Here is a 576,716-nt window from a genome sequence, read left to right as displayed (position 1 = left end):
GCCCACAGGGGTGTTAGTAACACAAGATGAATCAAGTGGGCTGCGTGTTCAAGGGGTATTTAGGGATTAGCAGTGACCTGGAGAGTTTGCACCCTTTTAAAAGACATCGAAATTCAAATTTAAAAACCAAACAAACAAAATAACTGCACAGGCCCAAGAAAACAGGTCTTGTAGAAAATAGGTCAAGCAGAACATGGCCGATGAGCTGCATGTTGTTCATCGAGTCCTTGTATTGGCCACTTCTGCTGGGATTCACGTACTAAGGATGCTTCAGGACACACCTGTTCTGTGCCAGGTTCTGTGCCAGGTACTTCTGTATATCAGTTCATTTAACCATTGTAACAACCTGGTGACCAGATATTATTATGTCTGTGTTATAGGTGAGGAAACTGAGCTTCAGAAAGACTTAGTGCTTTGCCCCTGGTCACTCAGTTTGTAAGTAGCTAAGCCAGGAGTGTAAACTGAGGTCTTTGCATTGCAAGTCAGTCCTGTTCTGTCATGCTGTCTATCTCCAAGTAGGAAACAAACAAAAACTGGCTCATTTTTTTGTTCTGACAAGTTTGCTAAAGGATTTACTCAGCAAGGCGGGGAAATAAAGTTCTTTTTTTTTCTTAAAAACACACACACACACACACACACACACACACACAGAGGGAAGATTGAATTCTAGCTCAAAGCCCATCCATGACTAGTTCCTCTAGTAGAGAATAAAGATCTTTACTGCAGGTGCACTTCCGTGACTCAGTGGTTGAGTATCCACCTTTGGCTCAGGGTGTGATCCCAGGGTACTGGGATGGAATCCCGCATTGGGCTCCCCGCAGGGAACGTGTTTCTCCCTCTGCCTATGTCTCTGCCTCTCTCTATGTGTCTCTCACAAATAAATACATAAAATCTTAAAAAATAAAAGATCTTTATTGCAGGGCAGACCATGCTATGAGCCAGCCCCATAGGGGAAAGTAAACTACTATAGATATAGCACTCATCTGTTTGATTTTTCTCCCCTGAACCAACTTGGAAGCAGAGGAGCCCTCTCTGCCTGCCATGTCCCTGTGTCCTTATCCACCAGCACCCCTTCGGCCTAGAGGCCCCTGTGATTGGCAGTGTGACCACCCCTGAAGTCCTGTGCAAGGCACAGTGAGGGAGCAGAATAGTTGGGACTGGGGCCCTTTCCCACATATGCCACAACAGCCATGTTTTCAGAAGTCTGCTCCCCAGCTCATTGGAAATTGGGGAAACTAAATGAAAGTGACACTAGAAGGAAACTTAATGCCTTTTGTGAAGAAGGATTTGCATTAGCCAAAAATTTTGAGAAGTAGATGATAAAAATCAGTTCTATGACTGCAATACACTTTTTAAAATAAGCTTCTGAACTAAATTACAGTCCCACTGCATTTCAAAGTTTAGCAGTGTGTCAGCAAACAAAACATCAAAGGAAACCAGTAGGTCATGTTAGGAATCCCTTCATCAACAAGTAATCATATTACAGCTCCCTCCTGCTAAGACTCTAAATGGAAAAGAGGCTATGAATTAGGGCAGGAGGGGATGATGTCTTCTCATCCATTCCATTTGGCAACTGACCATCCCCATGGAGGTTTTTCATTTAGTTGTTGGTTAGGCATCTTTTGAAACTCAGTGGCTTCACCACTGGGAATCGCTGTCTTTCTACTTTCCTTGATGTTCTACATTTGCTACTTTGCATTTGCAAAGTCCTTTCCAAATTCCTTTGGTTTCTGGATCATTCTTATCTGAAATCCATGTTCTTTTTTTTTTTTTTTCCCCTTGGCACCAGCCAGGGTTCCTTTTGCTCAGAATGCTGTGCATGGGATAAAGCTTAGAATGGAAACTGGGTCACTTACTTGTGGTATTGTTCTCAATTGCACCTCATACAAAGTGTTTGCCTGCCAGAGTGCCAGATGAGATAGACTCATCTATCAAGTTCGGTTGAAAAAGATGAGGAAAGGCAGCCTGGGTGGCTCAGCGGTTTAGCGCTGCCTTCGGCCCAGATTGTGATCCTGGAGACCCAGGATTGAGTCCCACTTCGAGTTCCCTGCATGCAGCCTGCTTTTCTCTCTGCCTGTGTCTCTGCCTCTCTCTCTCTCTCTCTCTCTCTGTGTGTGTGTCTCTCATGAATAAATAAATAAAATATTTTAAAAAAAAGAAAAAAGAAAAAGATGAGGAGAATTCACATCTTACCACAGATCTGCCTGTATGAACTTATCAAAATCATGAGTATTTAATGAAACCTAAGAAAATGATAATCATTTAGCCTTTCTTTCTGCTTAAAAAGTGTGAACATCCTGATTTCCCAGCTTCCGACACAAAGGCATAAACTCTACATTTTATCTCACGTATTTTTCTTTTTTTTTAAAGATTTATTTATTTATTTATTTACTTATTTATTTATTTATGATAGACACACACACACACACACACACAGAGAGAGAGAGAGAGAGAGAGGCAGAGACACAGGAGGAGGGAAAAGCAGGCTCCATGCCGGGAGCCCGACGTGGGACTCAATCCCGGGTCTCCAGGATCACGCCCTGGGCCAAAGGCAACCGCTGAGCCACCCAGGGATCCCCTATTTCACGTATTTTTCAAAACAAAGGAAAAGGCATCTTAGAATTCCTGGTTTTTAGGGATTAATTTAGAATTCACAGAAAGAGACACATTTGGATTTAGCATGGGGGAAACTCCAGAAATTTATAAGGCTGGGATTAACATCCAGATGAATGGAAGAAGATTAACAACATGTTCAGAAATTGTATTCTTTAGCTTCGTGAAAAGCAACTCATGAGCACAGAGCTGCTTTTCACCAAATCTCTCCTCCAAATGACTGGTTATTCCACCTCTGCTGGACCCTCTGCCAGCCCCAACGAGGAGGAGTCAGACACACTGCATCTATAGATTACGTTCTAGTCCGAGACAAGTTGTCTAAATTAGGTCAGTGATAAGTAAATACATAGGTGGTGCCCATATGGCCCATGTGCCCAGGGCAGCAGTGTTGTGAGCTCAGATCCCTGGATGCCTGCCCTTGAATACCAGCCCACTCACTCCTAGTACATGATCTCAGGCACCTGAAGCTCCAAATTCCTGTAAAATGGGGTGGAAAAGCAGTTAGCTCACAGGATTGCAATGATGGCCAACTGAGATAATCCATGTGAAGTGTTTAATACTGTGCCTGCCTATTGTAAGTGCTCAGTAATTGCAGTGCTTTCTGATTTACGAAGCACTTCAGTATCCATGTACTATCTCATTTAACACCTCAAAAAGCCTACAACATACGTTTTATTATTGCCATGTTATCAAGGAAGAAACTGAGGTCAGAAATTCAGCCATTTTCATATTCGCAGAACAAGCAGCAGCATTGTGGTTCAGCCCACCCACCCCACCTCAACTCTGGTGCTCCTTCCCTAAAGTGATCCCTTTTAAGCACAACACAAGTGCACTACTTATTTTAGATCTTCTGAAGTCTAAGAGAATATCAAAGCTTGAAGCTTTATTCAATGATATTTAGCATAATGGGTAAAGCATAGGCTTTTGAGCCAAACATACGAGGGTTCGAATCTGGCTTTGGCAGTTTCCGGTTGTGCCACTTTGGTCAAGTTGCCCCACCTCTCAGTACCTAGCTCCTCCTTCATGATGTGCCACAACTTCCCTCTCTGTCACCTTATGCAGTTTAAAGGAACATCCTATTCAAAGCTTTGTCAAGCTTAGTCACTCATTAGCTATTAGATACATAGATTAATTATTGAGCAGGGATGTATTATTCAGTATTCTATGAGCTATTTCTATTCTTAAGAATTGATGTAAGACAATGATATAAAATAATCATATTTGTAAAAAAGAATTACCAAATTACCATCTTTGCATTTCTTCACCTTAAAATATTTCTTGCCAAGGCCAGAACGTGTATATTTAATAACATATTTGAAGGGGCTGAGTTTGGATGGCAACACCACTCAGTGAATTAAATAATTCAGTACCAAACCGTTGAACCTGTTTTTTGGTGTCATGGACTAAGACACATGATGGTTAGATTTTTTTTAAGGTGATCATCATGTAGCCCCTGGTTCTGTCACCTGTTTACTAACACCCAAATATATATTTACTGCCTAAACAGATCTTTCTGGTTTCACATTTATAACTTAATATCAGGTTTACCTTTTATTAGTTTCTAAAATAACAGTTGCTTAAATAAAAGAGATTTACTTCTCTCTTTTGTATGGTCCCAGCTCACCTGGCTACTCAGATATTCCCCACACACCAAGCTCCTTCAGTATTATTACTAGAGGCCTACTGGGCAGTTTGCCCTTGTTACACACTCTAAGATGCCTCCCCAACACCAGCATCTTAGCAAGCAGGAAGGGAGATGTGTCAGGCTCCTTTTGAGAAACAAATCCTCTCCACCCTACCTAAACCACTCCTCTGATGTCCATAGCTGTGCAGGCTTTTCCACTTTGCATAGTTGCAACCTGGCAGTGCCTCACCTCAGCCCAAGCCTCTCACTTTCTGTTCTGGAGCTGCTCGACTTCATAGGAAGTACAAGCCAGTGGTGTGGGAGAATTAACACCTTGACCAGTGATGGACAAGGACCAGTGGGTATCTCTCCCCTTTGTGGCTCCCCATCAGATGGTACTGTGGGATTGAATGCTAATCACCTGTAATAGTGGCCAACTCTGTAACACATTCTTGCATTGGCTCTCTCTCTTTCCTTATCACCTTCACTTCTGCTCCTTGGAATTACTTCCCAAGTAAACCTGTAGTCAAGCATTGGCTTCAGATTCTCCCCTCAGGGGAGCCCACGCCGAGAGACAGGAGAGCACAAGCCTTCCATGAACCAGAAGCTGCCCACATCCCCTCTGTTCACACTCCATTGGCTACAATGAGCTGCCAGGGAGAGTGAGAAGTATAATATATTTTTTAAAGATTTATTTATTTATTTTTGAAACAGAGACAGGGAGGGGGAGAGAGAGAGAGAGAGTGAGCACAAGGGAGAGAGGCAAAGAGAGAGGGCGAATGAGTCTCAAGCAGACTCTATGCTGTGTGCAGAGCCCCATGCGGGCTTGCCCCACCGCCCTGAAATCAGACCTGAGCTGAAACCAAGAGCTGGATGCCCAACCAACTGTACCACCCAGGCACCCCGAAATGAATTCTTTATTGTGGACTGCCATGCTCCCAGCAAAAAGGTCCATTACTAGGGACAAAGTCTCTGCATGGGATTCATATGCATGTTTCTTTTAGTTAGACAGATATGATTTTGCACAATTAAATACATCCTGGATAGACCAGGAGTTATGGTCCCTGAACTAAGAGACTTGAGATTTTGTCAGCATTCTTTGACTCATCTTCTTGGTGAACTTTAGCAGGTTTCTTGAGTTTTCTTGGCCTACATTCCTTCATTTGTAAAATGGTGATAGTAATAACTCCTTTCATTCTGTGACTACATGACTAGACAGGTACACCTACAGGGTGCAATCCAGTTCACCCCATTGGTGGGCGAGCTCACCCAGTCCACCATCCTGGGAAATAGTGACCAGCACTGGGTAAACATTTACTGCTTAAAAAGTTGCACTGAAGTAGGCTCTTGCAGATCATCACTTTTCATTTATTTCATCATTATTTCCTTCTCTTCCAAAAGATTATCTACCTTTGGAATTTACCCTTTTAAAAAATAATCACCAGGAGAAGAGAGGGGAAACAAAAGTTACTCATGACACTTGTTATGTGAGCCTATGGGACCAAACTGCATTCTCTCTCCATCTATAACCTAAACTTTCAAACATGTAGGAATAGTTAAAGATTCCTTCTGGACTATTTTAAGGAACAAATTTATTAGTTCTATAGCATCTCGTAATCCTGAGGTATTTAGGAAAACTGCATTCTTTGGATTCTGAAACCCTAGCTGTTTCCCTTAGCTACTTCAAACAATGCAGCTTTTGCTGACAGCGCACTCCTCAGGCCAGCGGTGTTGTTGGATTGTAAGTAAATAATCTTGAAACAAATCCGTAGTTGACACACTGTCATATTATGTTTACTGCTCCAGAGGAGGGATTTATTCCAAGGATATTGAAAAATTCCATTGCTGCTTGGGGGAAGTGACAATTGGGATCACCCATAAATTACAGTGACTGCCCTCTATGCCTAGACATGATCTAAAACATTGTACATGCGCTAAAATGTCATATGCGAAATAGAACAGTGCTGGATAAAAATATATAATGTTACTAAATAAAAACAGATACCATGGATATGACGTTTAAACTGCCAAATTAGGCTACGGCTAGCAGCTGTACTTCTCCCAGGATTAATATGGGAGTTCTGAAGGTGGAACAGAAAAACTAACTTCAGTTCAATGGTATACTGCTTAGATTTCATGATGTAATTTAGGTTGCCTTTAAAAACAAAAACAAAAACAAAAAACAGACTTTATTTATTTATTCATGAGAGACACAGAGAGAGAGGCAGAGACATAGGCAGAGGGAGAGGCACGCTCCCTGCTGGGAGCGTGAAGTGGGACTCAATCCCAGGCCTTGGGGATCACCACCTGAGCCAAAGGCAGACACTCAACCATGGAGCTACCTAGGCGTCCTGCCTTTCTTTCTTTCTTTTTAAAGATTTATTTATTTATTTGAGAGAGAGGAAATGCATGTGTGTCAGTTGGGGGAGGGCAGAGGGAGAGAAACTCAAGCCAACTCTGTACTGAGCATGGAGCCCATCATGGGGTGGGATCTCTCAATCCCTGAGATCATGACCTCAGCTGCAATCAAGAGTCCGCCACTCAACATAGTGAGCCACCCAGACACCCTAGGTTGCCATTTTGAAAAATAGTTTAATATTTAATGAACCAGGTATGTCTTTCCTTGCAAGAAGGGTATTCGTTTTGTGAGTTTCTAAAAACCAGTACCTTCTCTGCCATCTCTGTCTCCCCATGCCTGGCTTCTCTGGGGGCTGATCCGGCTTTGGGGACAGCAGTCATTTAATTGGAGTAGGGACAAATACTCAGGTGAGGAAGGCATCAGCCACAGTCCTTGATTTCAGCAGGAACTTTTCTCCACTAACTCCATCTAAATCACAGCAACATGTAATTACAGAGAATCAAGAACAAAGCTAAGATTAAACTACAACATCCCCCTGTGCACATAATAACCTTCCTTTGATACCTTCTACAATCTTTTAAATAACAAACATGTGCTTTTTTTGAGGTGATTTCCCTTTGTAGAATGATGGCTTAGAGACAGGAGAAAAGCATTCTTCCACAATTGTGGAGTATTCAACAGGGGGCAGTCCAGCAGGGTGGAAAGAGCTAGAAGTGTTGCAAATAATTGTAGCACTGAGGATGATGCTTTCAAACAGTGCGGAAAGGGCCCCCCTCCCTGCAGGTTAGGGAGAGCCTCCCAGATGAGGTCCCACTCCAGCATTCTGGCAGGGTGCTTATGATTTGCCCAGGAGGGCAGATGAGCAGAAGACTTCTAGGTTAAGGGAATCACACCTACAGTACAGAGAAGTAGAAGTGAGAAAGTGAACAGCAGTTTCACTATCAGTTGAGTATCAGATGTGTGTGTGTGTGTGTGTGTGTGTGTGTGTGTGTGTGAACATGAGCAGGGATATACTTGGGAAAGTATAGGATATCTGCTGGGTACTCATCCATGAAAGGCAGTAGAGTAGTGGGTGCAAGCCACAGAAGTCCTAGGAATGAGAATTAGAGTCATGGAATGGAATAGTTGGGTGGAGCTAGGGGTCTCTGTGTTGTAGAACCCCCAACTCAGCAGCTGTGGCTGGTACAGCATGTCAGGATGACTGCAGGGTTTCATCTGTTGGTGCACTTCCTCTGGCCAGTCCAAACACTCAGATCTGCTGCAAGATCCTGAAGGTCCCTCAACAGCAGCAGTGAGAGAGGTGGCCACAGTGTGTAGGGTTGTCCATGGCTAGCTTTCACAATCACACCTCTGCTCATACCTGCCTGGCCAGCCTGGTTAGACTTTTTATGCCTTCATGCCTGTACATTTTATGTATTCTAGCCAACGAGACTCTTCTCCATGTGTAAAGAACTAGCGGGCGGCTGCTAATAGCTGGCTACTAGCATGCAACTCTTGATTTTGGGGTTGTGAGTTTGAGCCCCACATTGGGTGTAGAGATTACTTAAGAAAAATCTTTTTAAAAAAGAAAGAACTGGCAGGTCCCCTTTATTTATTTAAATCCACTGTTTTATTCTTTATAGCAGGGAATGCTGAACAGAATATCAGTAAATATCCTCACTTGTTTCAATTCCCTTCTGTGAGATTTCTCCACCCTCTCTTCACTCCTTTTCTCCCTTCTCCTCTTTCTCATGAATGCACAGTTGTACAGTCTTAGGGAGAATAGTACAAATGAACCGCCATATGCTCATCACCCAGCTTCAACAATTACTGACTCATGGTCGATATTTCCATCATTATCCCCATCCTCCGGTTATTTTGAAGTTATCCTCAGGCATTTCATCTATAGATAGTTAAATATGAAATAAGAAAAATTTGGTTCCTATGTCAACTCAATGTCCACCACTTTGGCCATATTTATTTATTATTTTTTTCCAAAGATGTTTTTTTATTTATTAATGAGAGACACTGAGAGAGGCAGAGACATAGGCAGAGGGAGAAGCAGGCTCCTGCGGGGAGCCCGATGCAAGACTTGACCCCAGGACCTCAGGATCACGCCCTGAGCTGAAGGCAGACGCTCAACCACTGAGTCACCTAGGTACCCCTGGCCATATTTAAAAGTAGTATTTGTCTGTTGACTGTCATCAGAGGGCTTGTTCCCAATTAGCAATTCATTGAAAATCCATTTGCCACTTAAAAAAATACATTATATATAAAATGTTTATATAATGTATAATCTTAGAACTAAAAATAGTAGAATAATATTAGGGCAAACACACATGTAACCACAACTGAGCTAGAGAGAGAGAGGAGCATTACCAGTATCTTTGAGCTCCTTTGTTTGCTTCCTCTCTCTTCCACTAGTTACTCTGAAATTGAGACTAATTGTTCCCCCAAATGTAGCTGTGTGTGTCCTTACCATATGTAAGTTTGTACCTCTAAGCAATATACTGGTTAGCTTTGCCTTATTGCGAACTTTTAATAGAAATAGAATCACTGACTCATATAAATATAGTCATATAAAAATAAAATCACATAAAAGTAAAAATCCCTTAAATAGAATCTCTGAAATATTCTGTGACTTTTTCTTCTTTAACATCTTTTTCAAAAAAAAAAAAAAACAAAAAAAAAATCTTTTTCTTCTATTCATCCATGGATATATACCTTAAATAGATTAAAAATGTTCTCTTTAATTGCTGGTTGTTTCTGTATTTGTTTTATAATTCTGAAAGGTAACTGGATTTTTTTCCCCTTAAACAAGTAACATGTTTATTTTTTTAGTTTAGTTTAGATTCTAGAGTAGAATTTAGTGATTCATCACTTACATACAACACCCAGTGCTCATCCCAACAAGTGCCCTCCTTAGTGCCTGTCACCCATCTAGCCCATTCCGCCACTCACCTCCCCTTCTGCAACCCTCAGTTTGTTCTCTATAGTTAAGAGTCTGCTACTTGGTTTGCCTCTCTTTTTTTTTCTCCCTATATTCATTTGTTTTGTTTCTTTAATTCCACATATGAGTGAAATCCTATGGTATTTGTCTTTCTTTGATTTACTTATATTGCTTAGCATAATAGTCTCTAGCTCTATCCTTGTCTTTACAAACGACAAGACTTTATTCTTTTTTTGTGGCTGAATAATAATATCCCACATCTTCTTTATTGATGGATATTTGGGCTCTTTCCTTAATTTGGGTACTATGATAACTGGATTTTATTGAATTCTTTTTTTACATATTCTTTTTTTTCCTTTTAAATTTAAATTCAATTAGCCAACATATATAACATACTTACTTTCTGATGTAGTGTTCAATAATTCATCAGTTGCACTGGGGTGCTTGGGTGGCTCAGGCAGTTAAGTGTCTGCCTTCGGCTCAGGTTATGATACCAGGGAGCTTGGGAACTAGCTCCGCATCAGGCTCCCCGCTCAAGCATGGAGTCTGCTTCTCCCTCTGGCCTCCCTCCCCACTTGTGTGCTCTCTCTTGCTCTGCTCTTCCTCTCAAAGAAGTGAATAAAATATTTTTAAAAATTTCATCAGTTGTATATAACACTGGGTCTTATCACATCACATGCCTTTCCTGCATATTCTAAGAAAACATGGTTTTCCACTTTTAAACTGATATTACTTGACTTTTTAACATTAAGGCCACCTTATCTTCTGAATAGATCTAACTTGGTTATAATATATTATATTTTTCATACATTACTGGCTACAAGTTTGCTAATATTTTGTTTATGGTTTTTGCATCTATGTCTGTCCATAACTAAGATTAGCCAATATTCTTCCTTTCTCCTATTGTCCTGGTCAAGTTTATGCATTAAGGTTAAGCTAGCTAGCATCGTAATATGAATTTGAAATTAGTCTCTCTTTCTCTATAGACTGAAAATATTGTAAAACTTGGAATTGTTGAACCCTTGAATGTTTGTTAGAACCCAACAATAAAATAATGGGCCTAGAATCTTTTTCTGAGAAAATATTTTGAGTTAATTCACTTCCTTTTGTGAATTCAATTTCTTTCATGTATATAAAACCATTAACATTTTCTATTTCTTTTTGTGTCAATTTTGATCATGCAAATTTTTCTAGTAATTTGTGTATTTCACTTTTGACTTTGGCATGAAGTTGTCTATAGTATTATTACACAGTATCTTAAATCTCTTCTGCAACTATAGTTATGTCTCTTTTTCTATTCCTAATATTATTTATGAATGCCTTATTTCTTGCTCAGGCTTGTCAGAGGTTTGGCAATTTTATTTGTCTTTCCAAATAACCAATTTTTGGATTTGTTGGTCCTCATTTAGTATAGGATTTCCCCCATTAATATTGCTGTCTTTTTTTAAAAAAGAGGAAAACCATGTTTTCCTAGAATATGCAGAAAAGGCATGTGATGTGATAAGACTGGGTGTTATACACAATTGATGAATTTTTTCCATCTTCACTGGCCTGAGAATGTTGCTTCTCCCTATATTTGGCAGATGAATAAAAGCCACTAGTATTCTTCATTTAGAAGTTAAAAAAAATAATCTTTTTCTATGTCTAAGTAGGTAGATAAAAGAGTTCAAAGTTACATAATAATGGAAAGATTTCTAAACATATTTTGCAAAAACTATCTTTTCTCTATCTTGCTCTTCTTTTTTTTATCTTTCATGTAAAACATTTTACAAAGTTTCATTTCAGCTGAAGCCTCACCCTACTTTATGGGTATTTCATTACATTTTATCCTAATCATAACTCTTAATGTCAAAGCCCTAGATAGTGGATCATTTAAAAACACTTTTTTTGTGGGTGTTGTTATTATATATTTCAAACAAGCAGGTAGAAAAATTGAGAACATGCATGTCCTACATCCCTTCATTTTTGACCTTAGCATTCACTTACATCCCTAGATAACTGAAATTTTGTTTCATTGCAATGCAGGGTACACACAGTAGACGCTCAAGGTAATGGCTGGGTGAATGTGTGAATGAATGAATGACCTAATTGGCTTCCTCCGTAGACTGGAGGAGGGACCACTTCTTATTTGCCTTTGTATCCTGAGTTATCTAGCATAATGTTTGCACATAGTAGGTGCTAAATATTTTTAGAAAGAAAGGAAGAGAGAAACAGGAAGAAAAGAAAGGAGAAAAGGGGAGAGAGAATTGTGTATATTCTTATCTGGATGTCTCAGTTATAAAAAGAGTGCTTAGTAAGTTTGGCCAGTTCAATTCTAACCTTATTTACAGCCTTTTCAGTGCTTATTTTTATTATTATTATTTTTTCAGTGCTTATTTTTTTTTTTATAAATTAATTTTTATTGGTGTTCAATTTACCAACATACAGAATAACACCCAGTGCTCATCCCGTCAAGTGTCCCCCTCCGTGCCCGTCAGTGCTTATTTTTAATGAGAGCAGTCAAAAAATATTCTTAGGACAGCAATTACCTCTCTCTAAGTGAGAATGTTCTTCCAAGGAATAGAGGAACTAGTGAATTCTATTTTCTTAGAGTCTCAAGGCTACTCTTAGTTGCCTATGAATTAGAAAGTAGTCCTTTGTCTTTGATGTTATTCTTTCACTATCTTTTGGAAGATAAAAAGCTATCAGAGGCTTGTGTTTGGATTATGCTCCTCCCACCTCAGGCTTGAAGTCTTGGTGGGATAGGATATAGTAAAACCTCGAGTTACTCAGAAGGGTAAGTGAATAAAGCATGGTGAACAAATGGCTGCTAATATTCAGTGCTGCATGTTTACATGTGGGATGCACCCTCTCACAGGGATACTTTACCTCAAGCCAGGATGTTTAATCAATGCTCTGACAAAGTTACATGGTTACCTGCAGTGAGACTCTAGTAATACTTTTGGAAACCAACCCACCGTGAGCTCTTGCTGTGAAAGTATTTAAATAATTAAAAACATTCCTCTATCAAAGGAGTCTCCTTCTGACAGTGGAATCCATACTTCTGCAGCCTTTCTTTTCAAAACACTTAGATGAAAGAGATGGTTGTGTTTTGTGCAGCACTCACGATTTTTTTTTTTTTAATGAGGCCAAACTTTGTTCAAAACGTTTAGTCATGAAAATCTTAACAACTGTAGGTTGGGGCACCCAGCTTCTTACTATCTTCCTCCAAGAGGCACAAGTAGTATAAGGGCACCACATAAGGAGATGTTTATATTTCCTTGTTTGGATCTTGAAGAGCTGTTTTTGTTTACACAGGAAGTCACTGGGCAGGAAATCTCAGCAGTAGGTTTCAGGCTCAAATCTCTGAAGATCAGTGAGAAGAGAAACAGAAGTGCCTGAATGTACATAGGCACGCGCGCGCGCGCACACGCACACACACACACACACACACACACACACACACACACTCATCATGTCTTACTCATTGTGGAAGAAATACAAACAGCTTCAAGAAAGGCCCTGAGATTTAAGACGGGATGCATCTGGAAGGGAAGGTCAAGAGGAGGATATGAGGACACCCAAGTGAGGGAAATAGCACCCTCTGAGCATTTAAAAACATTTTTTTAATTTAATGACAACCATTAGAACAGCAATAGCTTCCAAGACTGAAGATATGGAAATTCACCCAGATGGGTCCAGATGGTCTGAAGCCCTCTCAGAATGAAAGAGCCCTGTGTGAGGCTTTGAGACGTAACTGATGGGATTAATAAGCCCCTGAGATATCAGATGGAGCAGACACCAGTTCTGTAATGTTTTGTCCTGGACTGTCACCCACGATGAAAATTGGATAATCTGGAGAAGAAGGCATTGTCATGGCATCAGAAAGATGGTCATCGGGGAAACTAGGAAGCTTCTGTCTGCACACCACAGGGTTGAGATTTGTGTAGCAGGTTATTCCAGCTAGAGATCTCACTCTTTGCATTATAATTCTCCATCCTCCAAGCAAACTTACAGGGAAAGGCGGGCCCTGACCTGTGGGTCAAGTCTGACACTCTCTGTGGCAAACATATTGGCTATAGTAACTGAAAGATGTGTTACTGGTTCATAAATCCATTTTCTCAAGTTTGACTAGCATAAACATTCATTCCCATAGGTCCCCACCCCTAAATGAACTGATAAGAGGAATTTTTTTTAAAGATTTTATTTATTTATTCATGAGACACACACACACACACACACACACAGAGAGAGAGAGAGAGAGAGAGAGAGAGAGAGAGAGAGAGGCAGAGGGAGAAGCAGGCTCCACGCAGAGAGCCCGATGTGGGATTTGATCCTGGGTCTCCAGGATCAGGCCCTGGACTGAAGGCGGCGCTAAACCGCTGAGCCATGCGGGCTGCCCTATAAGAGGAATATTTTGAACCAAAAGATAAAATCTGAGATCTTAGCCTCGAGGACTTTGACCTCATGACCTCAGCTACCCCAAGAGGCCCCAACTGACCTGAAGGGGTGTCAGTTCAAGGCATGAGTCCAGCCATCTCCAGCACCCAGGGAAAAACTAAGGGAATGTACTTTAAAGTTGGCTAGATAACTTCAGTGGGCAATTAATTCTCTACTTTGTGCCTTTCCTGACTACAATTTTTTTAAAAGATTTTATTTATTTATTCATGACAGACACACACACACAGAGGTAGAGACATAGGCAAAGGGAGAAGCACGCTCCCTGTGGAGAGTCTGATGCAGGACTCATATCCAGAACCCTGGGATCACTACCAAAGCCAAAGGCAGATGCTTAACCACTGAGCCACTCAGGTGCCCCTCTAACTACAATTTTTTAATAATGTTTATTTTTAGGGAGATGTGATGGTCCAAGCTTCAGTATTTTTTTAAAATATTTTATTTATTTATGAGAGACACAGAGAGAGGCAGAGACACAGGCAGAGGGAGAAGCAGGCTCCCTGTGGGAGCCGTATGTGGGACTCGATCCTGGAACTCCAGGACCACACCCTGAGCTGAAGGCAGGTGTTCAACTGCTGAGCCACCTGGGTGTCCCTAAGCTTCAGTATTTATGAAAATCTTGGTTTAATATTTTGTGACATAGTGATTTTCAGATTTGGTCCTCAATTCAATATATTTTGACACTTTTTATTTTGGAATAATTTTAGATTTATCAAAAGTTGCAAAGATAGTACAGAATTGTGTATACCACTTACCTGATTCCCCCCACTATAATAATCTTAAGTCTTGACATCTTACTGTGGCATATTGGACTTAGGAATGGACACTGATTCATTCTTGTTGACTAAACTCCAGATATGTGTGGATTTCACTAGTTTTTCCATGTATGGCCTCCTTCTGCTCCAGGATCCAGTATAGGGTCCCACCTTGCTTGTTGTCATCATGTCTTGCAGTCTCCTCTGATCTATGATGGCTTCTCAGTCTTCCTTGTTTTTTATGGTCTTGGCAGTCTCGAGAAATATCAGACAAGTAGCCTGTAGAAAGGGCCCTCAATCTGTGTTTGATGTTTTTCTCATGATTCAACTGGGGGGAATGGTTTTTGGGATTGAATATCAGAGAGGTAAAGGGCCCTTCTCATGATATCATGATGTGTGTACAGGATAGCCATCTGACATCACGGGGGATGTTAGCCATCCATTGGTTAAGGCAGTGTTTGCCAAGGTTCTCCACTCTAGAGGTAGTACTTAGCCCCTTCTCTACTCTGTTTTTTGGAAGCAAGTCGCTATATGTAGTCCAAGTTCATAGCAGGGAGAAATGGAGTTGGGAAGTAAGCCCTACCTCCTGGAGGGGTAATATCTACATACATTGTTTGGAATTTTTCTGTGAGGAAGATATGTCTCTTCTCCTTTCATTTATTTGTGCATTCAATCTTTTATTTTTATAAGCATTGACACATGGCTATTTATTTTATAGTTTGGGTTATAATCCAATACTGTGTCACCTATTTTGTTGCTCAAATTTTTCCAGCTTTGACCATTGGGACTTTTTTTCAGATTGGCTCCTATGTCCTGGTTCATGCTCCAGGTTCATCTTGTATTTTCCCTGCCTCTGCCCTGGAAATAGTCATTTCTCCTAGGAGTCTTGGCTTTTTAATTGGAAAATAGTATTTAGAAAGTATCGTGTGCTTACTGCTATTGGTGTGTCATTAATTCTAGGCCCATTCAATAGACAGAACTTGAGCGGATGCACACACACAGAGGTGTACTAACTCATGTTCATATACCTAATACTTGGTTTTTTAACAGACAACATGGGAAAAGATTTCTTACAGAGATAAATAGACCTAAGCAGATTACATCATTGACTAAATTTTCTAAAACATGATACCTAAATTTCATCTGTATCTGCCAGGTATAAAAAGATTTTTGTTCAAGTTCATCTAGTAAGCCTAAATATTCCCTGTTGTTAATGAGTTAGTTCTTACAAATTAATAAGGGTTCTTTTTATTTTTCTTATTCTAAGATTTTATTTATGCATGACAGACACACAGAGAGAGGCAGAGACATAGGCAGAGGGAGAAACAGGCTCGCCACAGGGAGTCCGATGTGGGACCCGATCCCAGAACCCTGGGGTCATGACCTGAGTTGGAGGCAAACACTCGACCGCTGAGCTACCCAGGCATCCCAAATGTTGCTTTTCTGTATTGTGCATTCACAAGTAGATTCAAAATCTACAAATTCTCTATTTATGTAATGAAAAAAAATTTATTTATTTTTAAATTTTTATTTAAATTCAATTAATTAACATGTAATATATTATTCGTCTCAGAGGTAGAGGTCAGTGATTCATCAGTTTACATAATACCCAGTGCTCATTACATCACAAGCCCTCCTTAACATTCATCACCCAGTTATCCTGTCCTCCCACTGTCCCCCTCCAGCAATCCTGTTTGTTTTCTATGATTAAGTCTCTTATGGTTTGTCTCCCTCTCTGATTTTGTCTTGTTTTATTTTTTCCTCTCTTCTCTTATGATCCTCTGTTTTGTTTCTTAGATTCCACATATGAGTGAGATCATATGGTCATTGTCTTTCTCTAATTGACTTATTTCTCTTAGCATAATATTTTCTAGTTCCTTCCACATCATTGCAAATGGCAAGATTTCATTTTTTTCTGATGGCTGAGTAGTAGTTCTATATATATATATATATATATATATATATATATATATTTTTTTTTTACATCTTCTTTATCCATTCATCTACTGATGGACATCTGGGCTCTCCATAGTTTGCTATTGTGGACATTGCTGCTATAAACATTGGGGCGCATGTGCCCCTTTAGATCACTACATTTGTATCTTTGGATACAATTTTTGGAATAAATACCCCGTAGTGCAATGAGTGGGTCATAGGGTAGCTCTATTTTCAACTTTTTGAGGGCCCTCCATACTGTTTTCCAGAGTGGCTATATCAGCTTGCATTCCCACCAACAATATAAGAGGGTTCCCCTTTCTCTGCATCCTTGCCAACATCTGTCATTTCCTGACTTATTAATTCTAGTCATTCTAACCAGTGTGAGGTGATATTTAATTGTGGTTTTGATTTGTATTTCCCTGATGTCAAGTGATGTTGAGCATTTTTTCACGTGTATGTTGGCCATTTGTATGTCTTCTTTGGAGAAATGTCTGTTCCTGTCTTCTGCCCATTCCTTGATTGGATTATTTGTTCTTTGGGTGTTGAGTTTGATAAATTCTTTATAGATTTGGGATAATAGCCTCTTAATCTGATGTGTCATTTGCAAATAGTTTCTCCCATTCTGTAGGTTGCCCTTTGGTTCTGTTGACTGTTTCCTTTGCTGAGCAGAAGCTTCTTATCTTGATGAAACCCCAATAGTTCATTTTTGCCTTGTTCCCCTTGCCTTTGGAGACTTGTCTACCAAGAAGTTGCTGTGGCTGAAGGCAAAGAGGTTGCTGCCTGTGTTCTTTTCTAGGATTCTGATGGATTCCTGTCTCACATTTAGATCTTTCATCCATTTTGAGTCTATTTTTGTGTATGGTATGAGGAAATGGTCTAGTTTCATTCTTCTGTATGTGGCTGTCCAATTTTCCAAACACCGTTTGTTGGAGATGCTATCTTTTTTCCATTGGATATTCTTTCCTACTTTGTTAAAGATTAGTTGACCATAGAATTGAGGCTCAATTTTTGGGTTCTCTGTTCTGTTCCATTGATCTATGTATGTGTCTGTTTTTGTGCCAGTTCTATACTGTCGTGATGATTACACCTTTGTGATAGAGCTTGAAGTCTGGAATTGTGATGCCACCAGTTTTGGTTTTCTTTTTCAACAATCCTTTGGCTTTTCAGGTTCTCTTATGGTTCTATACAAATTTTAGGATTATTTGTTTCAACTCAGTGAAATACGTTGGTGGTATTTTGATAGGAATTGCATTGAATGTATAGATTGCCCTAGGTAGTGTAAACATTTTAACAATATTTGTTCTTCCAATCCATGGGCATGGAACATTTTTCCATTTCTTTGTGCCTTCTTCACTTTCTTTCTTTCTTTTTATTTTGTCTTAAGGATTTTATTTATTTATGAGAGAGAGAGAGAGAGAGAGAGAGAGAGAGAGAGAAGGCAGAGACATAGGAAGAGGGAGAAGCAGGCTTCACATGGGAAGCCTGATGCGGAACTTGATTCCAGGATCGCGGGATCACGACCTGAGCGAAAGGCAGATGCTCAACCACTGAGCCACCCAGGTGCCCCCCCCTTAAAGATTTTATTTATTTATTCATGAGAGATCAACTTCTTTCATGAGTGTTCTGTAGTTTTCTGAGTACAGATATTTTGCATTTTTGTTTAGTTTTATTCCTAGGTATCTTATGGTTTTGGATGCTCTACAAATTCTTGTTCCAAGTTTTTAAAAAGTGCAGATATTAGACTCACTCTATTTTAGGCAACAGAATTCCATAATCATGGAGATAGTTCCAGACATCCAGTTTCTCAATGTTTTTTTCCATAGCACAAATTTTATTCAGACAATATTTACTTTCTCGTTCATTATGAATATGTCAGCTTTATTGTGAAATGACAGAGTGTTCATTATTTATTTATATCTATATTTTTTATTGTGGTCTAGCATAAAAGTTATTATTTTAACCATTTTAAGTGTACCATTCAGTGGCAATATTCTATTGCTGTGCAACCATATAACCATCGTCTGTCTCCAGAACATTTCACCTTGTAAACCTAAAAATCTATATTCATTAAATAATAACTCCATTTCTTTCTCTGTCCAGCCCCTGGCAACCACCACTCTAGATTTTCTCTCTGAATTTGACTATTCTAGTACCTCATATAAATAGAATCATACAATATTTTTCCTTTTGTAACTGGTTTGTTTCACCTAACGTTCTCAAGGTTTATCCATGTTGTAGCATATGCCAGAATTTCCCTCCTTTTCAAGACTGAATAATAGGCCATTGTACATATGTATTACATTTTGTTTATCCACTCAAATGTCAGTGGACACTTAGTTATTTCCACAGGTTTGGCTATTGTAAATGATACTGCTGTGAACACGAGGCTACAAATATCTGTTCAAGTTCCTGCTTTCACTTCTTTTGGGTATATACCCAGAAGTGGAATTGCTGGGTGATATGGTAATTTTATGTTTAATTTTTTTTAAGATTTTATTTATTTATTCATGAGAGACACAGAGAGAGACAGAGAGAGACAGAGAGAGAGAGAGAGAGAGAGAGGCAGAGACACAGGCAGAGGGAGAAGCAGGCTCCATGCAGGGAGCCTGACGTGGGACTCCATCCCGGGTCTCCAGGATCACACCCTGGGCTGAAGGTGGCACTAAACCGCTGAGCCACCTGGGCTGCCCTATGTTTAATTTTTTGATATTTCCTTGGTCATTTTCCATCTCACTACAATCTCCTTTTTATAAAAGATATTTTGAAAACCTTGAAACATACCAAAAATGAAGACAAAGATGAGGGCATTACTCTTCTTTTCTGAGTAAGCATAGTATTGTGAACCTAACAAACTTTTGAATTATGGCTTCTAATGATGGTATATGTTAAACACTAGGCAATCTTAATTTTCCTTATTTTCAAAACAGAATCTTAATATAGTCCAAAATCTTTTTTTTTCTCCTCACACACTAGTGGATCGCTATTCGAGATGGTACAGGAGAGAGTGGGGTTCTGGGTGACGGTCTGAATCAGATTTTTGGTTTGTCTATCCAGCCTTCTCCACCTTCAAAGGTTGTCACTAACTGCAGTAGAAAACGAGGGTTCCGGTCCCAGGCCTCCCTCCTCTGTATGCTCTGCTGCTCTCCCAGCTGGTACCACCTCCTACTCCCATTAACTCAGGTCTTGGTGTCCCAGATCCTCAGCCCAAAACAGCTTGTTGAGGGTTCATCCATTTTCTTAGTTTTCTCATAAACAAATATAGCAGAAGGCTATAAGTTTCTGAGGTAGCTGTGTCAGGGCTTACAGGAGGTATTTGCTCAATAAAACTGTCCCTGGATTTGGTACTTTGGGCCAAGGTTGATAAAAACATTCAAAAGTTGCTGGAAGGGGCACCTGGGTGGCTCAGTGGCTGAGCATCCGCCTTTGGCTCAGGTCATGATCTCGGGTCCTGGGATGGAGTCCCATATCAGGCTCCCAGTAGGGAGCCTGCCTCTCCCTCTGCCTATGTTTCTGCCTCTCTCTCATGTCTCTCATGAAAAAATAATAAAATCTTTTAAAAAAAAGTTGCTAGAAGGTTTTGAGATTAATCGATGCCAGCAGAAAAGCTCCTGCTGGGACCTAAATATAGGACTTTGGCTGTATATACGTAGAACAGAAGAGTTACAAGCCATCCTGGCTGCTTTCTTATGGAGCCCATGCAGAAGATGGCACAAGTCAGAATGATGATTACTTCTGTATACACTACTATGTGTATGTGTTCAGCTAGAATTTAGAATTGGAACAGACTTGGAATTCTGTTGTGCATCTAGACCTGATATGTGAAAAGACAGCCATTTTTAGATAGTTTAGTGTGAGCCAGCTTATGGAAACTGTCAGACAGTCCATTTATTCATGCTGGATTTTCCTCAGGCACTCTTAGTGCTTTTTTGGTGATAGGGTCTGCCCGGACACAGATCAGCACCTTCCTCCTCACCCCCAGATCAATGCTGACACTCTTCTGGCTAAAAAAGAAAAAAAAAAAGAATTTTCTCACTTCAGCTTACTCATTTGGCAGAACCACCATACGTACATGCCAATTCAAATAGAAAAGAGGTGGGCAGCTGGGGTGGCTCAGCGGTTTAGCGCCGCCTTCAGCCCAGGGCCTGATCCTGGAGACCCGGGATTGAGTTCCACGTGAGGCTCACTGCATAGAGCCTGCTTCTCCCTCTGCCTATGTCTCTGCCTCTCTCTCTGTATCTCTGTGTCTTTCGTGAATAAATAAATAAAAATCTTAAAAAAAAACAAATAGAAAAGAGGGAAAGGAGGCATATGAAAAGAGGAGGGGAGAACTGTTTTCTAATTAATCAAGATGTATATATCAGCACTTGGATTTTTTTACTTCTAAATAGCACTGTGCCCCACAAACTGACACTTTGGGGTGTGACTGAGAAGGTAAGCCTTTATCAGGAAATAAAAATAAATTGATGTAAAAGAAAATGCAAAATAGATTGAGGCCTTAATTATTGCTCTCTACTATGAATGTGTTCTTATGGATTAAATACTATACTGAGTCATGAAATATTTTTGGTTTTGTGTTTTGTTTGTTTTGCGTTTTTTTTAATTGAAGCATAGTTGACACACAATGTCACATTAGTTTCAGGTGCACAGTATAGTGACTCAGCAACTCCATACCTTGTGCTGTGCTAACCACAAATGGCTACCGACTGGTACTGTACAATGCTACGAAAATATCATTGACTCTATTCCCTATGTTGTATCACTCATCTCCGTGGTTTTTCATTCCGTAACTAGAAACCTGTACTTCCCACTCCCCTTCCCCCATTTTGCCCATCCTCTTTCCCTTCTGGCAGTCATCAGTTGCAAATATCTTTCTTGTCAAGAACTTTTCTTTAATAATAAGGCAGAGTTTTCAAAACTGTTATTACCTATGTATGAATAATTTCCCCATTTTTTCCTGATAAAACTAACCCTAATGCAAGGATGATTATCACAAGCACAGACCTACTGCCTTCCATTCATACTCTCAGCATTGAACACAAAACACATCTGAGTAAAGAGCTAGAGGACAGATCGTTTTAGGCTGAGGGAGAAGGAATGGTTTTGGGGAGAAGGGAACATGTAAGGTGGGATTTGAAAGAAAATATGGTGGAAGGAGGGCATTGGGAATGAAGAAATGGTGTGGGCAGGCATGGGGAAAAATAGGCATGTGAAACACTCTGATAAGGACTGTTGGAACCAGAATGCAGTGCCCTGGAGTGTGGAGGGAGGGAGTTGAGGGGGGGGGTCCATTATAGGTTTCTTGGTAGTGGAGTGAAAACGTACTTTTACTTCTAGGACAACGGTCCTAGTATTATGGTTCCTCTGAGGTTGAAGAGGGAAAGCCAGAGGGACGTGAAAAATGTCAGGAAACTTTATATTACTTTCATGGAGTCAGCCAGAGGCAAGAGAACATTCCAAGTTTAACTCTAAGAAGTGCATTTTGACAAAGCATCATATATAATGTCATCCTGTTTTCTTAAATGTACATTTTAAAATCTGTTCTTAGTTCACCTGCCCTTCACCATGGAAACTCACAGGAACATTGTCAAGAGAGGTAAGAGGAGCAAGACTATCAGCATGATTTTTACCTCAGTGAGGAGATGCTCATCTTTGTAGGTAGTATTCAGTAATGTGTAATTCTTGGAGGTGCGTGGCTTCATACTCTCACTACACGAATACTGCCCAACCCAATTGGGTATCAAGTGCCTCTACATCTTGGCACCAAAGCCATTACTTGGGTCCATACATGTTTGCCCCAATTTCAGCTTCAGAGTCCAACTAAAATCACATCAATAATCCATTTCAAATAGGGAAATATGAAAACAACATTAAAAAAAAAGATTTTATTTATCCATTCACGAGAGACACACACACACACACAGAGAGAGAGAGAGAGAGAGAGAGGGGCAGAAACACAGGCAGAAGGAGAAGCAGGCTCCATACTGGGAGCCGGATGTGGGACTCAATCCCGGGACTCCAGGATCATGCCTTGGGCCGAAGGCAGGCGCCAAACTGCTGAGCCACCCAGGGAGTCCCTGAAAACATTTTTTTTAAAGATTTTATTTATTTATTCATAGACACACACAGAGAGAGAGAGAGAGAGAGGCAGAGACAAAGGCAGAGGCAGAAGCAGGCTCCATGAAGGGAGCCCGATGTGGGACTCGATCCAGGGTCTCCAGGATCACACCCCAGGCTGCAGGCGGTGCCAAACCGCTGTGCCACCAGGACTGCCCCCCTGAAAACATTTTAAGACAACATTGAACATGCATCAGTTAGCTCTACCAGTTAGCTCTACCATTGATATGCTGGATATTGTGATGTCTTCTCAACATCCATTCTCCCTTTCCTTGGTAACTCTTCCAATTTAATTTAAATATCCACCCACCCAAAAATAGGTATGGGCAGTAACACCTTAAATATACTTGAACACCTATATTAGCCTACAAATAGCCTGCAAAATCATCTAACACGAAGTCTGTTTTATAATAAAGCATTGAATATCTCATGTAATTTATTGACTACTAGATTGAAAGTATAAAACGAAATGGCCATATGGGTGCAGAATGGCTGTCAGCCTATTGGCTGTTTGCTCTGGTGATCGTGTGGCTGACTGGAAGCTATGGCTGGCATTGCCCAGCATCATAAAAGAGTATCATACTGCACATCACGAGCCCAGGAAAAGGTCAGAATTCAAAATTCGAAGTATGAATGCATATTGCTTTTGCATGATTGCAAGGTCAAAAAATTATAGTTGAAACATAAGTTGGGGGAAATCCATATTGTGAGAGGGCCCAAATTGAAGGGAACAGGGAGGGTTTCTGCATGAGTTGCCTTCTGGGATGAGCCTGGAAGTGGAGTTGGATGGAGAGGAAGAATGGGCATGGCAATTATGAAGTATTCGTATTATTCAAGTAACAAGCTAAGATTTTTAGAAGTATTCTTAAGCCAGAGGCCTTCCTCTGCAGGCACAAAGTGGAACAGGGTAAATGGTCATCCTTGGTAATGTGACCAATATAAGCATCTGGATGAATCACTCAGACCTCCAAAATCACATGCTTCTCCTGTTGGGGAGACAGAATTGTAGATGGGGAATGAGAAATAGTTCTTGTTGACTGCATTCCTACTATGTGTCAAGAACTGTGTCAGATGTTTTACATATTTTGTCTACTACATTTAATAATCCTAACAATACTCATTACAAAAAAGATACATTTGAAATTCTGATAGGATAAATTGTTTTACTAAGGTCACAAAGCTAGCAAGTGGTGGAGCAGGGATCAGAATTTAGGTCATTTTGGCGCTGAAGCTTGACTCTACATTTAGTTTTGCTTATGTAGACTCAGCTTGAAACTTCAGTTTGAATGAAACCACTTGGTATTAATTAGAAGAAGGAGAAATTGGCAAAAGCTATTTTAAATGCTTTGAAAAATTCTCTGGAGAGCACATTAAATACCCAAAAGCAAAGCAAAAATGTATATTAATAAGAACACAGCCATTCAAAAGGCAATTGTTCACCATCCGTTCCAAGAAGAATAAAAAGAGGGGAGTTCAATTTCCCCAATTTTTCATGCCAAGCGCTCAGGCTCCAAGTTTCCCTCACTGCTCTTTCTTCACCTCTTCTCCTTACACATTACACGTTACATGTTACAGCTTCATTCCATAAGATGTAAGTGGTATTTATAGGAAATGCTGATCACTGCCAACAAGTGAATACTCACATTAAACACGATTTAAAACAACCTTCTCTGCAGTTGTTTATAATAACCTCTTGGAAGTTTGAAATTAAAATCTGTATCCCATCCAGCCCTTTTCCCGCCTCTTACATTACACAAAGCCAAGAACTTGCCCTTGAACATACTTCAACTCCCTGGCCCACCACTCTGACATGCTCTGTAGCTAATTATCTCAATCCCTAAATATTAGTCCTTTCTCTTGTCTTCTCTGGTTTCCTGGACATGATTCACCCTCCTTGGGTCTTTCATTGTTTATGTCAATGAACAAACTCTTTGTCCCTTAAATAGACTCTTTCTTCTTTTTTGCCCTATCTTCCCTTCACACCTTTTCAACAAAATGTGCATAGAACTTCTCTTTCACAGGAAGAGATCCAAAATTTGAGATAGTCCAATCCTCTTATTAAAGAGACAAGGTCACTGAGACCTAGAGAGACGATGAGATAAACTTAAACTCACGCAGCTAGGAAGAGGCTGAGTCAAATCAAGAGGGTAGGACTCTTCCTTGGGTTCTAGTTCAATGTCCTTTTCACCATCTTGTACCCCTGGCTACTGAATCACACCCAACCCAACTGCTTGTCGATTTGATGTCAGATTGTGTCTGCCCAAAGCAAAGGATATGTTCCATTTTCATTTTTCAAGTGATACAGGACATAGGGGAGGTCCAGGTGCAATTGTCTTGGGTGGTTTGTCTCATGGCCCAAATGCTGCCTGTATGCTCCTTATTCTGCAACAAGTGTTCCTAAACCATGGCATCTTCCCAAAGCCCTCCCTTCAAAGCTGTTCACTGTTGTGTGGCATCCCTCCTCCAAGGGGATTTTAAGGGGACAAGATCGTAGCCTAAAAATTTCAAAGAGAGAATTATAGAGGCAAAATTGTGAGGGTGGGTGGGCTGGGTGGGGCTTGTAAGGCAGGGCCCAGAATTACTAAGCTATGCAAACATTTTGCTATGGAAGATCTGGGAAGGACGTGGCAAAAAGAGTTTTAGTTGATTCCCATTGCTGTAAGGTCCTCCGAGACTATTGCTATTCAAACAAACACAGCAAACCACTCAGGGATAGGAACTATTAAAGGCAGACTTCTCTTCAACATGGCATGTGGAACTACATAGAGCTTCCGTCGTGCTGCTTGGGATCACCCATGTCCTGACACCTGCCTAGTGTGGATATAGTCTTTTATGGGTATTTGAAGCCTGAAATACTTGTAAATACTGGGAAACAGAGGGTGAGCTTTTTGACATCCCGGGGTGCTGATTTGACATCTTGGGTGCTGATTAATATTGTAACCAGGTTAATTACAGTAATTCCTCAGAATTACTTTCAGAAAGCTGGGATACAGGTTTCTTTCTCCAGAAATTAAAATAAAAATGTCTTATGAAATTGCTTCAGAATATAAGATTATTTAAAACCTTTTTCTAGGGATCCCTGGGTGGCTTGGCAGTTTGGTTGGGCCTGCTTCAGCCCAGGGCGTGATCCTCGGGTCCGGATCGAGTCCACCTCGGCCTCCCTGCATAGAGCCTGCTTCTCCCTCTGCCTGTGTCTCTGCCTCTCTCTCTCTCTCTCTCTCTCTCTCTCTCTCTGTTGCTCATGAATAAACAAATAAAATCTTTAAAATAAATAAAAAATAAATAAAAACTTTTTTCTAAAAGATCAACAAAAAACCCCCCCAAAACCTTTATTTTTTAAAGATTTTATTTATTTATTCATGAGACACACACACACACACACAGAGAGAGAGAGAGAGAGAGAGAGAGAGAGAGGCAGAGGGAGGCAGAGGGAGAAGCAGACTCCATGTAGGAAGCCTGATGTGGGACTCGATCTCCAGACCTGAGCCAAAGGCGATGTTCAACCGCTGAGCCACCCTGGCATCTGAACCAGGTAGCTCTTTAATGAACAAGGGGAAGTGAGCAGGGGGACAGGGTGACTGGGTGACAGGCACTGAGGGGGGCACTTGATAGGATGCGCACTGGGTGTTATAATATATGTTGGCAAATCAAACTCCAATAAAAAAATTAAAAGTCACATAACAATAAAAAAATAAATTTCAGTTGGCCAATGATAAAAATTTTCTTCTAAGAATTAGTATTTGGGCAAACTTCATGGATAAAGAAGGCTATTGGATACGTCGAAGCTAAGACGTAATAAGAACAAATAGATAATTTTATTATTAACCTTATCTGGTTAATATCTTAATAGTTGTTTAGTGTTTATTAGGATTTTTATTAATTAATTAGGTTTAATTTTAACAGTATTTAGTAAGAAGGAACTGAGTAACAAGTAACTAATGTGTTGAGTGGACAAGACCTAAAACAAGTAATAACAGGTAAAAAAACAAACATGCCACCATGAAAGATAAGATGCTCTTACACAGTTCCCCATAAATCTCAAATTCAGCCTCTTCAAATGCAGGAAAGAAATTGAGTTCCTGGATGCTTTGATGGCTCAGTGGTTGAGTGTCTGCCTTTGGCTCAGGTCATGATCCAGGGGTTCTGGGATCGAGTTTCACATCGGGCTCCCCGCAGGGAGCCTGCTTCTCCCTCTGCCTATGTCTCTGCCTCTCTCTTTGTGTTTCTTATGAATAAATAAATAAAATCTTTTTTTTTAAGAGAGAAAATGAATTCTTGCCCTTTCACATGACCCTGAGTTCTTTTCTCATTTTTGGAAAGTACAGTGGCTTTAGTCATTCACTTTAGGTCAAAGTGCTCATTTCCACAGTAAATATTGATCGTGGACCTCTTGGCACAAGTCACTGAGGCAGGTGCCATGTGGGCAGAGAAGGGATGGGCTTCATTCTTGCCTTCAAGGAGTTCATTCTCTAGGTGGGAATGCTGAGACTTATGCTGATGCCCCCTGTGCCACCAGACTGGGAGTTTGGGCCATGATGGGAGTCTGCCTTAAGTTATCTTTGCCTTGTGTATGTCTAGGTGCCTGGAACACCTAGAAGTGCAAGAAATATTTCACAACCTACTGACGACTGGCTGGCTGAATGAATGAATGAATGAGTACTCATCAGTGAAGTACTAATGTACTTCTCTTTTTCTCATAAATGTCAGTTCCTCTTAGATGGCACTCACTCAACCATTCAACACTTTCCAGGGAGAAAATGTGTAGTTCTGTATGTAAGGTTATGTCTACTGGACCTTCTATACTCTAATTTTTCACATTATCTTTGAATAGGAAAGGAGTGATAAAAAATGGTTAAGATGTCACTGATGTTTTCAGTCAGAAACATGAAAAGCCAGAGGTACAGCCTTAATTCAACAATCCTGGATTGTCTATATGAGATACATTGCACAAATAAAATAGAATTCTATGTAGCTATCATAAATCCTCTTATAGAAATGTATTTGTGGGCATGGAAAACATTTGTGATCTAGCACAAATGAAAGTGAAAAAAAAATAGACCAAAATGTAGGCCCCCAAATAACGTTAGTGTTACTTGATGTCACCATAATTGTAGATCTCCAGGGAGGGGCCTGCAGGTGGGCCTTCACTGGGCCTGATGCCAAGAACTGCTGGCTCTGACTTGTATTTTTTCATGTAATTACCATTGTTCCTACTTTAGACTGTACCTGCGCTCCTTCTATCCTGAGTTTCAGGATGTGATTGATGATAGAATAGAGAAGGCCTTAAATCCAGTATAACAGTGAAGAGAAGACCTTGAGTAAATAAATGTGTCTGGATTGACCACAGTGTTTACACGTTGAGCCAGAAAGCGACATCAGAGCCAATAGACTTTTCTGGAATCATTTCAGAGTGTTGATCTCACACCTAAGAGCTCAAATCCAAGCATCACTCAAATGAGATCATTTCTGTTAATCCACATATAGATTTGTGAACAAAATTGACCTTAAAATACAAGTGTGAGAGGGCACAGGAAGACAATATGGCAAGCACTTGGCCTAAGGCTCCAGAGTTCAAGCCCTGCCCCTGCCATGTAATAGCCAGTGACCCAGTGGAGGATAGTTGCTCTTTCTGCCTTGTTGTTTGTGTAAATAATAGGGGTTATAGAGAGCTACCTGGTCTAATTCCTAGGTGAAGACTCATATGGGAAAGTGCTTTGTAAAGTGCAGAACTTTATAAATGTCAGAGGTTTACTGTAATCAGATGATGGTGAAAGTGTCTGGGTGTTGGGAGACTTAGATTTTAATCCTTGCTCTGTGTAGACAACTACGAAAGATTGTATGGAGACAACCCAGGAAGGTCCTCTGGCCTGTGGACTCATGGGCAAATGCAGAGTTTGCCTAGGTACTTTCTTATGATACTTGCGACATGAAAGTATCATATACTGCTTGGGCTCTTTGGCTCTCTCTCTTTCTCTCTCTCTCTCCCTCTCTCTCAAATAATAAATAAATAAATAAATAAATAAATAAATAAATCTAAAAAGAAAAAAGAAAAAGAAATAACCTTTGTGTTTCACTCTTGCTTTTAGTTTCTCTCATATAATGAAAGAATGAGTCTTGAGTTTGATTTTATGGGCTGTGTGTAAGAGAGAGTGTGTGTATGGGAGAGGGGTGTTGGAGAGTGTAAGAGAGAAGGAGGGGAAGGTTGGGAGGAACTGGAGAGGAAACTGGAAGGGGGAAGGATGATAAGATAATACAACCAGGCGTCACAAATTAGAAAAACAGACCACCCAGAATTGAAGGCTCCTGATTACCTGTTCTGAGGAAACAGGAACCCCACTTAAGGGGGCGGATGTTGATGCTTTGACAAGCCCTGCTCTGGCTGTGGGTGAATCCATCACACTTCCTTCCTTCCACCCTCAGCTCGACCCAGGGCTGTCTCTGACACACCAAGTGTTCTCTAGACCTGGTTTTGGTGTGGTCTTTTGCTTTCTCAATTTGTTTCTCTGAGAAAAACTTTTATCTATTTTAGATATAGTGGCTTTTATGAGTGAAGAGACCCTTGGGAATAATTCTAGACAAATCCACATTGAACTGTGGACGATTTTCTACTGAAATAGATTTCTTTCTACTGTTCCCAATTAGGATTCTGTCTTCTGGGATTCAGCTTCAAAAGTTGCATTTTCTCCTTGTGGTTGCCAGAAAACTTGTGTTGTAATTAGTATCTGGATAGCAAAAGACCAATTGCATCTAGCTGGATCCTCTCAGGTGAAGGACAGCAGGAAATCAGAAATTGTGCAATTTGGTTAGGGATGTCAGACGAACTGGTGTTTCCAGGCAAATGCAAAAAAAGGTCTTATGAGCACTTATTTTTGGCCTGAATTACTTGGAAAGGTTAATGCAGAATGTGACTTTATTTCATCCTGCCCTTCTAGGCACACACTCTGAGAAAGAATTCACAAAACATGTCACTGTATAAGGGTCCTTTCAAGATTTAAGATGAAGATAGCTGGAGATCCTGGATTCAGCCATCAGGATCACAGAATATAAGGGCTGGAGATGACTCTCACTTAACAAACATGGATTCAGAGGTCTAGAGGGGTTAAGTGACTTGCCTAAAGCCCTCAACTTGCTCAGGATAAACCCATTGTGATGCAGGCCATTTTTTTTCTCTATCACATCACAGGGCCTTTTGAGTTAAAAAGAATTTTAAGTCTGAAATATGACATGTCAAAAGTGGTATTATAGAATGATATCATCAGTCAACTTGACTAACATCTAAATAAAACTTTGTTGTAAAAAATAAATAAATAAATAAATAAATAAATAAATAAATAAATAAAACTTTGCTGTAAAGTTTGAAGAAATAAGTGCAAAAAGAAATCATCTAAAAGATACCTGTTTCAAGACAATCAAATGGGCTTGTTATAAGAAGCCCTCTGTAAGGAGATCTGTTGAAGAGTGGAAAATTGTGGGGTTAAGAGCATGAACTCTAGAGTCAGATCAGACTTAGAGTCAGTTCTGACCCTTTCTCATCCTACTTGTGGGTGAGTTACCTAATCCCTCAAGCCTCAGTGTTTACATCTGTACAATGAGGAGACTCATACTCTCTACCTCTTAGGACTGTTGTGAAGATTGGGTGAAATTAAATACACATAAAGTGCTTAGCACAGTGCCTGATATATCGCACAAACTCAATAGATATTCTCTATCATTATAACTCCAGTTATTGATTGATATGGTAACCAAATTCTTTCATTCGCTTCTCAAATATTTTTTGAGCTTCTCTACCCTAGGCACAGAGGGTAAAGGAGTGCACACGATGCAACGTTTGTCTTTAAAAATAAAAACAGATTATCACAAGGCAGTGAAAGGGCTAAGTTGGAGCCCCAGTGAAGGGTTCTTGGCTGTTCTGGGACAGTTGAAGGGTATCTTTCTTGGAGAAGACAAGGTCTGAATAAGTAGCAGTTAGCTAGTTAAAGGTGGTGGGAAGTGAGTAGGGTAGAAAATAGTGGGAAGGAGGTCAGGGCTGGAAGGTGATGGATAAATGTGAAAGACGAGAGGCTGGGGTAAGTACCAAGTCCCACCTGCCTTGTGATGGTTCTTTTAATATGCATTTTGAAAAATTAGTTTCAATGAACTGTGTTTCATTTCAGCAAGTGTGTAGATTAAAGGCCATTGCTAGGTTAAAATGTATCCTGTAAGTGATGTGTTCCTATTTTTGGATTGACCGTGTGATTTAAGAGTGAACCACACAGAACTGTAATTTGGTTTATTTTAGCATCAAAGTTACAGCAAGAAAAAGAAGTATTCACCAAAGAGAGAAAGAAAAGGAGGGAGGGAAGGAGGGAGGGAGAGAGGGAGAGAGAAGGGAGGGGGAAGGGGCAGAGAAAGGAGAAAGGAAAGGAAGGGAAAGCTGTTCATTTGAAGTGAGAATTTGTCATTAGAAATTGTTTTTATTGTCTGCATTATTTGTTTTGAGCAGTTTTCAATATTTAAGATTCACATTTTAGTTTTGCAATACACTTTGCACTCACATTCCTATTAATGCTATTGTTAGTGGAAATGTGACTGCTTTATAGGTTTCTGATTCTCAGGAAGACTTCTGGACTCTTTCACCTTCCTTCCTCCATTCCTCAGTCCTGCTTACAAATCTCTCTGTGGCACGGACTGCATTAAGACTATTTGTTACCTTCTGTCTTCACACTGGACAATCAAATCCCCCAGATGCTTTGTAGCTACTTTCAGCATCTGGAACATTGTCAGTCACAAAATGGGTAGTCAAGAAAAACGTGTTGGTGTGTTGAACAAATGACTGACTCCTGACAATGAGTGGTTATTACCTCAGGAAACGTACTCCACTATGAATTTTGTCTACCAGTCTGCCTTATCTCTAGCTTGATCTAAGACTGATGAATAAAATAATGACATCATTTGAAGTTATGCTTAGACATACCTTTTATCTGATAATCAAGATTTCATCTTGTTGAACCAAAGCCAAATATTTAATAAACATGATCACTCATCATCTTTCTCCTTTATCCAATTACAATTCATGCATAGAAATTTATTTTTTTTAATCTATTTACCTATTGTAGAGAGACAGACAGAGAGCACATATGGCAGGAGGGGCAGATGGAGAGAAACTCAAGCAGACTGTGCTGAGTGCAGAACCCAACATGAGGCTCGATCTCATAACCGTGAGATCATGACTTGAGCTGAAATCAAGAGTCAGACACTTAACTGACTGAGCCACCTGGGTGCCCCTGAAATTTCTAGAATCCAAAAAGTCAGTATCAGCATTTCTAGTCTTGCATTTTCACTTTTCACACTATGATGCATGTTTTTGTTTCTTTGGCACGTGGTGGCTTCAGCTGTGAAGATTTGTATTGCCAAGGCTGCTCCAAATTTGATGTTTGAGCAACAAGGCAGGATATGTGTCAGGACCAAGGACATGAGGTGGAAGGGAACTCACCTGAGAATGCCTTGGGTTTGATGAAAGTTGGTTTGCATTTCTAAGTGTTTTGGTGCAGAATCATCTATGAACTTACTGTCAGGGGGAAGGGGTGGGTTATAAAACCAGACAGCTCTGAGCTTTAAGCACTTAAAGGTATCACAAAGTCCATCCAAGCATGGATCCTTTTTATAATGTCGCTAGCCAGGGCTTGTGATGAGTGGGTTGACAGTCAGCAAGAGGAGCTCAGAGGCTAAGGGGTAAGGAATGAAGAGCTGATCAGAAATCAGAGCCTCCAGATAGAGTCTTGGATTTTGGAGGAAAGAAGAAGCTTTGTTCCAAGAGGAAGCTTCTCAAAGTTTCCACGTAGAGTAGAAACTTAACTTAGGGCTTGGTTTGCCCTGAGTTTTCAAGTATCAGGAAACTGGTAGCTTTTGAGTAAAACATAGTGTGGGTGGCAAAGAACAGACTTGGTCAGTCTGGACAATTGTGAGGCTCACATCATCTGACTTTGAGGTGTGAGGACTTTAAAGGAGAGATGAATACCATTGATAATTGTAAATAATCAGGAACTACAAATTATTAGGGAGCACACGATGTTAGATAAGATAGAGGCATTCAGTGGAGAGAAGATAATTGAATTAGCCAACATTCTTTTTTTTTTTAAATTTAAATTCCAGTATAGTTAATGAACAGTGTCAATTAGTTTCAGGTATACAATATAGTGAGTCAACAGTTCCATATGATAAGTGTACTCTTTTTTTTTTAAAGATTTATTTAGTTGAGAGAGAGAAAAAGAGAGAGAGAGAGTAGGGGGATGATCAGAGGGAGAGGGACAAGAAGACTGTAGGCTGAGCCTCTGACGTGGGGCTCGATCCCAGGACCTTACTAAGATTATGACTTGAACTGAAACCAAGAGTCAGTCGCTTTAATTGATTGTGCCACCCAGGTGCATTCTTAATCCCCTTCACCTATTTCACCTGTTGCTACCCCTCCACCTCCTATCTGGTAACTCTCAGTTTGTTATTTACAGTTAAAAGTCTGCTTTTTGGCTTGTCTCTCTTTTTTTTGTTGTTGTTGTTCATTTGTTTTGTTACTTAAATTCCACATGAGTAAAATCATATGGTATTTGTCTTTCTCAGTCTGACTTATTTCACTTAGCATTATACTCTCTAGCTCCATCCATGTCATTGCAAATGGCAAGATTTCATTCTTTTTTTTTATAGCTGAGTAATATCTCATTGTATATACATATATATATCACATCTTCTTTATTCATTCTTCTATTGGTGGACATTTGGGTTGCTTCCATAATTTGGCTATTGTAAATAATGCTGCAATAAACATAGAGGTGCATATATCTTTTCTTAATTAGTGTTTTTGTATTCTTCATGTAAATACCCAGCAATGGAATTGCTGGATCATAGGGTAGTTCAATTTTTAACTTTTCGAGGAACCTCCATACTGTTTTCCATAGTGGTGGCATTCCCACCAACAGTGCACAAGTGTTCATTTTCTCCACATCCTCACTAACATCTGTTGTTTCTTGTGTTATTGATACTAGCCATTCTGACAGATGTGAGGTGACATCTCATTGTAGTTTTGATTTGCATTTCCCTGATGGTCAGTGATGTTTAGCATCTTTTCATTGTGTCTATAGGCCATCAGGATATCTTCTTTGGAGAAATGTCTGTTCATGTCTTCTGCTCATTTTTAAATTGGATTATTTGGTGGCTTTTTTTTTGTGTGTGTATTGAATTGTATACGTTTTTTTTCTATATTTTAGATACTAACCCTTTTTATCAGGTAGGTCATTCGCAAGTATCTTATCTCATGCACTAAGTTGTCTTTTAGCTTTGTTGATTGTTTCCTTTGCTGTGCAGGCCTTTTTATTTTGATGTAGTCCCAATAGTTTGTTTTTGCTTTTGTTTCTCTTGCCTCAGGAGACATATCTAGAAAAATATTGTTATGGCCGATGTCAGAGAAATTACTGCCTGTGCTCTCATCCAGGATTTTTATGGTTTCAGGTCTCACATTTTGGTCCTTAATCCATTTTGAGTTTATTTTTGTGTATGGTGTAAGAATGGTCCAGTTTCATTCTTTTGCATGTAGCTGTCCAGTTTCCTAACACCATTTGTTGAAAAGATGAATTAGCCAACGTTGTAGACACAGGCAGTTCAATTAATCACAAAAATGAGGGACTTTGAAAAGTATCTAAAAAACTGAAAATTGATAGTAACTGGTAGTTAGTGAGAAATTGCTATGTTTTAAATACTTTACATGTATTATCTCATTTAACCCTCATGATACTTCTATAAGGACATATTATCACCCTGGTTTTACATCGGAGGAATGTGAGATTCTTAGAGAGGTTAAACAACTTGGTCAATGTCACTTAGCTGATCAGTGTGTCATAACTGAAATTTAAATTCAGGCATTTGTGACTCCAAAGCTCATGCTGTGACCCCTCAGCTAGTGATACCAAGCAGCTATTCTGTGACACAGTTGTGCTACAAGCCCTTCCTAGATGGGCCACCAACTTTTTTTTTTAAGATTTTATTTATTTATTCATGATACATACACACACACACACACAGAGAGAGAGAGAGAGAGAGAGAGAGAGAGAGAGGCAGAGACACAGGCAGAGGGAGAAGCAGGCTCCATGCCAGGAGCCCGACGCGGGACTTGATCCCAGGACTCCAGGATCACGCCCTGGGCCAAAGGCAGGCGCTAATCCACTGAGCCACCCAGGGATCCCTGGGCCACCAACTTTCGATCCATGTTTACTGTATATTGTTTTCTTCAGCTAAGGGTCCATGATGTATACCTTGTTATAGTAAGGTACATGTTTTACTGTTAGTCCAACACCAAAGAAAGATATGTTTATATGTGAAGGATTTGCTTCCTGACCATATTGGAAGGCAAGATCTGGTCAATAAGTAATTTTTTATTCAAATAGCAACTTTGTGGAAAGATAGCCAATAGAATAGTGAGATACTAGTTGTTACACTTTATTTTAAAGACTTATTTTTAAAATTTTTTGGGGGGGTAGGGGCAGAGGGAGAAGGAGAGAGAATCGCAAGCAGACTCCCTGCTGAGCGCAGAGACTGATGAGGGGCTTGATCTCACAACCCTGAGATCATGACCTGAGCCAAAGTCAAGAGTCATTCAACCAATTAAATCCACCCACGTGCCCCACTAGTCATTGGACTTCAATTGTTTTGACAACACCACACTGTAATCTCTATAAGTGCTCAAAACACTCACAAAATTGTGATCCACCTCCATGTGCTATGAACAACCAAAGAGATCAATTTGCTTAATGGAAGATCCAGAAACTGAATAAACAGTTGCCAAAGGGGATTTCAACTAAATAAATCTTTATTTTTTAAAGGAGGTGAAGACGTTTAATGCAATCCCTATCAAAATACCATGGACTTTCCTTCAGAGAGTTGGAACAAATAATCTTAAGATTTGTGTGGAATCAGAAAAGACCCCAAATAGCCAGGGGAATATTGAAAAAGAAAACCAGACCTGGGGGGCATCACAATACCGGATTTCAAGTTGTAATACAAAGCTTTGATCATCAAAATAGTGTGGTACTGGCACAAAAACAGACACATAGATCAATGGAACAGAATAGAGACCCCAGAAATGGGCCCTCAACTCTATGGTCAACTAATTTTCAACAAAGCAGGAAAGACTATCCACTGGAAAAAGGACAGTCTCTTCAATAAATGGTGCTGGGAAAATTGGACAGCCACGTGCAGAAGAATGAAATTAGACCATTCTCTTACACCAGACACAAAGATAAACTCAAAATGGATGAAATATCTAAATGTGAGACAAGAATCCATCAAAATCCTAGAACACAGGCAACACCCTTTTTGAAGTTGGCCACAGCAACTTCTTGCAAGATACATCTATGAAGGCAAGGGAAACAAAAGCAAAAATGAACTATTGGGACTTTATCAAGATAAAAAGCTTCTGCACAGCAAAAGATACAGTCAACAAAACTCAAAGACAACCTACAGAATGGGAGAAGATATTTGCAAATGACCTATCAGATAAAGGGCTAGTATCCAAGATCTATAAAGAACTTATTAAACTCAATGGCCAAGAAACAAACAATCCAATCATGAAATGGGAAAAAGACATGAACAGAAATCTCACAGAGGAAGACAGAGACATGGCCAACAAGCACATGAGAAAATGCTCTGCATCACTTGCCATCAGGGAAATACAAATCAAAGCCACAATGAGCTACCAGTGAGAATGGTGAACCAGTGAGATGTGAAAATTAACAAGACAGGAAACAACAAATGTTGGAGAGGATGTGGAGAAAGGGGAACCCACTTGCACTGTTGGTGGGAATGTGAACTGGTACAGTCACTCTGGAAAACTGTGTGGAGGTTCCTCAAAGAGTTAAAAATAGATCTGCCCTATGACCCAGCAATTGCACTACTGGGGATTTACCCCAAAGATACAGATGCAATGAAACGCCGGGACACCTGCACCCCGATGTTTCTAGCAGCCATGTCCACAATAGCCAAACTGTGGAAGGAGCCTCGGGGTCCATCAAAAGATGAATGGATAAAGAAGATGTGGTCTATGTATACAATGGAATATTGCTCAGCCATTAGAAACGACAAATACCCACCATTTGCTTCGACGTGGATGGAACTGGAGGGTATTATGCTCAGTGAAGTAAGTCAGTCAGAGAAGGTCAAACATTATATGATTTCATTCATTCGGGGAATATAAAAAATAGTGAAAGGGATTATAGGGGAAAGGAGAGAAAATGAGTGGGAAAAATCAGAGAGGGAGACAGAACATGAGAGACTCCTAACTCTGGGAAACGAACAAGGGGTAGTGGAAGGGGATGTGGGCGGGGGATGGGGTGACTGGGTGATAGGCACTGAGGGGGCACTTGACGGGATGAGCACTGGGTGTTATACTATGTGTTGGCAAATCGAACTCCAATAAAAATATGCAAAAAAATAAAGGAGGTGAAGAAATCAGATTATTTACACATTCTTGAGATAGTTCTTGGTTGGCATGCTTCCCTAAGAATCAGTGTTATTTTGCCTTATCAAGAAGATTATAAAATACTGAAGTGGTTGAAAAATGTTTCAAATGGTTTTTAGCAACAACAAATTTTACTAATTCATAAAAATACGAATAAGGAAATTAAGAGAGAGAAAGGACTGTTTTTGTGCTCAAGATAATCAGAAAAATTTTCAGACTTAAAAACATTCTAGTGAGAAAGTCTGTCTCTCCCTCCCCTCCTCCCTCTCTCTCATACACACGGTTCTTTTATGTTTTTTTTTTTTTAAGGATTTTATTTTTAAGTAATCCCTACACCCAATGCAGGGCTCGAACTCACAACCCAGAGATCAAGAGTCACATGCTCTACTAAGTCAGTCAGGGTCTCAATACACATGGGCTCATTTAAACATTCTCTTTTTGGATATAAGTTAAAATTGGAAATAATGCATATTACTTAATGAAACAGAGTATAATTCTCTATATTAAGCTTATAGTTTTATAGCTAGTATATAACTACAATTTCATTCAGGGCTAACGATAAAAGCAATTAGAATTTAGATTTTATTGTCAGAAAAAAATCAGTGTATCTATAAAAACCCATAAAGCACTCCTATTGAGCAGCACAATTTTCAATACTATTCTTTGGAAAGAGAAAATCAGGGTATTCACCACAAAGAATTAAACAGATCTCAATCACCTTTGAGAACAGAGGGAAAATGTTCAAAACAACCCATTTGGCAACCCACACCAGCCACCTGGTGTTCATCCGTCTCTATCATTTCCCCAACCTGGCCATTTCCCCTAGAGAACCTCTGTCTATGGACATGTTGCACCTGCTTCTTGTAAACTCCAAAGTGAGTCCTGTGTCTCAGATAACACAAACAGGGTTAAGAGCAAACTTCCAAAGTCAGACAGCCATGAGTTTGAGTCCTGGTTCTGGCCCTGATCACATGCGGGACCCTGAGCAGCTACTTACCTTTCCAGGGAATCAGTTTCCTTATCTGTAGTCACAGAACAGCAGATTGCTGAGTTATGTGATCAATAAATGTTAGCTAGCTATGCTTATTCCCAGAAGGCAAGTGCCTAGAAGGGTATCTGTTTTTTGTTTTTTTTAAAGAATTATTTAGTTACTCATGAGAGACACACACACAACACACACAGAGAGAGAGAGAGAGAGAGAGAGAGAGAGAGAGAGAAGCAGAGACACAGGCAGAGGAAGAAGCAGGCTCCATGCAGGGAACCTGATGTGGGATTCGATCCCAGGACTCCAGGATCACGCCCTGGGCCGAAGGCGGCGCTAAACCGCTGAGCCACCCAGGGATCCCCCAGTATCTGTTTGATATATCTTAGAATTTCCCATATTTAACAGAGTGCCTTGTCTAAAGAAGTGACTAAGTGAGGGTTTATGAATTCTGGCTGCCTTCTGTAGCTTGCTGCTGGTAACTGTAGACACAATTTAGGAAGGGTCTGAATATGGGAAAGAATGGAGTTGATGAAGGCCAGGCTGTTCTCCCTGACCTGCATGATCAATGGTTTGTGGTTTCTTTTTCCCTGGAAGATGTCTTATTTCCTTTCTGTAAATTTGCTTTGTAGTTACTTGGTGCTTCTCTGACTCTTGATTAATAAATCACAGATTCTCCAAGCTGGGTCTTGTGTGTCTTAGATCCAACCTCTCACTAGCTTCAGAGGTCTAGGAAGAGCTGACTGTGAAACTCCTTCCTTCTCTTTCTTTTCTAATCCCCTATCGCTATAAACATACCAAACAGTTGGATGTTTGGTAAATCAAATCCTCAAGAGCTTTTTCATATACGCATACCATTTTAAAAAGCCAAATTCCAAAGTAATTTGCACAAACTATTTCCAAATTTCTTATCATTAAGCTCAATTTCCACATTGCTCCCCTTCTCAAAAGCTAGTCTTCTCTGTTCATTATAGAAATTAGACGTCTGGTAAAATAATTATACATTTCATGTAGAAAATGAGACATGAGAAACTCTTTCTTCTGAGTTTGTACAAGTTCCATTTATGGCCAAAATTTGATGGGCCAGTATACTCTCTCTTAAAAACCAATCCTCCTTTTTCCTTAGATGACTTTTCCTTTTCCTTTAGGAGTTATTATCAATGCTGCTTCCTCCTGGAAGCCTTCCCTAACTCCTACAGACTGATGCAGGTGTCTTTCATACAAATATAGTAGCTGCTTAGAGTGCCATGGACTGTCTTCGGCTCTTTACATTCATTATCTGATTCATTCCTCAAACTATCCTGAGTCATAAGTTACTATTGTCATCTCTATTGTGTCCTTGAGAAAGCTGAGTATAGGGCAGGAAAGTAAGTTGCCAGAACTGGCATTCAAACAAAGGCAACATCAGAGCCCTTGTTTGTAACTACTATGCTATCTTCCCTCCCAAAGCACTCTATACTTTTTCTATCACAGCACTTGTAGTGCCTGCCTGGCACCTATCTCCTCTTCCCTTGCAACCTTCTGTCTCAATCGAACAACACAGTCTACATCCCTGGCCCGGGGTGAAGCACGTGATAAGGCTCACCCAGAAAACACATCCCCTTCAGTTGCTCATAGTGATTGGTTCAGTGTAGGCCCAGGTGCCAGGCTGATCCAATCTGAAGAAACCTTGAGACTTTTGTTCAAATGTAGAGAATGCTGGGACACAGGTTCCTTCTTTCCCACAGTAGTTAATGATGTAGCCTGTAGCTTCCAGAGTTACTTGCAGCCATCTTGGAATCATAAGAGAGTTCTCATGACAAAGGAGCTCATATCATGGAGGACTGCCTGGAGGACTGCAGAGGAATGAAGTGAAAGAAGTGCTGGGTCTGGTCATATGCTTTGAGCGGCCTGGATCAAGCTTTGCTGAAGCCAGCCTATCTCTGAGGGCACAGGTATATATAAATTTCTTCTGTTGTTCAGGCCTCCATGGCTCAGTTGGTTAAATGTCCAACTCTTGATTTCAGCTCAGGTCATGATCTCAGGGGCCAGAGATCAAGCCCCAAGTCAGGCTCCATGCCCAGCGGGAGTCTCCTTGAGATTCCCTATTTCTCTGCCCTTTCCTCTCCTTGTACTCATCATGTGCACACTCTCTTTGTCTCAAATAAATCAATCAATCTTTAAAAATAAGTTTCCTTTGTTGTTAATCCAGTTGGGGTTAGGTTTTGTTACATGCACTGGAAAGCTTCTTCTTCTTCTTCTTCTTTTTTTTTTAAGATTTATTTATTTATGATAGACAGAAGAGAGAGGCAGAGACATAGGAGGAGGGAGAAGCAGGCCCCATGCCGGGAGCCCCACGCAGGACCCGATCCCAGGACTCCAGGATCGCGCTCTGGGCCAAAGGCAGGCGCCAAACCGCTGAGCCACCCAGAGATCCCCACTGGAAAGCTTCTTAATTCATCAGTACTACACATCATATTTTTTGTGCTTATATAATTGCTCATTTCCCCCAATAAATGCTAAGATCCTTGGGGATAGAAACCATCCTATTGTGTCACCGTTATGTTTCCAGTGCTTGATTCCTAATAGACACTGCATGAATATTTGCTGAATTGATAAAATAACGAATGGCAAATTTTTTGGTCATGTGTGACTTAAACCAAACTTTTAGTTCACTTAGTGAATTTCATGCCATGTACAGGTGCTTGAAATTTTCAACAGGGACCTGAAAAGTTTGTGGTAGCCAAGCCAGGCAGAGATTGAAATGAAATTTCTGATTTCCAAATTGTTTCAGTTATATCACATTAGCTAAGCTGTCCTTTGAATAGATTTTTAAATCCTTAAAACAATAACATAAAATCCAAACAATTGCAAATAAGAGATTCCCATCGAAACAAAATGATGATCAAATACTTTAGGAAAAGTTTTCAATTAGCAATTATCACACCTCGAATAAACTTCATTGGCTACAATACTGCCACTGCACAAAGTGTGATCAAATACTTTAAATAAAAATATAAATACTATATTAACGAATCAAAAGTAATTGTGTACAATATACACTTGGAGTAGAGTACCTTTTATCTGACAGCCTTCCTTTACATTTTGCTTTTAGTCTAAAACAATAACATCAAAAAAAATCCTCTCAAACCCAGGATAAACTAGAAGCATTTATTAAAGCAACCATCAATTTCACTGCCATCATCTTTTGAGGCCTGAAACATCAAAGATTTACTGATGTTATCTATAAATAGTAATTTTCATGTGAATTATAGTTAAAATGTACATTCAAGACATCCCAATGGCAGTATGATGAGCCTCAAAGAACTCTTAGAGGTCATGCAGTCTATTTCCTCAACTGCTAATGAGAAAACAGAAGACCTGGTGGAAAAAAGGCTCACCTGTGTTTAATCCTAAGGCTTCAAAAAGCGTTTGTTGGGTGCATGCTCTATGTCACATTTGGTGTTAGATATTGAAAAATAAAATAGCTGCTCTTGAGAAGGTTATAACCTCCTTGGGAAAACAAATATATGCAAACACAGGCCAATTAGTGTGGTAGGTTCTGTAATAGAGGTGTAACATCAGATTCCTGGAAGGTACAAAGGATAAGTCAACTCTGGGGGTGAGGGGTTTGTGGAAGTTATTTTCAGAACAGGAGGTTCTTGAGTCTTGAAGATTCACCAGATGAGCAGAGCAGAGGGAAGGAAGAGGGAAAGAAGGATGCATGACTTGCGCTGGTAGTCCAGGAAAAGGAATTTCTGTCATTGCAAAGGACATGAAAAGAAACATAGAGCCAGAAAGAGTTGCCAGAGTCAAGGAACTGGGAGTAGATTAGTAGCTGGAGCTGAGGCTCAGAGGGAATCAGGCCTGTGCTTTCCACTGTGCTGTGCTACAAGTCTGGACTTTATCCTCAAGCTATGGAGTAATAGAATAAGGTGTTCATTTTAGTGAGCTGACTTCACCAATGGGATTGAGGATTGGCATGCAGAGGAGTTGGTAGTCAGATTGGAAGCAGATACAGAAAGTGAGAGGAAAAGAATGACTAAGAGTTCTGACTTGAGCAAACGAGTGGATGGTGTAATATAATTTTAAGTGGGACTACAGAAAATGGTAGTTTTATGAGAAAGTGGTGAATGGAATCTGTTTTGAATATATGAGGTATAAGTGCTTGGTGAACATGCAAGTAGAAATGTCCAGGAAAATTCTGGTCAAGATAACATTGTGAGTTCATGTTTCCAAGCACCTTCTCCCCACGCCAAACAGAGCTGTGATGGGAAAAATACACCTGGAGAAACTTGAAAGTCACTGCTATCTCAAAAGTAAGATAAATACAACATTCGACCAGATTTAGGAGAGAAATATAAAATGATAAGCAGGATGAAGCTGTGGTCTACTAGGCTCAGGGTCTGGAAACAGGTGGATGTGGAGTTTATGTCTTATGGGGTAATAAGGACTAAAAAACTGAGGCAAGATAGAAAACATGAGCCTGGCTCACCCTTAGAAACCAGGGGCTGGTTTTAACTCCTACATGAATGGAAACTGAGAATAGGTCCAACGACTTTGCCACTCGAGACTCATGCAGGTAGGTAGTATTTGGTCCAGAGGGATGAGAGACACGTGGACCAGACCTGAAACTAACATGGAACCTGGAACCCAGAAGCTGATTCCTAGAGCCTAGAGTTTAGCCAAGCCCAGCCAAGTAGTAGCCTGCCAGCAACTCCACATACTTGAGAATAAATGGCTATGTTTTTAAGTTACTGAGTTTTGTTGCAAAACATTGTTGTTGTAGCAATAGTCGCTAACACCTTATACTTTATTACATTTGTTTTCTCACTTGTTTTGAGAGTATTGGTTTACAGACTTATCTTGAATGGGAGAGTTTGGGTTTATTTTTATTGTTCTCCTCTGTACTAATTGCCACCTGTGTAATAAATGTAATAAATTTCAGAAGCCTTCATGCAGACCCCCTGGGCCCTATATCCGGAATCAAGTCTTGTTGAATCTTCAGGCCCTGTGCTGGGGCATGTGGTTGGCTTCACGTTTCCCATTTGGGGGTCCAGGCTGAGGGACAGCAGATATCTGGGTCATGTTCCTCTCATAACAGATAATCAGAGAGCAGGAGGGTACATTTTAAGTTACCTCAAATATGGCCAAAATGGACAAGCCCAAGATCAAGCGACAGGGAAGTATATTCCACCCACTACAAGGCCGGAGTAGAGGTGTGAACATATAATTATATTCCAGGAATGCTTTTAGAAAATTCTACAAGTGATTATGATGAATTTCATTACAGTAAATTTGGAACTCTACATGAAAGGGAAAGGTTTTGAAATACCTGGTAAGCAATCAGACCTTCATGTCTGGAATGCAGAAAAGTCCAGGCAGGAAAAGCGGTCATCTGAAGCAAACAGTTATTGAGTCCTTGAGGGCAGAACAGATGGTAGGATCCTTAGGAGTATCCTTGTTTTGAAGCAAGGTAGATAAGGAGGAGACACACAGAGTAGAGTGTCAGACTTTGTAGGAGAATCAGGGACATGTTGACACCTATCAGAGGGAAAAGGAAGGTTCAAGGATCATCAACAGAAGAGAAGTTAAATGAATTAAGGATGGAGTGCAAAGTGCCCACTGGAGTTGGCCATTTGAATGGGTTGAAAGACCTCTGTTATAGCAGGGCCAGCGCCACCGTGTGGCAGCCGACATGTGGCCAATGTTTGAAGAGGGAACAGGTCCTAGAAGCTGACGCTGCAAGTGTAAATGACTTCAGGGGCTTGGCTGTCAGGGAAAGAAGAGTTTAGGAAGTAAGGGAAGAATCTACAGGGGAAGAGAAAGAAAGAGAAGTAATAGATGAGGATGGGGAATGACAGCAGGGAGAGGTGTGGTTTGAGAACACAGCTGGGAGGGCAGCCCTGCATGCCAGATAAGATGCCTCTTCCTGTGATAATTAGGGGAAATGTGAGGCCAGGTGCCAGGAAAGATAAGTTGTAAAGGGGTAGGAGTAGGGGAGAGCATAGGAACTTGAGGGGATTCCTGCCAGATAACCTCTGATTTTCCATAGAGAAGGAGATGAGGTCACCTACTAAGGATGAGGAGGTGGGCGTCAAGCAGGGTCCTTGAGAAGATCAGGAGAAACCTCTTACAAAATGTGGAAGTGGGCTGCCCAGAGCAGGCGCAAGGACACTGAGAGGTAGGGAGGCCCCAGCAGCATTAGCTATAATCTGTGCTGGGACCAGGACCCTGGGGTCTGACCTGTGGGTATTTTCCTGACAACGCATTAAAATCTAGATTCTAGGATCTTATAAAAATTTATAAAGATTTCATGAGCTGTCCTTTCTCCATAGAAGATATTAAGTAAAAGGAAAGAATTATCTTTAAGCTATCCACATTCCCATGTTCTTGCATCATTGTAGGTTTGGTTATACAATTCCTATTCTTTCTTTTCTGTCTTCAGTTTTTCTTTCAGTGAAACTACAGTTTTTGGGAAATCATATTCAATTTGAGATGTGCTCATTTTGAACACATTCAATAGGAACCTGAATGGAACCTTATTCTCCATTGTCTTGGACTCAGAAAAGTTGTGGAACCCTTCTGGACTTGAGCTTCTACTATATGGATACTAAATGTTTCAATCGTGTGTGATTTGCTCTATAGAGCAAATCAACTTAATGGGCTATCCAAGAATTCACTACCCCATAGGAGCAATCAACAAAGAACACTTTCCCAATTCAGCAAAAAGTCTTTGCAAATAAAAGATCTTTTAAGTTATTTGCACTTCTGGTCCTCTTTAAGTAAATCTTTTAGAATATTGTTACGTACTATTCTTACGTGCTAAGAAAGTACATTCAAGATAAAGAAAAATGTACATTCAATGTATAATGGATTGCTTCAGTGAAAGATATAAGTAACCAAAATGGAAAGAATGATTGGATTTTAATCTTGAATAAAAAAATGTAGTGTAAAATGTAGTACAGTTAAAAATTCCAATGAAAATGGCTAGTTATTTATAAGGAGGAATAAAGTAAAATTTTGCCAACTTTGAAAGACTATAATATCAACAGATGATACCACATAGGAATAAGACCGTAGTGTGAAACTTCACCAATCTTGATATACTTATTTGGAATTTGTAACAATTTTGACGAAAGCTTAGCACAAGTTTACCTTTTCACTATTATTAATCAAATTATAGTATAAACAATATTCACAGAGTTAATGTTTAAATTACTTTAGAGGACAAATTATGTTCAAATATCTTGAGCAGACCATACTTAGTAACAATGTACGTATGAATTATAAACAATTTAATCTATCCCTTAAGGTATTTCTCTTTAGGATTTCTACTATTTTTGTACTTGTTTGCTCTTAAAAATAAAACTGTCTCTTTAAAGATATTCCATCATTCAGATTTAAAATTAATTTTACTAGGCTCTTCTCTACTCAGCCAAATTGTTATTATTTTGCCTTTGTTCAATATGGTCTTCTGTTTTACGTTAAAAAGCAAAATAGGAGATAATAAATAAGTTAATTACAAGGAAAATTACCGCAATTCGATAACTTTATCCTAAGTGACAGGAAATATGTGAAGTATTTTATTTTATTTATTTTTTTGGGGGGTGGGGAGAGGAAGATGGAGAGAGAGAGATAGAGTATCCCAAGCAGGATCCATGCCCAGTGCAGAACTGGATGCAGGGCTCCATCTCAGGACCCTGAAATCATGACCTGAGTCAAGCAAGAGTCAGATGCTTACCTGAACCACCCAGGCATCCCATATGAAGTATTTTAAAACATTATCTCTAATTCCTCACAATATATTGCAAGGAAGATTCTGTCCTCACTTCTTATAGGAGGAAATTGATATTCAAATTAAGTGATTTCCCTAAAGTGTCAAGTATTTTCTGAATCTGATAAATAAGATACAGTAATATGTATGAAGGGCTAAGCATAAGCCCAGAATATAGAAAGCACTGCATAATGTCAGCTATGGCTCTTGCTATCACTCTAAAGAAGGGGCTCACTTTATTTTTATTTTTAAAAGATATTTTATTTATTTATGTGTGAGAGAAAGCACATAAGTAGGGCAGTGCTCAGAGGGAGAGGGAGAAGCAGGCTCCCCACTGAGTAGGGAGCCTGATGTGGGGCTTGATTCTGGGACCCTGAGATCATGACCTGAGCTAAAGGCAGATGCCCAACCGATTGAGACACCCAGAAGTTGCCCCAGAAGGGGCTCACTTTAAAGTTAGGTGAAAATTGATGAACAGATAAAATAGCTCCTCTAGCTTTTGAATGTTTCAGTTGCCTTTGGATACTCATTCATTTATTCATTCAACAGACATTTACTGAATGCTGACAATGCACTGGGAACATCAGTGTGAGTACATGGGCAAAGATGTACCTCTGAGGTAATCCTACATATTTTCAAAAGTGATCAGCTACAAATGTGTGTGTATTTGTGTGTGTGTATATATGATCACTGATATATATATCATATATATATATATAGCTGATCAATATGAAAGTTGGAAATTCAGACATATTTTGAAGATATATATATGTATATATATATCTCAATTAAATGTATCCAAAAATGCATCTAAATTTCCAATTTTCACGTTTTCTGTGTTTATTCTGTATTCAATAGTGTTTATATGAATTTAATATTAGAGTTTTTGAGCCAAAAAGGACCATGAAATGACTTAGTCTAAAATCTGTCATTTTACAGTGAGAATTCTTCGACCTAGAAAAATCAAAGGCCTGCCCTCAATCAGATACCTCTCACAGAACCTGCCTTGGAATCTAATTCCACTGGTTACCAGATGGTGGCTTTGTTCACATCGACACATTTCATCTTCAGAGGAAATGAATGACAAAGCCAAATGACACATGAAACCAAAGTAAATCCCTCCCATATATGTCACTGCAAAGACATGCATTAAAAGCAAAAAGAAACACTTATTTTATTTTTTTACATAGATTTACTGAAATATCCAGGTGTAATATGTCTGAAACATGGTAGGAGAGCCATCATCAACATTTTGGAGTTGGAACAGAGCTACTGGTCATCCACCTGCTATCTCTCAGGTCATGACGGGGGATTGCTGTTTACCTCAAGATGCACCCTGGTCTCCAAACTGAAATTCAAGAGCCACATTTCTGTTTTCTTGGGCCCTTGCCTCTTCACTGAACTTATAAAGAAGCTCCAGTACCATCCTGAGAATCACAGTGGTTTGTAGTGAGCTAGAGGAACAATTTCAGACTGATCCTTTGAGCTGTGAAACATCAAATGGAATAAAGTAGTTGTTTTTTGGACAAACAGGATAAGCAGCTCTCAATCAGAGCCCTCTTTCAAAATGCTGTTTAAACACCAAAGAAACAAAAACACTAACTGACAGAAATCTAAGCTTCTAAAGACCTATTAGCTATTTCTTTATCTAAAAATTTTCATGGAGATCTCAAGGATAATCACATTTCAGAGGGTGGAGACAGAGCACCTGGTGTCCATATACCACTACTAGTTTCTTTATGGGATCCCAGTGTTTTAGTGGACTTGCTCAACAGCACACTGGCTGGTCTAGAAGTATGGTAGAGAATATGAAGTGACTCAGAAGACCAAACTATGGAAGTCAATATTCTTCTCAAAAAAGAAGCTTATTCTCCTGTCATACTCAAAGGCTTGGTTTTCAGAGCAAGTATTCTTCACAGAGGCTATCCTAACAGATGTTCCATACATTTTGCTTTCCCTGCTTTAGATTTTTGGGGCACCTTCTTCCATTACTAATCCCCTTTCATTTATTCACCCTTTCACTTGATTGTTAATTGCTAGAAGCTGTTGTTAACAAAGATGAAGAAGACATGGTCTTTCTCTGAAGAAGCTCAGTCTACTGTGATGAATCCTCCAAGTTCAGGGAGCACAAAAATCAGCTGGGGAGTGCTAGAAAATGGAATTACCCCAAGACTCTTCATGAAATATTCCAATTCAGGAGGGTGAGGTGAAGTCCAACCATCTCTACTTAATAAAAACACCCCTGAGTGATTCTGATCTAGGTGGCTCCCAGATGCCATTGTTGTCTCCAGACCAGTAGGAGCATTTTTCATGCTCATTTGAATCTCAGCTAAAATCTTTAATACCCAGTTTTCCATGCTGTCTTAGTCAGGAATCATCAACTTTTTTCCTTCTATGGCCTTTTATTTATATCTCTCATGACACTGGCCATCTCCCACTTTCGGTCTCTACTGTGGATCCTTTCTGGAATGCCCTGTCTCACCTACCAGACTCCTGGTTGGGGGACTGTCTGGCCCTAATTTGCATTCTCTGCAGTGTGTAGCACCATGACAATTATTAGTAATCATGTAAACTTCCTTGCTGGATGAAGGGACCCATTTCTAAATGGAGAGTTGTGTTTTTAAAGCAGACATAAAGAAATGTACTGATACAACGGAGAAAAGGAGGATATTTTCAGAGGTGGAATGCGAGGCTCAGAGCCTCATAGGTGAAATAAGCATATGAGTCTGGGGACATACTGAATAACTTGGCTGAAATGGAACAAAAGGAGCTGCATAAGGAGAGAAGAGGAATGAGTGGGCAAATGAGAGGTGGTGGTAGCCTTGATGGTTGCCAGAAGCTACTGGCTGCCCATCAGAGAGGAAAGTAGAGATGGTCAGAGATCAAGGTATTGCAGCACAAACTGACTGCAACTCTCTCCCCTCCAGGGCTCTGGTCTGCCTTGGTCTCTCAACCCTCTCAGCTTCTCCCTCACTCAAGGAGCCCATCGGGCTCAGCCTGTTTTTTCTGCTCGCATATAAAGGCCTGGAAACTTTCTAAAGGTACTAAACTGGGGGAACCTAGAGTTTCCCCTCTCTCTTCTTCCTTGCCTCTCTGGCTGCTGCATGTTGGAGGTGGGGTGGGGAGGCCACTTGGAGGGTTTTGGATGAATTTCAGATGGGTATAGTGGTTTTTACCGGGGAGACGTAAAGAAGGGGAGAAGTGTGAGATACGTTCTGAAGGTAGAAGCAGAGCTTGGTGAGAACATAGGGCTAAGGGAAGGGGAGAAGGCAAGTGTGATAGGGCTTTGTCATTAGTAAAAAGGAGATACTTAGCACAAGTTAAATGTTAACTTGAGTTGGGCTGAGAGTTAAATGCTATGATGCCTTCCCCAGGTTTATAATGTGAATGCAGGACACCAGATGCTGCTGGTGCTGGAGGTGAGGAGGCCTGAGACTGACCTGGAGGCCGGGCTGCCCATTTCTGCTAAGGAGTTCAAAGCACCTTCACTGGTATGATTGAGTCCCTCCCAACCACACCATCCTCCCTCCTCTCCTTTACCCTTCCTTTCTCCTCTCCGAGCCCAGTTCGGTCTTCAACGTCTCTCACAGATCTTCACCAAAGAAATCTTGGTCAGCTGACAATCTCCATGTGTCCACAACCTTCATCCCTTGAATCTTCCAGAGTGGGACTCAGGCGAGGTGGCAGGCAGGGGACCTGTGGGACATACCCAAGGGGCTCCATCCACTGTGTGCTGAAGGAGGTGATCATCCAGGAGCCCCCCTGAAAACTGTCTTCTAAAGAACTGCCAAGCCTGCTTTCTCATCAGCAGGTCTGTGAGTCTGACTCATTTTAATTAACATCATAGGGTTTGGGTTTTGGGATTTTATTGTTTGCTTGTTTTTACCTCACTGTTTTTGTTTGTTAGAAATTATTCCAACAAAATAGAAAAGGTATAGTAAAACGTACATAAAACTTACTATCCTAACCATTTTTAAGTGTGCAGTTCAGTGGCATTAAGTGCATTCACATTATCACCTAAACCATTAAGACCATCCATCTCCAGAACTCTTCACCTCCCAAACCTAAAACTGTAACAATTAAACACTAACTCCCCATTCTCTCTTCCTCCCCAGCCCCTGGCAACCACCATTCTACTTCCTGTCTTTATGAATTTGACTACTCTAGGCAACTCATATAAGTCAAATCATATGGTGTTTGTCTTTTTGTGATGGCTTTTTTTCACTTAGCGTAATGCCTTCAGGTTTATTCATACTATAGCATGTGTCAGAATTTTCTTCCTTTTTTAGAGCTGAATAATACTTCATTGGATAAACAAAAAAAATGTGGTATATACTAACATTCATTTGTTGATGGACACTTTGATGGCTTCTACCTTTTGGCCATTGTGAATAATGCTGCTGTGGACATGGGCATACAAATATGTATTTGGAGTCCCTCCTTCCCATTCTTTTGGGCATATATCCAGAAGTAGTATTGTTAGAGCATATGATATTTCTGTTTCACTTTTTTTTTTGAGAAAGCCCCATGTTGTCTGCCACAGTGGTTGCATTTTTTTACATTCCTACTAGCAATGCACAAGGTTCTGATTTCTTCACATCCTTGCCAACACTTGTTTTCTGCTTTTTTTTTTAACTTTTACGTTTTATAATAGTCATCCTAATGGGTATGAAGTGGTATTCACTGTGGTTTTGATTTGCATGGTCCCTAATGATTATATGTTGAACATCTTTCCATGTATATTGACCATTTGTAAATCTTTGGAGAATTTCTATTTGAGTCCTTTGTCCATTTTTGAACTGGGTTTTTTGTTGTGGTTGAGTTGCAGCATTCTTTATATAGTCTGAATATTAATCCCTTACAAGATATATGATTTACAGATATTTTCTGTGGGTGGTCTTTCCACACTGTTGATAGTGTCCTTTGATGCACAAGTTTTACGTTTTAGTGAAATCCAATTTATCTATATTCACTTTTACTGACTGTGTTTTTGGTGTCATAGCTATAATTTATTTTTTAAAATAATTTTTAATTCAAATATTGGAGTCAAAATCCTCTCCATTTCTTAGTTGGATAAATTATTACACAAAGAAACTATGGATTTACTCTATGGCTGAGAATCCATAATCTGGGTTTCCTTTACTAACCCTCACTTGCCCTGCAAGATAAGGCAGGTACCTTGGTGAGAGCTGGAACAAGTCCCCAGGGATCCTGTAGTTTAATCAGCTCCTAAAATGAAATAAAAAGTGCTGTTTGTTTGTTTGTTTTTTGTCTTTTTCTTTGCTAGCCGTGTACAGGTTTCTTCCTGATGTTCAAAAGAAGAAGGCTCCTAGAACGGAAAGTCTAAGATACTTCTAGAATGTATTACCTTTTTATTTTTCTCCCTTTTTTTTTTTGTATTACCTTTTTCTAGAGCAGAATTCCCTCTGTCGGAAGAATCAATGGGTTGTTTACACCATGTTACCAAATTCTCGGGGGAGGAAATCTGAAAAGCTGCAACCACCGCCCAGGCCGAATTGTTTTGGTGTGCTAGAAAGCACATGGTAATCTTTCATTTCATCCTTGTGGAAGAAGTCTCTCTGCACCTCCCTCTCCACAGCTCCACCACTTTGTTTATGTTTTAAAGCAACAGGGCAGTGAATGGGGTCTGCTTGGGGGGGGGGTAGGGTTCTAAAAGGAAAACAAACAAACAAACAAACAAACAAACACACCCCCACTGGGACAACATGATGGGCCACAAGGAAAGGAACTTAATAAGAAGCCACTCGATTGTCCAGCCTCCTTCAACATGATCCATTGCAGGCGCGGGGGCTGGAAGGGTGACTTTTCCAGCCAAGGGGAGGAGCGCGTAGCGGATTTTTTGAGCGCCGTCTTTTTGAAGGTTCGAGAGTTGTCGGTCGTGCCCCGAGTTCTGTAGGGAGAGGCTCTCACGGTGACTTGGGGGTTATCGACAGCTCGCCCTGGGTGCCAGTGGGCGCGCTCGCCTCTGGCGCGTTTTTCCCCCGGGGGGTCAGCAAGCGCACCTGGAAACTTGGAATCCCGAGGTGGTTCGCGCTTCGGTGTAATCTCCTACCCCTCCAGGCCCCCAGGGACGTGTGGGGCAGGCAAACTCTCCGCCACCCCCATGACCCTGCCGCTCCCCAGCTCCCTCACCCCACGCTCTAGGGAGTCAGGGGTCCGGAAACGAGCTCAGCAACACCGCCTCTCGCGCACACCGCGGGGGAGGCACACTCGGCCGTCGGGAGACACTTTCTTCCGACCTCGTTCCGCCGTGGGTCGGCGGAGGAAAGGGGGTCCCCCCGGGCGGGCCACGGCGCGCGGAGGAGAGGCGGCGCGAGGGAGCCGCCGGGCAGGGGCGAGCGCGGGCCCGAGGGCGGGGCGGGCGCGGGCGCGGGGCGGGCGCGGGAGGGCGCGAGGGGGCGTGGGCGCGGCGGCCCGCGCACCCCGGCGGGCCAGGGGGAGGGGCGCTGGCGGGAGCGGCGCCTCCCGCCCGGGGTGAGCGGCGCGCGCGGCAGCCCCGCGGCACAGAGCGCGGAGCGGGGAGCGGGGAGCGGGGAGCCGGGAGCGCGGGCCGTTGGCGGCGGCGGCGGCGGCGGCGGAGGCTCGGGGCGCGGACGGGTGGCTCGCGGCGCGGCTGCCATGGGCGCGCACTGACCGGCGGTTCAGCGCGAACTTCCTCGGCGGCGCGGGGCTCCCTGGCTGGCGGTGCGTCTCCTCGGTCACCATGAAAGGTAGGGCGGCGGCGGGCTGCGCGGGGCTGCGCGGGGCTGCGCGGGGCTGCGGGGCGCGCGGGGGGGCGGCGGTGCAAGCCTGCGCGAACTTCCCCCGGGAGCTGGGCCGGGGCGGCCGCGGCGCGGGGTTGGTGCGTGCACGCGGGGGGCGCCCCCGGCCCCGGAGCTGGGCTGGCGGGAGACCGAGGCGGTCGGGGTTTGCGAGCGTGCGAGCAGTCCCCTCCCCATCGTGTCTCCGCAAAGTAGTTTGGAGTCCCCAGTCGTTGTTTACGGATTCCAGTTCCCAACTTTCTAATTGGAAAAACATGCCGAGGAGAGTGGAGGCATCCTCCTTGCCTCCGGCCGGTTTTCGGCTCCGCGGCGCTCGCCGCTCGGCTCCGGGTCCTCCTCTCCCGGCGGGTGCTGTTTGACCATCCGAGGAGTCGACGTGCCGCCGGCCGGGTGTTTGCTCCGGGGCTCGGGGTGTTCTCCGGGCGCCGTCCCCACATCTGGCAATGATTAGGTGCCCGCGGAGTTCAGCTGGCTCGGAAAGGGCGCTTGGCATCTTTGTCCATCAGACCCACCATTGGAGAGAACCGCCCTCAGTTCCGCGTCCCTCGCACGTGCCCGCCCGTGGAGTTGGTGTGCCCACGTGTGTTCAGAGGTGACGCAGGTCACGGCGTTGGCCGTCTCCTGGGCCGGTTTAGGGAAGTGTCCGATGTTACCGTGCCTTTAAGCGGAATCTCCAGGAGAAGGGCTTTGCAGGGCAGCCTTCTGTTTATTAGAAACGTGGAGATCGGTCAGCAGAATTCTGATTTACATGTGAGATAAATAATTACGACAGAGGCATCAAAGGGAAGCGTCTAGGGATGGGCTGGAGTGGTGTTTACACAAGGTTCCAGTTTCTAGTCTTGTGCTAGGATAACACGTTTCAGACCCCGCGCGGGCCGGGCTCGAGGGAGGGGGCTGGGTGCGCAGTGCCATCTGACCGCGGCGACCAGATTTCCACCCGCCAGGGACCATGCCCTGCGATCGCTTTGACTTGCTAGGACTGCTGTCCGACGGAGGGGCCCCGGGAGCCCCACACGTTTGGAAAGTAACTTTTGCCTCTGGGTTTCTGTGAAAGGAAGTTGTCGCTAAATTATCCGGAGTGGTAATGTCCTACCAGTTAGCTGCCCGTCCAGTAGTTTCCTCATCAGGAGACCCTAGGAAAGGCAGGGCCAGGTGAAGAGTGGCCCTCCCCAGAAGAGTAACGAAAGATGTGATACACTTTCCTGGCTAGGGAATTGCAAAACCCAGTGGTGTGTGTTCCTTCTTTTTCCCGCTCAGTGTCTCTTCTCTCATTTACATTTTGGGAAGCACTCACTTTCCTTGGCTAGCAGTGATGAAAGGATCCTCCCAGAAAGGAAAGAGTTCACATGCTACACGTTACTTTGGGGCTCAGGTACCATCATTTTAGCCAGAGGTTAATCTTCTCATTGCTGATCATTGCTGAGGCCAGTAGTTTGTTTGTTGTAAGGTTTTATTTATTTATTTATTCATGAGAGATGAGAGAGAGAGAGAGAGAGAGAAGAGAGAGAGAGGCAGAGACACCAGCAGAGGGAGAAGCGGATTCCCTGCAGGGAGCCCGATGTGGGACTCCATCCGGGTCCCCAGGATCACGCCCTGAGCTGAAGGCCAAGCTAAACCAACCACTGAGCCACCCGGGCTGCCCTGAGGCCAGTAGTTTTTGAATTGTTGGAGAGATAAGCTAACTGCTCACTCCATCAGCTCCTGTGTAGATTCCTGAACCCTGAAAATCTTATATTTTTTTTGACTGCGTAAATGACCATTATTGCAATTTGGGTATTTTTCAGTATTAATTCAAATCTGCCATGGAAGACATGCTTGAAAGTCCTAAATGTGTATTTGTGACATTTAGTCTGCATTCTGGACCAGCTTGCAGACCAGACCCCCTGGAGAAGCCTCACTGCTTACCTTCTGTGATCCAGGCACTGCCTACTGGCCCCACATACCTTCTGTCCCAGTGGGGGAGGAGCAGTAAGGGACTGGTGAATTGCAGAGTAGACTACTCACTTTGAAGGTCACTTAAAAGGTAATATTCTGTAGGAACTTTGCTTACCAACTATTGCCATAAAGTTACATTGATTTATCTGGTTAGTGAAATGGGGAAGGAAGGGGACAGCAATCATTTTATAGTGCCTACTAAGTGCCAGCGACTGTGCTATACCCTGTATAAGCACTCTAACAGTTAATTTTCTCAACAACACTATGAGGTAGGTATTTTAACTCTACATTATAGGTGTGGAAACTGAATCTAGAACAAATAAGAACTGGCAACCAGGAGTGTGGTAGGCACTAAAGACAAGCTTTGCCAGTTTCCCTGTGTTGCTTGGAAAGACCTAGGACACCAGTTATGATAACTTCCGGTGTAGACCAGAAGAAAAGTAAATAAATCTTAGACAACTGAGTGGCCAAGTAACCCGCAGTTGGTGCAGCAGCCAGGAAGGGGGTGGATCTGAGAAATTGGACACAAGCCCTCTAAAGCCAAGCACAGAGTATATTTCTAGCCAAAGAGGAAAGCCGCCTTTACCAAGTAGAATTATTTTGACAATTTGCCATTAGGTAACCAACCCAAAGTTTTCTACTAAATTAACTAATTTAGCTTAAGAAAGCCAACATTTCATTAGAACTTAATTTCCTTAAATAATAGAGGCCAATGACAAGCCTTGCAAATGCTTAAAGTATTAGCTTAAAACATTCTTTTTTTTTTCAAGATTTTATTTATCTATTCATGAGAGAGAGAGAGAGAGAGAGAGAGAGATTGAGGCAGAGACACAGGCAGAGGGAGAAGCACGCTCTTCGCAGGGAGCCTTATGTGGGACTCGATCCCAGGTCTCCAGGATCATGCCATGGGGCTGAAGGCAGCGCTAAACTGCACCACCCAGGCTGCCCTTGACTTAAAACATTCTTTAGACAAACAGAAAATTTGTGGACATCCTAGAAGTTGCAGAAGATTTTTTTGCCAAAGCAAAAATTTAGCTTCTTCACCAGACACCTTTATAAGGTACCTATTTGACTTTCTAATTCTGATGTTTCAACCTGGATCATGGCCTGTGTAATTAACCTGGCTTTTGGAGTGTAATTCGGTATCTGCCATAAGCCACACAGCGCCACCTATCAGTTGCATTCAGCAAATATCTGTCTCTGATTTCCTCCCTCTCTGGAATCACAAGTACAAAAATAATGACATCATTATATATTTTCCAGAAAAGAATTACTTGCCTTGTTGCTGCAATACTTGCAGCCTTCCAAACTGATTAAAACATGAAGTTGGTTTTAATTTCCAATTAGCTGTGCCTCTCCACAAATCTCATGGTTTTGGATAAATATTCACATTTTTTCCTGAAGGAATCTAACTCCTCCAGAGTTAGGTGTGCCATTATTAAATCACATTTCTAGTTCTGAAAGTTGGGGATATTGGTAAGGTTTAAAGCAGCAGCACTTGTTGCCTGAGAGATGGCCAAAAACAACCATCAGCACACAGGACCACAGAGGTCCAACCACTGTTCTAATTGAACACAGAGAAGAGATTGGTGCCATCAAAACATAGTATTCAGCTGCTTATTTTCATGCGCTTGTATATAAACATTTCTGAAATACTGTTGGCAATAATACTTTAAAAATGCACTGGTAAGCAGTCTACATCTATTGCTGGTTGTTTTTCTGGACTCGTGGACTCCTTGCTTTACCACTGTCTCTAAGATTTCTTGTCCTTAATTGGGACACATAAACAAGTGTGTGAGGGTGACTGCATTGAAAGCATCATGTTTTATGAAAGGGACTGGAAATAAAATGAGGCCTTTTTCCCTTCACTGATTGGAATTGGGGCTGGCCTTCCTTTGGAAGGTAAATTTACAATCTAATTATGCTTTTGACTTTTTCATTAGTTTGGGGAATCTTAACATTCTTAATCTGAGGTTTAATTATTGCTAAGTATAGATCTTTCCTGTGGTCTCCACAATTTCCCAAGATTGTTCCCATGTCCCCTCCCCTCTGCCTTTACCATTGCAGCTCATCCACTGATAATGGAGTGACTGGGAAAAGCTGGCAGATGATAACTTTTTTTTTTAAGATTTTATTTATTTATTCATGAGACATACATACACACACACACACACACACACACACACACAGAGGCAGAGACACAGGCAGAGGGAGAAGCAGGCTCCTCATGGGGAGCCCAATGTGGGACTCAATCCCGGGACACCAGGATCACGTCCTGGGCCAAAGGCAAGCACTAAACTGCTGAGCCACTCAGGGGTCCCCCAGATGATAACTCTTAAGCAATAGCATAACTAGGTGCCTGATTTTCTGAGTTAACACTTAAAATTTATTTATTTATTTTTTGAAGATTTTATTTATTTATTTGGGGGAGAGGGAGAGAGAGTGCCAGTGAGCAGAGGGAGAAGCAGATTCCTGGCTGAGCAGGGAGCCAGATGCCAGACTTAATCCTAGGACTCTGGGATCATGACCTAAGCAAAGGCAGATGCTTAACCAACTGAGCCACCCAGTTGCTCTATGTCAAAGTAAGTCAAATGGCCCTCGAACTATGCATTTTCAGATGGGAAAATAGGTATTTAAATTTTATGATAGAAGAAAAGCATATTTCAGCTGGAGTAACGCAACATATGAGTAATCTCTCGGGGCAAATCTGACACGTGTCTCCCCAGGGTGGGCAGGAGGGATGAGGTCTTGGGAGAGGAAGCCCAGAGCACAGCCTTCCTGTGGCAGCATGTGTCTGTGGTGCTTTGGAACTTCAGCCGGTGAATCAGGGTGGGAATAATCAGGTGGGGATGGGGGACAGGATTCTAGGTCTGGCAGGTAATCATCTGTGAAGAGAGTCTACCCCCACCATGGGCCAGATTTGCCAGGCTGGTTTTGGCCTCTCCATCTTCTGCCATTCCAGGGAATAATCAGGTGGAGGCAGGGCACAGGGTCATGTGTTGGAAGATAAATGCCAGGGCTGAAGTTGATCTGTAAACCATGCTTTATGCTCACAAACAACTACTCAGGTGTGACTCATGCCCGCTTAATATGACCACTTATTATTTTTCTCTCTAATAATAGCTAACATTTATTGAGCACCTGCCAAGCCAACTGTTCTTATTTTCTCCATTTTACAAATAGGAAAACTTAGGCTCAGAGAAGTGCAGTTACTTATAAGGACACCAAGCTAGTCACTGGCAAAACTGGTATTCACACTCAGTCTGACTCTGGAATTCACATGTTACACCTCTAGCTTAGACTACTTCCTAGCCAAGTCTTTGTATTTCCACTCAATCAACCTATCTTTGTTATGTACCTACTCTGTGCTGAGTTCCACTAGATGCTAACTGAGCAACACAGAGAAGGTTCTGTCGTCTGGACTCAGACCTATAATAACCTGGCATCAGAGATCTGAAGAAATTAATGTGCTCTTTCAGCCAGCCACTAGAGGAGCCTCTCTAGACAGAAACTTTTGCAAAGATGAAGAAAATTCCAGGCTCATTGCAGTATGTAGAGTTGATCTTTGGGAGGTTTTGCTTATGACTGATTAAATGATGTGAATGGCCTACTGAAGCTGGCAACTCTGAAAACAGCCTCTGCACTACAGTCTTGCTGACAGGTTTGCCATGAGGTTTGTCATGAGATAATGAACATTGTCAGAAGTGCCATTTTCAAGAATAGACTATAACCAACAGTATATGATCAGTTAGAAAAATAAAAATAAAACAGTAGTAGTGGGGGTAGGAATAAACATTTTGAGGAAGGGATAGGGAAAGATAGACATTCTTCATAGAATATATTTCACTCTTTACTGCTGACAACACAGTTTCTAACCACACCAATGAAGCTCAAGGGAAGTAACTTTTCAATCAGGCAGTGATTTGATTTCTGTTTAATTGAATGATATTTGAAGAGCCCAGACCAATACAGGACCTTGCAGCGATCTTGCTGATTGCTTAAGGGACCTTTGTAATTAATATGGCAGTGAAAGGTAATGCAAACAGAAGTTAGTAGTCCCAAATTAAGCTGCCAAAGAGCTAGCCCCTGAATTTATCATGCATATTCAATCAGTACTCTTTAGAACATAAAGGAAATGTGTTTTTCCACGTGGGAGAAATTTTTAAAATTGAGTAACTTTATTGGATTTGGATTTATTAAATATGACTCCTTTATGCTTCCTAAATGGTTTGGGAACCAGTATCAGTATCACATGAGGTCATATTCACTAGCTTGAGAGATTGGACGTTTGACATTCTCCCTCACTTGTCTTTGGGTTTTGTGGAAGTAGTTGCACTTCTTTGGACCCAAGTCACTTCCTTACAATATAAAATATTAGGGCAGCCTGAGTGGCTCAGCGGTTTAGCACCGCCTTCGGCCTGAGGCCTGATCCTGGAGACCTGGGATCGAGTCCCGCGTCGGGCTCCCTGCATGGAGCCTGCTTCTCCCTCTGCCTGTGTCTCTGCCTCTCTCTCTCTCTTTCTCTCTGTGTCTCTCATGAATAAATAAATAAAAAAACTTTAAAAAAATAATAAAATGTTAAAAAAACTAGATGATATTTATGTAACTTATTCACAGGCAAAATAGTCCACTTTTATAACTGATAATACATACTTTAATTTTACATTTCATAAAATGTAATTATACATAGTGATCCCCCAAGCTGAACCTGATAATTTTAGTGTGGTGGCCAGGAGTATGGGCAGTGAAACCAGAGGGCCTGGTAACCACATGCAAATTACCTAACCTCCCCTGGGGGGCCTGGCTTCCTTATCTGTCAACTGGGGAATAGTAATGGCATCTACCCAATTCCAGTTTTGCTTGCTTGTTTGTTTGTTGTTTAGAGGATTAAATAGGTTAGTATAGATCAGTTGTTTAGAATGCTGTCTAGTATGTAATGAAAACTCAAGAATTAGTTTTCATTATTTTAATACTGTGTTCATTTCATTAGTTTTCATTTCATTTTAGTTATTTTAATACTGTGTAATTGTAACCTGCTGCTTCCTCCAGGCAGTAATATAATTGCCAGTTATGAACCATTTAAGTTAATTGAGTGATACAATATATACCATGAAGAATAGAGTTCAGCTTTGAAAAGAAAGTAATTTTCAAATTACAAATGTGTTAAAACTGACCTCAGGGATAGGAGGAGCTGTGCTCCTCTATATAAACAGTGCTCACATTGGTCTACCTCTAGCTGTTCTCTTTGTGTTCTTGACATCATTGTAATGTAGTAAAAGAAAACAAAAGAAAACAAAAAAAACCCCGAACCCTATTAAAAATACAGGGGCCATGTTTATAGTGAGTTTATAATTCTAGCAAAATCATACAATTTTCTTATTTATGACAGTGGTAGAAAATGGATTTAAGATTTGTAAATACATTTGATTTGCTAAGAACACTACTTTTCCTGGAACACCATTATTCAGGTGCCTACTGAAGATGATCTAATATTTTGGAGGATTTGTATCTCAAATCCAGTGGCCAGTTTTATCCAGTAAAAATGTGATATCAAAGAATGAAAACATAAAACAGATTTGTCTCTAAAGAAGAGTTAGGGCAGAGGTATGTGTGTGTGTGTATATATATATATATATATTTTTTTTATTAAACTGTATGAGATTATGTCTTTCACTACTAGTGTTGGTTACCCATTAAAATGTCATATTTTCATTTTATTTAGGCCACCAAATCCTAACTAATCTTTCATTTGTTCTTTATTTAATATATTATCTAAGTATATTTAAATATTCTTAATATTAAATATATTCAAATATTAGTTTAGTATATTATTGAGATATATTTAAATGTTTAGTATGTATATAGCCTGTTCTCAAGGAGCTTGCAGTCTAGTGGGCCGGGTAAGGCTTATGCATAAATTAATCTAAGGTAAAATGTGAAGTGTCCTATTTGAGATTCAGATAAATGTTGCCAGAGGACACAGGAGGAAAGGGCAACCTGGCTGAAGACAGGGATGTTTTTGTTTTGAGGGACAATGCAACCTGATTCATTATCTTGAATCAGAGTTCATATTTCAGATTGCATTAATCTAATTGTAACTGAAGAGGCAGATGGTGCATCTGGGCACCCCAAAACCTTGAAGTATGACATTTTAGTGTGGGAAGTAAGAGAAAATTGAAGTTTTCTCAAACTTTGTCTTCTGAGCTCAATGTTGATCTATCATTTATAATTAATTATAATGTATTACTTTGGCATAATTGTTTGGATAACCTAAAGTTAAATGATTTCAAAACAAAACAGATTATTCAGTTATTTATTTGGGGAAGGGTAACAAAGAGTAGTTATTTTGTCAGCCTCTAGAGAAATGGATAGCATTCTTTTTTCTTGACAAATGACCCATGTATGTGAGGCCCTTCCAGAGCCCTTATAAAATTTGAGGCAGTGATTCATTTTTCTCTGGACTTTCTTATTCTTAACCTGACCAATGTGATTGGATGAGGGGGTTCTTCATAAAACAAAGGGAAGCATGCCCTCTCCCCTGTAGTTACCCATGAATGGTTGATGTAGCGATCAAGGTTTTAAGTGTCTTATTTATTTCTTTTTAAGTTGTTGAAGTTGGCTCCTGGGGGAAATCTGATTTAGCCCCCACTACCAATTTAGTGGTAAAAGTAACAAAAAAAAATCACTTCGATTTTGTTGGACTATAAAGGAAGGAAAAATGAATTATTATCTCTCTTTACCCTTCAGGTAAGTATCTGCTGTTTTTACAAGCATCAGAATTATAAGTTGTGCCAGAAATTGGGATCATTTTATGTGTACAATATTGACTTTAAAAAACAAAACAAAACAAAACAAAACAAAACAACTTATGCCATTGAACCAAAAAGTGATCCCATTGTTGCAAAACATAAGATGTGAAAAGCAGCTGAGTAATCGAAATAAATCTTTGTAATATTTGGAATAATTTACAAGTATTTAAATTCATACAAATTCCTTTATCCATTTGGGATGGGGTAGGAGGAGGACTAGAAGGCAGATCTAATACCCCATCCAAATTATCCTGAACCTCAGTGTTTTACTACTCTGCAGTGAGCTCATTCACTTGCAGAATACCTAGCAACTATGGCCCAGAAATGCCAACAGGGCAAAGCAAACTATGCAAGAGGCCACATAAGGTTTTATGTTTATGGAGCTAAGAAGTCAGGGCAGATAGCACCAGTTCGGCTCCTAGGGCTAAATCAAGGTTAGAGAATGTCTGTCTTCAGTTTTTATAGCTCAAATTCATTAGATAAATCTTTTTCAGTATCAAATAGATACTTTAGTGCCAGTCAGCTACAGCCCAAAGTGAACCCACCCCACGTATTACTCTTGCTAATCAAACTTTCCTGCTGTTGTTCTCTCCAGAGGCTCACTTCAGACTGGAGCTTTTTTTGTTGTTGTTGTGTTTTTGTTTTTGTTTTGAAACTCAATCATTGGGGCACCTGGGTGGCTAGGTCAGTTGGGTGTCTGACTCTTGATTTTGGTTCAGGTCATGGTCTCTGGATCGTGGGATTGAACCCACACTGGGCTCCCCACTCAGCATGGAGTTGTCTTAGGATTCTCTCCCTCTCCCCCAGCTCGTTCTCTCTCATTCTCAAAAAATAAAAACATAAAAAAGAAACTCAATCATTAAAATAGCTCCTACCCCAACCTGAAGCTTTGCTGTATTTCATGAACATTCAAGTTCTGTGGTACACAGAGTACCTTCCTTAAAGCAGAGTAGCTGCTGTTGCCACTTCTACCCCCCATACTTAAAAAGAACCCTCATATATCTATTAAGCACCCAGTATGTGCTGAGTGTTTCCCACGTATTGGTTCACTTTTGCCTCCCAGCAATGTGTGAGATAGGAAATAGTGGTCCCATCTTACGGAGGAATTAGAGGCAGCCCTGAGTTTATGTTGCCAGAATGAGGTGTAGGCAGTGTTCAAACTCAAGTCTTAACAATTCGAAAGCCCAAGCTTTACCAGTGCATCAGTCTAGCTTTAAGAGAAGAGTCCTCCAGCACAGTAGTACAGCAGTGTCTAAGGGATTGTCCAAAGTCCTCTGCACCCCAGGTGACACTCTGTGGAGACCATGTTTCCCACAGATTAGTAACTCCATGAAAGCACCTCCATGTAGCCCTGGCCAGTGGAAGGTGACTGTAGTTCTCAGGGGTCCAGATGGCACTGGGTATTTGGCTCCAGGGGTGCAGGGGCACTTTCTCCTTTCCTCACCACTCAGACCTACTATAATTGGTGGTGGTGGTAATGGTGGTGGGAACTCAGTGGGACAGCTTGCAGGAATGCTCCCAGCAGAGCATGTCCACCAGCTGGTTTGAAAGCAGTTAAACATTTTAACAACCAATGGGACAGTACCATTTTGTTCTAACAATGATGGCTTTGCAAGCCCTGGGACCGCATTGAGGTGGAAACAGCACAGAGCGCCGATGGACACACATGTGGACAGCATCTCCAAACCCAGCTTGAAAAAGAAGTCTGAGTTCAGCCTAGCCTCTGTCCACGGTCCTTCAGCCTGGCTCCTAAAAAAGTCTGAACTTGTTCTGTTCAATTTGGCATTTGCCAGAACCTACTCTGTGCCAGGGATTTAAAGCTGCAAGCCCAAACTTCGTATTCTCTTGCTTCAGGCTGAACTCTTCATGCTGGCTCTTTGAGGCAGGGTGCACCTTGGACCTTTGGACCTTTTCCTGGTCATCAGCATCTGTAGGACATGCACATTTTCATTTTTGTCTACCTGACTTTTATCTTCCACCCACATTCCCTTGTTTTGTTTGCTTTATTATTTTTTTTATCAAAGACAGAGATGTACATAGTTTAAGGAGTCAAATAATATTTATTATGAATGAGATTTATTATGAAAAACAGCAGTTTCCTGCCCGGCCCACTTTCGTTTCATCATTTTCCAGTACCCAGAGGCAACCTCTTAAGAACATTTTTAGCATTTTCTTTTGGCATTTACTTTCTTGCAGTTATCTACTGATGCCTAACAAACCATCCCCAAACCCTGCAGCTTAAAACAACAGTTGTTTATTTATTCAAGATTCTGTGATTCGGGCTGGCCTCTGCTTCCCGAGGTGTTGGCCAGGCCAGCCAGCCTCAGCCCTATGGCTGGGCATCAGTGGGGCTGCTGGAATGGCTTCCTTCCCATCATTGTCTCTCATCCTCCAGAGATCTCTCTTCTGGGGGGCCTCCAGTCTGGCACGGTAGTCAGACTTTTGACATGGTACTGGCTGTGAGGAGGGTGAAAACAGAAGCTGAAAGGCATCTCATGCCTGGTTCCTGAGGTCACCCACTGCCACTTCTGGCAAATTCCATCAGCCAAAGCAAGTCATAGGGTCTTCCCAGAGTCAAGAGAGTGGAAATGGACTTGACTTGCACATGGAGAGATTTGGAAAGAATTGTTGGTAGCCTTTTATGTAGACAGTCTTCCTCAGCTCTTCATCTTTAGTGACATGCTTAAGGTACTTCCTCCTCTTATTCCTATTATTACTACCATTATTTTGAGTTTAGGCATCATATACTGACTTCCCTTTATAGCAGATAAGGATTTAGTTCTTTACCCTTCATTTCCGCCTTCTGTTGCAGATCGTCCCAATATAGTCACATCACAATCTTGATTAAATCTGTTCAGTGTTGGTATGACTATAATGGTATAAATGCTCTTCACAGCTGACTCTTATTTCTTTCTTGCATAACTTCTCTTCCTCTGGAGTTAATAATCCTCTTGCTATTTTGTTTGGTTTGCTTCTCATGCATGTATACATCATCATTCATCCCAGAGTCTCTTCCACTCTCCTAAATCTCTACACATATGTTCACCTGTAGGAGATATTCTCTCATCTCCATCTTTTTGAAGAAATCCTCCGTGGAACCTTCTGACCTCCTCAGGGTTAGGGTTAGATTAGGGTGTATACACGTGTGCATGTATACAGATACACATACACATCTTTATGGGTTCGTTCCTAATTTTAGTGGAATGCATTCTTTAATAATGTCTTGAGGAAAGTGTGCATAAAGGGTTTTGGGGGGATCTGTAGGTCTGAAGAGATCTTTATGTTACCTACTCATTCATTTGAGAGATTTCTGTATAGGAAATAATTTAGCTTTAGAATTTTGAAGGCACTGATCTATTTTCTTTTAGTTTTGCAGTTGAGATGTGAGGTCATTCTTTTTTGTTTTTTCCTTGTAAGTAACATCTCTCTCTCTTTTTTTTCTTTTCCCCTGTCTGGAAGCTGTAGGATTTTCTTTTTGTTCTCAGTGTTCTGAAATTTTGTAGTGGTGTGCCTTGGAGCAGATCTCTTTCCCTTGTGCTGGGAAGTAATGGACCCTTTTGCTCTAGAGACTGCTATCCTTCAGTACTAAAAAACGTTCATTTTTCCTCCAATGGTTCTCTGCCTCTGTTCTTTTACCAGAAACACCTGTTCATTGAACATTGGACCCACTGAATTGATTCTCTGAATATTTTTTGCCTTTACTTTTTTCTATTTATTTTCTTTTTTCTCCCTACTCTGGGAATATTTCAATTCTATTTCCCAACCCTTCTATTAAGTTTTTATTTTTGTGAGCATACATTTCATTTCTGAGAGCTTTTCCTTCTTTTTCTCTATGGTTCTATAATTATATCATCCTGTTCTTATTTTATGGGTGCATTGTCTTATCTCTCTAAGGATATTAGTGATAGATTTAAAAGAAAAATTATCATGTCACATGATACGTATTTCCTCCAAATTTCTTTATCTGGTTTCTTTATTTTCATTTTTGTCTTTTCATATCAGAGGTTGTGTCAGATATCTGGTGTCTTCTTTTCTGTAGGAGCAGGATATTAAAGGTTAATTAGAACCCCTCTGTTTGGGTGGGATTTTGGAACTGTGGCTGTCACTCGAGACTGAACTGGCTGGGCTATTCCACTGGGGACCTCCCAAAATCAGAATCATTGTTTTTCTCTTAACTGGCCAGATTTCCCAGGAAGAGCTGTCCAGGCTTTGGCCTAAAGGGTATAGGCCAGCTGACTGACTGGGGGAGAGGACATTCAGTGGATACACTTTCTGTTTTCCCCTGATTCCACTGCAGTCCCCTCATCTCGGCCATTCCCAGTGTCCCCTAGACAAGAGATCTTTTGGTTTTTTACTTTTCTGAATAGTAAATCTTAGACCTCCTGCCATAGTTGGGAAGGGCCAGTGACCTAGATTGGTGGGGGGACTTGGGAGGTCCAGCTGCTTCCCCCCCACCACATATCACACAAACTATTCAAAGTGTATAAGTCAGTGGGTTTTTTGGTTTTATTTTGGCATATTCACAGGTTTGACAACCATCATTACAGTCAATTTTAGAACATTTTTGTCACCCCCAAAAGAAATCCTATGCCCGTTAGCAGTCACTCCCATTTCCTCACCCCCAAAAAACCTCCAGCCCTATAACCTTTCACCTGCTTTCCAACTCCATGAGTTTGTCTAGCGTAGACATTCAGTTTCATAGAGTCATACAATATGCAGTCTTTCATGACTGGCTTCTGTTACTTAAATGTTCTCAAGATCATCCCTGTTATAGCATGTGTCAGTGCCTCATTCCTTTTTATCATTGAATAATCCCCCATTGTATGGATCTGCGCTAATTTATCCACTCATCATTTTGTGGACATTCAGGTTGTTTCTACATTTCTCTGTTATGACTAATGCTGTGACAAACGTTTGCGTGCAAGTTTTTGCGTGGACCTGTGTTGCTATTTCTCTTGGGTGTGTGCCTAGAGTGGAATGGCTGGATCATATGGTGTCTCTTTGCTTAATATTTTGAAGAACTGCCAGACCATTTTCTAAAGTGGCTGTACCATGTCGCTTTCTCACCACTAGCATATAAGGGTTATGGTTTCTGCACATCCTCACCAAAATTTATTATCTTTTTGGTTATAGTCAGCTGCTTCTTTAATGTATGTTCATTCTGTTCTTCTATTTGAGCCTTACCTTGATTCTCCGTCAGGAGTGACCTGTGCCCCAAATTCCTTAGCCCTTCCAGGATTCTGTGGTGTAAAGCACTGCATCTTAGCTTTTCTGCTGCTAGCCCAGGGTTCGGTTTCTTGGGTCTGGAGGGTCAGTGATCACCATAATGTGGAAGTCAATGGCCTGCCCATATTTGGGTCTTAGTCTGTCTACTCATAAGCTGCAAGACCTGGGGTCAAGTTATGACCTGAGCTTTAGTTTTCTCATCTGTAAAACAGAAATATAATGAATGGAAAGTACCTGACATATAGGAAGTATTAACTAAATATTAGTTCTCTTATCTTCCTCAAACATCTTTTTTCAAAAAGAAAAAGATTTGATCTCTTTCCATCAGGAATTCATCAGCTGGCAGTAGAGATAGACACGTGTATAACTCTAATCAACTTAATTTTCAACAACTACTGAGCATCTATAATATGCCATCAGTGTACTAGTTGCTGAGGATGCAACATGGCAAGTTTCCTGTTTTCTATCTGGTGGCATTAAGAACCAGGAACTAGAATATGGGGCAGACAGAGGCAAGTGCTGTCACGTGGACACAAAGGGAGTGTAGGGGAAGGAGGGGTGAATTCTAACCACAGGGCATCACACACTTGATCCTCAAATTGATTGGAGCGTCTTCCCTTGAACTCATGGTACTCTGAAATAGCGAGGCTCAAAGAATCAATCAGCAACAGAAATCTCTTCATCGTTCTCAATCATGAAACCTCTGGCCAGGGTGGTTCTGTGCCAGATACCAAGGAAGGTAAGAATAAATAAATAAATAGAAATCACATTTCAAAACAGGCAAGCATTGAACACCAATAAAAAATTAATTTATTATTTAAAAAAAACAGGCAAGCAAAAGACAATATAGCCCATAGATATTGAAACAAAAATGCTGAAGTACAGCTGTGGAAGCCTAGAACGTATATGCCTATAGATATAAATCTCAAATTATTTTAAACTTGTTTTATTATTTTGTATGTTAAAGTTGTGTCTCCCCTGCTGGCAAACTGCTGCCATAAGCAGGAATCAAGTTAGGACCTCTGTAGGTAAGAACTTAGAGGCCTTACATCTGAGCCACATTCTTGCTTGTGTAGGGGTGTATGTAGCAGCTGTGTGGCTTAGATGGTATGAGAGACAGGTTTTGGAAAGTGGCAAGTTGCTAGGGTGACTGGATATTCTCTAGGGAGAATATTGTTGAGATTATCGAGTCTACAGGCCCTCAGTTCTATGAAGATGGTCTGGGATGCACTTAGCTTGGGTCTGTGAGGGCATGAGGGAAAGGTTTTGAGAACAGAATACAACACCACATATCATGTCAGGCTTATTTGTCCTCAAACCCATCTGTCTGCCATGGTGGGCCAAACTGTAGTCTTTTGCCCTCTAAAATGTTCTAAATTAGGAGCACCTCTCTTCTTCGGTCCTGGGGCTCGTGTAGCCTATTGTGGGTTGTCCCCACAGAACCATCGGCCCTGGCCTCTTTCTCTTCCTCTGGCTCCATTACCAGCTTGAATGGTCTGTTTGTTGGCTGTGCAGCTGGGAGAACGTGGAAGTGGGGTCTGGGGGCCAGCTGCACAAGTGAATGGTAGGCAAGTGTTACCTGACCAACTTGCCCCTGCTTTCAAGGATAGGAGAAGAGAATTATAAGGTCAACTGGTGAAAACATGGAGTAAAACAAAGTTAAGCAAGTTTTTTTTTCTCTTTCTTTTTTTAAGATATTATTTATTTATTCATGAGACACACACACAGAGGCAGTGACATAGGCAGAGGGAGAAGCAGGCTTCCTGTGGGGAACCTGATGTGGGACTCCATCCCAGGACTCGGGGATCATGCCCTGAGCCAAAGGCAGATGCTCAACCACTGAGCCACCCAAGCACCCGTTTTTTTTTTTCCAAGCACCCGTTTTTTTCTCTTTCTATGAGTCCTTCTCAGATCTCTGAGAGTTCAGAAACCATTTTAAATTGCCAAGAAAGGGGGATCCTTGGGTGGCGCAGCGGTTTGGCGCCTGCCTTTGGCCCAGGGCGCGATCCTGGAGACCCGGGATCGAATCCCACGTCGGGCTCCCGGTGCATGGAGCCTGCTTCTCAACCTCTGCCTGTGTCTCTGCCTCTCTCTCTCTCTCTGTATGACTATCGTAAAAAAAAAAAAAAATTGCCAAGAAAGGGCTATAGTATGCCACGTTTCCCAAATTCTCTTTTGTCCTCCAGAGGAAAAACATTAAGATTCATTTAAGATACTTCTCTGTTGACACCTTCCCTAATCATCCAAGGGAGATGTTACTTATACCCCTCAGGGCTCATAATTTTCTAGTTGTAGAGTTGGAGGAGACAAAAGTTCATATTATTTCAGCAGCCGCTATAAGAATCCTGATCCTTTTGGGATGAGGCTTAAGACAAGAAGCAGGAGATCCTCAAGTCTTACTAGGGTCACCTGGAAGGCCTTTGTTCTCTGATGGATTTGAGTATGTTAATTTAGAGACAGAGCTGAATTGCTTTAATAACAAAAATATGAGACATTTGAAGTTCCCAGGGAAATTTCAGGAAGGAGACAGGAGTCAGTTAGACTAAATGCTGCATGGGAAAAAGATCAGAAAGGAAAAAGAAAACAAACAAACAAACTAATGGTAGGCCTGCTGAAAAGGAGCTTTTGGGGGGGAGAACAGAAATGTCTAAGGGGGAAATTGTAAGCTGTTTGCTATCAGCTTAACACAAACCACTCTTGTTTCCACTGTGGGATCCTTGGTGATGCCTCCTTGGTTCACGGTGTGTGTGTGTGTGTGTGTGTGTGTGTGTGTGTGTGTGTGTGTGAATAGTTCCTTCTGCAGATGTGGGTGGTGGTGGAGGGGCTGGAGCTGGCAGGGAAGCTGGTGTCTGGGTGGCACCGTTACCCCTGTCCATGTTGCATCCACTCCACTAGCCTTTAAATGTGTATTTATTGAATGAATGGATAATAAGTAAGTGCATGGATTTCTAAGCTGAAGCAGCAGATAAGGGTTTCTCATTAACTGAGACTAGACCAAGCTTCTCAGCCCCTAATGTGATAGGATTACTTAGGAAAGCTGGCACAGAGGAGCTTAATATGTGTTTGTGGAACGAACCTGTCACCGAGGGACTGAGAAAGGTACAGTTGTCTGGGTCGTAAGCATGTTGTTCCATGTAGAAATGACCAAAGCCTTAATCTTTGACATAAGAGACTGCTCTAATTGTGAAGGCCTGGCCTCCTACATTCCCTGCAAGATCCCTGCCCTGTTTTTCGAATGAGGAAACAATGGAGAAATACAGAGCTATCACACTTACCCATTCTCTGCTGGAAGTAATTGCTCACTCACTAGTGTACTCCTAGCACTTCATAACGATCTAGTCCTCCAAGGTCTACCTTTGTTATAGATATCATGCCTGTTGAGTTTTTCCATGGTTCAGATATATCCAGGTCCTGCATCCCATTTGGGGTCTGAAAAAGATGATCACGGAGGCTTTATTTTCCTCTCCTTGCCTCCCTTCCTTCTTTGAAAGCCTGTCAACTCTTTGAACGAAGGGACCATGTCTCACTCATTTCTGAAGCCCACTGCCTGGCAATCTCTGGTCCAGAGTGAGTGCCAAACAAGTGCTTTTGTACTGAACTGCACATGGGGAGAGAGCTATGTGCTGATGCGGTAATGGTGACCAGCTCGAGGTTAACTGATTAGGGCTCCCTGGAAAGGCCTAGTCTCGACACCTTTACTTGTCATCAGAAGTTGCACAAGAAATCACCAGCCCCACACCTGGCAGACTGTAAAATAGGTTCTTTATCAATGTGGTAAAGAATCACATCGCATTTATCTTGAGGAGAGGGAGTTGGTGGATTTAGACCTCTTGGTAGAAGGCTTTGCTGACCTATTTCTTTTGTGTCTAGGAGGGCCTATATTTAGGAATTTCCACAACAAGGCTGTCTTTCGAAAATGTATTTACTGGGAAACCATCTATGGGTCCCAGTTATCCAATGGAAAGGGAGTGGGGAAGGATTTTGTTGTCAACTGCAGAAGCCATGCTGGGCTCCTGAGATGCCACATTTAGTGGAATACATGACCCCAAACCTGGCACCTGAGAGAGAGGGATTTAGGCTCAGGTATGTGAAGATAATATAACCCTGTGGACAGCTGGTTATCCAGTTATCATTCAACAGGATTTATTTAGCCCCTGCTTTGTGGCAGGAACCATTCCAGGCACAGGGGATTCTTTCAGGAAACAAAACAGAAAAAGCATGTGCTCAGACAATGCATGATCACACATCACACACACACACACATAAGGATGGTATTGGAGAGTAATATTAAAATACGATGGGGTGACAGGGAATGGCCAGGTTGTGGTCCAGAAAGGCATCTGCAACTGAGCCCTGAATTAGCAGGAGTCTCCTCAAGAATGGGAGGAAGAGCATTCCAGCCAGAGGGAACAGCCAGTGCAGGGACTATGGTCTTTCTCAGGAAGCATGACATGTTCCAGGAGCAGAAGGACCAGTGTGGGCAAAGGGGAGGGTAGAGCAGGTGGAGATCACAGCTGTTGAATCCCTCACTGGCCCTGAGCTTCTGGGCCTCACAGGGTTAACACTGTGTCTTTTCTTCTCCCACAGACGACTTTGCAGAGGAGGAGGAGGTGCAGTCCTTCGGTTACAAGAGGTTTGGTGAGTTCTAGAAAAGCTCTTTTCCTTCTCTCTGCTTGATTGAGATGTGATAACAGGCCATTGCTGGACCTTCAGCACACACGGATATGTGTGGTTCTGAGGCCCAGTTATGGTTGGAAATTGAGTTTCTGTGTAACAGGTGATGATTTCTTAAAACACTAAGGGTAATGGAACAGGAGCTGTGCCCGGGCACGAGAAGTAGTGGGATGCTCATTGGGTTCACTGGATGCAAACAGAATGGTTTAATAGGCAAGGCAAATCTGTGACAAGACAGGAGCAAAAATACACAAGACTTCTCTTTTTGATATTTGGAAAACACCTTTGCCCATTTATCTCAAGCCTCTTGTTCATAACTTAATGGATAAATGAGAGGAAGACTTTCTCTAGGAACCCAGCTAGACACAGGTGCCCTGTGGTAGGCTAGATAGTGGCCCACAGAGAGATTCATGTCCTAATCACTGGAACTTGAATGTTACCTTATATGGCAAAAGGTGCTTTGCAGATGTGATTAAATTGAAGATCTTGAGATGAGGAGAGTATCCTGGGTTATCTGGGTGGACTCTAAGCCCTGTCAGCATGTTTTCATGGGAGGCAGAGAGAGGGTTATTTGACAACTGAGAGGAGAAGGTGGTGTGCTGGTTGAAGCCGACTGGAATGATGTGCTCTGAAGATGGAGGAAGGGGCCGCAAGCCAAGGAATACAGGTGGTCACTAGAAGCTGAAAAAGCCAAGGAAGTGGATTTTCTGGTCAGAGCCTCCAGAGTGAGCACAGCCCTGCCAACATCTTGATTTCAGCCAACTGGAGTTGATTTCAGACTTCTGGCCCCTCAAAATGTGAGAGAACAGATTTGTGTTGTTTTCAGCCACCACGTTTGTGGAAATCTGTTGCAGCAGCCATAGGGAACTAAAACACAGTTTTCTGTCTCCTAGGCTCTGCACACAGTGCTTGTCGCTCTTTGATTATGCTTCTCATGCCCTGCAGTTCGGTTTTGAACTGACAGTGAACACTGCAAAGTTCCAAAGATAGTTCAAGGGAACTGGGGTTTTCTGTCCAGCTTGTTTCTGTGTCTTGGCAAGTGGAAATGAAGGATAAAGAAGAAAGAATGAGTGAATGCATGTGTGTGTGTGTGTGTGTGAGAGAGTGAGAGAGAGAGAGAGAGAGAGAGAGAGAGAGAGAGAGAGAGAATAAAAGAGAATGAATCTACTTCCTGTTACTTAAAAACAAAACAAAACAAAACAAAACACAACTCCTGGCTGGACTTTGATTAAAGTTAACAGTCCCCAGCTGCTCTGGTTCCCTCGTTGCTTTAACATTTTTCCTTCTGGGTATACACTTCTACATTTCTTTCTGTGAAAAAATAGGGGTTTACAAGGGGAATGCAGTGGCACCAAGCCGATAGATAGCTCCTCCATTCATATGCTGGCTACCTTCTCAGTACCTTCTCTCCCCCTCCACACTACTGTTCTTTATCTGCACATTACGTGTTTTGGAATTGGTGCCCTGTGTTGTTCTGCTTTGCTGTGGTGGGCTCACTGAAGGTGGTAGTAAGAGTGAACCCAGGAATTATAAAGGAAAAGAAAACAAAAATGAAAAGGTAGAAATAAGGGATCCCTGGGTGGCGCAGCGGTTTGGCGCCTGCCTTTGGCCCAGGGCGCGATCCTGGAGACCCGGGATCGAGTCCCACGTCGGGCTCCCAGTGCATGGAGCCTGCTTCTCCATCTGCCTATGTCTCTGCCTCTCTCTCTCTCTCTCTGTGACTCTCATAAATAAATAAAAATTAAAAATTAAAAAATTAAAAAAAAGGTAGAAATAAGAGGAAGATCAAACTTGTAAAAATAAGGCAAAAATCAATGTTGACATGCCTTTCTATTTTGGAAATCAGCGGATTTCAAACATTTGTTTTTTAAAAGATTTTATTTATTTGAGACAGAGAGAATGAGTTGGATGAGGGCAAAGGGAGAAGCAGTCTTCACACTGAGCAGGGAGCTCTACATGGGGCTGGATCCTAGGACCCCAGGATCATGACCTGAGCAGAAGGCAGATGCTTAACCTACTGAGCCACTCAGGCACCCCTCAAATATTTACTTGGACATTAGTAGAAATAAGAAGAACCATGAGGAAAGATTTCTTTAAAAAGAGTGACCTTGAGAAAAATTTTATTTAAAATTTCATGACCGGGATCCCTGGGTGGCGCAGCGGTTTAGCGCCTGCCTTTGGCCCAGGGCGCGATCCTGGAGACCCGGGATCGAATCCCACGTCAGGCTCCCAGTGCATGGAGCCTGCTTCTCCCTCTGCCTGTGTCTCTGCCTCTCTCTCTCTCTCTCTCTCTCTCTCTCTGTCTGTGTGTGACTATCATAAATAAAAAAAAATTAAAATTTCATGACCATGTAACTAGCTAGATGGGTGGGGATTTGGTGAAAAATACACAAAAATAATAAGTTGCTGAAAGATTTAATTTGTGATGGCTAAATTGTGTATGGAAATCACAAACCAATGACTTAGAGGACACATGATAACAGCTTACTAATACTGCAGAGGGGCAGGGTGAGAGTGAGAGCAAGTGGTGAGTAGACAGTGGGGATGAAATTAACATGGAACATCTTGGAAAAGGCTATGAAAAAAGAGGCGTCCCAGTGTTGAGAATTCTTGGATTCGGCTTTTAGGCAAAGTGATGGATGTCTAGCATAGGAGTAGAGTAGAATTTTGGAGATTCAAGAACCTTTGAGGTGATTTAAATAAGCCTTTAATTTTATAGTTAGGTAAGGCGAGGCCCAGATAAAGGCCTTGTTCAACCAAGTTAGGTGGAGCTGTGGTTGGATGCTGGGTCCTTTATCCCTTAGGCAAACCTAATCTTGAGGAAGGTGCCCACAATGAGGTTGAGGTGATTTCTCAACTTCTGAATCCTAGAAGAGTCTAGAACTCTAGAGTGCAGTTCTAACACCCTAAACTGGGCTGCCCCCCCCCCCCCCCCGTGGAGCCTCATCATTTTTGCAGGCCCTAGGAATCTGGATCTAATATTATTGAAGGTAAATGAGTTTTCAGTTCCTAAGAAGGAGCCAAAGCTAGTCACTGAATGCAGCAGAACCCAAGAACCCATTCCTTCAGGTATGGTTAAACCTTAACCATTAAAGGAAGACAAAGTCAGTGTATGGTGGTGTGAGTGAGAGGCATCCAGCCTGGTAGGACTTGCCCCTACTTACTCTACTGAGTTGAAAACAGTCACTTAGCTCCATGGGCCTCAGATGCTGCATTTACCTAGTAAGCAGAGTGACACCCGCCAAGGGGGATAAGTCTACCTCACAGGCCTGTGGTTGAGACTAAGAGAGATACCAGGTAGACAAGTGGTTTGAAAGTGCAACACTCTAGAAGCAAACGTGCTATCATCCTGCTCCCGAGATTAGAGGCTGTTATCACTCTTCAGACATTTTGGTATGGCCCCTGCCAAATATCAAAGTGTGACAGTCTGAAACCTCATTCCTGAAGAGATGTCAGGGTGTGATTTACTTCTCAACGTGGTAATATTGTCGGCTTTTATTTTTGCAGAAGTAGACTGGGTAACATAAAGGGTTTAGTTTTTGTCTAATTTTAGGTATATCTTGTTTATGATTTGCATAACTGAATTTAGACTACAGATGGACCAGAGGTTCATTATTCACAAGGCAAAGGGGTCACTCACTGTTTTAGCAAATTGTTACCTGGTGGTTTGTTTCCAAAGATATTTGTAGGTACTTATTCAGAAGCATATGCTACATGAAGTTAGCCCCTTTCCCAAAATTCTGTGCAGGTGTCTAGGGGAGAGACAGACTTAAACCTGATGGGTTTGCCATTTATTTGCTTCTCTGACAGAAGCTTCCATGAGGGGAAACTTTGAAAGGTTAATGAAGTAAGTATATTCAAACTTTGATCAGGCTCTCAGGGCTAGCATTTCTTGGTCTTAGTATAGAGAGCTAATTAATTTGGGATGTAACCATAGTTACAGTTTGGCAACATTCATTCCCTGGAACAGGAGGCACCTGTATATTGATTTTTACTTTCTATAGATAGAATACCATATACACTACAGTGATATTTTTCTACATATTTCTCAGTAATTGTTTTCTTTAAAAATATCACATATGGCTCTAGCATCCTTTATTATTATAGTGAGCAGAAAAGGAAGGCGAATTAATTCCTATTATAAGGGATAAATATAAATTTATGTATTTTGGAATTTGTGGTAAATGGATCCAAGAATGTCTTCTGAAACTTTCCGATTAGTCATATGATTAACATAAATGTATTCAAGTTATGTTTTCTTAAATTTTTCTTCATTAAAATGATATAGAGTAGAGGGAATGAAGAATGTCATTTCAGTTCCAAGGGATAAGTGCATCAGAATTCCATAGGAGAAGGGGGGAAGTGTGGGAAGAGAGGTGAGTTCCAGAACTTGTGTAGAAATGATCATAGCAAATCCACCTCACATTTGTGTGTCATATTTATCTTCCCAAAGGATTTACAAACATATTTTTCCTTCACAACAACTCTATGAGGACAGCAGGCCAGGTGTTATCTTTCCTGTTTGATGGCTGCTTTTTTGTCTTTCTTGTAGGTGGGGGCAGTGGTTATGTGTATGGACATGGGAACCAGGTGTATGGATTTATATCTGAGTTCCCAAACTCACCAACTGTGTGACCTCAGGTGAATTTTGCAAAGCCTACTTCCTCACTTGTAAAGTTTGGGTCTTAATAGGCTAGCTCCATGAAGTTGTTGTGGAATTAAATGTGATGCTGGGTTAGCACAGTGCCTTGCACACTGTGAGCATCCCATAAGTGTTGACCATTATTCTAATATTGGGATCCTTCTTGGACCTTCTGGTCCTGCTGCTTGAACATAGAGCCTAGGAGTTAGTAGGCCCCTAGAACCTTCTAATTTCCAGCAGCCTCATGAATTCTTGTTCTATCCTACCTCTTGTTTTATTGCAAAAAACTATGAAAGGCTAGAAGACCTGGGGACAGCAGCTCTGTGCCCCAGCACCCAGGTAGATGGTGTGGGCATCTCATGGTGAACACCATGCCAGATGTCTTGAGCCCTCCCTCAAGAGCCTGCTTTGCCTTCTTTCTGTGCTGGGGCAGAAGGGCACCTAGACCAACTTTGTTTCCTTGGTTGCACTGGGTCGTCTTGAGTTCTCTTTGGAATCTGATCTGGTGTAATAATAGGATGTCCAAAGCTGGAATGGTGGAGGAGCAAGAGATACATGGGTCCATTTGTGAAAACCATGGGTAGACTTAAGGGTTGCAAGTGACCAACGGGGAGCAGCTGGAAGCATTTGTTATTTGTATTTGACAAAACTGACAAAATTGCTTCCTTGGGGCTCAACTATGGGAGTTATTAATAGCTATGAGAGACAAAGATCTGAAAAATGGCAAATTGTGAAACAATAATGAAGAGTTAAAGGAAACATTTTCTGTGGGGCAAAATTCAAGTCTTTTGTAAAAACTAAGTGGGAAAATTCTGAGAAGATCACTGAAAAATTATGTAAGGGTTACAGTTCCAAAAGGGGTATTAGATGCCTTTTTCCTAAGTATGTTCACCAAAGTGTACGTACCCTTGAATAGTTTTGTTCACCTTGAATGATAATTTCACATGAGCAGGAGTATCTGAATAGTGCTGGATATATGCAAGCAGCCTGAGAAATTGATACAGAGTCCAGCCCTGCTCCAGAACAGCCCCTGTCCTACTCCTTACCTTCACCATCCTCTGAACCCATACCCTACAGACATTAGACATAAAACCTCAGTGACTCCAGTTAAATCAGTGAGCCACTTCTTGTCAAGAGTTTTAGAGGAACTAAATGTCTAAAAGTGTGAAAGGCCACGTAGACTTCTGAAAAAGCATGATGCATATATGCTCAAACAGCCAGAAAGAAGAGTTATGTCTGAGGTACATGGTGAGTTTCTGATTTCAGTGCAGAGGATTGAAAGAGTTTGCCGAGAGAATACCAAACTGTCTTTGGGGAATGCCGCAGAATAGTCACTTGGATGCCCCCACTTCTCATTGTTTGGGCACAGGGACCAGACTGCCTGTTTCTCCTCTCGCAGGACTCTTCTAGAAGCCTGGCTTCATGTTAGGGTTTGGAGAAGGCCCTGCTTTGAAGTAATCCACCTCCAACAGCAAAGAAGGGATCCCCACATCCCTCCCACCAGGGCCTTTCATGACTGACACCAGCAGAGCTCATCCCTTTCCCTGATAAGAATGCCAGGAATTTCCGTCATTTCCTGTGGGGAAGGATTGAGTAAATTCAGCATGGGACTGGCCTTTCAGTAGCACCTTTTCCAAGCATCCTTGAACAGAAATGGTATTAGATCAGGCAAAGGACTGACCCTGTTCAGAGAAACTAGTTAGGGCAGGAAACAAGAGTCTGAGGATCCCTATGGGATTCTTGGAAATATTCAAGCCATTTGCATCACTTACTGACAGGGTTTTATGTGGCTTTGTAAATCCTAATGAAGTTGATATTTCTGATTTTATAAGAATTTGGTGTCATATGGCTTGTGGAGAAGTAGACACAGAAGAGATTCTCAGTCAGAATCACCTTGAAGGGGGTTTGTAGACTAGCTTCCACGGCCCCCCTACCCTCTGCTTCCAGTCACATACATGATGTTCCTGAGACCTGAGGAAAGGAGTTTGGTGGCTGTCACTTTTCTTTTAAATAATCTAAGCGGATTTCCTCATTTTTACCATTAATGTTCACAACCTCTCTTGCCAACAGTGTGTGTCCAGGTTTTCACTTCTGCTACCATCGAGAACTCACTTGGTAGGCCAGGGCCTCCCTGCCTAGTCTTTCTTGCTCGTCAGTGGAAATAAAAAAACTGTTCCTCATGGTGTTCTCATGTGATTATGATTTTTTAAAAACTATTTTCTTGTAAAAGAAGCCATTGAGAATTGTTTTTCGGGTAACTACAATGTGCTGGGCAGTTTTCCACTCATTATTTCATTTAAGTCTCTCAGGAGTGCCTTGAAGGGAATTACCTGCAGTCTGCAAGTGAGGAGGATAGAAACCCACAAAGCTAAGTGGCATGGCCAACATTGGAATCCAACCTGATGCCAGTCCCCAATGACCTTTCCACTCCATTCACAGCTGAGAAGCACACAGAGACACCCATTCTTGGTGCATCTCAAGATTTTGGTGGGAAAACAAATGATCATAGGTGTATGTGGATTCAGCCAGCAGCTGTTTATATGCGGACTTATGTTTCCTGATTCATAGTGTGTATAGGTTGAAGATTCAAACCTTGTATTTTTCAACCATTTAAAGTAGAATTCCTCCCCACCCTTCCCTGGTTTGTATTCACTTATGAATCCTGGTAAGAGTGTGGGGAGGGAGAATAATTTGTTTTTCCTACAATTGGGTTGAAGCTGAATGTGGTTTGTTTTTATTTTTAGAAAAACTAAGGGGGAAAAAATCTACTCAGCCATTTTTCTGCTCAGACAGCATGAAGGCATTAGGTTGCTTCCAGTGCTTGGTTGGTCGGGGTAGGGTGGGAAAGAGTGATTTCTTTTGGTAGCAACTTCAAGTAACTGAAAACAGACGAACTCTGAAACTTTCCTTGAAAGACTCAAGTTGTTCCTTTGGAGGCCCCTTGGGAAAAGGAACAACGTCTGAGAGTCATGAGTTTTGAGGGAAGACATGGTCCTCAGCAAAGTTGTGAACTAGAGGGGCTCCTCTCTTCCCTCGTGTTCCTTGCTGGTGCCCTTACTCCTCAGGATGCTGGCGGGCTTTAGATTCTGACAGTCTGGGTCACATGCTGACTTTGCCTCTCAAAAGCAAATCATTCAAATTTTCCAAGCATCACTTTGTTGATCTGTGAAATGAGAATAGCAAGAAAACCTTCCTTGCTGGGCATATGAATTATGAAATCATGAGTAATATAGGGGGGGGGCAGGTATATGGCAGGTCTGCCCTGAACTGTTGCTGCCATTAAATGGTTGACAACTCTAAGCCCTCCCCCCTTCCTTTCACCTCCCCCACTTCCTCCCTCCCCCTGGCACCATCATCCCTGTGTTCATAAAGCCCCTTTATGAGGCTTGATAGGCCTCATGCTCTCTGATCCTTCCCTTCCTCCGTCCTCCCCGCATCAAAACCTCCCGGCCCTGACTCCTCTGCACCAGTGCCATACTTTGTTCAGGGAGTAACAAAGGAGTTGATTTTCTTGCAGGTGTTTTATAAAATAATTAAAGACTTGGTGGCCACCAGCAAAGAATGTAGTTTAAGGAAAGTAACACACACTGGGGGCTAAGAGCAGCTTTCACAGAGAGGTGCCATAGCATCCTCCTGGCTGAGAGAATGGACTCTGGGTTTAATTTCCAGCTTTACCACTTAGTGGAGAGACAGCCTTGGACAGGTTGACCTCTCAGCACCTCACTGTTCTCATCAAAAGATAGGGGTAACTGAGTATCTTCCTGAAGGAAGTCTGAATGAATTAACACTTAGAGCAGTGCCTCGCAGGTGAAGGGGAACTACATTAAAAGTATGTACTGTGAAACGTGACAGGAATGGTCACAAGGTGGCTGTAGCAGTTCCAGGTGGGTGAAGGAGTCTTTTGTCTTTTTGGAAGCAAGGAAACTATGCCAGGCCTTTAGTAGACCCTGTCACATGTAATTGGCCAACACTGAGTCACAGTCTCTTCCTAAATCAGCTAAGGGCAAAAGGAATGGACTGGCTCTGCTTGGCTTGGGCTACCCCTTTGGGGTAGAATGTATAGTGAGGACCACTATTATCATGTGTAACTTAATATTCATAATATCTAACATCATATTGTAACTATATGATTACTTTTATACTTTAATGTTAATTTAGACAATTATTATTATTAAATAACAACATGATTTTGTTATAATCTGATCCATTATTCCTTTGTTCCACTTACAGAATTATCATATTTTATATAACACATTAAAAAATTCAGTTTATTCACAAAGTAATTACAAGTTTACTTTTAAGTGATTTATAATTATGTTATAAATGGATCTACAAGGTGCTGAACTTTCAGGAATACAACTCTCATATTGTATTCTTAGGGAATACAACTCTTGCCACAGGAAACATTGTGAAATTGGTCTCCTGTTCTGAGTCATAACTATAAACACTTTATGCTTCTTCCGATGTTTTTCATTTTTATCCTTTTTATAAGTTTTTGAAAGCTGACATTTGGCCCTGATTGAAACAAGCTTCTTTTTTCATATGCTAGGATAGTTTTTTTTATTGGTATAAATATTTCCATACATAGATCAATTTCTTTCACACACTGAAAAGATGAAGGACTAGAGAGTTGTCAGGAAAACAGGAGATTGGAACTAGAAGTCTGCAAAAGTTCTGGCAGAAATTTAGACTACATTCTTATTCCAAATGCCTAAAGATGCCTCTATTCTCTGATATTTGAAATAACCTTTCTGTCACGTTCTTCTTGTTCTGTGAAGCAGGAAAATGCAGAAGTAAAATTATTGTTGACATTTTAGATTGAGTCTTCAATCTAAGCTCAGGCATTCACAGCAGCATAAGTGAGAGAGAAGCATATTCTTCCCCTTTGGGTTCTATTTTATTTTGTACTTGTAAGAGGAAATCCTTATGAGAGCTCATATTTAGTACATTACTGGGACCATTGATGAAGAATATGAAGATGTAGTGATTACTCTACCTCATATTTTATCTAGAATGTTACCATTGAATTGTTTTTGAAATAATGGAGGGGAGTTGGGAGTACTTCTCATTCTGACGAACATTCACTGACTGCCCTCCATGTGCTGTGAATTGCAGTACAGAGATGAATAAAAACAAGGTCCTTTTCCTGACTATTAATCATCATCAACATTTATAATTCATTTTTTCAATTTCCCAGAAAATAAGAGGTATAATAATCTTTATGAAAACCAAAAATGCTTTAAAAATCTGCGTACTTGTAAAGTCTAGTTCATAAGCCTCATCAAAGGGTCCCCCAAAAGACTCATAGAGTAAAGGTAGACAAGAGAGCTGCCATTTTGTGGTAGAAGTGATATGAACTGGATGTCAGAGATTCGTGAATAAATTCTGCAAGTCTCTGAGAGTGGAAAACGAGTAAAACAGTTGGGAAACCAGGATGGGGGTGGAGTGGGGTGGGTTTGTCCCTTTGCCCTATGAAAAGGCAAGTGAAACATAAAACATTAATGAGAGTTTGGGAAAGAGATTCAGGCAAGAAAGATAGGCCTTACACAGTGTTCTTTTCTTAGAAAATATATGCACTTTGTGAGATTTGCTGAGAAGTTAAAGCAAGCAAGATTCATGGGAAGATGTCATTCTTAGTCAATGCAATATGAAAATGATGTGACATTTATTAACTATCCATTATGTGTTGGGCATCATGCACAGTAAAGAAGGGAGACTTAGGCTTTGCCTTTGGGAATTTCAAATTTAATGAGAAGCAGACAAGAGTTTTCCAACGTTGTTACATTTGCATAAAAGAAAAATATCAGCCAACCCTACAAATTGTTCCCCACCCACCAGCAGAATTTCAAAAGGCACAATAGAGGGCACCACATGCCAGATGGAATGTGAGCCGCCTCTTCTTTCTGTCTCCAGTGTTGTTCTAAGTTCAGTATTGGCAAAACTTCAGTGGTTTCCGGATAAGGTTGGGACTCTCCTATATACTCACCCTTCCCGTCTGTGCAAGTTAAGAGGGCATATACAGAATCCCTTTCCTTTGCCCCACAGCAAAGGTTCAGGATGAGGTGTAAGAATCTGTTTGATATAAGCCCATGAAAGAAGGTTGGAAGGTAATTTCCGTCTCCATATGGTATACACACCGCCGATCACAGCTGTTTCTAAACTGCTGCCATGTGAATCCACTCTGCTTACTAACAGCAGCTATATGCTTGTTTAAAATGCAATGCTGATAGTGTGTAACAATAATTTGATTTGGAAGCCTTCACTATTTGTTGCACTTTTGATAGACCAAAATGGACCTCCTATAAACAGTGAAGACTGTGAATAAGGATTTCAGGGAGCCCAAGTGATCTTAAACTCATAAACTTACACCATCTAAGCCTTTTGTTTGTTTTTTATGGAAAGAGGGGTAACAAAACTACCTATGTTACAGGGGCATTAGGAGGATTATTTCATGTAAGTGAAGTACTTAGCAAAATGCCTGACATTTAGAAGGTATTCTGCAAATGCTCATTGCTGAGAAAAAAAATAGAAAATTAGACTTTTTTGAAAATTACTGAATTCAGTACTTCATTTGAGCTCTCAGTCTCTACCACCCTTACTCCCTCCTGTCTACACACACACAGACACACACACCCTCCATGTGTGTATGCGTGTGTGTGTGTGTGTGTGTGTGCATGACTGGGTACTTGAAGAGTTCTGAATTGGAGGAATGGAGATCAGAACTGTAGTCTTTTTTTTTTCTTACATATTAACTATGTGAATTTTGCAAAATGATGTAAACTCTTTGGGCCTCAAATAAGCTCTTCTGCAAAATGAAGAGGTTAGAGTAGATGATTTTGAAGACATTTTAGGCCATGCAGTGTTACGGGTTTGTATCTGTAATGTCATCCAAAGCTTTGTTCTGCCCCTACAGTTGATTTTAAGTACATGATACTACTTTTACTTTTACTTACTTCAACAATTCAGAATAAATATTTTGGTACCTCCACTTTAGATATATTTTCCCAGTTCCCTGATACAAAAGTTAGTTGGCAAAACTGGCAGATGGAAAACTCTCTTCTTATTCATTTTGTTGAAAATATTAGTGCTCTCATGATTATTGGTTTTCCATTTGGTTATATGTTCCTTTCGTGTAACTTTGGAGCTATTGAAGCATTTTCTAGGCTTATGTATTTTGGACTCATTCTGGATTTGAACTTATTCTAGATTTCTACACTCAATCATGGAAGATTCTGGTCCCTCCAGCTTCATAAAATCAGTGGGTAATTATTCAAATACATATGTCTGCAAATTTAATAAAAAGCATAATATTTCCATTAATAATCGCAAGAAAATTTACAGTTTCTCTCAATTCAGTGATATGTTTATGTTTATTATATTATGAAATTTTTCTTCTCATGTTAATGAAAGACACATTGCATGAAAACATAAATCTAATCATCAACAAAGGAAAAAATCACTTTAGCCATGTTTTATTGAGAAGATGGCCTACTGGGAGCTATGACTTTCTTACCTTCTCAAGTTAATGAACAAGTATTAGAATCCACCAAAAAAAAGTTCCAGGTCTTTTGTGCTTTGGGGGCTTTTTTCCTTCCTCTGAGATTGTGGTTGTGTAAAGTAGGAATACTTATATTTTCAAAGCTTGTGAGCTGGTCCTTTTTCCCAGGTGGGATATTATTAAATTAATTCCTTCCCTCTCTGCCTCTGTAAATAGTTAATTTTTACTTTCAAAATTGGGAATAAGTCAGCATTTAGAATGAAGTAAAGAAGAAAAAAAAGAATATTCACTTTTATTTCCATTTTAATTGCAAACACCTAGAAAAGGTGGATTTTGATAAACTGAAAGTCTTTGTTGTTTTTTCCCTTTGCCGAGCACTTGGGTGGATTTTGGTACACCCACAGTTGGAGATAGCTGAAGAAGTTCCAGGGTGCTAGAAGGAAGGGCTAGGAGGGGAAAGACCCAGGTCTGGGGAGAACTGGAGGTAGCAGGGTGTGCTGCAGGTTTTGACATGGGGTTATGCACTCATCTGATTTAGTCCTCGAGGGCAGGGATTGCAGGCAGAAGAGAGTGAGTGAACCCTTGCATCCTTGTAATTTTTTTTTAAAATAGATTTTTTTCTTAACCATGTTGTAAGTTCAGTGAGGACAGAGATAGTGTCTGTTTTGTTCATTACTGTACCTAGGACAGTTCCTCAGCTCAACAAATATTTGAGAAGAGTAAGGTATTTTGTGTGCTTATGATGTGCATGGTACTCAGGGTGTTGTCTTTTTAAAAAAAATATTTATTTGACAGGGAGAGTATAAGCAGAGGGAGCAGCAGAGGGAGAGGGAGAAGCAGGCCCACTAAGCAGGGAGCCCAACACAGGGCCCGACCCCAGGACCCTGAGATCATAACCTGAGTGGAAGGCAGACTGAGCCACCCAGGTGCCCCCAGGCTATTGTCTTAAACCTTACCTTAGCTCAGGATCTGGCAGGCCTCTCCCCAAAGTTGCCTCTGTGTGGACAAAGAACATTTTCTAAAGTTGAATTCAGAGAAGGCAGAGGCTCAGACCCCACATCGAACTGTTACAGCACAGACTCAGATCCAGGAGAAGGAAAAGACAGCAGTGGCAAGGTCTGAGCAGGAAGAAGACAAATTGGAGTTGGCGCTGGGGAGGAGGAGGTCAGAGAGTGTCTAGTGTCAGAAGAAGACTGAACGAAGCAAAGACCTGCCCTCAAGCACCTAAAAATCTCTAAGGTAGGACCAGATGTTTGCTTCTTCAGAAAGACTGAGGGAATGTCCTTTTGCTTCACCTGAATTTAGTTTACTTCTATGTAACTTGATTAAGATGACAGACCTCTTGTGAAGTACAAATACACCAGGAAGTTTTAGAAAGGATGGAGGCTCCTAATAGTCCCTTGCACTGTTTAATCGGATTGCTAAAATCTCACTGTCGTCCTTGAAGCTGTTGTTTATGAGATTCGTCTTTCAGAAACATGAGAAGTTCAAGGAGCTTTGGATGGAAGGCTCCTAGGATTGGAGGTGTCAAGATGTGGGGCAGGAGCTCAGAGAGGAGAGTGTGAAACACAAACATTCTGTAATTAACGGTTTTATTGGGGTCTCTTCCTATCTCCCCTTTCTTTCCAGAAAGCAGGTGAGAAGGGGCCATCTTTAAAGGGACTTGAGAGAGAATGCCGTCTGAGGAGAAGCTGCCTTTAAATGGAGGTGCCCAGAGTAACAGTGGTCTGCAGAGCTGGAGGTTGAACTGGCTTCCCTGGGCTGTGGGGCTGAGGCCCTCTTTGCCTGCTCAGCCACATTCTCTGGAAAGAGTTAACTTTCACTAGGAATTGGAAGTTTGCATGAGTCTTGGGCCTTCCATGAGAGCTCAAGGAATAAAATCCTAGACTGTTCCACACCTATTATATCCTGCCCCATGCTAGTCTGGGACTGGATTGGTGAGACATGGCATCAGTATTTATGGTCCTCCTGGTCTAATGGGAGGAGAAAAAAATCAACATAGTTGTACTATAGTTTGAAAGATACTTGCAAGGAAATGGAGGTTAGATAGAGGACCTAGATTCTGAAGTCACTACGGATTCTGCAGGGGATGGGGGAGGAATGGTGATCCGACAGAGGAATAGAGAAGGATGATTGTTTATGCGGAGGGGCATTAAGATGAGGAAGTCCCTAGGCAGTCCATTGAGAGAGCCTCAAGGCAGAGACAAAACCAAGATACAGCCAGGGAATCAAGGAGCATTAAGTACCAGTCTTCCTGGGGAAATGGCCCGGGGTGGGGACGGGGCAGGAAACACTGGCCACAAGCAGGGGTGCCGCTGTGTCGCTTAGGCTCCTAATATGTGCTAGGTGCCTTGCAGGATTCAGAATAATGAGTCTCGGTCCTTGGTTCAAGATGTTAAGAGCAAGTTACCACCGCCAAATTTGCTCACAGGTAACAGCAAAAATGCAAGTGAGTGTATTAGTAGCTGTCTGTGGCGAGGGGGAGTCCAGAGGCCATCAGGAAGCTAAAGCAGAGCCATCGCAGCAGTCCGGGGCTCTGGGGGAGGAGACGCGGGCCTAGCCCAGGGCACAAGTGGGGCTGGGAGGAAAGGCGCCCGGAGCTGGGGGTGCACTGGGGCTGCTGTGGGAGGCGCGTCTGGAGCCAGGCTAGCGAGCTGGAAACCAGGGAAATGAATTTAGACTTGATTCAGTTAAACTAACCCATCTCTGAGGGGCGCAGGGATGGCAGAATTGCTGAAGTGTCTGACTCATGACTTCAGCTCAGGTTGTGGTTTGAGGGTCCTGAGGTCAAGCCCCATGCTGGGCTCCCTGCTCATCGCACAGCTGGCCCGAGATGCCCCTTCTTCCTCTGCCTCTCCCAGTTGTGCATGTGTGTGTGCTCTGCGTGCTCTCTCTCTCTCCAAAGATAAATCTTTTAAAAACATTAACCCATCTCTGAAAGTGTTTTAACAGAGCAGTCTGTGTGGCAAAAGGAGTATTGAGAGTGATTGACATGGTATTACCTTGTAGTGTGCAACAGAAAGAAGAGAGGGGCAGTGAGCAGGAGCTGTAGCTGTCACCAGTGAAAAGGTGGGTAATGTACACGTGACAATCAGAATGAAGTGTGTGAGACACTGTAATCTGTGACTCCCAGATGCCTGCTGTCTCTCACTGTGGTCCCTGATGGCATCTGGCACCGAGGCTCAGAGGTCAGCAAGGGAGGTGGCTGCACAGCACAGCCCCTGCTCCGCACAGCAGAAGAATCCAGGCATTTGGTTGCTTAGGGCCCAGGCCACTGCCTTTCATTGTGTTGAGACAATTAGGCAACTAATTATTTTGCTTTGTGTGTGGTTTATTACTTTTTTGATTTGAAAAGATCTTTTGGTTTGGCTGGTTATTGCCAGATGTCTTAAATGCAACCATGTATGGTCAGGTACGAACAATGAACTCTTACTAAGCAGCTATTAATTTCACTTGTGTGCTAGTGTGGTCTTGGAAACTTGTTTTTTGGGGGAAAACAATGCAGAAGCAAGCCAAGCCTAAAATAAAACATGATAAGAGAAGTATGAAATGAACAATCAGTGAGGATAATACTCTGCCACTGGTAAGTGAATCACTTTCTGGAAGTTCTGATGCTGAAGGCTAGCTCTAAGGTAGGAAGCTCATTTTGGAAACCCAACTTGAGGAAGAGTAAGTGATGAGTGAGGGCTGAACTGCCTAGGAGGACAGGGGACATGCAGGAATGAGTGGCCTCACAGCGTGAGCCTATGCTTCTGCAGAACCTGCCGCTGTACCCTCAAACTCCCCTCACCGTCTCGTCTTATGAAAAGAGCTGGCTTTTTCATTGTTGCCCAGGAGAGCTTCAGTCTAAGATACTGCACTTTGCTTCTCTTAATACACTCTGGCGAAGGAGAAATTAAGCTGGAGCTGCTCTACTTTGTCACCTTTAAATAAAAGAAACATACTTCAACATTTCAACCTTGTTTGTATTGGTAGGATGCCTCTGTATCTATATATGTGTGGTCCCATGTGGTCTCATATGAGCACTTGATAAAAATGTGTATTGGTGTGCAGGGACCCCAGTCTTCCATTTATTTATTTATTTATTTATTTATTTATTTATTATTATTATTTTTAATAATAACTTTATTGAGATATAATTAACATATCATACAACTCACCAATTTAAAATACACAACTGGAAATTTTTTAGTGTATGCAGTTGTGCAGTGATCACCACAATCAATTTTAGAATATTTTCATCACCCCAGAAAGGAACCTTATACCTATTAGGGATTGCTCCCCACTTCCCTCCAACTCCCCCTACTCCTTTGCAACCCTAAGTTTCTTTTTGTATCTATTGATTTTCCTGTCCTGGATGTTCCATGTAAATGGAACCATGCAATATGTGGTCTTTTCTCTCTGGCTTATTTCACTAAACATCATGTCTTCTGGTTTTGTCTGTATTGTAGAGCAAGTCAGTACTTGCCTTTTCTTCATTGCCAAATAATATTCTGGTGTATAGATCTGGTGTCTAGATTATTCATTCATCATTTTATGGGCATTTGACTTGTATCTACTTTTTGGCTCTTATGAATAATGCTGTGAACATGGTTGTGCAAGTTTTTGCCATGGTTGTATGTTTTCACTGCTCTTGGGTATGTGCCTAGGAGCACAGTTGCTGAATCATATTTATACAATTCTGTGTTTACCCTTCTGGAAAGTTGCTGGACTATATTCCAAAGTGACTGCACCCATCTTTCATTATTGGGTATTCATATTTCCTTTACCCTAAAAGGGAAGAAAGAAATCATCTTGAATTATTTTGCTATAGCACAGTGGTGATTCATATGAACTAAAAAGGATAGAACTGAGATGAACTGAGAGTGGTGTTAGCGCTGGTGTTTTATTTATATTTATATTTCATATCTATTCATGACACTATGCTTTGGTTGCCCACTACATGGAAAAGAAGACCTGATTAACCTTCCTGTTCTCCTCTCCCTAAGTTGGTAAAGTACAGGACAGTGCTATCTGAGCTTGCCAGTGTGGTAGCCAGGAGCTTTGTGTAGCTACTGAGCCCTTGAGAATGTGGCTAGTTCAAATTGAGATATGCTGTGAATCTAAAGCCCACCTGGATTTGAAAACTTAATGTGAAAAAAAAAAAGAATGTAAAACATAATTTTTATATTAATTACATGTTGAAATGATTGTACAGATTTGAGATCTGTTGGATTAAATAAAATATATTGTTAAGAATAACTTTACCTGTTTCTTTTCACTTTTTTTAAAAATGTGGCTACCAGAAAATTTTAAATTACATGTGTGGCTTTTACTGTATTTCTATTAGGCAGTTATATTCTATTTTCAAGACTTTGTTTTTTTGAACTATTGGGAAAGAAAAAAATATCCTTTGGGTAGATTCAGATTATTAGCACGTTTTTGTTTTTTGTTTTTTGTTTTTGTTTTGTTTTGTTTCTGTCACTGAAGAAAGATCACGAATCCATTTGCCCTACGACTCGACTGAGAACAGTGAGTCAGCTTTCAGCAAAAGAGAGCTGACTGACCGACCAACCAACCAACCAACCTTCCTCAAAATTAATTCATCACCTAACCAACAAAATAAGAAAAAGCCTTCACAAATAGAAACATGACCATAAAGATATTAAAACAAAGTCCTGTAATAATTGAATACTGTTCAACTCCTTCACTGACTCTCCCAGTCATGTGCTGGTCTCAGGCAATGCCCCCTCTCTGTCGTGTAACCCAGGAGACAGTGACCAGTGGACACTGCAGACCAAGAAAGGAAAGAGGACAGTATATATGTGGCAAACTACTGGGGAAATGTTGGGGGAGGTTGGTCTTTCAACTATTGTGTGTAGAAAACACTTCATCATAAATAGAGTTAGTTCTGTGCTTCTCACTTGCCTTTTTTTGTTGAACGTCAGTTTTCAGATTACCAGGAAAGCTATGTTGAAGGCATAGCATATTTGGCAAACCTCTTCTGTAAAACATACATGATGTACTGGTGTTTTTAATCTCAAATATCTGGACATAAGATTACCACTAGTGGTTTCATGATTCAAAACAGAACAGACCTATATTTTGGCAATATCCCCAGGTAACATAATTTAGCTTGACTCCAGACCTTAAGACAGATAAATTCCTGAATTTTACTCCAATGGGAAGAAAACTTCTTCCCCTTTGGCTGAGGCTTTTGCTGATGCGTAAAATGAAACTTGGGGCAGTGTTAGGGGAATGGATTCAAAAGGTGAGACAAAGTCCATAAAACCTTAGGGCATACAGTAAATGAAGAATCCCGATCTCTCCTATGGCCCATCCCAAGTGACTGTGGAAAAAGAAGAATAAAAATAGGTGGGGGCCAGTCCGGATTTTATTCTTGGATGACAGCAGAGCGATTCCATGTGTTTGTAAATGATGTCTCTTGTCAAAAAACATTCTTAACTGTTTTACTGATGTTGTTTCCTTGAGCTCACTGCCAAATCAAAATAGCTGAGTCTATTTTCTTCTTTTTGTTCATGAGTTCTTAAGTGAAGGATTTGGCGAGTTAATCAATCATCACTCATCACTTGTCCACTTTAAAGGAAGAACCTCAGGGCATTCCCCCTGGGAGGTATGGGGAGGTCATTAGGATTTACTGAAAAATAAGATAGTTAAGACAGAGACGATCCAATAAACTAATTTGTGTGTCGAACACATGAGTTTTGTTAGGTTTCCTGGTTGATTTTAGAACCAACTTTATGAGCAATGATCTCCCTTTGAGAAGATCCTCAGCATCTATTTTCTCTCCTGTACTGTCCTACCTCATAGCTGAGAGGCATGGGAGAGTCCGGAAATTGTATCCTGGCCCTGGCTCCACTTCCATGAAGCTTCTGGAAGGTAGAGAAAAGAATAAACAAAGGTATTCTAGCACAAAGGTGATACTTGATGCCCTACGAATGCAGAGGAAGCTGGTTTAGTTCTCCTGACATGGACTTGGCCTTAGAGTTTTAAGGTGGACAGAGCTATCTCAAATGCCCCTCTTATCCACACTCAGGTTTTACGTATCACGCACTGGTCTGTTTCCTCTAGGCGTTCAGCCCCTTCATCCTGTCAGGTTCTCCCAGTGAGAAAAGCTGTCTGATTTATGATTTCACTTATAAATTCATCCCATAATATGTACCAGGCACTGTGCATGCTCAGTTTTCCAGGTGGTCATTCATTTAAAAGGGGACGTTGGTGGTAGGGCCCCATGTAACTCCAAAGAACAACAGACGACATATGACCTTCCAGACTTAGAGCAAATTGACAGGGCAGGGTCAGTTTTGTTGGCATCCTTCACCTCTTAAGAATTTCTCTACCCATACCTAAGTCCCTAAGTCCCTAATCCATCCAAGCTCCTCATTAGAATCTGGGTGATCCAACTCTATCCTCCAGTTATTTAGATAATAAGTAGGAACTCTTTGAGTTCCCACTGTTGGAAGTGAGAATTCCCAGGTGCTGTGGTAGAGTAGAGAGGAAGTTGGGAGAAATGGCTTAATTGAGAAAAGAGGTCTTAGGGAGTGATCATGTGGGGAGAAAATCTGTGCTCATAAATTCTTCAGATAGGAACATAGATGAGAGAAGTCCAAAATAAGGGGCTTTTTAACAGGTGGAACTGTCCAACAGTGGTTCTGGCCACATAAGTCACTAGCAGCCCCTCTGTCCTGAATTGCCTCCCATTCACAGAAGTGAACGCTTGCCTTCGGAAAGTTGGTCCTTGCCATCAGGAACAGCCATCTGCTGATGCCTGTGGCTGCAGAGAGGGCCAGCCCAGATACTTCTGGCAGCTGCTCCCCTCTCTCATCCCCCGCCACCCTCACATCTTCTCAGTTGTTGGAATAAGTTTGCAAGCTCAGGTGGAGAAAGGAAATTGCTCTAAATTGCCAGAAATCTGTGTCTGTTAAACACAAAACTCCATTCAGTAGCAGTTAAAATGATCATTGCTTTTTTAACAAGTGAAACAAAAATATGTCCTCAGCAGGTTGTTTCAAGGTTAAGTTAGGAAATTACTGATAGAGTTTTTGGTCTTGACAGGGTCCTCTGAGAGCATTCTTAAAAATTACTCACTTTATAGATAAGGGAAACTTAGAAGAGTAAAATAACTGCAAATAGGACCCCCCCCCCCAAAAAAAAAATCACAAGAGATCTGAACATTTTTCTCTCTTTTTCCAACTCTTGGGCTTGAGGTTTGTCTAACATCCATAGTCCTTCTCTTGCGTGAACTCTTCCTGGCAGAGTACAACTGGTCCTTTTGCTACGAAGAAAATGCAGTACCTCTGGCAAACCACATCTTTAAGCAGCCTTAGACGTATTTATGTAACTCAGTCGGAAGAATTTAAAAAGATAAATTTCCAATTCTGCAAACTTACTGTAACTTTTGAAAAATGACCTATATCCTGCCTGTAAGATATGCCATCCCCTTAATCATGAACTCTGAACAGTCAAGGATCCCGTTTTTGTTGGCAGTGATGTTGAAAAATGCTGAATGAAGAAGGCTTGTTTTCATTCTCCTCTACTTGGTACAGAGTACTGAGAATAATGAGGAGGAAGCAGCTGAGAAAGCCCACATCGGGACCAGCAGGATCTCCATGGAAGAGTCTAGTTGGCTTCATTTGCACCTCATTTTACATAAATGCTGGGCATCCATTTCCTGACAGCTCAGCAAATCCACCCAAGGAGTTTATGGATTTTTAACAGTTGCTCCACCTCTATTTCAGAGATGAATTCTAATCAACATAATTTTGGTCCCCTTTCTGAATATGTAAGTCTTGCTTGACTACTGTACTCCACTCCATTGGCTTGAGCATGTGACATGGACATTCTTCAAGGCAGAGTTAAAAACATCTGCAGCCTAGAAATCAGCCGAGTTCCCCAGGGAGGGTGTTAAATCCAGAGTGTGCTGATCTGTTTCCTGTCTTTGTTATGATTTCTTCACTGTAACTGAATATCCTTTGGCGCTCCAGTGACTGGGTACTCTGGTGCAGCTGTGTCAGCAGGCCAAGGACTGTTGGCTTAGGGGGCTCCATTTGCGTTTACACAGCTAGCTTCCATAATCCCAGTCAGGCCTATTAATTTACAGGGTAAGCCACTCCTTGTCTACACGTCAGCGTGCCTCCCTAGGCAGTCCATGCTGTTAAACATCATCTAATTAAGGCTCATTAAGGGAGAGCAGTCACCTAGCCATCCTGATCCTTGCCAGGGAAAAACTTCCAGGGACTTGAGCAAACCACCTTCTGAACAAAACACCCATGAAAACACTGCTGCCAAAAAGTGGAGAAACTTTGAAGAACTTGAAGGTGCTCCCAGGTTCATCTTCAGAGAAGCAGCAGGGCTGACCACTTGAGCAGAGAACTGCAGAGGGAACTGCAGTCTCAAGAGTTGTGTGTTGTGTGTCCATATCTGCATAGCTCTTACCTACCACCTGCATTTTATTTTTATTTTCTGGCTGGGAAGCTGATCTTGCCTTCCCAACAGCCTTTCATCCTTATGTGGGATCTCTCCATAATCAAAAAGGTGAGCAGCCAAGGGGTTACCACCGCCCACAACCCACACTTTGGTCAGAATCTGCTCTTTGTTGGAAGAGAAAATGTGCCTTTTGGAAGTCTCGAAGATTACATAGTTTATTCTCAAAACACTGCATCAGCCATCAGTGGGTTTCCAGTAAGCTGTGAGAGCATTTAACCCAAAGTGGGTTTGTGACCTTCTTGAGCTGAGGTGTGGGAAGCCTCCAGTGATGTGGAGAACAGATCATTGGTAACTTAGAAGTCATTCTGCTGTTTCCGGCACTGAAGGGAGAGTCCAGCCAATATTGAGTATTTCTCCAGAGGAGGTTTTTGGGCAGCTTTTCTGTCTTTGTGCAAAGTGTTTCATCTGTGTGGGCCTGGCTTATGAGTACAAGTTGCTCATAGCACACTGTTGGTCCAAACTCCCCAGGGTTTCCTGACCAGGAAGGGGTTTGTGTTTTGTATGAAAGTTGTAGGTCTAAGCAGTGTGCAAGATAGAAATAAATGATGTTTTATTTCAATAAGATTTCAACACAACACCAACAGTGTAGTTCTGCATTGAGAATTTGGATGGAGTATAGATGCAGTGTGCCTGTTGGATTTTAATGTTGTCATGCCCACTTCTATGAGACAGGGTAAATGTGGAAGTCAGATGTTTTCTCTCAATTCTGTGGCTAAGTTCAATTCAGAAAAGTAGTAAAAATGCTCTGTATAATGTATTGCAAGGCCCTCTTAAACCAGTCAGCCTTCAGCCACGTGCTTCGTAATCCCACCTGAGGGCTGACATATGGTCTGATTTCACACCCTGCCTGGGTATGCCTGATACACTTAAGTATTATGTCGTTTAAAATAGGTTGTGCTTTCTTTTTCAAAATAACATTTTGGCATCATGGTGCCTTATATTTCTGTTTATCTTCCAGTGTAGCTTTCTGTTTATCTATCACACAGTCATGGAATGGGAAACTGTGATTTTTTTACATTGTTTCTGTTTGGCTCCCAAGTACCATCTGAATGATGATGTGTGGTCTGTGACTGTAAAAGGTGGCCCTGCCTTTGGGGTCATGGGGGCACTTGGACATGGTAAGATCAGGAACATCAGGATCTTCAAGTATGATTCCAGCCAACATATATATCCTTCATCTCTTTGAAAATAAAACTAAAAATCCTGAATATAGGAAACCCTTTCTGGCCAATCTCACTGGCCCCACATTTATTTATTGAGATATTATTGAATATCTATTATGTGCCAGACTCTGTTTTGGCTTTGGGAGTACAGTGGAGAACAGATAGAAAGCACCTGTCCCCAGGTAGGTTGAGGGGATAGGTAATAATCTAATGACAAAATCATTCAAATAGTGACAGATGCCATGGAGAAAAAACAGGGTGGAAGACTAGGGAGATGACCTGGGATGGAGTCCCACATCAGGGTCCCAGCATGGAGCCTGCTTCTCCTTCTGTCTCTCTGTCTCTCTGTCTCTCTCTCTCTGTTTCTCTTGTGAATAAATGAATAAAATAATTAAAAAAAGGAACAGTGATAGAGATGAAATGATGATGGATGCTGTGATTGGGGGGAAGCATTATAGCCTGAGGGTATGATAAGTAAGAAGACCTGAGGTGGAAACAGCCTAGAGTGTTCTAGGAACAAAACTAAGCCAGATGTTGCTAGAATAAAATGACAGGGAGGTGGAGGAGATAAGGTCAAGAAGTGGGAGGGCCTAGAATATGTTAAGACCTGGCGTTCATGGGGAAGATTTTGGAGTCTTGGAAAACCTTTGTAGGGTTCAGGTAGAGAAGTGACGTGGTCTGAATTGCATCTCATAAGATAGTTCCTTTATGAAAAAGTGATTAGTGGGTATGGAGGGTGTGGAGGTAAGTGTGGAAGCAGGGAAACCTGAGGAGATGTGTTAGGAGACCAGATGAAAGGTAATGGTATCTTTGACTGGAATGGTAGTCCTTGAGAAGTAATAGGGCTTGGGGTGTATAGACAGAGCTTACTGGGCTTGCTGATGTAAGTGTAAGGGATAGAGTGAGGTGGGGGATGCTCAGGTGTTTGGTCTGTGCTATTCAGGTGTGTTGGGGGTAAGGGAGAAAAGGCCTAATAATTTTCCTCTTCTTCTTTCTTCCTTTTCTTTTTCCCTTCTTTCCTTTCTTGATTAATTCGCAAATTGTAGAGCTCTCCAACGTGGCCAGATATAGATCTTGTGCTTTTGTTTCCTAGCATATTCCTGTCCTTACTGATGTCCAGAATAAGCATGGTGACATTGATCATATAAGAGTGATTCAGAATTCTTGCTGGCTAAATTTACCATCACTTTTAAGTAGGGGAAGGTAGGGGGAGTAAACCACCAAATTCCAGAGACCTCTCTCTCTATTGTTCAGCAGTTCACTGTTTATCAAAAGATGGATTTGGCAGTATATAATAATAATAATAATAATAATAATAATAATAATAAACCCTCTAGTTTCTTGCTGCTTTTTAGAGTGATGTGTTTTGAATATATTAGCTTCAGTTTCCCATGGGTTAGGATTTCTGATGGTGAGCCTCTGAGTGGCACTGTTTGGTGGGACAAGGGCAGTGTCCTTACCCTTGCTAAAGGAGCCTGTGTTCCTGTTAGAAGAATTTGGTTCTAAGGCCCTTAGGTGCCTGTGTGGCATAAGAAACAGATGTTAAGTTCAGTGGAAGAGAAATACAAAGCAAAAAGCCATATTGGCAGAACACAGTAATTTAAAAAACAAACAAACCTGTAAGTTAGTCCTGGAGATCCAATCTTTGGATCCTTGCTTGGACTGAGAAAATTTTTGGTTTTGTCAGTGGTAGTATCAGCTGGTCTGCCCTCCCACAGAATCCTGCCAGAGCCAACACCTGGAAGCACAAGATTTCCAAAATTCTTAAGAAATGTTCTTTGATGGTGGTGGTGAGGGGGAGGAAGACACTGCTGCCAAAGAGGAAGTTTCTAGAACTTGAATAAAAAATAATATTGGTGTTGATAACCACGGTTCCATGAGTGCGTATATGTACCAGGCACTGTTATACTTTACATGGCTTATCTGAGCAAATCCTTATGATAGTCCTATAAAAGAGATACTAAAGGGAGGGATCCCATTTTATTGATACAAAAGCTGAGGCTTCAAGAGTTTGTATAAATTACCCAATGTTATAGGCTAGTAGGTGGAAGAAATTTGAAACCCAAGTCTGTCTGTTTTCAGAACCCAGTCTCTAATCTAAAATAACATATAAGGGGCGCCTTGGTGGCTCAGTGGTTGAGCATCTGCCTTCGGGTCAGGGTGTGATCCTGGGATCCTGGGATTGAGTCCTGCATTGGGCTCCCCACAGGGAGCCTGCTTCTCCCTCTGCCTGTGTCTCTGCCTCTCTCTCTTTCTCATGAATAAATCATATATCCTGGAAACAATGGTGCACAAAGTTGCTCTTACCTTTCTAACACAATCTGTATGAATGATGATCAATGCCCATATCTCTTCTTTTTAACACTAGACCACAAATAGTAGGGGCATTCAGAAATATGAGGCATTGCTCTCTTTCTCAAGCAACTTAGGTGTCAGACACAATTTTTAAAAAATAGAGAAGAGTGTAAGGCAGTAGGTAATAAAGTGCCTAATCAGAGCGATGGGCAGATATTACAGATGCTGAAGGGAGAGCAAGACACTGTGAGTGACAAAGCCCAAGGTGATATCTTTCCTTTATGATGTAACTATCTTTTCAGCTTATGGTGTATAAGACACCATCTTAACTAACACTTAGGATGTACCCTTTACCAAAGGGTTGGTAAAATTCCACTCTCAGAAGTACTATCATAACATTTGTTTCAATAGGAGAATTTATTTCTAAATCCTAAAGAAGACCTCAAATGGTATAGTTTCAGTGTTGCTTATAACACAGTTTCTTGAATGAGTTCACTGGTCAGCATTTTCTGAGTGAGTGTCTTCTACTTGAGTGTCTTCTATAGGTTCTGTATGAGGCCAGTGGGATGAACGAGATATAGTTCATATAGTCAGGGAGCTCAGAAGAAAGGAGGGCAAATATGAGAAGTGCAAGACTAGAGGGTGGGAGATCAGTTAAAGGTTTGTTGCAGGAGCCCTTAACCTAATGACTTCAGCTGGAGATATTGAGCGATGCTGATAAAATCAATAAATAGGGCAGCCCCTGTGGTGCAGCGGTTTGGCACCGCCTGCGGCCCTGGGTGTGATCCTGGAGACCTGGGATGGAGTCCCATGTCGGGCTCCCTGCATGGAGCCTGCTTGTCCCTCTGCCTGTGTCTCTGCCTCTCTCTCTCTCTCTCTCTCTCAATAAATAAATAAATAAATAAATAAATAAATAAATAAATACTTAGGCAGATAAAAAGTTATTTTGTACAGCAAAGGAAATAATCAACAAAACAGAAAATCAAGTTACTGAATGGGAGAAGGTATTTGCAAATGATATACTCAGTAAGGGGTTAATATCCAAAATATATAAAGAGCTTATGCAACTCAACACCCAAAAACCAAATAATCCAATTTTAAAATGTGCAGAAGATATGAGCAGAAATTTCTCCAAAGAAGACTTCCAGATGGCCAACAGACACATGTAAAGATGCTCAGTGTCACTCATCATCAGGGAAAGGCAAATAAAAACCACAATGAGGTATCACCTCACACCTGTCAGAATGGCTAAAATAAAAAACACAAGAAACAACAGGTGTTGGCGAGGATTTGGAGAAAAGGAACCCTTGTGTACTGCTAATGGGAATGCAAACTAGTGCAGCCAATGTGGAAAACAGTATGGAGGTTCCCCAAAAAGTTAAAGATAGAACTACCTTATAATCTAGCAATGGCACTCCTGGGTATATACACAAAGAGTACAAAAACAGTAATTCAAAGATATACATGCACCCTATATTTATAGCAGCACTATTTGCAATAGCCAAGATATGGAAGTAGCCCAAGTGTCCATCTATTGATGATTGGATAAAGATGTACTGTGTGTATGTGTGTCTGTATATACATGTATATACACACATATACATATGTACATCCATGTATATATATCCATCCATACATATATATATACACATACACACACACTGGAATATTATTCAGCCATAAAAAGGAATGCAATCTTGCAATTTGCAATGATATGGATGGAACTAGAGAATATAATGTTAAGTGAAATAAGTCAGAGAAAGACAAATATCATATGATTTCACTCAGATGTGGAATTTAAGAAACAAAACAAATGAATAAAGAAAAAGAGGCACAAACCAGACTCCTAACTATAGAGAACAAATTGATGGTTACCAGATGGAAGGTAGGTGGAGGGATGGGTGAAATAGGTGATGGAGATTAAGAATACACTTATCGTGATGAGCACTAATTAATATAGAATTGTTGATTCAGTATGTATACAACTGAAACTGACATAACACTATACATTAATTATACTAAAAATAAATAAATATGAAAAAAACAATTTCATCTAAAAATTTTCTTATATATTGAAATAATATTTTGGATTTGGACATGCTGGGTTAAATAAAATACAATTGATATTAAAAATGCATACATAAATACCTAGGTGGTAAAATAGGCAGGATTTAGCATGGAGTTTAGAGGAAAACAGGCATCAGGGATAACTCTAATAAGACTTCTGAATAGGTCAGTGGTGGTGGTGTTGCCATCTCACAAATGGAGTGTCAGAAGAGTAACAGTGCTTTTTGGAAGGAGGGTAAATAATTGTATTTTGTATATGCTCGATTTGAGGTATTTATGGATTGAATTATGGTCCCCCCAAAAGATGTTGAAGTCTAACTCCTAGTACTATGGATATAACCTTATTTGGAAATGGGGCCTTTGAAGATAATAAAAATATCAATAGGGTGGGCCCTAATCCAGTTATGATGGGTGTCCTCATAAAGAGGAGATTTGGATACAAAGGACATGCACACAGGAAGAATATCATGTGAAAGTGAAGGCAGAGATTACGGTGATGAAGCAGAAGCCAAGGAATACGAAAGATTGCCAGAAAACCACTGGAAGCTAGGACAGTCATGGAGATTCTCCATCACAGCCCTCAGAAGGCACCAGCCCTGTAGATACTTTGATTTTGGACTTCTGGCCTCCAGAACTATGAGGGAATAAGTTTTTGTTGCTTATGCCACCCAGTCTTTGATACTTTGTTATGGCAGTGGCCCTAGGAAACTAATACAGATTTTAGTACCAGGAAGTATGGTGCTGTAGTAAAATTCCTAAAAATATGGAAGTGGCTTTGGGATTGAGTAATGGGTAGAGACTGGAGGAGTTTTGTGGCACTTGCTAGATTGCCTTGAAGAGACTTTGGTAGAAATGTGGATGTTAAAGGTGATTCTGGTGAGGACTACAGGAGAGCCATAGAGAGCGTCCATTTCCTTAGAGAACATGTAAGTCGTTATGCACAGATTGTTGCTAGAAATATGAATGCTAAAGGTGCTTCTTGCTTCTTGCGAGTACTCAGATGGAAATGAGAAAAATGTTATTTGAAACTGGAGGAAAGGTGATCTTTGTAACAAAGTGGGAGAGAACTTGGTTGACTGTGTTCTCTTGGCTGGAAAGTAGAACTGTAGATGATGAACATGGATATTTAGCTGAGGAGATTTCTGGGAAAGTGTTGAAAGCATGACCTAGTGTCTCCTTGCTGCTTATAGCAAACTGTGAGAGGACAGAGATCAGTTGAAGAAGGGATTGTTAAGCATAAAAGAAACAGGACCTGAAGATTTGGAAAATTCTCTATCTATATTGTAAAAAAAAGAAAAAAGAAAAAAAAAGAAAGAAAAAAGCAAGAAAATGTACTGTGCAGAGGACATCTAGGGTGTCAACCATCTCAGCAGGAATACTGCCACTGGACTAAAGGGGCCAGAGATGGGGTGAAATGAGGGAAGGCTGTTAGACTTCTAGGATTCTGTAGGAAGGAAATGGGTCAGAGGAGCTATTTGGCCATGAATGTGTGTTATCCTTCAAGAAAAGGAAAAAATGACTCTGAAGGCAATTCAGAGGTCAGCAGGTCTACTACCACCACCGTGGCTCCTGAGGCACGATCGGGGGCTCAACCTCCTTGGTTGCAGAGGGCTGAGCTGCTCCCTTGGGCTGAGGGTTTGGGGCTGCCATCTTGGTGGGCCTGGAGGACAGAACATCAAACCAAAGAGGATTATTCCCAAGCCTCAAAGTCTAATGGAATTGACCCTACTACTGTTCTGACTTCCTTGGGATAACATAGTCTCCCTTTTCCCCTTCCCATTTACTCTTTTTTTTTTTTTTGGAATGGGAATGTGTATCCTATCCCTGTGCCACTGTTGTATTTTGGAAGGAGATAACCAGTTGTCCAGTTTCACAACTGGAGAGGAATTTTTTGCTCCAAGATGAATCTTAACCCAAGTCTCACCAATAACTAATTTGGATGATTTAGATGATGAGAAATGGGACTTTGAGTTGGTACTGGAATGATTAAGACTTTGGAGGATGTCGTGATAAGGTTAGTGTATTTTGCATGTGGGAAGGACATGAATTTTGAGGAATTAGAGAATAGACAAGTTATGTGTTGAATTGTGTCCCCTCAAGATGCTAAAGTCCTAACCCCCCAGTACCTGTGGTTATGGCCTTATTTGGAAATGGAGTCTTTGCAGATTAAGTTAAGATGAAGTCATTAGGGTGGGCCCTAATCCAATATGACTGATGTCCTTACAAAGAGGGGCAGTCTGGACACAGAGGACATCCACAGAGGGAGAACACCATGTAAAGAGGAAGGCAGAGATCAGGTGATGCGTCAGAAGCCAAGGAACACCAGCAGTTGCCTGCAGACCACCAGAAGCTAGGAAAGGCATGGAGGAGATTGTCCATCACAGCCCACGGAAGGCATCAATCCTGCTGATCCCTGGACCTTGGACTTCTAGCCTCCAGAACCATGAGAGAACAAGTTTCTGTTGTGTAGGTCCTGCAGTTTGTGGTACTTTGTTACAGTAGTTCTAGGTAATTAATACAGCACTCTCAGTTTCCTGTCGTTGCCAAAATAAATTATCATAAGCTTTGTTTTTTAAAACAACAGAAATTTATTCTCTTATAGTTTGGGAAGCCAAAAATTCAAAATCAGTTTTCACTAAGCCAAAATTAAGATGTTAGGATGTTAGTCTCTTCTAGAGATTCTAGGAGAGAATCTGTGGCTTGCCTCTTCTGGCTTCTGGTGGTTGCTCGCATTCTTTGGGTTTGGGCCCCCTCACTTCCATCTGCCTCTGTAGTCACATTGCCTTCTTCTCTGTGCATTTGTCGAATTTCTCTCTGCCTCTCCCCTATTAGAACATTTGTGATTATATTTAGGGACCACCCAGGTAGTCTGGGATAATCTCATCTCAGAATCCTTAATGTCTGCAAAGATTCTTTTTTGAAATAAGGTAACATTTACAGGTTCCAGGAATTTGGAATTGATCTCTTTGGGGGCTGTTATCAGCCTACCACAGGTCCTCTGGTACCGAGGTAGAAGTGTTCAGCCGTCAGTCAGATGTGAGTATGAAGTCCACAGGAGAGGAGGTGACCAGAACATATATGATGGTGAAAAACATGAAGAGTGGATATGATCACCTACCAGGAGGATGAGGGGCCAAAGACAGAACTCTGGAGAATGTCTACTTTAAAGACGTGGATGGAAGAAGATGATCCAGTAAAATGGAGTGAAAAGATGATTTAGAGGTGGGAACAGAACCAAGAAGGAATGATGTCCCTGGAAGCCAATGAAGGAGTTTCTTAAAAAGTCCTTCACCTGCTACAACATGGGTAAACATTGAGGACATTGTGCTTAATGAAATAAGCCGGTCAATATGAGTGTATTTAACACTCCTGAACTGTATACCTAAGAAAGGTTAAGATGGTAATTTTTTAAAAAAGATTTATTTATTTATTTATGGTAGACATAGAGAGAAAGAGAGGCAGAGATACAGGAGGAGGGAGAAGCAGGCTCCATGCCGGGAGCCTGACGTGGGACTCGATCCCGGGACTCCAGGATCGCGCCCTGGGCCAAAGGCAGGTGCCAAACCGCTGAGCCACCCAGGGATCCCCTAAGATGGTAATTTTTATGTGTATTTTGCCACAATGAATAAAGAGAAAGTTCTTATAATTTCATTAATACTTTATTCAATGTCAGCATTGTCCCTTTAAGTAGTTAATGTTTCCTAATGCAAGTAAAGGCAGTAAGTGCCTCATTTAAAATACATACATATTGTATGTATATATATGTGTGTATATATACACATATATTTGTATATATGTGTATATATGTATGTATATGTGTATGTATGTTTAAATATATGTATTTATTTATTTTAGAGAGGGAGGTGGGGGAGGCAGAAGGAGAGAGAATCTCAAGCAAGCTGCACACTTAGCTAGCATGGAGTCCAGTGCAGGGCTCAGTCCCACAACCCTGAGATCAGGACCTTAGTCAAAATCAGGAGCCGGACACATAGCCAACTGAGCCACCCAGGTGTCCTACATATTCTATTAATAAATGATTTACATAGTATACATATTTGACATGAGAATAAAAGAAGATAAATGAAACTATAGAAGTGAAAGTTTTTTTAAATCATAAAAAATATCTCAAAGTTTTTTAGTAATAGTATCAATAACAATATTACTTTCAAAGTGTTACATAATTTCTGGGGATACAGTTTTTTATTTTATTTTTTTGGGGGGGATACAGTTTTTTAAAAAGAAGATGTGTGCTGGCTGGACCTAAACCAGAGTTAATATCAAGGTTCTGTGAACTGCTTTACAGTAGAGAGGGGAAGCCAGGTCTGAACAGGAGAACACAAGGTGTTTGGATATTATGGTCCAGACATTCTCATTTAAAAATCTCTGTGTGTGCTATAGGTATTTCAGGGTTAGCTCAGGATCCCATTTTCCCACAGGAATGTCGACTGGGGCCCAAGATGTCTGCATTTATTTGAGTCCTCTGGAAGGCAGACACCAAGACAGTATTAAAACTGTGAATGATTTATTAGTGGAAATGTCTGTGAAGGATAATGGAGTGAGGAAGCCAAAATGACCAGAGAGAGCCTTCAGACTACACAGGTCTGACACCTATAAAAAGAGAGGAGGAAGAAAGGGCTGGGTAGGAGAAGCTCAGACTACAGTGCAGTTCCAGATGGTCTCAGCCACACTGATGGGAAGCCTGAGAGCAGAGGTGGCCTGTTAGAAGTGTTCCATGTTGGGAAGTGATCTTGATCTACTGTCCCCGCTATGCTCAGTCATTGGCTGCGAGCAGACCCAAGACAGGGTGGCCTCAGCAGGAACACTTGGAGATCCCGAAAGTGCAGTGGCTGGGGGTGGGATGGGTCATAGTTGATTCTGTATGGAGGGGAGATCTGAGTGGCGCACCTGCATTTGCATAGTGGCACCTGCATAGTGGTTTTACCCACATTCTAGAAAAACATCCCAATATGGGAACCCCTATGTGAGTTTACTGAGGAAGCTTTATTATAGTAGTTCTACATGGCACTGCAGGTCGCCTTCAAGACAAGCTCTGTTGTATTTGTTTCTCTGTTTAGACTGTAAACAACAATAAGAAGAACATATTTTTCCTCAACCCAGCCTCAGAGAAAATCTCTCACACCAGAGTTATTTTTTAACTCACAGTGTTTTTTTTCTGATTAGTTTAGAAATGTATATTTTTGGATGTAGATGTCTGCTATAACACTCCATCCTCAAAAGATAATCATGGTTTTCAAAAAGGTATATGTTCTACATTTTTTAAGAAACTGTTAATACAGTTGGCACTTGAAAAACCTTTGGTTTACACTTCATGGGTCCACTTGCACACAGATTTTTTTTTCAAGATTTTATTTGTTTATTCATGAGACACACACACAGAGAGGCAGAGACACAGGCAGAGGGAGAAGCAGGCTCCATTGAAGGAGCCTTATGTGGGACTCGATCCTAGGACCCTGGGATCATGCCCTGAGTCAAAGCCAAATGTTCAACTGCTAAGCCATCCAGATGTCCCTACACACGGATTTTTTATAGTATAGTACTATAAATGTATTTTCTCTTCCTTGTGATTTTTTTTAACATTTTCTTTCTTTTCTCTAGCTTCCTTTATTGTGAGAATACAGTATATAGTATGTATTATACAAAATAGGTGTTAATTGACTTTATGTTCTCACTAAGGCTTCTGGTCAAGAGTAGGCTATAGTAGTTCAGTTTTTGTGGAGTCAAAAATTATATGCAGATTTTTTATTGTGTGGCAGGTCAGTGCCCCTAACTCTGCACTGTTCACAGGTCAGCTGTATATAGATGTCAGTATTATTTCAATGAAAGATATGAATTCAAGTAAACAATATTTATTCTACTCCCCAGGTGTCATTTCTGTGGGATCAGAAAAATGACCTTGTTTTGTATATCTAGCCACCAGCTCTTTTTATTGTTTGTGCATATGCCACATATACAATAGTTCATCAGTGGAAATTACTTTTTAAAAGAAATCATAGAATTTATTCCTTTGTACACTATAACAAAAGGCACTGCTTTTATTTTCATTAAATTTATGTATAGTACAGTAATTTTTTAAGTCTTCTAAAGTCACCAGAAAAGGCATTTGTACTTGTATAATGGAAGCAGAATTAGTTAAAAAGATTGCTCCCCGGGATCTTGGGTGGCTCAGCGGTTTGGTGCCTGCATTCGGCCCAGGGTATGATCCTGGAGTCCCGGGATCGAGTCCTGCATCGGGCTCCCTGGATGGAGCCTGCTTCCTCTCCCTCTGCCTGTGTCTCAGCCTCTCTCTCTCTCTCTGTGTCTCTCATGAATAAATAAATAAAATCTTAAAAAAAAATAAAAAGATTGCTCCCTGCAAATTTCTATTAATCATTTTCATTTACTTCTAATTTATGCATACTTTTGGCCACTGACAATCTAACTGGCCTCACAGACATCTCATTTTATTCAAAGCCCCTCAGTAGTTGAATACCGTCTTCCCTTTGGATTCTACAGGAATTTGGACAATAACTAAAGTATTTGGTAGAGGGGTGGGGGTTGGGCTCCCTACATATCATGAAAATTAGAGAAGAGAAAAACATTACCTTTCAAGTAAATTTGGTTTTATAAAGAAGAGTCTGCATCTAAGCACTCATTCACCACATACCCATTGAGGGTTTTAGGAAGTCAGTTTGTTTGCACTGTATCTTAAGTCAAGGGTCCTATTTTTATACAAAGTTCCCCAAACCAAGTTATACTACAGCATTGTTTGCCAACACAAAGATCATGAGAGCAGGCCCGTTGTGAGCATTTGTCTGCCAAACAGTCAGTCATGTTTTATCTAGACAACCCCAACCTCCCAGATTCATTTGGGAAACTCTATTGTGTTTATCCCATGATGATGACAAAGTGGTTAAAATAAAGATTAGTACACAAAGTAATATTTTCAAAGGAGACAAAAGGCATTGATCCAGACAGACTTTAGAGAAAGACAGATTTTGTGGCCACATCTTGGGTATTTGAGAGCAGCAGAATTACTGTTTTTCAGTTGTAGTGGTGCTACGTTCCACATTGAACTTTTGAGATACATATTTTCATGCATACTGTTCCCCAAAGTCAGATTTCCATGCCCCCCATTACCATTTACCTTGACTATTGGATTTTTTATTTTTTTATTTTTATTTTATTTTTATTTTTTTTGACTATTGGATTTTTTAAAAAATATTATTTAAATAGGCTCCATGCCCAGTGTGGAGCCCACCATGGGACTTCGACTCATGGCCCTGGGATCAAGACCTGAGCTGATAAGAGTCAGATGCTTAACCAATCGAGCCACCCAGATGCCCCAACTATTGACTATTTTTTAGAAAAGAGTCCTAAAATATTTGATAATTATAAAAAATGGAGGTTGGAGTTTTTCTCCCCATGTGATTATATTATTGATATATTTTACTAGAGGGAAAAAAGTGATCAGTAGCTTTAATAAAATCAGAGATTACAGGGCTGACATTTATAATTGTACCTCTATGTTTATTACATATTAGTTAAAGATCCAGGCACTAGAATCTGCTTCTTTATAATGTTGTCAAGTAGATGTGGAGGGTGAATTTCACAAAATGAAAAGCTGGGGTTATCCCCTCCTACTTTTGACAGTGCTCATAAAGAGCAGTATACCAGACTCTCAGCACAACGAGGTTACACTCTGCTGTTTTTCCTGGAGTCTTTCTATTGTGGATCTGTTTCACTTGGTCTGGCAAAGTCGTCAAATTCTATTCTAGAAGACAGTCTGGGTGGCCTCCATTCAGCACGCCAGGCGAGAACTATGGGTGAATTTCCAGAAGTGGTAGGCTGCTTTACTTTGACTCTATCTCCGTGAGAAATGGCGAAGGTTCATGCTGCCCTAGGGGAAGTTGAGGGGCGATCTGATTGCCCTCTGATGAAGTCAGATCCAACTCAGAGGAGCAAGGTCTGTCCCTGTATAGGAAGGTACAACTGAAACAAGTATCTCTTAGATGGTGCAACCATGGCTGACCCAACTTATGAACAGAAGAAGAGGATTGACTAAAAGATACCATTTTTGTTGGTAAATAAAGGCCATAAGCCAAGGAGAAAGCCTGAATGCATGTGTTATCAGCACAGCAAGAACAGTCTTTCATAAGGAGGGATTCAACATGTTTTAATCTGACTTAAAGGCTATGTTTGGAAATTATTTTAGAAAAGCAGCAGAATATTCCCTTTTTCTTTTTGCACTTTTCATTCGAATTTGTTTACAAAACTTGCTTATATAGATAAGAAGATAAATGTCAGAATAATCTGACACTTCCTCAAAAGATTGGACATAAAGTTTTTGAAATAGATGAACATAAAAAAAAGAAATAGACGAACATGGGGGAAGAAACAAAAAGAGGGAGGCAAACCATTACACAGACTCTTAACTGTGAGAACAGTTAAGAAAAGAGAACAAAGAGAGAGTTGCTGGAAGGGAGGTGGGTAGAGGGATAGGTTAAATGGGTGATGAGCATTAAGGGGGCACTTGTGATGAGCACTGGGTGTTATATGTAAATGATGAATCGTTAAATTCTATTTCTGAAACTACAAAAAAAAAAGATTGGACATAAAGTTTTCATATGATCCAGAAATTCTACTCCTAGATATGAAGTGAAAACATGTCCACATACAACTTGCACACAAATGTGTATAGTAGCATTATTCATAGTAGCCAAAAAGTAGAAACAACTCAAATGTTATCAACTGAAAAATGGATAAATAAAATGTAGCATAATCCATAAAATGGAATATTATTCAGTTATTAAAAGGAAATACTGGCACATGCTTTCCCATAGATGAACTTTGAACATATTATGCTCAACAAAAGAAATCATACACAAAATGATTCTATTTATGTGAACTATCAAAACAGGCAAATCTACAGCAACAGAAAGTAGAGTGGTTGCTAGGGATATGGTTGGGACAGGAGCTGGAGGACTGCTGATGGGTATTTGGTTTCCTTCTAGGGTGATGAAAATGTTCTCAAATTGCTTATTATGATAGTTCAACTCTGAGTATACTAAAAACCCTTGAACACTTGAAATGAGTGAATGTTATAGTATATGAATATATCTCAACAAAGCTGTTCTGTTAAAAAAAAGTTAAATGTCAGTCCATCCCTATCAGAACTTTCACAAATGTGAATAATTGGCATTTGAATGAATAGGAGTTTACATCACAATATAGGCAACATCTGCAAGTTAAAAGGAGCAAGGCTGAGACATGGTAGGATTGACTGGAGAAACTGATGATGTTTATTCCAAGATGTTCTGAAATCCACACTAGTTGGAATCTGCTGATGCATCCTGTGTGCCACTTTGAAAGAACAAGTGCATGTTATTGCACTCTCTGGCACTCATTCTCTGGCATTCTGCTCTCCATAGGAAAATTGTTGGCCTGCTCAGATTTGATTATTCTATGTTCCCCTCAGAGTGCAAACACCATGTGGGAAAAACATTTTCAACTGGAAGAAACAAACTGTGACTGTCGTAAGAAGAGGGCAACGAGTCAGATTTGACCTTTGTCTTAAAGTAATACGTAAAAAACATATCTTAATGAGTAAAAATAGCTTAAATGGACAAAATAAAAACAAAAGATAACAAATAAAGGAAGAAGTATTTTCCTAGATCTAGAGAAGCCCTGTATTTGTTCCCCTCTGTCAGGTCTTGAATATAGCTTGGAGAACTGTAGTTACTGTGGGTATGAAACCCAGTGAGATGATTTCAGGATATTGTTTCTTACAACTCTAAATTTCTTGCTTTAAGGCAATGTGGAAATATCATGTGTCTATCTCGTTTATATAGAGATATATAATTTTTCAAATAAAAGTTTTCACATTGGAGAAAGATTTTTTTTATTTTTCATACCTATATTAATATTTTAACCTTTGTCTACTCTATCTCATCATCTGTTTTCCCCCTACCAAACCAAACCAAACAATGCAAAGAACCAAAAAACCATTGCTCCAGAAAGTTGAGTGTCAGGACTGCAAGCCACTTGTGGGAATATCATGCCTCAAAAATAAATTAATTTCATATCAAGACTACTTCTGATATTTTATGTTTACACTGAAGTGTAAATATGAGCTTATGGTTTCTATCTGCATGGCTTTGTTACAATGTTTTAAATATTTTCTATCTCTTTGTTGAAGTTCTCACTAAGTTCTTCCATTCTTCTCTCCAGCCTGGTAAGCCTCTTGGCAATCATTGCTGTGAAGTCTTTATCAGGCATATTGCTTATTTCTGTTTCATTTAATTCTTTTTTCTGAGGTTTTGTTTTCTTCTTTCTTTTGGAGGATATTCCTCTGCCTCCCCATTTTGCCTAACTTCCTGTGTTTGTATGACTTAGGCAGAATAGCTTCTTCTAGGGATCCCTGGGTGGCGCAGCGGTTTGGTGCCTGCCTTTGGCCCAGGGCGCGATCCTGGAGACCCGGGATCGAATCCCACATCAGGCTCCCGGTGCATAGAGCCTGCTTCTCCCTCTGCCTGTGTCTCTGCCTCTCTCTCTCTCTGTGTGACTATCATAAATTAAAAAAAAAATAATAAAAAAATAGCTACTTCTAAACTTGAAGGAATGGTCCTTTGTATGTTTGTCCTTTGTGAACACTTGTGTGTACTTGGTGAATTTAGTCAGCTGGCTGGGGCTGTGACTGGTGTATCCTGGGGGTTGATAGGACACAGTGTGTTGAGGCTCCCCTGGTGGGATGGCTGGATGTGAAATAAGTGTGGACCTGGACAGTCCTGAGGCTTTTTCTTGGCACAGAGAGTGCTCTGGAAGGACAGCAGAAGCTGAAGTGGGAGCATGGCTTTATGAGCTGTGCTCATGGCATATTGTTTCAATTAAGTCAGCATTTTCACCCGCCACAGCCTTTGCACCAGACCAGTTTTTAGCTATGGAGCCTCGACTTTAGACTGTGGAGAGCACTGTCCTTCCTTCTTTGCCTTCTCTTTCCCCTCGTAATCTAATCCTTATTCTTATACTCCAGGCTCATGCTTCATTTCCATAGGTTCCTCTTGCCCTCACTCGGCACCATTAGGCTAAGGGAACACAGGCACATATTTGGAACCAAAAGTACCTCAGAGTTCAGGGACAGACACACATTTCCATGAAAGCCTGTGGACAGCCACACTTCCAGAGCCAGTTCTTAACCATTTCAATAGAAGGCCCAAGAGGATATTTAAATAAAAGGAGTGGTTTTATTTTACTGACCAAAGACATGAAAGTGAGATACAAGCTAATTGAGTTCCTTCCAGGCTTGACTTGTGGTTTCTTTCCACCATGACAAATTGATGCATCCATTTTTCCAGATTTGGAGATTTTGATCAATAATTTAACTCCAATCTAAAGATACTTAAAGTCAGTTAAATACTAATCAAGTACATATTTTGTTTAGATACTATGGGAAAAATTGGAGAAATATTTGTTCTTGAAGAATTTATGCAGTAGTTGGAAAGAAAATATGCACATACAGAATACCTATTTTTCATATACTCTACATATATATTTCATGTTAACATGGAATATACACTTACAGAAAATTAGTGAATATTCAGGACTGCATATGAGATAGCCTTGGTTTATCAGTAAAGAGAGAGGAATCTCCTGCTAGCAGGTGATGGGACCAAATGAACTCTTGCAGTGACTTCTAGCTTTCCAAGGGAGGCCTCTAGGATTATATGGAGGAGCTAGCCTGAGCTAGCAGTAAAAGTTCTAGGAGTTTGGAAAAAGCAGAAGTCACTCTAGGCCCAGAGTGTTTGGAAAAAGTTACACAAGCAAGATGAGGCTTGAACTCCCATTGGAGAAGCAGGATATGCAAAGAACAAAGGGCAGGAACACACAAAATTTCGCAATTAAGCCTTCCTTATTGAGGGGGACTATGTGCTGGGGCCATACATTGTCATGCAATTTTTACTCAGTCCTGCCAGGCTATTATTTGCCCAAAGTCATGCCAGTCAATTGTCAGAGGCAAGCTTCCTGCCTCTGCTCCTATTTATTCAGTATGCCGGTGACCTGTCCTGAGTAGGACAAGGAGGTTTGTTGCAGATCAGCTTAGAAAATCTGGATGCTGCCACATAGTAGAAGGAATACTGCAGTCTCTTTTAGGAGCATTAGCTCAGTTGCAATGTATAAACTGGATTAAAAGAAGGGAAGATTGAAATCAGGAACACTTGTGAAGTGATCTGTTACTATTACCTAGTTTGAGGTAAACAGGGTGAGGTGACAGTAAGATTTCCAAGTGGAAATAACCACAAAGAGTTGGATCCATCCACTGGGCTCAGGAGAGAAGTCAGGGCTGCAGTTTAAGATTCAGAGGCGCTCTGTGTAGGCATCATAATTGAAGACTTGAATTTATAATCCATCTCTGTAGGAAATGTGGTGATAGAAAATCATTGAACCAGTATGAATAAGGAGGAAAAGAAATGCCAGCCTGCATTTCATACTTGGGGACCTCTTCTTTCCTCTCAGCATCATTTTCTGACTCCTTAAACATATCCAACACTTAAGACTCAATTTAAGCATTATATTTCTCTGCCCCTTTACTGCCTCTTCCCCACCTCCCACAGGTTTGGGTGTCCCCTCTTTGGTCCAGTACTACTCTTTTACTATGGCATTCATTGTATTGAATGGTAATATTTGTTACATTTGCCTTTCTGTAGACTCTGTACAACTTGAGGGGAGAGATTTTTGTCTCCTTTATCTTTATCCCCAATACCTGATACAAAGTAGATGTTCAATAAGTGTTTGTAGATTAACTGTCCTTCCAACCCCCTAATATATTTTCTTGTTCTTACAAATCAAGGAACATCCTTATCCCTAGTTTTCAAACCCATTGATTCAAAAAAATTCCTTTTCTGAATCTGAGAAGATTTTTAAACATCTGGCCAATAATATTAGATCAAGAGATATTATTAGTTTCCCGATAAATTGGGTTTAGCTACATCAAGAAAAATATTCTTATTGGTCCCAAAGTGAATTTTGATTGGTACATACTCATTGCAAAAGGAAAATTTGAAGTTGAAGTAGACTGGACACCACTTTGGTTAGTGTAGGCTTGTGGAAAGTGTCTTCCTATGTCCATTCTCATGGTGCCTTAAACTACAATCTATATACTGTATAGAGGGCAAGGACTGTGTCTGCTTTTTGTTCACCATTATATACTCTCTGTCATATAGTATGATGAATGCTTCCAAATGAACACTGAATGATTAAGTCCATTGTTTCCCAAAGTTTGTTCCTTTAAAATAGTCTCCAAAGGTGATCTTTGAAAAGATGCTCTTCAATCATATCAGTGCAGGAAAATTTGCATAGCTTAGCCTTCTGCAGAGACATACAATGTACGCATAGCGCTTTAATGTATAGCACTCTGCAGCCCCATTGTAGAGCCTGTTTGACGTGATCTTACCTTGTTAACTCCCAGAATCATCCATAATTGTGAGCAGTTTAACCTTTCCAATATTCAGGTATCTGATATGTATGAAGGGGATGATAAAAATCCATGGTATGTAACTCAAAGAAATATTCAAAGAATCCAATGCATTAATGTATTGAAAATGCTTCTATGTAAAATTCTATTTAAATGTAAGGTATTAGTACCATTTCCTAATTATTATTACTGCATGTGCTAGTCTCCAGATAGAAGGGATATGAATTCTATCTCAATAAATGTTGTTAGATAGGTAGGGAGAGAGTGATAAAATTGGAAAATTGGAAAAATGAAAAAACAATCATGCTTCTGGAGAGCATGAGGTTTAGAAAATTTGAGTTGTTGTGGCTATTAGGGTCTGATTCTTCTTTGTGTTCTGGGTGTTCTCTCCCTTGCTAGCCTATTTACCTCTTTCCATTCATTTGCTTATTCATTCATTCATTCATTTATGCAACAAATACTATTAAACACTGAAGATGAGATACCATTTTGGTCTAGGCATACATATGGACAGTGCATATGAAGAAAACAAAAAATCTTTTAAGTTGTTTATGATTTTGAGAAAAAGGCAGACATGGAAACAAGTAATGATAAAATGGTGAAGAATGTGCCATTGTAGAAGTACGTACAAAGAATGTGAGGTGCAGTTAACTTCTCAGAGCAAGGGCACCATCAGAGAAAGGTATAGAAGTTTGAGTTGAGTCTGGAAAAAGTTTCCCAGATAGATGAGGCATGTTAAGGATAGCCAATTCGTATCCAAAATTGTAATTCCTGATTCCTTTATTTATTCTTTCCTGCCAGCTGCTTCTTTAACTTCCCATAATCATGGCCTTGCCCCTGAACCTCAGGTCTGTTCTTTTATTCTTTCTGTGATTATTCAGAGAGATTCAATGAAAGTTTGTAGAAGACGGGTACTTGGTATTTTATGGAATGAAAATTTTTTTATAAATTTATTTTTTTATAAATTTATTTTTTATTGGTGTTCAATTTGCCAAAATACAGAATAACACCCAGTGCTCATCCTGTCAAGTGCCCCCTTCGGTGCCCGTTACCCAGTCACCACCCCCACCTCCCCTTCCACCACCCCTAGTTCGTTTCCCAGAGTTAGGAGTCTCTCATGTTCCGTCTCCCTTTCTGATATTTCCCACTCATTTTTTCTCCTTTCCCCTTTATTCCCTTTCACTATTTTTTATATGGAATGAGAATTTTTGATATACCATTGTATCTCTTCTTTCTTGTAATAAGGTGCAGCCCAACTTGACGTGTAAATTTTTAAAGTATTGAAAGTAAAATGACACATGTTCACTTAAGATTTTAATATGTTCTAAAATAATAAATGGTTGGCAGAAATATTGAGTATAGTAAAATTTAGAATGAATTTTAGCTCCATGATAAAGTACCACTTTATATTTGAGGCTAAGCTATCAACTTAGAAGGAAAGAGTTAGGAAAAGTAAATTATTAATTCATTTGTCAGCCCGGGTTGTAAGAGAATGAGGTTTATGCTGGCACTCTGACTTTACAACATCTGAAATCACTCATGTCTACTTTTTTAGATCCAACAGTATCTCTATGGCCAAATTAATTTCTTTTTTACATTTATTTAAGAACATGGCTTTTACATTACAATCTAGCACATATGTCATCTTACTCTTTTTACAATTTTTTTAAAAGTTAAACTCAAAATATATCCAAGAGTTCAAAGCTGAATTATAATCGACTATATACATGTAACATATGTATGTAGACTATAAATTTCTAAAAAGTATACGTCTTCAGAAATATGTGTGCTCTGGGATGACAGGTCAAAGCCTTAAATTCTACTTTCCTTAATCTATTTTATTAGTTGCCAGAGAAATATTAGAGATTTTTTAACCCAGTTTCAAACAGTCCATTAAATGAATTAATAGATACAAAATAGCTTAGAAAAGTGCCTCGCATCTGGTAGGGGCTCAGTAAATGCAAGCTCTTGTCATTCCTATTATTTCTCCAAAGACTTTTCTTTTAACTCACATGCTGTGACATGAAGTATCACCATCTGGGTTGACTCAAGCCAGTTACCCAAATCAGAATAAGACTTTTAGCCCTGGAGTCATTTCCTGTCCTTTCTAATTGTACATAGGAATATACTAAAGAAAGATAACTCAACTAGCTATCAACTGAGCAAATGATTGCGAGTTCCTCATTCCATGTGTGTGCACATACGCCACCAACGCAATGAAAACCAACTTGAGAGTATGAGACAAAAGAGACTACGGAAATAGACTTTTAAAAAAGTTCAGTTTAAGTGGATAGTCATGGGACAGGTCAAAATGGGCAGGGAAAAGAATTTTAGAGAAATGAAAATGTGGTGCAGGTGGCCACCCTGAAGCTAATTTCACTTGGGTCATCTATGATCTCTTCCAGCTGTGAACATGTGCATGCGGCCCAGTGGCCCAGATGTTCTTTCTCGGTCTTTATGTTGCATAGCCCATAAAATTAAAACAAGATTGGAATTTAATTCTAGGCCTTTCAGAGTCCAGTCATCAATATTTAATGGAGCTGTTCTCTGAAAATATAGAGTCCCAGTAAGGGAGGCCCTGGTTTGGGCTAAGACAGCCTACTATAATTTCTGTAACTTCTCCTCAGTGACTGCTGCGTTCCTTCCTTCACTGCCGCTAACTTTCTCCAACTTTATTCTCCTCAGAAAATTGCTTCTCACCTTAGAAGCTCCTAGGTCATGTAAATACGTGCTTACTTCTAGGTCTGAGCTGGAGATCATTGACAAACACAAAGACTATTCTACTTTTTTTACAGCACAATCAACTAATTGAAGATATTTAATGAGCATATGCTAGATTTTTCAACATTGATGACTCAGTCAGCCATGTGAGGAATACAAATGAAACATGAAGCAAGGAACTTGGCCTCAAGAAACATGCAATCTGGTTGTGGAGGAAAGATGAACACATGTAAGATCATCAAAGAACTATACAAAATTCTTATATAACTGTTTAGAGGAAAACAGCATTCATCCTTGTAATAGCTACCTCTGGTTGTGACTTTTGATTCACATGACTCCTGGATAGGCTGGCAGCAAGGCCTGAAAATCCTAGTTGAGTACAGGGAGATCTATGTATTGTCTATACCAAACTACATTTACAGTGGAGGGCCCCAAATCTAAATTTCTGAAAGCCACCTTTTTTTCACCTGCAAAATAAATCTCTAGCTGAGAAAGATCCTTTTCTCCAGCTAGTCCCCTGGCAGAGCAGGGCCTATTTGACCAATATTTTAATCACTAATAGGCATCTTTCATGCAGTCCAGAAATTTAACCAAGAAGCAATGTTACGACAAAGAGTTGATGGCTAGCTGGAGCTTGTTTTATAGGAATAGTCTGGCTGACATACTATGCACATTAGTCACGGATTCTGACTTAAATTCTCTCCAGAGACAACACAGACACAGGGAAGACCAAAGGGGAAAGGTGAACAGTTATTAAGAATATCTGACTGCCAGAAACACAATCAGAGTCTTTTCTGGACATTTGCTGTCAGTAGAAGATGAGGAGTCTAGATTTCAGTCCAAATTTCTATTGTGTATTATCAGAAACAAGAGTGCAAAGTTCCAGGAAATTCTTTAGTCTGACCCATCAAAATAATAGCCATTATATTTTGACACTTTTTTTGCATTTGAAAAACAAATGAGTGTCTTCAACTTATGTGTAAAAGCTTACTCAGAATAATACAATGTTCAGACTTTAGATACTCGGAAGGATTTTTATCAAGTGGGCAAAATTCTGAATGCTTTGCATACCTCTGGTTATTCAGGAAAAGGTACGTGTAAAAAGAGACTTCAAATATGCAGCCATATATCTATGATTTAACTTCTCATCCTTTCTCTCTTAGAAGTTTAGCTTCATTACATTTAGTGACTGTTAATAGACTGTCCATTATGTGCAAGAGAGTGTGCTGGGTGCTAAAATCTTGAAGAAACTCAGAATTCAACTAGGAGAGTATAAGTGAAGAGAATTATAATATCAGGAATAAGTACTAAATAAACACCAAGAAGCTGCTAGTCAGGATCAGGGAAGTCAGTGACATAACAGGCGAAGAAGAGGGAGCTAACATTCTAAGCAGATGGAGTGAGTGCCGGCCTGGAACAGGGGCCATGTAGGGCACTTCTATGAGTGGTAAATGTTTTGACTCAAGTTGGGATGGCCAGCGTGGGAGATGAAGCAGGAAAAAATGATTGAGACAGGATCAGTGGGGTGCAGTGAAGGTGATGTTTGCATTAAAACCCATCCAAAGGTGTCTGTAAGGAAAAGGTAGCCATTGTGTGACTGCAGAAGAGAGTAAAGTTCAAATATGTGCTCTGGGAAGATAATTTTGATGGCAGCATGAGTAGGGAGGTAATGAGGGAGGAAGTATCTGAGATAAGGATTTGATTTTGACCATCCATTGCATCACACTTGGCAGGAGGTGGTGGCAGCCTGAGCTGATCAGGACAGTGCAAAGACCTATCCTGAGGAAGAGTGGCCAGGAGAGGTCTTGTGGAAGGAGAATGGGCCATACGTGGCTACTCAGACAATATAGAAACATGGGTGATAGAAACATAGACACCAAGCCAGATGTGGTGCAAGGTTGATTATGAAAGCAGGCCAGCTCCCATCATGCAGATTTGTCATAAAAACACCATGTACCATACCACATTTATCTTTCCTGGGTCATTATCAGCCATTATTGGTTTGTATTTTTAAAAATATCTGTGATTTTAAAGACTGTGTATCTTCTTTTATTCTTCTTGCATTTTCAAATGATGCTTTGAACTACTTTTCAGTTATTGGCATATCCTTTCACAGTTTTCATTATCAATGGAAAGCATATATTCTAATAATTCATATTCCTTTTTCTCAGCCAAGAGAATGGCTTAATGATTTATGGACAATATTTTAGTGGTGTCATATTAGTAGTAGTAATGATGATGGCCTCCTATATTGGTGTAATGACTCCCTCTTGGCATGTGAGTTTGATTTCTGTGGTAGATTTTGTAGGGTACTTAACTTTCCTTTCTTCTCTTTCTCTCACAATTGTATTTAGGAGATTATAGGGGAAAGGAGAGAAAATGAGTGGGAAAAATCAGAGAGGGAGACAGAAATGAGAGACTCCTAACTCTGAGAAATAAACAAGGGGTGGTGGAAGGGGAGGTGGGCGGGGGAATGGGGTGACTGGGTGACGGGCACTGAGGGGGACACTTGCCGGGATGAGCACTGGGTGTTATACTATATGTTGGCAAATCGAACTCAAATAAAAAAATACATACAACAAAAAAGATTACAACCTGCCACAGGCTGATCTCTTCTCCAGCCTTTTAATAAACAGGGCAGACCTAGATTCAGGAGGTGACCAGAACAAACCTCTGAAGCCTTCTGTTGTCTTCTGTCCGTGGTGACTCAGAGCTGATTGGCTTCGGGGTTGAGGAATAACTTGATGTCAGGGCCTCAGGCCTCCTAGGGATGCCAGAATCTTGTAAGAATCCAGTTGTTCAGTTACTACAGGAATCTCAGAAAAAACTGGTAGCAGCACTGCAATAACCTTCAGATTATATTAAGTTTCTTGAGCCCATACCAGTCTTGCCTTAAATGAAAGCCCCAAACAACCTTGGTTGGTGTAGGAAACCAAGGGACAGCCTTTCTAAAGTGCTGAATTTTCAAGTGCAAGGAAGTAGGTGCTTTCTTTGGGGAGGTAGCAAAATGGACAGTGAGTATGTGGTCATTTAAATGATATGACTTGGTCCTTTTTTTCCTTATAGGAAAAAAAAAGCAAGTTCAGACTTACATAAATGCTGTAACTTTTTATTTTCAGCCACCTATTGATGTGATTCAGCCTGTTGAGATTTGTCTAAAGGACTATCAGAGGTAAACATTCAATCTAGAAATAACCCAGAGAAGTTACACAGAATTAACATTAAATTTGAGCCTGATCTGAGTACAGTCAGTTCTGCTATCATGCAACATACTGCCTTTCTAAAAACCACTGACCTACGCAAAATCATGTGATAAAAACCACAGGCCAATGGGAAAAGTGAGGTATGGAAAATGGGCACAGCACTCAAAGACTTCACTAACTTATTTAAAAAAAAAAGATTCTACAAAAAGGTTAGCACAGTTTTATATATGTAAAAGAAGCATGTTAAGAAATGTATAAATACAGCAGTAAACATGGCACTTTATATTGAAGTTTGCTTGAAGAGGTAGATACTGGAAGGGTTGTAGCTTGTGAGTTTTTGTGAAAGGGTAGAAGGAAGGTTATCTGATATCAGATGGAAAGTTCTAACACCAGATGTAGACAAGAGTGGCTTACAACACACGGTGAACTGAGGTAGCTGGGAGATGTTTAAAGTTTGTATGCATGTGTGTGTGTGTGCATGTGTGTGCACACACATTTTGTGTATTCTAGAATGGCTCAGTTTTGCTGGATGAAATTTTCTACATTCACTTAGTGTTTGTCACAGAAGGAATTGTATATTAGCAAAGAAGTGAAATTCATGTTATACTCAAATTGTTTTCTAATACATCAAATGGTTTGGAAAGAGGTTGTATTTTCAAAGTAGCAATATAGCAGAACTGACTATAATTTTACCCCTTAACTTCTGTGTAAGGACACTGAGACCCAACCAGGGTAAATGAGATTTTCATAGCCAGATGAGTAGTTGAAACCAGGCTCCCATTTTAGTAGGTATATCCACATACTCTGTTGCTTCTTTTGCCATATTTTATAAACTCTTGCTGTTATTATTTTTATTGCTGTGATTATTTTAGTACTAGTTTTAATATAGATGCCAGCACTTAACACAGTATCTGGAACTGAATAAATATTTGTTAGTAAATGAATGAATAATAATGAAGTTAGTGAATGGACATAATCAAGTCCAGGTTCACTGTGGAAACATTTCCAGACCTGAGTGTAGAGGGACAAATTAGAGAAGATACATGTTTAGAGCTAAGGATGGCAGTACATGTAAACTCTTCAAGGTTTCTTAGATTGGTTTGGATTTTAGTAAAATGATTAAGAGTATAGGCTTGTGACCACCACAGGCAAGTTATTTAACCTCCCTAGATAATACTGGTATCTGCCTCATTGGGTATCTGTAATTGATGGATAAGATCATATATATAAACTCATAGGACAATGCCTGGTATATGGCAGTGGTTCAATAAGTGTTATCAATTACTAACATCACTACTACTGCTACTGGTGCTGCTTTTCTAGCATACCCCCCTGTATGTTGGATGGAACCAAGGACCAGTGAATGTGAGAGAAGCCCTGGTACTTCTCCTGAGCTGTGGTCTGGTTTTCCCAATACTCACTGGAGATCTCTAACCCAGATGTGCGGTAGGATGTCCCACTCAACACATCCAAAGTCAGATTCATTACTTTGCTCCCAGTATGCTCCTCCTCATGAGTTCCTACTTCATTAATTTACCCAAGGTAGACACCTCAGTGGTCCTTTACTCTCTCCTTCCTCCTCCACATTCCATGGGTCATTCATTCATTTAATTATGATTTTATTGAACACCAACTGTGTGTAAGGAACTTTCCAAAGTGCCTCAAGAAATAAACATGAACAAGGCATGATTCTTGTCCTGAAGAATCTTCAGTATATTATGAGATGAGATGCAAAGTATGAGGTGCCTGATCCAAATCCTACATAGTAGGCCAGCCAAGATAAAATGTGTTGACTAGCTCTAAGAGGCCACATGATGCGATCATGGTTCCTAAATGTTGCCAACCACTAGAATACAAAGTGGACAGCCATTTACATGCAAAGATAATGAAAAGTATCATTATGAGATCATTACACATTTTAAAAAATTTGGTCCTTTGGGTTAACAAAACATTTTTGTTTTGTCAGGATAACTAGTTTCATTTTTCATTCTCCATTTTGGATCCAAAGATAGATCCAATCCAAAGATCCTTTGGATTCTTTCATATGACGATGACTATACAGTAAAAGTTTTCCCTCTTTTTTAGAATATTCAATTTTTTAGTTGGATTTGTGTCTGTATGATAATTGTTTTTCATGGTGATATGGAGGTAGGTTGAAACTAGTTTAAAGTTGACTATTTAAAAGTTTTTTTTTTAGGGCAGCCTGGGGGGCTCAGTGGTTTAGTGCCATCTTTAACCCAGGGCATGATCCTGGAAACCCGGGATCGAGTCCCACATCGGGCTCCCTGCATGGGGCCTGCTTCTCCCTCTGCCCCTCCCTCTCTCTCTCTCTCTCTGTCTCTCATGAATAAATAAATTAAATTAATTTTTTTAATTTAAAGTTTTAAATTTAAATTAAAAAATTTAGATTTCTACTTTTAATATACTCACTTGGATTCACAAATTTAGCTTAGTCCATTTATACTCATATTCTTAGCACTTTTGTCTGTACAAATAAAGCCTCTAAGATGTTTCAGATGTAACATAAGTGAGAGGGAACATTGTCTTTCAAATATGCTATAAATAGTATCTTCATTAGTAAATAGGTAGTTAGAAAAGAGCTCTGGACAAGTACAAGTTTTCAAAATAGGGATAGTTAACAAGCAGAGTTATCTAGGTCCAGAGTGTGTAGTTTTCCAAAGGATTTATTTATTGAGCAACTTCTATGTGCCAGGCTGTTCTTCTATGTGCCAGGCTGGTTCTAGGAGCTGGGGATACAGCAGGGAGCAAACCAGAGCCAGCTTGGAGGCAGTTTACATTCTACTGGGAGAGACAGAAAATAAATTAATAGACAATAAACCTGTAATGGCAGATAGTGATAAGTGCTGTGAAATAAAATAAGGGCAGGAAGGGCAGCGGCACTCAAGTTGGAGCTGGAAGCCCATGCTGGGGCTGGAGTTTCCCGGGGATGGGAGCACGGAGCACCCGGCGGAGGACGGCTTCGCCCAGCTCGCCCAGCTCACCGCCAGGGCGGCCGGCAGGTGGGGAAACAGCAGGCTGAATGGTCCTCGTTGGGGGGGTTTGGAGACACGTGGACACGGACCCGACGGAGGCTCAGCCAGCCAAGAGGCCAATTTTCCCACTCCCCACTGGCCATGGATTCCTGGGCGGGAAGGAGGAAAGGAGCAAGATCCCAGGCCCAGCTAATAGACACATGCCATTCAAAGAGAACTGGACGAAGAGAGTTACTCCCATCGTAGAACATTCGAGACTTCAGGTCCGCTTTACCTTGAAATTGAGGAATGTAGAAATCAGGACCTGTAAAGAAATGAAAGATGTCTGTGCTCTGACAGAAGCAGTTAGTCCTGTGTAAGCCTTTCTTCTTGGGTTTCCAGTGGAGGAGGCACTTGCCCTCGTTAGGTGGGATGACCTCTTTCTAGAGTCTCTTGAAATTACAGATGTGAAGCCTGTAAAGGGAGACCACCTGTCCAGGGCAATAGGAAGAATCTCTGGCAAAGGAGAAACAACCAAATTTGCCATAAGAAAATGTGACACAGACACAGATAGTTTTGGCTGATGTGAAAGTTCACAACGTTGGCTCTTTCTAAAACATCAGGATGGCGAGAACTGCCATTTGCAACCTCATCCTGGGAAATCCTCCATCACAGCTTTATGGCAGTATTCGAGCAGTGCTTAGCAGTGCAGCAGATCAGTTCTGATTTCAAATCAAGATGTTTTACCTTGAGACCCTAGAGAAAAAGACATTGCCCTCCCACACATGGTCACAAGAAACCATGTGAAGAACTTTTCAATTTCTTTAAGCCTCCATCGCTTCTTTAGAAGCATCAACAGAAAGTAAAAGTTTGATAGTAATCACATCCAGCAACTTTGAGGATAATTTCCATATCTAAATTTAGTGCTATTATTATACATTAATTCTAGTTTATCACTTTATTTGTTTTTTTATGTAGGCTCCATGCCCAATGTGGGGCTTGAACTCATGACCCTGAGATCAAGAGTTGCATGCTGGCTGAGCCAGCCAGGCACCATCATATCATTTTATTTTATTTTATTTTTAATTTTTATTTATTTATGATAGAGAGAGAGAGAGGCAGAGACACAGGCAGAAGGAGAAGCAGGCTCCATGCACCGGGAGCCTGACGTGGGACTCGATCCTGGGTCTCTAGGATCGCGCCCTGGGCCAAAGGCAGGCGCTAAACCGCTGCGCCACCGAGGGATCCCCCATCATATCATTTTAAATAAAAGATTTGCATCTTTTATAATTCTCTTATTATTCTCCTATCATATAATTCTCTTATCAGGGAGAATTTTTTTGCTTAAACAGTCCTTTATGAGTTTATAAATTTATATATGTATAATTTTTTTATAAATTTGTAATCATTTCTTCTCTATGGAGTGTAGTTAAAAGAATCATCTCACCAAAAAAAAAATGCAGTAAGGATAAGTGAGTAAAGGGTGCTAGATTAGATAGATGGAGTGGTGGGGGAATCTCATAGATTGTAGAGCTTCTTCCAATTTGGTTGTTTATTGAGATTTCATTATTCACATAGGCCTGGATTTAGATTTTCACATAGACATCGACCATCACGCAGTCCTACCTTCCCTTTCATTCTGGTGCAGATTCTTTACTGGCCTGTGTTAGTAAGGTATTGTATAAGAAAATAGCTTGCATTGTTTAGTATCACATTGGCCAAGTATAGAGGTTGTCTGGTGTGGTACACATTGATCTGACAATTGTTTAACTACTTTGAAATCTGTATCCTTATACTATTGGGGAGATAAAATGCTTTCATTAAAAAAACACAAACACACAAAGCAGATGGTCAACTAACAGCATTTTGATGTGAGCAAACTTTTAGTCTCAAATTCTGTGACTTCACAATCTCAGAGGGATTTTCCTTCTTACTGTGAAGGAAAAAAATCACTCCCCACTGCATTTTAAAGAATTAAAATTCACACTTGTGTGTTAAGAATATTCACTTTGGCCTGTTAAAAAAATTATGAATGCCCTCAAAAAGGGGGCTTTTATGACCTTTTACATTTTTAAAGTAAAGCCTTCCATCTGGTTAAGAAATATCTTTTAAAAAATTACTTTACTGTGTTTGTGTTTCCTAGTAAATGTTATATTCATTTCTTAGAAAATTTGCTCAGGGGCGAGTTCATTTTGGCCTGATGTAATTTAATCCAAAGGGAGAAAAATATTAAGTTAATGAAATCTTAATGGAAAGCCATTTATATATAGTTTAGTGTCTTAATTACTATTCTCCCAAATTATATTGGCTTATAATGTTTAAGTCAAGTCTCAAAAAAGACATAGTTTTTAGTTACCTAACTAAATGCAATGCTGATTCATTTGGAGAATAATTAAAGTAATTCCTTTTAAATGAGCTCCTACAGAAATGTATCTATACATATCAGTTGAATATAATTTCTAATCAATCACTTTCTTAGCCATAATAACAGATTACTGAGCCATCATGGCATGTGTTCTGACCATTTGGTTAGTTACCCAATTAGCAGCCTGAAGTAACCAATTAGTTAGCACTATTTTTCACAAAAAGATCTGATTTCTGGGATGCCTGAGTGCTCAGCAGTTGAGTGTCTGCCTTCAGCTCAGGGTATGATCCCAGGGTCCTGGGATTGAGTCCCACATCGGGCTCCCTTTGAGGAGCTTGCTTCTCCCTCTGCCTGTGTCTCTGCCTCTCTTTCTGTGACTCTCATGAATAAATAAATGAAATCTTTAAAAAAAAAAAAGACCTGATTTCTGTATTCTCTGAAAATGGGAGATATCACAGAATCCTATGAAAATCAACTTTTTTTTTTGCTATCATTTAACTTGATCTGGAGAGAGATTAAAAAGTATAGATTTTTATTGCTTAGGTTTCTAAATTTTATTTTTGAAATTCAAGACAAGATTTCTAATAATTCTTTATAGTTTCCTAGTTTAAAGTTTGCAAACTACATATCCAGTGAAGAATTAATATCCAAAATGCACAAGAACCCTATCCAACTCAATAGTAAAAAACCAAACTCAAGTAAAAATATTTTCTTCCATTCCAGAGTTTCTTTTTCATTTTTTGATGATTTCTTTTGCTGTGCAGAAGCTTTTTAGTTTGATGTAGTCCTACTTACTCATATTTGCTTTTCTTGCCTTTGCTTTTGGTGTCAAATCCAATCATTACTAAGACCTCTTCCAGGGGTCTTATGGCTTCAAGTCTTTTTTTTTTTTATGGCTTCAAGTCTTATGTTCTTTAATCCAATTTGAGTTTATTTCTGTATATGGTGTAAGATAAGATTTCAGTTTCATTCTTTTGCATGTGGCCGTCCAGTTTTCCCAAAGCCATTTATTAAAGACACTGTTTTTTCCAATTGTGTATTCTTGGCTCCTTTGTTATATATTCACCATATAATTGTGGGTTTATTTCTAGGCCCTCTTTTCTGTTCCTCTGATCAATGTGGCTGTTTTTATGCCAATACCATACAATTTTGATGACTATGGCTTTATAACATAGTTTAAAATCAAGGAGCTCATGATGCCTCTAGCTTTGTTCTTTCTGAAGATTCCTTTGGCTACTCAGGGTCTTTTGTGGTTCCATACAGATTTTGTATTGCTTGCTCTGTTTCCGTGAAAATGCCTTTGGAACTTTGATGGGGATTGCATTGACTCTGTAACAGATTGCTTTGGGTAGTAGGGACATTTTAACAATATTCTTTCAATCTATGAACACAATATCTTTCTATTTATTTGTGTCATCTTCAGTTTTTCATTAATGTCTTACAGTTTTCAGTGTACAGGTCTTTTACCTCCTTGGTTAGATTTATTTCTGGGTTGTTTTATTCTTTGTGATACAGTTTTTTGTTTTGTTTTGTTTTTTTGTTTTGTTTTGTGATGCAGTTTTAAGTGGGATTGTTTTCTTAATTTTTTTCTGATAATTAATTGTTAATGCATAGAATTGCAACTGATTTTTGTATATTGATTTTGTATCCTGCAACTACTACATTTATTGATTAGTTCTAACCATTTTTTTGGTGTAGTCTTTAGGGTTTTCTATATATGGTATCATTTCATCTGCAAATAGAGACAATTTTACTTCTCTCTTTACAATTTCGATGTGTTTTTAAAGAATTATTTTAGTTTAATTTTTTTCCTTCCACCATTCTGTCTCACTCTCAAATGAACATAAACTCTATGGGAGCAAAGACTTTCTCTGTTTTAATCCAGCACATAGAACAAGGCATAATCCATGGCAAACATTCAGTCAATATTTGTTGGGAAAATGTCATTAAGTAGGACCTCCATGAGGGCAAATAACAGTTTGTGTAGAATCATGCATTTTTAAAAGATGATAATTTAACGCCAAAGACAACTTTGTGTTCATTGTCTTTGTTAGCTTTGTGGGCTAACACAAGGAAAAATCAGTAGCAGTGGCCTTGGAGAGAAGTGATTCCCTCTCTACTGACTGTGGGACCTTGAGCAAGTTATCTAATCTCTCTAAACCCCTGTCTTCTTATCTAGAAAACAGAGATAATGAGTGCCTGCCTTGTGGTGGTTGTGAGAATTAAATGTACGTAAAGCCTTTAGTAAGTAAAGGCTTCTAGTAAGTGCTCAAGAAATGTTAGCTGTTGTTAAAGGATAATTATTTTAAAAAGGAAAATCATGACTCTCATACAAATGTCAAATGAACATTTGACAAAGGATTTATTTAACATATTCATTAATGAGAGAATCAGTAAGACATGCACATGAATTTTGTCCACTGGAAGTACATACAATTGATTTCCCTGTCTTTGTGGAAGAAGCCAGTTTTGCACCTACTAACCCAATTCTGGTTGCCTACATATGTGTCTGCCCTTTGGATTCTCCTTTGAACTGGTTGTAACATCTTACTGATTCTCTTGCAAGTTGTAAAGTGGCTCAAAGACCACAAAATGTACAAAGATCTCATAGGATCAGGTTACCCGGATGACTGCACTATGCAATAATGCCTCGTTTTCTGCTGAGATCACCCATTATCATTCTGATTCATTTCAGACTTTTTCACAATTATTTTCTGCACAGTTTTTATTACTTCTAGTTCCTTTTTTGCATCCTAGGAATATAGTAAGGACCAGTAAGATAATGGACACCAAAACTTGCCATATAAGCTATGTATATTTTGCAAATAGTGGTTAGAATATGAAAGAGATCAATGAAGTCAACCTGCATTTTAGTCCTACCTCTAGTACTTTCTGAGCAAGCCATGTTAACACATCTGTGCCTCTCTTTCCTTAGCTATAAGTTAGTGCATTTAAGATTCACTGCACATGGTTATTGTGACAATTAGATGAGGTTCTATCTGGGAAAGTACTTTGGAAAATTAAAAATGCTGTGTCAAGATGGGATGTGATTATATGATTGCTCTCAGCCTAAATTGGTTCATTTTTCTTTAAGAAGATACCATAGAATAAGAGATGGAGTGGTGAGTTCTTAAACTCACCAGGTCATTATTATTGCAAGTTGTAAATCACATGCAGTCTTTAACTCAGTAACAAAGATTTATGGCACTACTGTTGATCCAACAACATTTCTCCAATGTGCACCCACATGTCCTGATGGCTCCAGAGAGAAGTCATGGTGCCAGGAATGGTAATGTTGATGACCATGGGGGCCATGTGTCCCTAATTAAACCTGTAAGGATGGTATTTTACTCTCCTCAACCTCTTCCCCCATTGCTGTCATCCTAGAGTCTCCCCTGGTTAGCTTGTAAAAAGAGATTCATTTAACCAGCCTGTAGAGACTCTCAGGAATTTGCAGGAATTGCAAAGGAAAGTCTTTGGCCCAGCACACTCCTTTCCTGGCCCAGTTCTGGGTTTTGTAATTGAGAAGGGATAAGGAGGGTTTGGAGTGAGTCCAGGATCTGACACCGAAAGCATTGAGAGGACGTAAATGAGCCCTGGGTGGAGGGGCCTGGACTGGTTAGCCTGGGAAGGAGCGGTTGAGGCATGACTGAGTGTGGACAAATAGCAGCCTTACTACTGTGCCTGGGACAGGAGAGAGTAACTTCAGTGACAGCTGGAAGGGTTATGGTTATGGACACTGAAGAGCCATCTGCCTAAGCTGGTAAATGCTGTGCATACATGTATGAAAGTTCAATCAAGTTCTTTATAGAGATTTTGAAGAATAAGAATGGATCTCTCTTAATCTGAAATATTACAGATCATGTCCTCCCAGAGGCAGAGGCTTGATTCAGATCCGAAAAAGGGGAAAAAACAGACAAGGACACCACACCTACATTGTTTACTATGACCAACAGAGCCAGGTGAAGGTAGGAGAGAGATTGAGTAACTGAGCAGGCCTTCCTGTTTATCTGCCCTTCCCTGTGCCTGTGAGGGGGACCCCAGTATTTGTGACAGCATTTCTCATACATACTTCTCCTTAGACTGAGCTCCTCAAAGGCAGAGAGCCTTGGTTTTTGTCCCTGAGTCCCCAGTCCTTGGCACAAGACCTGACACGTAGTAGGGCTGAGGAAATATTTGTTGAATGAGAACATTGCTAGATGACTCCTTTGACAGACCGAGGCCAAGTTAACAGAAACCTCAATGCCAGACACATCGACAGAAACCCCATTTAAAAGCCAGTTGAGCAGCCCAATCTTTGGGCTTGAGTGCTATTGAACTGTTCATCATAAAATAAGTAGGGAAGCCTGAGTCTGAATTTCAGTATTCGTAGTGGGACTATTTTCAGCTTTCTCAGAGACAGCATCTGTAAATAATCAGCAGAAGCCTTTTATAAAACAACATAGAAAAAACCTCAAAGACTATTCTAAGGCTGCAACATTTAAACAAGATTTTTAACCCATGGGGACGCCAAGATCAACATGGAGCTTCCTGCACATAAAAGCCTGGAATTTCATAGCAGTGTGGGGGCAAAAGCTATGATTGCATTTCCCCCTTTCTAAATTATATACTGCTTAGTGTTAATGTGATCGGAGGGCCGAGACAGAGACGGGCCCATGGGTTACATAAGTCCCACTGCACCTTCCAACCCTGCTGCAGTACAGCATCCATGGTGACAGTGGTTGGGGGGAGTCACCAGGCTGACTGGACTGAGAAGCCAAAAGTCACTGGTAGGTCATGCCATGATTTAAGTACTTGATGTAATTTATAACTGGGCTTTTACTCTACATAGAAAAATGATCAGGGAACATTTGTTGTGTAATTTTTTCTCTCAGTAGAAGATGTTCTTAAAACTTAGTGGCAGCTATAAAACTCCATCTGTAGCACATTCCAAAATCACTTTCTTTTCCTTCCTAACTGGAAAAAGGAGCAAGAAACCAAATGAACTCTAGCCCTCTCAACCTGTGTAATTGTCTCCTAAGGAGGGTAGACAGGTCTTAGGTCATTTTCCCTTTCCCTGAATCAGGGACCACATTAGCACATTCTGACTGGACCAACCTCAGTTATAAACAACTGAAAAACAGAGTTCTCCTAACCCATCACATCCTTATTATTGGACCAGCCCTGGGCGCGTGTGACCAGTAAGATATTAAATCTGCCCAAAGTTTCTCAAGTTACCTGAAACGTTACTTCTTAATTTAAGACTCTTCTGGGGAGACATGCACTAAATAAGCGGTTGCCATGTCTTGTCACCTGGAAGGCTAATATTTAAACAACTATCATAACACTTGACACCCAGTACAATTAAGTAACTATTTATAACCAAAAGGATTTTTGAGGTTATTTTCTTAAAAAATAAGAACTTTATTTGGGAAAATAGTGCATATGTTCATTTTAATTCCGTGTATTCTGGACTTCACGATAAGGCTACATCTTCATTTTTTGTACTCCTAGCTGGCACAGTGTTTGGAAGATGGTCTAGACCCAGTGAGTGAGAAGAATATTTACAGAGCAAAAGCCTCTAGGCTTATTCGCTATGAGTCCAGTGGTATCTTCTTTCTGCAAACTCTGAGAGATTTATGTAAACAAAAAGATCAGAGTGGGAATTTTAAGAGTATTTATTATAATTTTTAATAATATGTACTTTTTAAGCTCATGAATACCATATCTAAAATTGTGCAAGAACACACATATACCCCAACACTTCCATGGGTACATGCGTAGAATGTGATGCACAGACTGGGTGCATGTATATTTACATATCTATGGATTTTTAAAAAGATTATTTATTTATTTATTTATTTATTTATTTATTTATTTATTTATTTATTTATTTATTTATGAGAGACACAGGCAGAAACATAGGCAGAGGGAGAAGCAGGCTCCTTGCAGGAAGCCTGACTCTGAATTTGATCCCAGGACCCTGGGATCATGTCCTGAGCCAAAGGCAGGCACTCAACCACTGAGCCACCCAGGTGCCCCATATCTATGGTTTTTTTTTTTTTTGAAGATATGGAAGATATAGTTAACAGTAATCTCTAAAAAGGGAGTAAATTCGGGAAAGATAAAGGGTACTCTTGCATTTTACCTTATATATTTCTCATTTTTGAATTCTTATAATGAGTATACATTTGTATATCTCAATTCTTAACACACGATCTGGCACTTAGCAAACATTAAGTCAGCAGTGTTAAACACACACATAGGTGAATCAACGAATGGGGTGGTGTGAAAGTTATACTCAAACATTTGACTCTGAGAGTTAGGAGTGGAATGATAATAAGGAAATTGAACTGAAGACTTAGGAAAAAGAGAACATAATCTGAGTCTATCACTGGAAGAAGCCATCAGAAATAAAGGAATAGTTTTGGGTTGCCATTGATAAGCATATTTTCCAATTTTGAAAACACGACAGTCCCTAATTAGCTACCCACTTTAGCAAATAACATAGTATTATGTAGGGTCACATAGTATTACACCTAATCGTATGTGTTCCTATGGGTTTATCTACTGCCTGAACAAAGGCCAGTGGCCTGGCAAGAAGACCACTAACCCTGGTGACCTGCTAACCTGACAGGGCTAGACAGGCATGACGGTGTGAAAGGCCTTGAGACTCACAGCCCTGCTCAGGCAAGAGCTGTTTTCCTGGATCAACTAAAGAACTAATGAGACCATACTGGGAAGAAGATAGCAATCCAGGAGCTCCGACATAGTCATTTGGCCTGTCCTGGGGCTCGATGTCCAGAAACTGACATGACAAGTGAGAACCTGTAACCTCGATCCAGCTGGCATGACCCAAATGCGTGAAACCCTTTGCCGGCCCCTCACCTAGGAAATGAGTTGGCAATATTTAAAAATGCTGGGATGGCAGCTTGGAGTGTATTTGAAGAAGGTGGTAGAAAGATCCCAATGGCAGGAATGTCTAGATAAGATTACCATCAGCAGTCAGTTGTTGGAATCACTTAAGTATTTTGATCAAATGAAGAAAGTGCCACTCAGTTTCAGTCTGGGTGGCAGGGAGTCCTCTTAAATGTGGCTACAGCACAGACGTTCTGTGCATTACTCACGCTGTGAAGTACGTGATTTAAGCCACTGACTTCCTAAATTAAAGGCATGAAAAGGCAGACATGTAATTCTTTTAATTACACCTCCAAATTTCTCTTACATTCCTTTGAGTTTGCCTCCTGTTTGTCCATGTTTGCCTCCCGCTTCATCAACCTACCAGCAGAAGTGAGCAATGGTGAAATCTGTGAAAGAATAAAAGACCCCAGTTAACTTATTTACACGATAGAAAAATGAAAGAAAGCACTGTTTTTAGAAGTTGGGAAAATATGAAATCTGATTTCTGCTGGTAGTAGAGAGAATAGAATATTTTATGGTGGAACTGAGACAGGTTTAAGCACTTTTTTGCCATTTGCTGTCTACTAACATGGATTATTAATAAAACATATTTGGCTTGTATCACCAGACAAGAGAGTTCAACTTTATCTTGTATTTCTAATAAAGTATATCCTTTTAACCTTAATATGTAGTTTTCACAACTCAGCAGTAGAGGTGGGCTTCGTTTTCAGAAGATATGTAGCCTTGAACAACTTAAAGGTTTGTACACTTTTTATTTCATTATTTTTATTTTATTTATTTTATTTTATTACTTATTTTATTTTATTTTATTTATTTTATTTTATTTTATTTTATTTTATTTTAAGACAGAACAAGTGAGAGAGGGGAGCAGAGGAAGAGGAAAAGAGAGAATCTCAAGTAGGCTCCCCACTGAGTGCAGAGCTCCATGCTGGGTTCAATCTCATGACCTGAGATCATGACCTCAGCTGAAATCAAGAGTCAAACACTCAACCAACTGAGTCACCTGGGTACCCTTGTGTACAGTTTTTAAAACTATGCAACCATTGAGATATTTTATTTATAGGAGCTAATTGAGGGGATCCCTGGGTGGCTCAGCGGTTTAGTGCCTGCCTTCGTCCCAGAACATGATCCTAGAGTCCCGGGATCAAGCCTCATGTCAGGCTCCCTGCATGGAGTCGGCTTCTCCCTCTGCCTGTGTCTCTGTGCCCCCCCCCCTCCTTCTTTCTCTCTCTCTCTGTCTCTGTCTCTGTCTCTCATGAATAAGTAAAGTCTTTTTCTTAAAAAAAAGGGAGCTAATTGAAATAAGTACTTGAAAAGCCATGTAACTTTTTTTCTGCTAGATGACACAAGAAACTGAATTTCAGAATTAAGCAGCTGAGTTTCTCAGGGGAAGGTGGCATGACTGACTTATCCTTCTCTTACCATCACGGTTTCTGGTTGGTTTTTTAACTACAGTGGAAGATGTGTGGACCCATCTGCATTCCCAGGCTAGGCCTCACTGACATCATTCACCTGTCAGAAGGTTGCTAGGTCTTAGTACAGAGAAAAGCCTCTCTCTAATTCTGTAGGCATTGAACTTGTGTAACCTCATCCGTCCCAAATTCCCCCCCCCCCCCCCGGTACACTTGACCTCAGCTAAGCCTTTGAACACATAACCCTTTGAGTGATGTTCTAAGAATGTCCGTGTTGGATATGGCATGGTAAAATAAGGCCAGAGCCTTTACTGGGGTTTCTGAGGGAAAGGAAAGACAGGACAGGATAAATAGGATTGGCTGGTTGGAATAAATTCCAAGGGATTTGGATGAGAGAGATGGTCTAGTTGCCTGGTACCTGGCCCTGGGGTGATTAAGGCAGAGGAATATTGTGTCCTGGGTGAACAACAGATAGAGGAAGTCTGGTTCTGGATTTTGTTAGTTTGCATATCAAAGACATGCTCCCAGCTGGCCTTTTGCTATCTCCAAGAATTGACTGGCTCCAGGAGGGTCAATCTCTCTTCAGATAGAAATGAAAATGTCAAAACACTGGGGCACCTGGGTGGCTCAGTGGTTGAGCGTCTGCTTTTGACTCAGGTCGCGCCTGCTTCTCCCTCTGCCTATGCTTTGTCTCTCTCTGTGTCTCTCATGAGTAAATAAAATCTTTTTAAAAAATGTTAAAATATCATAATGTACAGAAAATAAAAGATACAAACAATACAAATGAGTTTAACGTAATTTGTCTGAATCTTTAGTTACCTTTTGTGGAGTTGCACGACTGTTTGCCAAATAAGTTCTAAAGTGGTTTGCCTTTAGTGGTCTGCATGATTTTGAATGAATGGTGCAGTATTAATACAGTCCCAAGTTACTGGCCAATATCAAGTTTAACCTTGACCTGGGTGGGCAATCCATAGCCCTCTTCCCCTCACCCAAAAAAGTTTTTGAGAGTTTTATTAGGCTTTTAGGCCTTTTTTTCTATTGGATTTCTGTAGAAGAGATTTAGCCTACATAGATTTTGTTGCTTTACAAAACTTAATGAGGCTTTTCCCCTTTTCAGTGTACTTGGAAATACTGAGGAATCATTCCAGTTTGCCATAATTTCTCAGTCACCCACTGGCAGCTAGCCATAGGAAAATGTTTTCCTGTTCTAGGACTAAAGCAACTGTGAGGCTGAAATTTCATTTTAGTGACATACACATTCATAAATTACCATCAAATATTTTATCATTTCATATTTGGATGATTTTCCCGTTACCAATTGCTGTAAAGCAAACCACTCCAAAGCTTAGTGGCAGAAAGCAATTTATTATTCTTGTATCTCTGATCTGTGGGTCCAGGATTCGGTACGGCTTGCCTCTGCAGCACCATCCTCTGCAGCACCATCCTGGGGTTTCAGCTGGGATGACAGGAATGGCTGGGAACTAGAAGACTTGGGGGTGGCCAGGCAGCTCTCTATCTCCTCAGATGGTCTCCCCAAGTGACTCCCATGAGCTTCCTCACAGAGTGGCAGCCTCAGGGTAATCTTCCTATATGGTAGCTCAGCGCTCCAAGAGTCAGAAAGTAGAAGCTGCTGGTCTAAGGCTTAGCCTGGAAATTGGCATGGCACAGCATTCCTTCTACCATATTGGTTAAGTTGGTTCAGGGACACCCACACCCACTCTGCAGGTTACAGGGGAGAGGACAGAGACTTCACCTCTCAGTTGGAGGAATAGTAAAGAATCTGTGGTTATCTCTAGTCTCCCACAAGGCATTTTGCATATCTACAAAAAGGAGATTATTTTTATCTCAATCTGTACCTGCCTGAAAAAGGTAGATGTTCAACTGTAGCCTCATTTCAGAGTTCTTTCTCTATGAAGATTGTTGATCTTTTGATGGAAAAATTTTTGACTTCAAACTCAAATTATGATTTGGTAATCATACAAGGTATATGCAGTGTGTAGTAGGATATTGAAATGTACATCCTTGTACTTATTGAATATTTTCCAAAGAATTTTAAGATATATAATTTGATTCCTGCATCCGTGCTTGGGTGGTATTATCTTCATTTTGTAGATGAGGAAGCAGAGGCTCTGAATGCCTAAGTGTCCCAAATCACATAGCTACTTCACGGTAGCGGAGGCAGGACCAGCATTAGGTTAGCTGTATGCTTTTCACTGATGGCTTCTTTGAATTCCTTAATATAGTAGGAGTAAGCCAAAGGCTGTAATAAGGACTTTTCATAAATTTTATAATTCTGGGTGTTGATTTCCTGAAATGAAGGAAAGATCTTTTGCTTCAGGCAAATACTTGGTATTTGCATGGCTCTTACACTTACAAAATATTTTCGTACTATCTTCTTGATTCCACATGCTGGTCTCATGAGAGGTATTGTTAATAGCACCATTTTTCAGATGAGGAAACAGAAGTACAGGGAGGTTAAGTAAACTGCTTGTGGCTGACTGACAAGCTGGTGCCCAAGCCCAGAACTTTTAACCTCTGAATCCTGTCATTTCTGCTTCTAGGATCCTCACTTCCTGTAGAACCATACACCTGGTTTCTTGGCCTTTGAAGGCTTAGAACAGCATACAAATGGCTTAGTTGTGTAGAGCAGGACGAGACTCTTCAGGAACAAAAATGAAGGCCTCAGAGGACTGAATAATCCAAAGTGGTTAGAGAAAGGCACAAAGTTCAGGGGCAGTGCCGGCATCATTAGAGGAAGTGGGGGAACACTCTAATCGCAGGCAGTTTCCACTTTGACTGTTTCCAGGAAAAGCTAATACTGTTATGTTTTCTCCTGAGGCATGTGAAATCAGTTGCTATAGTAATGACCAGTGTTTCTTGGAATTTGCTGACAGCAACAGGCCTTAGGAGTACAATTTCTCTGTTAATCATGCTTCTGATGCTGATAGTAATGAACTTAGCTCCAGCGTCTCAGCCCCTCTACCATATCTGTTTCCCTCCATGATCTCCTCCTGGCCAGAAGGAAGGGCAAGACAGGTCTCTGGTCATGTCACTAGATAGACAGGTTGTCAATAGTCTTGGGAACATGCTTCAGTTGTGGCTGTGTTCTAGGGTAGGAGAGACAGGTTGACGGTGGGGAAGACAAGGGGGAGTTTGGAACCTATGTCTGAGCCTATCTTGGTAAATGTTTAGGTAGATACATATAGCCCAGACATCTGTAGATGTCATAGAGACTAAGAAATAAATTATTTCATTATTTTTTCAGCTGACACAACATTAACAAACATTTCCATTTTTCCACTTAGATGTAAGCAATATTTCTGACTCTTGGCTGTATCTACAGGACACATTTCCTAGTTCCACATTCCTTCCCTACTGACCTAGTGGCCCTCTTTCTCTCAAGCTTCTACTTGCTTTGGGATCTCTATGGTACCTACTCCCTCTTCCTGGTGATCTTGGTATGACTGGCTCCTTGTCATTCAGACCTCAGCTTAATAATCACCTCCTGACTCCTTTGAAATTATTATTATTATTTTAGTTTTTTTAAAAAAAGGTATAACTGACATATGACATTATATTAGTTACAGATGTACAACTTAATGATTTGATATTTGTATACATTGGGAAATGATCACTGCAAATGAGATGGTTTACATCCATCACCTTATATAGTCAAAAACATGTTTTTTCTTGTGGGAACTTTTTAGATTTACTCTCAGCAGCTTTCAAATATGCAATACACTATTGTTAACTATAGTCACTGGCCTGTGCATTACATGCCCACGATGTATTCATTTTATAACTAGAATTTTGTTATTTTGACAACCTTTACTCATTTCTCCCACCTCCACTCCCTGCCTCTGGCTTTACTCTCTGATTCTATGAGCTTGATTTTTTTGTTGTTTAGATTCTATAAGTAAGTAAGATCATATGGTATTTATCTTTCTCTGACTTACTAAGCATAATGCCCTCAAGGCCCATCCATGTTGCAAATGGTAAGGTTCATTCTTTTTTATGGCTGAATAATAATATATATGTGTGTATATGTACGTGCAAACTATCCACAGATAGAAGTCCTGGATCATATGGTAGTTCTATTTTTAATTTCTTAAGGAAACTCCATATTGTTTTCCATAGTGGCTGCACCAATGTACATTCCCACCAACAGTGCACAAGGGTCCCTTTTCTCCACACCCTCGTCAACACTTGTTATTTCTTGTCTTTCTGATAATAGCCTTTTTAATAGATGTGAGGTGTTTTTATCTTATTGCAGTTTTGATTTATATTTTCTTTTTAAAAAGATTTTCCTGTTTATTTAAGATGGGAGGGAGAGGGAGAAGCAGGCTCTCTGCTGAGCAGGGAGTCCAATGTGGGTCTCAGTCCCAGGACCCTGGAATCATGTCCTGAGCTGAAGGCAAACGTTTAACCAACTGAGCCACCCAGGCACTCCTGATTTGTATTTTCTTGATGGTATCTGCTAGCCATCTGTTTATCTTCTTGGGGAAAATATCTATTTAGATCCTCTGCCTGTTTTTTTAATCAGATTTTTTTTGAGTTTTTTTGTTTGTTTTGTTATTGAGTTGTGTGAGTTCTTTATATATTTTGGATATTAACACCTTTTCAGATATATGATTTGCAGATACTTTCTCCCATTCCATAGGTTGCCTTTTTATTTCGTTGATGGTTTCCCTCACTATGCAAAAAAGTCTTTTAGTTTGATATAGTCCTACTTGTTTATTTTTACTTTTGGTGTCAGATTGAAAAAATCAAGACCTATGTCAAGGACCTTAACCTATGTTTTCTTCTAGGATTTTTATGGTTTCAGATCTTCTATTCAAGTCTTTAAAGGAATTTGAGTTAATTTTTGTGTATGGTGTAAGATACTGGTCCAGTTTCAGTCTTCTGTTCAGTTTGCCCAGTTATCCATCCATCCCAATTATTTATTGAAGAGACTGTCCATTCCCCATTGTATATTCTTGGCTCCTTTGTCTAAATTGACCACATACGTACAGGTTTATTTCTGGTCTCTCTATTCTGTTGTATTGATCTATATGTCAATACCATACTATTTTGATTACTGTGGCTTCATAATATAGTTTGAAATCAGGGAGCATCATGCCTCCAGCTTTGTTCTTCTTTCTCAAGATTGCTTTGGCTATTTGGGTCTTTTGTGGTTCCACACAAATTTTGGTGGTATTTGTTCTTTTTCTGTGAAAAATATCATTGGAGTTGTGATGGAAGATTGCACTGACTCTGTAGATTGCTTTGGGTAGGATAGACATTTTATCTATCTATTTATTTATTTTTCAGTATCGACATTTTAACAATATTAATTCTTCAGATCCATGAACATAGAATATTTTTCTATTTATGTCTTTTAATTTCTTTCATTAATACCTTAAAGTTTTCAGTGTATAGCTCTTTCATCTCCTTGGTTAAATTTATTCCTAAGCATTTTATTATTTTTGATGCCATTGTAAATGTGATTGTTTTCTTAATTTTTTCTGATAGTTTGTTATTAATATTATAGAAATGAAACAGATTTTTGAATATTGGTTTTGTATCCTGCAACTTTAATGTATTCATTCATTAGTTCTAACACTTTTTTGGTGGAATTTTTAGTGTTTTCTATATATAATATGTCATCTGCAAATAATGACAGTTTTCTTTTTCTTTTCCAACTTGGATCCCTTTTATTTCCTCTTCTTGCCTAATTATCCTGGCTTGAATTTCCAATATTATGTTGAATAAAAGTAGTCAGAGTGTATAGCCTTAATTCCTGATCTTAGAGGAAAATTCCTGATCTTTCAGCATTTTACCATTGAGTATAATGTTAGCTGTGAGATTGTCATGTGTGGCCTTTATTATATTGATGTACATTCTCTTTATACTTACTTTTGAGAGTTTTTTATTATTGAATTTTGCCAAATACTTTTCTGCATCCATTGAGATGGTCATAGGAGTTTTATCCTTCATTTTATTATTTGGTGTATCACAGTGATTGATTTTGGTGGATGTTGAACTATCATGCATCCCTGAAATAAATCTTTATTTAGTCATGGTGTATGATCCTTTTGATACACTGTTGAATTCAGTTTGTAATATTTTGATGAAGATTTTTACATTTATGTTCATTAGAGATATTGATATATACTTTTCTTTTTTTGTGCCTTACTTTTGGTATCAGGGTAATGCTGGCCCTAAAAAATAAGTTTGGAAGTATTCTCTCCTCTATTTTTGGAAGAGTTGATGAAGGCTTGGTATTAATTCTTCTTTGGATGTGTGGTAAAATTCACTAGTGAAGCCAGGACTAGTGGTCCTGGACTTTTGTTTGTTGGGAGGTTTTTGATTACTGACTCAATTTCCTTACTAGTCATCAGTCTGTTCAGGTTGTATGTTTCTAGAAATTTATTCATTTCTTCTAGATTGTCAGATTTGTTGGTGTATAATCATTCATAGTAGTCTCTTATAATCCTCCACAATATTACTGTGGTAGCAGTGTAATGTCTTCTTCATTTCTGATTTCATTTATCTAAGTCCTCTTTTTTTTTTTCTTGGTGAGTCTAGCTAAAAGTTTGTCAGTTTTATCTTTTCAGAGAGCCAGCTCTTAGTTTCACTGATCTTTTCTATTACCTTTTAAGTCTCTATTTTATTTATTTCTGCTCTGATTTTTGTTATTTCCTTTATTCTGCCAACTTTGTACTTTGTTTTTCTTTATCTAGTTCCTTGAGGTATAAAGTTGGATTATTTGAGCTTTTACTTGTTTTTTGAGCTAGCATTCATTGCTATGAATGTCCTTCTTAGAACTGCTTTTGCTGTATCTCATACATTTTGGTGTGTTTTATTTCCATTTTTATTTGTCTCGAGGTATTTGTTTTTATTTCTTCTTCAACCTGTTGCTCAGTAAGCACATTGTTTAATCTTCACATATTTGTGAAATTTCCGGTTTTCTTGTCATTGATTTCTAATTTCATGCTATTGTGGTCAGAAAAGATGCTTGATACTATTTCAGTTCTTAAATTTATTAACATTTGTTTATGGTCTAAGATACACTTGATGGGTGTTCCACGTACACTTGAGAGGAGTGTGTGTTTTATTGCTTTCAGATGAAATGTTCTTTGTATATCCTTCAGGTCTGTCTGGTCTAACATGTTGTTAAGGCTGATGTTTTCTTACTTTCTTCTGGATGATGTTCACCTCCTGACTTCTAAAGGACTCAATCTAAAAGTAGTCACTTTGATTCTCTGTGTAGTACTATTTGATATTTTCATGTTACTCTATTTGTTTATTGTGCATCTCTTCCTCACCCCCATGCCCCTATGTAAGAGGCAATTTCATGGAGAAGGGACCTTGTCTGTTGGTCACCACCATAACTCTGCAAACAATGACCGGCCCAGGTGCTCAACAAATATTTGTAAAATTAATGAACTGTTCCTAGTTATTGCAGTTCTTTAAACCTGGCATGCTTTCTTTCCCACACATCCATGACTTTGCACAGGCTAGACCTTCTACCTGGAAAACTCTTTGCCTCCCTTCTTTTTCTGTAATTCCTCAATTAGTTGACCAAACTTTATCTTGTGCTGTCCAGAATGTAGAGCAAGATGAGTTTTCTAACTTTAAGTTTATTATTATTATTATTATTATTTTAAAACTTTAAGAGCTCTATCACTCTGATTGGTGGGTCAGATCTACCCTCTGATTAAGGACTTTGGTCTTCCCTAGAGCTAGTGCTTCCCCATGGCACATTCAAGAGAAGTACCTAAACAGCGTTCCTGCTGTGTGATAGAGCACAGCAGGGCATGGAAGAATTTCAGAGCCTCATTGTGTGGTTGGAGACGAGGTACAGAAGCCACTTTCAATGACTTGTGAAATTCTTGTAGGTTATGATAACAAGAGAGTTAAGTAAAATGTTGAGAGTAGAGGGAAGCCTGTAACTCATAGATATTGTGACAGTGACTCTCCAATTACATCTCTTTTCAACCTCTGACCTTCTTCATCTTTCTTTTCTCTTTTTCTTCCACATCAGATAATTTCTGAAACCCAGTTCTGCTTAATGTTTGATTCACCTACAATAACCAGCATGTGATAAATACTTCCCTAGATGTTCCTGGCTGGTCTTTGTTATCTTCAGTTTGCTTTTGCTTTTTGATGAAACAATTCTCAAACTAAACTTTTGTGGGCTAATACATGTAATATTGATGTCAGTTTTGAAACTTGATCTGTTTGACCTTTTGGTTTTTTTAAGGGAAAAAGAAAGAACTAGAGGATCTAGAAACAGTTTTAAAAGTCATTTCACCACCCTACAAGTATTTCTCCCACATCTACTAGCAGGATGATAACTCATTTGAGGACAGTAAAAATCAATAGCCTAACCAGGAACTAGTGCTGTTGATTATCATTTCTTATTTATTTTTTTCAGTCCAACTTATTTGAAGCCTAACATATTCAACACCAGAATTTTGAGTAGTTGAAGAAAGACAGATGTGAATTACAGCATAATTAGCTTCATATGTCACTATGACAGACAACTGAATAAGCCTCCATGTGACTGCACATTTATCCAGAAAAGCTCTGCTAATTATTATATTTCTCTGGTCCTCCACTTCTTATTTTCATATTAAGAACTCAGACTAGTTGATAATTAAAAGCTCTTCTATCTTTAAGTGTCAGCATTTGCACGAGAGTTTATTCTTTGCTTGTTTTGTTTTGCTTTTGCTTATTTTCTTTGCCAATTTGCAAGTCACCTCTGGAGCAGTAAATTTTTTAATTAAATTTTGTTTTGAAATCATTGTAAATTCTTATGCAATTATAAGAAATAATACAGAGTAATCGTTTGTATCCTTTACCCAGTTTCCCCTAAGGTACCATCTTGCAGAACCAATATCACAACCAGGATACTGACATTGGTAGAGTCAAGTACAGAAATGTCCATTGTCATAAGGTTCCCGTATGTTTCCCTTATATAGATAGTTTTACTGACTTCCCTCCCTTCTTCTCTTAGCCGCTGGTAGCCAGTAATCAGTTGTCCATTTCTATAGTTTTGTCACTTCAAGAAATGTTGTATAAATAGAATAATACAATATATAACCTTTTATGGTTGGCTCTTGCCCCTTCCTCCCACTGAACATAATTCTCTGTAGCCTCATTAAGATTATTGAATGTATCAGTACTTTGTTCCTTTTTATCGGTGAGTAGTATTCTGTAGAATAGTCATTCATTCATTGAAGGACATCTGGGTTGTTTCTAGTTTGGTGCTAATATGAATAATGCTGCTGTAAATATTCATTTACAGATTTCTGTGTGAACATGTCCTCTTTTTTCTGGGATAAATGCCAATGAATGCAATTGCTGGATCATATAGTATTTGGATTTTTAGTTGTTTAAGAACTGCTAAGCTTTTTTCTTCAGAGGAGCTGCACTATTTTACATTCCATCCACAATGTATGAGTGATCTAGTTTTTCCACATCCTCACCAGCTCTTCTGATCGGCATGTAGTGGTACATCTGTCTGTCTTTTTTGGCAAAATGTCTTTTTGTGTCTTTTGCCTGTGTTCCATTTGAATTATTTACTTGTTTGCTATTGGGTTTTTGAAAGTTCTTTATATATTCTAACTAGTTCTTTGCTTGAATGAATGGTTTGCAAATATTCTCTCCCTCTCTGTAGCTTGTCTTTTCAGCTTCCTAACAGGACTTTTTTCCAAAGGCAAAGTTTTTAATTTTGGTGAAATTCAGTTTATCAATTTTTTTCTTTTATGTATCTTACTTTTGGTGTCAAGTCTAAGACTTACTCTTTGCCTAGCTGGAGATCCTAAAGATGTTCTTCTATTTTTTTTTTTTGTCTGTAAGTTGTTTTTTTTTTTTTTGACCAGCTACAAAATTTATTACTCTGTTTTTGAAGAGCACACAAATGACAATTCTTCAGAGCTACTATGTTAAAACTTTTGAGGACATAAACTACAAATCATTCAGAATTTGCTTTTTTTGGCCACTTTTATCTCTCAAATGGGCAAACATTCATGTGTGTTTCTCTAGTTTTACTGAGATACAACTGAAATGTGTGTGCTGTTTTTTTGATGTGAAATCAGTCTAGGAAATGTAATCTATTTTGCCTCCCTCCCACTCACCCCTAGAGTTAAAGCAGTTAGCATCATATAAATTTTTCATGGTCTACTTCTCTAGTCTAGTCTAGTACAGTATATTGCTGTAATGGGGAATATTCCATCTTACCTGCTATATTCATGCATGTTCCACCCTGAAAATGCAAAAAGCCCTAAAAAAATCATACATACAATACAAACGTGGGTTATTAGAAGGGAATTCCTTCCTTTTCAAAGACAATTTTACATGGCCAATCTTCCAGGTACATTTAACTTACAGTTTTATTGATATAATTTAGGTTACCCCTAACGACCTGGAAATGTGTATAAACCTAATTCTAACCAATTCCAATTTTGTCTTAAAGGTAGGTCTTAGTACATTACATGCAAGCTCTAGAAATACCTACTACGTAGCTGAGAGTTGCCATAAGCCTTATTTCAATATTCACTCTCAGAGATAATGCAAAACATGAATAAATCCATGGAATACACTCAAGATATCCTTGACTCCATATACTACATCACAGAATTATCCAGAGACCAAAACATCAAACTTTTCCATGGTGTCCCTAAAAGAAATAATCTGCTGTCTTTCAAAATTTTGCTTTATTACTTCCTAGAATATTTATAGCAGTTCTTTGGAAAAGCAAGAATTAAATTTGGCAGCCTTTGTGCTCAAGGACCGAACATGGGTTATTATCATTCTTTTTTGCAGCTTTCAGTCTGGGAGTAGACTTAATATTTAAGTCTGTGATGCATTTGAATTAAGTTTTATATAAGGTGTGAGAATTGTCTATAGATGCCCAATTACTCCAGCATCATTTGTTGAAAATGCTGTCTTTCCTCTGTTGAAAGGCTTTTTTTACCTTTATACAAAATCAAATGGTTGTGTTTGTGTGGGTCTGTTTCTGAGTTCTTTATTCTTAATTCCCTATACACTACAGTCTTGATTACTATAGTTATATCATGTCTTGAAATTGAGTAAACTGATTCCTCTGACTTGATTATTATCTTTAAAAATTGTTTTAGCTCTTTCAATTCCTCTACTCCTTTTTCGGAGTTTTTAAACTATGAATTCATTTTTCTTAATATATATAGGGCTACTTAAATTACTCCATGTTGGGTGAGTTGTGGTAGTATGTAGGGTTTTTTGAGGAATTTGTTCATTTCATAGAGGCTGTCAAATGTATTCATGTAGAATTGTTTTTAATATTCCTTTCTTAGCCTTTTAATGTCTGTAGGGTCTATAGTGATACCTCTTTTTTTTTTTTTGTTCTTGGTACTTTACATATTTTTTTCCTTTTTCAGTCCTACTTAAGATTTGTCAATTTTATTGTTTGCAAAGAACCAGTTCTTCATTTTACTGTTTTCTTTACTGTTTTTGCATTTTAATTTTCATTGGTGTTTGCTCTTTGTTATTTCCTTCTCTCTGCTTGCTTTGGGCTTATTTAGTTTCTCTGTAGGTTCTTGAGCAAGGAGCTTATTAGATTATTGATTTGAGACTTTACCTCTCTTTCAATGTATGCATTTAGTGCTATATATTTTACCTTTTATCACTGATTTAGCTGTGTCCTACAAATGTTGATATGCTGTATGTTTATTTTCATTAGTTCAGTGTGTTTATTTCCCTGAGATTTCCTTTTTGGCCCATGGATTCATTAGCAAGTTGTTATTTAGCATCAGTGTTTGGGTAGTTTGGGTAGTTTACTGTTATCTTTCTGTTATTGATTTCTAGTTTGATTCCATGGTGATTAGAAAACACACTAGGGGGATCCCTGGGTGGCGCAGCGGTTTGGCGCCTGCCTTTGGCCCAGGGCGCGATCCTGGAGACCCGGGATCAAGTCCCACGTCGGGCTCCCGGTGCATGGGGCCTGCTTCTCCCTCTGCCTGTGTCTCTGCCTCTCTCTCTCTCTCTCTGTGACTATCATAAATAAATAAATAAATATTAAAAAAAAAACCAAAAAAAGAAAACACACTAGGTACGATTTCACCTCTTTTAGATTGACAATATTTGCTTTGTAACTCAGGATTTGTCTCAGTATATGTGCTGTGGGCACTTGTAAAGAATGTGTATCCTGCAATTGTTGGGTGAAATGTTCTATAAATTATAATTAGATCCTGTTGGTTTGTTGATGGCATTGAGTTCTTCTAATGTTCTGTTGATTTGCTATTGAAAATCAATTTCAACCAATTGATGAAAGAATGGTGTTGAATTCCTCTACTATAATTCTAAAATTGTTTCTTTCTCCCTTCAGTTTTATCAGTTTTTGCTTCACCTATTCTGCAGTTCTGGTTTCTGGTGCATATGCATTGAGGATTCCTATGACTTGTTGGAGTGACCCTGTTATCATTTTGTCATGTCCTCTGTCTTTAGTCATTTTATTTTCTCTGAAGTCTACCTTTTCTGATATTAATATAACCATCCCTGCTTTCTTTTCATTGTTTCCCTGATATATCTTCTTCCATCCTTGTAATTTCAACCTTCTAAATTGCTATTTTGAAGTGAGTTTCTTGTAGACAACATATACTTGTCATATTTTAAAATCCATTCTGCCATTTTCTATCTTTTAATTGGTTTAGACATGTTTACACTTAATGTATTCATTGATACGTTAGGGCTTAAGTCGACTGTTTTATTTTTTGGGTCACTGTTCTGTTTTTCTTTTTTCTCTTTTCTTCTTTCTCTTTCTTTCTTTCTTTCTTTCTTTCTTTCTTTCTTTCTTTCTTTCTTTCTTTCTTTCTTTCTTTCTTTCTTTCTTTTCTCCTTTTTTTTTTGCCTTCCAGTGAGTTAGCTGAACATTTTTTAGAATTTCATTTTGATTTATCCATAGTGTTTTTGAGTGTATCTCTATAGCTTTCTTCTAGTGGTTGCTCTAGGGACTACATTATGTATCTACATAACTTATCATAGCCTATTGCTGTTTTGTTTTCTAATTCAAGTGAAGTATAGAAAGCTTACCTTACCTCCCTTTACCTTGCTCCATTTATAATACCCTTGTCTTAAATAGTTCATCCACATATATTTGGAACCAAATCAAACAGTTTTGTTAATTTTGCTTCACCATCAAATATAATTTAGAAAACTCCAAAAGAAGAGAAAAGTCTATTGCATTTATCCCTATTTTTGTTTACAGAGAACTTTATCTTTTTGGAGTAGATCTGCTAGCCACAACTTTTCTTGATTTTCCTTCCTCTGAGATTGTCTTCATTTCTCCCTTCCTTCCTAGAGTATGTTTTTGCAAGGTACAGGGTTGTGTACTCATAATTGTTTTCTTTCAACCCTTGAGAAATCTCGATCTCACTGCCATTTTCTCTGACAAGAGAGCCACTGTTTGAATTGCTTTTCCCCTGTAGGTAAAGTGTTGTTTCTCTCTTCCTGCTTTAAAAATATTTTCTTTGCCTTTTGTTTTCAGAAGTTTAATGATGATGTGTGTTGGCATGGATTTCTTGGGCTTTCTCCTGTTTGTGGTTCATTCAGCTTCTGAACTCATAGGTTTATGTCTCTTGCCAAATTTGAGAAGTTTCCACAGCCATCATTTCTTCAAGTACTTTTCCAGCTCCTCCCTCTTTTGCTTTTCCTTCTAGGTTCTGATGATATGAATGCTAGATTTCCTAACAGGTTCCTGAGGTTCTGTTCATTTTTAATCAATTTTAAATTGATTTTAATCAATTTCCCTCTATTCAGATTGGGTAATTTTTACTCTTCTGTCTTCTAGTTCACTGTTTCTTTCCTCTGTTCCCTCCATTCTGCTGTGGAGCTCTTCCAGTGAGCTTTTTATTTTAGTTATTGTTTTTTTTTGTGTATTTTTGTTTTGTTTTGTTTTGTTTTTTAGTTTGACATTTCCATTTCATTCTTTTATAGGTCATTTGCTTTTCCACTGAAACTTTCTATTTCTTTTATAAGTTTTTAACTTTTTTCATGTTTGAAAGGTATTCATAATTGCTCATAGAGGCAATTTATCATAGCTGTTTTACAATCTTTGCCTGGTAATCCTAAAATCCCTTGTCATCTCAATACTGGCATCGATTGTCACTTTTTACTAACTTTGAGATTTTTCTGTTTGTTGGTATGACAAGTGGTTTCAATTTAAACTGGGATATTTTCATATTATTTTCTGAGACTCTAGATCTTATTGAAACCCTCAGTTTTAAGCTGTCTTTCTCAGGGCTAAGGCAGGGGAGGAAGCAGGCATTATATATATCATTACTATTTTGATGGAGGAGATGTGCTGGTCCCCTATTGAGCCTCTGTTGACACATGAAGGGTGGCATTTTTGCTCATTATTATCATTGTTCATTATTAAACACTATTGCTGGGCAGGGGTGGAGGTTCTCCTTTGACACCACAGGTGGGGTGGCCTTATTATCACTAGGCCATTGTGAAAGTCTTGACTCTGAGTTGGCCATTCTCTGATACCACCCCGAGGGGGTATTTGGGCACTTCATTATAGCCTCACAGAGATGGAAGTCTAAGCTCCCCACCTGGGCTTTGCTGGCATGGGTGGAGGCTGGCCCGCAATTTTTTTGTGTGTAGTGTTTGACTGGAGCACGACATTTATTAATTTAAAAGTTTACTACCTTGCAAGGCTGCATCTTTCCTGAAGAAAGTATGCTTTTTTTGGGGGGGGTATTTGATATACGAAGAAAAAAGAACAGCTCACCACTGTGTTATTCCATGTGTCCTGAGATCTCTAACTAGCCTACCTTCTTCTCTTTACCTTTCAGAGTCTTATATTTGTTTAATATCTGATGTCTGGGGTTTTAGTTTCTCTTAGTGGAAGAAATGGGAGAACATGTGTCCACTTTGTTTTCCTAGAAGTTAAGTACACTGGAGCTTTAATTTTTAGTCAGCTTGGTTTTTAAGCCTCGATATTGTAGGAACATGAAGCACCACTTCACAACCCAGAAGGACAAGGACACCAAACCACCTGTGGAAAACATTTGTCTCTCAGATCTATGTAAGAGAAAAAGTGTCTACCACATGCTTGGCACTTCATGTGTTAATTTCACTTAATCCTCAAAATAATGCTGCAGGGAGGATATTATTAACCCTGATTTGCAGATTGAGAACTTAAATTTAGAGAAATTAAGTAACTTAGTTCCTGATTGCACAGTTTAGTAATTGGCCCAGCCAGAATTTGAAGACAGTTTTGTCTACATTTTTCTTCCACCACATGCTTCAGTCAGCTTGTTAACTTATCTAGGATAGGGGTGATCTTTCCCGCTCCTTTTGCATGTGCATACCTAATAAATCCCATGCAACTCCACATCAGTTTTCAGGTAGGTGAAACATATTCATATAGGTATGGTTCTTTTTTTTTTTTTTTAAGATTTTGTTTATTTATTCATGAGAGAGAGACACACAGAGAGAGGCAGAGACACAGGCAGAGGGAGAAGCAGGCCCCGTGCAGGAAGCCTGACATGGAACTCTATCCTGGATCTCCAGGATCAGGCCCCGGGCTAAAGGCGACACTAAACTGCTGAGCCACCTGGGCTGCCCCAAAATTATTTTTTGATGAGCTCTGTACACATTACTGACTTTAGACCTATTTTCTGTCTCTGAAATTTGCCTTCAAGAAATCATCTTAATCTCTTTCTTCCCTTTTACTTTCCCTGTGTTTTTTTCTTTCTTTTTCTCTATACTTGGCAATACTTGAATTCCTCGGAGAGTTTCAACTTTGAGACAGCTATGAATAATTCAAGTTTAATCCCACATTCATTCCGTTTCAAGTTCAAAATCTGACATCTTTCTTTCTGTTTATGAACCACAGGAGTTTTGGGTACAAGATAGTGATTGAAAAGAAAGACTGCTAAAGGAGATGTGGTATGTGATGTATTATTTATTTATTGAAAACACAGATGGGATTACAGCGTATGATAGTAACATTTTTGGTTCTCAAGTTTTAATAATACTTGATCCCTACTGAGTTTAGAGGAAGAAAATGACCTTTGCTGGTATCTTATTAGGGCTGGGCATTGTGCTGATCTTCTAAGAGGGTCATCTCAACTATCATTATCCCTGGTTTACCAGTTATAAATGGGGGGTTGTGAGAGGTTAAATAAATGTGTGGTAAAGCTGGGATTGAACCTAAGTGTTTCAGATTCTGAAGCCCATACTCTTTCTAGGATACTAACCCCACACCATGCTGAAAAATCCCCTTAAGCTGAAAACCAAAGAAATTGACTTTAACCTCTTACATTCTGAAGAAGACCTACAAAAAATCATCTCCTAGGCTAGCATCAGTAATTGGATTCCATCTCTTCATCATTTGTCCAGCCATTTATTGTGCTCCTTCCTTTTAGTCCAGAGCTTTGAGGGAGAAGCAGGCTCCATGCCAGGAGCCCGACGTGGGACTCGATCCCGGGACTCCAGGACCACGCCCTAGGCCAAAGGCAGGTGCTAAACCGCTGAGCCACTCAGGGATCCCCCATTGGGGAGTTCTTAAAAATTGTGTGAGACTCCACCTGACAGAGATTCTGATTTATTGGCCTGGGATGGGGCCTAGGCAACTATTTTTAAAGCATGAAGCCCAACTCAGGGCTCGATCCCCGGACCCTGAGATCATGACCTGAGTTGAAATAAAGAGTTGGACACTCAACGAACTGAGCCACCAGGTGCCCCAGGAAACTTCTTTTAAAATGGGGTTGGGATAGATATTTCTTTAAGGTTCCACTTCAACATTGATGCAGAGGTTGCAACTCAACCACAAGAAGCTTACATCTCTGCCTCTATGCTTCTCTCAACCAGCTTGGTGTGATTCTTGGCTTCTGTACTTGTGCCCATCCAGCAGAAGCAGCTGTGAAATCAGGAAACACAATACCTTGCTGTCAAAATGTAGCCTGCCTGAAGTGATCTCATCACAGGAAGAGCTACTGGGGGGTAAAGGCACCTTAATATTAGGTGCCCACTGTTAACTGTCATTGTCTGGTTGTCTCTGCTAGTGGTTTGGGGTCATTCTGCTCAGAGTGTTGGCCAGATGGCCAAAGCTGAACCTGACTAGAGCCCAGCACTGAGTTAGGAGGTGACTACCCGAAGACACAAGGGAAAAATGAGCCAAAGAGGGGTGCAAGCCAGTTCTAGAGGACACTGAACACCATTGCAGTGTCCCACACCAATTCAAGGAGCAAGCAGGGATCCAGAGAGGGAAACAAAGTCAAGGGCCAAAGGCCCAGGAGATATATATAGCTAGAGGAGAATAGGATGGGGTGGGATGAGAGGGAGATGGAAAGGTAAACCAGGAGTCTCTGTTGTTGCATATCTGTGATTCATTTGTATTGGCTAACAGCCATATGACCATGAATGGATCAGCCTGGTTGAAAGTCCTGTGTTGGAGTGGCTAATTTTTCATTCAGTTTTTACAGCCTCATCCCTAGTCCTACTTTAAATTAATATATGGCTCCATCCCGTCTTTTGAATACTTTGTTTTATTCAGTAACATAAGTTCATGACTTGGTCAAAAAAGCCTGGTTTACAACACCATAAGCCGGTGCCCCATAAATTTCTATCACACTGATAATATCTTTAAACATATGAAAGGCACTTTGAGATTTTGTATTGTTAGAGTAAATTTTAATTTATCTTAGTGTATCTTGTAAATAGCTGGCAGAGGAAGGATATTCTTGTTTTCGCATTTTTTTTTTTTGCTACATTTTCCCAAACTTTGAAAAACAATTGCTAATAAACAAGCAAAGCCACAGGAATCATTCTAGTTCAGGGAAATAAAGAGATTTCGAGGGATTAGAAGAAGTCACCAAAGTTCATCTAGGGGTGCTTTCGTGACTATGTTATACTAGCACATCACTGCTGCCATGTATGAAGATAAAGAATCAAAGTTTTCATTTCATGGCTTAATTTTCAGATGGTTTTGCTATTCTTGTTTTACCTAAAGTAAATTGAAAAAACCAACTAGGAATACATTTGGGGGAATAAAGGAAGATGCTCTAGGTTGGATCTTGGAATTCTTTCAGTTCCATTGCAGCGAAGGGAAACAACCTCCAACCCACTTTTTTTATTATTATTATTACCCTATGGGATATAAAAATAAGTATGTGAGAACACAATGAAACCATCTCTTTTCTGTGTTTGCTTGGCTACAGGGACCTGGCAAAATTGACCCTGGAGAGAGTATTGACATTGTAGATTTGAAAGGATAATTTGTCTTTTAGTTTTGCCCAAACTGGATAATTTTGTCAGCTCTTCACTTTGGTTAGCTGATGGAAATACAACTTTTTAATCTCTTTGTCTCCATGTATCTTTTGGATTGAAATTTCCAACAGAAATTAGATTCATGGTTTTTCATTCAAAGCTGTCTTTTCAGAAGGTTGGACAGTAAATGGTCACTGAAGGTAATATGCTTAATATGCTCTTGTTTTGTGCATTTTTATAAGTGTGTAGTGATGGAATTAGCACACCTGGTGTTGTTTGTCTGCTGTGTATTGGAGGGTTTGGCAAATGGGTGCTGCTAATCTGGATTTTTTCCACTCTGAGCATCAGAATCTTGTCTTTTACAGGTACCTGTGTCTACCCAGGATATGTCTATTTATAACAATCTCTGAAAGGTTTTTTTTTTTTCAACCCAGGGTCTGTATGAAGACAACAAAGGAACTTCTTGGGAGTGATTAAAACAACTTATACAACTTGTTGTGTAAACACCACAAACCATAAAGAAGATGCTATCAGTTGCCAGTTCTGTCTCATTGAGGATTTGGTCACCCTTTGCCAGTATGCTCTGGTCCCATCTGAGTACTTTCTGTCCTAATTTTGTCCCACGTGGTCCGGTTTACACTTTTGACTTCAAGGTCTTTCATAAGCTGGTTACACATAGCTGCTAGTCTTTGTTTCTTAAAGTCTAGTTCTTAAGAACCAAGTATTTAAAAGTCCTCTCAGGATTATCATTCTTCTGAATGCTAAGGCTATAGATGGAAGTTGAAAAGCCCTTTTGAAGGGCAGAGTAACTTAACCCTTAAAGAAGTGAATATGGAAGGCTCATCATCAGAAACACTGACACTAGAAAATACTCTAGACTCTCCCCCATATCGTTGACTCAGGCCACGGCTCTTTAAACATGTCATGCCCAGTAGCTGTGGTTCATGCTCTTGTTCGCACACTGGAGCCACCATGAGGCTCCCACACACACACCTGAAAGCAAGGAATAAACTTGCCCTGCTGTCCATGGTGGAGGCTGAGGGGTGGGAGTGAAATTGTGTCACCCATGGAAAGAGCCCTAGACCTGACTGCTAAGACCTTTATTATGAGAAGGTAGAACTTGGGTCTTTTAGATCCCTGCCAGATTCCCAGTTACAGTAGACGAGACACGGGCATCTTCTCTGCCTCACTTCTGGTTCGTCTTTGTGTCGTCTGGCCAGGTGTCATAAGTTCCCTCTTTCATACAGCTTTGCTCTGCTACAGTCTGCCAAGGGAGAATTCTGAGTAGAACAGAATTGTGGAATCCCACAGCAGACCTGAAGGAGTCTGGAGGGTTATTGAATACTCAGCCCTCATTGCTCAGGTGAAGAAACCATAGACCATGGTAAAGCCACAGTTGGACTGAAGAGTGTACTAACTGTGCTTTCCAGTATTTGGTTCTTTCTGCTGTCTTTAGGTGGAGGCGTTTGGCAGAGCCAGGTGGTAACTCCTCCAGAAACCACTCATCCTTTTCAGGCCCCCATGGGTCCCCTGAATTCCACATCATCATGTAGCACAGTTAGTTTTTAGCCTTCCTGTCCCTAGACCCTGAAGAACAAGGGTTTGAAGCTTCATGCCTAGTGCCACACCCCAAGAAGTCTAGTGAAGCAAATATTTGAGCCTATTCCTTTGAGGTGCTTTGTAGAGTATCTTTAAAGGGTCAGATAGCCCAGCTTTATAAAGAAGAATATTGAGATGCCAAGAAGATGCATAGGGAATCTAAGCCAGTGCCAGCACATTGGCCCTATCCATCATACCTGGAGGCTTTTGGTCTGAGGGAATCACAGAACACTGGGGACAAGTGTTTGGTGACAATTAGAAAGTATCTTTTCTGTTTATAATAATTTTACTTTCATGAGCAGCTGAAGAGCCAAGAACGGCTCGGCTTTTTGAAAACCTGGTCTGTTTCCCTTGGAATAGGGGTTGAATCCCTGTAAGGAAGCCAAAGGTAACTGCATTGCTTTGAGTGGCAGAGTTGCTGGAGATTTCACAGAGGAATTATTTAAAAGGCCAGCTGGTATGAACTGGTTCCAGATCTGAAGAACTATAATACAAATAAAAATATTTTATTTCACTCATGAATTACTAATTTCAGATACCAAAATACTATGAAGGTGGAAGCAAGCCTGGGCGCAGATAGTATTGAAAAAAGTATATGCGGTTCCTAGTTGAGAATTGCTGCTGGGTGATCAGAAGACATTTCATGTGCAAGACAGTCTACATTCCATTAGCCCCTGCTACCAGAGGTTCTAATGAGACTGATGTTCCCATGCAGATAAGTCCCAAGGAAATAAAATTCCATTAACTAATCTAGTCTTGGTTTCACTAGGAATAAAGAATGCATCTTAACAAAATAAGAAAGGAAAGTTTATTTTTCAGGAAGCTGAAACCATATGTTCCCAGATGCTGCCTTGCTCCAGAAGTCGGGCAAAGAAGGTTGAGGCTGCTTCTTTGGGGAAAAAGAAAACAACAACACCCAAATTGTTATTTCTTAAAACAGAACAACAAGCCCTCGAAAATAGTAAATGTTACCAGAACAATAATAAACAATGGTACAAATGCCCATCTTAAGAAACACAGCCAGTCACGTCTTAGGTTGCGCAACCAATAGCCATGTGCTCAGGCATTCTGTGATGATTGAAGACACATTCCGACAGTTATAAACATCCATCACAAATTCAAGTATGCAGCTCAGGATTCCAGAACCACAGTCTGCCAGTTGTTGACCATTAGTGACATACCAAGTATTACTGAGATCCCTGCAAGATCTCTGCATTTGCACGAAACAGCTGAAATACTACTCAGTGTAAGAAAGTACCTGGGGTGAAATAACCCTTCAGGAAGCCTAATAAAGAAGAAAGGAAATGTGCCATTTAAAGCCAAAATTGCTTTCCTGAAGCATGGTCAAATCATACATGAAACACAATGGTCTTTCCATGCCAGAGGAGTAATAGCTCATTTCCCCTGCACGCCCTGGACTCTCTTTTCCCTTAAGTTTTATTACATGTTTAAGTATACATTATTGGTCATTCCAAGTGCATGAACTTATGACAGATTAAAAGGATCTATTTACTCTAGAAACTGTTGAACACTCAGTTGGTATGATTTAGGCTAAAAGTCGCTCCACTTTCAGAGCATGCCACTGCTTCGTTATCCAGTACCTAGAGATTATCCAGATTCAAGTTTATCTGGGCCCTTTTCAGCTTCTAGATAGCCACTCACCTTTGTCTTGTTGCAGTTTTACTCCTCCGGAGCACTACCAAGAGTCGTGCACTGGGGACGCAAATGGAGATGTAAAGGGTTAACCTCTGTACAAAGGGAAAGCTGAAAGTCTAGCTAACACTGTGTCTTGGGGGACTTTCTATAGGCTCTGAATAAATACAGACTCTCCAGTCACCACCACCCATGTACATCCTTTAACAAGGGTTGTCTGAGGATTGAGCCAAGAACTGGGGTCTGTTATAGGTTGGGCTAGTCCCAAGCAAACTGTGAAACAGATGAAAATTAATTTCCCAAGTGCTCCCCCATGGTCCCCAGCACACATCTGCCCCAGTGCTACCTTCCAGGTACTCAGCATCGGTCCAGATTTCAGACCCCTGCTTAACGAACGACTGGTAACAGCCAAGTCTCGTTCTGCCCCACAGCATCTACATTTTAACCAGGATTACAACTCAAGCAAACAGCCTGCCAGAGAGACTTAGAGAAAGCTTCAAATGAAGGTAGAGGCCGTGTGTGTTCCATTCATGTGTATATCCCCAGGGCCTGACCCTTAGGAGGAACTGAATAAATATTTGCTAAATGGACAAATAAATTAGTGAATGACATGACACGGATGGCAGAGCATGGCCTGCCATTTGTGAAAGTCTGACGAGAAGGGGCTCCAGCTAGCAGGAACAGCCCATGCAGGGGCACAGAGCTGCCCACCCGGGAGCGAGAAGGGCCCTCCCCACCCACTTCCCTGCCACACACACCACCACACACACCAGGTCTCCAGTGCTGCGGGCCCTCACCCTGGTCATCTGAAACTCTGTCCTGAGATGAGGTGGGAAATGTCCTCAACCTCAGACTCCGTTGTGCACTTTCTGGGATGGCATTTCAGGTTTGGGGTTTTTGTTGATTTATTGGGTTGGTTTTGCTTTTTCTAAGTAGTGCCTCAAGCTACTGATAAAGTAGCCTGGTAGACATGGGTGGCCCTCAAATGCTTGGCATTATTTGGGCCTGCTCTGTTGTCTTAAATTGATCTCAACAAGATCAGAGGAATTTGGATGTGTTTAGGTTAGGATTTAGGTCTGGATACTACAGATAGACCAGCTTTTAATTCCTTCTTTTCTTCCTGTATTATTTAAGTCCACGGGCACTTCGAATTGGTGTATAAACACCTCCGAGTAGCGCGGAAAGAGGCAGCACATGAGACTTGAGGTCACAGACGTCAGCCTGGAGATTCCATGCCTCTCAATCCCTAGCTTCAGTTGGCTCCAATGTCAGTTTTCTTCTCATTCTTCAGAGAATTCCTGACCTCGCTGAATTTCATTACGACACCACCGACCCGGTAGTTCAGTGTGGAAGCTAACTTACAGTTAACTTAATGGTTAAGTAACTGCTCTAACGCTGCCACAGTTTGAATCCCCTTTTCCCATCTGTGGAATTTACCTGCAACTGACCTGGCTAAGGCAGCCACCCACCCTTCCCCCCAGCTCCCTTCCATTAATGAGGCTCGCTGAAGGCACAGAGCTGCTTCTGCCTTCAGAGAGAGCCTCATGCATGGAGAGGAGACCTGGTCAGAAGGGCCAGTTTTCAAGCACTGGAGAAAAGTCTTCACTGGCAACACTGGAGAAATGCGCTGATCCTGTGTTTTTACCGGAGAGGTGGGTGGAAAGGGGAATTTGTGGCTACTTCCTTTCATCTTGTCGGTGGTTGCTTTTCTTGGATAGAGTAGCAACATTCCTCAAAAACTAGAAATCATGACCCTTGAGATTGAAAATGTATATAGCAGCTCTAATTTTTCAAATCTAGAATGGGGTGACAAAATCAATTTACAGAAGGTGTTAAGACTGTAGGTATTATTGCTGAAGGAGTGGCAATGTGGATGATGGGAGGAGGAACAGCATGCCCCTTGCCACTGTCTTAGAGTTCCCATGCTTTTTTGATGTGTCTGTGGAGGAAAGATGAGCGAAGACAGACCCTGCTTTTTACTTTCTTCTTCTTTTTTAAAGCCTTTTTTAAAGGTCATATAGCTTACCTGCTTCCTTTTAGAGGCATTTAAGGCATTTGAACATACAGAGTATCTATAACTTTCCATCTCTTGCTAGAAAGTGCTCTGAACCAGAAATGATGTAGATTTGTGGAGTCAACTGTGAAACTCTCATTTTTCTGGTGGCCCCAAAACCCTCTGCATTTTTTTCCTGGCTGGGTGACATAGTATGAACTCCAAGTGAAAGAGTGGGTCAGTCTTTATTTAGACTTCTGTCTCCAAGTCTTCAAATTCAAAGGCAAAGAGTACTCCATGCCTGGTTACTGGTACCTAGTTAAATGGATTTAACAGTTGTATTATCTAGCTTTAGCCTCCATAAATGGACATGTGGCTTTAAAAGGCTCCTGTAAAGGAACCATGGATTAAAGATAGCACTCTTTAAGGGTACATCTCCAAGAAAACCAGACAAAAAACCAGCATGGGAAACATTTCCATTATTCTTCCTGAAAATAGTTTGCCAATCACATTACAAGGTGACAGTATTACAAGGTAGAAGCAGTGACAGTCTGATGTCACTGATGTGATTTGCCAAGCAGTTGGCCAGAAAACTTTCAAAGTTATTAATATGTCACTGGAGGATATGGATGAAAATGTACATGTATAATTGTTATGATAAATCACACTCTAAGTATATTTTGTGCCTTGCACTATTAAGTAATGATGATGACCTGTGTAGATAACTTATAAGTTAACAAAGAATAAATAAAGTAGGGAAGTCGGGGGTTATATGTTCAAATGCTTGGAAGTCATTGCTCTAGGAAATGACACCTACGAAGGTTGATGGTCTAAGGTTGGTGGCCTGTCCAAAGGTAGGTGTGGCGTCAGGGGGACAGACCCTCCTGCAAAATCTGAGGGATGATAGAGGCCACTGATGAGAAGTGGGGAAACATATACAAATGAAGAGGACGGGACATCTCCCTGTCTTTCCAGAAGTATGCAGAATTAAGGAAGCAGCTTAAGAAAGTGAACACAAACTCACCAGACCAACACGTTCCATCTAGAAGCTGGTTCTTGGGCAAGCTGAGTATTACCAGCTCATCTGGCCAGATGGAGGCCCATTGGGTAGAGATAACTCATGCCAGCCTCACCATCTAGCCCCCTGTGGGACTCAGCATTCAGAGAATACAAATAGAGGTATATGGTAGGTTTTGATTTGAACCTTTGGCCTCTTGCATTTAATCATCCCAGGGTGGCTTTTCCAGTTAAGGCAAACAAACCTTAGAGTTTCTATCACTTTTCAAGGTTTTGGTAAGAAAAGGCTGGAAGCTGTGCTGCATTCAGTTGTGCAGGTTTTGCTGTGCAGAAAGTTTTCCAGAAGGGTTGATCTGTCTGGAGGGCACCTTTTTCTAACTCATAAGAGGCACTTATGTTGACCTGCCATGTCTTTGCAGTGAATTTTGGCAGAATGGCGCCCCAGCAAAAACAGAAACAAAGCAAAAAAACAAAAACAAAAAACAAAAAGATCCAACAGACAAAGACCTAAGTCCAATGAATTTTCACTCTTCAACCCAGAATGTGGCCTTGTGTAGGCCCAGGAAAGGTAGGTTCACATTGCATTCATCCTCAGTGTTGTTAGAGAAGCCACTTGAAATCAGATTAGGCCGTAGAAAGAAGCCCAAGGTGAGAATTGTATTGCCATCACTTGGGAGCCATCCCCAAGACAGCGTAAAGGAAAAGGAAGAGCGCATGGCTTTCATTTTGTGACCAAGACTTTCTGAGTTCCTGCACAAATGCCATTTGTTTCCAGAAACTAACAAGCCATGGGTTTCTCATTCACTCTTTCCCAAACACACTTGCTTTGGGATCCTCACCCATGCTGACTGGCTAAGAAGGAGAGTGAGTTGTGACCCAGGCTGGGAAGTGAAGGAGAGCTCCCAGGAGGACAAGGAGAGTGTCCTCTCCACTTACAAAGCTGGGAGCAAAGTAATCAAACCAAGCAGCACCAAGAGCCCAGCCCACCTCCCTGGCAGTTCTCTTCAGCACTGTGTGCTCTGGGTTCCAGAAGACCTGTAAATAGCACAGTAATGGCTGGTTCCTCAGCAGGAATAAACATGTGCTTTGAGTTTTCCAAATGAGTCAGACGCACGCTGTGAGATAAATGCTGATAGCAAGCAGATGTGACGTTTGCTTTTCAAGAGGGACAGAGAGGGATCGTGTGTTGGCATCTTCCACACTCTTTGAGATGATGGACTGACACTCAATGGGGTCTGGTCCCTTAACAAGAAACATTGGGTGGTGGGTGATTTTTTCCCCCCATTCTTTCTTTTCATAAGAGGAATCTACATTTTAAGCCTTCAATGTAAACGTGTCCTGGCTCCAATTTGTCGGCTGACTCTAATCGCCTCGGAACTTATATAAACTCTAGGTGAGTAATTTCCCCAAGTACAGTGCCCCCTTGGAATGTGTGTGCTGTGAACTCAGATTAAACTTTTAACCTCACATTTTTCTGGGAAGGATTATGATCCATGTTTTTATTGTTTAAAAAAGGCAATCAGAAACTCAAAAATGTCTAGTTCCCTTTCCATGCTTGAGTCAGTACATCCTTATGTGAGCCTGTCCCTTGTGCTCTGCATGCCCAGGGATGGTGGACACATGCGACCCCCTAAAACTGGGATGTGCCTGAATTGAAACCAGAAGGCACCAAAACTCTTGTCTTCCTTATGGCACTTCCAACTGCATTGTGAACTGTTTGCAGGGCCTTGTGTTCTAGCTCAACTGCAGAAACCCGGAGTGTCTTTTTGCTGATGTACACCATGTCCCAGTTGCCAAGTGACATACATAACACATTTGTCAATAGAGCGGGAGGTCTGAGACCTAGTTTTCTGTGCATTCAACACCCGGCTTCCATTCACCTCCTCTCCTTCTTCCATCACCTGGGTCAGCAGATGCTAGGCTGTCCCCAAGCATTTGCAGAATCAGTCCCAGATGCTAAGCTTGAAGACATAACATTTCTTTGCAACCTTGTCCCTGTCCCTGTACCCATTAATGACTTGCTCAAACCTTTTACCTGAGTCTGTTAGGCCTTTACTACAGGGCTTTTTTTTTTTTTTAACTGAGTTGGTATTCATGTAGCAACAAGTGGGCTGTTTTATTCTTCCAGGAGCTTCTGGTTATTTGTACTTAATTTTTGTTTAAGGACTACCGAGAGCCAGCTGATACAATATTGATATCCTGGGAGGAACAATGGACTGATGATCAAGCATTGATTCTCTTGCCAGTTCATTGTGTAGTATTGGATAACTCAATGTATTGTATAGTGTTCATTGTGTAGTGTTGAATAACTCAGTGTATCTGACAAGGCCTCCACTTGCCCATTTGTATTAGGGAGGTGTTGGACTCCATGGTCTTCCTGTTGAAGTTGTAGTCATCCTATTAGTTTTACTGTAAGGTTTCCAGGAAAGCAAACACCAAGAAACCTGAAAGGCAGAAATTTACTGCTCACCATATTAAATATCGCTCTGCAATGCCCTTTAAATGTGTTTTGGTGCAATATTCTTCTGCAAACTCGTGATGCTATTTTCATGTTGTATTTCATCATCCCATGGATATTTTGGACTCGAACAAATGAGAAATTATTCTGGCACTGGAAGAACAAGAGAGGCTATGGTAGGGTCATTTCCATCCCATTGTTTGGAAATTGACTGAATAATAGTTTTCTGGTATTAACTTTCCTCAGCACTCCTATGTATGTGTACACCATCCAGGCCCCTAGTATATCAGTTTGCTTCCCACCTGCTCCCTTTTTCAGCCCTTCTTCTTTGTCCTGTGGAATCACAAAGCAGAATCAGGTGTAGCTTTTTATGTTTTTGGCTCCATTTGATTGTTGTGGTAGTGTTAGCCTCATCGATGCCAAACAGCTGGAATTTGACCAAGCAGCAAATGCCATAGGCAAATGTTGCGGGGAAAATAGCATCCCTGTATTCCTGTCTCCAGAAGGAAGTTTGAGGATTGGGGTCTGCTCTGAGGAAGAACTGATGTAGCCACGTATCTCAAACTCTGGAAGACACCATGACCTGTCCCTGTGCCTCCAGCAGCCACCATCATCAAGCCCATGTGAATATTGAAATGCAACTTGTTATCAACTTTGGTAACAAGCCTCCCAGAGGCCCTAGCACTGGTGCTGGAATAGGAGTATTCATTTGCTTGTTAATTTTGCAAACATATGTTGAGCACCTGTTGTATATCTGGAACTGTGGTTAGGCTCTGGAGATACAAAGATAAATGCAAATGGTATTGCCTTTAGGGAGTTTATAGTCTAGCAGAGGACACAGGTGACATAGTGTACTGGGATAGACTGTAAATGTCACACTGGTTGCATGGATGAAAAGCTATATGGGAATTCTGAGTTCTACCAGGATTTCACTTGGCTAAGAAACAGACAAAGGGTATTCCAAGCAGAGGAATCTGCATAGGCAGATGCAGAGCAACATAAAAGGGCACAGCATAGTCAGGTCATGATGCAGGTCATTGTGATTGGATCACAGATTCATGGTGGGAAATGGCAAAAGACAAAACCAGAAAGGCAAGTTGGGATCTGGAAAAGCCTTATGCAGGGCCCATTGGTTAAATACACATCTATCCTCCAGAAAATTAGGAGAGTTTACAGAAACACACATAATAAATACACGAAGAAGAAAGAAGAAATTAAATTATAGGAAGTATGAGGGATGAGGCTGGAAAAGACCATGAAAGTTAGCTGTTCATATGTAGTTTATGTATAGTTAGTTGTTAGAGGTAGGACAAGCTCAGGTCATGACCTCAGGGTTTTGAGACAGAGCCCCGAGTTGGGCTCTGAGTTCAGCAGGACATCTGCTTGAGAGTCTCTCTCCTTCTCTGCCCCTCCCCCTGCTTTCATGCACACATTCTCTCTCTCTCAAATCTTGAAAAAAAAAAATTCACTCTGTACTTCCTAAATGCCACAGCAAAAAGGGAAATATGAACTAATGAAAAAAGCCAGAAAAACAGGCCTTTGCTGGAACTAAGGCCCAAGGGAAATTTCTCCATTGATTCTCATCAAAGACTCAATGGGGGATACAGTGGAAATATCTTCAACGATATTCTTACACTAGCAATTTTTATAGAACTGTTTCTAGTAATGTCCCTCACTGCAAGGCAATGGCACACTGCCAAGGTGTAATTCAGTAAAAGCAGCTGTACACAGGGCAGAGCAGTCTAAGCCTGCTGCTTTTTGATGGTTTTGCTTGATGTGCAGATATGATTTGGGGTATATAAAGGAATAGAGGTTCTTTATATCTTTTAGGCAATCATCCATGAATATTATTTCTTACAACGGGGATCTCAAAAAGTATTGGACAGCAGGCAGTGCACTTCTGCTTCTATTCATTGTCAAAGACCTCAAGAACAAAAGAGTTTGACCCTTGGGTTATGCAACAACAAAAAAGTCTTTTCCAAAGATGTTTAATCATGGAAGGAAAGTAATTGGTCATCCTGGACTAATAGTGTAATCCGTGGCTCAGTTCCAACTGACCTGGAATTAGGGCTGGGTTGCTAAGTAGAGTTCCCTGACCTGACAGCACGAGTCTTGCTGGGAACTCTAAGTTGAAGGTGGGTGCAGAAAAGAGCCCTTACGTTATACAAGCAAAGCTGTGGGCTGAGCATTCTTTGACATTAGGCCCTTTTCCTTAGCAGCTGAAGCAATTGTGTGAAACATAAACATAGGTCCAACAGGCTGTGCGTGTGTGTGTGTGTGTGTGTGTTTTGTTTTTGTCTCAGAAGGCTTGTGGCATTCACCACATAGCATCTAAATGGTGTAAATTTCACCACATATAGAAAATAAATTCCATATATTTATGCAACATTGTATAATTTACAAAAGATCTTTCCATCATTCCCACCCAGTATAGGGTTTGAATTGCATAAAACTTTGAGCAGGATTGGTTTGATTATCCCGTAACACAGATGAGAAAACTGAAGGCTTGATCAGGTTGGCACGCGCATGGCTTAGGAGAACAAGGATCACAACCTGGGTCTTTTGTTCTTAGTACAGTTATTTTTCTCTCTTCCATGACACACCTGACTTACGAAAAGGATTAATGAATTATAGGTTATAATAACCAAACTCAGCAGCCACCAGGCTACAGTACTTATGATAACCAAACTCAGCAGCCCCCAGGCTACAGTACTGCCAGTTGGAAAAAAATTCCATACACTGTAGGTATGGAACACACCCTGCAATTAACCCAAAGAAAAATACCAACTCCTTGGGTAGGAATGCTAACACGATGCATATGTTTATGGAAAGAAAAGCACTTCCTAGTTCCTATACCCCCTGGATGGTCTCTGGTATATACTGGCCAGACACAATCCTAGGATTTGTTCTTTCAATCTTCTATTTACAAAACATACAATATATGTTGCCACGTATGATTATGTGGACATGCATGTTCTCGTATAATCTAAGATTAGTTCTACAAATACTGTAGAAACTTTAAATAATCTTATCTGTTGATAGTAAATGACCAAATCTTCCCAAAGGTACTTGCTCACTGTAGCTATAAGGATGAACTTGAACTCTGTATATTGTAATAATTGCTTTTCTGAGTACTCTACTTAAGTAAAAATAAACTTACTGCCTCCTGCCTACTTTTTCTTTGAACATCTAAAGAGCTAACTTGTATCTAGTTACTTTGGTGAGCAGCAGAGAATTTGTGGATATAGACTGTTTTCTCTTGGATCTCCCTGGAAATGCAAAGATCGGAAGTAAAATTCAGACATCATCCCACCGCTGACACAGTGCACTAAATTGTAAACTAGTATCCCAAAAGACAGGATCTTCTCCCGATCATCAAGAGTTCTCATAACCAGAGACCCACAGACACTCAAATAGGTGATCTCAAGATAGCACCAAATATCCCCAATTTATTGCCCAGGAGGAGATACCAGATCTCCATATAGCAGTCAGACCTGTTAACACATGTGTATTCACTCAAAAATTGAGACATTTTAGATGTAATTCCTTGCCAAAGATATCCAAAAGCAACCCATCCCCAAATCAGTCAGGGTAAAACATTCCAGAATGTTTTTTTCCTCTTCTCTGTTTGGGCGCACACATTACCACTCACCCCTTTCCAGTTAGCAGCAAGTTGGTGTCTACTCCTAAAAATGAGAGAATGTATCATCTCCTAAATCTTTTTTCAGTTCAAAACATTGGGAGTCTACAAGATGAAAGTAGCTACATGCCCAAAGAACTTTCCTCTCTCCAGCCCCCCAAGTTGTTAAATATGGAATTCATGTTAAGTCAGTGGGAGCAAGACCCTCTGGCAGCCAAACCTGAGACTGGTTTGGAAAAAACCCATTATCTAGAAATGCTTTGCAATAAAACTATAAATTCACACAAGAAAGGAAGAAAGGCAGGGATGGAGGGAGAGACCAGTTCCTTATCAATATACAGCTGCCCACAGCCACCTTCATGGTTACTTCCTGACACTAGTTCGCTGCTGTGGATATGATGTCTGACCCACCAGTGTAGCGGGAGAGGACCATCCCTGTGTCTTTGTGACCTGCTGCTACACCGTGACAAGGGCATTAGGAAAACAGGACCTTCGTAAGTCTTAGGGATTATAACACATGCACCAAAAGAATCTTTGCCTTCGTTATCTTCTTAATCTTTAAAGTACAGAAAAGGGTCATTTGCTGAGTGATTCTTAGTGCCTTGAAATAGTTAATGGAACATCTCTGAAGGCATCTGGGTCCCAGAGAGTAGTTTCTGCTTTGAAAGATTCTGATTCAAGTTTCTTATCTTGCCTCTTTTTCAAAAATAGCTCTTACAAGGACAAGAGTGTAAGCCGTCTGTGCTTCCGTAACAAACCAACGTTTGTGCAGCAGGACTGGCTTCCTTTCCCAGATTTTGGGAGCATCTGAGGTCTGCTCTTGGGAAATGCACATGTGATTGGGAGCAGTGTAGCCCCCTGCTGGGCAAAACACGGATGGGTCCTGGGAAAGGCCTCCGGTTGACATGGTGTCCTGTGAAATAAGAGTCTGGCAGTGTGTTCTTTCCATGTTTTTATTTATTTGTGCTTTTAATGCTAAAAATTCCATCAGGATCTTATCTTTGGCCTTTAAATTACAACAAAAGCTAGTCACCAGAAAGCTGTAGATGAGGTCTGAATACCATGGCAGAAAATGGATTTGTAGTTGTGGCCTGATCTGTGAGTGTGATTTCAACCACGGATGAGATTTCCACATCCATTGGCCGGGCTCAGGAATTAGCAGTTTTTCAGAAGTGCTGTGCCAAATTTTCAGCTCTGTTCTTCAGGCTTGAGTCTGTGGGTGGCATTCGAGTGAGCTTGATTCTCTCAGGGAAGAAAGGGAGCAGAGGGGATGATTATTCTGAAGTAGTGGAAGACCAGGGATGACCTTATGTTTGACCTTGTGGTTGGATTAAAGACTCCCCAAAGGGGCTTGCTGGTTAAAGTACCTTGGAGAGTTTCCATTTTCGTATATATAACACTATCTCATTTAAAGAAATTCCTGCATAGTATCCTACGGCATGGATGTGTGTGTGTGAAATGGAATGTATATCTTGCTTTTCGAACATTCTTTCCTAATTCAGCCTGAAACAGCTTCTTTTTCAAGGTTACATTGGTTGGAAGTCTATCAGTTACAAATTCAATATTATCAATCAGCTTATCCTTTCAGTTGTTAATGTCCTTGGGAGAGTTGTGGTAAATTGTTGTAGTTTCACAGTAAATTGTGAATAATGTAGACAGGTTGCTTTCCTCCTAACATCTAGCTTACTATCCAGGAGAGGGAGTGAGTGTTTGTTGTAGAAGGGGGAATCAAGGGGAGTTAGGGAAGAGAGCAGCATGTAAGGAAATTTCACTAGCTGACAGGCACATGAGCATGCCAGGGGCAGGTAGATGGCATTCAGGAGAAAGCAGAAGAGTGCAGAGATGGGGGCAGGGTGATTCAAAGATAAACTTCTGCCTGGGTTGAAAGTACAAAGCAAACCTTGGTTTGGAAGGAAAGGTGTGTGCTCTTCAAATGGTTCCTTGGCCTGAAAGAAAGGGAGCAGTGGTAGGTAAGAATTTTATAAGGACAATCACTTATTGCAATCACTGATGTGTCTACTCCTCTTCAGGTGTCCCTGGGAATCAGATTTTGTGACGAAAGCTAGCTTTAATGTCACATTAATTAGTTGGTAGCCCATCGTTGCCAAGAATACCCTCCACTATTTCTCCAATATTCTCTATTTATCCCATCTTTGTAACATACTAGCTGTGGGACATTGGGTGGCCACAGAGAGTTAATCAAATGGCTTCAGCAAATTAAAGCCGAGGTTTACAAACTTGACTGCATGTATGCTTGGCATTTGGCGAGACCCACATGCATACAAAGACTTTGAGTGAATCTCTTCATAAAGAGGTAGGTGGATGCTAGCGCCTACTTGGAAGCCACAGGAGCATGCACAGTATTGATGGCGCCATGCTAATTAAGACTAATGGCCAGAAGAGCCATTGCTGATGACCCAATTAGGCAGATTTAGTTAGAGATTATACAGATAACTTTGGTTAAGACATCAAATCTAATTCAATTTCACAAGGCTTCTATTCAAAATGAGGTGGTATTTCACTATAATAAAATAGTATAATAAGTAGTTTACTGTGTCCTGCTATTGTGGAGGCTGAGTGCTACTAACAGCCTTAAAAATTACCATTTTAGCTTGATTTTTTTTTCATGGACCAATTATGTAGATGGCTTATTACCAAGTTCTTTTTGTTCATTATTCCTCCTGTTATCCAACTGAGATTGTTTTACAGTTCACTAGCTCCTTGACAAGAAGGTAGATGTGAAGAAGTGAAGCTCACATCTGTGTATCTGGCTAACAGCAAATATGGTAAACCATTTTGTAGGGAAGATCCTGAGACTACTGGCTGAAAACAGACCTATGTGTTCCCGCATGGATTACGTCTTTCTTTGATTCTCCCTAGATCTCCAGTGTTAGAGCTAATTATTGGCTGAACTGAGTATTTCTTGGTAGGGTAAAAAGTAAACGAGATTTTGCTTTATATGACATTAATTTTGTCACATGTAAGGAAAAACAGTGATGAGTCCAAAAATGTTCTGAAGCTTTTAAAAATTACACAATTTGTACAGCGATTATGCTCATCAAAACAATCTTTGCCTAACTGTAAATGCTGTCAACAGAGTCTCTGAATTTTCTTACATTATTCATTTTTAAAAGCTATAAATATACAGTCGTATATAGGTTGTATCTGAATCAGTGGTGCTATGAGAAATTGATCAGTTTTCAATTGAAATAGGAAATACATCACTGCATAGGAAAACATCACTGAGCAATTGCAGTATGGCATGAAAGCCCTCAAATATTTCTTAAGTGGGGAGAGGGAACCTACAGTATCATACTGGCAGAAATTGTATCATGAGGCTTAGACTAGAAGCAGATGTTTCTCTGCCTCTTGCCATTAAGCATGGGTTTTGGGGGTTGGGTGAATGAGAAAGGGGGGATGAGAGGATTAAGAAAAACAAGGAAAAAGGCTAGTATAAGGGTACTCCAGCTTCTGCTAGTTTACTACTTTTCTAAGGCACTCCTAGTCACTGCCATATGATAAATTCCTCAGTGCATTCTTCGGTTTCTTGTCCTGATGCAAGAAAACACCAGCTTAAAGGAGGACATATGTTATCCCCCTTGGAAAGAGAAATAACAAATAATTAAGGCCACAACTCAGAGGACCCAAGTTTATTGGCAATAAAAGGCAGCTGTGCTGACAACTCTACCAATTAATCTGCCAAAAGTGAGCATGTCACCGTGTTAGAAAACAGGACTGGAAACATCCAGGGATCTATATAAAGCTTGGGCAACAGCCTAAAGAACATGGGCGGCAGTGTGGTACCCCAGCTCTCAGCAGATGAAGTAGTTCTCCATTCTTGCCCAACAAAACTCACTACGTGAAGAGCCCCTCAGGCCTTAGGTGTGCACCTGAACCCTTCTGGAGGCTCCGTGACCCTAGAATGTATCACTGGAAACAAAAACTTTTTGGAAATTATAGTTTTTGTGAACCATGAGTTCCTCCAGGTGTGTTATTTCACCAAGTCTTCATAATTATGCACAATTATGGGGAAGTAGTAGCATCTTAGTGCCCACAAGTGAGGAAACTGAGGCACAGAGCTTCCAAATTCAGGTCTCCCTGGTTCCCATATCCATTCTTTCTCTGCAAGAAAATATGTTTACAGATGAAGCATCAAGAAATGTTTGTTCTAGGCATGGCTGCCATGAATTTGTGATGTGACCTTGGACAGACACATCATTTAACTTCTTTGGGCCTCAACCCTGTAGTTAAAAAATGAAAGGTCATTCTTGCAAAACTAAACATACTCTTACTGTACAATCCAGCAGTCATTTTCTTTGGCATTTACTCAAAGGAGATGAAAATGTCCACATAAAACCTGTGCACCTATGTGTATACAGCTTTATTCATAATTGCCAAAACTTGTAAGCAACCAGGATGTCCTTCAGTAGGGAATGGATAAAGCTATAGTGTATCCAAATTATGAAATATAATTCACTAAAAAGAAAGAAGCTATCAAGCCATGAAAATACAAGGAGGAGACATAAATGCATACTACTGAGTGAAGGAAGCCAGTCTGAAAAGGCTATATACCATAAGAGTACAACTATGTGACATTCTGGAAAAGGCAAACTATGGGGTTAGTAAAAGTGTCAGTGGTTGTCAGGGGTTATAGGGGTGGAGAATGAACCTATGGAACACAGAGTTTTTTACGTAGGGCAATAAACTACTCTGTGTGATGCCATATAGTGGATATACATCATTATACATTTGTCTAAACCCACAGAATTTATATCAGGAATGAACTCTAATGTGAACTATGGACTTTGGGTGATTATGGTGTGTCCATGTGGGTGCATCAGCTGTAAGAGTTGTAGCACTCTGGTGGGGGATGTGGATAATGTGGGAGGCTGTGCAGGTTGGGGGATGGGAAGTACATGGGAAATCTCTGTAGCTTCCACCTCAATTTTGCTGCAAATCTAAAACTGTCCTAAAAAAAAGTAGTCTTAATTTTTTTCTTTTTAGTTTTTAAATAAGAGGATAGAAACTCTTACTGAAGTGGTCCTCAACTTTAATGAGCCAAAGGAATCACCTAAGGATCTTATTAAAATACAGAGTTTGATTCAGTAGGTCTGGGAAGAGCCCTGAGGTGTTGCATCTAAGAAGCTTCCAGGTGATGCCAATGGTGGTGGTGTAGCATTATCCTTCTGGGATTCCACATGGCAGCAAGCATTGTCTTCATCTTCCTGTCTTTGCTGCATGCTCATATTTGGTTAGGTGCCTTGCGTGTAATAATGTTAGGTACATTGGATCTAGTTAGTACAGAAAAGTAGCTCAAAGGGACATGGTTAGATGGGAGTTTGTAACTTTCACTGCTCAGTGATCCTGCAGTCCTCTGAATGTTCCATTCCTTCAGGACCAAACCAAGCCTAGCCTTCTCCCCACCCACAGCAGGTTCCCTGTTAATCCTCTTTTTCCATGGTGGGCATACCCATCCTAACCATGCCCCAGCTCACTCTGAGTGACTTGATCCAAAATAAGATCAGCCTTAAAGGACATCTGGTAGATGCCATTAGGAAGCCCCTACTCTTCCAGAGATTTTATTTTGCGTATTAAATCACATCCTCCCCACATACATTGCGACATACAGACTTTCTTACTCCACTCCGACACCCCTCTTTGTTCTGGTAACCAATACCAGCACCGCATTAGCTGTCTGTGGTAGCACTGTGCATTTTTCCTTATGCAGTGGAAGTTACTACTCTAAGGAATGGTTGCAGAGGCCAGAAGTCAGCTTTTCATTATCTCTATGGGGATACGTTCATAAATTCCAGACAAAAATATGGCATGAATTCAGAATTTCTTTTCTTTAAAAAAAAAAAACAACTACATTATAAACTACTTGTTTAGAGTTAGGTCTAATTAGACTACTTCACAAATAGGGGCTTATGGTGTTGAACCTATAAAGAAGTAGATGCTATTTTTTTAACCTGATCTTATAGTGCCCAAAAGGACAACACTATGTATTTTTGTACAACTATCAAGGGACAAAGACAGCTCCAAATATTTGACCTAGATAAACAGATTACCATTCACTTCATCTGGAAATATAGGGATAATTAACTTGGACAACCATATAAACAGCAGGGGGCTCCTCCAGAGTGTCTGCCTTCTTAAATCAGCAGATAGGCTCCCAGAGAGCCGTCCGGCCAGGCCATTCAGTGTAGCTGCCTTTCACTGCTGCATTTTGAATTGTTCTAATGAACTGTATGGTATTGTGGAAAGAATTTGGGAGCATTTCAGTCATCTTGGGTTTATTCTGCTGCCCCTGCCCACTTGTGTTTATCCGTTTGGTGAGGTTTATAATGGGTTTGTTTTCCTGAGCTAAACAAAACTGTTTTCTTCGCCGTGCAAAGTTGGCAGGTTAGTCCATCACTCGCGTCGAGCCCCTGGCATCACGGAGCTGCCCCGACCCGAGAAGCCATCCAGTCTGATTCCCCCGTTCAGTGCCTCATGTCCCCCTGCGGAATCTCTGCCCGGCGGGGGCTCATGCCAGTCTGTGCTCACACCTGTTCAGCTGTGGGGTGCGAGTTCCCCGGAGGCCTCCTCGGCTTTGAAGAGTTCTCCTTCTAAGAAAGCTCTTCCTGAGATAGAGCTGAAACCCATTTCCCTCCAGTTCCCACCCTTTGCTAGCCATGCAGGGAGAACAAAGCAGTTTCTTCTTAGACTTGTCGGGGCTTCTGGTATTTTAAAGTTGTCCATGACACCCTCCTGAGTGTACTGTCCTTGTCTCCATGTCCCTTGCCAGTTGACCTTATGTCTCTATCCTGGTCACTGTCCTTCGAGCAAGCTCCCAACTCTCTCCAGCTTTCCCTAAGTTGGTGGTCCAGATGGTACCATCCTCTGGGTTAGAGTGGGACTAGCCTTCTGAAGCAGTTGTTCTCAACCTTGGCTGCATGTTGGAGTCCCCTGGACTTGACTGATCTGGGGTCAAGATTTGTACAAACTTCTAGTGTATATCAAATGCCACTGAGGCTGAGAAGCACTATTCTGGAGTGTTTCCTGATCCTAGGCATTGCTGGCTGCCGGGGTTGAGTGTGGAGAAGAGATGGGCAGGCGGTTAGCATGGAGGAGAAGCTACAACCTTTTGTTGAATTGGCAGGTCTCTCCTGAAGTTGGATCTAGTACTTGTTATGTGGTTTTTAGGTTTTAATCTAGAATTATTTTATGTTGATACAAAACCAATATAATCTTAACTGAAGTTTCACAGCTGAGCTAGGTGAGCTTGTGTTTTTCTGTTTCATGTTTTATCATATTTCTGGCAGATATTTTATTTTTCTCTGGATGTTATGACAAGGCATTTGGGGAGTTGGGGTGTGGGGGTGCATACATCTCCCTCCTGAGATATCACTGCCCTCCCTCCCCCGTCACACTACATATTTCACATTAGCTGCACCAGATGACTAACTTATCATGAATTTGCTATTAAAAAAGACTCCTAGTCTTTTTCCCCTCATGCCACTACTAAGCCATTACCCCATCTTATATTTAGGCAATCGCTTTTTTTAAATTAAAAATTCACTTTTAATACTGATAAAGGCAAGGTGGGAGGATGTGGCTGAGGTGTGCCACAGCGATGTGCTTCACAGTCCTGGACTCCAGAATTAGCTGGACTTTCCCACAGGCAGTACTAGAAAAGACTTCTTCTGTGGGGACTGGCTTGCAAGACCTACTACATGGAGGCACAGACCAAAAAATGTGCTCTCTGTCTGCAGGCAGACACCCCAAAAGGGGAATTGCATTTTTACAAGGAAAGAAGCAGTAACTATGATGCCCTCACCCAATATGTACCACATTCACCATATTCATTGTAAATGCATGATTTCACTTAATCTATAATTCTGTGATATGCATGTAATTATGACCATATTATAGAGGAGGAAGCTGGTGCTCAGAAAGGCAAAGTATGGGGCGCCTGGGTGGCTCAGTTTGGTTAAGCATCTGCCTTCAGCTCAGGTCATGATCCTGGAGTCCCTACTTGGCAGGGAGCCTGCTCCCTTTTCCTTTCCTCCTCCTCCCCACTTGTATTCTCTCTCTCTCTCTCTCTCTCAAATAAATAAAAAGGAACAGGGGCAAAGCACTAATAAGTTGGGTGTCAGGATGGAAATGTGTGTCATGCCCTTTCCCCCTCACCATCTTGCTAAGGCAAGGAAGGCCCTTCATCCCTGTTGACTGTTATCATAATTAGGTTCACTGCAGAGTTCCAGGCTTTTGTTTTCTGAGTCCTATTTGTGATAGGCATAGATTTGCTAGGTTAGGGAAACCTGCTCCACGTTGATAAAATGCAGAACACTTAGGAGACACTCTATCTTGCCTTTGAGCAACGTGCTGTATAAAGTAGTAAGTCAGACCATACACTTGTGAAACAAATCGATCCTATATTCTTGACTCTGAGCATGAAAAGTAGAAAGAAAAAGGGATTTATTTTTCATCAGTGTGCCTGAATGATTAATACAGGTAGTTCCTAACTGGGAACAGGAAAGGTAATTTGTAAGGCAGATGTTTGATCATTTAAAGATACATTTTGCCCTAGAAATAATATTTCATCTTCTGGCTATCTGCAATGCCTTTTTAACCCACCATGTACCTCATATGTATAGTGGAAATACTACTACAACTTCATCAGGAGTATATTATGGATTATTAGAGCAGTGTATTCCTAATTCCTAAGAAACCTCCTGTCTCCCCTGGGGTGGCAGTAACTTTTTTTAGATCTCTAGAAAACCACAGACCTGGTATGCTTGTTTAACGTGCCCAAATAATGAGTTTTTGACATTTGCTAATCCAGCAATTATTTTCCTAATGAGAGGTGAACTGTTTTAATAGAGCACAAACTACACCAAATTTCAGAGCTGCAGAACACTCAAGATTTAGGTATCCCTTTCTTCTCCTGTCAGTTTCATGCCAGATTTATTGAAAATTGAGGTTTTAGAGTAGAATTATGTCTCAGTACAATGGACTACTTCAAAAATGACTTCATACATAAATACCCATTTCTGTGCTTTTCTGCACATGCTTTGGAACGCAAGGGGTCCCTTCCTGTACTTACCTGACTTTTTCTGAGTCTGGCTCCACTGGTTTTGACATCTATAAAAGTCTCAGCTGCTTACCTCAGCACCTTTGACATTCTGTGGTTCTTTGGGAAAGGGCTAATTAAAAATGAAATTTAAATGGTTGGAAATAATATATGACCCTTTGTATGGAACTACTAGCCAGGAGTTGATTGACCAGGAGAGAGACTCTGCACAAGATCCTGTACCCCTCTCTCTGCTCCCACTCACTTTGCTCTAGCCCCACTCTCTGCAAACATATATATTCTGCTTGAGTTAAAAGCTGAGGCCTGTGGATAGGAAATTTCTAAGCACTTGAAGCCATTCATTTTCAGGTTTCAAACTTGATTTCTGATATATGACTCCCTCTGTTCTTCCCATCCATCCCAACCTGGAGGCCCTGGTCAGAAACTTCTAACCAGTGTCCTGATTAGAACCCACAACCCTAGAGATGCAGGTGGTGATGAGACCATGACCTTGTGTGCATAAAATTAAATATGTATACATATAGAATTCAAACAAATGATATCTGAATAGTCTGAATAAGTTTGGGGTGCTTCCTGTGTGCTAGGTCCTGGTTGCAAAATTTGTAAAGATACAATTCTAGTCTGGATTACAATAAAAAGATAATTAGCATATAGTGGGATGGCATTCGAGTGCCATGAGCATCTAGGAGAGGGAACCTCTAGAAGTCAGGATTCACAGAGGAGCTGGAGTTGGGAAATGGGTTATAGAGGATGAGTAAAATGTGGGCAGGCAGGCAGGCAAACAGGAGAAGGTATACCAAGCAGAGGGAAGAGCATGAGACAGTGCAATGTATTCCAGAAGGTGGGAGTCCTCTGAAGTCTGAGATGAGAATGCAGGAAGAAGACAAGAAGTGTTAGGCGGAGGTTACCTTCATGATGGCCCTTAGGTGCCAGGCAGTGGAGTTCATGTTTTACGGGCTAGGCAGTGGGAAGCTACTGAAAAATTTCAGGCAGGGGAAGAGAGACATGGCCAGACATGTCGGGCATCAAAGCTGAGGCATGTATGCTAAAAATAATTCAAATCAGAGGGAAGTAGGATTCTTTCTTCATCATTGGAAAAAAAAAATAAAGCTCTTACCTCAGCTTTGGGTAGAAATCTTTGCTTTTTCTTCCGGAAATACAGCTTCATCTTCTCCTTTGTGGTTTCTGGGCTGGTACTTTCTTAATCTGATCTTGCAAGCAAAGCTACCAGATGGCTCCTGTCCCTTGCGCTGTCCTGGGCATGCCTGTCTGTCGGGGTTGATGAATGAACTCCTCCCTTGTACTTCTGACCTTTGCGTTGCCACCTTTACAACTGTGTGACTCCAGACTCTCTTGATTGAACTGTCATGCATGGAGATTCATGAGCCCCCTTGGGAACAGACCACTTCCCTTAAATCACTTGTCAGAAGCACTAAGAGGCCGCTACTTAGTGGGACATTAGAAACAGTTTTAGGATTTTGAACTTTGACCTGAGTATGATGTGATCACTCTGAAGTTGAGTCTTTCTTTTCTGCTCTTTACTCCTTTTGTTTCTTCTTTTATTCCCTCCAATTTCCCTTTTTTTTTTTTTTTTTTTTTTTGCTTTTCCACAATTTTTAGATTGCATGTTACAACTTTTTATCCTAATGAAGATTTAGTGTCGTGATAGATGAGTGAATAGTCCATGCAGCTCTGGTCGACCAGAGTGAACCCTGGGCCAATGTGGGCATATCGTTAGAAACCATCCTGCACATTTCTACCTTGCCCTGCTCTGTCCTTAGCCAGGGGCACTCAGGGTTCTTCCTGGCAGTCCAGAGTTAAGGCTCTTGAGGGCACTGAAGAAAAGAAAGAACCAGAAGGAAGACATGGAACTGATAAGAATCAAAGGGACTACTGCAGAGAGCTGGCTGTAGGGGAAGAAGGAAAAGAAAGGTGAGAATTGAGAGGGTGGCAATCTAAGAGTGAGAAGGAGAAAAGAAAATAGACTGGGAAGAAATACAGTGTGTCAGAAGAGTCTGGAAAGGACAGAACAAAATATGGTTCTGTTAGAATTTCCTTGGGCACTCAGAATTTCCCCATGGAGAGCAGTATGGGCTTCTGTGTGTAAGGAGCTAGTTATCTACAATTGTGATGATAATCCAAAGACTTCGATTTGTAAGTTTCTGGAGGGTGGGCCCTGGTGCTGTTTGTTGGCTTCATTCTTTCTCCCTTCCTAGCCGTGCCCTTGAGGACTCGATGTTGGCCTTCTCCTAAAGGATCTCTGGCAGCCACATCTGAGTGTTTTGTTTCACAAAGCAATACACTTGGGGTTTCTACACAGTTTAACAGGAATAGAAGAATATTCTCCAAACCCCAGCACCTGTCCTTGCAGCCACTTTCCCAAAACAGTGTAGCAACTTAAAATAGCCATTCGTCTGTCTACTTTTATGACAGTTCTTGTTTTTAATTCACAACAGGCGCATACAGTCCATTTTCTGATGTACCATCAGCTGTGTGGCCAGGTGACCAGGGAGCAGGGTGCCCTCCAGGAAAAGCTCCAGGCAGTGAAAGCTCCCTGTCAACAGTGGAAAGTGTGTTGGCTGCTCCGGGATATTCCACCCACAAGTAATTGGTGTGGTATTTTTAAAACATCCCTGTCAGGATATAGGCAGGGCTGATGCTCAGCAGGGGAGCACCAGGGCATATTCCTTCTGATTGATCAGTGCCCATGCCAGAGCATTGATTAAATATTTGGATTATCACCCCTAGATATGGAGTTGAGGCTAAAGTTGTACATGGTCACATATTTTCCTTCTGGTTGAACTGGTATTTGGGGTATGGGATGTTTTTACATCTGAATTAAACCCCAGCCCTCTCAGTGGGGAAAGAGTGTAGCCATCGACCCCCCTACTATTCCCTAACCCCACTCCTTACCAGGCTGGAGCTCAGGAGTAGTGCTTAAAGGTGCCTGGCTGGGGGGTACCCCTTGAATCAATGTTCCCTGTGCTGCTCACTGGCTCCCCTGTCTTTTTTTGAAGGGCAAATGCTCCAAGTTCAGGCTCTGAAGAGACAGAGGATGAAAGGCTTTTGAAGTCAAAAATAGGTCTTCAAAGCTGCCAGCAGTGGCCAGAAATTCCCTCCACTACAGCCTGGGTCCCAAAACCCAGCCCAGCACACATATCCCAAGTGCTTTGGGAAGCTCATTTCCTTTGTGCAGCAAGACCTGTGCTGTCTGTGGGTCTCAGGCTTGGATGCTGAGGAGCAAACATTGCTGGGAGAGGGAGGTGGCTTCTGTGCTGACCTATACCCTGCAGAACAGAGGAGTATGCACCTTATTGGTTGGGATGCTGCAGGGTGTGTGGTCAATCTAGCCAGGGAATCCAAGTTTGCTGGAGGTCCAGTTCTAATTTACTTGGGTTCCTTATGAGTTTGGGCCACCAGCTGGACTCATGGGCCTCAGATCCCTTGGGCTCACTTGTGCCAAGTGCACCGTGTGCTGGTTGCTCTCCTGCCATCTGGAAGCTATTAGCATTGAAATGGTTTCAGGCGCTTGCTGTGTACTCGGTGTCGCAAGAAGCACAGCCCAGCACAGCCTCGATTCTGGGAGCCAGGAGCCTTCTGCTTCCTGTAGGATTTCCAGTTTAAAACCCAGCAAAGCCCTACCCTCCAGGCCATCATCAGGTCCCCTTCTATTCCTGCCTTTTCCTCCCCCTTTGGAGCTCAAGAGCAATGATACCTGCTTTGGGGGATGAAAGGCGTGGTCCTAACATCTGTCCTTGTGTCATTTTTTGCCCACTTTGTAGGTTTGAAGGTGGGGAATGCAGGTAAGTCAGTCTTTACAAAGCCCCCAGGGAAGGAGTTGCATTTTACACTCTCTGCCATGTGCATTTTATAGAATGGAACATCTCAGGAGAGCCCTCAGAGGAAGCCGGGACTCAAGCCCCTAGCCATCTGAAGTCGCAATAATAACTATGTCCTAATACTAGCTGCCAGAACCGGGAGGGGTGTCTGCCTTAGTTAGTCCTCATGTAGCCCCGTGGCTGGGGACACTACGTCTCAGAGAGTCGCACAGCTAAGAAAGGAAACACTGGATCCTACCCAAGATCTTCACGATTCCAAAGCCCACACTCTTTCTGCTCTTCAGGCTGGTGCCCCATTTAGACCTCGGCAGGGTGGAAGCCCCGGGAGGACAGAGGAGTGAAGGAGGAACAAACATCTGCAATTCACACTAGATAGTCCAGTCATGGGTTTCTCTGAGGAAGCAAAATGATCTTTTGAAAGGAAACTCACGCAGTCCGTCAGCTTCTTGCCAACACTAGTACAGTACAACCTGCCAAAAACAGCCAAACCTTGTTTGGGGTATGAAAGCAGCTGTTATAATAAACTCCTCTGCTCTACCTCTTTTTCCTGTTATGGTAGAATGACTGTTTAAACTAAATGTCTCCAATACATGGATTTTCTGGGGTCATGAAAACATTTTTTAATTGGCAGGCTCCATTACATTTTTTTGGTGAAGTTAGGAAGTAAACACAATGCCACATGCTATTTCAGATTCACGCAGCATAAAGGTCTCTGGATCCAAGAAACTTTATTCCCGGCCCCCCACTCCCTAGGGCTGGAGCCTTCTCAGCCACTGGGCTTGTTCCAGAACGAACGGATCTGCCTCTTTTCTATCCCAGGACTTACAAAACAGAGAGAGGGGGATGAGGGCACAGAACTGAGAGTCAGATCTGCGTCTGAATCCTGGTTCTGCCAAGTGCTACTGTGTCACCCCAAGTGAGTTACTCTGAGCTTCAGTCTCCTTATGTGTAAAACGGCATAGTAATTCCTACTCATTAGGTTGTCATGAAGTTTAAAACAAAATTCAAAATAATAGCCAACATTTATATAATTCCTATTATATGCTCTGTGGTGTTAGGTGTCTTACATGTGTTAACTCATTTAATCTCCCCAACAGCCCCGTGGAGAGGGTGGGGGCCTCTACGCTAGCCATATTCTAGCCCCTGGGGTTACAGTAGTGAGTTGCAAGTGACAAAAATCTCTGCCTGCATGAAACCTACATTCCTTTTGAGGAAAGACAAAAGATATGTAAAATAAATAACATGTTAAATGGTGCTTAGTGCTATGGAGAGGAATAAAATGGGAATGGGGAATGGGAGAGAGTAGTGTTGTCATTTCATGAATAATCAGGGAAAGCCTCTCTGACAAGATGATATTTGAGTGAAGACTTTTTTTTAAAAAAAAAGGGAGGGAGGAAGTAAGTCAATCGGAGAAGGACAAACAGTGTATGTTCTCACTTATTTGGGGAATATGAATAATAGTGAAGGGGAATATAAGGGAAGGGAGAAGAAATGTGTGGGAGATATCAGAAAGGGACACAGAACATAAAGACTTCTAACTCTGGGAAATGAACTAGGGGTGGTGGAAGGGGAGGAGGGCGGGGGGTGGGGGTGAATGGGTGACGGGCACGGAGGGGGACACTTGACGGGATGAGCACTGGGTGTTATTCTGTATGTTGGTAAATTGAACACCAATAAAAATTAATTTATAAAAAAAAAAAAAAAAAGGGAGGGAGGGAGCTGCAAGGATACCTGGGAGAGAGTCTCAGGCCGAGAAAAAGGCAAGTGCAAAGGTCCCGTAGCAGCGTGTCTGGTGTATACAAGGTGCGGCAGAGAGACCAGTGTGGCTGGAGTAGAAGGAACAGAGGGGAGAGCAGATGAGGTCAGAGAGGTCAGGGTTAGGGCACAGATTGTATATAGGGCTTCAAGGGCCTCAGAGCTTTGTCTCAGTGAGATGAGAAGCTGCCAGAAGAGCTGGCGCAGAGGAGGGGCACGATCAAGTTGAAGTCAGATGTGTAGAAAGGACACTTGTGATTCATTCACTACAGCTGCTGCCCTTACTATTGGTTCCCACAAGGACATTGGCCAGCTTGTTGAGACTGTTTAAGTGGGACATTTCTTAACAGGACATCTGGGCCTCCACTGTCAACATCTTGTTGATTTCAACAACAGATGAACTCTCTCCGACTTACCCTGTATCTGTGTCCAGCCTCCTCCCTTCTGTGTTTTTTTTTTTGTATATTTTTTTATTGGAGTTCAATGTGCCAACATATAGCATAAAAATACCCAGTGCTCAGCCCGTCCAGTGCCCCCTCAGTGCCCATCACCCAGTCACCCCAACCCACCACCCACCTCCCTTTCCACCACCCCTTGTTTGTTTCGCAGAGTTAGGAGTCTCTCATGTTCTCACTGATATTTCCCACTCATTTTCTCACCTTTCCCCTTTATTCCCTTTCACTATTTTTTATATTCCCCAGATGAATGAGACCATATAATGTTTGTCCTTCTCCAATTGACTTACTCCCCTAGCATAATACCCTCCAGTTCTATCCATGTTGAAGCAAATGGTGGGTATTTGTCGTTTCTCATGGCTGAGTAATACTCCACTGAATGTATAGACCACAGCTTCTTTATCCATTCTTCTCTCAATGGACACCGAGCCTCCTCCCTTCTGGATGATTCCATCCTTTGCTGCCTCTCTGCATTGGATTGTCTTGATGATGCCTCTAAAGTGGCTGCATAGACCACTGTGGCCTACACTTGTGATTTATAGTGTGTTGCTGCATATGTATTAGTTATTGGTCAGGGACTCACAGATAAATATTGCTTTGGCCAGGCAACCAAGAGAACCAATGGAGAGCCAGGTGAAGAATGAGATGTTTGTCAGTGGACTTGCCCTCTCAGTGTGACAGAGAACTCCCTAGCACCTATAAATTCCTTTCGGAAAGGATTATATTATCCTGATATTCCTCCGAGGAGCCAGGCATCACAATTCTGAACCTTAGGTATGGGTGGCTTCTAGAGCCCTGATATCTCCTGAAATAGAGTCCAAATGTATGTCTTGGGTGCATTTTTCTGGGGAGAGGTCATGACTATCATGTTGCTTATTCCATGGATGGCTTCATCACAATTGCAGGCCATATTTACAACCTTGGATATGCTAGTGAATTAACGTAGATGCAAGCATATGACAGGATACACATTACAAAAAGGGGTTTTGTTTCCTAATATTAACAATCTGTAATATATCTATTTCACAAATATTACTTGTAGGGTTTCCAAGATAGAAAGATACATTGCGGTCTCTTCGAAGGCATGGAACGTATTTTTGAGGACATCAGGTGTGCTAGCACACGGTCTGTTTTGCTTCCTTGCTCAGTGACTAACCTGCTAGGAATTCACACGCTGTATTAGATCACTTATTCTCATATGCTCCTCATTGCTTTTGAAACACCTCCAATTTTAGCAATGCTTTACAGACATGCACGTGAGCCAAATAGTTTAAAACAACAACCTGGCCCTTAGATATTTGGAAGCGCCCTACCCCCCCACACCATCACCATCCCTTAGGGTCCTTCGTGGAACAGGGCTCCCATACAAGATGAGGTCCCAGCTGCACAGGGGAACAAAGTGAAAAACTTAACAGGGAAGCACGGTGACTCTGCAACAGTACAGTGCTGGAAACAGATGTGCCTGAGGTCGTACTGGCACTACTGACACGTTCTGGTACTGGAGGCAGGGTGTGCACCCAGTGTGTCTGTTGGGTGCCGCTCATTTGCAGATGTACCTGGAGCACACTACACAGAATTCAGTGGGTTGGTACAATAGTCCACGGGGCTCAGTTCAGAGAAGGCCTTGAGTTCTTAGCCGGGACTTAGAGAAGTCAACAAAAGGATTTGTTGAGAATGACTAATCCCATGCCCTGGAATGCAAACCCCGCACAGTTTATGGTACGTAATTATATACAATAAACTATAAAGGACATACAGTGGGTTTTGATATCAGGTTCCAGTTCCTCCTCACTAAAGGGACTGGTAAAAACCCTTCATCATTGCGGCTGAGGAAATAGTTCTGGTCCTGCCTGAATCTGTTTCCATATGTCTACACTGCCCCTTCCCCCACTGTTAGTCGCACTGACTCAAGAGACGTCTGCCCCTCACATCAGGGTCAGAAGCATCCACACGCCCCCATTTATCGCTGTGGAGGGGAAATAGTAGAGCCATCAGAAACATGATCATATATGATATGCTCATATTGGACAAGTAGAGGAGATCTGCTGTACCGATTGTGAAACAGAAGTCTGTTTATTCTCGCGTTGCATAGAAATTTCACATTTTTTATCAACGTGGAAATTGGAAAAGGAAAACTATGAAAAGTACACATGCTACAGGTTCAGCCTGTGGTTCCATCCACCAAGTTGGGCAACATTTCCATTTTGTGCTGGCCATAGGGGAGCCCTAGTCTGTGTTCCTCTCTCAGCTGAATATACCATTAGAGGATAAACTGGGGCATATTAAGACTTTTAAGAGTTTAGACAAACATCTGTTCACATCAGGGCAGTGGCAAACCAGAAGTAGCCCTCCACTGACTAGAGCCAGGTAAAAGACCTCTATAGAGAGGATGCCCCGTAGCAAGGAAAGGAAATTATTTGATTAGCTAATGCTTAGGCCTAGTTGGGTGTTTATGATTGGCTGTCCTTGGGTTTCAGTTTTGTAACCTAGAGGCACTTACAGACTTAGGTCTCGGTTTGCTTATGTAGGCCACCAGGACCCGAGAGCCACCTCAGTCTGATGGCCTCCTTGTTTAATTAATTTAGCAAAACCAGTCTCTCAGAGGGATTCGTTATCTTTTCTACAGAGCTGTCATCTCTGTTTCTTGGAAAGATGGGAGGATATTTAACCTGTTTGGCTAGAACCTTTTTGTGCTGGAAGATCAGGCCAAAAACTGGATCCCCTACTCATGAGGAATCAGTATACTTCCTATGTCACAGCATCACCTGTCCCCTTGATGAAAAGCAGCTTGAGGTGTACCCTTGCATTACCCAGTGTCAGTAAATAACACTTTCAGGTGTACCCTGCAAAATGATACAGGTGGGAAACTTATTTTATACCTACTCCTGCATGAATTTAAGGGTTTAACTCGACTGCTCCCAGCTATGGCGCCAAGACTCCAGAACTGTGGTACTTGACTTAATAGAAATGAGATAGTGCAGTAGAAATAAGCTGAGTCAGTTTGGTCTCTTGGATTTATGACCTGTTCTTGTTTCATGAGGGCAGATGGAGGGCAAGGAACTGGGGTTGAAGAAGAACTCTGAATTGCATCTCCCAAGAAAGAACACTTTCGATGTCTCAATATAGCACCCTGAGTGGGCAGTGCCTGAAGTGTGATGAGCCGCAGTGTTTGGGGCCCAGTTTGAGGGCCACATGAGGGCACATGGCCACGGTGTGAGTAGGGTGGGATAGGGGAACTCAAAGGAAAGCCGAAAGGGATCAGAGGACCAGGTGTGAAGCTCTAAAGCCTTAGTACTGGCCATTTGGAAAATAAAATCACTGCATTTTAACAGCGGGAGCTATATTGGTACTCCTTTCTTTGCCTGACAGACTTACTCAGTTGTGTCCTCGATGTTCAAGCAATTTAACGTGACTTGTTCCGTGCACTGATTTGTTTTCTCTTCACTCTCTAGAACTCTCTCTTCATTACCAACAGAAATAATCGGTGTCAACTCTGTGTCCTGGTGTGTGAGGCACAGACCTTCCACCTCAGGGTCTCCTAGCTGGTTGGGACACAAAGGACTCAGAGACCTCCTTCTTTACAGTGTCTTTCCCAAGGCCTATTGTCGCTTTTGTTTCCCTGTTGACACAGCTCTCCTCTTTCTTCTGTTATTTCTAGATAATCACAAATCTTTGCTTTTCTCCATAGAAAAAAAAATTTTTGTTATTCCTGTTCCCTGCTCTGAGAGCCTTTCCATCCTACCCGAGGCCTGTCTGGCTGAAGCCTTCGAAAGAAGGAGCCCTCCCTGAGCCCTGCTCTCCTGGCCCCACTTTAACGAGCATTTCTCTTAGGTGATTCTTGCCCACTCGTGGTGTCTGTCTGGGAAGTGAGCAAGAGTGGAAACCATCGCATCTTCTGACCAAGCTCAAAGCTAAGAAGAATTACTTACTTCTATGCAGTAGTCCCATAGACACAGTTGAGTAAATCTACAATCACATGGTTATTGGGGGCTCTGTACACCCTAGTAAATTAGTGCTTCTAATTTTATAAGTACTGTCATAACCACAGTTGTAAGTGGGATTTGTCCTTTTACTGTAGTATATGTTCCTGTGCTTTACTAGGTGTTGTTTATTAGGTGGTGTTTCCCCTAAGTGCTGTATAAAGTGACGGATTGTTTCAGGGCAACCACTAGACTGTATTTACAGGTGGTTGGTTGTCTTTACTAGCTTTGCTGCTGTAACACAACTGCTCTCTGGCAGGAAGGAACATTGCCTGGTAGCTGGGGTTACTAAGTCCAAACTTTGCTTTATTCCTCATTTAGGAATGGATGTTTTGTGAATCACTGAGTCCTTCTTTTTTAGTTCCTCTTCAGGGCCATGCATGATGTGGAAAGTAATGAAATGGCACTGTCTTTTGATTGCAAGATCACACTGCTGGCCTGTCAGCAATAGGATGCGAGCTTTTCCAACCCTTCCAAGTCTTCCTGGGGAAGTCTTGCTGCCCCAGGAAGGAAGAGCTCTGCTTAGGCCCTGTTCTAGAATGGGTATGTGTCCTTGGTGTGTTGAGCTGAGCCCAAACCATTGCTGGCATCCCATTGTGTAGTGGCCCCTCGACAAATACTTCTTAACTGGGAGGGACCACAGGATATTTTAAAGAATAATAAGCAATGAACTCACACTATATTCTAAGCCATATACAGCTTATGAGGAATTAACAAATATATGCTACAAATTAAAAATGAAGTACATGAATGACTTCCTAGTAAGTGATTCTTTTTTTAAAAATTTTTTTAAGATTTATTTATTTATTCAGAGAGAGAGAAAGGCAGAGACACAGGCAGAGGGAGAAGCAGGCTCCATGCAGGAAGCCTGACATGGGACTCGATCCCAGGTCTTCAGGATCACACCCCAGGCTGCAGGAGGTGCCAAACTGCTGCGCCACCGGGGCTGCCCTAGTAGGTGATTCTGATACAGATTTCAAATTCCATATTTACCGGGGTAATGGAGAAAACCCTGAGCTAGATGTGGGTTGGACAGCATTAAGAACTTGTCCTAAGGCTTTTCTTTCTACCTGTTTTACCAGTTTACAGATCGAATTAGAAGCTATTGGCCTTTTGGGCAATAAAATGCATTTCTTTGAGCATGAAATACAATTAAGTGATTGAATGAACTAAGAAGTTCATATTGATGAAATCGTGTATATATTTCCTGCATCGCTGATCTCCATTGAATACTGGACCAGAGCTAAGCAGTTCTCTGCTACAAGAGGTCATGTTCAAAAGGTATTTTGCCTCCACCATTGGCAACTCAGCTGGTGTATTTCTGATGTTTTCCTGTTTCTGTCTCTGGGTCTCATTGTTGCTGTCAGATACTTGTGCATCTTGTGAGTGTGCAGAGAGGTCTTGTGTTCCTTTGGATACTTGGATTTTTTTTTTTTCTGCCTAGAGCTGGGGTTTTAATGCCTGCATGCTTTCAAGAGGTAAAGAGAGTATCTTCCAGACTGAGGCTTCTTATTGGAAATCTCTTCCTCTATGGTGATTCCTTCATCTGTATCCTCATGTGTCCTGCACCACTGCCTGTCCTTAGGCTGATTCATCTGTGCTCCACCTCGTAACTGCCACACTAATTTGATGTGGGTGACAGATCAGGTCAGTCCTCCTGAACATCATCTCCCAAGAGAGAGGGAAATTCACTTTCAGGGCGAGTGATCAGAATTAAGTCAAACCTGTATCCATGGTATGAAAGTAACAGACATGTGGGAACTGAACCCTGAATATTGTCAGTTTCACCCCACAGATTATTGCACCCCACAGAGATTATGAATTTGCATTGTTTTATGTATCCCTGGAAGTTTTGAATTCAAAACATCTAATGTGCACAAATATCACTAATAAGAATGCTATATGATCTCTATAACCTCAAGGGGGGGGGGAGAGAAGGAACAAAGGTCCAATATAATCTTCACCTGTCCAGTGATCCTGAGCTTCTCAAGTGATTATCCGGTATAGAAGAGCAGTTTGATTTGTTTAAATGTGATGGGTCAGTTGCAGCAGGTTGAGTAGTATGCTGGCAGATGTTGAACAATCAGCCCTCCATGAGGCAAAAGCCCTGGATTTTGTAGCATTTGCTGATTTCTTTGCTGTAAATACTCGCAGTATGATCAATTCCAAGCTGCCAATGTAAAGTCACCAAATATGGAACTGTGAAGAGATATAAACACATGGTTTTCACTATTCAGTGTCAGTTGGCTCTGGCCCACCCCTGAGGAATCTATGGGAAGTTGTGAATTTGAGTTTTGACTTAAAAATCCATTTTTGAGGAACACCTGGGTGGCTCAGTGGTTGAGCATCTGCCTTTGGCTCAGGTCATGATCCCGGGGTCCTGGGATCGAGTCCTGCATCTGGCTCCCCATAGGGAGCCTGCTTCCCCCTCTGCCTGTGTCTCTGCCTTTCTCTCTGTGTCTCTCATGAATAAATAAATTTGTAAAAAATAAATTTTTGCAACCTCTCTACCATCAAGAAAACCACTTTGTTTGCATGTATGTATATACAGATATGTGCATTTATCCATTTTTAATCTAGTTATTTCAGTTTTAGATAATTTTCTAAATTTAAGTCTGTCCTCTTTGAATTCTTTATGAAGTCATGGAAAATAAAATAAGCATACAATTCCCCATTTACTTTATATTCAATTAAAATTCAGTCATATGCCTTCTGACTTTTTTGTGCATTGCATTTCCGTTTTTATATTTCTTTGACCTCTACAACCATAGTTGCCTACCACATGGAAACATTTCTTCCTCTCTCTGCCCTTTGTCCAGACCTGTGAACAAGTATGAATAACAGGCTGGTGAATGGGAGGCTCTTCTCTGAACCTGGGGACCTCACTCCTCTCACGGTTGGGCCATAGTCTTTAAAATAGATCCCTCCCATTTCCCTCATTATTTATTTGCCAACTTTTCCTCATTTGGATCATTTCAAGTTGATTGATTGACTCATTTCTCATCACATTTTGGAACTTAGGCTATGGTCAAGGCAGAGCAGATAATTACTTTCCAACACTGACAGTAAAATCTGTTGTTCTGTCTTGGCTCACTTTTCCCTTACTTTAAGTGTCCTCAACTATAGTCTTCACTTGAAGAAGGTAAAAAACACATATTCATAAGGGAATGAGGAAGGTCTGTCAGGCTGATTGATATTTTCATTTACATTGATGCCCCTTTTTTTCCCCATCAAAACACTAGTTCTGTTGGTTTAAAGAACTCAAATAGGTATGTGAGAGAGCATGGATTAGTCTCTTTTTTATGCCAGCACCTGCTCCACAGCATAATTTCCACATGTCCCAACACTCCTTCGGTGAAAAAGGGTAAATCCACTATCATTAACTGAGACTTGGCCCCCTCGGCCCAGCAGGATTCCCACCAGCATGATACTAGCTCCTCAGCTGTCCCCCTAAATAACACTTTTTAAAGCAGCGATATTCCAGGCAGATGTTGGATTGTGGGTTTACATTTCTCATCCTTGGCCTGTCGGATTTAGTTTTTTAAGTGCTAAGGGACAGAAAATGTAGACAGGTTGCCGTGCTACTTTAGATCTTGGGATTCATTTCAAGCTGGGCCAGGGCATAAAGAATGCCTTGCGTTCTTTTGGTTGGTAAACCCCACTGCACTCCCCACCTTCTGCGGTGAAAACTCTTCCTTTCAGGCTGCATGTACCTGATTGTTTGGGAGGATGATGTTCTCTCAAGTGTCTGCATTTTGACTATCAGGCCTCTGAGCTGAATACTCTCCCAGGACAGCTCCCCGCTGGCCAACAAGACAGGTCAGCCTGGCATTGGTCACCTGGAAAGCTGGACACAAAGGTGGGAGGGGACACACCTGAGAGCTGGGGGAGGTATGCTGCTTCCATCTTGTGTGAGACAGTCCCTAAGGGAGGGACAGAGCCTACTTTTCCCACTGCCAGCATCTACAGCTGGCCACAGTCGTGTATTTGTGAAATTGCTCACCTCGAGTGGAGTTCTAGAGAGCTAACTGGTGTGTTTAGAGAAACGCAAAAGCAATAATGCAGAGAAATAAAATTCCCACACCTCCAGGAGGTGGGAGCCATGCAGATGGCCTTTAAAAACACAAATGTGAAAAATAAAAAATAAAATAAAATAAAAAAATAAAAACACAAATGTGCATAGATTTGTGCAGTGTGAACCACACAGGTACCACAGGGGTTCAGGCCCAGCTGGGCTTGGGGTGAGGCTAATTTTAGGAAAGGATTCATTGAGGAAGAGATGTGTGAGTGAAGATTTCAAAAAAAAAAAAAGTCATTTCATGGAGAGGAAAAGTGTTGTGGGGAGAAGGAGGGCAGATCTCAAGACCTGAAGAAGGAATAAGCAGATCTTTGGGGGAGTGCAGTGCGACCTCCACACGGGTACCCTGGTGCTCTTTCCCACGCTCTCCCAAGCTTTTGCTTCCGTGTTACTCTCTGAAGCCTTCTCTGACCAGCCTATTTAAATTGCCATCTGCCTCCTCTCACACATGTCCTTTGCTCATTCCTGGCTCTATGGTGTTTATCACCTCCTAACACCTTACAATATCTTCCTGCTGGAGGATACTAAAGGCCAAGATTGTTGTCTATTTATTTCTTTGACCATTATATTCAGTGCCTGGTACATGGCTGATACTCTATGCTGATTTCTTGAATAAATAATGGGATGTAACAAGAAAGAAGCATGGTGAAGTGGACAGGGTTCGGGGATCTAAATTAGAATTCCAGAGGAGAATCGGGAATCCTGAAGCCTAAACCCAGGGCTGGCGCATGTGTGAGTGGGGCAGACAGTGGAGTTCACTGGGCTGTAGTTCCTCCCTGTACGATGGACTTTGGCCTCAACGACAGCTGATTCTCCTCCTGGCCCTGAGGCTGTTTGAACTGCATGGTTAGAGGATGCTAGCTGGTGTGCATCTTGGAATCTACTTTGATCCACTTGGAACTTACTGTGGCAGTGGATAATTACCATTGATTCCTGAAACATGGGGTCAAGCTGGTATTTGTAAAAGGGTTTTGCCAGTGTACTTCAGGCAATTTTTGTTGTTTGAGAGGGGTTAAGAGGCTAGAGATAAACTAATTTCTTAAATCACTATTTAATAAATCCTTCTTTCACTGCCTTCTTTCCATTAACTTATCTCACCCAACTTCTGCAGATATGGACCACCAGCAGTTGTTGGGGTCCATAGATGAATGAGCCACTGGACTCTGACTTTTGTGGCTACTATGTCATGTACTAGAAGTTCAGGAGAAAACTCAGTAGAAGCAACCAACTTGTTTTGGTTTCAAACTTAAACCGTGCAAGCCCCCTGCATGTCTCATAGTTTGCCTTGAAATTATAAAGCTACCTTCTTTTCCTAGTCCACTCCATTCCAAAAATTCCATCACCATTGAGGGATGATTCCCAGGAAGGGCCAACCTCCAAGACAGTCCTGACCTCTCATAGAGATAATGAGCATTTATTTAGGGTGGAATTAACTTGCTGCTGAGTATGTCACCAGAGAATAGTCAGAAATTACAGCCTGTTATTCTTCTGTAGGAGCTCCAGGCCTGTAATAGTTAACTTACTGGAGCTGAGTTTTACTGCTCATTTCTGAGAAAGGCATCTTCTACCAACATTTGAAAAGATGTTTCGGCACCCCTTTATTTTGACAGAATACTTCCAGAAGTCTAACCTGTCCGCTTTCTATAGTTTATCTTGTTAGGCATCCTTAATCTTGCTTTGTTTTGCTTTCCACTTCTGGAAGTCCGTAGGCTTGCAGAAGCAGCATGTGATAACCCAAGTTCATCTTACAGCTCAGCCACTTATTGGCTTGCATGGTCAGCCTCTTTTATGTCCATCTTCCTAGACTCTATAAAATTAGGGCCAAAATTCCTACTCTGCAGAATTGTTCAAAGTGTTGTAAATAGCCAGGAGAGGGGGCCTGGCACCTATCAGGGCCTCAGGAATAGCAGCCGGCCTCAGCAGTTCCTCTTTGCATTAGTGGCAGTGACAGACTCTCACCCACTGAGCAAATGTCCAGTGACCTTCCTCCCAATACCTGTGCCATGTATGTGTCCAGCTCCATTATGCAACAGACTCTGATGGCCCGAGCTGGAGCTGCATTTTCATAAATCCTTTTCATTAAAAGATTCAGTGCCTAATCACACAAGGACATTGTTTGGTAGTGCCAGATAATGAAGTAGTCAGGGCTGCTGAAATGTATCATCAGGATTGTTGACAGTTCACGCTGTGTCCATAGAATAAAATGAATAGGAATAGAGCCAAGAGGAAGGGGGCCAGCCAGGAGAGACAAATGTAGATGTGATGGTTGAGCTCCCCGATGAGCGAGGATTCCTTTCCTCAGAATTGAAAGCATTTGTGTACAGTTCATATAATAAAGGATTTCTTATTATAAAAACCACAAAGAAAATAATGGTGTTCTGTTGAGACACTATATATTTTGGCAGACACTATATAATCTGAGTGCCTCATTACATCTGGCTTTTGCCTACAACAATTCTTTTTTAGTAGGCAGGGTATAAATGATAAATTTTAAACAAATAATACATATTCTTCTTTTAACATTAAGCCCAAACCAGAACTGACTGCCACATATATATAATGTTTTAATGGAAGAAACTATGCCCTTGTTGACTGTGCAGAATGTTAATATAAGTTCAGAATGAGTGCTGAAGATTTCAAACTCTTAATACTCTTCTAAATAATTTTTCTGGTATGAATACAGGGATACTATGAGGCTTCATTTATGTTGTGCAGAAAGTTATTTCATTCCCAAGTCCTGTCCTGTTTCCATTTTCATGCTTCTCCACATCAGTTAGAAACTTGGCATAGTAAGGTGTCAGGACTGAGATTTATATTTGGGGAACTAAATTATTCATTAATGAAAAAATTGTTGCTAACTAAATCCATGTTCTATCATTTAGTAAAAGGCCTTTGTAATAAGAGAAAATTAATTATTTGTGGGATAAAATGTTTTATGTACTTAATTTTTATTCTAGTGATATTACATAACAACCAAATAACTTACCAGGACATTAACTCTTTCTGTTTTGTTGCTTTTGAGGGCATTTTAATTATAGGAACTTATTTGAATCATCAGTTTTACTGTTAGAGCCAAATCATTCTCATGGGCTTATGGGAATATATGCTACCAGGCAGTAGATTAATAACTATAAAAAAGCCACATGAAAAGGTCACTGCAAATCTCAGATCAAAACCTGTGGTTTTCTGGATTTTGCAATCCACCAGCTTTTTGAAGCTTCTCTCTGGTAACACGATCTGTATGGCAACACCACTGAGCTCTATTGACACTTGTGATAATTACGACAGACCAGGAGTGCCCCATACTTGGCCACAGTGCCAGGCTTCACCTGACAGGGAAAGGAATTGATCACCATGAGTCCATTTCAAAAGACAAGCCGTCCTTTGGTGATGGCAGAAAAATATGATAGTGAATGAAGGAGACTCTTTTGTTCTCCAAAAAGATTGGAAAAACAGACTGGATTATAGCCTGGACCGCAGCACTTGGGAGGGCTCTTTATGGAGAACCACAGCAGAAAGGAATTCTCTGCTGGTGAATTCTTCTGGCCCTTTGCACTGTCATTCCTGCAGTGTTTCAATTATCCTCTCCAACCAGCTAACCGCTGCCCCCTGATCGGCGGCCCCGCCCGGCCCCCACTCATCTTACTCTAAACATGTGTTATTGGAAACAGGGTGACACAGGGAACTTTGAGTTTGGGCCCTGGGGACCCAATTGTCAGCCTATTCTGAATTTCCGTGGAATGCCCAAGGAGCTAACTAGAGTGATTCTGATTTCACTGGGCCCCCAAACTTTTTTTTTTTACATGGTAAAGAATTGGACCCTGGAAAATACATTTAAAACATGAGCCAAGAATCAAGTTCAGTGGGAGATAGTTTAAGAGGGATAACAAATGGAAAAGCATGGGTCCTTCAGGCACGTTCTGTTTGTGGCCTGCTGAATTGCAAATGTGTTATTTGGGCCAGGTTTTTTGATACACTAAGTCTCCTGGTGGAAAGGGGCAAAACTGCTTCACTTCCTGAACTAGAATGTCCTATATACAGCCCTCTGCAGATTGATTCCCTTGCCCTTCCTACCACCCGCACCCCCCTCCAACAGAAACAAAGTCCCCAGTCTCAGGAAAGTAATGCTGAGAAAACAAACAGTACAAAGGCTGGTAACAGGGGGATATCTCTCTTGAATGTTTTTTGTGACCATCTAGGTTCAAGGAGGAGGGGGGTCCCCCAGCTACGTGAGCCAGCAGGGTCTCTTTGTAGTAGGCATCTGTGTGTTTGGCCAGATGTCCTCCCAGCAGAGGGCAGAGAGGGAAAGATAAAACAGAATTCTTATTAAAAATAAGTCTCTGGGGAGAGAAAAAACAAGACACAGAAAGTGTGTCAAGTGGAAGGGGAGGCCAGGCCAGTACCATCTGATATTGATTAAATGCTTGATACAGTCAGCAGTGAGAAAGGCACATTGTGAGGAAGTGACCCTGCTCTTCAGAATAGGAACCAGTGACAACTGTCTGGGAGCAACCTGCACGAATACCACATGTACAAGATGTCCGCTGGCAAATACAGCACTAGCACACGTGGCCAGAATGGGAGGGGAAGACCCTTGCCCTGAGAGTGAGGACGCGTGGCTTCTGATTGGCTTTATCTCATTGACTTCATTTTCCCCATCAATAACACAGTGACACTTGACCAGATGACCTTGAAGCAACTCTCACTGTAGATTCCGTTATCTACACAGAATCCCTAGTGTCCCTCCCTTGAGACCAAATCTTCTGAGGCTCTGCCAATGGAATGCAAGAAATCGCCCATAGACATATAGAGCTCACCCACCATGGTCCTAAAATCCAAAAGGAATGAAACCCCCCATCAGCCACAAAAGCATCATCCAAGGATGATGTCCAAGGGAGATGTGTCTGTCATCTCTGTGTCTGTCATCCTTCTGTGTTTACAGTGGATACCAAAGCACGTTTATAGCTCCTGAATGTGAGATACGGCATGTTTATGGGTCTGCTTACACTCCTCCCTCTCCCAATTTCAAAGATTTTCAGTCTGACTGATGTAAGGGGTCTTTTTTTCATTTAAAGCTGTCAGATAGTAGAGAGTCTAAGAGCTGATGTGTGTGTGTGTGTGTGTGTTCATCCTTTATTTAAGGATGAGCTATTGAGTGTTTTTGTTTCTTTTCTCTTTGACATTGTCATGAGGATAGCATCTGAGTCCAGGGTGAGGCTGGGTTCCAGTGGGAGTGGAAGAGGAAGCTCCCACTGAGATGAAAGGATCTCAGAGGAGGAGCATGACAGTGAAATGGAGAGGAAGGGATGACCAGAAAGAGTCACCATAACAAAGTGGAGAGAGTATGGCACTTAAATTTGAACAGACCCAGGTTTGAATCCTGGCTGTGATGCCTATGGATGTCATCTCAACTGTCACTCCCATGCCTCCCTGAAGGGTGGTTATGAATAAAGCTGCTTTTCTAGCTCAGAATCTGGTACAGTGGAGGCAGTAAATGAACACCAATAAACTGTAGATGAGATAATTATGAAAAGAACTTCCCATGGGAAGATTAGCACAGCCTGGCAACTGCATGAATTAAAGAATATCAGGGAAGACTTGAGGGGGTCTCTGAGTGGAGGACTGGGATAGTGGTAGTGGAAACAAGGACGTTGATGGAAGTTGGAGTTTTGGTTTGGTGGGGATGGTACCAAGGTTAGTGTTGGACAGGAGAGATGGTACTGACATCCAGGTGACAAAGGAGCAGGATGGAAAGGAAACACAGTAAAACAAGTGGGAAAACTGATACAGAGAAGTCAACTTACTCTTGGTCTGTTTGACCATTGAGTTAGATTTTACAGTTTCGCCTTCAAGGTGTTGGCTAACCCAAGGTCGATCCAGCATGAACATCTTCACAATAAACCTTAGCTCCTGGAAATGTGTTTTCCCCAATTAAGCATCTTCTGGATCTTGTGAAGAATGCAGACTCTTAGCTCCTGCCTTAGACCTCCTAAATCAGAATCTGCATTTGACAATGTGTTTTGTAAGTACTTTACAGTTTGAGAAAGACTGTACAAAAGCACGGTGGCCAGACAAGCACTGTCAGCATCCCCTGGGAACTTATTAGAAATCCAAATTCTCGGGCACCTTCTCAGACCCCCTGAATTAGAAAGACTGTGTTCTGACAAGGCCAATGCACCCCAGAGTTTGAGAATCACTGCTCTTAGTCATGGAACAGATGGACTCAACCCCCTCCCCTTGAGTCTGTAGCACAGAACACCAGAGGGATTGGTTAAACACTGAAAGTTAAATTGGAGTCATTGTTCTATGCTGTTTCTCTCATCATTTTGCATTAAACACAGCTGAAGAACTCTTTTCACTGAAGAAGGGCATGATGCGTAAAATTACAAACCAAAAGGGGGAACTTTGGCTGTAGCTTAATCCTCACGACTCACCCATCAAAAGTTATTGAGCACAATTATAGGAGATCAGTCCTTTATGTGCTGTGCTCCTGTGGGACACCGTTAGTAAGATGCACATAGGAAAACAAGGGATCTCCCAGTATTCCTTACAACGTGATTTTCACATTAAAATGTCCACAGTCTTTGTCTTCTGTGTTTCCAATCAGTCTGATGGAAAGTTCCCTTTTTATAGGTTAGTTTCTGGAGTCACTTGTAGCAGTGATGGTGGTTTACCACTTAGACTAGAATGCTTTTCAAAAAGTTGAGCAGTGAGCTGTAAAAATTTACCCCCCCTTATCAAAAATGTCTGGTTTTTCTAGTTTCCTAGTTGTGATTTAAATTGCTGTGATAACTTAAATAAGGGTGTCTATTTTCTGCATATATATGGTGTACAAGAATGGTTGTATATTGAACATTTTAATCATAAAAGCACATTTATTTTCCTGCTGTAGATTAAACTGCATTATAGACAGTGGTATGGTAAAACAGTTGGTGGTGGAGGACGACGTGTCACAATTTGTAGTGGTCACCAATTTCCATGGTGTAAATACTCCCTCCAGGGCTGATTTCAAGCTTCCAACAGTTTAACAACCAGCTCCCCAAATTCCTACAAATTTAATAGTTAGCTCTTGTAAGCCAGAGGAACTAGCTCAAGCATACCACTAAAACAAACATCAAGGGACAGGCCATGAGTTTTTTGGTTGGTTGTGTTTGAGTTGCTATAGGTCCAATAAAAGCTGAAACAGTAGATTGGGGTGTTTAAAATCTTTTGTCAGGGGTGCCTGCGTGGTTCAGGGGTTGAGTATCTGCCGTGGGCTCAGGGTGTGATCCCGGGGTCCTGGGATTGAGTTCTGCTTCGGTCTCCCCAGAGGGATCCTGATTCTCCCTCTCCCTCTGCCTATGTCTCTGCCCCTCTCTTTCTGTGTATCTCATGAATAAATAAATAAAAATCTTAAAAAATAAAATCTTTTGTCATGTAGAGACTTTAATAAAATGATAATTATGATGGATTTGAAATTATTCTGAGACAAAGTTATGTGCTATTTCCAAGTGATTATTAAATGCAGCAACATTAAATTACAACATAATGGAAATATTTAAAGTGCTTGTGTTGCTAATGTGGTGTGTTTAAAATACCACTCATCCTATAGTAAGGCATATGTAAAAATTATTTTTAATCATAGTATTTGAAGCAACATGCAGGAAGATACTTTTTGAAATGATATCTCTGGTTACTATTATTAAAATTTGACTTCTCTTACAGGTATTCAGGAAGGAACGCAATGTACCAAATGTAAAAATAACTGGGCGCTGAAGTTTTCTATCATATTATTATACATTTTGTGTGCCTTGCTAACGATCACAGTAGCTATTTTGGGATACAAAGGTAAGTACTCTTTCCTTTTTCTTTCCAAATGGTGGATTTCCCTTTATTAATTTAAACATAAACCCCACCCATACTTTGCAAGTATGAAGTATCTCATTAATACAACTCAAATTGGGCAGCCCGGGTGGCTCAGCAGTTTAGTGCCACTTTCAGCCCAGGGCATGATCCTGGAGCCCCTGGATCGAGTCCTGCATCGGGATCCCTGCATGGAGCCTGCTTCTCTCTCTGCCTCTCTCTCTCTCTCTCTCTCTCTCTCTGTTTCTCATGAATAAATAAATACAGTTTTAAAAAAATGCAACTCAAATGTAGAAGTAAGCAACATCATAAACTTTGTTTCTTGTGCTTCTTGTAGCTGTGGGATCTGAGTCCTTTTCACCAATCATAAAGGTCTTCTGGTTACAAAGATTTGTCCTCCTTGTTGTGTTTTCCTACCTATTTCTAGTTCCACCCTCTTCCTCAGTCTTTTTTCATCTTATCTCTAAGAGGCCTTGTGGAAGGAATCCCTGGAGCCAGCACACAGGAAAATTATACTGACAGAGGGTAAACCAAACACAAGATCTCCAGAGATACGATTTACTTCCCCCAGGGACTGGCAGCTGGTTCCCTTTTTTCCTCTTCGGCACATCTCCTGGGACCACTGTTGTTTATATTGCCCTGTAGAAGTTAAACACATAGGGAGCACTGCCACCTTAACGATACTTTATGAGATGTTAGGTATTCTTTCAGCGTGTCTAGTTTAAGGTCAGTGGAAGATTTTTGCCTGAATCCTTCAGACTTGGAAACAAAGCGGGCTTCTCCCTCCCTCACCCCTCCGCCACTACCACACCCGTTCCAGACACCACAGGTAGAAGGTGTCATGATTCAGAATCACGAGGCATAAACCTTTTTATAGAAAACAGCCATGGAAGCCTTCCCATCAAAGATACGTGAGACAGACACGTCGTCTGGTTTCAGCAAGAGGCAGACGTGGGGGCTGCTGATCTTCAAAACCTTCACTCAGCAGCCATCCCAACTGCCTTGCCTCAGAACTGACAGATTAACAGTAGAGAATTCCCATGTGTTCCCTTCTCTGTTTCTTGGCTCATAGACTTTCTCTCCTTGGGGAGAGAAAGATTCAAAGTGAATTCCCTCCAACCAGTAACTCCTCTCACCTCTCTCCCAGTGTCTAGAGGTTTCCCCAGGAAACCTACCAACGTATTGAAATGAGAATGGGTTTTGGAGCCAGATGGTCCAAGCTCACCTTTGATTTTGCCATTTGTAAAACAATTGTAAATCTTTCTTAAGTGCTTGCTGACATGCTAGGCACCATATTAAGTCCTCTGCATGGCTGTGTAACCTGGGTATGAATCATACCCTCTTTAAGTTTCCTATTTCTTACAATGGCAATTAATAATGCCACTTTTCAAGGTGATGGGGAGGAACAAAGATGATATCATTGAACCACCTGTCCAGTAGTTGGTCCTAGTAGATAGTGACTATATTTCTGTGTTTCTTGCTTCTTCATAACTGCATTTATACAACTGTAGCCAGTAGAATGGCAAAATGTTAAAAATACTCCATAGAGTTGAGGCTTGAAAGTCTCATTTCTGAGGCCACACACATGGAAAAATTATGTGCATCCTGTAGTGTGTTGACTGATGAATTTGAGCAATGGAAATCTGGAAAGTTACCAGGTCATTTTATACATTTGTGATTACTTAATCCAACCTAGGATTAACAAAGTAAGCGTTAAGAAAGGTTATTAAGTTGTGGCAGGCAGGACAAGGGGTAGGGATGGGAGCCTAGTGGGAAAAAGGAGGTCTTTTATGTTCAGGGTAATTCAGACTGGCTCTCTTCCTTTACCAGATTATTTAGGTTACTACTCACTTCTCCTGGACTTTTCCCAGCAAACCCAGATAAAGGAGAGGCTTGGAATGAAACAGCCTTTAGGGCTCGGCACTGTGTGATATCATGAGAGCAAACATTTACTACCTAGAGAGAGATGATGGAAATTTGAAGAGCATACCGCCATTTGGGGTTTTGTAATTTTTACCTCTAAAAAAAAAAAAAGATCTAGGGTCTTTATGCCTTTACAATTGTACAGAAGATCCAAAGGAGAGGATCTTTTTTCCCCCCTTGTTTTTAAAGTACAGATATTTCCTCCATTTTTATGATATTGGACAGCTCTTCCCAGCTCTGGCTTGTTGTCCATGTGCTGGTCCATTTGCCTAGAACACCTTTTCTCTGCTCTCCACCTAAAATGACTCCTTTCCCTTCATCTCACGTAGACACACATCTTGTAAGAAGCGCCGGAAGGCTAAATTAGGCGCCCTCCTGTTTGTTCCCATAGCAGTCCTGTATTTACTCTTAGCCCCTGTCATACTGTGTCATTGTGGCCAGTGGGCTTGTCTGTCACACCACCCAAACTGTAAGTTCCATGAAGACAAGAGACTCCTATCTTTAGTTTGTTCTATCTCCTACTAGCACCTAGCCTCGTGATACTTACTGGGCACCAAGTAAAGTTACTGGATAAATTAATGAGAGGGAAGATGGATGGATGGACAGACAGATTGTAGATCAGGGCTGACTTCTGTTAAGACAAAGTTAACACCCAGGGGCCCTTGAGCCATTCTGCACTTAAGGCATTGCTACCACTCAGAGCCCTACCTGGGAACCTAAAATCCTAAAGATTGGCATGGCCTGCTCTGTGGGTGTAATCTGTGCAAGATGAAGCAGGGAGACACTGGGAGCAAGTACAAATGGACGCGAGATGACAGTCTTGCCCCTTTTACCTCCTGCAAGGGCCCCCACCCCTCAGGCGTCTCCTGACAAATATAATACAGCATGCAGTTTTGGTTTCCAAACAGAGTCTTAATGAACTAAAATGTGGATATTTTCCAGATGTGTTTTCTCTTTACTTGTACAGTGATTCTTTCTTGCTGATAAGATTCTGGTGACCTCACACTGTAAGAGGCAGAAAGATAAGACCTAGGTCTCCTTTCCCACATCCCCCTTTGAAGTCTAGAGAAACTCTCCATTTCAAAAAAGAAAGGAAGAAAAAGAATATTCAATGAGAGAAGATAATTCTCTGAAGGAGAAGTTAGGAAATAAAATAGAAACTGCTTTGTATATCAGAGTTGGCAAAAGCACTCCATACTGTTCTTCTCACTACAGTTTTTTACTTCTCCTTTTATGTCACTTACACAACTATGAATTAGGATATAACTGAAGTTCCTTCTAGAGAATTTGCTGCACAAGGCAGGGAACTGCTAAGTCACCCACACAGGTCTATACAGTAGCCGTGACCACGAGGCTCATCAGCTCCTTTACAGAAACCATGTTCTTGGACAGTTCCAGCTTGGGGGATGTTCTGGGTTGGGTTTTTTTTTATCCTCAGTCATGGAGTTTCAATGGCAGAAGCCAACTCTTAAGTTCAGTGGGTCATGTTTCCTTCAGAAGATTCCCTGAACTGGGAAAATCATACTCCGCTGTCCTGTCCAGCAGACATCCATCTTAAGGGAATTAGGATAAAGAGGAAGGACAGAAATCTGAATCTTTCTCAAGAACAATCTCCTTTAACTCAACATTCCTAGTCCTAGAATGTCTACCTTGCTGCTAAGCTCTGCTAAAGTAGCAGTGACAGCTGGATCAGCAGGCTTTCCAGATGTGCACAAATCACATGAGGTGGCTACTGTTAGAAGCCAGGGTAACAACCTGCCAGCAGATATTCTGTATTCTTGTAATGAAACCTGAAATAGTGCACAAGGTAGAAATGTCTTTCTTGCATTCCAGGGGAGTACAGTTGGTACCCCCGGAAGTCCCAGGTACCACTGCAGGGGCATGATTGCCTCTCAGGACCACAGTCAGTCTGGGACAGACACTTGTGAGCACCAGGCAGGGGCTCTTTGCCATGCTCTTGTTCCTTGAGCTCAGAGCCTGGACCATGAGCTATGTCTCCTGTGGGCGGTAACCCTATTTAGGAAAAAGAAATACTAAATAAGAGGCAGAGTGGAATTATAGAGAAAGCATTCATTTTGGAATTAGATCACCTGGCCTGGTATCTCATTTAGTCATATACAAGCTGTGTAACTCTGGGCAAGTTACTGAACATCACTGAGCCTCAGTTTCTTCATCCGGAAAATAGCAGTTGTAAGGATTAACAGCAGTGATGGTGCAGTGCACCTCTCAAAGAGTAGGCGGTAGGCACTCGATAAATTAGAGGCTGTTGCTATTACTGTTATTATTGGTGTGGTATGAAATCCAATCGTCAGGGAAGGCTTGGATCAGCAGGCTCTGATGTGCACATTGGGGTGGTGAGATTGGAGAGGACCCCAAAGGATGAATGGAATAATGACAAGGGAGAAGGAGGCTAATGGCCCAGGCCAAGGGATGGTACCAGAATGCTTTTATAGAAAAAGATATTGGGATGCCTGGATGGCTCAGCAGTTGAGCATCTGCCTTTGGCTCAGGACGTGATCCTGGGGTCTCAGGATCGAGTCCTGCATTGGGCTGTCCGTGGGGAGTCTGCTTCTTCCTCTGCCTGTGTCTCTCTCTCCGTGTCTCAATGAATGAATGAATGAATCTTTAAAAAAAAAAAAAGGTACTAGTGTCAGCTTATCCTAGAGGATTAGGCCTTGGGTACTCAAAGAGGGTCAGCTCTTTAAGTGTGATATCCGAAGCAGTGGTAGTCTGGAGAAAAATTCTCTGTCAAGAAGTTTCTAATAAAGGGGGAGCCCATGAGAAAACAGGGTGCTCGGAGCTCTTCTGTTTTACATTTGTCTTCAAGGGTAAGGGAGGATGACTCTGCCTCTATTTTCCTGATTGACAACTTAATCTGGTTAAGAGATAAGAGTAAAAACCAACAAAAACGAGGTGTACTCTTACAGCAAGTGTTTGTTCTAGATGTCCCATCAGCCTCGGATTTTTATGCAACAGCAAGCTCCTGGCTTTGCAGCCCTGAAGTTTGCAGCTTTATACTCAGATCCTATTTTTAAATACAGACACGCATGCCTGAGTGCACGTAACCAGTTCATTAGCACTGTGGCCAGGGCAGATAGCTTTCTTGCTGCACCAAAGAGAAACCCAACAGGTTTTCGTTTTGCTTTTGACAAATATAGTTATTTCCTTTACGCAAGCCTGAATTCTCTGCCCATGACAGTTCAGTGTTTTTTAAAACTAAAATGGAAGGAAAATTAGAGAGGGTAGAAAATGACTGCCTGTCAGCATATTTAGAAATTTCTTTGGCTTCCGGGAAAAAAAAGGGCAGGACTTAAAATCCTGTGTGTGGTTTGAGGACAGACTGAGGCATGTGTTTTGATTTGAGGATCAAAACTGAATCTTAACTCATAAACATTTTATACTTTATACTTTTCTTAAAGTTTAACTTTGCTGAAATGCAGATGAAACATTGTGTTCTTCAGAGTTTCTGGGGATTTACAGACATGCATGCCTATCTAACAATCCTAAGGTATAGATTATTATAACTATACCTCTCTTGTCTATATAGTTACTTAAAAAAAAAAAAAGCAGTCAGCAGTTAGCTGGATGTTGTACTCCTTGCCAGTGCTGAGGCGTCAGCAGGCAGGGGAGGGGCTGGTTTCTCTGTCTGTATGACCTCTAGCTCAACCAGTTTTTCACAGGCCTCAGTAGCTAGACTCTCATCTATTTGAATAAATAGTGTAACAAGCAAATATGTGTTGAACACCTACTAAGTGCCACACACTAAGAGCTGGAGATAAAATTAAATGCAAATTTTCCTGCTTTAAAGGATCTAATAGTAAACAAGCCAGGACCACACAGTGAAGTGAGTCCTATAGCAGAGAAAGGACTGCCACGAGGATTCTGCAAGATGCACTGCAGCAAAGATTTCCCACAGAAAGTGATGAGCTGCATCTTAAAAAAGCAAATAGGTCATAACTTGGTGAAGGGTCCGGGGAAGAACATTCTAGGTGGAAGAACACATAGAAGGGCTTGGATGAGAAAGAGCATTCGGTGCAATGTGCACATTTCATTATAGGCACTCTAGAAGACTGAGGGAGAGCATGACAAACTTCTCCAAGGAAAGTGCTAGGAGCCACTGGGCTGGTTCACTTTGGGTCATACAGACACATGGGAGCATACTTCTGCTTCCTGATAGGAGCCTGGAGAATCTTCTCAGACAATCATGCATGGGTGGACCACTTGATAAATAAAAATAAACTGGCTCCATTACTTCATGATTAATATTCAAAATATATTCATGCTTCAAAAAATACATATAAAGACATTCTTTTCAAAAAGCCATTGATACCAAGACAGACTTCATCTCAAGCTGCTAGAGATTGGATCTCACAGGAGTAACTTCTGGAGAAATATACTCTTAAGAGATGATATTTTAGAAAGAAACTTGTATTCACAACCTTACTTAGAATTACTGCCTTCTAAGAACAAATATCAGATTTTATTTAACACTGTATCTGACTCTTTCCTTATGTGCAACCAGAAAAATGCTAAAAAAATTCTTCTTCATGAATAATTGTTTGGAAACCCATGTAGGCATTTTCTTGGGAAATGACAAACTACCGATTCACTTGTCACTAAGGAGTAGTAGACTTTTCAGACCTTATGAAAGAGAGTGGCAAGCACTCTTGACTTTCTGTCCCTTCTACCAAGACTGTTTATAGAAGTAAGCTAGGTGTTCTTTACTACAGACTCTCCTTTGAGGCAACTGTGTACCACCTTCCAGGAATGGTAGGGACTCTGATGAGTGATAAAATTTTGTAAGTGATCACAGTGTTATATACCTTCATCTATGAAAATTACTTTAGAAAATAATACAGATTGAGGGCTTATACAATACATAAAAATAAAACTTAACTCCAGACAATGTCTAAAACATCCAAGGCAATACAGAATCATAGGAACAGTTAAAAGCATACAATTCTCAACCAAGTAACCTACAATTGAGTTTTGTGACAAGTAAGTTATTTTTCTAAAAGAATGGCTTTCTCCACATGTTTGAGTTCATTTATACTCTTTGTTTCAATCCATTTCCTTTGTTCTGTAATGAATTGGTCTTTTGTTGAAACAAAAATAAAATATGAGCAGGTGTGTGTACTAATCCTTAATTTCCAAATCTTAGTTGTAGAAAAAATGGACAATGTTACAGGTGGCATGGAGACATCTCGCCAAACCTACGATGACAAGCTTACAGCAGTGGAAAGTGACCTGAAAAAATTAGGTAATCTGCAACAAAAATGAACTCTAATTGCATGTTAAATGACCACAGCTATTTAGAAGGATATCGCTATAAATTCACATTCACCCAAAAGGATGTTAAATTTTTGTGTTGTGTGTTGAGTCTTTCCTCATGATTTAAAGACTTCTACATTTTAAAGTCAAGGAGCAATTTTGGAGTTGAATTCTTCCCCCCAAAACCACTCTATGTGCCAATTAAAATCTGAAGACCAGTCCTGATCAAACAGGACCACTGATGCACTTTAATAAAAGCTCTTTTATAAAATGGTCAGTAAGTTCCTATTGGAAATATTCTAAACTGCATAGAAGAGTTATAGAAATTAATTTTAAAAAATTAAAAGATTCCAGCTTATTTCTATCCTTTGATTTTGTTTCCACTTTTTAAGGAAGGAAATCATAGTGAATTTAATAAATAGTATGTTATTTCCTCTTGACACCCTGCCTAGTGCTCTAGAACTAGTAAAAATCCCCCTCCTTCTTTGAGAAAAGTGCTTACAAAGTTACCTTTCCCAATTTCCCAGGACCTGGTTTTAATAGATACGTAGGTTTTACTAATGCAGAGCACTCTGCAGATACCTCAAGTTTTATGTCTGAAATATACTGCATACTAGTTAAGTCTCTTTGGGATTCTTTGACCTCACCTGAACATTTTTCTATACCACCAGTCTAAGTAACAAATATGTCTTATTCCAGGGGACCAAACTGGGAAGAAAGCTATGAGCACCAACTCAGAACTCTCTACCTTCAGATCAGACATACTGGATCTTCGCCAGCAGCTTCGTGAGATTACAGAGAAAACCAGCAAGAACAAAGATACTCTGGAGAAGCTACAGGCAAGTGGAGATGCACTGGTGGACAGGCAAAGTCAACTGAAAGAAACTTTGGAGAATAACTCTTTCCTCATCACCACTGTAAACAAGACCCTCCAGGCGTATAACGGCTATGTCACAAACCTGCAACAAGACACCAGCGTGCTGCAGGGCAACCTGCAGAGCCAAATGTACTCTCATAACGTGGTCATTATGAACCTCAACAACCTAAACCTGACCCAGGTGCAGCAGAGGAACCTCATCACTAATCTGCAGCGGTCTGTGGATGACACGAGCCAGGCTATCCAGCGAATCAAGAATGATTTCCAAAATCTGCAACAGGTTTTCCTTCAAGCCAAGAAGGACACTGATTGGCTGAAGGAGAAAGTGCAAAGCTTACAGACGCTGGCTGCCAATAACTCTGCTTTGGCCAAAGCTAACAATGACACCCTAGAGGATATGAATAGCCAGCTCAATTCATTCACAGGTCAGATGGACAATATCACCACAGCCTCACAAGCCAATGAGCAGAACCTGAAAGACCTGCAGGACGTACACAAGGATGCGGAGAATAGAACAGCCATCAAGTTCAGCCAGTTGGAGGAACGCTTCCAGCTCTTTGAGACAGATATCGTGAACATCATTAGCAATATCAGTTACACAGCCCACTACCTGCGGACGCTGACCAGCAACCTGAATGAAGTCAGGACCACTTGCACAGATACACTGACCAAACACACAGATGATCTGACCTCCTTGAATAACACACTGGCCAACATCCGTTTGGATTCTGTTTCTCTCAGGATGCAACAAGATATGATGAGGTCAAGGTTAGACACTGAAGTAGCCAACTTATCAGTGATTATGGAAGAAATGAAGCTGGTTGACTCCAAGCATGGTCAGCTTATCAAGAACTTTACAATACTACAAGGTAAGTGAAAATTCTGAATTTATTCCTGTTAGTTATTGATTGCTATATAACAAATTACTCTAGAAATTGGCAACTAAAAACCATAAACACTTGCTATCTCATGGTTTCTGTGGATCAAGAATTCAGGAGTGGCTTTGCTGGGTGATTCTGGCCCAGTATCTCTTGTAAGGTTGTGTCAAGATATTGGCCAGGGCTGCAGTCATCTTGAAGCCTTAAATGGGGCTGTGGACCTGCTTCCAAGATGACTCATTCACATGGCTGTTGGCAAGAGGCTGAAGTTCCTTGAAATGTGAAATTGCTTGAGTGTTCTCACAATATGGCAGCTGGCTTACTCCAGACCAGGTGAGCCAAAAGAAAGCACAAGAAAAAGCCATGTGCCTTTTATGACCTGGCCTCAGAAGTCACATACCATCACTTCCACCATATTCCCATATTCTGTTCTTTAAAAAGAAGTCATTAAGTCCAACCCACACTCAACGGTCAAGGAGGTTAAGCTCCACATCTTGAAAGAGTTTTAACTATGAATTTGCGGACAGTGTTCAAAGACAGTTCGTTAAATATTTATTGAATTTGGACTTTCTCGATGCCTTGCTCTTTCAATGTCCTTATAAATCGGGCTCCTTTGAAAGCAAGATTAATTTGTGTAGGTCACAGAAATTCCTATTTCTAAGTGTCATGAGCAGATGGATGGTTGGCCATCACTGTAACCATAAGGCCAGAGAGGAGGGAAAAAATGTGATTTGCATATAATCTGAGTTTTACTCTAATCCAAGACATCCATGTAAACTGAAAATTCTTGGCTCAAATTAAGTCTCCTCCTGAAGATTTGTGGCACCCATATATGAATAGTATTTTTCAGTCATAAACTATTTTCACAGGTTTTAAATTGAAAGTACTATGTGAAAGATGCTGTGCTAAGCACTCTGGGGTATGCAGAGAAACCCAGATGGTCTTTGCCCTCAGGTAGCTTAAATTGAGAGAATTTTAGAGTATCAGGAGACTTCCTATAAGCAAACTAATCCTGATTTTCAGAAAGAGGGTATAGATGTATAGACACACTGTGTACAGTGGGGAATTTGTCTTCAAGCCTGAGAAGAAGTTGTTAAGAGGATAATTTGTGAGCTTTCAGGAAAACAGAAAACATCAGAATGAAAAAGGCAGGTGAACCTAATCTTATTTCTGCACATTAACAGAGCTACTAGATTTTTAAATTAGGAGAATGAAAAATAGCATATCTGGATTTTACCAAGGCATTTGTCACTGATGCTGTTAAGAACAAGATGGAGAAAATAGGTCCTGGATTACAGCACAGTTAGGTGGATTTATTGGTTATATTGGTTTTCTGTGCTGTGTAACAAATTACAAACTCTGCAGCTTAGGACAACACCCATTTCTTATCTCATAGTATCTGTAGATCAGGTGTCTGGGCAAGGCTTGGGTCCTCTGCTCAAAGTCTTTACCCCAGGGTAGAGTGTCATCAAGGGGCTGAGGTTTCATCAGAGGATTGACTGGGGAAAGATCCATTTCTACCCTCTCTCAGGTGCTTGACAGAATTCATGTCCTTGCAAATGTGAGATTGAAGTTGCTGGTGTTTTTTGGGGTGAAGGGAGCTATTGGCCTAGAGAGCCTTGCCATGTGCCCATCTGACAGCACTGCAGCTTCTTCAAAGCCGGCAAGGGAGTCACTCACTCTAGTCTGCTGAGAAAGCGTTATGTAATGTAATCTCATCTAATGTAAGTCAGGGGGGTGACATCCCATCACCTTTGCCATGTTCTGTTGGCTAGAAGCAACTCACAGGTTCCACACTGAAGGGGAAGGGATGACACAAGGTGTGAGTCATTGGGAGCAGCCCTAGGTTGTGTCTACCACAGAATGAGTATAAAGGATGGTAGTTGAGGAGACCCTGTGGGGCTGGCAGCAGGTCTGGATGGCAGGCGACAGGGGCCTGTTCAACAGCTTTGTCAGTGACTAGCATGTGGATATGGACGACCTGATAATCCAATACTTTGTGTGACATGAAACTATATATATACTAGCCCGTGGATGATAAATCAACCCAGTATGACCCAGAGAAACTAGAATAGTAAAGAGATGCCAGAAAAATGAAGGAAATAGGAAGTACACGTAAAATCCTGCTTATAGGTGGAGAAGACCAGACAAATGTTGATGGGAGAGTGTATGCATGAATGCATGGCGGTTTCAGTTGACTGTAAGCAAGTTATTGTGTCTGTCCATGAATCTAATGTGATCTTTGATTATATCAATAAAAATAATAATCAGTAAAAATTTAATGTTCAAAATGAAGGACATACCAAAGCCCATGCTGTTAACCCTGTCTATAATCACTTAAAGTGCCTACCCCCTTTCCAGTCCTCAGTGCCCCTGAAGGAGTCTGTGAGGGTGGGGAGCTGGGTTTCATTCGAAGGGCGATAAGAGAGGTTTTAAGCACGGTGGTAACGTGATCTGATTTATATTTTCGAAAGGTCATTCTAGGTGTGGGGACAGGAGTCCAATGAGGGGCTATGGGCCACTTGTGGGCGACTTGGAGATGAGAGAAAGGGTGTCCTCATTCAGGAGGAGCATTGCAGGGAGACTGCAGGGCAGGCCTGTCCGGCTTCCTGTAGCCGTGCTCGGCCGACGGGAGGAATCTGCAGGTGCAGCGGGCTGTGCATACTCAGAGTTCACACCAACCTGTTCTTGACCCTGGTCGGTGCTCAGGTGTTTCCGACCCAAAGTGTCCTAAACCCAGAGGAGCAGCCACAAGGGACTATGTGGTAAGGGTGCTGGGTGCAGGGGTGTGGATGCAAGGCCGGGGCCGGTGTATGCGGCTGGACGAGGCTGACAGGTGGATTAGCAGCAGAGGGGGAGGGAGACAGGAGCAGGCCATGTCCTCGGTTTTTAGCTTGAGCAGGTAGGTGGAGGGACAGACAGAGGAGGTGCAGGAAGAGAGGCCCGTTCAGACGTATTAATTGGAACATGTCTCTTAGAAGGAGGTTTCTGACTCGCTGTTTCTAAAACCCCAGAGATCCTGGCTTCTGAATGGTATTTTCCTTTTCTCATTCACCTTTCCATATTACTTTTATCCTTGGTCTTTTCATTACTGGCACTTTTTGTGAGTTGACCTTGGAAACTTCTCAAGTCAACCAGGCAGCCCCCTTTCTGTTCCGCGTGTTCGGCCTCCTCCAGAACAGTCAGAGCCTGGGGGCAGAGCTCCATTTCCCCGGTGCCCTTCTCCCCTGCCTTTCCTCTTTCCCTCCAAGCAGCTCTCCTCCCTGAGGATGAGGGAGCCATGGGACAAAGCAGGATGGAGCAGGATTGGATGCACTTTGGATTATGCTGGCCTTGCCTCCGCAAGGATCAGAATGCTCTGATGCTTCCTGGGAAATCCTTTGGCCTCGCTCGTCGTGAGCCCTTGGGTTTACAGGGCAGCTCAGGCCCAGGAGACGTGGCCTCGCTGGGAAGTAGAAGCTGAAGTGTCTGCTTGCACGAAGCTACATAATGTGGAAACAGACGTTAAACCCCATGGTGATTCCCAGCAACAGTTAGCTCTATATCCATAAACCAAAATAACCTTAAGAAAGCCTTCCTTTTTTGTTACAAATAATGTAAATATTTTTATGCTCATTATGTACATGGAGGACTTCATACCTCATAAGGCACTTTGGGTGGGAAGTTCACCCTGAGGTGTTCCTCCGTAAGCTGCAGAGAATGTAAGTTACACCCTCCTAGGACAATCAGAGGGTTCCCCTCCTCTGCTCTTCTCAGAGAGGCATCAGATTTAGTGGGTAAGAACAAGAGCTCTGGAATGGGACAGACCTGGACACAAACACCACGTTCCTCATCCGTGTCTACCTTTTAGAGTTAGGTGAACTTAATGAGATAATGTAAATACAGCTCTTCGAGTGGTGCCAGCAGGCAGTTGGCTAATAATATTCATACCCAAGTGTAAGTTCAGTGCCTACCCAAGATTTCCCCTCTGCTGCAGCCCCAGCCACTACACCACAGTGAAAAACAGCAGCTTCATATGCCCAAGGAATAAAATTGTACAGAAGGGGGTCAGCGCGGATTTGGGTCTACAAGTACTTCCTGCTGGCAGCCTGCTGCGAGCCCTGGAGGGGAATCAGACTCGGATGCTGCTGACAGCTAGCTTCAACTCCTTTTTCAGTCCATTGTCTGCAATATGCCAGTCCTGCTGCTGAGCATGTGGCTGAATTGTCTGCTTTCATTGTTACATCTCTTCAAGGTCGGAATTACCAGCATTCCCCATTTGCAGGGATGGGAACCGTGGCACAGAGAGCCTGAGTAACTTACCCAAGGTCAAGGGGCTAGTAAATGTCAGTCCTAAACTGGGATCTTTCTAGTTCCCAAAACCATGCTTCCACATGACACCCTGCTGCTGTGTGATGATAAAAGAGAACAGATGGCCTGTTTGGGAGGTTGAAATGTGGAAGAGTTTATTTTCAGGAGAACAACCCATAGAGGTTTCAGTAAGAGATTGACATTTGAGCTGGATCTTGACAGACACCTAGGAAGGCTGAAAGGATCAGGGCTGAGGCCTCAGTTTCTCTCATTGCCAACCCCACCCACTCTTGCCACGCTTCCTCAAACAAGTCTGCTCATCTGAGGACCCTTGAGAGCAGGCATTTAAAGGCATAGAAGCAAAGTGTGGCTAGTTGGTAAGAAGTGGTGGTTTAAATATACCCTGTGGACAAGGGTATATTTGTGGAGGAGGAGCTTCTGTGGCTTTCCAGAAGGCAGTCTTAAACATGAGGTCAAGAATCAAATTATTTTTCAAAATGATTGCTGAATAATATCTTTAAATTTCCTTGGTAAAACAAGTGCTTTCAAAGTACCTCAGTGAAACAGAATGACTTTTTCATAATGTAGGTGTTTAAGAAATGTTTGGTTAGTTTGGGAGATTTTTTAAATGAGAAGCAAAGATATCTCTGATTATATTTCTAGTTTTCTCTATCTTCCAACCTTACCACTTGAGTTCTAAAATCAAGTCTCCAAAATTTTGGATGGCAGTAAGAATTAAAGTTTTCTCTACTTTCTGTTTTGTTGGCAAATAAATTGGAAACTTAAGGGGAGGACACAAGGCTGGGTCCTCCCCAAGGCCTGCAGTTTGGTTTCCAAAGCAGAAACAGCACAGTGACTTTAAAGTCATCTGTGCTCTTTACACTGCTTGTTAGAGGATTCAGGTGTTTCAGGCTCCCTGTTCTGGAAGGTGGGGGACACAGGGAGGTGGTTTTGCTGGCAGTGAAACACAGGCTGCTTACAGTCCTGGTTTAAGTCATATTTAGACATTTCTGGAGGTTGTGATGGCTTGACCAGCACTGTGGGTATCCTGGCATTTTCAGAACCTAGAGCCAGGGAGCCACTAGCTTGGCCGTGAAAGCAGCTCTCAGATTTGCTTCTGAATGGGCCATCACATGTGCCTCCACATGTAGCATGACCACATTCTCAACTCTGAAGACAAGCTGCTACTGCACGAGCTTGTAACTACTCTCGTGTCATTTATCTGTTTGGTTTTAAGATACTAGGGGTGGCATGTCTTCATTTTATTTTCAGTTCAGCAGCTGCCCAATGAAAGAGTCAAGTAAGACCTAAAAGTCTGTGATCATCCAGATGCTAATAAGCAATGCTTGAGTCCCAAGTCCTAGAGGAAGATATACCCCTGGCATTAATAATCTATTTTTTATGGGTGTCCAGTACTGGCTTTTAAAGTGGTTTTAGCTTTTTTTCCTCAGTAATTTTTAAAAAGAAGTAAGTAGGAAATTTCTAAGTCTTAATGAGCAAAGTATGGTCTTACTAAATACTTACATATCCGAATGACTCCTCTTACACATGGGACACATAGTGTACATTTTTATTTAGCCCAGCATTGGCAGGCTAGCTTCCTGCTCTAGCACTGTGATGGTTTTCCCAAGGCCGAGGCAGCAATGGATGAAGAAATCAAGAACACTCTGCTTGCCAGGAGTTTATCCACAGTCATGGAGTATTAAACTTTATCTTATTTAAGAGAGAAATAACTTGTAATGGATGTTGTGCTTCATGTAAAAAAAATTCAGTTTTTATGCTCATCCTGCTGGAAAATACATCACAAGTAAGATTTTTTACCTTTATCAAGGCAAAAAATTGCATCTTCTCTTGATATCTTTCCCTTTCCTTCCCAAGATCTGGAAGTTAGCACCTCCTGATATTTTGCACTGACTGTGGGATCCATGTTTGGTGCTGTTCTTAAAATAAGTCACAATTTCTATGTGGAGTGAATGGAGACATTTGAGAAGCACTTCAGTTTAGAGGGAGATAGCTGAATACCATAAACTACCAGCCCCAGAAAGATAGAAGATTAATGAAAAGCTATCATCCTAGGTAAGGGAAGTCTTGGATTCATATCAGGAGAGGAAGAGAGAGTTGTGTGTCTCTGGAGTTCTGTTGGAAACCAGAGAAAGGTGGTGCGCCCAGATGGCTCAGCGGTTGAGCATCTGCCTTCAGCTCAGGGCATAATCCCAGAGTCCTGGGATCGAGTCTGTATAGGTCTCCCTGCATGGAGCCTGCTCCTCCCTCTGCCTGTGTCTCCGCCTCTCTCTCTCTCTCTCTCTCTCTCTCTCTCTCTCTCTCATTAATAAATAAATTAAATCTGAAGGAAGGAAGGAAGGGAAGGGAAGGGAAGGGAAGGAAGGAAGGAAGGAAGGAAGGAAGGAAGGAAGGAAAGAAAAGAAAGAAAGGAAGCAAGGAAAGAAGGAGGGAAGAGAGAGAAAGAAAGAAAGAAAGAAAGAAAGAAAGAAAGAAAGAAAGAAAGAAAGAAGAAAGAAAGAAAAGAGAAAGAAGAAAAGAAAGAAAAGAAAAAAAGAAAAGAAAAGAAAAGAAAAGAAAAGAAAAGAAAAGAAAAGAAAAGAAAAGAAGGAAGAAACCATAAGAAGGTGTTCTGGAAGAAATAGAACTCTCTGTCACATTGGTCTGTCACATCAGGAAGACAAGCACCTAAACAGTCAGTATTCCATGGGCACAGGTAAACTCATTTCCCATGACGTGCAATTACATACCAAACTCAGTAGGGAGCAATTGAGAAATATTGATTATTGGCAAAACCCCTTAAAGAGAATAAGGATAAAGAATCTCTAAAGCACTTGAATTTCCCGAAAGACCTTCTTCATTATTTGGATTTCTTAAGGCTAACCATAGAACATAAAACAGAAATAGGTGAGAAGAAAAGCTACTTTTATTTTTGCTGCTATTCTAACTAAATTAGAATTTAGTGGTGGCTGTTTTGGCCTGTTGTCAGTATTGTTCCACTAATGCTACATCCATTATGGAGGAATGCATACGCCACCTTCCTCACTATTTATCTCTAGGACACTGCTCCTCAACGACACAAAAAAACTAAGATACTTTTTTACAGGAGATAGATTTAGCAGTGAAAATCCGCCTTCCCTATCTTTACTAACACATTTAATGAGCTTCCCCAGTTTAAAAAGAAAAAACAAAACCAAAAACCTCCGATTGCAAATGAAGAGACCACTGGATCAATTCTTAAATGTGAGTAGTCAAGAAAGATCTCCCCAGGATCATTCCATAGCAGCAACCAGGGTCATCCTGATACATAGATTGAGTGGAGCTGTACTTCTTAGAATAAAGTGAGGGACACCAACCAGGCCACTGTTCCTTAGAAATGTCTCCCTTCTGGTCTCTCCTGGGGCCCAAAATGTTGGCATTAGTGCACTAAGTCTTTGGATCTGCAACGCACATTGATTTGATAAACACTGAATAAAGACAATTGCACTAGGTACTGCTAGCTGCTCATTGGGGAAGTGCCCTCAAAGAATAAACATTACTAAAAGATTAGAGAAAGGAAAAACTGGGAGGTTACCAGGTTTGCCTGGTAGGTGGACCAGAGTTTTCCAGATGGATATGGGGAGGAAATTCTAAGAGAAGAGATCTGCAGAAGCACAGAGGAGGTTGGAATAAATACGTGCTAGACCAGGTCATGAAAGCCTTGATTTAATACTGATGCCCAAGTAGTGGGGGCTGGATATTCTAGAGCCAGTGGAGATCAGAGTGATGGGTAAGGAAGACATATGTGGGAAGGATGCAGAGTGGAATGAATGGAGAGGAATCAATTTTAGTATATGTGCTGCCGAAGCGAGCACAATGGAGAGGAATCAAAGGTAGGAAGAGCAGTTAAGAGGTTATTGTAAAAATCTATCAAGACAACACCCACACTGGGTCATGATGAGTGATAGAAGGAAGAGATGGTTGTGATGATGTGGTGAAGGGCATAACAATAAAGAGGGTAAGATCAGTTTTAGACATGCCAGGGTGCAAGTGCTGGCAGGACATTCCAGAGAAAATGGACCATCCAACTATGAGATGGAGAGAAGGACCAGGAGATCTGATGATAGGGAAGAGCCAGGAGTTGGGGGGGCTAAGTCAGTGAGTTGGGTTCAAAGAGAAAATTCTTCATCACAAAGTCTTCTCAAGTCTCTCACTTATGGAACAGATAACCCTAGAAAGGACATGTTGAGACTAGTCCTAACTATTAGCATCAACTCTTGAATAGCTGAGTAGAAGGTCTGCCAGTAAATCCAAGGGTGACACCATGGGTAGTCTTAAATAAGGAAAGCCGAGTCTAGAGCCAAGGGTCTTGCTAAGGGAGAACAGAGATGAGTGGGCTAGTGGGGTCCATGGATAGTGTGAAGGTACAGTGGACATCTAGCAAGGCCTAGAATGGGGGATTGCAGCAGAGAGATCTCCCAATTGAGGCAGGAAGGCCTGCTTCACTGTTCTGTCCTGACTAGCTGGTGGGGGAGGAGTGGGGCAAGGGGAAGAAGAAAAACACAGGGTGAGAAGCCCACCTACACTTACCTCCCCAGCACTTCTGCCCACCCCAGCCTGAAAGGCTTTTCATTCTTTGGAAAGAACGAATATGGATCTCTTTCACTTACTCATGTAGGACAGTGGGATTTCAGAGACTTAAAAATTCTGGAGAATAGAATAATTGAGAACAGTGTCCTAGGTATAGTCATTTCAGCATAAGAACACCAGAGTTCCTGTCCCAGCTCCACCAACTAGACTATGACTGTCCATGTCTCATTCTCCTGGGTAGATCTGTCTTGAGGAGCTGGTGTTGAAGCAGCTTGGCATCTCTGGCTCTACATGTCCCCAAATGTACTCTGGGAATAAAATGTCACAGATGAGGGTCAGGTGACATAATGTACGTGAAAGTACCTCGAGAACTTGTTCATTCTATAAAGGAGTTGGTTGTGTATTTGTGTGCAGTTCCCTGTTGCCCCTGAGAACTTACATCCCAGGTTATGTGGGCTTCTCTAGGATGATAAGGGGTGAGCAGATATTTGCCTTCTTCCTTTGGGAATAAAACAGTGTCATTTTTTTTCTTACCTGCACAATTGATGATCACCAATTTTTTTCTCTCGCCCACCTTCCTGTTTGCATTATTAGACTACAGACTGGGGGAAATGGCCCTCTTCTCGGCCCAGCCTGTAGAGCTCTTTCCCTCAAAGACCCTCTGAGCTAGTCCACAGGTGAGGGAGGCTCAGCCCCAAGGATGGCAGCATCCCCACAGCACCATGAAGGAGACAGGAGGGCCAGAGTGATGTGACAGAGAAGAGGCCACACTTGATGGTGGGGCAAAGGAATCAGCAGGATGGTGCCTCTCAACAGTTGATGGCATTTTCATTCAACTTTTTATCCCACAGCTTCTTGTCCAGTGCTTGCCACATAACAGGTTGTTAATAAGTATTTGTCAAATTAATGAAAAGAGGAAGCAAGTAGGAGGGAATCCCCCAACCCAGCCTGCACGGTTTTTCTGCTGGGATGGTGCCAGAGGACTAGGGAGCCCAGGTTAATGGTGTGAGACACTGTTGCGGTGTCGGCGTGAGGAGGTGTCTCCCCCTGAAACATCAGTGGCTACCAGAGGGTTGTGTGCCATTCAGATATATTCTAAATGCTTGGAGCAGAAAGGGTAAGCTCAGTAAAGAAACCTTTTTGTTTAAAAAAAAAAATACTGTCAACAATAGTATGGTGAAAGAAGCAGCATTCCTTAATGTATATATTTTGTATGTCTAGAATTTTCTTTTTTTATTGGAGATTCTATAAGAAGATAAATTCTTTACTGCCATTCACAATGGATTTCACATTCATGCCATTTACATTTTCTTATATTTTAGGTCCTCCTGGCCCCAGGGGTCCAAAAGGTGATAGAGGACAGCAGGGACCACCTGGTCCCACTGGCAACAAAGGACAGAAAGGAGAGAAGGGGGAGCCTGGTCCTCCTGGCCCGGCTGGAGAGAGGGGCCCAATTGGGCCAGTCGGCCCCCCCGGAGAGCGTGGCGGCAAAGGTTCCAAAGGCTTGCAGGGCCCCAAAGGCTCCCGTGGATCCCCTGGGAAGCCCGGGCCCCAGGGCCCCAGTGGAGACCCAGGGCCCCCTGGGCCCCCTGGCAAGGACGGCCTCCCCGGCCCTCAGGGCCCTCCTGGCTTCCAGGGACTGCAGGGCACCGTGGGAGAGCCAGGAGTTCCTGGACCACGGGGGCTGCCGGGCCTGCCTGGGGTGCCGGGCATGCCGGGCCCGAAGGGACCCCCTGGGCCCCCAGGCCCCTCAGGCCCCTCAGGGGCAGCGATGCCCCTGGCCCTGCAGGACGAGCCGACCTCCGCACCCGAGGCCAACGGTAAGCACGAGACTTCCCTCACCCCTGGGGTCAGGGGCATTGTGTGCGCCTGTGGCCAGCCACCCACAGCCCCCCACAGCCCCCCACAGCCCCCGCCCCACTTTACTTGGCATTGAAGGCACCATGTGGGCAGGCACGTGGCCCTGCTGCTCACAGGCTGCTGTGCCAGGCAGTGTCACTCAGGCACACGTGTTTCTCTCTAAACGCCATCACGCTTCCCAGCACTTGTTTATTTAGCTGAGTCAGGCCCTTGGGGGACAGATGCATCCCCAGACATGTCCTTCATGAAAGTCTGAGGCCGGCTACCCCCAACCAGTCTTGTCCTCATTTTATGCCCTTCACCTGGGGATAAACGGCCCTCTGTAACCATGTAGATGGAACTTTCTGTTACTAAAGCCCAGATTTCATTGTTTTTGAGAGTCTTACAGTGCTTCTATTTTTTTTTATAATTACTAAATTCGATTATTAAATTTTAATGACTTGAAAAACCCTCAGTGTTTGGTTAGCAACCAAGCCTATTTTTCTCTCCTTTGACTCACACCCAATTCCACTTGATTTCCTGAAGCACGACTCTGGTCATCTCCATTATCCCACAAGCTCACTTTGGGTTCTGGGTTCTCCCATCCAGTCATTGATTGGTTCCAGATGACTCCAGGCTGATGTGGAACATCTGTATCTGCTCTGCCTTTGGTGGTTGTTTCTGTTAACTTCTGTCATTGTTAAAGACTAATCCAGACGCAGGGGAACTGAGGCCCAGCGCCACTAATTTTCCAGGCTGTGTAGTTTTAACTACTGTGGGCTCTGCAGCCTGCCCCCCAGACTCACACTGGCTCCCAGTGCGTCCGTCACGGGCAGTCGCAGGCTCACACATGGACGCGGGAAGTGCCCCTGGCCTTCGACGGAGCAAGGCCAAAGCCATAGCCTCTTAAACAGAATAACTGAAGAAAAGCATAGCGCTTCATGCGTGCATTTGTCTTTTAATTAATATTTGAAGCATTTGCATCCCTAGGCTGCCCGCCTCACTGGAAGAACTTCACAGACAAATGCTACTATTTTTCGGTGGAGAAGGAAATTTTTGAGGATGCGAAACTTTTCTGTGAAGACAAGTCTTCACATCTCGTTTTCATCAACACCAGAGAGGAACAGGTATGTCTGCAGCATGCTTGGAGAAAACTATAATTTAAGGATAGTTTACATCTGGAAATTGCCTGCTTACAAGGGATTCAAAGATATCAAAAATCCATAGTCACATAAACACGGAAGGCTGCATTATGGAGATTTGGGCTTTATCCAGTGACAAGAAGCATTCATGGCACGGGAATTATGTCCTCTTGCTTCCACCTGGAAGATACCCCTTTTATTAAGGCCGGAGGTATGTGGCTCCTCCCTGTGGCTGTCGAAAGAGCCAGAATGCAGAAGAGAAGCCTGCTGGCTGGAACCAAACACCTAGAAAGAGAAGCAAAGGGGCATGAGCAATGTAGGAGTTAGTGCAAAGGACCAGATATGTGGCCTCAGCAGTCAGGAAGAGCAAAGAAGGCTATGGTGCAGAGCTCACACGTGCTAACACCGGTGACCCCTCCCTCCCTATGTCCCTACCATGTGCCAGCACTGTACAAGGCATATCTCCTTTCACCTCACAGCCACCCTAGAACATGTGGATATTACCATCCCCTTTTACAGATAAGAAGACTGAGGCCCCCCCCCAAGGTTTAATGGCTTTATTCATAGGGTGACATCATAGGGTGATGAGTAAGCTGAGACTGAGACTAAGGTCCCTCTAGCAACAATGCTCTTTGGTGCCACACTGTTCCAGCAGTTTTCTTCCTTTTCCCTAAGTATCTTCAGCAGATGCAGCAGCCCTGAAAACAGAGGTTTCCTGCAGTAACTGACTGGGAATGAGCATCCAGTCAGGTGTCCAGACTTTAGAATATGGAGACTTGGGTCCAGTCTTAGCTCAGCCACTTACTATCTTGGTTGCTGTGACATGCTGGGCATGAGACCTGGCCAGAAGAAGAGCTCGATAATGACACAGCTGTTAGCATTATTAGAACATTGGAGCAATGAGTGATAGAAAGGTGGAATTCATTGAGTTGTCTGGGTGATTTAGAAGAGGAAACACATCCCTTAAATTTCCCCTACAAACTTATAGAAGGAAAAGGTGTCAAAGCCCCAAAATGCTGCAAAATAAAACAGGTGCAGTAAAAAAAAAAAAAAAAAAAAAAAAGCAGAAGCATGTGGGTGCTCTAACATACATACTCTCTTCAATGTCCCTTTTTCCTCCAAATGTTGCAGGGGAGGGGGGATTTCTCCCAGATATCTATTCCTCCAAAATAATAACATACTGTCACTGATTTATTTTCCAGCAATGGATAAAAAAGCAGATGGTAGGGAGAGAGAGCCACTGGATAGGCCTCACAGACTCGGAGCATGAAAACGAATGGAAGTGGCTGGATGGGACGTCTCCAGAGTATAAGTGAGTGTTCAGAGCCTTCCAGGCTGTTCTCTGTTTTTCACCCCTTGCCTGACCCCTTGCAATCTCTTCCTTAACCACCTTATGTCCAAATGCCCCTCACACTGAGGCTTCTGGTATCCATTGTATATTTCCATGTGTGGTAGAGAATCAATATGCTATAAAATAGGGGTTTTTTCTCCTTTTCATGAAGTGAATTTTTTCATTTCTATGGAAAAAAATCAAAGTCTCATAAAATCTCACAGTATGGTACTTGAGGTGAGGTGTTCTCTTTAAACACTGCTGTGAAGGGTAAGACTCCTTCAGGCAGGATTAGAGCTTGCTCCAGCCATGTTTCTGATGAGGGCTCACAGCTTCCTTTGGGAAACCCCATCAGTGGCCCTGACCCCAGCTGGGCTTCTGGCCAAAGTGTGATTATGAACTACAAGCTTATGACAGAAATCAGGAACAAAGGTTTGTGTGGGATAATCATCTCCTAAGTGTTTGAAAAGCCCTTGTAAGTCTGGTGTGACCTGAGTCCCATAAAGGCAGCAACACAGAATGGAAGCCTTGTATGAGACCTGCTCAGGCTCCCAGGCTCATGGAAGCTTCTGAGCCCCAAAGTCAACTCCAGGGCTGTCATGTCCACTCCTTCCTTAATACTACCGAAGGGTCAGAAGATGGCCGAACTGTATCAATTTGACTTTCACGTCTTCCAACTTCTGCTTTGCCTCTAATGGATGCAAATATATGCAGCAAACTGCACCACATGGCACAGAATTTATGAAAACTCACCTCCGAAGAATCACCCTTTCCTTTGCCGGAGAAGAGGAAGCAGACCCTGCAGAGGCTCAAGCAGGCTTCGTGGTCATGACACCCAGGGAGGAGATAGCGAAGTGTTTCAGGGCTAAGACAGTGTCGGAGGTATTGAGTGAGGGCCTGGAGCAGTCAAGGAAGGGGAGCAGGGGCCAGAGGTGGTGGAGAAGCCAGTGAGAGTTCTGTGGGGGTTCCTGGGTAGCTCAGTCAGTTAAGCTCAGACTCTTGATTTCAGCTCAGGCCATGATCTTAGGGTGGAAAGATGGAGCCCCAAGCCCAGCTCTGCAAGCAGCGGGGAGTCTGCATGAGATTCTCTTTCCCTCTATCTCTCCTGCCCTGCTCACTTGCATACTCTCTAAAAAATAAATAAATCTTTTTTTAAGAAGCTTATGTGTGCATGTGCTTGGGCACCGGTAGACAAACAGGCTGATTTTTACTTCTTTTTTTTTTTTTTAAGATTTTATTTATTTATTTATTTGATAGAGAGAATGCAAGAGACAGAGGATGAGCTGAAGGAGAGGGGCAACAGGAGAGGAACAGACTCCACACTGAGCAGGGAGCCCGATGCAGGAGTCAATCCCAGGACCCTGAGATCATGAGCTGAGCTGAAGGCAGACACTTAACCACCTGAACCACACAGGCATCCCTGCCTTTAAATCTTCTATTTGACCAGCAGGATTAGAGGGTATAGGCCAAAACTAGAATAAGGCCATCTCTACCAGTGACCAAACATCAAGATGGAACATGAGGTTTCAATCTGCTGCTACTAAGGCGAGCCTCACAGTGCCCCCAGGGCAAATGGCTATGTGCCTCCTGGCCCAACACATTTCCTGTCTGCATCCTCCGCACCTGTCCTTGGGGAGAGGAAGCTACACCACACCCTGGCACTCGGGGGTTTGGCTGACAGCCCCAGGAGAGCGCCCAGCATGGCAGAGATATACCTCAAGAGACTCAAAACAGTTGGGAGGGTTGACAGTGGAGACAGAAGGCAGAAGTTATTAAAGGATAAATGTAAATCTTGTCTTAGACAAGAGTGCCAGAATCTTTTTTTTTAAGGGAGTTGAGGGTAGGCAAGCTTAAAGAAAACATCAGCCTCTTCACTTTCCTCACAGCCCTAAGTGCAATAAAGGTCTAGGTTAGACTCACTAAGAAATTCAATCTGCAGCCTTCCTCCAAGAAAAAAATGTGATTGGCCCACATGGGATGGATCGAGCTGGAACATTACAGTCTTCACCAGCTTTCCCAAACTGGAAATTTTCTCCTCTTTCCTGGGCTCTTGCAAGAATTTGGTGATTTGAGAGGAGAGCACGAGTGTCAGTACCTAGGCCCTGAGAAAGATTCGATCACCAGACACCTTCCTGGGAACTCTGTCCGTAGCCACAGCCACCTTGGATCCTCCTGAGAGCTTGGCTTGTGCACCCTCGCCACAGCACACACTGTGCCTCTCCTTTCCCCCCCAAAGGAACACATATCCTTGAAAAGTCCCAAGGTTCAAGTTTTAAAACCAAGAATAAATTAGGCAGATGTATTATGAGGCTTCAATAATGAAAGGCTAATTTAATTTGACATATAATAATAAACACTGCTCAAACTAGAAAAAGAGCCAGTGCAGTGAGGTCCAGGTTCCAGGGTTTGACGTGGCATTCATAGCTGCCGGTTACTCATCCATGTGAAATCTCGTGTCCTCCTGTAGCAACGAGTAGTACAGAAGGACCTACATCAGTATCGTGAAAATGAAATGTGATTATACATATAAAACATTTAGGACAGTGTGTGGCCCGTGGGAAGTGCTCAAGAAACGTCACCTACTAGAATCAGTATTACTATCACTGTTACTGTCATAACCATCACTATCTTCACACTAGTCAGGAACTGCTGAATACTACCACCTGGCCTTTAGGTACTTGACTAGGTCCTGAAAGAGATGCCACACACACTATCTGACTCAGATCTCATACCAGGGCTGTGAAGAAGAACATTCTCCATCATGGCCTGGGATGGGTCTGGGCTTCAGGCTCTTAGAGGTCTCTCACCAGTATGTCTCCCAGACACTTCACCTGCCCAGGCTCACCCTCACCTTCTTCCTGTGTTCCTCTGGAACCTCCCTGTGCCTTGCCCAGGCTGCAGAAGAATCAGTCAAGTTTCCCAACTGTCCTCTTACCTTTCCCCCTCCCACCAGCACACCCACCTTCACACCTGTGCGCGCACACACACAGAACACCCTCATACTCATAGCGCTTTTGAAATTGTTTCAGGTGTCTGTAGTTACTGTTGAGGTGGAAATAGACAGGAGATAAAAGGTTCTCCCTGCCTTTTGCTTCCCCACCCCCGTCCATTTTTATGCTGAGACCTAGTTGACAAAGAGTGCCGGATAAAACAGACTAATAGCAATGGTAACATGGAATGGATGCTGGATGCCAAAGGCTTGGGGCGTATACAGACCCGGACTAAGGTTTATTTCTAATAAAACATATGATCTGACTCATTAAATCTTTGGAAACTGGGGAAAAGGAGAAACAATCTGCAGTGGCTCAGGACAGTGCCCAGGACAGGTTCGCAGATGCTTTGGGTCCACACACCAATACAATTCTAAAGGAAAGAAGACTAAAGTGCTAAAATATGTTGTCAAGATTTTATGTGCCACTTAAGGATGTATTTTTTTAGATCACCTATCAACAAATCATGACATTAAAAAACAAAGTCTATGGGATTCCTGGGTGGCGCAGCGGTTTAGCGCCTGCCTTTGGCCCAGGGCGCGATCCTGGAGACCCGGGATCGAATCCCACGTCGGGCTCCCGGTGCATGGAGCCTGCTTCTCCCTCTGCCTGTGTCTCTGCCTCTCTCTCTCTCTCTCTCTCTCTCTCTCTCTCTCTGTGTGACTATCATTAAAAAAAAAAAAAAAAACAAAGTCTACAGTCCTTTCCAAGAAGACATTTGGCCATCATACATTCTTTCTTACACACACACACACACACACACACACACACACACACAGAATTGTCCTTATTTTTCTCATCCACCATAGATCTGTGAAAACCTCTTTCCTGGCCAGCATCAGATCCCAGACTGGAGATTGGGATCCAGGAGCCCACAGTCCTGTGTCTGCATTCACTGAATTATCCTGGAGAGTCCATTGTGAGACAGCCTCCGTGCTGGCCTGAAGGATCTTTTCTAGAGTCTAGGGGCAACAAGATGAGTGAGACTCATGTTTAAAAAAAATTTAAAACGTCTCATTTCCAAGATCATGTCACAGTCAAGATAGACACACCAACCCTAAGTGTGGACACAGCAAAAAGCATGGCTTCAAGGGAGATCTCAACATTCTCCTCACAGCAGTTGATAAAACACGAAAGAAAAAAAAAATCAATAGGGATGTGGTAAACACTATCAACTAACTTGGCTTACTTGATGTTTATGGACTATTTCACTCAACAGCTATAAATACACTCTTTTCAAGTACATTCCCCAATTTAAACTATATGAGGGGCCAGCAAACAAGTCTCAATGAATTTAAAAAGAACTGAGATTATACAGAGAATGTTCTCTGACCAAAACAAAATTAAATTAGGGATTGATAACAAAAAGATACCTGCAAAATTGCCAAATATTTGGGAGTTAAAGGACACACTTCTCAATAACCCATGGAGCAAAGAAAAAATGGGAAAGGAAATCTGCAGATGTTTCAAAGAAAATGAAAATACAATATATCAAAATTTGTGGGACGCAGCTAAAACAGTGTTTAGACTCCTTTAAAGTGCTTATGTTTGAAAAAAAAAAGTTTTTAAGTTGAAAATCCATGATCTAAGCTTCTACTTTATGTGGGTGGAAGAGGAGCAAATTAATCCCAAAATAAGTAGAAAGAAAGAAATAATAATGACCTGAAAGCAATGACCTAGAAAACAGATAAATGAAAGAGAGGATCAGTGAAACCAGGAGAAAATCAAAGCTGAACTTTCTCCTCCCAATGGAACAAATGCAATTTGTTGTTTGGCAGAGCCCATCACTGCTCATGGAGGCTACCTGATGGGGAGTTGGACATAGACGCTGCCCACTGGCTCAGCTCAGAGCACGACTGTAAGAGAGTCTTGGAAGGCAGTTCCTACCCACCCTGCTTGCATTGCCCACCTTAGATCAGCAGAGGGTTTCCCAAAACACACTCGAAGCTCCATTGTTCCTTTTGTCCACTTCTTGGTTGCCTGCACAGGACACATTTGGTGGAAGTATCCTGGCGTGAGTAACACTCCCATCTCTGCACTGGGTCACCTCTCTGTCCATGCAGACTGCTCCGTATCATATTACAAATTGTGTTTTTTAGACTGTAGAGCCAGAGAATGGTGGACACCAGAAGGGAACTTTCAGAGTCATCCAGTTCACGAAAAACTCACTCTGGTCTATGCTTCATGTCTCTATCAGAGTGGCACCGGCTTGGGCCACTAGAGAGAACTCTACACCCTGTTATCGGGAGAAAATTCTACAGCAAAGTAACACTTCTCATGACAAAGATTTTCCTGTTTTGAAGCCAGGTTTTTACCAGCAGAAGTTCCGTGGCCATGAAGCCTCAGTCAATCTTGTGGTTGACGAGAAAGTACTAAGTTGTGAGGTTGAAAGGGGCTATTCCCAAGATTGAGCGTTTGTACTCTGCCTCCTTTAGGAGAAACCAAAATCCGTGGTGGGGAGGTCCCCCCCCACCCCAGCTGATGTGCTTGTGTGCTTCCAGCTGACAGCAGCCGTGAGGCCCAGGGCTTCCAAGGTCTCTGGTGTACGTAGAGTGTGCTGCCCAAATACATATGTGTGTTGCTACCCAACCACTTCTGTGATGTGTCTATTATAATATGGGATTTGCCGCATAGGCTTCAGCCATCTTCTTTCCAGAATCTACTTGTAAAGGAGGTTAAGGCACAATTTAAGCTGAAATTCTTCTCCAAAATATATACACTCTGTTTATCTGACATGCTCTGTTCTGTTTTTATCACAAGCATGCAGGATACAAGGTATTTGCTACAAATCACTCCGTGTGATTTTGGCTTTTCCAAAGAGATGCTTTGAGACTGGGTGCTTAGACTGCAAGACAAAGTGCCCTCTGCAACCTGGCTTCTCTACCATCCACCCCACACCAGTCCCCTTAGTCACTCACTCGCAGCCAGAGGATGGCATCCTACTTCCAGTCCCACAGGAAAACCCTGAACACCACATGCAAAGAATTCCAATGACTTAAATAATGGGGAATAGTGATAAAGGTTATCTCGTTCATATCAGTCAGTTATCTTGTGGTCTAGTCTATAAATTCCATTTATCTACTTAACTGGAAGGAAATGCAAGGGGAAAAATACTAAGCAGGTCTTCCATCCGAAGTCCTATTTATACAACTTCCCAGTGAACGGAGATAAAGCATATCAAATGTCCCATCATTATACATTCAGGAATCACAGATCTCAAATGCTGTAAACAAAACTGGAATCAAACCCGCGCACACTGCTGGCAGAAATTAACCAAGTGTATGTCAGCAGGCTCAAGCTGCTCAGACATCGCTGACATTGCCGAAGGGGGTCCCATCAGGTGGATGGAAATCCATGCAAAGAACAGCTGTGAAAGTCAACTATTTTTCCTTCCAACCTCATTTCTCTCTGGCATCACTGTGGCAGTCTGAGATTTTTAATTCACTTGTTTCTTGCCTATTATATAAGTCCTGTGAAAGCTGGACCTCTCTCTTCTCTCTGCACTGCTATGTCGTCATCATGTAGCATCATCCCTGGCACATAGTAGGTGTTCTGTGGATGTCTGTTGAGTGAACGTGCAAATGAATATTTATAATGCTCCCTCTTATCATTCCATTTTTACTCTCTTCAGTTGATGGTTTCATCTAAATTATCTCTTCGTCACTAGATTTGAGGTCACTTTTAAAATCCATATATATATATATCCCTATAAAATCCCTATATATATATATTTGATGTATATTTGATACATACATTTGATGTGGGGGAGTCAGTTTTACCTTGTCTCCTCGCTCTTTTACTGTAACTTTACCCATCCTTGCCCTCTGGTCTTATTGATACTCCTGTCAAAAGATGTAGGAAAATAGGGACTGTATCCTCAGATGACCCCAAGACACCCTATGGCTGAAAGGGTAGTGAGTCATCGTTTATGGGAAGAGCCTTCTGCTGCACATTTTTTTTTCAGACCCTCCACACGAGGCAAGCTTGTCTTCTCAGGCAATAACCACAAGCTTCTATGCAAGAACCTGCTTCGAGAAAGTTCAGTTTTCAAGTTTTGAGTCATGGAAGCACATCTAATTTATTGCATAGAAATAGAATCAAGAACAGCAAACTCTGGCAAAGTGGTGTTTTGAGCTGTGGCATCCAAGTGAACAAGTCCCAAGTGAACTCATCCTAAAGAAAACTTGTTTTTGAGAATTTCCCTCCCAAGAAAGGCAGTGAAATGTATGAGTCATTTTCAGTAAGATTAAATTACTTTCTTTTTAAAGCAAACAACTATCTACAACTTAGGCAGACTACCTTAACCCAGGGTTGGTAATTGCAAATTCTTGTAAACATATATCAGCTGTCCCTCCCTTTCTCTGCCTGATGCTTTGAATTGTCACAGGAAAGTTATCAGAATATTCAAGCACCCCTCTGGGTTCTCGTAAGAGTGAGAGAGTGTGTGTATGAGTGTGCATTATGTCCTCAGAGTGCATATATATTCATACACAAACATATATACACGTATCCAGAAGTCAGCATTCCAGTACACACTGGAAAGTTACTCATCTAACTGTATTGCCAGAAGGACCTACTCCCTCAGCATTGTGATGGAGCATCTCAATGAGTTGATTTCATTGTGGTAAAGATAACAAGCCTACAGGGAGATGCTGCATTATACACTACTTCTGCAAAACAGCTGCTTTTTATTCTGAATAAGAACAGCTTTTTAAACAGTGCCTTTTCATTCCGGGACAAATGACATGCTTCACTTTTGTGTTTTACATTTCTCTGCTGCTCTTGGGTAAAGAAAACTTTTGCATGACTTGCAAATAACACTCAATTTCTGTTTTGTTAAAAGAAATTGGAAAGCCGGACAGCCAGATAACTGGGGTCATGGCCACGGGCCTGGAGAAGACTGTGCGGGGCTGATTTATGCCGGACAGTGGAATGACTTTCAGTGTGAAGAGGTCAATAACTTCATTTGTGAAAAAGACAGAGAGACAGGTAAGCAGGAGAGGGGACCTGCAGGTGACCTGCAGAGCTTATATGCTGTGAAGGGGTGAGATGTGAGGAGTATGAGGTCTCTAAACACAAGCTCTGCAATTGGGTTCCAGTCCTGTTGCTGCCCCTTACTGGGGGGGCAGGTTGTTAACCTCAGGGAAATAGTAATAGTATCCTCTTTGTGGGGTCTTCATGAGAGCTTAACTAAGTTAATAAATGTGCCTAACTTATAGAAAATAAATGTTCAGTGAACTATTGTAGGTCATTATCTTGTAATATTGTCAGTTAATAAATTTGGTACCAGTGTTACATCTTTTATATAGAGTTCCATACACAGACAATTTAGGTGGCCAACCATTTAATTCCACATGTATTTATTGAGCATTGGATATGGGCCAGGTGCGGTGGTAGATAATGGAGGGAGATAGTCTATACACCTTGTAAGCCAGAGGCTTTTGGATGTATATATCTTTTATTTCAAAAGATACTTATCTAAAGCTTCACTTAATACATGACTGTTTTCAGAATGGAGCGTGTTAGTTGTTTTGGGTTATTTTTTTTAAAGATTTTATTTATTTGAGAGAGGAAGTGAGCGAGCAGTGGGGAGGGGCAGAAGGAGAGAGAGAGAGAGAGAGAGAGAGAGAGAGAGAGAAGTAGACTCCCCACTGAGCAGAGAGCCCAACTTGGGACTCGATCCCAGGACCCCAAGATCATGACCTGAGCCTAAGGTAGATGTTTAAACAACTGAGCCACCCGGGTGCCCGAACATCTTAGTTTTCTTCATCAGAACTAGATTTAAACATTTATGGTGGGAGAAGGAGGAAATGGGGAATGAATCCTAATAAGTATGGATTTCTTTTGGGGTGTGATGAAATGTTCTAAAATTAGATACTACAAAATTGTACAAATTTGTGAATATACTACAAGCCACAAAATTGTGTACTTTCAGTGGGTGAATTATGTCTCATAAAGCCTTTATAAAAATGGTGATGGTAGGGACGCCTGGATGGCTCAGCTGTTGGGCGTCTGCCTTTGGCCCAGGGCATGATCCTAAGGTCTTGAAATTGAATCCTGCATCAGGCTCCTGAGCTGAAATCAAGTCAGACACCTAACTGACTGAGCCACCCAGGTGCCCCTAGAAAATAGGCTTTTTTCACAGAAGGACTGAGGATATCTTCCAGCCTGCTGTCTGCCCAGTGCCCTAGAGGTGGTAGTCTGCCAACAACTGTCTCTCTGATTGCTACAGCCCCCACAGGACCCAGGAACCCAAGTCTCCCTGGCCTGTAGAGCCAGACAATCAAAGGCAAACCCTTGGGCAAAAGCCAAGGTACCAGACATGTATGAAAGCTCCTTTCTAGGAGATACTGGTGCTGTGGAGCCAGGTTGAGGGTCAGAGTAAAGAGGGTGCCGGCCAGTCTCTGTCCCTGAGTGTATTCCAGCGGGCTGCCAGAGATGTGTGTTAAGTTAGGTGCCTGCCCACTGTGCCTACACTTTAATATAAGCAAATGAGCTTCTTGCATGTAAACTCTGGGTGCAATCGGCTGCCTCTGAGTCTGGCCATGGGGTGGGTTTGCTATATAGCCTTGTGGGTTCATAGATACAAGCCCCTTTGATTTTCAAAGCTCAATATTTTGGGGACTTGTCTCTCAGGTGCAGGTCTTAAAGGTTGGAGTGCCTGATGTGGGGTTTAAACTTTTGACTCCTCAGGGAGAAGCTCTGGGTTTTGAGTTTTCCTGATTGGGGGGTCTCACTGTGCCAGGTGGTGGGATTTATGGCAAGATTGTGCCCCAGCCTCTCCTACCCACTTTGATGTGCGTGTGTGTGTTTCTTGTTTGCTTAATGTGTAGGAACTGCTCAGCCAAGCTTTAAGTATTTTTCAGAGACAGCTGTCCCACTTGGTGTGTTTGTGGGACATTCCATCTTGAATCGGAAGCTGTGATTTCTTGTTTAGATATTTGCCACTCTGGTGGCTACAGAGCTTACACTTGTGGTCTCATGGGACTGGATAGATTTGCAGACTTTAAACACTGCTGCCTGAAGGTGTGACCTCCAATCAGCCTGAACCTAGGTGCTGATGGGGATCTTCCCCCTTGGGACACTGCCAGGTCCTGGCACACACTCAACTGTGGGGAGCTATTAAAAATAAAATAGGCTGCTTAAACAATTGGAACGTTTGAGGGACAACCAGGAGCCAGAGTGGCGTTGAGCGATAATGTTCCTCTCCTATCTGAGGCCACTCCTTCAAGACTGAGAAAGGTGGTTGTTCCATTTAATGCATAAAAACCAACACCAAGAGTCAAGCAAAATGAAGAAACAGAGGAAAATGTTCCAAACAAAAGAGCAAGATAAAACTGCAGGGGGGATTTAAAAAACCCTCTTCATGAAATGGAAATAAGTAGCTTAACTGATAAAGCACTCAATAATGGTCATAAAGATGCTCCCTGGGAGACCAGGGAAGATGATGGAATAGGAGGATCCTGAGTTCACCTTGTCACAAGGACACACCAAGGTAGCAGCTACTTCCATGCTATGAACTCCGAAAACTGGCAGAACAGACCTTCCCCAGCTAATCAGAGAGAGGAGGCCACATCATAAAAGGTAGGAGGGCCAGAGGTGTGGTTGGAAGCCAACCCCCCCACCGTCACCGTGACAAACCAAAAATGGGAGGGACATCACGAGCATGGTGAGGCGGGCGAGAGGATCAGACTCCACACCCGGCACCTGCGGCACCAGGACCTTCACAAGGAAGACGGGAAGACGAGTCTTCATAACATCTGGCTTTGAAAATCAGTGGGACTTAAACTCCGGGAGAGCTGGAGAGCAATAGGAAACTGAGTCCCCACCCTTAAGGAGTCAGCATACATAATAACTCTGCCCAACTCTGCCCATAATAACTCTGCCCAACAGAGTTTGAAAGGCACGTGGGTTTGAAACAGAGTTTGAAAGGCACCTGGGACTAATCTTAGAACGTGTGCTGAAAGGGCAGGGATCGGAAGATTTCTCTAAGAACAAAAGTGCTGGTGGGCACTATTTCTCTTTTTCCCAGCCTAGATAGCCAAGCCTTGTAGGAGCCAGTGCTAACACTCTCCATCTACCTTACATCCTCTACCCTGGCATTCGCCTGCAGAACCTCCCCCCCAAACACACACACACACACACACATCTCCACAAGCATTCCTCCAAAGCAGCTCCTACCTGCCACATCTGGCATCCCTGGCCAGGACAGTACTATTCCAAAGTGACTCCTGTCCTGGGGAGGTGAGGAGATAACTCCACACACCAGTGTACCTGCAGTTCCTACAACTGGGCTTCTTAGCTGGCTGCACAGGGATCAAGGCCTGCCCTTTGAGGCACCTGCAGCTGTGGAAGAAAGGTTCATGGTGGACAACTAGCCTGACTTCTGGTCCTACCCATTAGTGAACTCATGGCGGCTGCTGACAGGCCTCTTAACAGCACAGGGAGCAAACTCTGCTCAGCGCACCCACAGCAGGCAAAGTAGGTCATTGTATCTGGCTGTGTTGAAAGCAGTCACAGCTCAGCCACAATAGGAGGGCACCCCTGGAGCGCCAGGTTCTGGTGACCGGGGGCAGGGTTGTGATGGTGGTGGTGGATTGCACTGTAGCACACCATAGGACGTCTACACAAGGCCACTACTTTCAAGATCAAGAAATGCAGCTTCCCTACCTAATACATAGAAACAAATATAGTTAGAATGAGGAGCCAGAGGGATATGGCCCAAATAAAAGAACAAGATAAAATCACAAAGAGCTAAATGAATGGACATAAACAATATGACTGATAAAGAATTCAAAGTAATGGTAGTCTCTGCACTTGAGAAAAGAGTGGACGAACTCTGTGAGAACTTCAATAAAGAGATAGAAAATATAAAAAGAAGCAGTTGGACCTAAAGAATTCAGTAACAAAGAATACACTAGAGGGAATCAATAGCAGATCAGAGGATCAGAGGATCTGCACAAGTACAGATCAGCAATCTGGAAGACAGGGTAATGGAAAGCAGCCAAGCTGAAGAGCAAGAAGGAAAAATAAAAAGTGAGAGGAGGTTAAAGGGACCTTTGTGCCATCATCCAGCATGATATTATGCACATTATAGGGATCCCAGAAGGAAAAGAGAAAACGGCAGAACACTTACCTGAAAACTTCCCTAATCTAAGGAAGGAAACAGACATCCAAGTCCAAGAAGCACATAGAGCCCCTTATAAGATGAACCCAAGGATATCTGTTACACATTACTTTTTAATTGTTATGAGAATTTATGGACGAAGTGGGTGATGGGTATTGAGAGGGGGCACTTGTGATGAGCACTGGGTGGTGTTATATGTAGGTGATGAATCACTAAATTCTACACCTGAAACCAGTTTTACCTACATGTTAACTTACTAGAATTTAAGTAAATATGTGAAAAAAAATAAAAGCAACAGAAATGAAAAGTTATTTGCAAGGGAAACCCCATAAGCCTTATTCAGAATTGGAGAGAGATAATTTCCCAGATAATCAAAAGCTTAAAGGAGTTCATCACCACTAAACCAGCCTTACAAGAAATGTTAAAGAGACTTCTGTAAGCTAAAAAAGAGTGCTAATTAGTAACAAGAAAACATACAAAAGTATAAATCTTACTGGTAAAGGTAAATAGTAAAGATGGTAGATTAATTCCTTATAAAGCTGGTGAAGGTTAAAAGACAAAAGTAGTAAAAATAACTATATAATAAAGGAAACACAAGATAAAAAGAAATGTGAAATCAAAAACAAAATGTGGGAAGTGGGAGTAAAAATGTAGAGCTTTAGAATGCAAACTTAAGTTGTTATCAAGTTAAAATAGATGGTTATAAATATAAGGAGTTATATGTAAGTTTCATGGTAACAATAAAGCAAAACCTATAGTTGATACACAAAAGAAAATCTAAGCATACCACTAAAGAAGGTCATCAACTCACAAAGGAAGAGAGCAAGGGAAGAAGAAAGGAATAGAGAGGAACTATAAAACAAGCAAAAAAGCAATTTTTTAAATGACAGTAAATATATGCCTATCAACAATTGCTTTAAATGAATTAAATTCTCCTATCAAAAGATATGGAGTAGCTGAATGGATAAGAAAACAAGATTCATGTGTATGCTGCCAACAAGACACTTACTTCAGACATAAAGATACAGGCTGAAAGTGAAGAGATGGAAAAACAAAAACCAGAATATGGGATAGCTATATTTATATCAGACAAAACAGTCTTTAAACAAAGACTGTATAAGAGACAAGAAGGGCATGACATAATAAAGGGGTCAGTCCAATAGGAGGATATAACATTTGTAAATATTTATAGAGCACCTAAATATATGAAACAAATATTAAGAGACCTAATAGCAACACAATAGCAATAGATACCAAAAACCAGACTTTAATACCCCACTTACATCAGTGTATAGATCATCCAAACAGAAAATCAATGAGGAAATATCAGCCTTAAACAATGTATTAGACCAGATGGACTTAACAGACATATACCAAACACTCCACCAAAAATCAACAGAATAGGACACATGGGTGGCTTAGTGGTTGACCATCTGTCTTTGGCTCAGGTCGTGATCCTGGGGTCCTAGAATCAAGTCCTGTATTGGGCTCCCCACAGGGAGTTTGCTTCTCCCTCTGACTATATCTCTGCCTCTCTCTCTTTGTCTCTCATGAATAAATAAAATCTTTTTTAAAAATCAACAATACACATTCTTCTCAATTGTACATGACCATTCTCCAGGATAGATTATATATTAGGCCACAAAACAAGTTTCAATAAATTTAAGGAGACTGAAATCATATCAAACATCTTTTCTGACCACAATGATATAAAGTTAGAAAGAAGAAAACTGGAAAACTCACTAATATGTGAAGATTAAATGACATGCTATTAAACAAGCAGTGGACCAAAGAAAAAAGAGAGAGATCAAAAAATTCCTTGAGACAAATGAAAATGGAAAAACAGCATACCAAAACTTACAGAATGCAACAAAAGCAATTCTAAAAGTTCATGGCAATAAATGCCCACCTCCACAAGCAAGAAAAACTCAGATAAACAACCAAAGTTTACATCTCAAGGAACTAGAAAATGAAGTCCAGAGTTAGTAGAAGGTAGGAAATAATAAAAAGAACAAAGGCATGCAATGCAGACGAAGAGGACAATACAAAAGACCAATGAAAAGAAGAGCTGGTTCTATAAAAGGATAAATGAAATCAACAAAACTATAGCTAGACTCACCAGAAAAAAAAAGAAGGCAGACTCAAGTAAAATCAGAAATGAAAGTAGAGATATTACAACTGATACCATGGAAATACAAGAATCATAAGAGACTACCATGAACAATTATTGACAACAAATTTGACAAGCTAGAAGAAATGGATAAATTTCTAGAAATATAAACCTACCAAGACTGAATAACCAAGAAAATAGAATATGTGAAGAGACAAATTATTAGTAAGGAGACTGAATCAGTAATTAAAAACCTCCCTACAGACAGAAGTCCAGGACCAGATGGCTTCACTGGTGAATTCTACCAAATATGCAAAGAATTAATATTAACCTTCTCAACTTTTCAAAAAAAAATTGAAGAAGAGAGAATGCTTCTAAGCTCATTTTACAAAGCCAGCATGATCTTGATACCAAAAACCAGACAGATACACTACAAGAAAATTACAGACCAACAGCCCTGGTGAACATAAATGCAAAAATCCTAAAAAAAAATATTAGCAAACTGAATTCAATAGTATATTAGAAGAATCATACACCATGATCAAGTGGAATTTATTTCAGGGAGACAAGGATGGTTCAATATCCACACATCAACTAATGGGATACATTAACAAAATGAAAAACAAAAATAATATATCTCAATAGATGGAGAAAAGCATTTGACAGAATTCAACCTCCGTTTGTAATAAAATAACTCTCAACATAGTGGATATAGATTCCTCAGCATAATAAAGGTCATATGTGACAAGCCCATAGCTAACATCATATTCAGTGGTGAAAAGCTGAAAGCTTTTTCTCTAAGATCAGGCACAAGAAAAGGATATGGCCATTCTTGCCACTTTTATTCAATGTGGTATTAGAAGTCCTAGCCTGAGAAATTAGGGGTTGGGGGTGGGTGGGAGGGAGAAATGAAAGGCATCCAGATTAGAAAGGAAGAAGTAAAACTGTCACTATTTGCAAATGACATGATTTTATATATAGAAAATCCTAGACTACACACACACATACACACAAACACAAAACCAAACTGTTAGAACTAATAAACTATCCAGCAAAGTTGCAGGATACAAAACCAGTATACCAAAATCTGTTACATTTCTGCATACTAATAATGAATAAGAAAAATTAAGAAAACATCTTGACTTACCGTGGCATCAAAGAGAATACCTAATAATTAACCAAGGAGGTGAAAGATTATGAGACAAAACTATGAGACCCTGCTGAAAGAAAATGAAGATGACATAAATAAATGCAAAGATATTCCATGCCCATGGACTGGAAGGATATTGTTAAAATGTCTATACTATCCAAAGCAATTCAGTCCTGTCCCTATCAAAATTCCATAGGGATCTTTCACAGAAATAGAATCCTAAGATTTGTGTGGAACCACAAAGGCCCCAAAGAGCCAAAGCAATCATGAGAAAGAATAAAAAAGCTAGAAGCATTTTGCTCTGTGATTTCAAACATATTGCAGAGGCATAGTAATGAATACAGTATGGTATTGGCATAAAAACAAATAGATCAATGGAACAGAATAGAGAGCCCAGAAATAAACCCACACATATGTGGTCAATTAACTGACAAAGGAGCCGAGAATATACAACAGCAAAAGGACTGTATCTTCAATCAATAGTGTTAGGCAGACCAGACAGCCATATGTGAAAGAATGAAGTGTATATCATACGCAAAAATTAACTCAAAATTGGGCAGCCTGGGTGGCTCAGCGGCTTAGTGTCTGCCTTTGGCCCAGGGCGTGATCCTGGAGACCCAGGATCAAGTCCCACGTCAGGCTTCCTGCGTGGAGCCTGCTTCTCCCTCCGCTTGTGTCTCTGCCTCTCTCTCTCTCTCTCTGTGGGTTTCTCATGAATAAATAAATAAAATCTTTAAAAAATTAACGCAAAATGTATTAAAGACTTAATTCAAGACTTAAAATCACAAAACCCCTCAAAGAATACATAGGCAGTAAACTCCTTGGCATCAGTCTTGTTGATTTTTTTAATCTGACACCAAAAGCAAAGGCAGCAAAGGCAAAAATAAACAAATGGGACTACATCAAACTTAGAAGCTTCTACACAGCAAAGGAAACCATAAAAAAAGGTAGCCCAAGGCTCCACTGATAGATGAATGGATGGATAAAGAAGATGTGATATACACACACACACACAGGAATACTATTTAGCCATAAAAAGAATGAAATCTTGCATTTGCAGTATCATGGATGGAGCTGGAGGGTATAATGCTAAGCAAAATAAGTGAGAGAAAGACAAATACAATTATTGACAAATATGATTATTCCACACTCATGTGGAATTTAATAAACAAAACAAATGAACAAATGGAAAAGGAGAGAGAGACAAAGCAAGGAATGGACTCTTAAACTATAGAGAACAAACTCATAGTTACCAGAGGGGAGGGGGGTTGAGGGGATGGGGGGCATAGGTGAAGGGGGTTAAGGAGAGCACTTGTCCTGATGAGCACCAGGTGATGTATGGAAGTGTCGAATCACTGTAGTGTATACCTGAAACTAATATAACACTGTTAACTAGCTGGAATTAAAATAGAAACTTTAAAAAGTTATAAGAAAAAAATTTTTCTAACTACTTATGATAACAGATGTTAAATACACTTACTGTCGTGATCATTTCACAATATATACAAATATCAAGTCATATTGTACACCTGAAACTAATGTTTATGTCAGTTATATCTCAATTTTTAAAAAAGGAAGAAATTACTTTTTTCTTCTAGAGGTTGTGAAGTGACCCAGACTTGTCATTTGGTTTGCCTTGTTTGGCCATTTGAGATCTGAGTTGAGCCCAGAATAGGCTTCTTCAAAAAGAAATTTACAAAAAATAAAAATTAAAATTAAAAAAAAGAAATTTACCTTTAGTTAATCTGAATAGGAACTTATAGGTATTTCTTTGAAAAAATAATTGAATGATGTATTTTGGAATCTTTCCTATAAAAAAATACATGTTCCTTTTTTGAATTATACATTACATTATTCTTTAAGAAAAACTAATGCCCATTATTTTCCCTCTCTTTTAGTACTATCATCTGCATTATAATGGACTGTGATGTAAAAACGAGCAAATTTCTGGATGGTTCTGAAAGGCAAAAAAGGATACTTCTTTCTGATTGTATCACCTCCTCCAGATTGGAAAAAAGGCACTGAAAACCAATTACTGAAAAAATTGACATCTGGTTATCTTTACCATCCTTCATTACTCAAGGACTTCAGGACTAAAATGTTCCCCCAGTATGAAATATTGATTTTCAGTATGCAAATGGACTGAATCACATATATTTTTCTCAGCCAGTAACTGCACAGTTATGCAAATCACATCTTCCAAAGTATGGATTGCTCCAATCAGAAAAAAGGCTATCATTGGTTGTTGAGTTCTAGGAAGAACTTAAACTGTACTGTGTAAACAGTACCTTACATTTCTAAAATCCCAAATGTAAGAAAAATATGCAGACATACAGATATATAGGTCAACTTAGTAATAATATGAAATATACTTAAAGAGCTTTTAAAACTTTGTATTTTTGTACAAAATATTTGCCTTTTTACAATTTTTTTTCCTTTTCTTCCTTTTTTTTTTGTCATTTTGCCAATATAATACATGGAGCCAAAGAAAACAATAATGGTACTAATAAAAAAAACTCCTAGGGTTTCTTGTCAGATTTAATTCTACCCAATGGCAAAGAATTTTTTTCAGTTGTGGTTTTAAAAGAATAATTAAATATATATGTGGATATATATATATTTTTTAATGTAGCATTTCCTCAGAGGAGTCAATCACTTGAAATGTCTACAAATATCCTTGCAGGGTTTGCCAGGGTAGGTCAAGCCTGAGTATATACATGGCTCAGTCAAGTGGGCGGCATATCGAGCTCATTACCAGCCAACATTCTTGCTGTGTGTGCCTGGCCGAGCCCAGAGGAAGTGGTCAACTCAGGATGTGCTTCTACTTCATTTTGGTGGAGTTAGGGGTGGTGGAGAGGTATCTGTTGGAAAAGAGAGCATTTAGAAAGCCCTGTTTTATGGCTGAGGTATGAATGTGCTTGGTATCAGACCCGTAGTCGAGCTGCTAGTGACCATCAGGACAGTATGGCATCATACCAACCAACGGCAGAGATGCGAGAAAGGTAGGGACAGCTATATGCTACCTGGAAAGTTTATATTTCCTTAATTCAGGTTCCAAAAAACAACTCCAAGGCACAGGCAGGATGAAATGCAAGAGTAAGCTTTTGGCCACTACGTTGAACTGTTGGCAAAGAACCTTTCCTCTGAGCCCATCCTCCTCCTACTCTTGACTTGCCATTGAAAACTCTAACATGGAATGTGCTGAAAATAGGCCTTAGATAAAATTGATGCTCCAAGGCAAGATTTCCATCCAGCAGAATTCCCCCTCCTCCCCTTCCAAGGAGCTCCCCAGGCAGTGCTGCTACCTATCCCAAATAAAATGATAAAAGAATAAAGACAGAGTTTGACTTTCACACCTGCAGCTGCGTGGACTATGTTGTCTTACCCCTAGTCACCATTCATACCATCCCCCATCTCTGCCGCCAAAAATGACCATCTTGTCAGCACCATTATGCCCTACTGTCCTGTCCATGGGGCCTGGTCAGGTTGGCAGGACCCACCATCACCTGGGCTCTGTGATGCCAGATAAGCGCTGGACTCCAGTAGGTCTTCAGGCTCAAGACATTTCATAGATTAAACCAAGTCTTTTTCATCCTTTTCCTGTTTAAGTGTCAGTTAAGATCTGTGCCTAGAAGCAATTTAAACGTCTGATGCCACCACAAGAAGGGAAGAGTGCAAGCTCCCAGAGCCAAGGTTGTTGCTCTCCCAGCCCTTACCTTGCAGGGCTGTCATCACCAGGCACTAGAGAAGTGCTAGAGGCAGCCAGTTGCACACCACCTCCCAGGAGCCCTGTGAAGCAGGCCTGCAACTCTCCCCATGGACAGAAGAGGGGAAGGTCTCAAAGAGGTGACATGGTTTCCTGGGTCACACCATTGCCAAGGAGTAAGACAGGAATCAGGCTTGAGCTCTGAAAATGTTTTAATGTTCTTTAGGAACCAGGGTCCTTCTTAATAACACACTGAACAAAATCAAACAAGTATCACACATGATGCCTCATGTACTTCTCTGTACATTTAGCTATTTATACACCAGGCTTCTGTTCACCTACTCACAACCATGCTGCTCTTTTGGGAGGAGAGATTTAGTGAACTATGATGAGGTCTTCAGGCACCTGATTTGATACATGCTGAACGAAGAAGGAAATGTTTTTCTTCCTAAATGGCTCTTGAAAGAATGAATGCACAGCCAGGAAGAAAAACCCCTTTCTTTCCCTTTTTTATTAATGTTCATCAGTGCCCCCCTATGACTCTTCCAATTTATAGGAGTTAAAATTTAAGCTAAAGCAGACAATAAATGGTAATAGCCACCCCCCATTTAAAAAACCAGATGTTTAAGGAAGTAGGAAGCTATATAAATCAGATAACAATGCCAAGCATGTTTTTTGCCTCAGATGACAAAGCTGGACTCTTCTTGAAAAAGTAAGCATATTAACTCACTCATGACTCAAGTCATACAAGAATGATAACAGTTCAAATATGTTTGGCATTTTTGCATACATTATCTCTTCTAATCTTCATGCAAAACTTACTGTCCTTTATCTTTTTAAAGATTTTATTTATTTGAAAGAGAGAGCATGAGTGGGGTGAGGGGCAGAGGGAGAGAATCACAAGCAGGCTCCCTGCTGAGGATGAACACAGCCCCCCATCCCCAGCTCGGGGCTTAATCTCACAACCCCGAGATCATGACCTGAGCTGAAATCACAAGTCAGAGCCTTAAGTGACTGAGCCACCCAGGTGCCCCTTGTCCCTACTTTAGAAATGAGGAAACAGGGGTTATTTGGAAGACTTGTTGCCCACATAGCTGTGACAGTTGCCTTCAAAAATGCAATTGTGATCAGATTCTCATTCTTAATTCAAAATCCAAGTCCATCCTACCCCACATACCCAGCCTAACATCTTCCAAAAGATCCCAGGTTCCCAACCACAGCTCCAGGCTCTCCATCTACAACCCCATCCTCTCCCTGCCCAATGCACCAAAACAGCCTTCCAAGCCACCTGCACTTTCCCCCATGCTCTTTCTGACCCTCATACTCTACCTGGACTCCTTCCCTGTCCTTTATACTTGGAAAGAACCTTCCTTAAGACTCAGCCCCAACATCACTTCTTGTCTGAATCTTTTCCCAACAAACACACCCTGAAAATAGAGTTGATTCCTCTTTCTATGCCAAATACCATGCACAAGTGCTCTATATGAAACGGAAGAAAACTCCTTCACTGTTTTAGATGATCTACAGATTAGTCTCAAGACCTAAAAATGACTGAATTGAGAAGAAAGGTGAATATGGCCAGTCAGTTACAAATCTTTTAAGAGCACTGAGGAGTGGGAGAAGCCAAGCAGGAGAAATGAAAGAATTCATGTTGCTAATAGCTGGTTATTACACATCCAGTATATTGGATGTAAGTATATTATACATATTATTCCATCAACATGAAGATAGAATGAAAAGCATCAGATATAAAAGAGATTCATTCCATTACCAAAGCATGGTCCTGGGATCCCTGGGTGGCGCAGCGGTTTAGCGCCGGCCTTTGGCCCGGGGCGCGATCCTGGAGACCCGGGATCGAATCCCGCGTCGGGCTCCCGGTGCATGGAGCCTGCTTCTGTCTCTGCCTCTCTCTCTCTCTATCTCTCTCTCTCTGTGACTATCATAAATAAATAAAAAAAATTAAAAAAAAAAAACAAAGCATGGTCCTGACTGAGAATAGCTTTAGAAACCTTTTCTAAATGGTAGTGTGAAAAAAAAAATAATAAATGGTAGTGTGATCAAGTCTCTCTTCATGTTATACTCAACAATTTTCCAAGTACAGGTAGACTTTCCAGTCTTTCTGAGGTGTTTCTCTGTACAATAGTTCCATTTTCCTAGGAAGAATCCCTTAAGGGCATGGTGCCATTTTTATTTTATAAATCACAAAGCAGATGTTGAAAAGATTTTGCTTCACCTGTTCATCTTTTTTCCTCCCTTCCTAGATATTCTCATTCAAATAAGTACATAGCATGCCCACTTGGGCAAAAATCCAAAGAAAAGCAGGCTTAAGAAAACCAACTTGGACGCCCGGGTGGCTCAGTGGTTGGGGCATCTACCTTCGCCTCAGGGTGTGTTCCTGAAGTCCCAGGATCGAGTCCCGCATTGGGCTCCCTGCATGGAGCCTGCTTCTCCCTCTGCCTATGTTTCTGCCTCCCTCTCTCTGTGTCTCTCACGAATGAATAAAATCTTAAAAAAAAATGAAAAGAGAAGAAAGAAAGAAGAAGAAAGAAAGAAAGAAAGAAAGAAAGAGAAAAAAGAAAGAAAGAAAGAAAAAGAAAGAAAGAAAGAAAGAAAGAAAGAAAGAAAGAAAGAAAGAAAGAAAGAGAAAGAGAAAACAAACCAACTTTAGGGCTCCTTGTTGGCTGAGTTGGCAAAGTGTCTGCTTTAGGTTCAGGTCATGATCCCAGGGTCCTGGGATGGAGTCCCACCCTAGGCTCCCTGCTCAACAGAGAGTTTGCTTCTCCCTCTCTTTCTGCCCCTCCCCCACTTGTGCATGCTCTCTCTCTCTCTCAAATAAATAAAATCTTTAAAGAAAAATGGGCATAACCAAAGGGTCTCAATTTAGTCTTCTTGGCCGGGTATGGAGAATTGTCCTTTGGCTAGTCTTCTAATCTTTGGTGCCAGAGTTTGCTATATTCTTTACATGTCACTCATTGCCGTGACCCACCAAATCATATCTGGAAAGCTGCAGGGAATTATAAGCTTCTTAAGATCAATTCCTGTGCCATGCATGGAGCAGGAGCCAGGCCAGGCCTGACATAAGCTCAAAATCCTGGCTATATAGTAGCTATAAAAGCACCTACTGTAGATTAGGAACTTGACATATACTATATCCAATCCCTATGCAAGAAAATGAAAGATCTGATTAAATAATTTCCAAAAAACTGGGCTTTGAACCCATGGTCACCTAGCTTCCTGTCCTCTATATACTCTCCTATACTCCCAACTGAGAGCCTAGGCTTTACACATTACATTTTGGTTTTTGGCACAAGAAATCTCAAGCCACCAAGATTACTTCTCTCTTTCTAACAGAACAGGAGAGATAATGTAGGAATCCTGATTTGCACAGTTTAGATAAAAGTGCTAGACCAATCCTTTTGATACTGATGAGCAAAGAGGCTTAAGTTGACTTGGCACCAAATGCCATGGATGCCCAAATGCCAGGTTAGTTTGAAGAAACCACCCTAGATGCTAGAGTAGCTGGACCTCTCACAGAATTTTCTGATAGTGACAAATGAGGAGAAATGGGCTTTGGAGCCAAATGGGCCAAGTTTGGAATCCTGCTCTCTACTTCCGGGCACAATGCTCAAACAAGAGGCAAGTAATTCTCTCCCCTCATTTCCCTCCTTTGTCCAGCAGGCCCTCTGGTCACATACAGCATTGGTCTAGAACTGGTTCAGAACTGGCATTACCTGTCCTGATATCATAAAGGAAACTGCACTGAGAGCTCACTGATAATGCATCCTTTCAAAATATGAGATGGGGGGACGCCTGGGTGGCTCAATGGTTGGGCATCTGCCTTCGTTTCAGGGTGTGACCCTGAAGTCCCGGGATCAAATCCCACATCGGGCTCCCTGCATGGAACCTGCTTTTCCCTCTGCCTGTGTCTCTGTCTCTCTCTGTCTCTTATGAATAAATAAAATCTTTAAAAAAAATTTTTTTAAATACAAAATGGGGGTGACATGGCAAGAAACTAAAATTGTGAGATCTCTTCTCCCTTACATCAGTAATACTGAAAAAAAAAAAACACCGTATCTTTTTCTGCCATCCCTTCCACGGGTATCAGAGTAGAGGCTCCTATGAATTTGTATTAATTACAGACCTGGCTGTTGAAATACAGACCCCAAATAATGAGCCAAAAAAAGATGGAGGCTTCTTTTCCTCACATATAACTCTGCACAAGAGCAGCCCAGGGGGCCACCCTCCTGGTGTCTTCTTGCTTTGCCATCCTGAAGCTATTCCCCTGAGGTATGGACCGAGAAGGCTCAGCACCACACCCACATTCCAGGAGGCAGGCTTGGGGAGAGGTGAGGAAAGAAGTTAATCCCTTTCAGGGCAGAAAGTCTATAGCTAGAACTCCATCAAACAGCCTCACTTAATTGCAAGGGATGGTGGGAGATGCAGTCTCTAGCTGTGAAATAGTCACATATCAAGCTAAAAATTCCATTGTGATAAAAGGAAGAATGGATATGGGAGGAGGGGGGACTATAAATAGTAGTTGTACCACCAAATCTGCTCACACTAATTCCCCTCCTATGCAATCTGTTTTCCACCTTGCCGTGTAGGGAGACTTTGGTGGGCTAAATTACTCGTTCCAATTCCTCTACCTCCCTGTATCCACCCCTTTCCCATGCAACCCAGCAATTTCCCCACCTCTCTGGGAGGAGGGGGTCTTCCTGCCTCTTGACTTTGGGCTGAGCCATATGATTTGCTTTGGCCATTATTGGTGGGTGTGACATGACCAAAGGCTTAAGAAGTGCTAAGGTCACTGTCTGCCCTCTTATACATCAGCCATCACCTTGAGGAGGGGGCTTCCCTGGTAGTTGCTGCCCTTGCAGCCTGGGCTATAGAAAGAACACACATAGGGCACCTGGGTGGCTAAGTTGGTTAAGAGTCTGCCTTCAGCTCAAGTCATGATCCCAGGGTCCTGAGATAAAGTCCCACATTGGTCTCCCTGCTGAGCAGAGAGTCTGCTTCTCCCTCTCCCTCTGCCCATGCTGTCTCTCTCTCTCTCTCTCTCTCTCTCACTCACACTCATGCTTGCACCCTCTCTCAAATAAATAAGATCTAAAAAGAAAAGGAACACATATAGAACAAAACTGCCCCACTAAGACATACCTGCAACAAGCAGTAAAACCACCTCAACCTTCAGAGCCTGCAGGAGAGTCACCCAGCCAACCCACAGACCCATGAAATGTATATTTCATTGAGATTTGGAAGTTGTTTATTACACAGCATTATTGGAGCAAGAGCTAACTGATGTGGGTCCTTGAGTCTAACCCAGAAGTTCTACATATGGCTATTTTCTGTTTGTCCCTCCAGATCCCTTTTCCAGCATTCTCTGGACTTTGGAAGGTTAAATCTTTATGGATTTCCTTGGTTTCTGGCTTCCAGTTGGTTTGGACAATGAAAAGCACTGGCAGGAGAGAAATAGCAAAGTGGAGCATTTATTTCCCTGACCATCTCCCTGCATCTCTCTACCAAACGCCACATCTCTTGTTAGGTGATCCAGCTCTCTCCCTGGGTCCAGGAGTGGCAACTTCCTCCTGCCCCCAGTAATGGCTTACAGCTGCACTAGCTCCAAGATTCTATACTAGCCTTTATTGTTTTCCCTAAACCTGCCGCAGCTTTGTCAATTACCCCTTTATTATACTCTCCTCCATTACCCAGCTTGACTGTGCCATCTTTTCCTTTTTGGACCCTGATACCCTTTCTTCTTTCACCCCATCACCCCCTCTATGCCTCTACCCTGCCAAGTAGTGTGTCCCCCACCTCTTCTTCAAGGGTCCAAACATGACTCCCCTTTCAAGGCATACTCCCTCTTTCAAAACACTTCCTCCAAGATCTCCAGCTCCTAGTGAGTTCTCCCCTCCCTTAATTCCCCCAAGATCAACCACCCAAACCACATCGTCCATACTTTGCTTTATACCAAAGCACAGCAGTCTGTAAGCTGTGCTCTGGGGAGCCAAGGGATCTTGTGAAGGTGCCACAGCAGTTGGGAGGAGGGTATTTGCAGAGCAAATGGAGCTCCAGATCACTTTTCAGATGGCTTTGTATTTATCTCATATATGAGGTTTCATTTGAGGTTCACTGTTTCAAAAAAAGTTTGAAAACTTTGATGCAGTACACTAATCTTTAATGTTTTATGCATTAAGTTGTACCTCCCCAAAAGGGATAAAATCAATTTAAAAATCTCCAAAATCCAGGAACTTGTATTATCCCTTTGCTATATCTAGATGACGGACAGATGGAAGGATGGAAGCATAGATGTACAGAAACATAGATGGATAGATGAATGGTATGGAGGGATGGACGAATGGATGCATGCATCCATGGAGAGAGAGAGAGAGATGGATGGAGGCATGTATGAGAAGGCTCTGGTGCCATCATAAGCAGTTTCTTCACAGGCTATACCTACTTGCTCATGATCTATAGAAACATGTCTTTTTGCTCCTACACAAATCACCCTGGAAGTATCTCTCCTGAAACTTCAAACTCCAAAAGGTCAACTGAAGGGGAGCTGAAGGTCACAAGGGATGTGGGCAATGCTGCTGAACTCAGTTGCACTACAAAGCTCCAGATGGCACTAGGATCTGAGGGGAAACTGATGTAAGAGGAATGGCACAGAAGCCTGGAGCTATGGGAATAAAAAAGCAAGAGTCCTAGGGGGCGAACAAACATGTCTTTAAAAACCTATAATTCTGGGGACACCTGGGTAGCTCAGTTGGTTAAGCATCCAACTCTTGATTTCAGCTCAGGTCATGATCTCAGGGTCATGAGATGGAGTCCCATGTTGGGCTCCATGCTGAGTGTGGAGCCTGCTTAAGATTCTCTCTTCCTCTCCCTCTTGTGCTCCCCACCACTCACTATCTCCTTCTCTCTTAAAAAACAAAACAAAACAAAACAAAAAAACACCATGAAAACTGTAATTCTGGCCCCCAAATACTTCCCAGCTCCAACTATGTTTCTCAGCTCTACCATGATATTCATTGATAGCAAAATGAATAAAGTAATCATTTCTCCCTCACTTAATCAGCATATACAATGGTCATATGTGTTGTAGCATTCATATTACCTTGTTTTTGATGGTGACAATTGCTTGTTTCTAAATAACTGTTTGCTATGCCTCCATTTGAACAATACAATGTGAAAAGAAGCTGTTTTTTTTCTCCAATGGTATAGTTTGAGGCCCATTTCATTTATTAGTCTGGATTTCAGTTCCTATAAGATGCCAATTAATAGACACTCTGCAAAGCAATAATCATTTTATACTGAATTTCACTATTTCAACCTTATATCTACTGCTTTTCAGAGTGAAAGGTGCAAGGAATCCCAAATCAACAGGCACAAGGAATTGTAACCAGCACCTTCATCCAGATGCTGACATTTCCCAAAAGGAAAAAAAAAGCCTAGAAAAATTAGATGATGGATGGATGATAGATAGAAAGGTAAGATGGCTAGCTAGCTACATGCATACATACATACATGCATACAATGGAAGGGAGAGAGGAAGAGATTGAGGGTTGGCTAGGAGAAAGCTATTAGTTTTTAACCCAGAGTCCATTTGAAAGGGTTTTTTCAGGGGAAAAAAGCTCTGCCTTCCAAGTCCACTGAAGTCCTCCACTTGCTCCATGAGGAGCCTGAATTTTAGATTATGACAGATAAGGAGAAGCTGGCTCTACTGTACATATCTTGCTGAGAAAATGGAAAAATCATCGCCTCAAATCATTTTTGGTTACTTTTCAACTCTAAAGCTATAGTGTTTGGAAGTTACAGAGCTTCCCAGAAATTTACCTTTCCCTGTTTTTATCACAGGCAACAAGATCACATGCATTGCATTTTCCAGTCTACTGTAAGAATTGGTGCCTTGCTCACCTGGCCCTGGCATTTGGGATTGCTGCTTTCCTCCTCCTAGGGAGACAATATCCTCTCTCTGTAATTCAGTTCGCTGACTTGTCCTCTGGAACAACAGGTACATAGGGAGACCAGAGCAGGAGAAGCCCGGAACCCAGCATGTTATCCAAATACAGGTAGGAAATGAACCTCCCCAGGAGCAGATGTGCCAGGACAGGCTGGTCCCAGCAGCATAACATCCCCATGGGCATCTAGGTGGCACCAGTGAAAAGCAGGCAAGGTTGATCTCCTGCTGCACTCCTACTGTAAACCTTTGAATGAATTCTAGAGTCTTAACCTTTCTGCTCCAGGCCCTCTGGGATTTCTGAGAAATCATCTTATGCTTAGTATTAGAGATTATGTAAGAAAAGACCTTTCTCATAAGAAAATAAATCAATCCCTCAAGATTAGTAGGGTAATGTCCCAGACCACAGAGCCTGATATGTCCCTAAGCTTCACATTCTCCTGAGGCCTACACGGATCCTTGCAGTCATCACAGCAGTAAAGAAAGTGTTGCCCTTTTGACACTCATACCCAAATATGGACCAAATCTCTTCCTTTTGTCCTCTAGGTTAGAAGCTCTGAAGAAGTCTTTGCACTAAATGCTAGTGCACAATAAGAGGCAAATGGCCACAAAGAGTAACCAACTGCTAGACAACCAGAGCTCAGTGTCCACAGAAGATTCCAGGGCAAAGAGGTCTCATCTGGACTGTACCCTTTGTAGCTGCAGCTTGCTTCCAGGCATCACCTGTTTTGTTTTGTTTTGTTTTAAGATTTTTATTTATTTATTTATGAAAGACACACAGAGAGAGACAGGGACACAGAGGGAGAAGCACGTTCCCTGCAGGGATCCTGATGCAGACTCAGTCTGGACCTAGGATCATGACCTGAGCCAAAGGCAGACGCTAAACTGCTGAGCCACCAAGGCGTCCCCAGGCATCACCTTTAAAACCTTCCATCCAAGAGCACCTTGTAGGCATCCAGCTCCTTGAGGTGCTCTTCTCCTACTTACCCAGACCCATCATCCACCCTGAAGGACATTTGTCTCAGATTGTTAACAGAAAAGCAGACCTCAGCCTTGAGGCAAGATTCGAATCTTGCTCTACAGGGGTCTGCACCAGAATAACCAAACCCCCATAAACCCCTCAAGCCATTAATATAAGAGAGGAAGGAAGTGGTGGGAGGGAAAAGGCAAACCTTGGTACAAAGACCGAGAAGGGGACACTTCACTAAAGAAGCGTATCTCCAAAGGTGGACTCGGTTATTGTGGGGAAGAATCTGGGAATAGGGAATAAAAGGGAGAGGTGACATTTATTCATGGACCTTGATTTTTTCCCTTATCTTTACAGGCATTACTTTTATGGAACAGATATAGATTTACAGAAAAATGGATCAGAAAGTACAGCAAGTACTATCCCCCTCCCTCCCCGTACTCCCCACACATCTTGTATTGGTGTGGTACCTTGTTACATCATCTGATGGACCAATAGGGATACATTATTATTAACTAAGGCGCACAGTTTATATTAAGGTTCACTCTCTGTGTTATACACCTGTCAAAAATCCATAGAATGTACAATGACAAGTGTCCATCATCCCTGGGCCATACAGAAGTTTCACTGCCCTAAAAATCCCCTGTGCTTGACCTATAAGTGAATCACGTTTGATGAACAAAATATCAGAACAGGAGATCTGACAAAGATTTTGGCTAAAATCTGTGAATGTGCACTGAAAAAAAGAAAGCTTTAAAAGATTCCCCCACTGCCTGCCTCCCCCCCGCCCATCACATTTGGTAATTTGAATTCCCTTTTTATTAGGGAGACTGACATCACATAAACCCTGAACTCTCAAGGAAAGCCCAGGCCTGCACCGGTGCTCCACGGCCCCTCCCCACACTTAAAGCCAGCCCCAGGAGGGTCCCGCTAGCATATCATGCGTGTCTCAGAGCGGCTGGCAGGGGAGAGAAGGGGTCCCTAGACAGCCCATGGGAGCAGAGAAGTGAAGGAAGCCCCCAGCTTTTTATTTCTCCTCTCCCAAGGTCAGACTACCCTCCAAAAGATCACCAAGAAACAAAGATTTTCCACATTATGTATCATCATGTGGTGGCTTTCTTTGAGGATCTGTTTTTACCGAGGGAAGGCTGAACATGAAGCCAAGCTGGTGGAAATAGAACAGAGTAGGGCAGCCACGGAGGGCTCAGCAGTTTAGCGCCGCCTTCAGCCCAGGGCCTGATCCTGGAGTCCCATGTCGGGCTCCCTGCATGGAGCCTGCTTCTCCCTCTGCCTGTGTCTCTGCCTCTCTCTCTCTGTGTGTGTCTCTCATGAATAAATAAATAAAATCTTTAAAAAAAAAGAGAGAGAAAATAAATAGAACAGAGTAGAAGGAGTGGTTGAGAGTGGGTGGTATGTGTGTGGGGGGGGATATTAAGTGCTTCTTTTTGTTCCTTCGAGCTAGTTCAGGGCCCTACTGTAATATTTTCTAAAGCTTTCAGATTAATCACTTAATCCCACATAAGTGTAGATCACCAGACGAGTTCTTAAACCAGACATGTTCGTATCACATCTTTGCAAATGGAGGATGAATGGAAACCTGATACACACTAGTGTGTTTATAAATAACACACCACACATACACACAGGGACTCACACAAGCCCAGCTGAGCAATCCCATGCCTATCCCAGCGGCTCCGAACTCGCTTGCCCATCAATCACCCCTCGGCAGGCACCGGTTCTACCCTGGGCTTCACTCCCTGAGGCACTCCCTGCATTGAGCGGTCAGTTCCTAGGGCAGCCAGGACAAATACCACTAGGTGGTGTAAACGTCAGAAATGAATTTTCTCATAATTCTGGAGGCTGGATGGAGGTTCCTGACAGGTTTCTCCTGAGGCCTCTCTCCTTGGCTTGTAGAGGGCCATCCTCTTGTAAGCCCATGTGATCCTTCCTCTGTGTGTGTCTGTGTCCTCACTCCTTTTCTTAGAAGGACACTTGTCATATTACAGTCCACCTTAATGACCTCATACCTTAATTACCTCTCCCATTACAGTCACCTTCTGAGGTATTAGGGGTTAGGTGTTCAACATTAGATTCTGGGGGACACACTCCAGCCTGTAACACTCCCCATACCTCCCTTACTCTTAGTAAATGGCTGTTTGTTCCCCTTTATTAAAATCCTGAGGCCAGAGTGCACTCTTTAAACCTCATGCCCATTTTTAAAATCTCATTTATAGATTTCACCTATCCCCCTGCCTGCCACCCCTCTGACAACCATGAGTTTGTTCTCTGTAGCTAAAAGTCTTTGTCTCTTTTTTCCTGTTTTGTTTCTTAAATTCCACATATGAGTGAAGTCACATGGTCTTTGTCTTTCTCTGACTTATTTCGCTTAAGATTATACCCTCTGTGTCTGTCCATCCATGTTGTTGCAAACTGCAAGACCTTTCTTTTTTATTGCTGAGCAATATTCCACTGTATGTTGTATGTACATATGTATGTATATATACCACATCTTCTTTATCCAATCATCTATTGATGGACACTTGGGGTGCTTCCATAATTTGACTATTGCAAATAGTGCTGCAATAAACACAGTACGCACATATCTTTTTTAATTCATGTTTTCATTTTCTTTGGGTAAATACCCAATAGCAGAATTATATGGATCATAGGTAATTCTATGATTAATTTTGTGAGGAATCTCCATACTGTCTTCCACAGTGGCTGTACCAATTTACATTCCCATCCTTGCCAACACTTGTTATTTCTTGTATCTTCGATTCTAGTCATTCTGACTGGTGTAAGTTGATATCTTGTGGTTTTGATTTGCATTTCCCTGATGCTTAGTGATGTTGAGTATCTTTTCATGTGTCTGTTGGCCATCTGTGGGTCTTCTTGGGAAAAATGTCTTATTCAGGTTCTCTGCCCATTTTTAATCAGATTATTTGGGTTTTTTTTGGTATGAGTTGTATCAATTCTTTACATATCTTAGATATTAACCCCTTATCAGATATATCATTTGCAAATATTTTCTCCCATTCAGTAGGTTGACTTTTTGTTACTTTGCTTGTTTCCTTTGCTGTGCAAAAACTTTTTCCTTTGGTGTAGTCCCAATAGTTTATTTTTTCTTTTGTTTCCCTTGCCTGAGGGGCATAGCTAGAAAAAATGTTTCTACAGCCGATGTCAAACACTATTGCCTATGAAAACAGGCATTTTATGGTTTAAGGTAATTTCCTCCTGCTCATTTTTTTAAAGATTTTATTTATTTATTCATGAGAGACACACAGAAAGAGAGAGAGAGAGAGAGAGAGAGAGAGAGAAGCAGAGACACAGGCAGAGAGTGAAGCAGGCTCCATGCAGGGAGCCTGATGTGAGACTCGATCCCGGGTCTCCAGGATCATGCCCTGGGCCGAAGCCAGGCGCTAAACCGCTGAGCCACCCAGGAATCCCTCCTACCCATTTTAATATTTCTCTGTGCCTTCACCTTTTCATTCCTTCTTTATTGAGGAAGAAGCAAGTCCTTCTCACCTGGGCCACAGCCCTCCTATCTCCCTGTGCCCCTTGACTCCTTCCATTCCTGTTCCTAGAACCAACTCACTGCATCCCTGGGAGGCATATCATGTCACCTTTCCTGGGACTACATTGCTCAAGAAACCCTTCTCTTGCATCTTCAGCATCTGCTCTGGCACTTGTTTTCCTGCCCCTCCTCTCTACCTATCCCATATCCCCCCACCCACCCAGCTTTTTTAATGAAAGGAAAAATATAAAAAAAAGTGACTCTCTTTCTTAAACTGATACTCTTTCTCCCTCACCTCCTGTTAAAGACACAGTTCTCAGAATGGCCTAGACCTGCAGCCTCCACTTCTCTGCCACCTTCTCACTCATTGACCTCTTGCACACCTGGTTCCCACTCCCACTGTCTGGAAAAAGTGTTCTCCAAGGTCATCAGTGACTGCCTCAGTTTTTGTGGGGATTAACTTAGAAAATACAAGTAAGGCCTTTAGAGCCCAGAATCTGGCCCATAGGAGTGATCCTCATTATCACTCAACCACCATCCTGCCCCAGCTTGCTACCCTCCTGCCACACTGAACTTGCTTTTGTGCCTCCATCTGTGGCGATGCTCCCAGAGACAGGTCCACCTATAATCACAAAAATAGCCCAAATGTCCAGGCCTGAGCACCTCAGGACTTAACGTAGGTGTCAAATAACCCTTTTCATATAAGTGATGATGGTTGATGAGACAGTTGGTAGGCCAAGAGGCAGAGGCACATACCTGCAGACAGAGCTCTGCTTTGGTCCCTCCAATCTTCTCTCTCCTGACGCACCTCTGCAGCACACCTTCCTCTTTTTTCTAGCTCTGTGCCTTCGTCATGGTCCACTGTGGCATGAAGAGGTCCTTAGTCACTGATGTAGACTTGCCACCTCTTTCTTATACATACACAGTCTGTTCTTCCCCCTCTTCTCTTCCTTCCCAAGACCTATTTTTAATCCTTTCTCTCAAGGCCAATTCTCCATCTTTCCAGGAAAGGCTTTTTGGTTTATTTCTATGTCCAAAGTAGCTGGGAACTTTATACAATAACTGAATTCTCAGGCAGTCCTGGGGAAAAAGGCAGAGGAACAACCGGGATCTGCTGCTTTTTTTTTTTTAATTTATTGAGAGAGAGGGAAAAAAAAAAAAAACATGTGCATAAGCAGGGGGAAAGGCAGAGGGAGAGAGAGAGAATCCTCGAGCAGACTCCCTGCTGAGAAAGGAGTCCAGATTCAGGACTCTATCCCAGGACCCTGACATCATGACCTGAGCCAAATCAAGAGTCAGATACTCAATCAACTGAGGCACGCAGTTGCCCCTGGGATCTGCTTCTAATATCAGGTGTCCTGCGGTCAATAGAGGGGCAAAGGCCCAGAATTTCTATAGAGCTTCCCTACATAGAATACTTTTTAGCCATATATCCATCCACTCAATGAGATCAGGCTCTCTTTACAAATTCTACCTCAGACATTATGTCCTTCATGAACACCCCAACCAGAAACAATTTAACTCTTCATGCCCCTTTCTTTCTCTCTTAAGGCACCGACTTTCTGCCAGTTAGCTGAATCTTTATCTACCTCCCTACCCTATAGGTGATAGGCATGCCCTCTTGAGGCAGGAGCTGGAACTTCTCCATTTCACCTTTCTATAGCCACCTGCCACTGTGCTTTGTACATCAGCGGTATTCAATACACAGGAGTCAAACTGAATTAAAATAGGAACATGGGAGGAGGAAGAAGTGGGGAGTTACCAATCAACAGGCATAAAGTTTCACTTAAGCAAGATGAGCAGATTCTAGAGATCTGCTGGCCAACATTAAGCCAAAAGTCAACAATGCTCTATTGTGCACTTAAAAAAGATTAAGAAGTGGAAATGGATGTTAACTATACTAATTATGGTAATCATTTTACAATATTAAATCATCATATTGTCCACCTAAAATTAACACAATGTTATATGTCAATCACATCTCAATACAAAATGTCAAGAGGGTAGATCTGTTAAGAGTTCTTCCTGCAAGAAAAGAAGATTTAGAAAAGTAAAGGTCTGGGGCACCTGGGTGGCTCAGTGGTTGACCATCTGCCTTTGGCTCAGGGAGTGATCCTGGGGAGCTGGGATCAAGCCCCACATCGGGCTCCCTGCAGTGAGCCTGCTTCTCCCTCTGCCTATGTCTCTGCCTCTCTCTGTGTCTCTCAGGAATAAATAAATAAAATCTTTAAAAATAAATAAATGACAAAAGATTTTTTTAAAGAAAAAGACAGAATCCAAACTGATCTTTATTTAATCTAAACTTCAGCTTTTCATAATGTTTGTTTCGAGGATGAATGAAACAAGCAACCAAAGGTTTGTCACAGTGGCAGAGACCAGCCTTCCCCCACAGACTGCCTCTCCCTGCCAGGCACACACCATTGCTTCCCTCTTAGCCTGCCCCACTCCTTGCATAGCACAAGACCACAGAGCCCATTGAAACTGCACAGGCGGAGGGAGGCACCTCACTGAGGTTCTAGAAGGGACAGATCTCTGTGAGGCCATTTGCATTGGAAACTTGGCTGTCGCAAGGCATTTAGGAAGCAGATCCATGGGGAAAAAAAGAATTACAATCTGTCCTCCAAGATACAGGTAGCAGCCAGCCCTCCCAGGGTAGGATAACAAAAGACTCCACATGCTTAGCACACAGCTAGGGAGACTTGCAAACTCACACTACTTATTTAGAAAAGTTTACAAAAAACTTTAAAAAAAAAAAAGAATTCCTTCATGGAAGGCAATTGTTAGCCTGTCTTTAGAGGGGCAAGCCTTTCAGCTCTTCTCTTTTGCTGGAATTTTGGAGCACTACCTGAATTTGGTGGCACCCTCACATCCTCACTCAAACCCTTTTATCCACTCACTTCGACTACTTTTTCCTGTGTTCTTCAAATCGGCACCTTCTTCTACCCGTGTGTCTTATGTAATGGTCAAGTAGTGTATATCCTTGCTGATGTTCAAGTCTTTAGAACCTTCTCCTATAAGACATCCAAAATAAATTGTCTTAAGGATGCACCTTCCTTGGGAGCTCTTCAGTGTCAGCAATACTTCAGTGGATCAAGTGGATCAAGATTTCTGAGTCTGCAATCTTGTAATTGGGAACAAAGTCTAGCATGTAGCAAACCTGTCAGTGGTTATCTGAACCTCTGTCTCATTTGAAACACCTCAGCCTTCATTCTCATCTTTCTGGGCCTCTCTGCAGCACTTGCACCTACTGAAATGAAAACTCCTTCCTTTTATAACTCTCCCCCTACCTCGGGTTTGTTTTGGAATCAGGCAAGCCTGGCCCCTGACCTGGCTTGGAGCGCCACGTCCTCCAATCTCTCTGGTGTGTCCTGGGCCAGAGGGGCCTCTTGGGGCCTCTGTTTCCTCATGGGTACAGATGCACAGATGGCATTTTGAGATGCTACCCAAGGTTTCTCCTCCTCCTGCTTCCTTGTGCCCTTCCCTTGCCTTCATCATTTAAAGAAACAGAATTCCATATTGATCTGTATTCATTCTGATCTTAAGCTTTTTGTAATGTGTGTTTCTAGGAAAAACCAAACATATAAAATGAAAGCAGTTCTCCATACATACTGTTCTTAGGGGGAAGGCAAATGTGCTAAACTCAAAGAAATAATTGCTCACCTGTGAGTTCTAAAGGAGACTCATTGGAGCCTCATGCAGAGACAATATCTTGAAAATAAAACATTTTTTTGCTGCAGCAGGTAGGGGAAGGATTGAAAGAAAAAAATTTTTGTGACAGAAAATGTTGAACTAGGGAACTAGGATCCTTGAGGATTCTGCAGGGTATATATCATAAACTGAAGAACAGGGGAGGAAGTGTAGGATGACATTAAAACATGTGTCTCTATTTGAAAAGATCAAAGATGGAGTCAATGATTGTGGGATGAAGAGTAAGCAGCAGTACAGCCAACATTTAGATCCCTAAGAAGAGCCCTGGATGGTGGTCCCCTCTATGGACCAAAAACCTTGGACAGAAAGGGAGAGAGAAACCCCAGATAACCTTAAAACCCACTCTAGAGCCAAAGAGCCCATTGTCTGGCTTCTCAGGAGGTAGTTCAGAAGAATTCAAGTCTTAGAGAAAAGCCTCACATCGAAAATGGCCCCAGCAGGGCAGCCTGACAATGACTAAGGAAATTTCCAGGTCAAGTGAACCACAAGGCAGCCTCATAGAACCATGAGCAAAAGGTTCCTGTGAGCCCCTACACACACATAGGAAAGTGACTGAGCACAAGTCACAGTCCAGGGTTTGGGACACACACAAGGAGCCAGCATTTGGGACAAAGTGAGGGAGGAGGGTGTGATCCTCACATACATCATAGGAAACCATGAGGACCATGTGGACTAGAAAAGACAAACTTCTCAGGACACCGAGGCTGGTGTCCACCCCTCCCCGCCAGGTTATATAAACCAACACACTAGAAACGTAGCTCACCAGCTCACCCCACCTACACACAGTGGGTGAAGGAAGGGAAGGGCGGAACTTGTACCAACAGAATTTAAAACTGTACAACTACTTTTAAGTCCAGAAGTAGCTGAATTACCGTGTACTGACAACGTGAAACTTTCTGCTCTCTGTGGAAACTGAGATGTCATGACTCCAGAGGAAATGTTTATATAAGAAAAGTCGAATGAACTAACAATAAAATTTGAATTTGTCAGATGTGAAATAGGTATGCTAATACCTACCTCACAGAATTATTGCAAGTTTTAAATGAGTTCAAGTACAAAAAGCGCCTTGCACAATGTCTGGCTCATGAGACACAGGCAAGATGGTGGTCTTCCCCTTCTGTGGCACCTTCTTTCAGTTCTCTGGTTAACTAAAGAAATAACAGGGTTTCCGTCATCCCAGACACTTACTGATATGCCCCAGAAAACAGGTGAGCAGTTTTATGGATAGATGAGTGTGGCAGCAGCAGGAAAAGCTCCACCCAAAGAGATGGGACCCCGGGTAGAAAGCAGGAAAGCAGTTGTGTTTTTTAAAGAACTGGGCTGACAAGTAACTCAACCTATCCAGAGACTTTGTAGTCTGTGAGTCAAGAATCTCAATAAATGACTGGATGTCCTCCTCAGCACTGCATTTGGAAGAGATTTCAGAAGGAAAAGGGAAGAGAGTGGTTGTGTCTTGTCACACTCATTCTAGACAGGGAGTCAGCATATTACAGCCTGTGGGCCAAATAAAGATCATTGTCTGTTTTTATAAACAAAGTTTTATTGGAATACAGCTATGCTCATTGTTTTATGTGATATCTATGGCTGCATTTGAACTGCAATGGTAGAGTTGAATAGCTGCAACAGAGACCATTAAAGCCAGAAAAGCTGAAAATAGTTACCTACTATTCCTTTCAAGAAAACGTTTGCCAACGCCTATACTAGACAGTAATAACTTACACTTTTTAGAACTTAGAAAGTATTTCACACATATAATCTCATTTATTTTAAACAAACATCTCAATGGGCTAGGATATTTTATCCATCATAGTATCATTGTGTTGCTATGTCTCCTACCTTATAAAAATTAGGAAGTTGAGGCTCCAGATGTCAATGGACTTGGTGCTGAGTAACAGAAGAGTCCTCAAACCCCGTGCTGTTTCCCTCCCACATTCCTGCCAGTGTCTTTACACTATTAATGTCTTTAATGTGACATGATGAAAGTCTTTTTTTAAAGATTTATTTATTTATTTGAGGGGGGAGGGGCAGAGGGAAAGGGACAAGCAGACTCTGCTGAGCAAGGAACCCAACAAGGGGCTCAATCCAATGACCCATGAAATTATGACCTGAGCCAAAATCATGAAATCATGAGCCCCTAGTGACCTGACGAAAGTTGTAAGGGCACACAGAATCATCTTAAGGAGCTTCAGCAAAGTAGACTTTCAACAAACTCTCTTGTGTAACCACAACAGCACCACTCATCAGAAATGCTCACCTTGGCTCATTCTTAGAAGTGCTCACCCAACCCAAGGCCACATGAAGCCATGCTTATGGAAATGAGGTGGGTAGCCAATCCTGAGGTCATACAGCATGTGCCCCAAGCTGTAAAAGGAATACCTACATTTTATAAAAATAGCATGTCAATGTATGGTTGTCAAAAGATTAAAAACATAATTCTCATACAAATAATATAGTGGGCACATGTTGTTAATGAGAGAACTGGCAAGACAGAAAAACTGGTTCAAAGGCATACACAAGAAATAAATACACATAGTGAAAAAAAAAGGATTGCTAGTAGAAATATGCCAAAAACTGGAAGCAACCACGATGTCCTTCAATAAGTGAACGGATAAACAAACTGCAGTACATTGTGCAACAGAATATTAGTCAGTGACAAAAAGAAATGAGCTATCAAGCCACACACACACACACACAAAAAAAAAACAACATGAAGAAAGTTAAATACATATAAACAACATGAAGAAAGTTAAATATATATAAACAACATGAAGAAAGTTAAATACATATTGCTAAGTAAAAGGCTACAGACTGTATGATTCCAATTATTTGGCATTTTGGAAAAACCAGAACTATGGAAACAGTAAAAAGATCAGCAGTTGCCAGGAAGGAGGGGAGAAAGAAGAGAGGAATGGATAGAAAGAGCACAGAAGATTCTTTAGCACAGTAAAATTATATGATACTTGCATTATACATTTATCAAAGCCCATAGAACCTTCCAGCACAAAGAGGGCATCCTAACAAGTGGAAAATTTTAAGAAATCATGTAGGAGCTTGGGAAATCCTGGATGGAACGCTATCACATGAGAATCTCGCCATATGAAAGATGTGTGAAACAACTTTACCGGAGGAGGTGTGTGTGTGGGGGGGGTTGCTGACCTAAATAACTCTAGAGATGAGTGGAATCTGTAAGACCAAAGGCAGAAAGAGCTGGGCATAAGCACTGTACTCCAGCAGATAAAGTGGTTTCCCATGGGGGCATGGATTAACAATTCTGACACTGCTCTACATGAATCCTAGAATTGAACAATTAGGTAAATGGATAGTGGGTGGTGGGAATCAGGCTTGTCATTCTTGAAGTGAGAATTTACATGGAATCCAGGAAGGAGGCTAGAATGACTCATGTGGTTGGAGTTGGAGACATTGGTAAGAACTCATGTGTGGCTTAATATACCTACAGATGGTTCCATACAGAAATACTCACAGACATGTATGTACATACAGGCTAATATACATACATATATTTCCCTGCTGTCAGCTTAGAGGGCCCAGGAGAAACAATACCCCTTTAGCAACAGATACACCCAGCATCTCATAGCCATGAGTCCATATAAGTAGTATATAAATAAATGGTTCAACAAATTAGTAAGTGGGGGAGAAGAAACAAATCCCCCATGAGGAAGAATTCCAAATAATGGTTATAGAGCCTCCACCCTCAAGGAGGCAGAGCGAAACTCTGGACTCTCTAGGAATGAACTGCATATCGTAGCTTCCTTCCAGAGAGGACAGTTGAAATGGGGAAGAAAAGAGTATGTGTACAGTGGAGAAACTTAACAATTACTACCTCTGCCAGGTGCTTTGGGCCAACATTAGTAGTCATATGTCATTTTGATATCATGCTGATGGTAGGTACCCTTGATATGATGTAATGAAAACAGTACTTTATCTCTGTGGTCTTTTCCCCAAAAGCCCATAAAACCAGTTAAGTCACGTGAAAACATTGGATACATTCCCATAGAGAGACATCCTACAGAATTTTTTACCAGTACTACTCAAAATTGTCAAGGTCTTCAAAAACAACAAAAGACCTAGCAACTGCCACAGCCAAGAAGAGCCTACAGAGACCTGACCACTACATGTAATGTGGTATCCTGGAGGTGCCTAGGTGGCTCTGTTGGTTAAGTGTCTGCCTTCAGCTCAGGTCGTGACCCCGGGGTCCTGGGATCGAGTCCCACATCAGGCTCCCTACTCAGCAGGGAGTCTTCTTATTCCTCTCCCTCTGCCCTTCCTCCAGCTTGCACGTTCACTCTCTCATGCTCTTTCTCAAATAAAAAAATAAATAAATTTTTAAAAAATATTTTATTCATTTATTCTTCACACACACACACACACACACAACACACACACACACAGAGGCAGAGAGAGAAGCGGGCTCCTCGCAGGGAGCCCGATGTGGGACTCGATCCAAGATTCTGAGATTACGCCCTGAGCTGAAGGCAGACGCTCAACCGCTGAGCCACCCAGGTGTCCCAATTTTTTTTTAAATGTAGTATCCTGGTGGGATTGTGGGACAGAAAAGGACATGGGGTCAAAACTAAGGGAATCTAATGGGAGAAGATATTTGCAAACGACCTATCAGATAAAGGGTTAGTATCCAAGATCTATAAAGGACTTATCAAATTCAACACCCAAGAAACAAACAATCCAGTTATGAAATGGGCAGAAGACATGAATAGATATTTCTCCAAAGAAGACATACACATGGCCAACAAGCACATGAGAAAATGCTCCACATCACTTGCCATCAAGGAAATACAAATCAAACCACAAGAAGATACCACCTCACACCAGTCAAAATGGCTAAAATTAACAAGACAGGAAACAACAAATGTTGGCAAGGATGTGAAGAAAGGGAAACCCTCTTACACTGTTGGTGGGAATGCAAGCTGGTACAGCCACTCTGGAAAACTGTGTGGAGGTTACTAAAAAAGTTAAAAATAGAGCTACCCTACGACCCAGCAACTGCACTGCTGGGGATTTACCCCAAAGACACAGATGCAGTGAAACAATAGGACACCTGCACCCCAATGTTCATAGCAACAAAGTCCACAATAGCCAAACTGTGGAAGAAGCCACGATGTTCTTCAAGAGATGAATGGATAAAGAAGATGTGGTATAGGGGAGCCCTGGGTGGCTCAGTGGTTTAGCACCTGCCTTCAGCTCAGGGCTTGATCCTGGAGTCCCTGGATCGAGTCCCACATCAGGCTCCCTGCATGGAGCCTGCTTCTCCCTCTGCTTGTGTCTCTGCCTCTCTCTCTCTCTCTCTCTCTCTCTCTCTCTCTCTCTCTCTCCTCTCATAAATAAATAAAATCTTAAAAAAAAAGATGTGGGGTATATATGAATATTACTTAGCCATCAGAAGGGACAAATACCCACCATTTGCTTCGACATGGATGGAACTGGAGGGTATCATGCTAAGTGAAATAAGTCAATTGGAGAAAGACAACTAACATATGGTTTCACTTATATGTGGAATATAAAAAATCGTGGAAGGGGATATATGGGAAAGGAGGGAAACTGAGGAAAAATTAGAGAGGAAGACAATCCATGAGAGACTCCTAATTCTGGGAAACAAAGGGTTGCAGAAGGGGAGGAGAGTGGAGGGATAGGGTAATTGGGTGACCGGCACTAAGGAGGGCACTTGATGGGATGAGCACTGGGTGTTATATGTTGGCAAATTGAATTTAAATAAAATATTTTTAAAAAACCAAGGGAATCAATCTACGTCAGGTAGTTTGGCTAATAATAATGTAAAAATAATGGTTCACTATTTATAACACATGTACATATAAATGTAAGATGCTAAAAATAAGGAAAAGTGGATGCAGGGTATAAAGGGAACCCTCTGTACTATCTTCTCAATTTTTCTGTAAATCTAAAACTGTTTTAAATAATACAGTCTATTTTTTAAAAAATCAAAGTTGCTAAGTTAGACACAAAACTACACTACACAGCAATAGGGCCATAATCTTTGGGAGTTATCTCTTCAGCCAGATAGAAACCATCTGCCTTCTGCTGGACAAAAACCACTGGCCTCATATCAATGATCTTCATTAACATCTAGCTCTACCGGGCGTGACCCATATTCAACATAGGTTGCCAACGTGGCATTCCCCTAGAGCTCTGATGGCTCTTAGATGGGTTTGTTGGTCAGTTTGACCAATGACATTTACATGCACATACATTCATCCTTCTACTTTATCTCCAAGTTTTGCATAATTTTCTCTTAACAAAGGTAACACATACTGTTTTCTTCACAGAAATCACCACTACTAGCTAGATCCATGGTTCTGATAGGTCACATATAGGACTATGGCATCTCACAAACCCATTGCTATTATGAAGTTAAATATTGAGCAAGGTGTAAATTTCATTTTGGGGCACAACTACAATACTTCCTGTTACAGAGCTATTCAAAAGAGGAAACACAGAGGTGAGAAGGTTGTGAAAAGCAACCAGCAACATGTAAAACTTACAGTAAGGCAGCAAAATACAGCTTTTTATCAATTCAGTACTAAAGGCAAATTTTATGACAATTTAAACGTGTGAGCAAAAGGCCAGGGTGGTGAAAAGATCATCTCAAACAACCATATGGGTCTGAATCACTGCCAGGTAAATGAAAAAGCAATTGTAGGATGCTTTCACAGACCCCACAAGCAAGCACTCCACATAGCAGTGATCACGAGGCAATGTCTTGCTCATTTCCTACTGTCTTGAGGATTTCAATCTCTTTGGGCATGCCACCAAGATTCTAGAATGGGAGAATGGGCTAGAAACAAGAGAGCTGAGAGTCATTGAGCTAGACTGTCTAAATATCAAAACTAGGAGAAAGCAAAAAGGATAGGAAGAGCATGAAAGTCTGAGATTGCTGCCATTATTCAGTCTTTCACGGTCAGGCAAAAACACTTCCAGTCCACCCACGCCTATGACTGCATTTCTAGAAGATCGCTCACAGGTTGCAGAATTCATCTCCCACCCGCTGATCCCAGGAGAGACAGAAACAAAGGGGTGGAGGGAAAGCAATTTTTCATCTAGCTAAGCCTCAGACCACTGTCAACGCTGTAATTATGTTATGCTTGCTGTTTATTCTGGTAATTTATCGGGGTAAGGTACATGGGATAATTGAAAAACTAAATTCATTCAGTCACTTACAAAAACATTCGACTGGTTTATGTGTGGAGCAATAAAGTGGGAAAGTGACACAGCATCCAAATTGTAGCCATGTGTGACTTGGCTTTTTTATTTGGGGGAAAGAAAATGGTTAAGCCTGAAGGATTGTGTTTCTCTCTGTCGCTCCGATTCTGAAAGAATAATGAGTTCCTGCTGGTGACACAGTGGCTTGGGGAGGCAAGCAGAGAGGTGGTTTGGTGCATTTCCAAAGCTGTGTGTGAGCCTTCACCACGAGACCCTGGTTCTGCGGGAGGGACAGTCAGTGAACCTTGCTGAAACTGGCTGGGAGTGCCACGTGCTACTCTGCAGCCCTTGTCCCGAGAGCCCGAAGCACATCTCAAACGTGAATGAAACTGAACACCCTTGCTACAGAGCACAGGGCAGTCGTCCAGTCATATATTCACCGAGGATTCTTATAGTCTACCACACAGCTTTGTTCCATACCAGCTTTGTTCCATATCCTATGTCAGGTGCTAGGGATCTTTGTTGAGTTCCCTGGAAAGCAGATCCCAAGAAAAAGCCTTCATTTCCCTCCTCTACCACCCATTCTAATTTCATTCATCCTTGGCCAGTGCTCTAGACAGCTGAGGCTGCCTGCCTGATGGACTGGTCATCCAGAACCTCAGCCTGAGCCCTGAGCTGCCTGGCTTTCATCAAGCCATAGATAGCTATTGAAGTTGTCCATTTACTGTTATCCCTGGCCTGGAAGTACCAAGAGACCCCAGAGGAGTCCTCTGCTTTCTAGTCAACTTCTCTTTATTATGTAGAAGCAACCCACCCCTCATGGTAAGTGGGGTCAATTTTGCCCACCCATGCAGTCATTCTCTTCTTTGTCAGTTCTTCCACTGACATGATGAGACTAAAATGACCATGCAGTAGTCACAGCTCCAAGTTCACACACTGCCTAGTGTTTCCCCTGTGGGAACCAGGAACCTTAATATGGCAAAGCCTGAAGTAGCAAGCTTGAGAAGCAGTGCCTAGTGACTTCTTCCCCTTGGTTTCTGTACCCGTGAATTCTAGGTATTGGGAACATAGCTCCAGAGCCACTGATGTAGTGCATATACTACACACTAAAGGACAGCAGCACCCCCACCCTACAGGATATTGCCCCAAGGCTAGCACCCTGAGCCTTCAATAGTGTTTTCCCTATCTCACTGGACTAGCTACTCCTGGCTAAGCAAATACCTGATAAGACTGGTGGATCTCGTGGCCATGTACCCACTGTGACGGTGTTGTGCAGGATGCCACATCTCTAGATCAGGAATTCTGTGAGCCCTTGGATTGGTGGTGCTAACAGAGATACATGGGCAAGGTAGCTGAATTCTGGTAAGGACTAATTGAAATTGAAATCAGTCTGCCACCAAGTGGGTGGTCTGGTGTTCTCAAGACTCATCACTATTTGTCCATGGCCACAGAATAGGACCTTTTTTTAGCCTCATTGTTGAGAGCTTTCTCTGCAGTGGAAGTTCTCTGGTGGGCATGAATGTGGGATACGAAGAAACACACGCTTTGTGCCCGTAATCTCATCCCTCTTCCCCGGATTACCTGATCACAGACCCTCCAATCTAGTTCCTTCCTTCAGGGCCCTGACCAAGCAAAGCAGCCAAGCCATTCACCCTTGTTCCCCAGATCAGAGCCATCTGTATCTCAAGCTGCTTCTCCCTCTATATAAAGTGCGTCTCCAAGTATGTGGTTTGTATCTCTGCCCACTGGAACAATTGCCGTCACCACTTTCTGTTAAGACCACCCTGAGAGGGGTTCACACATGGCAGCGGTCCATTCCCAGAGAGCACTGAGATCCTGTGATCCTTCTCTTCCACTGTGCTGGTAAATGGATGGTAGGTGGCTGGGCAACATTTCTCCTATGGTAGGTTCCAGGCAGAGACGTGATATGAGTGAGGCTCTTTGGCACTTAAGTCTGTACTTTCCCTTGGCACCCCACCGTGCCAACCCAGAGAGCAGCACTGGGCTGAGGAACACATGGTTTCTCCCATAAGTACCCTGCCCAGTGGGTGGTCACTGCTCTGCTAGCGTCTGGCCAGAACGTGACACCTTCTGTAGAGCAGGTCACAAAAATATCTGTATGCCAAAGCCCAGTTTTGGGGGGCACACTTTAAGCTGCAGCTGTGATTATCCACTTGAATGCCATTGCTATAGAAGAATGAAAAACCACAGTTCGGTCTGGGCTGATCCTGGCTCGCAAATTGTATTCCAGCCAGCTGAGACGTTGGCATTCCTAAGAGAATAGAAAAGTTAAGAAATCTGTAAGAGGTCTGCTTTGTGTTGATTTTTCCAGGGATTTTGAAGTTGCTGGATGCTTCGAAGTATTGAGTGACTAATTTCCCTTCCTTTTTTTTTTTTTTTTCGAAAATCTCACATGGTAAACATTTATTTCCTGAAAACCTGCCAAAAGAGTAATTTTTTTCAGAGTTGGAATATTATTTTAAAATGTAAAATGAAATCTGGATAGCAAATATTATCAATGCAGGCACTTTTATCTACATACAGCAACTTAAGACATACTGTCTTCTTTTGGTTCAAGCTTTGGGAGTTTAAGAGAGAGAGAGAAAGAGAGAATTCCAAATGTTTCTGAAGTGCTTATTTTTTTCTAAGATTCAGGCTTACTTTTTGGATGAGAACGGTCAATCTGGGACAGTTGGCAACTCCAGGTAAAAATGTGCCTATGATTTGTTTTTAGTTGTGTTACTACACCTTTCAAGCCAAGGATGCAGTGCCCTGGAGAAGGGAGAGAGCTGGACACCACCCACATCTCCCCTCTGGGGAGACTCCAGACAGAGCCTGGAGCAGGGCCATGCTGGAACTACCCAAACCAGGCCTGCCTGTGCCGCCTAAATTAAATCTGAACTAATCTTCACTTGTGCCCACTCTGGATGGGCTGGTTTAAGGGTATATACAGAGCTGGTAAACAGGTGTGTGTTCATGTCCTGAGAAGTGTCTCTGTCAATCCATAATTTAGCTTGGAGGATGGTGATAAAATACTATGGGAACTACCTATTTTTGCCACATGGTAAAGATGTAAGCCTTTTGCTACAAAAAGCGCTGATTGAAAGTAAGGTATTTTGGGACATTTGGATGGCTAAGCGGTTGAGCATCTCCCTTCGGCTCCAGTCGTGATCCCGGAGCCCCAGGATCGAGTCCCACATCGGGCTCCTTGGATGGAGCCTGCCTCTCCTTCTGCCTATGTCTCTGCCTCTCTGTCTCTATGTCTCTCATGAATAAATAAATAGAATATTTTTTTTAAAAAAAGTAAGGTATTTTGTCTCAAAAGGTAGTTATATAGCTAACCCAGAATTTAAAAATACTTTCAAAAATAACAATACAATTTATTTAAATGGAACCATTTAAGAGCCCTGGGTATTATGCAATCCCTTTGATTAGTAAGTCACATTACTTATGGCCTGTTGGAAGACCAACCTTTCCCTGCACAGGTTGCCAATGGGTCCTTTGGGAAAAGAACCAGAGGGTCGGGAAGAACTCTTTATCACACTAATGTGGAAAGACACACAAAGCATGACCCAGATATAAAAAGGGGCCAGCACTTCTAGCAGATGCCATTCATGGTTGAACTGCCTGGGAGCAAAACAAACAAAGAAAATGATGGAGAAGAAGTGGGGGGAATAACACTGCTCAGGATGAGACATGACGGGGAGATTAGGAGGACCAGGAAAGGGCCTGGTTTCAGTGAAGAAAATAAGATGTGAAAGGATTTCCATTCTTCTAGCTTCTTCCCTCACTCCCCCTTCTGAAAGTCTGAATCCAACCAGACAGCATATATGACTGCAGAAATCCACTCTTTCCATAAGTTCCATCATGGTTCTAGTAATGAAAAGAATGTACAAATCCGGGTAACACTAGCTGCTACAACAAACAGCCCCTCAAAAAAGGATATAGTGGCTTAAAGAAAAGAGAAGTTTATTTCTAGCACATAATTCAATGAAGAGAGACAGAGAGAGATTCCTAGTCATTTGGCAGCTCCCTTCCACATGGCAATTCAGGAGCTCAGGCTCCATTGTTTTTGTGGCTGTGTCATGTCCACAACCTTATCACTTTTGGCATCAAGACACTAAGGGGCACAAGTTTGAAGAGGGCACTCTTGCCCCTTAAGAACCCTCACTCAAAAGTGACATGCAAACCTCCACTCACAAACCATTAGCTAGAACTTAGCTGCATTCTATGCCAACCTGCAAGGGCACAAGAGGTCTAGGTGTACACCTAAGAAAAAAAATAAATGGATCTTTTGGCTAATGGTAAGCCAACTGCTTGTAAGCAGATAAATGTCTTATTTATTTTTGCATGAGTACCTGCCGTTGTGCATTGCAGGGTCGGTCAGTGGTAAGTAAACATTGGTGAGACAATGAATGCTTGAGTGATATTGAAATCCTAGAAACAATAATGGTAGTAATAATAAACATTTATTAAGAACCTTATTGTGTGTACCTCTCTAAGTTACTTACATGTAGTATTTGATTTAATCCTAAAGTTTTCTGTACTTTTACAGATGAAGAAACTGAGGCACAGAGAGATTAAGCAACCTTCCAAAAGTCATACAGTTGGTAAGTGGCAAAGCTGGATTCTGAATCCAGATTCCTCATTCTTGTCCATCATATTTTGTTGGCTCCTTTTTTAATCACAACTTTCATGCATGCACACAAAAGCCGGCTTTTAGAATTTTATAACCCAAAGTTTAGCGTAATATAATGTAGGGTATCTCAAAGTGGATTCTTAGATGGGCTCCATTGAGTTCACTATGACAATTTCAAATTTTTGAGTTTCCATTGTAATGATAAACTTTTAAAAACATGTCATGGGGTATGAATCTCAGTCTACAAAATTATGTATGGAAAAATATATTATTTAATCCTTTCTCTCTCTCTCTCTCTCTCTCTCTCTCTCTTTCTCTCTCTCTCTCTCTCTTTTGGTATTTTTAAGGGCAGGGATCCAGTATCAATCACACTCCTGGCACACCCATTGCTGAGTCAGCTTTTTTTTAAGTTTTTATTTTAATTCCAGTTAGTTAACATATAGTGTTAGATTCGTTGCAGATGTATAATATAGTAATTCAGTAATTCCATACATCACCCCATGTTCATCATGACAACTGCACTCCTTAATCCCTATCACCTATTTCACACATACCCCTACCCACCTCCCCTCTGTGACCATCATTTTGTTCTTTATAGTTAAGAATCTGTTTCTTGCTTTGTCTCTCTTCTTTTTTCTTTTGCTCGTTGGTTTTGTTTCTTAAATTCCACATATAAATGAAATCACATGGTATTTGTCCTTTTCTGGCTTATTTCACTTAGCATTATACTCTCTAGCTTCATCCATGTCATTGCAAATAGCAAGGTTTCATTCTTTTTTATAGCTGAGTAATATTCCACTGTGTGTGCTCATATATACACACATACCACTTCTTTATCCATTCATCAATCAATGGACACTTAGGCTACTTCCATGTCTTAGCCATTATAAATAATGCTGCAATCAACACAGGGGACATGCATCCCTTTGAAATAGTGTTCTTGTGTTCTCAGCTGACTTTTAAAGATCCAGGCTCAAGTCCCACTGATTATACAAAGTCGTGGAATTCAGCCCTTCTGGTTTTCAAGGCCAGATGTTGTGGAGACTTGTTTTCACATAGGGGCTTCTTGGTGCTTTCCCCTCTGCTCACCTGCAGCTTCCCTCCTCCTGTGGGCAGCTTCCAACCACCATTTCTGTCCTTCCTAACCTTTCCAATGCACTTTCTTCTCCACATTTAGTTCTGGAGTTTGTTCTGCAAGTCTTCAAACTGCTCTCCAGTTTATCGACTCAGATGTGAGTGACCTCTGGTTATAAATGTGGCAGGGGATGAGCATAGGGCTTTCTACTCTGCCATCTTGCACCCCCTCCTACTTAATTTTCTATAATCAAACTCAAGTTTCTAACTTGAGTCTACCATTTCACCAGGAAGCCAGACAACCTCAAGTCTCCTTGCCCTCCTCACATCTCCGGGTTTTTGTCCCAACTCCAAAGCCTTTCACAGAACCCAAACACCAATGCATGGGGGACTGTGTAGGAGGAAGGACATCTGTCCAAACAAGGAGCCACTGAGGTGTGCCCCTTCACCCTCATGCCACCGTCTCCCACAGACCAAATTGAAGAAGAAGCCAAAAGGCAAGAAGGCCCAGTTATGCAATTCATATGGTTCAGCCTATAAGGCCACCGATAAGGATGGAGGAAAAATGGAGAGTGGATCTGGAGGTACAAATGGAAGGTAAACATTACCTTGAGGAAGGGTATACTCAAAAATGGCTCTTTCATCTGGAGGCTTAAGGAACAAAAATCAAGAAAGCTTGTAAATAATCTCTGCTTTTCTGACACACCAGATTTCTCCCATGAGGTCATAGGCATAAAACCTAATACCTGTTTGAGTGGCTGAAGTAAGAAGAAAGAAAAGGGCGAGAGAGACAACATAGAAATCAATAAACTCAAAATATTATCTCAGCAACATAAGCACATTTTGAATCATCTGGATGACCATCCAACTACCTATTACTAACACAAGATTTCAGGGCCTGCGTTTACATGTAATAACATATTAGCTTCAAATATTTTGTTTGTTAACTCCTCTATTTGATAAACATTTACTGAGCACCTATATGTGCCAGACACTATTCTAGACACCAAGAATACAACAGAGAAAACAGAGGACCTATTGTCAAGGAATGAACATTCCAGAAGCATAATTCTATTTTTTAAAACATTTTATTTATCATGAGAGACACAGAGAGAGAGGCAGAGACATAGACAGAGGGAGAAGCAGGCTCCCCGCAGAGAGCCCGATGCAGGACTTAATCCCAGGATCCTAGGATTACACCTTGAGCCAAAGGCAGATGCTCAACCACTGAGCCACCCAGGTGCTCCCATAATTCTATTTTTATTGTATGGGCCAATGAAGAGCAGAGGTGAATGTCATAACAAAATAATCATTTTCAGCCAGGGAAAAGCTAATTCATACCACAATGTGCTGTAAAAATCTTGGGTTTTAACAGTAATTCAAAGTGTAAACAGTGTTAAAATAGAATTATCACACAGGATATAGAAACACCAAACTGAAACTATTTTCCCCATAGGGGCTGTCCAGTAAAAATCAATATTACATTTACATTACAAGCCTCAATTTTATTACAAAATTATATTAGTTGTTCAACATTAACATTATCTGAATTTTTGTTTCTATTTAATGTGTACATTTGCTTTTAGTACTGTAGTTATATAAATGCCATAAGCATGAGATATTTACCCCCAAAATACAAAAATGCCAATTCAAAGAAATAAATGCACCCCTATATTTCTTAAAGCATTATTTACAATAGATAAACTATGGAAGCAGCCAAGTGTCTATTGATAAACAAATAAAGAAGTAATATATATACACAATGGAATATTATTCAGCCACAAAAAAGAATGAAATCTTCACATTTGCAACAACATGAACGGAGCTAGAGAGTATAATGCTAAGTGAAATAAGTCAGTCAAAGAAAGACAAATACCATATGATCTCACTCATATGTAGACTTTAAGAAACAAAACAAATGAGTAAAGGTGGGGAGATGCATAAAAAGAGAGACAAGGCAAGAAACAGACTCTTAACTACAGAGAATAAGCTAATGGTTACCCAATAGTTGGTAGGTGGGGTTATCAGGGGAATGAGGATAAGAAAAAAAGAAAGAGGTCGAGTAAGTTTAAACAATTTCTGAAGCTCATTCAAATATGAAAATATATTATAAATTTTTTAAGGATTTTATTTATTCATGAGACACACACAGAGAGAGAGAGAGAGAGAGAGGCAGAGACACAGGCAGAGGGAGAAGCAGGCTCCACGCGGGGAGCCCAACGTGGGCCTTGATCCCGGGACTCCAGGATCACACCCCAGGCCAAAGGCAGGCACTAAACCGCTGAGCCACCCAGGGATCCCCTTATAAATTTTTAAAAGTTTATTCCTCATTCAAATTTGGGAAACTCTTGGGTAGTGGAATTGGACTTAATGTTATTCAAATCTCCCATTCCTCCCTTACCACCAGATTATTCAATCTCTATCAAACCTTATCCCCTCCTCTATGAAAGGGGGATAATAGCAATACATCATAGGGGTTGTATTGGGAATTAAATGAGAAAATGCATATGAAAGAGTTGTCTGGCACTTCCTTTCCCAGGGCATTTTCAAAATGAGTGATAAAAAGAAAATACTTGGAATGAGAAACTAATAAGATCATTTCTTTAAAGAATTCCTTCTTCTCAAGAAAATGGAACCAAAAAAAAAAAAAGAAAATGGAACCATATTTTGAATGGAAATTTCTAGTCTCATCAACTAGAAAACTGTTCAACCCACAAAGAAAAGAGGAAGAAACCACAGCTAAATAAGAAAGACTAAATAAATAAATAAGAAGGGCAACACTCATGCTAGAAATCTAAGTGAAAGTCTAGCTTTCAATTTTTGAGAAAGAAATGAAAAGGGAATGTTGAAGATAGAATCCATCAAAGTTTCTGCTGCCACACAGCATGCTCAGCAATAAGCTACCTTAAGAGAATTTAAGAAAAGAATGTTTGCTTCTCTGGAATCGCCCATTCTGTGTACCTAAATCCTCCCTGTAGTAGTTTAGGTGGGGGTTGTTGTTCCTTAATTTCAAGGCCCTTTTAGTCTTTGCAGTTGCAAAGGCTCAAAGTGCCCTTCAAGTCTAGCCTTTAAATATAGCTGCTCAGATGACATGATGCTCTATGTGGAAAACCCAAAAGACTCCACCCCCAAACTGCTAGAACTCATATAGGAATTCAGCAACGTGGCAGGATATAAAATCAACACACAGAAACTAGTTGCATTTCTATACATTAACAGTGAGAAAGAAGAAAGAGAAATTAAGGAATAGATCCCATTTACAATTGCACCAAAACCCAAAGGATACCTAGGAATAAACCTAACCCAAGAGGTAAAGGATCTGTATTCTAAAAACTATAGAACAGTCATGAAAGAAATTGAGGAAAACACAACAAAGAAATGGAAAAACTGTCCATGCTCACAGATTGAAAGAAATATTGTTAAAATGTCTATGCTACCCTGAGCAAGCTACACATTCAATGCAATCCCTATCAAAATACTATCGACATTTTTCACAGAGCTAGAACAAATCACCCTAAAATTCGTATGGAACCAGAAAGGACCCCAAATAGCCAGAGGAATGTTGAAAAAGAAAGCCAGTACAGGGGGCATCACAATGCTGGACTTCAAGCTATATTACAAAGCTGTGATCATCAAGACAGCATGGTACTGGCACAAAAACAGACACATAAATTAATGGCACAGAATAGAAAACCCAGAAATGGCCCCTCAACTCTATGGTCAACTAATCTTCGACAAAGCAGGAAAGAATTGTCAGGTTTAATCCGATCGGTAGTGAAATGGAAAAGAGAGGCCAGGCAAAAGTTGGTAAAAACAGGCTTTTATTGGGATGCGCTCTCGTGGCTTGAAGGGGAGGGAGAGAGCAGGGAAGTCACGGCCAGGGAAGTCACGCCCAGGCAAACCGCAGGGGGGTCTATAAAGTGTTTTTGGAGGGAAGATGGGGGTAGGGCGGCATTCCAGTTAGGGCAAGGGTTACAGGTCTTTGTGTGCTAAGTTAGGGTAGGGTGGTAAGGCGGCCTTATTGGGAGGTTGCTGGCCTGGGGTCCGCAGTTTTGAGGTCCCCAGTCTCACCAGCCCAACAAGAATATCCAATAGAAAAAAGACAGTGTCTTCAATAAATGGTGTTGGGAAAATCAAAGAGCCACATGTAGAAGAATGAAACTGGATCATTTTCTTACACCATACACAAAGATAAACTTGAAATAATGAAAGAACTAAATGTGAGACAGGAATCCATCAAAATCCTAGAGAAGAACACAGGCAGCAACCTCTGGGCCTTTGGCTGCAGCAAATTCTTGCTAGACACATCTCCAAAGGCAAGGGAAACAGGCAAAAATGAACTACTGGGACTTCATCAAGATAAAAAGCTTTTGCACAGCAAAGGAAACAGTTGACAAAAAACAAAAGACAACCTACAAAATGGGAGAAGATATTTGCAAATGACATATCAAATAAAGGGCTAGTACCTCAAATCTATAAAGAACTTATCAAACTCAACAAAGAACAAATAATCCAATCAAGAAATGGGCAGAAGACATGAACAGACATTTCTCCAAAAAAGATATACACATGATCAACAGACACATGAAACTACAAAATCAAAACCGCAATGATATACCATCTCACACCAGTCAAAATGGCTAAAATTAACAAGTCAGAAATGATAGATGTTGGCAAGGATGTGGAGAAAGGGGAACCTTCTTACACTGCTGGTGGGAATGCAAGCTGATATAGCCACTCTGGAAAACAGTATGGAGGTTCCTCAAAAAATTGAAAATAGAGCTACCCTATGACTCAATCATTGCACTACTGGGGATTTTCCCCAAAAATAGAAATGTAGTGATCTAAAAGGGCACCTACACACCACTGTTTATAGCAGCAGTGTCCGCAATAGCCAAACTATGGAAAGAACCCAGATGTCCATCCACAGATGAATGGATAAAGATGTGGCATATATATACAATACTCAGCCATCAAAAAAATGAAAGCTTGCCATTTGCAACAACGTGGATGGAACTAGAGGATATTATGCTAAGCAAAATCAGTCAATAAAAAAGACAATTATCATATGATCTCACTCATGTGGAATTTAAGAAACAAAACAGAGGATCATAGGGGAAAAGTGAAAAAATAAAACAAGACAAAATCAGATGGGGAGACAAACCATAAAAGACTCTTTATCATAGGAAACAAACTGAGGGTTGCTGGAGGGGGAGGGAGGAAGACATGGTAACTGGGCGATGGGCATTAAAGAGGGCAGGTGATGTAATGACCACTGGGTATTATTATATAAGCTGATGAATCACTGACCTCTACCTCTGAAACCAATAATACATTATATGTTAATTAATTGAATTTAAATAAAATTTAAAAGAAAAATGAAAGTTGCCCAGGGCTACACAGCGGTACAGCCATAATTTAAACCTGGGCTAAGTGACTCCAGAACGTAACCTCTGTGCTGTGGTGCTTTTACCATCAGCAGTCTGGCAAGACAAACAGTAAGGTTTAGTCTTTTTATTTTGTTTTAATCTCATAATCAAGCAGATGTCATTTAAGAGTATTTTTTCAATTCTCAGTGTTTTATGTTGAAACCTCAGCACACTAAAAATGAAAAAAAAATCTCTCTTGTTCGAAGAAGAAGAAGAAGAAGAAGAAGAAGAAGAAGAAGAAGAAGAAGAAGAAGAAAATGGTGTCAATTCTCTCCAAATTGACCTGTGGATTCAACACAATCCAAACCAAAATTCCAGAGGCTTTTTTTGGATAGAGGTTGACAAGCTAATTCTAAAATCAGAATGTGATATGATGAGAACTGGGTGGGTTTTTTTGTTTTGTTTTTTTAAAGATTTTATTTATTTATTCATGAGAGACAGAGAGAGGCAGAGACACAGGTAGAGAGAGAAGCAGGCTCCATGCAGGGAGCCTGACGTGGGACTCGATCCGGGGTCTCCAGGATCAGGCCCTAGGCCAAAGGTGGCACTAAAACACTGAGCCACCCAGGCTGCCCAAACACTGGGTGTTACATGTAACAGATGAATTACCAAACTCTCTCTGAAAATAATGATATTCTATATGTTGTTTAATTGAATTTAAATTAAAAAATAAAATTAAAAAAATAAATTAAATTAAATTAAATTAAAAGAAGCTGCTCATTTGACTTGTTACCCCAGTAATATCTTTTTCTATTGTCTTAGCCCTGTATTCTTCTATTCTGTCTAACTTGGGAGCTCAGTGTTGAAACCTTAGTAACTGTTTCCCTCAGTACTCTCTCTCTCCTAGTAACCATATTCTGGGTCAAAAGAGATGGATTTATTTTGCTCCCTTGGGAAGGAAGAATCACTTCCTTGTTGGAGTTCAAGTTAAAAATGGAGTTCTGCATGTCACAGAGCAATGGTTCTTCCAGTAGAGCATCAACAATTACATCCTCAATCCTCTGCCACATTCCCTCACACACATTGTAAGAAAAAAACTACTCAGGACTAGAAGTCAGAGCAGGTACAATGAACATAGCTGAATAGATCAGGGAAGGTCAACTACAGCAGGTGATGAAACTAAGTTTTAGGGGATCCCCGGGTGGCTCAGCAGTTTGGCACCTACCTGCCTTCAGCCCAGGGTGTGATCCTGGAGTCCCGGGATCGAATCCCACATCGGGCTCCCTGCATGGAGCCTGCTTCTCCCTCTGCCTGTGTGTGTGTGTGTGTGTGTGTGTGTGTGTGTGTGTGTGTGTGTCTCCCTCTCCCTCTCTCTGTCTTTCATGAATAAATAAAATCTTTAAAAAAAAAAGAAATTAAGTTTTAAATCCAAAAAGGATTTGACTAGTTAAGCAGATAAGAAAGGCATTCCAGAAGTAAAGATGTATGCAAAAGTTATTAGACATAAAAGGAACTGAGAGTTGCTCAGTCTGATGCAGAGTATGAGGTTATGAGAGGCAAGATGAGAGAAGTATAATATATAATATGACTTTGGAGCCAAAAACTTGACTTTTGATCTCAAGTTCAAATCCTAGCTGTGAAAAGATTTAAGTTCTCGGAGTCTTGGTTTTCTCATTTGCATACAATATTTCAAAAAGGAATAAATGAGATCATGTATATAAAGTATGAAAGACAATGACATATGATGAGCTCAGCGTACAGTGACAAAGTATTAATATTCATGTTTATATATGACCATATATGAATATTGTACCCTTTGCATAAGGCTGACAGATTACTCAAGGCCATATTATTGATAGTTTTGAATGTGGAGCTAATTCAACCAGGCCTTGAAAACTATTTGGAGTCACTCACAGATTTTTAGCTGGGAAAGGATTGATCGTGTTTCTGTTTTTATTAGGGCAGACACTCAAGTACAAGGCAGTGTGCTAAGCACTGTGGGGAGAGAGTTCCAATAAAAAGGCTATCTAGATTCCCTATGATTCACTGCCATCGACACTAACAATTTAGTGGAGGGCTAGTGCTGACTTCAAAACAGGAAACTCGTTGCTCTTTTCCATTTACAAAGTGGGTGGAAGGAGGCTGGAGTTGGGTGAAGACACACTGTAGTGGAAAGTCTAACAAGAACCAAGTGGCAGAGACCTCCAGCCCTGAAGGCAAAGTGCTTTTTCTAAGAGGAATTCATAAATATAATCCATGCTAGCAAGGAGGTCACAAACTTCATGAGATAATAACTTCGTAATTGCCCCCAATGTGGGTATGTATCACTTATTTTTTAAACTAATACTAGATGAACTCCTTGAAAGAAAAATATCATCAAAGGGATCTGCAGCATGGAACTGCTAGATGCTCAGAACTAACAAAAATCAAGTATTCTAATGCAGCACTGTATGTATCATTTTCTGTAATAACTTACTTAAAATTTATATTGACTATGGCAGTTGAAGATCAGTACCAGAATCCACTTCAGACAGGAATACACCTAAACACAAAAAGCTCACTTCTTTTCCACTCAGTTTTTTCACTACACCACTTTGGGGGAAAATATTTCTACACAAATGCTGACCTCTTGTGGTAAGAATCAGTTACTTCAAAGAAAGTATCCAATGAAATTTAAGGTAACGGGCTATTGTGGATAGAAAGAGACAAAGTATGTTAAATGATCATATTTTAATGGCAAAAAAAAACAACAACAACACAAAACAAAACCCTTCATCTGTAAAATGCCTTTTCCTTGGTGATCCACAGAACTTCTAGTGTTTATACCCAAAGTGGAATAGTTGGATTGAAGGGCATTACATCTTCAATCTTACTAGAATGTCAAAATCTTTTCCAAAATGGTTGGACCAGATTACATTTCCATCAGTTGAAGATACGAGCTCCACTTCCTCAACCACATTTATCAGGCTTTTTAATTCATGCCAATCTGACAGATGAGAAAACACTATCTCAGCATTATTTTACGGATTTCCCTGATTCCTTGGGAGGTTAGAATATTTTCATATTTCCTCTTCTGTATGAATTTCCTGTTTACATCTTTTGCCACTTTTTAAAAGATTTTATGTATTCATGAGAGGCAGAGACATAGGCAGAGGGGAAAGCTGGCTTCCTGCAGGGACCCTGACGCAGGACTCAATCTCAGGACCCCAGGATTACAACCTGAGCCAAAGGCAGATGCTCAACCACCGAGCCACCCAGGTGCCCCTATCTTTTGCCATTTTTAACTTGGTGGTTTGCTATTTTTTTTTTATTGATTTTAAGGTTTTCGATATGTTCTAGTCATTAATCACTGGCCATTTGAGTTGTAAATATCTTCTACCACTCTTATTAAGTTCCAACTTTCTATTTTTTATGGTGTCTTTTGATGAGCTGAAATTAATTTTAAAGTAGCCAAAATTATCTATCTTTCCCTTTATGGTTTATGTTTTTGTATTTTGAAAAATCTTTCCCTACTCCAAGGTAATTAGGATATTTTTAAAATAATTTAATTTTACATTTCATAATATGTCTTTAGTCCACCTGGAATTTTTTTTTTTTTGTATAATACAAGGGATCCATTTTCACTTTTTTTTTCACATATGGACAACCAATTCTCACAGAATGATTTATCATACAATCTTCCATTTCCCTACAGTGTCTTATAATATGATACAATGAAATGTAGATAAGGTTTCCACATATATGCAGGTCTGTCTGGAGGCTCCTTATAGTCTTTCATTGGTGTGTTTATCTTTTCCTAAACTATTACTATGGTATCTAGTTTCTATGGTTCTAATAAACTGGTATCTGGTGGGGCAATTTTTTATTTTTTCCAGGATTACTGAAGAATAATTAACAAAGTTGTATATATTTAAAGTGTACAATAGGACTTTTTTGTTTTTGTGTAAACTTACAGTATTACATTACTATCAAGTGTGACATAGTGATTCAACATTTAGATACGTTATGAAATGATCATCATGATAAATCTAGTTGCCATCTGTCACCATACAAAGTTGTTACATATTATTAACTATATTCCCTATGCTGTACATTGAATTCCCATGTCTTTATTATATAACTGGAAGTTGGTGCCTTTTAATCCTTTCCTATATTTTGTCCAGCTGCCACCCTCGTACATTTCCCCTCTGGCAATCATCAGACTGTTGTCTGTATCAGTCTGTTTCTGTTTTGTTTTGCTTAATTGTTTTTTTAAACTCCATATATAAGTGAAATCATACAGTATTTGTCTTTCTCTAACTTACTTCACTTAGCCTAATACCCTCTAGGTCTATCCATGCTGTCATAAATGGCAAAGTTTCATTCTTTTGAATGGCTGAGTAATATTCCACTGCATATATAGATGTGTATGTACAAACACACACACATCTTTTTATATTTATGCATTGATGAATACTTACCTATTGATGAACATATGTCTTGACAATTGTAAACATAGTAATGAACATAGAGGTGCGTATCTTTTTGAATTAGTGTTTGTTTTCTTCAGATGAATACCCAGAAGAATTACTGGATCATATGGTAGTTCCGTCTTTAGTTTTTTTTTTTTTTGTTAAGATTTTTATTTATTTATTCATGAGAGAGAGAGAAGCAGGTTCCATGCAGGGAGCCCGACACAGGACTCAATTCCCAGTCTCCAGGATAACCACTGGGCCACTGGGGCTGCCCAGTTTTTAGTTTTTTGAAGAAACTTCATACTGTTGTCCACAGTGGCTACACCATTTTGCATTCCCATGAAGAGTGCCATAAGGGTTCCCTTTTCTCCACATCTTCACCAATACTTTTTTTTTCTTTTTTTTTAAGATTTTATTTATTTGACAGAGAGAGAGAGAGAGACTGAGAGAGCACAAGCAAGGGAAGCAGCAGGTGGAGGGAAAGGGAGAAGCAGGGAGCCTGATGCAGGGCTCAATACAAGGACCCTGGGATCATGATCTGAGCCAAAGCCAGACAGACACTTAACTGACTGAGCCACCCAACCGCCCATCTTGTTTTTTCATAATGGTCAATTATGACAAGTGTTAAGTTATATCCCATTGTGGGTTTGATTTGAATTTCCCTGATGATTAGTGACATTAAACATCTGTATGTCTTCTTTAGAGAAATGTCTATGTAGTTCCTCTGGCCAATTTTTAATTGGATTTTTTCATTTTTTATATTGAGTACATGTTTTGATATACATGTACATTTTGAAATGATTACCACAGTCAAGCTACTTAACATATCTACAATCTCATAAAGTCACCCTTTTTGTGTGTAATGGAAATACTTAAGATCTACTTTCTTAGCAAATTTTAAGTATAGCTCTTTCTTGACCTACAATGAGGTTGCATCTTGATAAACCCATAACTTGAAATACCATAAGTCAAAAAATGCATTTAATATAACTAATACCAAACATCAGAGCTTAGCCTAGCCTACCTTAAATGTGCTCAGAACACTTATATTAGCCTATAGTTGGGCAAAATCATCTAACACAAAGCCTATTTTATAATAAAGTTGAATATTTCATGTAATTTATTGGATAGTATACTGAATATTTCATGTAATTTATTGGATATTATACTGAAAATGCAACTATTACAATATATTGTAATGGTTGCATGGGTACAAAATGGTTTTAAGTGTGTGGGTTATTTACCCGCCTGATCACGTGGCCACAGTCTACTGGGCTGCCCAGCATCACAAGAATCAGAGAGCATATCCTCAGCCTGGGAAAAGACTGAAATACAAAGTTTGAAGTTCTACTAAATGCATAAATATCACTTTTGTACCATCATAAAGTCAAAAAACCTTATGTCAAATCACTGTAAGTCATGGGATCATCTACATACTATATAGTATTAATAGCTGTAGTCACCATGCTATTCATTAGATCCCCAGGACTTATTCATCTTACAACTGAAAGTCTGTACCATTTGACCAGTATCTTTCCCTTTCCCCAATGCTTCAGGCCCTGGCAACCACCATTTTACTCTCTGCTTTTAGGAGTTTGACTTTTTTAGATTCCACATATACATGAGATCATACAGTATTTGTCTTTCTGTGTCTGGCTTATTTCACTTAGCATAATATCCTCCTTATCACAAACAGAATTTACTTTAAGACTGAATTATATTCCATTGTGTGTGTGTGTGTGTATCAATCATATTTACTTTATCCATTATTCACTGACAGTCACTTACGTTGTTTCCATATCTTGGCTACTGTGAACAGTGCAGTAATAAAAATGGGAGTGCAGATATCTCTTTGAGATACTGGTTTAATTTTCTTTAGATATATACCCAAAAGTGGGATTGCTGGATTTTATGGTAGTTCTATTTTTCATTTTTTGAAGAACCTCCATACCATTTTCCACAATGGCTGCACAATTTTGCATTTCCAACAGTGTACAAAGATTCCTGTTTCTCCACATCCTCAGCAAGACTCGTTATCTTTGGACTTTTTGATAATAATCATTCTAACAAGTGTGAGGGGATATCCCCACTGAGGTTTTTAAGAAAGATTTTATGTATATCTATGTTATCTATGTACATATATGTTAGAGTGTGCGTTCAAGTGGGGGAGGGGCAAAGGGAGAGAGAGAATCAAGCAGACTGTACTGAGTGCGGAGCCTGAAAAGGGGCTCAATCTTACAACCCTGAGATCATAAACCTGAGCTGACATCAAGAGTCAAACACTTAACCAGTCAGACACCCTACCACTGAGGTTTTGATTTGCACTTCCCTGATGAATAGTGATGTTAAACACCTTTCCATATACCTATTGATCATTTTTATTTCTCCTTTGGATAAATGTCTATTTAGGTTATTTGCCCACTTTTATCTGGAAAATTATTTGTTTTTTTGCTGATGAGTTGAGTTCCTTATATATCTTAGATATTTACACCTTATCAGATGTATGGCTTGCAAATATTTTCTACTGTTCCATAAATTGTCTCTTCACTCTTTTGTTCCCTTTGCTGTGCAGAAGCTTTTTAATTTGATGCACTCCTACTTGTCTATTTTTGCTTTTGTTGCCTGTGGTTTGGAGTTGTATTCAAAAAATCAATGCCCACACAAATGTAATGCCAAGAAACTTTTTCCTACCCCCTCCCCAGTGATTGCTCTCCCTCTTTCTCTAAAATAGTATTTTTTTAAAAAAGAAGCTTTTTCCTTATGCTTCCTTCTAGCCATTTTATAGTTTTAGGTCTTGGATTTAAGTCTTTAATCCATTTTGAGTTAATTTTTGTATATGGTGTGAGATAAGGGTCCAATTTCATTCTTCTGCATATGGATATCCAGTTTTCCTAACCCTATCTATTGAAGAGACCATCCTTTCCCCCTTGTGTATCTTGGGCATCCATACACATAAAGATCATTTCACAATATATGCATAGATTCTTTTGGAGGCTCTCTATTCGTTCAATTGGCCTATATGACTGTGATAGTACCAATTGCATATTGTTTTGATTGCTATAACTTCATAATATATTTTGAAAATGTGTACTATTATGTGATGCCTTCTTTTATTTTTCTAAAAGATTTTATTTATTTATACATGAGAGACACAGAGAGAGAGAGAGAGAGAGAGAGAGAGGCAGAGACACAGGCAGAGGGAGAAGCAGGCTCCATGCAGGGAGCCCACTGCAAGACCTGATCCTAGGACCCCAGGATCACACCCTGGGCCAAAGGCGGGCACCAAACTGCTGAGCCACCCAGGCATCCCATGTGATACCTTCAATTTTATTCTTGCTCAAGATTGCTTCAGCTACTTGAGGTCTTTTATGGTTCCATATGAATTTTAGGATTTTTTTTCTGCATCCATGAAAAAGACATTAGAATTTTGATTAGCATTGCATTGAAGTTGTAGGTCACTTTGAGTAGCACACATATTGATTTTCCAATCCATGAACATGGGATGTCTTTTCATTTATTTGTCTTTTTAATTATCTATAATCAATATTGTCTTTCATCTTCTGAGTTGTTTAGTCAGAAGTATTAATCCTTTTTCTGTTCTAAATGAAATTGTTTTCTTACTTTCTTTTTCAGGTAGTTCAGTGTTATTGCATTGAAATACAACTGATTTTTGTACATTGATTTTTATATCCGCAACTTTACTAAAATCATTAGTTCTAGCAGCATTTTTGGTAGAGTCTTTGAGTTTTCTCTTTTTTTAAAAGGATTTTATTTATTTATTCATGATAGACATAGAGGGTGTGCGGGCAGAGACACAGGCAGAGGGAGAAGCAGGCTCCATGCCAGGAGCCCAATGTGGGACTCAATCCCGAGTCCCCAGGATCACGTCCTGGGCCAAAGGCAGTGCTAAACCACTGAGCCACCCAGGGATCTCCATGGTAGAGTCTTTTGAGTTTTCTATATACAAAGTCATGTCATTTGCAACAGAAACAATCTTACTCTTTTCCAATTTGAGTGGCTCTTATCTCCTTTTTCTTTCCCAATTGCTCTGGGTAAGACTTCCAGTACTATACTGCATAGGAATGGTGAGAGTAGGCATTGTTAGGAGTGGTCATTGAGAAACAATGATCACTGGTAGATCTGTGAGCTGGGCAGTAATTGCCCTGGGAATGTGGATTCTGCTTGCCTTTCCCACTCCTAGACACTGCCCCAAGGACATAGCCTTGTGATAGTGATGTGATATTGAGACCATCTGCATGGTTTATGTGACTAAAACCAGTTAGGGCCTCTGTATAAACTTTTAAGACTTGACAGGCAGGTGCAGAGATCTACTCCTCTTGCAGCCACCAAAGGTAAACCTCGGATGTATGTTGCCTGCTTATTAAACCTGCCACTACCAATCTGAAGTGGCCCATCTCTTTCTTTGGTTTCTCTCTGCCCTCCATGTATAAGGGCCAGTTTCAAAGTAAACCAGGGAAAGTTCCTAAGCAGCTTGTGAACCAACAATTGGTGAGCCAGACAGGAAAACAAAGAAATGGGCCTTGGGAAAGAGGAATTCATGGAGAAAATCCTAAGTTGGCTGTCGACCTCTCTGTAGGTGGAGTAGCCTGTACATCAGATGCTTGTGGACTACCATGTGAGTGCAGGGACACCACAAAAATACTTTAATTATTTTAATTAAATGCTTTAATGAGCTAGTTTGAGAAACTGCACACTGCAGCAAAGTAGGGAAACATGGCTGCCATGGTGGCTTGGCCTCTACTACGTGCAATTAAGCTGGCCATCATGCCCAACTAGAGGCTGAAGCTTAAGTTAGAAAGTTAGAAGAGCTAAGGTTAGAGAAGGAAGTGCAAGTGTCCACTGGTCTGCTAGCTTTAGGGCTAGCAGACAAAATAGGAGATCAGTGTAATAAGTTGGAGACTATTTTTTTTAAGATTTTATTTATTTATTCATGACAGACACACACACACAGAGAGAGAGAGAGAGAGAGAGAGAGAGAGAGAGAGAGAGAGAAAGGCAGAGACACAGGCAGAGGGAGAAGCAGGCTCCAGGCAGGGAGCCTGATGTGGGACTCAATCCCGGGTCTCCAGGATCACACCCTGGGCTGAAGGCGGCTCTAAACCGCTGGGCCACAGGGGCTGCCCTGGAGACTATTTTATAAGTGTTTTTGAAAAGCTAGGAAGGCACAAGGTGCTTTGGATAAAGCCTGATTTGGATGCTAAGAGGCAGAATCTCTGTAAAAATTATGAAGAGGAAGATGTGGTGATTGATGGACTCACACCCAAGCCAACTGACCCCTAGTATAAAGGAAAATTTTAAATAGCAATGACCAAAAAACTCTTAGAAGAAAACTTATATTATTCCTCTGTCCCTTGAGGTCATAAATCTTATGTCTTTGAAATGTAAACCTCAGTAGAGATGCAAAACACTGCCCAGGGTTAAAAAGAAAAAAAAGAGACAGAAAAGGTTAAAAAGGTTAAAAGAAAAAGAAGTATTTTAATACCAAAAGTATACTGGTGGAAAATTACAATTTGGTTTTCTCTCCACTAAAAGGACAAAGTTTTCTGAGATTGTCTGCTCTTAATAAGAAATTGGAAAAAAGGTTTTTATCTTTGATGTAATCTACCATAAAAAACAAAGATTCTGTGTTTTGCCTTTATCAGGTCTTTGACTACTTAAGAAAACAGAGTCTCTCCATTAAAAGAGTTACACTTTATATAACTATGCAATATTTGAATGCATTAAAGCTCATGGAAAGCATTGTCAAATAAGAAACGATGCTAAAGTTTCTTTCTTATTTGTACGAAATTCCTAAAAATCTGGTGTGTCCTGGTACAATGTTATCAGTCATAATTTTGCAATGTATATCACAGCAATAACCAAAATTCCTTTTCAATTACATTAAAATGAATTTTCATCTTACACATTCTGCTAATGTGTCATCTTTATTTAAAACACAGGACACAAGGAAATACCCTAGGTGATCTGACCCTCTGGCTTAGAGAATAAATAAGTCCTGGTGAAAAAAAATTGTCACTGATTTAAAAAATTATTGTCTTATTCTGTTTTCTCTTAAATGTGCCTATATTGTTGCTGAGGCAACTGCCCATAATGCAGCTGGATAGCCACATCCAGGCCAGTGAAACCCCTTGCTGACTGCTCAAGGCCCACTGCAGAAGAAGGGGGCATGTGAGATTATAAAAGCAAATCACAAGAGGAAGAGTGTTGCCGGGGGCGGGTGTCATCGAGATGACATAACAGTCAGTTGATCCCTTGAGCTGGACCTGACAATCAGAAGCTCCTCGCCCTCTCCCCTGTCCATGGAATGTGCATTCTGCTTGGCTTCCCTTCTCCCTGAGGTTGCCCCAAAAGCATAGCCTCATGATAGTGATGTGATGTTAAGACTAACTGGACAGTATATGTGACTGAACCCAGTTAAGGCCTTTATATAAACTTTTAAGATTCAGTGGGCAGGTATGGAGATCTACATTCTTGCTGCCATCCAAGTCAAGCTTCATACATAAGTTCCCTTGCTTAGTAAACCCACCACCTACCAATCTGGAGTGGCCTGCCTCTTTCTTCAGTCTTTTCCTGCCCTCTGCATGTGGGGTCCATTTTCAGATTATAACTCGGAAGCTCCTGAGGACCCTGTGAACCAACATTTTTGTCTTGTTCCTGAGCTTAGAGGAAAAGCTGTCAGTATGATAGCTGTGGGCTTTCCGTATATGACCTTTATTATGTTGAGGTAAATTCCTTCTATACCTAATTTGTTAAGAGTTTTTATCATGAAAGGAATTTAATTTTTTCTGCATCTATTGAAATTATCACATAATTGTTATCATTCTATTAAGGTGGTGCATTATTACATTTATTGATTTGCATATGTATATCCTTGCATTCCAGGAATAAATCTCACTTACTCGTGGGGTATAATCCTTTTAATGCTATTGAATTTGGCTTGCTAGTATTTTGTGAAGCATTTTTGCATCTGTCTTCATCAAGGATATTGACCTGTAGTTTCCTTTCTTGCAGGTCTTCCTCTGGCTTTGGTATCAAGGTAATGTTGACCTCATTTGGAAGTATTACCTTCTCTTCAATTATTTGGAAGAATTTAAGGCTTGGCATTAATTCTTTAAATGTTTGATAGAATTCACCAGTAAAACCATCTGGTCGTAGGCTTCTGCTTATTGGGAGGTTTTTGATTTACTAAATTTAATCTCCTTACTAATTACAGGTTTGACCAGGCTTTATTTCTTCATAATTCATTTTTTTTAAAAAAAAGATTTTATGTATTTATTCATGAGAGACACACACACAGAGAGAGAGGCAGAGAGACAGGCAGAGGGAGAAGCAGGCCCGTGCAGGGAGCCCAGTGTGGGACTGGATCCCATGACTCCAGGATCACGCCCTGGGCGGAAGGTGGCACTAAACCACTGAGCCACCTGGGCTGCCCTTTTCATGATTCATTCTTGGTAAGTTGTTTCTAGTATTTTACTCATTTCTGATAGGTTATCAAGTATGGTGGTATATAATTGTTCATAGTAGTCTCATGATCCTTTTCATTCCTGTGACATCAATTGCAACATCTTCTCTTTCATTAATTTTTGAGTCTGTTTTTTTTTTAATCTAGCTAAAGGTTTGTCAACTTTATCTTTTCAAAAAGCCAACTTAGTTTCATTTCTATTGTTTTTCTACTCTCTTTTTCACTGAATTTCAAAGTTATTTTTGTACATAATGAAAGGTAGAGGCCAAGGTTCTTTTTTTCCCCCAAGTGAATATTCAATTCTCTAGCACTATCTATTAAAAAGATCCTCCTTTTCCAGAACACTTTGAGTGGCTCAGTTGCTTAACAAGCATTGGACTCTTGGTTTTGGCTCAGGTCATGATCTTAGGGTCATGGAATCAGGCCCCGCATTGGGCTCTATGCTTGGCAGGGAATCTGTTTGAGATTCTCTCCCTCTCCTTCTGTACCTCCCACTCCCTGCTTGCTTGCTCTCACTCTCTCAACTGAATAAATAAAATCTTTAAAAAAGAAAGATTTTCCTTTTCGGGATCCCTGGGTGGCTCAGTGGTTTGGCGCCTGCCTTTGGCCCAGGGCGTGATCCTGGAGTCCGGGATTGAGTCCCACGTCAGGCTCCTGGCATGAAGCCTGCTTCTCCCTCCTCCTGTGTCTCTGCCTCTCTCTCTCTCTCTCTCTCTATTTCTATCATAAATAAATACATAAATCTTAAAAAAAAGAAAGATTTTTCTTTTCTAAATTGAATTCTATTTATACTTTTATTAAAAATTAAGTGAACTTGGGGCAGCCAGGTGGCTCAGCGGTTTAGCGCTGCCTTCAGCCCAGGGTCTGATCCTGGAGACCTGGGATCGAGTCCCATGTCGGGCTCCCTGCATGGAGCCTGCTTCTCCCTCTGCCTGTGTCTCTGCCTCTCTCTCTCTCTCATGAATAAATAAATAAAATCTTTTTAAAAAATCAAGTGACCAACTGTTTAAATCTATTTTTGGACTCTTTTGTTCCTTTGGTCTACTTTTTTATCATTATTTTATTGACATTATTACAATGGCTTTATATAAAATCTCCAAATTTGGTAGCATAGCTCCTCTTTGCTCTTCTTCAAAATTATCTTAGCTACTTTAAGTCCTTTGCAGGTCTTTGTAAATTTTAAGATTTGCTTGCCAATTTCTACAAAATGCTTGCTGGAATTTTTAATTAAGAATTTATTGAATTTACACGTCAGTTTGGGAAGAAATGACACTGCTTTTCAGTATTGAATATTCAAATCCATCAACATCATTCATTTTTTTCACTTATTCATGTCTTCTTTATCTCAGCAATGTTTTAAAATTCTTTTACATTTTATATTAAATTCATTCCTAGGCATTTGATGTGGTTTATCTTATTAAAATGATATTTATTTTAAACATTATTTTCCAAAATTTTAGAATTACTACAAACAAAACACAGATCTTATATCCTGTTATCTTGTCAAACTTAAGTACTAATAGTTCATTTTTATATGCTTTTTTTATGCCTTTGAATTTCCTACATAAAAAAAATTATGCCATTTGCAAATAGACACCTTTATTTCTTCCTGTTGAATTCTTGTCTTTTGTTGTTTTTTGTGTTAATACATTGGCTACGGCCTTCATTACAATGTTGAATAAAAGTGATGAATGTGGGGACACCTGGGTGGCTCAGTGGTTAAGCGTCTGCCTTTGGCTCAGAGCATAATCCTGGAGCCCCAGAATCAAGTACCACATGGGGCTTCCTGCATGGAGCCTGCCTCTCTCTCTGGTCTTTCATGAATAAATAAAATCTTTAAAAAAAAAAAAGTTAAAAAAAAAGTGATGAATGTGAACATCATTATCTTCCAGATTTTAGGGGCAAAGATTTCAATATTTTACCAGTATTATGTTACCTTAAGATTTTTTAAGATACCTTTCATCAGATTGAAAAATTCCTTTTTATTTCTACTTTGTTGATTTTTTTAAAAAATTATGAATGGATGTTAAGTTTTTTCACTTTTCCTGTACCTATAAAGATGCTTATATTTTTTCTCCTTTATTCTGGTAACACGGTGAATTACATATATTTCAAATATTAAACCAAACTTATATTCCTGATATAAACCTTACTTGTTCATGATGTACTCACCTTTTGATGTATTGTTGGATTTTTTTCTTTTGGGATTTTTATACATAAGTTCATAAGGGACATTAGTCCAAAATTTTATTTTCTTATACTTTTAAGACTGTGAAATCAGAATTATGCTAGGCTTAAAAAACAAGTTGGTAAATGTCTATTCATGTTTTACTCTCTAAAAAACCTTGTATAAAATTAATATTATTTCTTCTATAATAGAATTTACCAGTGGAGCCATCTAGACCTGGAGTTTGCTCCCTGGAAATTTTTTTTTTAAGATTTTATTTATTTATTCATGATAGACATAGGGAAAGAGAGAGAGAGAGAGAGAGAGAGAGAGAGAGAGAGAAGCAGAGACACAGGCAGAGGGAGAAACAGGCTCCATGCTGGGAGCCCGACGCGGGACTCGATCCTGGGACTCCAGGATCGTGCCCTGGGCCAAAGGCAGGTGCTAAACTGCTGAGCCACCCAGGGATTCCCCCTCTGGAAATGTTTTTATTAAACATTCAATTTCTTTAAAATAGTTGTATTCTATGTCCTATTTCTTTGTCAGTTTTGGTAAATTGTGTGTCACAAAAGGTAAGGAAGAACAGGTATCACTTTTCCTCTTCTCTGGAAACTAGAGCATGAACACAAGAGCTGAGTATAGCCAATCAGATACTCCCAGTCATGATCTCAAAACTAGAGGAAGAGGTTTTAGGACTCGAGGTGATACAGAACAGCTGTGGCAGCATGGTGTGGTGATGGGTGTTGAGTGATGTGATGGCAAGTGTCCATGGACCACAGAAACCAGGAGTAGAGCCAAGCCATTGGAGATGGCATTAGCAAGGGCATCATTAAGACCGATGGTATATCTTGCTTCCATTGAGGCTTGCCCAAACTTTAACCTTTGTTGTATTAGCTTCCTGATACCCTCCCAAAAACTTACTTTACTTACAAACACTAACCACAGTAGGTTTCCCTACTGTTTATAAAAAAGAACTCTAATGATAGCCATATTTTTCAGACACAGAAAAATAATTTCAAAGACTTACTGCTAGCTTGGCCCGGTCATATGCCCACCATTGTTTTGTCTATTACAAGAATGGGGTGAAAGGGGGTGGGAATGGCAAGTGAGGAGTGGAACAGCCCCTGAAATAGCTCTTATGATTGAGCAATTTTGACCTTCACTTATAAACATGAATACATAATGAGATATCACCACTAACATGAAGGAAATCAGATGCTCCAGAGTGGAAGCAAGGTGGCCAATGAAAGAAAATGACTCACCTTTGAAACAATTTATGGAAAAACAGAGAACTTTTAAAACAAACTTTTGTGTGTTCAATGAGATTCCAGGCTATAGTATACCATATAGAGGAGAATGAAACTCCAGTGAAGTACAGAGTCCTGAACAATCCAGTCCTGTCCATTTCTCCAACCTTACTGTCTAATGCTTTTCCATCGTGCTCCCATAATACCTTCTTTCAGGTCTCAAATATGCTAACAGCCTCCTTCCTAACACAAGCCACTGCACACACTGTACCTTCTCCTTGGAATGTTTTCTTGCTTTCCCCTGCCAAATCCCACTCTCTCAAATACAACTACTAATGCCTTTCTATCCCTTAAGTTTTAACTTACATGATTCCCTCAGAGAAGTCTTTTCTAACAATTCTATTTACATACTGCCCAAGCACAGTCTGCCTGAGTCTCACACTCCTTTGATTCTGAGTGACCATGGGGGCTAAGTTACTTCAGCACCATTCAAGTTCTTCACCTGTAACCTGGGACTAATAAAGAATAAATCTCTTAAGTTTGCTGGGAAGATTAAAGGAGTTCACACATGTAAAGCACTTAGGATTTCATTGTGTGATAAATGCTATGCAGGAATTTATAGCATTGCTTGAGTGCTGTTGTGCTTAAATTCTGTTATATTTTTATTTACTTTTTTTAAAAAAATCTGCTCTCCCACAGAACAAAAGCTTCCTGAGGGCAATAACTCTTCTGTTTCATACAAGTGCCAGGTTCATATTTACTGTTAAGAATAAACAAATGAAAATATTTTCCAAAAATGAATGAATAAAACATTATTATATGAATACCCTAGGATACTGTGGTGGCCCTGAAAATGCTCAACTCAGATCTTTTTGCTGTAGGGAGCACAAATGACCAACAGCCCTAGCAGCTAGCCTCTGGATCCACCACAGTGGCACGGAGGCCAAACTTACTGAGGGCTGCTTCTAGTCAATAACTGAGCATGGCAAGGTCCTAGTTCAGGCTCATTCTGGAAAACTGCAAGACTCTTCTGACAAGAAATTGGACTTGACTTGTCCTCATTGGCAAAGTCAGACCTATATTGGAGCTGCACTTCACTCAGAAACTTCCTACCTCACCCTCTTCCCTTCCCTCTTTCCTTCCACAGGTATCAAGTCCATGTTGTGGTCCATGGGCTTTTCTGTCTGCTCCTGCTCCCTTCATAATAAACTCTTGCACACTAATCCCATGCTGGTGTCTGCTTCTTGGTAAACCCAAACTTAACAGTCAGAACCTTCAGAACATAACCTGAAGTAAGAATTTGTGGGCAAATCATTTAGGTGCTGCCAGGAGAAGCTTAAGTAAGGGAAGGAGAGAGAGTATTAGGACAGGAGAGAGGAACAAGCCAAGCAATGGCACAATTTCAGGCAAATTCTCTACCTAACTCTGTAGGGAGGCTGGACTTATCAGGGCAAGAAGTCATCTATTCATCCATTTCTGTGACTTCTATTCTCACCTCATCTGTGTGGTTCAACCAAGCTTACCACATAGGATTTTACAATGTACACTAGATAATATTTACAGTACTTAGAACTTAATAAAATATAATACTAGATATATAATCCAGTAATATTGTACTTGTGCCTGGTAGGTAGTAGACAATGTGTATCAAATGACTAGCACAATATTAACAATATAAAATGCTTGAAAACTGCCACCACCTTATAAAAATACAGTAGCCACACATACTTTTCATATAATTCCCGTTTTGCCACAAAAATTAAGTTCCAAATACATACAATGTGCCATCTGTCTTCCATTTTTATTCTTTGAAGTTTTACTCCACTCCAAATGCAGGAGTCTCATTTTGTTTGCTCAACTTTTCCTCTCAAACATCAGTTCTCTATTTCAATCCATTCAAGTTAGAGAGAGAAAGAGAGAGATGCCTGGGGCCCAAAACCTGAACCAGCAAAAGCTCTAATGGATCCTCATGTAGCGGTGAGCACAGAACAAAAAGTTTCCTTAGGCCTAGACTACAGGATAAAGACAAGAACAAAAAAAGCTAAGCTGTCTGCTTGGTCCTCTTCTGTCATCAAGCCAATGGTAACATGAATCCCAGTGAAAGGACACCAAAGACAAGAATAGTGATGTGACTGCTTAGAACTTACCTAAACCACCAAGCCTAGAATTCTCATTGGAGGTAGTCCCTGGTCCACTTTACCTCGCCAGGAAAAACAGGTGTTCAAAAACTGTAAGTGAAGTTGTTATGTGCCATTGGATGTCTGCCTTTTGAGTGTTATTACATACTTTTGAAGACCCCTAATGTTTTGTCATAACAATGTGATCCTCACCCTTATCTGACTGTAAGGCAATAATTTATGGGACAATAATGGTTTATGGTTTGATAATGATTCAGAATTAAGACTTGAGAAAAATACAGGCTCTGGGATTAAAGCTAGGCCCAAATCCCAAATTAGCTTTCTCTAGCCAAGTGAGCTAGGACAGATGAACTTGTTTCCTCACTGTTACATAACTATGTGCAATACTGTTGTAAGGAACTGAAATACAAGAAAGTGTCATAAGGAGGTACTCAGTAAAACTTGAGCATTATTCATGACAATGTAACAGTGTAATGAGCACAAAATTTGGAATCAAAACTCTTGGTCTTATTTTGCTGATTGCCTCTATCACGAACCCTCTCTTTGAGTTTGTTTCCTCATGGATGGAATAATTGTAGGATAATTGTATTGTAGGTAATATTACACACCTCAAAATATCATATAGAGGACCATACGAGATACCTCATGTTGAGTGCATTTGGAATTATAAAGCATTAATTAACATGATCTAAATGCTAAAATATTTTTACTATAGTGATTTTTGGTGCACACCTTTCAAAAACTGCATTCTCTACTTCTTGGCCTTAGTGAATATAATCTTCAGTTCTCAAGATCATGCCAATGCTTTTGATGTTTTTGCCCTTTTTAAGTTATCTAGTAGCAGACTGCTGCCTTTTTAAAAAACGGTTTTCTTTTCAAGTTTTCATTGTGGTACAACATACATAAAATTTAGTATTTTAATTATTTTAAGCATAAAAGTCAGTGGCATTAAGCACATTTACATTGTTGTGCAATCATTATGACTATCCATCTCTAGAACTTTGTCATCCCAAGCTAAAATCCGCACTCATCAAACATAACTCCCCATTGTCACCTAATGATTACCTTTTTTTCCCTACTCTTTTATCTGATGTTGCTTTGCTAATTAGCAGGAAAACAGTTCATTTTTCTCCTTCACGCCAAAATATACTGCCAGTAATAACTTGCTATAAAAGCCATTCTTTGAAAAAAAGATTTTATTTATTTGACAAAGTGGGAGAGAGAACATAAGCAGGGGGAATGGCAGGCTCCAGGACTCTGGGATCATGACCTGAGTCAAAGGCAGACAGTTAACCATATTGAACCACCCAGGTGCCTCCATAAAAGCCATTTTTAAACCTGTAACATTTTTTGGCCTCAAACATTAATACAATCTAGTTCCAGCTTAACTCTTCAGCTCTATTTCTGTGCAGAACCCAATGTCATAGTCAAAATAAATGGCTATCTTTGTGCCTTCTCCCTTCCACACTTCTGCTCATACCATTCCTTCCATTGGGAAGGTTTCTCCTATTCACTCTTTGCCAGGTCCAGTTTTCAAGGACCAGCTCATAGTCTATCTTCTCCACAAAGGCTCCTTGACCACCAAATATGGTATTGATTCTCTCCTTTGGTCGCTTATGGTAGCTATGATCTAAATTGCTCATGATAGAAATCGTAAACTGTAATTATTATTTTTTTAAGATTTTATTTATTTATTCATGAGAGACATAGATAGAGGGAGAGGCAGGCTCCATCCAAGGAGCCCAACGTGGGACTCGATCCCGGAGCCCTGAGCCACCCAGGCGTCCCCAGAAAAATTATTTACTTTTTAGGTCTTAGCTGTGCTCCAGTTAATAATCATCTGTAATATAATAATAATCTTATTACATCAGCTACCTATTAAATCAGTTAATACCAGGTTTGGGTTTTGTTTTGTTTTGTTTTTTCCAGCCGATTTGGAATTTAAGTCATACACTCAAACTTGAATGATTCAGTTGATTCCTAAACAAGATTGTAATGCTTCAGGTAGCCACCACTGTCTGACAATTCCCACTTAAGGGCAAAACTATGCAAAGTTATCTTTTGGTTAAGCTTCCTGTATTCTTATTAGATGACAATGAAGGGAGAAGGTATACATGGGAGGGAACAGGACTGAGTGTTCAGGTCGGTGCTGCTTTCCCCGCAGCACGATTCCAACCGAGAAAGTTAGTGCCGCTTGGCGTCTCACTGGCCACGCCTCTCCAGTGAGGCGACAGGGGAGGAAACTGCTGAGGAGAAAGCATTTTTGGAACGGGTGCCACCCGTTTGCAAATGAGCGCCCAGAACTGCAAATTCTCGGCAGAGGCCTCTATATGCAGAAAAGTCAACGGATACTAAGATACTGACTGACAAGGAGGGGCAGCCCGGGTGGCTCAGACGGTTTAGCGCCGCCGTCAGCCCAGGGCGTGATCCTGGAGACCCTGGATCGAGTCCCAGGTCGGGCTCCCTGCGTGGAGCCTGCTTCTCCCTCTGCCTGTGTCTCTCGTGAATAAACAAATAAGATCTTAAAAGAAAAAAATACTTCTAGTCCCAGAGAAGCCACATTTGCTTTCATTATTTCATTGGTGCTTTTCCACAGTCCTGTAAAACGGGCATTATTTCTACTTCACGGAAGAGGGAACTGCTCCTAAGCTACAGGGTCGGTGGACTAACTACTCAGCAAGGCAGCAGCTAAGAGCACTCCCTCGGCGAGAACGACTGCCGTCCGGGGCTCACAGGCGCTGCCCCCACTTCACCCGCCAGGGGCACCCCCGGACGACCCACCTGCCCTGGATTCCCGCGCGACTCAGGTGACCTTCCCGCGCGACTCAGTAGCCTGACTGGCCGCCATTCGCCCAGCTTCCCCAAAGCCGGAAAATCACCGCAGGTGCGCGCGCTGGCCTAGTCCCCGCCAGGCAGCACCACGCCGACAGGGCAAGGACGCCCATATGCCGTCACCCCGAGGGCGCTCCACGAATCCGGACCGAGCACGCTGTGGCTGACTCAGCCCCGCCAACGGCCGGCCGCACTGTCACCAGCGAGGCTCCCGGCAGCCAGCGGGCCTAGCCCTCGGCTCCCAGGCCGCTCTAGCCGCGCTCGGACACCGCAATCTCGGTGCTCCCGCCTGACGTCATCGGCGGGCGCCGCAGCGCGGCGGCGGGCACGCGCAGCCGAGAAGATGTCTCCGACGCCGCCGCTCTTCAGTTTGCCCGAAGCGCGGACGCGGTTCACGGTTAGTGGCCTGTGGGAGGGTGCGGCTCTAACCTGGCTCTATCTTTTTCCTCCTCTCACAGAAAATACTCGAATTTTGCCCTGGAGTAAGGCGGGAACTGAGGTGTGTGCCCCGCGGCGTCGGCTCCCGGCCCCGTCGGGGGCGGGGAGGTGGGAAAGACGCATTACTTGCCTCTTCGGTGCGTCCCGTGCTGTCCGCCTCCGTCCTCCTGTCGGCAGGTCTCTGGACCTCGCGGTCTGGGCGCCTTTGTGCCCCGCGTGGAGGGCTCATCCGCACACGACCTCCGGTGCGGTCGAGCTCTTCCGCAGCGCTCGCTTAGCCGGACAGGTGTCTCCAAAATTGCTTACGGGTGAGGGCGGGAGTGATTTTAGCCCAGGGGACTGGCTCGCGCTCCGCCGCCTCAGCTGCCAAGTCGTGGATCTCGGTCGCTTATTCACCAGCCTTTAGCCTTCCGTATCTCGCTCCCAAGAGATTAACGAGATCCTAAGTAGGAAAAGGCAGAGAGATCAGCTTGGGGATTGTTGCCGGATGTCATTTTATACTTACACAGTTTGGAAGAGTAGTTTGAGCATTTGGGGAAAGCCTTACAGAGCGTTTTCATGTTAGCGTATTTAACTCTTAGAATAGCACTGTGAAGTAGGCAAAGTTCTATTAAAGCCTGGTAGATGAGCTGGAAATTGAGATCACACCCCCCCCCCAAAAAAAAAGTAAGGTGATGTACTTCGCTCGTGTTTCTGACGTCAGACCCAGTGTTCATTTTACGTTGCCCATCAGAGCATGAAGAACCCTGTTCTAAGTTGCTTGCCTGTATTTGTTTTTAGCATTTGCGCCAATATTTCAAGTTATGATTCAACTACTTGAATAGTTAACTGTGCTTACCTAGTTTTAGTGACGCCAGAATAAAGTTTTCTTGTGTGCACATTATTTTTTTACCCCATTCAAAGAGCGTTCGTTTGTTAACCAAGTAATGTCTTGTTTATGTCTCCAGAATCGTTTTTCTTTCTGTATGTTTTTCTGCAATCCCTGGTGCTCTGAAATTCTGCTAAGAGTAATTGTTAGAAATATCCAGTATGGGGACGCCTGGGTGGCTCAGTGGTTCAGCGTCTGCCTTCGGCTCAGGGCGTGATCCCCGGGTTTGGGATCGAGTCCTACATTGGACTCCCTGTGAGGAGCCTGTTTCTCTCTCTGCCCCTCTCTCTGTGTCTCTAATGAATAAATAAATAAAATCTTAAAAAAAAAGAAAATAAATATCCAATATACTAGTCCTGGAGGGGACCATTTAATTTGAGATCATCTAGTCCCGTGCTTCTTAAGGTGTAATGTGCAGTGGAATCACTTGGAGATCTTGTTAAATGTAGATTCTGGTGTAGTAGGTCTGAAATAGAGCCTGAAAGTCTGTATTTCTAAGTTCCCAGGTGATGCCACTGCTGCTGTTAGTAATAAGCATCTACAACAGCATATTTATTTATTTATTTATTTATTTATTTATTTATTTATAAGAGGCACGGGGGGGGGGGGCGGGGTGCAGAGACACAGGCAGAAGGAAAAGCGGGCTCCATGCAGGCCCGATGTGGAACTCGATCCAGGGTCTCCAAGATCAGGCCCTGGGCTGAAGGCTGCGCCAAACTGCTGGGCCACCAGGGCTGCCCGACAGCCCCCTTATTTAACTGGTAAAGAAATTGAAGCACAAAGAGATAAGGAGATATGCCGAGGATTATACAGTCTACTCTTGGCAGAGTCAGGAATGGACATTTCCAGTGTAAATTGAATCCCTGGGGGTAGTGAGATAATTTTCCAAGTGTATGTGAGTTTCTACAGAATGAAAGACTTTCCAATATTTTTGTCTTTCATATTTCTTTTTTTTAAGGTTTTATTTTTAAATAATTTCTACACCTAAAGTAGGGCTTGACTTACAACCCTGACGTCAGGAGTTACATGCTCTAGCTACTGAGTCAGAATCCCCTTTTTATTGTTTTGACTTTCATTTATGACTAAGACAATTAGCAGGTATTCAGTGTTGACTGTGTGTTAGAGACTGGGCTGAGCAAAACTAGAGAAGATGGGACTTGAGATGGGTCTTAAAGAATGGATAGGATTTGCATGAGCAGGTGGGAATAACAGTGAATGAATACACTAGAGTGAGCTTGGTAGAAAATAATGAAAAAATGTCTAGACCTTAGTGGAAACTGTATGTTAGATGGTAGTGGGAAATAAGATTGGATAGATTGAAGGTGATAGCATCAAGGACCTTGAGAGGGAGCTGTGAAATTTTAAAACCAAAGCCTGTAAATAAGGAGCCATTTGGAGATTAAAAAAAAAAAAAAAGTAGAATACTTTCATGAATGTGATATGTAAAGAAATGGTAGGGAGGGAAAGCCTGGAATGAGAAAGTCTAGTTGGTAAGCTCTTGTCAAATTTAAAGTGATTAGAGTTTGCATCATTAAGTGGCATTTGAATAAGAATTATTGATGGAATGACTGATAGTTTTTCCCAAGTCTGTTTCTAGTTAAACATACTGTTGATGAGTGATGTTTTTCAGTAAATAATAGGCAAAAATCTTTCCACTTACATGCTATTTTTATTTTTCTAGAAGTCTACCAGAGAGGCCCTGAACAACAAAAATATCAAGCCATTGTTGAATACCTTCAGCCAATTACCTGGCAGGTAAGGCATTGATATCCATGAAATACACTTGCCCAGATCTTTATACTTAACCTTGAGCTGTTTAAAAATGCAGGTGTCTTTTGTTTTTAATAGTGAAAATGAAAAAAAATGTACCCTTGACCAAGCTTTCAGAGGTGTTCTAGAAGAAGAAATTGTAAGTATGTTTTCCTTGTCAAAATTTTGCTGCTAAATTAATAAATGTTATTTTTAAATTGCTTTTATTCTCAGAATGGATATTTAAACAAGATTATTTTTTCTGCAGTGAGCTTGCTACTTTATGAAAGCTGACTTGATCATAGTATAGGAATTATGTAATAGTTAAGCATTTTGACAGCACAAGTACAATTTAAGGGGTAAACCCTTAATCCCTCTACAAGTGAATATAAGAAAAGTTGATGAGGTTTTCCTGAGCAAGAAAGCACTATAATTTGAAGGTGGACTTTCTCGCTTTGCTCAATAAACAGTGACACATCCTTTAGTAGCATAAAAGGTCTAGTCCAAGGATATTTAGCATGGGAACTCAGATTCCATGCCCTCATTTTCCTGTGGCATCCTCATCCATTAGCATACAAAAATAGCCAGAGCCTATCCAACTTTGGTAGAAAAATTTAACCTAAACTTGAAAACTCTGAATTTATTTACCATTAGGGGGGCACCCAAAGGAAAGGAAAACTTTCAGCAGTTTATTCTTGGTTATGTGAAGGTTGTGTCCCAAGAAGCTAGATCCTTTTCTAATGGGTACAATACAGTGTCCCTTCCTTTTAAACAGTTCTGGCATCAAAACTCATTTTTTTCCTCTTCTTCAGACCTAGTCATGTTATGAGGCATTCCACAAGTTACTTTGCTTTTCTGAGCCTCAGTTTCCCATGTAAGAGGGTGTATAACCTTCTTCAGGGTTATATAAAACAACACATAATGAATACTTAAAAAGTTCTAGTTTCTATAATGTTATGGAACCTAAGTACTACCTCCCTTTTTTTTTTTTAAACCCTCAGGCAGGGATCCCTGGGTGGCACAGCAGTTTGCGCCTGCCTTTGGCCCAGGGCACGATCCTGGAGACCCGAGATCGAGTCCCACATCGGGCTCCCGGTGCATGGAGCCTGCTTCTCCCTCTGCCTGTGTCTCTGCCTCTCTCTCTCTCTGTGACTATCATAAATAAATAAAAATTAAAAAAAAAAAAATAAAAATAAAAAAGTAAAATAAAACCCTCAGACATATTGATGCAACAGTGCAGTTAATTCCCCTGGCCCTGTCTTTGCCCTGTGCCATTGATTGAGTTATGGCCTCAGTGCTTGTTTACTTGATTAGCTTGTAGCCATAATCATGCTAATGTAACCATCTTCCTAAGATCATTGGATTTTAAGTGAATCACCCCCTTATTATTTACTTGATCTATTTTTGCGATTAGTGATTCTATTACTGTTAACTCGTTTTTTATATTTTCATCTTAGTAATTTTATTTTCTGCAAGAAATAGGTTTGTCTTTTGTTTCTGATACTTTAATGTCAAAGGATATGTTTTTATTGTTACCAAACTAGTCTGGACTCTGGCTCCTAAATTAAATTGTTTTCTCCTCTGTTGGTAGATAAATCATTCATCATGTGAAAACGTTTTAGCTATTATTTCTCTTGCTATTGGGGGAGTAACTGAAGGTAAGTACAGCATTGTTTTTCTAAAGTAATCATGGATGTGACATGCTTTATTTAAAAGTTATTTTCCTTATACCTCTCCATCTATATGATTTTGTTCGTTTTTCAAATTCTGCCTACCACCTTTGCCAAGAAGTTGTCCCAACGAAATTAGCTCACACTTCTCGTTTCTAGTACGCAGCACACATTTTGACACTTTCTTTGTTCTCCAGTTGTTTCATTTATTCAATAAATATTTATTGAGCATCTACTATGTGCCTGGTACTGAGATAGGACTTAAACATTTAGTGATAAAGAAAACATATCACTGCCCATAAGTAGCCTAGTGGCTGATGGAGGAAACAGATGTGTAAATTTTTTACTGAGGTATAATTACTGTGAAGTGGGAATGAAGTGTGATTGAAGAGACTCTCTAAACTCTGAAGGAATCAGGGAGGTCTTAGAAGGGAAGCTGTAACAGGAGCTGGGATGTGAGAGATTCTGGATTTGTCAGAAAGGAATACAAAGCTGTGTAAAGGCCAAGCTTAGCCTGGCTAAAGAATTGGGTGGAGCAGAGGGGTGAGAGGATGATAACAATGGTGAGGAAGGAAACAGGAAAGGTAGCTTAGGGTCATTGTAAAGGGCTTTGTATACCATGCTAACAGGGAGCTATGGAGGAAGAGTTGGATTGGGAGAGACTGCTGGCAGGAAAACTAGGTAGGGGACTGTTAAAATGGGGCAGTGGCCATGGGGGATAATTGCCAGACTAAAAAAGGCATATAGGAAGTACACAGTGCCTAACACATAGAAGGAGCTCATTAAATATTTGCAGAAGGAAACAGTGAAAAACTAGTTCATCCATACTTTTTAGCAAATGTAGTTGAAATATTTATTTAATGTATGTGAAAAATGCCTTTTAATCTGCAAAGTATTACATATTTATTCTTTTGATACCTATTCCTACAAAAACTAGAACATTCAAGGTAAAAGTAGTCTGCTAGTGTAGCAGCATGTTATTCTGTGAACTTAAGCATAACTCATAAATTCTGACTTGACACTTTAAACTTTTATACAAGATGTTCATGTCAGCATACTTGAATGAGTTCTGCAGTAGGGAGTGTTCCTTGCCCAGTTTTTGCCAAACAGCAGTTTACTTAGTTCTTTGATTACCTTGATGTGTTACTCTTGTAGACTGGTAATATTTTTAATGCTTGAAGTTCAGAGTCTGTTTTTAGAACTTTATTTGAAAAAGATAAGGACTTATGATAAAAGCTTAGATGCTTTTTTAATTTTAATTGGATGAGGAATAGTCCATCTCAAGAGAGATTATTAATTGTGTTCTTCTTGTGACGTTTTCACATTATCCATAAATATGTTTTATTAAATTCAACTCAGCAAATATTTATTGAGCTTCTGTTTAGTGTCAGACACTTTACTGCTTAAAAAGTACAAAAATACCTACCCACAAAATCTCATAGTCTACATAAAAATAAACAGGATATGATAAATGCTCTAATTTATTTATACTGTGCTTCAGAAGTATAGATGGGGTGGCCCGTTCAAAGGTATCAGGAGTTTTTTAGATGCACTGATATTTACTGTGTGCTTTGAAAGATGGAGTAGGAATTTGCCACATGATAGGAGGGAGACTGTGTAGGCAGAAAAAAGCATTGTGTACAAAACCGTGCAAGTATCAACATGGCAGAATGGGAACTGAGGAAGGAGTATCTGTAGGCAAGGTTAAGTGAAGCAAAGAGGGTGTGCAGAGGCTGGGGTGCAGGTTGTTGAAAGTTCTGGGGATCACACTATAATGCAGCTCATCAGAATCACCAGTGAATCTCTATTTTTAAATGAGACTGCAAGGTCTCAGCTTAGTTTTACTCAATCAGAATCTTTTGGAAATCTAGGTAATTTTCTTAAGTTCTGTAATTAAATGTGAGTTAACTTTTGTCACAGTATGCTGCAACTACTGCCAGGGAGTATTCTTAAATCTCTTAGGTATACAGGGCATATAGTATCTCAGAGTCTTAAGTGGTAAGGGACTTCAGCAGTTGTCCAGTCCAGTCTCATCTCTAGCCTTTCCTGCTCCCTTCTATAATGTTCCTGGCAGATGGTCATCCAACATCTATGCCTATTGATGGGGCTTTCTATCTTGATTGCTTTTAGTCTTGTCAGGTTTCCCTTGTACTGATCATAGTATAGGAGTTTCAACTGAGTTGAAATCTGCTGCCTTATGCCACCCACTGGTTCTTGGCAGTATCCCTCACATCACATTCCAGATGTGATCCTACCAGTGCAGAATAGAGCTGGATATATTACTTGTTTTTTTTTTTTAACTTATTACAGTGTTTTGGGCTTACAGTGCTCCCTAGATATTTTCTTTGCATACTATGCTTAAAAGCCTACTTTTCTTAAACACTTAGTGTTACTTTAAAATGGAAGAAAGAATGAGCAGGAAGATGAAAGTACATTGAGCTAGTCAAATGACCCTTTCTTTGAAAAATATTTTAATTTATTGTTTTAATTAAATAACATTGAATTTTGAAATAACTTTTTACTCTACCATTCTTTCCCCTGAAATGATGCCTTTATTTTAAATGTTTAATGGATGAAATCAGTATCAAACTTTTTTATTATCTTTTTTGAAGGTAAATCAAATCACAAAGATAATTTAGCAACATTATGGAACATTTGGAAATGAGCAAAAGGGAAAAATACTACTCATAATTTCTCTACTTTAAAAAACTACCATTCATTTTGGTATATGTTTTTAGTTTCTTTAGTTTTTTTTAAAAACTTTTATTGTTGTAACCATAATATACGTACAGTTTTGAATCCTGCCTTTTTCACTTAACATTATATCATAAGCATTTTCCAAGTTATTATAGTCGTCATAACCATCGTTTTTAATTGGCTGCATTATATTCTTTTGAATAGCTTAGTGGTGAAGAAAACAGACTGTGGAGCCAGACTGCCTGGGTTCGTATCCCAGCTCTACCACTTACTGGCTCTATGGCCTTGGGCAAGTTATTTAACTTCTCTGTGTCTCAGTTTTCCCATTCTATAAACTGGAGGTAATATCTACCTCATAGGGTTATAAGGATTAAATGTGTTAGTATACGTAAAGCACTTTCTGTGCCTGACATATAGTAAATGCTCTAGAAGTGTATCAAGAATTATCATCATCATCATTATTGAGTGCACATACCAAAAATTACTTAAGTATGTCCCATTTGGGGACTTTTAGGTTGCTTCCATTTCTTGTCTCTTAAAAATTTGTTAGGAGTGACAAAGTATGCTGTTGAGATATTTTTCAGAATTATTTTGCATGGGCTGTTTTACCGTACAATTTTTTAAACTTTTAAATTGGCTTGTGCTCCACTTGAAGGTATTTGTACTGCATCTACACCTTTTGTATTGTTGGGAGATGTTTTGGATTGTCTTCCTCTGGATCAATGTGACACAATATTCACTTTTGTGGAAAAAAATGTTGCTACTTGGAAATCAGTAAGTGCCATGGTTTCTTTTTCTGCTAACATTATGTTTCTGTAGATCCAGAGTTCAGGAGATACAATTTATTTATTTATTTATTTACTTTTTTTTTTCCTTATATTTTTATATTGCTGACTGCCAAAGAGTTTGTCCTTATGAGGGAATTATACTACTGTCTTGGAGGGGCTAAGTAAGAGTCATAGTGAAGAAAAAGTTCAAATATAAAATTTGACTGAGTAGTAACAATTAATTTGAAAATGCACACTTTCTTTAAAACAGTTATTTGGTATCATGTTTGTTCTGTATGTGAAAATATAATTGAAAATGCTATTTGTGGGGAAAAAGTGAAAGTGGTAGGGTAGACTCAGTGCATGTCAGTGTTCTTTAATATCTTCCTTTCTGTGACTTATTTTTGAAGAGTGTCTAACAACTTCTGAACAGTAGTAATAATTTGTATCTTAATTTCAGAATACATTCTATTCTGCTGGGAAAAATTATTTACTACGTATGTGCAATGGTAAGTAATTCAGTGGTAAATGATTGTTTTCTATAATAAATGTGGCTAGAAAAACAGATGGTTGAATTAAACATAAGTGATAAAATTTTAAAAATAGATTAGTATCTTCAGTTTTAAGTAACAGACTGATTTATTAAAACTGATCATTCACTTTAAATTAAACTGTTTCAGTTCTGGGCATAAGCTTAAAACCAAAAAAAGTTTAGTAAAGTTTATCTTGCCAATGCTAAATTCATTTTATTCCGAATTTTTTAGTGCTTTTTTGGAACAATAGTTTCTATTCTAATTTTGAGAACTGTTTTAGAAAAATACTCTTGACAGACTGATTAACAAATTTGGGTATAGTTGTAATAAACATAGAATAATCTCCTATAACCTTCATTTCCATATGCTGTTAGATCTCCTAAGAAGATTATCAAAATCCCAGAATACAGTCTTCTGTGGACGAATTCAACTCTTTTTGGCCAGGCTTTTCCCTTTATCTGAGAAATCAGGTATGCTTTTATACATTAAATAAATGCTTTGAAGGAGAGTCTTTTTCAGTTTTTAATGAATTAGAAACTCCTGTGATGATAACAAGTAAAATGGTTCTATAAAGTTGAAAACATAGAAAATTGTCACTTTTTTTTATTGGTAAATAACTATTTATAGTAAATAAATATAACTATAGTTATAGTAAATAACTATACTTTTGGTAATGTATAATACAGGTAACCCTTAAAGTCATTGATTTTTTTTAAGTATAGTTGACATACATTAGTTTCAGATCTACAGCATAGTAATTTGACAGTTGATTCTTTAAGTTCCAAATTTATTAATAATGAAAATCTGCAGTTAAATCACATAATATAGATACGCACTATCACATCTCTATTTCATTTTATAATGTATGCCAATTTTTCTCCTGCCATTTTCTCCCTCATAGTCACTATTTAGGCACATTTATTTTCTTCCATTTCTTTTTATTTTTTTAAGATTTTATCTATTTGACAGAGAGAGAACATAAGCAGGGGGAATGCGAGAGGAAGAAGCAGGCTCCCTGCTCTGCAGGGGCTCTATCCTAGGACTCTGGGATCATGAACCGTAGGCAGATGCTTATGACTGAGACGCCCAGGCACCCCTATTTCCTTCCATTTCTTTTACCATTTTTGTGTGTGTTAAATGTAACACTCATATAAAAAGTGCATAAAATAAATATATACTATAATTATTCTGAATCACATTTTTGTGTAAGCACTGTCGAAGTCCGGAAATGGAACATAACAGTTCTCCAGGGCTCTCCGTAATCTGTTCATATATGCCAAATTTTAATACCTCTTTCCTTCAGTCTTCTTTCCTTAATATCAGGCTAATATACCACCTACTTCATATGTTGTGAAGATTAAATGAATTAAAATACTTGAAGAGCTTACAACGTGCCTACATGTAGTGAGACCCATAGTAAATGTTGTCAGTGGTTTCTGTGTTTTCTTTTTTGTCATGCTAGATCTTGTTTTTTCTTTCCTACTTAACGTAATCAAGATTGATTTAGATTACCTAGGTATTTACTGCTTGTATTTTTGACCTTCTAGTTGTGAAAAATATCCCTGTAAGACTTTTCTTTAGTGCAGGTCTATGTTTTGTCTGAAAATCTTTTATTCTTAAGGAATGATTTCAATAGATAAAAGATTCTAGGTTAGCACTAGATGTAGGATTTAATCATATGTAAGATAATCATTACTCTGCCTTTCTCTTCCATTGTTCTCTAGACAACACAAATACCAGTGTAACTTCTTTGAAGATAGTCTAGATTTTTTTTCTCTCTCTTTGCTCTTTACTTTTTTCTTTAAGGTTTGTTTGGTTTGTTTTTTCAGTTGTACTATGATGTATCTTACTGTAGATTTTTTTCTTTTTTTTCTTTTTTTATCATATTTGGGATCTATGGGAATCTTAAATCTGGGTTAGTAACTTTAATCCAGTTGGCAAAAATTTTAGCCATTATTTCGTCAAATATTGTGTATGCCTCTTTCTTTTTTTTTTTCTTTTTTTTTCCATAATATTATTATACCTTGTCACTGTGTCTTCTGTCTCTTATTCTTTCTGTATTTTTATCTATTTGTCTCTATTTGTCACTTTCTGAATAATTTCTTCAGATTGCTTTTGCAGTTCACTCTTTGGAAGTGATGAATGATCAGCTGCTAAATGAGTTTTTAATTTTAGTTTTTGTTGTTTTCATTGTATTTTATTTGCTGAAGACTTGTTAAAGGTATTTAAGTCGGTTATGTCACTTACAGATTTCTTATTCCCTGCTCATATTTTCAAACTTGTTCTTTAGTTTTTAAACCAGGATAAGCATTCTTATGTATCTGATCATTCCAGTACCTTAAGTCTTTGTGGGTTTGTTTCTGTTTCTCAGGATGTCTTCTCTTTGTGTCTTGTTAGCATTGGGTGTAATATTTGAAAAAATATTGAGGGATTAATTTTGAGGCCTAGGATATATACATTTTTCCAGATAGAATTTTCATTGCTTCTGTTAGGCACCTTTAGAAGGAGGCTACCACTAATCCAGAGTTCCCTTAATTCAGCCCAGTTTAAGTCCTGTGTTTCCTTCAATCATTGAGGAGACTTGGCTCTGGAGTATAGTTTGGTTTACTGTAACTTGAAGGTTATAGCCATATGAGTTCCCAGCCTTGAAGATGGTTGGGGTGGGATTTATTAGATTCTCCACCTTTTTTGGGCCCAGATTTACTTTTACCATTCTAGCTTTGGGAAGTCATGAAAAGGGTAGCTCAGTTTTACAACTGATTCTCCTATTTGGCATATGTCCTCAAGACGGAAGTGGCTTTACATATCAATGCATTGTTTATCTTACTTGCCTTCTGGATGTTTGCCATGTATCCCTTACTTTCTTGTTAGCTCTTTTTTGAAAGTTTTTTCTTAAACCTTTTTTTTTTTTTTAAACTTCATTGTCTAGAACAATGCTGTGAACATGGTTTATGGTTAATACCTTGTAAATTTTTATGGAATTAATGTAATTTATCCAAGGTTTTTGTCTTTAGTAGGATTAATCTGAATTAATTAGCTAATTCGGCCTTCTGTTACTGCAAACTCACCCTTTTTTATTACTTTTTTTTTAAAAAAAAAAAACTTTCAGCCTGTGAGTCCATGTGTCATACAATTCACCATTTAAAGTGTACAATTCATTGTTTTTTAGCATATTGACAGGGTTATGCAGCCATGACTACAGTCTAACTTTTGAACATTTTTCCTACCCTGTACCCAGTAACTGTCATTCCCAACTCATCATCATTCTTACCCTCTCCTCCAGGTTCTAAACAACCATTAATCTCCTTGTTCTCTATAGATTTTCTTATCTGGACATTTAAAAAATGGAATAATGAAATATGTGTTCTTTTATTGACTGGCTTTTTTAACTTAGCATAACATTTTCAAGATTATCTGTGGTATAGCATGTATCAATATTTCTTTTTTTTTTTTAATATTCATAGTATGGATAGAACACCTTTTGTCCATTCATCAGTTGATGGACATTCGGATTGTTTCTGCTTTTTTGCCTATTGTGAATAATGCTGCTGTGAATTTTTGTTTATAAGATTTTATTTGGACATATATTTTCATTTTTCCTTGGCATATACCTAGGGTGAAATTGCTAAGTCATATGGTAACTCTGTATTTAAATTCTCAAGGGACTACCAAACTGTTTTTTGAAGAAGCTGCACCATTTTACAGTCCTATCGTCAGTGCAAGTGGGTTCAGGTGTCTCCACATCCTTGTTAATGCTTATTATTGTCTTGGGTTTTTTATTATCGCCATCTTAGTAAGTATAAAGTGGTATCTCATGGCATTTTCCTTATGACTAGAGTTGTTAAGCATCTTTTCATGTGCTTACTGATCATTTGTAGCTCTTCCTTAAAGAAATGGCTATTTTATTTTTAAAATTAAGTTGTCTCAATTTTAAAATTTTTTAAAATTGAATTGTCTTTTTATTAACTAATTGAGTTAAATTAAAATTGAGTTGTCTCAAATTTAAAAATTGAGCTGTCTTTTAATTAATTGAGTTAAAATTGAGTTGTCTTTTTATTAATTAGTTTTATGAGTTCTCTTTATATTCTAAATAATAAACTCTTATCAGATATGTAATTTGCAAATATTTTCTCTCATTTTGTGGATTTCCTTTCACCTTCTTGATAGTATTGTTTGCAACACAAAAGTTTTAGGTTTTTATGAAATTTGGTATATCTATTTTTTCGTTTGTTGCTTGTGCTCTTAGTGTCATATCTAAGAAATCATTGCTTACCCTATGTCACACAGATTTATTCTTGTGTTTTCTTAGAAGTTATTTAGCTCTGTGGTCCATTTTGAATTAATTTTTGTATATGGTATGAGGTAGGAGTTCAGTTTCATACTTTTATGTGTTAATATCCAGCTGTCCCGGCATCATTTGTTGAAAAAACTATTCTTTCCCCCATTGAATTGGCATCTAATCTTCTTTATGCCTTCAAAACACCAGCGTTAGTAGAACCTTAGGGTGTTGGCACTAATTCTTGTCTCTGCAAACCTTTTTGTTCTCTATTTTCACGCCACTAACCGGTGCTGTTAGTCTCAGTTTTACTTCCTCAGGGAGCCTCTCTTTTCAGCATCTAATCTAAACCTGCCACCACAGTCACCCATTATCACCACCTGATTTCAAATCTCTTCTTAGCATTTAGCACCACTGTTTGTGTTGTTTACTTCTTGTTCTGTGTGCGTAGAACAGTGCCAGACATCGCATTGCCTTTTAAATCTGTGGTAAATGAAGGCTGTGTTTTGTGAAATGAAGTGTGCCCCCTCCTAACTAAAAACTCCTAAGTAGTTTCTTTACTGGAAGTTACAGAAGACATAAGAACAAGGTTTCAATTTTCAACCATTTTTTTGGTCCTTCCAGTTATTTCCAGCCTCCACTCTCGTCCTTTTTTTTTTTTTTTTGCATTGCATAATCCAAATTTGGTTATGATATGGCCTCATAAAATACAGCTAGATTTGGAATATTAATTTTTTTAAAGATCTGTCATTTTAGTTCAGGAAAGAGAATGGTGTATAAATTTCCTTCTCTATAGTGATCTTGTTAGATTTTTGTAGCAAATTAAGCTGCTTTGATAAAATGAATTGGAAGTTTTCATATTTTTCTTTTCTAGAAGAATTGGAGTAATTGTGTTTTATTTCCTTCTTGAATGTTTGGTAGAGTTTACGATTGAAGCAGTTATCCTTAACAAAGTATTATGGCTATGGTTTGGTTTATGAAACAGATTTGCAATTATTCAGACTTTTCCTTTTTTCTTGAGACAGTTTTGGTAACTTTTTTTTCCCCTGGGAATTTGTGAATATTATCTAAAATTTCAGAAGTATTGACATGGTGCTATTTATAGCTTCCCCCCATTCTATTTTTTTTAATTGAGGCATAATTAACATATAATGTTCTGTTAGTTTTAAGTGTATAATGATTCAGGAATTCTCTTGTTACTCAGTGCTCATCAAGATAAGTGTGCTCTTCATCCCCTTTATTTATAGAACTCCTCATTTTTTAAAGAATGCTTTAGCGCTTTTTTCAATGTACAGCATTACTAAAGTGGCAAGACATAAAGAATCCATTTTTTTCTTATTGACTGGTTGAAAGAATAATAATATGTTGTTTAAGGTAGCTTTAAACATTACATATCCTTTAATAAGTGGTGTTTTAAAATGTAATTTATAAATTATAAAAATAACCTATTTCAGAAAATTTGGAAAATGAAGAGGAAAAGCTGTTTATAATTAATCCTAGCACACTAACATAAGCCAGGTTGGCATTTTGGGGTGTTTTCTTATAGTATCTTTTTTAAACATTTGTAGGGATCCCTGGGTGGCTCAGCGGTTTGGCGCCTGCCTTTGGCCCAGGGCACAATCCTGGAGTCCCGGGATCGAATCCCACGTCGGGCTCCCGGTGCATGGAGCCTGCTTCTCCCTCCTCCTGTGTCTCTGCCTCTTTCTCTCTCTCTCTCTGTGTCTATCATAAATAATAAAAATAAATAAATAAATCTTTTAAAAAAAATAAATAAATAAACATTTGTAGGCACTTGACATTCACTAGGGTATATCCCAAGACCTGCAAAAATCCAGTTCTGTGTGTAATTTAGCATGTGAAGTATGCCTGAAATTTTTGATGTAATGAGAATTACATGTGCTATATTGAGTAATAGAGAATAGACAAATATTTTAAGCAGTCACTGCTAAATGAGCAACCAGATTCATTCACTAGCTTAATGATTTGATAGTGTTTTTTTTTTAACTTTAGCTTTTTGTTCTGAAATAACTTTAGACTTAAAGAAGAATTGAGGAGGTAATAGAGTACCTGAATAACCCCTCACCTAATGTTAGCTTCTTACATGACCACAGTGCACCAAAACAGTTACCAAAACATTGGTGGTACAGCACTGTTAACTGAAGACTTTATTTGGATTTTACCAGTTTCATCACTGTTTTTCTTTTTTCTGTTCAAGGATTCAGTCCAGGATCCCACATTGCAGTCACTTGCCATGTTGCTTTACTCTCCCTAGTCTCAGTCTTTGCTTTTTTCATGACTTAGACACTTTTGAAGAATACTGGTCAGGTATTTTGCAGAATGTCCTTCAGTATAAGTTTGTCTAATTTTTTTCGTAATTAGATTGAGTATAGATTTGGGGGAAGAAGACTACAGAGGTGATATGCCCTTCTTGGTGCATCATTTCAACATGTTGTTGATATGTCTTATTACTGGTAATGTTATCCTTGATCACCATATTTTTCTGTTGCTAAGTTGCTGTTTTTACCTTTGTTATTCTTGAAGGCAAATACTTGGAGACTCTGCAAATACTCTTCTTCTTAGACTTTTGCCCACTAATTTTAGTATTCACCAGTGAATGAATATTGCCTGCAGCAATGATTTTTAGGTTGTCCTAGTGGTGATTTTCGATTTCTCTTATGCCTTCTTCATGTATTACTTGGGATTCTTCATAAGGAAGAGTTGTCTCCTCTCCCTTATTATTAATTCAGTAACCTGTTTTAATGTGAATGTAGATATTTTATTCTGTGGGTTACAATCCCATAATATAATTATTTAGTTTCTCACTCAGATTGTTCTAGTTTTGCCCATTGGGAGCTCTTTCATGTTTTCCTGGTATGAGAAGATAGTCTCGGCTCATCTTGTGTTTTCCCTACCCCACCCCTGGAATCACCCACTTCTCCAAAGAGCCTGATTCCTTTTATTTAAGAATAGTATATAGAAGCCAAGATCTGGGTCCTAGATCTGCTAATTACTACTGGAGTATCACTGCTTCTGGGTTCTTGGTGGACAGAGCTAGGAAAGATATGTATGTATTACAAACCCGTGTGTGTGTGTGTGTGTGTGTGTGTGTGTGTGTGTGTGTGTATTTACTTCTGTGTCTGCCTGTGTATTTTTAAACAACCAACAACAAAAAACATGAGATCATTGTGAAACCTAGGAGTTTAAACCAGTACCAGTATTAATGTTCATTTATAAGTTCTGTCTTTGACAGTGAGAAACCTGACTCTCATTAACTAAGGTTTATTTACTGTATATGTTGTTAACACTCTTACTTTTTGATTAATACAATTTTTATTTGTGCTTCAGGGAAATTATAAATTACTTTGTATTGCACTCTGTAAAATTGTTCTAAACTATTAATAACAAGGACAACTGTATTTGTTATAATGTATTGTGTAGAATTCTGAGTACTCTGAAGGCACCTTAAAGAAATGAATTTTAGAAAGGATTTGAAAATCAAGTGTGGTGTTATTTCTGACTTGATCTTTTAATTTTGGATTTATCATTTTCTTTGTTTTGGTTATATGACAGCAAAGTTGTATTCTTCAGTTGTTTGGTGGGTTTGCTTTGAAAATCTTTTCTTTCTGCTTCTTTCTAATAGGTCTTAACTTGCAGAGTCAATTTAATCTGGAAAATGTCACTGTTTTCAATACCAATGAGCAGGAAAGCACCTTGGGTCAGAAGGTGAGGCTAAGAAATCTAACAAACATATTTATAAGTTTATTACTAAGATAACTCCTGTGAATGGGTCTTCTAAGTCACCAAAAATTTTTAAACCTTTATTTCTAATTTATAGAAATAATGTGTAGTCTGTATAAAAAATGCAAACAAAATAGAAATATTTAAAATAGAAAGTACAAAAAAAAATAGAAAGTACAGCTACCCCATAATCCAATAATCCAAGGCCCCAAAGGTAAACACTTTTAGCATTGCCTGTCTTTACAAGACTTAATATGTGTGTAGTTTTATTCCAAAATTGAGGTCATACAATACATATTGTTCTGGAATTCACTTTCTTCTTTTAAGAGTATAAAATGGATGCATTTCTGCATCAGTACATTAGATTTGTGTCTAAAGGTTCCTGATAAGTCTTCCAAGTATGTGTGTGTGTGTGTGTGTGTGTGTGTGTGTGTGTATAATATATATATATCTCATAATCTTGTCAGTGGGCATTTGGATAATTTCTAATTGTGAAAAATGGTTAACAACATTATATATAATGAATGGTATTGTAGATACCATTTCTAAATTATGCAGGTATTTCCTTGGGATAAATTACAGTAAATGAAATTGTGTCAAAATGTTTGCATATATCAGATTTTGATAGCTATTGACCATTTACTTCTCAAAAAGGTCATACTCATTTATACCATCACCAGTGGCACTTGGAGAATGCCTGCACATTTTCACACGGCCTCATACCAACCTTGGGAATTACCAATTTTAAAAAATCTTTGCTTAATTGATATATACTTGAAAAAGTAGATCTTTGTTTTAACTTACATTCCCTTGGTTATTAGTGAAGTTGAGGGACTTTATGTTTATTGGAATTTATTTTTTTTTCTGTGCCAATTAGAAGTAGTAAAGAAGAGAATTACCTATTCATGCCATTTGCTCATTTTACTTTTGAAATATCTTTTTCTTACTGATGTATAGAAGCTCATATGGGATTATATTAAATCACTGCCTACCATTTTGTTGATTTTTTTTCTCATATAGCTTTCTTATAACTTTATTTATGGTGCTTTTGCTGTATAGAATTTTAAAATTTGGATATAATATTAATGTTTGTTGGTCTTTTAATTGTTTCTAGCCTTGTGTCATGCTAAAGGCTTCCACTCCAGAAGATTATATAAGCCTTTTTGTTTTCTTTTGATGCTTTTATGAGTAATTTTTTTTTAAAATCTAATCCAGCATGAATGTGGAGTATGGAGTAAGTTAAGTTATAATTTTATTTTTTCCAAATAGTGAGCTAGTTATCTCAGAACCATTTGTTAAATAATCCATATTTGCCCACTCATTTTTAAAGGGACATCAGGTATAATCAACTCTATTTTAAAGATAATTTATGATATATTCAGAAGACAAATTTCTGGACATTCAACACCTATTCTTCATTTAGGAACAAGTTATCAAGTTTAAAAAATTATTAATTAGATATAACTAACATCTCACTGTAAATTAGATTATCTTACATAATTTGTTCCTTAAAATGTAATTATTATCAATTTGGAAGTGGTGTTGTCTTAAGATTTTTAAAAATCTTGCCTCTCACTGTTATATATCTTTTGGTACTTCTTGGACTATTTCATGTAAACTTGTTATTTTGAATTTCTCACTATAGAACTAGACACTCAGCATATCATAAAGTGTTTCCCAAAAATAAGAGTTCTCTGTTGGGTTGGGGGAGGATTTCTATGGTCAAATTAAAGTTGGGACAAAACTACTTAAGTATACTTTGAGTTCTTTACTACAATTTTTAGAGTCCTTAATCAGTTCTCCGAAAGGTCATTGTATTTATTCCCATAGAGAATCTACAGACCAGGTTTGGAGAAATACTGATTTAAAACTTTTTAACTATATCTTCATGACTATCTTATGTCATTGTCATACTGCTCTTGGGTTCTTAGATCTTTGTCACATAGAATTGCCATTGCCTTAAAGAATAACTAGTTTTTTTACAGAAGCATGACTAGATTTCTCTAAAAGCATCTGTCTAGCAGTGTGTGAATGATGTTATTCCAGCATTTGTCTTCTGCCTGACAATTGCTTTGTGACACATTGTACATTTTTTTAAATTTAGCACACTGAGGATAGAGAAGAAGGAATGGATGTAGAAGAAGGTGAAATGGGAGATGATGAAGCTCCAACAACTTGGTGAGTTTTAGAAGTTCAAGTACAAGTGTCAAGATATACACAAGGAAGAAGGAAATCATGCTTATAGATTTCTTTTATTTGGTTTTTTATGTGTATTATAATTATAAATCCTAAATCACTACTAGGCTTTATCAGTTGGTTTCTAAATTACATACAGACAATTCATTATTTACATGGCCTACTTTACGCATATTCCTAACATTTGAAAACCCAACCATAGGCAACCTAGGCACTCCTCCCCTTTTTCCTTCTATTAACTTTGTGGACCTAGTGCCTGTGGATAATGGGCTGGCTTTTTAATGAAGTAAGAAGAATAAGTAACCTCCTTTCCCTCTTCTTCCCTTCCCATACCCATCTTTTGTTTCGTATCTCATCTGCTAACTCTGTGCTTTCTTTCCAAATAATTTCTTCCTAATGCTCATTAGGAGCAATTAGGAAGAGAAAAAGGGAGATATGAAGGAAAATATTCACTTCCAGGTGTCTGAGGTGACAAAAGTTATCAGTTGCAATTGAATTTCTCGAGGATCAAGAAGAGTTTCTAATACCTGCACAGAGAGATGTGTATACCTGCATCCCAGATTTCAGATTCAAACACATTATCTCCAAAGAAGCATCGAGAGTAGTGTGGCTCCAGGCTGAATTCCAATTCTAGCCATGTAACCTAAAGCAATTACCTGACTTCCCTGCAACTCAGTTGCAGTGTCTTTAAAATGTAGTAATGGGGGACAGCCCGGGTAGCTCAGCGGTTTAGCGCCACCTTCAGCCCAGGGCCTGATCCTGGGGACCTGGGATGATCGAGTCCCACGTCGGGCTTCCTGCATGGAGCCTGCTTCTCCCTCTGTCTATGTCTCTGTCTCTGCCTCTCTCTCTCTCTCTCTCTCTCTCTGTGTGTCTCTCATGAATAAATAAAATCTTAAAAAAAAAATATATAATGTAGTAATGGCCCTACCTGCTCATTGAGATTATTAAATGAGATGGTGCTTGGATATGGTCTAAGATACACAGTAGTTATTGTTTCTTTAGTTGTTGATGTTATATACAGTGATCTACGGAAAGCGCTTATTAGAACAGTTTATTTGTTAGCTCTTATTACTAGCTATAGTTCTGTGTTTTGGGTTTTTGTTTTTGTTGTGGTTTTTTAGAGACCTATTTCTTCATGTACATTGTGTATAGAGTATACTTTTGGGGTCTGACCTGAGCAACATAAAGGATCAAGGCAGTAGGCTTCAACATAACAGGTCACCTGAAATGTAAAAAGAGCCCCCAAAGACAAACTGCCCAATGCAGTTTTGTGTAGTTAGACTCTGCCTAAACCTGTATAGATAAATCGGCCCCATTGACTATTAGCTAGTCCCAGTTGCAGAAAAATCAGGTAAACAGGATTCAATACTCTTAGTCTGTCACAATCATTTTATTTTATTTTGTCCTTTTTTTAATTGAAATGTGGTTGATATACAGTAATACATTAGTTTCAGGTATACAACATAATGATTCGTGTTTTTACACAGTAGGACGTGATCCCCAGGATAAGTCTAGCTGCCATCTGTCAACCTATTATAATGTGTTGTTGACTGCATTCCCTATGCTATACTTAACATTCCAGTGACTTATCTTAAAACTGCAGGTTTTACCTTTTAAATCCTCTTCACTATTTTTTAAATAAAGGAAGAGATTAGGAAATTACTTTGTGACTAATTGTATCACCAGATTGTTTTAGGCACTGTCATTTACAGAGAACACATTACCCATGTATCTATAGTATGAAGCCCATTTCAGATTTGGGTCAAATACACCAGTAAAAAATTCTGGATTAAAAAAAAATCCAATTTAATGTTCTGTAAAATCACCAGCTCAACATTTTAAAAAATGTCAAGTTGCAGAACATCTTGGTTAAAATAGTTACAAAACTTTTTTTTTTCTTTTTTTTTTTAAGATTTTATTTATTTATTAGAGAGCATGAGCGGGGGACAGAGGCAGAGGGAGAAGCAGATTCCCCACTGAGCAGGGAGCTCGACTCAGGGCTCCATTCCAGGACCCTGTGATCATGACCCAGGCCGAAGGCAGACACCCAACAGACTGAGCCACCCAGGCACCCCGAAAACATTGTTTTTATTTTTTTTAATATATATATTTTAAAGATTTATATATTTATTCATGAAAGACACACAGAGAGAGAGAGAGAGTCAGAGACAAAGGCAGAGGGAGAAGCAGGCTCCCTGCAAGGAGCCCAATTCGGGACTCGTTTCCAGGTCTCCGGGATCACACCCAGAGCAAAAGGCAGATGCTCAACTGCCGAGCCACCCAGGCGTCCCAACATTCTGTTTTAGACTGTAACTCTCACCTTAATATGTTACGGTTTTCGTATACAACAAGTAGTTACATATGCTTTGTGTAGATAAATACAGAATCCAGATGTATTTGTGGAATGTTGAAGTTAGAGGTCAAATTGCAGTGGATCAAAACATGAAAGGAGGGTGAGGATGTGGTGACATTGAGTGTAAATGATTTTCAGGACATTGAGACATGAAGAAAAAGCCATGGAGGGACAGCATGGATTGGAACTTTCAAACGAGAAGATATTTAAAAATTTTAGTGCCTCAATTAAAAGGTTTTCTAGTAGTCATATATTAATACTACTATAAAATTTCTCCTGTGAGGCACCTAAGATAAATACTAGGCCAAATGAAAAAGAGATCAGAAGGTTTAATAAGTAGGCGATGATAATTAACAACTTAGAGTAAGATTGTTATTAGTATCAAACAGTAAATTAAGATGTGAGCTTTCTGGCAAGTGAGACAATAAAGGAACATATAATGGTTACGTAATTCTCATTCTGATTAGAGACCGTATCGCATTAGTAAGAGGCAAACTTTTCTTGTACTACGTTTCAAGAGGTGTTTATTATATTCTCATATGTGGTAACTGAGTAACTGTGTGTGTGTGTGTGTAACTGTACATATAAAACTAGAAAATCTTCAAAAGCAGTTTGGTTTCAAAAACATTTCTTTTTTTAAAATTTTTATTTATTTGAGAGAGGCAGAAATAGAGAAAGAGAGAGAGAGAGAATGACTAGGGAGGAGAGGGAGAAGCAGACTACTTGCTAAGCAGGGAGCCCCACATGGGACTCGATCCCATGACCCCAGGATCATGACCTGAGCTGAAGGCAGATGCCCAACCAACTGAGCCACCCAGGCGCCCCTCAAAAACATTCTTTATTAAGCGTATGGAACTACACAAATACCATGTTATTTCATGGGTATTAATTATTTTACATGTGGCTTTTTCTTTTTTCCAATTTACTTGCACATTTTGGAAAATGTTCCTTTTATGGGTTTTATGTGTGCATGACTTTTTTTTTAACTTGATCTGTATAAAACCCAGATTTTTTTTTTTTTAAGATTTTATTTATTTATTCATGAGAGACAGAGAGAAGAGAGAGAGAGGCAGAGACACAGGCAGAGGGAGAAACAGGCTCCATGCAGGAAGCCTGACGTGGGACTTGATCCTGGGTCTCCAGGATCACACCCTGGGCTGAAGGCAGTGCTAAACTGCTGAGCCACCTGGGCTGCCCAAAACCCAGATTTATAATCTCGTTATAAGTCAATGAAATTGCTTCAGTTATAGAAAATAGTTGATGTCAGTTGACGTTCAGATCACTGTTTTCCTGTTTTCAGAGTTTTTACTAGGAAAGAGTGTAGAAAGAATGAAAGTTAACATGCCCCTTCGATTTTTTTGACTACTGCTGATTCTTGATAAAACTTTTGGCAGGAGCTGGATTTTGGTCAATTAAAAGTTGTCAGTATTCTTCATTATTGATTTGAAACAAGATCCACATGTTTCAAATATTAGTAGTTCTAGCAAAGGTAGCATTCTTTTATCTCAAGGTAAATAAAATAGTTATTTACCTTTATACATAATTCAAAGTGGTTATAATTTAGGTAAGTACCTAAGTATAATTTCAATCCTCTTTTGTAAAATGAAGTGCATGCACTTTGTTAAACTGCTGTTTTCTTGCAGACCAAGGGCTTTTTCAGTTATTGCCAAGTTCAAAGCTTTGTTCCAGGCAGTTACAGTTGTCAGAAGTGTGAATCTAATATAAGTGATCTGTTACTATGTGTGTAGGTGTATGTGGGTTTTTTAAATCTATATACCAATTAATATAAATTTAATAAAATTCTTTAAATAGGTATTTTATGATACGAACTTGTACTTTGTAATCTTAACCATATGAATTAGAGTCATATGGTGAGAATCTTTATCACATGTGTTTCCACATGTTATACTAAACTACTTTTCCTTTGGCATTCTTCACTAATGGCTTTTCAGACATTTTTCTAGAAAACTGATTTTTGCACTACACACACACACACACACACACACGTATGTATGTATGTATGTATGTAGTATGCATGGCATTTTTCAGGTTTTTAAACATTACCCTCTCACCCCAAAACCTTAAAAATTAAAAAGTACATGATAAAAATTATACTCCTTTTACTTTTCTATAATCCTTTAAAATACATTATAATATGGCCCCTGATACTCCCTAGTCATTAAAAAAGTAATTTTAAATATATCCATCTCAAAGATGAAGAGTGGAAGATTAACTTAGCTTCCTATTATTGACCAGACTAGAGAAGGCAAGACTCTTAACATCATAGTGCTGTGTGGCTCACTAAACCCCAACCCCCTTCCTGTTTGCCACATGAAATTACAGTCTTCCTTGGAACACTTGTATGGCTATGAGGCTTAGAGAAAATGCTAACTGTAATCCATAGATTCAGTTTATTAAGGTTTATTTAGGAAGATTAGAAAGTAGTACACAATTGTGTTTAGAAATAAAATTAATTTTACATAGGTGATGTTGAAAATTTTAGTGAATATTTGAGGATATGAAATAGTTAATACCACAAGCATTTTTTTTTACATAATGGGTGTTTTGAATGCTATAGAAAATTTTGTTAAAAACAAAAATCTCTTAGGTAAAGTCTGAAATGTTTAACTTTTAAAATCAAAACATAGTGTAATTTTGGTAAATTTAAAAATTTAAAGAATGTGTATTGATAATGCAGATTTGTAACAGTGAAAGTGCAAGTTGAATTAGGAATACTGTAATAAAGATACTAAAGAAAAGGCTTATTTTTGTAATACTGAGTTGATGTGTACTTTACATATCTGTCTCATGCCATGGCCTTTAGCATAGTTTAAAGGTGACACTAGCTTAATGTGGAAGTTGATTTCTTTCTTGAGGAAAAGTCTGGAGACAGGCAGTTTACAGCTAGTAGAGTATCACTTTTCAGGGAGATTGTCTAGGGACCTATGTTCCTCCTAACTTGTCCCACTATCTCTTGGTATTTGCTTTTTTTCCTATAGTCCATGTGGCTCATCATCATATGTGTATTATGGCCAGCAAAACGGGATAAAGGAAAATGGTAAAACATGGCCCGGATTTGAACATATTACTTCTATTCCCAAGTAGCCAGAATTTAACCAATGGGGCCACACCTAACCACAAGAGAGGTTGGGAAACATGGTCTTAAATCTAAACAATCATGTACTGGGCCAGAATCCAGGAGTTCTAGATAAAGTGGGTCTTTTTAGGGTCTTTGAATCCCCTGAAATTGTTTATAAAAGTTTATAGAAGTATGAATGTGCACTTTTCTGGGGAAAGGAGTTGTAGCTATCATCAGCTTCTTAAAGGGGTATATGAACTAAGAAAAGTTAGGAGCACTTAGATATTTCTAAAAGAACTTAAGTGATTTATTTAATATAACATTTATTTTATTAGCTCCATTCCAATTGATTACAACCTGTATCGAAAATTCTGGTCACTTCAGGATTACTTCAGGAACCCTGTGCAATGCTATGAGAAGATTTCATGGAAAACTTTTCTTAAGGTGAGTTGCTGACCACCTGGTACCCAAAACCCAATATTTTTACAGTTAATGGCAGAAGTAAAGTTTGACTCTTATCCAGTATGCTTGTTATTATATAATTTTAACTCTTACATGTTTACGCCTATTTTCTAATGTTATAAACCACAGATTTTGTGAAGTAGTATGATTTAGGGATTTAAAAGTTCATAATTACAGCCTTGGGTTTTTTGTTTGTTTTTATATAGTATTGTCAACATGAGTTGATGAATTTTTGTCAAATATGTTGTCTTCACTTTGCACAAAATTATTTCAAGTGTCCTGTTGATACTTGAAATAATAAGGATTGCAAACTATAGCCATGGGCCAAATCCAGCCTTCTGCCTGTTTTCATAGATAGAGTTAGTTATCTTGGGACACAGCCATGCTCATACTTGTAGATATTTGTGTACTGTAATGGCATATTTGAGTAGTGTGACAGAGACCATATGAGCCAGATAGCCTGTGAATATTAATAGAAGGAAGCTTCTTTTAAAATGGAATCGAAAGCCAGCAGGGAGAACTTTCACATTCAGCACTAGTTGCCATTTGCAGAGCCAACTGGAAGAGATGGACCTTGCTAAAAAACCAAGAATCAGACACTTGACCAACTGCACCATCCCGGTGCCCTTGGTAGTTTTATTTTTAAGATTAACAAGCCTAGAGGTGCCTTGCAGGCTCAGTCAGTAGAACATGCTACGCTTGATGTCAGGGTTTTAAATTTGATCCACACTTTAGGTATAGAGATTACTTAAAAATATTAAAAAAAAAAAAAAGGTTAACAAGCCTAATATATCTACTATCAGAAAAAAAAATGGCTAGTCTTTGTTTTATAAGAATTCCCTATATTTCTTTTTCTTGGCTGCTTAAATACCAGTTGTCCTTTTTGATTATAGTCAAAATCAAAAGCAAATAGGTAGCTCTTAAAAGTAGCATGGTATGTGTTCAGATTAAGTGGTGAATAAGAAATCATCTAGAATTGTTCCCCAGCTGGGTAGGATTTGATGTCATTGTTTTATTTGGTCACAGCATTTAGCACAAGAAATGCTTCAGCATTTAACAGCTGGTTAAACATCTCATTTCACTGGTAAATTTCTGGATACTCTCAAAGCATTACATTCTCTGTTGGTCCCTTACACAAACTGCATAAGAAATTACATTTCCTCAGGAGTAGAAAGTTTATTCCTGCTTTGACAATACCATGAACTCTCATACCAAATAGTTTTAATCTCATTTTGCCATCATAGTTTTTCTTGTTTTATGTGCTTTACAATGTGCATACGTGGTTAACTATGAGTAAATTCTAAATATTTTGATATAAAAAAGCACTAAAAAAATTATTGGGCAACAATACCAAATAAAACTAATTGGTATTTTTACTTTGCAGTATTCTGAAGAAGTTCTAGCTGTTTTTAAAAGTTATAAATTAGATGATACTCAAGCCTCAAGGAAAAAAATGGAAGAATTAAAAACAGGAGGAGAACATGTATATTTTGCAAAATTTTTAACAAGTGAAAAGGTATACATTTTTCTTTTTTTTTTTTTTTTACTAAGCATAATAAGTAGTTGTCTGTTTTTCTGTTTAGCTGATACTCTTTTTAAGTTAAGTTTCACAGAAATATTTCTTTAGTTTTGGTTAAAGCTGGTAAGTATTAGTTTGAGAGTCTGTGTCTTCCTTGCACAAGTAAGACTAATTTGATTTCAGACCTGAAAGAAGTTGTTCTGCATTGTCTGTGTTATAGGCTTATTTTGCAGTGTAATTGTTTTCAGGTGCATGTGTTTTGAACCTCAAGTTAGGATTTAATTTACATTTATGAAAATGATATTTTATAATTAGTTTGTCATTTGGGTACTAATAAGGGGTTTAAATATTCCCTGATAATTTTACTTACACAGCTTAATCATTAAATTTTGCTCAAATACAATGTTAAAGGATTATGTAAATTTTCCAGTCAAGATGGCACATTAAGTGTATGTTTTGACTTACTCCCTTTGCTCCAGACACATAGAATTGACAGGTAAATATAAAAGGAGAAAGACAAAGCTGGGCTTCCAGAAACAAGAAAAATATCTTAATGGATCAGAAATGCCAAGTAGTGAGTGATACTGAAGTCTTAGGCCTGCTGGACTCATCCCAAGAAGGTGGTGGCACCCAAGAGTTTGGCTACAAGTGATAGACACCAGATGTGTTTCATATGGGACCAGGGGACCAGCCAGATTCCCTGCTTGAAGCCAGGAACTAGGGTGGAACTTTACCCACTTTTGAAAAGAAGCTAAGAAAAAATGTTACCAATTTTCTGCCCAGGGCTATGGATTTATAGGAAGCTGTGGGTCTAGGGATAACAAAGACACAGCTTCATGTCAAGCTTTGTTTCCGCTTATTCTGGACTGGATATATGATATCCACAGTATACTAATGAAAGAGTTGCTCCAGATATTCATTATAAGACTTTTTCCAGACTTGACTCCAGGGGCCCTGGTAGAAGCAAATGCAAACCTACTAGACAAGAAAGGATGTACACAGAGAGAAAGAAGAAGTAAACAAACATCCCAAAGCAAAAGCCTCCCATTCAAAACTCTGATACACTGCAATTCCAAAATTCATAAAGAAATTCAATACTAGGAAAGACCTCCAACCAAATCAACTATTGGGATATATATGTATTTATTCCAGACACACAGCTTGACCATGACTTTAAAATACATGTTTTAGATAAAAAGATAATTGATGATATAACATCCATTGAGAATGAATAAAAAATTGTGAAACTGAAAAGGCAGAAATGATATAGAATGGTTGAATATGACTACTAATTGAGAGACTTAGAAATGAAAAATGTAGTCATCGAAACCAAATTGGAATATACAGAATTAAACTATAGATTAGATGTAGATGAAATGAGAACTATGACTGGAAGGTAATGATGAGAGGTTCACCCAGAAACAGGGTTTTTTGTTTGTTTGTTTGTTTGTTTGTTTGTTTGTTAACCTAAAGGAGCAGTTAAGAGCAATGCTTGGTCAATGGAGAAATTCCAGCAAATACCCAATAGGATTTTTAAAGAACAAAATAAATGGAAGGAATGGTGGGAAAACTATATTGAAAAGAACTGAAGGTTATACCAAGTTTTCAGATTAAAAATATGCTACAACTACCAGCAGGATAAAGAAGTCAAATCCATACTTCAGTACATCATGCTGTAACTCTAGGGTTAAAGAGAAAACCTTAAAAGCCACCAAAGGGGGAAAAAAAAGACAAATACACTAGAATGGACAGAAGACAGTGGTGAAATATTATAGTATTATAGTACTAAGGGCGGGGGGTGGCTATCAGTCTAGAATTTCATACCCAGCTAAATGTATTCAAGACTGTGGACAAAATACACATTTTCATTAACCAGGAAAATAGACCCTCTTTTTGAAAAACTACTAAAGCTTTCTCCAGGAGGAAGGGAATTGAAAGAATGGAACATAGAAAGTAGTGGTGACCACAAAACTTGACAAATGATAAATTTATTGATTAAAAACAAAAATGTCATAAAAACTCATTTTTAAAAATTCCTAATGTGGAATCTTTTTTTTCAAATATTTATTTATTTACGAGAGACAGAGAGAGAAAGGCAGAGACACAGGTAGAGGGAGAAGCAGGCTCCATGCAGGGAGCCTGATGTCGGACTCTCTCCCAGGTCCCCAGGATCACGCCCTGGGCTGAAGGCAGACACCAAACCACTGAGCCACCAAGGGATCCCCCTTAATGTGGAATTTAAACTAGATGACAATAGTAACATGGGGAGGAAAACATGTTTAATGAGTAATTTAAGCATATTCATCAATCCTTAAAATCTTCTGGAGGAGGAAGTACCAAATAACTTTAGACTTTATTATATGTATTAAAAGGGTACCACCAAAAGAAAACAACTTGTAGCTCTTAAACAGCAAAAAGCTAAAAGGGGCACAGGAAGGAATATAGACTATTTTATAAACCCAGCTGATGGAAGGGAGAAAAAAAAGCAGAAAGAGATCAATCCAATATATCAATAATAACAAGTATAAATAGATTTAATTTAAGACAGATTATCAAGTTGGATTCTTAAAAATCTGGTCATATTTATTAATTGAAACATATAAAAAACTCTTTTGATTGAATAAAGAATTCAAAATTTTCTAAAGACATACTTTTCAGAAAGCTGAGCTATTTAAATAATAATTGGGTCAAAAATCTTCCAAAATAAAACAACCAAGAAAAGTTCTGTATACTTTTAGGAGTTACAGGTTACATTTTTCAGGACATGACAGCTATTTCAAAACTCTGGATGTTAAAGTTCTTCATATAAATAACATTTCCAAGGATATTTTAATAATAAAACAACAAAAATACACACTTTCAGAGAAATTTCCATGGAGTGTAAAATCTGTGCTTTTGTACTGGTCTCCATTCACCACTTTCCCAGAACTGGCTCTCTGAGTAGTTTCTTTATTGATTCTTTGTGAACTTTCTCTCATCAGCAGTTAGGAGAGCATGAGCTTTCCAGGATTAAGCTCTGGAATTCCATAACATAATACCATGAGGGGTAAAAGCAACTTTGAGAAGCTTCCTACTTTAAAATATGAGGGGAAAAAAGTACAGAAAATTGTAACAAAGAGAATGTGAAGCATGTAATGTTTTGTATCATCAGTTCTCTATTGCCTCTTATGTAGCAATTTTATCTTAAATTTAGATCTGAATAAGAACCCTTCTTGTACATTCTTCATATTTTTACAGTGTATTTCCAATGTTTACTACTCAATATCCAAGTGAAAATATGTGTAGTACATTACCTATAGCATTAAAAGTATATACCATTTTATTTTATAAGTTCTACTGTTCCACTGAAAGAAGCCTTTCACATCTCTGTAGTACTTTATACAATATTTTAAATCCATTTGATATATTCACACATCTGATGGAAATGTTACTGCCCAGAAGCATTTTGTTTTGCTTACATGAATGTGATCCTAGTTTTCCTTAGAGAGGGAGAATCAGAATACAGTGCATGGAAAGGATGTTACAACCTTTGTAGTTATAGACAGTCCAGTTACATGGTAACCACAGGTAGGCACGCTTCTTTTTTTTTTTTTATTTTTTTTTATTTTTTTAAATAAATTAATTTTTATTGGTGTTCAATTTACCAACATACAGAATAACACCCAGTGCTCATCCCGTCAAGTGTCCCCCTCCGGGTAGGCACGCTTCTACAAATAAAATAGGTGTTTTTGTGAATTATCATACTTCTTTCTCAAAGAGAGATATTTCCTATAGAAACAAAGTGGTATTATAATTTTCAAGGGCCACTTTTTTTATGCTGCTCGGGTATGATTGCAAACACTAAGTTCTAACAATACAGTTTTCTTGTTAGCAGAATAAAATAATCCAGGAATAGCAGTCACTAAATATAGTGCTGAGGGCTTTTAGATTTTTTGTTTCCTTTTGTTTTTTTTTTTTTTTTTTTTTTTTTCAGTGTAGAACTACCTGTTCCTTAATATTAGTCCAGGCTCACACTCAGAAATTTTAAGGGAAGATTTCACCTCTAATTATCCCGATTTATCATACCCCTGTAAAAGGCACTGGTATTGTAGAGATTCCTTCTTCACCACGATGTAGCATGTAAAAGCAGAACCAACATTTTAAAATATTTAAGTACCATGATATTAACATGATAGTTAAAGGAATGTATTCTGGTATCTTTGAGTTCTCATAAAAAGTATTACCAGTAACTCGGTATAGATACCGGGATTGCCCAGTTCTTCACAATACTAACTCCTCTTCCCTGTACATTTGAAACTCAGTGTCCAAATGGAAAAGATCAGTTGGAATACATGGCAGCCAGCAGTTACCAGGGTGGCTGCCCACAGTCTCACACTATTAATCCTAGTATGGTCATTAAGGCCATTCTTGTTCATGGAGAAAAGAAAATTAACAACCTGCCCAGTCTCTGCATTGTGTGAAGAACTCAGATGAAGACTTTTGGACATTTAAAAAAAAAAAAAAAAGTTCTTGGCAGAAAGTTGTTCTGCCTTAAATTGTACTTACTGTATCCATTTGAGAAGTATCCAAGATTGAATATGCAGTGAAGGCAAAGATAGGCCTATTCCTTTATGACTCATAGCTTAGTTAGGAACAAGCAGGCTAATCTGTATCCTATAATTTTGTCTCATTAGTTGTTTCATGTGAACCCCCTTTTCAACAGGTCTGGGGAGTTTTTAGACAGCTCTGGAATATGACTTGAGTTTTCTTTGTCTGCAGGCCAGAGATAGAGCCAGCCCTCCAGCAAATTCCAGTACTTGACCATGAAGTTCTTGTAGGTCATTATCATGGTCTGAAATTTAAATAAAAACTAGATTGTTGGTCCCTGTACCTTTGAGGAAAGAAAAGTTAATAGCAAAAGGTGTTAACTGGGCGAGGCTGACATTTTCCTATAGTTCCAAGATGGAAGAAAGTCTTATATTTTAAAAATCATATAAGAACTCAGCAACTCTTAAGCAGAATTGGAGTGATGTCTTCCACTAATGAACCTTGATGTAAAATCAGTCATTGAGCCTTCTGTCTTGATACCGCCCATCTGAGTCATCTGGTAGGGCTTTTCACAGTTGTGATTAGAATGGTTTGACAGACTTGATTTGGGCTTTGAAATAACCAAACAAAAGGAACATCAGTGTTGGGCCTTGGGTGGCCACTGAGGAATGGAAAGTAAATGGAAACGTAATTGGCTTACCATTAAGATTTCATGAGTAGGGAGACCTCACTATGGTATAAGCTATAAGACAATGTATCTGGACACTTCAGTTGAATTATGTACAAACTTTTGGGTTACTTTATTTTCCAGAATTTTATTTGGATGCTTGCCTATCTCTGCCGTGGGCAGTGAAAGCACTGATGAATCTTTAGGGCTTTACAAACTTTGCAGTTTGAGTGTTTTGCTGACATTGTGTCAGTTTTAGCATGTGGGGATGCACCCAACCATCTGAAAAGATAAATGCAGTTACTGAAACCTTTTTATATGATTAACTTTTTTATATTAATAAAATCTATCTGAAGTTGTCCTCAAAGTTAGAGGCATGAGCTGTGCTCTTCATTGTGACACTTTTGTACTTTGCAGGTCTGACAAGTAGGGTAGCTGTTTAAATATCATTGAGCATATTGGAAAATTTATAGCATACTCTTCACTCTTTATTATTTTTAGAATCCCCTCTGTGTGTGAGTCAAGCTGTGGTTATGCAAGCAAGATAAAAAAGTCTGTTCTTTGGTGCTGCCAAGCAGCCATCTGGGAAGGGGTAGAGATAGGGTACAAAGGGTACCCTACCAGTATAACATAGGCCATGGATTTGGAGCCTGATTCTGAAGAAGGACAAAGTCTAAAAGAGTTGGCAGAGGAGACTGGTTAAATGATAAGAGCAAAGATGGAATGAGAAATGGCCCAACCTTGCTATGTCATTAGCTAGAGTAATAGAAACTAGTAATCATTTCTATTAGTTATTAATAGAAATTAATAATTATTAGTATTAACATTAAAATGTTAGCTCCTCCGGAAATGACAGCTCTCATCTCATTTTACATATCATGATTTACACAAAAGCAAAAAGTAGTCAGTATATTCATAAATGTAGAGTTCTTTGAAAAGAAAATGTGCGGGCAACCCAGGTGGCTCAGCAGTTTAGCGCCGCCTTCAGCCCAGGGTGTGATCCTGGAGACCCAGGATCTAGTCCCACATCGGGCTCCCTGCATGGAGCCTGCTTCTCCCTCTGCCTGTGTCTCTGCCTCTCTCTCACTCTCTCTCTGTCTCTCTCTCTCTCACTCTCACTCTGTCTCTCTCATGAATAAATTAAAAAAAAAAAGAAAATGTGCTTTGATGAGGGCAGTGATTACTACCACCAGATAGAATGTATGGAAGGCAAGGAAATTTTATTACCCTTGAGAATGGACTGAATACCCAGGAACTTAATTTTGTCTTTCTCAGTTAATCAGGTTCCCTCTTCTAAGTGTTTTTAAGTTTTAAATATACTTTAATATACATGTTTTAATATATCAAACAGTATGTTTAATTACAATACTAAAATTTTAAAACTCTAGTCTTTAAAATAATTTTATCAAGTATGTTTTAAAGTACATATTGGTTTCATCATCTTGAGTATTCTGAAGGATAAATATGTTTATATATAATCAAAGAGACTTAAAAACACGTAAGAATTATATAGAAGTTAGGCACTTTTTATTTCTTTCCATATCTGGATCTAAATTTCTTTGGAAGTTTGTTAAGAAAAATACAGATTTTTGAAACTTAACTGGATAGCATAGGAGTGTTCAGTAGAGTCACACACTTTGCAGTATTGTCTGAGGTTTATGAAAATCAATAAATAGACATTGGCTATTTAATCACAACTTAGTTGTTCACCATGTTTCCTAAGTCTTTCCTAAGTAATCCTAAATCTTTGTAGGGGTAACAACATAATCTGTATTGTTTAGGAAGTTCTAGTTAATTTAGGCTTTTGAAAGGAAGTCTTATATTTACTAAAATAAATAATTTGTGTTTTATATTAATTAGATGTATTAAAGGAAAGAGATTTAAAATGTAAATTTTTGGTATTTATGAGGGATATTAAAGTCCACTAAATCTCCTTAAAAATATTAGTACAGGTTTGAAAATCTTTCAATTTATGACCATACCTTTAAGCAACCTTCTTAACTATAGCAAAAGGACTGACAGGTAACATCTCCTGCTTTGCCATGGACGTACCTTTCTTTATCCTGTAACTTAGGAGGAACACTGAGATCCTTTTATTTTTTAAAGATTTTATTTATTTATTCATTCATGTGAAACAGAGAGCCAGAGACATAGGCAGAGGGAGAAGCAGGCTCCTCACAGGGAGCCCAACGCAGGACTCAATCCCTGGACCCCAGGATCACACCCTGAGCCAACGGCAGACAGACCCTCAACCACTAAGCCACCAGGCATCCCCATAAAAATTTTATAGAGCAGGCCTGACCAAGGAAAAACGTGAAAAGGTGCCAGTAAACATATTAGTAAGATGAATAAATAATAAAAATGGGCATAATTGAAAATACAGAAATACTGAAAATATGTAAGAGAATGTATTTTAAACGTCTGCCAGTACCTTTTTAAATCTAATGAAACAGTAAATCTGTAGAAAAATGTAGTCACCAAATAGGCTCACAAAGAAATAGAAAACTTGAATAAACAAGTAACTGTTAGAGAAATTGTAGTCAAAATGACACCTTTCAAATGACATCAGGTTCAGATTTTTTATGAGCAATTCCAGGAATAGATGATTCTTATTTTAAGTGAAAATTTTCAGAGGTTAGGTGACAAAAGCAACCAAGTGCTTAATATGAGATTGATAAAACTTTAAATAAAATCCCAAAAGGACAGAACAGGGAAAAAAAGTATATCAATCTCACAAGTAAGGGTGAAAAAAAAATTTTTTAACTCACGAATCAAAAGTAGTTATTTTTTTGAAGTAGAGGCTAAATAGGATTTATCCTAGGAATGTAAGTTTATCAGAAAGCTTAATGTAATACCAAATTAACAGCCTTAAGGTTTAAAGGTTTAAATATTTTTAAACTGTATAATCATCTCAGATGCCAAGAAAATTCTTCAGTAAAATCTAATATTCAGTACAAAAATCAGAAGTTAAAGGGGATTATCTTAACTAAGGGAATTAATAAAAAGCCCTGTGGCAAGTATCATACATAATGATCAAACTTTTAGAATTATTTCTAGTATATTCAAAAACAAGGCATGGATGTCTACTAACCAGACTTCTGTTCAACATAGTAGTGGACAACCTAGTTATTTCAGTAAGAAAAAAGAAATGAGTTATAATTACTAAGAGAAAAGACTGAACTGTCCCTATTTGAAGGCAATATAATTGGCTACAGAGAAAATCCAGGAGAACCAGCAAACTATTAGTAGGATTAAGGAGGCTTCAGCAAGGTTATGAGAGAAACATCAGTGGCGTTCCTGTAAGTAACCAATTACAAAATATAAGTTGAACTAGCAATGAAAACTAATGCCTAGGAGTAATCTTTGTGTTGAAAATTACAAAGATGGAGAGGTAGGACTACACTTGGATAGGAAAACCCAATGTCATTTCTCCACATAAATTTAGTGTATTTTGAATCAAATCCAAATATGTTTTTCGAGGAAACTTTTAAAGTTGATATTACAGTTCTTCTGAAAAAAGCCAAGAGGAAGTAAGAAAAATTGGAAGAAGTTGGAAACAATTGCCCTATTAGGTATTAAAACCTGTAAAGCTCTAATAATTAAAACAGTGAAGTAATTATTAGTACAGGTATAAAGGGGGAAAAACTGGAACAATAGAAAGCACAAACTGTGGAAAGTTTGATATATGGAAGAAGTTACATTTACAAATTAGCAAGGAAAAGATGGATTATTCTTAATAAATGTTGCTTGGACAGCTCATCCATATGGAAAAAATAAAATCCTGTTTAGATCTTGTTACATGCACAAAGGTCAATTCTAGGTTAATTAAAAGTCTAAATAAGAAAAGCAAAACTTTGAAACACTTAAAAGCATAAAATATGTACACTCAGAGTAAGAAAAGATTTCTTGAGTCACAAAAAAGCACCGGTCATGAGGGAAATGACCGATACGTTTAATATAAAGAAGTAAAAGTACTGAATAGTAAAAGACACTGTAGATAAAGTAAAAAGATGGCCACAGATTAGAAGATACTCATCATCTGCATAATGATTAATATTCTGAACATTCTGTTGATAGAAGACAAGTTAGTGGAAAACTGTAAAGATGGTAAATGCAAGTGGCTTACAGATACAGAAATCTAAATAGCTGATAAGCTTATAAAAAAGCTAACCATCTCTAGTAGCCAAAGAAATTAAAATGATGAGATAATCGTTTCACACTTACCAAACTGACAAAAACAATAAAGCCTGACAATAAAAAAATAAAATAAAATAAATAAATTAATTAAAAAAAAAAAAAGCCTGACAATAAATGGTATTGGCAAAGGTGTGGGAAAGGACACTTTCATACACTGCTAGTTGAAGTATTAATTGATATAACCACTTTGCAGACCAGTTTTATAATTAGCAAACTTAAAACTTTTGTTCCTAGATGTGGCCCCTAGAGAATCATACACATGCACAAGGAAATACATAAGAAGATTCATTGTAAATTATGTGTTTGTAAGTGTAAGTTTGGAAACAACCTAAATGTTCATAAGCAGGAGACTGAGTGGTAAATTTACATAGTACAGTTCTACAAAGCACTCTTTAAAAAGTGACTTAACTGGAGCAGAGGTCAGCAAATCAGGCTTATCACCTATTTTTATAAATGAGTTTTATTGGAGCTGCTATATATTCCCTGCTATATATTCATCCACATGTCTGTGGCTGCTGTTCATTGCCACAGCAGCAGGTAGTAGTTGGAATGGAGACTGACTGTATGATCCACAAAGCCTAAAATAATTTGCTGATTACCCTTAACAGAAATTTTCCAACCCCTGAACTAGTGATACATGTATTAAGTTGTATAAATTTCAAACATAATGTCCTGTGAAAATAGCTTATTGCAGAATAATATGCATAGAGTTTGAAAACTTGCAAAATACCTCAATATGTTATTTATAGATACCTATTTATGTAGCAATAGTGTAAAATGTGCATTAGAACCATAAAACACCAAATACATGGTAGCATTTACCATAGTAGAGGGAAAGAGGGGGAGCAAAGAGGGAGGTTACAGATGCTTCACTAGTTTGGATAATAACTATTTGTTTAACAAATGTGGAACAAATAAAAATGTTAGGATTTGATATAGAACTGGATAGGAAACATGAATTATACAACTTAACTGTACCTTTTTGAAATTTTAAATTTTTCATAATTTGAAAATTTGATACAGCTAATGTGTTAATGATGACAGATTAGTAATATTTTAATGAGAATGCTCTTAATATGTTTTCTAGTACAGGTTTTTGAAGTATTTTCTATGAAGTGACAGAAATGGAAGATTCCATACTTCAGTTTAATTGTTACGAGGACTCTTGTTTATATGTACAATTTATTGGCAGGAACATAAAGATAACTAAGACTAGCATGATCCTTTATAGGTTTAGAATAATAATCAGGAGTGCTGACGCCTGAGCTGAGATGTGAAAAAAAAAAAAAGCTAAGGATGATAAAAGGCCCTTTGTTCTAGAAACAAAGACAACAGAGAAATACTTGATCCATTGAATGATGTAAATGGTGTAATTTTTTAAATAACCAAAGAAAAGTAGAACTAGAAAATGTACATTGTGGAAGAAAGAGTACAGTTGAGTGTCAGTTTTAGTCTCAGCTCTGTCACTAACTAGCTGTGTGGTCTTGCAGAAGTCCTAGTTTTCATAAGTATAATGTTAGCTTGAATGATTACACTGGTCCCTTCCCACCTCCGATTCTACATCTTATTAACTCCTATTTTCAGTCCATTGTTCCCATCAAAGATATCTTCCAACATAAATGTGGGAGACTTAATTAAAGCCTGAGGTAGATGAAGAGTTGTACACAGCACCTTGCCTCTTCAGTTCATTTTCTCAAGCCAGGAGGCTTGTTTGTCCTCACTCCCGACTGCTTGAACTACTTAAGGTCTTCAAACAGGCCAGTCTCTTATGGGTGCGGAGTCTTGGCTTCTGTTTCTTCTCGAATACTCTCCCAACTAGAGATTTGCTCCTGTGGTTTATAGTTGTGCTTTTTCCAAGCAGTCTTTCTAGAGATGCCTAGGCAAATCAATGCTGGAGCCGCTTACTGAATTAGCCAACAATGGAGAAGAGCAGCTTTGTGGCGAAAATTGGTGTGTTTTCCCTTGAACATGAAATCTGATCAAGTGTTAGTTGAATATTCAAATAGAGATACGTAGTAGCTTTTTTAAGTATATAGATGTGGAGATTAGGAACACAATCTAGGATGAGAGTATAGATTTGGTACGTAGTATAGTTATCAGCTTGTATGTGATAATTCAAGGTAAAATATAGAGTGGAAAGAGAAGAAAACATCATACTGAATCCTGAAAAAAAACCAATTAAGTTTAAGGGGTGGGGTAGTAGGGGAGAGGAAGAAGATTGAAGAATAGCCAGTGAGATTGGAGAAAACTAGAAAAATATACCTCATGGAAGCCAAGCATATCAAGTAGGATGAGGACTTCTAAAAGAAAGTGTTCTTGGGGCCAAGCGGGGTTTGAGGGGTGGAGAAGGCGTTCACTGGATCTAACAACAAATAAATCGTTGGTGATCTTGGCAAAAACATGGTCAGTGAATTGGTGAACCAGAAAGCCACAGATCGTGGCAGATTGAAGGGTGAATTGGAAACGGTGAATGTAGCCAGTTCTTTGAAAAAGTTTGGCTGTTCAGGGAGGATGAGGGGAGGCTGACGATCTCTTTCAGAGAAGTTGCTTAATTGCTAATGGAAAGGAGCTGGGAAAGAAGAAAGGATTGAAGGTGGGCAGCCCCGGTGGCTTAGCGGTTTAGGGCCGCCTTCAGCCCAGGGCCTGATCCTGGAGATCCAGGATCAAGTCCCACGTCGGGCTCCCTGCATGGAGCCTGTTTCTCCCTCTGCCTGTGCCTCTGCCTCTCTGTCTCTGTCTTTCTCTCTGTGTCTCTAATAAATAAATAAAATCTTAAAAAAAAAAAAAAAGAAAAAGAAAGGATTGAAGGTATAGGCACCAGGACAGTTAGCTGATAGGACTCAGTTAACTTAGGTTTGGATGTCCAGATGAAAGGGTTGCCTTTAGCAATGAAGATGTCGAGAAAAAGGAAACCAGGATGTGGGGAAAGCTCAAACTTCTAGTTTAATAAATTTTTCTCATTGAAGGTTGCAGTGGTTATGTACTGAGAATGAGAGGGTAATTAAGTAATGTTTGTGATAAGTTGAAAGGGTTTGTAGTAATTGCTATGGAAAAGAGAATAATAGCTTTGGAGAATAAAGAAAGATCGCTGATTAGAGACCAGTTTTAAGTCAGAGGCAGTAGCATAGCGGTCCTACCATCTGCAAACTGTGTGGTTTGTATTTTCTTTCAAGTAGCTCCATATGCAGCCTGCACGAGAAGCCTTAGTTTTAGGGGGCACTGAGTAACTTAGCTTGATCTGGGGTTGCCGGTTTGCGCAGTGATGTGCTGGAAGTGTGGCACAAAGGTGTTGTGGAAGTTGGCAACAAAGTGTTGGCAACAAAGTGTTCAAAGTCAAAGAAGAGATAAACCAAAAAGTCAGGACCAAGGGTCAGCTAACTGCAGCCACAGCTCAAATCTGGCCCACTGCTTGTCTCTTTTTACATTTTATGTGTTTACAGAAGTATGTGTGTAGTATCTTACAATATGCCCGTTGGCTCAAATAGCCTAATATATTTACTGCTAAAAAAAGTATGCTGACCCCTTATCTCAACCAAAATAGGGTTACAGTGAAAACAGAACGGGACTGACCGGTAGAAAACAGAGGGTCCAGGGTACTGAAAGTCTCAGGTCTTGGGACATCTGAGTGGGAGACTAAAAGAATGGGAGCTGTAGTGAGAGTTCAAGGTTTCAGAGCTAAGGCAACTGTTTGAGCTTTTGGCCATGGCAGTGGGGCCACAGTAGAGGCTGTACCTGTCTGTGGAGCAGTCAAGGAACTTGAGAGCCTAGATGGGGATAATGATGTCACTCAGGAGTAGCAGGAAAGGATGTGGGGGAGTTGCACTATTCAATTTGGCATGGGGTAGTTAAGATGATAAATAGCAAAATCAAAGACTGAGTGTCTCAAAGGTGACACACAGCACCCTAGGCCAGTTGCATTTAAAAAGGAGGAAGTGAAGCTGTTGTCTGTGTATACAATGGAATATTCCTCAGCCATTAGAAACCACAAATACCCACCATTTGCTTCAACATGGATGGAACTGGAGGGTATTATTAAGCTGAGTGAAATAAGTCAATCGGAGAAGGACAAACATTATATGGTCTCATTCATTTGAGAAATATGAAAAATAGTGAAAGGGAATAAAGGGGAAAGGAGAGAAAATGAGTGGGAAATATCAGTAAGGGTGACAGAACACGAGACTTCTAACTCTGGGAAACGAACAAGGGTTGGTGGAAGGGGAGGTGGGCGGGGGGATGGGGTGACTAGGTGACGAGCACTGAGAGGGGCACTGGATGGGATGAGCACTGGGTGATATGCTATATGTTGGCAAATCGAACTCCAATAAAAACAAAAACAAAAAAAGGGGGGGGGGAGTGGCCAGTGAATGTTAAATAGATGGAAACATAGCCAAAGGGACTTGGGACCTTCAACTGCATTCCATTTCTATGACTTTCGGGTGACTTGCAAGTTGGTCATCCGTTTAAAATAAGCAGCTTCTCATTGTTGGTTTAAGCTCTGGAAGGCCAAAGCAGCACACGTTTGTGGATAAAGACTTCACCGTTGCTTCAGGGCTCTAGGGATATAATGAGAATGACTGCCTTCACAGTGTAGGCCATTCTTAGAAAACATCTAGGGATATAGTTATTTTAAAACTTCCTCATAAGGGACCTTCGAGTCCTTTCTAATGCAGATTCTGTGATAATACAAGTATGATATTATTTTCTCTAAAATAGGAGGGCAGCCCAGGTGGCCTGGTGGTTTAGCGCCACCTTCAGCCCGGGGTGTGATCCCGGAGATCTGGGATCGGGATCGGTCCCGCATTGGGCTCCCCGCAGGGAGCCTGCTTCTGCCTCTGCCTGTCTCTCTCTCTCTCTCTCTCTCTCTCTCTCTCTGTCTCTGTCTCTGTCTCTCTTGAATAAATAAATAAAATCCTTTTTAAAAATTGTTTAAAATAGCAGGAAATAATCCACTTAATTCACAGATGGTTTTTCACTTGTAATTCCTTATTACCAAGCCGCAGGTCTGTTGCAGGCACTTTGTAGGGCTACAAAAATGACCAGCATCCCTTGTTATCTGTATATGGACCTCTCTCTAGCCATCATTTCTTTATATGTGAGAAAGTGGCAGCCATACTTTTACCTAAGTATATTTCTGCTTTGCTTTATCTTGACTTCAGGACCACTGATCTAACATTGCTATCTGCCAACATAAATATCTCATGGCATAAGACGGTTAAAATATCTGAAGCCTTTGCTCCCTTGTCCTAGGGCTTGTGCAGTAATGCCTCATATTGAATGAGCCCCTCAGTGATGAATATTTTATTAAAATCTTTCATTTCAAAAAAAATAAAAATAAATAAAATCTTTCATTTCTATAATAGCATACCTGTACCTTTAGGAAGAATTTGAATTTAATGTGTTTTGTGTTGTGTGTGTGTGCTTGTTTTTCAACTAGTTGATGGATTTGCAACTGAGCGACAGTAACTTTCGCCGACACATCCTGTTGCAATATCTCATTTTATTCCAGTATCTCAAGGGACAGGTCAAATTCAAAAGGTAAGTTAATCTGGGTAGTAAATGATTTCTAAACAGTCCTTTTTAAAAGAAGACTCACTTACTGATCTATTTCTCTTATGTGTCAGACTCATTCAATGTATAAGGGTCACATCCCTGAAACCTTCCTTATGCAGCAACACTGGATAATCGGGAGCTTTTGTTAAAGATACTAGATGTTAGGGTACTTGTTATAGAGAAAAGGTGTTGACTATATCTGCTGTCAGTGTAAGTCTCTCCTGTTGAGCGCTGGGGTTCCTGGGGTCCTCAGTTGTGTGGATGCATCTCTGTTCTAGACTTCCACCATTCCCCTCTCACTTCACCCAGACCTTCTCCAAACCTGATTTGAAGACTAATAAGCCCATAATCTCTTTCAAGGTGTGGATCTGTCTAGGACATTAGTACTCAAAAAAGTAAAGTAAATCTTTGAAGAACAGAGCAGTTCGAGTCTCTTTAGGGTTTCAGAAAACCTGATCAGTTCCTCTACTTCCTGGCTACCTCCATCTGCAACATAAGCCACTGCCTCTTGTCCTATCCATGACTAAAGTAGAGTTCACCATTACTCACTGGCATTTTAAGTTTGCAAAACAGTGTTGGATTTATTAGTTGTGTGAAAAATGTGCCTTTACTACCTGCTGGCTTTGAATCCCACTTTCATGACTCACTAGGTGCAATTAAACTCTTTCAGACTTGTGATTTTAAGATGACACATAGCAAGTACTCAAAAATGTTATTTCTTGTCCTTCTATTGTTGAGTTTTAATATATAGCATGGTAGAAAGATCAAGGACTTTGGAGCCAAACCTAGGTTTGCATTTAAGCTTTATCTCTGATCTCTGTTTAATAAAGCACACATGCTCGTTCTGAGAATTAATAATGCGTCTAAAGTGCTCAGATTCCTGGCACAGTAGTCTATCACTATTTATTGACTAACTATAAGATCACCAGTATCACTATATATTGGTGCATAGTGAGAGCTGAATTAATGGCACCCATTAACATTTTGGATCTGCCTTCAACCTTCACTAGGATTTAGGGGGTTTTATTCATTATGTTTTGATTGCCTTTTAAAGGAATGTAGCATGCTTTATCTGAATGTGCAACATGGAGAGGAATAGGTTAATATTCTCAGAGGTTTTCATTCAACATTAAATTTCTTATTTTAGGAAACATTCATTGCTCTGTTCATAGTTAATCAACTTGATGGAGTGTCCTCCCTTATATACCTTCGTGTCTTCAATTCTAGCCATCTTAAATGAAGTGCAAGAATTTTCTCTTATAATCCTCTTGTGATTGTTCTTGGTAATTTTTTACACTATTTACAGTATGGTTAACTTACCTGTTACATGCCTTGGGTTTTTATAAGATAGTATATAAGCCTTAAAATTGAGTATACATTACTGTAACTCAAGCATGCTTTTATTGCTTTGTTCCCTAGTTCAAACTATGTTTTAACTGATGAGCAATCACTCTGGATTGAAGATACTACAAAATCAGTTTATCAAGTAAGTTCAACATGCAACAAACCCATGATTGAACAAAATGGAAATTTAGAATTTTCTTTGTTTCAGCCCCAAATAGGAAAATAAGGATAAAGTTAAGCTCAGGTACAAGACCACAAACACTTCTTGGTCCTCTGCCTACAAACCACTCCTATGATGCAGAAAGTTGTTGAAAGCTTAGTATATTCTTTCTAATCACAGCTACTATCTGAAAACCCCCCCGATGGAGAAAGATTTTCAAAGATGGTAGAGGTATGTGTTTTATATTTACATAGTCTTCTTAGCACCAAATAGAATTTCAAAGGCCTTCATTATATAAATGTAATTTCTTTGTTTTTCTCAGCATATATTAAACACTGAAGAAAACTGGAACTCATGGAAAAATGAAGGCTGCCCAAGTTTTGTGAAAGAAAGGTAAATATATACTCATCTCAAACACTGTGAAAAGAAAGGCATTTCAAAATATAGTTTGACATTATTTTGCATTATGTACAGATAGTATGTATTTCATATAAACTGAACTCTATACGAATACAACCAACCATTTTGATTTACTTCTAGTCGTCTTTCAGATTCCTTGTCATTAAGTTCCCAGAACAAATTAATCTATTATTCCTGAAAAAATGCCATTTGTCCCCTAGTTGTGGCATTTTTGTCTCCTATCTGATGAGTGTGCTATAATAAGAGGAAGCTTTTATGTTTTTATAGGAAAAAACAATAATTTTTTTTTTACATTAAACACTTGTTATGTATGCTCTCCATTTGTAATTCCAGTGTGTTTTATTCACCACAGAACATCAGACACCAAGCCAACAAGAGTAGCTCGAAAGAGAACGGCACCAGAGGACTTTCTAGGGAAAGGACCCAACAAAAAGATTCTGATGGGAAAGTAGGTTAACCTGTCTCTTCCATATGTGGGATGGTATTGGTTTTTTATATATATATATTTTGAAGATGTTACTGTAAGACTTCTCCAGTTTCTGTGTTTTTTCAAGTTTTTTTGTGTTTGGTACATACATAGATGACTAAAATGGATCACACACTCTCAATCTCGAGGTCCCATTACCTGGATTCATGCAGATACATAAACTTCCATTTTGTCTCTTGCTTCCCGAATCCTTGGCTCTAGTCTGTGCCATTTTTTCCATGTTACAGATAATACAATCACTGTTAGATTGATTGAGCTCACTTCAGTTTCTGCAAGGTACCATGATCCTTCAGGTTCTATTACCTTCCAGTTAATTACTCATTGCTTTATACTCTGCTTGAATATTTTTAGAAAGAACAAATGACTGTTATCATTGAATATATGCTATCTAGAAAATTTGCATAATACCAAAAATTAATGAATGAAAACTCATCTTGTCACCACCTAAAAATTCACTAATTAAGTATTTTTACAACTTTAAGGCATATGAGGATGATGTCCATTAAAAATGTATTTATTTATGTGTCTCTTTTGTAGTGAGGAGTTAACAAGGCTTTGGAATCTCTGTCCTGATAATATGGAAGCCTGCAAATCAGAAACAAGGCAAGTTTAAAATGTTTCACATGAGGTACTGCTTTTCTCAAATGTTTTAAGTGAGTGAAATTAATTTATTGTGGTTGACTTTGGCATAGCAGAATATGGCTTCCCACAATGAAACACCTAGAAGTGCTGATAAAATAGTTTTAGAAATCACAAGGAAGTACAAATTTACAAAAGAAGAGGGAACTGAAAATGAAAGCATGAGCCAATATGGTTGCTTCTAGCTGGGAAGCTTGCAGATGATTCTCACTTTGGGGAACCAGGGAACTTAGGTTTAAGAGCCACAAAAGGACAGAAGGGAAGACCGTCAGCCTGCACAGATTTGTAACTGAGTCTCCTTTGAGTAAAGCTGGGGCCCTTGAAGCACTGCACTAGATATAAAAAGAAGAGCAGATTGGGGAGGAGGGACTTGCTCAGTGGCATAGGAAATAACTTGTCCATTTCTACCTGAGGTGTGAGTAAAAAGGAAAAAGGACAGCTGGGGAAATTATAACTACAAGTCTGCTGTCACACAGTCCTATAGTTTAAATTTATCCTACCAGCAGTGTAAAGGAACCCCCTAACTAAAGAGGTGAATTCAGATGTCTCAGTCTGATGATACAAAGCTTTCTGAGGTCACATGTTCAATCTAAGCCACACAAGGATCCTACAGATAAAAGCCTGAAGATAGTCAACCTTATGAATTTAATAATCCACCACAAGAAAGAATCAGCAGATAGGACAAACAAAACAGACAATAGAAGTTAGACAACAGCTTCTGATAGTAAAACCCATCAAGTAAAGATAGCTTAAAATAAGTATATTTAAGATAGTTAAAGGCATAAAAGAAAGAATTGGAAATTTTAAAAAGGAGTAGTATACTCTCAAAGGACCAAGGAAATTTAAAAAAAAAATTCTAGCAATGAGAAAATATAGTCATTGAAATTAATAAGACTAACTTAATAGGCATGTTAAATAGCAGACTAGATACAGGTGCATATTAGAATTAATGAATAAGAAATCACCCAGAAAGCAGTCAGAGGGATCGAGAGTTAGAAAATATGAGTTGAGAGTAAAGAACCACAGAATGAGGGAATAGAGAGCAAGAAAGAGATAATGAACTCAGAACTGAGAATAGGCATAAATTCTTAGGTTCAAGAAAAACAAATTTTAAGTAGGATAAACAATAAATCTGTATCTCTACACATTGTTGTAGAGTCACCAAAGAGAAAAACCAGACTACTTGCAAAACAAAATCAGACAGCCAACTGTAAGAACAAAAGAAACCAGAAAATTGGAATGATAGCGCTTCACAGGTTTATGAAAAAGTGTTAAGTAACAAGTTGGTAGATGAATCAGGAGTTATTGTGAAATAAAGTTATTTTCAGATTAAAACCATGAAAATCTATTATCAGCAGTACTTACTGAAGCTGTCAAAGAAATTGAACCCAGAAACACAGTAAATTGCAAGAAACATTGCTATTCAAAGACACTGATAAACATGAATAAATCGCATCAAGAATTTCCTATATAAAGTGGTATTAATAAATAATTGGAGATTATTTTAAAAGGTAAAAACTAAATATTTGATAAAAGTAACATAATACAGGGAATGACCAGAATTAAAGAATGTTAGAGACAAGACAGAGATAATAACAACTTTAAATAAAGCATGCTTGGGGCAGCCCGGGTGGCTCGGAGGTTTAGCGCCACCTTCAGCCCAGGGTGTGATCCTGGAGACCTGGGGTCAAGTCCCATGTCAGGCTCCCTGCATGGAGTCTGCTTCTCCCTCTGCCTGTGTCTCTGCTTCTCTCTGTGTGTCTCTCATGAATAAATAAGTAAAATCTTTAAAAAAAAAAAAAAATAATAATAAATCATGCTTACTAAAGTATGTAAAAGAAATAGAATATGTAGAAAATATATAACTTTCAAATGAGTTGAGGATAAAAGGATATAAGAAAATTCATGCAGTCAAAAATAGGCAAGATTAACACACATAAGAAACAAGTAATAGAACATTGAGGCACCTGGGTGGCTCAGGTCATGATCCCGGAGACCTAGGGATCGATCCCCTACTTCGGGCTCCCTACTCAGCAGGGAGTCCGATTGTACCTCTCCCTCTGCTCCTTCCTCCTGCTCATGTGTGCACACGTACCACACCTCCTCAAATAAATAAAATCTTTTAAAAAAAGTAATGGAACACATAAAACAATATAGTTAAAAATAAATGGAAATGGACTTTCTAGTTCAAAGATGGAAGCTGGTATTCTCTTTTAAAAGTCCTTCTATATGTTATGTATTTATTTATTTATTTATATGTTATTTATAAGAAACACCTTCAAAATAAGTATATGGAAAGGTTGAAACTAATATATATATATTAAAACATATATATATATATATATGAAGAATAGTTATACTGATATCTGTCAGAAGAATCTTAAAGCCGAAAGCATTAAAAATAAAGATAATTATTGCATAAAGATACAAGAAAAAAAATGGAGCAGAAATATATATATATATTCTAAACCTTGTTTCTAAAGGATATAGTCTCAAAAAACTGACAAATAGAATGAGAAATTAACCAATCCAACATTTTGACAGTTTTCACACTTCTGCAAAATGTTTTACTAGAATTTTGACACTAAATACTTTTAGTATTTAATAAGTTCAGTCAAAAAAAGTTAGGGTTTAACAAGACGATTAACAGGCTTTAGGCTTACAGAAAACACAAATGCGTTTAATACATGAATAACAATATATTTTTAAAACTTTCAGGTACTTTTAAATAACTTCACAATCAAAGAAGAAATCATAATGTAAATTAGAAAACATAGAATTAATGACAAGGAATTATAGGCTTAAGCTTTTGAGAAATAGAAAACATATCTTAAACTTAAATGTCTATAAATTTAACTCAAAGTTAACTGAAAATTAAGAATCCAGCACTGAACCCCAATGTTTATAGCAGACTAGCCAAATTATAGAAAGAGCCCAAATACTCATCAACTGATGAATAAAGATATGGGGTGGGTGGGTGTGAATCTTTATCTATAATAGAATATTATTCAGCCATAAAAAATGAAATCGTGCCATCTGCAACAATATGGATGGAGCTAAGCATGTAATATGCTAAGCAAAATAAGTAGAGAAAGACAAATACCATATGATTTCATTCATATGTAGAATTTAAGAAACAAAATGAATGTGGTGGCAGAAACAAAAAGAGGCAAACCAGGAACACACTCTTAACCATAGAGAACAAATTGAAGATTACCAGAGGGGAGGTGGGTGGCAGGATGCTTTGAATGGGTAATCGGGATTAAGGAGGATATTTGTGATGAGCACGGGGTGATGTATGGAAGTATTAAATCACTAGATTCGGGATCCCTGGGTGGGCGCAGCGGTTTAGCGCCTGCCTTTGGCCCAGGGAGCGATCCTGGAGACCCGGGATCGAATCCCATGTTGGGCTTCCGGTGCATGGAGCCTGCTTCTCCCTCTGCCTGTGTCTCTGCTTCTCTCTCTCACTGTGTGCCTATCATAAGTAAATAAAAATTTAAAAAATAAATAAATAAATAAATCACTAGATTCTACACCAGAAACTTAATATTACACTGTATATTAACTAACTTAAAACTTTTTTAAAAAGAATCTAACACTGGACCAAGTGAATTGCAAAGAATGTAAAAAAAAAAAAAAAAAAAAACTAGAAATTGGTTAAGATAGTAAATAATAGCATCAACAAAACGAAACAATTTTTTTAAAGACTAGGAAAATTTTTAAAACTCTAGCAAGTTGATTGATAAATTTAGATCCTTGCCAAATCTGAGAAAAAGTCAACCCAATAGAAAAATGGGCAAAGTGATAGCTTCAAAAGCAGAAACTAATAAATCTAAGAAAAAATACCTAACATCAATAAAATCAGATTAAAAACCACAGCAGGCAGTTTCATAGCCAAGAAACTCAATAATTTAAGCAGCCCCGGTGGCTCAGCGGTTTAGCACCGCCTTTAGCCCAGGGCCTGATCCTGGAGACCCAGGATCAAGTCCCACATCGGACTCCCTGCATGGAGCCTGCTTCTCCCTCTGCCTGTGTCTCTGTCTCTCTCTGTGTCTCTCATGAATAAATCTTTTTTAAAAAAAAAAAAAAAGGCAGTTTCATAGCCAAGAAACTCAATAATTTAAGTGTAAGATTTTGTATGAATTGTGGGTAAAAGAATTGCCACTGCTGCTGGTGGGACCCTAAATTGGTACAGCTACTTTTGAAAACAATTTGGCAGTAACTAAAAGTTACAGATGTGCATACCCTCTGTCTGACAGTTCACTCCTGGAATGGTTGATCTTAAAGTAGTTCTTTTAAAACTTTAGGTTGAGAATCGGCGATTTGTGAAGTCAGTTTAGTAGCTGCCACCAGCTTTTTTTTTTTAGTGAAATAGAAAATATATTTTTGTGAAACATTAGTTTTTCTTACATACACACATACATTTATGTGTGTATTGGGTTATAATAAAAATTAATTTTTTACTATGGGTTATAGGGGTAGTTTGAAGACCATAGTGTCTAAAGAAACTAGTTCACATACACAAATGAGACAGGTACAAGAATGTGCGTTTAGCACTGTCATAGCAAAAATGGGGAAACCACCTGAATATCAAAGGGAGAATGGATGATGTGTGACATGTTCATGTAGCAAACTGCTATACATCGGGCACTAGAATGAGGTTGTATGAGGACTACTGCATCAGACCTCCATCAGAAAAATCAGGGTTGGGCAACCCTGGTGGCTTAGCGGTTTAGCGCTGCTTGCAGCCCGGGGTGTGATCCTGGAGACCCGGGATCGAGTTCCGCGTCGGGCTCCCTGCGTGGAGCCTGCTTCTCCCTCTGCCTGTGTCTCTGCCTCTCTCTCTCTCTCTCTCTCTCTCTCTCTCTCTCTCTCGTCTCTATGAATAAATAAATAAAATCTTTAAAAAAAAAAAAGAAAAAGAAAAATCAGGGTTGTAGGTTACAAGCAGGGGCCCATTATAAAAGTTTGAGATACTTTCAAACTATATATGCTCCATTAAGAAAAAAAAAAAAAAACAGGAGTGAGAAGTAACAAATTCTGAAGAGTGGCCACCTCTGGGGAAAGAGAATGAGATCAGAGAGGAGTGCACAGGCACCCTGAGTTGTATTTGTAGTGTTTGTAAAAGTCAGATATGGCAACGCCTGCGAGGTTCATTCCATTTAGTCATGATTGTTCATGGTCTACAGTTGAACCTTGAACAATGCAGGGGTTAGAGGTGCCAACACCGCGCAGTGAAAAATGCACAAGTAACTTTTGATTGCCCAAAAATGTTAGTAGCCTGCTATTGATTGGAAGCCTTACTGTAACATAAATGAGTGATGAACACATTTTGTATGTTATATGTATTATATGCTGTTTTCTTACAGTGAAGGAAGCTGGAGAAAAAATATCAAAATCATAAGAAAAAATACATTTAGTGTACTTTATTTCTCGAAAATAAATTCAAATTAAGTGGACCCGCACAGTTCAAGCTCGCAGCGTATAAGGGTCAGCTATACAGTAATTTTTAATCTAATGAATGGTTCCAAGCACTTATCAGTGATAGTCTGGGATTTCAGTGTCTCCCTTGCTTTGTCTAGGGGGACACATACAAGACTGGTAAACTCCAAGGAAACCTTCAAGGCCTGTCATAATTACTAGTTAAGAGAGCGTGTTATTATACTGAAAGTTAGTAAGATTGTGTGATTTTTCCTGACAGAGCCCGTTTTTCTAGTTTTAGTCAAAGATGTCTTCTAATCAGACCCTTGGATCATACTCATTTGCTTGACTAGCAAAAGCTTATTTCTAAAACCAAATTCCAGAAAGATGCAATTAAAAACCAACCATGCTCTCATGGGAAAGACCTAAAATAAGCTTACAGGTAAACTCTTTAAATTTCAATATGGTCTGGTTATTCGTCTGGATTTTATTAATTCTGGTTTAAGGAAAAAGCACCTCTGGATGTGGACATTGGATATGAAACTTTCCTCCTTGCTGGGGAAATTCAAATGTTCTGGAATCCCTGGCCACCCCTGGACCATTAACATTGCAGTTGAGTCCAGTGACTGCTGCGTTACAGGGAGTGAAGTATGTGAGGGTGTAGTACCACACTGCCCCTCTTTGTTGTCCTCTTGGAGTTCAATTTTGAGTCCTTTACCTCCTTTAAAAATCTGAGTTCCTAAAGTGTAACTAACGCAAGTGTCGGTGATATCAGAATCTTTCATTGCCACCATTTTAGGAGTAGTTATTAAGAACACACGTGGTCCTCACTAGTTCTTTTTTAACACCCAGGGAATACATGCCGACTTTGGAAGAATTCTTTGAGGAAGCCATTGAACAGGCAGACCCTGAAAACATGGTTGAAAATGAATACAAGTAAGTCGTGCTTCTTCCGTGCTAACATTCTACAGTAACCTCTTTAGGGACTGTACGTACACTAGGACACTAGTTAAGGGAGACCACTGATATGCAGGTACCAGGTCCACATCAGAACACATCCCTGATTCCGTGACCACGCCTACTGAGTAACAGGACAGAGGATCACACTTGTTTCCCCTTGGGCCTCCACCTCCCTCCCAGGATCCTCTTTTCCCCTTCCAATCATTGTCTCCCGAGACACGTTGATAACCATTGCCTGCATTTCCTCACCTTCCATTTCCTTGTCAGCTCACTGCTGCTGGGCCGTCTCCCTGTCCCTCCACTGAAATGGTACTTGTCAAGGTCACCGGATCTTTTATCGACCTCCCAGCAGCAGTCACCATTTGTCTCTCCTTCCTTAGATAACGTGTTCTTCTCGTGTTCTTTTCTTGACATCCACCAAACCACACTCCTGCCTCACTCCATCTCAGTTGACTCCCCCTCCTCGCCTAAGTCACAGACTTTGGAGTAACTTCAGGACTCAATTTCAGCTTTTTCATCTACTCTTTTAGGCAACACACAGCTCTGTGGTTTTAAAGATTTTTTTTTTAAGTTTCATTTATTAATTTATTTTAGAGAATTTGTGCAAGCAGGGGTAGGGGGTGAAGGGGAGAGGCAGAGGGAGAGAACTTCAAGAAGACTCCATGCTGTGGGGAGAACCTGATGTGGGGCTTGATCTCACAACTCTGAGATCATGACCGGAGCAGAAACCAACAGTCAGGTGCTCAGCTGAGCCACCCATGCACCCTAGCCCCATGGTTTTAAATAGGCTTTTGGTGTCTCTTGTAAGGGCAAGGGCCCTCTTGTCTGCCTGGGTTCCAATCCCAAGACACTGTGACACTCACTGGCTAGCCTGCTAGGGCTTCTGTAACCCCTCTCTGCTTGTTTCTTCACTGCTAAATAGTAATAATATCCATTTCACAGGGTTATTCTGAGGATTAAATAAGATGGTTCACTTTGAAACATACAGGACGTGTAGTTAGCACAGTTGTGTGACCTTATGACAAGTTAGGAGTTAAAATTACCATGATGTCTTAACTAGTAACGCTCTGTTCTCCAGCATGAGAATTGTGATCTTTAAACTCGCAAGTCTGATCTGCTTAAACTCTTCCAGTGATTGCCAGTTAAAATTAGGATGAATCCAACCAGGGCCAAAAAGATCTCAATCTGACTGCTGCCTACCCCTCCAACAATATCTCCTCTTCGCAATTTTCTCTCTGCTTCAACTACACCAGCCAGGTTTCTCAACTCAAAGGTCTTTACACCTTAGGACCTTTGCACTGGCTATTCTTTTTGCTTAAAATTTCTCCCCAAACTGTTCATGTGGTACAGACTCACTTCAGATACGACCTCAGGACAGTCTTCGTGGCCCAGAAGCCCCTCCCTATCTGAAATTCTCGTTTCTTGTGGTGTTCTTCTCCTAACCGCTGTGTGAAATCCTTGTATCTTGTTTATCAATAATGATGCTTGCCAACACATTCCACATTCACTGTCAGGTACTCCCCTAGGCATTTACCATATATATGTCTAAGGTAGAAATTGTTATCTCCATTTTACAGTTAAACAAAAATGAGGCAGAGGGTGAATCATGTATTGAAGTTCTTATCTAGTAAATGGCAGACCTAGGAAACCACTCTGGCCTCAAGGCCCTGCTCTTAATTCCAAGATTGTCACATCTTGAGTGTTCAGGGTATCCCTAACGTCTGAGTGCCCAGTTCAACAAGTACTTGTTGAATGAATGAATGTGATAGTCCTCCACAAACCTTGGTTTAAGGACCCGAATGAGATGGATTTCTGGAGAGTAAGTCTGTAACTGGCAGGGAATTTTGAAAATGCTTAAAAGATTGAAATTGCTTAAATGGAAATGTGTCAGAGAGGTAGGCTGGTTAGCTGATGAGTACCATGACATCAGTTTGGCAAGACAACAGTGTAGGAGTAGTTTTCAAGTACCAGCACACGTTAAAAGTAGAGGCTCATTTAATAAGATTCATATAAATAAATCAGGTTGCTACTCTTAAGAACTTGGGGGGGGGATCTTTCAGAAGACTTGCGAAAACTCAGAATAAATCTGTGCTCTGGATTCTTCTGTAGCTTGACTGGTTCTGGAACATTATCTTTAGAATTTGTGAAGTGTCCATTTCTCACTTGTGTACCCCCTAGTGCTGTGCTTCATTAAGGAACAGTTCATGGATTCTGTCATCACTGCTTTACTCTGTTGGCTTTTTGATGTTTCCCTTTTAGTTTTGGAGCCATTTTTATTCATTGAGTTTGGTATTAAGCAAATTAAACAGATGTTCTATAGATGGAAAATGATGTATTGATTGGATTAATATGGTCCAAGCTCAGTGCTGAATTTATAAAATATTCTGAAATTCACACTTGCCAGTGGCATTGCCAGTATGGATATCAACTCACTGAATAAAGGAAACCGATTATTTTTTTTCTAAATAGGTAGATGATTACTGTCTTGCACATAGAACATCTATGTTCTAACTAACATAGTACCACAAACAAACGGACTTTTTAAAATTAAGTAAAATGTATAAACTTTTCAAGTGTGTTTGCTGCATGTGAACCTGCTTTGGCAGATTCTGCTGGTTTCTAGTATTATAAGTGTACTGCATTCTGAGAGGTTCTTTAGGAGTAAGATCAGAATGAAAAGAATGGTGCGCCTTCAGCTACTTAACAGTATAGAATGTCACATGATAAGTTACATCAACTAGAAGGCATATAGAAATAAAAAACCAAAAATAAAATAAAATAAAAAACCATAATACAAGATTGACATTTCTTTTCATAGAGCTGTGAACAATTCAAATTATGGTTGGAGAGCCCTGAGACTATTAGCACGAAGAAGCCCTCACTTCTTCCAGCCAACCAACCAGCAGTTTAAAAGTTTGCCAGAATATCTTGAAAACATGGTAATAAAGCTAGCAAAGGAATTACCAGTAAGTAACATATATATAAATCAATGTTTTCATATTCTTTACCTGTTATTTAAAACTACTATCGCTAAGAATCTGAATGTACAGTTTATCATGTGGGAAAAAAATCCTCTGCAAACCTCCATGTTTAAGAATAAGAAAAAAATGCATTTGAGTATACATTTCTAGGAAGTACATAAAGTGATAAAGTAACTTAAACTTTATGCTCTATAAAAAGTTTATTAAAGCCCACAGTACTTTGGTTAAACAGTTATCCCACTTGTAAACTCAGACTTGAATTTTTTTGCCAATGCATTGTCTTTTTATCAAAAGGAATCTACAACAGGTAGCAGTAGGCATCTTGGCCTATCCTTCTCTCTGCTCTCTTTTCCAATAGTTTTCTCATTGTTTACTATAAAATGGTCATGACTATACTATAAAATGACTCAAAAATTTTAAGAACCTGGTTGCTCCGTATTTTTCTCCAGCCCTTTTTTACCATATACTACATATTTCCAAATCGTCTTACCGTACCTTACTGGCTCCCTTTTTCCCATGTGTGGGGGAAGGGGAGTCTTTCCCATCCACTCCTTCTCCAGGTTAACACCATCCCATTTGTGATCCTTACCTGACGTTCACATTTAACATGCTCAAGGGTAAAGTGCTGGGCCCTCTGTGGGTAATCTCAACCACTCATGTCTAAACCAAAAGTATCCCAGTTATTTTACAAGTTGGCATTCTTTTTAAACATTCTTCTTCCTCATTTTAGCCTCCTTCTGAAGAAATAAAAACAGGTGAGGATGAAGATGAGGAAGATAATGATGCTTTACTGAAGGAAAATGAAAGTAAGAATTGAATTTTCTTGGCTCTTTTACAAAATTGGAAAAGATTGGGGTTCTTTGTTGAGAGGTACGTTATTTGATCTACTTCTCAACTTCTACCATTTATCTCAACTGTTTCTTATAGTGAGGAATTTTTAAATACATTTTATGCAGTACAATTTGGAAGTGATGGGAAGGAGAGTACTTATATTTGAAAGAAACTCACCCTTTAATTAGGGGAGTGGGGGTGGCAATTAGAAGGGAGCAGCTGCTTCATAATTAACAATAGATGCAGGCAGCAGCTTTGGCTTTAGAAGTATTGATTCCAAAAAAAAAAAAAAAAAAAAAGTATTGCTTTCCTGGTGATCATGACTATAAAAATAATATTCAACCCATGGAAAATATAGAAAGGCGCTGTTTTCCTTTTAAAATAAAGCTTATGAGGGGCATCTGGGTGGCTCAGTGGTTGAGCATCTGCCTTTGGCTCAGGGTGTGATCCCGGAGTCCAGGGATTGAGTCCTGCATCGGGCTCCCGCAGGAAGTCTGCTTCTCCCTCTGCCTATGTCTCTGCCTCTCTCTCTGTGCCTCTCATGAATAAATAAATAAAATCTTAAAAAAAAAAAAAAAAAAAGCTTATGAACGGTGATTAATAGTTTAGTGGCTCCGTATCTTCTCAGTTCTGTTGTATATTTTGAATTGTACATATCTTTGTGCTTTGTACATAATTGACATTTCCTGTGTTTTCTAGGCCCTGATGTTCGGCGAGACAAACCTGTAACAGGGGAACAGATAGAGGTGTTTGCCAGTAAACTGGGTGAGCAGTGGAAGATCCTGGCTCCCTACTTGGAAATGAAAGACTCAGAAATTAGACAAATTGAGTGTGACAGCGAAGACATGAAGATGAGAGCTAAGCAGCTACTAGTTGCCTGGCAAGATCAAGAGGGAGTACATGCAACACCTGAGAATCTGATGAACGCACTAAATAAGTCCGGATTAAGTGACCTTGCAGAAAGTCTAACTAATGACAATGAGACAAATAGTTAGCTTCTTTCTTTCTTTCTTTCTTTTTTTTTTTTTTTATTAAAACTATGATAAGATTTTGTTACCAAGCAGCATTTGATAAAGAGGTCCAATGGTTTTGGTAAACAATAAACATTTTTATAACAGTTGTTGTACAGTTGGCTGGTGCTCCAAGAACAACAGAATGCATATTGGCTCTTGATAACTGACCTCAGGGTTTCAGGAGATAGGAGTAGGTTGGGAAAATGGCCAAACTAAAGGTCACATATTTTTGTTAAAATACTTACAATGAAGCTAGTAAGCAGTTATTTAGGGAGTATGGTGTTTCCTAAAATACACTATGCCAACTTCATTTCCTGCATGCCATTAGTAGTTACAAAATTTAACTTGCTCTTCTGAAAATCCCAGAATGACTTTCTGAAACCATGTGACGAGTCTTCATGCTTTAAAAGCAGAGAATCAGTAAACAATGGTCCATTTCCCAACTGTTTTTACAAGTAGAATTTTATCAGTACACAGCTATGCTGATTCCTTTAAATATCCTCTATGGCTCCTTTCAAGCTACAACAGCAGAGTTAAGTAGTTGCAAGAAAGACTGTGAAACTTAAAATATTTACTATCCACCCCACCCATTGAAAATGTTTGCCAACCCCCTACTTCAAAAGAAATAGGATAAAGTCTTAAACGTAGTCCTTTTAGCCTTACAGAGATTACAAATAATTTTATGATTATTTACAAACCTCCTAAGTCCTTAAAATTGGGATGCATACTTATGGGATTGTTGTAGATGAAAGCAGTCTATAAACAGCAAAGCTATGTGTAGTAATGGCTAGAGACTGTACCATCTACTTTTCCCATTCTCAGAGAAGCATAATTACCCTTCAAGGGCCCTAACATTAGGTCATCATTGTTTTGAATCCTGAAAGGCTGCAAAGTGCATTTTATACCATAAATGTTCTTGGTTGGGCTTAACTTCACAAACTAGTCCACCGGTAATCCAGTACAGCTCTAATATCAAAAGGGCCTCAGTGCTTCATGGCACAGCATATAAGGCACACTCAGGAGTCAAGACATTTTCTTGACCACTCTCCCAAAGACCTTATATGCAAGGCTGAACTCTCAAACAGCCTTGTTTAAAACACTGGTGTTAAGTCCAATTTCTTATACTTAAAAAAAAATCTTTGGAATAATGCTTATTTGGATCAAATAAAATGAAATCAATTTTTATAACAAAGAATTATAATTTTAAAATTCTAACTCCATAGAAGACATATACTTTGTTCTAAACCTACCTCACTTCATCTAGTAGCTATAACATCCTGCAAATCAGAATTCTAACTGCTAAATTTACATCCTCAAAATTGTTCACACCAAGTAAGACAGTGAATAAAAAAATGCAGTCACAAGCATCATAGCAATATCTAAAAATCATTACCCTTCTTATGGTATCCTCTTCCCGTTCTATTCTGTACCTTCCCCTCTCATTTAGCTGAAGAAGGTATTTACAGAAAAGTTTCCCTGAAATGCTTATTTTATCCCCTAGCGTTTTCAGAGTTTATCACATTGTTTGAAGTTGAGAGGAAAATGGTCATTATTCTCTAGGAATCTAATAGTTCCAGTGCTGTGCTCTGCAGAGCATGAAAACAGCGTAAGGAAATTTCATGATAATCCCCCAACTTCATTTTATATACCTAACTCATAATCAGAGACAAATGAGCTCATTTCCTAACGTCTGTCTAGCAATCAAGGCTCTTGAAACAAAAATGAGGAATTAGAGAATGTATTAAAATGTAAGAAACCTACCATAGTGAAACACCACTTACTCTTGGTATTTTTACGATCACTTTAAAAATCACTGCTATTAAATTCTGAGACATGAAGATCTTGAGAACAGACGAGAGTAAAAGCATCAACTGAGCCAAGGGAAAGATAGACCAATAAGCATCGTTGCATTCAGCATCCAAAGAATTCTGTTACTTTTACAACTTTATATTTCTTTTAAACAGAACATAATGTGAGAGGACAGGAGAGAACATTTTTCAATGGATGCTTAACAGCAGAGTAAAACTAACCACCTGCAGCAACTAAAGGATACTAGATACACCTAAACTTAACCCAAGCTCCAACACTCAGACAAAAGACTTGAGGTCAGAAGCTGTTAGTCCCTCTTTTTTTCTTTTCTTCTTCCCTTTTTTTTTTTTTATTAAATAGTCTCATATTCTAAAAATAAGCAACCAGAGCTTGTCAACTTCTTTTAAGGTTGATTACTACAAAACCATTGCAAAGTTAAATATACAAACCATAGTACATCAGAGACACACAATAATAAATGTATAATCAAATGTACTATTACTGATCACAATTTATTTTAAAGTCATGAAAAGCCAGCAACAGTCAGGCTGGACAAATACTTGATTGTACCCATGTTTCCATGGGATGTAGGCAGCAGCACTGAGTAACACAATGAGAGCAACACTTACTTCCTTTCCACATCCTGGCAAAATTTTTGTTAGATAAGGCAAAGGATGGGCAGCTATGAATCACCGGTGGTTTGAACCATGCAAGAACAACAACAAAACAAGAGTAATAGGTGTGCAATAAACATCTGATTGCTGAATCCTGGGCTGAAAAAGTCGGAGAAAAAATTTATCACAGAAGGTGAAAGGCATTTCAAATCAGAATTTTTAAAAATTAATGCAAGAAATAAGCTTTTTAAAAATGTCTTCCTGCAACCCTTAACAGGGCAGCACAGTCCAAAGGCAATTTTCTTTTTTCTGTAATTTTTTTTTAGGTTGATCCACTAGTGGTCTGCTTTGCCCTCTTTTGTTCCACATGAGAGGGGAAACATAAAACCACCTAAATATCTTCCTCTACAGCTCTGGATTACACAAATGGTCAACAAATAACATTTATTTCACACCTACACATAAATAGCTAAAATGTAGATTACTGTTCACTTTCCTCTTCCATTATTTCAACTCTGCGAGGCCCATAGAGTAAAACATATGCTATATGCCAGTCTCCACCACCAGAAAGCCGCAAGATATCCTCTGGTGTCACGATGCTGACCTTATCATCATCAAACTTAATCCATTCATCTAAAGAACAAGAGAAGAAAATTAAATTAACATCATAATGGTTTTCTCAGTTCCAGTTCAAAAAAGGCACGGAGTCATTTTGTGCACAGCAGTATTCCATGTGCCATACTAAGTTTTCAAAGTGTAGTCCAGGGACTACTCAGGCTTCAAGACCATTTCAGGAGTCCCATGAAGATCACAATTATTTTCATAACACTACTAAAGCATTATTTGCCTTTATGCCTCATTCTCTCAAGTGTGCTTTGGAAATTTCCAGAAGTCACACGATGTGTGATAAAGAGACTAAATATGCAGAAACAGGAGGATCCAGCTGTCTCCTACTAAACCAAACAAAACAGGCCTACAAAAACAAATCAATACTATTTCTTGTTATTTTTTTGTTTTGGAAAATATAGCTATTTATGTGATAAGTAATGGGTTTATTATTGTTGGTTTCCAATGAATTTCTCAGTTTTAATTTCTATTATAGTAAATATTAAGAGAATCCTCAAACAAAAAGCTCTTTGTGGACCTCAACAATTAAGAATGTAAAGGGGTTCTGAGACCAGAAAGTTTGAAAACCACTGTGATACAAGATGTGTACTAAATAAACTATTAAAATAATTAACAACTGAAAAAAACAAAACAAACAACAGAATCCTTACCTTGTTTCCTTTTCACCCATGATACGTAATGGCCTGAAGAGCTAGACCTTCCCTGATGTGTTAACACTGCTTGTAAGTCATAGTATCCACAGTTATTGGAGCCAATGTCTAAGGAAAGATGTAAATCCAACAATATCAAACAATGAACAGACACGTGCTTTCTCAAGCTAGGTACCAAGCAAGAAAACTGAAGGTCAGCCTAGAGAAGTACTACTTTATTATTAGAATTCAGTAAGATACTACAGTTTAAAGTTAAGGATTTATGGAAGAATTTTAGGAAGTATGATATTCATAGAACTACCTGCTAAAAAGACCGGTCTAATTAAAGTAAATTGTATTTTAAGAAATCTTTCTTTTTAAAGCATGATATCTGAAATAAATAGGTAAGTGCCAAGACAGTAATTTTACCATACACACATACACACACACACACACAGCAACTCAACTGAAATAATTTTTTCCACTTACCGTCAGCAAAAGAGAAAGGCTCATATTTAACTTCTTTCTGGGGACTACTCTTTTTGTCACTCTGAGGAGAAAACAATTTGATTTTAAATCATGATATTGGAAATCTATATTCTTATTAAGTATTCATTTCCACAAATCTCTACTGACTACAATGCAAAACACTACCTTATATTTACTACAATATAACATAGTTAACATAAAACTGTAAACCCAAAGGATCTACACTTCAACAATATGCAATATTGTATGTATAGTAACAGACCCTCTGATTATAGGACCAACTATAAGCCACTAAACCTAGAGCATACCAGTGAATATAACAGTACCAATAAATAATGCTGCAGGGTAGAAAGCCCAATGCTATATTTTTACCAAAATACTATCAAACCACATAGGATAAAAAAGAAAGTTACACTAATAAAACAGAAAAGTCAAATTACTGCAACTAACATTAAATCTAAGACATGGCCACCAGCTCAAATGAACTGAATGAACTTAGCTTAAACGAACTGAAATATTTAATTCAGCAAATATTCCTCTAATATTGAAAGAGACATGATTTATTATTTCAGACAAAGATCTTTAGTGGGAATTCGCTGCGTCAACCCATTTAAGTGTGTAACACAAAATTAAACTTATCTAGGCATATGGGCAAAGTTCTTGAAAATTATAATGGTACTGAACAGAATGCAAGTAGTTTAAAGACAGCTGGAGTGACAAGAAGTCAAAGGATCCTACAATTAAAAAAAAAAGGCAATTACGACAACCATTCCTTTTTATGTTAAAATCTGACACCTAGAGCAAACAGGTATACAAAGAATATGATTTTTAAAAAATTGTAGATAAGTCAAATTAGAATTCCATTATTATGTTCAAGCAACCTACAAGGCAATAAAGAAATGAAAAGAAGAACAAAGGAAAAGCAAAACATAACATTTAACTAACAAATCAAGTTACATTAAATGTAAATGGTCTAAATACACCAATAAGAGATTAACAGGGTGTATTAAAAAACATGATCCAACGCTATGCTGTCATTAAGAAACTCTTCAAATACAACAATATAGGCAAATCTAAAGTAAAAGAATACAAAAAGACATCATGCAAACGTTAACAAAAACAAAACAGCATTGACAATAGTAATATCAGAAAAGCAGACTTCAGAGTAAAGAAAATTACCAGGGACAGAGAGGGACATTGCATACTATAAAAGGGTCACTCCATCAAGAATACTTAACAATCCTAGAGGTGTATGCACCAAATAACAGAGCTACAAAACAGGCAAAGCAAAAGCTGACAGAACCGAATGGAGAAACACATAAGACCACAATTTTAGCTTCCTCACTCCTCTCAAAAAACTGAAAGAAATTCCCTACTCCTCACAAAAATAGAACTAGAGACAAAAACAGCATGGTTACAGGAATTTGTTTCTCTCTCTGCCTATATCGCTGCCCCTCTGTCTCTCTCATGAATAAACAAATAAAAACAAACAAACAAAAATGGCTAACACAAGAATATTGACACCACCAAATTCTGGCAAGAATGCAGAAAGTGGATCAGTCATATACTGCTAACAAGCATCTAAAATGGTAAAGTCTCTATGGACAACCTTTGACAGTTGCTTTAAAAATTAAGTACACAACTACCATACAATCTAGCAATTATATTCCCAGGTATTTATTCCCAGATAAATGAAAAGTTATGTTCACACTAAAACTGGTACATGAATGTCTGTATCAGCTTTATTCCTAATAAATGAAACTAGAAACAATCCAGCTGTCCTTCAACAGTTGAATGGTTAAGCAAAATATGGTAAATAGGAATACCACTGAATACCATTCAGCAACAAAAAAGAAGGAACTACTATACAAAATGACCTGGGCTAATTTCCAAAGAATTATGCTGAGAAAAGAAAATCCCAAAGTTACATACTTTATGATTCCATTTAGATAACTATCTTGAAATGACAAAACTATAGAAATGGAGACCAGGTTAGCATTTGCTAGGAATTGAGGAGGAGGTACAGGGCCAAGGGAAAGTGGGTTTGGCTACAAAGGGGGCAGTATGTGGAATCTTTGTAGTGATGAGTATGTAGGGTATCTGGACTGCATCAAAATATCCAAGTTGTGATACTGTACTATTGTTTTGCAAGACATTACCACAGGGGAAACCTGGTAAAAGGTACTTGAATCTCGTCATATTATTTCTTACATGTACATGTGATTCTATAATTATCTCAAAATACAGTTTAATGTTTAAAAAGAAGTATTTAACATACACACAATAATTTGCAGAAGAATTTAAATTTGATATATATCATCACACTGGAAAGATTTCTAGTTATCAGGAAAAATCTTTTTCATTGTGTGGGGGGGGAACCAACACAGTTCAGCTGTTACCTTATCTGAACCTAAAATAATACAACTTATTAAACATAAAATTTCCTAAGGTCATGATTTTAGCAGTTGCAGGCATACAAGCTGCACTTATTAAAAGATACAATTTATCAAACCTGTCAGAATGGTTAAAATTAACAACACAAGAAACAACAGGTGTTGGTGAGAGTGCAGAGAAAAAGGGAACCCTTGCCCACTGTTGGTGGGAATGCAAACTGGTGCAGCAATTCTGGAAAACAATATGGAGGTTCCTCAAAAAAAAATAAAAAAATAAAAATAAAAAATAAATAAAAAAAGTTAAAAATAGGGCAGCCAGGTGGCTCGGCGGTTTAGCGCTGCCTTCGGCTCAGGGTGTGATCCTGGAGACCCGGGATCGAGTCCCATGTCGGGCTCCCTGCATGAAGCCTGCTTCTCCCTCTGTCTCTGCCTCTCTCTCTCTCTCTTTCTCTCTCTCTCTGTGTCTGAGTAAATAAATAAAATCTTAAAAAAAAAAAAAGTTAAAAATAGAACCACCCTATAATCCAGCAATTTGCACTACTAGGTATTTACCCAAAGGATACAAAAAGACAGATTTGAAGGAATACATGCATCCTGGTGTTTATAGCAGCATTATCAACAATAGCCAAACTATGGAAAGAGCCCAAAATGTCCACTGACTGATGAATGGATAAAAATGTGCACAACACACACACACATATATATAATGGAGTATTACTCAACCATCAAAATTTTGCCATCTGCAACAATGTGGATGGAGCCAGAGTGTATTATGCTAAACGATGTAAGTTAGTCAGAGAAAGACAAATACCATACAACTTCACTCACATGTGGAATTTAAGAAACAAAACAGATGAACATAGAGGGAGGGGGAATAAATAGAGACAGGGAAACAAACCATAAGAGATTCCTGATAATGGAGAACTAAGGGTTGTTGGAGGGAGGTGGGTGGGGGATGGGCTAGATGGGTGATGGGCATTAAGGAGGACACTTGTTATGATAACCACTGGGTGTTGTATGTAAGTGATGAATCACTGAATTCTATTGAAAACAATATTGCACTACATGTTAACTTGAATTTAAATAAAAAATAAATAAAAGATACAACTTATTTGTCATAGCAGGCATAAATGAACCAATACTCTACACCACGAATTCCATCTAAAAATAAAGATAACTCCAAGATTTATAAGGAAAACAATAAAATACATTGAAAATACTAAGCAAGATTTTATGTGAAGTGCTCTCAGGAGGTAAATATAAACAGAATAGAGGCTACAGACTACAGGAGAAAAAATATTAAGCTTACTCTACCATAAAGAGCCCATTTACCATAAGTAGTTCTTTTTCTTATGCTAAAATACACCTAAACTTTGTATATGTGCTAAATAAAATACAGGTTTCATCCATTTTTACTAGGGGATTAACAGTAATTACTAAAATATTAACAAAGTAATTGCTGAACACTGATTAAAGATTAAAATATTAAGAGGAGAAAATCAACAATAAGAACCTACTGTCTTTGGCTGCTGATTCACTTTTTTATCTTCTAGATCCTTAAATTTTGATCGAAAAGAGACCATTTTCTCCTGAAGTTCTGGTGTACACAGTTCATACACATCCAACATAAGAGGAAATTTAACATCCTATATACAAACCAAAAAGAAAAAGTAAACATCTTTATAAAGGTAGTTATTTAAAATATCTATCATACCTTTAATGTAATACTTTCATAATTCAAATGAAGTTGAAAACAAAATTTATAAAAGTCACTTGGAAATCTATGCAGCTGAAAACATCAAAATGCTTATATTCAATCTGGTCCCAACTTTTGTTTTAAATAATCTCCACGCCCACTGTGGGGTTTGAATTCATGGCCCTAATATCAACAGTCACATGCTCTACTGACTGAGTCATCCAGGAGCCCCTGGTCCTAACTTTTTAAGATTAAAAAAAAATTCTTTTAACTTTTTTTCCAATATTTTTAAAATCATGACTCCGACCACAGAGGAGTTACCAAAATTTATATGACAGAAGAAGCACTTCAGAAATATTACATCAGGGCACCTGGGTGGCTCAGTCCATTAAGTGTCCAACTCTTGGTTTTACCTCAAGTTGTAATCTCAGAGTTATGAGATTTCTCTCTCATGTCGGAATTTTTCTCTCCCTCCCTCTGCCCCTCCCCTGTTTTGTGCACTCTCTCTCTAAAATAAATAAATAAATAAATAAATAAATAAATAAATAAATAAATAAATAAATAAATCTTTTTTAAAAATAAAAATGTGGGACGCCTGGGTGGCTCAGCGGTTTAGCGCCTGCCTTCGGCCCAGGGCGTGATCCTGGGAGTCCCGGGATCGAGTCCCATGTCAGGCTCCCTGTATGGAGCCTGCTTCTCCCTCTGCCTGTGTCTCTGCCTCTCTGTGTCTCATGAATAAATAAATAAAATATATTTTTAAAAAATGAGAACTGAAACTTCATATTTACATAAATAAAAATTAATAATAAAAAGTAAAATAGATAATTCCAATACATAGTCTTAAGAACCACTTATCTAATGTTAATATATATCTTTCCTACTTACAGTATTTCAAAAAAAGTCTATCCCTAAATGAAGAAAGAAACCTATTGTAAATTAGGGATTGCCTTCAAAGAATTACAAAATTTTATTATACTGAAGTTCGTTACTAACCTTAAGAACTTTAGCATTCACAGATTCCTTCTCTTTATAAAAAAATCGAACCATCTGAATAGTCAAGTAAGCAGGTAGTCGGCTGATCTTGGACTGAGGGGGAAAAAAATGAAAGAAATCCTATCACATGCAAACACCACACAAGTTTTTAATTCCTTGCTTTGGTAAAAACAGACTGCATAAAATTAACTAACTGGAAACCTTCCATCAAAATGGATTCAATTTCAAAAGGAATGCACAACTTACAGATTTGATATATAAAGCATTTCTTTGCAATGTTGGAGACTGCTTAGTTATTTCTTCCTGGAGTCGCTAAAAAAAGAACAGAAGACCAAACAATTTTAGTTTTTAAAAATCTTTTTCTGCAACACTTTTTTTTTTTTTAAGTAAGCTCTGTACCCAAAGTGGGGCTTGAACTCATAACTTCAAGGATCAAGAGCCCCACGCTCTACTGACTGACAGCCAGGCAACCCTAGAATAACACTGTAAGTTCTTTTAAAAATTAGTATTATTTAATAAACAATATATGTCAATGGATTTATACCACTGAAAAATAATCTGAATGAAGACAGTGTAGGAGGCCTCTTAGATATGCCTCAGTTCTTAAAAGGTAGCAAATAATTTACACTGTGGAGTTGAGGATCTGACCTTCTGAGGTGTGAACTCCTCAAAATATAAATAATGTTTGAAGTTTTAAATTGTTACCCAAATGTTGCTCAGATTTATACTGTATTTTATATAACATAAAAAAAAAGCCTTATGGCTTCTACCTATGGATTCTCAGAATACTCATAATGGAGGACAATTATGAGAATGTAGGAAACCCTTGTTCTTTATGCTTTATATAAAAAAGCATAAAAGCCTTCTAGAGCCAATTATTTTCAAATTTGAGAAAAGTCATCAAAGAGAAAACCTGTTAATCTAACAATTATGGAAAAGCTTTTAAACACATACGTATCTTAACCATCATGTCTGCCTTTCCATTTTTTACAGCGTGTGCAACACTCAGGGAGACAATTATCCCCTCTGGGCATCATATGGAAATGATAATGATAATAACTGCAATCATAGTGCTACTGTTAGAAGTATGTAAGTAAGTATGTGTAAAAAACATGGACAACCATTGGGCATATATTCTATATTCAATAAACATTAGCTACTATTTCTAATATCAAAAGAAAGCACTACTAATGTGCTGTGCTTTGTAAGAATACATAAGAAATTAGAAATAAAAATTTACTGTTAATGTTCACTATAAGCATGTTACTTAATACAATTTCTTTAATTTTTTAAAAATTACTAATCACATTATAAAAGGAATCACCATGTAGTTTTTAACATTTAATCGTCTGTTTGGCAGCAAAACGGTAAAGAAATACGGAGCCAAATTACTCTAGAATAATCAGAACAAATGATGATGATAAATGATAATGATGATAAAGCACCTAAAAACGGGCAAGACAATACAATATCTCATAAAAACATGCTTTTCAAGAATGCATATCTGGTGTGATATTATTCATCAAGCAAGCTATAGGTGTTATTGCCAATCCACTACCACTAGAAGTGGTATATTTAGTTTTTCTAGAATTTTACAAAATTATGAAGAAAATATCATAGTGGAGAGTCCCTGCCAAAACATTCCATTCTACACTCTCCGATTACATTTAATACTTCATGTTTTGATGCCCTGAAACTTGCACATCATAATTTTTTCAGGACTATTAGTGGTGAGCTATTATTTGTAAGCTTTTAAAATGAACTTCTCTTAAAAGTAGTATGCCTCAGTATCAGAGGGCAGAGAATAGTACTTTCTATTTGTCTCTTTGCATTTACCAACCTCTCCTTTTACTGATCTTACCTCAAACAGTAGATGGGAACTCTCTGATGACAAGTTATCTTGTTTATCAATGCAATCCCTGCCCCAATTCATTGCCTGTCCTTTAAGACATGTATATATTTCCATATCAAGTACTTAATTAGCAAGCAAAACTGTTATATTTTATCAATCTGCTCATTAGAGTGCATTCTGTAGTATGAAAACGGGGAAAGAGTACTAATTAGAGTATCAAGTTCTAGACCTACCTCTGCCACAAAGCAATGAAGTCACTACATTCCAGGGCCTCAACTGCAATGCTGGTGCAAAGGCAGAGGGCCTACATGGCCTGATTTACATAGTATAATTACAGTTTATACCTTGTCACTACTAATACATCTTCATTATAATACCCTTAGAGGCCTCCTGCATGCCTCTGGTCACAACATTTTTGATGACCTATCAATACACAACCTTGTGTTACATTTGTTTCTATTTAATGACAATTCACTAACATTGTCTTCAGACAACTACACTATAAATCATCCCTGAATGAAGCTTTATCTAACAAACATTTTTTCCTTAAGGCTTTCTTTTTCTTTTTTTTTTTTAAGCTTTTTTTTTTTAAAGCTTTTTTTTAAAATTTTTATTTATTTATGATAGTCACACACACAGAGAGAGAGTGAGAGAGGCAGAGACATAGGCAGAGGGAGAAGCAGGCTCCATGCACCGGGAGCCCAACGTGGGATTCGATCCCGGGTCTCCAGGATCGCGCCCTGGGCCAAAGGCAGGCGCTAAACCGCTGCACCACCCAGGGATCCCCCTTAAGGCTTTTCTAATAAACATTCACACACAGACTTCTTGGGCTTAGAACATGAGATGGCACTTCAGCACTATGGCTGAAGGCCATTTTAAACAGCAAATCACCAACAGAAAGCACAAAAATGCAAAAAGTTGTGGTACTAAGATTACTGTAAAAGGACACTTGTTTATAGTATGAGCTGAAACAAAGCAGAGCATCACCTCTTTGGACCTCAGGGGAGACTGTGCCCAGCAACTCAAAATTTTTGCCACTTGGAGCATGTCTACAAATAACCACAAAAGTGCCACAAGTACTGATGTTAGAGTTACAAATAAATTTTAGCAAGTAGGTGCACTTGCAAATACAGAATCCATTTATAATGAGGATCAACTGTAACTGATCTTACCAATTTAAGTCCTGTAAAAAGATACTTGACTTCTTGATTGATAAAACAGCTAAGCTGAAGCTGATTTTCCTTTCCTTTAGTAACCTCTTCTTCTTCGGATTCTGTACATTTCATGCTTTAGGAAATAAGATAAGGAATATACTAACAGGCAATCAACTTGTTATAATAAATTATATGTTGAATATAATAAATTATCCTCATGCCATTAAAATAGTATCAATATTTGCAAATGGTATCTGATAAACAGTTAGTATCCAAAATATACAAAGAACTTATACAACAAAAAATAGTCCAATTTAAAAATGGGCAGAAGACATAAATAGAATAGACATTTCTCCAAAGATGACGTATAGAAGGCTAACACATGAAAAGATCCTAAACATTACTCATCATCATGGAAATACACAAAACCACATCACCACCTCACATCCATCAAAAACACAAACAAGTGTTGGAGCACGTGGGTGGTTTTGTTAAGCGTCCAACTCTTGATTTCAGCCCAGGTCATATATCTCAGAGTTGTGAGACTGAGCCCCACATTGGGCTCTGCACTGGGGATAGAGCCTGTTCAAGATTCTCCCTCTCCCTATCCCCTACTTTCACCTCTCTCTCCCTCTCTTGGAGGAAAAAAAAAATTCAAGTGTTGGCAAGGATATAGGAGAAAAAGAAACGCTCATGCACTGTGGGTAGAAATGCAACCTGGTACAGCCACTATAGAAAACAGTATTGGAGGTTCATTAAAAAATTAAAAATGGGAGTATCATATGATACAGATCTAGTAATTCCACCACTGGGTATTTACCCAAAGAATATGAAAACACTAGTATGAAAAGATATATGTACCCCTATGTGTACTGCAGCCTTATTTACAAAAGCCAAATTATAGAAGCATCTCAAGTGTCCATCAAAAGATGAATGGATAAAGAAATGTGGGGGGGGGGTATATAAAATGGAGTATTACTCAGCCATAAAAAAAAGAATGAAATCTTACCATTTTCAAAAAGATGGGCGGATCAGAGATGTAAAATGCTAATAAGTCAGACAAAGATGAATACCATATGATTTCATTCTCAACAAGAATGAAGGTAGGTAGGTGAGGGTATGGGTGAAATAGGTGATGGGGATTAAGAGTACTCACTTACTATGAGAGCACTGAGTAATGTATGGAACTGCTGAACCACTATATTGTACATCTGAAACTAATGTAACACCGTATACTAACTATACTGGAATTAAAAAAAAAAATCAATAGCATCGTTCATTGGTGTTTAAAACATTTTGGTTTCCCAGATTGGTTTCAACATACTTTAAAGGTGCTTCATGCACTTACCAACAATATTAGTAATGAAAAATAAAAGCAATAAAAGGATAAACTCTAAACAAATATAAGTTGATACTTATACAGTCTTAAAATGGTTTTTGGGTTTTTTTCTTTTGTTTTTTTAAGGTTTTATTTACCTTTTCATTAGAGACACAGTAGAGAGAGACATAGGCAGAGGGAGAAGCAGACTTCCTGCAGGGGAGCCTGATGTGGGAGTAGATCCCAGGACCCCGGGATCACAACCTGAGCCAAAGGCAGGTCTCAACTACTGAGCCACCCAGGCGCCCCCTTAAAATGGTTTTGATGAAAGATACATAAACAGTAATCTTTAAGTTTCTACTCATGACCTAGAAGATAGTCCTTCCCTGAATTCATGAATTCACATTTTATGAATTGGTTCAATCTCATGTGTATCATCTGGCTGATATACTCTGTTTCATACAATTAAAAATTGATTCCCTATGAAGTGTTAATGAGGTTGACTGTGCTAAAGATATTCTTAAGAAAAAAATAATGAATATCCTTCAATTCAACAAAATAACATAATCCTAACCTTTAGGATTACTCTGATGTATTTTTCCAAGTTTCATTACGTCTTTTAGGCATAAAAGCCTCTGAAGAATTTTTCTACATACTCCACCCACCACTCCAATCAGTCAATAATGCTATTGCTACCAATGCACTTCTAGTAAGTTATCAGTACAGTCTCAACAAATCTTGGCTCATAAGGATACGTAGTTTCAAACTCAACTCCGAAGAACTGATCAATTAAACTTTTCTTTTTAGATGGTGTCACTGCTGATGCAGATGAAGAATCTGTCTGCAAAAATTAAAATGAAATAAAAATTCCAACTTACTTTATATAGATACTAATGTATACTTTTCCCCACACAGTCCAGGTTTAGTAAATACATTATTTAAGCTTTTTAAAATATAATCAATTTCTGTAAGATACTTCTACTGTTCAAAAAACATTACCAAAAGACTACAGATGCTCAATAATATGAAGTTTAATAAATAATACACTGAATTCAAGTGTCAAGTGTAAGCTTTCAAATTCCAACTACAAATTGAGCTCCTAAAGTATACAAGTACATATCTATCTATTAGGATGAATTAATTTCAAGTCTTTGGGCTCAGGGGAGTGTAATTATCAAGCTATAATCACAAAAACGTTTCAATTACCTCTTTAACAGAATCATCCTCTATGGCTTCCAATTTCTGTTGCAATACTCGCATCATTTGTATCCAACATTCATTAGCATCCTGTAATTTAAAAATGCCAAAGTAAATAATCCTGGCTGTGATACTATTTTGTCTACAAAATCCTTCTAAAAGAATTACCATTCCCTTAGGAAAGGAGAAGAAAGCTCTTTTTTTAATTTAAAAATATTAAGTCAAATTAGATATCACAGGATCTTCAAAACAATGAGGAATTCCAGAATATTCATTCAAGAGATGTTCACTAAGCTCCTCCTTATGCTAAACACTGCTTTAGATACAAACATGGCAGCAACTAAAACAGAAAAAGTTCTCAATGGGGACATAAACAAAATGTACCATAAATTCACTTAAAGAGTTATGAATTTAAAAAAAGCAATATGGGAGTAGAAAATGATGAGGGGAAAGGAAGTGTGTGATTTCAATAATCAAACTACTCTGATGCCTTGACATTTGAGCCATGAGACCTGAATGAAGGAAGCAAGCCATGAACGTATCTGAGAGGCAAAGACATAAGAGGAAAGAAAGACCCTACAGAAAGAGGATACTGGAGGGCTTAAAAAATAACCAGAAAGCCAGTGTATGTGCAAGCCAAAGAAATAAGCAACAGGGGAGAATGGCACATGTTAGGCTCAGAGAGGGAGCCAGGAGTTAGATTATTCAGGAGTGGGATAGAAAAATCACTAGGAAGTAATGAACAAGGGACCAACATAATCCTATATTCATTTTATAAAGGACTCTGGAGGCTGTGTGGAAACTGAAGAAGGACAAAAGCAGAAGCAAGATGATAGCCAACAGACCACTTCAGGCAAAAGATAATGATGTTGTGAACTAGAGAGGACTGATAAATGCAAAATGTTTGGAAATACAAATAAACATGGTAAGTGTACAACACCCAAGTTTTACATTTACAAAATGAAAACCACAGAATCTTTCCCTGTTTACCTGTTGAAGATATTGTCCTTGTTCACCCTTCTCCGCAAACTGTGGAAAAGCCATGTGCAAAAACTGCAGTAGAATAATAGGTGGAATACTAGAAGAAGTTTTATCCATGGAATCAAACAAATCTCTAAGGGCTGAAAAACAAAGCAAACATTGCTTTCATAAAACAGTGACATATTTAATACATGTTACTGTAAATTAATTCTAGATTAATACAACCAAAAAACTGCTGAGTTGTATTTTTAAATATATCTACTCCTTTTGTAGTTGTCAAATTCCCAGTAAGAAAAAGATTTGTTTTTAAATCTGAAGAACTGACCACACTTTATAATGTAATCACTAACTATAAACAACTTCTAAGCCCTGCCCCTTAGTCTCTCTCCTCTTGCCAACCTTTGTCTTTCCAAACAAAGCAGAGCATATTCATTCAGTACAGAGAACACATAACCTCTGTCTAAGGATCAAACAGGCTAATGTTACTGTTCTGGTACTAAGCCATTATCAGGCCATCAGGTCATACTCTCAACCCACTTCCCTTTAAGCTTGTACATGGTTCCCATTTATTCAACTCCTAAATTTTAAAAATCTGTTAAACATACTTCCTGACTATACGGATAGCTAAAATCCAAAACTAATCTGCCTTCTTCAAAATCTTTCCTCCGCTATCCTCTTTCACCTTCATAAATCTCATGATCATGGACTGAGCCCTCCTTTGGGAAGTTAAGAATGCTTTTTTTTTTTTAATAAATTAATTTTTATTGGTGTTCAATTTACCAACATACAGAATAACACCCAGTGCTCATCCCGTCAAGTGTCCCCCTCAGTGCCCGTCACCCATTCACCCCCACCCCCCGCCCTCCTCCCCCTCCACCACCCCTAGTTCGTTTCCCAGAGTTAGGAGTCTTTATGTTCTGTGTCCCTTTCTGATATTTCCCACACATTTCTTCTCCCTTCCCTTATATTCCCTTTCACTATTATTCATATTCCCCAAATGAATGAGAACATACACTGTTTGTCTTTCTCTGATTGACTTACTTCACTCAGCATAATACCCTCCAGTTCCATCCACGTTGAAGCAAATGGTGCGTATTTGTCGTTTCTAATGGCTGAGTAATATTCCATTGTATACATAAACCACATCTTCTTTATCCATTCATCTTCTGCTGGCTTCTTAGCTATCACACCTGGCCCTTACTTCATGTACAGCAAATTCTAGTCTAGCCTATCTGGACTTGTTAACTAATACGTGAAATGTTATCTACCATTATTAAACAAACTGAAGCCCAGCAAATAATACATCTCAGCACAAAGCCATTGCTTAATAAAATGTTCCCAAATACGACAACTAAACATGGTGTTTAAAAATATTTTCTGGATGGACAGCCAAGATTAAGGTATCACTACCAATACAATATTTTTTAAAATAAAAAAAAGCCTAGGGATGCCTGGGTGGCTGTGGTTGAGCTTCTGCCTATGGCTCAGGGTGTGATCCCGGAATCAAGTCCCACATCAGGTTCCCCAGAGGAAGCCTGCTTCTCCCTCTGCCTATGTCTCTGCCTCTCTCTGTGTGTTTCTCATGAATAAATAAAACCTTTTTAAAAAAATAAATTAATAAAATTAAAAAGCCTCAATTATTATAACACTTTAAAAAGGTACACATTACTCAAAATAAAAAATGATTTAAGATTTAACATATACCATAAACAGAGCATCTCAAAGTATTTCGTTAGTTTGAAAGAGAAGGGTCAAAAGTGCACTGTGCATTAAAAGACACCAGTAGGGCAGCTCTGGTGACGCAGCGGTTTAGCGCCACCTGCAGCCTGCGGTGTGATCCTGGAGACCCGGGATCGAGTCCTGCGTCGGGCTTCCTGCATGGAGCCTGCTTCTCCCTCTGCCTGTGTCTCTGCCTCTCTCTCGCTCTCTCTGACTGAATAAATAAATAAATCTTTAAAAAATAAAAAAAATAAAAAAATAAAATAAAAGAGACCAGTAGGATATGGCAACTACATCCAATAGGTGATTCTAAACTGCCTTTCAAAGCAAAAAAGAAAAACAACTTTATAATGGGCAATATTGGGTTAATTTGCCAAAATTTAAGTAGTTTATATTTTAGAGTACTTTATCCATGTGAAACGCCTAGATTTTGAAAAATGGTAACTGTCTTATGGTTATAAATATCCTTATTCTTGGGAAATACAGACTGAAGTATTCAGGAATAAGACATGATGTCTATCATACTCTCAAGTGGTTCAGAAAAAAAAGAACATGGTTATAGAGAATGATATATCAGATGTGACAAAAAGTTAATAACTGGTGAATTCTTGGATCTATTTTTTGCGCTAAATTTAAATTTAGCACAAAATAAAATTTAAAAATGAAGGCAGTATCTTTCATCCCTTTAATACTACAAGACTCATAGGATACTGAAGAAGTTGCTGAAATTCCAATTACTCTTAGATATAAGGAATCAAGTAAACTAGATATAAGGCATCATACTTTTCTCATTAAAAACTTCATTTTAGCAAATAAATCTACTTTCAGGAAAAAAAAGTCAAAGGACAATCTCTAATCCAAGTGACACAAAGAAATCTACTGTTTATAGTATTACAAAATAACAGCTGACCACAATGAGATACCACTTCACACCCCTAGGCTGGCTATAATCAAAGACAAACAATACTGAGTATTATGAAGGATACAGAGAAACTGGAACCCTCATTCATGGAAGAAACAGAAAATGATGCCAACTGCTTTGGAAAACAGCTGGCAGTTCTTCAAAAGGTTAAATATAGTTACCATATGACCCAGAAATCCCAATCCCAGATACATACGCAAGAGATATAACAACATTATATCCACAGAAATGCTTGCACAGGTTTTCAGCAATATTTGTAATAGTCAAAAAATGGAAACCACCCAAATGTCTATCAGGATGAAAGGACAAATGGAATAGGATATATCCCTACAAAAGAATCTTATTCAGTAATAAAAAAGAATAAAAGTACTAATACATACTACAATTGAATGAACTTTGAAAATATTCTAAATGAAAGAAGCCAGTCAAAAGAGACTACATACTGTAGAATTCCATTTATGTCAAAAGTCTCAAATAAACAAATATATTGAGACTGACAGTAGATTAGTGGTTGCATAGGGCTGAGAATGGTGCTGGGGTGCGGGGGAGAGGGGAGAAACAGGCTGAGTGCTAAAAGTCACAATTTCTTTTCCAAGTGGATGAAAACATTCTAAAATGGACTATAATCACCACCAGTTGCTACACAACTCTGCATATACTAAAAGACAATGAGCTGCACACTTTAGATGGGTAAATCGTATGGGATGTAAATTATATCTCAATAAAGGTGTTATCAAAAAAAAAAAAAAGGCATGGCTATAAACATACCTTATTGACCTAACCCAATGATTTAAGCGTATTCATTTGTAAAACTGTCCCAGAATGAATGCAGACAGAATACATGGTCTCAGGTAACAAAGAAAGAAGTTATTTCTATCCTTTAAGAATTTGTTTCTCCTCAATCATGCATGATTTCCTTACACTAACACCCACTAAGACTCTCTTACAATGACTGCATCAACCACAATAAAACTTATCTCTGGATATCCCCAAATATATATTTTACTAATAGAACCCTAAAGCCAAAATTAACCCAAAAAATCCAGACTATTTTTCAGAAAAGACAGACATCACTGGTTTATAATTTGGATAATAAAATAAGCCCTAAGTTGTTTAACATTAAGTATAAATACTCCAATTTTAATGAGATGTTTTACAAAACATGTTTTGTAAACTGAAAGCTACTAAAAAAACTAGAGTGAAAAATAACATTTATTGAATACTACATCATCCTATTGAAAAGGAATTTATTTAAGATACTGACCTGCAGTAATATACTGTGCTGAAGCCATTTCCCCTGAAGCTCTCAAGGCACCTGCATACCTGGGAACATTAAGGGAGAATTAAATAGGATTCAATTCATTCTGAAACACAAAAGGGAAGAAACTAGTCAAAAGAGCTTATTATGACACCCTCAACTGCAACTTTATCAGAGTTGTTCCCATCTTTCTATTTTCTTCTCTTCTGGTCTTGTTCCTTTAAGCATTCTATAGGCAAAAAAAGGAATACTAAAAAAAAGAGAATTTAGGTGAATGAAGTCCACTTTAAATTTTTTCTCCTAACTTATTTAAAAACAAGCATTTCCTGGGGTATTTGGGTGGCTCAATTGGTTAAGTGTCTGCCTTGGCTCAGGTCATGAGCCTAGGGTCCTGCGATTGAGTCCTATCCAGCTCCTTGCTCAACAAGGAGTCTGCTTCTTCCTCTCTCTCTGCCCCCCTAACTTCTGCTCTCTCTCAAATAAAATATAAAAAAAAAAAAATTCCTGAAAATATGAAACAAGAAAGTACACATTTTAATGTCCACTATTGCAAGGAAAATAAAATATACTTTTAGAAATAAGAAAAAAACATTAGATCAAAAACCATAAATCAAAATCAATACACCTACATTCAGCATTAACATCTATGTAACATTAAATAAGTCACTTAAGGGATGCCGGGGTGGCTCAGCAGTTGAGCATCTGCCTTTGGCTCATGGCATGATTCCAGTTTGGGGATCGAGTCCCACATCAAGCTCCCTGTAAAGAGCCTGCTTCTCCCTCTGCCTGTGTCTCTGCCTCTCTTTCTGTGTCTCTCATGAATAAATAAATAAAATCTTTAATAAAGAAAAGTCACTTAATTTTCAAGTCAGTCTATTTACTTGTAAACTGCAGTGTTTCTATTAAGGGATTTCTACATTCACTTTCAATTTATAATTCTCATTTAATTTACAACAGCACAAAGGACTGGCCATTCAAATGAAATAAACTATAGTAATCACTCATACAATGTCTTATGACACTGGATCAGAAATTATCATTCAGATAATATCAAACATTGGGAGGCAGGAAAATGACTGTCTATTCACTATGATTAAACTATACTTATGTACTGTACACACACTGGAGGGACTATAAAATGAGAAAGACTGGTCATCATCAACCAAGGCTGGCAAGAATGTGGAACAACCAAACTATCAATACCATCAATAACATGGATAAGCTTCAAAAACTATGCTGAGTGAAACTAAGCCAAACCAAAAATAAATTAGATTCTATACATTTAAGTTCCAGAAGGCACAAAACTAGTATGAGACGAGTAGTTGCTTACAGAGCTGGGTGGTACAGGATATGAAGACTGGAAAAAGGTACGAGTACAAAAACTTCCTGGGATAAGGGAAAAGTTCTATAATTTGTAAAATAGGTTACAGAGAATTTGCTTTATCAAAACTGATCACACCAAATACAGACAGATATTTGATATTTACTAGATGTAAATATTTCAATATAAAAAAAAACCTCTGGGTTATGTAAATAGAATGAAAGAGGTCAAGAAAACATGTTAAAATATATCTAATTAAAAAGTTCTGTTTCTTTTTTTTAGATGTTTTGGAAACTGCTGTAACTCAAGTCTTTTTAAATTTTTCAATATACAATTCATAATGTCTAAATTACATATGTTCTTTTATTTTTTTTTTTTAGATTTTATTTATTTATTCATGAGAGACATACAGAGAGACAGAGAGAGGCAGAAATACAGGCAGAGGGAGAAGCAGGCTCCATGCAGGGAGCCTGACGTGGGACCCGATCCTGGGTCCCCAGGACCAGGTGCCGGGCCGAAGGCAGTGCCAAACTGCTGAGCCACCCGGACTGCCCACATATGTTTTTAAAAAGTGAAAATCAGGGCAGCCTGGATGGCTCAGCGGTTTAGCGCCCGCCTCCAGCCCAGGGCGTGATCCTGGAGACCCAGGATCGAGTCCCACATCAGGCTCCCTACATAGAGTCTGCTTCTACCTCTGCCTGTGTCTCTGCCTCTCTCTCTCTGTGTCTCTCATGAATAAATAAATAAAATCTTTAAAAAAATAAGATAAATAAAATAAAATAAATAAAAAGTGAAAATCATAAGTTTCCCTCTCAGTTTACAACTATGTAAAAGGCACTTTTGAAGTTAAAATAAAGTACTAATAAAGTGAATCCCAAAACATCAGTGAAGTATTTTATGACACAACTGCTGCTATTATTGATTTTACTTCTAGTTGCAATTAATACTGCTGAGTAACTATTCCTACATTTACAGCAAAGGCTACACTAATGAATTATTTTTTTAAGTAACTAAGAATAGGAAAATCATGAGTAATTTAATACTATCCCCCCATAAGAAACTCTCATTATCCAAGAAAACATTTAATTCTAATTAAGAAAAAAACATCTGGGGCACCTAAGTGGCTCAGTCAGTTAAGCATCTGCTTTCAGCTCAGGTCATGATCCCAGGGTCCTGGGATAGAGCTTAAAAAAAAAAAAAAAAAAATCCAATAAGCTAAATAACATTAACAATTGAACTTTACAAAGAAAAACTGTCAGAAAGTAAAAGGAGGAGATAGGGTGCCTGAATGGTTCAGTGGGTTAATAAGCATCTGCCTTTGGCTCAGGTCATGATCACAGGGATTGATCCCTACATCATGCTCTCTGTTCAGCAGGGAGCCTGTTCTCCCTCTCCCTGACACTTTGCCTACTTGTGCTCGGTCTCTCTCTCTGTCAAATAAATAAATAAAGTCTTTAAAAAATCATCTGAACAGCCTCATCTAATGAACAGGGAATAAAGGTAAAAACTCACAACTAAATGTTTTCATTACTACACAAGAACAAATAAATAAATTATCTAAGCATACAACTTAAGAAATCAGAAAATGAAACAGCCTAAGGAAAACAGAAATAAACGAATACAAACAAAAGTAAGATGAAATCAGATAATGGGAAGAAGTGACTGAATAAATCTAATAGCTGATTTCTGAGAAAAAAAAATGTATAAACCTCTGGCAAGATAATCAAGGGGAAATATATATATATATATATATATATATATATATATATATATATATATATCTCACAAGAAATGACAATGGAGGGAAAATACAGGTCCAAAATAGATAACTCTTACGCTAACATTATCTTAAAGACCTAAGGACAAATTCACAGGAAAACATGTTACCAAAACTGACTCTAAAAGACACAGAAAATGTACATTTAAAATACCAAAATAAAAGCTGGTCCAACCAATTTTATAGTTAAGTTCTATCAAGAACAGATCATTCCCATATAAATTTGGAAATGCAAGTAAAGGGACATCTGGGTGGCTCAATGGTTAAGCATCTGCCTTTGGCTCGGGTTATGATCCTGGGATCCAGGATTGAGTTCCGCATCAAGCTCCCCACAGGGAGCCTCCTTCTCCCTCTGCCTGTGTCTCTGCCTCTCTCGGTGTGTCTCTCATGAATAAATGAATAAAATCTTTATAAAGAAGAAAATGCAAGTAAAATAGCAACCTAACAATTGCTAATGAAAAAACTATGTGGTACTTACCAAGAGGTGCCTTGCCAATCTCCAATAAGATAAAAATACAGCCATGAGATACTGTATTTTGTAAGTAATTCACAGAAGTTAAGAGTAATTTTTATTAGATACACTTTTCACTTGAAGTTCTAAATTCAGAACTCCTGCATTATCATGAGGTTCTACTATTGGGCAGCACCAAGCAAACTGGATTTTACCTGTAGCTCTGGTTCTTGGCCCTCATTGCCTCTTCAGCTAACCCAGTCTATTTCCCCTCTGGCATTTACAGCATACATCCCACTCTCCAGAAACTAGCAAATAAAAATTCTTAAGTATTTAAGGATGAGCTTTAGAATCATCAGTTGTAGAACACCTTCCATGGAAATTTTCCTCTCTTCTTTCACTCCTATTTTATCAGTTAATACCATTTTTCCAAAGACATCAGTCCCATCCATGTCCTCTTGTATTAAGTTAGTTAAGTACAAGGATTTCCATCTTCTTGTAAAAACTTATCGTTCAAAAAATACTTCATCTGGGACCCCTGGGTGGCGCAGTGGTTTGGCGCCTGCCTTTGGCCCAGGGCGCGATCCTGGAGACCCGGGATCAAATCCCATGTCGGGCTCCCGGTGCATGGAGCCTGCTTCTCCCTCTGCCTGTGTCTCTGCCTCTCTCTCTCTCTCTGTGACTATCATAAATAAATTTTAAAAAATTTAAAAAAATTAAAAAAAATAAAAACTTCATCTGGGGATGCCTGGGTAGCTCAGTGGTTGAGCGTCTGCCTTTGGCTCAGGTCATGATCCCAAGGTCCCGAGATCGAGTCCCGTATTGGGCTCCTCACAGGGAGCCTGCTTCTCCCTCCACCTATGTCTCCACCTCTCTCTGTGTCTCTCATGAATAAATAAAATCTTAAAAAAAAAATACTTCATCTGGTTTCAAGAAAACTGAATCAACAGGATGAAATCTCCCCTGCTCATGCAAAACTCAGAGAAGTAACTCTAAAACATGAAAGAGTTCTCCTTAGAATAAGAATAAATGAATAAACGTGAATAAACCCAAAAAATATTATGCCAAGTAAAAGAAACGAGTCACAAAAAGTAACCACTGTATGATTCCACTTATATGAAATGTCCAGAATAGGCATATCAATAGGTCAGAAAGTAGATAAATGGCTGTCTAGAACTGGAGATGGAAAGGGTAAAATGAATGACTGCTCATGAATATAAGGTTTCTTTTCAGGAGGAAAAAAAGAATCTAAAATTAGACTGTGGTGATGGTTGTAAAATCTTGTGAATATAACAAAGACCATTCAACTGAATACTATAAATGGATGAATTATATAATAAATATCTCAGTAAAGTTGCTAAAAAATTATACACATAATTATAAACAAAACACTATTCACCCAAATGTGAACCTCCCCTACCCAAGGGAAGACTCACAACATTTCTTGTGTATCTTACCTTTTAAGGGCATCTTTGAGTTCAGGCACAGAACGAATACACTGAACTGTAGCATTCATGTAACAAGTGTTACCAAGGTTTGTCAATCCACATGGTAATTCCATCTGATAAGGACAAAGATTAACCCATTTTTATAAAATGACATAGCATATATAAAAATCACTAGAGTTCATACTTTGAAGTACAATTTACCAACTCATACCAATTTATACTCCAACTTCACCCGAAAGTAACAATGTTTTTTAGCCCTAATAAAAATATTTACTTGCATTACGTTGACAAACATTCTTATGTTTTAATTCTCTACTCGAGAATACTAAAAGAACAATCATATCACTCTTGCCCCTCTTTGAAGGCTTATCATTAGAATGGGATAACAAAGTATATGTAGAAACACTTCAAAAAAAGAAAATAATACTACAAATGCTGGATGGTAAAAAAAAAATAACATTTGACAACTTTGTGTTGACCAGTTTTCTAAAACAATGTTGCAATTCAGGATAAATTGTATTTTCAACAAATAAAGTTTTAAGAATTTTAACATCTCAGCATTTAAACCATTTATCCTCTTTGAGCCTGTTTTCCCATAAAATATCACTGTTAGCACTGCCTGACACTGATTTATTAAAGACACTAATTGACTTTAAATTGAATTATCCAATTATACAGGGATTCCTCAGGCCAATTTCAAAAATAAAACCTTTTACTTCTAAAAACATACATCTTGGGGAGCTAAGTGTGGAGCCTGCTGGAGAATCTCTCCCTCCCTCTTCTCTGCCCCTCCCCCTACTCAAGTGTGCACTGGTGTACTCCCTCTAAATAAATAAAATCTTTAAAATAAATACACAAAACCATACATCTTGGTATTACCAATTAAATCTTCAAAACTTTTTTTTTTTTAAGATTTATGTATTTATTTTAGAGAGAGTATGTATGCAGGAGGGGCAAAGGAAGAGGGAGGGAATCTCAAGCAGACTCCTCTCAGAGGTGGAGTCCACCACGGGGCTTGATCCTAAGACCCTAAGACCAAAATCAAGAGTCAGACACTTAACCAACTGAGCTACCCAGGCGCCCCAAATCTTCAAAAACACTTAGATGCTACTTTCTGAAAGGCATCTTAGTAACTTTATCAATCAAATATGCAAAATGTGGTATGTCTTCCAAAAAGTAGCAATCAAATATATCTTACCGCAGATGCTAACTGTTCCTCTGTCATGTCTTCTACAAAGACAGTTTTAGCTGAGGGTTCCTCAGGAAGAGCATCTGCTGACCCCATCATTAGTAGAGTCATTCCCTGTTTTAAAAAAAACTTAATTTCATAAAAATGCTCAAAAGTTGGTAACGTTTATGTCCAATGAAAGAAGCCAGACACAGAATAATCCAACATATTGCATGTTTCTATTTGCCAGGAAAAGCAGATCTACAGAGACATAAAGTAGACTAGTGGTTGCTAGGGCTAAAAGTGGTAAGATGGAGTGACTTTATTGTTTTAAAGATCTTATTTATTTGAGAAGCTATGTGAGAGAGAGAGACTGCATGAGTGAGGGGAAGAATAGAAGGAGAAGGAAAAAGTAGATTCCCCACTAAGCAGGGAGCCTGACATGGGGCTCAATCCAGAATCCTAGGATCATGACCCAACCAAAGGCAGACATTTAGCCAACTGAACCACCTGGAAGCCCTGAGGGAGTGACTTTAAACAGATATCTATTTCTTTCTGGGGTGACAGAAATGTTCTAAAATTAGATTGTGGTGAAGATTACACAACTCTTGTCAATATACTAAAAACCACTAACAGTTAAAAAAAAAAAGTACTGAGGTGACTGCTTCAGGGCAGAGGTCCCCTGCTTATGGAGACTTTTCAGAATGGTAGAACTTCTGTATCTTGATTGTGATGCTGGTTACATGATTGTAGAAAACTAATAACCAAATTCAAACTGCACACTAAAAATAGGCTAATTTTAATCCACATTAATTACATCTCAAACTGGGGAAAAATAAATACTGTCATAAAGACAATAGAGAACATTTACAATATCAGAGGATAGGGAATTCTCAAAATGATCATTAACAGTTAGTGAAATCATTTCTCCCCATAACAAACTAAATGCAGATAACATTCATTCTGTGAATATCTATTGTATAACTGTAACAATTAATTACATTTGAATAGAATTATTTTGAGAAGAATGCCTGAGTGGCTCAGTGGTTGAGCATCTGCCTTTGGCTCAGGTCGTGATCCTGGGGTCCTGGGATCGAGTCCCACATCAGGCTCCCCGCAGGGAGCTAGCTTCTCCCTCTGCCTATGTCTCTGCCTCTCTCTGTGTCTCTCAGGAATAAATAAAATCTTTAAAAAAAAAGAGAAAAAGAGAATGATTCATTCATGTACCAAGTTTATATCCATAACAATAGCTAAGAGGGGATCCCTGGGTGGCGCAGTGGTTTGGCGCCTGCCTTTGGCCCAGGGCGCGATCCTGGAGACCGGGGATCGAGTCCCACGTCGGGCTCCCGGTGCATGGAGCCTGCTTCTCCCTCTGCCTGTGTCTCTGCCTCTCTCTCTGTGTGTGACTATCATAAATTAAAAAAAAAAAAAAAAAAGCTAAGAAATTTCTAAAAAAGAAGAAAGACTAAAACAATGCCATTTAAAGAAAATAGATTATATGATGAAGAATGTTGGGAAAAACTGGATAATAATATAGAAAAATATATCCTCAGTTCTCCATATCATAGTATGCCATACCCAAAATGAATTACAAATTACAGATTTTAAAAATAAAACAAAGGGTGCCTGGGTGGCTCAGAGGGTTAAGCATCCACCTCTTGTTTACAGCTCAGGTCATGATCTCATGAGTCATGAGATCAAGCCTCTCAGGGCCAGGTTCTGTACTCAGTGGGGAATCTGCTTGAAAATTCTCTCCCTCTGCCCCTCCCTCAACTTGTGCGCATGCTCTCAAGCTCTCTTTCTCTAAAATAAATAAATAAATAAATAAATAAATAAATAAATAAATAAATAAATAAATACTTTTAAAATAAATAAAAAATTACAAAAACATGCAAGTGAATCAAAAAAAAAAAAAATCTTGCTTTGCTGGAAGATTTTCTAAAATTGACATAAGGGAATCCCTGGGTGGCTCAGCGGTTAGGCACCTGCCTTTGGCCCAGGGCGTGATCCTGGAGTCCTGGGATCGAGTCCCACACCGGGCACCCTGCATGGAGCCTGCTTCTCCCTCTGCCTGTGTCCCTGCCTCTCTCTCTCTTTCATGAATAAATAACTAAAATCTTAAAAAAACATAAAAATAAAAATAAAAAATAATAAAATTGACATAAAAGACAAAAGGACTAATATTACTACATAAATTTTGAAAACTCTTGTAAAACCAGTCAAAATTTAAAAGAAAAAAAATGGAAAAAAGATTACACTACATAGAAACACATAAAAAAAATCAGTAAAGCAAAACACAAAGATACAAACAGTAACCAAAAAGGCTTAAAAGAAATTAAGCTTCCACCACAAGAAGCTAGAAAAAGTATACATTAAAACCAAAGTAGGGATGCCTGAGTGACTTAATGATTGAGGGTCTGCCTTTGGCTCAGGTTGTGATCCCAAGGTCCTGGGATCGAGTCCCTCTGCCTGTGTCTCTGCCTTTCTCTCTGTGTCTCTCAGGAATAAACAAATAAAATCTTTTTTAAAAAAGTATCCATTAGGGATCCCTGGGTGGTGCAGCGGTTTGGCGCCTGCCTTTGGCCCAGGGCGCGATCCTGGAGACCCGGGATCGAGTCCCACGTCAGGCTCCCGGTGCATGGAGCCTGCTTCTCCCTCTGCCTATGTCTCTGCCTCTCTGTCTCTCTCTCTCTCTCTCTCTATATATATATATATATATCATAAATAAATAAAAATTTAAAAATAAATAAATAAAATAAAAAAATAAAAAGTATACATTAAAACCAAAGTAAAAGAAGGAAATAAAGCAAAGAGGTGAAATCAATAAAATAATAAACAAGCAAAATTTGATTCTTTGGGGAGGGGGAAAATCAATGAAATTGACAAACCTTTGTGTAGACAATGAAGAAAGAGAGAAACCACAATTTGCCAATACCAGGGGGAAAAAAGAGAAAACAACACTAGAGACTTAAGGAATAGTTAAGGTTGTACTATGCCCCTCAAGTCGACAATTAAAACTATACATTAAATGCTCCAATTCCTTAAAAGACGCCAATTACCAGAACAGATATCAAAGAAAATATAACACCTGAATAGTCCTACATTTATTAAATACACTAAATTCCTAACTAGAAGTCTTCCCACAAAGAAATCTCCAAGATTCACTGGAGAATTCTATGAGCCATTTCAAGAAAGTCTCTTTCAGGGGATCCCTGGGTGGCTCAGCAGTTTAGCTCCTGCCTTTGGCCCAGGGCGTGATCCTGGAGACCGGGGATCGAGTCCCACATCAGGCTCCTTGTATGGAGTCTGCTTCTGTCTCTGCCTCTCTCTCTGTGTATCTCTCATAAATAAATAAATAAAATCTTAAAAAAAAGAAAAAGAAAGAAAGGAAGAAAGTAAGTCTCTTTCAGAAAAGAGGAGAGGTGGGGATGCTTCCTAACCCATTTTATATGGACAGGATTATACTGATGGCAAAAGCATACAAAGACAAGTCAAGAAAACTATATATAAACCAGTAATTATCACAAAAATAAACACAACAATCATTAACAAAAAAACCACCAAACAGAACCCAGCAATATATAAAAAGGAAAAATACATAATGACTAAATGCGGTTTATCCCAAGAATTTAAGGTTGGTTTACTATTCAAAAGAGTCAATGTATTTCACCATATTAACAGATTAAATGATTTTAAAAATGATCAATAGATGGAAAAAGTATTTGAAAAATCCAACTCCCATTCATGAATAAAAGGTCCCAGCAAACTACAAATAGAGAACTTCCTCAAACTAATGGTGAACATCTATAAAGCAACTCTAGCCAAAACTGAAGACTATTCTCTTAAGATCAGGAAAAAAGCAATGATGTATGCACTATCAACCACTTCTCAACATTGTGCTGAAAATCCTAACTGGTGCAATAAAGCAAGGAAGAAAGAAAAGGCATGGAGATTATTGAAAAGGAAAGAATAAAACCATTTTTATTTGCAACATGATTATATCCTAACCTTAATTATCCTAAACACTAATATGTAAAAATCAGCAAAATCATAGGATACAAGAATATACAATAATGAATTTTACTTCTATGTGTTAACACTAAACAAATGCAAAATGACATTTGAAAAATACCATTTATGATAGGATCAAATACCATAAAATATTTAATGACATTTCAAAAAAAAAAAAAAAACATGCATAAGATCCAGTATTGAAAATATAAGGAGTGCCTGGGTGGCTCAGTCAGTTGAGCATCCAACTCTTGGTTCCAGCTCAGGTCATGATTTCATGGATCATGCATGAGATGAAGCCCCATACTGGGCTTCATGCTCTGCAGGGAGTCCACTTAAAGGTTCTCTCCCTTTGCCCCTCTCTCCACATGCATGCTCTCTTTTAAATAAATAAATAAATCTCTTTAAAAAAAAAAAGAGCGCAGCCAGGGTGGCTCAGGGGTTTAGCGCCACCTTCAGCACACGGCCTGATCCTGGAGACCCAGGATCCAGTCCCACATCGGGCTCCCTGCATGGGGCCTGCTCCTCCCTCTGCCTGTGTCTCTGGCTCTCTCTCTCTCTCTCTCTCTCTCTCTCTCGAATAAATAAATAAAATCTTTAAAAAAAAAAAAAGAAAAGAAAAGAAAATAGGGCGCCTGGGTGGCTCACTTGATTAAGCATCTGACTTCAGCTCAGGTCATGATCTCAGTCCTGGGAGCACTGGGCTCCCTGCTCAGTAAGGAGCCTGCTTCTCCCTCTCCCTCTACCCTCTACTCATGTGTGTGCGCGCGCTCTCTCTCTCTCTCTCTAATAAAGAAATAAGTAAAATCTTTTTTAAAAAAAGAAAATATAAAACAGTTGTGAGAAATTTTAAGATCTAAATAATGAAGAAGTATATGCCATGCTTATAAACTAGAAGACTCTGTATTTTTTTTTCAGGGACAGAGAGAACAGGGGAGGAGGAAGGGGAGAGGGAGAGAATCCCTAGCGGGCTCTATACCCAGCATTGATCCCAATGCGGGGCTCACACAACCTTGAGACCATCACCTGAGCTGAAATCAAGAGTCAGATGTTTAACCGACTGAGCCACTCAGGCACCCCTAGAAAATTCAATATTAAGATGTCCCAATTTGGGTGCTCATTTTGGCAGCACATATACTAAAGATGCCCCAATTTTGGGGTGCCTACATGGCTCAGTCAGTTAAGCATCCGACTCTTGATTTTGGCTCATGTCATAATCTCAGGGCTATGAAATTAAGCTCTGCATCATGCTCCTCAGTAAGTGTGAAACCTTAAGATTCTCTCTCTTTCCCCGCACACGCCCCCCGACTCATCACACAAGCTCTCTCTCACAAAATAATAAAATTTTTCAAAATTAAAAAAAAGATGTCCCAATTTGATATATAGTATCAGTGTAATTCTAATCAAAATCCCAGCAGATTCTTTTGTAGAAAATAATAAGCAGAGGGTGGTTCAGGTGGCTCAGCGGTTTAGCACTACCTTCAGCCCGGAGCATGATCCTGGAGACACAGGATCAAGTCCCACGTCAGGCTCCCTGCTTCTCCCTCTGCCTGTGTCTCTGCCTCTCTCTCTCTCTGTGTCTCTCCTGAATAAATAAATAAAATCTTTAAAATAATAATAATAAGCAGAATCTAAAATGTGCAAAGGACATGCAAAGATCTTAAAATAGCCAACAGTTTTGAAAAAGAACAATCAGACTCATACTACTTGATTTCAAGTCTTGAATAATCAAGACAGTGGGGACTGGGGACTGGTGTAAAGGTACATATATATACAAATCAACAGGAGAGAACAGAATCCAGAAATACACTTACATGTGCTCACACAACTGAATACTCATAGGAAAAGAAATAAACCTCAATCATTACTTAACAACAAATATAAGAGTCTACTCAAAACAGATGATATACCTAAATATAAAAGCTAAAATTTGTAAAAGTTTTAGAAAACAGGAAGTCTCTTGTGACCTTGACACAAGCAAAGATTTCCTAGATGGGATGCAAACAGTCAAAACCATTAAAGAAACTGATTATACTTCAACAAAATTTAAAACTTCTACTCAACAAAACATATTAAAAAGACTAAAAAACCAAAAACTGAGAGAAAATATCATGGTACATATATCCCACAAAAGACTTGATTCCAGTATATATTCTTTATATGCAATTAAATGCAATTAAGAAAATAATCCAATTAAAAATAGGTACACCTGGGTCGCCTGGGTGGCTCAGCGGTTAAGTGTCTGTCTTCAGGCCAGGTTGTGATCCTGGAAAGCTGGGACAGAGTCCCACATTGGGCTCCCTGCATGGAGTCTGCTTCTCCCTCTGCCTCTGCCTGTGTCTCTGCCTCTCTCTCTGTGTCCCTCATGAATAAATAAATAAATAAAATCTTAAAAATAAATAAATAAAAATAAAACTGGTAAAGATCTGAATCGGTGTTTCACAAAAAGAAGATAAAGAAGTTGCCAATAAGCTCGGAAAAGTGTTCAATATCATCAGTCATCAGATAAACGTAAACTAAAACCACAAGAAAGTATCACTACACACCCACTAGAATGGCTAAAAGAAAAATGACTAACAACAATCAAATGCTGTGATGGTATAGAACAATTAGAACTATCGTATACTGTTCATAAGAATGTAGAATGGCTTAACAACCACTTTGAAAAGTATATTTGGCAGTTTCTTACAAAGTTAAACATATACTTAACCATATGACCCAGCAATTTCACTCACAGGTTATTTACTCAAGAAAAATAAAAACATGCATCTACAAATATGAAGGTTCCCAGCAGTTCTGTTCATAATAATCAAAAAGTAGAAACACAAATATCCATCAACAAATGAACAGATACATACAGACACACACACACAACCACAAATAAAAGGGACCAAAATTCTACAATGAGCGAAACTACCCAACATATGTAATTGTAGTCTCAAAAAAGAGAAAGGCACACAACATAATAGCTAAAATTTTTCCAAATTTAAGAAAAACTGTAAACAGACAAATCTAAGAAGTTCAAACAGAATAAACACAAAGAAAACCTCTCCAAAACATAGTTAAATTGCTTAAAAGCGACAATGAGAAAAATCTCAAAAGCATCAAGAGAAACAGGATACATTTTGTGCAAAGCAACAAAGAATGACAACTATGCAAATCAGAAGACATTTTTCATGTATTGAAAGAAAAAGTATTAATCTAGAATTCTATATCTATCAAAAATGTTTCTCAAAAATAAAGGTGAAATAAAGAGCTTTTCAGAAAAACACAAGCAGAGAAAATTCACAGGTAGGCTCTGCAAGAAATGTATAAATTCTCTAGGCAAAAGAAAATGTTATCTGGGACGCCTAGGTCGCTCAGCAGTTGAGCCACTGCCTTCGGTTCAGGGCATGATCCTGGGTCTGGGGATTGAGTCCCACATCAGGCTGGAGTCTGCTTCTCTCTCTGCCTATGTCTCTGCCCCTCTCTGTGTGTCTCTCAATAAAGAGACAGAGACAGAGACAGGAAAGCAAAGAAAGCAAGGAAGAAGAAAGAAAGAAAGAAAGAAAGAAAGAAAGAAAGAAAGAAAGAAAGAAAGAAAGAAAGAGAAAGAAAATGATATCTGATGAAAAATTTATATTTGATCCAAAGGAAGAATCCCAAAAATAGTAATAATGAGTTGCAAACATTTTTAATCTCTTTAAATGACTATGTAAAGCAAAAATAGGAACCTAGTATAAGATTTCTAACATGTGGAAGTAAACTATACGACAATAGCACCAAGGACCAGGGAAATGGAAGTACACTATTTTAATAATCTTATCCTATACCTGAAGTCATTTGTTATTTAAGGCAGAGGATGATAAGTTAAAGATACATAATATAAATCCTAGAGCAGCAGTTCAAAGACATCATCTTAAGACTCTTTATTCCAAGAGTCAGCAAACTTTTCTTATTAAGACCATATAATAAATACTTCAGGCTTTCTGAGCCATATACAGTCCATAAAAAGGAGTCAATAAATGTCAGAGGACCAAAATAATATTGGTATAAGACCACAACAGAATCAAATTAGAAATAAAGAACAGAAATATATTACAAAAAGTCCCAAATAACAATAACAACATAGTTCTAAACAATCCATGGGTCAAAAAACAAACAAAAAAATCACAACATAAATAAAATATTTAACTGCATAAAAACACAACATATCAAAACTTGTGGATACAACTACAAATGATTAAAGAGAAAGTAATAATTTTAAGTGTCTACATAAGGAAAGAAAAGTAAAAAAAAAAATCATGATTTAAGTACACACATTAAAAAGCAAGAAAATGAAGCAATTTATACCCAAGGCAGAAAAAGAGGAAATAATTTAGAGTAGGTATCCGTAAAATAGAAAATGGGTAATATATAAAGTCAACAAAGTAAAAAGTTGAAAAGACTAATTGATAAATTCTTTTTTTTTTTTTAAGATTTTATTTATTTATTTTTGAGACTCACACAGAGAGGCAGAGACACAGGCAGAGGGAGAAGCAGGCTCCATGCAGGGAGCCCGATGCAGGACTTGATCCCAGGACTCCAGGATCACATCCTGGGCTGAAGGCAGACGCCCAACCACTGAGCCACCCAGGGATACCGATAAATTCTTAATAGATAAATACTGACCAAAAACAAAACAAGGGATCCCTGGGTGGCGCAGCGGTTTGGCGCCTGCCTTTGGCCCAGGGCGCAATCCTGGAGATCTGGGATCGATTCCCACATCGGGCTCCCGGTGCATGGAGCCTGCTTCTCCCTCTGCCTGTGTCTCTGCCTCTCTCTCTCTCTGTGATTATCATAAATAAATAAAAATTTTTAAAAAATTCAAAAACAAAACACCAAAGACATAACACTATTGGGAATAAAGGGGGGGGGGTGGCGGGAGAACATCAACAAACAAAGGCAACATAAAAAGAATTTTAAAGAGTATCTTGGGGGATCCCTGGGTGGCGCAGCGGTTTGGCGCCTGCCTTTGGTCCGGGGTGGGATCCTGGAGACCCGGGATCGAATCCCACATCGGGCTCCCGGTGCATGGAGCCTGCTTCTCCCTCTGCCTGTGTCTCTGCTTCTCTCTCTCTCTCTCTGTGACTATCATAAATAAATAAAAAAAAAAATTTAAAGAGTATCTTGGGGATGCCTTGGAGGCTCAGCAATTGAGCGTCTGCCTTCGGCTCAGAGCATGATCTTGGAATGCCTCAATTGAGTCCCACATTGGGCTCCCTGCATGGAGCCTGCTTGTCCCTCTGCCTATGTCTCTGGCTCTCTCTCTGTCTCTCATGAATAAATAGATAAAATCTTAAAAAAAAAAAAGAATATCTTGGATATTATGAACAATTTTATGCCAATAAATTCAATATATTTAAACAAATTTTCTCAAAAGAGAAAACTCGCCAAAACTGACATTAAAAAACAGAAAATCAGGGAAGCCCAGGTGGCTCAGCGGTTTAGCACCGCCTTCAGCCCAGAGCATGATCTTGGAGACCCTGGATCGAGTCCCATGTCGGGCTCCCTGCATGGAGCCTGCTTCTCCCTCTGCCTGTCCCTGCCTCTCTCTCTGTCTCTCTCATGAATAAATACAATCTTAAAAAAAAAAACAAAAACAAAAACAAAATCGGGATGCCTGGGTGGCTCAGCGGTTGAGCATCTGCCTTGGCTCAGGGCATGACCCTGGAGTCCTGGAATCGAGTCCCACATCAGGCTCCATGTGAGGAGCCTGCTTCTCTCTCTGTCTGTGTCTCTCCCTTTCTCTCTCTCTCTCATGAATAAATAAATAAAATAAGATAATTTAAAAAAAAATAAAAACATCTAAATACTTTGTATCTATTAAAGAAATTGAATTATCAGTCAAATTCCCATAAAGAGAATCCAGGTCCAGATAAAATTCACTGGTAAATTATTTCAAGTATTTACAGAAATAATACCAATTTTACACAAACTCATTCAGAAAAGAGAGGGTCCCCGTACGGGCCACCAAAAAAAAAAAAAAGAAAAGAGAGGGTAATATGTCCCCAAATAAAAATACTAATATCCCTCAAGAATATATATACAAATTACCTTTTTTAAAAAAAGGTGAAAATTCAATCTAGCAATACATAAATGAGATAAATAAATCATGACTCAAGGGGATTGTCCCAGTTCTCAAAGTGTCTGTGCACCACTACTGATCTCTGAAATTCTTTCACAGAGCGAACAAGATGAAAACTATTTTCATAATACTAAAATGTGATTGTCCCTTTTTCACTGTGCTGACACCTGCACTAATGGTGGTAAATCACTAGAGGCCAAAAATATTAACAATATTGAACTCTGATAGCAAAGTAATGCTATCAAATGAACTGTTAAAAATTATTAATTTTCTTAAATCTCAACCTTTGAATACATTTCTTTTTGATATTCTGTTGAAATCAACAGAATTTGTAATGAAATAGGAAGCACTCATTAAAAAAAAAAAAAAAAAGAAAAACTTACTCGTCCTTCAAGATCCTACCAAGATCTCCTTTGGTAGGTATTTGAATAAACTGTGGTACATCCAGAAAATGGACTATATTCAGCACTAAAAAGAACTGAACTACTACTAAAGCCATTTAAGAGATGGAGGGGGGCAGCCCGAGTGGCTCAGGGATTTAGTGCCGCCTTCAGCCCAGGGTGTGATCCTGGAGACCCGGGATCGAGTCCCATGTCAGGCTCCCTGCATGGAGCCTGCTTCTCCCTTTGCCTGTGTCTCTGCCCCCACCCCCTCTCTGTGTCTCTCATGAATAAATAAATAAAATCTTTCAAATAAATATATAAAAGACATGGAAGAACTTAGATGCATACTAAGTAAAAAAAAAGTCAATCTAAGGACGGCCTGGGTGGCTCAGTGGTTAAACGTCTGTCTTCCGCTCTGGGCGTGATCCCGGATTCCAGGATCCGGTCCCGCATCGGGCTCCCTGTGGGGAACCCACTTCTCCCTTTACCTATGTCTCTGCTTTTCTTTCTTTTCTCTTTCTTTCCTTCTTTCCTTCCTTCTTTCCTTCCTTCTTTCTTTTTCAAAGATTTTATTTATTTATTCACGGCAGACACAGAGAGAGAGAGGCAGAGACACAGGCAGAGGGAGAAGCAGGCTCCACTCTGATGTGGGACTCGATCCCGGGTCTCCAGGATCACACCCCGGGCTGAAGGTGGCGCTAAACCACTGGGCCACCGGGGCTGCCCTCTTTTCTTTTCTTTTCTTTTCTTTTCTTTTCTTTCTTTCGTCTGTCTCTCATGAATAAATAAATAAAATCTTTTTAAAAAAATTTTTAAAAAGAAAAGGAAATGTCAATCTGAAAAGGACATATACTGTAGGATTTCAATTACATGACATTCTGGAAAGAGGTGAAAACAATGAATACAGTAAAAATATCGATGGTTTTCAGGGGGTTCAAGGGATGAGTTTTGGGGCCAATAAGACTCCTCTGTTTGACACTTTAATGGTGAATACATCATTGTATGTCTTCATACATTTGTCCAAACCCACAGAATGTACAATACCAAGAGTGAATCCTAATGTAAACCATGGACTGGTTTACACTGGGCAACAATGATGTGTCAATGTAAGTTCATCAATTATAACAAATGTGCCATCCTGGTAGGGGATGCTGGCAATGGAGGAGGCTCTGCATGTGTGGGGTAGAGGATATATAGGAAAGCTCTGTTTCTTCCACTCAGTTTTTGCTGTGATCCTAAAACTGTTCTGAAAAATAAAGTCTATGGGGCCCTGGGTGGCTCAGTTGGGTAAGCATCTGCCTTGGGCTCAGGTCATGAACCCAGAGTCCTTAGATTTAGTTCTACATGGGGCTCCCTGCTCAGAGGGGAGTCCTGCTTTTCCCTCTCCCTCTGCTACTTGTGCTCTCATTTACTCACTCTCTCAAATAAATAAAATCTTAAAAAAAAAGTCTCTTAAAAAACTATCAGTGGGGCATCTGGGTAGCTCAGCCAAACTGTCCAACTATTGATTTCGGCCCAGGTCATGATCTCAGGGTGGTGAGACTGAGACGTGCGTTAGGCTCCTGCTGGGCAAAGTCTGCTTAAGATTCTCTTTCTCTCTCCTCTCTGCCCCTACCCCCATCCCTCTAAAAAAAAAAAAAAGTGTGTGTGTGTGTGTGTGTGTGTGTGTGTGTGTGTGTGTATCTATAGAAATAACACATCCGCATACCAAAGTACGATCATTTTCTTCAGGATAAGCTTGTGTAAATGTCTGAATTGCAAAGTGGACTAGTTGCTTTTTCAATGACTATTATCTTTACTTAAAACTACTACAAATTATGGGTTTTATACTCAAATATTTAGCCAACATTTTCTCAAAAATAAATGGAGTCTGCTGCCTTAAGAAAAACAACTGACTATATATAGTTAATTGCCAATGACAAAATTAGAGCTTTCAAGTGAAAATTAGCATTTTATATCTGTCATTATGTACTTGTTATCTTTCCAGTTACAAATATATTTTCATGTACAAAGATCACTGATGTGATTTCTACCACAAACTAACCAATAATAAGCTATTATATGTTGAGTTTGAGTGTACTATGAAAGAAGAATGTTTACAATTTTATCCAAAAAGATGTCTCCCATTCCCAACTATTTAACTGTGTGAAGGCAGATTTCTTCTATGTACCTCAACTAAAACAGTGTATTACAACAGATTGAATGCAAAGACAAATATGAGAATTCAAATATCTTCTTTAATAGAAGCTAGGTTTTCAAGAGATTTGTGAAAATACAGAACACTGCCAGTCCTTCACAATATTTTTTGGAAAACATTTAAAAATATAAAATTAACATGTAACAGGTTTGTCACTGTTATTTCTAAATAAATAGGTTTTTTAATTCCAGTTTTAATTTCTAATAGGATAAATATCAATAGATATAACATATAGATGAAACTCTTTGGGGTTTAAAAATAGTAATCTTTAGGAATATAAATGGGCCTGCAAAAACCAAAAAACTTGAGAGCTGTACATCCCAGGAATACAATGTTTAACAATTAAAAATTAATGAGACTGGGACACCTGGGTGGCTCAGTTAAGCGTCTGCCTTTGGCTCAGGGCGTGATCCTGGAGTCCCAGGATCGAGTTCCACATCGGGCTTCCTGCATAGAGCCTGCTTCTCCCTCTATCTATGTCTCTGCCTCTCTCTCTCTCTGTGTGTCTCTCATGAATAAATAAAATCTTTAAAAAAAAATTGAGACTAACCAGATTATCAGAATAAAGTAAGAAAATCATATGATCTTCTTAATAAAATTCAACAGCCATTCATAATTTAAAAAGTCTTAGTGAACAAGTTAGGATAAGACAAAGATGCCCATTCTCACCACTTTCTATTCAACACTATATTAGAAGTCCTAGCCCAGGGAATTAAGTCAATAAAAAGAAACAGAAGGGGGATCCCTGGGTGGTGCAGCGGTTTGGCGCCTGCCTATGGCCCAGGGCGCGATCCTGGAGACCCGGGATCAAATCCCACATCGGGCTCCCGGTGCATGGAGCCTGCTTCTCCCTCCGCCTGTGTCTGTGTCTCTGCCTCTCTCTCTCTCTCTCTCTCTGTGACTATCATAAGTTAAAAAAATAAAAAAAAAATAAAAAAAAGAAACAGAAGTCATAAAGATTGAAAAGGAAGAAGAAAAATTCCTCTAAAATCTGCAAATGCAAATAACAAGATCATGTACATAAAAAATGCCCAATGGAATCTAAAAAATAACTAATGAAACTATTAAGTGAATTTAGCAAGGTCACAAGATGAAAATAAACTACATTTTTATAATCTACCCATAAACACTGGAAAACAAAATTTTTTTAAAATATCATTTTCAACAGCCTGAAATCTTAAGTTCAGAGAATCTAACAAAAACCACAGAGATCCTACACTAAGAAGCTACAAAACCCAGCTAAGAGAAATCAAGACCTAAATAGAGTACATCATATTTAAGGATTTTAATACTCAATACTGTTAAGATGCCCATTTTCCCCAAACTAACCAAACAATACAATCTCATAATTCCAGGAGTCCATTTGTAAAAACTGACAGACTTATTCTGAAGTTATAAGGAAATGCAAAGGAGCTAAAACAGCTACAATATTCTTGCAGAAGTTGGAGAACCTATACTATGTTATTTGAAGACTTACTATAAAGCTTTAATAACTAAGACCATGGGTACCAGCATAAGTTATAATCAAATATATCAATGAAATAGGAGTCCAAAAATAAACCTACATATAATGGATTTTCAAGAAAGACTCCAAAGTAAGTCAACGGGAAAAGGAAAGTATTTTCAATAGATACCAATGAAACAACTGGATATATTATATATGGAAAAAAAAGCATTTGGAATGCATTTGTGTGTAATAATTAAGAAACTGAATTATAGGGCGCCTAGGTGACTCAGTTAGCATCTGCCTTTGGCTCAAGTTGTGATCCCAGGGTCCTGGAATCAAGCCCCACATTGGGGTCCCTGCTCAGTGGAGGGCCTGCTTCTCCCTCTCTTGCTCCCCCTGCTTGTGCTCTCTGTCAGATAAATAAAATGCTAAAAAAAAGAAAAAAAGAATGAAACTGAATTGTAACAAAGGCTCTTATAATACTTACATTTTTTATTTTGAGGTTTCCCCAATCATCATCCTGTTTTAAAAACAAATGAAAAACATTTAACTCCTGTATAATTTGAACATATTCTAATAATCAACTAATTTTAAACTACTCCAAAACAGAATAAATTTTTTCTGTAGGCAGATTTTACTTAAGATTACTATAATCAAAAGTATTTTTTCAAATGGAGTCTTAAAGCCGGTAAGTCTAACAAAAGCCTAAACTACAAAAGACAATGTAAAAGACAACCTGACAGTACCAAAAAGACTAAAAAACACCTGAATGATGACAGATACTAACTTTTTGCATATTTGTTACACGTATGGAACCAGCAAAGCTAATAATCAGCTTATGTGACAGGAATGAAGAGTAACTTGTGAAATAGGTCTACGTAATTAGAATTATATAATTTATTGTCCAAAGCAGGAGATTCTTGAGAATGAAAGTGCTATTAAAAATTATACTAGGACTACCAGAGGCAAACTAACCCTTAATAACTTTTCTTAAGTCCACAAACGTTTTTCAAGTCTTAAATTTCACATTAAGCAATTAAATACTTTTTCAATTGTTTCAACTGAAACAATTTTTAATGTCATGATTAGCCCACAGATATCTTGGCATACTGCAGCTAAGCTCTCTCCCTTCACAGGATGTCATTTCCATATTATTCCTTCCTTTATATAGATGATGCCAGGCACCCAATATCCTCCTCTTTGGTGGTGCCACTAATTATTTCTTTGGACATCCTGCTTCAAAGTGCAACAGTAACTTCCTAAATGTCCTTCTCAGTTTAAGGGCCATTACTACTAATCGTAAGAAATGATAACTATATATGCTCACTCAGATCACTTACTTATCTGAGGGTACACAAAAATGAAAAATGAACCGAGATCTGCTTGATTTGTATATTGCATGCTCTTCTGGTGCCTTGCTATAGGTTACCTAAATCTCTGATGCTAAGTTTTCTCATTTATGAAATCATAAAATATATTTACTCTCCTCATTTTAAGAATACATACAATTGGGAATTAATGAAAATAAAAGTCTGGCACAGAATAATTATTCACTAAGTGATAGCTATTTGGTAGTCAGTTTCATTTAATTACCATCTTTCTGTAATTCTCCATAGTACACCACCAATATACAGCTCATCACAAATTGGGCTATCAAGTTTCGAATGACTGAACACTCATATTGCACCTTGGAGGGGAAACAATGTGTTCTTTACCAACATTAGTTTTACTGCCCAGCTGAGGGGCAACCAAGCCATATCTCTAAAGTTAACAACTGCTCTTTGGCATTTCGTATCTAACTCTTGAGGATAATATTTTTTTAAACTATACTTCCACCGTATTACAAACAACAATAATACTTGCATCTTTTTGTGGCCTGTCACCAATGATGCCAGTAAGCTTAGATTCCTACCTGTAGTTGATGTGACCATTCCATGGAACTAAAGGAAAAGTAATGTTCTCTCTTTTTAAACAAAAATTTTTTCTCCCACTTCCAAACAGGTTTTAAACAGTGATTATTCCTAAGCAATACCTCTTTTTTAATGCACAGAATATTAAACAGGCTAAAAGAAAAAATTAACAGTTTTCCAGTATTCCAGAGCCAGTGCTTTGGTAAAGATGTTGAAATATTTTGAATTTCAATATTCAAATGCATGTAAAGAAATACCTTTTATAGTCTTTTTTTATAGTCTTTTTTTTTTTAATCTACCATATTGTTCCATGTTTTAACAGAATATTTGCTTCACTCCATAAAAGAAAACTACTAAGGAGATAGATAGATTTTTGTATTAATCTAAGCAAAATAAAATACTTTTAACACAGAGGAAAAAATTCCAAACAGAGACAAATGGAAAGTTCCTTACTCTTTTGACGCCTGGGAATATTCACTGGATACAATGCATTTTAAAATGAAAATTTTAATGATGCTCTTATAATACAGTGTTTTGAAATGGCTACAATGTTCCTTCCTACACTAACATGAATAAAAGACAGTTATAAATTCAGACTATCTACTCTAGCCAAATAAAAAAATATCTCAACTGACACACTTTTTGGCGTTTGTTTCCACTAATTATATAGTAGTATATAATAAAAATTTGGACTACATTTTACCTTCAATGTTCCTCCTTTCACCATAACTTTCTGTCTGGCCGGTTGGACTCCAGTCAGTGCAAAAAGCTGAGCCTTAAACACCATTGGAGGTTCATCAGTGTTCAATTCTACACCTTCAAATTTTTCCTTTCCCCATTTCACGGTAACTGCAAGCAAAACCATAATTTTTTTTCATTTATTAAAATAAAAGAACTTCAGACTTAGAAGATCCCCAGGGACCCATTATTTTGGCTTTCAAGAACTAGCTTATGCCATTCCTCTTTACATGCTCAAAATGCTTACCTAATCAGGACTAACTTGAACATAGAAGGTCCTTAATAAAATTTAATTCAATCTAATCCAACTTATTTGATAAATAAAATTAAGCCTTATGAGATGACTGATTTACTAGTCACAAAACTAGTTAGTAAACATTCAAGTGTTCTGAATCCTACTCTAATAATCTCAACAAAATACCACTTTGGAATATTTCCCAGAATAAGGTTCACAGACCTCAAAATGTGTTTAAATAAATAATTATTAAAATCAGTACTTAGTGCGGGAATAGAAAGACTAAAGAAGTCAGAAAGATAACTTGAAAAAATAAAAAAAAATTTTTGGAAAAATAAAGCATATTTAAAACAGGTTAAAGAATACAGATTCTGGATTATAAGAAAAATGGTTCCATGGGAAAATTGAAAGGTTTTGGTTCCTGAGCAAGAGGTAGTCAAATATTAAGAATCTAAAGATACAACTAAATCATTAAAAAACATAGAAATCCTACATCAGTCATTTGGATGGCTATTTAAAAAAAAAAAAAAAAGAGGGGATCCCTGGGTGGCTCAGTGGTTTGGCGCCTGCCTTTGGCCCAGGGCGCGATCCCGGGGACCCGGAGTCGAGTCCCGCATCGGGTTCCCGGCATGGAACCTGCTTCTTCCTCTGCCTGTGTCTCTGCCTCTCTCTCTTTCTCTCTCTCTATCATGAATAAATAAATAAATAAATCTTAAAAAAAAAAAAAAAAGGCAAGAAGAAAATACCAAGTACTGGTGAAAATGGAGAAAAACTGGAACCCTTGAGCATTCCTTATGGGAATATGAAACAGCACAGCCACTGTGGAAAAAAGTATGGTGGTTCCTCAAAAAATTAAACTTACCATATGACTCAAAAATTCCATTTTTAAGTATACATTCAAAAGTGTTAAGCAGGGTCTCAAATATTTGTATACCCGTGTTCATAGTACTCACAAGAGCCTAAAAGATGTGAGCGACCCAAGTTGTCCATCAACAGATAAACGGGTGAACAAAATGTGGTTCAGACATAAAATGGATCTTATTCAGCCTTAAAAAGTAACAAAATTCTTATACATGCTATACAACATAGATAAACCTTGGAGACATTATGCTAACCAAAATAAGCCAGATACAAAAAGACAAAATTTATTAATCCCCTTATGTAAGGTACCTACAGTAGTCAAATTCATAGAGACAGAAAGTGGAATGGTGGTTGTCAGGAGGCTGGGGGGAAGAGGATATGGAGAGTTATTGTTTTATGGGTACACAATTTCAGTGCAGGAACATGAACAAGTTCTACAGGTGAATGCTGATGATGGTCACACAACAATATGAATGTACTTGATACCAAAAAATATAATTTTAAAATGCTTAAAGTAGTACATTTTTGTTAACGTATATTTTACCATATAATTAAAATTTCAATCGGCATCATAGAATAGCTAACTTTTGAAATCCATAAAAATAAGTAAACACAATATACATAGCTCGTTTCCACTGAAAACTTCCTATCTACTCAAATGAGAATCTCACAATTAGCTGTTTTCCTAATAACACCAAAATATGAAAAACTAATCCTTATTCCAAATCTCAATTCCTTCACTAGTTCAATTATTGTGTTTAGCACTCATTAAGCCCAGAACAAGCTCTAGGAAGACTCTATGAACTTAGATTCCAATAAGAGAGAAAAGGGGCAGAAAAGGTCAAAATAATTAACAATATAAATATTATAAATGCCATAGGATCACAGTGGAATGCTTCATGAGTGAAGGATTCCCTGGAAGAAGTGGTAACTTTGGGTTCTAATTATCAACACTGAGTTGAGTCTTAAAAAAAAAAAAAATTTAGCCACTTAAAATATAAGCATATCTGAAAAAGATAAGAAAAACATCAAAAGCATAAAACTGCATCATGTGTTCTGAGATTTGAGTAATTCCCCGAGAGAAGACAAAGAGGCTGAAACTGGAAGGTGGTCGGGGATCAAGTTAAGGAAGATAACAGAAGTCATGTTAAAACATACAGGAGGTTTTGGGCTTTGTGTTATAAAAATGCAAAATCTGTGAAAGGTTTTCATAAAGACCACCTTGGTCTGCTTTGAACATCAGATCACTCTTGCAACAGCTGGGAAAATGGGTCTGAGGTGGGCACAACTGTAATTCTGAAATAAACTAGAACAGAGAATAATACGAGCAAGAGACTAAACCAAAAGAGTATTAGAAATAATGAAGAGGAACCTACCTGAAACTGATCTAGCTGTGTCACCATGAGCAAGTTACTGAAACTTTCTGCTTACCCATCAAAGAGACTTGTACCAGTATCATATGATTATGTTGAAGATTAAAGAAAAGCAACATGTATAAAAACACTGGCTTTGTGCCAGGTATACAGGTGTTCACTTATTTTTACAGCACTTAACCATATACAAACCTATTTAATTCTCTGCTAAAACTCATTGAAATGGTACCTGAAATACTCTCATTTTAATATAGGGGTTTTTGTAGAACCTGAAAACATAAATTCTCAATATGGAGAGGCCAAAGGAGGAAATCTTAAAAATCTACTCCAATTCTCTCATTTTGGAAATAAGGAAAAGATACGATTAAATATTTAAGATAGAACTTAATGTTAAGATAGATAGTTTGGGGAATGTAAGTATTTTTTGAGGGGAACAAAGAGAGGGGTTGGTGTTGTGAGTCCACCAGTGTGTTTAAGTCTAGCATACGCTGGCATTTATTGCTATCAATTAATAACTCTTCCTTTCTACGTTGCGTACATAGACTATTTCAAAGTACCATTCTTCTGTTAATCGTGGCTTTAGGAAGGTTCAGCAATCATTAAAGTATTCAAGATTCTAGGCCATTAAGAATCCACCTCAAGATTAAACATTATTCCTTTGTTTCATATCCTTCTTTGGAAAAAGCTGGATCTTTCATAAAGGAATGATCATGGAGTTAGGTATGGCCAATGAATCACACGCCCACAGCGAACCGAAGTCACCACTTAGGTGCCATTTTGAGTAAGAATCACGACAGCAAGGTCCGTTCACTAGTGAAAATGTGATCGCTGGCCAAGAATACCTTGGGACTGCCTGAAGCAAAATAAAATAAAAACTGTCAATCGCCATTTAAAAGGAAATGACGCCTGCAGGTATTTGTATTCCTCTAAGTCTGAAAGCTAACAGTGCGCTTCAGGAGTGGAAACCCAATACAACGTTTGAGGAAATGAAAACGAAGCAAGAAGTTCACAATCTACCTCTGGATAAAAACTGAAATCGGTACCCAAAAAAGGGGGTGTTTGAGCCAAAGGCGGCAAGGAGTCAGCTGTGGGAAGCCGGCTGAGGTAAAGCCCAAGCACGATGGAGGAAGGCTAAGCCTCCATCCTCCTGTACCTCAGGCTTCCCCCTCCCGGACTCTCCCTTTCCGCAGCTACCACCGAGCCCCGGGCCCGCCCCGGGGGCCTCCGGACACACCCTCACCTCCCCCGGCTCACCAGGACAGCGACAGAAACTATTCTGCAGAGTCACCACTCGCGGAGACGGACTCGCGCTCCCCATCCCCACTCCCGCCCACCGCGCCCAGAAGCCCAGAAGGGACAGCGGTCCCTCGAGCTGCGGAGCTCGCAAACAGCGGGCAGGGAGAAAGCGGCCAGGGTCGTCGCCAGGCAGTCGCCTCCCACCAGGCCGGCCGGCCCCCTCCCCCGCCCCGTCCTCAGCCGGGTGCCAGCCCTGCAGGCCCGGCCTACTCGAGGCCTAAGCGCAGGACCGGACTGCAGGGTGAGGAAGGAGCTCACCGGAATAAAGCGGCATGGCGGCTCGAGAGGCGGCGGCGGCGGCGGCGGCGGCGGCGGCGCAGGAAGGCTGGGCCTGGCAAGGGCGTCGAAGGGAAAGGGACGCGCTGAAGCTGTGGCGGCGGCGGCCGAGGCGGAGGCGCGGTAGTGGCGGCAGCACGGGTGCGACGAGTCTCATTCAAACCGGCCACTGCCGATGACGCAGCAACACGCAGTTTGCCCGCCCGCGGACCCACACGGCGGCTGCAGGAGAAGACCCGGCGCGGAGCAGGGCGAGGCGGGGCCTGGAGGGTGCGGGGCTGAGAGGGGTGGGAGGGAAGCCGCGCGAGGCGGCGGGCGGGCGGGCGGCCGCTGCGCCAGTACAGGTGCGCGCCTGCGCAGTGCGGTGCGGTGCGCTGCGCTGACCGAGCCCACCGCGGAGGGGCCGACCCTGCCCTGCTGCCCGCCCCGCTGCCCGCCCCGCTGGCCGCCCCGCTGGCCGCCCCGCTGGCCCCTGTGCCAGTGCGAACCTGGTGCCCTGCAGCTGCCTTACTTATTTTTTTTTTAAGATTTTATCTATTTATTCATGAGAGACACACACACACAGAGAGAGAGAGAGAGAGAGAGAGAGAGAGAGAGAGAGAGAGGAGCACAGACACAGGCAGAGGGAGAAGCAGGCTCCATGCAGGGAGCCCGACGTGGGACCCGATCCGGGGTCTCCAGGATCACGCCCTGGGCTGAAGGTGGCGCTAAACTGCTGAGCCACCCGGGCTGCCCAGCAGCTGCCTTTAAAAAAAAAAGAAAAAAAAATGTCTCTCTCTTCTTTTTTTGAAAGGACTCGATTGGAGCCAGGCATTTTTTGTTTGTTTGTTTGTTAATATAGCCGGTGGAAGAGCCGAGAGAGGTCTTGCTCCGCCCCTCACCTGGTCAGTCTGCTTACGGATAAAAATTATCCAGCTCTCCCTTTCAGGACTTTGTGACAATATGCGTGTCAAAAGGCGTTGAATACTGCAGAGACAGGCCTGCCCTGATTGTAATGTATTAGTGTTGTTTCTAACAACCGGTTGCGACCCTAGGTTGGATCTAGTAAGGTGGCAGGAAAAAAATGCCCTGTGACAGTCGCGGGGACTTGCGCTCACCTGCCTTGGACCTGTTTCCCCAATCTGGGAAAAAGAGAGAATTCAACTGGATGGTTTCTGAAGCCTCTTCAGAGTCCAGGTTATCATGGGAGAAGCAAATCCAAGCATTCTAGATGAGAAGTAGAGCCTGTAAGTGAAAGGAGAGATTTCAAAGAGATTCAAGTCAAATTTGAGGTGCTTTCTTGCCTTACAGAGGCTTTACAATGATTCCAAATGCTACAGAAGTTTTGAAACTGTCCATATTTCAAGACGTAGATTGTCCCTATTTCAAAACGCTACAACCTGTTTGGAGACCCATTTCATGAATGTACATCAGGAGTCCTACCCTTTGCTACTTCAAGACCTATCATGAGAATGTGATCCAAAATGTGAGGGAAACAACACAATGATGCTGTAGAATATTTTTAAAGTGATATATTAAGTGGAAAGAGTATCAAATTTATTGAGCACTATGATTGCAGGTAATAAAATTAATGGTTATAGATTAAGACTTGTCTGAATCCGGTTGGTACTGGCTGTGTGACCTCTCAACTTCAGTTTCCTTCTCGATGAAATCAAGAATATTATCCACATTACAAGATTCTGACGAAGATTAAATAACCAACTGAACCACCCAGGTGCCCCAAACTTCTGTTTCTTTAATGTCTAGACTATGAACAGAAATCATCTAGTGGATACTCTGGAATTATTTGATGCTGTGAAAACTGGATGTGAGAGCAACCTATTTTTGACTTACTCATTCAATACGCACTCAGAGTCTTCTAGAACAAGTCTGTCTTCAGCTCACACTGACCAACACTTCAGTAAAACTAACTTCTAGCCTTGTTGCAGGATCAAGGACCTGAATTTAAGACAAATGGAACAGAGGGAGGATATGGACCAGTGCTAGCAACTAAAAGGAAGTGTCAAAGGAAATTTGTATAGCTAGCCTTCCCAAATCTCAGCAGGAATTATAGATGATAGCAGCCTTGCCCTGTATACCATATGTTGTTAAGCCCTGGTCTACATGTGTTTAATGCATGCAATCTTCTGCTTAAGGTTGACTTCTTTAAATAATGAATATATTAGTAATATCTTAACCAACATGTTTATAAATAAATAATGTCTGTAAAATGTGGCCAAGTATCAGAAAAGTTTTTAGTTGCTGAACTACCTGTGGTTTCATGCTTAAAATACCCACTCCTCATCTGGCCAGTAGATATTTTATCTAATTTTAAGGTCTTTATTTAATGGTAATTCTTTCATACACACATAAGGCCTCCTCCTACCCCTTTCTATCAAGTACTGTTACATTTAAATGTTTGGTCCTCTTATTCAACAAGTACATATTAAGTGCAAGACACTCAATGTAAAATCTGCGAATACAAAGATGAATCAAAAGTCCTGCCCTCATAAGACTGAGAATCTACTAGGAATATTGAAATATGCACAGATTAGGGGGCACTTGGTTGGCTCAGTCAGTAGAGCATGTGACTCTTGATCTCGGGGTCATGAGTTCAAAGCTCATGTTGTGTATAAAGATTACTTAAAATCTTGAAAAAAAAAGCAAGAAATATGCACAAATTAACTCCATGGCCCTCTGAATTAAAGCTCTTGGCTATAAACAATGGAAGGAATTTATTGGTAGAATATAGGGTAAGCTAATAGAATCGAGAGGAAAACTTGTGAACCAAGCACAGATAATGGATGGGCACCAAGAGATATGGGCAGCAGGGAACATAGGTAAGGTCATGTCACAGAAACAGTCTGGCCACTCTTACCATCACTTCCATAAGTAATTTCTAATTCCTTGTTCACCTCAATCCCTCAAGATTCTGCGTCCTGATCAAGAATATATAATTAGCTAATGATGAGGAAAGGAGTGTCTGGCTCTGCCTCCCGTGTAGACATATTGGGGTATAGGACATTGGATGCCCCAAATGGAAGAGCTGTATATTTGTTTTCTATTGCTGCTTTAACAAATTATCACACATTTACTGGCTTAGGGCAACACAAATGTATCATCTTACTGTTCTGGCAGACAGAATCCAACAGTGGTCTCAATCTTAAGGTGTTAGCAAGACTGTGCTCTTTCCGAAAGCTCTAGGGGAGAATCCAGTTCTTACCTTTCCCAGATGCTAGAGGATGCCCACAGTCCTTGTCTTACTGCCCCTTCTAGCAACCGCATCCCTCCAAACCCTGCTTCCATCCTCATAGCTCTGCCCAGATCTAATCCTCTGCCTCCCTCTTTATAAAGAGGCTGTATTACATTGGTTCCACCTGGATAACCCAGGGTAATCTCATCTTAAAATCCTTAATCACATCTTCAAAGTTCCTTTTGGCATATAAGGTAACATATTCATGGGTTCAGGAGATTAGGACATGGATATCTTTGAGGAAGCATTATTCTGTCTACCATGGACTTCAAAAAAAAAAAAACCCCACCCAAACCAGCAATATCTAATACACTTTCTGGTAGCATCTAAAATTTTTGTAGTCCTATGTTTTGTTTCCTCTATTAAATTATAAACTGGGGGATCCCTGGGTGGCTCAGCAGTTTGGCGCCTGCCTTTGGCCCAAGGCGCGATCCTGGAGTCCTGGGATCAAGTCCGCGTCTGTCTACCATGAATAAATAAATCAATAAATCTTTAAAAAAATAAAAATAAATTATAAACTGGTGGGGAAAAGCCCAGCCGTAAATAATTTGGGGATAAATATATATTATCCAAACTATTTATTTATATATAAATATATATTTATATACATAAAACCCAAATTATTTATGTATCTCATATATACATATATGATATTTTATATATTTGTATATATTTGTACATATAAATATATCCTGGAACAGTACTTTGCCTGTAAAATGTGTTCAATAAGTGTTTCCTAAATGAATGCATGCCCTATTTTGGGATCAACAGATGAGGCCAATTATAGTACGGTGACTCCTATGCTACTAATAACAAAGAGGTCCCGAAATTCAATAGCTCAAAGAAGGTAACAGTTTATGGAAAAGTGAGGGGAAAGCTCTACTTCATGAGGTTGTTCAAAGACAACATTCCACCCAAGAAGTTCTACTACCCCCCAAAGCAAAGTTTAATGCAAATGTAAATCACCTGAGATCTTCTTAAAATGCAGATTCTGATTCAGTAGGTCCTGGATGAAATTTAAGACACTAACAAGCTTTCAGGAAATCACCAGTTTGAGTAATAAGGCGTTGAGGGACTTGTCTTTTTTTACTTGGTTGAAGATGGATTGCAGGCACATTTGAGATTCACCTCCCAAGAAGGAGAACTAGAAGGGGGAAAAAAGCACAGGGCAGCAATCTCCTTTTAAGTGAGAGTAACGAGCAGGATGTGCATAAATCACTTCCAATTCACATTTACAGTTACGTGGCCTAGCTGCATGGAAGTATGGGAAATGCAGTCTGTAACAGGGCAGGGGTATTATTCAAGCTTACACTCTACCATTACCCAAGCAAGAGACAATGGACTTTGATGGAAAACCAGTAATCTCTACGATCCAAATATTGGATTCTTTTGTAAGTAATCTTCAAGCTCATGAAGTTTTCTTAAACTCATGACAAAAATCCTGGGCGTTTAGTTTTCTCACCTATAAAATAAAAATTATATAATCTGTCTCTGGATACTCTTAGTGTTGTAAGATTTAAATCATTAGTTGAGTGCACATATTGAGAATAATGACCAAATAGAGCTGACCTAGAACAGAACAAATACCAGGTGCACTGGTATGTTTATATATCTACCTTCTAGGCCAAGTTCAATTCCAGGAGTTTTAATTAATTGACCCAAAACCAGAAGAAGCAAATGATTTATAATCCTCACTGTCAAAAAGTTGCTTTCAAAAACAAAAGTCTGGGCAGCTTGGGTAGCTCAGCAGTTAGCGCCGCCTTCAACCCAGGGCATGATCCTGGAGACCGGGGATGGAGTCCCGCGTCGGGCTCCCTTCATGGAGCCTGCTTCTCCCTCTACCTGTGCCTGTGCCTCTCTCTCTCTCTCTCTCCTCCCCTCTGTCTCTCATGAATAATAAATAAAATCTTTAAAAAAAAAAGTCTGGCCCAATATTTCCATACCTATACATTCTGCTGCAATTAAACTCAATTATGCTTGAAGAGATTGTGCTTTCTGGACTTTCATTTTCCCCCTCTCTACCTTGGAATCAATTTCTCCCCATTTCCTCTCCACTTCCATACATCTCACCTCCATGATAGGTTTCAAACTTCACAAACTGCAAAGTCTCCTTGAGCAATTGCTTTCTGTATAATTCATTTAATATTTACTATCTTTTTTACATATGTATATAGCAGATATATTTTATCCTTCCAACTAGTCTGTGAATACTTTTTGCACTTCCTTCAGAAATATTTGATGGTTAATTCAATTCGAGAATTTAGGATCATATTGTACTCTGAAGTAGTTAGATCACTAACTGTATATTATCTGCTTCATATCTAGACAGCAGTTACATCCATCTTGTTCATCTCTGTATGCTTGGCATAGACCCAGCATGGAGTAGGTGTCTTACATATTGCTTAATAATACATTACATATGTTGGTGATAGGAATTCAGAGAAGAAATGGAAGCAAGTGGGAGGCAGTTGGGTACAGAAGGATTCTAGAGAAACAGAAAAAAGCAAAACCTCAAAGCAATCACACTCATTAATTTAAGAATTGCTTAATGATTGTCTACTTGTGGGTCTTGCATTGCAGGAGCTCATCGTCTGTCAGAATATGTAGAAAAATATTAAAATAAGTACTAGCTGCATGTAGACGATAGGAAGGAGACTGGCTAGAATAAGTAGAAGCCATATGCACAGGGCGGTGGCAATAGATAATGTGGGGTGGGTAGTACGGGATGTGATTATAGAGAGCCTGAGTGCCCAGATAAAAAGTTTGGTCTCAGCTAAGTGGGATTTTCTATCTTCTCAAAGCCACTAGTTACCAAAACAAGAAAAGTAATTTTGAAATTTTCATATGCTAGACTTTCCCATATTATCTCTCATTCCAAAGCAATGATCTAACCTGTCAAGGATTCTTATATAGGGATACACACATGTGTATCAGGGCAGAAAAGCCTCTGTACTGTTTTCTACTTTTACAACTAGTAAGGTAATATATGTACAAGGTTTAAAATTCCAGCAGTAACAGGAAAATATTTAGAGAAGGATAAAACTCCTCTCCTCATCCCATCCCCAAACCTACTTCTCACAGGTAACTGACTTTAACCTTTTATGATTTTAGAACTTCCTGGTTGTCACCTCCATAATTCTAAATAATATACTTAAATTATTTTTTGTTTATTTATCAAGTTTAAGCAATACCTATTAATCCCCCTTGTAAAACATAAAGATATAGCTTTTTATAAGATATCTACCTCCTCTTCCTCTTCTCCCTCCTTCTCCCAATTTTTATAGATATAAATTGTAGTTCTTTTATTGGTTACTTTGAAATTTGTAACCTACTTAAACTTCCATTTCTTGTTTCATGAGACCTTAGACTGCTTCTTGACTGCAACAGTATCAGATAAGGAAAGTAGAATTTCTGGCTTCCCATGGGGAGCCTTTGTATCTCCCCTTTCATATTCCAGTATCTTCCAGCTATACTGCACTCTTGCATAGTAAAAGATTATCAACAATAGAAACTAAGAATACCATGGCATCAATTGGTCACTTTTTTTCTGTTTTAAATATCAACATACAGCCTGAAGTTCATTTTACCGATTGACTAGTGCATCTGAAAGTATGAATTTTTACTGTATTCTCTTTAATAAATCAACAATAAGGTAAATAATGATTTTCATATCATGTAATTTGGAGGATGATTTCTGGAACACTGAAGCAGAAAATCAAAGTGAAAAACTGGGCAGTAGTAACAGAAACAATGGTATAAAATTGCTCATTTGCTCTCAAGTGTTTTCTTGGTATGACAGGATATACTGTCAAAAAATCACAGTGGTGTTCTTGTTTTCCTACTAGCGACTCACCTGGGAACCATGGCAACAAAACGAAAAATTTTTCTTCTCCAAGAAACCTACACATATTTTCACAAAGATTGGTGGTAGGTGATGTGTTTGGGAGGGAAACAAGGGAAAATATGTGGACACCTCCCAAAGAAAAACAGACTCTTTTAAATCATGTATTTTCATTCCCAATTTATTTTTGATCCTCACACTCAGATTTCCTTGATTCCACAGAAAAGTTCACCATGTTCATGCTAAAATTTCTTGTAGTAATCATCCCCATATGTTATTTTCCACCATATGCCTACTTATCAAATCCGTTTTATGGTTTTTACTTTTTTTTTTTAAGTATAAATTTTGCCAAAATTTCCTGGTCTTCCCCGTGGAGAACCAGAGCAATCAGTAGCTATGAAGAACATGTGTTGCTTTTGCCTTGCCTTTGTTGGAAAGAGCAGTCTGATTTTTTCTTTAAAAACCAACCCTTCCTCCCCTCTCAGTGCACCTGATATGCGTGAGCCTGATCCCTCATGACCTGGTATCACCAATCAGAACACTGCTTCCCTCTGCCACAGTGATGGGCTCAAGGATAAACATATGACTCAAGCGGTGAGAGGATTCCCAGGTCCCTGGAATGATAAGGCTTTTGGCTGAGATATTACACTTCTAGAATGTAAGCCTGGTGCTTCAGGGACTATGTGAGTAGAAGGTCAACCCACAGGAGAAAATAGCTAAAGATACAAGGATCCTGATAACATCATATAAACCCCCTGGATTCATGGTCAAAGCTAACTTTTCCACTAACCTGTTTAATTATGTGAGTCAATTCATTTCATTTCCTTTAGCCAGCTTGGGTTTAGGTTTTCTATTTGCAGCCAGAGGATTCCTTATACAAAAGCATATGTTGTAAGCATGATATCCTAACACAAGTTTCAGCTTTACATTTTTTCCCCACATACTTTTAAAGATTTTCTGTAATTATGTTTTATGTACTGAATGATACTATGTACGATACCATGTACTCTAACTTATTAAGACTCTCACCATTTTAATAACTCAGTGTTGGAAACAAAGCTATTTGTGGCAGAAGAGGGATTCAACTATGAGCTGGGAGACTTAGTTCTATTTTGTGTCTAATTGCAATTTAGGACATGGACATGTTGCAATTTCCTCCCTGGATATTAATACAATAAGTAGCTTGAGTTGGACTGTCTCTAAGGCACTCCCAACATAAAAATTTTGTCACTCTAAGATATGTAGCCTGATGTGGAAAAATGGAAAATATTATATTTAAATAGGAAGTAGATAAGAAAAAACATGTTCTTCCAGTTCTTTCAGTGAAACTGGATATTAATTGACGTATAAAAACTTTGACTTTTGGTTAAAGAAAAAATTGTGATAGGATATATTATTGTTCCCCAATATTTCCTGCCCTTTCCTACCGCAATATTATGTATTCTCATCCCCTTAATGGCAGGTTTGGCCTTATGACTTGCTTTGGCCATGGATGTGTTTTGTCTGGGCAGAAGAGTTCACTCATGGGTCACGTGTTCTCTTTTCTTTTGCCTTGATGATCAGCGATGTTCCAGATAGAGGGTGCTCCATCACCCCGGGTTCCAGAGTGAATAGGATGTGTAACAAAGCTGCTGCTGGCCCATAATGGACATGTAGTGCAAGAGAAAAATAAACCTTTGTTTTTATAAGCCACTGAGATTTGGGGAATTGTTTGATACCACGGCATAATCTAGCTTCTCCTGACTAATGGTGTAATGGTGATGAGGCAAAAACTGTATTACGATGGTTATGCAGACACTAAAGATTGTAAACCATATTCATAAACACATTCATTTGATTTGTTATACATACAGAACATAGAGTCAGGGTAATTATAATCTAATTATGTCTAAGATTGAGGCTAGCACTGTATTAATACAGAAAATTCAATCATTTTTTTCTCCAAATTTTTCTAAAATTAGTGGATTAGATGTCAATTGCATTACTTAATAGTAAAAATAAATGGCCTGCAATAGTGCCAGAATCATAAAGGAGCCACAAGTATAGAAGGTCAGTAACAGGAAGCTTCTTTAAGCCTGAATTGATTTTCCTTTGAGAGAGAGAGAGAGAGAGAGAGGCAGAGACACAGGGAGAGGGAGAAGCAGGCTCCATGCACCGGTAGCCCGATGTGGGATTCGATCCCGGGTCCCCAGGATCGCGCCCTGGGCCAAAGGCAGGCGCCAAACCGCTGCGCCACCCAGGGATCCCCTGAATTGATTTTATGTGAAAAGAAATTGCAATAGAAAAAAGAAACAACAATTTTAAAAATGAGACTGAAAAAAATTTAAAAAGTGTGGTTGATGGTTAGGTGGAAGCTGTGAAATCCTGAGACTTAAACCATAAGTGATTATATAAATCCCCTCAGAAATTGGAAAAGAGGGGGATGCCTGGGTGGCTCTGTAGTTGAGCATCTGCCTTAGGCTCAGGGTGTGATCCTGGGGTCCTGGGATGAAGTCCTGCATCAGGCTCCCCACAGGGAGCCTGGTTCTCCCTCTGCCTATGTCTCTGGCTCTCTCTCTGTGTCTCTCATGAATAAATAAATAAAATCTTAAAAAAAAAAAGAAATTGGAAAAGAGGTTAAAAATGCCATCTAGACCTGAAGCAATTACAATAAATTGTGTTCTAATGTGTGTAAAACTAAATTGTAATTTCCTTTTAGATTCTAAAAGATTATATTAAACACACATAATTAGTATACCTGAGGCCAATAAAAATAGAGAATACTATGTCAAGGGGCATTATTAAGGGATGAGTTACAGATTGTGGGCAAATTTATGTGTAATGTTCTGAGGTAGGGAGTAGACTATATTAAAAAAAACTATCCCATAATGAAGGTTTTTTTTTTTTTTACACCACTGGTGTCTGGTGATCTTGAAAATATTTTCCTTGAAAATAAAACATGAATATTGAGATAAAATTAATGGTTGTCTAGGATTTCTAAATTAGAACCCTAAAATTAGTAATAATGAGATAAGGCTCCCTGTCTAACCATGAGGACCTTCAGAGAATGTCTGATGCATTACATCTACATCCTAACTACCTCTGAAATACATTTCTCTTTTGGCCAACTCTAATCCAATATCGTAAGGGCATGGAAATATGGAAACCATAGTTCTAGTATAAAACCACGCTGACACAACACAAAACCACAGGTAAACTTTTAGAATTTATTGCATTGTACTTTCCATGTCTGTACATAAGAATCTATTTCAGTTTTTATCATGTGCATACAGAATTTGATGATTCAGGTGTTAATAAACTAAGATGTTTTGATTTTAATTTTTTTACTATGACAAAGGCAATGATAGAAATTGCCACATGACATACTCAAAATATAAGAAGTGTAGCATTTGCTTTGTTATATACAATAACATCTACATATAGGTATATCTCCAAAACACTGCAAGTTCAGTTCCAGTACACTGCAATAAAGCCAGTATTGCAATAAAATAAATAATTCAATAAATAAAGTTCAAATGAACTTTTGTTTCCTCATGCATATAAAACTTATGTTTACACTATATTGTAGTTTACTAAGTGCACAATAGCATTATGTCTGAAAAAAAACAATGTACATACCTTTATTTTAAAATTTGTCATTGTTAAAAAAATACTGACCATTATGTGAGCTTTCAGTGAGTCATAATCTTTTTTGCTGGGGAAGGGTCTTGCCTCCATGTCTTGGCTGCTAACTGGCCAGTGTGGTGGTTGCTAAAGGTCAGATGGCTGTGGTGATTCTTAAAATAAGACAACAGTGAAGTTTGCCTCATCAATTGACCCTCTTCCTCTCATGAATGACTTCTCTGTAGCATGAATACTGTTTGATAGCATTTTGCTCACAAAACTTCTTTCCAAACTGCAGTCAGTGCTCTCAAACTCTACCACTGCTTTCTCAACCAAGTTTATGAAATATTCTAAATCCTTTATTGTCATCTCTACAATCTTCACAGCATTTTCACCATGAGCAGTTTCCATGTCAAGAAACCACCTTCTTTGCTCATGTACTAGAAGCAACTCTTCATCTACTCAAGTTTTATCATGAGATTGCACAATTCAGTTACATCCTCAGGCTGGTCTCCTAATTCTAGTTCTCTTGCTATTTCCACCACATCTGCAGTGACTTCTTCCCCTGAAGTCTTGAACTTCTCGAAGTTATCCATGAGGGCTAGAATCAACTTCTTCTAACTTCCTACTAATGTGCATATGTTTATCTCTTCCCATGAATCATGAATATTCTTAGTGGTATCTGGGATGGTGAATCCTTTCTAGAAGGTTTTCAATTGACTTTGCCCAGATGCATCAGAAGAATTCCATGTTACCTATGGCCTTATGAAATATATTTCTTAAATCATAAGACTTGAAAGACAAAATTACCTTTTGATCCATGGGCTACAGCATGGATGTTGAGTTAGCAGGCATGAAAACCACATTCATCTCATTGTACATCTCCATCAGAGCTCTTGGGTGGCCAGGTGTATTGTCAACGAGCAATAGTATTTTGAAAGAAATCTTTTTTCTGAGAAATAGGTTTCAGCAGTGGGCTTGAAATATTCAGTCAACCATTTGTAAATAGATGTGGTATCATCTAGGCTTTGTTGTTCCATTTATAGAGCATAGGCAGAGTAAAGTTAGCTTAATTCTTAAGGGCCCTAGGATTTTCAGATGGCAAAGGAGCAGTAGCTTCAACTTAAAGTCACCAGCTGCATTAGAGAGAGCCAGCCTGTCCTCTGGAGCTTTGAAGCCAGGCATTGACTTCTCCTCTCTAACCGTGAAAGGCCAAGATGGCATCATCTTCCAATAGAAGGCTGTTCCATCTATATTGAAAATCTATTGTTCAGTGTATATTCAGTAATGACCTTATTTAACTAGAGTTTCTGGATCACTTGCTGCAGCTTCTCCATCAGCACTTGCTGCTCTACTTTGCACTTTGATGTCATGGAGATGACTTCTTTCCTTAAATGTTATGAACTCCCCTCTGCCAGTTTCAGACTTTTCGCCTGCAGCCTCCTCACCTCTCTCAGCTTTCATGGAATTGAAGAGAGTCCAGCCTTGCTCTGGATTAGGTTTTGGCTTAGGGCAATGTTGTGGCTCATTTGATCTCTCCAGATCACTCAAACTTTCTCCATCTCAGCAATAAGGCTGTTTTGCTTTTTTATAATTCATGTGTTCACTGGATTAGCGCTTTAAATTTATTTCAACAACCTTCCCTTTGCATTCACAGCTTGGCTGTTTAGCACAAGAGGACTAGCTTTCAGCCTATGTCTGCTTTTGACATGCCTTCCTCATTAAACTTAATCATTTCTAGCATTTATTGTGAAGTACGAGACTTGTGTCTCTTTTCACTTGAACACTTAGAGGCCATTGAGGGTTATGAATTGGTCTGATTTCAATATTGCTGTATCTTAGGAAATAGGTTTGAGAAGAGGGAGAGAGATAAGGGGAAGTCCAGTCAATGAAGCAGTCAGAACACACACACTTTATTTATTTATTATTTTTAAGTGATCTCTACCCCCAAGGTGTTGCTCAAACTCATGACTCCGAGATCAAGAGTCACATGCTCTACTGACTGAGCCCACCAGGTGCCCCAAACACAATTATTGATTAAGTTGGCCATATTACGTGGTGCCCCCAAACAATAACAATAGTAATATCAAAAATCACTGAAAGAAACTCACTTATCACAGAACGCCATGACAAATATAATAATAATGAAAAAAGTTTGAAATACTGTGAAAATTGCCAAAATGTGACGCAGAGATATGAGGTGAGCAAATACTGTTGGAAAAATGACACTGATAGAATTGCTTGATGTAGGGTTGCCACAGACCTTCAATTTGTAAAAAAAAAAAAAAAAAAAAAAAAAAAAAACGCAATGTCTGTGAAGTGCAATAAAATGAGTTATGCCTGTACATATTCTCCTATTTCTCCTGTTTTCCAAAGTAGGTAAAACATTTAATATTACTACAATGCCCATTTCTTCCAGTTTTCACTGGTTGTCTTGGTATGACTAAGCCCCTTTCTCTTTCAAAATATCTCAGCTTGAACAATTTATGGGTCACTCCACTATGTCATTATTTGGGTCTTTGCCCATCTCCACTAGATGGCACTGGAATCCAGGAGCTTATCTTGATCCAGGAAGATGGCAGGCATCTGGAATTTAATCTACAGAGGTTACCCCAAAACTGCTAATTCTTCTGTTACCCAGTTTAGATGCTACCGTTGAAACTATCCCCAGAACTGGGCTCTCAATGGCCAACCCTTGATACTCACACAGCCATCCATGTACAATCCCCATATGAGATCCATATGGGGTCCTGGACCTTCCTTAGGCTCCTTCTCACCCTCTCCACCTTCCTTCCCAATCTTAGATTAGCTTAGAACACCTCCAGCTTCCCTTAATTTACAGCACCAACTTTCATTGTTTCTCCTTTATACCATCCAACTGAATTCTCCTTTAGGGACACAGACTAGTCAAGATAAAGCCTGGGTTAGAATTATGTTCTGGGGGACCCTAAAGCACAAATGTAATGATGAGGGGACACTAATACCTTGGTAATGTACTTTTACACTGTGTTAAATTTCCTATGTATGTATATCTTGGTGCATATGTATAAGCATTTCAATGGGATCAATTTATAGAAGTGAAATTCCCTATCAAAAGGCACATACATATTTTAAGCCACGTTATTCAGGTGTGATTGATATGGAAAAAGCTGTACATATTTAATGTATACAACTTGATGAATTTGGAGATGAGTATATATCCATGAAACCATTACCACAATTAATGCCATAAACGTATCCCTCACTTCCAGAAGAGTCTTCTCACCCTCTTTATGTGGTATGTGTCATAAGAACATCATAAGATCTACTGTCTAACCAAAATTTTAAGTATACAATTCAGTATTATTGACTATCAATACTATGCTGAACAGTAGATCTCTCGGATGTATTCACCTTGCATAACTGCAACTTTGTACCCTTTGACCAACACATTCTCATTTCCTCTTCTCAGATTCTGGTAGCCATCATTCTATACTTTGCTTCTATGCGTTTAACTATTTTAGATTCCTCCTATAAATGGGATAATGTAGTATTTGTTCTCTGGTGTCTGGCTTATTTCAGCTACCATAATGTTCTCCAGGCTCATTCATATTATCACAAATGGCAGGATTTTCTTCTTCTTTTTTTTAAGATTTTATTTATTTATTCATGAGAGACAGAGAGAGAGAGAGAGAGAGAGAGAGGCAGAGGGAGAAGCAGGCTCCATGCAGGAAACCCAATGTGGGACTCAATCCTGGGTCTCCAGGATCACGCCCTGGGCCAAAGGCAGGCGCTAAACTGCTAAGCTACCCAGGGATCCCAATTTTCTTCTTTTAAATGGCTGAAAAACATTCCATTGTATGTACATGCTACATTTTTTGTATCCATTCATCCACTGATGGACACTAAGGTTGCTTCCATGCCTTCATCATTATGAACAATGCTACAGGTGAACATGGAAATGCAGATATCTCTTAAAGATACTAATTTCAATTCTTTGGATATATATCCAGAAGCAGAATTATTTGGATCATATGATATTTCTATTTTTAATTTTTAAAGAACTTTCATACTATTTTTTATAGTCGCTTCACTAATTTACACAACAACCAACAGTGTACAAAGGTTCCCTTTTCTCCACATCCTCACTGACACTTGTTATCTCTTTTTTTTTTAAGATTTTATTTATTTTAGAGAGAGATAGGAGAGAGCAAGAGTCAAGGGAGGGGTAGAGGGAGAGGGACAGAGAATCTCAAGCAGACTCCACACTGAGCATGGAGCCCAACTCGAGGCTTGATCTCACAACTCTGAGATCATGACCTGAACTGAAATCAAGAATCTGACACTTAACCAACTAAGTCACCCAAGTGCTCCCTCTCTTCTTTTTTTAATAATGGCCATCCTAACAGATGTGAGGTGATATCTCATTGTGGTTTTAATTTGTGTTTCCCTGATGATTAGTGATGTTGAGTACCTGTTGGCCATTTATATATCTTCTTTGGAGAAACATCTATTCAGATCCCTTGTCCATTTAAAAAATCAAGTTATTTGTTTTTTTTCGCTATTATATGAGTTCCTAATATTTCTTGACTATTAAACCTTCATCAGATATATATGGTTTACAAATATTTCCTTCTGTTCCATAGGTTGTCTTTTACTTTGTTGATTGTCTCCTTTTCCGTGCAGAAGCTTTGGTTTGATGTAATCCCATTTGTCTATTTTGCTTTTGTTGCCTGTTACAATGCCTACATTGCATATGTAGATTCCTTTGGATTGTATGTACATTTTAATAACAAAGATTTTTTCAATCCAGGACATAAAATGTATTTTCATTTATTTGTGCCTTTAAAAATTTCCCTTATCAATTTTTTTAAGATTTTATTTATTTATTCATGAGAGACACACACAAGGAGAGAGAGAGAGAGAGAGAGAGAGAGAGAGAGAGGCACAGAGACACAGGCAGAGATTGAAGCAGGCTCCACACCGGAAGCCCGACTTGGGACTCGATCCTGAGTCCACCAGACCATGCCATGGGCCAAAGGCAGAGCTAAACCACTGAGTCACCCGGGCTGCCTGTTATCAATGTTTTATAGTTTTCAGTGTACACATCTTTTACTTCTTGGTTAAGTTTATTCCTAAATATGTTATTCTTTTTGATGCTTTTGTTAATGGGATTGTTTTGATTTAGATATCTTGATTCATTTCTCTGGTTAAAACTTCTAGTACAGGGACGCCTGATTGGCTCAGTGGTTGAGCATCTGCCTTTGACTCAGGGCATGATCCTGGGGTCCTGGGATTGAGTCCTGCATCCGGCTCCCTACGAGGAACCTGCTTCTCCCTCTGCCTGTGTCGCTGCCTCTCTGCGTCTCTCATGAATAAATAAATAAAATCTTAAAAAAAAAAACAAAAACACCCCTTCTAGTACTATGTTAAATAGAAGTGTCAAGAGGTGGCATCCTTGTCTTATCTTGATCTTAGAGGAAAAGCTTTCAGTTTCTTACCATTGAGTATGATGTTCATGGTGGATTTTTCACATGTAGCATTTTTTCTTGAAGTAAATTTCTTCTATCTTATTGGAAATTTCTATCATAAAATAGTGTTTAGTTTGGTCAAATTCTTTGTTGGCATCTATTGAGATCATCATGTGATTTTTATCCTTCATTCTTTTAATGTTATGTATCACATTGATTGATTTGCATATGTTGAACTATCCCTGCATCCCAAGGATAAATTATGTATATCTTTTTAATGTGCTATTGAGGGGGATCCCTGGGTGGCTCAGCGGTTTGGCGCCTGCCTTTGGCCCGGGGCGCGATCCTGGAGACCCGGGATCGAATCCCACGTTGGGCTCCCTGCATGGAGCCTGCTTCTCCCTCCTCCTGTGTCTCTGCCTCTCTCTCTCTCTGTCTATCATAAATAAATAAATAAATCTTAAAAAAAATAGTGTGCTATTGAATTCTATTTTCTAATATTTTGTTAGGGATTTTTCAATCTATGTTCAGCAAGAATATTGGCTTTTTTCTTTTCTTGCGGTGTCTTTAACTGGCTTCAGTATCAGGGTGATGCTGGTTTTGTAAATTTTGAAGCGTTTCCCCTTCTTCAATGTTTTGGAACAAGCAGTTTAAGATGGATTAGTATTATTCCTCCTTAAATATTTGGTAGAATTCAACTGTGAAGCCATCTGGTACTGGGATTTCCTTTTTTGGGAAGCTTTTTATTACTGATTCAACCTTATTTGTTATTGGTCTCTTCCAGGTTAATATTTCTTTTTGATTCAACCTTGGCACATTATTTGTCTCTAAGAACTTATCAATTTCTTCTAGATAATCCACTTTGTTACAAATAATTGTTTATAATAGTCACTGATTTTTTTTATGTGATTCATTAGTTGTAATATATCCTGTTTAATTTCTAATTATATCTATTTGAGTGTTTTCTTTTTTCTTTGTCTGGCTAAGGGCTTGTCTTTTTTTTAGGGCTTGCCTTAAAAAAAAAATTCTATTTTAAGTAATCTCTACACCTAACATGCAGTTCAAACTCACAACCCTGAGATCAAGAGTCACATGCTCTACTGACCAAGCCAGTCAGGCACCCCCTTATCTTTATGACCTTTTTCAGAAAACCAACCCTTGGATTTTGTAAAATTTGGTGTTGTTTTTCTAGTTTCTATTTCATTTATTTTTGGTCTAGTCTTTATTATTTCTTTTCTTCTGCTAACTAGGCCTGGTTTCTCCCTTTTTTATAAGTTCCTTGAGGTGTAAAGTTAGCTTATTATTTCAGAGCTTTCTTCTTTTTTAATGTAGGAATTTGTCACCGTAAAATTCCCGCTTACTACTGTTTTCATTGCATCCCACAATTTTGGGTATGTTGTTTTCTTTTTTGTTTTCTCATGGTATTTTCTAATTTCCCTCTGATTTCTTCTTCTTTGACCCAATGGTTATTCAAGAGTGTGTTACCTAATTTTCATATATTTATGAATTTTCCCATATTCTTGCATTATTATTTTATTTATTTATTCACGAGAGACACAGAGAGACACAGGCAGAGACACAGACAGAGGGAGAATCAGGCTCCATGCAGGGAGCCTGTGAGGGACTTGATCCCAGATCCTGGGATCACACCCTGAGCTAAAGGCAGATGCCCAACTGCTGAGCTACCCAGGCATCCCTTTCTTGCATTATTAATTTCTAGTTTAATTCCATTGTGTTTGAAAAAAATATTTGGGATTATTTCAATCTTGCTAAATTTGTTAAGATTTGTCTTTTCACATGAGATCTCTCCTGGACAAAGTTCTGAGTGTACTTGAGAAGAGTGTGTATTCCACTGCTGTTGGATGAAGTGTTCTGCATATATCTATTAGGTCCATCTAGTCTATAATGTTATTCAATTCTGCTGTTTCCTTATTGATTTTCTGTCTGGATGTTATACTCATAAAGAAAATGGGGTATTGAAGTCTCCTACTATTACTGTATTGCTGTCTATTTCTCCCTTCACATTTGTTAATGTTTGCGTTATATATTTATTTTTTTAAAGATTTTATTTATTTATTTATGACAGAGAGACAGACAGACAGAGACACAGGCAGAGGGAGAAGCAAGCTCCATGCAGAGAGCCTGACGTGGGACTTGATCTCGGGTCTCCAGGATCATGCCCTGGGCTGAAGGCAGCGCTAAACCGCTGAGCCACCCGGGTTGCCCCTGCTTTATATATTTAGATGCTCTGATGTTGAGTGTATACATATTCATAATTGTTATATCTTCCAGTTGAATTGACATTTTATCATTATATAATGATAATGACTATCTTTGTCTCTTGTTAATTTTTGACTTATATCTATTTGTCTGATATAAATATAGCCACCCTGCTTTCTTTTGGTTACAATTTGCATGGAATATACTTTTTCATCCCTTGATTTTTAGCCATTGTGTGTCTTTTTTAAAGATTTATTTATTTACTTTGAGAGAGAGAAAGAAAGAACAAGTGGGGAACAGCTCTATAGTTTCAGGGCAGAGGGAGACAGAGAGAGAGCATCTCAAGCAGACTCCTCACTGAGTGTGGAGCCCCACATTGGGCTCAATCACAGGACCAGGAGATCATGATCTGAGCCATCGAGAGATGAATGGATAAAGAAGATGTGGTATATGTATACAATGGAATATTACTCAGCCATTAAAAACGACAAATACCCACCATCTGCTTCAACGTGGATGGAACTGGAGGGTATTATGCTGAGTGAAATAAGTCAATCGGAGAAAGACAGACATTATATGTTCTCATTCATTCAGGGAATATAAAAAATAGTGAAAGGGATTATAAGAGAAAGGAGAATAATGAGTGGGAAATATCAAAGAGGGAGACAGAAATGAGAGACTCCTAACTCTGGGAAATGAACAAGGGGTAGTGGAAGGGGAGGTGGGCGGGGGTTGTGGTGACTGGGTGATGGGCACTGAGGGGGGCACTTGACAGGATGAGCACCTGGTGTTATGCTGTATGTTGGTAAATCAAACTCCAATAAAAAATAAATTTATAAAAAAAATAAAAATAAATAAAAAAATAAAGCTGATAACCAAACTTCAGTTGCATACAAAAACTACACTTTTAGGTCATACATACACACTTTATTTTTGGTATTATTGTTATTGATGTCATAATTTATATTTTTTAATTATGTATATATTAACAGATGTTTTATAGTTATTTTTAACACTTTTATCTATTAACTTCTGTACTAGGGTTAGAGGTGACTTATGTACCATCATTACAGTATTACATTATTCTGTGTTTATCTATATATTTACCTTTACCAATGAGATTTTTTACTTATTTATACTTTTAAAAATATTTTATTTATTTATTCATTCATTCATCCATTCATTCATTTGATAGAGAGACAGAGAGAGAGAAAGCATGAGCAGAGGGGAAGGGGCACACAGGAAGAGGGAGAAGCAGACGCCCTGTTGAGCAGGGAGCCTGACATGAGGCTCAGTCCCAGGATCCTGTGATCCTGACCTGACCTCAGCTGAAGGCAGATCTTTTTTTTTTTTTTTTTTTTTTTTTTATTTTTTTAATTTTTTTTTAAAGGCTTTTTATTTATTTACGATAGTCACAGAGAGAGAGAGAGAGGCAGAGACATAGGCAGAGGGAGAAGCAGGCTCCATGCACCGGGAGCCCGATGTGGGATTCGATCCCGGGTCTCCAGGATCGCGCCCTGGGCCAAAGGCAGGCGCCAAACCGCTGCGCCACCCAGGGATCCCTGAAGGCAGATCTTAACTGACTGAGCCACCCAGGCCCCTAGCAGTGAGATTCATACATTCATATACTTTTGTTTGCTCTTTAGTATCATTTCATTTCAACTTGAGGAACTTTCTTTGACACTTCTTGTAGGATATGAACTCTTGTAGGATATGAACATATCACTAGATATGTTATCTAGTGATAACAAAGTTACTCAGTGTTATTTGGGAGAACCTTTATCTCTTGTTTTTTAAAGAACAGTTTTGTCAGGTATGGTATTCTTGGTTGGCAGTTTGTCGTTATTTTCGTCGTTTGAGTACTTTGAATCCTACTCTCTCATGACCTGCTAGGTTTATGCTGAGAAATCTGTTCATGGTCTTATGAGCGTTCCTTATAGGCAACGAACTGCTTTTTCCTTGCTGCTTTCAAAATTCTCTCCTTGTGTTTCACTTGTGACAATTGAATTATAATGTGTCTCAGTGTAGACCTCTTCCAGTTTACCTATATTATGGTTTTTGAGCTTCATGCATCTAGATGTCTATTTCCCTCCCTATATTTGAAGAGTTTCCAATGTTATTTCTTAATTTAAATTTTTTTTTTTTATTTAAGTTTCTCCCGCAAGCTCCTCGGCCCGGACCCTCGTGGGAAGGGTGCAATCTCTAAACTGGAGTGGGGTCGAGGTAGGCCGGCACCCGCTTCCGACTTCTGGTGCCGCCGGCCTCAGGACCAGAACCTGAAGGACTTAGCGGGACGGCTGCCTCCGGGCCGCTGAAGCTGCTGCTGGGGGCCGGCGCCGTGGCGCCCGGCGTGGGCGAGTCGGTGTTCGCCGTGGAAGGCGGGCGCAGAGCCATTTTCTTTAGTCGGATCGGTGGCGTGCAGCAGGACTCCACACTGGCCGAGGGCCTTCACTTCAGGATCCCTGGTTCCAGTACCCCATCATCTATGACATTCGGGCCAGACTGCGAAAAATTTCCTCCCCCACAGGCTCCAAAGACCTGCAGATGGTGAACACCTCCCTGCGAGGGCTGTCTCGACCCAATGCTACGGAGCTTCCCAGTATGTCTCAGCGCCTGGGGCTGGACTACAGGAGCGAGTGCGCCGTCCATGGCCAACGAGGTGCTGAAAGGCGTGGCCGCCAAGTTCAGTGCCTCGCAGCTGATCACCCAGAGGGCCCAGGTATCCTTGTTGATCCGGCGGGAGCTGACGGAGAGGGCCAAAGACTTCAGCCTCCTCCTGGATGACGTGGCCGTCACAGCGCTGAGCTTTATTTCCCCAAGGTCATGACTGAAACTGAAGGCAGACACTTAACCATCTGAGCCACCTAGGTGCCTCTCTCTGTTACATTTTTCGTTTCATTTATTGTATTTGTCAGCTCCAGAATTTCAGTTTGGTTTTTATTTTATGGCTTCTGTTTGTTGAGTTATTTTATTTTTTTAATTTTTTTTAAATTTTTATTTATTTATGATAGTCACAGAGAGAGAGAGAGAGGCAGAGACACAGGCAGAGGGAGAAGCAGGCTCCATGCACCGGGAGCCCGATGTGGGATTCGATCCCGGGTCTCCAGGATCGCGCCCTGGGCCAAAGGCAGGCGCCAAACTGCTGCGCCACCCAGGGATCCCTGTTTGTTGAGTTATACTCATTTTGTGTATTGTTTTCTAAATGTCTCATATTTAGATCTTTCATCCATTTTGAGTTTATCTTTGTGTATGGTGAAAGAGAGTGGTCTAGTTTCATTCTTCTGCATGTGGATGCCCAATTTTCCCAGCACCATTTATTGAAGAGACTGTCTTTCTTCCAGTGGATCGTCTTTCCTCCTTTATTGAATATTAGTTGACCATAAAGTTCAGGGTCCACTTCTGGGTTCTCTATTCTGTTCCATTGATCTATGTGTCTGTTTTTGTGCCAGTACCACACTGTCTTGATGATCACAGCTTTGTAGTACAACCTGAAATCTGGCATTGTGATGCCCCCAGATATGGTTTTCTTTTTTAAAATTCCCCTGGCTGTTCGGGGTCTTTTCTGATTCCACACAAATCTTAAAATAATTTCTTTTTTTTTATAACTTAATTTTTATTGGTGTTCAATTTACCAACATACAGAATAACACCCAGTGCTCATCCCGTCAAGTGTCCCCCTCCGTGCCCGTCACCCATTCACCCCCACCCCCCGCCCTCCTCCCCTTCCACCACCCCTAGTTCATTTCCCAGAGTTAGAAGTCTTTATGTTCTGTGTCCCTTTCTGATATCTCCCACACATTTCTTCTCCCTTCCCTTACATTCCCCTTCACTATTATTCATATTCCCCAAATGAGTGAGAACATACACTGTTTGTCCTTCTCCGATTGACTTACTTCACTCAGCATAATACCCTCCAGTTCCATCCACGTTGAAGCAAATGGTGGGTATTTGTCGTTTCTAATGGCTGAGTAATATTCCATTGTATACATAAACCACATCTTCTTTATCCATTCATCTTTCGATGGGCACCGAGGCTCCTTCCACAGTTTGGCTATTGTGGACATGGCTGCTAGAAACATCGGGGTGCAGGTGCCCCGGCGTTTCATTGCATCTGAATCTTCGGGGTAAATCCCTAACAGTGCAATTGCTGGGTCGTAGGGCAGGTCTATTTTTAATTCTTTGAGGAACCTCCACACAGTTTTCCAGAGTGGCTGCACCAGTTCACATTCCCACCAACAGTGTAAGAGTGTTCCCTTTTCTCCGCATCCTCTCCAACATTTGTTGTTTCCTGCCTTATTAATTTTCCCCATTCTCACTGGTGTGAGGTGGTATCTCATTGTGGTTTTGATTTGTATTTCCCTGATGGCAAGTGATGCGGAGCATTTTCTCATGTGCATGTTGGCCATGTCTATGTCTTCCTCTGTGAGATTTCTCTTCATGTATTTTGCCCATTTCATGATTGGATTGTTTGTTTCTTTGGTGTTGAGTTTAAGAAGTTCTTTATAGATTTTGGAAACTAGCCCTTTATCTGATATGTTATTTGCAAATATCTTCTCCCATTCTGTAGGTTGTCTTTGAGTTTTGTTGACTGTATCCTTTGCTGTGCAAAAGCTTCTTATCTTGATGAAGTCCCAATAGTTCATTTTTGCTTTTGTTTCTTTTGCCTTCGTGGATGTATCTTGCAAGAAGTTACTGTGGCTGAGTTCAAAAAGGGTGTTGCCTGTGTTCTCCTCTAGGATTTTGATGGAGTCTTGTCTCACATTTAAATCTTTCATCCATTTTGAGTTTATCTTTGTGTATGGTGCAAGAGAGTGGTCTAGTTTCATTCTTCTGCATGTGGATGCCCAATTTTCCCAGCACCATTTATTGAAGACACTGTCTTTCTTCCAGTGGATCGTCTTTCCTCCTTTGTCGAATATTAGTTGACCATAAAGTTCAGGGTCCATTTCTGGGTTCTCTATTCTGTTCCATTGGTCTATGTGTTTGTTTTTGTGCCAGTACCACACTGTCTTGATGACCACAGCTTTGTAGTACAACCTGAAATCTGGCATTGTGATGCCCCCAGATATGGTTTTCTTTTTTAAAATTCCCCTGGCTATTCGGGGTCTTTTCTGATTCCACACAAATCTTAAAATAATTTGTTCTAAGTCTCTGAAGAAAGTCCATGGTATTTTGATAGGGATTGCATTGAACGTGTAAATTGCCCTGGGTAGCATTGACATTTTCACAATATTAATTCTGCCAATCCATGAGCATGGAATATTTTTCCATCTCTTTGTGTCTTCCTCAATTTCTTTCAGAAGTGTTCTATAGTTTTTAGGGTATAGATCCTTTACCTCTTTGGTTAGGTTTATTCCTAGGTATCTTATGCTTTTGGGTGCAATTGTAAATGGGATTGACTCCTTAATTTCTCTTTCTTCAGTCTCATTGTTAGTGTATAGGAATGCCATTGATTTCTGGGCATTGATTTTGTATCCTGCCACGCTACCAAATTGCTGTATGAGTTCTAGCAATCTTGGGGTGGAGGCTTTTGGGTTTTCTATGTAGAGTATCATGTCATCGGCGAAGAGGGAGAGTTTGACTTCTTCTTTGCCAATTTGAATGCCTTTAATGTCTTTTTGTTGTCTGACTGCTGAGGCTAGGACTTCCAATAGTATGTTGAATAGCAGTGGTGAGAGTGGACATCCCTGTCTTGTTCCTGATCTTAGGGGAAAGACTCCCAGTGCTTCCCCATTGAGAATGATATTTGCTGTGGGCTTTTCATAGATGGCTTTTAAGATGTCGAGGAAAGTTCCCTCTATCCCTACACTCTGAAGAGTTTTGATCAGGAATGGATGCTGTATTTTGTCAAATGCTTTCTCTGCATCTAATGAGAGGATCATATGGTTCTTGGTTTTTCTCTTGCTGATATGATGAATCACATTGATTGTTTTACGAGTGTTGAACCAGCCTTGGGTCCCGGGGATAAATCCTACTTGGTCATGGTGAATAATTTTCTTAATGTGTTGTTGGATCCTATTGGCTAGTATCTTGTTGAGAATTTTTGCATCCATGTTCATCAGGGATATTGGTCTGTAATTCTCCTTTTTGGTGGGGTCTTTGTCTGGTTTTGGAATTAAGGTGATGCTGGCCTCATAGAATGAATTTGGAAGTACTCCATCTCTTTCTATCTTTCCAAACAGCTTTAGTAGAATAGGTATGATTTCTTCTTTCAACGTTTGATAGAATTCCCCTGGGAAGCCATCTGGCCCTGGACTCTTGTGTCTTGGGAGGTTTTTGATGACTTCTTCAATTTCCTCCCTGGTTATTGGCCTGTTCAGGTTTTCTATTTCTTCCTGTTCCAGTTTTGGTAGTTTGTGGCTTTCCAGGAATGCGTCCATTTCTTCTAGATTGCCTAATTTATTGGCAGTAGAGCTGTTCATAATATGTTTTTAAAATCGTTTGTATTTCCTTGGTGTTGGTAGTGATCTCTCCTTTCTCATTCATGATTTTATTAATTTGAGTCTTCTCTCTCTTCTTTTTAATAAGGTTGGCTAATGGTTTATCTATATTATTAATTCTTTCAAAGAACCAACTCCTGGTTCTATTGATCTGTTCCACAGTTCTTCTGGTCTCAATTTCGTTGAGTTCTGCTCAAATTTTAATTAACTCTCTTCTTCTGCTGGGCGTCGGGTCCATTTCCTGTTTTTTCTCTAGCTCCTTTATGTGTAAGGTTAGCTTTTGTATTTGAGTTCTTTCCAGTTTTTGAATGGATGCTTGTATTGCGATGTATTTCCCCCTCAGGACTGCTTTTGCTGCATCCCAAAGATTTTGAACCGTTGTATCTTCATTCTCATTAGTTTCCATGAATCTTTTTAATTCTTCCTTAATTTCCTGGTTGACCCTTTTATCTTTTAGCAGGATGGTCCTTAACCTCCACGTGTTTGATGTCCTTCCAAACTTCTTCTTGTGATTGAGTTCTAATTTCAAGGCGTTATGGTCTGAGAATATGCAGGGGACAATCCCAATCTTTTGGTATCGGTTCAGACCCTATTTGTGACCCAGTATGTGGTCTATTCTGGAGAAAGTTCCATGTGCACTTGAGAAGAATGTGTATTCAGGTGAGTTTGGATGTAAAGTTCTGTAGATATCTGTGAAATCTATCTGTTCCAGTGTATCATTTAAAGCTCTCGTTTCTTTGGAGATGTTGTGCTTAGAAGACCTATCGAGGGTAGAGAGAGCTAGATTGAAGTCACCAAGTATAAGTGTATTATTATCTAAGTATTTCTTCACTTTGGTTAATAATTCGTTTAAGTATTTGGCAGCTCCCACATTCGGGGCATATATATTGAGGATTGTTAAGTCCTCTTGCTGGATAGATCCTTTAAGTATGATATAGTGTCCCTCTTCGTCTCTCACTACTGTCTTCGGGGTAAATTTTAGTTTATCTGATATAAGGATGGCTATCCCTGCTTTCTTTTGAGGACCATTTGAATGGTATATGGTTCTCCAACCTTTTATTTTCAGGTTGTAGGTGTCCTTCTGTCTAAAATGAGTCTCTTGTAGACAGCAAATAGATGGGTCCTGCTTTTTTATCCAGTCAGAAACCCTGCGCCTTTTGATGGGGTCATTAAGCTCGTTCACGTTCAGAGTTACTATTGACAGATATGAGTTTAGTGTCATCATGATATCTATTCAGTCCTTGTTTTTGTGGATTGTTCCACTGAACTTCTTCTTAAAGGGGAATTTTAAGAGTCCCCCTTAAAATTTCTTGCAGAGCTGGTTTGGAGGTCACATATTCTTTCAGTTCCTGCCTGTCTTGGAAGCTCTTTATCTCTCCTTCCACTTTGAATGAGAGCCTTGCTGGATAAAGTATTCTTGGTTGCATGTTCTTCTCATTTAGGACCCTGAATATATCCTGCCAGCCCTTTCTGGCCTGCCAGGTCTCTGTGGAGAGGTCTGCTGTTACCCTAATATTCCTCCCCATGAAAGTCAGGGACTTCTTGTCTCTTGCTGCTTTAAGGATCTTCTCTTTATCTTTGGAATTTGCAAGCTTCACTATTAAATGTCGAGGTGTTGAACGGTTTTTATTGATTTTAGGGGGGATCTCTCTATTTCCTGGATCTGAATGCCTGTTTCCCTTCCCAGATTGGGAAAGTTTTCAGCTAGGATTTGTTCAAATACATATTCTGGCCCTCTGTCCCTTTCGGCGCCCTTGGGAACCCCAATTAAACGTAGGTTTTTCTTCCTCAGGCTGTCATTTATTTCCCTTAATCTGTCTTCATGGTCTTTTAATTGATTGTCTCTTTTTTCCTCAGTTTCCCTCTTTGCCATTAACTTGTCTTCTATGTTACTCACTCGTTCTTCCACCTCTTAACCCTCGTCGTTAGGACTTCTAGTTTGGATTGCATCTCATTCAATTGATTTTTAATTTCTGCCTGATTGGATCTAAATCCTGCAGTCATGAAGTCTCGTGAGTCCTTAATGCTTTTTTCTAGAGCCACCAGTAGCTGTATAATAGTGCTTCTGAATTGGCTTTCTGACATTGAAGTGTAATCCAGATTTTGTAACTCTGTGGGAGAGAGGGCTGTTTCTGATTCTTTCTTTTGAGGTGAGGTTTTCCTTCTAGTCATTTTGCTCAGTGCAGAGTGGCCAAAAACAAGTTGTATTGGGAAAAGGAGAGAAAGAGAGAGAAGGAAAGAAAAGAGAAAGAGAAAAAAGAAAAAGAAAAAAAAAGAAGAAAAAGAGAAGAAAAAGAGAAAGAAAGAAAGGTGAAAAAAAAAGGGGGGGTGGGGGAAGCAATCAGAAATCAAAAAGAAAAGAAAAAAGAAAAAAAAAAAACAAAAAAAACCACAGGGGAGTATCTTCTGATTCTGTAGACTTTAAGTCCCTTGCCTTCCCCTGGAACTGGTCTGTCCAGCTGGTTTCCTGGGGGAGGGGCCTGTTGTGCTGATTTTCAGGTGTTAGCACTTGGGGGAGCTCCTCTGCCCCTGCCTGCTGCAGGGCTCAGCGGGGGTTGTTTACCCCGTGAGGCCCCAGGAGGAACAGGCTGGGTTCTCCTATTTCACCATCTTGACGATGGAATTCCACCATATGATGATGTCATATATATATGACATATATATATATATATATATATATATATTTAAAATATTAATACTACCAAAATAAATTTCACCCAAAAACAATTATTTTCCCACTTCTCAAAAGTGCTGGATATTACGATTAAAAAGCATAAACTTAATGGGCATAAATGGTTATGTTTGTTTTAATTTATAGTTTATTAGCCAATTGCATATTTAAGTGAATTTTCTTTTCTTTTTGTTTAAGATTTTATTTATTTATTCATGGGAGACACACACACACAGAGAGAGGCAGAGACACAGGCAGAGGGAGAAGCAGGCTCCATGCAGGGAGCCCAATGTGGGACTCGATCCATGGTCTCCAGGATCACACCCTGGGCTGAAGGCGGCACTAAACCACTGAGCCACCCAGTGGCTTTCCTTCCTTTTGTTTTTTAAACTGTTGATTGGCAGGATTTTTAGAATTTTAATCTTCTTTTTTCAAATATTTTCTCCAGTGTCATTTATAGTTTAATTTTGTCTTGGGAGTCTTTGACCATATAGACCTTTTACATTTTCATATATCAAGTCTGCTAAATGTTACATTTTTGGCAACATTGAAAATTCAGATGGTTTTAAACACTACACAGATAACACAACTACTCCAGGCAAGGGCAGGATGAACTGGAAAGTATACGCCCTATCAAAAATGGGTCAGGCAATTGCTTCTGTGTATGAGTTATATCCAGTGTTACCAAACTTACTCCTGACAAAGAATTACTGGAAATCAGGTTTTAATGAAAATATTCCAATTTAAAAATCAGCAACTAAACAAAGTTTAAAAACATTGTATGAGTCTAACGAAACAATTATGAAGGCTGAATATTACCAAGTTCTTTTGTTTTTATGATTTTCCAGTTGATTGTTTTGGACATTTTTGGTAAACAATCATAAGATTAGCAAATACAGGTTTACTTTTACCTTTCAGTATTTATAATACTTATTTCTTTTTCTTATCTGTTGTATTTGTTAGGATCCTCAGAATAAGGTTCAATAGTAGGAATCCTAGTCTTGTTTTGGAGTCTAATGGTTCCTTGTTAATTGTGTCTTTTTAAGCCGACTTACCACATTTATTGTTAAATAGGAATTATTATGTAAATAATTTGTAAAAATGATATGTTTAAGATGATAGTTATTGATATGATAGCATATGGCTTTAACTTTTTGAGCATTTGTGGTGCAAGTGTGGATAATTTAACAAACTAATTAATGAAACACGTGAACCAATGAGAAGTATAATTTTAAGTATATGATTATGAAAATGTTCCAATTTTTCAATTATATCAAATGCAATTTCTCAAAAGCCTGGATGGATATTTATGCTACTAAGAAGAGATTTTAACATATAGTTTAACAATGTTATTTTTGCAGAAATATATTTTCTGCTTAGAAAACAAAAAAATAAAAGAATAAAAGAAAATAAAAAGAAATAGTGAAGCTGACTTAAAACTACAAGGGGTTTCAACGTTGATTTACATAAATAAAATGTTTAAATTTGGGAGACAAGTGTTATTATAGAAAGTTCTAATATAAAAATATAAAGCCATTTATATAAATGTAAAAGCCACATATACAACAATTTTATACATATATGTGGATATATGCATATTCAGTAAAGGACTGGGATATGAATAAAAAGAATACACATCCAATTAATAGCAGTTACTGCTTTTGTGGGGTAAAGGAAGAAAATTGGAAGCGGGAGAAGGATCAAAAAAGATCTCTGACTAAATGTTTTCTTTTGAGAGCAATTTGAAGTAAATAAAACATTTGCTGATTCGGGATGGTATACATAAAAATACATTTTGTATTTTTTGTGATTTAAAAATATCAATATTATGAATATAATGAGTCAAATAAATGGGCCTTTAGATAGTAGTGTTTAAGGAAGTATAATTACATGGGTAATTAGAATAAAATTTGGTAGAAATACCTAGGTGGCTCAGCGGTTGACCATCTGCCCTCAGCTTAAGTCCTGATCTAGGGTCTGGGGATCGAGTCCCACATTGGGCTTCTTGCAGATAGCCTGCTTCTCCTTATGCCTGTGTCTCTGCCACTCTCTGTGTCTCTCATGAGTAAATAAATACAATCTTTAAAAAATTTGGTATGCAGGGCAGCCCCGGTGGCGCAGCGGTTTAGCGCTGCCTGCAGCCCAGGGCGTGATGTGGAGACCCGGGATCGAGTCCCACTCGGGCTCTCTCTATGGTGCCTGCTTCTCCCTCTGCCTGTGTCTCTGCCCCACCCCCCTGTCTCGTCTCTATGAATAAATGAATAAAATCTTTAAAAAAATTAGTATGCAGACATAGAAATTCTTATCAAAGAAATAGCAGTAAAGAAGTTAGCTGTAGGGGCATCTGAGTGGCTCAGGTGGTTAGTGTCTGCCTTCAGCTCAGGTCATGATCTCAGAGTCCTGAGATCAGGCTCCCTGCTCAGCAAGGAGTCTGCTTTTCTCTCTCCCTTTGCCCTTCGCCTGGCTCGTGCTTTCTCTCAAATAAATAAATAAATAAATAAATAAATAAATAAATAAATAAATCTTTTAAAAAAGAAGTCTGTAGTTGACAGAATATATGATGCAAAAAGCAAACATGTTTCTTAGTATTTTGAAATAATAAAAATGTACAATATAAATGCATCCAATTGAACAATGTCTACAGGAGTTTTAGCAAATAAAGTTCCTCTCAAATGACATATCATCAAGGAGAAATAATACCTGGGGCTCTTAAAGCTCATAATTCATTTAATATTTTCACAAAGTATATTCCATCAACTAGAGACATTCAGTCCAGTAAAAAAGAAAAAAATCTATTATTTTATTTGCAGTATTTTACATTTGACAAAGTATTCCTTTATATTTGTATCTTGGCCTACTATACATATGTGATTTCATACTGTAAAACTTAGGAAATCAATTAACATGTTTTCCATGCCATGAGAGTGAAATCCAATAGCTTTTCCTCCCTAAAAAAATGTTACAATATGTGAAATACACTAAAATCTAGTAAGGGAAGTATCAGGATTTAATTCATTACTGATTTCTTTCAAGGCTGAGTTAACGTTCATAACCCAGATGGAAAACTGAGACAGGTAGCTGTGTGCTCCTGAACAGAGTATCAAACATTTTACATTGTTTCTTTATAAATTAGGGATGGTAATACCTACTTCACAGAGTTGTAGTGAGAATAAGTTACTTTTTATAAAGCTCAAAGTCATGTTTTGAATTTGAAACACTGATAGTTTCAAGATCTTGAGGTATCTCTGGCAGTAATGAGTACAATAGAGGAATTATTTTTTTCTTTTCCTCTGGTGTGTTATACATTTGGCCTCATATTTTAAATTCATCATCTCTGTTGTGATTAACTGACTTATTTTGAATGAAAATTGGGTCTGAGTGGAGTTAGCAAATGTGTTGGACATATAGTAGGATTTATATCACACAGAATTAATGACACCTTGACAAGGAACAATGAGGAGCATATCTAAGAACCATCATTCAGCCAAAAAAGGAGGATCCAAAAATATTCCCTTTTACCCAGATGCACCAATATTACATTTTTGCTATTAGTTAAGTTGTAGACTTTCTTAAAGAATTAAGTAAATGATTCCATGGTGACAGTGATGCAGACAAATAAACCACTGTATTTAATTTAATGGCCAAATTTCCCTGTACAGTAACTTTGGTAAACTTGCAGGGACTATATTTATAGAATTAAACAACAAGAGCTCTATTCAAGAGCTTTGAATTATACCATCTATTTCTAAACATTGTCATTTTCTCTCCTTGTATCTCCAACATCTCAAAATACTTTTGGGAAAGAAGATGGCTCAGGAAATAATGTCATGTTTTAGTTCTCACATGACAATTCATAACATTTCTAATGAAGTACAATTAACATTCGAGGTTATATTAGTTTCAGGTGTAAGCATATAGTATATTCAACAATTCTATACATTACTTAGTGTTCATCATACGTGTGGTCATCACCTGTCATCACATAACATTATTACATTATTATTGACTATATTGGCTACACTGTACTTTTCATCTCAGTGATTTATTTTTACAACAGGAAGTTTGTACCTCTTAATTCCCTTTATTTAGTTCACCCATTCCTTCATCCACTTACCCTCCAGCAACCACCAGTTTGTTCTATTTAGAGTCTACTTTTTTGTTGTTTATTTTTTAGATTCCACATATTAAGTGAAATCATACGGTATTTGTCTTTAACTTATTTCACTTAGCATGATACCTTTCATGTCCATCTATGTTGTTCCAAATGGCAAGATTTTATTCCTTTTTATGGCCAAGTAATATTTCATCACACACACATTTTTTTTGTATATCTTTTTATTGGAGTTCCATTTACCAACATATAGTATAACACCCAGTGCTCATCCTGTCAAGTGCCCCCCTCAGTGCCCGTCACCCAGTCACCACAACCCCCCGCCCACCTCCCCTTCCACTACCCCTTGTTCGTTTCCCAGAGTTAGGAGACTCTCATTTCTGTCTCCCTCTGATATTTTCCACTCATTATTCTCCTTTCTCCTATAATCCCTTTCACTATTTTTTATATTCCCCGAATGAATGAGACTATATGTTTGTCCTTCTCCGATTGACTTATTTCACTCAGCATAATACCCTCCAGTTCCATCCATGTTGAAGCAGATGGTGGGTATTTGTTGTTTCTAATGGCTGAGTAATTGTATACATATACCACATCTTCTTTATCCATTCATCTCTCGATGGACACCGAGGCTCCTTCCACAGTTGGACATTGCTGCTGTAAACATTGGGGTGCAGGTGTCTCAGCTTTTCACTGCATCTGTATATTTGGGGTAAATACCCAGTAGTGCAATTGCTGGTTTGTAGAGTAGCTCTATTTTTTTTAAGATTTTATTTATTTATTCATAAGAAACACACACAAAGAGAGAGGCAGAGACACAGGCAGAGGGAGAAGCAGGCTCCGCGCAGGGAGCCCGACGTGGGACTCAATCCCGGGTCCCCAGGATCATGCCTTGGGTTGAAGGCAGTGCTAAACCGCTGAGCCCCAGGGGCTGCCCTAGAGTAGCTCTATTTTTAACTCTTTGAGGAAATTTCACACAGTTTCCCGGAGTGGCTGCACCAGTTCACATTCCCACCAACAGTACAAGAGGGTTCCCCTTTCTCCTCATCCTTTCCAACATTTGTTGTTTCTTGTCTTGTTAATTTTCCCCATTCTCACTGGTGTGAGGTGGTATCTCATTGTGGTTTTGATTTGTATTTCTCTGATGACAAGTGATGCAGAACATTTTCTCATGTGCTTGTCGGCCATGTGTATGTCTTCTTTGGTGAAATTTCTGTTCATGTCTTTTGCCCATTTCAGGATTGGATTGTGTTTCTTTGCTGTTGAGTTTAATAAGTTCTTTATAGATCTTGGAAACTAGCCCTTTATCTGATAGGTCATTTGCAAATATCTTCTCCCATTCTGTAGGTTGTCTTTTAGTTTTGTTGACTGTTTCTTTTGCTGTGCAGAAGCTTTTTATCTTGATGAAGTCCCAATAGTTCATTTTTGCTTTTGTTTCCCTTGCCTTCATGGATGTATCTTGCAAGAAGTTGCTGTGGCCAAGTTCAAGAAGAGTGTTGCCTGTGTTCTCCTCTAGGATTTTAATGGATTCTTGTCTCACATTTAGATATTTCATCCATTTTGAGTTTATCTTTGTGTCTGGTGTAAGACAATGGTCTAATTTCATTCTTCTGCACGTGGCTGTCCAATTTTCCCAGCACCATTTATTGAAGAGACTGTCCTTTTTCCAGTGGATAGTCTTTCCTGCTTTGTCGAATATTAGTTGACCATAGGTCCCATTTCTGGATTCTCTATTCTGTTCCATTGATCTATGTGTCTGTTTTGGTGCCAGTACCACACTGTCTTGATGACCACAGCTTTGTAGTACAACCTGAAATCTGGCATTGTGATGCCCCTGGCTCTGGTTTTCTTTTTCAATATTTCCCTGGCTATTCGAGGTCTTTTCTGATTCCACACAAATCTTATGATTATTTGTTCCAACTCTCTGAAGAAAGTCCATGGTATTTTGATAGGGATTCCACTGAATGACACACAATCTTCTTTATCCATTCATCTATTGATGGACACTTGGGTTTCTTCGATATCTTGATTATTGTAAATAATGCTGCAATAAACAGGGTGAAATTTATCTTTCTGGATTTTTTCCCCTTCCTTTTGGGTAAATACCCAGTAGTGATGTTACTGGGTCATATGGCAATTCCAGTTTTAATTTTTTTGAGAAACTCCCGTACTGTTTTCCACAGTAGCTGAATCCATTTAGATTCCCACCAACAGTGTATAAGAGTTCCTTTTTCTCTACATTCTCACCAATACTTTTTTTGTCCTTTTAATTCTAGCCATTTTGACAGGTGTAAGATGATGTCTCATTGTGGTTTTGATTTGCATTTCTTTGATATGTATCTGTTGGCCCTCTGCATAAATGTCTATTCAGGTCCTCTGTCCATTTTTTGACTGTTTTTTGGTGGTGTTGTGTAAGTTCTTTATATTTTTTGGATATTAACCCCTTATTGGATATATTATTTGCAAATATCTACTCTCATTCAGTAGGTTGCCTTTTCATTTGTTAATGGTTTCCTTTGCTGTGCAAAAGCTTTTTCTTTTGGTGTAATCTCAACAATTAATTTTTGCTTTGTTTCCTTTGCCTGAAGAGAAATATTCATAAATATACTGCTAAGGCCAATGTAAAAAAAAAAATAAATACTGCCTAACTTTTCTTCTAAGATTTTTTATGGTTTAAGGTCTCACGTTTAAGTCTTGAATCCATTTGAGTTTATTTTGTGTATGTGGGTATGGTATAACTAAGTGGTCCAGTTTCACTCTTTGTTGAAGAGACTGTTCTTTCTCCATTGACCATATAAGCATGGCTTCATTTCAGGGTTTTCTATCCTGTTTCATTAATCTATGTGCTGATTTTTGAGCCAATGCCATATTATTTTGATTACTAACTTTGTATTATCTTGAAATCTGGAACTTCAGCTCTGTTCCTCCTCAATATTTCTTTGGCTATTTGGGGGTCTCTGTGGTTCTATACAAATTTTAGTATTATTTGTTCTGGTTCTGTAAAAAATTGTTGGCATTTTGATAGGGATTGCTTTAAATCTGTAGATAGCTTTAGAAAGTATAGAAATTTTAAAAATATTAATCCTCCCAATCCATAAGCATAGCATATCCTTCCATTTGTTTTGTGCCATCAATTTCTTTCAATTATTTATAGTTTCAGAGTATAGGTTTTTCCCTTCCTTGGTTAAGTTTATCCAACAATTCATTAACATCTATTCAGAGGAGATATTTAATTTTTTGTGCTTCAGGCTTTCTGTATGTTAAGTAGAATTATTGTTAGTCTTTCTATACCTCACAAAATTCCAAGTTATATATATTCTGAAGATAATCACTAGGAATGGGGGTTAGGGATGGAGTTTAGGAAGGACAGACATCAACTGTTAACCATATACATTTTTGTGTTTCTTTATTGCAATATAATTAACACTAAAAGATTTGGGATAAAATATACCTAAAACATTCAGTGCAGCTTTATACACACATATTATTCAACCAGAAATTGATTCGTGTGGTAAACATAAAAAACAATTGTGATTAAGATTTCTAGTGGATTAAAAAGAAAAATCTCATTAGATAGGTTATCAGAATATGACCATTTATTTTAGTAATCTTATATGGAAAATATTTGATGTTAATAATTATACTTATTTAAGTCTTTAATTTCTCTGGTTTATACATACCTGTCTTAAATGTCTTTATACATCTTTCAAGTGGATTTTTATTGTAAATATCATTAAATTTTTTTTCACTAATTGTTGCTAGTATATAGAAAATTTATTTTTGTGTATTTATCTTGTATCTAGTGGTCTTTGAACATTCACTTAAATCATTTTTAGACTTCTACATATGAAATTACGACATTTGCAAATATGTCCCCTTTATTTCTGTGCAGTAACTTAACATGTTTACAGATTGGAAGATAAAATTTTAAAGACGTTAATTCTCCCCAAACTGAATGCAGTCCTGATTAAAATCCTGGCAGGGTCTTTATTTATTTATTGTGACATATTTTTAAAACTTCTGGCATCGACTGGATATCCATTTGGAGGAAAAAGCAAAAAACAAAGCCCTTGATTTGAACTTAACACACACAATTCCAGTTGGATGACAGAATTTAATGCGAAAGTTAAAACAACAGGCTTCAAGAAGCTGATACAGGATAATCACCTTCTATAACCCTGGGGAATAGGCAGAGGTTTCTTAACGGAACACAAAAAGCACTAACTGTAAAGGACAAGATCAATAAACTCGACTTCACTAAGAACTTTTGTTCACTAAGTGATATCACAGTTTTAAAGAAAGTGTAGTAGACAGTATATACCATTCAGTCAATTAATTTTTAAAAAGACATGATCTTTAACCAAATAGCTGCTAGTAGTTGTGTTTCATTCTCAACAGGAAGCATTGTGGAAGTGTCACGAATTGAAAATTAAGAACTGGAAGCTCAAATCAGCAACCCAGTAAGAACCAACACATTAATGTGATTACTAAATTTGGTTATTATAGAATTTCTAATGATATGAAAACTTATGAGAACATATTTTATCAAGCAAAGTTTGATTGCCATGTTTGGATTATTTTTTAAAGATTTTATTTATTTATTCATGAGAGACACACAGAGGCAGAAACAGGCAGAGGGAGAAACAGGCTCCTCATGGGGAGTCTGATGCGGAACTTGATCCCAGGACCCCGGGGATCATGGCCTGAGCTGAAGGCAGACGCTCAACTACTGACCCACCCATGCATCCCTTTTAAAAAATGTTTAAATGGCGTGTAGACAGGTTATTTTAAGCTGAAAGTTCATATAATGACAAGTGACCCACAGTTTTCAGCCTATAAATAAGACAGTGGCTGTTTTCTTTCTAGCCTGGAGTTCTGGGCTCAGCTCAAGCTTGAGGTGTGGCCAATGGGCACACTTGATTTCGAACTTCTCAGTGTCTCTTCCTGTAGTAAAGTGGACAGAAAAGTGAAAGTACATTTCCCAGGTTTCCTTGCAGCTAGAGTTCTGGATGTGATTTAGTTTGGGACAAGCAGATGTACACATAGAAGGCGTGAGATGATGCAAATTTTTCCTGGGCAGTGTTGACAGAGATTCCAGTATCCAGACACAAGGCTCCTAAGTGGCAAGAGGAATGGTAGAAAGCATCTAACTTGGTATGGGTTGTACGAGGCATAGCAAAAAACTGTAGAGAACCAGCAGTAGTGTGCCATCCTGATCATGGCACTTTGCTGGTCCTTGCCATGTTGGTATACTTTGGGATTGAGTGGTTTTCTATACTTAGAAGCAGCATTCTTGGCTGCCCTGGTTCTACAATGTGGCATTTAGAGCTATTCCTCAAATCTCTGTCAGTTCTCAATAGTTTCACGCTTGGGTGGTTTTTTTTTTTTTTTAAGTCCTCTCCTTCTTAAACTAATTAGAATTCTGTTCTCTGCACTTTACTTAACCTTACAGAGCCATGTTACAGTACAGAGTTTGATACTAACAATATAGCAAGCAGCATGAGTGTCACAGTGCTGTCAGTTCTCCTTGCCCTCCAAAGAGATGTAGATGCAGAGCGGCCCAGGGGAGTGCTGAACATGCAGTGGATTTGCACTACAGCTGAGGAAGCTGAAGTTAGGGTATCTGAATCTTTTATAAGGAGCACAGGCAAATCTGCCAAATTTTGCTCTAGAGGGAGACATTATCTTTTATTATACTGGACAGTAAACAACCTGCCTTTCTTGTGAGGCAGACATGACACTGTCCAAGACTGTTCACTATACAAATCTCTTTAGTAAAGATAGTCTAGAGCTAAGGCTGTCAGAGCCACTGCTCGTATGAGATGGAGAAATGCAAGAGATCCACAGAGGGTTGTTTCCCAACAGACATTAGTCAGCTTTTTTTCAACTGTAGCCCTTAGTTTTAGAGCCCAAACCAGATTTTCTTTTAAAAATTCACTTTAGTCATGGAATTTAACAAACATTTGTATACAGTCAGGGACTAATTTATAACATGGTTTCTATTCATTTCAGCAATGAGAAAACACCAGTCATTATTAAAGGTATCCATCCATAAATTACTTTTATTTCTCATTAAATGAGCACAGAGTCATTAGCATATTAATAACAGATATGTTTATTATTACATATCCATCAGTGCGGCTTTCAATACCACTTGAAACATGCATATCATCCTAGAGACAAATCAGTTTTCCAGTGCTTCTTATTTGATACACATTACTGCAAAGCCATTATAAATTACTGAGGAGGTATTTGGTTAAAAAAATAAACAATAAATCATACTGCCCATATGAATCAACTCTTGTTATTGGACAAGAGTTTAACAGTATTTATCTGGTAATTCCTATGTTAACTGGAAAACATCACAGACGTATTGCCATAATTTTCTTTTATATTGATGTAACCTACATATTTCGCAGAATTTTATAAAGTCATTCATTATTGTAGCAGGTAGTTTAATGCAAAGATTGTGCTCAATTTATGAAAGTCCAGCAAACCTCTACATATTTTAAATTAAACCAATTATCAATGAAAAACCCACTGACATATATAATTTTTTGAAAATATGTTCTTTTGAAATTTCTGTATTTAGTCATGGCAGTAAAATAATTCTTTCAAATTAAGGCACTAAAAGGGCAATGCAACTCCCATTGAAAGTGTTCTAAGAATAATTTACATTTCAAACAGTGCATACATTTCTTATATGTTTGTTAACTTAATGTCTTTATCACTTAAAACCACAAAGAAATACATTATACAATTACAGAAATGATGTACCCCACAAAATGCTTTTAAAACTTGGTTCTTTTGTACAGTTAGTTCCTAACGTCTCTAGTAGTAAAATAATTCAATATGGCTTGGCAAAAATGCATAGATTAAATGTAATTTTTTTTCCTTCTCCCATTCCCCAATCTATAAACGTGCTGAAACACATACAGTATTTTGTAAAGCATAATGTAAAATGTAAAATATTTATTCTCATAAGTCCGCCACAGGCAATCAAAAGTGAGGCTTTTAAATTCTACAGTGAGGGCACTGAAGTCAAGTGATGTCACTGCTTCCTTAAAATAGTTTTGTATAGTCTTGCAAGAGCACAAAGACTGAAGTCATTTAAAAGAATTTCAGTTGTCTCATTTTGAGATATTTTCTTTACTCCTTCCATGAGCTGATCTTCATAGTGATGGCCATTCCACTTGAAAGTGAAAGTCCCTTCCTCTCACTCATATGAGGAAAACTGTGTTCTATCATGATTGACAGGCGTTTTCTTAGAAATTCAAAAAGGCAGCACCTTTTTAAAAAAATATATCTACCTAAGCTTTCCCCAAATTGTACTTGCATTACATAGTAATAATTAATCTAATCTACCTGTAGGCAAACCCGCAATTTAAAACAAAAAAACAAAAAAACCCTCAGTGTGTTTTTGTGCCAAAGCAAGGACAGAATAACAGCAATCTTAACCCTGAAGCCTGTGATATTTGTGTCAAAGGAACAGCCTGTCTGCTCTGCATTGTTAAAGAAGCCTGGTTTATCAGGTAGCATTCCACACGAATCCAAAAGGCATTACCACAAGGCGTTAAATCACACTGTTAACTGCTGGGGAGAGAGGAGCAGAAAAAAAAATTAACTTAAGAAATAACTCAGTTTAAAAATACAAGAAACAAAATTGCAGGGTAAATATACATTATCTTTGTATGCGATTAACAAATACACACAATTTGGAAAACAGGAAAAGGAAAAATATATTTAGTGTTATTTTCTTCTTGCTTTTACTCTATTTCAAACACATGGTGTTCATTTTTTTTTGTTGTTTTTTTACAAAGCTATCATTCAATTTTAAATAATTCTGGATATAGTTTTATCTAATACAGGAGAGAAGTGATCCAGGATTTTACAGAAATAAGGAGTGAAGTGGTAATATACTGGAGTAGTATGACAGCTGAAGAATACAGAAAGTGGAATGCTTATTAGTCATTTCAAAGAATTAGAATTGGTTATTGATAATACGGAGTAAAGAAATGGGATGAATTAAAAATGGTTTTAAGTCTGCTTGGGGGACTCGAGTGACATTAACAGAGAGGCAAATCAAGGTTAGGTCTTACTTTTAGATTAAAACATTCCTTTTAGTGTAGGCATTACACTCCAGGAAAGTTGGTATTTGGTATAGGAGAAAAACTGAGACTTTAGAATTGGATAAAAAAAATAAAAATAAAAAATAAATAGGAGGGACGCCCATGTAGCTCAGCAGTTGAGCATCTGCCTTCGGCCTAGGGTGTGATCCTGGAGTTCCGGGATTGAGTCCCACGTCGGGCTCCCTGCATGCAGCCTGCTTCTCCCTCTGCCTATGTCTCTGCCTCTCTCTCTGTGTCTCTCATGAATATATAAATAAAATCTTAAAAAAAAAAAAAAAAAGGTTTCAACCCTGACTATGCCACTAGCTTGCCCTGGGATCTTGTCTAAGTGGCTTAACTCCTCTAGATCTCATTTATTCATGTACAAAATGAGAATGAGATGAGTATCATAATCTCGCTTCATGAAAGGGTTTAATTATGTCCTGTAATTGCTTATTATAGCATACAAATATTTTTGAAAAAATTCTATCAAAATCTGTTAAAAAAAAAAGAGGGAGATACTTAACTAGGAAGTTTATTTGCAACATCATTATCAATGATAACACCAAATAATTTTGATTAAAAAAAATCTATGCCAACATAGTTAAATTTAAAGAAAAGATGAGCAAAGTTTTATATGAATCTATTTAACTTCAAAAAGGAATCAAACTAATTTGTGAAGTCATTTCAAGTCATATTGCTTAGTTACAAATGATGTCCTCTATAGGGAAAGAATTAGATTTTAGATTTTAATAGATATTAACCAATCGCTTTCACATTGTCAAAAGGTTAACAATTGCAATCCTTACCTAGTTTTTCCAGATGTATTTTTGACCACCTTTCGGAAAGACTGATTTGCAGTAGATCTTGTAGAAAGCGTTCGAGGCGATGCACGAACAAAACCAGATGGTGGATTCTTAGGGATCTTCTTTACCAAATGTGTTACCCATTTTTTTTGTTCATCCTGAGAACATGCTAACAGCAGCATATCTCTTGCTGACGTTACATCGTAACTTACTATGTTAAAAAAAAAAAAGACACAAAGTCATACACAATCATTTAAAATGGCCCTCCTGAAGCATAATTTATAAGTTCTTAAAATTTTAAAAGATTACTATGCTTTTTTTTTTTTTAAGATTTACTATGCTTAATTAAGCTTGGAAAATATCTCTTTCTCCTTAATTAAGGCTGAAAATTTAAAAAGAAAACAGAAGCTATTAAGAAAAATAAAGTTCAAACAAATACAAAAAAATGCAGGAGTGAAACAAGTTAATGTATTTTTAGAACATAAGTTTCTTATCTTAAAATAGCTATTGTCTTTCTATCAGGCTACATCTACTAAAACTAGAAGACATTTGCCTATTATCCAGTATATTGGTCTAGGCAGTGAAAAACACACAAAAAGAAAAAAGGAAGTAAAAATTCAAGGACAAATAATGCAGTGGAACTCACCTATAGTCCTTCTCTCCAATTTAATTTCTTAGAAGTACGTTTTTACAAAGGAGTAATTCTCTTTAAAAACATTATTTCAAAGCTAAATCTGTAACTGTAAAAATGACAGCTACACGTTGCTCCATCAGTGCCAAAATATAACTGTTTATAATCTCTTCAAATTGGTGTAGAAAATGCTACATTTGAAGAAGTTATTTAAATGGGGCTTAGTTTTCTGACTTTTTATAAATTGCAAAAATAATTTTTATGCCTTACCTTTACATGGAGAAATTAAATCCTCTTTCTTATCTAAGTGATCTCTGTGGCACTTAACATGGCATCTTCGACATTCTAGGGCAGGAGGTGGCTTAAAAACATGCCAGAGAGGTTTGGCACAGGCCTCACAGTTGGCGGGGAAGTGGTAGAGTGTAGGAATGAACTCATGGCCTTTGTGGTTTTGAAAATTAGTCTTTTCAGCTTGTTGTACTGGTTCCATCTCTACATCTTTTCTACATTCACCTTCATTTGCATATAGTATCTATATTCAGGAATGGTAAAAGGAAGATTTTAAAAAGTCTTAATTTGTACATATAATCTTCAAATGTATAAAAAGCATTGGTGTGCTTGCATTAACTTCACAAAATGCACTTAGTATTTAAATAAAAGATCTTCTAAAATTGGAATTTAAGGTCTTTACCTGGAATATTTTAGGAATTTCTTCAGTTTCAGCTCTGTAAACATCTCCTTGGGTTACGGGTCGAACATGAAACAATTTACTAAAATGAAAATATATATAAGCTGTTATAAAAACTTATTTAAAGTAAAAGAGAGACATTTCATTAAAAAGGACATACAGACTGCAAATAAAAACATGATAAGATGGTCAACATCATTAGTCATTAGGGAAATGCAAATTAAAATCAAAGTATCGGGCAGCCTGGGTGGCTCAGTGGTCTAGTGGGCCTTCAGCCCAGGGTGTGATCCTGGAGACCCGGGATCGAGTCTCACATCAGGCTCTCTGCATGGAGACTGCTTCTCCCTATCCCTGTGTCTCTGCCTCTCTCTCTCTCTCTCTCTCTCTGTGTCTCTCATGAATAAATGAATAAAATCTTAAAAAAAAAAAGAGTAGCATGACAGGTCCCTCCGATGATGGAACTATAGTCTGTTTTTGGTGGTGATCATATGAATCCATACATGTGATAAAGGCATACAGACTGGAAAGAAGTACATGATTATATTTGTAGGAAAGTCCTGTGGAAGCCACAAAAAAACACAATAAAACTAGTAAGTAAACAGCAAGATTAGAGGATTCAAGATCGATATATGAAAATGAACAATACTGGCACAACCAGATATCTACATGGAAAAACATACACATACACAATCAAAACTAACCTCAACTGCAACCTCTTACCAAACACAAAAGTAAATCTGGAAATTAATCTTAACTTAAATGTAAAGCCTAGGACAATAAAGCTCCTAAAAGAAGGTAGGCAAAATTTCTTAGACTACAAAAGGTTGTTAATTCTTTTTAAAAACTGATAAATTGGCTTCCATTAAAAGACACCATAAAAAAAATGAATAGGCAGGGCACAGATTAGGAAATACTTGCACTACATATTTTTGACACAGAACTCATGTCAGTCTATTTATAATAGCCCCAAAACTTATGTCAGTCTATTTATAAAGCAACCCAAATGTTCATCAACAGAAGGGATAAACAAATTGAGACATATTCCAATGGAATATTACTCAGCAATAAATAGAACAGACAATTGATACACACAGCAAAACACTAGGCTGGGTGAAAGATGCCAGGAAAAAAAAGTATACTGTAATAATTACATCTATATGAAGTTCTAGAATAGGCAAGACTCCGTAATAAAATTCTGATGATCTTTTCTCCCCCCTCCTGAAAAGAGTATAAGTGGGCTTTCTAGGGTGATGGAAATATTTTTTAATCTTGTAATGAGTAACAATTACATAGGTGTTTATAATTGTCAAAAGTCAGTGAATACAACACTTAAGATGTATGCATTTTATTATATAAAAATTATGCCTCAAAAAAAATAAAAATAAAAATTATGCCTCAATAAAAAAGATAACCAGCTTTCATCAATCTGAAAGTACTGAACTTTTTTTTGAAAGTTGAAAAATGAGGTCTTTAATATTGGTGTTTATGTATGATTCCAAATTTTCACAGCTAATGCTTCTTTAAAACATTAGGAAATCAAGAGAGTATGGAATTGGCACAAAAACAGACACATAGATCAACAGAACAGCATAGAGAGCCCAGAAATAAACCCAGGTGTTTATGATCAATTAATCCATGACAAAGGAGGCAAGAAAACAAAACAGGAAAAAGTCTCTTCAACAAATGATGCTGGGAAAACTGGATAGCTACATGCAGAAGAATGAGACTGGACCACTGGTTTACACTATACACAAAAATAAACTCAAAATGGATGAAAGACCTAAATGTGAGACCTGAAACCATAAAACTTGTAGAAGAAAACACAGGTAGTAATCTCTCTTACATAAGCCATGCAAACATTTCTCTAGATAGGTCTCCTCTGGCATGGGAAAGTAAAGCAAAATTAAACTATTGGGACGGACTACACTACAAAAAAGCTTTTTACACAGCAAAAAACACCATAAACAAAATGACAACCTACTGAATGGGAGAATATATTTGCAAATGATATAAGTGATAAGGAGTTAATAGAAAAAATATATAAATAAAGAACTTATAAAATTCAACACCAGCCTCCCCAATAATCCAATTAAAAATAGGCAGAGGACGGTGCCTGTATGGCTCAGATAGTTAAGCATCTGCCTTCTGCTCAGGTCATGATCCCAGGATTCTGGGATGAAGCCCTGCACTGGATTCCCTGGCTCAGCTGGCAGCCTGCTTCTCTCTCTCTCTCTCTCTCTCTCTCTCTCTCTCTCTCTCTCTCTCTCCCCCTCTACTCGTCCCTGCCCCTCGTGCTCACTTTTTCTCTTACCTGCTCTGTCTCTCAAATAAATAAGTAAAATTAAAAAAAAAAAAAGGCAGAGGACATAATAGAAACTTTTCTAAAGAAGACATACGGATGGCACAAATGAGAAGACATTAAACATCAGTAATCACCAGGAAAATGAAAATCGAAACAGCAATGAGATATCACCTTATACTGTCAGAATGGCTAGAATTAAAAATATAAAAGATAACAAGGATGTTGGCAAGGATGTAGAGAAAAAAGAACCCTCATGCACTGTTGGGGGGACTGCAAGCTGGTGCCACTATGGCAAACAGTATGGAGGTTTTTCAAAATATTAAAAATAGAATTACCATATGATCCAGTAATTAATTCCACTATTGGATTTTTACCCAAAGAATATGAAAACAGTAATTTGAAGGGATATATGCACCCCTGTGTTTACTGCATTATATATAATAGCCAAGAAATGAAAGTAACACAAGTGTATAACCATAAAGTGAAAAGAATATTATTCAGCCATAAAAAATGAAATCTTGCCACTTGCAATAACATAGATGGAGCTAGACAGTATAATACTAAATGAAATAAATCCACCAGAAAAAGACAAATACTGAATGATTTCACTCACGTGGAATTTAAAAAACAAATGAACAAAGAAGAGACAAACAAAAAAGTACCAGACTCTTAAAAACAGAGAAAAAACTGACGGTTACCAGAGGGGAGGTGGGTGAGGGGATGGGGGAAATAGTTGAAGGGGATTAGGATTATACTTCTTTTTTTTTTTTTTTAAAGATTTTATTTATTTATTCATGAGAGACACAAACAGAGAGAGAGGCAGAGACACAGGCAGAGGGAGAAGCAGGCTCCAGGCAGGGAGCTCAATGTGGGACTTGATCCCAGGTCTCCAGGATCATGGCCTGGGTTGAAGGTGGTGCTAAACCGCTGAGTCACTGGGGCTGCCCAGGATTACACTTCTTGTGATGAACACTGAGTAATGTATGGAATTTCTGACTTATTATACTGTCTGACTTATTATACTGTACACCTGAACTAATATAACACTGTACGTTAATTATACTTAAAAAAAGAAAAAAGCTGGGAAATAAAATTTCAGTACTCTCTGGTAGTTGCTTAATTCTTTTTACACTCTATCTATTACTGACTTCATAAATGTTTAATTCCAAAGGAATGGCAATACTTCATTGTATGTTTATATTTTTCATGAATAGCACCCACCATATATCATTTTGAATTTATACTTTGTTCCATGTTTTACCTTTTCTACTACTACCTGTGAGCTCCTTAAATATGGAACCATCTTACTTATCCTTGTACAATCTCTAGCACTATGATGATACAGGCAGCAGTGCTAACGAAATAGTTTAAGAATGAATACAAAGGAAAAACCCTAAGCTTATTAAAGGTCTCTGTGACCTAATATTAAAAACAAAAGATATATTCACATTTCCTTAACAGTGACTGCATAATCATATACAGTACTTTTGGAGATACTCTCAAAACCTAACACCAAAAACAAACAAAAAACAAAATAACACCAAAAAACACTTGAAAAACATCTGTCTTTAGAATACATGAATCAGCTATGCAAAAATTTCCCTCCTACATTTTGCTGAAGATTTAACATAAAGTTTTAAAACTTGTAAGAAAAGTAGGTAATGTCATTTAAATAACAAAATATAAACTCTAAGTCTAGGGGCACCTGGGTGGCTCTGTCAGTTAAGTGCCTTGGGGTCAGGTCACATCAGCCCACGTTGGACTCCCTGCTCAGCAGGGAGTCTGCTTCTCCCTCTGTCCCTCCTCTTGCTCATGTTCTCTCTCTCAAATAAGCAAATAAAATCTTAAAAAAAAAAAAACCCTAAATTGTAAGTCTAAAAATAATTATCATAAAGTTAATATTTAACTGATTTGAATTTCAACCAAAGGCAACTTACTCTATGTCCAATACCATGGATGGATTGGATTGTTCCTTATCTTGTTCATCATTATAGAACAAAATTTTTTTGCTGCTTACCACAACATACTGAAATGAGAAAAAAGGGGAAGATATATAAGAGCGATATTAACTTGGCTTAAAATGATAAGCACAATACTTGCCATTTATGTCTAAAGTATATTGTACTGCATCTAAGATTAATGTTAATAATAGAGCAATTAATACAAGTTCTATGCTTTAAAAGTAAAATATACAACAGATTAGAAAAGAAGAGGGATATAATACCTGTTTCTTCCAGCCATATCGTTTGATGTTTCCTCTATTTGGTATTGAAAGCCAACCTTCAATTCTTGACTCTAGGAGAAAAAGAACATACAGTATTCAGTCTCATTGTAACAAGAGGAAAAACTATTACAGGTTGTCTGACAGCATGCAGCAACAGGCATTTGAACACAGCTAAATGAATAAGTGCTACAATTTGCTCTTTCATGCTTCAATCACACAAATCAACTTTAATGGCCATACAAATATTGCAGAAAAAAATTCCAAGCCAATTTCCCATAAAATTAACATTTAGTGCTCAATTATAAAAGTATGAAGTAAAACAATACCCTCAAGAGCCAGGCAAGACTGGAATGGATTGCAGCTTAAATGGGATATGATACAGAAGACTTTAAATATCATTTAACACTCATAAAATATTTAGCAAAAAAAAAAAATGCAGCAAGTGGAACAAATCAGAGCGATGATTTACACAAGAAAGAGCAAGCAAAAGTATAGAGAAGGGTCCTATTACTCACAGAAGATAAGAATAGAAGATAAATAAATAAGGAATGCAGGCAGAATCAACTAGATATAAAGAATAAGAGACAAGCATTTTATTTGTTTTCTCAGCACAATATTCTGATAAACTTTTTGGTAAAACACCTATAATAATTTCAATAAAGTTAATCCAAATCTGGTTGGGGGGTTACTTAATTCTAGAGTTAAATCCAATTGTAATTCTTATCAAACTAAAGAGGTATAAATGAAGTCTTTTAAGTATGTTACACCAGAATTTAAAAAACAGCAAAAGAACATAAAATTGAGTTGGTCAGCTGATAATATTTTAACAAGTTTGTGAATACCAGAAATTCCTTAATGAATTCAATCAAGGCATTTCAAAATAAATATTGTTACTTTTTAAAAATAATTAATGTTTATTAGAAATATCTGGAGAAAAAAGGATTCTGTTAGAAATGATTATTTTACATCAGGTTAGAGATAAGAGCATTTAATTGTTTTCTGTATCTATCTCATATTTGAAACACAAAAAAGAAAAAAACCAGAAAAGTAGCCAATTAATCATGACCTTAATGGGAATATACAATGCCCTTCTCCACATAACTTAAAGTCTGTTAAACATTTGCCTTAGAGTCATCATAATTATAGGTAACATTTACTGAACATTTATGGTTTGATATGTGCTTTCCAAGTAATATCTCACATCTAACCTATGTATTATCCCATGAATATATGAGATTATATTTCTATGAATACAGGACAGGATAGCTTTTACTATCATTCTCCGTTTGCAAATGAAGACACCAAGGCTTAGAAGGTAAACTGACTTGCTCAAAGGTATATATCAGCATTTGCCAAACCTGTAGTTTACCCTGGCAGGCTAATTTCTGAGCTTGTGTTCCTAGAACACACTGCTAACTCTGTCCTTTAACTAAAAAGCCTTGCAGCTAATTGAATTGGAAGTAATATCTGTCTTGTTCCAACTTCTTCCATGCACCTAATGTCCTTTGCTTTTGTTATTTCCCTTCATCTAAATTGTAGTTGTTAAGGTGGAGAAAATAATGGTAACCTCAGCGTAAAATGATCTTCCTCTTCTCTTAACTCTTTTCTTAGTGCTCTTATTTAGTTTAGCAATAATTATTTTTTCTCCTTAGGTAATGCCTTGGTAAGTTTTTAAAGATCAGGACCATATCCTAACACTATTTTTATATGCCCCAAGACATCTGACATACAGAGTAGGTACGTACTTGACAAAAAACTGATTATTTTGCAATTCTATTTTTTTCCACATTAACCAAAGTCATCCTCTGTAAATAATGGTTATGATTTAAAAATCAAAGGGCAGTTTCATATTAAATAACATGCAGAAGGTTCCTAATCACTCACAAACACTCTATCTTATGAAAGCAACAAGTTACTGCTAGGAAAGTTTCCCTTTAGTGCACCCCAAATTGCAGCTCTTACTCCTCCTACATTTAATACCAGTAATTCCTCACAGAAAAGATGTGAAAGTCATTGAAATCTTGACATTTATATAAAACTGTGTATGCCCAAATACTACTCTCCCCCAGTTATTTCTCTATGAGAATAAATGCCAAAAGTATTAATGCTTCATGGTTCTAGGTTTGGATTAACCTACCAGTGTTCTCTTTAATATATTTTCAATGACTGTTGTGTTTTCCTAGAGAAGTTTTGTACGTCAAAGACATTTTATGACTCAAATAAGCTTAATTTTATATTTGCTCCTAAATGAAGAAATTTGGAACTTGAAAAAAGGTGTTCAGGATATGTAAGTCTGCCAATTTAAAACAATGGCGTTACAGGAGAGAATTTTAGTTTTTCCTGGTGAACTCCCTTCAGAGAAACAGATGAACTAAAGCTTAGGGATAAATTAAAAAATATATACTAACCTCTCTATTTCCTTTACTTACTCCTGTCTTAGAAACAAGGTAAAATACTATTTTTTACACATGTATACCTCCTTTAAAACCATGACCTACGTGGCAATCTGAAAGTTTTAAATTTCATCTTCTATACTACAAACACAGAAATCAGCTTCTCCAGATAAACAAATGTTGAGGACTTCTAACTCTAGATTACCATAAATAATATGGTACACAAAAAAGTACAAAGTACAAAACAACTTGGCTCCAGCTCTTAAGGGTTCGTAGAGTTATTTTAACTTACCAAAAAAATTTAGGTATGTATCTCATTACAATATCAACAACTGATTCCTTTACCCAAATAAGAGACATAGAGATTAACTATATATATAAGTCAATATCCAGTACAGCCAGTTTACACATCAAAGCTAACTGAAGACTACCGAAGTTTACTTGGGTAAATATATACTGCTTAAGAAACAGAGCTAAGGAACCATCCAAAAATTTTTTATTCAGGAGTGATATAAAAAATGAAATTAACCAATGCTCAAGAATTCAGATGCATTATCTCCAATTATTGATTAGATTTGGGCATTCAGAAGCTCTCATATACTCAAATACTTGGACACACTAAGAAATTCACTATTTACAGATTTAAAATACATAGACGGAGAGAATGATGCAGATAATCCATGAGATAATGAATATTAATAGGGTGTAGATATCAGTGTTTTTCCTAGGTGCTTCATCTACTTCTACATTCTTTTCAGATTATTGGTCAATGGTTCCAAAAGAAGGAAAGAGTAAGAACAAGGGAGGAGAGGCAGTTATCATGTTACTCTTTTTGTCATCGAGGAAATAAGCAAATCTTAAACCCAAGTGTAACTTCTGAATTTACAGTAGCTAGGCCACAACCTGCTACAGAACAAAAAGGAGGATGATGACATGAAAGAATTAGGAGAATAAAAGTGATTTTAAGAACTTCAAAGATTATACGACATAATTTTTTTCTAAGCTTTTTTAGAATTGGGAAACTTAGAGATTTCATCTCATTAAGGACATAATGCCAACTAAGACTGTTACAGAGGCTTAGCTCTAGATATACATAGTAACTAAATGAGAATCTTTATACTGAATGATGAAATCTGTAACTAAATCATATTATCAGTTCATCCATCCAACTACTTAAAAAGTAATACATCTCGGGGCGCTTGGATGGTTAAGCATCTGACTCTTGGTTTCAGCTCAAGTCATAATCTCAGGGTCCTGGGATTGAACCCCACCTCAATCTCCCTGCTCGTGGGGAGTCTGGTTGTCTCCCTCTCTGTCCCTCCCCCTGCTCTCTGCCCACATGCACACTTGTGCTCACTCTCCCTAAAAGAAATAAATCCATCTTCAAAAAAAAAAACAAACCCATCTCACTGGACTAAAAATATGATCCATGTTTCAAAAGGCCTTTAACTGTTGAGTAAATCTATCCCATCCAAAGTTCTCCCCTTTCAGTCTGTAGTTTATTTATTTTTATTTTTAAAAAAGATTTTATTTATTTATTTATGAGAGACAGAGAGACAGAGAGAGAGAGAGAGAGAGACTGAGAGAGAGGCAGAGACATAGGCAGAGGGAGAAGAAGGCTCCATGCAGGGAGCCCAATGTGGGACTCGATCCCAGTACCCCAGGATCATGCCCTGAGACAAAGGCAGACGCCCAACTGCTGAGCCACCCAGGCGTCCCAGCCTGTAGTTTAATTTACTAATTTTCTAAACTAAGTTAATCATTAGTCATTATCTTCAAAAATTTTAGATACTTGAATCATAAGCAACTTTCTTAAATTAAGAGCGACTACCAGGGCATCTGGGTGGTTCAGTTGGTTAAGCACCTGCCTTTGGCTTAGGTCATGATCCCAAGGTACTGGAACTGAGCCCCGCGTGGGGCTCCCTGCTCAGCAGGGAACCTGCTTTTCCCCCTCCCTCTGCCAGTCTCCCTGCTGTGCTCTTCCTCTCTCTCTCAAATAAATGATCTTAAAAAAAAAAAAAGAACGACTATCAAAATTCTTTAATGGTTCTTCCTATGATTGTGAAACCTAAACTTTATTTGCCAATATCCATTTTTACCTATCTAGTAAATGGCAGAATTAGAATAGATTTTCAATTTATTAACAAAATATGACACAAAAAAGGATAAAAAAAAAACCCACTGATTATCCATTACTTTCTACCTACAGTATGAAAGTTAGCACTATAGAGATCTATGAATGTAAAGTTTTAAGACTAAGAGCACAGTAATAAGAGAAAGAGATACCTAACTGGTCTCCTTTTATAGCAATGAGAATGGCTACCAGTATCATTTTTTCCCCTCACTTGGTTTGAACTTAGAAAACCTTAGCAACAACGTCTCTGAAAATACAGTTATTCTAAGTAACAGAATGGAGCCAGGAGCAACATTTTATAATTTCTTTGCTGATTGATTCCTATGTGGATTTATTAGGTCAGGATTCTGAAATCTAAATGGACCCCAACTTAAGTTTGCCAGTCAAACCATCTGATCATTCTTTGAGTTTAGTTTTCTTCAGTGAGCCAGAATGGAAGAAAAACTCATTACCCTCCTCCTCTTTAGATGTCCCCTAAATGCTTCATTCAATTTAAATTTTTCTAAATAATATTTACCAACAATGTCTCTGAAATGTTTAACCTAATACAAAGAAAGCCAAGGCATACATAATAAGACATTATAATCAAAGTTAAAGGGAAATGGGTGAAATAAAGACAAAAAAACCTGGTCAGGATATTTAACTTCCACTAAATGGAGTAAGAATTCCTTTAATAAATAACTTAAGAAATACCTTGAAGAGGCACTCTAAGCTACAATTTTCAGTTCAACAACTGAAAGAATGAAGCCAAACACTCCTGAAAGTTATACTTATTAAAGGTTCTTGTTAAATCCAAAGTGATTCTCTGATAAAGGACATGCACCTATTGGATTCTCAAGAGGCACGAGGTTTCAGAGAACCAATAATGGGAAAACAAAAGGAATTCCTTGACCATTGTAATAAGAAATTTCACTCCCTGCCCTTCTCAGATATCTGACTGAGATATCTATAGATATAAAACATATCTGAGATATAAAAACACAGAAGAAAGAGGGCAGTGATTACATGGTATACAAGTAAGAGTTAAATTCACCTCTGTCTTTGAGAACAATAAATAATATTTTCTAAGTAGTCTATCAAATTTTTTATATCAAATTCTCAAAAAACCCAGTATCTGTCAAAATAGAATCTCTTAAAAAAAAAAAGAATCTCTTTAAAATATGCTGCTTTATAAATATCTTTCTATTAAAACATTATTCAGGAAATACACAAATTAAAATTGATTTTCAAGTTTATGACCATATAAACAAAACTTCCAAAACCTTCAGCTAAGGATATGTAATAGGTCAGATGTGTATGTGTATATAAATATTTATACCTTTAAAATATGCAATGCATTTTTTTTTATTTTTTTCAAGGGCATTTATTTTTTATTTATTTATTTATTTTTTTTTATAAATTAATTTTTATTGGTGTTCAATTTACCAACATACAGAATAACACCCAGTGCTCATCCCGTCAAGTGTCCCCCTCCGTGCCCGTCACCCATTACCCCCACCCCCCGCCCATATGCAATGCATTTAAAAAATATTTATAACCTATTCATTTCTAAATTGACCCTATGTGTATTGCTCACTCTGTTAAAAAGATATAAATATACTATAACTTACACTACAATCAACCTAAGAATGGGTGCTTATTTTTAATTGATTCTCTACTGGAAAAAGGACTGAAGAGTCTGAAGTCCTAGATACTCACTTTTGCCTTTAATTGACTCTGCCCCCTCACTGCATTTCTTAATTCCTTTTATCTATTTCTCTAAATTTGAAACTTAAAGTCACCAAAGATGATCACTATTCCATAAGAAAGGTCCCTATATAGGCTGCTGTGGTTCCAAGTACAGGTTTTAGTTTTTGCACAAAAATACATAAAACAAAAAATACATTAAATATTGAAGAGCTGCTATTCATGAAAACATGTTATTTTCTTTAAACAGTGAAAGCAGCAGCTTTAACTTTTACCATGTAGTTAGAGGTGTTCATAGGTTCATAAAGCTCTTCAGATTTCTATTCAGGTAGAGCCTCTCAGATTTATTTTAATAGCCTAAGATTTGTTCTGACTGCTTTTATTCTGTAAAATGCAAACAGAATCAGACTTTGGCTATTCAGAAACATAAATTTCTTAAGGATTCATGGGAAAAATGACAAAGGGTAGAAAGCTAAATGAAAGAAGTAACTAATTTCCATGACATTTAAGCAACCTGAATGAAGTAACGGAAATATTCTTACCTGGAAGGTTTCCATCAGTTTCATCAGCACTAGGAAAACTAGCAATACTTGTAGAATCTGAAAGGTCCAAAAGTTTGGCACGCAATTGCTCAATATCACTCTCTTTGCTAGCCAATTGCATCTGAAGCTCATTCTTATGCGTACATTCTTCTACCAATTGCTGTTTTTGAAAAATAACAAGATAATAGAAAAAAATCAATATCAAATTTCCAACATTAAGAAATTAAGAATTAATGGAGCTGTAAGTGATAAAGAATCTAAAACTGCTATCACTAAAAACTTACTCTAAATTTCATGGATGCTTACTACCACAGATTTTTTTTTTTTAAGATTTAATTTATTTATTTATGAGAGACTGAGACACAGGCAACGGGAGAAGCAGGCTCCATGCAGGGAGCCTGATGTGGGACTCAATCCCAGGACTCCAGGATCACACCCTGAGTGGAAGGCAGATGCTTAACCACTGAGCCACCCAAACATCCCACTACCACAGATTTTGACTTAATTGTAAAAATTCAAGTTCTCTTCCTCAATAATACATTGCTTAGGTAACTTCCTTTTCTCCTTGCTTTAAACAAACTTTTTGTTTTTACTTTTTAAATATAAAGCAGCTGGGGCATCTGGGTAGCTCAGTTGGTAAAGCATCTAACTCTTGATTTTGGTTCAGGTCATGATCTCAGGGTCACGAGATCAAGGCCTGCATCAAGCTCTGTGCTGGGGATGGAACCTGTTTAAGAGTCTCTCCTTCTCTCTCGCCCCACTCCCTCTGTCAAAATAAATAAATAGATACAAAGCATCAAAAAAACAAAAACCAACCACCTCTTCAAACTTTAGGAAATACTCTTATGGCTCCAAATGGAACAGTTTCAAAGGTAGAGTAAGCTTCTCAGTATGGTAAAACCATAAATGATAGTGCTTTTATCTAAGCAGTCTAGGTCCAGAGACCATGTTCTCAATTTTGTGCTATTAACAAGCCAGGAAATATCAAAAAAATTAAGATTGGTATTTGATTTCTGAAAAGTGAGTCCTGATTAGAGAAAACAAAAAATCTATAATTCTTCAAATCCTTTATCTCAATTATAGTTAATATTATCCTACTCATATCTCAATTTCAATCTAAAACCAAAGCGGCAAATCCTTGGCTGCTTCTCTCAAAGGAGCCTCTCTAATCAAGTAAATGCTCATGGGTAAAATTACTCAAATTATTAAAAAAAAAAAATTACTCAAATTATCAGGGTTAATAGGCAACAGTATATTTCTAGTTTTTCAAAATCATGGTTCATATTAGAGTAATAATGATCAAGTTATGGAGACTATAAACCTGAATATGCATTTTTATACTAAAAAATCTAGTCAGGATCAATAGTTAATAGGTATAAATAGCAATAACAAATTAAGAAATGAATCCTACAAACACACATACATAAACCTTACCGCTTGCATGTCATTCAGTTCCTTCTGATGCTTCACTACCATCTGGTTGAATTTCTCTCTTTCTTGGTTGAGTTCCAGTTGGAGCTTTCGATTTTCCTTTTCTTTCTTTCTCAAATCCTGTGTGTTAGCTTTCTTTCTATCAATTTTAAAATCTTTCCGATTCATTATTTCTGCCAACTTGTTAACAGCCTATTAAAATATTAAAATATTATTAGTAAAGACCTCTATCATTGCCATCTAATTTAAATCTCCACTAAAATCTATTTTTTTCTTCAAAATCAGGAAGCAGGAGTATGTGTGTGTGTGTGTGTGTGTGTGTGTGTGTGTGTGTGTGTGTATGTGTGAATAAGAACCTAATGAAGGGTGGGACATGGTAACCTGTAGCACGGGTACCTATTATTGTTTTATATTGTTCAAATGTAAGAACCAAACAGGCTTGCAAAACCCATTTATCATTCAACAATTATTCAGCACTTGTTATTTGTAATGTAAGCACTCTGATTGGCACTAGATACAAAAATAGATATACGGGGGCCTCCTGGGTGGTAGTAGAGTTGGTTGGGCCTCTAACTCTTGGTTTCGGCTCAGGGTTGTAGGATCCAGCCTGGCATCAGGATCTGCACTCAACGTGGAGTCTGCTTGGGATTCTCTCTCCCCTTTCCCTCTGACCATCTCTCTCTCTAATAATACAAGAAAATCTTAAAAAAAAAAAAAAAGAATATAGTTATGCCCAAAGGCATGCTACTCTGGTGGAGGAGCCAAACAAGCACTATACTGTACTATAACGTACAGAGTGGTAAGTAAAAAGAAAAGAGGCAAACAAGTGTGCTATGGGAGCAGTACCTAACTGAGACTAGGGAGGTCAAGGATGGCTTCCTGATATACCTGCATATGTGTCTACATATGTTTCTTAAAAAGACAAACAAGAGTTGGATAAGCAAAAAAGAAACAGTATTAAAGAGAGGAGTCAAGGAGAGCCAAGGATGGCATTAAAATCAGATCAAACAGCACAAAAGGCCCAAGATAACATTTTTCCTTTGGACAAGTAGGAATGTAAGCAGACAGGGTAGCAGACTAGGCCATGCTGAGGTCCTTTTGAATGTAAGAGAAAATGCAAATGTTGGTTGAGGCTAACCCCTTCTGCATATATTCAAAATCAGAAGTGTTAAAAGCATGTAAAGTTAAGCTACATAAACTAAAATATAAATCATGGTATTTTTTTCTGCAATGATATTAAAAAAAAAAAAAACCCAAAGATTTTTCCACTAAGACACAAAAAAGTCTGAGTCACTATCATTTCCATGGCTATGGTCCTATTCTAGGATGAGGAGCCCATAACTTTTTTAATGCAGTAAAAATTTATTTCATTGATTCATAATGGGTATTGTTTTCCTAATAGTAAATCTAACATTATAAGAAAAATCAAATCCAGAAATATATTATGAAGAAAGTGAAAAGCCCTTGTAGTATCACCCATCAAAGAGCACCTCTACTAAAGACTCTTCTTTCAATCTGCTGGGTGTATATCTTTCTAAACTTTTCCCTATGTATATAAGCTGATTATAGATATATTTAAATTAAAAAATGGAACTATGCTGTACATTCTGTGCTGAGACTTGCTTTTTAAATTTGATACTATATCAAATAGGGGAACTATTATTTTCCCATGTCATTATATATATATTTCATTTATTTTTAATGGCTCCTTTACATTGCATAGATGTATTATGATTTGTCAATACTATGCTGATGGGTGGTTGGGTTATTTTTTCGTTATTAAAAATAATGTTGCTGTAATTATATTTGTATATATTTCTTTTGAGCATTTATGGAGTTATTTACATAGGATAAATTCCTAAATGTTCAGTTACTGGGTCAAAGAATATGCACATTAAAATGTGTTTGCTAATTATTCTTATAGTTTACTCGCTCAGATATTTTACAAATAAACTTTCCTATGTTCTTACCAAATACAAGTATTGTATCTTATTTAAATGTGCCCATTTTGGGATCCCTGGGTGGTTCAGTGGTTTGCCTGCCTTCAGCCCAGGGCGTGATCCTGGAATCCCGGGATTGAGTCCCACGTTGGGCTCCTTGCATGGGGCCTGCCCTCTGCCTATGTCTCTGCCTCTCTCTGTGTGTCTCTCATGAATAAATGAATAAAATCTTAAAAAAAAAATGTGCGCATTTGCCAAAAAGATACTTCATTATTGCTTTAATTTCTATTTATTGGTTTCTATTATGGTTGAATTTTTATGTAATAAAGGTCAATCTTTTTCTTTATGGTCTCTGTATGCAAAGGTAAGTAAATTTCCACTGAAGGATTTTCAACAGATATTAAGTGCATTTTTGAAAGATTAATCTAGATGCAACATGAAAAACTGCTGGGAGGGAGAGCAGATAAGTGGCAAAGAAGCTATTACAATTGTTTAATAAAAAAGTAAAAAAATATGTATCTTACCATAAAAATCAACTAAGGTATATGGTACCTTAACGAGAAATTTAAACTACTGGATAACTTAGTAAAATGATAAGATATCAAGTTTTACTGTAAAAATCTGATCTAGCGGCATCATTAAATACACAGCTAAATGATACAGCCACCCCTACAGTTTCTTTTTATTCCCAGTTCTTCTCTCTTCGTTTTAGTCCAGTGTTTTCTCTATCAAATTACAGGTCTTCTGTACAATCTGAAACATGTTCTTACTAGCCAAATGACTAGACAAGCTACTTTCCCTTTTTCCTGTTCCAAGATTTTATTTAAATTCTACTTAGTTAACATATAGTGTAATATTAATTTCGGGAGTAGAATTTAGTGGTTCATCGCTTACATATAACACCCAGTGCTCATTCCAAGAAGTGCCCTCCTTGACGCCCATCACACAGTTAGCCATCCCCCATATCCAATTCCCCTCCAGCAACCTTCAGTTTATTCTAGGTAGTTAGGAGTCTCTTTTATGGTTGTGTTCCCCTCTTTCTTTTCTTTCCCCTATGTTCATCTGTTTTGTTTCTTAAATTCCACAGATCAGTGACATCACATAGTATTTGTATTTGTCTGACTTATTTCCCTTAGCATAATACACTGTAGTTCCATCCCTGTGGCTGCAAATGGTAAGATTTCATTTTTTACTGTTGAGTACTATTCCATTTATATGAATAGTACTATATTCCATATGAATATACCATATATAGAATACTATATATATTATATATATAGAATATACTATATCTACTATATATATTCATATATATGTAAATATATATATGAATAGTACTATATTCCATGTAAATAGAATAGTACTCTTTAGCACATCTTTTTTAACTCAATTGAAAGCCAATTTCCTGAGGAAGTGTTTTATATTTAACGAAGAAAGAAAATTACATTACTTGTTCCAATGAAAAGTTTGAATATTATGACCAAAGTTTTTTTTTTTTTTTAAGATTTTATTTATTTATTCTTCATAGAGACACAGAGAGAGAGAGAGAGGCAGAGACACAGGCAGAGGGAGAAGCAGGCTCCATGCAGAGAGCCTGACGTGGGACTCGATCCAGGGTCTCCAGGATCACGCCCTGGGCTGCAAGCGGCGTTAAGCCGCTGCGCCACCGGGGCTGCCCTTATGACCTAAGTTTTAAGAAAAAGTACACAAATAGCAAATATTAACTTTTGAATATATGATATTCAAATATAAACATATAGAAAAGGCTGAAAGAGTATGTATACCTGCGTTTTAAGGGTTCTCTCTGTATTGATATTCTTTTCAAAGGCAGCCTTAAGATTATTGATCTCCTCCTCCTTCTTCAATTTATATTCTGTTAACAAATTATATAGTGTTATATGACATTAAATTTGTGTTCCAAATTAACAATGTTCTTAATTATTCAAATTAGTATATACTACATCACTTTTAATAAGTTCATTAAAATAATTTTTTGTTCAGCTTTAAGATATAATTGACAAATTAGTAAGATATTTAATCTGTACAATAAGATGATTTGATATATGTATACAACATGAAAGGATTCTCTTATTGAGTTAATTAAGACATCCATCACCTCACATATTTACAATTTTGGGGGATGAGAATATTTAAATTCTGCTAAGATAATTCTTAAGACTATAGAAATTATTTAACCTATGAAAACAAATATTTCAAAAACCTAACACACAATATAAATCACTCAAGATTTACCTCTGAACTTGATTAAACATTATGATTTAAAAACAAAACAAAACCTTACATACCTTCCTCTGCTCTCTTCATTTTATCAGTTAGCTCTTCATTTTCTTTTCTTAATAATTCAATATCTTTGGTTAACATGCTGTTTGTTTCTTCAAGCTTAACAAAACACACAAAGGTTTAAATCACATTCACTCTGCTAGTCTCACATTTAAAATATCCTTTAAAAAATACTTTGCAGGATAAATTAGACAATCCTTTATTATAAAAATGCCTGGTTTCTGGTTTAACATATGTGGACATACTAAATTCAAATATATTTCATTTAACCTTATAAGAATCTTGTAGAATAGATAGTATTTTTTTTTTCCCCAAGTAAACTCTGTATTCCCAACATGAGACTCAAACTCACAACCCTGAAGATTAAGAGTTGAATGCTCTACTGAATGAATCAACCAGGCATCCTGGTATTACTTCTATTTTATAGATGAAGAATCTGAGGCTTAGGGAAGTTAAAGTAAATTGCCAAACCATGTAACTTCTTAGAGGTAAAGCTAGGATTTCTTCAAAAGAAGAAAAATCTGGGGATCCCTGGGTGGCGCAGTGGTTTGGCGCCTGCCTTTGGCCCAGGGCGCGATCCTGGAGACCCGGGATCGAATCCCACATCGGGCTCCCGGTGCATGGAGCCTGCTTCTCCCTCTGCCTGTGTCTCTGCCTCTCTCTCTCTCTGTGACGATCATAACTAAATAAAAAAATTAAAAAAAAAAAAAAAGAAGAAAAATCTAACTCCCCTTCAATCCCTATGATCTATGTAGACAATAGTATAATTTCAGTACTGGTTCCTAGAATTAATTTGTAGATATCCATAAAGAATTTCTCATCCCAAAAGTTTCTCTGTGTTTTACAGAATTCTGGCCACAAAATCAGTGGCCAGTGCAATGTATTAAGATAATACAACAAATGAATTTGACCTAAGCATTTCTTCAGGTATAATATATTAAGATCTATAGCCAGAAAGAGAAAAAACACATTATACTGAATAAGAATTTCAGTCATTAACAATAGTTTTGGATTATGTAAACTGCTTTATACAAAAGTACAGACTGACTACTGAGTATAAGTAAAGTCTAAGTAAATACATATGCACACATACTCACCCTAACACTTAAAGATGTGACCTATTTTTATTTAGGTAAATTTCAGTCATAAAACTTACCTGACAATCACACTTACCCGACTAACAGTGTGATCTTTATCTGTAATCTCTTGCCTATTTCTGGAAGCAGCTTTCTTGCTTTCTTGGGTTAATTCAAAATACTGTTCTTCCAGAAGCCCTCGAGCCAACTGCTCAGACTCAGCTTTTGTTTCTGCCAGATCCAACTGAGTAGCAAGAGTTTCTCTGTAATAGATTTATAAGAGAAACAGATACAAAGAAATTCAGTTATTCTTCCAACTTAACAATATGCTCTTAAAAGAAGGCAACTATATTTAAACATTAAGAATTAAGCATTTTATTGCTTAAAATACATTATTTGAATCTACTGCAAAAATTCTATAAAAGTAATAAACTTAACCTCTCACATTTTGAAAAACTATAAAAGTAAAGAACTCTTTAATCCTGTACCTGCTGTTGTACTTAACTAAGAAAAGGTGGGAAAGCAATGATAAGCAGCCTACTTTTGAAAAGGAACTTGTTGTGGATTTAGAATGGAGGTTAGCATGGGATAGAAGAAAAATAATAGGCTTGTAAACCAGGAGGCCAGACCTTGCTTGACCTTATCCCTGTTCTATCACTAATTGGGTAAGAAAATTGGGCAAATTTTTACATTTGCTGGAGCTCAATTTAATCAAATCTGTAAAATGAGAGTTAAACTAAATGATTTTTGAGGTCCCTTTCAGTTCTGAAATTTATTGAGATTATGAAGACTTATAAATAGATTTGTAAACTACTATAAAGTATTCTAGGAATGCTCCTTGGGAATTATACTTTAAAGCTTTTCAGAATTGACATTCAGACCAGGACCAGATTATTCCAGCTTGCTTGCTCTTCCTAAAGAACTTCTGTTTGATAAGGTATCTCGGTCATACTGTATCTCCCCCTACATATGGTAGGTGCTCAATAAGTGTATGATGAAAAAATGACTGCCATCTATTTTTTTACTAAGGGAATAAAACAAATGAAATTTTCTGCTTCAAACCTAAGGAGGGAGACATACTATCTATTAAAAAAAAAAAAGAGCATTCATTCATTTGTCCAACAAACATTTACCTAAATGGTTACTATGTGCCAAACATAGTTGTCTAAATTAAGACATATAGTACAAAGTCTCTACTCTGAGGAAGTATATATTAGTGGGGTGAAATAGGCAATTAAAAAAAATGAACAAGTAATAAATAGTATGCTACAGAAAACACAATAAAACAAAAAAAGGTGGAAGAGGCTATGAATGTGGTATTTTATGCAGGGTGATCAAGGAGGCCTCTCTGCTAAGACATGTGAGAAGAACTATGAAGGAAGTAAGAGAGTGAGCTATGCAGGTATCTAAAAATATAGTGTTACAGTGGAAGAAACATCTAACAACAAATGCCCTAAGCCTGGTCTGAAAGAAGCTAATGTGAGTGAAGTGAGAGATGAAGGAAAGTTGTGAGAAATGTATTGAGAGAAGTGGGAAGACAGAACAGACCTTGTAAAGACTTTCTAAGACAGTATAGGGAACTTTGGCTTTTACTCGTGAGTATTCTGTTTTAAAAAGATTATTCTGGCTAGTTTATTAAGATCAGATAATAGGGGGACAATGGCAAAAGCAAAGATATCAGCTGGGAGGCTAATTATAGTATCAAAATTGGAGATGGTGGCAGTTTGGATCAAGCTGGGAAATGGTACAAGTAAGAACTGATCAGATCCTGGATATATATCACTTTTAAATTATAGCTAGGAAGATTTATTAATAGATTGCATATGAAGTATTAGGAAAAAAGAGAAGAGTCTAAGATAATTGCAAGGTTTTCTGTTTAAATAACTGGAAATAATAGACTTGCTAATACTGAAATGGGAAAAACAGGGAGGAGCAGTTTGGCAAAGTAAGGGAATCAGGAATTTTTTCTGGACATGTTAAAAATGAGATGCTTATTAAACACTCAAGTAGAGTCAAACAGACAGCTGGACATACAAGCCTGGAATTCAGGAGAGAGCATGCTTGTACACTGATGCTATTTAAAGCTATGAAGCTGGATGAGAACAAGGAAAGAGTGATCCCTTGGGCCCTCCAAATTTTAAAGGTCTCAGAGAGGGGAAGGGACAAAGGAGCAAAGGAGGTTAAGAGCAGCCAATTCAATACGGAAAAAATACCACATGGTGTCACAGAAACCAAATGAAGAAATTGTGTCAAGCGAGAGTAATCAAATATGTCAACTGCCATTGTTAAATAAGATAAGGACTGAGAACTGACTATTGTCTTTAACTATTAGGAAGTCATCAGTGACCTAGAGTAGGGTTACTTTGGTAGTGTGATGAATGCAGAAGTCTGACTGGAATGAGCTAGAGACAGAAAGGGAAAAAAAGACCTAAAGATAAATGGTATGTTGCTTTTCAAGGAAGTTTGCTACAAAGGGGTGCGGGGATGGGGTAACTGGGTGATGGACATTAAGGAGGGCACGTGATGTAACAAGCACTGGGTATTATATAAGTCTGATGAATCACTGACCTCTACCTCTGAAACCGATAATACATTATATGTTAACTGAATTTAAAGTTAAAAAAAAAAAAGTTTGTTATAAAAGGAAGCAGAAAAAGAAGACTGTATAGCTGGAAGCAAATATGCATTTAAAAGATGGTTATTTTTTACAGAAATATTTACCTGTTATGTTTAAATACTAATGAGAATGACCATTCAAAGGAAAAAAATTTCCTAAAAAAGGTAAGGATTCCTGGAATCATATTCTTAAGTAAACAGAAGGGATGGGATTGAGGGGCTGCCTTTAGTTAAAAGCACATTTTGCCCATTTATATCAATCAGAAGGCAGGCAGGATTTATAGGTACAGAGGCAAATAGGTTAGTAGCTGTGAAGCTGGGACAGAGTAGAGGTTCTCTGACATCTAGGAAGCAAGGCCATTTGCATGTGAGGATGAGGACAGATTGCTGAAGATCTGAGGAGAAAGGAGAAGATACAAAATAGCTGTCTCAAAGTGTAGGGAAGTTAGTACATTAGGAAAGGACAGGAGTACTGCCAATGGTAAGTCTATGATCCTGGGAGGGAAGAGCGTGGTTCTGAGCTATTATAATATAAGGCTTCAGACTGATAACATATTCTTTTTTTTTTTTTTCTGATAACATATTCTTACCTGGGCTTACTGCTTTGTATCAAATTCAGATAAAAGTATCTAAGTTATATATTAAAATGCCAGAAAACCTATTTATCCCAAATTACAGTTCTATCCCTGGCTATGCAACTGTGCAAGAGAAAGCAAGAAACAATGAGACGGTTCAGGGTAAAACTGTCTGCAACTATAACCATCCAGACTTCCTTCACGACTCTCCATAAATAAAAGACCTGTCTTTACTGATGCCTAATGCCAATCTGTCACCTTTATTCTCCTTACCTTCTCAATGATATCAGTTTATTAACTCCTTTTTCTTCTGGCTTATAAGATTATAAAGAGCTTTGTTCTTGTTCACTGCTATATCCCAAATGCCCAGAAGTCTCCAGCCCATAGAAAGTGCTCACATTCATTTCAATAAATGTATAGATGTTTGCAACTTTTCCCATTCTGATTTCCTTTTCTTTCCATGTCTCATTTAAATATGCTCCAATTTGTTATCTTTAAAAAGAAATAGCTCTGTTTCACCTTCTCCAGCTACTGCTCTCTTTGCCTCAACAACTACATTTCTTGAATTTTTTAATTTAACAAATGTTTACTGACCATCTACTATATTCTAAGTACAATTCCAGGTGCTACACAAATAGCAGTGAATCAGAGTTAAGGACAGAACATTTGAAAATTCCTTCCTTCACTGGGCTTAAGTTCTAGCAGAAAGAGAAAAATAGTAAGTAAAATAAGTTAGCAAATTCTATATTATATTAGGAAGGGATAAGTGCTCCAGAGAAAAATACAACCGGTAAGGAAGTACTGAGCTGGGCAACAAGGAAATGGGGTGGGAAATGTTTGTACAATTTTAAGGATATTCATAGAAGCCCCCTCTGAGATGACATTTAGATCTAGACCTGAAGGGGGTGAAGGAGCACACCATGTGGATACTCAGAGGAAAATGTTCCAGGTGGAGGGGAGAGCAAGTCTAGAAGCTCTGAGGCAGGAGAGTAACTGACTAGTTTGTTGAACAGTAAGGAGGTAAATGTGGCTACTGTCTACATTCTGTCTCCACTTCTACCCTTACCATTCATGTCTCAATCCACTTTAGTATCCATTCTCATTACTATTTAGGAACTGTTCTCAAGAAGATAACTAACAACCTTAAATATAATGGACAATTTATTTTTTACTTGACCTTTCTGAGTACTTGGTACTTTAAATCACTTTGTCTTCTTTGAAGTATTCTATTCCCCTATCTTTTGTAATCTTAACTCTGCTTTTCTCCTTCTATTACTTGGTGATTTTTACTTTCCCTTTCTCTGTCCTTTAAAAGTATAGGCACTAGGAGTCCATCGCCAGCCAGCCTTTATGTCTTCTCATCTTACACTAGGAGTTATAACTTATTACCTGAGAGGGTCAAATGAGTCCACATAAGTGTACCTCTATTTCTCTCCAGATACACAATTAAAATAGATTTGAGCCATTTTACGTAAAAATTCAGATTTCTGGCTTCTCTTGAAAAACCAGATTTTGAAATACTGGATCAGTGTTACCATGTGGCAGCAAGTGGTTAGAACTGAGATAAACTCCTTAGTTTGTTATAATACTCACAATTTACACAACGAATATACCCAACTAGCTTCAAATCAGTTACATGTATGGTACTATAGGTTCATGAGTTTATAAACGTTGATATACACAATCACCTTAACAAATCTCATGTCTTCCAATCTGTTTCAATATACAGTGACTGTCAAGTCAGCTTCAAGTCCTTATCTTTTCTCACAGCTCTGAAGCAATTACAAAATCATTTTTTTTGGACATCCCATAGGCACCTCAAACTCAATAGATCTGAAATGGAAATACCTTGTCTCCCCTCATTTCACAGACTTGGCATTCCATAACTCAGGGACCAGTACGCTACCATCAACCCAACGTCAGAAACTTGAGAACCTACCTGAATTTTTCCCAACTTTTATGCCCACACTCCCAAATCTACAAGTCCAATTGCTTCTAACTTCCTTTTATTTCCCCCATGTACTTGCCTCTCCTTTTACTGTCAACTTCCACTACAATTTTACATCTAGATTTTCCAAAGGCTACATAATTCCACTTCCTGTATCCCCTGTTTTGCCTCCAATCCATTCTTCACTCTAAAGAGTGAAGCTTTCTGAGACATCACCTTGTCAATCCCTAGCACTTTGTCATAGATACCTACCTTAATTATAGCTGTCTCATGACTAGATTCTACAGTACTTGAGGGTAAGAACCATAACTTATTAATAATAAAACACACACACTAGTGGTGATCAATATGTTTCTTTCAAATAGATCAAACAAGGGCAAACGTAACAACCCTATGAAATAATATACTATGTAGTAGATTGGGTGTCCTCTTCACAGTGAATGCACACAACATGGGATTGCATATTACATTGCAGACACCATATAAACGATAGGCAATAGACTATAATAGGATTCTATCACTGTCACAGAGACTAGCCAGGAAATGTACCTATGCTCCTTAGACTCCACTAAATAAATTAAAGATCTAAATAAACATTGAATGTCCATATTTGCTAACAACACAAAGAGGCAACCACATTATTTTATAAGGTTATATATGAAGTAGTCTTCACCTCTCTATAAAAATCAGATTTGAATATGACTAAGATTCCCAATTAGGGATGTCCAATAAAGCTTTCTATGAGGATAGAAATGTTCTCTATACCTGTGCTGTTGAATATAGTAGACATTAGCCACATGTGACTATTGAGCACCTGAAATGTGGCTAGTACACCTGAAAAACTAAATTTTATACTTCATTTAAATAAGTTAAAGTTTAAATTTAAATGGCTACATAAGGGCAGCCCCGGTGGTGCAGCGGTTTAGCGCCGCCTGCAGCCCAGGGCATGATTCTGGAGCCCCGGGATCGAGTCCCAAGTCAGGCTCTCTGCATGGAGCCTGCTTCTCCCTCTGCCTGTGTCTCTGCCTCTCTCTTTCTCTCTCTCTCTGCATCTCTATGAATAAATAAATAAAATCTTTAAAAAAAATTAATAAATGGCTACATAAGACTAGGGGCTACCATACTGGACAGCACAGTTCTAGATTTAACCACTGATTTATAGGAAACACAGAAAGACAAAAATGTTCAAGTAACTGTGGAAATGGAATAAATTAAATTAGTACAACTGAAGAAAACTATATAGGAATGATCTCATTCCTCTGACAAATAATGTCAGGATAGTGATTATTTTAGTGGTAGAGAGGGAAGAAGGCATAATTAGGAGGGGGAATACAGTGGACTTCTAAAGTAAATAGCAAGGTTTTGTCTCTTTCATGGGTAGTAATTATAATAATATTTGTCATCTAATTCATAAAGCTGCACATTTTAATATTTAATGTGTTTCTTTGTTTCAGCAATAAAATGGTTAAATTTTAAAAATTTGTATATGGAAAGAAAATATAAAAATGTCAGAAAACTAGTTCTAGTGTGTGTTCCACTTAGCTATGAGAAGTTGTTATACTTAAAATAGATTTAGGTTTTCTCCTTCTAAGGCCCTGAGCATACATGCAATGGAATTTAACCTGCCTTAAACTAAGAGGGAGGTCTTAAATACCTTTACCTAGCAAAAAATAATGACTTGTAAATACAGCATGAACTATTTATATACAAGTAGATGTTTAAAGATTGAAAGACCCTTGAAAACAACTTACTGTCAGTTTAGTGAATCTCTGTACAATAGCCATAGTGTTAATGTATTATTTTTTCACCATAAAGAGAAATTTTACTCTAAATTTAATTTGTTTTGTTCTAAATTAGCCTAATAAGATTTGTTATACCATTCTCATCAGAATAATGGCACATCTACTCTCTATCTTAAACTTAAAGAATGCTTTGATGTAATAGTGATTCTTATGCTAAAGAAAAATGGACATACTTTTCATTTTGTAGCTCTTGTATTTTCTTTAAATTTTCTCTGTTTTTTTCTTCAATTTCTTCCTTAAGTTCCTTTACCTGGGTTTTATAAAGTGTCTGCAAAACAAGTGATTACAAGAAATAACTGTTTATGAGTTTAAAAAATTTGGTAGTAAAAAAAAAAAAATTTGGTAATTTCTTATAAACAATTAACATATAGCCCAACAATTCTACTCCCAAGTGTTTACCCATGACAAATGAAAGAATATATCCACACAAAATCTTATACATGAATTTTCATTAGCACTTTATTACAAACTGTAGACAACCAGAGGTTCATCAACAGATGAATTTTAAAAACTGTGGAATATTCATACTGAGCAATAAAAAGGAATGAACTACTTATACAAACAACATGATACACCTAAAAAATATTTTGCTGAGTGGAAAAAAAAAAAACAGATGCTAAAGAGCGTATACTGTATGATTTCACATACATGCAATTCTGGAACAGGTGAAAATAATTAATAGTGACAGAAAACAAAATCAGTGGTTACCTACAAATAGAGGTAAGTGGGCAAGATGGACTGCAAAGGGCCACTGGGAATTTATGGTGAAGGAAAGGTTTTATATGTTGATTGTTGTAGTGGTCACACAGTATACACATTTGCCTAAACTTATCAACACATACACTTAAAATGGTTATAAGTAATTATATAGAAATTATATCTCAAGTACATTAAATATTATATTGATTTGGGAAAACAGTATAAAGAAACTGAGCAAGCACTATTCATTTAAAAGGTCAATTCTTAAAAAAATAAAAAATAAAAAATAAAAGATCAATTCTTGAAGTAATGTTAGAAAAAATCACTTCCCTTTTTGAGTGAGGGGGATTAAGTGGGTGGCTGAATGACATGAATAAAATAACAAACAAGATTTATCAAACATTCTGTTAACATAGAAATAATATATACTTACTATAGAAAAATGGTTCTTACAAAATTCATTTGGCTTTTGGCAACTCCATCAACAGATGTTTAACAGATACAAGTAAGGATTAAACCCATATTGTGTTAGGGTGCTGTGGTTACAGAGTAAATTTTTTTTTTTTAACAGAGTAAATTTCATTTCACATTTTTTTTAAACTATCCTTTTTGAAAAAAAAATAAACTATACTTTTTGGTATAAAAGATAAGGGGAAAAATTAGTGAAGTCTAGCAAATAGCTATGGAGAATTACTTTTACACTGTAAACTTACTTATCCCTCTAAGAAGTAGCACTTCTCTAGGGGAAAAACACATATATTTCAATAGGAATATAAATAAAGGAGGTACTAGATGATTACTCTGTGAAAGTATAGACAAGAAAGTGTGGATTATAGGCTATATTATAGCCCACTTTGCAGAAGTCAGTACTACACACTTTGAACAATTAAGGTTAATCTCTACCCAGAGAAAGATTTTTCAATAATACTGAATTTTTTTTAATTTAAAAACATATTTCAGTGATAGTCTAACAAACCAAGAAGGAAATAGGCAAAAGATAGAAAGAAAGTCACCATGTTTATTAGGAGATGAGCAGAGTACAGCATGAAGCTCTGAACATGTGAAAGTTCTGTAGAGCTCTACTAGTGTTCAGATTCTTTATTAAGGAAATCATTATTTCTAATATTGTTTACTTGGTTTCTACGACATGTTCACCAGCACAACTCAAATTCACTCATTTAATGCACTGACTAAGACCTGTAGGGAAAGTGGCTGCCAGTGTTAATAGTAATGGAGAAGCTAGATAAATGTTAAGTTGAAATGGTGGAGTATAAACTTGGTAACCAAAAGAAACAAAAAATGCAGAGGCTTCAATAAAAATCTCAAAACACTGGCTATAAATGTTAATAGTAGTAGTGAAATAACCTGGCGTGTAGCCAGTAAGAATTAGAATAACTTCTATGGAGAAAAGAGCAAAATAGATGCATAAAGTGCATACAAAGAGGTAACTAGACCAAAGCTTTTGAGCATTAATTATACCTATAACTGTATGCAGTTATACCTACAAATGTAATGCGCATACATGAACCACACATGAAAATATTGATACTCCAACCATCCAAGCTTGCTATCAGGCAAACAAAACCCTTAACAAAATCTTACATACAGTTTTAGTTTGATGGCAATTCTAGAAATGTTCCACAAAAATGGTCATTTCTTTACAACTTACACAGACCATGAACTCAGATTTAGAAATGAAATGGAGAGATGGGGATATGAAAAGGGGGAGAAAATCAGTTCATGATCATTTGAAAAAAAGTCACAGTTCATGTTAAAAATCTTAATACCTTGTTTTAAGCCAGGTGTTAAAAATGATTCTTACCGAGAAATACTGCTCAGCTTCAAGCTGATCTTGTAGCTCCCGCATCTGTCCTTCATTTCCTCTATACTGTCTTCAGGTCAAAGAGAAAATAGTAAATGAATGCTATTTACACTAGGCTTTATATTATTCTTTATTTATTAAACTTGCTAAAAATAAAAAGGTTTACTAAAATGAATTATTTTTAAAAATCATACTTCATTATACAGTATGACTTTTATTATATCTGATCAGGACAGGCTGTCTGGTTCCATTTTGCTCCTTATAAAATGATACTGTGCAAAGTAGAGGGAACTGTCTTCTACTGAAGGTGACTTTCAGGAGAATATTAACTGTGGATTAATCCAAGTTGCAAAAATAAAAATTTTTTTTGATGAATTTTAATAGAGAAAACATTCTTAGGGATACATTTTAAATGTCTTATGTAGTAAAGTAAGCAATTAAAAGGGGATATGAAAATATTTAATAAATATTAATAATATACATGCTATACATTATATATACATAAAATACTATACATGATGTCCAATAAAGCATGGGGGTGGGGTTGGAAATGAAAAATCAGGTAAGGAACAAAAGGCAAGAACAATAATGGATAGAGGAGGAGGAACACAGACACACCTACATATATATAATACACACACAAACACAATTCACATAGAAACAGATAAAACAGAAACACAATGCAATCCACAAACACAGATTTTCAAGGATAAACAGTTCCTTCTGCATCTGCTAGATTTTCATGTTAGACAGTAATAGCTTTGTATTTTCAGCATCTACCAAGGCATATGGTTGATAAAAGGACATAATAAATGTTCACTGAATGCTGAGTGAAAGTTATTTTAGGAGAAGAAAACTATAAACCATGTTATGTGAAAATGATGGCTCTAAGAGAGGGAAAATAATTTTGCTAATATAAATCCAACAGAACAAAAACTGACACTTTTTTTCAAGAATTACTAAGTTGTAAATGAAGCTGGCAAACGAAGACAGAATATAAATCCAGAAGAAATAAAAACACATGAGTTGGCAGAAGATATACTCATCTTTGACATTAAATTTCTGAAGCATATCTTTATACAAATTCGGAAAGCAATAATGACACCTCATTTGTCTCCATTTCAAGTAAGCGAACAGATCACCTCTCAGAGCAGAGAAGAAGAAAAAAGGTACTTTACATTCTGAGATGTGAACCAAAGGAACAAAACAAAACAAACACAAGGTCATTTTGCCTAACTCTAATTTCTAAAATAAAGAAACACTGAACATTTCCCATAAGGTACTGATCCTATCCCTGATTTTTGTAATTCTAGTGTGAAGAAACACGACTTGTGGGTATGAAAAATCACATGAGAAAACTCTAGCTTTCAGTTTTACAGTAAAGTCAGTAGCCTTGATAATCTCCCTTTTCCTTTAAAAAAAAAATCTCTATTATTTATTAAGGATCCCTTGCAAACCTTTGCAAGTAAATTCTTTCAAATCTAAATGCATTTTTCTAAAGTCTTTGTTTCACAAACTCCAAATACATTATTTCTACACACATAAAATATCAAATATAAGCAATGCTGAACACAAAAAAGAAACAAAAATGTTATTTTAGACTTACTTTGTAAGCTGAGCTAATTCAAATTCTAATAATCTCTTTGCTTCCAATAAAGTATTTATTTCCTGTTTCATCTGCTTTTCTAGACCTTTTAAATTGTCTGCTTCAAATGCTTGAGTCTTCAATTCATTCTGTAACAACAGTCGCTTATTTGATTCCTGCTCCAGCTGCAGGGATAGATTCTTAACCTATAAATGAGAAAAATAATTGGGATCTTAAATATCACTATTTATTTATTAAGAGATTTACTTATTCATTTGAGAGAGAGAGTGTTGGGAGTGGGGGTGGCAGAGGGAGAATCTTAAGCATGCTCCACATCCAGCATGGAGCCCAACTTGGGGCTTGACCTTAACACCCTGAGATCTTGATCTGAAATCAAGAGTTAGCGCTTAGCAGACTGAGCCACCCCTTTAAATCTCACTAATAATTTATTAAATATTATTTGAAAGAATACTAACCAAATCTCAAGTGCATTATACTGCGTTATACAGAGAATATTAGTATTCTAAAGAGTCTCCATTGTTGCAACATTATTTATTACTAGCATTTACTATTAAGTCAAATTAACCCCCAAATTTCAGATATGAGATCTTGGGGAAAACAATCTGGTTTCTGCACCAACATGAAGGTGGCTATAAAAGCTACTTTTAGAGGGACATTCCTAAGCGGTATTTAAATTTACCTTTTCATTCATAATTATTTTTGTTCTGGTCTACAATCCTCTAAAGTTTAGTGGGCCTTCTTTACTGCTCCACCCCCATCCCTGGCCATGTGATTAGTCATAACACTCCTACAGTGTACAGTATTTCCTTTTTAAATATAAGTCATGCTTGTAATTAAGCTTGTAATATCTTTCTCTCTGGGCTGAAAGTTCCATAGAAGTCAAGAACATACCTTTTTTTAAAAAAGATTATTTATTTGAGAGAGAGAGAGAGAGAGAGAGAGAGAACGCACGCAAGAGAGAGCGCACGGGGGGCAGGGGGCCGGGCAGAGGGAGAGGGAGAAGCTGACTCCTCCCTGAGCAGGGAATCCAATGTGGGCTTGATCCCAGGACCCCAAGATCATGACCCAAGCCAAGTCATTTGAAATGACTGAATATTATCTTTTAAATTTTCAACATATCTTCTTCCTGCATGTGGGCTGTCCTTTAATCTCTCCTTTCTAGCTCTTTCTATAGGACACTACCAGACTAATTTTATTTTCTAAAAGAGTATTTTCACCTATAGCCTCCCATTTTAATTTTCAATACTTTGGTCCCCAAGTTTCCCATGACTACTCAATATGTTTTTTCTTCTCTGGTTATATCAAGTCCTTTTTTGTCTTTCACTTACCTATCTTCACTCCTTAATCACTTTTTTATTATCATCATCACTGATAATGTTCCCTTTACCAATGCTGGCTTCTGACTCTCAAACTATTAACTTTTGAGGTCTTACTCAATCTTTAGATAATGGTAATATCTCCTTCCTCCTAAATTAAGAAGTCTTTCCTGATTATTCTGGTCTTTTCTTTCTCCCGTCTCTAACTTATACAGTAAATTGATTACTTTCAATCTTATAAGTGATTTCTAAAATATATATATAATAACCACAAGGATATAATGTCATTTTCTTTTTATTTATTGCTTTCTAAATGTGCACCCTGTGTTTTCTATCAATCTAAATCAGTCAAGACTGTGGTTTAACAAAATCTAGGAGCAATTGCTCCTCTTTGGGATTATAAGATAAATTTACAATAAAGGTTTTGTTTTTCTTAAAAAGCAGATGGTCAGGGGCACCTCCGTGAGTGCCTTTGGCTCAGGTTGTGATCCCAGGTCCCACATCGGGCTTAACACAGGGAGCCTCCTTCTCCCTCTGCCTATATCTCTGCCTCTTTCTCTGTCTCTCATGAATAAATCTAAAAAAAAAAAAAAAAAAAAAAAGGCAGATGGTCAGATTCTTCAGGGGACAAGCTATGACACTTTTATAGAGTTGTACTGTCATAGTGCAAAATGGTATAGACCATGTGGTATGAATATTCAATAACCATTTATAGATGAAAATTCTAGAAGGTAAGGATATAGTGATGACCTTACAGAGGTAAACACAAACAGGCTATTTTATTCAAATCTCCTCCATGTTGTTTAAATTACAGATATGACTTTGGTCCTAACTTATGTTCCTCTTTTATAAGATGAACAAAACCAGTATATTTTTCTTACTTCATCCTCCATCCTTTCTTTATTCTCAGTCAAATGTTCGAGCTTCTGCTGAGATTGTTTCAGATCAACATCCAGCATTGAACACTGTTTCTCAATCTGAACAACTCTATTTTCAGCCTTCTCTCGAGCTTCTCTCTCTTCCTTCAGCTTTTTTTCCATTTCTGTGAAAGAAAAAAAGTTACAAACATACATACTTTCATTTTTATGGACTGTGTAAGACAAATCGGTGCCAAAACTCCCCACGGTTTTTATCCTGGGATCCTAATAGAGCTATTCACTATAGAAGTCCTAGAATGTAATCTGAATTATTTGTATAGTAAGATCTCTAAAGGGAGTTATAAAACCTTCTAAATCCAATCCATGCCCAATGATATGATAGATTATTCAGTGCCATTTTCAGACTAGAAAGTAAAAATATAGATGGAAAAAAAGTGAAGTAACTAATAAGAAAAATGGGAGTATTTCAGATAAAAGCAGAAAGATAAGGCTTTGGTTATTAACCTATAACTTACATTGTTCCAGAACAGTGGACTTAAGGCTGATGGGAATTCTAATATATGAAACTAGATAAACAAAATTCCACGGTGATATAATACCTACTTTAATCATTACCAGAAGATACTAGTCTACAGTGAGGCTCCTTTTTTGAGATATGGTAACTAAGGTTCTAAGAGGTTAATTTTCCCAAGGTCCTGCAACTAGTTAAGTTGCTTGCACCAAATGATCCAAACTTATTAAGTTGGTTTTTCCATTCTCAGAGATTACTCTCTAAGTGACAAAATAGAAACCATTAGAATAAAATTTCCTCATCTTTCCCCCCAAACCTATGAACTTAGCCACACCAATAATCATCATGTCTTAATTCCCGTCTCTATAATCAAAACACAAATCTATCCACTTCTGTTCTGGACTTTGTTCCTTCAATTATTTCATCTCTTCCCTGCCTCAACAGGTTCCTGCTCTCAAATGAATCATTCCCATCATCATCATAATCTATTTTATTATCTCCTCTCCTAAAATATCCTCTACTGATCTCACATCCCTTCTCAGCTACCATCAATCTCTGTTCACAAATTTTTAAAAGAGCTGCCTATATTTACTGTCTCTTCTACTGCCTCTTCTACTATCCATTTTATGACTTTTCAATTTGGCTTCTATCTCCACCATTCCATTCAAACTGCTTTGTGTGGTAACCAATGACGTCTATCCTGTAAAATTCAGAGGACAGTGTTCATGTCTTTATCTTTATTGATCTTAACAAAGTTCAATATATTAAACAATTTCCTCATTTTTTTTCAATATTCTTTGAGTTCTAATACCATACTCTCTCGGCATTCCTATGACTCCTCTGGCTGCTCTTTCTTGGTTTCCTTTGTTGGTTTTTCCTCTTCTACCTGACCTTCAAATGTCAGACTACATAAGGGCTCCTTACGATTCCTTTTCTATTCTGCCCTTTTTCTTCTCTTAGCTGATCTCATCAGGTTCTGCATATAGCTCTATGTGTAGGACTCCTGAATTGATACCTATCCTCTGAGCTCCAGACTTCTATAATAATTGACTATTTGGCATCTCCACCTAGATATCTTTTTTTTTTTTTTGAAGATTTTACTTATTTATTCATGAGAGACACACACACAGAGAGAGGCAGAGACACAGGCAGAGGGAAAAGCAGGCACCATGCAGGGAGTTCAGGATTAGGCCCTGGGCTGAAGGCGGCAGTAAACCACTGAGTCACCCAGACTGCCCCTCCACCTAGATATCTAATATACTTTTCAAAGCTAACATATCTAAGACAACTTTATTTCCCTCCCCTCACAAATCGCTCCTATCTCAGTGTCAAAACATATTAACATATGTTCAACTGTTAAAATTAAAAAGCCTAAGTCTTTCTTGATTCCTTCTTTTCATCCAATTCATCACCAACTCTTGCCTTCTATATTTCCATTTTTTCTAGCTCTACTACCACAAATGCCTAAAGACTAGAGCCTTCTAGTTGATCTCCCTTTTTAAACTGTTCCCTCTTTCAAAAGCATTCTCCATACAGCAGTAGGAATGGTCTTTTAAAAACATAAATTACACATTCCAGCACAGCTCAAAATACTACAATGGCTATCAACTATTCTTAGAATAAGGGTATTGAACTTATCATCTTTTCTGCCTGGACCATACTTCTTCCTATTCTTTAAATGGATGGTTCACTTTGGCTCAAATATTATTAGTTCAGAGAGACCTTTCCTTAGAACCCTATATAACACACCAATTCCTAGAAACTATCACATTGTATTTTCTTCATACTATTTTCATTTATTTGCTTTTTTTGTTTATCTACACCATAAAAATATAATCTCTAAGAGGTAGAGTTCTTGTAAGTCTTATTTTGTGCTATATATTCTCAGGTGTGCTTGGCCTATAGTAGATAGTCAACAATTAACATATGTGAAAGAAATAAAAGTAGTGTAATAAGGCTAAAGCATGAGATAACATAAGAAAGTCCAAAGCAGTAAGACTATAATGACAGGTAAGTGCCAACTCAAAGATTCTTTATGTCATGAGGAGTTTGACCTGTATCTTGCAAACAATGAAAAGACAAAAGATTTTAGGAACAACTAGCAAAGCAAGATTTAAATTTCAAAAAGATCACTTTGGCATAAGTGAGAACAAAAGGTTGATGAGTAGAACAATTCCTGGCACAGTAATAATTAAAAGTCTATTGCAACAGATCAAACAAAGTGATAATGTCACCATGAACTAAGAGAAAAGGAAAGGAGGAATATATTGTATATATCACTTGGAAGCAGAAAGGCTGAGTGATTCCCAGACTTCTAGCTTTGGTTCCTGGATGTTGAATATCATCACCTTTAACCATAATAATATTTCTCATTTATTGAAAGATTGCTTGCTTTCTATTTATTTATTTATTTGAGAGACAGAGAAAGAGAATGTGCAAGCGGGGGAAGAGAGAAAGACAGAAATCCTCCAGCAGACTCCCTGCTGAGTGTAGAGCCCAAGGCAGGGCTTAATCTCAGGACCTTGAGATCATGATCTGAGCCTAAATCAAGAGTTGGACACTTAACTGGTGATACTTCCAGATCGTAAAAGGTTACAAAGAAGTGCAGGGTGAAAATAGGAAAATTTCTTTTTCTAAGAGTTTGGCTCTAAAGGGATGAAATGAAACAGTGGCAGTTAGTAAGGATCATGTATATTTACTGCAAGGGTTAATCTCTTTTTCTTTTATTTTAAAGATTTTTATTTATTTATTTGAGAGAGGAGAGAGAGAGAGGCAGAAGGAGAGAAGAAGCAGACTTGCTCTTCTCCTTCTGAAGAGACATTAGGCTCCATCCGCTGAGGAGACATTAGGCTCCATCCCAGGACCCTGGGATCATGACCTGAGTCCAAGGCAGACACTTAACCGACTGAGCCACCCAGGTGCCTACCTTATTTTTATTTACTTATTTTTTTCAATGGAAGAGACTTGCACATGTTCACAAAAAGAAAGGATTCAGTGGAGGATAAAGGAGAGAGAAAGAGATAAGAAGAGAGTAGATCGGAGTACAGCTAACACATATTAACCAGAACAAAAGGAGGATCAGTATCTTCTAAGAGGAGAGGAAAGACAAGGAAGAGAAGTAGAGAAGTAGGATATATTAAGTAAGAGAAGAAGACTGAGGAATTCACACCTATGCTTTCATTATTTCTTTTTGAAATAGGAGAAAAACTCACCTAAAAGTGGAATAATAAAGAAATGGCACAGGAAGTTTGAGAACAGAAATAAAAGTCTGAGAGGAGAGTGAGTGATATATTAAAAACTGACAGCTCAACTGAGGTTGGAGTTAATGCAATGGGCTAACCCCCATCTAAAGAACTACTTGAATGAACACAGTAGTTGGTTGGTCTGATCTAAGGTTGTGTTTAGAGGCATATACAGCACACAGCACAGTGGAAATACAAAGGAATTAGAAAATTGAGGCTAGAAAGCAAAAAAGCAGATGAACTAACAGACAATGAGTTCCAGAATAGATACGGAAGAAAATAAAGGGCTAAAGCAATTGGAAGCAAAGAGAGATTCCACTGACATTTATAGGGAATGGAGGGAAACAGAGTTAGGAAAATAGAAGGTGAAACTGAAAAAAATGGAAGGTATTGGGGTACATGGTACATGGGGTACATGCTTTCAGTTCAGGTCATAATCTCAGGGTTTTGAGATGGAGCTCCATACTCAGCAGGGAGTCTGCTTGAGACTCTCTCCCTCTGCCTCCCTCTAAAATAAATAAATAAATCTTAAAAAAAAAAGAAGGTATCAAAAGAGCAAAACAGAGAAGTATCTTTTTACTAGATCACAATTTATAATTTTAAATCATTTATACCATTATAAAAATAAATTTTAAACAAAATCAATTTTTTGGTGGGCATTATTTAAAAAATAATTATGTAGAAAATATTAAAACTGACACTTACCACACATTGCAACAGACTTTGCTTCTTCAATAGATTGATGTTTGTCAGTTAAACGAGCTTTGGTTACTTTATGTTCATTCACCTCTTGTTCTAACCGTTGTTGTAATGATTTAAGCTTATAGTTTAAATCTATCTCTAAATTATTCTTTTCCTGTAAAATGAAAATGAATTCCATAATACACTATGCAAAAGACACATTATTAAATATTACATTACTTAATATTCTATAAGACATAATATATGAATCACATAGACCTGAAATGTGACACTATACTTAAATATTTATATGTACGACATAATTTTTTCATACTTTCTTGTATATTTCATATTATTTATAATGTCTTACTTTAAAAATCATGATAAGCACATATAATTAAAAGCAAAATATCACTCCTCCCTCCCCCAGGTTGTGGTGGCAGCTATATTCAAGACGGTTCACTGCTAGGATCAGAAATGAACAGGACAATTCTTTAGTTCATTAAAAATTTTTTGCTGCCACTTTAAAAAAATTTAAATTTAGATTTAAATCTATTATTAATCTACATTAAATTACAATTAAATTAAATCTACACCTAGGTTTACACTGCCTTGAGCAAAGGACAAGCCAAAATGTATTCCATTTCTGCTTGCGTGTATCTTCTACTCTTGCATCTTTCATCCTACATCCACATTTACATCAGGCTTAGATATACTACTCTGATTATCACAAAACATATCCAAAGGACAAGATAAGTGATACATTTTCTTATTTATCTGAGGATCTAGAAAACCTACATTTCAGGGAGAAAACAAAAATATGAGAGCTAGATCTGCATATTATCTACTTACTCCTTTTCTTAGAAAAGTAAGGACAGAGGATAACAATGACAACTCTGATGGGTAAGAAAACTATACGCAAAAGCCAAACACACATACTCTTTTCTATTTTGCTTTTACAATAAAATGGAAAAAGCATACATGATCTGCCATATATCTGTCCTTTGTTTTCCTTTCTCATAAGGCTAGTAATAAGGTTCAGCACCTTCATCTTACCCAAGTATAAAAATGTGGGGGAAAAATTCTACATGAGAAGATACTTCCGAACTAAAGTAATTTGTGATGATCAGATAATATCAAACATCTAGTACCCTTCAAAGTTAAAAACAAACAAAAGACAAAATAAAAAGCACTAAATAAGACACACATATACCCCCACAAAACAATCACCAACCATAAAAACTTTTAGAAATACAAGTATATAAACATTAGGAATGAGTGCCATTTTATAAAAACACATTATAATATTTGATAGCCAGTACACATCTCATAATTGGTACTATGTTAAATCATTTACCTTTTCTGAGTGATTAAGCAAGTCCTGAGCCTCTTTCCTTTCTCCTTCCACTCTTTCAAGATTATGTTTGAGATGCTTCACCTCCTCTTGTAAGGATGTAATTCGAGCTATCAAGTGAGAAGAATGTTCAAGTCACAAAGTTATCCGAAGAAAAGTCTGTTTTCCTTTTTTCAGCATGATCATTAAGGTAAAGAAGTTTTAGGGGCACTTGGATAGCTCAGTTGGTTAAGTATCAGACTCTTGGTATTGGTTCAGATCATGATCTCAGGGTCATGAGACTGAACCCCAAGATAGGCTCCACGGGCTGAGTTGGCTTGTCTCTCCCGCTGCTCCCCTGAAACTCCTTATGAACCATAAAAGATTAATGTAGAAACTAAGTTCTTTTTTTACTATGATGCATCTTTGTATGCATGTTGAACCTCATATAAGCTGCGTGCATTTTTAAATGCATGAGTTTTGATGCACAATTAAAAACTAAACCTTAAAGGGAGCACTGAATAAACATCAATAAAGCATGCTATAAATTTTCCTAACTTCACCAATATCTAAAAATCAGATTCAGTTAAAACCACTATTGATGAACATATGGATGATGTTTTCTTCCTTAAAAGTAAAAGCACTTCAAAGCGCAGTCATATCCAGAAGATCACAGACTTAATTTTAAAATTGGAATAATAAGTAAGAGTCACCTATTCTAATCTTTTTGGTTTATAGATACAGAAGGCAGATGAAATGACTTTCACATAGGTAATAAGCTTTACATAAAACAGCCTAAAGGGGTGCCTTCCTGGGTGGTGCAGTCAGTTGAACATCCAATTCTTGGTTTCCACGGGGGTCATGGTCTCAGGGTCTTAGGACCCAGACTGCCTTGGGCTCTGTGATCAGCACAGAGTCTGCTTGGGACTCTCTCACTGTCACTCCCCCTACACGGTTTCTCTCTCAAACAAATAAATAAATCTTAAAAAAAAAAAAAAAGCCTAGAGAAGCAATGTAAGAAGTCAAATATGCAGCTTTTAAAGTATATAGGAGGTTACTTTCTTGATTATATTCAGATCTATTTTAAGCGTACTCCCTGAGAAAGAAGATTGCACAACACTCCTCAGCTAAAAACCAACGGGAGATCTTAATTTCTGTTTCCATAGTCACAAAAACTGACCCTAACCTCTCTCCACAGTATTATAGCTAATCATCAAGCCCCATGAGGCCCTAAACTATGTTCCCATCCTGTGACTAAGGTTAAAAGGACTACCCCTCCCCCAACTTTCCCCTGAGAGATCTGGCAACTTCCCTGTATATCTGTTTTGATTAGGTAGTATGGATGCTGTTGCTAATAGGAATAGAAAACAGAAAAATACGTGAGAAGCTGGCAAAGGAAGGCATCTTTTTGAAAACAAATTATTTGTATTACCATTACCAAAACTGTTCCTTCACTATTAGTTACATTCAATCGTTTTCCTTTTAGATTCATAAAGACTGCTGATATCTGTAGTTCAAACCTTCCCACGTACCTAATTCTTTATTTGTAATGGGATTCTACTATTTCTGTAATTGAGTTTCTATTTCTGCCAACAATATACAAAGAATTCCCAGGTTTTAATAGTGATAATCTTTTCTCTGGATTAGTACTACTTTGAGCAAGGCTTTTGTGAATTAGGCATGTTTTAAAATTAAGTTTTCAGTAATCCAGCTGTAAAATTGGAAATACCACATTACTGACCTCATAAGGGTGCCTGTCAGAGTGAAGAAATTACAACATGATAGAAAACAGGCATTATTCTGGAAGAGAAAAAAACCACTTCCAGTTTCACCAAGGTCATTTTCTTTCTTTCTTTTCTCTGAGAGAGAGTGTGCATACATGAGGGGAAGGAGCAGAAATAGAGAATCTCAAGCAGGCTCCAGGCCAGTGCAGAGCCCAACACAGGACTTAATCTGATGACCCTGAAACTGTAACGTGAGTGAAAATCAAGAGTTAGAGGCTGGGATCCCTGGGTGGCGCAGCGGTTTAGCGCCTGCCTTTGGCCCAGGGCGCGATCCTGGAGACCCGGGATTGAATCCCACGTCAGGCTCCCGGTACATGGAGCCTGCTTCTCCCTCTGCCTGTGTCTCTGCCTCTCTCTCTCTCTCTGTGTGTGTGTGACTATCATAAATAAATAAAAATTAAAAAAAAAAAAAAAAAAAAAAAAGAGTTAGAGGCTTAACTGACTGAGTCATGCAGGTGCCCAAGATCATTTTCTTTGAACAGTATGATCAAAAATATATTACTTTACACTTAAAAATGATTAATATGGTAAATATTTTTAGTCACAATTAAAAATAAGCCTTTAAAAACTATCTTCCAGTGATAAACAAAATTTGGTATACACACACAATGGAATATTATTCATCCTTAAAAAGGAAGAAAAATTCATTTCTTTTTTAAATTTGGATTTTTTAAACTGAAGTATAATTATAGTGTTACAATAGTGGCAGGTATACAATACAATGATTCTACAACACTATACATTACTAATGTGCTCATTGGTTAAGTGTGCTTTTAATCCCCTCACCTACATTACCCATCTCTTCCTGGCAACCATCAGTTTGTTCTCTGTATTTAAGTGCCCATTTTTTGTCTCTTTTTTGTCTTTTCGTTTGTTTCTTAAATCCCACACATGAATGTAATCATATGGTATTTGTCTTTCTCTGACTGACTTACTTCAATTAGTGTTATACTCTCTAGGTCTATTCATCTTGTCCCGAATAGCAAGATCCCATTCTTTTTTATGGCTGAGTCATTATTCCTGTGTGTGTGTGTGTGTGCGTGTGTGTGTACATACACCATTCATCTATGGAGGGTCACTTGGGTTAGTTACTTCCATACTTTGGCTAGTCTAAATGTTGCAATAAATATAGGGGCACATACATCTGTTTCAAATTAGTGTTTTTATATTCTATGGGTAAATACCCAGTTGTAAAATTATTGGATCATATAGTAATTTTATTTTTTTCTTCTTCTTTTTAAGATTTATTTATTTTAGAGAGAGAGCGAGTGAGCAAGCACAGGGGAGGGGGATGGGCAATGGGAGGGGGAAGGATAGAGGAATGGAGAAAGAGAATCCCAAGAAGACTCCCTGCTAAGTGACTCAGGGCTCGGTCCTATGAGTCTGAGATCATGACCTGAGCCAAAATCAAGAGGCAGATGCTTAACTGGCTGAGCACCCAGGTGCCCCTAGTAATTCTCTGTTTAATTTTTTGAGGAACCTCCATAATGTTTTCCACAGTGGCTGCACCAATTTGCATTCCCACCAAAGGTGGGAGGTGCAGGAGGAATCCTTTATCTCCACATCTAAAAAAGAAGAAAATTCTGATACCTGCTACAACATGGATGAATCTTGAAGACGTTATGCTAAGAGGAATAACACAGATACAAAAGGATAAATATTGGGACGCCTTGGTGGCTCAGTGGTTGAGCGTCTGGCTGCCTTTGGCCCAGGGCGTGATCTCGGGATCAGGGATGGAGTCCCACATCTGGCTCCTTGTGGAGAGCCTGCTTCTCACTCTGCCTATGTCTTTCTCTCTCTCTGTCTCTCATGAATAAATAAATAAAATCTTTAAAAAAAGGATAAATATTGTGTGAATCTTTTTTATGAGACAGTCAAATTAATAGAGTAGAATGGTGGTTACAAGGGGCTGGAAGGAATGGAGAATGGGAGTTTTTATTTAGTAGGTATAGTTTTAATGTGGGATGATAAAAAAAGTTCTGGACATGGATAATGATGGTTACACAAAAATGTGATTGGACTTTATGCCATTAAACTGTACACTTAAAAATGGCTAAAACAGTAAATTTTATGTTATATATATATTTTACTCACAATAACAAAAAAAATATTACCTTGAAGGTCTCCAATCATCTCAGAATCATGACCTCTGTCTCTTCGTTCAGCTTCTAATACAGCCTGCAGCTGGTAATAGTCCTTGTCCATCTGTGTCTTGGAATTCTCTAAAATTCTGTTTCTCTCTTGCAATTCTCTGTTCAGAGACTCTAGCTGACTAACTGACTTACTCATTTCTGTGTGGCTCTTCCTTAATCTTACAGCTGTGTCTGATTCTGTCCTAAGTAAGTCATTGGCTTCTTCTAGCTATTTAAAAAAATAATAATAAAAAATAAATTAAAGAGCAAGAAAACAGGTTTTTGGCCAAAATGCAAACTTATTTTAATAAATCATAGTTAAAGAAAATCTTATTCCAAAAACTTACCTGTTTTTGTAATTGTGCAAGTTTCTCATTAGCAAGCTGTGAATTCTGACTTACTTTTTTTAAGTCTTCCAACTGATCCTTTAATGTAGAAACTAGAAAATGAAAGAAGAATGTAGAAATTAGAAAGTTATAATAGAGAAAACATATAAATCTCTTTTAAAAAATGAAATTTAGTCTTAGACCGCAGTCAGCTATATTAGGTCCACTCCCAAAGCCAAATTTCATCATGGAAGTACATACATTTAAATTCAACAAAAAGTACAGCATTATTTTATAATACAGAATATAAAAGGTTTCCAGTGTTGTAATATTTCAAATCCCTTTATTCCCTTAATAAGGTGAAAACGCTATAAAGCCAGTTTTATTAGCAGTATTTATTTTGAGTAGCACAAATCTTTGCATAGTTCAATATGTGAAAAATGGGTCAAAATTCAAAAGGTACCAAATGGTCTGTGGTATAGAATAAGCCTTCCTTTCGCTAGGGTCTGTGAGTCTCTCTGGGTCTCCTCTCCAAGCAACAATTATAACTTAATTCTTATATAACCTTCCTAAGATAGTGTATACCCAATACATAAAAACACAAATATTAATAGATAAATGTTTTCACCAGCACATTTATATACACATACACATCCTTAAGCATATCTAGACAAGCACCCTTGTTTTAAACAATTTGTACTTTTGGGGATCCCTGGGTGGCTCAATGGATTAGCTCCTGCCTTTGGCCCAGGGCGTGATTCTAGAGTCCCGGGATTGGGTCCCACATCAGGCTCCCTGCATGGAGCCTGCTTCTCCCTCTACCTGTGTCTCTGCCTGTCTCTTTCTCTGTGTCTCTCATGAATAAATAAATAAAATCTTAAAAAAGAAAACAAAACACAACAATTTGTAGTTTTATTTCACTTAAAGATTCATCTTAAACATAATGCTACAAATATCTTGTTTTTTAACAGTGAGCATGTGCACAAGTGCATACATAAAATAAATTCCTAGAAATGAAATCACTAGATCAAAGGGTATAGAAAGCTATTTTAAATGTATTTCTAACACTAGTATTAAAACACATGAAATTTTAGTTAATAGTTCTCAAATGGTTGCCTGTAAGATAGAAGTACCTAGAGAGCTTATAGAAAATACCAAGGCCCAGGCCACATGTCTAGATCATTAAAATTAGAATTTCCGGGCCTTAGGCATTAGTAGTCTCTAAAGCTTCCCAAGAGATTTCAATATGCACACAGGGATGAAAATCACTTTTGTAGCTAAAGCATTACTACTGACTTCATAGACCCTAAATTTAAGACAACTTCATGACAAAAACCTCAAGGATAGTGTTAAGACAGAAATTCCAGTGCTCTTCAAAAGTAGTAACAATTTACCTTCGTTTTCTACATTCCTTCTCTTCTCATTTTCCTGTTCTGCTTTTCTCTGGTACTCATTAATTCTATGCTGTAGCAACATTTTCTCCTTCTCAATCTGAGACACTGTAGATTCTAGGTTTCTTCTTTGATTTCCCTGAAAACATAATGATATAAGTTACCGTTGTAATTAAACTCTTCATGTATTTAGAGGAATACTGTGTTCTTTTTTATATATATATATTTTAGAAATTAATTTTTATTACAAAATTTTTCAAATTCTAAGCAAAACAGTCAAAACACCCAAAATGAACACCTAAATATTCATTTCAGTTTCAAACAGTCTTCAAAATATTGCCATTCATTCATCCATTCTCCCTGTCCCTTTTTACTGCTGAAACGTCTTAAAGCAAATCCCAGACTTTTGTCATCTCACTCATACATACTTTATATTGTCTTTTAAAAAAAATTGGTCGTTTTACTTATATCATTACAATGCCATTGCTATATAATACTCAGTCCGGGAATACTGTGTTCTTTAAAAATAAAACACACAGAAACTTAGGATGGATTTTTTTGTTTCAAAATCAGAAAGTACCTGCTAATGACAATTTCTAAGAATAGAATTAGCATGCCTTATAAGAAGATAGAATCCCCTTATTCAAACTAGATATGGAAAATTTTCAGATTTTTAAATCCATGAATATAAAAAACCCTATGAATCTTATTAGAGAGCTGCTTTATTAGTTTAAGATGACCAGATTGCATATTACCAATATTTTGGTTTATTTATAATCCTAAATTAAATATATAAATATGAAAGATAATTATTACACATTTGACAATTAAATGGTATAAACTCAAATGGTACCAAATGCTAGTGTGTGTAGTAAGTTCACTAGTCCCTGTGTCTCCCCGCCCTTTTTTTGAAGCCACGAATTTTAATTTGGTTTTTCTCTGTCTTAAATACCACACTAATGAGATGTAAGGTAGTCCTGGATAATAAAAAAAGTATTTACACACTGAATACAAAATAAATATAAAATTACTAAGAAGTTAGTTATCCACTGATTCATTTTGCATTGCCACTCTTCATCTTCTGTTTCATTTTTCTTTGCCTTTTGAAAATCCCTTTCTTTCTTGCCTTCAAATCCCCTTTCGGCTCTGGTTTTACCCACTGTATTTCTATTGGTTTTTCCTCAGCTGGTATAACAAAAACATCTGCAGTGGGATCATGTGGAAGAATAGTCTTTGGTCCTTTCTTTTTCATTTTCTGTGCATCTTTCACTTGTTGCTTCTCTTTGTATTTTGCAGCTGTGATGGATCTTATGACACACCGATGCATGTTTGGTGACTGGTAGTGAGGATTTTCATATAAAGTTGGTCCTCCAAAACTTCCCTGGAAAATCTTTATGAGATTTAAGACAAAACGAGGTCCTATTTCTACAAGAGCAGCATCTTCTTCTATGATCTGAGAGTTCCAAAACCATACCCTATTATCCAAAATGGTGAAAGTAAACACGTGGTCCACAAATGGTTGGCTTTTGGGATGATACCATGATGTACTAAAGATCTGAATTAAGAGTTCTTTTAATAAAGCATAATGTGGTAATTCATCAAAAGCAGGGTCAAATGACAAAAGGGGCCAAGAACCTTTCAGTTTCCAGTCATCTTTAGCTCAGCTAGGGTATCAATGTTTTGAACAAGGAATTTAGCAGATGGTCCATGAGGTGAATTTGAAAGCCACATATAGAGATCCTGTTTTTTCTTAGCTTCAAAATAGATACATTTATTGCAGTTTTTCGTTTCACAAACCTCATTAATGACAATGTCTTTATGATCCATTTTTGTATCTGCTTTAGAATGAGGCATCAACATTCTCAAATCTTGCATTAAATGCCTTCTTCTGAATTTTATTCCTCTGGAAGAAAAGATGAGAATCTGTTCCATTTTTCTACTTGCCCTTGCAAACGGGGCCTGGGATATGGACTTTCTCCTTTTCCTCCGCCTCTTCTGCCATGTTGCGCAGCTTAGCTGGCTGCTTGGAATCTTTTTCATTCCTTCTTGGTTTTTTCGCCTGAACCGCCAAGCCTCCACAAAGCTTCCTCTTGGTCGCCGCCATCTTGCCTGGTTGCCCCGTGTCTCCCTTAATCCTCTTCTTGTCTCAACAACCTACCTTTTCTAAAATGTTCTGTGTATCTCCCTACTAATGCATATTAAAAAATAATGAAGGAAATACTTAGAGAATGAAATCACACGGGAGGGGAGAGTTAAAGAAAAAAAATACCCAACCAAATCTTCACAACTTAAAAATTTATATTGTTTCTGAGTTATCACTTCCCACATACCTTGCTTTTGATGCTTCATTTTTATCTTTAAGATTCCACACTAGGAAAATCTCCTATATAGTATTTTTCTGGGCTTTCCCATCACTAAGCGGAACTCTTGTTTTAAATAAGATGCTGTTATATTCAGTAAAACCTACAGAGATCATCCAAGATCTTTCCAATTCTAAGATTTTATCATTCTAACTTTAATTTTTTCATTTTTAAAATTGGAATAATTATACATTTCAGGAGACTGCAAAGACAGTACTAAGAGATTTCATGTTTTTTTCCACTCAGTTTCCCCTATTAGATACATTTTTATGTAACAATAGTACAGTAACAAAATCAGAAAATTGATATTGCTAGGTGTATGTAGTAATGTTATTTTATCTCATGGGTAGATTTACATAACCACCACCACCACATTCAAGATACAGAACTGTGGGCAGCCCGGGTGGCTCAGTGGTTTAGCACCACCTTAAGCCCAGGGCATGATCCTGGGGACCCGGGATCAAGTCCCACGTGGGGACCCCTGTATGGAGTCTGCTTCTCCCTCTGCCTGTGTCTCTGCCTCTGTCTCTCTGTGTCTCTCATGAATAAATAAAATCTTAAAAAAAAATACAGAACTCTTCCATCAGCACAAGGATCACCTTCCAGCCAGCCACTACTTATAGCTGCACACATCACCCTTCTCCCACCACCCATATCCCTGGCAACAAATGATATGTCCTTCATCTGTATAATTTTGTCATTTTTGGAAAACATATAAATGGAATAACACAGCATGCCTTTTAGGATTGGCTTTTAACACTCAATATAATGCCGATGAGATCCATCCAAGTTGTGTGTTATCAATAGTTCATGCCTTTTTGTTGCAGAGTAGTATTAACTCCATGGTATAGATGTATCAAACTTGGTTCAACCATTCACCTATTGTAGGACATTTTGATTATTTCTAGTTTTTGGCTCTTACAAATAAGGCTACTGTGAACAGTAGTATATAGGTTTTTTGAAGATATAAGTTTTCATTTTTTTCTGGGATAAATGCCCAATAGTACAATTACTGGGTCACCTGCATGCTTAATATTTCAGGAAACTGCCAAAATCTTTTCCAGACTGTACAATTTTACATTCCCATCTATAATGTATAAGTGACCCAGTTTCCCTATATTCTTGCCAGTTTTGGTACTGATGCTATTTTTTATTCTACTTGCTCTAATGATTATAAAGTGATATCTCATTGTGGTTTTAATTTGCATTTCCCTCATGGTTAATGATGTCGATCATCTTTTCAGTGCTTGTTATCCACTCTGAAGAACGGTACATGTCCTCTGCAGTTTTCACATAGGATTATTTACTTACTGATGAGCTTTAGAGTTCTTTAAATAATCTAAATAGAGTCCTTTGTGAGATATATACTTTGCAAATAATTTTTTTCCAGTCTGTATTTTGTCATTTCATCAGCATCTTTCACAGAACAAACACTGTTAATTCTGAAAAAATCTAATTTGTTGTATTATTTTCCTTATGTGCATCATGTTTGTATGTCATGTCTAAGAACTTTTCAAAACCCAAGCTGTTAAGTATCAAAAATTTTCATAAATGAAGGGTACTGATCTATGGTTTTCTTTGTAGTACTCTCTCGGTTAGATTTGGTTATCTGGATAATTCTAGTCTTATAAAACTCAGTGGGAAGTGTTCTCTTCTTTTATATAAACTGGAAGAGATAGTGTAGATTAGTATGAATTCGCCTTAAAACGCTTGGTAACACTCTAGTAAAACCACCTGGTCCTGGAGATTACTTTTTGGGAAGTTTTAATTTTTTTAAAAGATTTATTTATTCGAGAAAAAGAAAGTAGGCATGCGTGCGTGCGAGTGCAGGGGAGAGGCAGGAGAGAATCTTCAAGCAGACTCCCTCCCCATTGAGGACAGAGTCCCATGTGGGGGTTCAATTCCATGACCCATGAGATCATAACCTGAATTGAAACGAAGAGTCAGATGCTTAACTGAACTACCCAGGCACCGCTATTTTGGGGAAACTTGTAAATATGCATTCATTTTAATAGTTATATAGGACTATTCAAATAATCTAATTTCACATTGTGTGAATTGTGGTAGTTCCTACTTTTGGAAGAACTTGTCCATTTCACCTAAATTTCACATTTACATGTTAAGGGTTGTTTGTGGTATTCCTTTATGATCCTTTTGATTATCTATAGGGATTTTAGTGATATGCCTGCCCTGTTTTATTCTTGATACTGAACATTTGTGTCCTCTTTTTTATCAATTTTGCTAGAGGTCTGTCAATTTTCTAAACACCTGGCTTTTTGTTTTCATTGATTTTCTTCTATTGCTTTTGTTTTCAATTCCATTGATCTCTGCTTTTATCTTTATTTTCCCTTCCCCCTTCTTGCTTTGGGTTTATATTGCTCTTCTGAGTTCTTGAGGTAGGAGCTTAGATGATTGATTTGAGATTTTTCATCTTTTTTTTTTTATAATGTGTGTCTTTAATGTATAAATTTCCCTTAGAGCCACTATGTCAGCTGCATCCCACAAATTTTTATGTTTTACTTTCACTGTTCAAGTTTTTTTTTTAAAGATTAAGAACCACAACTTATTTTATTATTGAGGTATAGTCGACACACAAGGTTATGTTAGTTTTAGGTAAATAACACAGCAATTCAACAGTTCCTTACATTGCTAAAGGCTCACCATGTACTCCAATATCCAACAGCATACATTTTATCTTCAGGACTTATTTATTTTATAACTGAAGTTTGTACCTCTTAATCCTTTTCACTTACTTCACCTATATCCCCGCAACCATTAGTTTGTTCTCTGTATTTAAGAGCCCATTTTTTTGTTTGTTTTGTAGATTCCATATATAACTGAAATTATATAGTATCTGTGTTTCTCTGTCTGCCTTATTTAAAACCTTCTGGGACTATGTATGTTGCTGCAAATGGCAAGATTTCATTCTTTTTTATATGCCATAACTCTTTAACATAACTTTGAGAGGGTGCCTGGGTAGCTCAGTCTGCTTCTCTCCCTCTCCCTCTGACTCTCCCCCTGCTCATACTTTCCCTCTCAAATTAACAAATAAACCTTAAAAAAACCCATAACTTTATGAAACATAATTAACATTCCAACATATTCTTTTAGTCCCCTTAAGACTTCTCTTTGACCTATGGATTATTTAGAACTCTGTTGTTTAGTTTCCATATATTTGCAGATTTGCCCAATATCTGTTAGTCATTCTAGTTTGATGACATTTTGGTCAGAGAACACACTCTATGTTTTTAATTTTTTTCTTTTTGGTAGAAGTTTGCTCAGGATATAGTCTGTGTTGGTATGTATTACTTGAGTGCTTAAGAAAAATGTTTATTTTGCTAGGTTTTTTTTGTGTTGAAGGTTTTAGAATTGTTAAACAGATCTTGTTGGTTGATGGTGTGATTGGGTTCCGTTTGCTGATTTTCTGTCTATAGAGTGATATTGAAGTTTCTAACAATAATTGTGGATTTCTCTATCTTTTCAGTTTTATCAGCTTTTACTTCACATATTTTGTAACTCTGCTACTTGGTAGATACAAATTTATGAATGCTATGTCTTCTTACTGGATTGATCTTAACTTAAAATCTAGCATACCAGAATTTCATCTATGTTTTAGAAATGAAATATCCAAAGCTGAGGATTTGCAAGATGGATTTCTTATATACTTAGAGCTAAATAAATATTGCTAAGTACACAATGACCAACGGCAAGCTGGTGAACTATTATATATATTTGTATTACATGGGTATGTATGTAAATGTATGTATTATATGTGTATGCATATCAAAAGCTACAAATGAAAAAAACAAAAAACCACTGACAAATACTATTCCTTAAGGGAAGAGAATTTTAAGACAGAACAAAAACCACTAGAAAGATTAAATGTAAAAAAAAAAAAAAAACAAAGAAAAAAGAAACAAAGGAAGTATTCAATAAGGCTATAGAAAGTATGTTTCTTTTTAGGCTACTCTTCATACACACAGTAGAAAGATATTATAAGCTTGATCAAAATGAAGACGATGTACTATATATTTGCAAATAAACATCTGAATCATAAATGTTTCCCTGATAATAAAAGCCTCCTGCTAGGTGACCACGGAAAACATGAGTAATTCTAAAATCAATCATTTCCCATTTGATTACATAAAATTATGTTAATGTCAGTCCTTTAAAAAAGACTTTTTTTTTACAATTTAATATATTCCTCTTCCCTCTTTGTCTCTTTCTGCTGTAGTTCCAGATCTCATTTGATTCTCTAGCTTCTCACTTTTCAAATGTTAAGAACCAGTGAAATAAAATTTATGTACTAATATTTCAACATGGTTTTAGAATAAAAGGATATACACAAAGGAAACTAAAGTATAATCTAATCTGTATCACTTAAACCTGCAGGTCCTAAGGGAGGCTTTCATTATAGATCTTTGACTCTGTTCTGTATTTTAGTCTATAAAAAGTTCAAATGCAATTTTCTTAGAAAACAAAACAATCTAAAAGACGAAAAAATTCTCAAAAAGGAAAACTTCTGATTAGAAAACAAAAAGTACCTCTTCATCCAATTCTTTCATTATCTTGTCTAGTTTTATGTTTGAAGTTCTGCAAAAACAAAAGCAATATAGATTAGAAATAGGTTTATTTTTTTATTGCCCAGTGGGGGAATACCACAATCCTTACTCTTCCATCTAACTAAGATGTCTTTACATTTTTTTGCTATGGATTCCTTTAGCAGTCTGGTGAAGCTTGTGACCTTTTCCCAGAATAATAGATTTTAGAGAATAAAATAAAATATAGGATTTAAAAAAGCCAACAATATATTAAAATTCAGTCTTAAATTTTAAAATGTATGGGGGCACCTAGATGGCTCAGTCAGTTAAGCATTCAACTTTTGATTTTAGCTCAGGCCATGACCTCAGCGTCACGAGATCAAGCCCTCTGTCGGGTTTCACACTGGGCATGGAGTCTGCTTAAGATTCCCTCTTCCACACCCTGACCCCCGGTGCTTGTGTGCTCTCTTTCTCCTTAAAATACATAAATGTATGTTTCAGTAATATGTGTGCTTCTTTATTAATACATTAAATCACAAGATCTAGTGGCAGTAATTTCAAAGTGGTGATGAGCACAAATGATAGAGATAATTATAATATATGAAAATATTTATGGAATCTATTAGTAAAAAAATCACAGCTACTGCTAATACAGATTACTGCTTTTGTTCATAGTGGAAGGAATTGCTCAATTTTAGTTATAAGTTATGGAAAATACTCACTTATTCTCATCCAAATTTAAGAATCTTGAATTCTATCTATGGACCTTTTGCGGGGAGGTCCATTATCACCAGGAGATCCAGGTTAAGATCCCTGAACTCCTTCATGTAATACTCACTAATAAACAAAAGTTAGCCTTTATACAACATTAAATAATGAAAGGTAAGGTGGCATATATAATTTAGTAAATGTACCACATAACAACCTAGTCAAAAAGTTGAGATAAATTAAAAGTGTATTATCTCCATTACAATTTGTTTTCTTTGGCTCTGAACATAACCCTAAGCTTCAAATCTGTATGTGCAATGTTTCACATGGATGCTTCATCAAATACCTCACTCGATACAAAAATGTTATTCCCTCTTCTCTACATCCTTACCCATAATACCAATTTGTTTTTATTGTAGGTGTCCCCAAGAGAGAACACAACCTAGGAATCATCCTTGACTCATCATCCTCCCTCATTCCCATTTAGCTGAATAAATGTCAAGTGCTGCCAGCTTAACCAGAGAGTTCTTTTTAAAAAGCAAATTTGATCAGTTTTTTAAAATTTAGTTTAATAACTTTCAATGTTTTTCCATCATCTTTAGGATAAATTCCAAATTCCTTAGCTTGTCAGAACCAAAGTTCTCTATGATCTACTTGTTTGTCAACCTTCCCACCCCCATCTTAGGCTGCCCTTCTTCTCCAACACTTTCCTATCATTATAGGCCTTTTGGGCCATTCCTATTTCGTCCTCAAATTGATCCCCTCCACTACCACTATCACTAGTTTAATTTTGCATGAAGAAACAACATATTTATTTCCATTTCCTTCCCTTATTTCCATATTTTATACTTAGAAATTCTTTCCAAATCCTGGGATCAGTTAATTATTTGCTTTATATGTATTTTTCTGAAAAAAGTTTGTACTACATATTTATGTATTTAACCTAACAGGAATGGTATGCAATGAGAATTTTACCTATTTCTTCTTTGGCTCAATCAAAAAATTGCCAGTTTTCCTAATTCCATTTGTTGAATACTAAATCTCTGTGTTACCTCTGTATTTCATTTATTCAATACCACTCACAAAAATATAAATGTATATAAAGTTATTGTTTGTAGTTAATAAGTAACTCAACATCATGCCAGGTTACTTCAAATGATCTTGATCATTAGATATTTCACAAATACAGATTCTTATTAGATTTAACAATTTTAATATTTAATAACATTTACATTTTAGAAAACACCTTATTTAATGTAAACTAAATTGCATTTTCAGTCAGCTAATTAAAATGGCAGAGAAAAGTAATCAATCAGCCATTAAGCGAATCAGCACTATAGTTTTTTAATAAAGACCACCAGGGGCAAATGCACTTTAAATATTCTGAGGATAATATGTCTATAATTAATGCCTACATAAATACTACTTTCCAGTTCTAGCCAAGACATTCTTTATTGTATATAAGCAGCAACCTCTGTATCTCCACCTCATTTCCAATTTCTTTTCAAGTGTTTTATAGATGGCAAGTTTTAAAATAAGTATGTGCTATACAACTTTAAATGTTAAAAACACATAAAATATATTCTCACCTGCATTTCTGTTCCATTTCATCTTTTAATTGCATTTCATTATGCAGCTGTTCTTCGAGCTTATAAATTGTTTTTTGCAAATTTTCCTGCTTTAATTAAAAACAAAACAAAACTCATCCTACTAAGAATATTCATATAGAACTTAAAAATAACAAGTTTGTGTTACCATTCTAAACTTGTTCAAGAAGGAGTTATTTGGTTCAATCTTAACCTTTTCCTTTCTATCTGAAACTACTATTAACTTAGTAACATTTTTTCAACACCTAGAAATATGTCAGGCACTGTGGTAGGCAATAGTAACATAAAAAATTAAGATTTGGTCCCTGTGCTCATGAAGCTAAGAATTAAACAGAGGAGTATAGAGAATAAGAGGGTGAAAAGAACCTACAATAACCCCAAAACATACACACAACTATTACAGTATAATGTGGTGATGGATAAAGTTATATAGGAGGTATTCTGAAGGACGGAAGGGGTCACATCTAATTCTGTCAAGAAAATGTAATGTTTGAGATCAGACCTACAAGATGAAGATATTTACTAAATGGAGAAGGTAGTAGAAAAAGGCATTTTAGCCAGAATGAATGAGTCCAAAAGTAGAGAAGCAGAAGTAAATACATTTTGGAAAAGGGAAGAAATCAAGTACAGGCAGAGAACAGAATATAATATAATGAATTTCATAAAATCTGAAAAGGTGAGTGAGACCACGTTTCTTGTATGCAAAAAACAGTAAGCAGTTAGATACTTCATTCAACCCATAAGCATTTCAAAAAGGGAAACAACATAGTATTGGGATTTTAGAAATATCGCTTCATTAACAATAAGGTTAACAGAGTAGAGGGCAGAAAAAATCTAATCAAAGTAACCAATTAATAGGCTTTTGAGATAGTTCAGGCAAAGGAGTATATAAGTTTGATGTGAGGCAGAGGCTACAGGAATTAAGAGGAGGAAATGGATAACTGTTGTCAGTCAGAAGGTAGAATTTAGAACCTAACAACTGATTAGAAATAAGAAAAGAGATGAAACAGTGCAGCACGGGGAATATAGTCAATAATATTATAATAACAATGTATGGTGACAGTTGGTAACTGCACTTATAGTGAGCATCGAGTAATACATTGAATTGTCAAGTCATTATGTTGTATACCTGAAATAATTAATGTATCATTATATGTCAACTATACTTCAATACAATTTTTTTAAAGATCAGATAAGAAAAGAGGGGAAAAAAGGAAGAGAGGAACAATACCATACAATAAAATAGAGAACACAATAAGAACTGCTGGGGGAGGTGGTAAAGAGAAGGTAACTATGAGCTTAGCTCTGCCCTAGGCTGAGGTGCTGAAAGAAGCACAGAAGAGAAATCTAGTCAGAGGAGAGATGCAAGGTCTGGAGCTCAGAGAAGCAAGCTGCACATACGTCAGATTACTCATAGAAAATGAGCAGACAGCCAAGATCAGAATTATCTTGAGAAACACTTAACAACTAAAGGAGAAGAAGGGAAGAAGGGGAGAGAAGATGAGGAAGGGGAAAGAGATTTTGCCTTGCAAAGGAGACTGAAAATAAAATCTAAAGTGATGGGAAGAAAAACAAGGAAATAATGGGAACATGAAAGAGTTATAAAAGTTCCAAGGAAGAGGGATTAATCAGTGTTATTTGTAGCAAAAAAAAAAAAAATAAGATAGGAATGAAAATTATTCATTTTGTTTGGAAATTGCAAAGCTGTTCATTAACATCTCTGCTGGAGACTTGACTTTCCTATTTATCTCTATGTTAACAGAAAGAGTAGGGACATCAAAGTACTCTACTTCCCCTGTGATCTTACCAGAGCAAAATATAAAAGGTAGCAGCAGCAGCCAGTGACAGAAACTTCTGACAATCACCACTGAACAAGATCAGCCCAAAGAAAACATGACTCCACTACATATTTTTTAAAGTCCTATGTACTTCTAATCCTACAGATAAGTAAGACAATGAGAACTGGGTTATTGCAGCTCCTATTGTCATCTTCCCTAGGTTAAAGGTTCTTCAAAGATTTCTGAGCCCCTGCTATATAACTTGGCACATAGATAGCTCTAAGGAGATGAGAATTTGAAAGAGATGATCAAAACAGCTAACGAGTCCTCACACAGTCCACTATCTTTTCCCCACTCTCCCTTCAAATTGCATGTTCTCTTAATTTAAGAGTAAATGTGTCAAGAAAGAGAAGAATTACATCAGCTTTTAAAAAATGATTGCTACCTACTCCCCTCCCCCTAATATGTAGGCTACAGTACAAAGAGTTCAAAAAATGCTCCAAGGATGGACAAATAATTATTCTAATATTTTCTTTAAGTAATAAGCTCTATGCCCAACATGGGGCTTGAATTCAAAACCCCAAGACTGAAAGTCTCATGCTCTACCAATTGAGCCAGCCAAGCACCCCAATTGTGTCTAATATTTCTAGGAAAAGCCATGGTCAACTGAAAAAGACCTTCTCAAATCAAAGTAAGATTTTTTTAAACTTCTGTCTCATGAACATGAGCTATACAGACAATAGAAAGGACTCCTGTCTCTAATATTTACTTACAACAATAATTTTCAGTGGACAAATTAGATAATGCTGACTGTACTGGTTATTCTTCCATTTGCTCCCTCTCTTTTAGAGCCATGAAATCCATCCTCTGCCCTACTTTATGTTGCAATCTACAGACTGCATTACCTGAGTTCTATTGCCTGTGATTTTAGGGTTAGTTATACCATATGGGAGACACCAGCAGGAAATTAGAAAGTGGGAGAAAGAAAGTATTCATTCTCCCCACCCTTTTATTGCCGTACTGTGGCAATGTTCTATATTCTATCTTCCTCTTTGATGAGGACAGCTTTTCTGAGCTGTGGTAACAATACTTGTCTCTCCTTGTCCCTCAGACTGGGGACAAGAGCTTTCCCCCATGTTGTTAATCATTGCACCCTTTATTTATTGCTCCCCTTGACCCTGCTCATAGCAAGGTAAATAGCCCTTTAGGTAAACTCTCTTAATAAATGAACAAAATATGGTATATTCATACAATAGAATACATTCAGTCTTAAAAAGGAATCAAATTCTGATATATGTTACAACATGAAGAAACCCTAAGGATATTAAGGCTCAGTGAAATAAGCCAATCACAAAAAGTCAAATTGTATGATTCCATTTACATGAGGTACTTAGAATAATCCAATTCGTAGAGACAGAAGAAGTAGGATAGTAACTCAGGACTACAGAGAGTGGAATAAAGAGTTTAATGTATACAAAACTTTAGTCTGGGATGAAGAAAAAGTTCTGGAGACAGATGGTGGTCGTTACATAACAATGTGAAGAATATTAATTCCACTGAACTGTACACTTAAAAATAGCTAAAATGGTAAATTTTATGTTATGTATGTTTTATCACATACACACAAAACTTTAGTTAAGCCTTTTGAATGTGTTATTTGTTTTCCTGTCAAGATCCTTACTGGTAAATTGATTTATCATAAACTCATAATTCCAAAGATTAGGAAGACTGCCACTGACAATATATGTAGCAATTTATAGTTTACTAATTATCTCAACATAAAATATCCCATTTGATACTCAGGCAAGATATCAAGTTGGAAGAAGACAATAGGTAAAAAGTGCTATCAAAATTTAAGTCCACTACCACACATTCAGAAGTAACATATATTTATTTACTATCACATATACAAAATAAACCATTTACAAAACAACTTTTTAAAAAAATAATAAGAGAATACCTACCAAGCTTTTATCCACATTGGGGCTACTTCGGTTATCATTAGGATTTGCTGAAGATAAGTATCTGAGAGGAAGTTTTAAAAGTAAAAAAACCAAAAAACTCTTCAGTATTTAATAACAACCATATATACTACGTGTCTTTTTTATGTTCAGTATTGTACTTTGCTATGCTTTTGAAAAATTGAATACAAGATCATAATTTTTTATTTTAGAAACAGTATAAAAGTGATATATATGTTAAATAAAACCCCCATTTAGGTCAGAAGTGGCACTCTATAATCATATACCTTACTATTCCTGCAGCAAACATATGAATATTCATACCAAGTAGGATAAATAAAAACCACTAATAGTCTCAAATTAGTTCAGATTAGGTTTTTGGCCATGAGAGCAGATTATGGCAGCTTTTGTCACCAAACAAACCTCTAAAATGTTCCAGTTTTTAGAGCTTTTTTGGTTTTATTTATTTATTAAGTAAGTAAGTTCCACTCCAAGCATGGAGCCCAACACGGTGCTTGAACTCACAACCCTGACATCACAACCTGAGCTGAAAGCAAGAGTTGGACACTTAACCAATTGAACCATCCAGGTGCCCTAGTTTATGGAGCTTTTTGGATTAGGGATTGGGGATAAGGATTTGTTAACTTCTAAAGACATGGGCACAACTTCTCTCTCTGCCCCAATTATTCTTTAGCCAAGACTGATACTGCCTTTCTGGACAAAAAAAAAAAAAAGGAGCTTTAGCCTTAAGTTCGGTTAATATAACCTAAAGTTCTGGTGGTGTCCTGCTAATATTTTGAGATTCCAAGGCTTACAAGGCTCTTTAAATTCAGTACAGTCAGAATTACATATAAGACAGTAGTGACTTATAGAAATCTTTTTATGGACATCTTATGAGATTATCAAACACATCTAAACAGATCATATGAAAAAAATTTTTCCAAATTCTCAAATGTTATATAAAGGTAAGGGGACTAGCTAGAGGTAGAGGTAGTAGCCTCTGCTACTGATCTTGCTACTTCCCCTAACATGCTACAACCACCACCATTAATACCTCTATCATCACCACCACTATAGTCACCACCTTGGTTCATCAGGAGAACATCTTCAAAAAGATGTCAAATAGCTACTAAATAGTTCATAGCTATTATAGGCAGCTGATAATGCACTACATATTCATTAATAGTTTTTTTAAAAGAAGACAAGTTCCTTTAATTACCATTAAAAATATATAACAGTGTTCTAAAAAAAAAAAAAAAAACCCAGGAAAATGTTAATTTGTATTTTCCATGGAAAGCTATTCAGATTCAGTAGAGAATCAAATAATCAGGAGACAGTAATACGCACTATGTAACAGGTTTGTAGAGAAAAGGTCCCGTGTAACAAATCACAAAATCTAGATTTAGTACAACTTCAATCCATTAACTACTGAGTGTCTCAGAAATTCAGTGTGAGATTCCACATTATGTAATGTAAATAAAATCATATAGCAATACCAGTGGAATCTGAATTAGATAAGAAATCAGACCATTTGGTCTCCAAGATTTCCTCTAAATTTTATATTTTTAAAGATTTTATTTATTTATTCATGAGAGACACACACACACACACACAGAGAGAGGCAGAGACATAGGCAGAGGGAGAAGCAGGCTCCATGCAGGGGGCCTGACATGGGACTCGATCCTGGGACTCCAGAATCATGCCCTGGGCCAAAGGCAGGCACCAAACTGCTGAGGCACCCACACGTCCCTCTTCTAAATTTTATCTTATTTTTATTTTTTTAAAGATTTATTTATTTATTCATGAGAGACACAGACTGAGAGAGAGAGAGAGGCAGAGACACAGGCAGAGGGAGAAGCAGCCTCCTCACAGGGAGCCTGATGCAGGACTCGATCCCGGATCCCCGGATCACAACTCGAGCTGAAGGCAAGTGCCCAACTGCTGAGCCACCCAGGTGTCCCCCCTCTTCTAAATTTTAATATGCTATATAACTGAGGTTAATATTTGACCTCTGCAAAGTTAATAATATAACTCTCTTGAATGCAGCACTGAAAATATAAGGACATCACTTGTACACATTGATTCATTCTTCCACTTTTTATCTTCTTTTTTCTTTCAAAGTTACTGTATATATTATATTGCTGCTTTCATATAGAATCTGGTCATTTAAGTAACTTTTTGAGAGGTTTTAAATTATTACAAATAAATAAAAATAATAAGGTTTAACCTTTAAACCATTATAAATCATTCTTCATTTAGCTATATTTCAGCAATAAAGATCTCTAAAAGTATGTTTGGATTTCAGGAGTAAGAATTTCAGAAGTTTTCTATTTCATGACAGTAACTCAAAATTATACTTAGACTAATTACCATAAGGCTAATCAGTATTTTGCTGATTCTTTAAGATAACCACACCTTCAACCACTCATGTAATAAGCAATTATAAAACAACACTATGTTATTCAATAAGGTGGTGGTACTTTAGAACAGAATACAGGAATCCCTTGGTGGCTCAGTGGTTTAGAGCCTGCCTTTGGCCCAGGGTGTGATCCTGGACTCCCGGGACTGAGTCCTGCATTGGGCTACCTGCGTGGAGCCTGCTTCTCCCTCTGCCTGTGTCTCTGCCTGCCTCTGTGTGTGTGTGTGTGTGTGTGTGTGTGTGTGTGTGTCTCCCATGAATAAATAGAATCTTTCAAAAAAAAAAAATTACCAAAAGATTTTTTTTTTAAAAAAAGAACAGAATAAAAAAAAAAAAAAAGAACAGAATACAATTTTTACTTTTGAGAAACCTGGAAATTCGTTTGGGATATGCATCATATGGATGCAAGGAAAACCCAGAGAACATAATCAAGTACATGACAATGTACTACAAATAGTATATATAATGTTTACTTAATTCAAGATTACTTTTATATAGATAAACCTAAATAAAGTCATTAACTTCTATGAACAACAGAAAATCCAAAAACACTGGAGGTTGTTTATATCAACTTTTCAAGTGTTTCAGAAACCAAACCAAAGAATAATTGATAATAGAAAAAAAGAAAAAAAAGAAAGAAAGTTTTTTTTTTTAAGCAAAAACCACTAGGAAACTTGTCTATATATATATACTTCAATATAAAATAGCCACAATATTATATTCATGGGTGTTGGGGAGGGGAAGGATTAAAATACTGGACTTTTCTAAGAGTCAAAAGTCAAGTACTATCTGTAGTACAACAAAAAGTATCCAGTACTGACTTACAACTGGATTACTGGAGAGATTTCATAAGGCAGGATTAAATTGCATTCCTGTTTTCTAAACTTGACCTGAATAGGCTCTTATAAAAAAAGTTCACTTTTTGCTTAATTTAAAATATATCCATTCCCTCGCTAGGATATGAGCATCTTAAGAGAAGGTACTAACCATATCTTATTCATCTTTCTCCCTGCACCTTGGTGCTTAGCATATACCTGGCAAAAAAATAAGTTGGCAAACATGATCTTTATTTTTTAAAGATTTTATTTATTTATTAATGAGAGACACAGAGAGAGAGGCAGAGACACAGGCAGAGGGAGAAGCAGGCTCCATGCAGGGAGCCTGACGTGGGGCTTGATCCATGGTCTCCAGGATCATGTCCTGGGCTGAAGGCGGCGCTAAACCTCTGAGCCACCCAGACTGTCTGGCAAACATGTTTGTTGAATGAATGAATGAATGAATGAATGCTCAGCATACTGAAATGTTAAATGTTTATATCTCAAGCCCATTTGAAGACTAAAGTTAACATCAGCTCATACAAATGACAGCTAACACTAACTGAATATTAATGTTCAGTGTTCTACTGTTTTGATTTAATTAACCCTTATAATAGTCCTATGAGACAAGTATCATCACCATCATCATCCCTATTGTTGAGGAAATGGAGGCATAAAAGTTTAAAGTTATTTGTCCAAGATCACAAGGTCTTACATGCTATAAGACACGTAAATTCATTAGCGATTTTCTGGGGAGGAATCAATTTTTGCATTACTAAAAACTATAGGCCTTTGTAACATCAATATAATGATGATCATACTAGAAAACTATTTGTTGTTCCAAAACATATTACAGGGGATCCCTGGGTGGCTCATGGTTTGGCGCCTGCCTTCGGCCCGGGGAGTGATCCTAGGGTCCCAGAATCGAGTCCTGCATTGGGCTCCCTGCATGGAGCCTGCTTCTCCCTCTGCCTGTCTCTCTCTCTCTGTGTGTTTATCATGAATAAATAAATAAATAATCTTTTTTAAAAATTTATTTATTCATGAGAGACACAGAGAGAGAGAGAGAGAGAGGCAGAGACATAGGCAGAGGGAGAAGCAGGCTCCATGCAGGGAGCCTGACATGGGCCTCAATCCTGGGTCTCCAGGATCATGCCCTGAGTTGAAGGCAGCAGTAAACCGCTGAGCCATCCAGGCTGCCCTAAATAAATAATCTTAAAAAAAAAAAAAAACATATTACAAAATCAGATAATGAGCTTAACCAAGATATTGTATTAATAGAATTTATTAGTTGCTATAACCTGAACATATATAACACATTACTCAGCAAATAATTTCTGAAACATGGCATCTTGACAATGGATGAGTTTAAAAGAAATGAAATATGGAATACTACAAATATCATGCATCACTGAAAAATGGCATATTAAAATCTCTTCATATACCATTAAATGTTCTTAAAGTGATTTTGAGATATCCCTAAGAAAATAATAGACCTCAACAAAATGAGTACCTACCCCTAAAATCAATGTTTAGCATACTTACCTACGATTGCTATAATATGTAAATCCTACAAAGGGTAACTGATTGCCAACAAAAGCTTTAGGTATGGGAAACGTTTCTTCATCTCCTTTATCTTCTTCCAAGTCATCAAAATTACTTGTATCAATGTCACTACTTAAATCAGGTACAACTGGTGCTACAGCTAAAAATGGAAACAAAATTAATAGTTCACTTCAAATTTAATATGAAAATAAAGGGAAACAAAGATTCCATACCAATGACTAAATTTCTTACATATAAGTAAGTTGCAAACCACAAATTTCATATGGGTTGCATCCTATTTTAGTTGGTTTTATCAGGATTATTAACCAATTGATATTGATAATTATAATTCTATGAAACAATTACCTTCAAAATCACCTCTAATTATCACCTATACATCAAGTTTAATTTGGATATTAAAAGTATTAAGGTTTGTTTTGGAATATGTCATAAAATATGCACAAGCGGTTAGGACTACAGAAAAGACTTTTCAGAAACCATAGCATACTAAATTGTATTCAAAGTTGATTGGTTTCAAATACAGTATTTTGTTAATCTGCTATACAGCAAACTAGAAATCAAGGTTACTTTTTTGTAGCCCTGGAGAGAACAACATTTTGGTACTGAAATTTTCCATCATTTTCTTTTCTTAATGACCAAGAGAACTGCCTGACTAGACAGTTTTAGCTTCCTAATAATACTAACTGCCTAATTTGTAAAATGAGTGGGTATGGCAGAAGGGGAGGTTTGTCTCTCCTTGTGAAGTAAATAAATCAATTGTGATCTTGGCATAAATTTTACTTTAAAACAGTGCTTCTCAATTTTAAAACAATTTTTCCCCCCTGGGGGGACATCTGACAATGACTGAATACATTTTCAGCTGTCATATCTGGGGGATGTGTGCTAGTGGCACCTAGTGGGTAAAGACCAGGGAGACAACTAATATTCCAAGAAAGTTCAGGACAAGCCACACAAAAAAGATTTATCTGGTTTAGTGTTCAGGCTAAAAAACCATTCTTTAAAATTATCTTATAAGATCGATTTTAAAAGAAAGCAAAGCAAGTCTGATGAATTTTTTGCTGTTTAAGATTAATCTAGTTTTTTAAATAGATTACATTCCATTTCAGAGTAGTTTTAAAATGATATAAACTCTGTCTAAATTCTGAGATACAAGTAGGGGAAATCCTAGGAGAATTATAAAAGTAATACTTCTATATTTACAGTAAGACATATAGGTTTTAAGGGATACCATATAATCACATCAGAACTAATAAGTAAGGATAAAAATAGCTTTACAGAATTACGACTGATATACAGACTAGTCCATTTATAAAAATTTACCTTTCCATAAGTAACTGGTAATATAGGAATCATGTCCCATAAAAAAGAATCCAGCTGATGTCATAAAAAATGGCAGACAGCTCTAAGAAGCCACTCTTTCACTGAAGTAACCATTATGCTGGCAAAAACTATCAAAATAACCTTTTCAGAACTCTGAGATCTAAGAAAAACCTTAAAATAAGCAGGGGAATATATTTTTTGAAGATTTTATTTATTTATTCATGAGAGACACAGAAAGAGAGAGGCAGACACATAGGCAGAGGGAGAAGCAGGCCCCATGTAGGGAGCTCAATGTGGGACTCAGTCCTGGTACTCCAGGATCATGCCCTGAGCCGAGGGCAGACGTGCTTAACCACTGAGCCACCCAGGCATCCCAAACGGGAATATTTAATGAAAAAAGAAGCTAGTAAATTTTGGCATTTTGGGAATTGTCACTGGCTGACCAATGACATAATAATGGAAAACAGACATCAGTGATCACACATGACAAGGAATACAGACTTTGTAAAAATAATTTGAAAAAGTCACTAAACAAATGGATGTGTAGATTCATATGTTTCATCAGATTGGTTAGTTTGGAGCTATTATTTCTTTAAATATTCTTTCTGCCTCTTACTCTACTTTCCTGGGACTTTCATAATGTGTATGTTGGATGCTTTATGATGTCCCAAGAGTTCACTTTTTCATGTTGTTTTCTTTCTTTTCCTCCACTTGATAATACTGGTGGTCTTATTTAAGTTCACTCATTTCTCTGCCTGCTCAGGTCTGCTATTGAACCCTTCTAGTACATTTGTAGTTTCAGCTATTGTACTTTTCAGTGCCAGAATTTCTATTTTGTTCATTGTTCTCTTTATTGATACATTGTATTTTTTAAGATGTACTCTGGCTTCCTTTAGTTCTTTGTCCATAGTTTCCTTTAGCTCTTTCAGCACATTTATGTCTCTTTATTTAAAGTCGGTTTAATAAATCTAATATCTGGATTTCCTCAGTGGTGTTTTCTGACATTTCCTTTGTTTTCGGTGAATAGTCCATACTTTTTCTGTTTCTTTATATGCTTTGTAATTTTTTTTGGAAATGTAATTCTGGAAATCAGATTTCCCCCTTCCCAGGTTTACTAGTATTGCTTGTTGTGGGCTTCAGTCACCCAAGAAGCACAATGAACTCCAAGTAAGAAAAATTCAGGTCCACACTATGACACATTATAATGAACTTTGAAAAGACAAAGAATCTTGAAAGCAATAGAAAAGTGACTTGTCATATACATGGAATTCTTGATAAGATTAAGAATCCATTTCTTTCTTTCTTTTTTTTCTTTTTTAGGTAGGATATGCACCCAGTGTGGAGTCCAACACAGGAACTTGAACTCATGACCCTGAGATCAAGACCTGTACTGAGATCAAGTCAGATGCTTAACTGACGAGCAACCCAGGCTCCCTTTCAGTGCATTTCTAAGGAGAAACTTTGAAGGCCAGAAGGCAATGGAACAACATATTTAAAGTGCTGAAACAATGGTTCACCAAGAATTCTATATCTAGCAAAATTATTTTTCAAAAATGAAGGACAAATTAAGAGATTCCCAGGTAAAGGGAAGACTAGAGACTGTTGCTAATAAACCTGTCCTACAAGAACTGTTAGTTTTAAGGTTGAAATGATAGAACACCAGACACTAACTCAAAGCTTGTGAAGAAATAAAGGTAACTACACACGTAAATATATGAGCCAGCATTATGTATTTTTGTTTTATAAATCCACTTTTTCCCCTATATGACTTAAAAGAAATATGCATAAAATTATAATTTGTTAATGAGCACAGAATATATAAGGATGTAATCTGTAATGATAACAAAGGAAGAAAATGGATCAGTATAGAAGCAGTTTTTGTATGCTTTTGACAGTAAATTGTATTAATTCAACCTAGATTGTTATCAGTTTAGGATGTTAAATGTAGTCCCCAGGATAGTCACTGTAAGAAAATGACTAAATAATATATAGAAAGAAACTGGAGAGGGAATCAAAACAATATGCTATAAAACAATCCACTCAACACAAAAGAAGGTAATAATGCAGGAATTGTGGAACAGAAAGACAACATATAGAAAACAGAACAATGGCAGAAGTGTTTATTATATTTAGTGTTCATTTTAGATCTAAATGAATTAAATTCACTTATTAAAAAAGTAAAAAAAGGAAGAATGGATTAATAAAACTAATTACATGGAGTATACAGAGATTCACTTTAGATCTACAGACAAATAGGCTAAAAGAATGAGAGATATTCCTTGGAAAAAAGAGCTAGGATCTATACTAATATCAGACAAAACAGACTTTAAGTAAAATTTTGTGTTTTTTTTTTTAAGCAAAATGGTTAAAAGAGACAACACAAGAGATATGTTTGATACAACTGATAAAAAGAGTCAACTCATCAAGTTGAAACAATTATTAACATAAATGCATTTACAACACAGCCCCAATATATACGTAATAAAAATGACAAAATGACATAAGTGGACAAACAGTTCTAAAACAATGGTTGGAGTTTTCAATAACCCATTTTCAATAAATGAACAGAACATTCAAACAAAAGATGGAATAAGAAAATGCAGGATGTGAACAATATCCTAAACCAACTAGATATAACAGACATATAAAACTCACTCCACCAACAGCAGAATACACATTGTACATGAGACATTCTCCAGGACAAACTATATGTTAGGCCAAAAAACAATTTAATAAATTTAAAGATACTGAAATAAAACTACATATCTTCTCCAGCCATGGTGGAATGAAACAAGATTTCAACAATAGAAGGAAAATTGGAAGTTTCACAAATACCTGGAAAATAACATAGTCTTTGGTTTCAAATTTTTATTTAAATTCCAGTATTTTTTTTAAGTTCTTTAAAAAAAACATTGTATTTGTTTATTCATGAGAGAGAAAGAGACAGAGACACAGGGAGAGGGAGAAGCAGGCTCCATTCAGGGAGCCCGAAGTGGAACTCAATCCCAAAACCCGGGGATCACGACCTCAGCTGAAGGCAGATTCTCAAACACTGAGCCACCCAGGCATCCCTCAGGTGGAAGGTTCTATTTGTTAACCTTGGCACTGGACACATGGGAATATGATTTAAGAGACTGTTCAGGTTAAAATAATCTGCATAAACATATATATATATTTCTAAAATGTTACTGTTTTACGTTGTTATTTAACATATAATGTAGTATTAGTTGCAGAAGAATTTAATGATTCACCACTTACACATAACACCCAATGCTCATCACAATAAGTGCCCATCACCCATTTAACTTCTGACCTACCCACCCTCCTCCCCTCCAGCGACTGTCAATTTGTTCCCCATAGTTAACAGTCTGTTTCTTGGTTTATCTCTTTTTTCTTCTATTTGTTTTGTTTCTTAAATTCCACATGAGTGAAATCACACAGTATCTGTCTTTCTCTGACTGACTTATTTAGTTTAGCATTATACTCTCTAGCTCCATCCATGTCATTGCAAATGGCAAGATTTCATTCTTTGTTATGGCTAAGTAATATTTCACTGCATATATATACCACATCTTCCTTTATCCATTCACCAGTTGATGGACATTTCAGCAGTTTCCATAATTTGGCTAGCGTTGATAATGCTGCTACCAACATCAGGGTGTATGTATCCCTTCAATTCACTATTTTTGTATCCTTTGGTAAATACCTACTAGAGCAACTGCTGAATCAGGACAGTTCTATTTTTAACTTTTTGAGGAAACTCCATACTGTTTTCCAGAGTGGCTGTACCAGCTTGCATTCCCACCAACAATGTAAGAGGGTTTCCCTTTTTCCACACCCTTGCCAACATCTGCTGTTTCCTGTGTTGTTAATTTTAGCCATTCTGATAGGTGTCAGGTGGTGTCTCATTATAGTTTTGATTTGTATTTCCCTGATGATGAGTGATATTGAGCATCTTTTCATGTGTTTGTTAGCCATCCAGATGTCTTCTTTGGAAAAATGCCTATTCATGTCTTCTGTCCATTTCTTAACCGGATTATTTATTTTTAGGGTGTTGAGTTTGATAAGTTCCTTATGGATTTTGGATACTAACACTTTATCAGATATGTCATTCGTAAACATCTTCTCCCATTCTGAAGGTTGCCTTTTAGTTTTGTTGACTGTATCATTCACTGTGCAGAAGGTTTTATCTTGAAGTCCCAATAGTTCATTTTTGGTTTTGTTTCCCTTGCCTCTGGAGATGTATCTAGTAAAAAGTTGCTACAGCCAATGTCAAAAAGGTGAAAACAACATACTCTTAAAAAAAAACCAATGAATCAAAGAAGAGATCACAAGGGAGATTAGAGAAAAATACTTTGAGACAAATGAAAGCAACAACCAAAACTTACAGGATCCAGCAAAAGTAATACTCAGAAAAATTTTAGTTGTAAATAAATGCCTGCCTAAAAAAAGAGAGAGAGAAATCTCAAATCAATAACCCAGCAGACACCCTAAGGAACTAAAAAAAGAAGAGCAAACTAAGCCCAGAGCTATAGTAAGGAAAGAAACAGTAGAGATTAGAGTGCAGATAAACAAAATATAGAATTGAAAAGTAACAGTGAAATTAACAAAACCAATAGTTCTTTTAAAAGATCAACAAAATTGATAAATCTTTTACTAGACTAAGGGGAAAAAAGAGAAGATACAAATAAACCAGAAATGAAAGTGAGGATATAACTACTGACCTTTTACAAATAAAAATAATAAAAGAGGGATCCCTAGGTGGCGCAGCGGTTTAGCGCCTGCCTTTGGCCCAGGGCGTGATCCTGGAGACCCGGGATCGAATCCCACATCGGGCTCCCAGTGCATGGAGCCTGCTTCTCCCTCTGCCTGTGTCTCTGCCTCTCTCTCTCTCTCTCTCTCTCTCTGTGACTATCATAAATAAATAAATATAAAAAAATAATAATAAAAGAAAAAAGTACAGGGGCATCTGGGTAGCTCAGTCAGTTGATGGAGATGGATGGTAGTGATGGTTGCACAACAATGTGAAGATGCTTAATGCCACTGAGCTATACAGTTAAAAATGGTTAAAATGGTAAATTTTATGTTATATATACTTTGCCACAAAAGAAGATAATTTTTCTTAATGTTTTTAAAACATGAACCTACCACAATACTGAGAAAGTCTCAACTTCTATGTCCCTGAAACTTGTGAGACCCCAAATTCTTTATCTATGAAGCCTACACTGATAATCCCTCCCATGAGAATGTACAACTCTAAAAGGGAGGATACAAGACTTAATTAATGCAAAGAACCTGGAATACCATATATATGCTTACAATTAATTTTGTTTGTTTTTAAATGAATGGAAAACTTATCACATGAGCTGGCAGTTACTCCTATTATCATCTTGTGTCTTTTCCTACCAGCTATAGTAGATTAGGTAATCACAATATCTTATCTCAGATGAGATCATGAATGGCACAGTGTTTTGCAAATTACATTATTATATTTAACATAGTATTGTTAATAATATATTTGTTATATGTAATAAAAGTTACCATTTTATTTTCTCCAAAATTTAACTGTGAAGAATGTTGATTCCCTAACATTTCCACTTTGTATTAATATTGGTTGGTTTTACTTAAATGGCACATGGTATTCCAGAAGATCTAAAGCTTTTGAGTCAGGAAGATCTGAATCCTGACACTGTCATCTGCAAGTAGGGTGACCTGTAGCAGGTTAGTTAGGTCTTTTCATTTCTTCCGTCTCCTTTCTTTAATATCATTCCTGCCATTTCTTTCAATTCTATCTCAAATGAGGGAAAAAGTAATTTTACAATCTTAATTCTCTGTGTCTCTAAATTAAGAGTGAATAAGATCAGGAAGTGCATGGAAATTCTGCCACAAATCAAGCTATTTTGTACCCTGCCCCCACAGGAACAGATGGTAAATATTAATTGCCATTGTAACTTAGAGACATGTAAGTGGTAAAGCTACTAAAAGAACTGTTATTTGGAAAAGGTAAGCAATTCTGCTAAATAAAATTAGAGAAGTTAAAAAAATTAAGAATTGTAACTGTTACTTAATTTTTAAAAGCTTAGCAGGTCAGAGAGGTCAATTCACAATAAAAGTATTCTTGGTATTTTAGGGGTGGGAAGTGGAGAAAGGGTAGGAAGAGGGAACGGGAAGAAGAAAACAGTAAGTTCTACAGACTTCAATTTTTTCTTTTCTTCTTTTTTTAACAATAACCACAAGATAAGAGCTACTGGGATTAGGAAAAGATATCAAAATATTTATAACTATGTTAAATCTAAGTACAGTACAGCAAAGTCATAGATAATACAGATTTTTAAGAGATACAGAAATATCAGTAATACTAATAAAATTACCTAATTATAAAGATTCTCTAAATATAAAGTCTGTTTGATTTAAATCAACGAAGTAATTCACTTTACCTGTTTTTAAATTACTATAAAGTTATATTAAGGAGGTATAACAATATCATAAAATGCCACTGATTTAGACTCCCCAATTCCACTGGACTATAAGCTCCACAGGTAAAGAACTTTCATTGGTTTGATCACTGATATTTTCCTAGTGCCTGAGATAGAACAGTGCTCAGCATATAAGCAGGTGTTCAGTATTTGTTGACCAGGTTACCTGCTCTACTTATTGATATCAGGTTTTCAATACACCAAAGGAAATGCGTCCTCCCTACTTTTAGAGCAATTTACTCTATGGTTATTCTTTAGAGTTATTTATACATTGTTTCACTTTAAGAAAGAATTTAAACCAATACAGAAGATACTTTGCATTTTCTTCAGTCATCTTTTAAATTTTCTAAAGATTATAATCATATTTTTACGTTTTTAGCTTTCTTCAACTTCTAAGAGCACAGCTTGAAAAAAACCCCAGTTTTTCAATGCAACCATTCATCATCTCACTCTACTCATCTCTGTCTTTGCAAGTTTCTCATTGAGTGTGAAAACAACAATCATGTCACATTTATTTATAGGGAGGAGGAAGTTCTCCTTTTTCCAGTATATAACTTAATAAAGTCTCTCCAGGTCAAACTGCTCCTGTAGTTTTTCCAGATAGCAGGTCACTCAATGTCATTCTTTGTGATTGTATAATTTCTTAATTTCCCCAAGAATTTATTTCCCCTTTTCCCTTCTCAGTCAATTGTATAGCTTGTATACAGTATATGTGCCTACCTGAAGGCAGTTTAACTGTTCCTTTAAAAATATTTGATAACTAGGATACTTCCCTGATATTGGCAAAACTATGATTTGTTTCTTCAAAATTAACAAGATTCTTTTCCCCTGAATTTTCCCACAGTCTCAACTTAGTCCTTAAAACAAATACTAAAAAAAATTAAAAACAAAGAAAACAAATACTACATACTTAATTTATAACGATTTCTAAAACCACACAGCTGAGTTCATTTTCACTATTAAGGTTTACTACTGTTGCTACAGCAGAAAGTTAGGAACTGGTATACATTATCCTTTCTGTGAAAACAGAAAAAAATTCCTAAGATTTCAACAGGAGAAAGATGAATTCTTGGCCTTCCAAATCCACAAAGGTGTTGGGCACATTTGGTACCATTGTAATTTTGAGTCAGCTATGTTAAGCAAAGTTTTCTATGAATCATCTTATTAACTTTTTTTGAAATAGGAAAATGTTCTAAATTGACTGAAAATAACTTCTTATACACTACATATTTTCATTTCTGAATTGCAAGCTGCAAGTCTGATGGAATCAAGTATACTGTAATTTCCTATATCTTCATACAAATTAAATTCTGGTATTTAGCAATAATAGAACCTTATATTTTATATTTTAAGTTTAGTATAAACAAGATAATAACTTGTCTTTCACAGGAAATATATTTTAATTACCCTTTATTGACTTTCCTCATAATGATATTAAAATCTTTTTTTATATATTAAAATCTAAGACAAAAGGCAATTCAACAAAGATCAACTATCAAATTATGACTGCTGAGCCCAATTCTCTCTCATGTATATTGTATTCCACCTTGGTATCTCAAATAAGATATCAGAGAAAAAGCAGTACAATTTTCCCAACATTATCAAATATTCTCTCTTTAGAGTAGAATAATATCCATAACCACATCTGTGTATTTTAATTTTCATCAAATATACACATATAGCAAGGCAGTTTCAACAAACCATATTTACCACAACTACTTTCAAGTATCTACTGTAATGTGCAAGAAAAAGAACTTACTGTCTCGGAGTGTCTCCCAAGCCCATTGATCATTTTTGAAGAAGAGATGTCGTTTGATTTCTTCTACACCATTTCTCCCTAATCTCACCTCTCTAAATAGAGAGGGAAAGAAAAAAGTTATTAATAATTTTAGATATTATTATAATTTGTCCGGATATATTTGTGGGAATAATCCTAAATCAGTGCCTAATAATAAAAATAGTTCTATGTCACTTTGATATTATATTGGTTGTCACTATAATTTTCAGCTTAAATAAAAAATAAGTTGAAGACAGAATACTGAGGAATTTAAAAATATATATATGAAAAACAGACTTGTTATATACTCCATGATTTTCCTGTTGACAACAAAAATCCTGATAGATCACTCACTTTGCCTCATGAGCATAATGAATAAAACACAGTGAATTTTCTTGACAGCTCTTAAATACTGTGATAGTAACACATTTTTTGCAACCAATGACTTTATTTCACACCAACAGCTAATAAAAACTCAGAAAGACATCTTAAATTTAAAATTTCCATTTTATACACTACTATAAATATTACTGATCTATCAAAAACCAATGACAACTAATTCTTGACATTACTACAAAACTGAGAGTTTTAATGGAACAAATTACTGATTCCTGGCCTCTTAGGTGAGCAGGGAGATAAATGTTTAAAAATCTGCTTTTAGTGGATTTAGAAAGGGGAACTTAGCAACTTCTGTTTTCTACTAGAGTGCTTATAAACTTAGAGTGGTTATAAAAGAATATCCTGAATTCCAAAGTTTTTCATGAGTTAAAAGAGAAATTGCTTTTGATAAAATGTGACACTTTCTGAAGAAGCTTTTATTGACTTTCCCAGACTGGATCAAGGAACCTTTCTATGGTGCTCTGGCAGACAGTACTTAACTCAGAGTACTTATCTCTGTACAGTAAACATCTCATTCACTTGTCTATTTCCGTCAAAGAGCTATGAGGTAGTGGAGAACAGTGACTGTATATCTTTTTCATTTCTATATCCCTAGCACCTAACACACAGCATAGCGCTTACATTTAGAGTACATATATTGAAATGTAAAAATTTCAAAGACTACATTTCAGTCTCCAAAGGACATATGAAGGGCACTAAATTTAAATTAATTGAGTGAATCTGAAATTGAAACAGATCTAAAAGTACGAGGCCTCTCTAATATTTAAATTAACAATATACAAACATAAATATTAAACATAATCTTACGTCATTTGGTTCATATTTAAATTTAAGAAGTAAACCATAAGGGTACATATATTATTTTTGTTTCTAAAACACATACATGAGTATACATTTATAAAAATGCTTACTGAATCTGAAAGACATATACCAATGACCATCTCTAGAGGGAAGGAGGTAGAAAATACATATGTCTTTATAGCATTGCACTAGTAACTTAAGATTTAATTATATATGATTATATATTTGATGAAATTAAGTTACTAGTTCTATTGAGGATAAAATCTTAAGATATGCAAAGCGTATAAAGTGATATTCTGACATATGTACACACTGAAAAGATTCTCCCACTGAGTTAATTAACATAACACATCTATCACCTCACCTATTTACCTTTCTTTTTGGTAAGAACATTTAAATTCTACTCTTAGCAAATTTCAATTATACAATACTGAATTATCTTTAATTGCACTGATTAGAAGATACATCATTTTTCCATCACTAGGACAAAAATGCTTCCAATTAAATTAATACATGCCATTGATTGTAAGATGCACTCTAATTTTCAGAGATGCTACATCTTAAAAAAAAAACCCTCAGACTCAAGAAAATATAATTTTTATTTTTAACCAAGTTAAATATTCGACAATGAAATTTTTAAAAACCATCTGATCTAGCCATTACCCCATTTCTTAGGTAAGGCAAGTGATTTGAGATCCAGAAAGCCATCCAGAATATCACAAAATATTAGACTTCACTATCATTACTGATTTGAGGAATGGCAATATTTTTATTCCGAAAGTTCAAATATAGGAGCTTAGATATAGTCCTCAAATATTGAGCAGCAAAATGAGAATTTCCTTAGAATAAATTAAAGTTCAGTGTTAAGATTATTTACCTGTCAGTAAGGAAGGCACAAATAAGATTTTTTGCTTCTTTTGATATATCATTATCATCAGGGAAAGTAAGTGAATTTTTATGGTTCATAATCTTACTGTAAGTTCCTACCAGAGAATCTGCATAAAAAGGTGTATCACCTGAAAAATTGATAGGGAAAACAAAAGCAAATAAAGTACATTAAAAAAAATCAGTTTCAAAGGAAAAGAGTCAATGTTATATGTGTAAAGATTACTACATATGCATTAAAGACATATGCTTAATATATAAAAAAGAAATAACACATCACAAAATTGCTTTAAGCTTCTAAACAGCTTTTAAAAACACACAAAACAGGTTTGGATCAGTTTGTTTTCTACAAACAAAACTAGTATTGCTTACTGTAATAAATATTTTATTAGAAAAAGCCAAATGGGATGAACAACTATATTAGAGATACACAAAATTCCCCTTTACTCACCTACAAGCATTTCATATAAAAATACCCCAACTGACCACCAGTCACATTCTCGTCCATAATAGCCATCACCACCTTGAGATTTTAATACTTCAGGGGAAATGTAATCAGGTGTTCCAACTGCTGTATCACATCGTACCATACCTTCCTAAAAAAGAGTAGCGGGTCAACTTTTGAATTAGGATACAAATATAAATTCTGAATTACTTAAAAGGTCTTTCCTAATAAAACCTTTAGGAACCTTGTGCAAACTTGACAAAAATGAACATACAGTCTAATCACATATATACATTATATACACAGTATATTTGAAATATGTGTGCATACCTGTGTGTATGGATGCATCAGTGATTTTTACTTTGTAATATTACTCACTAGAAAGACACACTGTCATCCAGTTGTACCAATATGACATCATAATTGCAGAGAACAAGTATATAAGCCAATGCAAACAGATTGAGGGACTGATAGGATGAATCATTTGGTAATAATATATAAATGCAGATTTAATTATTGTCTTTTTATTTCTACTAAAATAGCCATTCAATTTAACCATGCTTGAAACTTAAACAAGAATTAACTGTATAAATATAAAATGGGGAAGTAGGTGTAATGGAAAAGGGTATAATGGTACTAAGCACACTGAATATCTATTTAATATGCATTTTAACTCACTCCAAAAATATCCCCAAAACTAAATGCAAAAACTATGCATAGCTGTTACTTATTTAAGCTGGTATTAACACAACAGAATCATAATTAAATGTTCACACAAAAGTTCTCATGTAGTGTTTTCTTCTAATCAATAATTTTCTTTTAAAAATAATAAATACAACTTTTTGGCTATTGCTGTGTGGTAAGTTTCCAAGAATATAAACTGTTTCAACTTAAGCAAGTAGCATACTTGCCACTTCAGCCATAGATAACAGTTATTTATTTTGTAAATAATGAGGACCGATGGTATGTTTTAAGATTAACTCCCAAAATAAGCAGTAAGATCTTTTACATGTTGACAGAAGGCTAAGTAAAACACTAAAAAATACACATATCTCTGAAATCTAATTTTATGAAAGTCTAATTTTAACACTAGTCTTTCATTTCTAGTCGCTAGTAGTACTATATATTACAGAGTTGTTATAAAGGATTTAACAAAGCTGGAAATTAATACCTACCTTTAAGTAGAGAGGAAAACATAAATCGCTTACAAGTTACTAATAAAACATTGAAACCATGGCATCTATTTCAACAAATAACAGATCACATCAATTCTATACAAGTCCAGTTATGGTTAGTACATTCTTACAGCATTTTCTAAAAAGCATCTTTCTTGAATTAACAAAATTATTTAACCTTATTCATCTTCATACAAGTACCAAAATCTGCTAACTTCAAATGTCCAGATTTATCCAGCAGCATGTTATCAGGCTTCACATCTCTGGAGGGGGGGAAAAAGTAGAGTGTTTCTAAAACCAGTCAGACACTGATAAAAATTCTATGAGGCAGTTATTTTAGGCCCTATATCCTCACTCACTGTAGATAAAGCCATTTTTTATTCATATGTGCTCTATCCATATCTGTAAATTGTAGTTCAGCAGGGAAACTCCTTTATATATTAGTGCCTCAGAAAAAGACATTTAATATCTCTTTTTCTTTTCCTTTTTTTTTAAATTTTTATTTATTTATGATAGAGAGAGAGAGAGAGAGAGAGGCAGAGACATAGGCAGAGGGAGAAGCAGGCTCCATGCACTGGGAGCCCAACATGGGATTCGATCCCGGGTCTCCAGGATCGCGCCCTGGGCCAAAGGTAGGCGCCAAACCGCTGCGCCACCCAGGGATCCCTCTCTTTTTCTTTTAAATAGAGTTTAATTCTTCCAAGGGGGAAAGCAACCCATTTAAGAGAGCATAACTATAAAAAATGTAATACTCAGACATAAAAAGTAATTGAAACACACTTTTCAACTTAAGTACATAAATAACCCCAAAACAGGGTTCTAAATCACTTTCATTTTTGTATCCCAGGCACTTAGCACAGCAACTGCATGGGATTCAAGTGGTATTGGCAAAACAGATGAACTGTTCTCCTAACAAATAAATATGATCTATTCACTAACTAAAAGCAAACTGATCTGTATATTAAAAACTTTGCATACAAAAAGTAATCAAAAGCAAATTAGTTTATTAAAAAATGAACATACTTCAGAAAACCAACTTACAATTTTTATTTTTCAGAACACCAAATAAAAGCTATGTAATCAGATTAAGAGACATTAAGATACATTTATATCAACATTAAACTGAAATAATAAAACTGAATTTCAAAGTTCTAAATTCTAAAATACCACTTATGTCACATGAAGAAGAATAGGTGGATTCTGAGTAGGATACCAATCAAATAAAGCTTAAGTACTTTTCAGCTTCCCCCTTCAATAAATGAAAACATTTAAAACATTTTATCTTTACCTATGAATGAAACCCATGGAATGGATTGCATCCAATGCAAGTACTACTTCTGCAGTATAGAATCGTGCCCATTTTTCAGGCACATCATAGTTGCTCATTAAATTTACAAGATCTCCACCAGGCATGTATTCCATCACCATGTAGAGATAACGATCATCTTGGAATGCATAAAAAAGCTATACAAAGACACACAAGAAATCATTAACATTAAGCAACATTGCTTGATTTAAAAAATGACAAAAATACTAACATAAGATTTTATTAAATTAATGAAATTGCAGTAATTACAGTACTCTTAAAACACACAAACATAAGTACTACAAAGGCCCTTGCATATACAAAGGAACGATGGTTATTTCCAAGGAGTTAGATGGAACTTTTTTCTCTATGTGTTCCTATACTAATTCAATTTTTACAGTGAGAATTTTTTAAAATTACAATAGTTTCAATAAAGAATATACAAATCTCCTAAGCAAAGAAATATCATGATTCTGATATAATGTGCTTTTGTGAGGTCTACTGTTAAATTTTATCAATACCACAATTCTCAAGAAGTCTGAAAAACTGGACTGTAGGCTCAGCTGTCCAATAGCCATGTGACTGGGTAATTTATTTAACCTCCCTAAATCCCGATCACTAAAATCCCTTCCAGAAAAATGTAAGGGACTATAGCTTGTTTGACTTTTACACCTGCTGCTAAGTCAAAGTCTGGACGTAGTAGTGCCAGTTTGTAAATGCTTAAAAATGTCAAATTGAGGAATTTTAAGAGTCCCCCTTAAAATTTCTTGCAGAGTTGGTTTGGTGGTCACATATTCTTTCTACCTTGGAGGATGTGGAGAAAGGGGAACCCGCCTGCACTGTTGGTGGGAATGTGAACTGGTGCAGCCACTCTGGAAAACTGTGTGGAGGTTCCTCAAAGAATTAAAAATAGATCTCCCCTACGACCCAGCAATTGCACTGCTGGGGATTTACCCCAAAGATACAGATGCAATGAAACACCGGGACACCTGCACCCTGATGTTTATAGCAGCAATGTCCACAATAGCCAAACTGTGGAAGGAGCCTCAGTGACCATCGAAAGAAGAATGGATAAGGAAGAAGATTTGGTTTATGTATACAATGGAATATTACTCAGCCATTAGAAACGACGAATACCCACCATTTGGTTCAATGTGGATGGAACTGGAGGGTATTATGCTGAGTGAAATACGTCAATCGGAGAAGGACAAACGTTATATGGTCTCATTCATTTGGGGAATATAAAAAATGGTGAAAGGAAATAAAGGAGAAAGGAGAAAAAATGAGTGGGAAATATCAGAAAGGGAGACAGAACATGAGAGACTCCTAACTCTGGGAAACGAACTAGGGGTGGTGGAAGGGGAGGTGGGCGGGGGGTGGGGGTGACTGGGTGACAGGCACTGAGGGGGGCACTTGATGGGATGAGCACTGGGTGTTATTCTATATGTTGGCAAATTGAACACCAATAAAAAATAAATTTATATAAAAAATGTCAAATCGATAGAAACATAAATTAATCTATAAATTGAAGATATACCCATAAGGATTAACTGCCTTTTAGAATTAAAAAGATTAGTGAATGTAGAAAGCACCTGGTACAACAGATGCTCAGTAACAGCAGTCAACAGGAGGAGGAGCAATAACAACTAGCAGGCAGGGAGAGCACAACAGCTAGAGTCAAGCAGGAAGAGTGAAATCTACTGATAGGAAACTGGCAAGAATAACAGGCATAAATGTATTTATTATATGACCAGGGCTGAAGTAAAAAAAAAAAAAAAAAAAAAAAGAGCAAATTTACAAAAGAACATTTCAAGTAAACATGAAATCAGAATCAAGCTAAAATAAAATAAGGCCCTAGAGAAAATGATACCTTATTTATGCAGACATTTGTCTTAAAAATTTTTTGTTTGATTTTCTAAGTAGTGTTTAATGATTTTAGTTACAGATTTAGTTATTTTAAAAAGATATTTTAGGGAAGGATAAGAAACTAAGTGGCATCTCATGGCTATCCCATATTAAAGTATACAATTTATCATTTGGGCACTACAATTAAATAATGTTGATTTGGTGGCAGTTTACCAAATTTATAGACAATGTATCAAAAAAAGCAAGAAAATCAAAGCTTCAAGTGCATAAACTGTGAATTTAAAAATTATGTCCTATGGCTTTTAACTATCTACAGAACACTGAATATTTTCTGTATCACTGGTTCTCAGTCCCAGAGGCAAGAATTGTCCCCGACCACCATCACCCTCACTACCACCAAGTAAAATATTCAACAATGTCTAGACACAATTTTGGTTTGTTATAAATGGTATGCACACTGTGAAGGGCTGCTACTGGCACCTGCGTAGAAGCCAGAGTTGCTGCTGAAAATCTAATAATACACAGGACAGCCATAACAACAAAGGACTAACTGGCCCAAAATGTCAATAATATCAAGCCTGAAAATCCCCGCTCCACACAGCTGATAAAAACAGAGCAGACATTTCAAGTATAAAAAGGCATATGGAACTCTTAAACATTTTCCATTTCCTTTTGTGCCAAATGCTAGTATGCTTATTTAGGATACTGTTCATTACATATTGTACATTAATAAGTCACAAAATTCATGTTAAGAATTTAGAAATGGTCTAGTCCACCCAGCATTTTTTTTTAAACCAGAAGACTATTTCCCCCATATGCATTCTTATATAATTTCAATATATAGGACACATAAACTATGGAGCTGCTCTAGTTGAGCTAGAAACAGAAAACCCAGAATTATAACCTCTCCAAATTCCTGCTTGTCCCTATGACTTCACCTGAGGCATTCTCCACAGATGAAAATAACCAATCTAAGCCAACTTCCACATTTCTGAGCAAGGAAATTGAGGCCCAAAGATAAAAATAAACTTGGCCAGAGCTTCACAGATAGGTTTTTGACAGTTAAAACTAGAACTTACAACTACTGACTTCAAGTGTATTCTTCCCACTGTAAAACCTACAGCCAACACAGTATTATTTGAAGGCCTACCTTACCTCCCACCTCTTCCTTCATTTTCCCATTCCTTCCTCTCCACAAAATGAGAGACAAATAGATGAATAAATGGTAAACTAAACAGAATAAAAGGATCTCATATTTGGAAAAAAACTTAGATTTCAATATTACATAAAAGTATCTACTTAGAAGATGATAGTATATGATATCTCCCAAATCAAAGTAGATTATTTAATTTTTCTAATATTTAAAGTCTACAGAGACATAATTACTTTGCTTTGGCCTTATTTTCCTCCTAGAGACAATTCAATAAAATTAAATTTTATGATTAAAAACATAACAATACATTAGATAATTTTGTAATTGCCAGTAAATTCTCTATTACTGTTATAAAATACAAACGCAGCTTCTCTGATATGTTTAGTTACAAACTAGCACAGCAATAAAAAAAAAAACAAAAAACAGTAGCAAAATCATACCTGGACGACCCAAGGGCTATTAGCAAAAGCCATGATGTCCCTTTCTTCCCAGAAAAAAGCAGAATCGGATCTCTTAATCATTTCAAATTTACTGAGAAGCTTCATAGCATATACCTTCCTGGTGGATTTATGCCTTACCTTTAAAATTGAAAACAGAAAATAATGAACATGTTTACCAGAACAATTTACTAAATGATTTTAACACCTTGTCAAATAACTTATAACATTACTATTCTAGCCACTTTTCTTTCATCTCTTCTGTTGAATTATTTCAATTAGATAATGTCAAGTCTTAATTACCATAAGGCAAGTGATGTTAGAAAAATACCTTTATTTAGTTAAAAAAAAAAAAGAAAAATACCTTTATTTCGATACTATAGCACACTCCCCCTTCTCCACCGTTATGCATGCTGCTTTCTATTTATAAAACTTAGGATTCCATTACATTTTAGAAGTCTAAGATTAGGAGTAAAGATTTTTCTTCTGATACTTGAAACTTCTTCTCTACCCATGGATGCTTGGGGAAAATATCTCATACTGCTGCTGAATCTGACTCTAGGCTTTCATATCCTTTGGCAAGACTATCTAGAATGACTTAAAGCTTTACAATTTTATAAAAATAATACCATCCCAACCAAATAACATATGGTAAACACAGATGGATTTTTAAATTTTATTGTTTTTAATCTCATTAAAATAACCTACCAATTGAACTTCTCCAAATGCACCTCGACCAATCACCTTCACTACTTCATAATCTTCAGCTTTCATTCGTAAATCTCTAATTTTATTTATTGTGTCTTTATCTGTATGAAAATAAAAGTTTATAATTTTAAATCATTGAAATATTACAACTAACACTTTATTTTACGTTCAAGTTCTTGAAAACAAAAATATTAAGAATTATTTTGTAGTGAATTTAGTTATAAAAGAGAACTGTTCAATGTGTTAAGAATGGTTTTAAATAAATTCTGGAATGACTTCACTAGCTATTAAAAATTTTTCATTAAAATATAACTTGATAGTTATCTCAGAAAATAAATATACTAATTACACACACTGAGGACAATTAATTGAGTACTGAGCAAATGTGAATTGAGGGATCATGGATATATATTTTAGATTAGTGAAATAAAATTTTATCAATTTTATTTTGATGATCCCTCCAAGAAGTCAATTTTGATGATCCCTCCAAGAAAATATAAATATTTGAAGATAACCAATGCTGAAAAAAAATCACATACTTGTATCAATATGTTTCTGGATTTGAACCTAGATTTTAACTTAAAACACACAGTGGAAATCACTGCAATTATTTATATAAACCTGTCACACTACAAACTACAATAATTTACAAATCCCCACTGGGTAGATCTTCTAATTCCTAATTTGGTCATAGATTAAAATAGGGCTATTTTAATCCACATGGGTCAACACTGGCATGAGATTACATGGAAAAGCTTCACGTTTCAAGTGCACAAAATACAGAACAGCTATTAAACTTAAGTTCTAGGCTTAATAAAAACTCTGTATTATATTCTTGTCTTTCTTTTTAAATGCCTATTTCAACTCAAGTGTTTGTAGACATTATAACCAATGAACACATGCAAAAGAAAGCAAATCTTTACACGGAGAATATATTTAATTTTAGGTTACATATCTATTGCAAGATACATCACAAAGATACAGCAACAATCAATATACTGCACAATTATTTGTCTACCATGCAGGCTTTATAGAATCACTGTAGTTATAGATAACTTTAAAACATAGTTCCTCCACTTAAGGAGTTCAAACTCTAGCAAATTAAACAGAAACAAACAATGAAAAACAAATGGAAAGGCAAGGCAAGGAAAGGCAAGGAAAGGCAAGGAAGAAAGGCAAGCTATATGGAAGCTAAGCACAGAGTTTGCAGAACACTAAGTAAGATACCTAACCCAAACCTGCCTGGAAAGTAGTTAGAAAATGCTTTCTGAAAATGGTAACACCTGAAACAAATCTTAAATGAAGCACAGCAGTTAGTCAGGTGGGGAGAAGAAAACAGAGAATACTATTGGCAGATGGGCAATATAAGCAAAGGCATAGAGGAACTACATACAAGAGGGTCTGTGATGCTAAAGTATCAAGTTTGTGATAAGGGTTCAAAGAAGATGCTGGAAAGCCCCAAACTGGTTTAGGAGTTTGAACTTTACCTGTAGGACCGTATTTATAAAACTATTATTTAATCATAAAAAATCTTTTCTCACAGTAAAATTTAAAGCAACTCAATATGTCAAATGGATAATAGAAAGTACTCTGCTTCAGGATGGTAGTGGTACTGTAGTGGGGATATCAGAGAGGGGCTGGAGTTTCATCTACTTTACACTCTTCCAGAAAGCAGTCCCTGAGAGTCCTGTGGGATCTGTTGGGAACTGAGAAACACCACGAAAAGAAATAAGGCAGATAAATAACACAGTCAAATTTACATTTCAGCTAAACCACTCTGGGAAATATGTAAAAAGATGAGCTCAATAAGGACAAGACTGGGGGTGGGGAGAATTTTAAGAGTACTGTAATATTCCAGATGAGAGTTAAGAAAGTCCTGAACCAGGATGTGTTATATAATAGCCTGTGAGGTTGAGAAAAGATCCCTAGCTCTGGTTCTATGAGATTTACAGCCATAAATAGGCTGAAAAGTCTGTTGTTTGAGCTCAGAAAACATATCCGCTACAAATCTATGTGGGAATGACCTTGCTTCCTGTTTTAATTTCTAACAGCACAGGAAATGTATAAAGCAGCTTGATACGTGATTCAAACAACATTTACTGTCAGAATGATTTTATTACATTCATATATGTCATAAAAGTGGTGTTTTGCCTTTTTATTTTAGGTTCTGTTCCATTCATTAAGAAACATTATCAAGTCTGGAGCAAAAAACTAACTTCAAAGTCAATCAGTATTTAATGAAAACTCAATGACAGTTAGGAGTGGCTCTTTTCCTTAAAAAAAAACCTTCATTTTGGTCTCTGTCTTAGCTCATATTACCATACAAAATACCATAGACTGGATGGTTAAACAACATTCATTCATTTTATTACAGTTCTAGAGGCTGGAAGTCTAAGATCAGGGGACTAGCATATTTGATTCTGGTAAGGACTCTCAAGGACTCTCTTCTTGGTTTATTGACAGGTGCCATCTCTGTGTTCACATGACCTCTTTCGAGTGTACAACCCAAGGTAAAGACATTGATCCTATCCTACCAGAGCCCCACTTCATTTAACCTTAATTGCCTCCTTATTGGCCCTATCTCCAAATACAGTAATTGGGGGTTAAGGCTTCAACATATAAATCGGGAATGGCAGGAACACAATTTAGTCCATAACAGTCCTAAAAAAAAAAAAAAAAAAAAAAAAAAAAAAAAAAAAACCACAAACATCACCACTAAGACATCAACTTATTTTATACTAAGATAAACTGAATGTTTAGTTTAGTTCCAATTTCTGACAAAATTTTACAGAATTGATCATGTAAGTCCATGACAATGGATGATGTGTGTACCATTGACACTGTGGTTCAATAACACGATAGATTCAAATTTTTTTTATATATATATTTTTTATTTATGATAGTCACACACACAGAGAGAGAGAGAGAGAGAGGCAGAGACACAGGCAGAGGGAGAAGCAGGCTGCATGCACCGGGAGCCTGACGTGGGATTCGATCCCGGGTCTCCAGGATCGCGCCCTGGGCCAAAGGCAGGCGCTAAACCACTGCGCCACCCAGGGATCCCAAGATTCAAATATTTTTCACAAAGTATCTGTCAGTGTATATAATACAATACATAACTATAGGCTTTATATGCCTGTGTTTTCATAAGCTTTATCAGTTTGTCCAACTAAGCCTTTTTCTATTATCTAATTTTTACTACTATCACTTGTAACTCCTCTTCAAGCTGTACTTAGTATTTTCTCAACTTCTTTAAAAATACTCTTGCCTATACTTCAAACTCAGCATTGACTCCTCAAATAAGAGTCAAGGAAAATCACTCAAAGTTGTTTGTCGTATTTTTTTTTTTAAAGATTTTATTTACTTATTTGACAGAGAGAGACAGAGACATAGGCAGAGGGAGAAGCAGGCTCCACGCAGGGAGCCTGACGTGGGACTCAATCCCAGGTCCCCGGGATCATGCCCCGGGCCAAAGGCAGGTGCTAAACCGCTGAGCCACCCGGGCTGACCTGTTTGTCTTATTTTTAATTGACTATTGATGTTGCTTTCAATGACCTCAACTCTTTGAGCAATTATTCTTGCCAATAAGCTAACAGTCTTCTTAATGAAATTTTTCTTTTCTTTTCTTTTTTCTTTTCTCTCTTTCTTTCTTTCCTGCTGCAAACACTCAACAATAGTGAACAGCTTTCCCTGTTTGGCTAACAAGCCACTCATAAACTAATGTAAGGTCGCAGTCTGATTCCTTTCTTATTTTTGTGAAGAAAATTCTGTGAGAAGATATTCCATTTCAAGTCTTCTATTTTTTCTGACTGTTGCTTTCCTGTGAGTTGGGAATATGATAGGGACTCACTCTGATAACATCAATGTATATTATTTTAGCATAGCTATAGTGTCACTGCAAAATAAACACAATCCTTTTGCCATTTAACTTCACAGAATAATCCACAATCCACTGTGCCTCAAAATTACAACATTCAAAGTTCACTTTTCTCATTTTTGTTTTTACACAAAGGGCATACACTGGCAAAAAAAAAATAATAATAAAATGTTGTAATATGGTGATATTGACATGAAATGCTATTCCATTACAATTGTACCCCTGTGATTTAGCTGAGTGGCAGTGTGAAGTAATTAACAATATCATGTATGATTTCTGTCACAACTATTCAATTCAGCTACTGTAGCACAAAACCAGTGACAGAAAACACATAAGAATGAATGTGGCTAGGTGCCAATAAAACTTTATTTATGGAAATCTGAATTTTATATAATTTTCACATGTCACATTTTTCCTCTTTTGACTTTTTATCAAAACATTCTTCATAAAACACAGAAAAGAGGTGGTGGGCCAGATTTAGCCTGTGGACTGTAATTTGCCAACCTCTACTCTAATAGAAACCCAGCTTCCCACAAGGGACGCTGCTTCCTTTGAAGCTCTCAAGTGGTGACCTTTACCCTCCCACATGACTTATATACCACTGACCCTGAAAGTGGGGTAGCTGAATTCCACTGCTATCTCTATACTCCTACCCTAAATCTGCCAGTTTTGATTTTCATGTTATTAAGTTGTATTTTTCACTACCTCTCATTATTGCTGTAATCTACTGACTCTCAGGTCATCAAATTTCACTGTCAGACAATTTTAGTTCCTGGTCTGTTGACCTCTCCAATATTCACCCGTTTTAATTCTTAGAGATTTTATTATATCCATAGACGGCACTTTAATAACCTGGCCTCTCAATACCTTTAACTTCTCTCCTTCAATGATCTTGTCCTATACCTTATCTTAGCCACTCATTTCCATGTTCACATACTAGACCTTGTATTATCAATAATTATAATCCTTCCACAAATTTGATTTCAAATCTCACACTCACTTCCTCCAATAACTCAACACGAACAATCCCCAGCCCCACCAAAACCTTTAATCCACTGATCCTATCCCATTTTACCCCACCTCATTGCTTTCTTACCTCCCCAGATTAAATTACATGGTCAATCATTAGAATTCCTCTCTTGCATACACCTTCAATGCCTCAGCTCTCTTCTACTTCATTATACTTAGTTTGGCAAAATCATAATCCTAGTTAAATCCAATTCTCCAACTAACTCTGTTAAGCACCCACACAGTTAAATAAGTCTTGATAAATACATAAAATCATACTGACTGAACTCACTTTAAATTCACAATCATAAACATAAGGCTGGTCCCTAATTCTGCTTGCATGTTTCACTAGACTGTTCACTTTCCCACTGCTACACACCATATTTTACATTTTCTTCCCTCTTCTCAAATCTTACACAGCTCTCCCACTTATCCTCATTCATAGCTAAGATGTTTTTGGTTACCACCCTGAAGCAAATAACAATCACAAGAAACTATCACAGATTTACCACCATACACATGTATATTAAACTGCCAGCATGTGCATGCATATATTTGGTCATTTTTTTACTGTAGGAGAATAGTGCTATTTTATACCAATCTTTCCACCAATGATATCACATCCTTTTTCATTACTTCAAGGATAATCCTCCAGCAGTATTATCCTCTCTCTTCTTATCAAGTTTCCCCTTTCCAAACCAGATCCTATCATGCTAATTTCATTCTCATCTTAAATAAATCTCTTTGTTCCATTTCTCTCACCAGCTTCTGCCCCATTACTCAACTTCACTACAGCAAATTCCCTCAAATGTTATCTGTCCTCTCAGTTTCTAAATCTTTCTTCATATTTGCTTTTAAATCCATTTAGGTGGGACTTGGCCACTACCTTTCTATCAAAGCTGCTTGTCAAAGTCATGGATTACCATGTTGCTAAATCCAGTAACAAATTCTCAGTTCTTATCTTAACATATCAGCAGCTTTTGACAGTCTGGTCTCTCTCTGCTAGTTTACTTTCTTTACTTGACTTCCACATGCTTCTTCCAACAATGCTAAGGGTATTTTTAAAACCTTAATAGTTACTTCCCAGTTGCCTTTGCTGGCTCTTCCTCCTCTCCCAGAGTTTTTTTTTTTTTTTTTAATTTTTATTTATTAATGATAGTCACAGAGAGAGAGAGAGAGAGAGAGAGGCAGAGACATAGGCAGAGGGAGAAGCAGGCTCCACGCACTGGGAGCCCGACATGGGATTCGATCCCGGATCTCCAGGATCGTGCCCTGGGCCAAAGGCAGGCGCCAAACCGCTGAGCCACCCAGGGATCCCTCTCCCAGAGTTCTTAACACTGAACATCTTGAGGTTTAATCTTTCATATTGTTTTCTTTTGTTTATTTTTATTTTTTTGGTGGGCTTTAAAAGCCATCTACATGTCAATAAATTTTTATGGTTAGTCCCTTAAGTTTCAGCTTTATATATTCAATTGTTTACAAAATATATATACTTGAGGGACCCCTGGGTGGCTCAGGGGTTCAGCTTCTGCCTTTGGCTCAGGGCGTGATCCCACAGTCCTGGAATCGAGTCCCACATTGGGTTCCCCACAGGGAGGCTGCTTCTCTCTCTCCCTATGTCTCTGCCTCTCTGTGTGTCTCTCATGAATCAATAAATAAAATCTTTTTAAAAAACACAAAAAAGGGGATCCCTGGGTGGCGCTGTGGTTTGGCGCCTGCCTTTGGCCCAGGGCACGATCCTGGAGACCCGGGATCAAATCCCACATCGGGCTCCCGGTGCATGGAGCCTGTTTCTCCCTCTGCCTATGTCTCTGCCCCTCTGCCTCTCTCTCTCTCTCTCTATCATAAATTAAAAAATAAAATAAAAAAATTAAAAATTAAAAAAAATAAAATAAATAAAATAAAAAACACACAAAAAAACCCACACACACAAAAAAAAACACAAAACAAAATATATCTACTTGGGTAACAGATCTCTCAAATTTAATGTGTATGAAATCGAAGACATGTTTTTACCCAAAACTTCTATGATCTCCATATTTCTGTTGACAGTTCAATTTTTCTAAAACCTAGGGAGCATTCTTGACTCCTTTTGTTCCTTACACACCACATCCTGTCATTCAGGAAAACATGATCGCTCTACCTTTGAAATATTATCTCCAATCTGATAACTTTTCACTCTTTATGCTGCTAACATGCTGGACCAAGCCATTATCACCTCTCCTTCAGTTTATTACAATCAGTTCATTACTGATTTCCCTATGTTTATCCTGGACTCTCCATAGTTTATTTTTAACCCTAGGTGATATTCTTAAAAATACAAGTCAGAGCATGTCACTCCTCTGCTCAAAACTCTCTAATGTCTTGCCATCTAAGCCGGATCAAAAGTCAAAGATCTTATAATGGTGTACAAGACTCTACGTGACCTAGCCTATTTCCTTACTTCTCTGACATCATCCTACTATTCTCCTTCTTGCTCAATTCTATCAGCCACAATGGCTTCTTCCTTGCTGCCTCTCACACACGCCAGGTATATTCCTCCCAGATTCTTCACACTGGCTGTTCCTCTGTATAACATTCCCCTCCCTCAAACATCTGCTTGACTAATTCAAGTATTTCAATAATTTTCTCAAGTGTCATTTTATAGTGAGTCCCAAGCTAGTCACCTTATCTAAAACTGCAAAATTCTCAAAACTTCTAATCCTTCTTAGAGCATTCTATGTTTTTCCCATATTATTAATTTGTTATTTACAGAATTTATTTCATGCAAAATTATACATTTGGTAAGTCCCCATTAATTCTAAGACCAATAAATAGGATTATGTAACCATTAGATACTTTTACTAACTTCTGATTGTCTATTTTGTTGAGCCAGGGATCCCTGGGTGGCGCAGCGGTTTGGTGCCTGCCTTTGGCCCAGGGCGCGATCCTGGAGACCCGGGATCGAATCCCACATCGGGCTCCCGGTGCATGGAGCCTGCTTCTCCCTCTTCCTATGTCTCTGCCTCTCTATCTCTCTCTCTGTGACTATCATAAATAAATAAAAATTAAAAAAAAATACATATATTTTGTTGAGCCAAGTGATGCTGACAGAAAGCTAAGATTCCGAGAAGTGAGATATTACTCCACAGCACAGTAAGCAAAAAATGAAATAGGCAAATTGAGTCACAAATAGACACCATAAGTTTTGACAGGCCACTAACTACTAATCAGTCTCTAATCACAAATTAGCAAAATAGGCAGAAAGACTGATAATTTATAGTTGCAAGGTTACCAACATTTCAAAAAGATTTCAATCACACACAGACTCTTCAACCTAACTTTCTAGAAATTGAATGGATGATTTTTTAAAGAATGTTTTATTTGTTTATTTCTAGAATCTTAAAAAAAAAGTCACACTTCATACCCAGTAAATTCTAATTCTAGAAATTTATCCTAAAGAAGTTAGATATAATGTGGAACCAAGATTTTTAACAATAAAATGTTTTTTACAATGTAAAGATTGAATAATTTTACATACATATAATGGAGTATTAGGCAACATTTAAAACTGTGTTGTTAAAGAATAATCACATAGAATGATATTCAACATATAATGTTAAGTAAACAGTATAAAGTGCACAAATATATATTTGGTACACGTGAAGAGAAAAAAAGACTAGAAGGAAACATACCAAAACAATACTTGCAATAATTTCCAAGGGCAGTAGAATTTCAGATATTTTATTCTTCACATCTATAGATTTCAAATTTTCTAGGACTATTGATTTCTAATGAGAAAAAGATGTATCTGCCTAATCTAAGATCCGAGATTATAAAGTGCACCATAATTTTATGTACCACTATAGACTGTAAGACACATCCCAATTGTTAAGTTTTTTTTAATGTTAGGATGAAATATGGTAATAAAAGCTATGTACAATACGCTGCTTGACTAAAATACTGCTCCTCTTTGCCTAAAGAAACTACTATACCTTGTACTTTTAGAGTAGTCAAAGTATCCCTAAAAACCTATGAAGTTATATAAAACTTATCAGAAAATCTACAATATTCAATTCCATAAAAATCTGCTTTAATGAAAAATTATTTTATGTCCAATCTTCAAATAAAATTCAAACTACACACACACACACACACACACACACACACACACACAGAGTAATCCGGTTTGAGAAACAGATAAAGGAAGGGGAGGAATCCAAATTCTTAACATAAAGACCTTGTTACTGTCCAGTTCTCCAGTCTTTTATTTCTAGATACTCTCCCTAACATACTCTACCAATGCCCAGTTACTTGCAGTTGCTCACATTACCATATTGCTTCAAATCTCCATACCTTAGCAGATACTGATCATCAACCTAAAATGACTTGCCCCATGTTATTTGACCAATTTACTATCAAACAAGATCTAATCTTGTATCTCTGCTTCAGTCACTGCTGATTCCCTCAAGTAGATTAGTAACTCCCTCTCCTCTGAGGCACCACAATTTCTCCGTTATTTCACCTATCAATCTGTACTGAAATTGTTTATATAACTATGTTTCTTCTATTACATAGTACATTCCCATTTCCGTAAGGCTAGAGACCACATTTCATTCATGGATATGTCCTTGATGTACATACACGCTCAATGATACTTACTGAAACATTAAAAACATTTAATGATTTTATAAATGGAGACAAATCAACTTCATGCAGCTCTTACCTACTCAGGAACAACAGAAAAGCCATCACTTTTATTTACTACAAAATAGTGGAAGTGTATTTTTAAAAATCAATCTTGGATTTCTCAAAATGTTAAACACAGAATTACCATATGACCAAGCAATTCAATTTCTAGATATTTATCCAAGAGAAATGAAAATGTCCACACAAAAACTTGCACACAAATATTCATAGCAGTATTCATGATAGCCAGAAAGTAGAAACAATACAAATGTTCATGGGGGATCCCTGGGTGGCTCAGCGATTTAGCGCCTGCCTTCAGCCCAGGGAATGATCTTGGGAGTTCCGGGATTGAGTCCCACATCAGGCTCCCTGCATGGAGCCTGCTTCTCCCTCTGCCTGTGTCTCTGCCTCTCATGAATAAATTAATAAAATCTTTAAAAAAATTTCAAATGTTCATCAACAGATGAATGGATAAACAAAATGTGTTAGGTGTATCTACACAATGGAATATTACTTGGCAATTAAAAAATACATGATACAACATAGATAAACCTTGAATGTATCACACTAAGTTCAAAAAATCAGTCATAAAAGACCACACATATAATTCCATCTATAGGTTATGTACATTATTTGTGGGAAATTTATACTGATATAAAATAGATTAATCATTGCCTAGGGCTGGGGAACTTAGGGAAAAATGGGAGTGACTGCTAATGTATATGGGGTTTCTTCATGAGGTGATGAAATGTTCTAAAAATGACTGCTAATGGTTGAACAACTCTAAAAATACACATAAAAAACACAATGACCTGTATACGTTAAACGGGTGAGTTTTATAAGTTATACCTCAACAAAGTTATTTAACAAATCAATCTTGGGTTTGGCAATGATTTTTTTAAAATTTATTTATTTATTCATGAGAGAGAGAGAGAGAGAGAGACAGACAGACAGGCAGAGGGAGAAGCAGGCTCCATGCAGGGAGCCCGATGTGGGACTCGATCCCGGGTCTCCAGGATCACGCCCTGGGCCGAAGGCAGGCTCTAAACCACTGAGCCACCTGGGCTGCCCGGCAATGATTTTTATATACAACACCAAAAGCATAATCCATAACAGAAATAACTAATAAATGAGATTATCAAAATAAAATATTACTTCTACTGTGTGAAAGACAGTATATACAACCTTTTGAATCTGGAAGTGGAGTTTATTGATCCCCCTGCTCGTAAGGTAGGCTGAACTAGTTAGTGATCACATTCCAAACGACAGGATATGGAAAGGGAAAACAGTAACTTTCTAGGAAAGAAGCCTGGCAGACACTGTTTTAATAAACCAAGTGATAAAAGTTAACATTACCATTAATAAATCATGATATCACCTATAACCCCAGTCTAACATCAAACACAAACTATGGGACGTTCTACAAAGTACTTGATCAGTAATCTTCAAAACTGTCAAGGTCATTAAAAAAATAAGCAAAAAATGGAGAAACTATCACAGACCAAGGAGAAATGGCAACTGAAAACAATGCAGTATCCTACAGTGGATTCTAGAATCAAAACCAAGAGATTGGAGGAAAAATTGTTATCTGAACAAAGCCTCTAATGAGTTAACAGTAATATGTTAATTTTAATACATTAGTTCTGTTAATGTGCCATGTTATAAAAGATGTTAACATTAGGGAAAACTGGGTAAAGGGCATACAGGAATCCCTAGCAAATTTACCATGAGTTTACTATAATGCAACTTATTTTAAAAGTAAATAAAGAGAATATTTAACATTTCTTTTTAAATTGAATTTAGTGGCATTTTATTTGTAATAACTTCAAACAAGCTTATGTAATATCCTAGGTCATACTGCATTAATTTATTCAATGTTATGGCTTCATTTTAAAATTCCAACTTTTATACCACCTTCTGGTATAAAACTGCATTTGGCACTATGTATCAAAATGTAAACTGGATACAACTTTTGACTCAGCAGTTCCTGGATTCACTCCAAAGAAAGCAGCAGCAAGTATTCATCAAATTGTATGTATAAGAATATTCATCACAACCTCATTTACACTAGTGGAAAACTGGAAGGAACCTAAGTGTCTACCATTACAGAAAGTTTTTGTTTTTAAAGATTTATTTATTCATGATAGAGAGAGAGAGAGAGAGAGAGGCAGACACACAGGCAGAGGGAGAAGCAGGTCCCATGCTGGGAGCCGGATGCGGGACTCGATCCTGGGACTCCAGGATTGCTCCCTGGGCCAAAGGCAGGCGCCAAACCGCCGAGCTAGCCAGGGATCCCCACAGAAAGTTTTTTAATTAAGATACATTACATGGAATATATTCATTTTTAAAAATATATTATCTATACTTATTGACATAAAAAGACATTTTGCAACTTAATTTTCATGGAAGTCACTGTTGACAGTGGACAAATTTCTCCTATTGCGTTATATTTTTGTTCTAACTTTTTGATCTAATAATATATATTTGTTATGATGAACATTCCTATATACATTCAGAGCTGCTTTGCAGGACACACTTCTTTAAGCAAAAGATTAGGTTAAGCTCATGAATGTTATTAGCTTTAAAATACACTGTCCAGGGCACCTGGGTGGCTCAGTGGTTGAGTGTCTGCCTTTGGCTCAGGTCATGATCCTGGGGTCCTGGGATTGAGTCTTGCATCAGGCTCTGTGCAGGGAGCCTGCTTCTCCCTCTGCCTATGTCTCTGCCCCTCTCTGTGTCTCTCATGAGTAAATAAATTAAAAATAATAATAAAATACATTATCCAACTGCCCTTCAAAATGGCTCTACCATATTTCATCTCATTTAATAGCCACCAATTCTACATGTGATTCTTTCTTATCTTTCTCATTCAGATGGGGAGGGTATGTCTTTTTCTTAATCTATATTTGTTAAAAATATTAATGCATTTGTTCAACTATTAACTATTCAATGGTCATTCATATCTTTTCTCCTTTATACTACATATTTGGCTATTTTGGCTATTTTTAAAAATTGTGTTTTTCTTATTAGAAGGGTCTCTTCTCCATTAGAAATATCATTTATTAAATATATTGTAATTTTTTTCAGTTTGCCAATGTTCTTTATATATTTGTCTTTCCTTATATATAGTTTTGAAAAGGCAAAAATCTGTCATTGTTTCCTTTACAGTTACTAGTCCTAGAGTCCTGCTTTAAAAAAATACATTCCCTACTTGAAAACTATATAATTCCATCTAGTACCTTATGTCTTTACATTTCTAATATGTTAGGAAGTGGAGACTTGAAAATCATTTTCTCTTCAGATGGACATCCAATACAAATTACTGAATAATCTATCCAATGACATGTCATGTTAAGCTTAAATCAAATTTTCATATAATAAAAAAGTATGCTTATTCACACTCTATGATAATCTATTGATCTTCGTGTCCTTCAAGAAAGTACTATTTTAATACTTCAGTATACAGTTCAAGAATTAATCCCAATATATTTTCACTTACAACCCTGTCCCCACCTCCTAGAAATAGAAATACTATTCACTGTTCAGGTGCTAGTTACCAAACTATGCAAGCCATTTATATACTTAATAATGCAAAAAAATCAAACTTGCCAAAACCTTACTACATTTCAGTGCTTTCTGGCTCGAGTATGTCCCACATTAATGTAGACTCCTATGTGTACCTTAAATATTTAACTGTGAAGGTTTTTTTTTTTTTAAGAGCTATTTCTTTATTTGAGAGCAAGAGCAAAAGAGAGAGTGCGAGCACATGCACAAGCATCCACAGGAGGGGGGAGGGGAAGAGGCAGAGAATCTCAACCTGACTTTCTGCTGAGGGTGAAGCCCAACACAGGGATTGATTACATGACCCTAGATTGTGAGCTGAGCTGAAACCAAGATTCAGACTCAACTGTGCCACCCAGGCACCCCGAAATTTATCCTTTTACAATGTAGAACAGTATGTATAGGTAGTACATAAAATCTGTCTTCAGAATTGTTGCTCCTCAGAATTCCTGAGAAGTACAGACCTCTAACTACATCAAACTTTATATTCCAAGTAGGTGACAACTATTTTTAATTTTACTAGAGATAATGTAATATTCATCTTCACTATTACAGTATGTAATAAGACCACTTTTTCTTAGGAGAAAGTGGTCACAAACATTAAAATTAGGGTTTTTCTACAAACATCACATAAAATCTTGTGATGTTTTGTTTGAATTATTATTATGACCTTAAAGTGAGAAAAAGTTTTCCCTTTTCTATTGAGCAATTTCTACTTTTTGTGTAAGTCTACAAGGAGCTAAGGCAAACACAGTCAAGTTGCTTTTACTTTCTTGGATGAACAATGGATTCTTTGATGATATCAACAGAATATGCTGAAGTGAAAATAATTTATTTCTCCTTCACATTTTTTAACACAAGATAACTGCTTACTGATTTTAATCACCAACCAATGAATAGCTAAAGATAACAGTAACATTCAACAATCATAATAATCATTGAATAAGTAATAAGGTTCCATGATTTTACAAATTTTAAAAGTACGGAGAAGTATTTTGTTTTGAAACCTGCCGGAGTAACAACATATTAAAACTTCAAGACAGTGGAAAGAAGAAAAAACTTTCTAATGACCATTACTGTCTGTTTACAAGTAAATAAATATCTAAATAAATGTTTGCAATTCATGAAAACTCATTTTGGGAAGGAGACTAAGTAAGTAACCACTAGAGAAAAGGTTAAATTCCATTTTATGAAACATTAAAATATTGTATGATTGGTTACCAAATGTAATTACTTGGAAAAATAAACAAAAACTTTAGATGTAACCCTTTTACAATGATAAAAGTAATGTAATCTTTTAATAGAATGATTTAATATGATGATACAATGATTTACCCTTTAAAATGATAAAAGGAACTTTGGAAAGAAATTTACTTTCTATCTCAACCAAAATTATTTTGTTCTTTCAAGTGCAGCTTATTCGTTGATTTATCTGTATGCTTGTTCTTGATTTGATTATTTTACATGGCGGCTATCTTTCTAGAAATCACTATTCTACGACAGTTTAACAATAACCAAATATCATCAACTCTAGGCTAGTAATTACATCTGCAAGAAGAAGATATAAGGCCCAAGGCCTAAGGTGTAACTTAACAGCTTATTTTGAACAAAAGACCAGCAGCAAATACAGCAAAATGTTAACTACTGATTTAACTGTGATCATGGATACACAGATATGTGTTACGTCAATTCATCTGAAATATGTGGTAATAAAAAACAATTTAAAATGACAATGATCATATCCAAATTCTACTAACAAAAGAATACTTTGTAGATCATCGTTACATCCCAAACAAGTCAGCATCTAACCTCTAATATATTTAACAAATATTTAATGTGTACCTAATATTTAGCCAGGTTTTGCAATACAAATACAAGTGCCCCTGGTCTCATGACACTTCCATTCTAGTGATAAGGGAGGAAGGAGAAAAGGAATGGATACCAAACAAATAATCACACAAATAACTATGATCAGTGCACAAGATGCCATGAAAGCACATACCCAGTGGTAGTATATCTGACTTAAGCTCAAGGGGCTAGGAAACTAAAGTAAATGCTTATTTGAAATTGAAAGGTGATTCCTTTAAGTTAGATGGGGTTAGAAGGAATTTTAGAAAGAGGGAAACTTCTAAAAGTATTGTGGAGAAGGTATCAAAGCACTTTCTAACAAGAAAGAGTAAGTCATATGGCGGAGGTATAAGGAAACAAAAGAGTAGCAGTACAGATAAGAATGTAAGTTGAAAGGTCATACAGCAGACTGTATGAAAAGTTGGGAGTGAGATTTGACTTAAGCAATTTGCAGTTAAAAAAAAGAATCCTCAGGATCCCTGGGTGGCACAGCGGTTTGGCGCCTGCCTTTGGCCCAGGGCGCGAACCTGGAGACCCAGGATCGAATCCCACGTCGGGCTCCCGGTGCATGGAGCCTGCTTCTCCCTCTGCCTGTGTCTCTGCCTCTCTCTCTCTCTATGACTATCGTAAATAAATTAAAAAAAAAAAAAAAAAAAAGAATCCTCAGGACGCCTGGGTGGCTCAGGGTTGAGGGGCTGAGGTTGAGATCTGCCTTTGGCCCAGGGCGTGATCCTGGAGTCCCGGGATCGAGTCCCATGTCAGGCTCCCTGCATGGAGCCTGCTTCTCCCTCTGCCTATGTCTCTGCCTCTCTCTGTGTGTCTCTCATGAACAAATAAATAAAATCTTTGAAAAAAAAAAGAATCCTCTGGCAGCAATGTACTAACTGTACAAGGAAAAGCAGATAAACTGAGACTAGACAGAAGACTTACTGAGATCAGTCAAGTGAGAAGATGAAACCTGAACAAGAATAGTTGTAACAGAAAACAAAGTTCAAGCCTCTGTCTAAAGACTGCTGCCGACCAAAATCTACATTCTTGGGTCTTTTCTTCAGTTAATAATAAGATCATTTGCTTATCTTTAATTTTCTGGCAGCTCCACTATTCTCCAAAGGTTTCCTAAAGATCCTCAACACATCAATCAGCATGTTCATTCAATATTCTAGGTATAATCTGCCTAGATCTGGGAATGTAAAATAATTTGAAGAGCTCAAATTTTCTTTTCCCCTGAACTTCAATTCCTTTAAGTTTTTAAAAATGAGAAAAATGAAAACAAAAGTCTTATTTTTATTAAGTAGTTCTTTTTCATCCCATTCATTAATCCAAAAGCCCCAACATACTATTTTGGTCTTTTCTGCCACTTGTCCTCCTTACCCCTTCCCACTCATCAACAACCAAGTTCAACTTATACAAAATTCCTGTTTATTCAGCTACCATACTTTTAGATGGCTCTCTGACTTAACAAATGCTATTCCTTCTCTGTCTGAATCATTCTTCCTTAATTAAGACATCTAAGCTGGGGGTACCCAGGTGGCTCAGTTGGTTGGGTGGCAGGCTCTTGGTTTGGCTCGGCTCCTGATCTCATGGGTTATGGGACTGAGCCCCAAGTGGGACTCTGGGCTCAGCAGCCTTGAAGATTCTCTCCCTCTGCCCCTCCCCCCATTCATGTGTGTACTCTAAAATGCATAAATCTTAAAAAAAAAAAACAAACAAACAAACTAGCCTGGTCCTTTATTTCTTTATTTTTTTTAGATTTTATTTATTTATTCATGAAAGACACAGACAGAGAGGGAGAGGCAAAGACATAGGCAGAGGGAGAAGCAGGCTTCATGCAGGGAGCCCAATGCGGTACTTGATCCTGGGACTCCAGGATCACGCCCTGGGCCGAAGGCAGGTGCTAAACTGCTGAGCCACCCAGGGATCCCCTAGCCTGGTCCTTTAAGACTCAATTCAAATATTATTTTCCTTCATAAGCCTTTTTTTTACTACCTCAAGATCTGTGTATCATTACATTCTCTAAAAGTTCAATTATAAAAGTATATATATGTAAAAGTTACTGTTTGCTCCTGTATTTTCCTTCATAAGATGGTAAGATCTACAGTTTTAAAGAAAAACACTGTCAGGGTACCTGGGTGGCTCAGTGTTTGAGCATCTGCCTTCAGCTCTGGTCATGATCCCAGGGTCCTAGGATCAAGTCCTGCATTAGGCTCCCCAGAGGGAGCCTGCTTCTCCCTCTGCCTATGTTTCTGCCTCTCTCTCTGTATCTCTCATGAATAAATAAAATCTTAAAAAAAAAGAAAAGAAAAGAAAAACACTGTCTTATTCTTCAAGTCTTTATTGACTAGACATTCAAAAAGTTTTTCAAGAATAAATGGTCTCTCAGAGGTGCCTGGGTGGCTCAGTCGGTTAGGTGTCCAACTGTTGGTTTCCACTCTGGTCATGATCTTAGAGTTGAGGAATTGAGCCCCACTTTGGGATCCATAATGAGTGTAGAGCCTGGATGAAATTCTCCCTCTCTTCTGCCCCTCTCCATGCCCTCCACCCCCAATTCGTGCTGATATAGATAGATAGATAGATAGATAGATAGATAGATAGATAGATAAATGGTATTATGTAGTAAATGTATCACTTTCTCATACATCTTCAACCCATTACTTTAAACAGAGAAGGATGAGTGGGGGAAATTACTTTTGTTGTCTTAAGAACTTTTCACAAATCTTGGCTCATCACACAGCCTTTTGGCCTAACCCAATTTTTATAGATTTATGCTACTCTTTCACATTTATCTCTGGATATGTACTCATACTTGATATGGTTATTCATATCCTTTCCAATCTGGGCTAAGAATTTCTGTGGAATTACCCTGGTTTCTTGAGCTAATAAAACTTTCTTATATTTACCCCTTTTTGAAATCCATCCTTCACCTGGAATCACTATTAATAGAATTTATCTTTTCAATAAATTTGATTAAATTTCCTAAGCTTGGAGCACACACCTGACTCTGCCCAGCATTTCTTTCCTTCATTAATATAGTCTTAGGCAATAATTCTCAACTGAGAGCAATTTTGATGCCCAGAGGACATTTGGCATTCTTGAGACCTTTTTGGTTGCCACAACTGAGGGATGGAGAAGAGTATGGTATTGGCATCTAAAAGGTAGAGGCCAGGGATGCTACTAAATATACTACAATGCAAAGGACAGTCCCTCCTCACAACAGAGTTATCTGACCCAAAATGTCAACAGTGCCACTTTTGAGAAAACTTTGTCTAAAATGAACTGAATGCTTTGTCTCAAGGTCTCTGTCATATCCCAAATGCTAACCAGTTCAGGCTTTTTGATTACAATTAAACTCAGAACAGCTATTACTCCAATTTTCTTAATAAATAAATTACTGGCAAAGCAAATAAAGAGTTTGTCAACTGTTCTATATGCTTTTATAAGTACACAGCTGCTAGACCATCACTCCCAAACCTAATATGACACCTTTGTAATCTCTAAGGAATGCTATAGTATGCTACCATAAAATATCATTTCTGGGTTTGTTTGTTATCCAAACAAATGCTCTCTACCATATATTTACTCTCAAGTTTATGGAATTTTTCACACAATGCTCTTCCCTCCATTATCTTCTTTTAGACTGGTTAGATTTGTTTAGTAAGTTTGCTTTTTTACTAACATATTATGACTCTTGTACCCAAAATCTCAGTGACACTGATAACAGTTTATAAACATACACAGTCATAATCACTGTTCCCAAATTCTCCTTTTCTTCTTCCAATGTACTCCCTCAAACATGTCTTCTAAAATGTGACTAACTCCCACCATTTTATCTGGATCTCTAATGCCTACTTAAAATTCACCTTAAAATCTTTACTAGTTATATTAGGATGATAAGCATTTCCTTTGTAGTTCTAATTATTCAGGCATCATACACCAGAGTCCAGAAAAGCAAATCTTTATATTTAGTTATTCGGTTAAATGGTCACAGATTCTCATTTCTCTTTCAATCTGTAAACATTCTTCAACATGAGATGAAAATTAACAACTTGTAATATTGCTAGGCCTAAAGTTTAAAATACTTCAAACTGCTATACTTTTTTTTTTTAAGGTTTTATTTATTTATTCATGAGAGACACAGAGAGAAGCAGAGACACAGGCAGAAGGAGGAGAAGCAGTCCATGCAGGAGCCCGATGCAGTATTCGATCCCAGAACTCCAGGATCACATCCTGAGCCAAAGGCAGATGCTCAACCGCTGAGTCATCCAGGCGCCCCCAAACTGCTATATTTTAAAGGTGTTATACTCAAGGGAGAGTTCAGCTGCATTACTAAAGAGAAAGATATTATCCCATATTCCAGGTATATCCCTTAGATCACTACATCTATCTGTCTGCAAAAAGCAATTTGAAGCAAGCATTCACCTTCAGTAAAAAACTTTCATATACTTACTAATAAAAGCTATATGTTTTCATATAACTTAAGCAGAATAAAAAAAATCCTATCATTCTATGAAGATCTATTATTCTGTGTGAAGTATTAACATAAACATAATTTGAGTTGAAGGGAAATGTTACATCATATAAACTGAATCATACAGTATATACCCTTTTGTGCCTGGCTTTTTCCACTTACTACAGTGCTTTTGACATGTACTGATATTGTTGCACCTATCAGTTAATTACTCTTTTTTACTGTTACGTATTCCATTAAATGTATCACAATTTGTTTAGCCACTTACCGACTAATGGGCATGTAAACTTCCAGTTTACAGCAATTTCGAATAAAACCACCTTAAACATTCTCATGGAGGTCTTTGTTGTAGACACATGCTTTTTGTTTCGCTTGGATAAATACCCAGAAGTGGGATTCCTGGGTCATAAGGTAAATGCACGTGTAACTTTATAAGGAAAACACCAAACTGTTTTCCAGAGTGCTTTACCATTTTATAAACCACCCAGCAATGTGCCAGAGTTCAGTTGCTCCACAGTTTCACATATATCTGATGTTGTTAGTTTTTAAAAAATTTAGTTATTATAAAAATGTGTAATGGTATCTCACTGTGGTCATAATTTGAAACTACTGAATGACAACTACACATGCTGCATATTGGCCAACTGTGCATCTTCTTTGAAGAAACGTATGTTCAAATCACTTGTTCATTTTTAAATTGGGTTAGCTTTTTATTGTTGACTTGTAAGACTTACATATTTTAGATACCAATTCTTTATCAGGTATATGATACGCTAGCATTTTCTCCCATTCACTCTCAATAGTGTCCTTTGAAGCATAAAAGTTTTTAATTTTGATGATGTTCATTTTATTTTTCTTTTGTTGCTTGTTCTTTAGGTATTATATTTAAGAAAGTGACTAATTTTGAGATCACGAAGATTTATGCCAACATTTTCTTCTAAGAGTTTTATAGTTTGGTCCTTCCATTCTTAATTAATTTTGTATATGGTGTAAGGTAGGGATTCAACTTCATTCCTTCATATATGAATATCCAATTGTCTGAGCACCATTTGTTGAAAAGACTATTCTTTTCCCTTTCACATGTTTTGCAATTATTTTCTCTCAGTCTATGAATCACAATTTTCATTTTCCTAGCAGTACTTTCTGAAAAGAAAAAGTTTCAAATTTGATGAAGTCTAATCTATCTTCTCTTAAAAGTGGTTTGTGTTATCTGTGTCCCATCTAAGAAAGTCTTGCCCAACCAGTCAAAAATATTTTCTGTGTTTTCTTCTAGAAGTGCTATTGTACCTCCTTAGTCTTTGAAAAATTTTGAATCACCTTTTGTATACAGTGTGCGAAGTAAGGTTCAAATTCTGAATTACCGGGATCCCTGGGTGGCGCAGTGGTTTAGTGCCTGTCTTTGGCCCAGGGCACGATCCTGGAGACCCAGGATCGAATCCCACGTCGGGCTCCCGGTGCATGGAGCCTGCTTCTCCCTCTGCCTATGTCTCTGCCTCTCTCTCTCTCTCATTCTGTGTGACTATCATAAATAAATAAAAATTAAAAAAAAATTAAAAAAAAAAACAAATTCTGAATTACCATGTTACCTTTGTTGAAAATAAGCTGACCATGTACATATGGGTCCATTTCTGAATTCTCTATTTTGTTCCATTTATGTATATTTCTTTTTTCATTAATATTATACTGTCTTGATCTTGAAAATCATATAGTGTTAGTTTGCCAGCTCTGCTCTTACTTTCCAAAATTACTTTGGCTATTACAGATTCTCCACATTTTTATATGAATTTTAGAATTGCCACTTTATACAAAAAATAAACTTGCTTAGGTTCTGAGAATACATGGATTCCATTTATAAGTTAATATAGGGACTCTTAATATTTTATTACTTAATTGTCCAATCCATGAACACTGAATATTTATTCTTTTATTTTTAGGTCTTCTGTAATTTCTCAGTAATATTATATAGTTTTCAATATATAAGTCTTATACATATTTTGTCAAATTTATTCCTAAATTTGTCATGTTTTTGCTTCTATTGTAAATGATGCTATATTTGTTACATCAACTTCAAATTGGTTATTACTAATATATAGAGATACAATTGCTTTTTACATATTAATCTTCTAATTCGCATTCTTGTTGAACTTAATTAGTTCTTGTAAGCTTTTCTGGTATAATCTTGAGATTTCTGTATATACAAAAGCATGCTGTCTGAATAAAAAAATTTTTACTTCTTCCTTTTTAATCCATATAATTTTTCTTTATTTTACCTTACTGTACTATCTAGAACTTCCAAGACAATTATGGATGAAAGTGGTAATAAAAGAAGACAGACTTGCCTTTTCCCGATATTAGGGGGAAAGCATTTAGTACTACACAATAAATACAATCTAACTGTAGGTTTTTTGTAGATTCTCTTTATTACAGGAAGTTTTGTTCAATTCCTAGTATGTAGAGGCATATTTTTTAGTCAAAAATAGATACTAAATTGTATCAATGCTTTTTTCTATCTCCTGAGATGATATTATGGATTTTTTTAATATGTTAATATGGTAAGTTACACTAGTTGATTTTTGAACCGTGAACTAACTTTATAATGCAATCCTGGTATAAACCCTCCTTTGTCACAATTTTTACATAATGCTAGATATAATTTACTAAAATTTTGTTATGTTACTCTCTATACTTTGCACCAATTTAAAAACTAGACTAAACTATATAGGTTTGTCAGTTAAAAGTTTACTTTAGGCTTTATACTTTCATTTTATTTTACTTATTTCTAATTGTGGCTATTGATATTTCTATTTACAAAATGTATATAAAGCCATATTCATATTATGAAAACAGTAATGTTGCATAGTAAAATGAGTAACAAACTAAAAAGCAAGTGTTTCAAAACTTGCTAGCCTGCTTTACAAAATCACACAGCCTCTCCTTGCCTCCCACCAAATAAGAAATGGTCATGACTCTCCACCTTTTTAGTTCTTTTGCTCTATTTTTAAGTTGGTTGGTAAACAAATATAAACAGTAATAAAATTTTCCTGTAATTTCAGTAAGATGTGAGAAACTAATAAAATTTATAGTTAAAAAGTTCCCAATTCAGGCGCTGGCACCAATTCCAAAGTAAAATTAGGATGAATAAATATTTTTATAAAAAGCAAAGAAACTTAAAAAAAAATTGACAGGTAAAATTCTGAGGCAAGATTTCAAACTGTAAAAATGATAAATACAACAAAGTAAAAAGATTTAACTACTTAAAAAAATACTTTTCTAACAAAACATATGTAACCAAAATTGAAGGATAACATTAAAACCATCCCAACCCAATGTATCACTATGAAGGATTGAGGAATGGAAATAAAGAAATGGAATGGGAAAGATTTTATGATCTAAATTTTATTATCATTTTTTAAAGAGTAAAAGTTTGAAACTATCTTAATAAATTCTTTAAGCAAATATTAAGTGATAAAATCTAAGTATCAAAATATAAAAAGTTTTAGAAAAGAAAATCCGTAAAACCTTAATATAAGCCAGCCTTTATGGAGAAAATTCTCATTATCTCAGGGATAGTGGGCTTTTCACATGCAATCTGTTCTTACCTGCAGGTTATTAAAATACAATAACTAATAACTTACAAAATAATAATTTACAAAAGAAAAATAGAAGATAAATACAATACTACTGAAATTCAATGTGCATGTGTGTATATTATTATTTAACATACTTATTTTAGCCATTTATTTCTCATTTCCTTTTCTGCGAAATATTTTATAAAACATTCTCCTGCTAGGGACTCAAATTAATAAACTAATTAATAAAGTTTCTTTCCTATTTCCTGCTCATTTTATGTAGGATTTTTGGATAAAATAACCAAAGAGTAGACAGAAGAAAAAAAAGAGGGCCTTGAATGATCTAAGTGAAGATTTTGTTCAGTATACAGTCTGTCATTAACCTCCACAAAAAATTACTTACATCTGCTTAAAAAGTTGTCAATATTTTTGTTTTTTCTTAAGGCAGGAAAATCCAAATCATATACCAAAGCATCCAATCCATCCTAAACAAATAAACAAACAAACAGTTAGTTTTTTGGATCATACTATGAACACTTTCCCTTTTTAGGAGTAAAGAATAAAACACATTGCTTTAACATTTAATTTGTCCTCTCCTATTTCTTGCATTCATTTAACACCTTCTACAAGGTTACATGGGTGCCAGGAAAAGAGAAAATTTGTTTGTATTTATTTCATATAGATTTTTCACCTTCTAAGTCACCCAGTCTGAGAAGCAGCAAAACCACCACAGTTTGGCTACACATGACTTCAACTCATGCCCTTCCCCTCCTAAGGGCATGAAATGTTACTTTCCTTCTGCCTGACTACTACATTTATCCTTATTTTACAGACACTCAGCAAAAACAAATGTCCTGTATTTGTGACTATAAATATTTTAAAAGGTAGTAGCTAAACGTTAGTTTCTAAAATGTGATGTTTAGTATAAAATAAATTCTGCATTTAGATGATACATTTTTAATTACAAAAACACACTGGGTTTTCAGAAAGGTTCTTTCTTCCTTTGAAGTACTTTATAAAGCAACCATTAGTAAAGGACAAACATGGGCTTTTACTTTTTAAGTAGATTTTTAAATTTTATCTTAGTAAGGAGAGGGCAACATGAAGGTGTACCTAATAGTGTTGAAGTAGGAATGGGTCTATTCAGTTTATATCCTGTCTTGTGGCAGAAGCAGGAGAAACATTCAGATAATCCCAAGTAATCTTCATTTTTTATTTAGCTGGGGAAATTTAGTAGAGCCCAAAAATAAAAACAGAAGCAGCAGAGAAAGATGCACCTTCTGCAGACCCTGTACAGTCATGTTCACCAAAGGGTGAAGGAAAAATTAAAGCCGGAGGATATACTTTATACTTTGTGTTAAGCCACAAGTGTGATCACTCAGCTATTTTAGAATACAAGTACTTAAAATATTTCCCTAGGAAGCCAAAAAGCAGAGTCAAATTTAAACAGGCTTTAAAATATACCATTGCAGTTGGAAAGTGAACATGGAAAAACAGGTAATAACACCAATACTGCTGACTGCTTGAAGAGACCAACCCACCTAATACTGACTTTTCAAAATTTACAATTTGTGCAGCTCTGAAGAAAAAGCTCCTCCATTTCCTACTGAAAATTTATCTATCTTTAAGACACATTTCCTAGAGTCTTCTAAGCAATCTGAATATTTATGGTAATTCTTTTTACAGAAAAAGAGATGAGAACCTTTCTATGAAAATACGATTTTTAGGAAGACCAGCTAATGCTTGGTCTATTCTAAATTGGAAAACCGAACCAATAAATATGTGAATTCACCATTTTCTAGGTAAAGATAAATAAGATGTTTTTTTAAAAAAGACCTTTAGATTCTTTAAGGCAGAAACCACAGTTAATCTCTCATTTTTTTCCAAAGCACCTTGCAGACAGAATGACTGAACAAGTAGACATAAAATGTACACTAAGCCAGTGATTTTTATGCTTACCAGCAATGGCATTACATTATTCAAGAAATATTTTTCTTAAATTAGATATTAAGTTTCATGCATCGAGTCACTCCCCAAAATTAGACTACAGAGTAGTCCAAGTACTACCGACGACACAAGAAAAATTTTAGGCAAAACTTGGTTTGGTACCTTAAAGTTGTCTGGAGAATAATCTCAGCATATTATTATATTTTATAATAACTATTATTTTAAGAGTTCCTGGTAACCATCTACTTCTAAACACACTTGCAAATTTTAAAAGATTCAGAACTAGATTATAATAGCTTAAACTGTTTTCTAATATCAAATAAAACATTAAAAAGTAAAAAGTATGTACATTATATTTTACTCTTATGCTCTCTTTGGCAAATATATTGAAAATAACTGCTTCCAATCTTAGTCCACATAAATTTCTTTTTTTTTACTTATTAAATGTTAGGCACAAAACCACCTCAAAAGTTACTTTGTTGAACAACTTCATCAAATAGCAATGAGAAATATTGACTTGTCCCAATACTAGCTAGCTAGCTGTATCAAAATCAAAATGCTAACTCTTTTAGTTTTGTATAAACGTAACATGACCATGTTAAAAACATGATTGAAAAAATCTTGAATCTCTTAAAAGTGAAGTTATGAACTGAGAATAAATGTCTATTTAAATTCAAGATGTACTGTCCAAAAATTAATAGAAAACCACAAGTCATTCTTCTAATTATAACTAGAAAGGACACTGGTTAGGACTCAAACTTGTTTTCTCTATTATACCCCTACTCTCTCTTCTGTTGACCTTCCTTAAACTACCTATAAAAACTAACTGTTCCCCTTATCTTTGAACTATTTTTTTTACTTCAGTCGTCAAGCTAGGTTTCAAATGCCTTGAGTAAGCTAAGCCCCAGACCTGGGCATCACATTTTACTCACAATATAGTATAAGACTGCTGGCTCTCTTAACTTGACCATTATTTCCCCCTTTCTCCTTCCTTATTTAACTGTGATTTTGTTCAAGCCACCCAACTTCCTCAATGAGACTATCAGCTTCTAAGGTGTGGGAAGACCTTCCTCAGCTTCAGGAAGTTGTTTCTAAATATAGTCCAATCTAAACCAACTATGGTGGCCCATTACTCTTGCCAGCGTTCACTTTAAGTGCAGGAACATGGTAATAATATGTCACATAAGACATGAGGGAAAACCTACAGAAGGATTCTGGGGTAAGTTTCTTCTCTCTCAAAAGTGATACATAGAAAAAATATCTTCCTTTCAAGAGAAACTGCCATGTCTGCATGCGACACCTAAAACAACAGTGGCCAACTTGTAACCTCAAAGAAGCTGGTAAAAACAACCAAACACACTGAGTATAATAAAGCCAGGAATGGAAGGAACCTGGGTCCCTGCTGATGTTTGTTCAACCACTGAATTAACCTACTCTGGAGTCACTCTACCCATGCCTGAGATCGTGAACTGTCTGATCAACTGCACTGGCATTTTCTGTATCTTATAACTTAAAGCATCTGAAATACACAGCAAGGGCTCATTCAATAGTACGGATGTGGCAAGATGGGGCTGACAAAAATTTGGTAAATGTTGTTTGTATAACTGGACAGAACTTTGGAGATGAATGATTTTTGAGTCATGCTTAATAATAAAATGAACTCCAGATGGGTCAAAAGAATTCACCATGAAGATGTAAAGTGAAAGCATTTTAAAGAAAAAAAAAACATACTATATTTGCATGTAACTCTGGGAGGACAAGTCAACCTTCCTGAGGTTTTCTCTTTTGTAAAATGGGGATAATAACTACCTACAACTCACAACGGATTTGTGAGAATTAAATGAGTGAAGTATGTAAAATGACCCTAAATCGTCTCACTTCCTTTCTTTCCTTTATTCTCTGATATTTGAAAGTTTTACAAATTATTCTCACTACTGCTATTAATGACACAAAGAGAAAAAAAAGACACTTTAGTCATGTGGTCATAAAACTCTAAAAGTAAATCTTAGATCACTATGTAATAAAACTCTTCTCCAATACAGTAATCCCCATTTAAGATTTTCTTTTTTAACATAGGAAATCTTACTTTTGCTTGGCCACAGAATTCAACCATACATTTGTTAATGGAAAAGTAGATGCCTCCATTAATTGTATACAGTGAGAAAGTGTCTGAACTTATAACTACACACTTTTAATTTTATAGTAGTATGAGCTGGTGTATGGCTTTTCAGGATCATCCATAAGCAAAATTTATATACCCTTTATCAGAGAAAAAAGAAGAACAAGAAGGTATCTAGTGTTATCTAAAGCATATACAAAACAGAGGCCAAAGGGAGCAGGACACTGTAGTGGAAGAGAGGAACACAGGCTTCTACTTTCATGCAGTGGATAAGTTAAACAAGTAATGTCTATTTCCAACCATAAATTGGGGCAAGGAATTCTGACTTTTATTCAACACTCTAAGGATCTGTAAATAATGAATAAGACTTCCCCACTTCCGGAAAGCCGGGATGGCTCAGCGGTTGAGCGTCTCTGCCTTTGGCTCAGGACGTGATCCCATAGTTTCAGAATCGAGTTCCACATTGGGCTCCTGCATGGAGCCTACTTCTCCTCCCTCTGCCTGTGTCTCTCATGAATAAATAAATAAAATCTTAAAAAAAAAAAAAAAGACTTCCTCACTTCCTAAAGTCCATATTCTACTACCAGAAGTCAGGACCTTAAAGAAATGAACATTCCTCCAAGTGGAAAGACAATTTACAAAGAATAATAGACAAAGCATACAGATCTATTGTTCCTTCACTTAACTTTATTATTTAGGCATGAAGAAAAGCCACCCTCTACTTTCACAACATGCCCATCATTTAATTATCAATTTAAGAACTCAAGAGAAGAGGACACGTAATGTTAAGAAAGGAACCAATGTCAAAGAATTACAATAATTAAATTCTTTACTACTTCTAGTTGAACAATGATAGGAGACTAGTAACAGCAGTATATTTTGAAAGAAGCTAGTCACAGAAGAGAAGTGCTTTCATATAAACACATAAAGGAAGGCATAATTCAATACAAATATAACATTTTACAATATCTAAGGAACGAACATTTCACATTTCCTAAGAAGCACTGTTGTTATTGTGAGAAAAAGATCTCACAAAAGAGGCAGCAAGAAAAAACTATTCAACTAAACACTGTTACAAACTAGTCCTATGGATAATTTTGAATTATAAAAGATATCTATGTAAAATATCATTTAGGATCAAAATCTTTAGTAATAATACATTTGTTATAAGACAGGAGAATATCAGGCAAGAGGAAAGCAAGATATACTATGTGTAAAAACATTCATTTTTAAGTAAATTTCAGAATCTAACTGGTTACTAATCTAAACCTACATTTTTTTTTTTTGAAACTACCAAAAACACCATTAAAACTATGGTCTTTACTAAACCAGGGTCTCTGAAAACCAAACTATTTCTAAAACAGGCTACACTTGGTACTAAAAGACTGATGTCAAACCCTTTTTTTTTTTCTTAATTCCCTATGCTGTATTTTTTAGCTCTGTGATTTGTTTTATAACTGGAAATCTGTGCCTCTTAATCACCTTCATCTAATTCATCCTTTCCCCCAACCACTTCCCCTCTGGCAACCAATAGTTTGTTCTCTATATTTGAGTCTGTTTTTTCACTTACTTTGTTTTTCAGATTTCACATCCAAGTGAAATCATAGGTGTTTGTCTTTGACATATTTTGCTTAGTATCATGCCCTCTAAGTTCAACCATGTTGTCACACATGGCAAGATCTCATTCTTTTTAATGGCTGAGTAATGCACCAGTGTGTATGTGTATGTAGGAGAATCACATCTTCTTTACCTATTCATCCACCAATGGACACATAGGTTGCTTCCATATCATGCCTACTACAAGTAACGATGCAATAAACATAGGAGTAAATTTATCTTTTCAAAACTTTTTTCATTTTCTTTTTTAAGTAGGCTCCATGCCCAGCATGGAGCCCAACACGAGACTTGAATTTGACTCTGAGATCAAGACCTAAGTTGAGATCAAGAGTCAGATGCTCAACTGACTGTGCCACCCAGGTGACACTCATTTTCTTTAGGTAAATACCTCGTAGTAAAATTACTGGATCATATGGTAATTGAATTTTTAATTTTCTGAGGAATCTCCTTACTGCTTTCCACAGTGGCTGTGCCAATTTATACTCCTACCAACAGTGCAACAAGAGGGTTCTCTTTTCTCCACATCCTCACCAACACTTATTCTTTCTTGTTTATTTGAGACTAGCTATTCTGACTGGTGTGAGGTGATTCTCATTGGGGTTTTGCTTTGCATTTCCCTGATAATGACTTGATCATCTGCATGTCTTCTTTGGAAAAATATCTATTCTATCTATAGCTCCTTTGTAAATCAAATTTTTTTTTAACGTTCTTTATATACTCTGGATACTAACCCCTTATTGGATATATCATTTGCAAAATGTCTTCTCCCATTGACTAGCTTGCCTTTTTCTTTTGTTGATGGTTTCCTTTCTCCTGTGTGTGCGCGCACGCGTGCACATGCATGTGTAGTCTCAACAGTTTATTTTTACTTTTATTTTCCCTGCCTGAGGAGACATATCCATAAATATGCTGCAAAGGTCAATGTCCAAGAGATCACTGCCCATATTTTCTTTTAGGAGTTTTATAGTTTCAAATCTCACCTTTAGGTCTTTAATCCATTTTGAGTTCACTTTTGTGTAAAGTGTAAGGAAACAGTCCAGTTTAATTCTTTTGCATGTAACTGTCCAGTTTTCCCAGCAACATTTATTGAAAAGACTCTTTTCCCCATTGTATATTCTTTTTTTTTTTTTTTTTTATGATAGTCACAGAGAGAGAGAGAGGCAGAGACACAGGCAGAGGGAGAAGCAGGCTCCATGCACCGGGAGCCCGATGTGGGATTCGATCCCGGGTCTCCAGGATCGCACTCTGGGCCAAAGGCAGGCGCTAAACCTCTGCGCCACCCAGGGATCCCCTTCCCATTGTATATTCTTGCCTCCTCAGCTGTTGATTAATTGGCCATACAGACATGGCTTTACTTCTGAGTTCTCAATTTTGTTCCATTGATCTTTATATTTTTGTTCCAGTACCATATGTTTTGATTACTACAGCTTTGTAGTATGTATCTTACAATTTAGGATTATAACACCTCCAGCTTTGTCCTTCCTTAAGATTGTTGTGGTTAGGACAGCCTGGGTGGTTCAGCGGTTTAGCGCCACCTTCAGCCTAGGGCCTGATCCTGGGGACTCGGGATCAAGTCCTAGGTCTGGCTCCCTGCGTGGAGGGTGCTTCTCCCTCTGCCTCTGTGTGTGTCTCTCATGAATAAATAAATATATCTTTAAAAAAAAATAAATAAAATGGGTATATTTCTATCTCTTTACTACGTAAAGACATAAGGAATTTCTCAAAACTGAGCACTGATATGAAAATGAAAACAGAATTTCCTCAGGAAATTTTAACAACTTCTGATATTAAATATACTTAAGGGAACCCTGGGTGGCGCAGCGATTTAGCGCCTGCCTTTGGGCCAGGGCGCGATCCTGGAGATCTGGGATCGAGTTCCACGTCGGGCTCCCAGTGCATGGAGCCTGCTTCTCCCTCTGCCTATGTCTCTGCCTCTCTCTCTCTCTCTCTCTCTGTGTGTGTGACTATCATAAATAAATTTTTAAAAAAATAAAAAATTAAAAATAAATAAAATAAAATAAATATACTTAAAATCTGGGGATCCCTGGGTGTCTCAGTGGTTTAGTACCTGCCTTCGGCCCAGGGCATGATCCTGGAGTCCCAGGATCGAGTCCCACATCAGGCTCTCTGCATGTCGCCTGCTTCTCCCTCTGCCTGTGTCTCTGCCTCTCTCTCTGTGTGTGTCTCTCATGAATAAATAAATAAAATCTTAATATATATATATATATATATATATATATATATATATATATATATAAATACTTAAAATCTGTTTAATTAGTGTGACATTACAACATACATGCCAACGCTCCCTAGGACAATTACAGTACCAAAAAATTATGTATTCTAAATACTTAGTAAACATACAATGGCTCTTTCCAATCAGTCTTCAGCTATACCTTTCCAACCTCATTTTCTCTATATAGAAGTATCTAGGCTTGGGCCACAGTGTGCTGCAGCTACTCCCCAATAGGTCATGCTCATTCTACCCCACTGCCTTTACAATTGCCCTTTTCTTTGGCTGGAATGTGAACAGTACTTATATTCAAACTGCCTCAAATGTTGCTTATTTTGTGCTGCTTTCCCCCCAACACCCTGAGAAAATGTTAATAATGACCTCATATGTGCTCCCTATTACAGGAATTTGTTGTGTTGTTATTATTTATAGGTCTCCCTCCTCCTCTATAGTAAAACACAGATATAATAGTAATAATAATAAATACTTCCTGTATCTGAGAGTTCATTGGTTAGTAGAAAAGTAAATATTATAGGATCCTCAGTGTGATAACTAGCTACTACATGTACAGAGAAAGGACAGTTTAACCAAATTGGGTTTCAAGGAGGATATGAAATTTGAGCTGATCCTTAAAAACAGAATTTAGGAAGACTAAGATAGAGGCGGGCAAGGCAATCTAGGAAAGAGGAAAAGCAAGGAGAATTTGAGAGTAGAACACTCTGGTCCTAGAAGGGTGAGAAGAATGAGATGCAGCAGACAAAGCTGTGACGATGGGTTATACAATGTGCATTAAAGGTATAACATACCAGGCTAAGAATCTGATTATTTATCTTCTGATATCGATTTGGAACCACAGGAATTTTGGGAGGAAAAAGAGTGAGTGACATTACTAAAGCCTGGCAATGACAAAGATGATAAATTTGAACAGGAAGAGACGGGTACAGAAAAGAGCAATTAGGAGGATACTATGGTAATAAAAACACAAAATGGTAAAAGTCTAAATTAAATTGGAGCAACAAGGGAGAATGTGGGTGGCTCAGTTGGTTAAGTGTCTGCCTTTCGGCTCAGATACCAGAGTCCTGATATCTAGCCCCACAACAAGCTCCCCACTCAGTGGAGCCTGCTTCTCTCTCTCCCTCTGCCCCTCCTCCCTGCTAGTGTGCGCATGCACGCTCTCTCTCTCTCATATAAATAAATAAAATCTTTAAAAGTAAAATATAAAAAAATAAATTGGAGCAATAAGAAAGGGGCATGAGAAACAGGAGAACCTGATTAGTGACCAAAAGAGAGACAGGAAGGGTTAAGTATGATTATGTGATTAGAAAAATAATCATATATCTTCTATTTTAGGTGAGTAGCGATTTAATTAACCAAAGCAGATAATATATTTTGGAAAGATAAACGTTTTAGATGCTTAAATTTTAGGTCCCTATACCATTTTATGGATAATGAGATGGGAGTTGAAAATATGAGTGCGGGGATCCCTGGGTGGCTCAGTGGTTTAGCACCTGCCGTCAACCTGGGATATGAACCTGGTGTCCCCGGATTGAGTCCCACATCAGGCTTCCTATGTGGAGCCTGCTTCTCCCTCTGCCTGTGTCTCTGCCTCTCTCTCTCTCTCTCTCTCTCTCTCTGTGTGTCTCTCATGAATGAATGAATGAATGAATGAATGAATGAATAAAAAGAAAGAAAGAAAGAAAAGAAAGAAGGAAGGAAGGAAGGAAGGAAGGAAGGAAGGAAGGAAGGAAGGAAGGAAGGAAGGAAGGAAGGAAGGAAGAAAGAAAGAAAGAAAGAAAGAAAGAAAGAAAGAAAGAAAGAAAGAAAGAAAGAAAGAAAGAAAGAAAGAAAGAAAGAAAAAGAAAATAAATATGAGTGTGAGTTCAACAGAGTGACTGGACTGTGATACAGGTTTGTATATCGTGAGAACACCCTTAAACCCATGAAAATAGATGCAATTACCCAATGAGTATGGGATAGAAGAATAGGAAAAAAAACAAAACAAAACAGTGGGTTAGGAAGCTCCAAGCTCTCATTCCCTACTAAAACAAAACAGAACAGCAACAAAAAATCCCAGAAGCTCTCTGAACCAACTTTGCAGTAGCTTAGAAAAACAATCAAATGTTTAGAAAAGTCAAACAAAATGCCCAATTAAGTAAAAGCCATCTTCAAATGGTAGGATGTTTTGTGACATTTTTACTCACTCTTATCCCACTTCCTCCAAGTTGGGGCAAGCTAGTCTTAAGCAGGTAGCAGATTGGTTCCCACTTTCCCCTTCTTGAACCAGAGTAAAACCATATTGGTAAATTATTGTATATATCTGTTCCAAACTGTCTGGGAATTGCGTGAAAGACTAAAGCAAGGACTTCATCTGTTTTAGAACACTTAGAACGTAGGCAGAAAAAGCAGTGGGCATTGTTCATAAAAGCTGCAAAATAACTACAATACCCATAGACACCTGAGACCGAAGATTATAGTAGATATGTAAATTGACCATCTAGGCCCAGAAGAGAAACTGGATGAGACTCTGGAAAACTAAGATGAGCAGCCTGGGTGGCTCAGCGGTTTAGCGCCACTTTCAGCTTACAGTTGATAGAAAAATTAATTGAGGGGTACCTGGGTGGCTCACTCAGTTAAGCCTCTTACTGTTCATTTCAGCTCAGGTCATGATCTCAGGGTTGTTAGACTGAGCTCCACATGGGACTCCATGATGGGTATGGAGCCTACTCAAGATTTTCTCTCCCTCCCCACACCCCCCTTCCCTGCTTGCACATACACACACTCTCCCTTAAAAAAAAAAAAGTTAATGGAAAATGAACAAATAATGGCAAAAAGAAATGAAAAAGATTAGAAGCCTGCAGGATTAGAACCTAAACTTGATGGAATACTGGTAGGTAGAAGAGACACAGTTTTACAGAAGATAAATGATTAGGTGTGGGTCCAAGAAATGTTAGGGGATACAGAATGAAGATACAAATTTGAGACATCAACCTTGTAAGAAAAAGAAAAATATGTGTACATAAATGGTATCCTCTCAAAAGGACATGGAATCATATCCTAATCTAAAACACTTAATAGTCTCATGATCTTAGCAAGTTATTAGCCCCTCATAGCCTCAATGCTCGCATCTGTGAAGCAAAGATAACTAAAGTTACTAAACAGAGCTGTTAATAAGAACCTGATATATCCTAGTAAGTCACAGAAACATACTCGAGGATAATTTCGAAGAGGATTCTCCCCCCTATCACTTTATAGGTGTATAGGTATTGATGAACACAAGCAAGATTTTATCTTTGTACAAATAAATGAAAAAGTTCATATCATTTGATCTTGCTCTGGGAAAGAGTGTCTGTTGTTTTTCAAAGTACTCTTTTTCAAGTGATTGATTTTTTTTTTCCTCCAGGAAAAATAGTTGTCATATATTCTTTAGTTAGCAGTAGTATAACAACTTAAAAAAAATAGCTAATGTTATCTTCTTAAAGTTCCTATAAAAATTTTCGTTAAGACCACATTTTTTTAAATAGATGTCGTATATTCTTTAGTTGGCAGTAGTATAACAACCTTAAAAAAAATAGCTAATGTTATCTTCTTAAAGTTCCTATAAAAATTTTCATTAAGACCAGATTTTTCTTTTAAGTAGGCTCCATGCCCAGTATGGAGCCCAAAGCAGGGCTTGAATTCATGACCCTGAGATCAAGATTTGAGCTGGGAACAAGAGTTGGACACTTAACTGACTGCGCCACCCAGGCGCCCCATCTAGATCTATATCATAAGGGGAAAAACAAGGGCACCTGGATAGCTCAATCGGTTAAGCAGCCAACTCTTGGTTTTAGCTCAGTGCATGATCTCAGGGTTGTGGGATCAAGCCCCATGTTGGGCTTTGCACTTAGGGAGTTTGCTTGGATATTTTCTCTCTCATCTCCCTCTAATCCTCCCCCTGCTTGCACACTCATGCTCTAAAATAAATAAATGAATAAATCTTTAAAAGAAAAAATTAAGGGGAAAAAGAAACAGACTCAGAGACCTGTGGAATCGTAACAAAGATTTAACATTTGTATCACTGGAAGCCCAGAAGGAAAAAAGACAGAGAATATGACTAATAAGGAATAGAATAAATGATGCCTAAAAATTTCCTACATTTGGCAAAAGACATAAGCCTATATATTGAAGAAACTAACAAGACATATCCAAAGAAATCCAAACCAACAAAAAACTGTCAGCCTAAAATCCTATATCCAGCAGAAAGAAAAACCAAAGGGGAGGAGAAGACACAGGCTACCAGCTACGAGATGAACAAGTCATGGGGATAAAAGGTACAGCATAGGGAATGTAGTCAAATAAATGGTATTGTAACAGTACTGTATGATGAAAAGTGGTAGCTACACTTGTGGTGAGCTAACATATAGAGCTGTTGAATCATTTAGGCTATACATCTGAAATGAATGTAACATTGTGTGGTCAACTATACTTCAATTAATAAAATGCATTAAAAAAGATATTGTCAGGGGCGCCTGGGTGGCTCAGTCAGTTAAGCATCCAACTCTTGATTTCAGCTCAGGTCATGATCTTAGGATCCTGGGACTGAGCTCCATGTCGGGCTTATAGCAAGAAGTCTCTCTCTCTCCCTCTTCCTTTCCCTCTGCCCCCCTCACCAGCTTGCACACACTCATGTACACACACACTCAAAAATAAATTAAAATCTTTTTAAAAAAGAAAAAAAACGGGTACCTGGGTGGCTCGGGGCGGGGGGGGGGTGGTGGTTATGTGTCTGCCTTCGGCTCAGGTTGTTTCCCAGGGTCCTGGAATTAAGCCCCAGGTAGCGGTCCCTGCTCAACAGGGAGCCTGCTTCTCCCTCTCCCCTCTGCCCCCTACCCCACTTCTTGTGCACATACATTCTTTCTCAAATAAATAAAATCTTTAAAAAAGAATTTTCAGATGACAGAAAACTGAGATATGTGTTATGAGACGACCGAAGATAATGGCTAAAGGAAATTCTCTAAGTGAAAAGAAAATGATAAAGGAAATAATCTTGGGATATCAGGAAGGAAAAATAAATGAAAAGAGTAAAAAGTTGGGAAAATAGAATACACTTTCACTTTCTTAAAAGCTGAAGTATTATAATATTACCTAGTTTCTCAATGTGTATAAGGTGATATTAAAGATTACAAACAGGGAAAATAAAGGAACATAAAGTATAGGTAAGATTCCTACCCTTCACTCAAACTAGTAAAATGTCAAGACCAATCAACTGTGATGTTATGTATGTCTAATTTAATACCTAGAGTAACCAATAAGAAAGCTATTACAGAGAAATACACATAAAAGCCCTATAAGTAAATCAAAATAGAATAATAAATGGTCAAGTACCACATAGGAAGGTGATAAAGGGAACCAGAAAGACAAAAAATCGGGAGGTTAAACAAAACAAAAAATAAAAGCACAGGTAAGCCCTAAAATAACAATTATATTAAATGTAAATAGTCTGAAGCAATAATTCAAGTTAAAAGACAGATTACCAAAGCTGATAAACAAAACATGACCAAACTACAGACATGAAACTTACTTCAAATGTAACAATATAGGTAGATTAAAAGTAAAAGAGTAAGAAACAATATGCCACACAAACAGTAATCAAAAGAAAGCTGGGGTGGATATATTACTGTGAAACAAAGTAGACTTCAGAGAAAAGAGAATTACTGGGAACAGAATGGAAAATTACATGATGATAAAAGAGTCAATCTATGAAGAAGGCGTAACAATCTTAAATGTATATTTTCTAAATAAGAGAGCTACAAAATATGTGAAGTAAAAATGGATCGAAATGAAAAGAAATATACAAACACATAATTTTAGTTGAAGACTTCCACACTCCTCTCTCAGCAATTGTCGACACTAGACAGAAAATCAGCAAGAACTCAACACCAATCAACCAACATGATCTAGACAACATTCATAGAATATTCCACCCAACAACAGGAAAATACACATTCCTTGTAAGTGCTCACAGAAAACTTAACATGATAGGCCAAATCCTGTGCCAAACCTCAATCCTCAACAAATTTATAAGAATTAAAATCAAACAGTGTGTTTTCTGACTAAAATGTAATCAACTAAAGCAAACAATAAAAAGATAGTAGGGAAATCCCAAAGCACTTGCAAACTAAATAACATATTTCTAAATAATCCACAAAGAAAAAGTCTGAAGGGAAATAAAAATACACATTAAATTGCACACACACACACAAAAACATATCAAAATGTGTGGAACATAGCTAAAGCAGTGCTGAAAAAGAAATGTATAGCATTAAATACTCATATTAGAGAAGAATGATTTTGAATAACTGGAGCTCCTTTCTCAAAAAACTAGAAGAGCACAAAAAAACTAAAGCAAACACAAGAAAGGAAGCAATAAGGATAAAAATCAATAAACTGAACACAGAAAAACAAAAGTAAAAATTCAATAAAACAAAAACCCAGGTCTTTTTTTTTAAAGGATTTTTTTTTTTTTAAGATTTATTTATTTATTCATGAGAGACACAGGCAGAGGGAGAAGCAGCCTCTATGCAGGGAGCCTGATGTGGGTCTTGATCCTGGGACTCCAAGATCACGCCCTGGGCTGAAGGCAGGCACTAAACCGCTGAACCACCCAGGGATCCCCAAAACCCAGGTCTTTGACAAGATCAAATTGACAACCCCCTAGCAAGACTGATAAAGAAGACAAAACTACCAATATTAAAAATGAAATAGGCACTATTATACAGATCCTGCAGTTATACAAAGGGTGATAAGGAAATATTATGACCAGCTCTACATATGTTTGACTTCAATAAAATGGACAATTCCTTAAAAAGCACAAATTACCTCAACTAACCCACTATCAGTAAGATAATTTAAATAGTACTATCAATTCTAATAACGTAATGCCAACCAAAAAAGAAATCTCCAGAGCTAGATGGTTTCACTGGAGAAGTCTAGCTAATGTTTAAAAAGTAATTAACAACAATTCTATGCAGTCTCCTCCAGAAAACAGAAAAGGAGGGAACACTTTCTTTTCTTTCTTTTTTTTTTTTTTAAGATTTTACTTATTTACTCATGACACACACACACAGAGAGAGAGAGAGAGAGAGAGAGAGAGGGAAGCAGAGATACAGGTAGAGGGAGAAGCAGGCTCCCTGCAAGGAGCCCAATGTGGAACTCAATCCCGGATCCCAGAATCATGCCCTAGGCCAAAAGAATACGCTCAACCGCTGAGCCGCCCAGGTGTCCCAGGAGGGAACACTTTCAAACTCATTTTATGCAGCTAATAGTAATACCCCGATGCCAAGTCAGACAATGTTAGTATGAAGGAAAAAACCACAGACCAGTATCTTTTATGAATATAGATACAAAAGTTCTTAAAATATTAGCAAATGGAATTCAACAATATATAAAAGCAACTATATACCATAACCAACAAAGGTTTACTTCAAAGATACAAGAATTATTCAATATTCAAAAATGGACCAGCATTATTTACGATAGCCAAGACACGGAAGCATACTAAGCATCCACCAGTGAATGAGTGGATAAAGAAAATGTGGTATGTGTGTATACACACACACACACACATACACACACACACACACACACACACACAGACACAGGAGTATTATTCAGCCATAAAAAAGCATGGAATCGGGATCCCCGGGTGGCGCAGTGGTTTGGCGCCTGCCTTTGGCCCAGGGCGCGATCCTGGAGACCCGGGATCGAATCCCACGTCGGGCTCCCGGTGCATGGAGCCTGCTTCTCCCTCTGCCTGTGTCTCTGCCTCTCTCTCTCTCACTGTGTGCCTATCATAAATAAATAAAAATTAAAAAAATATTAAAAAAAAAACAAAAAAACAAACAAAAAAAAAGCATGGAATCTTGCCATTTGTGATAACATAGATGGACCTTGAGGGCATTATGCTAAGTCAAATAAGTTCAATGAAAGACAAATACCACATGGTCTCACATAGTGTGGAATCTAAAAAACAAAACCCACAGATACAGAAAATAGATTATTAGTGGCTGCCACAGAGAAAATGGGTGATGGCAAAAAAAAAAAAAAATACAAATTCCAGTTATGAAATAAGTCATGGGGATGTAATATATAGCATGGTGACCACAATATGCAGCATGGTAACCACAATTAATTAATACTGTATTGTGTATTTGAAAGTTGCTAAGAGACTAAATCTTAATTAAATGTTCTACTTATAAGGGTTCAGTTAGTTAAGCATCTGCCTTTGCTTTGGCTGAGGTAATGATCCCAAGGTCCTGGGACTGAGCCTCACATCAGGTTTCCTGCTTGGTGGGGAGTCTGCTTCTCCCTCCTCCCTCTGGCCTTCCCCATGACCCCGCTTGTGTGCATACTCTCACTCTCTCTAATAAATAAAATCTAAAAAAAAAAAAAAAAAAAAAAAGTCCTAATCATAAGAAAAATTCTATGTATGGTAGTGAATGTTAACTGGACTTAATGTGATCATTTCATGATTTAGATAAATACGGAATTACTATATTATACACTTGAAAGTAATATGTTATATGTAAATTATAAAATTAAAAAAAAATTTAAATCGGGATGCCTGGGTGGCTCAGAGGTTGAACATCTGCCTCCAGTTCAGGGTGAGTCCCACATTGGGCTCACTGCAAGGAGCCTGCCTCTCCCTCTGCCGCCTATGTCTCTGCCTTTCTGTCTCTCATGAATAAATAAATAAAATATTTTTAAAAAAATTTTTAATCAATACAATTCACTACACGAACAGGCTAAAGAATAAAAACCTACTATCAACAGATGCAGAAAAAGTATTTGAGAAAATCCAATACCTGTTCATGAGAAAAACTCTCAGAAAACTAGGAATAATAGTAAATTCCTCAAGTTATAAAAAAATCTACAAAAAAACCCATAAAACTAATATCATACTTAATAGTGAAACACTATGTTTCCCTTCAAAAATTAAGAACAAGGCAAGGAAAAAAAAAAAGGCAAGGATGTCCCATCTTACCACTCTTATTCAACATACCACTCAAACTCAGAGCCAGTTCAATAAAGCAAGTAAGGGAAATAAAAGGCATATGGATCAGAAAGGAAAAAAATAAAATTGTTAATATTTACAAATGATATGTTTATGCAGAAAGTCCCAAGACATTACAAAACAAAAACAAACAAACAAAAAAAAACACCTAGAACTAAGTAAGTTCCATAAGGTCATAAGGCATAAGATCAACATACAAAAATCAATTATATTTCTATCCATTAACAGTGAACATGAAGAAATAAAAGTTAAAAATACATTTCCATTTAAATTCATGTAAATAGGGATCCCTGGGTGGCGCAGCGGTTTGGCGCCTGCCTTTGGCTCAGGGCGCGATCCTGGAGACCCGGGATCGAATCCCACGTCGGGCTCCCGGTGCATGGAGCCTGCTTCTCCCTCTGCCTGTGTCTCTGCCTCTCTCTCTCTCTGTGTGTGACTATCATAAATAAATAAATTTAAAAAAATTTTAAAAAAATAAATTCATGTAAATAAAAGAGTACTTACATATAAATCTAACAAAACATGTAGAGGTCTTTTGTTGAAAACCAAAAAACACTGATGAAAGAAATCAAAAAAGATCTAAATAAAGGGAGAGACATGGTGTTCATGGATTGAAGATTCAGTATGGTAAGACATCAACTCCCCCAAATTGACACATAAGTTTAATACAATTTCTGTCAGATCCCAGCAAGTTTCTGCTAATATAGGCAAAATTTTTCTATACTTTTTCTTCTTATTAGAAAAGCTAAAACAATTTTTAGAAAGAATAATATGGAAAAACAACCACACCCAAGTTTAAGACTTATATACCAATAATACAATATGCTGTTCATAGAAAGAAAGACATACAGATCAATGGAACAGAACAGACAATCCAGAAATAGGTCCACACAAGTATAGCCAAATGAATTTTGGCAAAGTACAATAGGAATTCAATGGAAGAAGGTAGACTTTTCAACAAATATTGCTGAAGAATTGGATATCCATAAAAATGAACCTCAACCTAAATTTCATACCTCATACAAAAACTAACTCAAGTTGTTTTGCAGCAAGTATTATATGACCTAACATCTGCATTCATGGGCATTTACCCTAAAGAAAACATTGCATGCAAAAATTTGTACATGAATACTCATACAAGCAGTATCTCTAATAGCCAAAGAAGAGAAACAACAAAAATATTTTCAATAGGTGAATAACTGAACAGTCTAGCCATACCATGGAATAATACTATTATTAAAAATAATGAACTACTAAAAGATGCAACAGCTTGAATGTATGTCAGGGGCATTATGATAAGTGAAAAAAAAAAAACAATTTCCAAAGGTCACATACTGTATGAATTTGTCCTAATAACATTCGTCAAAGAATGAAATTAAGAGATTCTCATGTCTATACTAACAGATTAATGGTTGCTATGGTTTAAGGATTTGTGTGTATGGGCAGGGGGTGGTGGTGTAATGACTACATGTGGTAACAAAAAGGAAATCTTTGCAGTAATGGAATAGTTCTATTACCTTAATTTTAGTAGTGGCTATACAAAGCTACACATGTGGAAAAATGACACAGAACTATACATACACATTAAATCAATTGCAATGTCCTGGCTTTGATACTGTATTACAGTTATGTAAAATGTAACCACTGGGGGAAACTAGGTGAAGGGTGTGCTAGACCTCTCTGCAACTTCCTATGAATCTGTAATTATTTCAAAATAAAAAGTTAAAAAGAAAGACAAGTAACAGCTGCCAATGCCAAAAAAACACACAGGTTGAAATTATCTCACAAAGGTTTTTAAAGGAACTACTATTAAGATACTTCAAAAAATAAGGGCATGAATGATGAATAATGAAAAGATGGACAGTGAAGTCAATAAAGAACTAAATAGTAATTTTAGAATGGAAAAATAACCAAAATAAAACATACATCTGATAAATTTGGCAGCATGGAGATGACTCCCTCTACTTGACAATATGCGATCCAATCTTTAAGAAAAAAAGAAATTTTTTAAATGAACAAAAGCCTTAAGAACCTGAGGGAATGACACCAAAAGGGGAACATTTGTGTCATCACAGTCCCAAAAGAACAGAAAGTATACAGTGCAGGAAAAATATTTAAAGAAACAAAGGTTGAAAACTTCCAAAAAGTTTTATGTCTTTTGCAAAAAGACATAAAACTACTAATTTGGGAAGCTCAACAAACCACAACAGAATAAACTCAAATGAATCCACTTCTAGATACCTTATAATCAAACTGCTGAAAACTAAAGACAAAATACCTTGAGAACAACCAGTGAAAAATGGCACGTTACTTACAGGAGAAGACTGAACTAGATAACTAGATTTGCCAAGAGAAACTATGCGAAAACTAACAAAAACAAAAGTTGAACACCAATTTAAGTGTTGAAAGAACCGTGAACCCAGAATTCTATAAGCATAGAAAAAATACCATAGGAATGAAAATGAAGTAATATTCTAATAGGAAAAAAAATAAGAGAATTCAGACAGCTGACCTGCCTGCTGTAAAAGAGCTACTTGGAGGGAAAAAAAAAATAAACAAACGAAGTCCTAAAGGAAGTTCTTTAGATAGAAGAAAAATGATAGAAGGAAACTTGAAACAGGAAGCAAGAAAGAAAGCAACAGAAATGATAGGTTATCTGTTCTCCTATTGAGCTATTTAAAATGTTTGACTGCTGGGAACCCTGGGTGGCGCAGCGGTTTAGTGCCTGCCTTTGGCCCAGGGCGCGATCCTGGAGACCCGGGATCGAATCCCACATCGGGCTCCCAGTGAATGGAGCCTGCTTCTCCCTCTGCCTGTGTCTCTGCCTCTCTCTCTCTCTGTGACTATCATAAATAAATAAAATTTAAAAAAAAATAAATAAAATAAAATAAAATGTTTGCTGAAAGCAAAAATTATAACATTTTCTGTTGGAGTTTTCAATGTTTATAGTCGCAGTAACATAGGACAACTACAACAAAAAAGGAGAGTAAAGGGGCCTATATAGTGGTAAGGTTTTTACATTATCCAAGAAGTGGTAGCATACTGACCCAGGTAGACTGAAAAGTTAAATATACATGTTGAAATCCCTAGAACAGCAGCCACTCTAAAAAACTACACAAAAGATAAAATCAAAAACACAAAAGATAAAATGGAATACTAAAAGATGTATAAATAACCCAAAGAAGGCAAGAAGGAGAAAACAGGTACAGAAACGAAGGAAGCACAAAACAAATTATAAAATGAAAGACTTAAGCCCCAACATATTAATAATTACATTAAATAGGAGTATTCTTAACACACTTAACATGCATTAAAAGAAGATTACCAGAACGGATTTTTAAAGTAATCCCATTATACATTAGTATACATAACATCTTGTGAAAACCTCTTTAACTGATTAAAAAAAAAGTAGCATTATTTTACATTTTTACAAATCTGTTTGGTTTACTAGAAAACAGCTCTCATCTACTTCTGCATTTAATATGTTGCAATACACTGTCTTGGTTGAAGTATGAAAATCTGACCTATGTAGCTATGAGCTAGAACAGAGTATTTTAAGATTTTATTTTTAAGCAATTTCCATACATACATTTCCAACATGGGGCTTAAACTCACAACCCTGAGATCAAGAGTCATGCTCTACCAACTGAACGAGCCAGGCTCCCCAAGATATTTTAATAGCACTTTCAGATAATTGTGGAAATTTTTTGCTACAACACCAAATTTGACAAGTGGTGTTTCTTAAAGGTTAGCTGCAATATAGAATCTTTTGTGCTCACTTTGCAACATTAAAATATATCAGTCTATCTCGCACTTTGAGTAGACCTTTTCTCACGGATGATTTTTTTTTTTAAGATTTTATTTATCTATTCATGAGAGACAGAGAGAGAGAGAGAGAGAGAGAGAGGCAGAGACACAGGCAGAGGTAGATGCAGGCCCCATGCAGGGAGCCCAACATGGGACCTGATCCCAGGTCTCCAGGATTGCACCCTGGGCCAAAGGCAGGGACTCAGCCACTGAGCCACCTAGGCTGCCCAACTCATGGATGATTTTATAACATCATGCGTTGGTCATTTAGAAAAATACTGGCTCGGGGCGCCTGGGAGGCTCTGTCGATTAATCATCTGCCTTCAGCTCAGGTCATGATCCCAGGGTCCTAGGATCAAGCGCGGTATTGGGCTCCCTGCTCAGTGGTTGAGCCTGCTTCTCCCTCCCCCTCTGTCCCTTGGCTCATGCTCTCTTTCACTCTCTATCTCAAACAAAGAACCAAAAATCTAAAATAAGAAAATATCTGCTCATTATACTTCAAAATCCAGTTAGCACAGATTCCTCCCCAACGACACATACATATACATAAGTAAAGCCACACACAGACACAACCTTCACATTCAAAGGCCATATTACTGAAAGTATCATGTAAATGTTCAGTTCTGTCATGGATTAATCCCTTCACCAAATCAGTATTTTTTTCCTTTTTTAAAAGTCACAGTTTTGTCAAGATATAATTTATGTAAAGTAAAATTCATCCTTTTCAGGCTTACAGTTCTATGAGTCTTGACAAACACAGTTGTGTAACCACCACCACCATCACCACAATCAAGATATAGAACACTTCCATCACTCTAAATATTCTCTCGTATCCACTCCATTCCATCCCTGGCCCCTGAAAAATGTTCAGTTCTGCAATAAGACAATTAGGTTCTGCAATAATCCAAATACAGGGTTATTAATCTTTTTAATGTTTTCCCAAAATCACTATGTTATTTCAAACCAGTTCAGGAAAACATTACTATTGCCTGTCAACCATGTGCATGATGGTGTTATTTGTAACTATGCATTTTATTCTACATCAGATCACCAATATTTCATAGCTTAGACTGCCTACCAATACTCACTTTCCAGACATGTCAAATCCCACAAAGATATGTTTGGCAGGCAGCTATCTGAATCTTGCAATCCATTACAGGTTCTATCAAAGAACTGGCTCCCATCGCTCATTCAGTCAAGTTCCAGATCACTGCTTCTAAGATAAAATATTATAGGGCTTACTTTCCCATCTAACCCAGTCTCTAAATACTAGGTCTTTTCCCTACTACTTCGTATCTCATCTTCCCTATTTCATTATTTACCAATCCCCATACTTTTTGGTCATTTTCATTTAGTTTATTCTGTGTACAAAGCAGCCTCCAAAAAAAAAAAAAAAAAAGCAGCTCTTAAGGCTAAGTGGAAACACTTCTGTTTATGGCATGGTATCTACAACTCTATAGTGTTTCCACTATACTACAAACTAAGTATCAGAAAGGCTGCCACTTACTGTTAAGTGAATTCATTTACCTTTTCTAAGATTTAATTTCATTTACAAAGTGGAAATAATAAAATAATAATATGCCTCACCCAGCACATGGGATTGTTGTAAACATTAAATAATGAATGTGTAAAGTCTTATAAAAATAACTATTATAGTCTTTTGGTCTCTCATTCAAAATGTATACATCAAGGGGGGAAACCTATCAATACCTTTATACAGACCACTTTTAGTTTTAAGATGTTATCTCCCAAAACAGATATATAGCTTAGATTTAAATAAATTATCAATTATAGCATATCTCTTAACATCATGTCAGTATTTTTGGCTTTTGTCACAGAAACAAACATTTTCTAGTAATTCAACAAATAAATATTTATTGAAAACTTACGAAGCACTGTTCCAAAAACTAGTGACACATCAGCGAACAAGACAATCAGATACCTGTTCTCATGAAGCTCACATGCTGAACATCAATCTCTCAAAATAAAATAGCTCAAAAGCCCAGGAGCTACTTAAGAAAATATGTTTTCACAAATCAAAATATGTTTTCATTTAGGAAAAAATTTTTTTTAATTTTTTTTTTATTTATTTACGATAGTCATACAGAGAGAGAGAGAGGCAGAGACACAGGCAGAGGGAGAAGCAGGCTCCATGCACCAGGAGCCCGACGTGGGATTCGATCCCAGGTCTCCAGGATCGCGCCCTGGGCCAAAGGCAGGCGCCAAACCACTGCGCCACCCAGGGATCCCTAGGAAAAAAAATTTAATAAGAATATAAATTTACAATCTCTTTTGAATTTGTAAAAAAAAAAAATTATATAGTAATTATTCTTCTATAGCCTCTGTACATCTAAACAATCTCTTCATAGATTCCTAAGAAAACAGCAGGTCCTTTCCTTTTGGCAAGCAAAGGAACAAAGTACTAGGGAATTACAATGATGACTGAGGGTAACACTTCGTTTCTTTAACAAATTTGATTCTCTCCCCCAAATCAGCTCAAACAAAATAAAATAAAACCAGGTTTTTCGGAAAATGCTCACTCTCTTTCATATAACCTATTTTTTCTTAAACCTTATTTAAAAAAAAAAAGAGGAAATAGGGATGCCTGGGTGGCTCAACTGCTGAGCATCTGACTTTGGCCCAGAGCATGATCCTGGAGTCCCAAGATCGAGTCCCACATTGGGCTCCCTGCATGGAGCCTGCCTCTCTCTGTGTGTCTCTCATGAATAAATAAATAAAATCTTAAGATTAAAAAAAAGAGGAAACAGGGGCACCTGGGTAGCTCACTTGGTTAACTGTCGCCTTCAGCTCAGGTCATTATCTTAAGGGTCCAGGGATAGAACCCCGGGCTGGGCTCTAGGAGTCTGCTTTTCCCTCTACCCTCTGCTACCCCCTCCTCCACTCATGTGCACGCGCCCCCACCTCAAATAAATAAATAAATAAATAAAATCTTTAAAAAGAGAGAGAGAGAAAATAATTTCTTAAATGAGAGGTAAGTTTTTCCATCTAATCCTACTTCGATTTATTTTGGTTTCCTCACAGCAGATTCCAAAATGAGATATACTCAGGAGGCATAATGTCTAGCTGCTTGGCAATTACTCAGTCCTTCCCAAACCCAGCTATACAATCACCTAGGCCCTGTTAAGAATACAAATTTCAGCATACTTACATCTCCTAACTCCAATTCTCATACAATAGGGCTGTGGTGAAGCCCTCAAGAATCTGTATTTTGTTTTAATGTGTCTGAACCATGAACAGCCATTTGGAAAATTTTAAATGTGTCACCCAAAGATTGATCATTAAAGGCAAAGCACTATACAGGCATCCCTCCATTAATGGATCAGATGTTATCCCAGCTATAGTCTTAAGCTGGCAGTCTTTGGAAAATAGCTGGCAATATTCTAATTCTGGTATTATATAATTTAACAATTCAGTAAAAAATTCATTTCCAAAAAATATAAAGAATAAACTATCATTACTTGCAATTCTCCTGATGAGGAATCTCTACCTACTGTAGTAGATACTTGTTTGAGACTGTCCAGCACGTCATTTCCCTTTCTTGTGGTAAATGAACTCCAATTTCTACTTCTCCCTCATGCAACTCTAATATATCTTGGTACAAGCTGTCTCACCTCCAATATTGAGACTGCAGTACATGATGAAGGCCTAAGCTTATCAATATACCATTCTTCTAACTATTGTGATTGGTTCAAGTACGGGCACCTGAACTAAGCTGTCCAAATCAGTTAGAAACTTTATTAGAAGAAAAAATCTTTTTCTTTCTACTTACCTGAACAAGTAGAATTGGAAGCTACAAGCAATCATCCTAAAATCACAGTAAGTTATCTGTCTGAAAAGGAAGACAGTTATGGAAGTAGATGTGGAAAACCAGTAAGTCAGTCACATCATTTAAGCCCTAAAAAAAAAAAAAAAAAAAAAAAAAAAACTTTCCTGAAGCTAGAGTCTACCTATAAAGTATTCAGAGGCAATAAATGTTCTTTATCACTTAAGCTAATTTCGTTTGGGTTTTCGTCCTTTACAATCAAAAGATTCCTAGTTAAAACACAGATAAAAAGGAATAGAAATCTCTATAGGCCCTTAGTCTTCAACTCACTAAATCTAGTGACTACTCCCCAACTATTAAAAGAAGGAAGAAAAGGGCAGGGACTGAGCTTGAACGCTTCAATTGCAAAATAAGCCCACTGCCTTTAATTAGATTATAAGTTACTTGGTTATAGTAAATATCTTATTCTAAAACTATCCACGAAAATCTATGTAAGGCTAATAACTTCCTCCTCCTTCTACTTAGAAAGATGGTAGAAGCTATAGGAGATGCACCTGAATACGGTAATGCCAAAAATCCAGTTAACACCTGGAGTGGCAAGATAAGCACCTACAGACAAAAAAAGCTTTGAGGCCAGACCAGATGAGCACAGGGCATGAGGGCAAAAGGGACCAAGGGGCATCCACTTATCATCAGCTTACCGTATTGTTTTTGTGAGATTTCAAACTCTGCTTTAGAGATCATCACATTTAATGCTCACCACTACCTTATGAAGTAAGTTATTAACGACTGTTTTATAGTTTGAGGAAACGGCTGTTGTAAAAGAGTTTAAGTGACTTACGCAAGGTCAAAGAAAAAAAGAAAGGAAGAAGGGGTGGAAAAAATGAACATCTGTTATTGTTTGTCCTGTCCCACTGCCCTTGCCTCCCTATTCTCATAATTCTCAAGTAATCCTACCCTCCTTATCACAAGTTATTAGTCTAGGGATGGGCCCCTCACCCAAGCCTAACTAATGAATCTTTTGCTCCAGAGCTCTCTGGATTTGAGACTCAAAAACTTGAAATCAGTGGCTGAAGCTGTTAGATATAAAGCTAGTGCTGAGTAGCCATATCTTCCACAAGTGACTAAAACCAATCTACAATTAGAATGACAATACAAAGAAAGAATAAGAAAATGAAGGGAGAGAGGCCTGCTTGCATTGGAAGCCCAAGTTCTAGTTCTTATTAAAACTCAACTGAATCTCTGCAATCAGGTTTCCCTGAATCTATAAATTCTTTTTGCCTAGGAAAATTCGAGTTCTACCATATGTAAATGTCAAAAGTCCTAATTAATTCAGAGAGAAAGAACAGGGGTATAGGATAAGGGGATAATCATTCACAACAATTGACAAGTATTAATTGAACAATAATGTCCAGAATTATACTAAGCCCTCAAGGAATTCTCATTAGAGGTAAGAACAACACTCAAGACTCATACTAGATAACAGTGATCAATGAGTACAATGATAATTGTACATGAGACAATTATAAATACCGTAGGAGGTCAAAGAAGAAAGTAACAATATAACATCATTGTGACTTATCTTAGAATATAAAGATGAGAAAGGAAACTAGTGAGGAGAATATAGAGGAAAACTCAAAAGGAGAGAAAAGATAGGGCCTGGGACTGTGAGAGCAAAGTTAGGGAAAAACGGGCAACTTGCCATATAAGTGAGAAAATCACCTGGCCCAGGCTACTTTAGAGAATAACAGGAAGTAAGGCTAAGTAAATAGGTAAGCTAAGACTACATGACAAAAAGCACTAACGTTAAGGAAAAGAAACATACAGTATGGATTATATTAGCAAACTGCTAGGGTGTTCCACTAATCCAAGAATGCTGGGTTAAAAATTTGGACAGGGGTAGGGCAGCAATAATAGAAACCAAAGATGGGGGATCCCTGGGTGGCGCAGCGGTTTGGCGCCTGCCTTTGGCCCAGGGCGCAATCCTGGAGACCCTGGATGGAGTCCCACATCGGGCTCCCCTCCCGGTGCATGGAGCCTGCTTCTCCCTCTGCCTGTGTCTCTGCCTCTCTCTCTCTCTCTCTCTCTCTCTCTCTCTCTCTCTCTATCATAAATAAATAAAAATTAAAAAAAAATAGAAATCAAAGATAAGATTTTTTTTTAAATATTTCAAAAGAAGAATCTCATTCTACTCTTCTTCTAAGTTTCTAAGCATTATTGTTAACTACAGTGGAACCTTCATCAAATCTGTAGTATGAAGGTAAAGAAAAAAGTAACTATTAATACCCAGATGAAAATGTGGCACCTACATATAAATTATTTCATTCAATCCTCATAATTGAAACCTATGAAGTAAATATTATCATGATTCTCATTTTGCAAATTAAATATATTCAGGGCCAAGAAGTTAGATAACTTGTCCCAGATGACACAACTAAATAAAAAGCTGGCCTGTGGTGTGGGGAGGTGGATAATAACACACTTGGTCAGCACAAAAGTCCTTTTTCCCAGGACAAATTACAAAGATATATAATGATGACAATGATGATGATAATGATAGCTAACATCTACTAAATGTTGGGAACTATGCAAAGCATGTTACATGCATTATCATATTTAATACTCCTAATAGCCCTATAAGAGTCTATGATTAATCTTATTCGAGGATGATGTGTTTGAGTCTTAAAAAAACTAAAAACTTTACCTAATAATCACTAAGTTGTACACCTGAAAGTAATGTAATATAGTGTGTCAGCTACGCTCAAATTTAAAAAAAAGTCACAAGGCTAATAAATGGCTGACCTGGGTAAGATTCAAAATCAGACAGTATGACTCCAGAACATGCTCTTAACTATTATCCTATACTGCCTCTCTGATTACAAATTACTAGAAATAAGCAAAGGAAATACAATTAGGCTGAGAGGAGTAAACACTTTTAGAGTGGATGATGAATATCAGAGAAACATTTTTTTGTCCTATTGCTAAAGAAGTAGTAAAATTTAAGCAATTAGTGAAAGAACAAATAGAAGATGTATATCTAAAACAGAATTTTTAAAAACAAAAAAAAAAAAAAAAAGTTAGAATTCCTAAAAACAAAAAAAAAAAAAAAAAAAAAGTTAGAATTCCCAAATGACTTAGCAGTTACACTCCTAAGAATCAGAAGAATCAGAAACAGGTTTTCAAATAAAAACTTGTATACAAATGTTAAAAAAAAAAATAAAATAAAATAAAATAAAACAGAATTTTTTTTCCAAAGATTTTATTTATTTATTCATGAGAGACACAGAGAGGAGAGACAGACAGACAACAGGCAGAGGGAGAAGCAGGCTCCATGCAGGGAGCCTGACATGGGACTCGATCCCGGGTCTCCAAGATCACGCCCTGGACTAAAGGCAGGCGCTAAAGCGCTGGGCTGCCCGAATTTCTTTTTTTTTTTTAAGGTTTTATTTATTTATTCATGAGACACAGAGAGAGAGGCAGAGACATAGGCAGAAGAAGAAGCAGGCTCTCTGTGGGGAACCCAATGTGGGACTCGATCCCAGGACCCCAGGATCACAACCTGAGCCAAAGGCAGTGACCTGAGTCAAAGACATAGCCAACCAGAAGTCCCTAAAACAGAATATCTTGATAAGGTTGGAAATTTAAAGAAATTTGTATATAAAGACAAATTATGGGAACCCTGGGTGGCGCAGCAGTTTAGCGCCTGCCTTTGGCCCAGGGTGAGATCCTAGAGACCCGGGATCGAATCCCACGTCAGGCTCCCTGCATGGAGCCTTCTTCCTCTGCCTGTGTCTCTGCCTCTCTCTCTGCCTGTGTCTCTGCCTCTCTCTCTCTGTGTGTGACTATCATAAATAAATAAAATTTAAAAAAAAACAAATAAATAAAGACAAATTATTTTGATGATGGTTTCAATTAGTGAATTTTGTATTACACTTCTGAAGAAAGTCAAAGTTCTGAGAGAGGGTGTTATCTGGACAAAGCCATATAATTTCTCCCTCTGCCTGTGTCTCTGCCTCTCTCTGTGTGTGACTATCATAAATAAATAAAATTAAAAAAAAAACAAATAAAGACAAATTATTTTGATGATGGTTTCAATTAGTGAATTTTGTATTACACTTCTGAAGAAAGCCAAAGTTCTGAGAGAGGGTGTTATCTGGACAAAGCCATATAATTTTTCAATTTACAACCTACAGTCAATTAGATGAGTACATTCAAGGCTTCAGATCCCCCAACCCTATCCCATTCAGCTCAGTTTTTCTTTCACTATATCATACCCACATTCTTAGAAGTCAAACAAAATTGTAACTGTTAGTGTTGTCAGAGCTAAGTTTCTTCATGTAAAAGAAATACAAATTCAAAGTGATGATAAACTGAAATTGAAATTACCAGTATATTTTTTCTTCTTTCCAAAAATAAAATTTCATAGTTCCATTCATTAAACAAGAACAAGAAGCAATTTCAAACCAGTAGCAATGAATACCCCTAGAATCCATATTGTGGTCTCCGGGTATCATTCTGTACTAAAGGGAAAGCAGGGAAGCCTGGGTAGCTCAGTGGTTTAGTGTTGTCTTCAGTCCAAAGCGTGATCCTGGAGATCTGAGATCGTCTCTGCCTCTGTGTCTCTCATAAATAAATAAAATTTTTTAAAACAAACAAATAAATAAACAAACAAACAAACAAATGGAAAACAATGGCTAACTTCCAAGTCTGGGACAAGAAATGTACAAGATAAGCCTAGGCATCTTATTATACAAAAAAACAAGGAAACTCTATCAAAGATTATTAAAGTCATATACAAATGAGATGGGAGCCAACATACAGAGGCTCATTAGCCAAAGATAGGGCAAACTAAACAACAGCAAGGATTACAATAATTGACTGAAACACATCAAATTTATTTTTTTAAATGTTTTCCATAAGGATCCTAAAAATAAAAAACGTAACAGAGAAAGGAATGAATGAATGAATAAATGCTGGGTTTATCTTGTTTACTGACCCATACAGACTGGCTCAATAAGTCCTTTTGCATACTAGCTTTCCAGACAATGGGAGACCACAGTAAGAGATATCAAGGTGGCAGGCCAATAAAGGCAGGGGATATGGTCCACCTGGTTCTCTCACTGCCAGATCAACATGCTTCTCTGTACTTGAAACCACAGCCCCTATCAGCATCTTCAGAGATCTACCCTCCTCAAATGCTCTCTTATTGTGTCCCTTCAGGCCTAGAATTGGTAGCAGCTCTCTTCCCCACTGCTACTATCCTAGGGTACTGTGCTATCCCTACTGATGTCCTTAAATACTGTCTATACCTTTGTAAACAGTCCCTTTCTTAAAGTTCTCTCAAATACCCAGTTTGTGCTACATCTATCACCTTATTCGGAAAAGCTGCAATTAAAGACTGAAACATGTATTTTATAAACTGTATTTCAAGGTAAGCAAACAGCCCTACAGATGATGAGTGAAAGTTCTTAAATTCTTAAGTTCTCGTAACAGAAGAATTATAGCTAATAAATGTGAAAGGAATGACAGAATTAGGAAGTAATTATTTTGCTATCTCTAATGAAATAATTGATTAAATAAAGATTATAAATGGATGGAACCACTGTGAAAGGATGATGATCAATTTTACAAAGGAAATTATTATAGACAATTACCACCTGAACACACTGATCAACCATCACTAAGGGTGAGCCAGTCAGGTATTATATGCCTCTTGATGTGAGGCAAAAGAACACACAATCTAGGACTACAAATCTGAAGTACCTAAATCAAGCTTTTAGATCTAATTACCAGTTTACAGGAAATATGGAAGATACATGAGCAAATTAAATAACATCACAAGGAAATAACAACAAAAATCCAGAATGTGAAACACTGTACGGTACCAATGACCTAGTTTTTTCAACAAGATAATGTAGAAGTTAGGAGGGGGTAGACAAGACACAGGGACAAGACTGCACTATACTAAAAAGAGACTTGAAAGACCCAACAAACAAAAGCAATATGTAGACTTTGTCTGGATCCATATTCTAAAAGAAAAAAAAAAACTGTAAAAAAACAAATTGTCTTATACAACCAGGTGAATATGAATAACAATGGGAATTAATGGTACCAAGAAGCTTTTTATTTTGTTAGACATGATAATGGCCATGGTGGTAAAGAAGAAAATGTTCTTTATTTTTTTTTTTTTTTAGAGATACTTACTGACGTATGCAGGGGTGAAATGAGAGAATATCTGGAGTTTAAAATATTTTGGCAGGCAAAAGGGTGATGAATGAAGCAAGTGTGATAAAATTTTGAAAATTGCAGAATCTGGGTAATGGAAGTTCCTGATATTATTTTCCTACTTCTATATATGTTTGAAATTTTTCATTTACAAAATTATCAAACAAAACAAAAATAAATGTTCTTTCCTTTAGTTTCCAAACTTGTATATGTCTAAAAATCCACAACTCATGAAGAATCCTAGGACTCATCCCAAAAAATTCTGATTTTGTTTGTCTGGGCATGGGCCCAGATTCCATTTTTAACAAGTCCTCAAGTGAATCTGATACAGAGAATCTACAGACACAGAGCTAAAAAATATACACTTCGAGTATTTTACCACGAGTCTTTAAATATATCCCAAACCTTAAAGGAAAGGCATGATCATATCTCTTACCTCCCTTCAAACCTTACCCCACTCCTAACTGCTCAAAATTTACCCTTTTCCTGAGACTACCAATTCTACAAAAGCAAGACTCCTGTTTGTTTGTACTCAACATGGTGTCCCCAGTGCCTATCAGAGTACCTAGTACACACCAAATAAACATTTGTTGAATGAATGAATAACTAGAAAAAGGAAGAGTTACGTGAGGTCTACTATTTCAAAATTAGTTCCTCTAGGATAAAATTTCAATTACTTTCTAAGAGTCAATATCGGAATATGGCATAAAGACTATATAAAGTATGGGAATAAAACAAAAATAAACTAAGAATAAAGAAGGGTACAGGTTAGCATACCTTTTAAAATAAGACACAAATATAAGACAACTTCTCACCTTCTGAGACATCACCTTTGGACATTAATTTGAACATCTAATGTCCACTAACTGTCTAGGCACTATATTGAAAATGTACTCCTATATTTCACAGTCCCAAACAGGGAGAGCAGATGTATTAGAAAAGTAAACTACATGTTATACATTTTAATGGATATGCAAATGAGGAACTCAATTACTACCTTCTCTGTTTAAAAAGTACAAAACTCTACAGTTATGAACACAAGTCACAAATGCAAAAATAAAAAAGTGTCAATCGTAACAACAATTAGTTTAGGATGATCTTCCAAGGCTATGTAGAACTAGTTCCAAAAACAGTGCTTACCAAAGATGGTCCCTATTCTTATATTTCTAATCTAACACCATTTAACTTTTAAATTCTATCTTAAGTAATGAATCAATGACACAACTTTTTAAATATTTACAGAAATATAATAAGCAAAGACTCATACACAATGGACATCGGCAACTATACGGCCCAACTCTTCATTCTACAAACGGGGAGAGTGAAGCCCAGATAAGAAAAAAGATTTACTTGGTCAAATAAAGAAACTAATAGCAAAACAAGTTTATGCCAATGCTCTCAATTTTCAATCCAGAGGTTTGGTTTTTGTTTTTGTTTTTTTTTTTTTACTATACCATGCAAATGGCATATGTCAAAAAATATTTTCCATTGTGAAATGCAGCACTATCTGTTCATCTTGTACACACGAGTGTGGCATCTACCAGCTATGCTCTGAACTTAAACTAAATGGTGTACCTCTTTTTTAGTGAGGATGGGAACGGGAAAACAGAGGTATTTATCTTCAGCAACAGAACTCCATATGTAATATTTCTTGACATGTAGCGCTTTCGGCCACATATACAAACAAAATCTCTAGTTTTTATCATACATACACATAGCAAAACTTAGGAAATTAAACTCTAAAGTTATGCAAAAACAAATCTAAAACTGAGAATTTATTCTTTATTATAAATTTTTTTATGTGGTTCCTTCTGGATTAAAAACATTTCTGACTCAAGAGATTAATGAATGGCCCAATTCATGTCTCAGCTGTTACTCTGAGCCACCTCTCTATACACCCACAGGATACTTGTAGTGCAAGAGGGCCTATTTACAGAACGCATACTGAAAGTACAAAAGACACACACAGAAAGAAGACATGACAACAACTAAATCTCCACAAACCAGCTCCCAATTGCCTTTCTTATAAATATAAACCCTTGGCACAAAGTAGGTATTTATAAACCGGCCTAAACAGTCTCCAAAAGTGCCTCCCCATTCTACTCAATCCCATCTAAACGTCACCATTTTCAGTTACAATTGGTTTGGACAGTTCAATAAAATATAGCTGCATTATGAATTTATGGGAATAGCTTGAGGTGCCATCATTATTCTGCACTTACATAAGATAATAAATATCAACTTCCAGCCTAAGTACACTGACTAGCATATAACAGGAATACTATAAATATGACAAAGATAATAATTACCCATTAAAAAATGCTTACTAAATGTCATATGCTGTGATAATTGTTTTGTCTATCTTATTTAACCCTTAAAACAATCTAGTACTATTATCCCCCCACTTTCCTAAAGATGAAATAAACTCTGACAGGTTAAAATAACTCGCCTAAAATCATCTAGCAAGTACCTGGCAGAGCCTACATTTGAATCCAAGTTTAGAGCCTACACAAATATTCACTGAATGAATGAACGGAATAATTTGTTTTTTTAAAAAAAATTCTTGCAACATACTGACATCAAAACAGTCTGGTCCAAACTAACCAGATATGCAACTGATACTGGTAACACTCATAAACTCGTAAATTATGAATACTGGCAGGTATACAGCTTTAGGCTCAAAGATTTAGTGACCTCAGGTCTTTTCATTTCACTAATATAACTCCAAATGTGATCAACTCAACTAGCAGGATGTACAGAGGGATTATATAGCCATAATCTAGAATCTGAACTGCTAGCCAAAATCTGTTGAAATAATCTAACATGTGGCATAGAATTGTTAAAGTTCACGACAAAAATTCCAGGTGAGTGAAAGGGAAAGTAGTGGTGTCAATGATAAGGAAGTATATGGAATAAAGATTATTTTAAAATATGAGAAATTTTATTTTTTTTAAAGATTTATTTATTTATTTATGATATACAGAGAGAGAAAGAGAGAGAGAGAGGCAGAGACACAGGAGGAGGGAGAAGCAGGCTCTACGCCGGGAGCCCGACGTGGGACTCGATCCCGGGACTCCAGGATCGCACCCTGGGCCAAAGGCAGGCGCTAAACCACCGAGCCACTCAGGGATCCCCTTAAAATATGAGAAATTTTAATGATAACATGACATCCAAGTAGAGATGCCTGATGGGCGGTCAGATATTTAGGATTTAAAACCAGAAAAAAAGGGCAGCCCGATGGCTTAGCGGTTTAGCGCCGCCTTTGGCCCAGGGCCTGATCCTGTAGACCCAGGATCGAGTCCCATGTCGGGCTCCCTGCATGGAGCCTGCTTCTCCCTCTGCCTGTGTCTCTGCCTCTCTCTCTCTGGGTCTCTCATGAATGAATAAATAAAATTTTAAAAAATAATAAAATAAAATAAAACCAGAAAAAAAGACTAAAAAATAAAGAGCTGGATATCATGGGCATAGAGATGACATTAGTTGAAGCTATAAAAATGGATAAATTTCCATGAGAGTAAAGAATAAGTAAGTATTACAAAACCAAAGACTAAGACTGAGAGAAAAAGAAGTCAGCAACGAGAAGATAGGAAAGCAGTGGGGTTAGGAAGTCCAAAAGAAAATTTAGAGGAAGAAAAACCAAAAAACAGACACCTGAAAATTACTTACATATGCCTCCTACATTCTGAAAAATTGACTGATAAAAAATGATAGTTAACAAATATGTACAAAGGGGACAGCAGTGTCAGAATTCAACATGCACTGTTCAACTAACACTGGTTCCCTTCTTCCCTCCATTCTACCCACTACTGCTACATCTCTAACAGCTAAACAAAAACTAGAAAAAAATGTTATGCTCTAAACTGGCATCCTGAAGTAGTATGATCAACATGCTAAAGGCAAGATAGCTATATTTTTAAGAAATGTACCTCACCCTTCAAGACAAATACACATCTAATGTTCCCACCCAGCTATCTTTGTTTTTCTAATTTACAAATCAGGGCAGCCCAGGTGGTTCAGTGGTTCAGCGCCCGCCTTTGGCCCAGGGCATGATCCTAGAGACCCGGGTTCGAGTCTCACGTCAGGCTCCCTGCATGGAGCCTGCTTCTTCCTCTGCCTGTGTCTCTGCCTCTCTCTCTCTCTCTCTCTCTCTCTCTCTCTCTGTCTCTCATAAATAAATGAATAAAATCTTTAAAAATAATAATTTACAAATCATATGCATTTTTTCCTCTGGAAATTTAGACTTAATTAAACTCTAGACCTTACTGTATTCAGTATTGAGAAATTGTTAGTAGGTCCTAGATAAAATAATTTTAAGCTTAAAAAGAAAGGCAGTGAAAAGGAAAACAGCTCATGATAATCACTATAAACTGTAACATGGACAATAAGGGAACCATTTAGACACTGAAAACAATGTGACTTATAGAAAACCAAGGTTGAGTGATATGGATGATATAGAAAATAAGTGTATAGTTACCATAATATTAGTATCTGCAGACTCTTTTAGCATTTATATTTGCAATATGAAAAATACACTTATCTAGTTCTTAAATTATATGAGAAAACGTTAGAAAGCCACTATCAGGGCTTCTTCCAGCTACATTATTTTATAACTACTAATATTTATCATTAGGATCTCAACACAAAAGATTCTTTTGCGGAAAGATGGTTTAAAAAAGATCTGCCAGTCAGGTCATAATCTTAGGGTCATAAGAGGGAACCCTACATTGGGTTCCTTCCATGCTCTCTCCCTCTGCCCCTTGCCCTGCTCACATGTTCTCACTCTCCCTCTCAAACAAATAAATAAAATCTTTTAAAAAGAGAAAGGGGCACCTGGGTGGCTCAGTGGTTGAGCATCTGCCTTTGACTCAGGTCATGATCCCAGGCTCCTTGGATCAAGTCCCATGCCAGGCTCCCCCCAACGTGGGAGGCCTGATTCTCCCTCTATGTCTCTCATGAATAAATAAAATCTTTTTTTAAAAAAAGAGAGAGAGGATGTACAGCCGACTGACAGCAGACCCTTCTGAAACAACCAAAAGTTTCTGGAACTTTCATTTCTGAAGAGTAGATCTACTTAAGTAAGTGCAGAACAAACTTTATCTTTTGATTTTACCAAAAAAAACCTAGAACTTGACTGGTGCACATGGTACATAATACATACTCAGTATGTATCAATTAAGTAAATCATCAATGGCCAAAATAATAAAGAAAAGCAATCAATTTAAAAGGAGTATCATGCCTACAAGAGATATCCAAAGTCCAGACAAGAAAGAGTAAGAGACTCACTGAAAAAAAGGTGAAGTTGCCCAATGGGTCATTCTGAATGGTAGAATGAATGGTTAATGATAAACATAAAATACCATGCAAAAAAAAAAAAAAAAAAAATCAGGCCAGACACTACAAAACCAAAAAAAACTTTTATCTCCAAAGAAAAAATTCAATCCTTATCAAGTTCAGATTAATATGGTAATAAAATTTCAACAGCTATCAGTAAACAATTATGGAACCAAATAGAAAAGAGGGCCAAGACTTTAAGATTACATGGGGCAAAAAATCTGTTGACTATTTCTCAAAATGTTCTTTCACAACTCTTGGACTCCAAGATACCTGGCTGTCCTAACCCTGAAAAGGCCCTGATTGCCAACTTTCTTGACTCTTCCTCTTTGTTCAACTTTCATCTCTTACCCTTTATCGTTTTATCAGTTTCAACTTGCACTTCTGTGCAAATGATTTCCAAATTGTTATCTTTATGAGCTCAGTTTCCTATCTCCAATAGTCTACTGGTCATTTCTTTGTGGTTGTCCCACTATCCTCTAAAATACAACCTGAAATTGAACTTCTCTGTTGCTTGTTCTTCCCAAGAGATTTCCAAACCTGACTTTGCTTTTCAACAGTCTCCCTATAAGCTAGCCTCAAATTTTTTAGCATCATCTATTTTCTCTCACTTTGGTTCCCCCTTCTCCCCAGCCCTGCCAATCAAGTTCCATCAATTCTTCCTTTCCCGTTTTAATGCGCCAGTTTGGGGCTTCAATAATTCCTGGACTATTAATTTGTTAAGAAGTCCCCAGTCTCATCCCATCTCCAATCTCTTTTCACACACCCTATCCTGCATATAACTACCAGATTCACCTTCATTCATCCTGGCACAGTGCTGTTTACAAATATTTAATAGCTACAATATACTGAAGAAAATCTAAACTCCCGTAACCAACAATCAAATCTTCCACATTCTAACCCCAATCTATGTTTCCAACTTTATCTTGTTCCCCTAAACATGTCATAGCCAATCACATCCTCACCCTCCATTCATGTTATCCTCTACTCCTCCTCTGAACATCCTCTAAACCTATCCACTCATCATAAACCATACTCCCGCCCTCTGAACATACAGCAATTTCTTCTTTTCAATAACCAAGAACGTGCATCACCTACACCAATCATTTGAAATCTATCACACATTTTTTCAGTGTGTAAAGTGTTTTCCTTTGTTTCTGTGTGCATATTTAAGATTAGGTCTTGTTTTCCTAAATAGATTGGACTTTCAAGTAAAGAGTCCATGACCTGTGCAGCCCGGGTGGCTCAGCGGTTTAGTGCCGCCTTCAGCCCGGGGCGTGATCCTGGAGACCTGGGATCGGGTCCCATGTCAGGCTCCCTGCATGGAGCCTGTTTCTCCCTCTGCCTGTGTCTCTGCCTCTCTCTGTGTCTGTCACCAATAAATAAATAAAATCTTAAAAAATAAATAAAAATTTAAAAAGAGAGTCCATGACCTATATTCGTATCTTCCACATTTCAATAGGCAACTAAGGCAAGAGGTTACATGACAACTTAAAAAAAAAAAAAAAAAAAAAAAAAAAGAGCTACTAAACACCCCATACTGCTGTTTCATGGAGTAAGATCAAAAAGTAAAATAGAGGGATCCCTGGGTGGCGCAGCGGTTTGGCGCCTGCCTTTGGACCAGGGCGCGATCCTGGAGACCTGGGATCAAATCCCACGTCAGGCTCCTGGTGCATGGAGCCTGCTTCTCCCTCTGCCTGTGTCTCTGCCTCTCTCTCTCTCTCTCTGTGTGATTATCATAAATAAATAAAAAAATTTAAAAAAATTAAAAAAAAAGTAAAATAGAATCAAAGATACATGGAAATTGGGTAAATATTAAAAGAATTGGGCTTTAAAAATGACAAATTCTTAGTAGAAAGATGTGTTCTAATTCCTTCCATTTCTGTCATTCAATAGTGTTTTAAATTATATCAGGCATCCATCATCCTGTTTCTCAATATGAAGCGCATCCATAATGTGACATATTTCAAATATACAACCCACAAGACTCTACTTTCATAGTAAAGGATGTTTAGAGTAATTTTGAAAGTTTGGGGAGAAATTTTCTTGTATAACATTATACACTTAAAAATACACCCAGATATTTAGAATAACTGAAATACATGCTAATTTAAGATGATCTACATAATTTTCCAGAATCAACATGAGATTTTTAAATTATTTCTCTGAATGGCATTATTGTGTTCACTTAATCTTAATCCCCAATACCGTATATATCTGACATTTAATTTTCTGAGGGGGCTCTAAATAACTTCGTATACATACTCCCTGCAATTTTAGAGATTGTGGTTTTGTTTGAACTAAAACAGAATTATTATATAACTTTTAGTTGTTCAGTAAAGTAAAAGGAGAAACTCCCTTACAGAGTTTGCAACTATTAGTATCAGGGAAAATAGACAAAACTTACAAACCCTAATTATTTACAGATAATTGTAACCACTGAAGGATCTTTAAGAACTTGGCCTTTCATTTCATAAAAACTTCTTCAGAGCCTTTTAAAAGTGACAATGGTAAGCACACCACCACCAAAAAAGGCAGTTATGATAAAATATCTGTGCGGTACTTCTGTAATCACCAATACTGTAAAAGACTTAATAATGTGATGACCTATCTTCAGTTATCTTAGATCTTTACACTTCACAGTCCAGCAAAAAGTTCCTCCAGATTCAAATCACCTATGACATCTTGGCTCAAAAATCGCTTTCTCAATATTGATTCTCCATTGTCACTTCCACGTCTAAAAACCAAACCCTTAGGAGCTGAATCGCTGTTAAGTGGAAAGCGTCTTTCCAGTATTGCTGTCAAACCGATCAAAAAGATTATTACTAAGATCGTCATTCAACAAACTGCGGAAATAACTGACAGTGTAACTTTTTACGTGATGCCTAAGTACCTTTTGTAGAATGATGAACTGAGTTCGAGCTAAAAGTTCAGAGTAGTTAGTACAGAGCCACTCCAACGATAAATAAGGCCACGGCATGAGATTTTAGTGGTGCTCCAAAGACGGTTCAGGAAAAACAGCAGATTTTGGTGTTTTTCCGAGAGTATGCACACCTGAAACTCTCTTTTGCAAATAACTAGATTGAAAGCAAGAGGAAGGCAAATACACGCGGAACCCCAGACTGGCAAAAGACGACAGTGCTACTCACCAGCAAACAATCCGAATTCACTTCTGATTTCGGATCCCGCAGCAGGTTGTCGATTTTTTCAAACCGAGCCTCAAAACTGTCCCCAGTCGACATGTTGCTGCTACTGTGACAATACCCTCGTACCAGCAGCACCAGCAGCGGAAAGCAGTTTCAACCAACTTCCTCCGGCGGTGGGTTCGCGACCGCGGGGCGGAGAAGCCGGAACCTCAGGGTCACCAGGTGCGCCCGGTTCCCCCTCCTCCCCCTCACTGAGGGGATCTCCGCTCCCCAGACCCCGGGCCGGGGGCAACGGCGACCCACAGCCGCTCCGACGCCCAAAGTCGCATCCCACCCGGCAGCCCCTTAACGACAGCCGACAGCGCCGTCGCCACCAGCCTCGTTGCTCCGCCTGGCGCTTCAGCCTAGCGGGCCCCAGCCGTCTTCGCCATGGAGAGTTCCCCGTCCCGAAGTGGGCAGGCGGTGGGAGAGAAAGAGCAGCAGGGTGGAGACTCCTCCGGCAGCAGGGGAGGGAGAAGAGGAAAGGCGAAAGCGAAGGGCGGGTGCGGAGCTGTGCCAGCTGCTGCCGCCTCTTGGGCCACGCACGGGGCCCGACCCGCTCCGCTCAGAGGCGCTGTAGGCGGTCTAGCCCCGCATCCCCGGCTCTCCTCGGCGCGGCCCGACGCCCGGATCCGACCCTGCCAAGAGCTGCTCCCCGCGGGACAGCCTCACTCTCCCATTTTGTACCGTCGCTGCTGGGGCTGCTGCCGCGCTGTCCGGCGGGGCAGGGCGAGGTCGGTGCCCGATGGAGACTTAGGAGAGGAAAGGCTGGAGAGCGGGCGGCGGAGGAAGACGAGGCTCGGGTCCCGGCGGCTGCTGATGGGGGAACTTCTGGGAGGGGCTGCGTCCCCAGCTCTGGAGAGGGCGAGTCGCGGCCGCGAATGCCTGGGGGGGTGGGGCGAGGGGGGCCGTGAGGGACTAATATGTCCGCCTTCCTGTTCAAACAAACGGAGACCGCCGGCGCGGACTGCGCATGCGGGGCGCGGACGCTCGGAAGGAGAATCGGTCTCGCGCCGCGCGCGCGAGCACGCCGGCGCCTCCGCAGGGCGGGGCGGGGCCGGGCCGGGCCAGGGGGGCGGGGCCGGGCCAGGGGGCGGGGCCGGGCCAAGGGCGGGGCGGGGCGGAAGGCGGGGCGCGCCCGGGGCCTCGCGGGCGGACGGGGAGGGCTGGTAGGCAGGGAGGAGCCCACGGGGTGCGGCGGGATCTGAAGAGCCGAGTGGAGCTCTGGAGCTGTAGCAGAGGTCGAGGCGGGCTAGGCGAGGGTGGGGCGGGCAGGGGCGCGGGCGCCGAGCTCGTTCGGTCTCCGGTCGTATCCTGGCAGCTGCCTCAACTGCCTTTCCTCTGGGCGGCTGCGGTCCAGAGCTCTCTGACCGGAAAGAGAGGGTGCTTGTTATTATTTTGCAAATAGGTTCTTTTTTAGGCAAGATGCCTTTTCACCGACAAGGCGGCTTTTTAGCATCAGCTAATGAGCTGGTTTTCTGTAGTATTTCACCGTCGGCCCTCCGGGAACACCACCACATTTAAACCGCCTGCGATTCCATGGGAGAATGACGAAGCCGTGCAGTACTCAACCCTCCTAAGCCGAGCGTGTGTATCAGGGGAGCACTAAATACGGACTCCGGAAGAAATAGTCCGTAGAAATCAAGTTCAGTTTGCTTTTTTTTTTTTTTTTTTTAATCTCAGAATCAATATTTTAAGTTACTCCTACTAGTTCTTCCGCACCATTTTTCACTCCCATTGTAGTTCTCTTCCTTTTTTTTTTTTTTAAGATTTTATTTATTCATGAGAGACACAGAGAAGGGGGGGCAGAGACAGAAGCAGGCTCCATGCAGGGAGCCCCACGCGGGTCTCGATCCCGGGTCTCGGTCCCCGGTCTCCAGGATCCCGCCCTGGGCCTAAGGCAGGCGCTTAACCGCTGAGCCACCCAGGGATCCCCTGTAGTTCTCTTCTTGATGTGTGATCCTGCAAGTTCAGTGAAACTTAAAATTGTGATTTTAACAGAACCAATGTAGAATATGAAAATTATGAGCATTTCCTCTTAAGTCAATTGCTTC

General features: G+C 38.5%; 4 protein-coding genes and 4 pseudogenes across 8 annotated transcripts; 4 read left to right on the top strand and 4 right to left on the bottom strand.

Annotated features, from left to right (window-relative positions):
• Positions 1 to 41,069: 41,069 nt before the first annotated feature.
• LOC129509167 (U4 spliceosomal RNA) lies at positions 41,070 to 41,201 on the bottom strand (annotated as a pseudogene).
• An 11,320-nt stretch (positions 41,202 to 52,521) lies between these two features.
• Positions 52,522 to 234,081, top strand: COLEC12 (collectin subfamily member 12). Its single transcript, XM_055324621.1, has 10 exons — positions 52,522 to 52,717; positions 71,326 to 71,376; positions 193,095 to 193,217; positions 200,317 to 200,415; positions 201,126 to 202,172; positions 212,363 to 212,860; positions 213,870 to 214,006; positions 215,224 to 215,333; positions 223,185 to 223,330; positions 232,627 to 234,081. Exons 1-10 carry the CDS (start codon positions 52,711 to 52,713, stop codon positions 232,644 to 232,646), a joined length of 2,238 nt encoding a protein of 745 aa, XP_055180596.1. The 5' UTR covers positions 52,522 to 52,710; the 3' UTR covers positions 232,647 to 234,081.
• Positions 120,996 to 121,631, top strand: LOC129508992 (RNA-binding protein PNO1-like; annotated as a pseudogene).
• A 54,099-nt stretch (positions 234,082 to 288,180) lies between the features above and the next one.
• On the top strand, positions 288,181 to 344,823 carry THOC1 (THO complex subunit 1). The gene is made up of 21 exons (XM_055324618.1): positions 288,181 to 289,571; positions 292,162 to 292,235; positions 292,329 to 292,389; positions 293,821 to 293,887; positions 297,252 to 297,370; positions 297,824 to 297,872; positions 298,271 to 298,366; positions 305,813 to 305,895; positions 308,015 to 308,088; positions 313,877 to 313,985; positions 315,388 to 315,519; positions 330,348 to 330,448; positions 331,883 to 331,949; positions 332,148 to 332,198; positions 332,290 to 332,360; positions 332,740 to 332,835; positions 333,412 to 333,477; positions 339,787 to 339,870; positions 342,713 to 342,860; positions 343,606 to 343,681; positions 344,406 to 344,823. Exons 1-21 carry the CDS (start codon positions 289,518 to 289,520, stop codon positions 344,699 to 344,701), a joined length of 1,974 nt encoding a protein of 657 aa, XP_055180593.1. The 5' UTR covers positions 288,181 to 289,517; the 3' UTR covers positions 344,702 to 344,823.
• Positions 344,824 to 347,021: 2,198 nt separating this feature from the next.
• On the bottom strand, positions 347,022 to 391,669 carry USP14 (ubiquitin specific peptidase 14). Of its 2 annotated transcripts, XM_055324619.1 has the most exons (16): positions 391,351 to 391,669; positions 387,293 to 387,438; positions 385,167 to 385,199; positions 370,566 to 370,670; positions 369,377 to 369,480; positions 364,377 to 364,435; positions 360,481 to 360,611; positions 359,500 to 359,580; positions 359,049 to 359,134; positions 356,994 to 357,108; positions 354,216 to 354,281; positions 353,970 to 354,062; positions 352,798 to 352,926; positions 348,888 to 348,948; positions 348,420 to 348,527; positions 347,022 to 347,775 (listed from the first exon to the last, which is right to left on the bottom strand). In XM_055324619.1, exons 1-16 carry the CDS (start codon positions 391,523 to 391,525, stop codon positions 347,624 to 347,626), a joined length of 1,644 nt encoding a protein of 547 aa, XP_055180594.1. In that variant the 5' UTR covers positions 391,526 to 391,669; the 3' UTR covers positions 347,022 to 347,623. The 2 variants fall into 2 exon arrangements, with proteins under 2 accessions (XP_055180594.1, XP_055180595.1); XM_055324620.1 differs by lacking the exon at positions 370,566 to 370,670.
• On the top strand, positions 391,544 to 412,541 carry LOC129508666 (prohibitin-2-like; annotated as a pseudogene).
• Positions 412,542 to 428,980: 16,439 nt separating this feature from the next.
• Positions 428,981 to 574,858, bottom strand: ROCK1 (Rho associated coiled-coil containing protein kinase 1). Of its 4 annotated transcripts, none has more exons than XM_055323997.1 (33): positions 574,627 to 574,858; positions 535,763 to 535,844; positions 512,364 to 512,464; positions 511,659 to 511,796; positions 508,182 to 508,357; positions 507,072 to 507,156; positions 505,725 to 505,869; positions 505,266 to 505,404; positions 503,171 to 503,262; positions 493,595 to 493,754; positions 488,819 to 488,879; positions 485,059 to 485,147; positions 482,765 to 482,813; positions 475,864 to 475,999; positions 474,491 to 474,582; positions 474,126 to 474,372; positions 470,252 to 470,358; positions 468,919 to 469,069; positions 464,464 to 464,624; positions 462,267 to 462,451; positions 460,661 to 460,730; positions 458,313 to 458,407; positions 451,296 to 451,461; positions 450,128 to 450,221; positions 449,606 to 449,694; positions 445,885 to 446,073; positions 444,451 to 444,610; positions 437,696 to 437,766; positions 437,409 to 437,497; positions 433,173 to 433,251; positions 432,752 to 433,013; positions 431,854 to 432,061; positions 428,981 to 430,529 (listed from the first exon to the last, which is right to left on the bottom strand). In XM_055323997.1, exons 1-33 carry the CDS (start codon positions 574,717 to 574,719, stop codon positions 430,523 to 430,525), a joined length of 4,068 nt encoding a protein of 1,355 aa, XP_055179972.1. In that variant the 5' UTR covers positions 574,720 to 574,858; the 3' UTR covers positions 428,981 to 430,522. The 4 variants fall into 4 exon arrangements, with proteins under 4 accessions (XP_055179972.1, XP_055179973.1, XP_055179974.1 ...); XM_055323998.1 differs by having other exon boundaries at positions 428,981 to 430,526; XM_055323999.1 differs by having other exon boundaries at positions 485,059 to 485,144.
• On the bottom strand, positions 476,915 to 477,964 carry LOC129508827 (ribosome biogenesis protein BRX1 homolog; annotated as a pseudogene).
• Positions 574,859 to 576,716: the final 1,858 nt, after the last annotated feature.

This window comes from Nyctereutes procyonoides, unplaced genomic scaffold (genome assembly GCF_905146905.1).
Source record: "Nyctereutes procyonoides isolate TBG_1078 unplaced genomic scaffold, NYPRO_anot_genome, whole genome shotgun sequence".
Taxonomy (NCBI): domain Eukaryota; kingdom Metazoa; phylum Chordata; class Mammalia; order Carnivora; family Canidae; genus Nyctereutes; species Nyctereutes procyonoides.
The sequence above is the reverse complement of the archived record's forward strand: the minus strand, read 5'-3'. Positions and strand labels throughout refer to the sequence as shown.

What these genes read in the sequence shown, in the direction of transcription:
- THOC1 (XM_055324618.1), top strand. Translation starts at nt 289,518, where the DNA reads ATGTCTCCGACGCCGCCGCTCTTCAGTTTGCCCGAAGCGCGGACGCGG. An exon ending in CCCTTTATCTGAGAAATCAG is followed by an intron (nt 298,367 to 305,812) that starts GTATGCTTTTAT and finishes TCTTTCTAATAG; the next exon opens with GTCTTAACTTGCAGAGTCAA. An exon ending in GATTTTCAAAGATGGTAGAG is followed by an intron (nt 332,199 to 332,289) that starts GTATGTGTTTTA and finishes TGTTTTTCTCAG; the next exon opens with CATATATTAAACACTGAAGA.
- ROCK1 (XM_055323997.1), bottom strand. Translation starts at nt 574,719, where the DNA reads ATGTCGACTGGGGACAGTTTTGAGGCTCGGTTTGAAAAAATCGACAAC. An exon ending in ATAGCCCTTGGGTCGTCCAG is followed by an intron (nt 508,358 to 511,658) that starts GTATGATTTTGC and finishes GTCTTTGTATAG; the next exon opens with CTTTTTTATGCATTCCAAGA. An exon ending in GAAATGGAACAGAAATGCAG is followed by an intron (nt 482,814 to 485,058) that starts GTGAGAATATAT and finishes TTGTTTTTGCAG; the next exon opens with AACTTCAAACATAAAACTAG.
- COLEC12 (XM_055324621.1), top strand. An exon ending in AGCTATTTTGGGATACAAAG is followed by an intron (nt 193,218 to 200,316) that starts GTAAGTACTCTT and finishes TCCAAATCTTAG; the next exon opens with TTGTAGAAAAAATGGACAAT. An exon ending in TGAAAAAGACAGAGAGACAG is followed by an intron (nt 223,331 to 232,626) that starts GTAAGCAGGAGA and finishes CCTCTCTTTTAG; the next exon opens with TACTATCATCTGCATTATAA.
- USP14 (XM_055324619.1), bottom strand. Translation starts at nt 391,525, where the DNA reads ATGAGACTCGTCGCACCCGTGCTGCCGCCACTACCGCGCCTCCGCCTC. An exon ending in CGCCATGCCGCTTTATTCCG is followed by an intron (nt 387,439 to 391,350) that starts GTGAGCTCCTTC and finishes TTTTGCTTGCAG; the next exon opens with TTACCGTGAAATGGGGAAAG. An exon ending in GCCTTTCTCTTTTGCTGACG is followed by an intron (nt 348,528 to 348,887) that starts GTAAGTGGAAAA and finishes ATCTTTCCTTAG; the next exon opens with ACATTGGCTCCAATAACTGT.